General features: G+C 40.3%; 5 protein-coding genes, 1 long non-coding RNA gene and 1 pseudogene across 55 annotated transcripts; 5 read left to right on the top strand and 2 right to left on the bottom strand.

Moving 5' to 3' along the window:
* Positions 1-42,317: 42,317 nt before the first annotated feature.
* Positions 42,318-43,116, top strand: LOC100611840 (small ribosomal subunit protein eS19-like; annotated as a pseudogene).
* A 64,814-nt stretch (positions 43,117-107,930) lies between these two features.
* On the top strand, positions 107,931-181,184 carry SLC22A16 (solute carrier family 22 member 16). Of its 16 annotated transcripts, none has more exons than XR_010158141.1 (10): positions 129,190-129,378; positions 132,309-132,477; positions 148,663-149,142; positions 158,886-159,003; positions 163,104-163,635; positions 167,034-167,161; positions 169,903-170,012; positions 174,588-174,687; positions 180,502-180,591; positions 180,799-181,184. XR_010158141.1 is itself a non-coding variant. In XM_063813355.1 (10 exons), exons 4-10 carry the CDS (start codon positions 148,739-148,741, stop codon positions 180,526-180,528), a joined length of 1,419 nt encoding a protein of 472 aa, XP_063669425.1. In that variant the 5' UTR covers positions 129,190-129,378; positions 129,919-130,078; positions 132,309-132,477; positions 148,663-148,738; the 3' UTR covers positions 180,529-181,184. The 16 variants fall into 16 exon arrangements, 12 of the variants coding, with proteins under 12 accessions (XP_016811637.1, XP_016811635.1, XP_054542872.1 ...); XM_063813355.1 differs by adding an exon at positions 129,919-130,078 and having other exon boundaries at positions 180,502-181,184; XR_010158139.1 differs by lacking the exons at positions 129,190-129,378; positions 132,309-132,477 and adding an exon at positions 107,931-108,521.
* Positions 126,040-130,364, bottom strand: LOC104006948 (uncharacterized). Its single transcript, XR_680949.3, has 2 exons — positions 129,786-130,364; positions 126,040-126,167 (listed from the first exon to the last, which is right to left on the bottom strand). It is a non-coding gene; the product is annotated as an uncharacterized LOC104006948 (long non-coding RNA).
* A 9,045-nt stretch (positions 181,185-190,229) lies between the features above and the next one.
* On the top strand, positions 190,230-217,487 carry DDO (D-aspartate oxidase). Of its 8 annotated transcripts, XM_054686893.1 has the most exons (6): positions 190,233-190,398; positions 192,399-192,574; positions 197,370-197,478; positions 200,895-201,071; positions 212,483-212,618; positions 216,978-217,487. In XM_054686893.1, exons 1-6 carry the CDS (start codon positions 190,238-190,240, stop codon positions 217,014-217,016), a joined length of 798 nt encoding a protein of 265 aa, XP_054542868.1. In that variant the 5' UTR covers positions 190,233-190,237; the 3' UTR covers positions 217,017-217,487. The 8 variants fall into 8 exon arrangements, with proteins under 8 accessions (XP_054542871.1, XP_054542868.1, XP_003311478.2 ...); XM_054686896.1 differs by lacking the exon at positions 200,895-201,071 and having other exon boundaries at positions 190,230-190,398; XM_003311429.5 differs by lacking the exon at positions 216,978-217,487 and having other exon boundaries at positions 190,236-190,398; positions 212,483-214,042.
* Positions 217,488-247,418: 29,931 nt separating this feature from the next.
* On the top strand, positions 247,419-420,154 carry METTL24 (methyltransferase like 24). Of its 6 annotated transcripts, none has more exons than XM_016956145.3 (7): positions 247,457-247,860; positions 282,796-282,894; positions 290,207-290,346; positions 306,406-306,634; positions 359,267-359,395; positions 377,461-377,557; positions 420,091-420,154. In XM_016956145.3, the coding sequence occupies exons 1-6, from the start codon at positions 247,543-247,545 to the stop codon at positions 377,554-377,556; spliced, it is 1,011 nt and encodes a 336-aa protein (XP_016811634.1). In that variant the 5' UTR covers positions 247,457-247,542; the 3' UTR covers position 377,557; positions 420,091-420,154. The 6 variants fall into 6 exon arrangements, with proteins under 6 accessions (XP_001154509.2, XP_016811634.1, XP_054542866.1 ...); XM_054686891.1 differs by lacking the exon at positions 420,091-420,154 and adding an exon at positions 360,925-360,993 and having other exon boundaries at positions 377,461-377,547; XM_054686890.2 differs by lacking the exons at positions 377,461-377,557; positions 420,091-420,154 and adding exons at positions 360,925-360,993; positions 372,985-373,067.
* Positions 373,367-426,313, bottom strand: CDC40 (cell division cycle 40). 2 transcript variants are annotated; one of them, XM_054686888.2, is made up of 16 exons: positions 426,186-426,313; positions 424,721-424,967; positions 412,319-412,405; positions 403,892-404,021; positions 398,011-398,094; positions 396,375-396,514; positions 394,794-394,890; positions 393,326-393,465; positions 392,440-392,514; positions 390,259-390,304; positions 387,786-387,887; positions 386,110-386,225; positions 385,720-385,853; positions 379,362-379,438; positions 376,632-376,776; positions 373,367-375,654 (listed from the first exon to the last, which is right to left on the bottom strand). In XM_054686888.2, the coding sequence occupies exons 2-16, from the start codon at positions 424,907-424,909 to the stop codon at positions 375,477-375,479; spliced, it is 1,740 nt and encodes a 579-aa protein (XP_054542863.1). In that variant the 5' UTR covers positions 424,910-424,967; positions 426,186-426,313; the 3' UTR covers positions 373,367-375,476. The 2 variants fall into 2 exon arrangements, with proteins under 2 accessions (XP_054542863.1, XP_518687.2); XM_518687.8 differs by lacking the exon at positions 426,186-426,313 and adding an exon at positions 425,171-425,294.
* Positions 425,258-502,400, top strand: WASF1 (WASP family member 1). 22 transcript variants are annotated; one of them, XM_063811951.1, is made up of 13 exons: positions 425,258-425,894; positions 426,588-426,732; positions 444,587-444,684; positions 452,789-453,008; positions 474,651-474,811; positions 476,771-476,882; positions 488,707-488,841; positions 493,507-493,660; positions 494,996-495,113; positions 496,612-496,784; positions 498,663-498,842; positions 500,003-500,631; positions 501,540-502,400. In XM_063811951.1, exons 8-13 carry the CDS (start codon positions 493,527-493,529, stop codon positions 501,695-501,697), a joined length of 1,392 nt encoding a protein of 463 aa, XP_063668021.1. In that variant the 5' UTR covers positions 425,258-425,894; positions 426,588-426,732; positions 444,587-444,684; positions 452,789-453,008; positions 474,651-474,811; positions 476,771-476,882; positions 488,707-488,841; positions 493,507-493,526; the 3' UTR covers positions 501,698-502,400.
* Positions 502,401-524,115: the final 21,715 nt, after the last annotated feature.

Raw genomic sequence — 524,115 nt, 5'->3', positions numbered from 1 at the left:
AGAGATACGAAGTCTTTCTGTGAGTTCTAATATGTTATTTTGTTCAGGATGCTATGATGTCATAATACTGCAAAGCAAGCAAGGCTTGCAAATACCTCATAAGTAAAATTGCAGGTTTTTATACATCTTTAGGAGAAACATCTTTTTAAAAAAATATAAATGAGAATTAGAAAAGACTAATAAGCATTTTGTGGATGGGGTTGGATTGGGAGTTTCTTGTTTTATAAGAGCACTCTGTGGTACCTGGCTGCTCCTTCTATAATTTGTTTGATGAATCTTCTATGGTTGTTACTCCAATATCCAGAGGCATCACAGAGTGAACTGAACAATGTTTAAGTGGCATAAATACAGAGCTTTCATTTCTATTTAAAATAATCACATCCCACTTGGCTGCTTCTCTTTTTGGCACAGATGTCATACTCAGTGCTGTGCTATTTGTAGGATAGATCTTCTGGAAAACTGTTCATTGGCCTCGGCTGCGTTTCTCACCAGCCATTCTGGGTAAGACAAAGCAGATGACTGGACAAACCCTTTACCACTCCTGGGAGAACTGGAAAGGTGATGTCCATCACCTTAGCAGACTGTAAATTCTTGGGAACAGGGCCTGAGTTTTATTCCCCTCTTGCCCAGCAGCTGTCAAGATGCCCAACACAGAGCAGATGCTTAATATGGTAAGTCATAGCATCACTTGTACACTTGCATAGAATTCCTGGGTCATGTAATATTTGTTTATGGATAAGGATGAACATAATTTTGTTCCATGAATAATAAAAATACTGGAAACAGGCATCACTTTTTTTTTTCTTTTGGATAGATGGCATCTGTGTTGTCCAGGCTGAAGTGCAGTGGCTATTCACAGGTGTGATCATAACACTTTGTGGCCTCAAACTCCTGGCCTCGCTGGATCCTCCTTCCTCAGCTTCCCAGGCACAGGCCACTATGTCTGGCTTGCTTGCTTGCTTTTTTGTTGTTGTTGTTAAGACAGGGTCTTTTGTTCTGTCACCCCGGCTGGAGTGCAGTGGCCTGATCATAGCTCACTGCAGCCTCAACCTTCTGGGCTCAAGCAATCCTCTCACCTCAGCCCCCCTAGTAACTGGGATCCAGGCGTATGCCACCACACCTGGTTATTTTTTAAAAATTTTTATAGAGATGGAGTCTCTATAAAAAGTGTTAGGATATAGGTGTGAGCCACTGCACTCGGCCTGGTTCACTTTCTTAAAATAGGTTTATTTCTATGTTTGACTGCAGAGTCATAATAAAATTCACCCCAAGGGGACAAACAAACAATTCAAATTGCATTTGAATAAAAGAAGTAAGGCCAGGTGTTGTGACTCACACCATTTGTAATCCCAACACTTTGGGAGGCTGAGGTGGGAGGATCACTCGGACCCAGGAGTTTGAGCTCAGCCTGGGCAACATTGTGAGATCCCATCTCTGCAAAAAATAAAAAAAATTAGCCAGGCATGGTGACACATACCTGTAGTCCCAGCTACTTGGGAGGCTAGGGTGAGAGAGTCACTTGAGCCTGGGAGGTTGAGGCTGCAGTGAGCTGTAATCGCACTACTGTACTCCAGCCTGGGCAACAAAATGAGGCCCTGTCTTATTTAAAAAAAAAAAAAAAGATAAATTAGCCATACTTGCCACTCTTCTTTAGAAGCCATCTTTTTATTTTTTTTTATTTTATTTTTATTTTTTTGAGACAGAGTCTCACTCTGTGGCCTAGGCTGGAGTGCAGTGGTGCAATCTTGGCTCACTGCAACCTCTGCCTCCCGGGTTCAAGCAATTCTCCTGCCTCAGCCTTTCGAGTAGCTGGGACTACAGGCATGTACCACCAAGCCCGGCTAATTTTTTTGTATTTTAGTAGAGACAGGGTTTCACCACGTTGCCCCCAGGGTGGTCTCCAACTCCTGAGCTCAGGCAATCCTCCCACCTCGTCCTCTCAAAGTGCTAGGATTACAGGTCTGAGCCACCACACTCGGCCAGAAGCCGTCTTTCTTTTGGCTACCTAGAGGTAGGCATTTTAAAGCCTTGTATAGCATCATTTTATCTAGTAGGCAGTAGGAAACCAGCTTGGACAAGCAACATACAAACCTAAAAGGAAATTTTGTTTATCTAAATGAGAGAATATAGTATCGGGGAAAGAAATGAAAATGTTGACTTAAAACGTCAAAATGTATCTCTTCAGCACATTCTTTGCTGCACAAGCTTTTTCAAAAAGTGCTGCTGAGTTCGCACGATGAAGCTGCTGTGGACTGAATATTTGTGTTTTCTTCAAATTCGCACGAAGCCCTAACCCCCCATGCGTCTATATTTGGAGATAGGGCCTTTACAGAGGTAAGTAGGGTTAATAAGGTAGGGCCCTGAACTGACAGGATTGGTGCCCTTATAAGAAGACACCCCAGGGAGCTCGTTCCCTCTCCCCTCTTCCCTCGGGGACACAACAAAAAGGTGGGCATCTTCAAGCCAGGAAGACAGCCCTCACCAGAAGCGGATTCTGCCAGACCAAATCTTGGAAGTTTCCAGCCTTCAGAACTGTGAGGAAGTAAATTTCTGTTGTTTAAGCCACCCAGTCTATAGTATTCTGTCATGGCAGCCCGAGCTGACTGATGTGGATGCTCATCTTACCTTTTAGCTAGCAAAACCAGTTACCCTTGTGATATGGTTTGGCTGTGTGTCCCCACCCAAATCTCATGTTGAATTGCAATCTCCAGTGTTAAGGGACAGACCTGGTGGGAGGTGATTGGGTGGAGGGGACAGATTTCCCCCTTGCTGTTCTCGTGATAGTGAGTTCTCACGAGATCTGTTCGTTTGAAACTGTATAGCACTTCCCCCTTCGATCTCTTCCTCCTGCTCCAGCCATGTGGGACGCGTTTGCTTCCCCTTCACCTTCCACTGTGATTGTATTTCCTGAGGCATCTCCAGAAACAGAAGGCTGTACAGCATGAAAAACCATGAGCTGATTAAACCTCTTTTCTTTATAAATTACCATGTCTCAGGTATGTATAGGAGTGTGAGAACGGAGTAATACACCTTGCTCGGTCTCTGACTTCTCTCCCTCCTCTATAGAGGTCAGTTGTCCCTGAACTGGTAAGACAGTCCTTACCTTCTGTTTCCTGTCTTTTCCAACTTGGTTTTTGCTGACTTAATTTTAACTGAATTCTGAACCCCTCTTTCCTACCAATCTGGTGTGAATTCAAAGGGTCTCCAAGAGTCTCCTGCCCAAAGATTATCCTCACATTTGAACAGGTACATGCACCTACTACACACACCTGGAGATTATTCTTCTGTCTTCCTAAAAATTACTAATGTTCCTGGGAAGAACAACTGTAAATGTGTCCCCATCACCCCCTGTCCAGATCGTCAGTCCATAAATACCTACTGTGAACTGGGCACTATGCTGGAAAATTGGAGACGCCAACATGGCCAATGTGTGTAAGACATTCCCAGCCCTATAACTAGAGTTGAAGAAGGGCAAAGACCTAAGGCAGGTCATGAGACAACAAGACAGTGTGATAAGGACTAAACAAGAGAGCATGGAGGAGTGGGACAGCTGCCTGGGGGGGTCACAGCGTGTGTCAAAGACAGATGTTTGACAGAGTGAACCAGAGGGTAAGGACTCCAGGCAAAGAAAGAAGCATGAACGAGTGAGGTGTATGTGAGAACAGCAAGAACTTGAGAATGATGTGCGTGTATGTGTGTCTGGGTGGGGGAGAGAAGAAAGGCTGGAGATGAATCTGGAAAGACCACATGAATTTCAAATTTGCATCTTAGGAAGATCTCTTTCATGGTGGTGGGGAGGATGGGCTGAATAGGTCCAACTCACAGCATATCAGAAGGCAGACTGGAGACTAGGCAGACAAGCTTCAAATATTTCAGACTTGTACCTTCCTCCAGCCTTGTCCTCTGCATTTATTCTCTTACATGAATTCACTGGTCCTGGGAAAATCCTCTTTGGAAAAAAGATCTGGGCCCATAGGCTGGGTACAGTGGCTCACACCTGCAATCCCAGTGTTTTGGGAGGCCAAGGTGGGAGGATTGCTTGAGGCCAGAGTTCTAGACTGCAGTGAGCTATGATCGCACCACTGCACTTCAGCCTGGGTGACAGAGCAAGATTCAGTCTCGAATGAATGAATGAATGAATGAAAGATCTGGGTCCTCCAAGCAAATGCTATCCTATACTGAGCTTTCCTCTTTGGTTGCAAGATTAACCTACATTAATTCAAACTTGTAGGCCTTAAGTTATAAACCAGATAGTGCCAGATTTCACTGAATTCAGCTGCAGATGCCGTGTTTGGGTTGTAAACGTCTGATTAAATTTTTCTTTTTTCTTTATTGATATATTTTATAAGTAGTAAAATGCACAGATCTTAAGTGTACAGTTCAAAGAATTTTGATGAATGTGCACACCCATATAACCAAAATCCAAATCAAGAAATAGAATCTTTTCATTACCATCCCCTCAAATTCCTTCATTCTCATTTGTAGTCAATACCTCCTCACCCACAGAGGCAACCACTGTTCTGATGTCTACCATCGTATTTTAATTTTGCCTTTTTAGAATTTCATACAAATGGAATCATATAGTTTGTACTCATTTTGTCTAGGTTCTTTTGTACAAAATGTTGTTTTTAACAGTTATCTATGTTGAGTATATTAGTGATTTGTTTCTTTTTATTGCTGTATAATATTCTGTTACATAAATATACCACAATTTGTTTAGTCATTTATCTGTTACTGGACATTTGGGTTGTCTCCAGTTTGGGGCTATTATGAATAAAGCTGCTGTGAACATTTTTGTATAAATTTTGTGGACAAATGTTTCCATTTCTCTTGGGTATACTTAGAATTGTTGAGTTATAGGACAGCTGTATATTTCATCTTTAAAAAATGTCTAGCATTTTCCAATATTATTATTGTATCCTTTTATAGTCTACGAGCAGTGCATAAGAATTTCAATTGTTTTACATTTTTAATAACATTTAATGTTGTCAATGTTTTTAATTTCAGCAATTCAAATGGGTCTGTAATGGTATGTCATTATAGCTTTAATTTACATTTCCCAACTAACTAATGAGGTTGAGCACTTTTCCACGTGCTTTTTGGCCATTTGTATTATCTTTTTTTTTCTGTAGTGTCTAAGACTTTTTCCACTTTTAAAAGTTTTACTATTGATTTGTAAGCATTCTTTATATGTTTTGAATATAAGTCCTATGTCAGATGCATGCAGCATAAAATTTTTTTTATTGTTTTAATAATGTCAATTTTAACATCAAAATGTTAATTTTGATGAGGTAGAGTTCATCCCTTTTTTCTGTGTCTGTGTGTATTCTGAGAAACCCTTGACAATCATATGAAGATACCTTTACTTTCTTCTAGATTTCAGGTTTTAGCATTTTTGTTTAGGTCTCAGGTCCATTTCAAAATAATTTTTGTGTAATATGTGAGGTGGAGGTCAGGGATCATTTTTTTCGTATGAATACTCAGTTATCCAGCTACTATTTGATAAAAAGACATTCCTTTCTGCATTAGTCCATTTTTGCGTTACTATAAAGGAAAACCTGAGACTGGGTAATTTATAAAGAAAAGAGGTTTAATCGGCTCGTGGTTCTGCAGGCCATACAAGCATGGCACCAACATCTGCTCGGTTTCTGGTGAGGGCCTCAGGAAGCTTACAATCATGGCGGAAGGCAAAGTGGGAGCAGGCACATTACATGGCGAGAGTGGGAGCAAGAAAGAAAGGAGAGAGATCCCAGGCTTTTAAACAACCAGGTCTCACATGAACTCACTTATCACCATGGGGATGGTGCTAATTCATTCATGAGGGATTGGTCCCCATGATCCAATCTCCTCCCACCAGGTCCCACCTCCGACACTGGGAATCACATTTCAACATGAGATTTGGAGGAGACAAATACCCAAACTATGTCATTTTGCCTCACTGAATTGCATTTGTGTCTTTGTTGAAAAATCAATTGACTGTATGTGTGTGAATCTATTTGCGGACTTCTTATTCTGTTCCATTCAACTGTTGTCTATCCTAAGCCACTATTATTATTATTATTATTATTATTATTATTATTATTATTATTGAGACAAGCTCTCACTCTGTACTGCAGCCTCAGCTTCCCAGGCTCAAGTGATCCTCTCACCTCAGCCTCTGAAGTAGCTGTGACTACAGGCATGTGCCACCACGCCCAGCTAATTTTATTTTATTTTTTGTAGAGATGAAGTCTTGCCATGTTCCTCAGCCTGATTTGAAACTCCTGGGCTCAAGTGAACCTTCTGCCTTGGCCTCCCAAACAGTTGGGATTACAACCATGAACAACCACGTCTGGCCTCACTATTTTAAGTATTGGAATTTTTAAATAAGTCTTAAAACAAGATAGGGTAAGCTTTATAACTTTGTTCTTATTTGCAGGATTATTTTGGTTACTCTAGAGTCTACACGTTTCCATATACATTTTAAAATCAGCTTGTCAATTTCTACAAATAAAACCTGCTGTGTTTTGATTGGAATTTCCTTGTATCTATAAATCAACTTGGAGAGAACTGGTATCTTAATAATACAGAGTTTCCTGGTCCATGAACATGATGTATCTCTCCATTTATTTAGGTCTTCTTCAATGTTTCTTAGCAATGTTTTGCAAATTTCAGTGTAGAGGTCTGCAGATCTTTTGTTAAATTTATTCCTAGATGTCGATGCTACTAGAAATGGCACTTTTAAAATTTCGTTTTCTACTTATTTGTTGCCAGTAAATAGAAGTACAATCGTTTTTTGCATTTTGCCTTTATAGCCTGCAACCTTGCTAAATTCACTGTTCTAGAAGTGTTTATGTGTGTGTGAGGAAGGATTCCTTTAGTTTTCTACATACACAAACAGGTCATCTGTGAAAAAAGACACTGGTACTTCTCCCTTTCCAATCTGTATAACATTTATTTATTTATTTATTTATTTATTTATTTATTTATTTATTTTCCCTAAATGCATAGGCTAGTACTCCTAATACAATATCAAAAGAATTGGTGTGAGTGAATACCTTGTAATGGTCTGAATCTTGAAGGGAAAGTGTTTCATATTTCACCATTAGGTATGGTGTTCGATAAAAGTTTTTTGGTCGGGCGAGGTGGCTCACACCTGTAATCCCAGCACTTTGGGAGGCCAAGGCGGGTGGATCACAAGGTCAGGAGTTTGAGACCAGCCTGGCCAACATGGTGAAACCCTGTCTCTACTAAAAATACAAAAATTGGCTGGGCATGGTGGCAGGTGCCTGTAATCCCAGCTACTCGGGAGGCTGAGGCAGGAGAATCGTTTGAACCTGGGAGGTGGAGGTTGCAGTGAGCCGAGATTGTGCCATTGCACTTCAGCCTGGGTGACAGGGCAAGACTCCATCTCAAAAAAAAAAAAAAAAAAAAAAAATTTCATTGATGCCCTTTATTGAATTGAATACGTTTTTTTCTACTCCTATTTTGATAAGAGTTCTCATCATGAACTGATGCTAACTTTTGTTAAATGCCTTTTCTACATATGAAATGATCATGACTTTTTTCTCCTTTATGTTGTTAATGTAATGAATCACATTGATTTTTGAATGCTGGAAGAACCTTGCATTCATTCCTGGGAGAAACACAGAGGATAAGGCAATGGTAAGGTGGAGGCAGAGATTGGAATGATGAGACCACAAGGCAAGGAATGCCTTCATCTATGTTGTAATATAAATATTTCTCATAAGATATATACATAGATATGAAATTACCAACTGAAAGGCAATGAGCACCTTTAATTATGATAACATTTATGGAGCTAATACTTATTGAGCACTTCTGATACACACTTTATATATATTAATTCATTTCATTCTCACAAGTGTATGAAGTAGACACTATTATTATCCCCATTTCTTAAAAATTTATTTCAATTATTTTTTGTTTTTAGAGATGGGGTTCTTGCTATTGCCCAGGTTATCCCCATTTAAAAATTTTTAAATTATTATTATTATTGTTTTTAGAGATGGGGGTCTTGCCCCTGTTGCCAAGGCTGGAGTGCAGTGGGATGATCACAGTTCACTGCAACCTCGAATTCCTGGGCACGAGTTATCCTCCTATCTCAGTCTCCCAAGTAGCTAGGACTGCAGGTGTGTGCCACTAGGCCTGGCTAATTTTTTTTTTTTTTTAATACTTTAAGTTCTAGGGTACACGTGCACAATGTGCAGGTTTGTTACATATGTATACATGTGCCATGTTGGTGTGCTGCACCCATTAACTCGTCATTTACATAAGGTATATCTCCCAATGCTATCCCTCCCCCCTCCCCCTACCCCACAACAGGCCCCGGTGTGTGATGTTCCCCTTCCTGTGTCCAAGTGTTCTCATTGTTCAATTCCCACCTATAAGTGAGAACATGCGGTGTTTGGTATTTTGTCCTTGCAATAGTTTGCTGAGAATGATGGTTTCCAGCTTCATCCATGCCCCTACAAAGGACATGAACTCATCATTTTTTATGGCTGCATAGTATTCCATGGTGTATATGTGCCACATTTTCTTAATCCAATCTATCATTGATGGACATTTGGGTTGGTTCCAAGTCTTTGCTATTGTGAATAGTGCCGCAATAAACCTAAGTGTGCATGTGTCTTTATAGCAGCATGATTTATAATCCTTTGGGTATATACCCAGTAATGGGATGGCTGGGTCAAATGGTATTTCTAGTTCTAGATCCTTGAGGAATCGCCACACTGTCTTCCACAATGGTTGAACTAGTGTACAGTCCCACCAAGTGTAAAAGTGTTCCTACTTCTCCACATCCTCTCCAGCACCTGTTGTTTCCTGACTTTTTAATGATCGCCATTCTAACTGGTGTGAGATGGTATCTCATTGTGGTTTTGATTTGCATTTCTCTGATGGCCAGTGATGATGAGCATTTTTTCATGTGTCTTTTGGCTGCATAAATGTCTTCTTTTGAGAAGGGTCTGTTCATATCCTTCGCCCACTTGTTGATGGGGTTGTTTGTTTTTTTCTTGTAAATTTGTTTGAGTTCTTTGTAGATTCTGGATATTAGCCCTTTGTCAGATGAGTAGATTACAAAAATTTTCTCCCATTCTGTAGGTTGCCTGTTCACTCTGATGGTAGTTTCTTTTGCTGTGCAGAAGCTCTTTAGTTTAATTAGATCCCATTTGTCAATTTTGTCTTTTGTTGCCATTGCTTTTGGTGTTTTAGACGTGAAGTCCTTGCCCATGCCTATGTCCTGAATGGTATTGCCTAGGTTTTCTTCTAGGGTTTTTATGGTTTCAGGTCTAACATTTAAGTCTTTAATCCATCTTGAATTAATTTTTGTATAAGGTGTAAAGAAGGGATCCCGTTTCAGCTTTCTACATATGGCTAGCCAGTTTTCCCAGCACCATTTATTAAATAGGGAATCCGTTCCCCATTTCTTGTTTTTGTCAGTTTTATCAAAAATCAGATGGTTGTAGATGTGTGGTATTATTTCTGAGGGCTCTGTTGTGTTCCATTGGTCTATATCTCTGTCTGGGTACCAGTACCATGCTGCTTTGGTTACTGTAGCCTTGTAGTATAGTTGGAAGTCAGGTAGCATGACACCTCCAGCTTTGTTCTTTTGGCTTAGGATTGACTTGGCGATGCGGGCTCTTTTTTGGTTCCGTATGAACTTTAAAGTAGTTTTTTCCAATTCTGTGAAAAAAGTCATTGGTAGCTTGATGGGGATGGCATTGAATCTATAAATTACTTTGGGCAGTATGGCCATTTTCACGATATTGATTCTTCCTATCCATGAGCATGGAATGTTCTTCCATTTGTTTGTGTCCTCTTTTATTTCATTGAGCAGTGGTTTGTAGTTCTCCTTGAAGAGGTCCTCGCATCCCTTGTAAGTTGGATTCCTAGGTATTTTATTCTCTTTGAAGCAATTGTGATTGAGAGTTCACTCATGATTTGGCTCTCTGTCTGTTATTGGTGTATAAGAATGCTTGTGATTTTTGCACATTGATTTTGTATCCTGAGACTTTGCTGAAGTTGCTTATCAACTTAAGGTGATTTTGGGCTGAGACGATGGAGTTTTCTAGATATACAATCATGTCATCTGCAAATAGGGACAATTTGACTTCCTCTTTTCCTAACTGAATCCCTTTATTTCTTTCTCCTGCCTGATTGCCCTGGCCAGAACTTCCAACACTATGTTGACTAAGAGTGGTGAGAGAGGGCATCCCTGTCTTGTGCCAGTTTTCAAAGGGAATGCTTCCAGTTTTTGCCCACTCAGTATGATATTGGCTGTGGCTTTGTCATAAATACCTCTTATTATTTTGAGATATGTCCCATCAATACCTAATTTATTGAGAGTTTTTAGCATGAAGCGTTGTTGAATTTTGTCAAAGGCCTTTTCTGCATCGATTGAGATAATCATGTGGTTTTTGTGTTTGGTTCTGTTTATATGCTGGATTAAATTTATTGATTTGTGTATGTTGAACCAGCCTTGCATCCCAGGGATGAAGCCCACTTGATCATGGCGGATAAGCTTTTTGATGTGCTGCTGGATTCGGTTTGCCAGTATTTTATTGAGGATTTTTGCATTGATGTTCATCAGGGATATTGGTCTACAATTCTCTTTATTCGCTGTGTCTCTGCCAGGCTTTGGTATCAGGATGATGCTGGCCTCATAAAATGAGTTAGGGAGGATTCCTTCTTTTTCTATTGATTGGAATAGTTTCAGAAGGAATGGTACCAGCTCCTCCTTGACTGTTAGAAGGAAAACTAACAAACAGAAAGGACATCCACACCAAAACCCCATCTGTACATCACCATCATTGAAGACCAAAGGTAGATAAAACCACAAAGATGGGGAAAAAACAGAGCAGAAAAGCTGAAAATTCTAAAAATCAGAGTACTTCTCCCCCTCCAAAGGAACACAGCTCCTCACCAGCAGCGGAACAAAGCTGGACAGATAATGACTTTGACGAGTTGAGAGAAGAAGGCTTCAGACGATCAAACTTCTCCGAGCTGAAGGAGGAAGTTCGAACCCATCACAAATAAGCTAAAAACCTTGAAAAAAGATTAGACGAATGGCTAACTAGAATAAACAGTGTAGAGAAGTCCTTAAATGACCTGATGGAGCTGAAACCATGGCACAAGAACTATGTGACGAATGCACAAGCTTCAGTAGCCGATTCGATCAACTGGAAGAAAGGATATCAGTGATTGAAGATCAAATGAATGAAATGAAGCGAGAAGAGAAGTTTACAGAAAAAAGAGTAAAAAGAAATGAACAAAGCCTCCAAGAAATATGGGACTATGTGAAAAGACCAAATCTACGTCTGATTGGTGTACCTGAAAGTGATGGGGAGAATGGAACCAAGCTGGAAAGCACTCTGCAGGATATTATCCAGGAGAACTTCCCCAACATAGCAAGGCAGGCCAACATTCAAATTCAGGAAATACAGAGAATGCCACAAAGATACTCCTCGAGAAGAGCAACTCCAAGACATATACTTGTCAGATTCACCAAAGTTGAAATGAAGGAAAAAATGTTAAGGGCAGCCAGAAGAAAGGTCGGGTTACCCACAAAGGGAAGCCCATCAGACTAACAGCAGATCTCTCGGCAGAAACTGTACAAGCCAGAAGAGAGTGGGGGCCAATATTCAACATTCTTAAAGAAAATAATTTTCAACCCAGAATCTCATATCCAGCCAAACTAAGCTTCATAAGTGAAGGAGAAATAAAATCCTTTACAGACAAGCAAATGCTGAGGGATTTTCTCACCACCAGGCCTGCCCTACAAAAGCTCCTGAAAGAAGCACTAAACACGGAAAGGAACAACCAGTACCAGCCACTGCAAAAACATGCCAAATTGTAAAGACCATCGATGCTGGGAAGAAACTGCATCAACTAATGAGCAAAATAACCAGCTAACATCATAATGACAGGATCAAATTCACACATAACAATATTAACTTTAAATGTAAATGGGCTAAATTCTCCAATTAAAAGACAGACTGGTAAATTGGGTAGAGAGTCAAGACCCATCAGTGTGCTGTATTCAGGAGACCCATCTCACGTGCAGAGACACACATAGGCTCAAAATAAAGGGATGGAGGAAGATCTACCAAGCAAATGGAAAACAAAAAAAGGCAGGGGTTGCAATCCTAGTCTCTGATAAAACAGACTTTAAACCAACAAAGATCAAAAGAGATAAAGAAGGCCATTAATAATGGTAAAGGGATCAATTCAACAAGAAGAGCTAACTATCCTATATATAGATGCACCCAATACAGGAACACCCAGATTCATAAAGCAAGTCCTTAGTGACCTAGAAAGAGACTTAGACTCCCACACAATAATAATGGGAGACTTTAACACCCCACTGTCAACATTAGAGAGATCAACGAGACAGAAAGTTAACAAGGATATCCAGGAATTGAACTCAGCTCTGCATCAAGCAGACCTAACAGACGTCTACAGAACTCTCCACCCCAAATCAACAGAATATACATTCTTCTCAGCACCACATCTCACTTATTCCAAAATCAACCACATAGTTGGAAGCAAAGCATCCTTCAGCAAATGTAAAAGAACAGGAATTATAACAAACTATCTCTCAGACCACAGTGCAATCAAACTAGAACTCAGGATTAAGAAACTCACTCAAAACCGCTCAACTACATGGAAACTGAACAACCTGCTCCTAAATGACTACTGGGTACATAACGAAATGAAGGCTGAAATAAAGATGTTCTTTGAAACCAATGAGAACAAAGACACAACATACCAGAGTCTCTGGGGCACATTTAAAGCAGTGTATAGAGGGAAATTTATAGCACTAAATGCCCACAGGAGAAAGCAGGAAAGATCTAAAATTGCACCCTAACATCACAATTAAAAGAACTAGAGAAGCAAGCGCAAACACATTCAAAAGCTAGCAGAAGGCAAGAAATAACTAAGATCAGAGCAGAACTGAAGGAGATAGAGACACAAAAAACCCTTCAAAAAAATCAATGAATCCAGGAGCTGGTTTTTTGAAAAGATCAACAAAATTGATAGACCGCTAGCAAGACTAACAAAGAAGAAAAGAGAGAAGAATCAAATAGACGCAATAAAAAATGATAAACGGGATATCACCACCGATCCCACAGAAATACAAACTGCCATCAGAGAATACTATAAACACCTCTACGCAAATAAACTAGAAAATCTAGAAGAAATGGATAAATTCCTGGACGCATACACCCTCCCAAGACTAAACCAGGAAGAAGTTAAATCTCTGAATAGACCAATAACAGGCTCTGAAATTGAGGCAATAATTAATAGCTTACCAACCAAAAAAAGTCCAGGACCAGACGGATTCACAACTGAATTCTGGCTAATTTTTAAAATGTTTGTAGAAATAGTACTCACTTTGTTGCCCAGAGTGGTCTTCAACTCCCAGACTCAAGCGATCCTCCTGCCTCAGCCTCCCAAACTCTTGGGATTACAAGCATGAGTCACTGTGCCCAGCCTGTCCCCATTTTTAACAAATAAAAAAAAAACTGAGACAGAGAGATTAAATAACTTGTATAAGTCACACAGCTGAAAAGCATCAGAGCCAGCCTCCTAACCATTTCTACCAGTGGTTCACAAAGTGTTCTCCCTGGACCAGCAGCATCAGTATCACCTGGTAACTTTTTAGAAATACATCTTCTCAGGCCCCACTCTAAACTACTGAATCTGAAGCTCTGGGGGTGGGACTCAGCAATCTGCTTTAATGAGCCTCCAGGTGATTCTGATGCATGCTGGAGTTTAAGAACCACTGACTTATGAGTACTCTTCTCACACATTCTCCCAAATTACTTTCGAAAATGGCTGTACTAATTACACCCCCACAAACAGTGTATGAGAATGCCCATATCCTTTGGCCTTACCAAAACTCACTGTGAGCAATCTTTAAATTATGAACCAATCTGATTGGCAAAAAGTAGTGTGTCCTGTGCCTTAAAAAAAAATTTTGGTCCTCCTTCTAATGAGAGAGTCAGGTTCTGTCCCTTCTCCTACCTCTGCTTGGGCCTCCTTTCCTTCCTCGTCTCTGGCTCCACTGAGGATTCTCAATTTTACCACTACTAACCTTGACAGGCAACTGTGGGTGCTTGAGCACTAAATTAATCTTAGTCTTTGGGAGTAGGGAGAAGAAAATAGGTGATCTTACATAAATACAAAAATCTCATTTTGTTTGCTGAGCATAAAATACAACATCTTTTTTAGTTCAACTTTTGTCAATGAAAATCTTCTTCTAAATTGTACATTTTTCTTAGATCTTTGTGTACTTATGGGTGCCAGCTACTGAACATGAATGAAGATCATAGGTAGAGGAGCAGAGGAGTTTTGAAGTCATCCCAAGTGTCTTAGTCCATTTTGTGCTGCTATAACAGAATATCACAGACTGGGTAATTTATAAAGAAAAGAAATTTATTTCTCACAGTCTGGAGGCTGGGAAGTCCAAGATCAAGGTGCTGGCATCTGACAAGGGCCTGCATGCTGCATCATCCCATGGCAGACTGCAGAAAGGCCAGAGAGTGTGATAGAGCAAGAGGGAACAGAATTTGCTTTGATAACAAATCCAGTCTTGTGGTAACAAACCCATGCTGCAATAAAGACATTAGTCTATTCATTCCTGAGAGCAGAGACTTCATGACCTAATCACCTCTTATCTCACCTCTCAACACTGTTGCATTGGAGATTAAGTTTCCAACACATGAAATTTGAGGGATACATTCCAACCATAGCACCAAGGGATAACCTCTCAAGTATTTGGGGAAAACTACTCCCTGATCCCAACATTTTTTTCAGGGTGGTTACCTTTCTTATGACCAAGAACAGGAAAAAGTTGATTGACCCAGGGCCCCTATCAGTTGATTTCATGGCATTTCCCATTGTATTTTTCCCACATTGCAGAAAAGACCATAAACATTGAGCTGCTTAAATCTCACAGGGATGATTTCTACTTATACTTCCTATTAATGATTGAGTTGTGATATTCACCTCTGCCTCAGCTGTATCAACACAGCATGACAAAAATTACATGGGTTTTGGAGACTAGACACACTTAGGCTTGATGCCCAGCCCTTTCTATACACAGGGCTCTGAGCTGTGTGATCTTAGATAAGTTACTGAACCTCTGTGATCTTGTTTTAGTTTTTGTCAAATGCCAAAAATATTATTTACCTCACAGAGTTTACAGAATAAATGAGATGAGTGCTGACCAGAGTGCCTGCCCCAAAGTAGATTCTGAATAAATGTGATTTCCTTTGGTTTGCACTTTCCTCTCCAACTTCTGTGTTTGAATCTGTGTTTCTAGTATAAATACAAAGTTCAATGTTCTTTATCTCCTTCATTTGATGATCACTCTTTTGACAGAGGATGACATCTGTATCTGTACAGATGACTGGGTTAGCCATTTTGCATGAGTGAATGCCAAGAAGGGCACCACTCCTCATGCCTGGAGGCATTCCCACAAGCAGCGGGCTGTCCAACAAGCACCAGGGCCTGGCTTCATTAATGAAACTCTTGAAAAAATGAGGCACTCTTTTGACAGAGGATGACATCTGTATCTGTACAGATGACTGGGTTAGCCATTTTGCATGAGTGAATGCCAAGAAGGGCACCACTCCTCATGCCTGGAGGCATTCCCACAAGCAGCGGGCTGTCCAACAAGCACCAGGGCCTGGCTTCATTAACGAAACTCTTGAAAAAATGAGGCACTCTTTTGTTGTGTTTTGGTGACATCACCCATCACCTCCTTTTGTTCCTCCTACATCAGCAAGGAAAAGTTCACTAGATTGTATTTCTATACCATTTATAGCTGTGGTTCTACCAAGGAGCAACTATCTTTTCTGGACGTTCAATTGCAACATTAAAAAGAAGCCACCCAGCTAGTCTGGATCCACCTGCATCTGAGATTCTAAAGGGAACATAATTCCTCTATTTCTACACTGTGGTTCTCATAAATTACCATCCGTACTTCCAACTCCTAAGTGATCATATCTTATAAGGCGTGGCCTAGAGATTCACAAAACTTCTCAGTTGCCAATACTTTTGTACCGTTTATATGAGAAAGACAGCCAGGAACAAAAATAACTTGTGAATTTTGAGAGAAAAAGAGATAATCCATCTGCAAGTAGACAGCACAAGGGGTCCCTCTGATTACAGCAGCCCCTAGTGCACGAGTGGGTGGGAGTAGGAACTCTCAGATTCCAGTTAGCTGGTAAGCACCACTCGGTGAGGCCTGATGGAGTTGGAGCAGTCAAGGTCTATAAACTCTAAACCAATAAAACAGGGCTCCCTTCCAAAGTCCTGCCCTTAGGAGAAACTGCTGGAAGCATCATCCCAATTGAGCAGGGCAAAGGAAAGAGAAGGTTCAAATGCAAGTGGAAAAGGGAGAAGAGGTGGATCCAGAAAACCCAAAGGCATATTTCTCCCTAGAGAATTTGTAGAAACTTTCTAAGTTTTTCTAACCAGGAGCATTTCAATTCTACCCACATATCTAAACATCTTCTAAAAAACACTTTCTCAATTTTCCAATGGCTTAAAAAAACCCACACATATTTTCACATAGGCAAGGAATAGATTTGTATTTGCTTTTCTGCTCATACTATGTTTATAAAAGCTTTTTTGACCTGAGCAAGGAGCTTAGCATTAATTGTAATATATGAGTATACATATTTTCATATATAATTACTTATTTGCTTAATAGGAACTTGAACAAGATGACTCAAAAAAGAATTACAGGCCAAATGGAGGCTTCTACCAACTAAATGGTATGAAAAGTTCTCCTGCAATTGTTTGTAACACATTCTTTTTTTTTCTAGCAAGTTCTCAATGAGGAAAAATAGGTTTTGAAGCAGAAATTCTTGTGTGTGTTTCATGTAGTCTTTTTTTTTTTTTTTTTTTGGAGACACAGTCTCACTCTGTCACCCAGGCTGGAGTGCAGTGACACAATCTTGGCTCAGCAGTGACACGATCTTGGCTCACTGCAACCTCCACCCCCCCGGGTTCAAGTGATTCTCATGCCTCAGCCTCCCCAGTAGCTGGGATTACAGGCACCGACCACCAGGCCTGGCTAATTTTTATATTTTTAGTACAGACGGAATTTCACTATATTGGCCAGGCTGGTTTCAAACTCCTGACCTCAAGTGATCTGCCCACCTCAGCCTCCCAAAGTGCTGGGATTACAGGTGTGAGCCACTGTGCCCAGCCTCATGTAGTCTTAAAACTGCCTGGTGACTTTTCTCGTATAATTGCCCTGCATTATTTAGTTGTTCTATTCTCATTTAACATTTAGGCTTGTATCTTGACATGAACTAAATAGTGTACTTGTTAGAGCAAGTACCGTATTTCTGTTTTTGTTCACCTTTGAATCTCCCCAGGGCCCTGTACATATAATGAATGTCCAATTACATTGTTTAAGTGAGCTATAGAAGATTGATTGGGCATATGGAATAACTTCCTAAATTGAAACTTTTCTAATTGGTTACTAATCTACACAAGACCATGTAACCTCACTGTTGGAAACCATCAACCATTCCGTTGCCCTTGGGGTGGTTTACATACTACGTGGCTTTTGACAGGCTCTTTGTATTGTTCCTGTCCCTATGTTCTGTGGAAAAAAAAAATAATAGAAAGGCTGAACATCTTATCTGGGACTTGCCCTGGCCAACAGAATGAACTTTTGTTTGCTCCCAAGGCTAAGGAATAAAAACAATGGCTCTAGAATCTAGATCTTTTCACCAGATATAGTTTCAGCAAACAAGCCAATCTCCAGCCTGCCACGGCCACCACACACTTTCTAATTCAGAGAAAGCAGCAAATGGATTCTGCAACATTTTACGCTGTTTTAAAAAATCAGCAGAACATTTCAAGTTAAAACTACCTAAAATCCTCCTTATCAATGTATCTGCACATGAAACTTATTAACATCTAAATCCAACTTAAAATATTGTTCAGAAAGCCAAACAAATATTCAATATCCATCCTAGTGTGTCACAAATGAATGTTTCATGAAACACTACTTTTATTGTCTTGTTCACAGATTTTCACAAGCAAAAAATTACATGGCCAAATACATCTGGAAAATTGTGGGTTAACACCATTAAAAAGAACAGGACCAGGCCAGCGTGGTGGCTCACGCCTGTAATCCCAGTACTTTAGGAGGCTGACCTGGGAGGATTGCTTGAACCCAGGAGTTTGAGACCAGCCTGACCAAATCGAGACCCCATTTCTACAAAAAGCTAAAAAAAAATTAGCCAGGCATGGTGGCTCATGCCTGTAGTCCCAGCTACTCTGAAGGCTGAGGCAGGAGGATCCCTTGAGCCTAGAAGTCAAGGCTGCAGTGAGTTGTGATGGCACCACTGCACTCTAGCCTAGGTAACAGAGCAAGACCCAGTTTCAAAACAAACAAAAAGAATAGGACTTCATCAGAGCCCTTTTTTTTTTTTTTTTGAGACAGAGTCTTGCTCTATTATGCAGGCTGGAGTATACTGGCATAATCTTGGCTCCCTGCAACCTCTGCCTACCAGGCTCAAGTGATCCTCCCACCTCAGCCTCCCAAGTAGCTGGGACTACAGGCGTGTGCCACCACACCCGGCTAATTTTTGTTTTTTTCATAGAGACGGGGTTTCACCACGTTGCCCAGGCTGGTCTCGAATTCCTGAGCTCAAGTGATCCACCCGTTTCAGCCTCCCAAAATGGTGGGATTACAGGCATGAGCCATGGTGCCCGGCCAAACATTTAATATGCTGATAACATTGTGAATTTCCAAAAAGGTGATATAGTGCAACCTTTCTAAGCTTACTTGGCCAAAGAACTGTTTTTTTCTTGTACCTCCAAAGAATGCTCTGATGAAACAATTTGGAAATCCCTGGTTGCAACAGATGCTGTTGTTGCCTCCTGCCCAGCCATCCTTTGCTTTCTCCTTGCTGTCAGAAGCTTGATTTGTTCACTCTGCCCAGAGTGGCCATGTCCTTCTGAGAAGGGTGGGCCCCTTCCTCAGCTCCAGATAAATACTGATTGGACCTAACCAAATACACTGAACTCTGTCATAGTCCATTTTCTGTGCTATAGTAGAATAGTGCAGTCTGGGTAATTTATTTGGCTCATGGTTCTAAACGATAGGAAGTTCACAATCAAACAGCCATGTTTGGTGAGGCCCTTCTCGCTGTATCATAACATTGTAGAAGGCATCACATGGCCAAAGAGGGCAAGAGTGCATGAGACAGAGAGAGGAAACAGGGTGAACTCATCCTTTTATCAAGAGCCCACTCCTGCCATAACTAACCCACTCCTGTGAAGATGGCATTAGTCCATTCATGAAGTCAGAGCCCTCATAATCTGATCACCTCTTAAAAGGTCCCATCTCTCTCTTTTTTTTTTTTTTTTTTTTTTTTTTTTGAGACGGAGTCTTTCTCTGTCACCCAGGCTGGAGTGCAGTGGCGCTGTCTCGGCTCACTGCAAGCTCTGCCTCCCAAGTTCACACCATTCTCCTCCCTCAGCCTCCCGAGTAGCTGGGACTACAAGTGCCTGCCACCACACCCAGCTAATTTTTGTATTTTTAGTAGAGATGGGGTTTCACTGCGTTAGCCAGGATGGTCTCGATCTCCTGACCTCATGATCTGCCCACCTCGGCCTCCCAAAGTGCTGGGATTACAGGCATAAGCCACCATGCCTGGTCAACCCATCTCTTAATATTATCACAATGGCAATTAAATGTCAACATGAGTTTTGGAGTGGACATTCAAACTGCAGCATCATGTTTTCTTTGCCAAGATATTGGTTTAAGCATGGTGTGTTAGTCCATTTGCATTGCTATTAAAAAATACCTAAGACTGGTTAATTTATAAAGAAAAGAGGTTTATTTTGGCTCACTGTGTTAGTCCATTTTCACACTGCTATAAAGACACTACCTGAGACTGGGTAATTTATAAACAAAAGAGGTTTAATTGACTTATAGTTCTGCATGTCTGGGGAGGCCTCAGGAAACTTACAATCATGGTGGAAGGGGAAGCAGGTGCCTTCTTCACAAGGTGGCAAGAGAGAGAGAGAGCACAGAGGAAAATGCCACATTTAAACCCTGAGATCTCATGAGAACTCCCTCACTGTCACAAGAACACCACAGGGGAAACTACTCCCATGACCAATCACCTCCTACCAGGTCCTCCCTGAACACATAGGGATTACAATTTTATATGAGATTTGGGTGGGGACACAGAGCCAAACTATACCACTCATGGTTCTGCAGGCTGTACAAGAAGCATGGCACTGGCATCTGCTTCTGGGGAGGTCTCAGGAAGCTTTCAATCATGGCAGAAGGTGAAGGAGGAGCAGTTGTGTCACATGACTAGGGAGACAGAGGGAGAGAAAGAAGGCAGTGTCCAAGGCTGTTTAAACAACCAGCTCTTGTGTGAACTAATGTCCATGGGGAGCGCATAAAGCCATTCATGAAGGACCCACCCCCATCACCCAAATACCTCCCACTAGGCCCCCCTTCTCCAACATTGAGGGTCACTTCAACATGAGATTTAGAGGGGGCAAGCCTCCTAACCATATCACAGGGAATGTAATACAATTCTGGCCAATAAAATTGGAGGGAAAATCTTCTAGGGGGGTTCTAGTAGGATTTGTTTCAGCTTAAAAAGATAACCAAGACACCAAAATTCCCTTTTCTACCTGTGGATATCTGTAAATGAGCTAAGGAACTGTGACAGCCATGTCAGGGCCATGAAGGGAGCTAGTCTCAAAGGCCAAGCTGAAACGTGAGAACCAATGAGAACAAAGGTGGAAAGAGCTGGGATCCTTAAGAACAGCATCGAATCTGTGATCTAATCAGTCCTGGAACTGCCCTATCTCTGGATTTCCTTTCTGGGAGATTATAAATGACCTTATTTTAAAAATAAATTTTATTTAGATTTTCTGATATTAGCAGTCAAAATCATTCAGATACGGGGAGTTTAACCAGTCAGAGACTTATTTAATGCCATTAGCATGATTACAGAACATTCAAAGCATTTTGTTTGGAAATCTTTATTGTTACAAATCAGTGGCTGATTACAAACTGAGTGTCTCCTGCTATTATTACTAAGGGCTGCCATCTTTATGTTTAGATGAATGACTCTAATATTACTATTTCTAGTGCCTCTGAATTAGGAAATTAAACATTTATTCCTTAGCAGCAGTGACAGGCTGTAATGATAAACAATTCTCAAAGCACTGTAACAGTGAAATCCATAACTAAGTGCTGAATTCCCTTGGAGCCTCTGAGGAGGCAGAACACGTTTAGCAGCCCTGTGCCTCTGCACGGCTGTCTGTTCGCGTGCTGCAGTGCCTAGGCTAAGACTATTCTCCCCTTCACCTTCAACAAATTTGCATTGAGTCCTTCCTATATTGCAAGGCACTAGAAGAGGTTCCTCTCTTCTGTCCTCTAAACCCTAATCCCCCACCCCAAAAGTCCTGCTTAAGCCTCATCTCTATGAAGCCTCCCTAATTACTCCAGCTCCCATTGAGCAACCTTTTTCAAGAATTTGTCCTAGATACCCAGGCTGAACCATGTGGTTTGGCATTTAATTGTATACACCTATATTTTTCTCATATTAGCTGATGTTTTCTCTACCCCACCCCATTGAAAGAAAGTAGTAGAGATGGTGGAAATGATAAGAGTACTGTTTAAGTCAGTAGTTCTCTGTCAGACCTTCCTCCCCTTTTTACAAGAAATATTTTTGTTATGCCCTTTATCTATCATGAAAATCATAGATAATATAATTGACCTCCACATGCAATTTCCAAATACATCGATACGATACTCTAGGTGTTAATATTATAAGAGAGAATAAAAGGAAAGTAACTTACGATAAAATGCTGATGCTCCCCATCTTATGACAGGATTACATCCATCACAAATCTAGGAGCTACTGAGTAAATATCACTTTTGCAGCATCATAAAATTGAAAAATTGTAAGTCAAACTATCATAAGTTGGAGACCATCTACGATGTGTCTTTCATTGTATATATGTTTGGCATGACTTCATTAGAAGCTACTACTAACTAGTAAGAAAATGCAGATTGATGTGAGGTATTGTATTGGCAACTCAGATGCCACAAGCCATGGTACTATCAGTGATGTGGCTTTATTATTTATTATGATTTTTCTGTAGATCTTTTCTGTGGTCATGGTGCAACTTTCTGAAACGAGGAACAACTTTTGGTGATGTTAAAGAAAAAAAGAAGCCAATCAGCTTAGCTTGATTTATGTGGTAGTCTTATTTCTAGCAATTCAGCATATATTAAAACTATGCAAAAAGTATATTTTGTTTATATGAAAAGTGAGTTAGGTTCACTTTTATTAGTTTATAAAATTATAAACAGATTTCAGGACATTCAAAAGTTGTAAAGGCTGCAGGATAATTCATTGTGGGGCACAGTCTGGCATATTTTGGCACACCCAGCAACTCTGGCCCTCACCCTCTACAGGCCAACACTAACCCCCTATTTTTAGATAACCTCAAAAGTCCCTACAAATTTCTAGAAAGGCTCCTGGGATGTAATGGTTATAGTAAGATCCACTGACCTAAACCAAGACCCCCTGGAGATAGGATTTTTACCATATAATCCAGCTTTACCCTAAGGGCCTAAGGTGAACCCCCAAATGCCAGTTTACTGGTTCACTGCCCTGGTTCTCAAGGGGGTTCTGAGACCCATCAAAGGAGACAGCAGGTCAAACTAGGAGAGAAGGATGGTCTGCTTCCCCCTCAGGTTTCCATTTGTTCCATGCACCAGTTGAGTTCCCATGCATACTTCTGTTTGAACAAAGGGTTCCTCCATTTTAAGAAGTGTTACATATGTTTTGGCAGTTGGGTGCAGCTTTATAATTGCCTTTCTGGGAGGGGACATGTTTATCTTCTCACCCCATCATGCCAGAAGTGAACGTTCAATTCAATTCTTGTTTATAGTTTCCACCTCTCTATTGAGACTCCCTGTCTATTGAGTCATTGTCATTATAGTTTTCTTTAATTCTTTGAACATATATGTAATAGCTGCTTTGAAGTCTTTGCTGAAACTAACTTCTGGGCCCATGCAGGGTCAATGAGTACTGCTGGTCCCTCATCTGAACCTCATATCTCAGGGTTCAGTCAGCACATTCACTTCCTGTGGTCAAAACTTCATGGGAGACCACATCATTGTTCATAACCACTTTTAAAATTCATCATGAGAAATCCCTGTCCAAGGAGAGAAACCTCTGATGATGGTACAGCTGAGGAGAGATGACTCTGGGCTGAGAAAGAAGTATTAAGCAGGGCTGGGTGGCCTGGCTTCGTGGTCCAGGCCTTCTGGAGGCACTGCAATGCTGGGCATCTCCAGGAAGAAAGAAGACCCCTCCCACTAGCACTTCTTCCTCTTGCCAGCAGAGAGAGAGGATGCAGCGGGCCTGGACTCAGAATATAGGAGCTGGAAAGACACAAGACTCTCTGGCTTCAAGCTCAAGAGCTGATGAATTCATCCCACAGTCAGGATGCCGTGGGGGCCTGGGATGGGTTAGACATACCTAACTCCTCAGCCAGCTTCTGGTCCCCTATTGTGCTTGTGTCCACCTTGTATACATCTGCCTCGGCCTTTCCTTTCCTGTCCTTTCATGGCTGACCCCCACCGCCCCTGCATCTAACAACTCTATTTAGTTAAACACTGCCTATATTCTATCTGTTTATAGTAGAGGCCCTCAGCCTGGGAGCTACTTGTGAATATCTTCTCTTTGATCTATTGACAGCATAACCCTCAGAGAGTCATGTTATTTCTCACATTTCCAGCTCCCGAGGGCCTGTGTTTGCGTATCTGGATACAGAGAAATTCCCCATCTTGATGGCGAGCTCTGGAGGGCACAGCACAGCTCCGGTCAGGAAGATCTGGGTCCCAGCCCCTCCCTGGTGCATGGTGTGTATGCCCCTCGGTGAGCTCTTTGGAGCCCAGTGTGTATTAAACTGTGAAAGGAAGACCACAGGGCTCATGCCAGGGCAAAATGAGCTAAGGATCATCCAGCATCCCGCTAAGATGTTATTGACAAACACGATTGCCTTTTCCTGTCTCTTCATGGCAGGGGCCTTATTTCCCATGCACCCCTACATCATCTAGCCCAGTTCCTGGTTCTCAGTTGCTGCTCAGTAAATATTTATTAGGGGAATTACCTGATGCTGGTCTCTTCTGCTTTTTTAATTGGTGGCTTTCACATTGTGTTCAGTGCAGTTTTAGGAGTTCTGACGGGGTGCCTGAGGGCCCAAGTGGGCCAGGGTGGGTGAAGCCAGCAAGAGTAGGTGAGAACTGATAAGAGTGGACAGTGGGGGAGTGGGATGAGTTGGGCTCTAGGCCTGACCCTATGTTCACATTGCTAGTTTGCATTTAAATTGGTATAGGAATAATATTTTCTTCCTTGAAGAAGGAATTCTGTGATTTAAAGTTTGAAAATAGGCTGGACATGGTGGCTCATGCCTGTAATTCCAGCACTCTGGGAGGCCAAGGTGGGTAGATCACCTGAGGTCAGGAGTTCGAGACCAGCCTGACCAACATGGTGAAACCCTGTCTCTACTAAAAATACACACAAAAAATTAGCTGGGCATGGTGGCACACGCCCGTGATCCCAACTACCCAGGAGGCTGAGGCAGGAGAATCCCCTGAACCCAGGAGGCTGAGGTTGCGGTGAGCCAAGATCACACCACTGCATTCCAGCCTGGGTGACAGAGCAAGACTCTGTCTCAAAAAAAAAGTTTGAAAATAACTGTCTATGCTTTGAATAGTTTAGAGGAGGAATTTAATTTTACGAATGATGCAAATGTCTATCTCCATCTTCATTGTCCCAAACATTAGCCATTACAATTAAATTAAAAACTCAGTTCTAAGTTCTTCAGCCACACTGTTCATATTTCAAGTACTCAGCAGCCACATGTGGCTACTGGCTACCACTTTGGGCAGCACAGATATGAACATTCTCATCATTAGGTAACTGCTCAATGTGTTCATCTTGCCTACTACCCAGAGAGAGCAGATTTTTCAAGACAGGGGAATGGCAAAAGAGAAGGAGTTTAATACACAGAGAACTGGCTAAAGGGGAGACGGGAGTTTTATTATTACTCAAATCATCCTCCTCGAAAATGTGGAAGCTAGGGTTTTGCAAGGATAGTTTGGCAGACAGAGGACTAGGGAATTGGTACTGCTGATTGGTTGGGGATGCAACCATCGGGGTGTGGAAGCTGGTCCTGGTGCACTCAGTTGGCTTCTGGGTGGGAGCCACGGAAGAGTTGCTGGTCCCGGTGGGTCCATCTGGTCAGAAAGGCAAAAGCTTGAAAAGACATCTCTAAAGGCCAATCTTAGGTTCTACAACAGTGGTGTTATTTACAGGAGTATTTGGGGAAGCTGCAAATCTTGTAACCTCTGGAATAATGGCTGGTAATCATTTAGCTATGCCTACATGGTAGCAGAGTTCAGGCCCCTCTCATTCTCCTAACCTGGTGAGCTTCCATTAGTTTTACAAAGGTGGTTTAGTTTTGAGGACTATTATCATTTAAACTATAAATTTCTCCCAAAGTTAGCTTGCCCCACACCCAGGAATGACCAAGGGCAGTTTGGAGATTAAAGGCAAGATGGAATTGGTTAGGTCAGATCTCTTTCACTGTCATAATTTTCTGTTATAATTTTTGCACAGGCAGCTTCAGTTACAGAAAGTTCTGTTAGACGTTGCTGGGTCTGTATTTTCTATTGTTTAAGTCACAGGACTTAGTAGACAGACAGTGGCTGTATCCCCTGTGCTGTAATATGTTTGTGGGCTTAAAGGGTAAGTTGAGTTTTCCATGGATGTAGGTTTGAATCCTATTTATTAACTTGCTATTAGCCTACCTGACTGGCTTTACATTCCCTCCTCTGTACCAGGGAGGCTCAGTCACATCAGAGGTTTCCATCTACTTTATCTCCAAGGGTCCCTGTGATTGTGTCTTTGTTCTCTTGGACCCACACCCATGATGGAAATGAACTGCTTTATTAGGTAATGATTGGTTTACCCTCCCACTTTTGTTAACGAAGGCTATTTATAACTACCAACAAAAACCCTTGATCAGCCTACGATTATCAGAATTCTTATAGTGAATTGAAGTAGTTCCAACCCAAACTTAGAAACAGGACATTATGGTTAGCTTAGCACCTTATCTCTAGTAATTGTACAGTTTCCATGTGGCATCTTTCAAATATTGAAAATAACTTATTAGTGTTGTTCCCTGTCTCTGTTACTACCTTCTCCCACCCTTAGGTCTTGTTAGGACTGCTTAAAGTTTTTTTCAGGTTTTTAAAGAGATTCTAGGTCCAGGGAGTGAAAAGCTTTTGAAAAAATAAAGTTAACAGAGTTTATTTGAGTGAAGAACAATTTATGAATCAGGTGGCACTCACAATCAGAAGAGGTCCAGAGAGCTCCGCTCTATAACATGGGCAGTGAGTATTTAAGACAGGAAAATGCTTGTAGAAAGCAGAAACAAGGAACAAAAAGTGCATTGGTTGTTTCAAAGTTACTTTCCTCGTAAGGGTTAAAGCAGAGGGGACTTCCTTATCATGCTGGCTAAAGCTGGCCAGTTTGGAGATTTGGCATTAATTATGTTTCTCTCCTGATTTCTTGTTTCAGTTTGGTGACATGAAACTTTAGCATGAGTGACTCCATTTTGGTTTGGTCTGATGGGGCCTAGTGCAGGAGCTCAGTCCAAATTAACGGCCTCCTATAAATGTTATGTAACAATAGTCTCCCAAAATGGGAGACTATTTTGGGAGGCTATCACCTAGGTGAGTGTGACCAAACTTAGGGCATCAGTGTTACTCTCACATCCCTGGATGAAATAGCCATTATCTTAAGTCATTTCCCTGTTAACTATTTTTACAGCATGTGCATATTAGGCAGTCATCATCAAAGCAAGAAACTAAAAGTTACATACATGTTTTTTTACATGTAAGTCAGGAGAGGAGACACAGCTGTTTATCATTAACCCAAAAATATTTTTAAAAATTCTCTTTATTTTTACAACAATTATCTTAGAAAAATCAACAATATTAAACAAATCTTATTTACCAAAGGTTTACCCAAGTCATGTAAACTCTGAAAGCATTTGGGTTAGTTTCTGAACTTCCAAAGAGTTTAAGGAATCCTTAATTCCTAAGAGTACATCTTTTCCTTTAAGCCAATCAAATGGATCTTCTTTAAGAGATTTTATAAATTAATTTGGAAATAGTATCTGAGATAGGAAAATATGATATACATAACATATAAAGAGACATACATAAATACACATGTTGGGGCTCAGAAAACAATACCCCAAAATGAAGGCAGCAGAAGAAGCCTCAGAAACGAAAGTTTTCTTCTGAACTTTTTCTCCCCTCTTGCTTCAGTCCTTTTCTCCCCCAAGGGTAGCTATAGAAACTAGAATCGCTCTTCCCCAAGGCAGGTCATAGAAACCAGAACCCCTTTTCTTCAAAGCCAGCTGTGAAAACAAAACATATTACTCTGCCTTTCCCTCCACCTTTCTGTGTAAAAACTGGCTGTAAAGAAATGATCTGATCCATCTTATTTGACTGTAGGTCATGAGACCCTCAATCCAGAGGGGGTCCTGCCCCACACCCAGAGGCAGGAATGCGTGCTCAGAGAGGCCAACAGGAATCTAGACGGGCCGTGCTGGGTTTCCCCGCTCAGTCTATTAGCATCAGATCATACCCTTTCTGTCCAATCATGTTTCTACATAGCTGTTCCTACTTTGTTGAACCTAAGCATAAAACTTCACTTGAATTCTTGGTCAACAGAAATTTCCCTTGTATCTTTGAGTCTTCATTCTGAAGGCTCCCATGTATACCTGTTGAATAAATTTGTTTGCCTTTTATCCAATTACTCTACCTTCTGTGAGTTGATTTTTCAGCAAATCTTCAGGGGCCAAAGAGAACTTTTCTCTTGCCCCTACAGAGTCCCAGACTCCCTGAATTTAAATGAACTCATTATTTTCTGTCTTCCTGAAACCTTTCCTACTAGAGGTCTTTTACTAAACCCAGTTCGGTTTTTGTCTCACTTAGTCGGATACCTAAAGCCTTCTTATAGAACCTAATCCAGTTTCTCTTGTGACTTCCACAGATAGTCTGGATCAAAACTGTTCATATAAACTTGGACACAAATAATGGAGCTCATATCCAAGGGGGACTTACCAGTGACACCCTCCAAATGTGCAAGGAGAAGCAGTGAGCACAAGGAACTCAGCAGAGTAGCCAGTCTGTTTGCTTGTTAATCCTGGAGTTCATCAATGGGGATCTCCTTTGAACCGTTGCTTTTGACCCTACATCTAATAAAATAAAACCTTAGACAAAATAAATTTAACAGAATTTATTTGAACAAATAATAATTCAAGAATCAGGTAACCCTCACAACCTGAAGAGGTTCAGAGAGCTCTGCTCTGCAATGTGGCCAGTGAATATTTATAGACAAGAAAAGGCTGAACAATGCAGAATCAAAGAATAAAAGATGGAGTGATCATTTCAAGGTTGTTTTCCTTGAAATGGTTAAAGCTGGGGGGATTTCCTTGTTATGCTGGCTAAAACTAGCCTGTTTGAGGATTTGGCTATTATCTCTCCCCTGATTTATCTGGAAGGTTAGATAAACAACTTAGTTTCAGTTTGGTGATATGAAACTTTAGCATGAGTGACTCCATTTTGGTTTGGTCTGGTGGGGTCTAGTGCAGGAACCTAGTCCAAATCAGTGGCCTCCTATAAATTTTATTTAATAGGAGATAATGATCCCAAAAGTTTAACGTGAGAATTTAGAAAATCAACTAAAAAAAGCCTAGTTATCGGCCGGGCGTGGTGGCTCATGCCTGTAATCCTAGCACTTTGGGAGGCTGAAGGAGGCGAATCACGAGGTCAGGAATTCGAGATTAACCTGGCCAACATGGTGAAACCCAGTCTCTACTAAAAATACAAAAAATTAGCTGGGCGTAGTGGCAGGCGCCTGTAATCCCAGCTACTCGGGAGGCTGAGGCAGGAGAATTGCTTGAAGCTGGGAGGTGGAGGTTGCAGTGAGCTGAGATCGAGCCACTGCATTCTAGCCCAGGTGACAGAGTGAGACTCCGTCTCAAAAAAAAAAAAAAAAAAAAAAGCCTAGTTATCAAATCTGTAAATCAAACAAAATCTAGAATATATAGACTTTTTAGCGTAGAAAACAGGATATACTGTGTGGTTGCATTTATAAAGTACATATAGGGTGGGACTGTTGGCTATTGCAGAGTGAAGAGGTTGACAAATTCTCACCACAAAACTGGGCAACATTGTGAAAAACAGTTTCAGGGCTATGGAAATCAACCAAAAGGAAACAAGGAATTAAGAAGTTTTTAGTTTGAAAAGTTACTGGCCAGGCGTGGTGGCTCACACCTCCCAAAGTAATCCCAATACTTTGGGAGGCCGAGGTGGGTGGATCACTTGAGGTCAGGAGATTGAGACCATCCTGGCCATCATGGTGAAATCCCGTCTCTACTAAAAATACAAAAATTAACCAGGCATGGTGGCAGGCGCCTGCAGTCCCAGCTACTCGGGAGGCTGAGGCAGGAGAATTGCTTGAATCCGGGAAGCAGAGGTTGCAGTGAGCCGAGATCACACTCTGTGCACTCCAGCCTGGATGACAGAGCAAGACTCCATCTCAAAAAAAAAAAAAAAAAAAAAAAAGAAAAAGAGAAAAAGAAAAGTTACTAAAATTTTATGTAAAAACGATTGATAAGCATGTGTGGTTTTCATGCCTGGAGCTTCCCCCTTCCCTGTGCCCTGAGGACATGCCACCTGGCAATTTTACCAGGGCAGTACTGGCTGTGAAAACCATCAGCCTCACTGTCAGAGGGGTATAGATTTGATTTGGAGGGGAAATGTAACTCCACACCCAACAGTGTTGTCAGTAAAAGCAGTAAACTCAGCAGAAATTGGAAAGGAAAACTCACAGCTCGGCTAGTCTGCAAACATAGTCTTGGTTGGTGTGAGCAGCTGACCAGCTAGAAATTTCATGGAGAAAGCCTAGCAACAAGAAAGCCATAGAAATGCTATGAAAGCTCTCCACAGACCCCGAATGACCAGGAAACTATGCATATGCACAGGGGAAAGCCACGAGGGCCTTGACAAAAGTAAAAGTTAGGCAGACTTGAAAACAGAGTGAACTTTAAATGTATTCTTCATCCCACACACAGATCCATTAGCAGAGGATGGATCTTGTAGGCTTAAGGTGTTTGAGCACAACCTCTGTCCAATCATTGGCTGACCACTAAGCTAAGCTACAGGGACTACTCTTAGAAGGCCAGGCTGAAAGTTAAACACAAGACTTAAAAACGAAAAAGCTGAGCAGAGACATTAGTGGCCATGTGCTGCAGGAGGCAAAGATTCTGCAGATTACCTCTGGGAAAGCAAATAAAGATAATAATAACTGCCTCGGGAAAAGAAATTAGAGTCCAGAGTTGCTAGAGTATATTATTTAAAATGTCAAGTTTTCAAAAAACGTTATGAGACATGAAGAAACAAAATCTGACCCATACTCAGGAAAAAAAAAGCAAATATAAACTATGAGTGGTTCCAGAAATTAGATTATTGGACAAAGATTTCAAAGCAGCTATTATAAATATGTTCAAAGAACTAAAGAAAACCATGCTTAAGAATGACTAAATCAGTGTAATGACAATGATTCAACAAATAGATGATCTCACTTAAAATGCAGAAATTATTTTTTAAAAAAGAACCCAGTGGAAATTCTGAGTTGCAATAAATAATAGCAAAAATAAAAGTACTAGAGGAGGTCACAGAAGAGTCAGTGAAATTGAAGATAGATCATTAGAAATTACTCAGTGTGAAAAAAAGAGAGGAAAAGATAGAAGAAAAATACACAGTGCCTCAGAGACTGGTGGGATAACATGAAGCATACCAACATACATGTATTTGGAATCCCAGAAGGGGACTCCAGAAAAATGAAAGAAAAATGTTTAATGACATAATGGATGAAAATTCCCCAAATTTGACTTTAAAAAATCATTTCACAGACTCCAGAAGCTCAAGAAATTCTAAGTAGAATAAGTACAAAGAGATTCACACCTGGACACATCATGGTCAAACCACTGGAAGCCAAACCAAAGACAAGAGAAAATCTTAAATCTAGCAAGAGAAAAACAAATCACCACATACAAGGGGACAATATGATTAATGGTCAACTTCTTTAAACCATGGAGGCCAAAAGACAGTAGAGTGATATATTCAAATTGCTGAAAGAAAAAGAAAAAAACTGGCTGGGCGTGGTGGCTCATGCCTGTAATCCCAGCACTTTGGGAGGCTGAGGTGGGTGAATCACTTGAGGTCGGGGGTTCGAGACCAGCCTGACCAACATGGAGAAACCCTATCTCTACTAAAAAATACAGAATTAGCAGGCATGGTGGCACATGGCTATAATCCCAGCTACTTGGGAGGCTGAGGCAGGAGAATTGCTTGAACCCGGGAGGCAGAAGTTGCGGTAAGCTGAGATCATGCCATTGCACTTCAGCCTGGGCAACAAGAGTGAAACTCCATCTCAAAAAAAAACAAAAAAACAAAAAAACAAAAAACTGTTGACCAAGAATTCAAAATCTAGAAAAACTAATCTTTAATAATGAAGGTAAAATATATTCCCAGATAAAGAACGAATGAGATAATTTGTTGCTAACTGATCTGTTTACAAAAAATAAAGAAATAAAAAATGCAGGAAATGGTAAATATGTGGATAAATGTAAAGACTTATACAAACATTGATCTTTTCTTATGATTACTTTGAAAAACATAAAACATTCTGTAAAACTATAATTACAACTCAGTTTTAAACTTATAACACATATATGTGTAACATATAAATACCAATCACATAAAGGAAGGTAGAAATAAAGTTATAGTGGAGAAAAGCTGTTATATTTTACTGGAACTAAGCCAGTACTAACTTGAAGTAGATTGTGACAAGGTGAGATGTATATATTCATCTGTCGAGCAACCATTACTAAAATAAAATTTTAAAATAGCTGCTAGGCATGGTGGCTTACATTTGTAATCCCAGCACTTTGGGAGGCCAAGGCAGGCGGATTCCTTGAGCTGGGGAATTCAAGGCTAGCCTAGGCAACGTGGTGAAACCCCATCTCTATAAAAAACACAAAAATTAGTCAGGCATGGTGGTGTCCATTTTTAGTCCCAGGTACTTGGGAAGCTGAGATGGGAAGATCAGTTGAGCCCAGGAAGTTGAGTCTTCAATGAGCTGCGATCATGCCACTACACTCCAGCCTGGGCAACAGAGCAAAGCCCTGTTTCAATAAATAAACAAAATAAAATAAAATAAATAAATAAAAAGTAAATAAAAATGTTACACAATATATTTGCTTAACACAAGACAGTAAAAGAGCAACAAAGGAACAAAAAATCTGCAACATATAGGAACTAAATAGCAAAATGATAGATATCCAATCCTATCAAGTACATTAAAAGTATATTATTTCCTAAACATCTAATGAAAAGGTAGAAATTCTCAGGCTGGATACAAAACAAGATCTGATAATATGCTGTCTACAAGAGACAAACTTGAAATTCAAAGATAAATATAGATTGACAAAGAATAGGGAAAGTTTTACTATGTAAACAGTAACAGTAAGAGAGCTGGTATGGTCATACAGACATCAGACAAATAGACTTTAAGACAAGAAATATGCTAGAAGTAAGGAGAGATATTTCATAATGACAAAAATGTCAGTACATCAGGAAGATATAAGTATATACACACCTAAAAACAGAGCCCCCAAATATATAAGACAAAAATTGGCAGAATCGAAAGAAGAAATTGACAATTCCACAGCTTTTGATAATTGATAGAACAACTGGACAGAAGATGAGTAATGCCGGAAAAAAGCATGATGGAAGATTATACATTCTTTTCTTCTTCTTCTTTTTTTAATGGGGTCTTATGTTTCACTATGTTGCCTAGGCTGGCCTTGATTTCCTGGACTCAAGCAATCCTTCCACCTCAGCCTACTGAGTAGCTGAGAGTACAGGCACCCACCTCTGGGCCCGGCTACTGAATACACCTTCTTTTTAAGTGCACATGAAACATTCTCTGGGATAGACCATATGCTAGGCCATTAAACAAATATAAACAAATCTGAAATAATTTGAATTATTCAAAACATGTTCTCTGAATACAATGGAGTTAAGAAATTTGAGACATCCCCAAATATTTGGAAGTTAAACAATGTATTTCTAAGTAACCATGCACCAAAAAGTAAATAAAAAAGGAAATTTAAAAACATTAAGAGGCTGGGAGTGGTGGTTCACACTTGTAATCCCAACACTTTGGGAGGCTGAGACAGGAGATTTGCTTAAAACCAGGAGTTCCAGACCAGCCTGGGCAGCATGATGAGACTCCATTTCTACCAAAAATTAAAAAAAATTTTTAAGTAAACAAAATACAATATGTTAAAATTTATGAGCTGTGCTAAACCAACGTTTAGCACAGCTCATAAATACTGACCACCTATATCAAAAAAGAAAAAAGTTACTAAAATATTACAAATCAGCTTTCACTTTAAGCAATTAAAAAAAGAAAACAAATGAAACTCTAAGTAAGCAGAAGGAAAGAAAGAATAAAAATTATAGTAGAAATCAGTAAAATAAAAACAGAAAAACAATACAGAAAATCAATTTAATTGAATGAAAAGTATGAAAATATTTTTAAAGGATAAACCTTTAGCTAGACTAAATAAGAAAAAAAAAGAAAAGGCACAAATGATCAAAATCAATAATGATGAGGGCCATCACTACTAATTTAAAACAAATTAAAAGGATTTTAGGGGACTGTTATGAAAGACATGAATTACCAAAACTAACTCAAGAAGAAACAGAAATTCTGTATTCATCTATGACAAGTAAAGTAATTGAATTTGTAGCTGAAAACTTTCCAAGAAAATAAACTCTAGGCCCAAATGTTTTCACTGGTAAATTCTATTAACATTTAAGGAAAAAATAATGCCAATTCTACAGTCTTTCCCAGAATGTAAAAGCAGAAGAAACACATCTTGACTCAATTAATTAGGGCAATGATACCCTAACACCAAAACTACAAAAAGATATTACAAAAAAAAATCAAATTATAGGCCCAAATTCCTCATGAACATAGATGCAGAAATCCTTAACAAAATATTAACAAGTCAAATTCAGCAATATAAATAAAAAGATAATACATCACAACCTAGAGGGGTTTATCTTGGTAATCTAAATTATGAATAATTTGTCTCTGGATGGTGAAATTATGGGGAGTCTTTTTCCTCCAAATTTTCAATAATGAACATGGTTTAGTTCTTTAATGATAATTTAAATATTGCAATTTAAAAGAAATACAATGAATTTTCTTCCAATATTTTCTGGAGTTCCAATATTTTCTGGAGAAATATTTCTTCCAAATATTTCTTCCAATATTTTCCACAGTGAGTGGAAATGCTGATTTGGGTAAAAGAGAACACATTTCTCTCTCTCTCTTTTTTGTTTTGTTTTTGTTTTTGTTTTTGAGATGGAGTCTTGGTCTGTCGCCCAGGCTGGAGTGCAGTGGTATGATCTTGGCTCACTGCAACCTCCGCCTCCTGGGTTCAAGTGATTCTCCTGCCTCAGTCTCCCGAGTAGCTGGAACTACAGGCGTGCACCACCACGCCCGGCCAAATTTTGTATTTTTAGTAGAGACGGACTTTCACCATGTTGGCCAGGATGGTCTTGATCTCTTGACCTCGTGATCCATAAGGAAAAGATGAAAGCATGAAATTAAAAACAGCAAATGTAGCAGGATGCCCCCTCATCTGTCCCATGACCAAGCAGGGGTCCAGCAGAGTCCTCAGTGACAAGCAGGGGCCTCTGAGGCCCCAATCACACAGAGGAACCACCTCCCCTGCGTGACAGGGACATTTGCACAAGGACACAATCAGGTTTTGTCATTTGCAAGTTATGTTATAATAACTCCTTTTTCAAGGGCAAAGCAGTGAGGAAGTCATCAAAGTGGCCATGTTTGTAAATGGCATGGCATGTGCAGAAAAAAGAAATTTATAAGTTTTTCCTCATTCTCTGTTCTTAGCTGGGACCTTGGACTTTATTCTAAATAGTTACTCTAGTACCAAAAGCTGAATGAGACTATTGTGCCACGGGGAAGGGTAATCTCCGCTGGCAGGAAACCAGAACTGGTCTACCTCCAAAATCACCAAGAGGGATATTTTATTTAATTTTCTATTCTATTTCCTATTTTATTTTGCAATTTGAAAAAGGAAATGATGGGTGATATAAATTGAGTAATTTCTTTCCTTACCAATCTGCCATCTTTCCCAAAATTCTGGCTCAGAGCTCTGGTGACACAACTTCTTCCCCTGCTTCAGTCTGTAACAGAGTGGGCAGGTGTAGAGACTTAGTGTTGGGACAGCTGAGGCAGAACTCACTGAGCTGATGCTGGTGAGAACCCGCAGTCACAGGCTTGGGTATCCCTGGGCCTGAGCAATGTGGGATCCCTCCCTCCCTGGGCCCTGTGTGCCTCCTCACGTACTTGACGATGCCCCAAATTCCTTTAACAAAAAGTATTTACTTACATTAGAGATAGAAAGTCTAAAATGCTAACTGCAGGAGAGGAGAACCATAGGCTGGGGTTCGAACTAAAATGCAGCAATTGATACAGAGCCAGTTCAGGGAGCAGCCTGCTGAGAGTTCTAGGTGTCTGAACGGAGGCCTCCTGCCTACACGATTCTGCCTGTGTTTGGATGCCATCTTTCATCAGACCTAAAACCCATGTCTATATTTCTGCCAAAGAACAGGTTAAGGTTCCTGGGGACTCTGGGCAGTATAAGCAATTCTATGAGGTGATATGGCTGACTTCATACACAAGGTACCACACTGCAGGGCCCCTTCAGCACCACAAGAGTAGTGAGCTTCCCACTCATAAGTGAGAAGGTGTCAGGCCTGATTCAGCAGGAGGAACAGTAACGTGAAGGATGTCCCTCGGACAAAAGTCAGAATGAGGCCAGGTGTGGTTGATTCACAGCTATAATCCCAGCACTTTACGAGGCTGAGGCAAGAGGATTGCTTGAGCTCAGGAGTTCCAGACCAGCCTGGCCAACATATTGAGACCTTGTCTCTACCAAAAAACAAAATTAGGCCGGGTGCAGTGGCTCACGCCTGTCATCCCAGCACTTTGGGAGGCTGAGGCGAGAGGACTGCTTGAGCCCAGGAGTTTGAGACCAGCCTGGCCAACATAGTGAGGCCCAGTCTCTATAAAAAATTAAAAAATTGTCCAGGCGTGTTGATGCACACCTATAGTCCTAGTTACTTGGGAGGCTAACGGGGGAGGATCACTTGAGCCCAGTAGGTCAAGGCTGCAGTTAGCTGTGATCATGCCACTGTATTCCAACCTAGGTGACAGAGTGAAATGACAGAGAAAGACCCTGTCTCTAAAAAATAAAAATGAAATAAAAAGTCAGAGAGGTGAGAAGCACTGGGAGGGAGGAAGCAGGCTGGGAGACTGAGAGCTGCCCTGGGACAGCAGATGACAAGGTGACAAGGTGCCCGCAAGGAGGATGTGGAAGCTGCTGAGGGCAGGGCCTGGAGTCACTAGTGTGCCTGTGTGTCAGCAGTTTCCCTGAGCCCAACTGTGGTGGTGGAGAAGGCCCTGACTCCCTTGAGGCTGCCTGACTTCCTTCTGGCCTCTCTTTGCAAGTCCTAAATATCACTCCCCACCCCTTGTCACCTCAGAATCTCTTCAGCTAGGGTTTTGCCATGGCCAGGACACACATGAAGAAACTGAGATGGCTTAAAGGTCAAGTCTTCCGATTCCAGCACCTGTGTCCTTGTTCACAGAGCCAAGATTGGTCTGCCTGCTTCTTCACTCTGCTTCCGTGTCCTTGGTCTTGCATATGTTTCTGTCTTCTGGGCTCTGCAAGCGCATGTTGCTTTATTTGCCACCTGAGCCTCACTCTTCAGGCAGCTGTCTAAATTCAATTGTCTAAAGGCAATGAATCATGCAGCAGTTAAGAAGATAGGCTCTGGTGCTAGGCGTTTATTAGCTGTGCAATCATGGGCAAGTTACTTATGCACCTTCTGCCTTAGTTTCCTTCTATGTGAAAGGGATAATAATACCACCTGTTTTCATAAGCTTGTAATAATAGAAAGAGTAAATATTTATAAACAATTTTTTGAGACATGGTTTCACTCTGTTGCCCAGGCTGGAGTGCAGTTGTGTGATCACAGTTCACTGCAGCCTTGACCTCCTGGGCTCAGGAGATCCTCCCACCTCAGCCTCCCAGGTGGCTGGGACTACAGGTGTGCACCACTGCACGCAGCTAATTTTTTGAGTTTTTTGTAGAGACAGGGTTTTGCCATGTTTCCCAGGCTGGTCTCCCACTCCTGGGCTCAAGTGATCCGCTTATCTTGGCCTCCCAAAGTGCTAGGATTGCAGGCATGAGCCACCGCGCCCGGCCCATATAAACAATTGAATAATGACTGGCATATGGCATAAGGCTTGGCTCTTGTGCATTTATTTATTTATTCAGCACATGTGTATTGAACACCCACTTGCTATGTGCTGCATCAAGTGATGGAGATGCAATGGTGAATACAAAGAAGCACTGATCTTGCCCTCAGGAAGCTTCTAGTCTAAATGAGGGACATTTAGACTTTAATCAATAATTGTACTGTAAATAACGGTACACAGTGCTTAAAGAAGAGGTGCTGTTATAGGACCACCAGGTTCAACTGCACATCGGACAGTAACAGACCAATACACAGAAATGGTGGGAGTTGTAGCAGAGAAACAGTGTAATAATCATATGGCAGCCAAACAAGGGGGTGGGAGGGAACCTCAAATCTGCCTCCCTAAGGAGTTTTAGACTGGACTTTTTAAGTGAATTTTGGTGGGTAGGGGGCTGAGGAGCTAGGGATTGCTGATTGGTCGAGAAGTGATGGGTGCAGTTATGGGACAAGGAGATGAAGGAATCACATTTCTGTGCTGGATTGACACCTTGGGGCTGGCGTTCTGCAGACTCGTTAACGTCAGGCATTCTGCTGGAATGCAGGATCTGAAAAATACCTTAAGCAATTTTTTAGTAAAAAGGTCCAGTGTCACAGATTCTCTCTATAGGAACAATGAGGGAGCAGGTGGTCCGTGTGCTACGTGACTCTCAGTTAGCGAGCAACTGCAGGGAAGTGGGTCAAAGTGCACCAGCACACCCTGGTCAGTGCCTAGCTATAACTCTGCCTAGAGCCTGGCTTGACATTCTCGTTAACCCTGTGAGAGTGCTTTCAGTGCGGTGCTGAGAGAGTGTAATATTAATAGATCTCACCCAGGGTGGGGTGAAATGTCTGAGGCCAGACATTCATTTCCCATCTTCTCACCTGGCATTTTGAGATAACCACTGGCTACTCTTTGGACTCTGGTCCCTGAAAAGGAGCCAGTTTGCTTCCTGAACTAAACCAGTGCCCTGAGATGGAAGCAGGATATTATATAAACCACCACCACCAAACAGCATACCAGGAAAACACAACTCAGATCTTCCTGGCTCTTCCACCAGCTGTGAGACATGGGGCAAGGCTCCAGATTCAGCTGGGCCTTTATTAACCAGCCCTAGAGTTAAATCATCAACCCAGAGGTCTGTCCTAGCCCTGGAGCTCAAGGAGACCCCTGATTATGCAGCAAGCAGGGTGAGTGTTCATGGTTATGTCCTTCCCAGTTACAGAGAGTATTTCAGAGTCCGCAAAGCTCAAAATGCCAAACCACACCAGAAGTGACAAGGACAATGTAAAAATCCAGTGAGCCCATTAGATAATTAAAACTGTTCAGACTCTCAACTTTAAGGATTCTTTTTTTTTTCTTTTTTTTAGATAAGATTTTGCACTGTGGCCCACCCTGCAGTGCAGTGGCACAATCACTGCTCACTGCAGCCTTGCCCTCCCAGACTCAAGTGATCCTCCCACCTCAGCCCCCTGAGTAGCTGGGACTACAGGTGCATGCCACCATGCCTGGCTAATTTTTTATTTTTTTACTTTTTGTAGAGGCAGGATCTCACTATATTGCTCAGGCTGGTCTCCAACTCCTAGACTCAAGCGATCCTCCTGCCTCAAACTCCCAAAGTGTTGGGATTACAGGCTGGAGCCACCACACCCAGCGGGGATATTTTTAAGGCAGAAAAAATGATAAATATGTGACCAGTGGGCGGGGATTTGTTAATTCTTTTAACCCAAGTCGGGGCTACTATCCAGGCGATACGCCAAACCTGGGCTGGCTTCCGTCCCAAAGTGGACTTTGATGCCTCACTACTCAACGTGCTGGCCTTTGGGCCAGCAACATCACCATCTCCCGGGAGCTTGTTAGAAATGCAGAACCTCGGCTGGGTGGGGTGGCTCATGCCTGTAAACCCAGCACTTTGGGAGGCCAAGGTGAGTGGATCACCTGAGGTCAGGCGTTCGAGGCCAGCCTGGCTAACATGGTGAAACCCCGTCTCTAATAAAATTACAAAAATTAGTCGGGCGTGGTGGTGGTGGGGGTGCTTGTAATTCCAGCTAATCGGGAGGCTGAGGCTGGAGAATTGCTTGAACCCAGGAGGCGGAGGTTGCAGTGAGCCGAGATCACACCATTGCACTCCAGCCTGGATGACAGAGCGAGACTCTGTCTCAAGAAAAAAAAAAAAAAAAGAAAGAAAGAAATGCAGAATCTCAGGCTCTCCCTCAGACCTACCGCATTAGACTCTGCATGTGAACAAGCTCCCCTGGTGAGTGGCGTGTGCATCAGTGTTTGAGAAGCACTGGCCTGAAGGGTGTTGGGAGGCTGCCCACCTGTTTCAGGTGTGCTTTAAATATGGCACCTGTATCTGCATTGTACCAACTCAAAGGACCCAAAAAGTCATCTCCCTCTGAGTCTTCCGTTAACATAAATATCCTAAACTGGGAGTGGAAGGTGGGTGTCTGAATATTCCTGGTTTAGCAGTATGAGAATTCTTCAGCAATGAAGAAAATCTAATTTGCATTCCTAAATGGCACAAAGCCTGTTTCCTTTATGGCTTTGTCTTTGTTTCATCAAATTTACCCTCTGTGGTCCATATCTGAGACCAGTCAGCTCTGTACAACAACCGAGTTAAGGCCTGCCTCGCTCCTCCAGCCAACCAGCAAGTGTGGGTGCCACGCTGGGTGCCAGGGGGTGGAGATGGATAGCATATGATCCCTAACCTTGAGGGTGCCTTTGTTTTGCTTTGAGTTTTGGAATTTCATAGACTTGGAACTCAGAGTCAAGTTCAGCTAAAACAGCTGAACGTCCCCAAGCTTCCTGCAGAAACTCCCAAACCATGAACTTTGCCCATGGTTCTGAGTCAAAGCCATAATCTAGCCAAGTCTCACCTTCATCTGAATCAAAGAGCATGTCTGAAGTGATAGTTTTAACTTCCTATTCTGATGGTAGGGAGGATGGTAGGAAGGATGGGGGGGTGAGTTCTTTGTCCTTGTGGATTTCTGATTTTTTTTTAAAAAAATTATTTTTGTTTTTTGTAGAGACGGGGTCTCCCTATGTTGCCCAGGCTAGTCTTGAACTCTAAGGCTCAAGTGATCCTTCTACCTTGGCATTCCAAAGCGCTGGGATTACAGGCACCAGCCACTGCACCTGGCCTGTTGTTGTTGTTTTTTATTTTTGTTTGTTGTTTGTTTGTTTTTGAGACAGTGTCTTGTGCTATCACCCAGGCTGGAGTGCAGTGGTGCAATCATGGCTCACTGCAGCCTTGACCTCCTAGGCTCAAGTAATCCTCCCGTCTCAGCCTCCCAAGAAGCTAGGACTACAGGCAAGCACCATCATGCTCGGCTACATTTTTATTTCTGTTTGTTTGTTTATTTATTTATTCTTCATAGAGATGGGGTCTCCTTATGTTGCCCAGGCTGGTTTCAAAGTCCTGGACTCAAGTGATCCTCTTGCCTCGGCCTCCCAAAGTGCTGACATTATAGGCTTGAGCTAATGTGCGTGGCTGAATTTTTGATTCTTAATCTTGGCTGTACCCAGGAATCTAAAAATGTTTATGCCTAAACTGCAACCCAGGTCAGTGCAAGAACATTTGCATAAGAAAGAAGTTAACCGTTCTAAGTGCTTTTCATTTTGCTGAATCTCCACAACCCTGTGGAGTAGGTACTCTCATTACCTTCATGTTTGGATGAGGATTATGGGGCTCTGGGGAGTTAAGTGACTGATTGAAGGTCCCTCAGTCTGTGAGGGGTAGAGCCAGGTGGTCTGTCAGTTTCTGCACTAGACTATTATGCTAAAGTGCTTCAAATTGGCCCCCAAGTGTCCTTACACATCTCCCCAGGTGTCCATAGAGGGTTAAGCACCTCTCCTATAGACTCAGCAGGAGCCTGACCTGCTCTTGACTCCAGTCTCATAGAATCTATGCTCCCCCAGGTAAGAGGTGGCTGCCAGGCCTGGGGTGGGGGTGACACCTCAATTGTGCAGCCTCAAATCAGAGCAATGCCCCTGGTTTTGTTCCTGCTGTCTAGCTTCAGGTGCTCACATCTCAGTGATGGCAAATCACTCCAAATTCATTTTGCCCCAGCCCCGATCTCTTTTCCCACCTTCTTTTCCTCTCCATCTTCTTTCCATCTCACTCCCTACCTTTAATCTCATCGATCTAAATAGGTTCACAGCACTGTTTATTGCCCACTGGTTTGGGTTATAAATCCACCCAATTTATAACCCAGGGAGGCTGAGGCTGGAGAATTGCTTGAACCCAGGAGGCGGAGGTTGCAGTGAATTCTGCAACCTCCACCTGCTGGGTTCTTCCACCAGGCTTTCAAGGCCCTCTACATCTTCAGCTGGCCCAGGCTTTGTTTCCCTAAACCGACCTCTGCTCTCAGCCCCTCTGCTTGTCTGGGCCCTACCCTTCTTCCCTTGCCTGTGCTGGACTGACCCAGGCCCCAGCTTCTCCCTGCTCCCCACCTCTGGCCAACATGGAGCTCTCCAACCTCTCACTTAACACTTTCTGTCAACCCCACAAGCCTTTGATTAACTATTCTGCACTGTCTTCTGATTGTTTCAGAGACATTAGTCTATCTTACCAACAACACCAAGGACAGGGACTATAATAACTAGTTCTTGTGTTTTCCCTGCAGCATGAAACACTAAGCTAAACACATCAAAAATTTGCAATAAATGCTTGCGGAATTAGATTTATGGACAGACTTAGAAACCAGGCTGATTTAACCTTTTTCCTGGAGGTGATTGAGAAATATGGGGTGGGGGATGGTCTTTGAGGGGGTTGGGATGGTGTCACAGTTGAATATTGGGCAGGCTAGATGCTGTAGTTGAGTACTGGGCAGGCTAGATGCTGGACAGGACACAGGAGACAAGGAAGTCTGGATTGCAGGGTGCAGTGAGATCGATGTGTAAGGGCTATCTATTGTGTATTGGTTATCTAGTGCTGTGTAACAAACAACCTCCAACCTTAGTGGCTTAAAATAACAAGTGTTCTTTTGAGAATTTGAGAACAGCTGTTCCCCTGGCTGGCAGCGCAGAGGTGTCATGATTCCTGGAGTTACTGTAGAAGACATGAATCAGCAGGAGTTCATCAGAGCTCCGGTAGCCCTCCTCAAAAAGTCCAGGAAGCTGAAAGTCCCTGAATGGGTGGATACCACCAAACTGGCCAAGCGCAAAGAGCTTACTCTCTGAGATGAGAAGTGGTTCTACACATGAGCTGCTTCCACAACGTAGCACCTATACTGCCAAGGTGGCGCTGGGGTTGGCTCCATGACCAAGATCTATGGGGAATGTCAGATAAATGGTGTCCTGCCCAGCCACGTCAGCCGAGTCTCCAAGAGTGTGGCCCACTGGGTCCTCCAAGCCCTGGAGGGGCTGAAAATGGTGGAAAAGGACCAAGATAGGGGCCACAAACTGACACCTCAGGGTCAGAAAGATCTGGACAGAATCACTGGATAGGTGGCAGCTGCCAACAAGAAGCATTAAAACAAATGATCCTGGGTTAATAAATTGCCTCATTCATTAAAGAAAAAAAGAGAATTTGAGAGCAGCTTAGTTGGATGGTTCTGAATCAGGGAATCTCATGAGGTTGTAATCATGACGTCAGTTGGGGCTTCAGTTATCTGAAGCCTTGACTGGGGCTGCAGAATCTGCTTCCAAGCTCACTCATGTGCACGGCTGTTGGCAGGAGGCCTCAGTTCCTTGCCATGTGGTTGTTTATAACACAGCAGCTCACTTCCCCCAGAGCAAGCAACCTGAGAGAGACAGACAGAGAGGGCAGGGCAGGGGAGCATGAAGTCTCTGATGACTTAGCCTTGGGAGTGACAACCATCACTTCTACTGTGTTCTATTGGCCACACAGACCAACCCTGAGTCTATGTGGAAAGAGACTACTCAAGGGCATGGACACCAAGAAGGAAGCTCATTAGGGGCTATCTTGGAGGCTGTTTCCACCAGGAAACATAAGACCCTGGCTCAAACCCACTTGAGGGATGGAAAAGGAGGGGAAAGAGTCTCAAAGGACTCCAGCCTGGAGCCTGGAAATTGAGGGGTCTCCTTTTCAAAAAGGCCTTTCTTGACTACTCTGGCCAAACACTGCCCACCACCCTCACATCACTCTCAGGTTATCCCATATACATTCTTTGCACTTTTCACTCTGAAATTGCCTTTCTTGCAGATTTGTTGTACCTTTCCCATTAGGAAATAAACTCCTTATGAGCTGGGAGCCTGCCTTGTTCATGCTGTGTTCCCAGTACCTAGTATGGTGCATGACATGTAGTGGGTATCAATACATATATATCTAATGAACAAATGAATGACACCTGGGGGAAGGGACACGACCCTTTGCCTAGGAGTGGGAGTTCGCACTTTGCACAAGGATGGGGCGAGTGGGGCTGAAATCCAGCTGGCGCCCTGCACTGAAGTCTTGTCCTGGGACAAAGCCTTCCTCCACTGAATACCTGAGTCCTCTCAGCTGGGTCTGCCTCAATCCTACAAAAGGGCCATATGTGCTAGCAGAGGTAGGGGGATCCTGCCAAAATGTTGGGGTGGAGGCTGCAGTCCATAGTGCTATCCCAGAGATCTTTTTATTCTTATTTTTATTTTCGGAGACAGGGTCTTGCTCTGCCACCCAGGCTAGAGTGCAGTGGAGTGATCATAGCTTGCTGCAACCTTGAACTCCTGGGCTCAAGAGATCCTCCTGCCTTAGCCTCCCCATTGGCTGCGACTATAGGTGCATGCCACCGCACCTGGCTCAGAGATCTTTCTGAAGCTCACTCTACTTTTCCTGTGGTTCTAGCCCTTTCCTTCCTGTTTGAGGCTCCCTTAGGGTATAAAAGTCACTCTGCAGTGTCTCCTCTAGAGTAAATAAACAATTCTCTTGAGGTCCTTTTCTGCCCCAACCATTTCACCTTCTCTGTGTCTTTATGAGCTTGACTTAACAGGAAGTTCACCTTCTGGCTTCTGTTAAATAGTATTGTCTGGACTGACAGCCTCCGCTTTGCTGAGCGTAGAACCCAGAGGAAGAAGTGGACACTCTAGTTTGAGTTTGGCCATTAAAACAGAAGGAACATTGATCAACACAGGACCTACTTCATTTCATAGCAGCTACACACAGTCGTGACAATTGCTTACCTTTCTATGGTGGTTTATGGTTGTAAACAGCTTTTCCATACTTCAATTCTCAACAGGAAACTGTCATTACCACTAGCTAAAAAGCATTTACTGAGCACCTGTTGCATGCAGAAGGTGCTGTGATAGGGAATATAGTTATGACAAGAGAGATGATAAGTTATTTATCTCCCAAATTTATTGTTAGGTAAGAAATGTGAGGAGCAGAACACTGGGTATGGTAAATTTCTATTTGCATAAAAAAAGTATTATACAAGGAAACATGCTCTCACCTGGCCAACAGAAAGGTGGCTGTTTCTTGAGAGGCCTCACAGGATAGTATTATTGGTGAAACAACCACAGTGCAGGGGCTGGCCTTCATTAAAAATAAAAAAATAGATGTATATATATTTTTATATGGCTTGGTATCTTCGGGAGAATACACAAGAACCTGACTACTTTGGTTACCTTTGGGTGGCTGGGATGAAAAGAAAACTTACTTTTCATTGTATTCTTTTGTACCTTTTGAATTTTGTACCACATACGCATATGAAAACATAATAATGTGTAATTAAAGGAAATGATGAGATTTAAAAATAGAGCATTGTTAAAAGCCACATAATCTGTAAAGTAGAATATGTAATGTAGATATTTTTGTCTCTAAAAATGTTGTGGGCTGGGCACAGTGGCTCATGCCTGTAATCCCAGCACTTTGGGAGGCCGAGGTGGGCGGATCACGAGGTCAGGAGTTTGAGAACAGCCTGTCCAACATGGTGAAACCCCGTCTCTACTAAAAATACAAAAATTAGCCAGGCGTGGTGGCGAGTGCCTGTAGTCCCAGCTACTCGGGAGGCTGAGGCAGGAGAATTGCTTGAACCCAGGGGGACAGAGGTTGCAGTGAGGTAAGATTGCACCACTGCACTCCAGCTCTGGGTGACAGAGCAAGACTCTGTCTCAGAAAGAAAAAAAATTGTTGTGGTTTGTGTCTTTTAGTAACTTTACTGGAGTGATTAACCAAAGCAAAACATGTAGGTATTTGCTTCCTCTCTGTCTGGGCCTCTGCCTTGGCCACTTGGGCTTCCTAACAGCATGGCAGCTGGGTTCCAAGAGTAAGTGTTCCAAGAGGCCTGGAAAGGAAGCTGCAGGGCTTCCCGTGATCTAGTTTCAGAAGACCTACGCGGTCATGCGCACCACATTTTATTAGTCAAGTAAGTCACTAAGGCCAGCCTAGATTTAAGAGAAGGCAAATTAGGTGCACCTTTCAGTATGAAAAGTTCCAAAGAGTTTGTGTCCATCCCTAATCCGCCACACACAGAAGCAAAAGCAAGCATGCAAACAAACAAAACAGAGGACTAACACAGTGTTGCCAGGTTTTATTTTGAAAAATAGAAATATTAAAAAGCAACACCAAAAAATGTTGTCATCCACTACCACATTGTCACATCTGTTTCTTAAAAGTACTTTTCTTCCACCAAAAAAAGTAGAAAGGACATAGTTCCAGAACAAATGGCAGTTCTTTAAATAGAACAAATTTAGCTTAATGAAAAACTTGCTATGCTGTACTTATTTTTTCTCATTTCAGACCAGGTAGAAAACTAGGTCATGGAGAAATTGTCCATTGGCAAACCACCAGGTGCAAGGCATGAGCACCTCCACAGTGCCGAGCAGCAGTCCTCTACTGCTGGTTTGCATCCAGGCTCTCCATGAAACCTGTGTTCTGTTGGCTTCCGGGATTTACCTCCCTACTCAGCTCCCAGTTCCCAGGGAGGTGCCAATGGGCTCGTAGGCAGAAAGATCTGCCTGCTGTCTAGGGTTTCCATGGCATCACACTGATAGGGATTTTTTTCTGACATCGTCAGGCTTTCTGGCCCAGGTTGGGCTTCTTACACTGTGGCTTCTGCTCTGTGGGCTGGGCTATTCTGGCTCTGCAGGTCTGGACAAGAATTAGTGACCATGGGCCTGACACAATGGGAAGCCTGCCCAAGACCACCACCATCACCCCCTCTGAGCATATCAGAATCACTGGGGGAAGCTTTTCAGCACCAGCCTCCACTCTCCTTGAATTCCTGGCACCTCTTCAGTGTGGAGCCTAACAGGTCCCACAGTGGGAATGTCGTACTAGATTAACAAGCAACCTTTACTTGGTCCTCTGGGACCAAGTGTCTGGAGACCTCTAAGCCAAGCCAATACTATATTTCTATGCATCACCCAGCGTAGCTGACTGAAGTTTTACTGGTGGAAGGGAATTGCCTGCTGATAGTCAGCTACTCAGATGGCTGAGGATTAATTTTCTAAGTGTGTCTGACCTAGAAACATGTCAGAGGTCGGGAGCAGGAATGGGTCCAAGCCGGGGAGACTCATACCCTCTGGGTCACATCCTCTCTGCAAAACCTCAGCATCTTGGGGAAACAGAGTCCTACTCCACTTTCCCTAAACATTTCCAAAATTCTTTTAAAATTTATTTATTTATTTATTTATTTTGAGATGGCGTCTCGCTCCATCACCGAGGCTAGAGTGCAGTGGCACAATCTTGGCTCACTGCAACCTCCACCTTCCGGGTTCAAATGATTCTCCTGCCTCAGCCTCCCGGGTAGCTGCGATTACAGGCATGTACCACAACACTCAGATAATTTCTGTATTTTTAGTAGAGATGGGGATTCACTATGTTGGCCAGGCTGGTCTCAAACTCCTGATCTCAAGAGATCCACCCACCTTGGCCTCCCAAAGTGCTGGGATTACAGGTGTGAGCCACTGTGCCCAGGCCATTTCTTAAATTCTTGATGCAGAGGGAGGAACTAGTGTCTACTGCTCACCCTACAACTTTTAGGTAAATAGTTGTCTCTTAGAGAAAGGACCTCAAAATGGACTTTTGTTTATTAAAGGTATAATTGGATAAAAGGGCCAACTAGAAACAAGAGTTATGCATCTAGAAACCAGAGTCATGTATCTATTCACTCCAGGGGTGACAGCAGATCTCTTGGGTGTTTCCCCAACAGCCCTGATATCAGACATCAGGAAGCAGGACAGGGTCACCTTCCCCATTTAGCGATGCCTCTAAGAAGCAGGTCGGCCCAAGCATGGGCAGGCATAAAGCCTTAGATTTGCAGTGAGCACAAAGAGTCAATTCAACAGCCCACAGAGCTCATCCTCTGTAACAGTCCTAATTAGAAACATTATACATAAGGAGAGGAAACAATTTACACAGACTCCAGCATGAGCTCATGGCAATAGCTTGTTTTCCAGCTCCAGCCCCGAGGCCATAGACACACACCTCTGAAAAAATAATGCATAGGTATTTCCAAGACTGATATTTTCAGATACTCCAGAAAAACGTGGCAGTTAATGATGTGCTGTAGCAAAACCGTCTCCATCGTGACTCCGTCTCTCCTTCCCCTTTTACCACCCCTGTTGTCTGTCTTGGTGTTAGGATTTTGTTAGTAGCTTAATATTTCAAAAAATAATTTACAACATGTTCCTTCTTTTCTGTTCTCACATAAACTTGAGATTTAAACATTTTTTCCATCTGCTTTTTGTTCCTTTCCACTGGGCAGCCCCTAGTGATGTTTCCTATGCTTCACGGAGCAGAAATTAGCATGCATTTCTGTTTACCAGGGATGCTGCGCCTGGTGGAACAGTCTCGCCGGCGTGTTACTGAGCATTTACATTCATTACTACTTAACTGTTGCTAGGGGAGCCAGATAGAAAAAGACAAAAGGCACAAATCACAGCATCTCGCTGATATTTTACCGTCAACACTCTTTCTCTTCTCTCATTTGGAGCAGGAGTTTTTTTCTCTCTCTATAGTCTTTTGGTCTGAAATTCTTCATCCTGGTTTCAGGGGATTCATAGAAGATGTCAACTGACTTTCCTTATAACCCACACCTTGCTTATAACCCCCATATATCTCCTCCTTTTTTCTGCCCTCCTGCTCTGGTTTCCCTGTGTACTTACAACAGCTGGTGGGTAAGTTGTGGTCTGTGGTTCCACATTGTCTGGGTTTGAATCCCTACTCTAGTTGTGTGATCTTGGGTTAGTTCCTTAGCTTCTCTGAGTGGGCTTCTTCCTCTGTAAGATGGGGGATATGCTTGTCCCAGCCTCAAGAGATTGTTACGAGCATTAAATGAGGCTCTGCATGTGAAGAGTCTAGTAAACAGTATGGATTCAATAAACCACCTTTATTCTTGTCATCAGTAGTCTCATGGCTATCTTCAAGCTTGTCCAACCCATGGCCCACGGGCCACATGTGGCCTAAGATGGCTTTGAATGCAGCCCGACACAAATTTGTAAACTGTCTTAAAGCATTGAGATATTTTTGCAATTTTCTTTTTTAGCTCATCAGCTATCGTTAGTGTTAGTGTATTTTATATGTGGTGCAAGACAATTCGTCTTCTTCCAATGTGGCCCAGGGAAGCCAAAAGACTGGACACCCCGTGAGATCTTCTAGGCGACTGGCCCCCAGTGAAATTGTGATCACGGAAGATAGTAGAGTCCCGGTAGTACACATAGGAGATGTTCCACAAACTCCATATGATCAGCACCATTTTCGGGAGGCCCCACGCTGTGCCGAACATCATGAGTCAGTGAGGGTTTAGGAAGCACGTCAACCTCCCAGTGTTTGGGAGCTGCTGTTTTAAGAAGGTCCCGTTTACCATTCTACTCCCCACATGAAGAGTGAAGACTAATCCGTGGACAGGATGCCTCTCCAGTCTAGCTGTGCCCCGCTCCCTCTTTCTCATCTAAATCGAACCCTTTTCCTGTGGATTGAGATGAAAAGTCCTTGAACGCACCACCTCGGGCTGCTAGGTCAGTCTGGACAATATTAAATCACATCCATTAAGTTTTCCTTAAAGAAAATGTTTGAAATATTTCTTCCTTCAGTTCGATACTAAGTGTATTTTGCCACAAGACACTTCCTGATGACCCAATTTCAGGTCCCCATTCTTTTATCTATGTGAGAATTCTCCACTTTCAGACTCTGCTTAATTTAACTCTCTCTGAAAATGTGCAAGTTCATAAAAGAAGGTGAAATAATTACTACGGTACATACAAAGAGGTGAACATTTCTTTTTTATGTACAAATTGTGTGTTACCCCAAGTGGACTTTCCTGGGCCCGCCTCCTCCTTCTGTCCCAGGATCCTGGCCCAGCTCTGTCCCCCAATGAACTGCAGAGGTAGAGGGGTAAAGAAGAGCAGTTGAGTGGCTCAGATTGCTGCCTGAACTCTGGACCGAGGAGCAATCACGAGTAACCCCAAAAACTGCCCATTGGTTTGCGCGCTCATAGCATGAAAACAAGTTCCGTTCTTTTGTGCTGTCCTGGAACATCAGCCAGCTCTTAAGTCACGTTGCCCGGATTCATGTGCTCCTGCAATGAAAGGCCCTATTGTCAACAAGGCTGGTCAACAAGGCAAAGCAAAGTTTGACCCGTGCATCAAAACCTGGAACATCCTGACTTGTTACGTGCTGAGAAATGTGTGCTTAGTATTGTATTAAAGTAAATGGGGAGGGGCAGTGTCTTTAAAAATACCCAAAGCAAAGAAAAATAGATACTATCTGCTCAATGTCCCAGAGTAGAGGTTTTTAAAATGACCTGAGAAATAGGTTTATTGCTTTCATTGCTTCCTTCCTTCTTCTTCCTCTTTCTCTGACATTTGGCCCTCCTCTCTAAAAACTTCCCCTCATAGTGACCCCAGGCTCCTGTCGGGAAGTCTCACCCACTGTGTGGGTGAACAAGCAAAGCGACTGTTAAAAGTGATCAGATAACATGGACAAAAAACACATGGAAAAGCTGATATCGAGTTCCATTGGGTTTGGAGTGGTTCTTGTGGGCAAAGGATGCAGTGAGCTGAACATACATTAAAAATACAAACCCTTAAGAGCTGACTGGGTAAGACTTAAGCCCGGTATCTTTCAGAGATGAGTGTCTAGGTGCATCACCCAGATCTTAGCCTGCCTGAGTGTACCAGTAAACCTGCCCAGGTTTTAGTTTCCTTTTCTATAAAATGATAGCTTGGTTCTGATGATCTTCAGGCTCCCTTGGGAGGTCCTTGAGGCTTCAGCTCAAACCCTAGCTCTGCTATCTACCTCTTCTTGGTGCTGAGATTCCATGATATCCTTCAATTATTGTGGGACTGACTTAGTAGAAGGCATCAAAGGGAATGGAAGCCTCTACATTATCAATGCAGAAATTGAGGCAAGAGGCCAACATTATTGCACGAAACATGGCAGATGTTGGAATGAAGAAGACAGTGAGACACAGGCAGCAACAGAGCCTCCTTAATCTCTGACCCAAAAGAGTCTTGACTTGAAGTTCCCTAAGCCCCTTCTTTTCTCCCAGGCGCTCACTGCTTTCAAAGTGACTTCAATCTCAAGTTGGGAGATGTGGCCCAGTTCAGGGTCTGCCGCAGACTCAGGCACCATCCCTTCTCCTATCTCAGTTTCTTCACTGGCAAATGGAAGGTATGCAATTAGATGATTTTTAAAGCCAAGCTCAGAGCTAACATCCACAATTCCAGGAATTCCAGGAAATGCACACTAAAACTAAGGTTCTGAAACAAGTAAAAAAACAGACCAAATATTCGAACCAATGATTTTCAGACATTGGAGCACAGGTGGCACAGGACAATGATTCCTGAATGGAAACAAGTGAGGTGAGTCCTATGATTGCCCCAACTTGCTGCCTGGAGAGACTTTCCAGGCCATGGAACAGGGACACGGAGTACAGGTGGAGCACAGCCATATCCCTGTGTAGAGGGATGGGGCTGGGGTCCCAGGGACACTTGTGCACCTAGAACTCACAGGAGAGAATACTGGAGAGAAGAAAGCTGCACACGGAGAGAACTCTGGGCTCTGCAGAGTGTCATCTTTGGGTCTTCAGCGAAGTATTGATCAGCACATGCATGTGAGGAAAAGAAATGAGGCCAGAAAAAGAATCACCCAAAAAGATTAGAGGGAACCATTCCTAGAGCTCCCACCAGCCAGAGAATAGCCCCTGTGGCCACCAGCCACAGTTGAAAACCTTCTAATTCATGGGGCACTGAGTAGAACACTCTGAGTATTGTCTCAGTAATGCAGCCCAATTCAGCTTACTCTAAAGGCTCCTGTGGCCCCCTCCTAACAAGGCTTAAAAGCAAGTCTTGGCTGGCACGGTGGTGAGTGCCTGCAGTCCCAGCTACCCGGGAGGGTGAGGGCTGAGGCAGGATGATGACTGTTCAAGCCAGGAGTTCAAGACCAGCCTGGGCAACATAGTGAGACTCTGTATCTTTTTTTTTTTTAAAAAAAAAAAAAAAAAAAAAAAGGCCGGGCACGGTGTGTCAACCCTGTAATCCCAGCACTTTGGGAGGCCGAGGTGGGTGGATCATCTGAGGTCGGGAGTTCGAGACAAGCCTGACCAACATGGAGAAACCCCGTCTCTACTAAAAACACAAAATTAGCCGGGCGTGGTGGCGCAGGCCAGTAATCCCAGCTACTCGCGAGGCTGAGGCAGGAGAATCGCTTGAACCTAGGAGGCAGAGGTTGCAGTGAATGGAGATCGCGCATCGCTCTCCAGCCTGGGCAACAAGAGGGAAACTCCATCTAAAAAACAAAACAAACAAACAAACAAAAAACAAGTCATGAAAGGATCGAACTGTTTTCAAGTAAATTAACTGTGTCCTAGAACAACACTCAAAAGTTTTTTTGTGTGTTTGTTTTTTAAAGAATATCCAGGCCAGGCATGGTGGCTAACACCTATAATCCCAGCACTTTGGGAGACCGAAGAAGGTGGATCACTTGAGGTTAGGATTTTGAGACCAGCCTGGCCTCAAACATGGTGAAACTCTGTGTCTTCTAAAAATACAAAAAATAGCCAGGTGTGGTGGGGGAGGTGCTTGTAGTCCCAGTTACTCAGGAGGCTGAGGCAGGAGAATCGTTTGAACCTGGGAGGAGGAGGTTATACTGAGCTGAGATTGTGCCACTGAACTCCAGCCTGGGCGACAAAGCGAGACTCCATCTCAAAAAAATTAAAATAAAAAGAATATCCAGCACTCAGCAAGGTAAAATTCAAGCAAGAGAAACATGAAGGAAATTATAACAAGACACATCATAATCAAATTGCTCAATACCAGTGATAAAGAAAAAATCTTAAAAGTAACCACAGGAAAAAAATTATGTTAAAAACAGGAGAACAAAGATAAGAATGGCAGCAGAGTTCATGTCAGAAGCAAGCAAGTGAGAAGACAGAGGAACAATAATCTTTAAAGTAATCAGAGAAACATATTGTCAACCTTGAATTCTAGGTTTTTGGTTTTTTTTTTTTTTGGTCTTTCACATGAAATGGCCACTAATTCTATACCTAGCAAAAATGTCTTTCAAAAACAAATGCAAAAGACTTTTTCAAACATACAAAAGCTAAAAAAATGATCCTCTGAGGACCTATACTATAAGAAATGTTAAGGGATGTCCTTCAAGCAGAAGGACAATGATACCAGATAAAATTCTGGCTCTACAAAAAGAATGAAGAGTTCTGGAAGTGGAACTTCAACTACTCTAAACATGCAACAAGCTGTGAATGGGGAGTCTTTCTGTGGAGGCTTCCAGGACCCAAAAGTGAGGACAGAGAAGTACTCTTTGCCTGAGCTGACACCCACCAGAGCTGAGAACCAAGGATTCCTAAGAGGTGATATATGTGGCTGTGTTACCGCCAATTCCACCTTCTACGCAGTAAGACTGGGAAAGAGGGAGAGAGAGAAATAAGTCTAAGGGTCACTGGAGCACAGGACATGTGAGGAGAGGGGACTTCCTGCCCTTCCTGTGGTTATGGGTAATGGGGTGGCTGTGCTTTCTCCCTAGTAAGGTTCTAATAAAATGATTCCACAAATATTGGGATGCAAAGTAGCTCCCCTGTTGGACATTTGATTAGGAAAAGGATTTGCTGGCTTATTCATACATCATTAGGGATAGAGGAGGGTCTTGGAGAAAGAAGAAAGGGCACAAAGAAGAGCTGCAGGGGCAGTCTGAACCCACCCAGTTGGTCAGGGCCAGAAAATGCATTTCCTGCAGTTCAAGTGGATGCTACTTAGAAGGCAGCTGGATTTGTTCCATCCCTACCCCAACAGGGTTCTCTCTCCTATTTACCGGGGAGCTCAAAGAGTCCGTAGAGTACATATTCAGTCATGGGAGTTGAGGGGCATGGAGGTGGTTGAGCCTGGATTTACCATATCCGTGCCCTGCAAGTCTCTCTAAAAGAACCCAGATGTGTCTTCCAGGGAAGGCTAGCACATCGATGCCTGCCTCACAGCCAGTCCCAGTGGGACACCACTAGAGAGAAGGCTACCACTAGAGAGAAGGCTACCACTAGAGAGAAGGCTACCGCTGCCCTGTTAGTTTACGACCCTCTGCCCTTTCTCTGTCCTACCTCTCAGCCCAGCGCACTAGAGGAACTGTTTCCCAAAGCGGAAAGCGAGAGTGGAGGAGTGTCCCAGAAATAGACCTCCGTCATTCAGGGTCCAGGTCCAAGCTTGCACTGGACCGGGAGAGGGCAGTGGCGCTGGGAGATGAGGTGAGAGTAGAATCGTTTGGAATTGATGTTTTAAAGTGGACTGAGGGTTAACACCTGAAAACAATGGTAAAATTTTGGACCCGCCCAAGATGTAATTAAGAGATCTGCTACCCACTGGAGAAGGCTGAGCACATTTGAAAGGGTTTCAGAAAATGAAAAAGCCTTTTCTGTCTTTAAGAAAACAAACAAACAAACAAAAACAAAACAAAAGAACAAAAACCCTGTCTTCCCCCAACAGGCACAATTACATTTGTAAAGATGGTTCCCAGCAGATGGTGAGGTGCTAATGAGTCCCAGGAGGGGCTCAGGAGAAAACTCACCTTCACCACCTTGCTCCTGGTGACTCCCAGCACACCTGGTCCAGCCTTTCCTTTGCAGCTGTTTTTTAGTGCATGGCCTGTCCTCCTGGAAGGAAAACTGGAGAGCGTGACCTGATCCAGGGAGCAAAGGCTTCACGTGCCCTGTGGCCTTTTTCAGCAGGGTTAGCGTGGTGGGACTCTGGGCCCACTCTCAGGTTTGGGGCCATCACTAGGTCCTGGCAGCTGCAGTCCAGGCTGGCCCCACAGGAGGCCACAGGCGGTGGCTCCACCTGAGGAGAAGGTGGCATGTGGGTACCCCACCTGGCTCTCCCGGGAAGGGCCCTTGGCAACATCCGCAGCAGCTTGGCTCCACCCCAGTTGCAGTCTTGATATTTGGTTATTTTCTATTCTTTTTACTCTGCAAATAATACATGTTCGTTATACAATCAGCTAGAATGTACAAATAAGCAAATAAATTAACAAATACTTCTCATAATCTCACTACCAAACAGCCACTGTTAATAACATTTTTGTGTATTTCCTCTGAGATCGAGTATGAAATATTTATATATATACATATATATGTATATACAAACAAAATGGATTAATATTCCATACGCATATGTGGGACATTTATATTGTTTACAACTTTCTGTTATCTTAAATAAGGTGTGATGGACACCTTTACTCATAATTTTTTGTGCATAATTTATAATTCCTTCGAATAACTTCCCAAAAGGAAGCTATACCAGGGAAGCTGCACGTTTTTAAAGTCTAGTAGCTGAATTTCTAGCTAGTAGTGGTGGAGGAGGAGGACCTTGAGAAGGAGATGGAGGCATGGGAGGAGTTGGGCCTCAGGGGAGGCTCGGGAAGCTGCCCCTCACCTTTGCCTCCTTCGGTTTCCCTGTTTAATCCTTCCCTCCGTTCTCAGGCTCCTCTTCCCCTGGTCTTCTCTTTCATCCTTTAATTCCTTCACCCTTTGCCCCTTCTGCTATTTCAACTCTGGATTTTTCCTCCAGTGCTCAAACCTCACTCTGTTCCATTGAATGTCCCTCATTGAATGTCCCTCACTGCTTCGCCTGCCTTCCTACCCGCGTCCCCACCAGGCTCCCTGTGGTGACCCCGTGGCGGCAGCGTCGGCTTCCTGCCCTTTCAGGTTTGTGTCCTGCAGGGAAGAGTGAAAGTCTTTTCTGGTGGCTCCCACAATGCCCTAGGGACTCTCTGATTGGCTTGGTGTAGGTCACAAGCCCATCTCTGAACCAATGACTATGCCCGATCTTCACTGTGGCCTCATCTGGGCCACCTGGTGGATCCCTGGAGTTGGGATGAAGCCTCACCCAGCCCACAGGAAGTAAAAGTGGGGCAGAGGAGGGCCCTTGGATGAAGGTCGAGCTCTGTTCTGGGAATAGTGGGAATATCCTTGGGGCATTAATCTCCCATAGACAGTGAAACTCTCCTTGCCTATGGGAGGATATGACAAACGTGAAGATTTTGCTTTTAAATGTAAGAATTGTCAGTGTCATACCTAAGAAATGACGGAAAATAATATTAAAAATTTAAGAGTGTTAAAATAGATCAACTGCAAACGTGTGCTCCCAGGACACAAATCTGAAGGGTATACATTAACTAATACACGGGTTATTTTTCTTTAAAGAAAAATCCCTTATATCTTATATATACACAAGGAATTCTTAAGGACAACCTAGTCTTCCTTTTCACCCAAAATTTACAGTGTTAAAAATAATTTTATGGCCGGGTGTGGTGGCTCACATCTGTAATCCCAGCACTTTGGGATGCCGAGGCGGAAGGATCACTTGAGGTCAGGAGTTTGAGACCAGCCTGGCCAACATGGTGAAACCCCATTTCTACTAAAAATACAAAAATTAACTAGGCTTGGTGGAGCACGTCTGTAATCCCAGCTACTCAGGAGGCTGAGGCAAGAGAATCATTTGAAACTGGGAGGCAGAGGTTGCAGTGAGCCAAGATTGTGCCACTGCACTCCAGCCTGGGCGACAGAGTGAGTGGGACTCCATCTCAAAAAAATAAAATAAATAGATGAATAAATAAATAAATAAATAAACAATTTTACTATTAACTGAGAACCTTTTCAGTGCCAGATCCTGAGCTAGGCTCTTGATGTGTTGTTATTTTTAATCCTTACAACACCTCTACAAAGCAATCTTAGTACTCTTCATTTCCAAAGGAGGAAAAAGAGGCTGAGAGAGATTGTATAACCTTCCAACAGTGACAGCACTAGTAGTGCCCACCAAGTGGTCAAGCCCAGGTTGTATGTACTGGAGTGCCCTTCTTGGCTAAGAAAACCTAAAATTCCCTAACTTGTGTTTGGCTGAATTTCTGAGGGCTTTGAGTGCCCACAGTGCTCCTGCTGCTTCAAAAGCTGCAGCTTCAGCTGCTTTTGAACATCTCAGCGACTGCAGGGACAGAAATAGCACTAAGTGGAAAAAGGATCCAAAAGAAGAATCTAAAACTTCAGCTATTATATAGACACAAAGATATACTACTTAGGTCTTTCCAAATGGATGAAGGGATGCCACACCTAGGTTTTCCAAAGAATTCATTCCTTTTGGTGTGGCTGAACTGGTGAGGTGTAGGGGCTTCTTAAAAGCATTCTGATGCCATCTCCTGGTAAAGCCTAGGGCTTGGGAACTGAAAGGTACAAGAAATAAACATGCAGTGAAACACTTGAGAGTCTATCCTCTTCGTGTCTCCCATCATTTCTGCAGGCTGAAGTTTCCATCTAATTTTTGCATCACATCTTTAGCACTATTGGACATCCTAGAAACCTCATTCACAAGATTTCAAGTTTGAAGTGATAGTGTTTGCTACCAGAGCCCCTTTTCTGTCAAAGAAATTAGAAGCAGGAAGGTTGATGCATTCCCCCACAGGTGAGTCACGAAGAAAATGCTTGAGTCTTCAAAAGGCGATGGTTCCACTCTTAGCTGGTGAATTCCATGAGTATACAAAGCTCTGTTTGTAACCCTGTCACAGAAGAAGAATCTGGGATGTGTTTTTTATTTGGTACAGGAAATAAGAGGTGGATGATTCCAGTTTGTGGAATTTGACAGTCTTCTGTTCAGTCAGTATCTCTTATTTTGTTACGCTTATTTTAACAGAAAGAAAAGAGGTCTTTTAGAATAATGTGAAACTCACACTCTGCATGGGGACAGGTAAGGAGGGAAGCGTGGGATGTGTGCAGAGAAAAGGCAGCATGTCTGTTTGACTGGAGCAAAGGAAATGTGGCATGGGGGTGGAGGGACAGGGCCACCTCAGGGAGCATCGAAGGGTCAGCCATGGAGTTCAGGCTTTATTCTCAAAGTAGTGGGAGTTAATGAAGGTTTTTGACTAGATGTATCAGAATTGTGTTTTCTGTTTGTTTGTCTGTCTGTTTGTTTGTTTGTTTGAGACAGAGTCTCTCTCAGTTGCCCAGGCTGGAGTGCGGTGGTACGATCTCAGCTTACTGCGATCTCTGCCTCCTGGGCTTAAGCCATCCATCTTCCCACCCCAGCCTCCCGAGTAGCTGGGGTCACAGGTGCATGCCACCAAGTCTGGCTTATTTTTGTACTTTTTTTTTTTTTTGTAGAAAAGGGGGTTTCACCATGTTGCCCAGGCTGGTCTTGAGCTCCTGGGCTCAAGTGATCCACCCACCTCAGCCTCCCAAAGTGCTGGGATTATAGGTGTGAGCCACTGTGCCTGGCCAGAACTGTTTGAGGGAGAACAACTTATTAACAATATAGGAAATAGAACAGAAACAGAGGGTGGACGTAGGCAAGCCTGTGAGATGTCTACTATAGAGTCCCAGGCTGACACTGGAAGGCAGGCGTTAGCATCAAGGGTCAGAATGGAAAAGACGTCAGGAGGGAGAAGCTACTATAGAGATGGAAGTTATGGGTCAGAGTGGATAACGAAGGACAAGATGGTGCTGCGCTGGGTGACTGCATGGGTGGTGGTGCTGTGTACAGATTGGGGCGAACGTGGAGGAAGCACAAGTGTTGAAAGAAGGGATCATGGGTCCACTTTTGAACATACTGAGTTTGAGGTTTCAATAGGACATCTTTGTAGGGATGCGTAGAAGACAGTTGGAAATACAAATGTGGATTCAGAGACAAGTCCAGCCTTCAGTGGAACTCAGACAAGTCCAGGAAGATGAGGAGGAAGGGGGCTAGAGAAATAGTAGAGGAAGGGGGCTAGAGAAATAGTAGAGAAAGGAAAGGACAGAGATCTGCGAAACTGAGGGAGGAGTTTTAAGAAAAGGGTGGGCCAGGTGTGGTGGCTGTAATCTCAACACTTTGGGAGGCCAAGGCACAGGGGGATCACTTGAGGCCAGGAGTCCAAGACCAGCCTGAGCAAGATACTGAGACCACATTTCTACAAAAAAAAAAAAAAAAAAAAAATATCTGGGGCAGTGGTGTGCACCTGTAGTCCCAGCTACTCAGGAGACTGAGGCAAGAGGCTTGCTTGAGCCCAGGAGGTCGAGGCTGCAGTGAGCCATCATACCACTGCACTCCAGCTTGGGTGACATAATGAGACCTTGTCTCAGGAAAAAAAAAAAAAAAAAGAGTGGTGTGGTTAGCAGTATCTGATTTAGTAAAGGGCTGAGAAGGTTGAGGATGGACACTGGCAGACTTTGGCTTTTACCCTCATCCCTGTCCAGTAAGAGTTCTCTCAATTCCAAACATTTAAAAGTGAGTGGGAATCATTAATGGAACCATACATTTCAAAATGATTAAAATGGAAAATTCTATGTTATATTTTGCTATAAATGAGTAAATGAGAGAAAAACATTAACATTTAAAAAAATCATATTGTTCTCTACATGTTTCTGTATGCTTAAAACATAATAAATTGCTTTGAAAAGTAAGTGGTAGGTCAAAAACAGAAGTATTGATACAAACCACACTTTGGAGAAATGTGATAGCTAAGTGAAGGAGGGAAAGCATGAGTGACTCAGCTTAACGGGTAACAGGAAAGAAAGAACTTGTTTTTTCGTTTGTTTCGATGAGGCAACTTGTTTATCTTTCTGGGGGCCATCGCTTACCCACCACGTGCCCCCCACCTTTGTTCCCGCCTTCATTGTGGAGTCTCACACTCAACTCAACCTGGAAACAACTCAACCTAGAAACAACACGGTGAAGGTGAGACTGAAGATGGGGGCCAGGTGGTGGGTAAGTGATGGCCCCCAAAAAGGTACGTCCACGTCCTAGCTCCTGGAACTGTGGATGTGACCTTATTTAAAAAGAGGATCTTTGCAGAGGTAATTCATAAGGATCTTGAGATGAGATCATCTGAATTATCCAGGTGGGTCCTGAATCCAATGACAAGTGTCCTTATAAAGGGCAGAAGAGGAGAAGACAGAGAGAATAGGAGGAGCCCATGTGAAGATAAAGGCAAAAGTTGGCAGCGATGCAGCCACAAGCCAAGGAAAGCTGGGTATCACCAAAAGCTGGAAAGGACAGGAAGGATTCTCCCCTAGAGCCTTTGGAGGAAGCATGGCACAGCTGACGCCTTGATTTCAGACCTCTGCCCTCTCAGAACCGTGGGAGAGTGTATTTCTGTGGTCTGCAGCCACCATATTTGTTGTGGTGATTTGTTAAAGCAGCCCTAGGAATCTAACAGGGGTGGGGAGCTTGGCCACAGTCTGAGGTCCTGAGCAGTGGGGCTGTGTCTCAGGCTTCTCATTTTCCACGCCCCACCCGGGGCCAACACAATCAGTTATTATGAGTTTATTCACTTGGGGCTTAAATTCACAGGACAGTATTTCTCTCAAAGTGATAACTTTGTCTTCATTTTTTTCCTGTCTCGTTCCCAGTGGGTTTTAGAAAATCCACAGATATTTTATTTCTTTTTAAATTTTTTTTCTCACACTTTTACCCCAGAGGATAGAAAGTCAACAAATATTTTCGTACTGATATCTTTCTCTTTCACTTTCATTTTTTAAGCTGGGACATTGGCGCCAGCGGGGCCCAGGGCTTGCAAGGGGAGCTCCTCCCTGGAGTCTCACTCCTGCCCTGGCACACAGACCAGGTGACGGGGGGACTGTGACCGAGCAGGGCAGCATGTGGCAAAGGGCAGGGTGCCAGGGAGACCTCCCTCTGATAACTGCTGTGCATTTGAGCTGCTGTTGGGGATTGTCCCAACCCTTCTAAGGGTCATGAGGTGTCAGCTCTCAGCAACCAGGGAGACTGGACTGCACAGGGGACCTCAGGGCCAGGCGCCTGAGGAATGGCGATCCCTGTCTCCCCCCTGACTCTGCCTGGGTGGAGATAGGTGCTGCTCTGGCTGAGATCCTCCTCCAAGCCAGACCTGAGGTTCTATTTTTGAGGACCAAAGGAGGTGAGGGATCTTGGTCTAGGGAGAGCTGACATAGCTGCCCTCCCTCCCGTGCCTGGGAAACATTTTTCCTTGGGGACTTTCAAGGTGTAAGGACCTCCAGGAACCGCTCCAGTCCTCTTGTGTGCTGTTGTCTGGCAGCCCTAGGGGAGACTGCTGGGCAGGGTGGCCCTGGGAGAGACTGCAGCAGGGTTCTGCGCTGCCAACACTGTCACTTCCCAGCCACCCAGACCCAGCCTCACTGGTCCTGGTGCCTGCCCTTCTCTTCCATCTTCCCCGGGCCAGCGAGGCACTGAGTCCTTTGCTTCTTTCTCACTTCATGCACCTCTGCCCTTCTTTCTCGAGCTGGCTTGCCCAAGAGTCCTTATCTGGAACCTCTGGTCTTTGTACCTCCTGGCCTGCCCTTAGCTGCTCCGTTGCCTGGGTCCCAGTGCTTGCCCACCATATTCAGGGGACATCCTGGACTCCTTGGCCACCACCCAGACCCTTCTGTATTCTGCTCCCCCTAATACCTCCTGGTCTCTGCATGAACCTCCCACTCTGACCACACTGCACTGTTGTTTCCTGGACACACGGCACCCACTCCTGCCTCCATGCTCCTGCTTCCTCCACCTGGAATGCCCTCTCTGCTGACCTACCACACACTCCTTTAAGAACGAACTTTCCTTCTTCCCCCATAGAGCCACTTCCACTTGCTCCAGGCCACAGAGTTCTCTCTCCCGTGACAGTTTCCTTCCTGTGCAATAGTATCGCCTCTGGAACTTCCTCACCTGCCACCTGGTGCTGCTACATGTCCACATATGTATGTACGCTTTCATTCATTCTTTCTTTCTAACATTTGTTCTGAAAAAAAATACATCGTGTGCCATTATGCACCAGGCTCTAGAATATAAAGATGAGTAAAACCTAGTCCCTGAGTTCTAGACGTCTCCAGGTGTGGTATGTATGCTGAGTGCCTCCCACTGGCTCTTCCAGATCCAGCCTCTGCTCTGCTCATGCCCTGGGCAAAATGGCCCAAAGCCAAAACAAGCAAACTGGTTCCCCTATAACCAAACCAGACAGCTTGGGGCCTGGCAGTGCCAGGGGAGAGCTGGCATGAGCAGGGCAGAGGCTGACTTGTATGGCGCCATCCACAGGCCCCATTGCCCTCTGGCTTCTGGTGGGCTGTGGCTAGGGAGCCCCCCCAGGAGAGCAGAGGTTGAAGCTGCAGGGGCTGGATTCCCCTGCACCTCGCTGTGGGGTCACCCTGTCGGCTGTGTCACGATTCCTGTTAGTTCCCACTCTGCTGTCTCTGGATCTAGTGCCTGTTCCCTTCACCCTCAGGCGAGGGGTGGAGCCCTCCCCCCAGCCCCCAACCCCATACCCTGCTCACACCTTTGCAAATAGCGTCTTTACTAAACTCTCCCAAGTGTCTATATGTGCCATTTCCTTTCCGCCCAGCACCCTGAGTGAAAGCGTTTTGAAACCAGGGAGAAGCTGGAGGACAGAGGCACATAAAGTGCTGAGGACAAGAGAGACTGCACACTCTTTGTAGCTTCCACACAACCAGAGTCCAGTGCACAGAGTGCGTACTCATGTCTACAAAAGAACTTCACTCTTCTTAATTCAACCCATATCCCACTCTAGTGCCCATGTGGATCATTTTATCATTGCAGGATGACCAAAGTCATTAAAACTTCATAAAAAGCCTGCTTTAGTGAAGAGCTTCTGGCGACGGCCTTTGAATCTGTGCCCCTGAGGGCTCCAGGGCAGGACTCCAACTGGTGGTGTAAGACTTGCTGTCCTGATGTGGGTGGCAGTTGCTAGAAGAGGGACTGTTTCATTTCATTAGCAGTGAAGTGTGCTGTCAGCCGGCAGTGATAGCCACAGGACAAGATGCAACCCAATCTGACTCTGAAACATCCTGTCCTAGCCACCGCTGAGCTCTTCCCCCTTAGGGGGTCGCCAGAAGAGTATTGATTGGACAAGGAGAGAGAGCCCTCTTGAAGAGGAATGGTGCTAAAGTCAACCTGAAGCCTTCTGAAAATTCAGCGGCCCTAGAACTGCCCCAAATGCTATTTACTGCAAAGCAGAATTCTGTATCCAGAGGGGTTGTCCTGGACTCCACTCAAGAGGTTTAGCTTTTAAAGAGCCTAAAGGATTCCTGGCTTATCTGTTGGGTGAGTGTGAGAGTCAGATCCCAAAGGATTATATGATATGATGGATGCTTTAGCACGCTGCTTCACAGGAATTTAACAGAAATATAAGATTGCTCAGCTGGAGCAGAATTGTCTAAGAGACAAACCTTTTTAAAACCCCACTAATGTATAACCTCAAGCCACAACTGGATTCAATTACTGCGTGGAAAGAAAGGCATTTTCTTATAAAGCCACTCTGTTTCCGTGCCTGGCTGTGAGCTGGGTCAGCCATGACAAAGACAAGCCTGTGTGTTGTTTTTGGTTGTTTTTCCTTTCAAGCTCTTCCCCTGGCACTGCCAGGCCCCAGGCTGTTTGGATCGGTTGTGTGGAGGCCAGTTTACTTGTTTTGGCTTTCATCCTTTCTGTTCAGCATTGATGATAGAAGAGTGGGCCTGTGTCCTGCGTGGCCAGTGATGGGCTATCAGCATGGCTTGGTGGTGGCACCATGCCCAGGTGCCCCTTAGGAGGCACACAGTGTTTAGAAGGCACACAGTCTGTGAGGAAGGTGAACATTCTAAGGAAGGAGACTGGCAGAGATTGTAGGGGACTCAAGAGGGGTCTGGGCACACATGGGTCTGCGTATTGACATTCTCAAATATTAATACAAATACCTAACATGTGGAGTGCTTACTCTCTCTAGGCCCTGTCCTAACAGCTTTACATATATTACTTAATTTAAACCTCCCAACAATCCTGTGAAGTAAATGTTATTATTATATCCACTTTACAGATGAGGAAATTGAGGAACAGAAGGGTACATAGTTTGCCCAAGGTCACACAGTAAGTAGCTGAGGGCCCACGTGCTTGATCATTCCATTGTCAAAGAGTATGGGACAGAAACTTTAAAACCATGACATGTGCATTTATGCAGACACTAAATATTTTTACAGTGTTCTTTATTCATTATTTTCCTTAACATAGTATATTAATACCTGAAAGTCATATTTGTACTGTTATATAGCATGTTTGAAATCACAAGAATGGAAAGACCCATTTGGTTCAGTCTGCCTTGGGGAAGATAAGAATATACATATAGAAAGACCTAGCCAGTGCAATAAGGCAAGAGAAAGAAATAAAAGAAGTCATCCAAATAGGAAAGCAAGTCAAACTATCTCTCTTCACTGACTGTATGATTCTATACTTAGAAAACCCTGAAGACTCTGCCAAGAGGCTACTAGAACTGATCAATGATTCTAGCATGATTTCAGGATACAAAATTAATGTACAAAAATCAGTAGTATTTCTATACACTAAAAATATCTAGACTGAGAGTCAAATAAAAAACACAGTCCTATTTACAATAGCCATGAACAAAATGAAATACCTAGGAATACAGCTAACCAAGGAGGTAAAGATCTCTACAAGGAGAACAACAAAACACTGCTGAAAGAACTCAGAGATGACACCAATAAATGGAAAAACATTCCATGCAAATGGGTTGGAAGAATCAGTATCATTAAAATACCCCTACTGCCCAACGCAATTTACAGATTCAAAGCTATTCCTATCATATTACCATGTTATTCTTCACAGAATTAGAAAAAACTATTCTAAAATTCATATGGAACCAAATAGCCAAAGCAATCCTAAGTAAAAAGAACAAAGCCAGAGGCATCACTCTACCTGAGTTCAAACTATACTATAAGGCTACAGTAACCAAAACAGCATGATACCAGCACAAAAACAGACACATAGACCAATGGAACAGAATAGAAAGCTCAGAAACAAAGCTGTGTGCCTAAAACCATCTGATCAACAAGGCTGACCAAAAAAAAAAAGGACTTTCTATTCAATAAATGATGCTGGGATAGCTGGCTAGTCATATGCAGAAGAATAAAACTAGACCCTTACCTTTCACCGTATACAAAAGTTATCTCAAGATGGATTAAAGATTTAAATATAAGCCCTCAAGTTATAAAAATCCTAGAAGAAAACCTAGGAAATACCCTTCTCAACATTGACCTTGGCAAAGAATTTTTGGCTAAGCCCTTAAAAGCAATTGCAACAAAAAACAAAAATTGGCAAGTGGGGCCTAACGAAATGAAAGAGCTTCTGCACAGCAAAAGAAACCATCAACAGAGTAAACAGACAGCCTACAGAATGGGTTGCAAAATATTCTCAAACTATGCATGTGACAAAGGTCTAATATCCAGAATCTATAAAGAACTTAAATCAACAAGCAAAAACCAAATAACTCCATTAAAAATGGGCAAAGGACATGAACAGATACTTCTCAAAAGAAGACATACAAGCAGCCAACAAATATATGAAACAAGTTCATCATCACTGATCATCAGAGAAATGCAAATCAAAACCACAATGAAATACCATCTCACACCAGTCAGAATGGCTTCTATGAAAGAGTAAAAAACAACAGATGCTGGTGAGGCTGTGGAGAAAAGAGAGTGCTTATACAGTGTTGATGAGAATGTAAACTAGTTCAGCCACTGTGGAAAGCAGTTTGGAGATTTCTCAAAGAACTTAAAACAGAGCTACCATTTGACCCAGTGATCCCATTATTGGGTATCTACCCAAAGGAAAACAGATCATTATACCAAAAAGACACATGCACCTGTATGTTCATCACAGCACTCTTCACAGTAGCAAAGACATGGAAACAACGTAGGTGCCCATCAGCAGTGGACTGGATAAAGAAAGTGTGGTGCGTATACACCATGGAATACTATACTGCCACAAAAAAGAATGAAACATGTCCTTTGCAGCAATGTGGATGGAGCTGGTGGCCATAATCCTAAATGAATTAATTCTGGAACAGAAAACCAAATACCCGTGTCCTCACTTATAAGTGGGAGCTAAACATTGAGCACACATGGTCATAAACATGCGGACAACAGACACTGTGGACTACTAGAGGGAGGAGGGAAGAAGCAGGATGTGGGTTGAAAAACTACCTATTAGGCATTATGCTCACAAACTACGTGCAATGTGCCCATGTAACAAACTGGCACGTGTACCCCCTGTATCTAAAATAACGGTTGATATTTTTAAAAAAGAATATATATAAACATATATATTATATGTAAAGTATATATATTTTAGGGCCTGGCACATGATAGTAATGACTCATATGGAAAGCCAGCGAGCTTTCATAAGATATTGCACACAAGGAAAGTTAAGAACCAGCTTGCTGGGCTGTCTGATCACTAGCTCAGGCTTTCTGCATGAGCTTGGCTTTCTGATAGGAAAATCCAGGGCTCTGAGCCTGGAATGAGCATATGTATGGCCCAAGCTCCACCAGCAGCTTAATTCACTGTGACAATTATCAATTGGTTGCCTCTCAGCTCCAAATTCACCCTTCATTACTCGCTCTTCGAGAATGATGAGGGTTAGGCTTTGTCAGTAGGAAGTCCTGGAGGGACATTGTGAGAGAAAATGGCTGCTCTTCCTAGTTCCAGGGGGCTTGCTTTCTCAGGCTCTTGCAGCCTGGACAGCTTTCTCTGCAGCCCCAGGTGGCCAGCAGCCTGAGATGCCTTCCTGCAGACAGCTTCCCTGGGCACCTCCCTGTGAATGACCTCTGCCAGATCCCCCTCAGGAAGCTTTGCAGTAGGGTGCGCAAAATGGGGTACCGCCCCTTGGATGGCTTCCCTGGCACCCGCTTGGGCAGCTTTGCAGTGGGTGCCTTCCTAAGCACTCCAGAGACAGGTTTCTGGACAGCCTCAGCAGTGAGGCCCCTCATGAACTTTCCCCCCAATCCTGAAAGCCCTGGCCAGACCCTCTTCCATGAGGCCTGGATCTAAGCTCTTCCTTGAATGCTCTATCTCAGTCCTAGGGGAGATAACTGCTGTCTGTATCAGCTATTCCTATATTCTTTAGAGCTCTCTTTACTGGTTACTAGCCAATCTTTCATCACTTCAATCCCCTGTTACTAATTTGTTATAGTTAATTTTCTTGTAGAAATTACTGATTTGTCTCCTGTTCAGAGTTTAGTACATTCACCATATTTTTTCAGCCCACCATTTAAAATAAAAATGTAACTCCCTTTACATGAAAAACACTGCAAGAAACATGGAAGCAACAAAAACAGTATGAAAACACTTTCACTATTAATTTACTAAGTTAGAAGATTCTATATTTTCTTTCAGTTCTTGGCTATCTGTCTGATTTTTCCGTATTTGTAACCTGCGTGCATAATTGAGTCTGCACTCTAAGTTTATGAGTTGACTTTAGTTTACGTAGCAATTTGATAGCCCTATAGTCCCCAAGTAGCCACTGGTCACATAGTCCTTGCATTTGTCATGAGGCATGGCAATATAATATTCCATTTTCTTCACGTGCTCAAATTTGCTAAGCTAGTTCCTGATTGTGGGATACATGGGTTGGTTCATGCTTTTCCATATTACAAAAAGCACAGATCAAAATATTTTTGTTCAAGTTGCATCAACCCCACCTAATTTTTTCTCATTTCTTCCTTTCTCGGTTCTCTAACAGTTGGGCTCACATATTTTCCCACCGATAGACAAGAGATTACCAGAAAAGGGGTGAGGAATCCAGAGAGAATGTCTGCATAAGAAGGAGGGTGGAGATTTCTTACTGAACTAACAGCTTCAAGAATTGGCAAATACCTGCTCAGTAAGTATCTCCTGCCAGGAAAAGAACCAGTCTCAGAGGTGGAGGCAGAGGGGAATCATTGGGTGGAGAGGAGGAATTTAGACTTGGGAAGCAAGGTCGTTCTAGAGATCAAGACTGTCTTCAGTCTCTCATAGTGTAACCTGTGACTAATGCATTAGTCATACTGAGCACGTGGAAACTACACAATATACACTAGAAAAACATTTTAGTTCTCAAGAATAGCCTCAAAATCAGACAATGCCTGAAGTAATTGAGAGTGGGAAGCACATTGTGCAAGTGATTACTGCTCTCTGACATTTTAAACCACCAATAACTCAATTGTTTCCTGAATTCCCAGAGAGTCAGAGAACATGAAAAAACCTTCTTTGTCACTCAGTGGAGTAAATGTTAACCTCATACTTAAATCTTTTTCTTTTTCACATAAAAGTGTTCCTGGTATAAAGCCCAGAAAGAAGCTTAAGCATAGCACCCCCGGTATTGTTCATTTTCTTGTTCATACATAATGTTTACCTGGAAATTCTTTATTTCACACTTATTCTTAAAAGTAATTTTGCTGAGTCTCCAAACAACTGTTTTCAAAATTTTCTTCCATTTTTCTGACTTGGAATCACTAGAAATTAAAACTGTGCTTTTCTTAAAGCTCTATAAACTGAAGCTAGCAACTTAAACTTCGGGAGAAACAATAGCAACATATGTAATTAATATATATATATATACAACTTTTGTGCCTGCCTGCTAATGTATGGACTTCTCAGAAAGTTCACTTGAACACCCGATTCAAGCCACAATCCAGAAAAATCTGTCAGGTTGCCACTGCAACCTGAAGATGCTTGAGAGACTCTAGAAAAACTAGTCTATCAACTGCTCCAGGACATTCACCTTTGCTTTCCTTCTGTTTCTGTAGAAATGCCTCCTATTAAAGATCTGTTTGCCTGCATCATATATAGTGGCCCACCCCATCTGCAATGCCACCTCCTAGAATGAGACACAGCTGTTTAACTGATCTATTCTCAGGACTAAGAGACTGACTAAAGAAGATACGAGGATGATATATTTAAATTTGCTCTTTTCTGTTCCTTCCAATTTGTCTTTCCATTTCTTTGTCTATCTCTAACAAGCTCTAAAACAAATTTCTCCAAAGCTATCTGCTTGGCTTTTAGTATGTGAATTTTTTTAAGTTTCAAAGTGATGACTGAAATATTTCACCCCAAAATATGGCTCCCTGGTATAGTGAGTATGTTGAATTCAACACCCTCAGAGATCAACAAGCACTGGAAGAGGCTTTTCCCATCTACATAAAGATAGGACTGATCCACCGAGGAGAACAATTGCTCTTGTTCTCCTCCGTTATCTCATTATCCATTACAGGAAAGAAGACCAAGAATGTAACCTCACCTGAACGGAACCTTTTTGAGATAATGACTGTCTCCAAGGATCATTTACATTCCAAGAACTACTTACAAGTTAATTTCTGCTCCCTGATCCAACCATTTTCCCTGGTGATCATTTATTGCCCCTCAATACAATTATTCTCCTCCCCATTCCCATAACCCATTCTACCTGGATTCAAGCCCCCATTCTTTCTGTAACCTCAAGATGGCATGTAAGCTGCTGTACCACATTGAGAAGTTGGGTCTTCATTCTGAAGGTTCCCATGTGTACACATTAAATAAGTTTGTATACCTTTTCCCCTATTTATTATTATTATTTTTGAGACGGAGACTCCCTCTGTCGCCTAGGCTGGAGTGCAATGGCGTGATCTTGGCTCACTGCAACCTCCACCTCCCAGGTTCAAGCGATTCTCCTGCCTCAGCCTCCTGAGTAGCTGGGATTACAGGTGCCCACCACACCTGGCGAATTTGTATATTTTTAGTAGAGATGGGGTTTCACCAAGTTGGCCAGGCTGGTATCGAACTCCTTACCTCAAATGATCCACCTGCCTCAGACTTCCAAAGTGCTGGGATTACAGGCGAGCACCAGCGTGCCTGGCCATCTGTTCCCCTATTTTTTTTTTAAAGTAGTTTTGCTGCATATGCAATTCTCATTTATTTTCTCTTATCACTTTGAAGATATTGTTCCACAATTGTCTAGTTTCTGTTGCTGTATAAAGGTATGTTGCTAATAATTTTTGTAGATGATCTATCATTTTTCTGCTTTAAGATCTTTTGGAGTTTAGCATTCTGCAATTTTATTACTATCTTTTGCAGACTGGGTGTAGATTTTAAAAACTTTATCTTGCATGGTATATGGTGTGCATCTGTAACTGCCCAGTAAGTTCTTCTTGCCTGCTGCCCAGATAGAGCCAATTTATCAAGACAGAAGAACTGCAATGGAGAAAGAGTTTAATTCATGCAGAGTTGGCTGAATGGAAGAGTTTAATACACATAGAGCAGGCTAAATGGAAGACTGAAGCTTTATTATTACTCACATTAGCCTCCCTGAAACACAGTCTTGCAGGCAGGGGGCTAGGGAATGGGGAGTGCTGATTGGTTGGGTTGAGGATGAAATCACAGGGAGTCCAGGCTGTCCTCTTGCTCTGAGTCAGCTCCTGGATGGTGGCCACTAGACCAGAGGAGCCAGTTTACTGGTCTGGGTGGCGCCACTGGATCCATCAGAGTGCAGAGTCTGAAAAATATCCCAAACACCAATCTTAGGTGTTATTCACAAAAGCAATTAGAAGGTTAGGAATCTGGTGCCCTCTGGCTGTATAACTCCTAAGCCATAATTTCTACTCTTGTGGTTAATCTGTTAGTTTTACAAAGGCTGTTTGGTCCCCACACAAGGAGGGGGTTTGTTTCAGGGTGGGGCTGTTATCGTCTTTGTTTCAAACTATAAACTAAATTCCTCCCAAAGTTAGTTCAGCCTATGCCCAGGAAGGAAGAGGGGCAGGTTGGAGGTTAAACGCAGGATGGAGTCAGTTAGGTCAGATCTCTTTCACTGTCATAACTTTCTCACTGTTGTAATTTTTGCAAGGGTAGTTTAACTTTCTATATCTGGGAACTCATCTCTTATCAGTTCTGGAAATTCTCATTTATTATCTTTTTTAATATTGGTTTTTCATCTATTTTCTCTAGTCTTTTCTGCCACTCCTATTATATTAAATCTTATTCTATCCTCTATGTCTTAATCCCTCTTTTATGTTCTATCTTCCTGTCTCTTTGTGTTATATTCCAGGTAATTTCTTCAGATATATTAGTTAAATAATTCTCTTTTCAGTTGTTTCTTATATACTGTTTAATTTGGTCACTGAGTTTTTAATGTCAAAAATTATATTTTTCATTCATAAATGTTTTACTTGGCTCTTTTTCAAATCTGCCTGGTCATATTTCATAGTATCTGGGTTACTTCCACACATTTATGATCTCATCTTGGATTTCTTTAAATATTTCCTATACAACACTTGGTATGCATGATTTTGCATTTAAAATGCACTATTTTGCATTTAATAATTCTAATACCAAAGTCTTGGGAGTGTAAATTTATTGTTTATTATTTTTGCTTTCTTTTTCATATGCTGGCTTATTCTCTTGCTGTTTGGTCGTGGTCTTTGATCCTGAACACATTGTGCTTGATCACTGGGAGTCTTGGGGTCCTAAGTTGAAGTTATGTACTCCAGAAGAGGTTGTCACTTGCTTCTTCCATGGCCCAGAGGACTGGTTGAGCCTCCTTTAGGGGTCATGGTTTACAGTGGGAGACCTGAAGTTGACTTTTGCACCTTGTAATGGGCTTGGGGCTTACTGTCAGATTTTGTCCCACACTTACCTTTTAGCTCTTTCCTGGATTTCAGCTCACTGCCATTGTTTCTTTGCTTGGAGAGTTTGTTTGCCATTGCTGCAAGACCAGCAGTGCATTAAAAAACATGTTGTATCCAGAATGTAGTAGAATTATAGCAGGAGGCCTTCAAAGGATCAGTTTTGTCAGAATAGTGAGAATGGATAGTGTGTGTTCGTAATGTTCAAGGCATACGAACACAACAGCAAGAATTAGACAGGCACAAGTAGGTGTAGCCCACACTTCAAAATTTTAGAAACAATAAGACATAGACATAGGAAAGAACTAGAGCACATTTCAAAGCTCTATCTCTCTTTCTCTGTCTACATCTGTCTATCTATGTCTATATCTACAGCTGTATCATCTAAATGTCCTCACATGTAATACAAAGGTAGAGATGGGTGAAGAACTGATACCCAGAGTAAGTGTAGGATTTCCTTTAAGGGCCTGAAGCTGGTACTCAGGGTGGAGGAAACAGCATGAACAGAGGCGCTAGGAGGGAATAAGTATGGGATCATCTCTGTGTCTCTGTTTATAACAAGGGCCTTGCCTCACTGTTATCCTTCTGGCTTCATAATTGCAGAATTTAGCTAGTAATTTTGTATACAAATATCCCTTTTGAGAGTCCCCTATAATTTCCTTATTTACAATATGGATGCCCATTAAAGTCCTCATAGTCTTATCAGGTGGCTTTTACATGTGAACAATATATGGACTGTATTATTTACTCCTTTGATGATCATGGTAGCTAGGGTGCTGAAATCAATCAAGCAACAGCGTCTCAGAGAGATGCACCTTGTTTTCTACTTTTGCATGCAAAGTTGCTGTTTTTTCCTTTCATTGTCCACTTATTGAGGCGGGGTTTGAGAGTTCTGGTTTCTGTTTTTTAACACTAAAATCACCGCTGACTTGTCCATCAAGTCAGCAAAGTCTTTCCTTGGTACAGCAAAGTCTGTCTGGCTCAACCTCCATCTGGGCCTGTGGCATTCTACTGAACTTTGCAGTTTTCTCTATTCTTCAAAACAAAACTATCTGAAACAGAGTTTACTTCTGGGTTGTAAATTAGTTGTAGAAAATCTGGGCTCTGAACAAAAACCACATTTGAAAGCACATGTCTTCTCTTTTATTGGCTTTTGCTCTAAAAAGCAAAGGCTGAAAAACAGCTGTTAGCTGTTTATACAGTATTTTTTATTTAAGTGTTAGACAATAGCTGTTTTCTTCTCCACTTACAATGGCACATTTTTTCTCAGGCCATTTAAGTCCTCTCTCCGTGTGGCCCTGGGTGTTTGTATGCACCTCCTCCCTTTCCCTAGGTTTCTCAGGAGACTAAGGGTTGTTGTTTTTTTCTTCCTTTCTTCAGTTTCTGGTTTTTGGTTTTGAATTCAGACTTTGGTCTCTCAGAATAGATGGCCGAATTTGGTCGCAGGCCAGAATCCTTCTGGGCCAACTCTGCACAGGTATTCACAGAACTCTAGAGGAAGCTTCTATAGGTGCAAAGTGTTGATGGTTTGTGGCTAGATGGCATGGGCAGAATTAGATATAGACGTAGTTATTGCTCTCTGTTCTCGAGCCCTGAACATCGTTGGTTTGCTTTCCTCTATTAGGAATTCAGAAGATAATGCTTTCCAATCCCCTCATCCTTGAACGTGCTCTGAGGACACTGCCATTTCTCATTATCCTCATGGTCCCAAGCAAGCAAGATCAGCAGGGCTCAGGGACATATTGCACATGAGTGAAAACACTCCCTAGCCTGCAAAAGGAACCAGCCAAAATGTTTTTCAGCACTCTTGTGCTGTGTGCTACCATAGCAATTCCTACTATATAAGACAATGGTAACACCATCAAGTTACATGTTATACCAGGTTTTCCTGGGATTTTATTTGCCTACAGTCTGCCTCCTTTTAATCAATTTCTGTTCTTTCAGATCATCAACTTGTATTGATTTACATATGGGGGAATAGTCTAACCTGTGATTTCTGGAAAAGACAGCTTCTTATACCTCACTAAGAAGACACAGGGGCTGGGTATATCTCCCTGAGATCTTAGACGTTCAAATCCTGCCTAACGAACATGAGCCCCTTCATTTACCCATCCATCACACCATGGGCTGGGCCACCTCTAAACCAGTTTCTAGGACTTGGGAATTTTTTTTTTTTTTTCAGACAAGGACTCACTCTGCCATCCAGGCTGAAATGCAGTGGCACAATCACAGCTCACAGCTCACTGCAGCCTCTAGCTCCCCAGGCTCAGGTGACCCTCCCACATCAGCTTCCCAAGTAGCTCAGGTAACAGGAATGCACCACCACACCCAGGTAATTTTTGTATTTTTAGTAGAGATGGGGTTTCGCCATGTTGCCCAAGCTTGTCTCAAACTCCTGGGTTCAAGCGATCCTCCCACCTCAGCCTCCAAAAGTGCTGGGATTACAGGCCTGAGCCACCACACCTGACAAACTTGGGAATTCTTACAAGGTGACACCAGGGAAGCACTGCAGGCTTGTTAGAAACTGCCTTTGCAAAACTTATAATGGTGAGAAAATTATGACAGTGAAAGAGATCTGACCTGACCAACTTCGTCTTGCCTTTAACCTCCAAACTGCCCTGGTCATTCCTGGGCATGGGCCAAGCTAACTTTGGGAGAATTTTAGTTTATAGTTTAAATGATAATAACTCTTCTCAAAATGAAACTGCCTTTATAAAACTGATAAAAGTTCACAAGTTTAGGATTATGAGAGGGATTTGAATTCTGCTAAGATGTAGGCATAAAGGATTATCAGCCATCGTTCCAGAGGTCACAAGATTTGTAACTTCCCCAATTACTCCTATAAATAACCTCACTATTGTAGCCCTTTTGAGATGTTTTTCCAGACTTTTGCATTTCTGATGACCGGATGACTCCACCTGGACCCGAGACTCATGACTCACCCAGTCCTGTGGCCCCACCCAGAAGTGGACTCAGAGCAAGAGGACCATTTTCCACACCCCAATGAGTGCATCCCCAACCAATCAGCAGCACCTGTTCCCTAGCCCCCTGACCGCCAAACTCTCCTTGAGAAACCATAGCCTCCAAATTTTCTGGGAGGCTGATTTGAGTAATAATAAAACTTTGGTCTCCTGTGTAGCTGGCTCTATGTGTATTAAACTCTTCCTCTATTGCAATTCCCCTGCCTTGGTAAGTCGGCTTTATCTGGGCAGTGGGCAAGAAGAATTCACTGGGTGTTACATGATGAAATAAATATATACCTGGATAACAGACAAGCTTTGTACCCTTCACAGAGACTCTAGGCATTTGCAAATCTATAGTGACAATGCCACCTCCAATCCCCCAACAACCCTCCCCAAAGTACTCCTCCGTCTTATTCTGCATCACACATAACTAAACACATTTTGCTCTTATTTAATAAGGGAAAAACACATTGTGATTGTTGCTTTTAGAATAGTTGGTCCAAATTAGATAATTAGAAAAATAGTTCCCATAGACGTAACTCAAAACAGTAGGTTTGTATGACACTATTTCAAAAACAAGTTTTGTGGTTAAAATAATACCTCCCTTTGGGAGATAAGAGTTTTGGCATATTAAAGGCTCCAAGAAGTCCTGTGACAAAGACATTTTGTGGAACTCTGTTTTCACAGGACATCTATTAACCTCTCTCAGTACAGTCATGAGGAAAACATGTCCTGAAATCTGTCTTGAAGTTCAAATTTTCAGCATCCTCAGGCATATTCACCCACCGGGAATCCTGGTTTCAGCTGCCCCATCCTGCTGCTGCCCTCTCTCCACTGATCCTCACCGACTCCCTTTGTTTATGGGACAGGGCTCAATAATGGGGAAGATCAGGGTCCCACACACTTTCTCAGAGCTTAAACTAAGAGGGGAGGGGAGCTGACGGTGGAGGGAAAAGCTGCCTCTTCTCCATGGTTGTCCTCACCCACCCTCTTGCCTACCGGGGGCTGCTTCTCTTGTGTGGCACATTTGCTTTCACTATTAATAACTGTATAGTTCTTTTGCCATCCTATTCTAGTTGTGGACCAGTTGGAGCGGGGCATAGACATAATGCGTGAAGAAGGATGCTGACCCACAGCTATTCTTCCAGAAAAAGGCAGGCACCCCCAAAGTACAAGGGGAAGGGCACTTCCCCTTAGCCAGGTGGAGGCTGGCATGGAACATAAAGTTTTAGTTGAAATGGATATGGCAACCACAAGGAAACATGTGACTTTGCAAAGAGAGACAGATGGACAGTGACTCAGACAACTGTACCATACCAGAAGCACACCAGCTTCCTGAGCACAGAAACATCCATCTCCAGCCCAGAGATAGAAATGTTTGTAAAACAGTGTAACAAGATTCTGCCCAGTTTCCCACTAGGTGTCCGGGGAAATGGGTGGCTGGAGGATAAAGAGGAGGAGGAGGAGGAAACAGGTGCGTTCTGGCCAGTAATTCTCTCAAACGGGATGAGTATTGTTGCCAGCAGGACTTCTCAAAGGAAGGTATCTTAGTTCAGGCTGTCATAACAAAATACCATAGACTAGGGGGCTTATAAACAACAGAAATTTATTTCTCACAGTTCTGGAGGCTGGTACCCCCAAGATCAAGGTGCCAGCTGGTTCGGTGTGTGGTTAGGGCCTTGATCCTCATAGATGGCCAAATTCTCACTGTAACCTCACAAGACGGAAGGGGTGAGGGGTCTCTTGGGGCCTGTTTTACGGGGACACTAATCCCATTCATGAGGGCTTTTTACGACCTAACAACCTCCCAACGGCTCTGCCTCTTAATACCGTCATTTTGAGGGTTAGGATTTCAATATATGAATTTGAGGGGGACACAAATATTCAGGTCATAGCAGAGAGTGACTTCCATTTGTCAATGAAACCAGACTGTGTACGTATCACTCTTGCCATCCATGCCATGGTTTGCATGTGATGTTGGGCAACAGGTTTATTTGGCCACATTCATGCCCACATCCACTAGACATGCACACTCTTCCCAAGGAGAGGGAAAAAAAAGCTAGAAACTGGTTATGTAACAATCATTAGTTTTATAGCTGAGTAAGTTATGAATAATAGTGCTTTCAGCGATTTCATTACCAATCTGCCCCCAGGAGCAAGATGAAGCTGATAAAATATTTATGGGCTAGTAAATTTTTTCTACTAATTTGCAAGGCTATAATAAAATCCATGAACTTGATGGCCTGCAGGAAACATAACAAGAACTAGGAATGTAGAGTAATTTGGAGCTAGAAAGCCTCTTAAGGCCCTACAGGAAATGACTCCCAGAAAGCAGATGAATCACAGTATTTTAAACAGAAAATAATGATGTTATGTTTGTACTTAACCAGTTATAGCCTGAGAACAATTTTCCACAAGGAAATTGTGGAAATTTCCTGCTCTCCATTATTTTTGCCTTAAGAAATAAAATTAATTCAAGTATATAAAAAACAATATTCAAATAAAAACAATTACTGGAACACAGTGTATCCTGTAATGAATATGAACTTTTAGGATTGTAATTGTTAAGAAACTACAGTATACACAGTCACATTGTGCCCTCTTGTGGCAGAAATATTGTTGTGCTCCGAGGACATGCCCTGGTGTATTTTATTCAGTAATTAATCAGGTTTGTTTAGGGGAAGTCAGTTCACGTGAAAAGATGGTTTGCAGAAGGTAGTTGGCAAAGAGTTGTTTCTGGGGCACTCTAGAGGGTGCACACCTGGAAGGGGCCGTTCTTAGCCAGGGGAGCAGCTGTCAAAAGGATTCCTGATGTTTTAACACATGCTAAGAAATACCCATCACAGAATGCTGCTTCAATTGTCTGTCTAATGTTACACTTGCTCATTTAAAATATTTTATTACTAGTTATCCTCATCTATAAATAACAGTAATTGCTATTATTTAGTGAAACAGGCAGTTGATGCACAGTATCTCATTTAATCTCAAAACTATAAGGTAATATAAGGAAACTGAAGATCGCAGATATTAACTAATGCTGTAGTTTACCTAACTAGTAAATGGAAGAGCTGGGATTTGATTTAACTTCCCATGTTTCCATAAGCCTATGCACTTTCCATTCTGCCAAGCTGACTCTCTAGACAAATATTTCTTGAATACTGAATACATGTGAGACTCTGTTGCTGGGTCCCCTGGAATTGACAAGGTGTAAGTAATATACTCCTATCCTTCAGGAACTTATGGCCTAAATAGGGAAATAAAAACATACACGCAAAAGAAACTGCCATACGAGGCAGTATACAAGGAATATCCATGTAGAACTTTTTTTTTTTTTTGAGACGGAGTCTCGCTCTGTTGCCCAGGCTGGAGTGCAGTGGCGCGATCTTGGCTCACTGCAAGGTCCGCCTCCCGGATTCACGCCATTCTCCTGCCTCAGCCTCCCGAGTAGCTGGGACTACAGGGGCCCGCCACCACGCCCAGCTAATTTTTTGTATTTTTAAGTAGAGACGGGGTTTCACCGTGTTAGCCAGGATGGTCTCGATCTCCTGACCTCGTGATCCACCCGCCTCGGCCTCCAAAAGTGCTGGGATTACAGGCATGAGCCACCGCGCCCGGCCATGTAGAACTATTTTTTAAACAAATACACAAAAGATCTGTATAGTCATGTACATTTCTCCCCTTCAGAGCAGCAGAGCTATATACTTTCTGCAGTTACTCTCCTATTGCTTTTGGATTTGAGTGTGAGCAGGACTTGTGGCTTGCTTCTAAGCCATAGAATACGGCAAAGCTGTTGGGATGTGTGTGATTATGTGTGAATACATGATTGTGTTACATAAGATATTAGTACCCATCTTGCTGGGGTCTCTTTCTCTCTGGCTTTGAGGAAGCAAGTGATTACATTGGGGAACACATGGCAAAGAACTGTGTAGGTGGTGTCTAGGAGCTGAGGGCAGTATATTGAAGTCCTTAGTCCCAAAACCACGAGAAACTGAATTCTGCCAATAAGTGCCTCTAGTTGAGCAGTAACATTGTTACTCAACAATAGATAACTAGTACATTTATCTTTTAAAGTTTTATAATTTTAAATCTTGCATTTAGGTCTTTGATCTATTTCAAGTTGCTTTTTGCTTTTTTTTTTTTTTTTTTTTTTTGAGACAGAGTGTTGCTCTGTCACTCAGGCTGGAGTGCAGTGGCAGGATCTCAGCTCACTGCAACTTGCAACTCCGGGGTTGAAGTGATTGTTGTGCCTTGGCCTCCTGAGTAGCTGGGATTACAGGCATGCACCAGCCATGTCCAGCTAAGTTTTGTATTTTTAATAGAGATGTGGTTTCACCATGTTGGCCAGGCTGGTCTCCAACTCCTGGACTGAAGCAATCCGCCCACCTTGGGCTTCCAAAATTCTGGGATTACAGGCATGAGCCACCATGCCTGGCCTCATTTCAAGTTAATTTTTATAGATGGTGCAAGTTTCCCACTGTCAGGTACAGGCTGACATTCTCTCTTTTTTTTTTTTTTTGACTTTTTTCTCTTTTTGGCATATGGGTATCCAATTGTTCCAATAACCAATGTTGCAAATATATCTTTTGTCCACTGAATTGCCTTGGCATCTGTATTAGTCTGTTTTCATGCTGCTAATAAAGACATACCCGAGACTGGGAAGAAAAATAGGTTTAGTGGACTCACAGTTCCATGTGGCTGGGGAGGCCTCACAGTCATGGTGGAAGTTGAAAGGCATTTCTTACATGGTGGTGGAAAGACAGAATGAGAGAAGAGAAAGTGGAAGCCCCTTATAAAACCATGAGATCTCATGAGACTTATTCACTACCACGGAAACATTATGGGGGTAACTACCCACATGATTCAATTCTCTCCCACTGGGTCCCTCCCACAACATGTGGGAATTTACGGGAGTATAATTCAAGATGAGATTTGGGTGGGGACACAGAGAAAAACCATATCAAAGTCTTTGTCAAAAGACAATTGGCCATATATATGTCTATTTCACTGCAACCTGCACCTCCAGGGTTGAAGTGATTCTTGTGCCTCAGCCTCCTGAGTAGCTGGGATTACAGGCATACACCACCATGTCCAGCTAATTTTTGTATTTTTAGTAGAGATGTGGTTTCACCATGTTGGCCAGGCTGGTCTCCAACTCCTGGACCCAAGCAGTCCACCCACCTTGGGCTTCCAAAGTGCTGGGATTATAGGCATGAGCCACTGTGTCTGGCCTCATGTTTCTAGGCTCTCTGCTCAGCTGATCTATGTATCTGCCTTTATGCCAATGCACACTGTTTTACTTATTGTAGCTTTTTAATAATTCCCGAAATCAGATAGAATAAGTCTTCCAACTTCATCTGTTCTTTTTTCACCAAAGATATTTGGCTATTCTAGATGCTTTACATTTTCATAAAATATTAGAATGCAAGTTCATCGCCACGCCAGAGCATCCCCTTTTCTGCCCTGTTGTCCCAGGCCAAGAGCCATAGCCTCTTTGCTTTAGTTTCCTCAACCCTGGATAACCTGTCCCGTGGCTCACAATTTCAGGGGACATGTGTCAAGCTCTCTGAGAGGTTTCCTTGAAGCTCCTCTTCAGACTTATGGTGAGAAAGTGTCATCACCCCTCACAGGGTAGCAGCAGCTCTCACCAGGAACTCTTCCCGTAAGCCCACTCCCAGTGGAGTTCCAAGGGGAGAGCCACGAGACTGTTTTGTGCCTTCTATGTGGCCTGTATTCTTGGCCACTTGCATTGAATGTCTTCATCTTGGTCTGTCTCAAAATTTGCTTTGTGTCCAATATTTATCATGTCTTGGTGTTTCACTCAACACTTCCAATTCAATGTTTTGTTACTCATCTAAATTTAAATGTTACACGTTTAGATAATTTCATCTAGAATTTTTAGTTGTTTTGTAGAGGAAGGGATGTTTAGGGAGTTGAGTTTGCAATAGTCCCGGAAACAGAAGTTTGCAATTATTTGCTTACCCATTATTGCTGCTATTTTCTTCCTGTTACCATTATAGTTATAGATCAATCATATGGAATGCACAAATTGTTTCTCTGTAGTGCAATCTTGTCACAGAACACAGAACTATCCTTTTTGGGGAGGCAGAAGAAATAGAGTAATACTTTGCCTTTTGAACATATTGGGAAGAAGAAAAGTGCTCAGATCTCAGTAAAATCTGAACATTTCTAGGTCCTTTTCAATACTTAGATGTAGATCTTGTGAGTACTAAGTACTAAACCTCCCAGCTGGGGAATGTTACATAGCAGCATTTAAATGGGAGATGAACAATCTTAACCACATGCTGGTTCTGAGGCACTTTCCTGCAGAATGACTATATAAATCCAGGTGAGTGCTTGTAAAACACACAATTACACCCCCACAGAGTGGACTGAAAGCACGTAGTTAGGCAATGAGCACAGTTTCTCAAGGTTAATAATATGGCTATAAAAGAAATACAGGATCTCCTTCACTTTTTTTTTTTAAAGGAAAAGGCCAATATTTATGCTTGAATGTCTTTATAGTTTGAGACACATTTTTTATTAAAATAAATTAATACATAATTGATGATGTGTATATACATATGTACCTTTGTTTGGGGTTGATTTTTTAAATAACCTTGTAGTTTAAACCCAAGGGAAAATTTTTTAAACTGGTAATTTACTTGAGTTTTTTTTTTTTTTTTTTTTTTTTTTTTTTTTTTTTTTTTTTGAGACGGAGTCTCGCTCTGTCGCCCAGGCTGGATTGCAGTGGCGCGATCTCGGCTCACTGCAAGCTCCGCCTCCCGGGTTCACGCCATTCTCCTGCCTCAGCCTCCCGAGTAGCTGGGACTACAGGCGCCCGCTACCACGCCCGGCTAATTTTTTGTATTTTTAGTAGAGACGGGGTTTCACCGTGTTAGCCAGGATGGTCTCGATCTGCTGACCTCGTGATCCGCCCGCCTCGGCCTCCCAAAGTGCTGGGATTACAGGCGTGAGCCACCGCGCCCGGCCCAATTTACTTGAGTTTTAAAAACCTGATGATGAGGGTAATAATTAAAATAGTAGCAATAGCAATGTAGTATATGATAAAGGCAGCATTTGAATCAATGGAGAAAAAATGGGTTAGTGTCACTCCACAGTCTTGGGACAATTGGCAGTTATTTGGAAGAATATAATCTATGTAACCTTACCTTTTTCTTTCTTTCTTTTTTTTTTTTAGTCGGATCTCACTCTGTTACCCAGGCTTGAGTGAAGTGGCACAATCATAGTTCACTGCAGCCTTGACCTCCTGGGCTCAAGTGATCCTCCTGCCTCAGTCTCCCAAAGTGCTGGAATTACAGGTGCGAGCCACTGCTCCTTGTGATCTTACTCTTTCTACCAATAAAAATTCCAGATTGTATTAGTCTGTTCTCACACTGCTATAAAGAACTACTTGAGATTGGGTAACTTATAAAGAAAATAGGTTTAATTGACTCATAGTTCTGCAGGCTTAACAGGAAGCATGACTAGAAGGCCTCAGGAAACTTACAATCATGGCAGAAGGTCAAGGGAAGTATGCACATATTTACAATGGCAGAGCAGGAGACAGAGAGCAAAGGGGGGAGATGCCACACACTTTTGAACAACCGGATCTCATGAGAGCTCACTCACTAGCATGAGAACAGTAAGGGGGAAGTCTGCCCCATGATTTAATCACCTCCCACTGGGCCCCTCCTCTGACACGTGGGGATAACAATTCAAGATGAGTTTTGGGCAGGGACACAGAACCAAACCATATCACAGATGAAGTTTTATATGTAAAACACAAAGAAACACAAACCTAAAAGCAACAGAATAAACCCATATATATGTATGTATGCATATGTGCATGTGCACACATACATATATTCATGTACTCATGTAAAAATTTTGTAGCACCCAAGGGTGTAAAGTAAAAAATAAATGTCCCCTTCTTCACCCAACCTTCATGTTCTATTCCCAGGGAGAAAACAAGTTATCAGATTCTTGCATGTCCTTCCAGAGATATTCTGTATATATTTAAGCATATATGTGTATACTTTTATTAAAAGACATTCTATTGGATAGACAAGATTATTCTATTCACTTTTTTGGCAAAATATTAATATCTTGAACATCTTTCCACTTAGTACATATTGTTCTACCAACTCATTGTTAATGATTGCCTAGTATCTCACTGTATAGAGGCATCATATTTATTTAAACACTTTCCTAAATTGCGTTTCTCATATGGCAATGTCTCATGGTCTTCCCATATAGCCCATATGGATCTAATTATGGGAGATACCTCTACCTTATTTTCTCCTATTGCATACTATTCCACTCTAGGAATATACCACAACGTATTAATCCATTGACAGGTTGTTTCCAACTTTTCTCTATTACAAACAATAGTTTCTAGTACATGTCCTCTTATGAAAATTTCTCTAAGACAGCAGTTCTCATACAGTCAAAGGATCACCCTGGCTATGGTGTTGAGAATAGACATGGCATCAGGGATCAAGAACAAAATCAGTGACAGTGGCAGGCCATTGCAAATAGTCCAGATAAGTGACTAAGTGGCTTGTACTAGACAGTGGTGGCAAGGATGGTAGTGACAAGTGGTTGGAATGGGGCACATTTTGGAGGTAAGGTAACATGATTTCTTGACCCCTAGGTGTAGAGTGTGAGCAGAAAAGAGACATCAAAGAAGATTCCAAAGTTTGGGGCCTAAACAACCAAGAAAATAAAGTTACCAATTACCAAGGTAAGGGACACTGGGAGACGAGCAGCTTTGGGGACAGGATCAATGTCACAAAATCTGTTTTGGACATATTAAGGTTGCCAATCAGACTTCCCAGTGAGATGTCAAAAAACTAAGAAAGAAGGAAAAGATCCAGGAACAGGCATTGAGAAAAACCAGCCAGTGAGACAGGAGGAAACCAAGGAAGCACAGAGTCCTGGTTTCCAGGGAAAGGAAGTGATCTAATTTCTTAAATGCTACTGACAGGTAAAATAAGAGAAGATGTACAAAGCACTACAGGAATTGGCAAAGTGGAGTTCACCGATGTGGACAAAAGCCTGACTGGTGTAGGTTCAAGGGAACATGGGAGAAGAAGAATTAGAGACAGTCATTAGAATTACAACTCTTTGGAGAGTTTTGCTTTAAAAGGGAACAGGAGGCCGGGCGCGATGACTCATGCCTGTAATCCCAGCACTTTGGGAGGCCTAGGCGGGTGGATCACGAAGTCAGGAGTTCGACACCAGCCTGACCAATATGGTGAAACCCCTTCTCTACTAAAAATACAAAAATTAGCCATGCGTGGTGGCGCGTGCCTGTAGTCCCAGCTACTTGGGAAGCTGAGGCAGGAGAATCACTTGAACCTGGGAGGCGGAGGTTGCAGTGAGCTGAGATAGTGCCACTGCACTCCAGCCTGGGCGACAGAACGAGATTCTGTCTCAAAAAAAAAAAAAAAAAAAAAAAAAAGGGAACAGGAAAAAAGGGACAGTGGCTTGAAGGGATGTGGAATCAAGTGAGGATGCTAAGATCACACCATTCTTGTAGGATGTTGGGAGATTCCAAGTCGAGAGGAGGAAAATGCAGGGAAGAAAGGCACTAAGGATTCAACTGAGGATTGACGTCCTTGAGTATGTGAGAGGAGCTAGGGACCCAGCGCACAGGTTGTAGGGCTGGCCTTAGGTAGGAGCACAAGAGTTTGTCCTTCATAGCAATGGGAAAACAAAATACATGAGCATAAACGCAGGAGAGGGGTTAGATGTAGAGCTGGGAACGTGTAGAAGTTCTGTACTGTTTCTATTTTCATGGCGCAATAGGAAGTTAGGATCAGCTGAGACCGACTGGCTAGGTGATGAAAGGCAGTCACGCAAGGGGTGAATGTTAAGTTTTGCCTATGACGAAGGACAGATGGTCACGGTTGTGCCATAAAAGAACCTGAATTGGCAAGTGAAGACCGTCATGTCCCCTGGCAAGGCAAGCTGGTAAGCTGTCCTAGCAAACCAAAAACCAATGAAGCATAAGGCCAGCTGGGCCGTGCGGTGCCGGGGAGGGCCCCTTTACTGAACAACTCCCTTAAACACCGGCTGAGAGCCGGCACTAGGCTAGGATGGTGAGGTGTGATTGCGGGTGAGACAGGCCACCCCTTCTTCGACTGGGTAATCTATGGAGATATATTTTTCTGTAAGAATAAATCTGATTTTTATAATCGAAATAACTGGGGGGAAAAAGATGATATCCTCAGGTATCTGGTGAGAGCAGGTAGAAGAGAGAAGGGAGGTTGGGAGAACTGAAGAATGAATTTGCAGGAAAATGGGAGGCACAATTTTTACAGCTTGGAACAGACATACGCTTTCCTCGTTAGGATCAACTCTCCTTTTTACTTGAGTTATGCAGAGCTAGCTGCTGCCACACACTGTGCTACCAGGTGCCTGGGTGGACTTTGACAAGTCCCTTTATGTGCAAAGCACGTCCTGGAAGAGGTGGGCCCCAGCCCACAGCCCAATGATTCTGCCACGGGACCTATTTTTCCTGAGCAATAATGGGAGAAGTTGGTTTTTAAAATAGACATAAAGAAAATCCATCCCAAATATTAACCGTTTTTATAAACCTCTTAAGTCATTCTGTCCCTTTCCTCTTTTATGTTTCCAAGTAAATCCAAGAAGGTCATCATTAAATAAGCCCCAATTATAAAAGACGTGCTAAGACTTAGTGTGCTTGGCCGCCTCTGCTCTTTAGCCGGCAGTAATAAAACAATGAACCCCAGCAGGACTCCGTTCCAAATCATATTCTGCAGTTATTGTTCTGACTCCTTTCTTTCATTATTGCAAACAGAATCCCACTGAGCTCACACACTTTCAAAACGACTGTTTCCCCACACTGCAGAAAGTGGGGCGGCATTTTCTAAGAGCCGCTATTGTTTTCCCATGGCACATTTATATCTCAAAGGTACATTACCTAATGCTTACTGCACGTTATGATTTTCATTTGCTTCTTATAAATGCCCTTCCTTAATGAATTTTTAGAAAGTACAGTTTTTTGTCAAACGTTTTTCTATCTTTTTTTTTTTAATCTTTGATTATTTCTTTATTCCACTGGACACAAAGCAGTACTTGGCAATCATTAATTCTAGGCAATCACATCAAAGAAGCTGTATTAGCACTTTCTATTAAGGTCTCATTACTAAATAGTTGGTAAAGGCAATAATAATGTTTTGTTTTCTTGTTCTGGCCTTACAAATATTCTTATTTTCCCATGTATTCTTGTATAGTTCAATGATATTTAATCACACAGTGCTAAAAATTAAGTGATTCTAAGTTTTTTCTGCTGTTGGAAGAAATTGGTATGTGATTGCACAAATCATTCTGTATTTTGTAAGCTGGGATAAATCTTGAAGTGCTTTTCTTCATGATTGTAGGTCTATCTATCCTTAAAGCTTAGTATGAATTCTTCATATATCTGTGCATGAATAACTAACTCAAAGTAGTTCAAATAACAAAGAAACATATTGGTTTCTATAACAGAAAATTCACAGGTAGTTGAACTCAGATAAGGTCTGATCCAGAAAACAATGTTATGTAGGATAAAAATGTTATAGAGAGGACCAGGACATTCATTAATACAAATGTTAGGCTAGGTTTTGAGATTTTGTGATTTTTAAATACTATTTGTCAGCATTTGTCTTTTTTTTGCTGCAGGCGGGTGTGTGTCCACATGTGTGCATCTGAATTGGTTTGCAGGTTCTGTGTGCCTCTACCTTCATGTTGTGCTCTTTTTTAAAATTTTAACATTATGTATATTTTTAAAATTAATTAATTTTTTTTCTGAGACAGGGTCTCACTCTGTTGCCCAGGCTGGAATGCAGTGGCACCATCAAAGCTCACTGGGGCCTTAATCTCCCTGGGCTCAGGCAATCCTCCCACCTCAGCCTCCTGAGTAGCTGGGACCACAAGCGCATGCCAACATGCCCAGCTCATATTTGTATGTATTGTAGACATGGGGTTTTGCCATGTTGGCCAGGCTGGTCTCAAACTCCTGGGCTCAAGTGATTTGCCCACCTCGGCTTCCCAAAGTGCTGGGATTACAGGCATTAGTGATGCTCCTGGCCCTATTAAAATTTTAAATTGACGAATGATAACTGCATGTATTTATTGTGTACATGTAGTTTTGAAATATGTACCTATGGCTGGGCGTGGTGGCTCACGTCTGTAATCCTAGCACTTTGGGAGGCTGAGGCAGGAGTTCGAGACCGCACTGGACAACATGGTGAAACCGCGTCTCTACTAAAATACAAAAAATTAGCTGGGTGTGGTGGCACAGGCCTGTAGTCCCAGCTACTTGGGAGGCTAAGGCAAGAGAATCATTTGAGTCCTGGAGGCGGAGTTTGCAGTGAGCCGAGATCGCACCACTGCACTCCAGCCTGGGCTACAGAGTGAGACTCCGTCTGAAAAAAAAAAAGAAAAAGAAAAAAAGAAATACGCGCATATTGTGGAACGGCTGAATTGAGCTAATTAACATATGCATTACTTCACATATGTACTTGTCAGCTTTTTAAAATGTGTAAAATATTGTGATTTCTTTTCTTATTCTAAATAACTTTGTATTTATAATTTTTAATTTTCTAAAATGGTTCCCCCAAGTTGTATAAACTTTAAGTCTCACAAAACCTGGATCTGTCTCTGCTGAGCAAAGGGTGAGGTTGCTCCCAGAGGAAAGATTTTGTGCACACGCAGGAGAAAGGACACCTAATGGCAAAAACAGGGCATGACCAGTAAAGTTTTAAACCTTTTCTGAAATTTCTTTGCTTTGAATTCTGCCTCTATGAGGCTGATAAATGTTTTTATTGGCAATGAAGCTATTTTAAGGCAGGGATTATGTGTTAAACCTCTCTGGTTGTGCACCCAGTAATCAGCGAACTAACTTGTGTGGAAGAACATATTGATATATTAACACTTCTTTCCAGTACAGTGATTCCAAAGTGATTATACAGTCGTCCCTTGGTATACACATGGGATTGGTTCCAGGACCTCTCCGCCTCACCCACCCCCTCACCTATATACCAAATCCATGCATGCTCAAGGCAAGTCCCACAGTCAGCCATGCCGAACCTGCACATAGGAGAACTCAGCTGTCTGTACAGGTGGGTTTCATATCCCTCAAGTACTGTATTTTCAATCCACGTTTGGTTGAAAAAAATCCACGTATAGGTGGATCTGTGCTGTTCAGACCTGTGTTGTTCAAGGGTCGACTGTACTTTTTTTTACTTGAACACATAAAATTTTCATGGAGGAGTCCAAATTCCATAAAGGAGTTACATCATAAACTCAAAAGGCTGTATAGAGAAAGATTATTACAACAATAGCAAAACATGTTTGCAGAACAAAACAATGACTCAAGTCTTGGACGTGGACCCACTAATTTCAAATAATTATCTATTGGCTGCATCTCTAGTATTTGTTGAACAGAACTTCAGCTACAGTAAGAAATCTTGCCTGATGAAAGATTATGATTAATTTAAGAATTGCTAAATGTAACTCAGTGTTTTCTAACATCCTCGGGGAGCATATATTTGTTTTAAAGGTTAATCTGGAAAATGAGTTTTAGGAAACAGTTAATGTGCATTTACTTGGGAGGTAAATAGTTAAATTAGACTCTTCCCCTTGGCCTTTCCAGGAGGTTTGGGTTTCATGTTAGGTTTTGCTGTAAATTGAAATTCATTTGCAGTGAGAAAGCGTGTTGAGAATGGATTTTGTCAGGTTTGTCCAGAGACTGTTGTCATTGGTCTGGAGAGGGAAGGATCTTACTCCCGTAGAATCTTTGTCTTCTTCCAGAATGTCCTCATTTGGCAGTTCTGGGTGACACGTTGGTACATTATTAAGTAACTGTAGTTTGACCTCTTGGAGTTTGTTGGGAACAAATCCAAATAAACTGGCATCTACCTTCTGTTTGCCTTGTTTGTGCTTTGCTGTTTGTCAAATCACCTCTCTCAGCAGAGTGTCCTCTTTTTTTTTTTTTTTTAACAGTGTTCCCTGGTAAAAACCAGGGGGTTGTTTCAGAATGAATCTGAGGTCCAGTTAACTGCAACATTCTCTTATTCTAGGATTCTATTTTCAGGAACACAGATACTTTCAGACAAATGTTAAAAGGCTTGGTTAACATTGGAAATAGTTCCTCAAAACTTAGAGGTTAAAGTACTGTACTGTTAAAGAAGTTAAAGTACTGATTTTAAACTTTTCTAGAAATTTCTGGGAACAAGTAGTGTTTTTCAAGATTTCTTAGAGGGAAGAGACCTTTCTTCCCTACCAGCAGTCTGTCCATCCTTTCAGACAATCATTTTGGATTAAGGATATTTATGTAAGTGGTTAGTGTGCTTCAGAATACCTGGGGTTTATTAAACACAGGTGTATGCATTGTCATATATTGTGAACATCTTTCCATCTTAATAAATATGCAACTAGGCCACCATTTTTACTTTAATTTTAAAATTATATATTATTGGCCAAGCACAGTGGCTCACACCCATCATGTCAGCATTTTGGGAGGCCGAGGCTGGTGGATCACTTGAGGCCAAGAGTTCACGGCCAGCCTGGCCAACATGGTGAAACTCTGTCTCTACTAAAAATACAAAAATTAGCCAGCTGTGGTGGTGCACACCTATAGTTCCAGCTACTCAGGAGGCTGAGGCATGAGAATTGCTTGAACCTGGGAGGCAGAGGCTGCAGTGAGCCAAGATTGCATCACTGTACTCCTGTCTGGGCAACAGAGACTCTGTCTCAAAAAAAAAAAAAGAAAAAAGAAAAAATATACATTATTTATTACAGAAGTAATAACATCCTAGTATAAAAACCTCAGACGATTCAGGACTGTATATTCCCCTATGCCAAAATATACTTTTCAATAGCTGCATAGTACTTTCTTATATAGAAAACACCATAATTTACTTAACCAGTCCCCTGTGAATATTTGGCCCTTAAGTTGCTTCCTTTTTGCTTTTCTTATAAATAATACTATACAGAAAATGCTGCACATAGACAATTGCACATTTCTCTGATTATTTCCTCATTTTAATACCCTTGTGATTATAGGGGTAATATACTGTATACAGTATTTATTATAGAAAATACAAAAATAATAAAAATACTTTTATCTGAGGCAATTAGGACCAGTAGATAGTTGATTAACTGAAAAAGTTGGTAAAGCAAAGAATCATAAAAAAAGAAATTTTATGAAAGACCCAGATGACTTCAAAGCTATTTGAATTGTTTCAGAGCATAAAAAGAGAAAATACCCAAGTTATTTTATAGGAAGCCAACGTAACATTGAAAACAGTGTGCAACAATGTTTGCACAGGAAAATTCTAGACAATCTCATTTATTAATATCAGTACAACAATCTAACATAAAATATTAGCAACCAGACTTCAACAGCACGTCAAAGGATAATAAAATTAACAATTAGAGTTTATTATAGGAATGCAATGACCATTCTTTTTTTTTTTTTTTGAGATAGAGTCTCACTCTTGTTGCCTAGGCTGGTGTGCAATGGCACAATCTCGGCTCACTGCACCCTCTGCCTCCTGGGTTCAAGTGATTCTCCTGCCTCAGCCTCCTGAGTAGCTGAGGTTACAGGCACCCACTACCACGCCTGGCTAATTTTTTGTATTTTTAGTAGAGATGGGGGTTTCACTATGTTGGCTAGGCTGGTCTCAAACTCCTGACCTCATGATCCGCCCGCCTCAACCTCCCAAAGTGCTGGGATTACAGATGTGAGCCACTGTGTCTAGCCAATGACCATTCTTTATTTCGAACTCTTTTATTATGACATGAGAAAATTAATATTATCTTTTCAGTAGGTACTAAGAAGGCATTTGATACAATCCAGTATTCATTCCTGGTGAAAACTTCGTAAACCAGCAGTAGGTGGATACTTTCGGCATGAGTAAATATATCTATCTTAGTCTAAAACCTAGCATTGAGCATAATGGAGAATGGAGGAACGCCATATGTTTCCATTAAAGTCAGAAACAAGGCAAAGGCGTCCAGGCACACTGCAATTATTTAACATTATTCTGCAGATACTAGCTAATTCAATTAGATAAAAGAAACTAGGCATCAATTAAAAGAAGAGGAAGTGGCCAGGCATGGTGATTCATGCCTGTAATCTTAGCACTAATTGAGGTGGATGGATCACTTGAGCCCAGGAGTTCAAGACCAGCTTGAGCAACATGGCAAAACCCAACTCTACTAAACATAAGAAAACTGGGATGGGAAGATCACCTGAGCCTGGGGAGATTGAGGCTACAGTGAGCCATGATCCTGCCACTGCACTCCAGAGAGACACCATCTCAAAAAAAAAAAGTCACATAACCATCATTTGCAGATGATATCATGATATATCTGGAAAACTTAAAAAGAGTCATCTGAAAAATTATGTCAAACAATATGGGAAGTAATTTGGCTTGGTAAAAATAAATAAATACAGAGAAATAGTCTTTTACTTTTTGACAGAGTCTCACTCTGTCACCCAGGCTGGAGTGCAGTGGTGTGATCTTGGCTCACTGCAACCTCTGCCTCCCAGGTTCAAGCGATTCTTATGCCTCAACTTCCCAAGTAGCTGGGATTACAGACATGTGCCACCACACCTGGCTAATTTTTGTACTTTTAGTAGAGATTAGGTTTCACCATGTTGGCCAGGCTGGTCTCAAACTCCCGGCCTCAAGTGATTTGCCCGCCTTGGCCTCACAAAGTGCTGGGATTACAGGTGTGAACCACCACACCTGGCCCAGAAATAGCCTTTTAAATACAAAAACAATAATCAATGAGTAGATGGAATAGAGGATCCTACTTACATTGTAGCTGAAAAAGTAGATTAAGCTTAAGAGAAATATAGAAGTTCCAGTTCAAAAACATTTAAACCCTACTGAGAAATACAGGAGAGAATGTGAACAATTGGAAGGTTCTGCTTTTGAGTAGAAAGACTCATCATAATCATGTCAACTGTCTTTATTTTAATGCAATCTCAGTAAAAACTCTGTAAGGAGTTTTTTTTTTTTTTGAGACCAATTAAGGTGCCTCTCAAGTATTAAAGCATATTATTATATAAAACCAGAATAATTTATGTAGCACAGTGCTGACATATTATAGGCAGCTTGACAGAACAGGGTATAAAATCCTGAAATGCATATCAGACATCGTTTATGATATATACTGTTGTTTTGCAATATGATAACGGTGCATTTCAAATACAGAAGGAAAAAGTGGATTACTTAGTTAATGGAAGTGAGAAAAACCAGATACTCTCTGGAAATAAGTTGAATTCATATTTTACATCTTATACCAAAATACATTTCAGATGGGTCCAATATTTAAATAAAGTAAAGAGAAGTAGAAGAAAATATGGAATGTTTTCATCATGAAATGGGGAAGAAATTTCTGAGCATAATATGAAACCCAGAAGAAAAGAAAAGAAAAATTTGATCAATTGGACTATATAATAATAAAATAATTCAATATGACAAAAACAACCATAAGGAAAGTGAAAATTCAAACAACAGACTGGGGGGAAGTACACAATTTCCATCAAACATAAAGGTTTTATATTCCTTATATAAAAAACCCCTACAAACAGTGAACAATACCAACAACCAACAGAAAAATGAAAAAAAAAAAAAGAGATGTGAACTGTAGAAGAAAAGCACAATAGGGTCTTAAGCATATGTAAAGATGCTCAATTACATACATAAGAAAGTATGAGAAAATACAAACTATAAAGTAGTAACATTTTACATGCCAATTTGGCAAATCTCAAAAGTTTGCTAACATACTGTGTAGGTGAAAGTGAGAGAAAAATAAACCGTATTACAACATACTGAATGGAGTGTAAATTGGCACAATGACTATGAAGAGTAATTTTGCAATATCCATCAAGATTATAGATATAAATATACTTTCACCCAGCAATTCACTTCTGGGAATTTAGCCAACAATAGCTCTCACATGTGCAAATAGCACATATTATTATGGCAAAATTATTCTTGGTAGCTTTATTTGTAATTGTGAAAGACTGGAAACAATCCAAATGTTCAACAATAGAAGTTTGGTTACAATGTTTTTGGTTACTGTTTCTTTTTTTAAATAATGGAAAAATATTGTGCAACTATTCAGAAAGAGAAATATAGTGGTTTGAACTGTCCTCTAAGAGAGTAGAGCGAGTTGCAGAACCATTTGTGTAAAACAAAGAAGGAAATAAATATATTGATTTGTTTGCTTATTTATGCATAAAATATTTCTGAAAGGATATCCAAATACTTTAGTTAGCTGGGGCTGCCATAACAAAATACCATAGTCTAAGTGGTGTAAACAACAAAAATTTATCTTCTCACAGTTCTGGTGGCTGGAAGTCCAAAATCAGGGTGCCAGCATGGTTGGGTTCTGTTGAGGGGGAGAGAGTATGAAAGCTCTTCAGTGTCTTTTCTTCTTCTTTCTTCTTTCTTCTTCTTCTTGTTCTTCTTGTTCTTGTTCTTCTTGTTCTTGTTCTTCTTGTTCTTGTTCTTCTTGTTCTTGTTCTTCTTGTTCTTCTTGTTCTTGTTCTTGTTCTTCTTCTTCTTCTTCTTCTCCTTCTCCTTCTCCTTCTCCTTCTCCTCCTCCTCCTCCTCTTATTCTTCTTCTTTTCTGAGATGGAGTCTTGCTCTGTCACTCAGGCTGGAGTGCAGTGGCGCAATCTTGGCTCACTGCAACCTCCGTCTCCCTGGTTCAAGCAATTCTCGTGCCTCAGCCTCCTGAGTAAGCTGGGATTACAGGCGTGTGCCACCACACCCAGCTATTCTTTTGGTATTTTTATTAGAGACCAAGTTTCACCATGTTGGCCCGGCTAGTCTGGAACTCCTGACTTCAGGTGATCTGCCTGCCTCGGCCTCCTAAAGTGCTAGGATTATAGGCGTGAGCCACTGCACTCGGCCCAGTATCCCTTCTTCCAAAGGTACTAATCCCATCATGAGGGTCTCACCCTCATCAGCTCATCCAAACCTAATTACCACCCAAAGCCTTCATCTCCAAACACCATCACACTGTGAATTAGGAATTCAACATATTAATTTGAGGAGGACACAATTCAGTCCACAGTACCAAGTTATTTGATCATAGTAGTTGCTGCTGGGCCCAGGGAAGAAAGCAAGATGTACGAGAATAGAATTGGAAAGGTGATTTTTCATTGTTTGCTCTTTGTACCTCTGTAATTCTCTATCTGATATCAACCGAGTGTCCAACAATTCAATTCAATTCTGACCCACTGTGTCACTGACCACATGTTCTTGGACTCTCCATAGAAAGTAACATGAGGCTGAAAGAGTTTTTCCAGATAAGACTTCATTGGAGCTTATGCCCAGACAGGAAGGCAGCATGAGAGAGAGAGAGAGAGAGAGAGACACTGGGGTAGATTATGCAGGTTGAAGGGTAGGGTATGCAGGTCAGCATTATCTGCTCAGGATGGTTATCTTGAGTAATGGACCACCTGATGGTCTGGCCAGCAGCAACAAGGCTGTAATCCATTGTTCAGCATTCCTTCCCAGGTGGGACACTCCACAACCTTGGTTTGATGTGTAGATTTCCTAAGGGCAATTCCTAGAATTCTTTAAGTAAAAGGCATAGTTAAACATTATGTAGGAGGAGCCACATCCCATTCCTATTCTACCTCATATATACTTAGGGTTACTGTCAGATTCCATAAGTTAAAGAGCTCAGCCCCACAAAACCGCCTCAACTTCAGGTGCTGGCCTTAAGTCATGGGCCACTCATACTTTTTTTTTTTGAGATGGAGTCTCTCTCTGTCGCCCAGGCTGGAGTGCAGTGGCACGATCTCGGCTCACTGCAACCTCCGCCTTCCGGGTTCAAGTGATTTGTCTGCCTCAGACTCTCGAGTAGCTGGGATTACAAGCATGCACCACCATGCCCAGCTAATTTTTGCATTTTTAGTAGAGACAGGGTTTCACCATATTAGCCAGGCTGGTCTTGAACTCCTGACCTCATGATCCGCCCATCTCGGCCTCCCAAAGTGCTGGCATGAGCCACTGCGCCTGGCCCCATACTTCTGACTAGCTATAGATTGGTGATTCCCATGAATCCCTCCTCAGTTTGAGTATTTTGCTAGAATGTCCCCCAGAACTCAAGAAATCATTTTACTTATGTTTACCAGTTTTTTATAAAGGACACAAGTGAACAGCCAGAGGAAGAGGTACAGAGGGTAGGACCCAGCAGGGTCCCAAGAGCAGAGGCTTCTGTCCTGTGGAGTTGGAGCCAGCCACCCTCCCAGCGTGGGTTGGATGTGTTCACCAGCCCAGGAGCTCTCCAAACCCTGTTGTTAAGGGGTTTTTATGGAGTTTCTTACATAGGCATGATTGATTAAATCACCGGCCAATGGTGATCCGATTCAATTTCCAGCCCCTTTTCCCTTTCTAGAGGTTGGAGAGTGAAGGTTCCAATCATCTAATCAAGACTTGGTCTTTCAGGAGAAGGGCCCCTATCCTCAAGCTATCCAGAGGTCCTCCAGGAGTCACTTTATTAGCATAAACTCAGGTACAGTTGAAAGGGGCTTGTTATGAACAGTAAAAGATGCTCCTATTTTCCCTATCACAGAGGAAAACTCCAAGGGTTTTAGGAGCTCTGTGTCATGAACCAGGGACAAAGACTCAGTATATATTTTCTATTATATTTTACCACAGTGTTAAGGAAAAGGGGTCCTGATCTACACCCAAAGAGAGGGTTCTTGAATCTCATGAAAGAAAGAATTCAAGGTGAATCCACAGAGTGAAGTAAAAGTAAGTTTATTAAGAAAGTAAAGGAATAAAAGAATGGCTACTCCATAGGCAGAACAACCCTTGGGGCTGCTGGTTGCCCATTTTTATGGTTATTTCTTGATTATATGATAAACAAGGAATGAATTATTCATGAGTTTTCCGGGGAAAGGAGTGGGCAATTCCTGGAACTGAGGGTTCTTCCCCATTTTGGACTATATAGGGCAACTTCCTCATGTTGCTATGGCATTTATAAACTGTTATGGCACTAGTGGGAGTGTCTTTTAGCTTGCTAATACATTATAATTAGTGTATAATGAGCAGTGAGGACAACTAGAGGTCACTTTCATCACCATCTTGGTTTTGGTGGGATGTGGTTGGCTTTACCACATTATTTTATCAGCAAGGTCTTTATGACCTGTACCTTGTGCAGACCTTCTATCTCATCCTGTGACTAAGAATGACTAACCTCCTGGGAATGCAGCCCAGTAGGTCTCAGCCTTATTTTAACCAGCCTTTATTTGAGATGGAGTTGCTCTGGTTTGAATGCCTCTGACAACAGTACCTTTTGAATTTTGACCTATGTATACAAACACACACACACACACACACACACACACAAACAAACACAGAAGTATTAATACTGAGTAATACTGAGAGTTGGGGGGATGCTCAGAAAGACTGAGTTACCCAAGTTCACATAATTTGCCATGGTCAGAGATGGACCTCAGGTTTCCTTACTTCTGTTTGAAGGTTTTTTCCAATATGCTGTGATTACTTTCTCATCTCTTTGAAGATGTTTACTGCTTTCATGACTTCAGAATGTCTGAGTATTCTAGTTTTCAATATCTAAAGGGGAATCCTTTAGATTTAGGGGCATGGGGGCCACTTGTGGGAGGTCAATGATGTTTCCTCACACATTAATGCAATTTTTCTCCAATATTCAAAGCAAGATATGGTATATAGAGAGGCAACCATGTATATCATGCAAATTGAGAAAGACTTGGAAACTGTCCCATCCAAAAGTACTCATCTATTAATCTGCTCAAAGAAATATGAAAGAAAACTTAGAAGAAATCCCACTACTGTGTAGTATCTCTTAAGTAAATTGCAAATATTTCTAGGAGAAGTGCTCTTGAAAAGGGAGAGTTCCCTGACCACCCTTACAGGACATGCAACAGGGGTATGGCTCATGTGTTTGGTCGCCACACACTCAAACCCCTAACAGGAGTGGGAGCACACAGAGGGGCAGGCACAGGAGCTGGGGCGAGTGCTTTGAGGCTCCAGCCCCATAGCAGCATCTGGAATGGGTGCCTGTGACTCCCAAAACCCAAGTGGGCATGGCATGTGTTACAGTGAGCTCTTTTAGCTTTGATGTCCACAGATGGTGTAAGTGTTAACCAGCTCAGTGGATCCTCTGCCTTTTTGCAAAGGCAGAGGGCCAGTGTGACAGCTTACTGTATCCCAAGCTCCTGTCTAACATCCCAGAAGAATCAGGTCACACATGGACTTGAAGGGTAGTGAATGTGGGGGTTTTATCGGGTGGTAGAGGGATGGGGAGCTAGAAGGGAGATGGTGTGGGAAGATGATCTTCCCTTGGAGTTTAGATGCTCTTTCTCTTCTCTGCCACATCATTCTGCTGTTCTTCTGCTCTTCTGTTCATCTTCTCATCTCCTTGTCTGCTCATCTGCTTCTGGAACCTGAGGTCTGTGGTTTATATGGGTACAGGATAGGGGGGTCAAAAGACAACTTTTGGGGCATGAAAACAGGAATGCCTGTTCCCATTTAGGGCCATGAGTATCCAGGCTTGAGGATGGGGCCTTTGCTGGGGAACCACCCTCTTCTACCCAGTATTTCTCTGTCTCCTGTCCATATCACTCTTACACTGTCAACAACTATTATTAACTCCTGAAAAAATGAATTTATCAGATTCCTACTTGCAGGTCAGATTCTAACAGCAGGCTCCTACAGAAATGGGACAAGTGGTTGATGAAGAGTCAAATTCTGTAAAATATTTTAAGAGATTTATTTTGAGCCAACTTTGAGTGACCATAGCCTATGAAGGAGCCCTCAGGAGGTCCTGAGAATATGTGCCTGAGATGATTAGGCTGCAGCTTGGTTTGATATATTTTAAGGAGACATGAGACTTCAATCAAATTCATTTAAGAAATACATTGGAAGCCAGGTGCTGTGGTTCATGCCTGTAATCCCAGAACTTTGGGAGGCTGAGGTGGGTGGATTACCTGAGGTCAGGAGTTCGAGGCCAGCCTGGCCAAATGGTGAAACCCTCTCTACTAAAAATACAAAAATTAGCTGGGTGTGGTGGTGTGTGCCTGTAATCCTGGCTCCTCAGGCTGAAGCACAACAATCGCTTGAACCCAGGAGGTGGAGGTTGCAGTGAGCCGAGATGGCGCCACTGCACACTCCAGCCTGGGCAACAACGTGAGACTCTGTCTCAAAAAAAAAAAAAAAAAAAAAAAAAAAGAAATACATTGGTTTGGTCCTGAAAGGTAGGACAACTTGAAGCAGGGGTTTCCAGCTTATAAGTAGATTTTAAAATTTTCTGGTTGGCAGTTGGTTGAGTTTATCTAAAGACCTGGGATCAATAGAAAAGAATGTTTGGATTAAGATAACAGATTGTGGAGGCCAAATTTCTTATTGGCAGAGGAAGCCTGCAGGTAGTCGGCTTCAGAGAGAATAGGTTGTAAAATGTTTCTTATGTGACTTAAAGTCTGTGTTGATGTTAATGCTGGAGAGGTATAATGAGCCATGTCCAACCACTACTTCCCATCATGGCCTGAAACAATCTCTCAGGGTAAATTTTAAAAGAGCCCTGGCTGAGTAGGAAGTCCATTCAAGTGGCTGGGGGGTCCTGGAATTTTTTTTTTTTTGGTTTACAAAGGGATAATAAATTTTGATTTAAAAAACAAAACACCTGAGGGGTGGGCTCAGTGGCTGATGCCTATAATTTCAGCATTTTGGGAGGCCAAGGTGGGAGGATCACTTGAGGTCAGCAGTTTGAGACCAGTCTGTGCAACATAGGGAGACCTTGTCTCTACACACACACACACACACACACACACGCACACGATCTGAGGATCTTTGTTTTTTTCTTCAAAGACAGGGTCTTACTATGTTACCCAGGTTGGATTTGAACTTCTGGACTCAAGGGATCTTCCCATTTCAGCCTTCCAAGTCGATAAGACTATAGGCATGTGCCACCACATGCATTCTCTCGGTTTTGTCATCTGTAAAATGAGTGAGCTGGACCAGTGTGTCCTCAGATTTCCTTCCTACAGAGCTCTGTTCTGGCTAAATGATTTTTCAAATCCCTTATCTCACTTGCATCCCATGGAAAACCTGGGAAGGGCAGGAAGGACAGGCGAGACTATTTTTCTTACTTGTCAGATAAGGAAGCCAAGATTCAAGAGTTCCATGATCACCAGCTATCTTAATCCATTTGAGCTGTTATGACAAAATGCCACAGACTGGGTAACTTATAAAAAATCAGAATTTATTTCTCACTGTTCTTGAGGCTAGGAATTCAAAGATCAAGGTGGCAGCTGATGAGGTCTCAGTTCCTCTGCTTCCAAGAAGGCACCTTGGGGCAGTATCCTACAGAGGGGATGAATGCTGTCCCCTCACATAGTGGAAGAGAGAAGAACAAAAAAGGACTGAGTGCTACATGGAGCCTCAGGGCTTTAATCCCATTCACAAAAAATAATCACGTCTTAAATGCCACACCTCTCAATACTATCACAAGAACCATTAAGTTTCAACACATGAATTTTGGAGGAGATCACTCAAACCATAGCACCAGGCAAGGAGCCTGTTTAGCATGCGCACTTAACTCCAAGTTTAGTGGCCTTTCCACTGTCTCATACACATTCATTCATCTTTTGAGTACAAGGTATTATGCTGCGTGCTGGGGATGCAAAACCAAAAAGATAAGCCTCCTGCCCTCTAGGGGCTGATAGTGGCTGGAGAAAACGAATGCTTACAGAGCCTCATGGTCAGCTCCCTGCTGGAAACAGAGATGGAGGAAGGAGGACAAAGAGTATCGGGGACAGAGCAAGTTTCCTGGAAAAGGCCCATCACTGAAGCTGAATAAGGAAGGATGAATAGGTATTTGGTATAAAGAAAGGGAGGGCCTGTGCTTTCAGGAGACAATATTTCATCCTTAAGTGGGATACTTAGGGTGCCATGTCAGTTGTCTGTGGTAGACTGGGAGACAGAAACTTTTGGGTAGAGGGATCTTTCAACCCTTTTTGGTTAAGATTGTTTGTCACTGCTGAGACCAGCTCAGTCAGGGAGACCCTAACCCAGTGGCGCTAGAAGAATTAAAGACACACACACAGAAATACAGAGGTGTGAAGTGGGAAATCAGGGGTCTCACAGCCTTCAGAGCTGAAAGCCCAGAACAGAGATTTACCCATATATTTATTAACAGCAAACCAGTCATTAGCATTGTTTCTATAGATATTAAATTAACTAAAAGTATCCCTTATGGGAAACAAAGGGATGGGCCAAATCAAAATAATAGGTTGGACTAGTTAACTGCAGCAGGAGCATGTCCTTAAGGCACAGATCACTCATGCTGTTGTTTGAGGCTTAAGAATACCTTTAAGTGGTTATCCGCCCTGGGTGGGCCAGGTGTTCCTTGCCATCATTCCCATAAACCCACAACCTTCCAGCGTGGGTGTTAGGGCCATTATGAACATGTTACAGTGCTGCAGATATTTTGTTTATGGCCAGTTTTGGGGCCAGTTTATGGCCAGATTTTGAGGGGCCTGCTACTAACATGTCCCCCTTCTCTGATGTGCAAATCAATAAACTCAAAGGCAGCTTTGTCACAGTGAGCTACTTCTTGCAGGAGTCAGGATCCACATCTGCAGACTATACAAAGACAAACAACACAGATTAAAAGCACAGTCATCATTGAAATCACAGAGCTTCCAAGTGTTTTTATCAATTTTAAGCTCCTTTAAGCACACCAGTTCCTGGCTTTAAGGTCAGGTGTGCCTGGGATGCTTTAAATATGTGTTCTTTTAATTTTAAATCCTTACGCTAAGCTCCTAGAGTGGGCCATATCTTTTGAGGTTGAGGTGCCACTATACTGCCATGGTTCCAGATAATAGGAACTCTTGCCATACTTATTATTATATCTACCATCTGACCATTTTGTTCAGACCAGCTGAACATAGTGTGGCCATGGCACACAGACTGAGAGGTGCAATTTGAGCTAAACATCCCCTTAGGGGACCAACTACTAATGATTCCATAGGAATCATTGTGCAACACCTCTGCCTGTTCTGCAATGCAATCTTCCTAAACAAGTATGTTCATTTTTTCTAACTGGGTCCAATCCTGTTTACAAGTAGGTTTTTGAGGGCAGTATGCCTCAATTATAGGAGCAGATTGATTATGGTAAATACTGAGATCAGAAAGCATGTGTAACTGTGTCATAAAGTGATTGCATCCAGGCATTATTGCCAGCCAAGATTGATAAATACACCCAATAAGTATAATTGTTCTCTGTGTCAGCCCTTATTGAAGGAATACTGATGACAGTGGTGATAACCACTATCATAGCTACCATTAAATTATTCATTGTGACTGGTTGTCCCGCTTTCCTCAAGTTTTCTTCTGCCATCTGTGACAGCTTCTTGATCTGTCCCCAGGTGGGTGACTGTGTTCAACGGGAGTTGCTCATTGACAGTTGGGGTCCTCCTTAGCGTCAGCCTTGACATGGCTGCAACCGGGGGGTCCTCGGGATCCTCCCGAAATCTCTTCCTCAGCATCTGGCTCATGATAAGGTTTTGAGTATCTTGATGGTATCCAAATTTGCTGTTGATTTTGGCCTGTACCCCAAGTTATTATTTTACCTATTTCCCAACTTTTTATTATCAGATCTCTCCACCAAATCAGTTGTTCTGTTTCTGTCTTTGCAGCTGGTTTCTGTAGATGCTGTTCAGCTGCTGATAACATCTGGCCTTTGGGCAGGCTCAAAAAATTTAAAGTTAATAATGCTAGGTTCAGTTGCATCTGTGGGGTTCCATATTGTCTGTCTCCCCCTTTCTGCTTTTGCAACTTCTGTTTTAGGGAGAGATTCATTCTTTCCACTATGGCTTGTCCTTGAGAATTGTATGGGATACCAGTAATGTGTTTAATATTCCACATAGAGAAAAATGTAGCTAGAGCTTGGCTAGTATGGCCTGGGGTATTATCTGTTTTAATAGAAGCTGGAATGCCCATCACCGCAAAACACTGCAAAAGATGACATTTAACACAGGCAGAAGACTCTCCTGGCTGGCATGTAGCCCAGACAAAGTGAGAAAAGGTGTCCACACATACATGTACATAAGCTAGTCTCCCAAACAAGGGAAAATGTGTGACATCCATTTGCCAAAGTGAATTAGGTTCCAGTCCTCAAGGATTAACTCCTCCTCTAAAAGATGAGGAATGCACCATTTGGCAAGTTGGGCATCACTGGATAATATTTTTAGCTTCTTTCCAGGTAATGCTGTATCTGTGTTTGAGACCAGAGGCATTAACATGGGTTAAATTGTGAAAGTGTCTAGCATTAGATATTGCATTAGCAACTAGGTGATCAGCCATTTGATTCCCTTCAGTCAAAGGTCCTGGAAGAGGTGTATGAACCCTAATGTGAGTGATATAAAAAAGGTGCATTCTACTCCTAACTGCTGTTTGCAATTGGGTAAATAAAGTCATCAGTGGTTCATCTGTATGAAATCGTAACTAAGCATTTTCAATTAATTGTGTGGAATGAACTACGTATGAAGAATCAGAAATCACATTAATAGGCATATCAAAAGCAGTCAATACCTCAATTACTGCTACAAGCTCTGCTTTTTGAGCTGAAGTATAGGGCATCTGGAACACTTTACTTTTTGATCCAGAATAAGAAGTTTTGCTATTACTAGACCCATCTGTAAAAACATTTTCAGCACCTTCAATTGGTTTAAATTTAGTTATTTTAGGGAGAATCCAATTAGTTAATTTCAAAAACTGAAACAGCTTCATTTTAGGAAAGTGATTATCAACAATACCCACAAAGTCAGCTAAATGGGTTTGCCAAGTAAGACTATTTATAAAAGCTTGCTGTATTTGTGCCTTCATGAGAGGGATAATAATTTTTCCAGGATCATATCCATGTAATTTAACAATACAATTTCTCCCAATCCCTATCATAGTAGCGATTTGATCTAAATAAGGAGTTAGAGTCCATGAATTAGTATGTGGAAGAAAAAGTCACTTTACTAAGTCCTGTTCTTGGACAAAAACACTAGTAGGTGAATACTGAGTTGAAAAAAATAGCAAGTCTAGAGTCTTCTCTGGATCTATTCTATTTATTTGAGCTTTATGGACTTGCTTCTCAATCAGTTGTAACTCTGCCTCAGCCTCCTTTGTTAATTGCCGAGGGCTAGTGAGACTAGGATTTCCTCTAAGGATAGAAAACAGATTACTCATGGCATAGGTAGGAATGCCTAGAGCAGGTCGTATCCAATTAATACCCCCTAGTAATTTTTGAAAGTCATTTAATGTTTTCAGTTGATCCCTACGTATGGTTACTTTCTGTGGCACAATGGTAGTGTCATTTACTAAGGTCCCCAAGTAGGAGTAAGTAGTAGTCTGAATTTTTTCAGGAGCTATAATTAAACCAGCATGAGAAATCGAATTTTGCAAGTGATCATAACATTGGAGTAATATTTCCTGAGTGGGGGCAGCACAAACTATATATCATCCATATAGTGAATAATTTAACACTGTGAAAATTTTTTACGAGTAGGTTCAATTGCTTGCTCCACATAGGCCTGGCAAATTGTGGGACTGTTTAACATGCCCTGTGACAACACTTTCCAATAAAAACGCTTAGCAGGCTGCAGGTTGTTTACTGCAGGTATTGTAAATGCAAACCGTTCACAGTCTTGCTCAGCTAAGGGGATAGTAAAGGAACAGTCTTTTAAATCTATGACTATTAAAGGCCAATTTTTTGGAATTATAGCAGAAGAAGGCAATCTTGGCTGTAATGCTCCCATAGGTTGTATAACTGAATTGATAGCTCTTAAGTCAGTTAACATTCTCCATTTACCTGATTTTTTCTTAATTACAAAAACTAGAGAATTCCAAGGGGAAAATGTTGGAGCTGTGTGCCCATTTTCTAATTGTTCAGTAACTAATTTCTCTAAAGCCTCCAGTTTCTCTTTACTTAGCAGCCATTGTTCTATCCAAATTGGCTTATCTGTTAACCATTTTAAAGGTATAGATTCTGGAGGCTTAACAATGGCAACCATCAAAACTTATTTCCTAATCTTTGGCAGGAACTTTGATTTTCCGCTTGAAGTGGTTCTTTCAAACCTTGCAAATTTTTTTCTAGTCCCATACAAGGGACATACCCCATTTCATCCATTGTATGTTGACTTCAAGGGCTATATAATTGTTCTGGAATAATAACTTGTGTTCCCCATTGTTGTAATAAATCTCTTCCCCATAAATTTATAGGTACAGAAGTTATAATTGGTTGAATAGTCCCAGGTTGTCCATCGGGCCCTTCACAATGCAAAATATAACCACTTGGATATACTTCAGGGGCTTTACCAACTCCACCTATGTTAAATTGAGTGGGTTGAATTCGCCACGTGGACAGCCAGTGCTGCAGAGAAATGATCGAAATGTCCACTCCTGTATCTACCAAACCTTTAAATTTCTTTCCCTGAATGGTTATTTCACAGGTAGGATGTTTATCAGTAATTTGATTTACCCAATAAGCTGCTTTGCCTTGTTTATTTGTGCTTCCAAATCCTCCTGTTCGTTTAATTTCACTTTTTCCTGTTCCCACATATGGCACGATCAGAAGCTATGCTATGCGCTCTCCCGGCTCTGCTTTCCAGCAAACAGAAGTAGATATAACAATTTGAATTTCCCCATTGTAATTTGAATCAATGACTCCTGTATGTATTTGTACCCCTTTTAAACCTAAACTAGACCTTCCTAAAAGTAATCCTATTGTCCCTGCTGGCAAGGGTCCACAGACTCCTGTTGGGACCTTTTGCAGGGGTTCCCCAGGCAGAAGGCTCACAGCTTTTGTGCAGCATAAATCTACTGTGGCACTACCAGCTGTGGAGGGGGACAGACATTGTACAGGGGTGAGGGAATGGCCTGAGCTGGAAATGCCCCAGTTTAGATTGGGGACCAGGATGGGCCCCTCATGGCGTTTCCCGAAATCGGGTTCCCTTCTTTATCAAACTTAGAGTGACACTGATTAGCCCAATGTTTTCATTTTTTACATTTTGGACATATTTCAGGATCAGCAGTTTTCTTTTTTCCCCTATCTGACGGCCTGACTCGCTGATTTTTTCTACATTCTTTTTTAGTATGACCATGCTTCCCACAGTTAAAACAAGCTCCAGGAAATGGAGTATTTCCTTTATCCACTCTCAGTCCTGCCATTGCCTGTGCTAGCAGAGTAGCTTTATGCAGATTACCTCTGATGCCATCACAGGCCTTGATATAATCAACTAAATGTGCTTTCCCTCTGATAGGTCGCAGAGCAGCCTGGCAATTGGGATTAGCATTGTCGAAAGCTAATAACTGCAGCACTATATCCTGAGCAGCCGAATCTGCAATCATCTTTCGAAGAGACTCCTGAAACCGAGCTATAAAATTAATGTATGGTTCTCTTGGCCCCTGTTTTATAGCACTAAAGGAAAGGTATTGTTCTCCACCTGAAGTGCTTTTTTCCCAAGCTCTAATGCACACTCCTGTAAGCTGCTCTATGGCATCATCCTGCATGACCACTTGTGCATGTAAACCAGCCCAGCCACCAACCCCTAAAAGTTGGTCTGCAGTTATATTAATTTGAGGTTGGGCCTGGGCATTGTGAGCAGCCTGAATGGTAGCTTCATCTGCCCACCAAGTTTTAAATTGTAAGAACTGAGCAAGAGTTAGACAAGCTCAAGTAAGAGCGTCCCAGTCAGTAGGAATCATCTGACTGGAAACAGCAACATTCTTTAACAGTTCCATTAAAAAAGGAGAACGTGGTCCATACTGATTTATAGCTTGTTTAAATTCTTTGAGTAATTTAAAAGGAAAAGGCTCAAATGTAGCTATAATATTTCCCCGTTGATCTGGGGGCTGTATTCTAACAGGGAACTGCCAAGCCTCTAAATCACCCTCTCGTCTAGCTTACTGGATTCCTGCCTGAATAGAACTAAGAGTGGTTGCTCAAGGCGCTGCTCAAACAGTCACTGGGGCAACTAATTTTTGCCCAGTGTCCTCTGGAAAAGAAAGATCTGGAGGGTCATTTTCTTCAAAATAATAAGGAGGGGGTGCAGAAGGGTAGGGATGAACCTCTCCCTCCTTTGCCGCTTTAGTTTAGCTGGTAAATAAACATGCTCTGTAACCTCTTCTGTTACTTCGCTATACTCTATAGTCTTGTTCCTCCTCATCATCAGTGTGAAAAAGTTCCAAGGTGAAACCAACCAGACCCCACATCTGTCCCATTGTTACCCTGACGCTTCAGAGCTCCCCTTCTTACTCACCACGGGGATTGCTTTAAGAGTACTCGGGTATCCTCCAGCTAGTTTTCCATTCCAACTGTCGCTCTGGTGACCCTTCGACCTAGATTTGAGCCCCCACGATGGATGCCACTTGCTGAGACCAGCTCGGTCGAGGCAACCCTAACCCAGTGGCACTAGAGGAATTAAAGACAAACACAGAAATATAGAGGTGTGAAGTGGGAAATCAGGGGTCTCACAGCCTTCAGAGCTGAAAGCCCAAAACAGAGATTTACCAACATATTTATTAACAGCAAACCAGTCATTAGCATTGTTTCTATAGATATTAAATTAACTAAAAGTATCCCTTATGGGAAACGAACGGATGGGCTGAATTAAAGGAGTAGGTTGGGCTAGTTAACTGCAGCAGGAGCCTGTCCTTAAGGCACAGATCGCTCATGCTATTGTTTGTGGCTTAAGAATGCCTTTAAGCGGTTTTCCGCCCTGGGTGGGCCAGGTGTTCCTTGCCCTCATTCCCGTAAACCTACAACCTTCCAGTGTGGGCATTAGGGCCATTATGAACATGTTACAGTGCTGCAGATATTTTGTTTATGGCCAGTTTTGGGGCCAGTTTATGGCCAGATTTTGGGGGGCCTGCTCCCAACTGTCACTGCCCTATTAATGTCTTTATCAGATTTTCAGAGTCATAGGCACCTTCTAACTTGCTGTTCTGCCATCCCCTATGTGGTCTTTATGCAAGAGGTTATGTTGTGAAAGAATGAAGCTGGCAGACAAATAATAGGCCATGCCATAACTACTTCTTTGGGTGGTTTATAGTGGGTTTTACTTCCCAGATTATGAAGAGGGGGATTAGCATTCCTCTTGAGATTGTCAAAAGACTCAGTAACACACCCAAGTTTCAAAGGCGAAACACAAGAGCAAATTTTCATCACTGCTTTAAAAAAATGTATTGTGGCTTCTGCCTGGGCTGAAGGCTCCGTGGAGCAGGGACAGGTTGCTTCCAGGTAGCTTCAGTGCATCACATTCTGCAACCCTCTGCTTCACACCCCAGCCCCTTAAGAAATACACTTTGGAAGCAGAGCTCGAAAAATTTCTCTGTTGCCTCCCTCAGACCTGCTCCTTATTTTTTTGATAACTTTGGTCAGTGTCACCGTGGGAAGCAGCTAGCTATCTCGAAGGTGTTAGTTGTTATTCTTCAGCTCACTCACAGACCTGTAAACACACACACACACACAGATGCACACACACCTTGCACCTCTCTACTGATGCTGGCAGAACCCATCTTCTGCTACATTCTTTGCATTTCTAACATCAACATGTTATAACATTCAAGGTTCCTAAGCCAAAATTTTATCCATTTCATGTTCTTTGAAAGAGACTGATAGTAGGTATTCCAGGTCTTTTGCACATTCTACAGATCCCCTGTTTGTTTCTTTTTTTTTTATGCTAAGAGGGAAAACATTTCATTCACTGGAACCTTTCTTAATTTGCTGCATTTGTTTAGGAACCAATCCTTTCAAAACTGCTCCAGGTAGATCCCTCAGCAGGTGTGCACGTGAAATACATCAGAGAAAGACTGTGCTGTCCAGGATAAGAGGGAAACATGCATCATTTTGAAAGAGAGTGGGGAGGGAGGGAAAGGCGGAAAAGAGGGAGGAGGAAAGAGAGAAGCTGGAAAGGTCAGACCACCATCCTGTCAGACACTCAGTCTTGTAACCTCCTCTCCCCTCCTCACGTTTATTTGCTGACCCCAGGGAGTAGGTTCCTATAGCCTGTCATTCTTCTCCATCATTGAGTGGAGCCCTTTATTCTGTATCTACTATCATCTCTTTAACCTGGATGGTGAATACTAAGCTCCCAGAGGATCTTTCTGCCATCAGCTTCTCCACCCTCCTCCACTCTCTGCTACACCCCCATTATCCGACCAATCTTCTGACAGCACCACTCTGGACAAAACCTTCAGTAAGCTCCCCACTGTCCATTAACTAAAGCTCAGTAGTCTTGGCCTAGAATTCAAGGCTCCCCTCCTCCTTGTGGCCCCAACTTTATTGAGCACTTATCACAAGCCAGGTACTCTGTTAAAAGCATCTAAATGTTAATTTGTCCATCTAAAATCCCTTTCCAGGAATGTGCTTTCTCCCCCACTTCCTCTCCCACTCTCTGAAGTGTTGCGCTGCTGTTGATGAGAGATGAGCATATGATGCAGGCCAGCCAGTCAGAGCATTTCACGGCCTGGCTACAGGCCAGCCAATCAGAACCCTTCACAGCCTGGCCACGGGCCAGCCAATGAGAGATTTTCACAGCCTGGCCACAGGCCAGCCAATCCGAGCATTCTACCCTCTGCCGCCCCACCGCCACTCTCAGCTTTCTTTCTTTCTTTCTTTCTTTTTTTTTTGAGATGGAGTCTCGCTCTATCGCCCAGGCTGGAGTGTAGTGGTACTATCTTGGCTCACTGAAACCTCTGCTTCCTGGGTTCAAGCTGGTCTCCTGTCCCAGCCTCCAGAGTAGCTGAGATTACAGGCAAGTGCCACCACGCCTGGTTAATTTTTGTATTTTTAATGGAGACAGGGTTTCGCCATGTTGGTCAGGCTGGCCTCGAACTCCTGACCTCAGGTGATCTTCTTGCCTCAGCGTCTCAAAGTGCTGGGATAACAGGCGTGAGCCACCGCGCCCGGCCCCATCCTTAGCTTTCTGAAATGTGATGTGTAGGTGTGGTGGAGAGGGGGCTTCTCTCTTCTGGGTTTGAAATCTACACAAAGAAGCAGAGAGGAGAAGTGATGGAGAATGAGAGAGAAAAGGAGACCTGATGACACTGTCTCTCTGGACACCATGGCACGTGGGGCTTGTTCCACCTCTGGACTTCTCCCAGAGTGAGTCAAAAATGTCCCTTGTTTTCTTCGGCCTGTTTGAGTTGGGTTTGCTGTTACTTGCAGCTGAAGCCATGAAGAAAGTGTCGGAGGCGAGCGACGACTATCTGGACAGGTGGCGGGGAGATAAAAGAATTTACCAAGACAGGCCGGGTGCGGTGGCTTATGCCTGTAATCCCAGCAGTTTGGGAGGCTGAGGCGGGCGGATCACCCGAGGTCGGGAGTTGGCGACCAGCCTGACCAACGTGGAGAAACCCTGTTTCTTTAAAAATTCAAAATTAGCCAGGCATGGTGGCGCATGCCTGTAATCACAGCTACTCGGGAGGCTGAGGCAGGAGAATCGCTTCAACCCGGGAGGCAGAGGTTGCTCTGAGCCGAGGTTGCGCCATTGCACTCCAGCCTGGACAACAAGAGTGAAACTCCGACTCAAAAAAAAAAAAAAAAAAAAAAAAAAAAATCACCAAGACAGTTGTAGGTAGAAAAAGGCAGATTCATCAGAGAAAGTATGAAAATACCTTTCAAGGAAGCAACAGACAGGCTCAGCAGAAGAGGCGCTGACTGCAAAGAAACAAAGGCTTGCTGGAGGTTTTATAGGTTGGTTCTGAGGCTGCAGAGTGTCTCATTCAGTACTGATTAACGCCAAGGTTGCAGGGAGCTAACTTGCATTTTTTCGTATCAGCTGAAGGTCTGGTGATAGCTCGGTGTAGGAAGATTGCGAGTTATTTGTGCAGGAGGGCTGTGTGTCCTGGAGCATGTAGAAAGGCAGATTTGTAGCTTATCTGCTTCTTTTTGCTTTCCCTTGCTCCCACCAGCCTGACTCCCTTTCCCTAATTAGGACGCCAGAGAGAGCACTTAAGAGGGCCTATGTCATTTGATCCTCATGACCACCATGAGGCAAGACTGCTAGTTCACCATTTTGATGGGGAAGTGACACCTGAGAGATAAGCCAGTGCCCAAGGCCTCACAGTTTTTAAGTGGTAGAGACAGAATTTACAGCCAGGCCTCTGACTCCGAGGCTCCTCTCTTAACGATAAGTTCCAAGGCCTTCCAGGAAAATGTACCCGGTACTTCCTATGTGCCGGGTACTAGGCTAAGTGCCATACACTTGTCTTCTCCTCATCTGCTGCTGTTTCCAGCGTGTTCCACACGCCCCTCAAACAGGCCCTGGGTTTCCCCACATCTGCATCTTTACCTGGAACATGCTCTTTGCCCCACCTCTGCCTGGCAATGTTTACTTATCTTTCCAATCTTGGATCAAATGTTGAGTGTTTCTGGAAGTCTTCAATACCATACTCAGAAGCAAGTACTTCCTCCCTGGAGTCTTAAGGCTTTTGATTTGACCCCCAGGCCAGTCGGCTGCCTTTGAGCGCTGATGGCACAGGAACTTGTAGGCATTTCTTAGGGAGAGTGGGGAACTGACAGTTTGAAGTTACCAGATTTAGGTTCTAGTTATTTTGATGGCATCTCGGCAAAACACCACACTTTTCGATAACAAGAAATGCCACTGTCATGGAATGGGCAGTGGCTTTGGGGTAAGACAGGGCTGGGTTTGAATCTGTCTCTGCAACTCTAGAGCTTGGGTGACATTAAAAAGACTACCCATTCTCTCTGAGTCTCATTTTTCTTATCTGAATATGAGGATGACAGCAGTGTTGATCTTAGAGAGCTGAGAGAAGTAAATGGGATAATGAATGCTAAGGGCTTAGCACAGTGGCTGGTGCCATGTATGTATGTTTTTACATAAAGGATTACATCTTCAACTCATTTTTGCCCCTGCACGCAGAGCAGATGCAGGTAACACACGTACTTATTAAATGAAGGACCAAATCTTATGAATATCCCTCCTTTAAACCTTCTCCTAGTCTTTGATAGCAACTGGCCACTGTAGTTGCTTAAAGAAGCTAAAGAGAATTGGAAGCAGCAGGATGGAAGAGAGGTGGAGGGAAATGGGAGTCAGAAAATAAACGTCCTTTTAAGAAAGGCCATCATAAGAGCAGTGCAGGTGTTCCGGCGAGGCAAGAACCAGGGTTAGCTTTGTTCCTTAGATGACCCACGCTTCATTCCTTACTTTGTCTTTTCTTAGAGGACACGGGGTGAGATGACCAATGACATAGGCTGCATTGTTCCTTTTGGAATTGTGCAGCGTTCCCAGTTCAATCTTCCTCATAAGCGGGCGTGAGGCAGCGGTGCAGTGGTGGTGCTGCCATGGCGGTAACAGCAGCTGCCCAGCAGCTTCCTGACCTCTGAGTTAAAACTCTGGTGGTGTGACCTTGAAACCAGTACTCATGTTATGACCCCTGACTTCTCCTCCAGCTCTTCCAACAATGTTGAAAGCCTATAATTATCTTTCTTATATCCCTCTCTGCTTGAAATACTTAGAGGGGTTTCTGTTTCCACTACTTAGCTCTGATTAATACACATAGCATATAAAAACAAGCATATTAAATACTAGTTTTAAATTGGGCATGGTCACACTCCTATAGTCCCAGCTACTCAGGAGGCTGACGTGGGGGGATTGCTTGAGGCCAGGAGTTTGAGGCTGCAGCAAGCTATGATTGCACTGTTACCGGTGGAAGATATCAGAGTTACTGGTGAATCTGTATGGGTCTGCAGCAACCTCAGTTCTTCCTTTCTCAGAAGAAAGAATTCAACCGAGGAGCATAAGGCAGAAAAAGAAACTGAAGCAAGTTTCAGAGCAGTTTATTTAAAAAGGCTTATTTAAAAAAAAAAAAAGGCTTTAGAACAGGAAAGAAAGGAAAATTCACTAGCACCCAAACAGGCACCTGAAGGTCAAATGCAGTGTTGAACTTTGATCCTAGGACTTTATAGGCTGGCCCCTTTCCCATGATTCTTCTCTCAGAGTGGGCTGCCCGCATGCACAGTGCCCTCCTTATCCTTGGGAGATGAGCATTCACAGTGCTTAGGAAGTTGTACACATGCCCATCTGAGGCTTTCTTCCCTTTTCTGGTGGAGTGCCCTCAGAAGGTCATCCTTTGCCATTTTGTCTCCCTTTTTTTTTTGAGACGGAGTTTCACTCTTGTTGCCCAGGCTGGAGTACGGTGGTGCGCTCTCGGCTCACCATAACCTCCGCCTCCCGGGTTCAAGTGGTTCTCCTGCCTCGACCTCCCAAGTAGCTGTGATTACAGGCTTGCACCACCACGCCCGGCTAATTTTGTATTTTTTTTTTTAGTAGAGATGGGGTTTCTCCATGTTGGTCAGGCTGGTCTTGAACTCCCAACCTCAGGTGATCCGCCCGCCTTGGCCTCCCAAAGTGCTAGGATTACAGGCATGAGTCACCGTGCCTGGCCTCCATTTTATCTCTTAATGCACATGCCCAGGAAGTTGTGTCTCCCTGGTGCCTGCACTCAATTAACACTTCAGTGCAACAGGTGCAGGCCATCAGGACATGGCTTCTCCCTGGTGCAGGCTGCCAATGTATCCCTTTTAGAGAGGCAATGTGATCATTGCCAAAACATCACCTGACATTCCTAGCGGGTGGGGGAAGAGCCCTCTCCAGCCCCATTCATGCTTGTCTAACTACCTGTAACAGCGCTACTTGCACTCCAGCAGCCTGAGGGATAGAGCAAGACTCCATCTCTTTTTAAAAAAGGAATTTTACAATGTGAGTCAATTTATTTAGAAAATTATAGCGATGTGACAGATATGAAGGTGGTCATCAGTCGTGGGATGCTGAAGTGTGGGAAACACTGGTCTTATTTAATAATCATAACCAGGTAGGCACTATTGTTACCTTCAAGAGAAAGAGAGGCTAAATGAATCCCTCAGGATTACATAGCTGTTAGGTAGTGTTTCTGACTCCACAGCTCACTTTCTGAAGCTGGAGAAAGGAGTTGGAACTTTATTTGGTTGTCATCAGAGACCAAACATCAAGTGGCACTGTAACTGCATCCTGAAGAATGAATAGGATTTATCCAGTGAGGTAGGGAGGGATTTCCAGGCTGACAGGCTGACATGGACAAAGGTGTGGTGGTGTGAGTGGGCACCATGCATCATGGGAACTGACGGAGCCCTGCAATTCTAGAGCAGAGGAGTTGTATGGGAACGTGACTGGAGGTGATACCTGAGAGGGGAGCAGGAATCTAGTCCTGGGAGTCCTTCAAAGTTATGATGAGGAGATGACACAATTCTGAAAGCCAAGGAGCCATGGGGGGATATTAGACAGGGTGACCTATTCGCATGGGAATCTTAGAGAGTTACTTCATTCAGTGGAGAGCTGGGGCTTAGGATCTAAGCCGATGAGGAAGAGGTGGGCTGAGGAGCCTGTAGGTGTGTGATGAGAACTGAAACAATTTCCCTCCACACAGCTGGCTTTCTACATTGACATCATTTTACTATTGCGCTGTCTTCATTAACATGACTTTACTATTCCAGGAAACTCCCAGAAAGATATATGTTACAAATACCTTGTGGTTCATTTCAGGAACTTCCCAAACTCATTTAAATGAATATCAAATGGTTAAACTTTTCAGTAGAAAGTGTGAAACAACAGTTTGCTCCCCAGAATCTTTTGAACCCCTTGCCTCAAAATCCCCACCTCACTGTGTCCTCCAATCCTAAACTCATATCAAGATCATTATCAAACCCCAATCCAGCCCCTCCATTGAAATACCTGCCTGGAATCAGACTCCAAAACCTCATCTCCTTTCGTCCTCTGCTTTCTGAACACTATTAAGACTCTGGCAAGTAAGTAGTTTCCCTTACTGCTGTGAGGCTTGGCTTTATCAAGTAGTAGTGAAACTGCCTTTGCAAAAATTATGACAGTGAGAGAAATCTGATATAGCTGGCGTCATCTGGCTTCTAGCCTCACAAGCTAATCCCCTTTGTTAACTGTAAAACAAAGAGAATAACAGCCTCTTCTAATAACAGCCAAAACTAATATTCTCCTTGCCCAGGAACTGAAACAGTCTTTGTAAGACTCCTGAAAGTCCCCAAGATTAGGATTATGGGAGGGGCCTGAATTCTGCTAAAATGTAGGCGTAGTTAAATGATTAACATCTATTGTTCCCTAGCTTGCTTTTCTGTAAGTCCTTACAGCTCAAGAGTAACGTAGCTGGGAGCTGGAGGGCACAAGATTTGTAACTTCCCCAATCCCAATTGCTCCTACAGGTAACATCATTATTGTTAAAACCTAAAATTGATCTTTGAGATATTTTTCAGACTTTTGTATTCTGGCAACCAACTGACTCCACCTGGACCCGTGACTCATACCAAGGAACGTGACACCCACACAGAAACTCCCATCCAGAAACTAACTCAGCATGCGAAGACACTTCGGACACTAACATATTTCATTCCCAATCAATCAGCAGCACCCATTTCTTAGCCCCCTGCCTGCCAAATTATACCTAAAAACCCTAGCCTCAGAGCTTTTGGGGAGATGAATTTGAGAAATGTTTCCTGTCCTTCTGCTCGGTTGGTGATAATTAACATTTTTTTTAAATTTTTTTTTAAAAAAATCACTTGGATCACTTGAGGTCAGGATTTCGAGACCAGCTTGGCCAACCTGGTGAAACCCCATCTCTATTAAAAACACAAAATTAGTCGGGTGTGGTGGTGTGCGCCTGTAATCCCAGTTACTCAGGAGGCTGAGGCAGGAGAATCACTTGAACCTGGGAGGCAGAGGTTGCAGTGCCAAGATCACACCATTGCATTCCAGCCTGGGCAACGGAGCAAGACTCGGTCTCAAGAAAACAAAATAAAACAAAACAAAACAAAAACAAAAACAAAAAACCACGATTGACAAAGAAATTTGTTACCTCTGTGGCACACAATAATTTAACATAACAGTTATTACTGATAATGTATACTAAGTCCTACCAGAATTGTAGGAGTTTCACATAACTTTTGAACACATACCAGTAAGATATTTATACAAATACAGCCCAAAGAAAGTCAAACATTATTTCATATTTGACAATGCTTCCTGTATAATTTTTATGCCAAATAAGCCAAATTATGTTATTTTTGGACTTTAGGAAACCTAATATCTTAAAAGATTAATTAAGTCAGAAAAAGACATAATTTATAATTTTTGTTAAAGAGCAGATCAGTGCTCTAAGAGAAACCTGTTGTGCTTTTATTCCAATATTCAGTTTATTGAAAAACTGAAGATTATTCCTTTAACTTTAGCCAATATGTTCACACACATAATTTCTTTTGCAAGACCAATTTTTCAGAAACCTTCCAAAAAGTCAAAGAAGCAGTTCATTACCTTAAAGCATTTTGCAAACCTAATATATGACCTGCATAATTTAGACCAAATGTCTACATTTTGGAAGATATTTTTATTTTACCAGTAATCTTTAAAACCATTTTTATTTCTCAAAGATTACTCAAGTCATGTGAACTAAAATGCATCACACTTTTTACTTTTCTGACAAAATATTTGCCTACCTAGTTATTATACACCAAAGCTCTCTCATAATGGGAAGTAATTTTTAATACCCCCAAAAGTAAAAAATGTCAGTTAATGCAATGCAAAACAGTACAAAGCCTTAGATTTTGAGAGGAATCTATCCACTTTTAAATTCCTGGGGTTCCATGAGGAAAACAGAGGTTTTTCCCAAAATGGGATCTGTGGCTCCTCCTATGTTTTCCCCAAGGATTTCCAGGCTGTTAGAGCTTGAATAAGCTGACTTAACCACAGTGCTCTTTTAAAAAGTCCTTTTAAATCTCGTATTACCAGACTTTAGCCAGGCCAAACGGCCAAGATTTCTGGCTTTTGAACTTTACCAAAAGCAACCTCACAGGTGAAACCAACAAGTCTTAACTAAAGTTATGGCTTAATCACGAGTGTATGAGGTATTTTCAAAAAGGTGGTAAGCAGTTTTTACAAGATCTAGAATCTCCAGTGGTAGCTAAAAGAAAGGAAGATTCAAGAAGGGAACCAGAAATTGTACATGGAGGGGAAGAGAATCAACAAATGTTAAAGGTCATGCAGAAATCAAACCAGAAAGGGGTCATCTCCTAAGCTGGAATTGAACCCAGGCCATCATTGTAAAATGGCGGAGACCAAGAGACAGTATCGCCACATGGTTACAAGGTCAAGCTCCCAAGGACATGAAACAAGATGACAGGGAAACTTTATCCAGTTTTTTTGGTTTCAGAGACCTGCAGCAAAATTTGTAACTGCCCAGTTTGCTGGACCATCTTGAACAGTGGGTTTACAGGGGTCCTAGGCTTGCATTCTATCCTACGGTACCCATCTTTATGACAGAACAATACAGAAAGACACACAAAGCACACCAGATTTGCTACAGCATAAGATTACCCTCACAAATCCTTTTTCTCATTAATTAAAACTTTACAGAAGATAAACAGAGATTTTTACCATTCATTCAATCAGTTTGCACAGCAAGAGAGAGAGGCCAGAAGTCTGACTGGTAAGAAATTCTTACCCTTTTGCCAGCATGCCAGGCTTCTGGGTTCCCTTTGCCTGAGTGGCCCTAGTGACCTGGCTTGCTGCACCATAGCCCTGGGGGCCAACCCTCAACACAAAGGAAAATTATCTTTTTCCATTCTGGCTGGAGCAAAATACGTGTGACAAAACACAGACATCAGCCACTCTGCTTAGCACCCAATATCAAACTGGCAAAGCTCAAACTTGCCCCGGGTTGGCCCCGTAATTGTTAATCCAATCTCCAACCAGGAGTTTCAATTTGTGGTCTCTGGGCAAGATGGTAGCCCTGGGTAATAGAAAAGATAAGAAGGAGAAAGGAGAGAAAAGGAATGAAGCGTAGTCTGCAGTAGGGTGGGGAAGGTGAAGAGCTCAGAGAGGCCAGAGAAAAACCCACCCATCCCAGCGATGCTGAATCAAAAGTTCAGGTGGCTTCTTGTCAGTCACGAAGGGATCTCTTCCAGCAGTTTCACCAGCTCTCAAGTTTCCTCCTTTAGGGAGGAAAAAGCTCCCCATGTCCCATGATCCTGTACATGACTAATTCTGTCACCCACAGCCATCAGCAAAGAGTGCAAGGCAGACTTATCCAAAGAAATAGCAGTTAACATCCTGTAATGCCAAACCTGTTCTTAGCTGAGAGAGACTTTACCAAGACAGGCCTCCAACCCCCTAAATTTTAGGAAGGACTCTAATCTTCCTAAGTTGGGCCGTGAACCCAGGTTTGGTCAAGCATCCTTGCCTTTTCTTAAGAGGGGTCTTTAACCCTCTCTGTCTTAGGAGAGACTCTAACTCCCCTAAGTTGGGCCCCTAACCCAATCCCATCCTTGACCCGGGTACTCCACCATGTACCCAAAATCAGTCAGTCAGTGCTAGTCTATTTCCTTGGAGTCGAGGGTCTCCTCAATGTAGTCTCTTCATGGCTCTCCAGAAAGATGTTACTGGAAAGGGGTCCTGATCCAGACCCCAAGAGGGGGTTATTGGATCTTGTGCAAGAAAGAATTCAGGGTGAGTCTATAAAGGGAAAATAAGTACATAAAGAAAGTAAAGGAATAAAAGAATGGCTACTCCATTGGCAGAGCAGCCCCAAGGGCTGCTGGTTACCCTTTTTAATGGTTATTTCTAAAATATACACCAAACAAGGGGTGGATTATTCCTGCCTCCCCTTTTTAGACCACATAGGGTAACTTCCTGACATAGTCATAGCATTTGTAAACTGTCATGGCGCTGGTGGGAGTGTAGCAGTGAGGACAACCAGAGATCACGCTCATGGCCATCTTGGTTTCAGTGGGTTTTAGCTCGCTTCTTTATTGCAATCTGTTTTATCAGCAAGGTCTTTATGAACTGTATCTTGTGCCAACCTCCTATCTCATCCTGTAAATTAGAATGGCTAACCAGCTGGGAATGCAGCTCAGCAGGTCTCAGCCTTATTTTGCCCTGCTCCTATTCAAAATGGAGGTGCTCTGGTTCAAACACCTCTGACAATTTTGTTTATTTTTTGTAGAGATGAGGTCTCATATGCTGCCCAGGCTGGTCTCAAACTCCCAGGCTCAAGTGATCCTCCTGCCTTGGTCTCCCGAAGTGCTGAGATTACAGGTGTGAGCCACTATGCCCAGCTAATTAAACTGTTTATTTGCTGCAATACCTGATGTTCTTAGTGCATTAGCTTTTCTGGACAGTGGGCAAGACGAACCCATTAGGTTGTTACAGTTTGGGTGGTATTTTCTGGGATCTGGACCTGGAGAATCTGCTCAATCAGAAGAGGGAGCCAGCCATGGTGGCACGAGCACCTGTAGTCCCAGCTACTTAGAAGACTGAGGCAGGAGGATCACTTGAGCCCACGAGTTTGAGTCCAGCCTGGGCAACATAGTGAGACCCTGTCTCTAATTTTACGAAAAGAGAGAGAGAGGAAAGAGGGGAAGAAGAGCCAGGGATAAGAAATGCAGAGGACGGCTGGGTGTGGTGGGTCACGCCTGTAATCCCAGCACTTTGGAAGGCTGAGGTGGGCAGATCACGAGGTCAGGAGTTCAGGACCAGCCTGGCCAGCGTGATTAAATCCCGTCTCTACTAAAGATACAAAAAAAATTAGCTGGGTGTGGTGGTATGTGCCTGTAATCCCAGCTACTTGGGAGGCTGAGGCAGGAGAATTGCTTGAACCCAGGAGGCAGAGGTTGCAGTGAGCCAAGATTGTGCCATTGCACTCCAGCCTGGGTGACAGGGTGAGACTCCATCTCAAAAAAAAAAAAGAAAGAAAAGAAAAGAAAAAAAGAAATGCAGGGGACATCAACATTCAAAGGCAGTGGGGGAGCCAAGGTAATTTTTCGACAGAGAATCCAGTATTAGCCTAAATTCCATCTAGATTCACAGGCCCTGGAAAGCAGGACTTTGAGAAATGGAGAGGAGGTAATTTGGAACCAGGAGCCATCAGATGGGTAGAACACAGTGAGTGCTAGGTACAGGTGAGGGTGGCAATTAGAAACCAGCCCCAGCCTGATGCATGGTGGGACAGAGGTGATGGGGTGTCTGGAATTGGAGAGAAGTGTGGGAAGTGAAGTGAGAGGGTGCTGAGACAAACTTGACTCTGGAATTTCCCCAGGCAGGCTCTGACTGGGCTCTCCTGAGGAAGGAGTTCGGCTTGGTAGCTGGAGCAGGTTCCCTGGGCCAAGGGGAGGACAGGGTGGGGCAGACCCTATGAGAATGGCTGCAAGACTCTTACTGCAATAACTCAGTGAGCTGCCATCCTCCCCCTCCCCCACCACACAAACTCCCCTTCCCACTTTGTTGATGATTTCTTAGCTCTGGATGCTTCCGGTCCATTTATAGCTAACCTTATAATCGGATGCATACTTGTCATTTTATAAGTATAGCTCTGGGTCACTCTTTGCCCATCAATTAACTCAATTGTGGTGTTTGTTGTCTGTCCTCTTTCTACTTTCTGGATACCTTGTGTGGACCTAGATGTGGTTCCAGGGACACTTTGAATAGAAAGGCCAGGCTGAGATGAGGGTTGGGCCTGGAGGCCCCTTGGACCACTGGACATCAGAACATTTACTCACGTGCCAGGGACTCTAAGTCACCCAACTGAACAACTACACCTTCTAGATTTAGAAGAATGCACATACATAGTTTCCTCTCAGGCCCCTGCTTTCTCCCCTCCCTCTCTTCCCACCTCCCTTCCACTTACTGGCAGAAATATATCCACCCTGTATTGTGTTAAGATGACTTTATTGTATTTCTAAAGGGCAAGTGTGTTGTTGGTAGGCTCCCTTTTAGGAAGCCAAAAGGCTTGCCTGAGTGTTGGGTGGGGTTAGAGCCAGGACCCCAGTCTTCCTCCATTCATGTGTGGAGAAACTGCTTTTAGGAAATTGCTTACATTTTGTTTTATTATTCCCTATGCTTGGACTATGTCCATTCATTCATTTATTCAACATGTATTTATTGAGCACCTAGTATATGTCAAAATGCTTGCTCTCGTGGAGCTCGTATTTGAGAGTAATGATATCAGAATGCACATATTATATATGTATTATATATGAATGTATTACATATATATATATAATTAGGTTGAAGAAAAACAAAACAAGGTAGCATGGTAAGGGGCTAGAAAGTGATGAGGACTGATATTTTAGGAGGAGCAGAGAACGGTGACCTGACTGAAGTGAGGAAATGAGCCATGTGGCTCTCCAGGACCAGAAGTTTCAGGCAGAGGAATAGCACGTGTAAAATCCAGAGACTAGGGAGGCAGGTGTTTACTGTGTTTGCTGTCTTTGAGGATGAGCAAGGATGCCAGTGTGGCTGGAGAGGAGCAGGAGTTGAGAAAGAGTGGTAGGGAGGTGGGTCAAAGAAGCAGCCAGAGCTGCGGCCGGACTTTGCATTTTGTTCTGAGCATGATAGGAAGCAGCTGAGCAAGGGAGGGACTTGATCTGGATTCTATTTCTGATGAGCCCCTTCCTGCTATGTGGGGTGAGGGAGGAAGCAAGGAGAGCAGCTGGGAGAGACAGAGTATAACAGAATCGGGGTCTATTTTAAAGGAAGAGCAACCAGAATTTTCTAATGGAAAAGGATATGGAGTGTGAAAGCAAAAGAGGAGTAGTAAAAGACACCAAGGGTTTTGGCCTGAGCAACTCAGGGACAGGGGTGTCATTTACCGAGATGGGAAGTGCTGGAGAGGAACAGGAGTGAGGGTGGCCACGGTGAAATGTGGCTTTGGGATGTGTGGTGGAGATGTGGAGAAGGTGGAGGTGTTAACAAGTCTAGAGTGCTGGGATGAGGTCATGTTGGACATGTAACTCTGGGGATTATCAATGTATGTTTTGAAAGCCATTAAGATTGTCTGTAAAGAACCAGATGGTAAGTGTTTTAGGATTGTCCCAACCACTCAACTCTGCCATTATAATATGAAAGCAGCCACAGACGATATGTGAATGAATGATCATGACCATGTTCCAATAAAACTTTATTTTAGAAAGCAGATAGTGGGTCAGATTTTGGCCCATAGGCTATAGTTTGCCAAATCTTAGACAAGGTGGTATTACCTAGGTAGACTGTAAAAAGAAAAGAGAAGAACTCAGAGCCTTGGGGCACCCAACACTTAGAAACTGGGAAGAGAGGGATCTAAGAGAATGAGATATAGCAAGCAGCAAAGGAACAGGCAAATTAAGAGATTGGGGTGGCATGGGAGATGGAAGATGTTTCAAGAAGGACAAACCAATATTATGGTGCCAATAAACGTTGTGAAATACACTGAAATGGACAAAAAAATTGAGTGTTCTGTCTAGTATACCCTTCAGGGTTATATTTATTTTTCATTGCTTTCGAGCTATTTTACAACTTTTTAAGTTGTAGAAAACTGACAATAATGCAAATGATTCTTGTCTATGAAAACAAATTATGTCCAGTTCAATGCAATTAATTGCACTGATGGAATTGGTAGAATGCAATTGCCCTGTGAATAAACCAGTTTTGCATCTATAATCATGTGATGCTTAACCACAAGGATATGTTCTAAGAAATGCGGTATTGTTCGGCAATTTTGTCGTTGTGCAAACATCATACAGTGTGCTTACGCAAACCTAGATGATATAGCCCACTACACACCAGGCTGTAGGGTAGAGCCTATTGCTTCGAGGCTACAAACCTGAATAGCATGTTACTGAACTGAATACTGTAGGCAATTGGAACACAGTGGTGAATATTTCTGCATCTAAACATATCTAAATATTAAAAAGGCACAGTAGAAATACAGTAAAAAAGATTTGAAATGCTACATGTATGTAGTGCACTTACTATGAATGGAGCTTACAGGACTGGAAGCTGCCCTGGGGGAGCCAGTGAGTGAGAGATAGTAAATGTGAAGGCTTAGGACATTATTGTACCTGATGGTAGATTTTATAAACACTGTACACCTAGGCTACACTAATATATTTAACGTGTTTTTCTTTCTTCAATAATAAATTAACCTTAGATTACCGTAACATTTTTATCCTATGAACTTTTAAATTTTAACAATCTTGTTGACTCTTTTCTAATAATATTTAGCTTAATACACAAACACATTGTACAGCTGTACAAAAATATTTTTTCTTTATATCCTTATTCTATAAACTTTTTTAATTAATTTTTTTGGTTTTTTTTTACTTTTTAAACTTTTTTGTTAAAAATGAAGACAGAAACACATACATTAGCCTAGGCCACACAGGGTAAGGATTATCAATATCACTGCCTTCCACCTCTACTCCTTGTCCCACTGGAATGTCTTCAAGGGCAATAATATCCTTGGGGCTGTCATCTCCTATGACAACAATGCCATCTTCTGGAGCACCTCCTGAAGGACTTGTCTTAGGCTGTTTTATAGCTAACTTTTTTTTTTCTTTTGAGACGGAGTTTCACTTTTGTTGCCCAGGCTGGAGTGCAATGCGTGATCTTGGCTCACCGCAACCTCTGCCTCCCGGGTTCAAGTGATTCTCCTGCCTCAGCCTCCCGGGTAGCTGGGATTACAGGCACCCGCCACCACACCTGGCTAATTTTGTATTTTTTGCAGAGACGGGGTTTCTCCATGTTGGACAGGCTGGACTCAAACTCCCAACCTCAGGTGATCTGCCTGCCTCAGCCTCCCAAAGTGTTGGGATTACAGGCATGAGCCACCAAGCCCGGCCTACAGCTAACTTTTTTTATAAGTACGATGAGTACACTCTAAAATAATGATGAATGTACAGTATAGTAAATACGTAAACTAGTAATACAGTTGCTTATGATCATTATCAAGTCCTATGCACTGTACATAATTGTATGTGCTATGCGTTTATACAACTGGCAGTACGGTGGATTTGTTTACACCAGCATCACCACAAATACATTGCGTAATGCATTACGCTATGATGTTAGGACAGCTATGATATTACAAGGCAACAGGAATTTTTCAGCTCCATTATACCCTATGGGAATACCAACATATATGGGGTCCATTGTTGACCAAAATGTTGTTTTGCAATGCGCGACTGTATTTGTAAATTTAGAATAGCATTCCTTATTGCTTTTGTATGTGAGTTTCATTAACTTCTTTAAACTGGTTGTAACATCTTACCGGTTCCCTTATTAGTGAGTAAAATAAAATCATTTACATGTATTCATTTTATATGTGTATGTGAGCCATGATTTCACTTTTTGAAATAATTATTATTTGACAGTGGAGATTGAGTAAAATAAATATTAAGAATTAACAAAATTGGCAACATACAGATCATGGTGACTTTGATAAGAACTATTTTGGAGTAGGAAGGGTGAAAGACTGATTGGAGCAAATTGTATAAAGCTATAATAATAAAGACACATGGGCACAGGGGTAAATAAATAGACCAATGGAACAGAGTTAGAGATCCCAGAATAAACCCACACATAAATAGAAACTTTGTAGACGGCAGAGATGGTAATGCAGGAAAAGGATGGAGTAGTCAATAAATGGGGCTGGTACAATTTGTCATCTATATGAGGAAAAACCAAAACTGGATCTCTACCTCAAACAAATCAGTCTGTTCCAGTGGATTTAAGACGATATGGTTTGGATCTGTGTCCTTGCCCAAATCTCACGTCGAATTGTAATCCCCAATGTTGGAGGTGAGGGCTGGTGGGAGATGACTGAACATGGAGGGGGATTTCTCATGAATAGTTTAGCACCAACCTCTTGGTGTTGTTCTCCATGATAGTGAGTGAGTTACTGTGAGATCTGGGCATGCAAAAGTGTGTAGCACCTCTTTACCTCTCTTGCTTCACTCTGGCCATGTGACGTGCCTGCTCGCCCTTTGCCCTCTGCTATGATTATAAGTTTCCTGAGGCCTCCCCAGAAGCTGAGCAGATGCCAGCACCATGCTTCCTGTACAGCCTACAGAATAGTGAGCCAATTACAATTCTTTTCTTTGTAAATTACGCCATCTCAGGTGTTTCTTTATAGCAACGTGAAAAGGGACTAATACAGACTTTTAGAAGAAAATAGAAGGGAATATTTTTGTGGCCTCATGGTAATGAAAAAAATTTAAAATAAGACACAAAATCACAAACCTTAAAGGAAAACATTTATGAATTTGACACCATTAAAATTTTAAAAACTTTTGATTATCAAAAGACACATTAAAGAGATTGAAAACACAATTACTCATAACACTTAACTGACAAAAGATAGGTATCCAGATTCTGCAAAGAACACTTACAAATCAATATAAATAAAAATAACTTAATAGAAAAATGTGCAAAAAATATGAATAAACAATTATCAGAAGAGAAAACTCAAACGATCAATGAACATATGAAAAGATGTAAAACCTCACTACTAATTAGGGAAATGCAAATTAAAACCCCAATATAATACTATTTTACATCTCTTTAATGGACTAATCTTTAAGAGTGTGATGATCCAAGTATTGGCAAAGATGTGGGGACATTAGAACTTTTATACTCTCTTGAGTGGAAGGTAAATTGTTATAATCACTTTAGAAAGCAATTTGGCAATATTTAATATTTTAAGCTTTTCTAAGCAGTTTTCCAGGGGTTGTTGTGTTATAGGGTATACATATAACACAGCAACTCCTGGAGATATACCTTAGAAAAACTCACAAATATGTACAGAGGGACAGTTTATAGCAATGTTGCTGTAGTAAGATTTTGGCTATAACCTGCCTGTCCATCAATAAGAAAATGGTTAAGTAAATTGTGGTTTATTGAGACAATGGAATACTATGTAGCAATGAAAAAGAATGGATTAGAGCTGCATGTATCAATATGGATGAATTTCACAAACAGATGTTCAAGGGAAAGAGCAAGTTGCACAATACATATTCATACCTAGTTTTCAGTGTACAGATCTTGCATATTTTTGTCAGATTTATCCCTAAGTATATTTTTAGTGTTATTGAAAATGGTATTTTAGGCTGGGCCTGGTGGCTCATGCCTGTAATCCCAGCATGGCTTTGGGAGGCTGAGATAGGAGGATTGCTTGAGCCTAGGAGTTCAAGATCAGCCTAGGCAACATAGTGAGACCTCCACTTTACAAAAGAAATAAAAATAGCCAAGCATAGTGGATCATGCCTGTAATCCTATCATTTAGGGAAGCAAAGGTGGGGTATAGCTTAAGCCCAGGAGTTTGAGACCTGCCTGGGCAATATAGCGAGACCGTGTTCTCTACAAAAGAGGGGAAAAAAGAAAAAATAAATAAAAATTTACAAAATTAGCTGGGCATGGTGGTGCATGCCTGAAGTCACAAATACTCAGGAGGCTGAGGTGGGAGGATCACTTGAGCCCAGGAGGTTGAGGCTGCAGTGGACTATGATCATTCTACTGCAGTCCGGCCTGGACAACACAGTAAGACCCTATATCAAAAAAAAAAAAAAAAGAAGAAAACAGTATTTAAAAAATTCCAATTTCTAATTGTTCCTTACTAGTATATAGAAATACAGTAGACTGTTGTATATTAATCTTATATCCTGTAACTTTGCTAAAATCACTTATTCTAGTAGCTATTAAAAATAGATTCCATCAGATTTTCTCTATATTTGACCATGTCATCTGTGAATAAACACAGTTTTATTTCTTCCTTTTCAATCTGAATGCCTTTTTTTCCACCTAATGCTCTGGTTAGAACCCCCCATACAAAGCTGAATAGAAGCAGTGAGAACAGACATCTTTATCTAGTTCCCAATCTTAGGGAGAAAACATACAGTCTTTCACATGAAGTATACTGTTAGCTATGGGTTGTTTTTTGGAGATGCCCTTTATGAGATGGATGTAATTCCCTTCTATTCTTAGTTTGTTCAGTGTTTTTATTATGAAAAGGTGTTGGCTTCTCCCAAATGTGTTTTTTGCATTGACTGGGATAATCATGTTTTTTCATATGGTCTGTTAGTATGGTAAATTATATTGCTTGATTTTCAGATGTTAAATCACTCTTGCATTCTTGTGATAAATCTCATGTGCTCATGATGTACTTGTCCTTTTAAATATAAAGAGACATCCAATTTGCTAAAGTTTTGTTGAGAATTATTGCATCTATGTTCATATAGGTATATTGGTGTATAGTTTTCTTGCCTTGTAAGGTCTTTGCCTGGTTTTGATATCAGAGTAATGCTGGACCATTCAGTGATTTGGGACGTATTCACTCATCTTCAACTTCCTTGAACAGTTTGTGCAGAATCAATATTATTTCTACCTTAAATGTCTGAATCTGGGGCTTTCTTTCTTTTCTTTTTCTTTTTTCCTTTTTTTGAGGCAGGGTCTCACTGTGTCACCCAGGCTGGAGTGCAGTGGCCCAGTCACGGCTCACTGCAGCCTCGACCTTCCAGGCTCAAGTAATCCTCCCACCTCAGCCTCCCAAGTAGCTAGGATAACAGGCGTGCACCATGATGCCTGGCCAAATGTTTTGCATTTTTTATAGAGATGAGGTTTCACCATGTTGCCCAGGCTGGTCTCAAACTCCTTGGCTCAGGCGATCCTCCTGCCTCAGCCTCCTAAAGTGTTAGGACTACAGGTGTGACTCACTGCACGTGGCCAACCCTGGGGTTTTCTTTGTGGAAACATGTGTTAGTCTATTTGCATTGCTATAAAGGAATACCTGAGACTGGATAATTTATAAAGAAAGGAGATTTATTTGGCTCATGGTTCTGCAGGCTGTACATGAAGCATAGTGCCAGCATCTGCTTCTGTTGAGGGCCTCAGGAAGCTTCCAGTCATGGCAGAAGATGAAGTGGTCCCTGAATCACATGGTGAGAGAAGGAACAAGAGAGAAGGAGGAGGAAGTTCCAGACTCTTTCAAACAACCAGATATTGTGTGAACTCATAACTGAGAATTCACTCATTACTGGGGAGGATGGCACCAAGACATTCATGAAGGATCCATGATCCAAACCCCTCCCACCAGGCCCCACCTCCAACATTGGGGACTACATTTCAACACGAGATTTGGAGAGGACAAACATCCAAACTATATCAGAAGGTTTTTAATTGCATATTCAATTTCTTTAATAGATGTAGGCCTATTTTGGTTATCTATTTCTTCTTGAGTGTTGTTAGATTGTATTTTTCAGTAATTCATCCATTTTATCCATATTGTGACATTTCTATCTGGTGTAATAAGAATAGTGTTCATATCAAAGTTCAATTTCTCCATATCTTTTCCAGGTAACTCTCCCTTTGGTGCTTTGAAGCAATATGGCGTCTTGACTGGCTGCCATGGCCCCCACCTTTCCTCCTAGGCTCAGCCCTTGACATAACTACTCCTCACTACCCTCTCATCTTCCCCCCACCTGGTATCCCTCCAGCATTCCTCACCTGAAGAACTTAGGCTTTCTTAAGTCTCTTTAGTTAGCAGGAAACTATCTAATTTAAAAACCCTCTCCAAGTTGTTTATTACTTAAGGGATTAGTCCTTCCAAGAGTATTTATGTTTCAGAAGAGAATGTCTAGATAGGATTGTGCATAACAAAAATAAGTCAATTTTTAATGGTGTTATTGTAGGCTCTGTGACAAGTAGGGGAGGGAAGCACTTTGGGAAATGGACTCTCCTCTCTTTCAAATATTATTCAAGTACAAGTTTGCTCCTGTTACTCTTCTGCTTTAAGACTGTCTACAGGGAGTTCTCTTTGTCCTTTGGTCAAAGTAAAATGTTCAACACAGCCTTGCAAGATCCTGCCGCTTCTCGGAGCCATCAGACCCACTCTTGATGCTCTGCTCTGGTAGAGCTCTGTCCTGGCCCTCAAACTGTTGGACTTCTCTGAGGAAGGGATATGTGTGCTCAGATTTTAAGGATGAGGTGGAGAAGTTCAGAGAGAGGGCATTTGCTATGGAACTGAGGCTACCAAAGTGACGAAGAGAATGCATCCCTGTTCTCTAGGAACTCAAGGTTTAGTGGCCTTATAGAGTGGAATAGCACGCCAACAGTGGGGCCAGTGACTGCCAGGCTGACTAGAGTAGGCAACTCTCACTGTGGATATAGTCGGAAACTGGCTTTTCTGCTTCAGTGCTGTGGACCAGCCATTGTCCTTTCTTCCCTAAAGTTCATTCACCTGATACCTTCCAGAAGGAAGGTCACCCCCTGCCTGGGTTGGCTATGGGCCAAACCCCTGCCCACTCCAAAGTGTGGCTTGGAATGCCGTGGTCTGCTTATTAAAAATCAGATTTCGGGAGGCCAAGGCGGTCGGATCACGACGTCAGGAGATCGAAACCATCCTGGCTAACACGGTGAAACCCCGTCTCTACTAAAAATACAAAATATTAGCCGGACGTGGTGGCGGGCACCTCCCAGCTACTTGGGAGGCTGAGGCAGGAGAATGGTTTGAACCCGGGAGGTGGAGCTTGCAGTGAGCCAAGATTGCACCACTGCACTCCAACCTGGGCGACAGAGCGAGACTCCGTCTCAAAAAAAAAAAAAAAAAAAAAAATCAGATTCCTGTTCCCCAGGCATCCTGAATCATCAGGGATGGAGTCTCAAAATAAATGTACATTTATTTATTTTTTATTTTTGTATAGACGAGGTGTCGCTATATGTTGCCCAGGCTGGTCTCAAACTCCTTGGCTCCAGCAATCCTCCTGCCTCGGCCTCCCAAAGCACTGGGATTATAGGCCTGAGCCACCACGCCGGCCTAATTGTACTTTTATTTTTTTTTGAGACGGAGTTTCACTCTTGTTCCTCAGGCTGGAGTGCAATGGCACGATCTTGGCTCACCGCAACCTCCGCCTCCAGGGTTCAAGCGATTCTTCTGCCTCAGCCTCCCGAGTAGCTGGGATTACAGGCATGTGCCACCACGCCCGGCTAATTTTGTATTTTTAGTGGAGACGGGGTTTCTCCATGTTGGTCAGGCTAGTCTTGAACTCCCGACCTCAGGTGATCCGCCCGCGTCGGCCTCCCAAAGTGCTGGGATTACAGGCGTGAGCAAGTGCGCCCAGCCTTAAATGTACCTTTTAAACCAAGTTCTGCAGTAGATTCTTAGGCATTAAAGTTTGAGAGCCATGTTTCTGAGGGGCGTCATGCTGAAGGCTATATATTCTTGCGGCCCCCGGACCGAGCCTAGCCCTTGCATTCCCACCCTGGGCTCTCTCTCAGCAACAACTTTTCCCAGGCGTCGGAGCTTCCCTCGAGCGTGGCGACCCCGCAGACATGGTGCCAAGAGCCAGGGTGGGCGGCGGGGCGGGTGGGAGAGCGGCGGGGCTGGGGGCGAGGGCACCATGCGACCGCGGGCGCCGGGACCACAGCGCGCCGGGGAGGAGGCCGAGGCGGCAGGAAAAAAGCCGAAGATACTTGTGGGGACCGAGGGGCCAAGCGACGGAGGGAGGAACAGAGTACAGCCTCGCGCTGGTCCCGAGCACTGGGACGCGCGGGGAGAGCAGGAGGCCGAGCGGGGACGTTCGGGGCGGGGCGCGCTACCCGCAGCCCCTGGAGCTCGGCTAACTCGGCGCCCAGTGCACGGCCGCACCATGGGGTCCCGCCACTTCGAGGGGATTTATGACCACGTGGGGCACTTCGGCAGGTATGGGGGAGGGGGGTGGGGCGCGCCACGCGGGAGGCGGCGCCGAGGTGTCTGTTTCTTTCAGTTGCGGCGGGGTTCTCGCGCGGCGCTCGCGATCCGAAAACATCTCCACTCCCTCCTTACCCCGCGCAGTCGGGACACAGGCGTCCAGACGCCGGGCCCGAGCTGGGCTTCTCCTCTAGGCCTCTGGCAGCGGGACCTGGCATGGTGAGCAGAGGCGCTGGGCTCGCTCGGAGTGCGCCTGTTGCCGGGCAGGAGGGACCTGGCGCGTGCTCTCCGCGGCAGCAGATGCTGGAGGCCCCCCCTCGAGGGGCCAGATCTCACTCGTAGGGGGTGCCTGTGCCTGGCCGCCCGTTTCTCTAATCCGCCGCCACTTCCCTAGACGGCTGCTGCCCAGTTCTGCCCCGCGCCTCCGTAGGGCTTCCCTCTGTGCCTGGCAGGTATTCCTCAGGGACAACCGTTAGTCAGAGTTGGTTGCCGTTTATTAAAACCTAATACGTGCCAGGTACACTGTACCTGGCGCTTACACATAGTTCTTCATTTGATGTTCACCGGGACCCTGCAAAGGAGGTGTTCAAATCCTTATTTTTGTGATTGGGAAACAAGCTGGCGGGGTCAAGGACTCATAGCCAACGCATGGTGGAACCACGTTTAACCTCCGTACACCCTCTTTTCATTTGTCAAATTGATTTAAAAAATTTAAATTATTCATTCGTTGGTTCACTCATGGACAGAGCTCCTCTATCTGACTCAGAGTGTTTTGAGAGGGGAGGTAGCCGGGTGAGGGGCCATGCAGCGTTATGGCCGGAGATTTGGAGCTGCGTCTCAATCCTGGCCTGCTACTTACCTCTGATATGATTCTGGAGATACTTTGTGTGTCAGTTTCCTATCCAGAAAACGGGAATCAGGCTTAGCAAAGAGGTGATGTGGTGCTGTTCTTCAAGGTGGAAGGTTGCATGCGTTTTGGTTTTGATTCCCAGTGTCTGCAAAAAGGAGCTGTTAGGACAGAGGAAACGGGCAGGAAGCCCCAGCTGTTCCCTGCTTCCTCTGCTTGCATCATTGAACGCTGCCTTGTGCCTGGCTCGGTCATAAGCCGTTGGTACATGTTACTTCCTCTAATCTTCACTACAGCCTTATAAGGTTGGTAGTATCACCCTCTTTTCACAGATGAGAAAACCAAGGTTTCTGCCTAAGCACAAATATAATACTAGCAGGGCAGAATTGGATGCCGTTGGATGCCCATCACCTCCACAGCTCACACTCTCAACCATGATGCACTCCTGAGCACGGTTAGGTGACGGCTCCTCGGCTGGGCCAAGCTCTTTATGTATGATCTCATTTCATCCTTCTGGAAGCAGAATAGCACAGAGGTTAAAAGATCAGTTTTAAGGCTGGATGTCTAAGTTCCCACTCTGGCGCTACCACACATTAACTATACGGTCTTGAGCATTTTGTTTACCACTTTCTTATCTGTAAAATGGGGCTAATAATAGTACAAATGTTTTCAAATAGGAGTAGTGAAAATGTGTATATGAGGACTCTGCATGCAGTTTCTCATCTTTACAGTAACTCAATGAGGTAGATGGTACTAACATCTTAGTTCCCCTGCGTTTTTTAGGGATTAGCTGAGGTAATTATATTAGTTGGTGTTTGACTAAAGTGCCCTATCAAACAGATTCCTCAGATGGAAGTTTATACCTCTCCAGTAACTGCCCACAGCAGGATCTGTGCCACGAGGCCATTCAAGGACCCTGGCAAGTGGGACAGCTCTGTCATCCACTGCATGGGGCTCCCTGTCTGTGCCTGGAGCAGCTGCTCACCCATGATGACAGCTCACTACGGTGAAGAGGGGGCAAATGGGTTTGAGGAGACAGCTCTTAGCTGGCCACCATAATGTATGCAAAAGTCTTATTATTCAGTAAGTTCTCAATAAGTCATGGCTATTATCATTACCTGAGTTCCCATATTGGTGGTCAGGGTTGACTCGTGAAAGCAGCTTACAGGAGGGAAAAGGGTAACAAACCACTGCTTATATAGCAGAAGATGAAGACTGTGTGACTGCAACACAGTACCACATTTTTCTCAGGTATTTGTTCTAATTGGTCTCTATTCTTTATAAACAGAAAGGAAAGTTATTGTGATGATTATTTAGTCCTCTCTTTAAGGGATCCTAGTGAAAGTGTTAAGTAGAGCAGTGGTCCCCAACCTTTTTAGCACCAGGGACTGGTTTTGTGGAAGACATTTTTTCCACAGACCTGGTCCCTAACCTTTTTAGCACCAGGGACTGGTTTCGTGGAAGACATTTTTTCCACAGACCTGTGGTGGGGTCGGGAGGATGGTTTCAGGATGAAACTGTTTCACCTCAGATCATCAGGCATTAGATTCTCATAAGGAGCACTCAACCTAGATCCCTCGCATGCGCAGTTCACAATGGGGTTCACGTTCCTATGAGAATCTAATGCCGCCGCTGATCTGACAGGAGGTGGAGCTTAGGAGGTAATGCTCGCTGGCCGCTGCTCACCTCCTGCTGTGTGGTCCAGTTTCTAACAGGCCATGGACCAGTCTGGTCTATGGCCCGGGGCTTGGGGACCCCTAAAGTAGAGAACCCTGATTACCTCTCATTTCTCATTGGTCATTTCTAGAATAAGGAAGCACTATTCTAGTCACCTTTAAAAGGGGAAAACAGGCCAGGTGCGGTGGTTCATGCCTGTAATCCCAGCACTTTGGGAGGCTGAGGCAAGCAGATCACGAGGTCGGGAGCTCGAGACCAGCCTGGCCAAGATGGTGAAACCCCGTCTCTACTATAAATACAAAAATTAGCCATGCACAGTGGCGGGCGCCTGTAATCCCAGCTACTCGGGAGGCTGAAGCAGGAGAATCGCTTGAACCTAGGGGGTGGAGGTTGCAGTGAGCCAAGATCACGCCACTGCACTCCAGCCTGGGCGACAGAGCGAGACTTCGTCTCAAAACAAAAAACAAAAAACAAAAAAAAAGCTGGGTGCGGTGGCTCACGCCTGTAATCCCAGCACTTTGGGAGGCCGAGGCGGGCAGATCACGAGTTCAGGAGATCGAGACCACCCTGGCTAATGCAGTGAAACCACGTCTCCACTAAAAATACAAAAAAATGAGCCTGGCATGGTGGCGGGGGCCTGTGGTCCCAGCTACTTGGGAGGCGGAGGCAGGAGAATGGCGTGAACCCAGGAGGCAGAGCTTGCAGTGAGCCGAGATTGCGCCACTGCACTCCAGCCCGGGCGACAGAACGAGATTCCGTCTCAAAAAAAAAAAAAAGGGAAAACAGGATACCTGAGAAGAACTGAAATACCATTCCAGGATTTCTCCTGAAACCATATCGTTTCCATAAACTTCACAGCTTAAGCTCCACATGAAAAGAAATTGAGAAGACTGAAATTTAGGCACCTGTGTTGGGAGGATCTGAACCTGGATCCCTGAGTTAGTTGTCCTGGGTTAAGAGGAGAGACGGTTTAAAAGTTTAGAGTTGGAATGTGGAGCCTGTGGCAGACCTTCATCGATGGATAGAGGTAGGGTTTTGTTTTGTTTTGTTTCAGTATATAGAGTTTTTCTGGCTCTTTTTTGACTTCAGTGTGTGAACATCATAACATCTATCATTTATATACAGCTACGGTGTGTCATACAGTGCTTTCCATGTGTTAACTCATTTCATTCCCACAAAGCCCATAGTTTAGATGAGGAAACTGAGGCACAGAAAGGCTAAGGATCTTGCTCATGGTCCCTGGTGGTAAGTAACAGGGCCAAGATCAAACCTTGGCAGTCTGGCTCCAGAGTCCATGCTCTTAGCCATGATGGGCTCCACCAGTTATGCTTTTATATGGAATGGTATAATCTAGGACTGAAAGCAGTTTTCTTCATCCGTCACTCAGATTGCATGGGTCCATTCCCTGGGGCTTCTGGCCGCCCTTGCTTTTCCTCGCCTCTGGGTTTTCTGCCGATTGTGTTTGTGTGATTATTTTTCCATTACTGTGTCATATCTATAAGCCTGTTGTCCTGGTGGACCCCTAGGTTGGGTACATGCATGACACCTCTGAGGGCCAAGAATCTTTGTAAAAGAGAGAGTGATGTGTTAGAATGCTAGACGCCTAAGGAAATGGGGCTTGGTTTTTTTTCAAGAGGTTATTCTTGCAAAAGGGAAAGGGAAATTTGAATTGAAGGAGTGCTTAGGACCTTTCTAGCACATGGAAAGCGTGTTTATGTGAACTAGCATGGCTTGATTGGGGGCCACTTAGTGGTTTATTATTTTGGGGGTATAAAATATGAGAGTGAGAGAGGCAAGAGGTAAGCTTACAGTCATCTCCACGAGTGTTTTTGCAAAGTTTGGGTATCAGAAGATTACTTTGCAGTGCAGAGGGTGGATTGGAGGGGCAGCGAGTGGGGCAAGGGGGCCAGTGAAGACCTAGATAAGAGCCCAGGTGTGAGAGAAAGAGGGTCTGGAGAGTGGGAGTGTGGGCAGGGAGAACCAGACAGTTTTAGCAGGTGGAGTTGATGGGAGCTCTTGGCCCTAAGGCATGAAGGAGAAGTGAATGGGACCACATGCCCCTCCTAGCCCACCCCATGTCCCATGCCCTGGATTTCTAGTTTGTGTGGGTGATGGTAGCCTAAACTCAGAAAGTTACCCTCCAGGCGGGGCAGGCCTAGATATCGAGCTCAGTTTGAGATTGGTTTACCTTGAGTTCCTTGTAGGAATTCCAGGTGGAGACGTCAAGTGGAAGTTGGGTAGATAATCTGTTGCTCAGGGAAAATGCCCCCTTGTCAATAGGGATCAGGTGGCCACCCAGGGCTGCAGTCCAGCTGGCCCAGTATCTTGTGGACAGATTAGGCATGCCTGGCACCTGTTCCAGCTGTGCCTCAGCAGGGGTGTTGCTGAATACTTTTCCCTCTCGCTGGGCGCTGTAGATAGAAAACTTTTAAATTGATATATTACATATATGCAGAAAAGTGTCCACCATAATCTACAGCCTGATGAGTTGTCATACAGTGAACACACCTGTGTTACCCCCACCCAAATCATCTCCTCTTATGCCTTCTCCCAAGCCCTACTCCGTCCCTGTCCCCCAAGCTCACTACTGTCCTTACATCAACGATACTAAATGTTACATAAGTGGGGTAAAAGGTACTTGCCCTTTGGCTTCTTTTGTTCCACACTGTGTTTGTGAGATCCACCCATATTGTGTGTCACAGAGGTTAGTCGATTTTCACAGCTACATAGTATTTAATGGCACAAATATTTCACAGTTCATTCATTTACTGTCAACAGACGTTTAGACTGTGTCCAGGTTGGGCTTTTATGAGTTGCCTTTCTTGCATTTGTCTTTTAGGGTAGGGTTATATTTTGCTTAACGACAGAGATACTTCTGAGAAGTTCATCGTTAGGTGATTTTGTTGTTCTGCAAACATCACAGATTTTATTTACACAAGCCTAGATGGTACAGCCTGCTACACATTTAGGCTCTATGGTATAGCCCACTGCTCCTAGGCTACAAACCTGCACAGCATGTTATTGTACTGAATACTGTAGGCAATTGTAACACAATGGGAAGTATTTGTGTACCTAAACATGGAAAGGGTGTGGTAAAAATATGGTATTAATATTATAATCTTATGGGACCACTGTTGTATATGTGGTTCATCATTGACCGAAACGTCGTTTTGTGGCATGTGGCTCTACCTGTGTATGCATTTCGCTGGGTAGATACCTAGGAGATGCTGTCACAGGCGGTGCATGTGGTCCCCTGCCAGAGAGTTTTGCAAAATGGTTATAACAAATGTCACCCTCACAAGCTGTTTATTGGTTTTTCAGTTGCTCCACAACAATTGTCCAGTATTTTGAATGTCAAACCTTGTACCAGTACATAGTTTAACCAGAAAACTAGATATCCTGGGGCAATGTTTTCATCCGTATCAGCATCTCCTAAGAAGCTTCTTAAGCTTGTAGGGGCCTTGACCCCACCTTAGACCTCCTGAATCACGATTGCTAAGAGGGGGACAGAAAAGACAAATCCTAGCTTCAGAGGCCTGCCAGGGTGGGTGCTGTGTTGGTGTATGTGTGTGTGTGTGTGTGTGTGTGCACAAGAGAAAAAGACACAAAGAGAGAAGGAGAGGGGAAGAGAGAGAGAGAATAGTTCTGGTGATGTGGTGATGACTGTGGGGGTCACTGGCTGAGGAAGAAAAAAACTGAGGCCAGGAAGGTAGAAACAAACTGAAGAAGCTGGTAGGATCTGAAGACTGGACGTCTGAATGGTGCTGGAAATGGGGTCAGTGGGAAGGATGGGGGAAGTAAGAGGGTGGGAGGTCATGCTCAGAACCTGAGCTTTTCAGTGGTGGAGCTGTTCCAGGTAGAGACTAGTTAGGGAACAAACCCAAATGCCTCAGGTAAACTTTAGGCAAGTTAAACATGCCTGCTGTTTGCAGGGGCTGTGTTGTCGTTTGCTGAGTTGAAATTTCAGGGATGGGAGTCAAATAATTATAAATATGTGCACCATACATACATGATTTATGTTCTATTTCCAGTCATATTCATATGGGATTGTTATTATAGGGTGCTCCTTAGGCTCTCAACAAAATTTAGTTTCAAGAGGACCTGATTTTCATGCCCCTTATTGCCATGGTGTCTAGCGGGTAGATGCTGGCCCACCACAAGCCACACTGTAATGATCTGGATGGGGTGATTCTCAGACTAGGAATACTCCTTTAGTTAAAAACTACATGCTACCCTTTCCCTCTGGGATCTCCTAGGAGTATCTACACTTTTATTATACTTTCACCATAATTTCTTTAACCAGTCTCCTGTCAATGGACATTTCAGTTTTCTATGTTTTGCAGTTACAGACACTGCTGAAAATAAAATTTATAAATTAACTTTGGGAGAGTTGATATCTTTGTGATGTTGACTACTGGTTACTTTTAGGGAAGTCAAGTTTTATTATTAACAAGAGCATACAATAACACCCATTAGTGTAATGTCTTTTAGCAAAGCAGAGACACCTAGGTGCTTGATTTTACAAAAAATTAGTACATATGAACTGTTTTCTTAAACAAGATTAATTTCCCACTTTATTTACATCGGCGATTCACTAAGCAAAGATTTTTTTTAGTTTGTCAGCTGGCTCACAAACTCTGATGTATGTTGGGATGATTAAATGAGATAATGAGTGTGAACATGCTTTAAAGTATGATCCAATGTAAGGTGTTAGTATTTATTTATTTTTGAGACAGGGTCTCTCTGTGTTGCCCAGGCTAGAGTGCAGTGGCACGATCTTGGCTCACTGCAACGTATGCTTCCAGGTTCCAGCTATTCTCGTGCCTCAGCCTCCTGAGTAGCTGGGACTACAGTTGCCCGCCACTGCCTGGCTAATTTTTGTATTTATAGTAGAGATGGGGTTTCACCAGGAGTTCAAGGCTGGTCTTGAACTCCTGACCTCAAGTGATCCGCCTCAGCATCCCAAAGTGCTGGGATTATAGGCATGAGCCACTGCGCCCGGCCTAAGATGTTAGTATTATGCACAGTGACCAAGACAATGCTGAATAAGCTGCCATGTACAGTACAGGCAGGAGTGAATAGAGGAGAGTAAAGAGGGGAGAATTGACTTCTGCTGTGTAAGATGAAGCCCATCTACAATCTGTGCAATAGAAGCAGACTGGATGGCACTGTAGGGTCAAGGAGTCTCTTAAGAGAGCCGTTCTTATTGACTGGAAGATGCTTCTTGAGAAAATGCCAGGGAAGGAAGAAACACCTTCTGAATGGACAAGCCTGCTTCCCAAGGGCAGGTGACCCACCAGCCATGCTAGGTGCTCACCCCCATGAGGCCACAGGCAATATAGCAACCCCAAGGCTCTGTGGTGACACGGCAGCCAGTGCAGGGGCTGGGGACGAGGGATTCTGACCTGCAGGTGTGAGGGTCAGCACCACTCATCTTCAAGCCAAGATGTTAGCCTGTGGGGTCTTTTGAGCAAGAGCAACACCGGCCTGTCTTCTCAGCCTACTGTTCCTGCCCAACCCCTCTGTCTAGGATGGACTGAGGCTGATTTGTTTTTTTCTTTTTCTTTTTCTTCTTCTTCTTCTCCTTTTTTTTTTTTTTTTTTTTTGAGACAGAGCCTCACTCGCTTACCCAGGCTAGAGTGCAGTGGTGTGATCTTGGCTCACTGAAACCTCCGCCTCCCAGATTCAAGCAATTCTCCTGTCTCAGCCTCCTGAGTAGCTGAGACTACAGGCACGTGCCACTATGCCTGGCTAGTTTTTGGCATTTTTAGTAGAAACAGGGTTTCACCATGTTGGCCAGGCTTGTCTTGAACTCCCAACCTCAGGTAATCCACCTGCCTTGGCCTCCCAAAGTGTTGGGATTACAGGCATGAGCCAGCATGCCTGGCCTGATTTCTGATCATTTTACTACTGGCAGGGACATATTAATGTTTTTGGAAAAAACAGAGCTAGCTCCCATTAGCCCATCAAGCACTGGGGCTCCAAGCTCTTCTGTTGGCTGCCCATCCCAAAGAGACCCTAAAATAGGAATTAGTGTGTTCTTTCTCATCCTGGAGCTAGAAGAACACTACTTACTTCCTGCCTGCATTTTGCTTTGTAGTTTTCTTTCGTGGACTAGCTAGCTACAAGGGCCAGTGCCATAGATAGAGTTCAGTTTTGAAACTGTGGCCAACATGACCAGCCTGTGGTGTCCTGATAGCCACAAGACTTGAAATTCATTCCATTTAACCTATTATTTATCTACATGAGGTTCTATGAGAAGTGAGGAATGGTGGCTACATGCCAGCCTGGCAGTTATCTGTGAGGACTTGGAGAGGTCACTAGGTTGCGATAGTCTCCAAAGTGGGGTGTGTTCACCAGTGGGCGGTAGAGATGATCCCTTGGACTGCCACCAAAAAACACCCATTTTATATATGAATGTGTGCACAGAAGTCAATATGTACAAATGGAAGTTTATATTTCAATATACATAATATGTTAATTTAGCATTATATGAATATGTGTGTGTATATATGTTCACTTTATATGTCTACATGCACATCTGTGCACACATACACTTTTTAAAATTTAACTGATGGGGGACCCAGGCTAAATTTTTGGATACACTGGCCTATTGAACATCTCTCTTTAGCAGGGTACTGAGTATGAGTCAATTTCAGCACTGTTCATTTTCAGCCCAAGGTATTCTCCAGCATTCTATAGCCACTGCACTACACACTGTGCTGGGTGCTACAGGAGATACTAAAGTGGCTGAACCACAGTTTCTGCTCTGATGAGACTTTAACTCAACCTTTTATAGGACTTCTGTTGTTGGTTTGGTAGAGAAATAGAAAACATTCACCTGGTGTTCTTTAAAAAAATCAACATAAATAACAGAATGGTACTTCAGCTGCATATTGTGTTCATAGAAGAGAAGGAAGAGAAGGAAAAATGGGGACTAGAAAATGCATAAATGAGTGAGAATGGGAAAGGCGGAAGCAAGTAAAAAGACAGGACTGAGAGAAGCTGGCAGTGAAGGATAAAGAGACTGAAAATCGGCATTTAGGTTGGAAGGAAAAAAAACGCGGAGAGAGAGGAGTATGAGAGCAACAGGCTAGACCAGCAGGTCTCAAAACGTGAGAATTCTTGTAGGTCTTTGAAGTCTGCAAGGGCAAAACTTTTTTCTAGCAATACTAAGATATTAGCTGTCTTTTTAAAAACTCTCATTCTCTCATGAAAGTACAGTAGAGTTTTCCAGAGGCTAGATGATGTGTAATAACTCATCAGATTGAATGCAGATATCTATATCTATATCTATATCTATATATCACATTTTCTTTATCCAGTTAACCATTGATGGATTCTTAGGTTGATTCCTTGGCTTTGCAATCGTGAATAGTGCTGTGATAAACAGACAAATGCAGGTGTCTTTTTGATATAATGATTTCTTTTCCTTTGGGGAAATACCCAGTAGTGGGATTGCTGGATCAAATGGTAGTTCTATTTTTAGTTCTTTGAGAAATCTTGATAATGTTTTCCATAGGGGTTGTACTAATTCATATTCCTGCTAACAGTGTATAAATGTTCCCTTTTCTCCACAGCCTCACTAATATCTGTTATTTTTGACTTTTTAATAATAGCTATTCTGAATGGTATGAGATGGTATCTCATTGTGGTTTTAATTTGCATTTCTCTGATGATTAGTAATATTGAGCATTTTTTCCTGTTTGTTGGCTGCTTGTATGTCTTCTTTTGGAAAATGTCTGTTGATGTCCTTTGCCTACTTTTTAATGGTTTTTTTTTTGTATTAATTTGTTTGAGTTCTTTATGGATTCTGGATATTAGCTCTTTGTTGGCTGCATAGTTTGGTTTGCAAATATTTTTCCCATTTTGTAGGTTATGTACTCTATCGATTGTTTCTTTTGCTGTGCAGAAGCTTTTTAGTTGAATTAATTCCCATTTGTCTATTTTTGGTTTTGTTGCGTTCACCCTTGAGGACTTGGTCATAAATTCTTTGCCTAGGCTAATGTCCAGAAGAGTTTTTCTTAAGTTTTCTTCTAGGACTTTTAGAGTGTCAGGTCTTACATTTAGGCCTTTAATTCATCCTTAGTTAATTTTTGTATATGGTGAGAGATAGGGATCCAGTTTCATTCTTCTGCATATAGCTAGCCAGTTTTTCCCAGCACCATTTATTGAATAGAGAGTCCTTTTCCCATTGTTTATTTTTGTTGATTTTGTTGACGATCAGTTGGTTGTCAGTGTGTGGCTCTATTTCTGGATTCTCTATTTTGTTCCATTGGCCTGTGTGTCTATTTGTGTACCAGTTTCATGCTGGTTTGGTTACTATAGCCTTGTAGTATAGTTTGAAGTCAGGTAATGTGATGCCTCTGGCCTTGCTCTTTTTGCTTAGGATTGCTTTGGCTATTTGGGCTCTTCTGTGGTTCCATGTGAATTTCAGAATAGTTTTTTCTAATTCTGTGAAAAATAATGCTGATTCTATAGGAATTGCATTGAATTTGTAGATTGCCTTGGGCACTATGGTCACTTAAATGGTATTGATTCTTCTAATCCATGAGCATGAGATGTTTTTCCATTTTTTGTGTCACTTCTGATTTCTTTCATTAGTGTTTTGTAGTTCTCCTTGTAGAGGTCTTTTACTTCTTTGGTTAAGTGTATTCCTAGGTATTTTGTGTGTTTGTGTGGCTATAATAAATGGGATTGACTTTTTGATTTAGTTTGCAGCTTGAGTGTTGTATAGAAATGCAACTGATTTTTGTACGTTAGTTTTGTTTCTTGAAACTTTACTGAAGTTGTTTATCAAGTCTAGGAGTCTTTTGGAGGAATCTTTAGGATTTTTCTAGGTATAAGATCATGTTATCAGGGAACAGAGATAATTTCACTGTTTTTTTCAGTTTGGATACCTTTTGTTTCTTTCTTTTACCTAATTGCTATGTTTAGGACTTCTAGTACTGTGCTATTTAGGAGCTGTAAGAGTGAAATCCTTGTCTTGTTCTAGTTCTTAAGAGGAATGCATTTTATTTTTCCCCATTCAGTATGATGTTGGCTACGGGTTTGTTATATATGGCTCTTATTATTTTGAGGTATGTTACTTTGATGCCTAGTTTGTTGAGTTTTGTATTTTTATCATGAAGGGATGTTGGATTTTATCAAATGCTTTTTCAGCATCTATTGAGTTGACCTTATGTATTTTGTTTTTAATTTTGTTTACATGGTGAATGACATTAATTGACTTGCATATGTTGAACCATCTTGGCATCCCTAAAATAAAACTCATCTGATTGTGATGGATTATCTTTTTGATGTGCTGTTGGATTCAGTTTGCTAGTATTTTGTTGAGGATTTTTGTATCTATGTTCATCAGAGATATTGGCCTGTAGTTTTCTTTTTTGATGTGTTCTTATCAGATTTTGGTATCACTATGATACTGGTTTCATAGAATTATTTATGGAGGAATTCCTCTTCCTTAATTTTCTGGAATGATTTCAGTAAGATTGGTTCCAGCTCTTTGTACGTCTGATAAAATTCAACTGTGAATCCGTCTGGTCCTGGGCTCTTTTTTTGTCATAATTGTTACATTTTTTTGTTACTGATTCAATTTCATTACTCGTTATTGGTCTGTTCAGAATTTCTATTTCTCTTGAGGGGTTGTATGCTTCCAGAAATTTATTCATGTACTCTGGGTTTTCTAGTGTGTGCACTTAGAGATGTTCATAGTAGTCTCTGATGATCCTTTGTGTTTCTGTGTTATCAGTTGTAATGTTACTTTTATCATTTCTGATTGTGCTTATCTGAATCTTCTCTTTTTCTTTGTTAATCTAGCTAGCCGTCTAACAATTTTGTTTACCTTTTCAAAGAACCAACTTTGTGTTTTGTTGACCCTTTGTATGATTTTTTTGGTTTCAATTTAATTGAGATCAAATCTGCTCTGATCTTTGTTATTATTCTTTTCTTCTGCTAGCTTTGTGTTTGGTTTGTTCTTGATTTTCTAGTTCCTTGAGGTGTGGCATAAATGGTTGTTAATTTGAGATCTGTCTTTTTGATTTAAGCAATTAATGCTATAAACTTTCCTCTTAGCACTGCTTTTGCTGTATCCCAGAGGTTTTGGTATGTTGTGTCTGTTTTCATTCATTTCAAAACATTTTTTTGATTTCTGCCTTGATTTTATGGTTTACCCAAAAGTCATTCAGGAGCAAGTTGTTTAGTTTCCATGTACTTCTGTTGTTTTGAGAGTTCCTCTTGGTATTGATTTCTAATTTTATTCCACTGTGGTCTGGGAAGATCCTAATATGATTTTGACTTTTTTTTTTGCATTTATTGAGACTTGCTTTATGGGCAAGCATATGGTGAATTTTAGAGAATGTTTTATGCACAGATGAGAAAAATGTATATTCTGTGGTTGTTGGGTGGAATGTTCTGTAGGTGTCTCTTAGTCCATTTGGTCAAGTTTATATAATCAAATCGACAGATCAAGCTCAATGATCTGTCATCATTGACAGCTTATTGCTGTCAGTATGGTATTGAAAGTCCCTCACTTTTTTATATGACTGTCTATCTCTTTTTGTAAGTCTAGTAGTATTTGTGTTATAAATCTGGGTGCTCTGATGCTGGGTGCATATGTATTTAGGATAGTTAAATCTTTTTGTTGAATTAGACCCTGTATCATTGGATAATGCTATTCTTTGTCTTTTTTTTTTTTTTTTTTTTTTTTACTGTTGTTACTTTAGAGACTGTTTTATCTGATATAAGAAGAACAACTCCTGCTCCTTTTTGTTTTCCATTTGCATGACATATCTTTTTACCCCCCTTTACTTTAGACTATGGGTATCTTTACATATTAAGTGGTCTCTTGTAGGTAGCAGATGGTTGGGTCTTTTTTAAAAAAATCCATTTTGCTCATCTATATCCTCTAAGTGGAGCATTGAGGTTGTTTACATTTAGGGTTAATAATGATATGAGAAGTTTTGTTCCTGTCAGAGTTTTGTTAGCTAGTTGCTTTGTAGTCTCAATTGTGTAATTGCTTTATGGGATCTGTGAACTTTCTACTTATGTGTGATTTTACGGTGGCAAGTATTGTCCTTTCATTTCCATGGTTATAACTTCTTTAAGCAGTTCTTATAGAACTGGTCAAGTGGTGATTAATTCCCTTAGTGTTTGCTTGTCTGGGAAAGACTTTATTTCTCCTTCTTTTATGAGGCTTATTTGGCAAGATATAAAATTCTTGGGAGGCTTTTTTTTTTTTTCCTTTAAGAAGGCTATAAATAGGCCCCCAATCTGTTCTGGCTTGTAAGATTTCTACTGAGAAGTCTCATTAGTCTGACAGGATTTCTTTTATAGGCGATCTGACACTTCTCTCCAGATGCTTTTAAGATTTTTTTCTTTAGCATTAAACTTGGATAGTATGATGACTATATGCTTTGGTGACATTCATCTTTTATAGTATCTCCCAGATATTCTCTGAATTTCTTGCATCTGAATGTCTACCTCTATAGCAAGATCAGGGAAATTTTCCTGAATTATTCTCTTAAATATAATTGCTTACTTTTTCTTCTTCTCTCTCAGGATTACATATAAGTCATACATTTGGTCCCCTTACATAATTGCATATTTCTCAAAGACTTTATTCATTAAAAAATTCTTTTTTCTTTATTTTTGTTTGACTTGTTTAAATAGAAAGATTGGTCTTCAAGCTCTGAAATTATCTTTTCTGCTTGGTCTAGTCTTTTACTATAGTTAAAGTTTAATATATCTATTTTGTCTTTCATGTCCTAAGTTTTTGGGGGTCGATTTTCAACTTTCTTTTGCATCTCAGTGAGCTTTCTTACAATCCATATTTTGAATTCTTTATCTGTCATTTCAGAATTTTCATTTTAGTTAGGATCCATTGCTAGAGAGCTAGTATGATCCTTTGGAGGTGTCAAAACACTTTGTCTTTTTGTATAGCCGGAGCTTTTATGCTGACTCCTTCTCATCTGAAGGAGCTTGATATAGTTTGGTTCTGTGTCCCACCCAAATCTCATCTTTTAACTCCCATAATTCCCATGTGTTGTGGGAGGGATGTGGTGAGAGATGATTGAAACATGGAGGCAGGTATTTCCCGTGCTGTTCTTGTGACAGTAAATGGGTCTCACAAGATCTGATGGTTTTAAAAATGGGAATTTCTCTGCACAAGCGCTCTCTTTGCCTGTTGCCATCCATATAAGATGTGACTTACTCCTCCTTGCCTTCTGCCATGATTGTGAGGCCTCCCCAGCCTTGTGGAACTGTAAGTCCAATAAACCTCTTTCTTTTGTAAATTGCCCAGTCTCGGTATGTCTTTATCAGCAGCGTGAAAATGGACAAATACAGAGCTGTTGCCTCCTATTTTTGAATTTGCCAACATTTGAATGAGACTTTTAAAGTTTGTATTCTTTTTTCGCTTGAGGGTGTGGCTGTAGTATATATTGTGTAGGATTGTTTGGCTTTGTTTCTGGGTGCTTTCAGGGGGCCAAGGGTCTCTATGGGTTCCTTGGTTATGGATATCATTTGTGTGGTGGCTTTCCCAGATGCTGCTTGTTGCAGTGATGTGTAGGGTGTATGAGCTGACACACTATCTTCTGTAGGGCTAGGAGTGTGGAGGTCTCAGGAAGCTTATCTCATACACTAGCACTGTGCTCTTCTGACAGCAGGTTTTTTGTTTGATGATGCAGTTCAGTCTCTAGTCCAGTAAGTGACACTTGAGGGTAAGAAGAGCTAGCTCACCCTCAGGTCATCCGAAGGTGAGTGGAAGCCCCTTCCTTGATGGGGGTGCTGAGGTCTCAGGGGTAGGGGGCAGCAGGGGGCTGCACCAGCTCCTCATCCTGGGCAGACAAGAACATGATCCACTACCTATCATGCCCCTTTCGCAGCACTCATAACCCTCAGTTCTTATAAACACTGTCCTTTGGCTCCTGGCCACTCCTGAGGTCTGTGAGAAGGCTTCGATTGTGGCTACCACCAAAATGGCCTCGGGTCAGAGCCTCTTTCTCCAGTCCAGAACAGTCAGCTCTGTGGCTTGTCTGTCCTTGCAGGGGCATTGCTACTTTGTGTAGGGAGCGGTAGATGGGCCCTGCCTTTTCTGAAAGCCCAGGTAGTACCACCTCACTTTCAGTGGGGATGCAGCCACTGTGAAAAGTGCTAGAAAGCCTTTCTTCAATTGCACTAATGCCAGCTTCCAGCAGGGAAAGCCTCTGCTGCATCTGCAACAGTGAATGGGTTGAGTAGGAAATAGTCCCCTCTCCATGTCCCTTCCCAGTTACTACTACCGCCCCTTTCAGAGACTGGTCCTGTGCCTGCATTTCCTTTGTCCCAAGGAGCACTTTGGTGGGCTGTGCTCCCTCTAGAAGCAACCTGCACTGAGGGCTAGATTTCTGGGGTTCCTGCAGCTCCCCAGGGTCCTGCTGGTCCCCCATGGTTGCCAAAGTCAGAGTGGTTGTGGGGTATGTTTCTGGGGGATCTGGTGATACAACATCACAAAGGCTGAGGTTGCTTGGGCAGGGCAGTGGCTCAGAACAGGTTCACAACCAGTATGGTGTCCACCATCTCAGTTCAGGCCTGAGGGGAGTGCCAGCACTCCTGCATGAGTTGGTCACCTGGCACTCTATTCTCAGGAAGTTCCCAAATCACCACTGACAGCATTGCCCAGGGTCACGAAGGCAGAGGGGCTGTCCCACAATTTGGTAGTCAGCAGTTTGTTACGGGGATGAAGTGAGAAGGGATGCACCCCTATCCACCCTTTCTGTAAGACTCTGGGCTCCCCAGGGGCCAGTCTGTGCCAGATTCTTGCTGTTTTCCTTTTCTCTGCCCCAGCTTCTTCCTGTGGGCTCCCTGGCAGACCTTGGCTCTCTTTCCTCCTCTCTTTCTCCATTTTAATTTCTAATACATAAAAGGTGATAAATATGATCCACATAAAGAAAGGCCTTTTGGAATCCTCAAAATTTGTAAAAATATAGAGGCTCTTGAGACCAAAAAGTGTGAGAACTGCTGAGCTGAGGGATGGTCAGAAGCATCTTCCAGTGAGAGGGAGCATCAGGATGCAGCGGGGTGGGCAGGTCTGCAAAGGAAGAAGGGCGATGGAGATCACATGTGTCAATGGTGCAATTTGACCTCAGTTTGATCGGACAGGACCTATCACCTACCTCCTATTTTAATGGTTTTATAGGAATGTTGGTGATTGCCTTAACTGATTCTGTTTTCAATATAAATAATTAAGTCACCTGTTGAAAGGTCTGCTATGCCTCTTAATTTCAGGGGTTGGAATTTTGTGGGGTAATCCAAATTTATCTGTTCTATCCTGCTGTCCTGTGGGCATAATTGTCCTTATGAGGCAATTTTTTATTTCAGAAAATATGTCACTGTTGGTTTGAGTCTATAAATTTGGAGACTGTATTTTTTTAAATTTTTAAATAAACTTTTTATTTTTTGATAATTTTAGATTTATGGAAAAGTTACACAGATAGTACAGAGTCCCGATATGACCCTCACCTAGTTTCCCCTATTGTTAACGTCTTACATTACCATATTTGTCAGAACTAACAAACTGATATTAATATGTTACTATTAACTAACTATATACTTCATTTGAATTTCACCAGTTTTTCCAAGTGTCCTCTTCCTGTTCCGGGATCCAGTCCCAGAGCACCACACTGCATTTAATTGTCTATAGCAGTCTCTCAGTCTTTCTTTATTTTTGGTGACCTTGGCAGTCTTTAGGTATATTGGCCAGGTAACCTGTAGATGACCCCCAATCTGGGGTCTTTTTTTAAATTATTAAACTAAGGTTATGGTTTTTGGAAAGACAACAACAGAGTTGAAGTGCCCTTCTCATCAGATCATAGGAGGGATACAGCATATCCACATGATGTCATTGGGGATGTTAATCTTCATCACTTGGTGACTTTAGTGTTTGCAAGTTTCTAGGTTTCCCCACTGTAAAGTTACTATTTTTCCTCTTTTCCTGCTTTGTTCTTTAGAAGCAAGTCACTAAGCCTAGCCCACCCTTTAGGAGTAAATTGCGGGAATTAAACTCTACTTCCTGGAGAGAGGGAATGTCTACAGATAGTAATTGAATTCTAATGTAAGAAAGATTGGTCTCTTCTCCCTCTTTTATTTTTTCATTAATTTATTTATATGAGTATGGTGTATTGTATTTGTCAGGCTTCTCCAGAGAAAGAGAACAAATAGGATACACACACACACACACACACACACACACACACACACATATATATATGAGACTTATTATAGGAATTGGCTTACATGGTTATAAAGGCTGAGAAGTCTCATGACCTACTATCTGCAAGCTGGAGAACTAGGAAAGCTAGTGGTGTAATTCAGTCCCAGACTGAAGGCCTGGTGTAAGTCTTCATCTAATTCCAAAAACCCAAGAACCAGGAGCTCTGATATTTGAGAACCAGAGAATATGGATGTCCCAGCTCATGCAGAGAACAAATTTGCTCTTCCTTCACCTTTTTGTTTTATTCAAGCCCTCAAGTGATTGGATGATGCCCACCTCAATTGGTGAGGGTGATCTCTACTTAGTCTACTGATTCATATGCTAATCTCCTCCAGAGACACTCTCACAGACACACCCAGAAATAATGTTTTGCCACCTATCTGGGCTTCCCTTAACCCAGTCAAGTTAACACATAAAATTAACCACACAGTATGGATTCATGTATATTTATTTTATGCTTTGGGATATACTATGCCATTTATTTTGTTGCTCAAATTGTTTCAGCTTCCACCTGGCTGTAGGGGCCAGCCCTACAGGGTCTGTGGGTTTTTCTCCCCATGTGCGGAGACGAGAGATTGTAGAAATAAAGACACAAGACAAAGAGACAAAAGAAAAGACAGCTGGGCCTGGGGGACCACTACCACCATGACACAGAGACTGGTAGTGGTCCTGAATGTCAGGCTGCACTGTTATTTATTGGATACAAGACAAGGGGGCAGGGTAAGGAGTGTGAGCCATCTCCAATGATAAGTAAGGTCACGTGGGTCACGTGTCCAGTGGACAGGGGGCCCTTCCCTGTTTGGCAGCCGAGGCGGGGAGAGAGAGAGAGAGAGGAGACAGCTTATGCCATTATTTTTGCATATCAGAGACTTTTAATATTTTCACTAATTCTGCTACTGCTATCTAGAAGGCAGAGCCAGGTGTATAGGATGGAACATGAAAGCAGACCAGGAGCGTGACCACTGAAGCACGGCATCACAGGGAGATGGTTAGGCCACCGGATAACTGCGGGCAGGCCTGACTGATGTCAGGCCCTCCACAAGAGGTGGTGGAGTAGAGTCTTCTCTAAACTCCCCTGGGGAAAGGGAGACTCCCTTTCTCGGTCTGCTAAGTAGCAGGTGCTTTTCTTTGGCACTGATGCTACTGCTAGACCATGGTCTGCTTGGTAACGGGCATCTTTCCAGACACTGGCATTACCTCTAGACCAAGGAGCCCTCTGGTGGCCCTGTCCGGGCATAACAGAAGGTTCACACTCTTGTCTTCTGGTCACTTCTCACCATGTCCCTTCAGCTCCTGTCTCTGTATGGCCTGGTTTTTCTTAGGTTACGGTTGTAGAGCTAGGATTATTATAATATTGAAATAAAGAGTAATTACTACAAACTAATGATTGGTGATACTTATATATAATCATGTCTATGATCTATATATATCTAGTATAACTCTTGTTATTTTATATATTTTATTATATGGAACAGCTCGTGCTCAGTCTCTTGCCTCGGCACCTGGGTGGCTTGCCGCCCACAGCTGGCCACTGGGAACTTTTTCAGGTTGCTACTTGGGCCCCTTTCATATGCCCTTATCCTTTTGTTTTTTGAGTATTTCCTTACTTTATGGTATTGTAAGATATTCCAGGCTTATTTTGTATTCTTCTTGTCCTGGCTTTAGAATCAGCCACTTTTTCTGGCTCCTCTCATTGGAGAATGGTATTTAGAAACTAAGATCTGGGCAATGGGTGTGCTTGCTGCTCTTGGGATGTCATTGCTTCTAGGCCTTCTCAGTAGATGGAGCTAAGTAATATATGTATATATACTAACCCATAGATATAAATATGTCTATAATTATTTCTATATTTATCCGTTTGTGTATATGTTAAGATAAACATGATGGAGACCCTTCAAATTTGCTTATGTTCTTTTTCAGCCTATAGACCAGATATAATAATTAGCTTTTCTTCTCTTGCAGATTCCAGAGAGTCCTCTATTTCATATGTGCCTTCCAGAACATCTCTTGTGGTATTCACTACTTGGCTTCTGTGTTCATGGGAGTCACCCCTCATCATGTCTGCAGGCCCCCAGGCAATGTGAGTCAGGTCGTTTTCCACAATCACTCTAATTGGAGTTTGGAGGACACCGGGGCCCTGTTGTCTTCAGGCCAGAAAGATTATGTTACGGTGCAGTTGCAGAATGGTGAGATCTGGGAGCTCTCAAGGTGTAGCAGGAACAAGAGGGAGAACACATCGAGTTTGGGCTATGAATACACTGGCAGTAAGAAAGAGTTTCCTTGTGTGGATGGCTACATATATGACCAGAACACATGGAAAAGCACTGCGGTGACCCAGTGGAACCTGGTCTGTGACCGAAAATGGCTTGCAATGCTGATCCAGCCCCTATTTATGTTTGGAGTCCTACTGGGATCGGTGACTTTTGGCTACTTTTCTGACAGGTAAAATCAAATATTTAGGATTGTTGTATCAGTGTAGGGTTTATTTTCCTATCTGGTTTTCTTGGGACACAAGGAATTATGTTTAAAACTTGTCATTTTTATACTTCCTATCTAAATACCTACCTCTTTGCTGATCCATTATTTAGGGATGTATAATGATAAGGATAGGCTCTGAAGACAGTATACCTGGATCCAAATCCTGGTTCTACCACTTATTGACTGTGGACCCCAGGCAAATTGCCTAACTTACCTGTGTTTCAGAATCTTTGTCTATAGGCTGGTGATAAAAAATAAGATCACTTACTTCAAAGGATTATTGCAAAATTAATACAGAAAAAAAGTACCCTGGACATATAATCACTCAATAGATACGGTTTATTACTTTGAATATTTTCTTCTCTTTAAATAGACTTGCTTTTTAATAGGAGTAGCCTGATCCTAAGCAGTATATCTGTAAAATTATGGGCTTGATATAACAGCCCCTTTTAGTCTTTTTGTGCTGCTGTAACAAAATACCACAGACTGGGTAATTAACAAGCAATAGAAATTTATTTCCCATAGTTCTGGCGGCTGGGAAGCCCAAGATAAGGTGCCAGCAGGATTGCTGACTGGGAAGGCTGTTGTTTGCTTTCAAGATGGTGCCTTATTGCTGCATCCTTTGGATGGGATAAATGCAGTGTCCTCACATGGAAGAAGGGATGGAAGGGCAGGAGAGTGCTCCCTTCAACCTTGAGCCCTTTTCTAAGGGTGCTAAGGGCTCTGCTGTCATGACTTTATCACCTCCCAAGGCCATCCCTCTTAATACTGTTGCACTGGAGATTAAGTTTCAACATGAATTTTGGATGGAATACTATCATTCAAAGCATAACCTGGCCATATATTTTTAAAAATTTACATTAAAATGAATATGTAATTCTTAAAATAAAGCAAAGTTTATCTCTGTATGAACATGGACCATACCAAAGCACAGAGATGAACTTATTTGGTCTCCATAGTTGTGGATTTTACAGGCATATGGTGGGCACTGAGGACCTAAAGACAATAGCTTAGATCAGAAATCCCTGCCCTTGAGGTATACCAGTTTAATGGGGCTGATAAACATGTCAAAAGAAAAATTATAGGGCTTTGTTATGGGCAGGGCCATACCTCTCATAGTATGTCAAAGGTGCTAGGTATTAGTGTTTTCATTCAGCAAGCTGTTATACAAATTATCACTTGGGGCTTTTCTGTTGAAATGTGTTCACTGCTTGACTCTTGAAACTCAAAATATTTGCAACTACTTGTATGAAATGTACTAAAATACATTTGCTGTATGACAAAAACGGGATATAAATAATGCTTATAACACAGTCAGAGTACAAAATATGTTAACTGAAAATAAATTTAGTTCCTTTGTCTGAACTTGGTATAGTTATATAGACATATATTGAACACTTACAGTCACTTTGATAGATGCAGAGATGTGTGTGTACATATATATATAAAATATATAAATAAAAAATATATTAGTGAAATTATATATATATTTCACTAATTATATGTACATATAATATAAATATATTATATGTATATAATATATATATTATATACATATAATATATATTATATGTATATAATATATATATTATATGTATATAATATATATATTATATGTATATAATATATATATTATATGTATATAATATATATATTATATGTACATATAATATATATATTATATACATATAATATATATAATATATAATATATATAAATATATTATATGTACATATAATATATAATTATATATTATATGTACATATAATATATAATTATATATTATATGTACATATAATATATAAATATATATTATATTTATATATTATATTTACATACATATATAAATATACATATACATAATACATATACATATACATAAATAAAAATATATATATTATATGTACATATAATATATATAAAAATATATTATATGTACATATAATATATAAATATATATAATATGTACATATATAAATATATATAGTATGTACATATTATATATAAGTATATATAATATGTACATATAATATATAAATACATATAATATGTATTTATATATTATATGTACATATAATATATATTATATGTACATATTATATAAATATATATTATATATAAATATTATATATAATATACAGATTAGTGAAAGAAAGTTTATTAAGAAAGTAAAGGAATAAAGAAGGGTCACTCCATAGGCAGAGCAGCCATGATGTATATTTTTTAAAGTCCTTGAGAAGTTGCATACCATTAACTGGTATTCATTTGGATGGGTAGCTTGAATTAAAATTACTTGGGAGCTCCAGAAAAACCTTAAGCTAAAAAATTGGTTTGACATGGTCCCTGACTCCCAGTGTCTGTATTCTCTCAGCGGAATTTGTCGAAAGAGACAGCCTCCTTGCACCTCTTGTAGTCTTCTATACTTCTTGCTGGATGTGCCAAGATGGCAAGTCCCTGACCACTTTTTTATGTGGGCCATTTCTCAGAGTTGTCTATGCAGCCAGTACCTTAAAAGATGAGTGCTATGGCTTAGATATGATTTGTCTGTTCTCACCAAGGCTCATGTTGAAATTTGATCCCCAGTGTGGCGGTGTTGGGAGGTGAGGCCTAGTGGGAGGTGTTTGGGCTATGGGGGCAAATCCCTCATGAATGATTGGTGCTGTTCTCATGGCAGTGAGTGAATGAGTTCTGGCTGTCACAAGACTGGATTAATTCTCGCAGGAATTGATTAGTTCCTGCAAGAGTGGATTGTTTTAAAGTGAGGACACCCCTCAGGTTTCTCTCTCTTTACATGTGTCTGCTTCACCTTTGACCTTCTCTGCCATGTTGTAATGTAGCATGAAAGCCCTTGCAAGAAGCCAGTACCCTTGATCTTCCCAGCCTGCAGAACTATGAGCTAAATAAACCTCTTTTCTTTATAAATTATCCAGTCTTAGGTGTTCTTTTATAGCAACATAAAACTAACTAATATGATGAGATAATGTCCCCTCTCTGCCACAAAGAGTAGGCTTCCTAACTGCTTGCTACAAAACCAGTGGATTCTCCACATCCAGTGCTCCTCCTCTCTAATTCAACCCACTATCTGTGAAGTGTCATCTGGACTCATTGTGGGACTTGGGGATTAGAGGACCTGAGACAAAGATGCTGCTGCCCTACTGCTTGCTAACGAAGTAAGTAATGAAGTTCTTTGTCTCTGACCCAAACATCTTGTGTTTTTGCCAGCATCCCTTAAACAGTACAGATTAACATATTAACTTAGAGTAAAATAAAATTTAATATTCTTTGTATACCCTCATCTTGGGCCTGAGAGGATTCTCATAAATTATTTTTCAATGTGAATAAGTAGCTCAGTGAAAACCAAAAGACATAATTAAAAGGGACCATGAGTGAGAATCAACAGAAACAATTGGCAGCAGAAGCAGACTTCTGCACAAAGACTTCAAATACTAGAATTATCAGGCACAAATAATAAAATAATCACACTTACTATTTTTAAAGAAATAGAAGACAAGCTTAAAAATATTGATAAAAACTGGACATTGCATTAAAACTGACATAAAATTGAAGAATACCCAGGACATCTAGAAATACAAAGTGAAATAAATGAATAACAAATCACCTGCATAGTTTTAACAACCTGTCACACACAGCTACAAAAAATTCATGAAATGGATAATAACTCAGAAAAAGTCATCAATATTAAAGCTCAGAGAGACAGAGAGGTGGGAAATATGAGAGATTAAAATTTATGGAGGCTGAAAAGAGAAAAGGTCTGAAATCTACTTAACATTAGAAACTAATGTTATTAGTTTCTAGTTATTAGTTTCTAGTTAATGTATTAGAGGACAAAATTCATACAATCAACTCAATACATATAGGAAAAGCATTTGATGAATTTCAAAATCCATTCATCATAAAAACTAAAAATAGAAGAATGCCTTTAACGTGATAAAAGGTTTCTACAATAAGGTTTACCATGAATATCTTACTTGTGAAGTTTAAAATATTAATTTCTTTTTTCTTTCTTTCTTTTTTTGCTTAGAGACAGGGTTTTGCTATGTTGCCCAGGCTGTTCTCAAACTCCTGGGCTCAAGCAATTCTCCTGCCTCAGCCCTCCCAAGTAGGTGGGATTACAGGCATGCACCACTGCACCCAGCTCTTAACTGTGAAATGTTAAAAGCTTTTCCTCTGAGATTAGGAACAGACGAGGATGTATGAAACATGTCTTCTACTTAGCATTGTACTGGATAGTCTAGCCAGTGCTGTAAGGAAAAAGAGAGAGAAAGAGGGAGAAGGAAAGGAAGCAAGGAAAGAATAATGATTGGAAAGGAGAAATAAAAAGTCATTATTTGTAGTTATTACAATTTTGTATGAAAAAAGTCCTACATATGAGTTATTAGAATTAATGAGCATTTAAAATTATATTTCTATATACCAGTAACAAATATATAAATTTTAAAAATATCATTGCAGAAACCTAAAAATATGAAATATAAATGGTTAAATATAACAAAAAGTGAAGAAGGCCCTCTGTGGAGACAATTATAAACTTTAAGAATCAAATCATTAAAGTAAATAGATATATCACTAGACAAACAGATTGAGGCTCCCTTAGAGGTTCCTGGAATAGACTGGTGCATTCATAAACATAAGTATAGACACATAAGGCATTTTATATTAGCAGGAAAAGGATCAATCATTAAGTGGTGCTGGGACAGATGTCTAGCTATATAGAAGGAAATACAACTGGATTCATTTTCTAACATTTTACAGTACAACAGCAGTTCCAGAAGGACTAAACGTGCATATGTGAAAAGCAAAACTATACGATTTTAGGAAGATAATTTAGGAGAATATTTTCAGGACCTAATGGAAGAAAGGGTGATTTTTCTAAAACACAAAAAACATTGATCATGAAAGAAAAAATGGATAAATTTGACTTCATTACAGGAATTTATGTCCACCAAAAGACACCATTAAAAGAGGAAAGACATGAATGTGTGCACACAAGAGAGAGAAAATATTTGCTTTACATATAACTAAATTATTAGTGTCCAGAATAGTCAAAGGATTTTTACTTACATCAATGGGAAAAAGACAACCCAATAGAAAAATGGGAAAAAGATTTGAAGTCACTTCATAGAAAAGAAAATCCAAATGGCTAATGAAAAGATGAATTGACAGTGACATATAATCACACCATTTACTTTTGACCAGTTGTCAAAAGTCAGAAGTCTTGTAATACTAAGTGTTGGTGAGGATATGGGGTAATAGGATCTCTCATCCTGCTGGTGTGAATGCAAACTGAGAATCCAAATTGGGTTAACCTTGAAGACTGATTTGGTATCATATCGAGTTGGTGATGTGCACAGCCACATGCTCTGGGGCATATACCCTGAGCATGATCTTGCACAGGTCCACAGAGGTACATGCATAAAAGTGCCCTCACAGCATTGTTCCTAACAGCCCTGCACTCTAAACAACCCAGATGTCCTTCAATCATCTCATGGACACATGTCTTATAATATATTCTTACAGTAGGATATGTGGGCATGAAAATGAATGAGCCGCAGCTACATGAAACAACGTAGATGAATCTCCTATACATAATGTTTGATAAAGGAAGCAAGTCATAAAATAATACATGTGGTATTGTCCTGTTATGGAAAATTTAAAATCATAATAGCAAAACTTACCTATACTGTTTATAAGCAGTAACCTGTATTGTTTAGCATTGCTTATAAAAGTAGTAAAATGAAACAAAAAACATGAGATTATCACCAAAATTAGAAAAATATTTCCTCCTAGAAAGGGCAAGGGATTTGTAGTCACAAAGAGAGGTGCAAGAAGCTATCAGGAGGCTGGCAATCATCTCTTTCTTGCCTTGGGTTGTAATTTCTAGGCATTTGATTTTTTATTATTCTTGAAACTGTACATATTTTATGCATGGTTATATATGTATAAAATATTATAATTAAAAAAGCAAAGAAATAAGATCTGATCCCACCCTTAAGGAGTTAACAGTGGAGAATATAGACTTTTGAACTGACAATTTCAATGAAATGTAGTAAATGCTTTTTTTTTTTTTTGAGAAGGAGTCTAGCTCTGTTGCCCAGGCTGAAGTGCAGTGGTGCAATCTTGGATCACTGCAACTTCTGCCTCCCAGGTTCAAGTGATTCTCCTGCCTCAGCCTCCCGAGTAGCTGGGACTACAGGCATGTGCTGCCATGCCTGGCTAATTTTTGTATTTTCAGCAGAGTAGGGGTTTCACCATGTTGGCCAGGCTGGTCTTGAACTCCTGACCTCCAGTGATCTGCCTGCCTTGGCATCCCAAAGTGCTGGGATTACAGGCATGAGCCGCCATGCCCAGCCGGTAAATGCTTTTAAAATAATAAAAACTCGCATTTATGGACAATTTATTATACACTAGGTACTATTCTAAATGTCTTATATATCATCTCATTTAATTATTTAAAGAGGTCTGTGAGATAGACACTATTGTGCCCCCCCCCCCTTTTTTTAACCAGTAGGGAAAAGGAAGCATAGAAAGTTCACATGGAAAATAAGGGATGGAGCTGGGATTTGAGCCCAGGCCAGCATCCCCAACTACTGCATCACACTGTTTCTGAATTTTTGCTATGAGACCCCAAGGAATGATCAATGGAAGTTGTCAGATGGAGAAGGCCCCCAAGGGAAAGGAATAGCTTTGTGTCATGAAACAACCTGGCATGTTCAGAGAATTGTGGGAAAGTCAGTGTGGCAGAAGTAGAGAAGGGCAGATTGTGAAAGGAAATGACAAGAGACAAAACCACAATGGGGATTATTTTATTTCTAGGAAGTGTGGAAGGTGTACTGACATGAGGTTAGGAAGACCAGCTGGGAAGCTAGTGGGATGAATGATGTAAGAAATGGTGAAGACTTGAGTGAAAGCGGGAAAAGCAGGGAGGAAAAGATGAAGACATATTTGGGAGGCATTTCTAAACTCACATAATTTGATGATGAATATGCAGGAGGGAGCGGAGGAATGTATTAAGGTTTAGAAGCCTAATGGAAGGAGATTTTGCTAACCAATTCAGGAAATACCAGGGAGAGAGCAGTTTTAGAAGAGAAGGGAACACGTTTGGATATATTCCAGTGAGCTAGTCCTATCCCTATTAAGAAAAACAAAGTCCTATCCCTATATTAAGAAAAACAAAGTGAAGATGTATTCAAAGTTAATACCAATTACAACAGCAACAAGAGATTGCAGCTCTGCAGGACATTAAAGCAGAGAAGAGCAACTGGGGCCAGATGGTGGGTGGGGAGTTAATAGCCCATACTTAGGAATCAGAGCCAGGGAAGTGGATGAAATCACAAGGGCAGAGTGTGCAGCAGAGGACTTTAGGGAGTCCAGCATTGAGGCAGGCGGGTCATCAGGGAGGTACAAGCAGAACCAGGTGAGAGGGATGTTTTATAAGCCAAAGGACAGCAGGGGTCTGACGAGTAGGCATGGTCAGTGGCATTAGAGAGGACAGGCAGAAAGGACCAGGAGAGGCAATGTGCAGGTCCCTGGTGACTGCAAAGTGAGCTCAGAAAAGTTGGTTGCACCTGGTCATCATTGGCTGAGGAAACATGTAGGAGTTGAGGAGGGAAATACTCCCTTCTGATATATCTGTCAAGGGAGGAAATGCAAGGGGGCTAAAGGAGCAATGGGGTCAAGAGAAGGTTCTTGTCTTTGGTTGGAGGAGACTAAACTGAAAGGAAGAAGTCAAAGGAGAGGGAAAAACAAAGGAAAAAGAAGTGATGGGTTTCAGAGGAAGTGGGAAGAGGCACAATCCGATACAAAGATTGCAAAATGATATTTGGAGAGAAAGGGGCATGTGTCTTCAGAGAGGCAGGAAGAGAAGGCTGAATGCAGATGCAGGTCATGTTGGTAAGTGGACAGAGCAGGAAGTTGTGGGTCTTCCTCTTTGATGGTCTCTGTTCTCTGCAGGAGATGGCTGTTCATCTACAGAGAGAGAAGATGTTTGAGGTGGGAGAGAGGGTCAAGCAGTGATAGGTAAAAATAGTTTTAGGTGGCATTCAGGGATAAAATTAGATTGGGGAACATTCATATATAGGGCCAACAATCTCTACTAATGTGCAAAGGAGCAAAGAAGGCTGAAGTGTGAAGATGATGGTTTCTTATTTATTTGCATATCCTCTGCTGCACCAAGCAAACCTGTTGGTTGGACTCTCCAGACAATATTCTTTTGCCTTAAACTATTTGTCAGAGACAACCCATAGGAAGAAAATATTTGCTTATTATATATCTGATAAGGGTCTAGTATCCAGAATATATAAAGAGCTCTTACAACTCAATATTAAAAAAGTAATAGACTAATTCAAAAATGGGCAAAGAATTTGGATAAAGATTTCTCTAAAGAATATATGCAAATAGCCAATACGCACTTGAAAAGATGCTCAACATCATTAATCATTAGGGAATTGTAAATAAAAACCACAATCAGATACTACTTCCAGCCATTGGGCTGGCTATAATAAAAAAGGCAGACAGTAACAAGTAGTGGGGAGAATGTGGAGAATCAAAACCCTCATACATTGCTGGTGGGAATGGAAAAATGGGGCGGCCATCTTGGAAACCAGTTTGGCAGTTCCTCAAAATGTTACACATAGAGTTACCATATGACCCAGGAATTTCACTCTAGGTATATACCCAAGAGAATTCAAAACCTAAGTTCACACAAAATCTTGTTCATGAATGTTCAGAGCAGCATTATTCATAATAGCCAAGAAGAGGAAAATGAGCCATCAACTGATGAATAGATAAAATGTGGTTTATCCGTATAATGGTGCTACTCAGAGAGAAAAAAGGAATGAAGTGCTAATACATGCTACAACGCAGAAGAAGCTGGAAAACCTAATGCTAGGGGAAAGAAGTCAGACACAAAAGGCCACATATTGTTTGACTCCATTTATGGGAAATGTCCAGAACAGGCAAATCTATGGAGACAGAAGGTAGATGAGTGGTTGTCAGAGACTGGAGGGAGCAGGGAAGAGGGGGTGGCAGCTTCTGGGCACAGAGTTTCTTTTGGGAGTGATGAACGTATCCTGGAATTAAAGAATGATGATGGTTGCACAACCTTGCAAATATACTAAAAACCACCAAATTGTCTACTTTAAAAGGTTGAATTTTATGGCATTTGAATTATATCACAATTTTAAAATCTGTCAGATATTATTTGTTTTTTAAACAAAGAGATGCCTCTTTCAATTATGAAAAGATAGGGCAAGTAAGCACATTATTCTAGAAGCAGAAGGTAGCAAGACCTCTGTTTTTAGAGGGGCTTGGCAAGAGCTGTCATAGCCTTGGTGGACAGAGCCAGCCTGGCAGGGAAGATGATCCCACAGAGAGCCAAAGTCCTGAAAGGGAGAAGACAAATTCTCCCCTCTCTTCCCCCAATCCCAGGTTAAGGGGTCCTGTGGGGATGACTCAGAGTGATCAGGTGTGCATATTAGCAACTCAGGTAAAGGCCTCTCCACTGAACAGCTGGTCTTTTAAAGAAGCCATGGAACTTATGGTTTGCTCAAAATAAATAAAAGAAAAACAATCAATACATAAGCTATTCAAGGTATATAGGTAACGCCTATCTTTTATGAATTGGAGTGGATGTTTAAACTGTTACAACTCTACCTTTCCTCTTCCACTGTGTGACTCTTATTTTTCAGGCTAGGACGCCGGGTGGTCTTGTGGGCCACAAGCAGTAGCATGTTTTTGTTTGGAATAGCAGCAGCGTTTGCAGTTGATTATTACACCTTCATGGCTGCACGCTTTTTTCTTGCCATGGTGAGTTGTGTTTTTTACTTCTTTAATTCTGCTGCAGTATTTTCATAGGAAACCTTAACTCTCATCATTTTGCTCATTTAAGATCTAGTGAGCGAGATCAAGGACTCATCTTTGTCCACTCCACTGCAGAAGTCTGTCTACAGAATACCAATGCCTTATGTTTAGAATGGAACTCATTAAAGTGAAAAATTGTTGCTGGCTAGGCAGAAGTGTGTTTGCCTCTGTGTCGGGCATGTGGTCCACATGTCACAATTACTGAGGCATTATTTTCTTTCTGAGTAATTATATTGGTCTAGTCAGGGCCTGTTCACATGAGCAAACAGACAGTTAAGGTGTGTGGTTAAAGTCACTTGTATAATGTACAGGAAGAATGAAAACAGGAAGGCATTAGGTCCTTATGTTACCAGGAACGGCAGTTTAGTGGAAAGGGCATGAGTTTGAATACCACCTTTGTCATATATTGGCTTGTTAGTTGTATGATCAGTATCCTCTTTGAACCTTTGGTTGCAGTCTGTAAACTGTAGAAAAGAATCTGTGTTTATTATTATTCTCAGGATTCAGTGAGATTAAGTATAAACAACCGCAGTACAGCACCTGATTACAATGGTAACTTACTAGAAATGGACTAGCGAGCAAGGAGGCTGTTTCCATGCTCAGTGAGGCTTCCAGATAGATTTCCAACTATCAAGCAACATCAAGAATAATAGAGGGAAGTTTCCATCTGGAGGAGGAGCTTGTGATCTTGCTAAACGCAGAGCAGCAGGTTGGATGGTCTGAGGGTCCGGAGAGAAGCAAAGGGCTTCAATCTCTCTGCACCCCCTCAGAGAACAAGATGGGGTGTCAGTTTTGGAGTCTTTTTTGATGGATAGAAAGGGTTTCTAGCAAACCATACAGATGGCCAAGGATAAGGAAGATGCATAAAAATAAATCTAGGAGACTAGAAGGTGTTGTACCTCATTAAAAAGTAAATATATATATTTAGGAATGTAAAGAGTTTTAAATACAAGATAGCAACCAGTAGTTCCGTTTCCACTGAGGTCATAACTCTGTGACTGTAGAGTGAGATTTCAACAAGAGAAACCTTCTGGTGGGACTGAAGGTTCCACAAAGGCACAGGTACTAAGAAAGTATAAACATCATCTTTTGGAAGACTTAAGAGGATATTTCTGAAAATACCTGTTTCAGTCTTGCAAAATACCACGCGTTGGCTTCTATACCCAAGGAAACAAGGCCACACCCATAGAATACATCCGTGAAATGTGGCCTTAATTTTCTGTGACTGTTTCCTTTGATGTTCATGGGGAATGGATTTGTGGTGGAATTCTGTGGATGGGAGGTGCAGGCAGATTCATTTACTCAACACATTTATTGATCTGTCTACAGAGTGTAATGCTAAGTAAACCAGACCCAGCTGTCTCAGTAAGTCTAGTAGGAAAGGCAAGACGTTGATCAGCCATCTTCAAAAATAAGTAAAATGTTGACAGTGAGGGCATAACATCAGTGGGTCTGGAGCGTTCACCAGGGTCTGGAGGGTCAAGGGCTTTCTCATTGTGAGGGATGGGTGAGAGAAGAATATTCCAGCAAAGATAGAAGCGGATGAAAGGGCCCTGAGATGAGAAAGAAAAGCCGGAATGTCTGGAGAATAGAGAGGAGGAGAGACGCATTGATGAGGCTGAAGGGATCAAGGCGGTTAGGTGGGGCTTTGTAGGATTGTCAGGATTTTGCTCTATCTCCTAAAGGCAATGGCAATCCACAAAAGGGATTCCGGGAATTCTGGCTGCTATGAGGGGGTGGATTCCGAGAAGATGTGAGGAGTATTATCGGTGGAAGGGATGGGTGTGAGTGGATTCACAGAGTGTTTTGGAGTTAGTTGTATATGGATTTTCTGAATCCAATGACAGAGGAAGTTGTAGCTGACTCATGAGAAATAATTAGCATTGAAAAACCTGACAGGGACAAATATTACAGCTTAATTTAACTGGGAAATTTATAGTATTTGAAAGTTATCACAATCTTTGTTAATGTAACAGCAGCGCTTACCAAAAGCGACTTCTGGATTCTTGGATGTAGGGTCCCGATGATCTGAGTCTTGCCATTACAAAGTTGCACAGGGAAATAAAAGCTGTTGTCACAAAAATATTAAACTGATTATGAATACAGTAGTCCTCATCAAGCACCTCCCTGCCTCCTGCTAGTGTCAACCCTTTCTGACAGCCGGAATATCCTTGTAGGCTGGCCTCTTTGTGACTGTCCGATGCAAGGAGAAATTGCAGTTATTACAAGGGACACATGTTTACAAAAAGTCTTTAAAAGCAGTGAGGGAACAGGGGAACACTGCCTGAATCCTGCCCACAACCTTTGGCCAGTGGGGATCTGGCAGAGAGACCTGTTAACTTTTGAAGAAATTAACATCTGCAAGGATAATCACATAATGAGCCTTTGAAAGAGTATGATTCAAATATCTAATGATTAAGAGAAGCCTTTGGGGAGTGGTGCTCTCGAATAATTTTACAAAAGTTAATTTTACGATTTGTGTTGTAGAAGTCAAATATGAAAAAATTTTGTAGAAAAAATTCTTCTCCTCCTCCTCCCAAAAAGCCTATCAATGGACTCATTCTTTGTTTATTCCAAGAATGGTCACATATTATATTCTAATCACATATTGTAATCTAATTTTTATTAAAGATAGGCATATTTCCAAAATAAAGTTTTTCCCCAGTTTTCCTTCTTGTGGTAAAGTACATATAACACAAAATTTACCATCCTAACCATTTTTAAGTGTACAGTTGAGTGATATTAAGTGCATTCATACTGTGGTGCAATTATCACCACTGTGCATCTTCAGAACTCGTTTTCATCTTGCAAAACTGAAACTCCGTCCATTGAATAATAACTCTCTGTTCCCTGTCTCCCTAGCCCCTGACAACCACCATTCTACATCCTGTCTCTATGAGTTTGGCCACTCTAGGTACCTCATGAAAGCGGAATCATATGATAGTTGTCTTTTTGTGACTGGCTTATTTCCCTTAGCATACTATTCATTGTATGCATAGACTACATTTTTCTTATCTATTCATCTATGGACGGACACTTGGGGGGTTGCTTCCATGCTTTAGCTGTTGTGAATAATGCTATGAGCAGGCATGTGCAAACATCTCTTCCAGACCCCACTTTCAATTCCTTTGGGTATATACTCAAAGGTGGAATTGCTGGATCATGCTGTAATTGTTTTTTGAGGAATCGTCATACTGTTTTTCCTAGAGGCTGTACCATTATACATTTCTCTCACACATTACACATGGGTTCCAGTTTCTCTACATTCCCACCAAAACTTGTTATTTTTTTTTTAATTAGCCACCCTAACGTGTATGAGGGGGTATCTCTTTGTAGCATTGAATTGCATTTCTCAATGATTGGTAAAAATTTGTATTTCTTCTGTTTGAAATGTCTGTTCAAAGCCTTTGCCCATTTTTGAATTGGATTGTCTGTGTTTTTGCTGTTGTTGGGTTTTAGGAGTTCTCCATAAAATCCCTTATCAGATATTTGATTTGCAAATATTTTATCCAGTTCTGCAGGTTGCCTTTTCCCTCCATTGATAGTGTTCTTTGATGCACAGTTTTAATTTTCATGAAGTCTAATTTGTCTACTTTTCTTTGCCTGTCAAAATAGAATTTTAATTAAATCAGTTTTTCTTACCACTAGTTAGCGTAAATTTTTTTGTCTCCATTTAGCAGTTAGGATTTAACAATAAGGACCTCCTGGATACAGATAACTTGATGTATGCATTTACAAGGACTGGAGAAATACATCCACAGTATAATGAAATATTTAGATGACACAAAAGACAATGTCTAACATTTATATCATAAATAATCTCTCAAGTTTTGCCATTTGGGGTGGGGAGGATGAGGGAAGATGAAAGGACCTATAAGAAAAAAAGATAGATCGGATTGAATGTCATTTTATACATCTGATAGGGGTTTCAGAAAGCAAGTCTTTGTCATTTTCTTTTTTGCCTACATGTGATTTGCAATGGGGTCAGACTCCTCAATAGTTATAAATGTGACCTTGAATATAGACCCCTATTATTTGTTTTTCAGGTTGCAAGTGGCTATCTCGTGGTGGGGTTTGTCTATGTGATGGAATTCATTGGCATGAAGTCTCGGACATGGGCATCTGTCCATTTGCATTCCTTTTTTGCAGTTGGAACCCTGCTGGTGGCTTTGACAGGATACTTGGTCAGGACCTGGTGGCTTTACCAGGTGATCCTCTCCACAGTGACTGTCCCCTTTATCCTGTGCTGTTGGGTGCTCCCAGAGACACCTTTTTGGCTTCTCTCAGAGGGACGATATGAAGAAGCACAAAAAATAGTTGACATCATGGCCAAGTGGAACAGGGCAAGCTCCTGTAAACTGTCAGAACTTTTATCACTGGACCTACCAGGTCGTGTTAGTAATAGCCCCACTGAAGTTCAGAAGCACAACCTATCATATCTGTTTTATAACTGGAGCATTACGAAAAGGACACTTACCGTTTGGCTAATCTGGTTCACGGGAAGTTTGGGATTCTACTCCTTTTCCTTGAATTCTGTTAATTTAGGAGGCAATGAATACTTAAACCTCTTCCTCCTGGGTAAGTAGTTACAGTATATTTAAATTTGGCAGTGAAGTGAGATTTCTACCATTTGTGTGTGTGTGTCTGTTTCTGTGTGAATTTGAGAAAAAGAGTATGTTTTTAATAGGCCCTTTAAAACCAGGAACAATACTGCCAACCATATTATTATGATATCTCTCAGCGTTATGTTGTAACACATGTACATATGAGGGGACTTCAACCAGTTCATGGAAAAATGGAATTAAAAGACAAAAATTTAAAACATAAACTTTCTCAACATGATTGCCATCAAGGTCAAGACACTTTTGTATGACATCAGCCATTTATTCCATCCTTAAAGAACTGAGGGTCCTGAGAATGTACCCATGTCAATGCAGTCTTATTTACACTATTAACTGAAGAAAAATGGGTGCCGCGTACAGACTTTTTAAGATTAGGAAACAGAAAGAAGTCAGAATGAGCCACCATGAGAACTGTTAAGGTGGCTGCCTAGTGATTTCCCATCAAAACTCTTGCAAAATTGCCCTTGTTTGATGAGAGGAATGAGCATGCCCATTGTCATGGAGGAGAAGGACTCTCTGGTGATGTTTCCCAGGCATTTTTCTACAAAAGCTTTGGTTAACTCTCTCAAAACACTCTCGTCATAAGCAGATATTTTCATTCTTTGGCCCTCCAGAAAGCTAACATGCAAAATGCCTTGAGCATCCCAAACAAACGTTGCCATGACCTTTGCTCTCGACTGGTCCACTTTTGCTTTGACAGGGCCATGGCCCCCCTTGGTAACCATTGCTTTGATTGGGCTTTGTCTTCAGGATCACACTCGTAAAACCGTGTTTCATCTCCTGTTACAATTCTCCAAAGAAATCCTTCAGGACCTTGATCCCACTTGTTTAAAATTTCCGTGGGAAGTTCTGCCCTTCTCTGCAGCTGATCTGGGCACAACTGTTTTGGCACCCATTGAGTGGAAAGTTTGCTCAACTTTAATTTTTCAGTCAGAATTCTGTAAGCCAGACTAATTGAGATATCTATGGTATTGGCTATTGCTTGTGCTGTTAATCTCAGTCTTTGTCAATTAGGGCATAAACAAGATGTATTTTTTTCCTCGATGTGGATGCTCTGCCACTGTGGTCTTCATCTTCAATATCGTCTCGTCGTTTCTTAAACTAAGTTATCCATTTGTAAACTGCTGATTTATTTGGGGCTTTGTGCCCATAAACTTTTCATAAAGCATCAATGATTTCACCATTCTACCACCCAAGCTTCACCATAAATTTGATGTTTGTTCTTGCTTCAATTTTAGCAGAATTCATGTTGCTCTAGTGGGAGCTCTTTTCAAACTGATATCTTATTCTTCTTAGTGCCTCAAACTAGCTCCTCTTCAGACACGTTCTAAGAAGTTAGTGCAAATTTCTTTTAGTGCAGAAAAAATCTGAAAACACGTGCATAGTTTTTTCATAATATGCACTTTCCATTAACTTTTTTTTTTGGAAACGGAGTCTTGCTCTGTTGCCCAGGTTGGAGTGCAGTGGTGTGATCTCAGCTCACTGCAATATCTGCCTCCTGGGTTCAAGCGATTCTCCTGTTTCAGCCTCCTGAATAAATTATATTACAGGCACATGCCACCATGCCCAACTAATTTTTGTATTTTAGTAGAGATGGGGTTTCACCATGTTGGCCAGGCTGGTCTCGAACTCCTGACCTCAGGTGAGCCACCCGCCTTGGCCTCCTAGAGTGCTGGGATTACAGGCATGAGCCACAGCACCCCGCCGTCCATGACCTTTTTAAAAACTCCTTGTATTTTCCATTTGAAAAAAATGCATCAGAAGAATTTAGTCTCTCCCTTTCTGCCTTCTCTCCTTGCTCACCTTCTTCACACCCATCCCCAGCCCAGAGCTCCTCCCAGGGGTAACTTCTATAATGTTTGGGTTGTGCCCTTTCAGATCTATTCCTATGCATTTGTGCCAGACATTGTGGCATGTGCCTGTAGTCCCAGCTACTCGGGAGGCTGAGGAGGGAGGATTACTTGAGCCCAGGAGTTCTGGGCTGCAGTACTCTATGCTGATCAGGTGTCCACACTAAGTTCAGTATCAGTATGGTGACCTCCTGAGAGCAGGGAACCACCAGGTTGCCTAAGGAGGGGTGAACCGGCCCTGGTCGAAAATGGAGCAGGTCAAAATTCCTGTGCTGATCAGATCTGTTTCTACGCATTTTCATATATTTGTGCATATTAATGTTTTATATTTTAACATAAATGAGATCACTCACTATATATTGTTCTTTGTAAGTTGCTTCCCTTTTAAAATTTAATATGCCTTGGCTATCTGGCATCTCTCAACCTTCAAGTGTCCTTAATTTATAAATTTTAGTTGGTAAAATAACTTTTAAATACATGCAACTATAATTTATGTTGTTGTACTTCTTTCATTTTAATGGCAGGTTAAATCACTTTAGATAGCTTGAGATGTGGCTCCTAGTGTAAACCAAATTTAAACTAAAACGTGAGAGAAATATTAGAAACCTTTTTTTATCCATCTAGTCTTAACTCCTGCTTATTTCTGTGTAGGCTGCCTGTATTTTATATTATCCTCAAAACATCTTGCTTCTAAATTTTTGTACGTAGACATCGTGCCATCTCATTAAAGTGCTCTGACGGCACATCTGGTTATTTTTTCTGATTTCCTCAGCAGACACATCTGTTTTTGTTTATTATAGCTCAGCAGGAATTATGAGAGAAGTCGTTTTAAGAAAAAAAGATTTACTCTTTTTTTTGAAGCAAACTAACAAGTTTATAGAAAGAGCCTGTCTTGACTTCAAACTCATTCTCTATGACAATTTGAGATGGTGCAGTATCCCTAGAACAGAGTGGCCAATGGTAGGTGGGGTGGAGTGTGGATGCAGAAGCTTAGGAAGGCTAGAAGTTTAGATCTTCATGACATAGTTTTTTACTTTTGCCAAAGACATAAATTGTCAAAAAACTGGGCAATCTCATAAATACAAAAATGTTTCCAAAGACAAACACACATGGTTTTATATTATCTACCGTTTTGGATTTTTCACTAGTACTCTTGCAGATGGGTGCTTCTGTTCAATAATTCTCGGCTGTGAAATTTTTGAACAAGTTTTTATCTCCTGAGACAGTTTGGGGCTGGTGGGAATTTGGGCTCTGGCTTTGTGCCATTTGCAGGTGCCAGGCGGATTATGAGCATTAGAGCATTTCACAGGAAACACTCATCTTTACTGTAGTGAGTTTAAAAGTGGCGGGGCTGGCTGCCTCGCAGCAATTCTTAGAGAGTTTCTAAAGGCCCCGGAAGTGAGGAGAGGGCTGCTCATGCCTTTTAGGTAGTGGGTTAGAAGACGGGGGTCCCCTTTTGCAGTCGGGTGCCTAGACTTATAGAGGGCTGCTTGCTCAATGACAGGTGTAGTGGAAATTCCCGCCTACACCTTTGTGTGCATCGCCATGGACAAGGTCGGGAGGAGAACAGTCCTGGCCTGCTCTCTTTTCTGCAGTGCACTGGCCTGTGGTGTCGTTATGGTGATCCCCCAGGTGAGTTATCTTATGTTTTATTTAGGGAATTGTTAGTTATACTGTGACAGTTTGATGGGAAGAATTTAGCTTATTACAGTTAAGTATGAAGGTCAATTCAGAGTATGATTTGGACAGAGTATATAATATTTAAAAATCTGTTTTCTTTAAAACATTCTTTTTCTGTTATATAAGTAATGTATGTTCATTTTAGAAAATTTAAAGAGAAAAATGTAAAAAAAAAAAAAAAGCCTAACCTGGGTGCAATGACTCACACTTATAATCCCAGCAACTCAAGAGGCTGAGGGTAGGAGGATGGCTTGAGTTCAGGAGTTCAAGGCTGCAGTGAGCTCTGATCACTGCCACTGTACTCCAGCCTAGATGACAGAGTGAGAACTCATCTCAAAAAATAAAAAATTAAAAGTTCATAATCCTAATTCCCAGAGATGACCAGTGTTGTATTTTGTAAACGCAATAATCTTGTGTGAGAAAAGTCAATCACACCTTCCAGCATCATCATACTGAACATTCACTCATTTATTCATTCAGCAAACATTTATCCACCATCTTTTATGTGCCAGGTGCTGAGAACACACAGTGCATCAAGTTTCCGTAAGTGTAACGAGAGGGCATATGGCACCCGTGTGTACTCTTTTGTCTAGGGTGGTCGGGGATGGTGTGCCTCTCAGAGGAGGTGACATGTAATCAGAAACCTGAATGAGGGAGGCAGCCATGGAGACATCTGAAGGATATGAGTCAGATATTCAAGACTGGTAGAGTTTCAGTACACTGTTTTTCATTGCAGGAGATTAGTAGTTTCCAATGCCTGGTATGCATAAACACCCCAAGGAGCTTGTTTTTAAAAACAGTTTCTTAGTGAGAAACACTACCCAGAAATTCCTGAAATGACTTTCACATTCCCATATTTCGGCAAACTGCATCCCCTCAAAATACCTCTTGCATCCAGAAGTGCTTCCCCTCTTCCCAAAAAAGATGTTTTCAGATCTGTATTTTAATTCTTGATTTGCAAAATGTCACTATAACAGTACTTAAAATATTTTATTTAATGTTTTCCTGTGATTATATAATCATTAAGCAATAGTATATCAACATTTAGAGCAAAGCATTTTAAGTTTTGCATATCGTTTGAAATTTAATTTAAGCTAACAAGTTTCTTCCTTTTATAGTAGCACTTTACTTAATGATTAGGGTCGGTGAGCCAAATATTTTATGTAATGAAATTTCCAGGTGATTGATACACAACTAATTGAATGCAATAAAACTACTCAGGACAAGGAGGTCTCTGCCAATTTGAGAGAACTTCATCCACACCTTTAAAAAAGTAGTTTGCAGTGATGGTAGTTGAGTAGATCGCAGCTGCCTTTAAGTTGGTGAAGAGTTGGGGAACACCAGAACCTTTGAGTTCTACACTAATAGGGAAGATGAGAAAGAGGCTGATGGAGATTTCTAGAAATAGAGCATTAACCCACAACGATAAATCTCTCCCCTCCAATAAGTTTTTCCCCAAGTGATAATGTCAACACAATACAAATACTAATTTAATTAACAATTGTTAATTAATTTAATTTACAATTGTAATTAAGGTGACATTAGCTCTTTAATAGAGGCATCCCAGAATCTCAGTGACTTAACATAAACGATGTTTGTTACCTGCTCATAGAAAGTTCCATGTATTTGTACCTAGTTGGCCAAAGTGGGAGTGGTGAGTGGGTGTTTGGGTCCATGGAGTCATTCAGGGATGCAGGCTGACAGAGGCACTGCTGTCCTTAACACATCAGCCCCAAGGCCACCCTGGGTCTCAGCATCCAGCTGGCAGATGGGGGAGGAGGGAGATTTTGAAATATAGGGTGTCTTTGTTAGTTACCTTTGGAAGTGGAACACATTAGGGAGAATAAAAACCGAGGTGGAGGTAAAGGTTTTGCCATTGAGGAATGTATCAGCTGCAAACAAACAAACAAATGAACAAAACAGTCTGTACTAATAGTTACCACTTTCAAATATTTTCTGAAGATAATTTATAAGCCAGGGATTACTGCCACAAAGGGCACAATTTGTTTTGTTTGTTTTTTTTAAGAAAAGTAAATAGATTAAATAGAGACAAGATCTCACTCTGTCACCCAAGCTGAAGTGCAGTGGTGTGATTATAGCTCTCCGTAATCTCGAACTCCTGGGCTCAAATGATCCTCCTGCCTTAGCTTCTCCAGTAGCTGGGACCACAGGCATGTACCATCACACACAGCTAATTTTTTTGTTTTTCTGTAGAAATGGGGTCTTGCTATGGCACTCTTGGCCTCAAGTGATTCTCCTGCCTCAGCCCCCTAAAGTGCTGGGATTACAGGTGTGAGCCATTAGGCCCGGCTCACAATTTGTTTGTATGGCTCCTTGATTCATTCTGCTGGATCAGTCCCAGAAGGAGTAGGGAAATTCTTGGTGCCACCAGCACTATCAGGGCGTGTCTCCTTCCAAAACAGTCTTCCCAACTGGCTTTCATCACAGTTCAAACCCTCCAAAGTGGATGGGGAGAAGAGACACACTGAAACTTTCCTCCACATTTCGTAAAGATGGAAAGCTTTCTCAGACTGTGAGTAGAGTTTAATACATTCAAACAGAAAAATAAGGCTCTTCATTGTTCTGAAGAAATACGGAAGGAATTAGAATGTTTTAAGTAATGATTTAAAAGATTTTCTATTCTCCTTTAAAAATACCACTTGTGATGATCTATTCTGCTAAATTTTTTTCAGAAACATTATATTTTGGGTGTGGTGACAGCTATGGTTGGAAAATTTGCCATCGGGGCAGCATTTGGCCTCATTTATCTTTATACAGCTGAGCTGTATCCAACCATTGTAAGGTAAGGATGAATTGTTTTCTGGTTGTTTTCCTGTTATCTTTCACTTGTGTGTCATTTCATTGTATTTGGCCTTTACATGTAAATGCTTCTTTTTCATAGAAGTTACCTGGATCTCTGAGATGGGAAAATGACATGCTGATACTCATTTTGAGTCTGAGGCTTTGTACCATATTAGTGAGGATATTAGACGAATTATTTTGAAATAACACTCTATTATTCCAAAAACATTTTAAGTTTCAAGTACCATAGACTTCCACTGAGTCTCTGTATTGACTCAAAGGTAATTTCTCAGGATGTGTCTCTCGATGTTCTGATGCCAATTGTGTTAGTCTGAGTGGGCTGCTGTAACAAAATACCACAGGCTGGGTGGCTTAAACAATAGAAATTTATTTTCTCACAGTACTGGAGGCTGGAAGTCCAAGAACAAGGTGTCGGCAGGTTTGGATTCTCCTGAGGCCTCGCTCTGTGGTCTTCAGGTGGTGCCCTCTTGCTATGTCCTCAAGGGGTCTTACCTCTGTGTGCACCGCTGATGTCCCTCCCTCTTCATATAAGACACCAGCCATATTGGATTACGGCCCCACCCTAACAGCCTCATTTTAACTTAATCACCTCTTTAAAGACCTTATCTACAAATACCATTACATCATAAAGTACTAGGGATTCAGACTTCAACACTTGAACTTTGGGAGGCACAACTCAGCCCATAACATCAGTAATCATTGGCTCCCTGAGATTACCTTATCTGGAGGTTCTCAAAGCTGGCAGCTCATCAGAGTCATTGAGGCATTTCATAAAAAATATCAGTCTTGGGTCCTTACACCAGACCTGCTGGATCAATCCAAGAATGACACTGGGGATTTTTTTTTTCTTTTTTCGAGATGGAGTCTCATTCTGTTGCCCAGGCTGGAGTGCAGTGGTGTGATCTTGGTTCACTGCAAGCTCTGCCTCCTGGGTTCAAGCAATTCTCTTGCCTCAGCCTCCAGAGTAGCTGGGATTACACGTGCATGCCACTACACCCGGCTAATTTTTGTATTTTTAGTAGAGACGGGGTTTCACCATGTTTGTCAGGCTGGTCTTGAACTCCTGACCTCGTGATCCGCCAGCCTTGGCCTCCCAAAGTGTTGGGATTACAGGTATGAGCCACCACGCCTAGCCGAGACTCGGGATTTTTAACAAGTCTGCAGGTGACTCTGAGTTGCCACCCTGCCCACCCCACCCACCCCCCCGACACCCTTTGGGAATGTCTGATGTGATTCCCACTGATCTGGGAACCTCAGGGACTTCCAAGCTTTTACAAACACATTTTACTTGGAAACTCTTTATGTGGTGAAGAGGACAGAGGTCCTTTGTGGAAGCTCTGTTGAGTACCTGGAATCCCCCCAGTGCTCCTGCCTTCTTGCTCCAGGGGGCTGCAGCAGAACTTCCAGGCTTTAACAGTACATCCTTTGTAAACCACACTTCTTGTTGCAGCCCTCATGTCCAGATAAGACAGCTGAGACCAGGGAGATCAAGTACCTGGTGCAAGACACACAGCTGGGACCCCAGCTATAAAGGGAAGGGATCTTTTCTCTGATTCTCCATTGGATTTTATTTTATTTTTTTTTGAGACAGAGTCTCACTCTTTTGCCCAGGCTGGAGTGAAATGGTGTGATCTTGGCTCACTGCAACCTTACCTCCCAGGTTCAAGCGATTCTCCTGCCTCAGCCTCCTGAGTAGCTGGGATTGCAGGTGTGCACCACCACGCCCGGCTAATTTTTGTATTTTAGTAGAGACAGGGTTTCACCATGTTGGCCAGGCTGGTCTCAAACTCCTGACCTCAAGTGATCCACCCTCCTTGGCCTCCCAAAGCGCTAGGATTACAGGTGTGAGCCACTGTGCCCGGCCCGTCAGACTTTTTGACTCTTTTTTTTGCAAAATGATCCTGTATTTTAAAGTGTAAATAGTGATTAGGGTCACACTGCTGCCAAGAGACACTTGTCCCACAGATCTCCCTCTGGGAAATTCCGTAACAGTTTCCTATCTGCAGTCCTCCCTTAAATCCTCCAAGTGGCATTTTCCTAACACCTGCTTTATCAATGGAAGTTTTCATTTTCTAAGGGAAAAAATTTGTTAGTGAGCTTGGATAATTTCTTAGCCTATTAAAGACCCAATCTTAATGGCAACAAATAAACAAACAAGATATTAAGGTTTTTCACAGGAAACTTATTTAAAAATCCAACTGCTTAGCTAGTGGGTTCATCCCTTTTAGGAGTATATTATTTGTCATGTGTTACAAGTGTGAAAGGCAAGTGACTTTCTATAGAGATAAGTCCATATAACACCAGCCCAGAGATGCCTCCTCCTTGTCTCCACAAGCAGGAGGGATGTAGGACCTAGAAAATCCATTAGTCAAGAGATAGCATAAATCCTTCCCTAGGAACTTTCCATGCCCACACACCTGCCTGCTGAAATGCTAGGGCAGGCAGCCCTGTGGACCAGGATGGGTAAGTACATTTGTGTTGACTGTAGATAGATTAATGGATATCTAGATGGATGGATGGATGGAGGGAGGGATGGAAGAATGGATAGATAGAGTAGGTACACATGTATATCTAAGAAACAAGTTTATCAGACTAATATGTGACCGGGGGTATAGAATAGCAGAGGAATAACTCCCTATGTAATTGTCTATTAGCCCAGTTGTCTGAGAGTAGAGTTTTTCTTCTTCCTCCATACTTCCCCTCTAGGTCACCCAGAGTGCTATTACTAGACCACTCTCGCAGTCTAATAATAAATACATCTTCTGTCCATTTTACAGGTTGTGGAACTGGAATTCACACAAGATTAGGGTCGTGGCCAAAGGCACCTGGCTAGTCAGTGACCCATCAGAACTCAAATCCACATCTTTTGGCCCTATCTGTCACCCAGTGAAATACATGAGAATTTTTATGGGAGACAGTGCTTAACATTAGCGAGGGATAAGTTGCTAGCAGTAGAGCTTTAGTAGCAGAGGGGAAGAAGGTATTTTGGGGTAAGGGCTTTGTGGACTCTTCTCAGATCATATTGTGAAAGTGGCAGCCCTGCGCAGATGTACAGTAGCAGACAGGCAGAATAACAGATTACATTCTAGCACTTACAGGCTGACAATGGTGGAGACTAGTTGAATGCAATAGAGAGTGAAGTTGCATAATGGCCAACTTGCGTTGTGGCTTTGGCTCCGTTGTGGCTGACCCAGGGAAGAAGCTGCTCTAAATCAGGGAGAATATCTTTGTCATGTCCTGTGGGACCCTTCTGGCCTCTCAGGTGGATTTCTGCTCAGCCAGGAAAAGCTTCAGATTTTCCCAGTTCAGAATTCAGATTGGACCAGATCCATGCAGTGCCTGGCACATTAGACTCTCGACACACATGTGCTGAGTGAATGCATGTTATACGCTAAGAAGGTGACAATCCCATCAAATAATGTCAATGTGCATTGCAATTATGAATATTGTAGTATTTTTTAAGATCTTTTCTTTGTTGGCTTGGTTGTTGGTTTACAACCACAGGTACATGACCTCAAAAAAATCCAATATGTAAATATTTAATACAGGAAATCTTTAACCAACTCTATGAGCTCCCTAAACACCCTAACACTGCATGCAAAACTTTACTTATGTATGATTTCTTTCTCAGAAGAATGCCATACTTTTTATCAGTTCTTTATAAATGTGTGTGACTGGAAAAGATGAGGCACCGTTAATTTATAGAGGTACTTACTCACATAAAAGGACAGTCTTTCCTTACGAACATTCTATACATTTTCTCTAAGTAACTTTTAAAGAAAAGCACATTAAGATATTCCTTGACTCTAAAAAGTTGAAATAGAACAGTACACAGGTATACAGATACTTTGTTCTCTCAAATTCCCACTCCCTACCTGAAACAAATTCCTGCTCTAGAAAACCTAATTATTCTTAATGTTAGGCTGGATCAGTACACACAAGGGCCTCACCTGCACAGCAGATGAAGAATGGCTTACCTCCACACTCCTACCTTTTTTTTGTCATGAATTGTCTTGAATTATGTGCATGCTTATATACACCACTGTTTCACACAATGTAGGTATTGTGATTCTTGAAAAATTTAAGTAAAATTATTTTCAAGCTTACATTTTTTTACGGTCATGTGTTGCTTAATGATGGGCACACGTTTTGAGAAATGCATCCTTTGGTGATTTCGTGGTTGTCAGAACGTCATAGAGTGAACTTACACAAACCTAGATGGCCCAGCGTACTACACACCCAGGCTGTGTGGCACAGCTTATTCCTCCTCGGCTGTGACCCTCCACAGCATGTTACTGCACTGAATACTGCAGGCAGTCATAACACAATGGTAAGTATTTGTGTATCTAAACATATTGAAAGATAGAAAAAGTCGAGTAAAAGTGTGCTATTATAATCTCGTGGGGCCACCGAGGTTGACTGAAACGTTGTAATGCACTGCCTGACCGCCGTTATCCTTGCTGGGGAGCGTGGGAAAGGAGCTACAGGAAGCAGGTCCTTCAATCCCTGGGTCACTTGTGCCTTACTTGTCTCAGCCTCTCTCCTCTGTTTCCAGATCGCTGGCTGTGGGAAGCGGCAGCATGGTGTGTCGCCTGGCCAGCATCCTGGCACCGTTCTCTGTGGACCTCAGCAGCATTTGGATCTTCATACCACAGGTGTGCTTCAGTTTGCAGATCCTTCCCGAGGGGTCACGGAGGCAGTTTCTAATTGCCTATTAGCAACTTCTCTATTGTTATTTATTGAAAGCCAGTACATCATTTCCTAATGCGGTTTGTAGAAACAACCCCATTACCAACAGCTGGCCAGTTGGTGAGTAGGGTGGTGGCTGCTGTGTGATTGGCCATTGGTGGCCTTCCACCACTGCTGAGCTGTTCATTACAACTCTGCCTGCCACAAAAGTGCGTGTCCTCACCCTTCCCTGGAAGCCAGGCCTGGGGAAGGGAGAGCTCTGGTCTCTGTCCTCCTCAGGGCATCTGCCCCCACCCCCTGGCCCGGCCTTGCCTCTGTGTTCCCACTGAGTACCTGCTGGGCAAGGCGAATTCTGGGGGCTGCCTGCTCCAAAAAGATTATGTGATGCCTAATGGAGAGCATTAGGAACCCATGGTTCTCAGTTGACCTGAACCTGAGGGGCTCCAGCAGTGTGAGCCATTTGCCTGGCTTTCAAAGAGTGAGAGCAGGGATGCTTAGTTTGCAGATCCTCAGGTAGGGGCTGAGAGGCTGGGAAGGCACGTGAGCACCACTGCACCTGGCTTTAGTGGACTCTTCTGCTCAGGAAGAAGATGCGGGATGGGTGGAGGGCAGGTGTGACTTGCCAGCCTGCAGCTCCTCCCTCTCCCTCCCCTCCAGTGCCTCCTTTCTCTTTTCTGATTGCCCCTTAGACTCAGGCTGCCGGATTCCCTCCCAGCCTCCTCCCCGCTCCCTGCATGCATCACCTCTCCTCCCGGCTGCAGGAGAGGGTTTCCTCCAGCCTCACGTACATTCTCCCTGGATGTTTCACCATAAACTCAATGTCTCCCAAGTAGAACTGGCCAGTGACACCTGTCTCCCACTTTTGGTTAAGGATAGGTCAGTGGCCTCAAGCATGACACTGTGGCATCGGCTTCTTATTCATCCTGTTCTTTCATCACCAAATCCTCACATTCTCCTTCAAAACTACCCCTGCATGCCTGGTTCCAGTGCCTCCCAGTCTTCTCCTTGTGCTTCCCCCACCCTGTCTGTGTAGCATAGAAGGCACCATGGCCATGACCCAGTGCCCCTGTCAGCTTCAGAATAAAAGTCCAAACTCAGCTGATATCCAGGGCCTTTCCCGATTGACCCCCTGCACAGCTCCCCTGTTCTGTTCCTCATGCAGCTTCCCCTCCTCTCCAGACTCAGCCCCACTGCAAGCCTTCCCTTCTCCTCCCTGTCCTCATCCCACCTCCTCCCCTTCTATGCCACTGCCCAAACGTCCCCTCCAAAGACAGCGCTCCTCTCTCATGTACCTGTTAAGTAGCCTTCCAGGTATCCGCTTTCCAGGAGGCCAGCCAGATCTAGTGACCCCACCTCTCCTTTTCTCAAGCATGTCTGTACAGCATTTAGTGGGTGCCTCTTTCAGTTGCTGTCGCAGTGTGGCTTTATTATTTGTGCGTGTGTCTTCATCGCCCCAGTCAGGCTGTTGTGCTTTGCAGAGCAGGACATTTTGCATCCCCACAGCTGGGCCTAGCCAAGTGTTTCCCTCAGCTCGTGTGCCACCCATGCTGTCATTCACCTGCTATTTTAAATCAAATAGATTGACTTTTGGAAATTAGCTTTGTCCTAAACAATAATATCAGTGAAGTCATGGGTGTTATACTAATTATGTGTTTTTCTAAAAGACACTAACATAATCTCACAAGTAATAAAACAGTGCTTGGTATCCCCTGGAGTTGCCTTGTACACACAGCAGGTACACATACGGCTCTTCGGGAATCGCTGGCTTGGCATGAGTGTCTCCCACGTCCCCGGAGCAGGCGCTCAGTAAAGCGCTTGGATGTGCCATTGGGGTGTTAGATCCCAGCCACTTTCTCAGGCTAACTCTGAGGTTAAGAAACCATGTGGGCTGTGTGGGAGGTGTTTTGGGGGAGTCTACCACCCTTTTTAGGTCATGAACTTTTCTAGAAGAATCTCCTTTGTGCTAGCACTTGTTTTCCTTATTATTTTTTTTCAAAAAAGATAAAATGAAAAAGTGTTTATTAAAATAATAAGTTGAAATGTGCAAATATAAAATAGATAAATTTATAAAAGGTAATTAGCAGAAATAAAACCAAATAAATATATTTTTAATGGATTTCTGTAAGGCTCAGTTAAGGACTACGGACTCAGAAGGGATCTCTAATTTTATTTAACAGATATTTAAACAAGCTCCTTTTATTTTTATTATTCTTCTGAGACAGAGTCTTGCTCTGTCGACCAGGCGGGAGTGCAGTGGTCTGATCCCAGCTCACTGCAACCTCCACCTCCCGGGTTCAAAAGATTCTCCTGCCTCAGCCTCCCAAGAAGCTGGGACTACAGGCGTGCGCCACCAAGGCTGGCTAATTTTTAAAATATTTTTTAGTAGAGACGGGGTTTCACTATATTGGCCAAGCTGGTCTCGAACTCCTGACCTCAGGTGATCTGCCCATCTTGGCCTCCCAAAGTGCTGGGATTACAGGCATAAACCACCATGCCCTGCCTAAACAAGCTCTTTTTGAACATGCTTTACAAAAATTAGTCTTCATATAATGCAGATACTGTTGTTCTCTTCATTCTACAGATGAGGAGACTGATGGACAGAAAGTTATTAGCCCAGGGTCACACGCCTTAAAGGTGACAGAGCTGGGATTTGAACCCAAATACCATGCTCCCTTGCCTTTCACACAAGGTCCAACAAACAATCTATACAAAAGTGAGCACAGAGCAGTCAGCTCCTTGTCCAGCCTGGCCCTGAGTGGCCCGTCCCTTCTCTAAGACAGCCTCTGGCCACAGGGTGTGGTGTATATTTATGGAAGTAGTCTGTGAATGTGCTTCCTTTGGATCTAAGGAGTATTACCTATTGTTTGTAATGAGTCAAAAAAAAAATCAGATTTCCCATTAAACTTGTTTATGGATGTCAAACTGCCTGGGGAGCCAGTGTTTTCATTTTGAGAAATGAAAACTCTGATCTGGAAGATGTTTATATTTTCTCTTTTGAAAAGAGGCACATGAAAAATCACTCATTCTGATGCTTTTATTATTAACCATTATTTTCTAGTAATCTAAAAAAGGTGGACATGTAATTAGCTTTTTGTGTGCTCATTAACTCATTTGGCAATCGTTGACTGAGTGTTGGTTTTGAACTAGCCACCCTGCTAGGTGCTAAGGAGCAGATGAAAGAAATAGCCTGTCTTGAGAGATGTCCAGTCTGGTGGGAAGGGCAGGAGAGCAAATCACCACCAGTCCCGAAGAGAAGGGCTGGAGTGGGGAAATGCCAGGTATGGTGATTTAAAAGATACAACAGCAGTAATGATGGAACATTAAGAAACATCTTGTTTTTCAATATATAATAGCAGTAGGGCAGGCGCGGTGGCTCACATAAGTAATCCCACACTTTGGGAGGCCAGGGGTTTGGGACCAGCCTGGCCAATATGGCGACACCCTGTCTCTACTAAAAATACAAATATTAGCCAAGCGTGGTGGTGTGTGCCTGTAGTCCCAGCTACTCGGGAGGCTGAGGCAGGAGAATCGCTTGAACCTGACTGCCTAACTAGTCTTACTACCAAGCTAAGAATATATATATATATGCATGCAGTAATGAGAGCTTACATGTATTGGCTACTTACTGCAGCCAGGCACTGTTCTAAGTGCCTTTTGCGTAATATTTAATTTCATCCTCTCAACAGTCGTTTGCGACAGATACTATTCTTTCATCCATTTTACAGAAAAGGACTCTGAGGAGCAGAAAGGTTAAGTAACTTGCCCAAAGCCACACAGGTAGCAGGTGGCAAGTACCCAGGCAATGTGGGTATGGAGATTATAAAAGGGTCAAGAACATTTCTTTTTCTTTCTTTCTTTCTTTCTTTTTTTCTTTTCTTTTCTTTTTTTTTTTTTTTGAGATTGGGTCTCACTCTGTCACTGAGGTTGGAGTGCAGTGGTGCAATCTTGGCTCAATGCAACCTCTGCCTCCTGGGCTCAAGCAATTCTCCCACCTCAGCCTCCCAAGTAGCTGGGACCACAGGCATGTGCCACCACACCTGGCTAATTTTTATATTTTCCATAGAGAATTTCACCATATTGCCCAGGCTGGTCTCGAACTCCTGACCTCACGTGATCCGCCAGCCTTAGCCTCCCAAAGTCTTGGGATTACAAATGTAAGCCACTGCACCCAGTCTTTGAGAAGTTTTTTTTTGTTTGTTTGTTTGTTTTTTTAAGACGGAGTTTCACTCTTGTCACCCAGGCTGGAGTTCAGTGGCACAATCTTGGCTCACTGCAACCTCTGCCTACTGGGTTCAAGCAATTCTCGTACCTCAGCCTCCCAAGTAGCTGGGATTACAGGCATGTGCCACCTCGCCCGGCTAATTTTGTAATTTTAGTAGAGACAGAGTTTCACCATGTTGGCTAGGCTGGTCTCGAACTCCTGACCTCGGGTGATCCACCCACCTCAAGCCTCCCGAAATGCTGGGGTTATAGGCGTGAGCCACCATGCCTGGCCCTTTGAGAGCTTTTCTTTTTGCCAAGGGAAAATAGCCAGCAGAAAGGAAAAGATCAAAAATATGTGAGAAGGAGGTTGGACGATGGATGGAGGGAGATCTCTGAGGAGGAGGTGAGAGGCGATGGGGTCTGGAGAGTGTGAAAGGATCCGCCTGGCCTCCCTCCAGGAGGAGGGAGGGGTGGGAAAGGGGGGACTTATTTCAAAGTTTGGTTTGGGGTTTGGGGGATTGTGGGGAGCTGGTCAGGGGAGCAGGAGTGAGGAGGAGGTGGAGAGGTATGATTTGTTTCCTGCCTGACTAGTCTTACTACCAAGCTAAGAAGAAAAATTCCATTCTGTTCTGGACCTTCCATTTGATTCTATTTTGCTTTTAGACTTACTCAGTGTTTTTCAGACCCTGACTTAGGGCTCTTCTGGGGTTTCTAGATCACTGGATATACTTGCCGTGTCTTGAGAGACCAGAAAACGTCTTTAAAATTCCTTTGGAATGTCACTTGAAATTCTGCTACTGCGTCTGGGTTAAGCTTACTCATATATTTCATATATTTCTAAGAATTAGGTTATCAGTGCTCTGCAAAACAAAATGAAAAACTGCCTTCCCAGGTCTCGTCTGTTATGGATGTGATCTGGCATCACTTCACACTTGCTCTATGTATTTTATGATTCTCATTCTCAGAGGCTATAAACATACCAAGTGTGTAGATTTATCAGAAAAGCCATACCTTAATTTATTTTTATAGGGTCTTTCCAGCAAATATATTTTGCTAAAGGAGTTTAAATTAAGTAAGGACAGATTGTGTTTTTACGGATTGTATAGAGATTTAGCTCTGTTAATAAAAACCACCCAGCATCTTCATGATGATAAAGAGAGAATAGATATGCAGACTTTAATTTTTAATGTGACCTGCATTTTTAAAAGCAAACGCCTTGGCGCTAGTCTGAAAGGCTGCCTTTTATGTGTCAAAATCTGGAAAATAAAGAAATCACACTGAACTGTATAGGAAATTATATGGCTCCCTGCCCCATAAAGTAGCAATTTGTTTTCACTGCCTTTGTTTAGCTTCCCCCAAATTCCGTAGATTCTGGTTGATTAAAACCTGTTTTCATTCATTCATTCCCTATCATTTACTGAACTCTGATAGTGTACTGATTATTGGGGCAGGGACGGGGTTGACTAAGACAGTCCCTGCTTGGCATGTCCTGACCCAGGGCTCAGTTACTTGTCTTCTCCACAAGATTCTGGGGTCTGGAAAGATGGGGTAAGTGTCTTTTTTCTTTCTGACCACAGCTCCTAGGACAGCACCTTCAGGAGTAATAATGCAGGCAGTAGCTGGCAATTAAGGAGGCGCTCCATGCTGGGTCATGCAGGAATGAATGAGTGAGTGATGAGATTAAACCTCGTTGATGAGGAAAAGAACTCGAAGTCCAGCAGAAGTAACCAAAGATCTCACCGAGTAATCACAGTGACAACTGTTATGTCAAATTCAATTCCATTACCCTCTGAAAACAGTTAGGAAATTCTATTCTCCGAAGGGTGCGTTCCTTTCTTGATGTGTCACTTATCATTATTTTTAATTCCTTCTAGTTGTTTGTTGGGACTATGGCCCTCCTGAGTGGAGTGTTAACACTAAAGCTTCCAGAAACCCTTGGGAAACGGCTAGCAACTACTTGGGAGGAGGCTGCAAAACTGGAGTCAGAGGATGAAAGCAAGTCAAGCAAATTACTTCCCACAACTAATAATAGTGGGCTGGAAAAAACGGAAGCGATTACCCCCAGGGATTCTGGTCTTGGTGAATAAATGTGCCATGCCTGCTGTCTAGCACCTGAAATACTATTTACCCTAATGCCTTTGTATTAGAGGAATCTTATTCTCATCTCCCGTATGTTGTTTGTATGTCTTTTTAATAAATTTTGTAAGAAAATTTTAAAGCAAATGTGTTATAAAAGAAATAAAAACTAAGATGAAAATTCTCAGTTTTAAAAACTGCTTTCTTATTGCTGCAAAATATTTTTCAACATTTGTTCTTCTATGTAGTCGATTCTCAACCTTTCCCCACCACCCCCCTACCATGCATGCCAGAGGGAGTTCACCTATTTCTTTTTTTTCTTTTTTTCTTTTTTTTTTTTTTTGAGATGGAGTCTCACTCTGTCGCTCAGGCTGGAGTGCAGTGGCGCGATCTCGGCTCACTGCAAGCTCCGCCTCCCGGGTTCACACCATTCTCCTGCCTCAGCCTCCCGGAGTTCACCTATTTCTATCCACGCCAATGCCACCCCTCCACGGCTTCCCAAAAGAAGGGGCATGTGAGAATGCATTTCTTTTGACAAAGCTCCTTGCAGATTCTATTTCTGATATTTTTTCCCCTCTTATGAGAATCATAGCTCTAAAAACAATTCTTATTCAGAAATGCCCTCTCAAAAAATGCTTGCCTTCACAATTAAACCATAAAAAATCAGAGCTACAAAAATGATGCCGTGCTTCCCAGAACCTTGAGCCAAGAAGGCTTGAATGTGCAGACAGTTGTGCTTGTGTTTGGTTCAGATAAGGGACACACACCTGCTAGGGTCCAAGAGTGAGCTTTCTAGTCTGGTATTCTTATTTTTCCCAAATTTACCAAATTCTCCCTGTAAGTCTCCTTTACAGCCCACAGAGGCTGTGACTTTTTAACCCACTGCAAACTTTTTCAGTTGGCAGATCATCCGGGAAACTGACTTTAAGTACCATCTGGATTTGTTGCCATTGTAAAAATGTTTGTAAGTATTCTTGCCTTTAAAAAAATAATTTACATGAAGATTTTACTCTTTTGTTTTACTATACTTTTTTTCCCAACTCTACTTAAAACCATAGTCTTTCAAAAACATTAATATCCTGGACACTTCAACTGCAAATTATGTCATCATCTTATCTGTGGAAGAATGCATTTCAGATTTACAGTCAGTTTCCCATAGGTTTTGGGTTTTTCCTTACTGTGGTTTCATCATAATTTCATTTTTTTTGTTGTTGCTCTTGAGATTTTGCTGTTAGGTATGTCTTATATCCTGCATTTGAATTGGTGAAACGTTAGCATTATCTGCAGAGGAAAGTAAAAGAAGGCAGTTATATAGATGTTGTGAGTTTGAAAAGCATTTCCAAGGGGGAAAAAAAGGAGGGATTTAACCTGAATTATTGATTTTTTATATGAGTTTAGTTCCTTGGGTAATTGCTTAGTTCTTCACTTGGTCTTTCCATTAACAAAGAAAAAATAAAGCCAAAAACTTTTCTTCCTTTATAAAAGAAAATAACATATATAGGAGTTTATGGAGAAAAAGGAGGAAGACATTTATTGAGCCTTTCTCTTATTTCTTATTTTGTCTCTTTTTTCTTTTCCCTCAGCCCATTTTTCTACTGCCATTAAAATTTTTCCTCTTAGTTAACATTTGATACTTTTTTCCTTTCCTTTTTTGAGACAAGGTCTGGCTCTATCCCCCAGGCTGGAATGCAGTGGGCTCACTGCAACTTCTGCCTCCTGGGCTCAAGCGATCCTCCCACCTCAACCTCCCGAATAGCTAGGACTGCAGGCACCTGCCATCATGTCCAGCTAATTTTTGTATTTTTTGTAGGATTTGTATTTTTTGACAGGATTTCACCATGTTGCTCAGGCTAGTCTCAAACTCCTGAGCTCATGCAATCCACCAGTCTTGGCCTCTTGAAGTGCTGGGATTACACAGGTGGGAGACACCACGCCTGGCAACACTTTCTTGACTTTACTTTTATATTCTGTTAGTTTGCTAAGGTGATCATAGCAAAATACCACAGACTGAGTGGCTTAAACAAGAGAAATTATTTCTTCACAGTTCTGAAGCCTGGAAGCTCCAGATCATGGTGCCAGCATGGTTGGTTTCCTCTGACACTTCTCAGGCTAACAGCTCGTTGCCCTCCTGCTGTCTTTTAACATGGTCATCTATTTGTGTATACACACCCCTGGCTGGTATCTTTCCTTCTTCTTTTAAGGCCATCAGTCATATTGGACTAGGGCTCCACTCCAATGACCTCATTTTAACTTAATAACCATTTGAAGATCTCATCTCCATATATGGTTGCATTCTAAGGGTTGAGATTTCAACATATGAATCTTGAGGCATTTCTTTACATTTTTATTGCCCACTGTCTTTGTCAGCTTGAGCTGCTATTCAAAAAATACCACAATCTGGTCAGCTTAAACAACAGAAATGTATTTCTTACAGCTCTTGAGGCTGGGAAGTCCAACATTAATGTGACAGCAAGGTAGGTTTTATTCCAGGGCTTTCTCTCTTGACTTGTAGGTGGCTGCCATCTCACTGTGTGCTCACAGGACCATTTCTTTGTATGCACAGATGTGGAGAGACAGCAAGCTCTTTGGTGTGTCTCTCATCATAAGGGCACTAATCCCATACAAGGGCCCCACCCTTAGGACCTCATCTAACTCTAAGTACCTCCAAAAGACCCATCTTCCAATATCATCACATTGATGGTGGGTAGGGCTTCAACATACGAATTTTCAGATCATGACATCTACGTATGTATGACTGTATCAGTCAATGTCTAGTCAGGAAAACAGAAACCACTGGAGATAATTCAAACAGAGAGGAATTTCATGCACAGTTAGTTATAAAAGTGTAGGAAAGACTGGTGGAACAAAATGCAGAAGTTACCTAGGGATCAGGAAGCCGCTACCATGGCTGGGTTGGGAGCCCACAAGCCTGCACTTTCTGCTTCCACTGCTTGGGCTGAAACCACGTTTCTGCTGCTGACCAGAAACCTAGGAGCCCACACCCCCACTGATTCTACTGAAACTGCCTATTATGCTTTCAACTGGAAGGGGTTGAATTTTTAGATTAAGTTAGGGAAAATTCACTCTTTTTTCTGGTATTGACTCTTCTATCCATTATCATGGGTTATCTCTCTCCATTTAGTTAGGTCATCATTAATATCTTTTAATGAAGTATAATTTTTTCCATAAAGGTTGTACATGTTTTTTGTTATATTCTTATATGTAAATTTCCATTATAATTAGAAATGAGAAGTTTCTAATAGTTGTATTTTGTGACTGTATATTGCTGGCATAAAATAGATTGATTTTATATGTTGATTTTGTATCCATCAACCTTGATTAAAGTATTTTTAATTCAAAAGCAAAAAATTTTCTTTATTGGGGCAGGGTGCAGTGGCTCATGCCCATAATTCCAGCACTTTGGGAGGCTGAGGCAGGTGGATCACCTGAGGCCAGGAATTCGAGACCAGCCTGGCCAACATGGTGAAACCCCATCTCTACTAAAAATACAAAAAAACTAGCCAGGCATGGTGGTGTACACCTGTAAGCCCAGCTACTCAGGAGACTGAGGCAGGAGAATTCCTCGAACCTTGGAGGCAGAGGTTGTAGTGAACCGAGATCATACCATTACACTCCAGCCTGGGCAACTCTGTCTAAAAAAAAAAAAAAAATTTTTTTTCTTTACCGGAAGAAAAATTAGGCTTTTTGTTGTAAAAATTTACAAATGTTTATCGTGCAGGAAGCCAAACATACTTTGTTCCTTCAGCATTTCTTAATATGTGTAACCTTCTGATTTTATACTTGGAAAATGGTGATGATCTATAATAGTTGGAACCTAGTCATAAGACGTCCGATCTGTCTCTGATTGCAAATATTTCAAGGAGTACTTTACCATAGCATTACAATGAACAAAGAACAAACCACACACAAGTAGGTAAACTTCAGATAGGTGACCTTGTTTCTCAGTTCTATGTCACTGAGGTTAATGCACTAACTTGACTTTGACAGGCTACGAAGTGTGAGAGGCAATGGAAGCCTGGAAATAAAAAAGCCCTGACTATAAGCATTCCTGCTTAAGCAAACCAATCTCTCTTTACCCCAATCTTCTCATTTGGAAATTCAGGATTATCATACAATGTCCCTCTGGGAATGGGAAGATTAAATGAAATAATATATCAACACCATTTAACGCCACTCTGCACAGTCCCGATATTTTACAAGGCTATTTCTCCATTCACTGTATGTGATTCCACCCTCATTAGGTGTCCTGCCCAGTCTTGGTCTTGGCCAGTGGGCATGGGGGCCCCGTCTATCAGTGTTCCACATGTGTCGCTGTCCTGACTGTGCCCTACCACACACTGTTGTCCTCCCTCATGGACTCTGCAGTTTAGCCACCTGGAGATACTTCTGCAGTTTCCCTTTTGCTCCAGTGGTTAGTTCCAGTCCATGATAGCTGCAGGGAAGACTCACTGAAGCTAATGACGCATAAACTTCAGGCTCCTTCAGTTGGACAGGCTCCTGTGATGGAACATAGTAATGGGTCCACTTGGACATAAGCTTTCACAGAATTTTGTACATTTTGCAAAAGTGAGATCTAGTCACTACAATCAGCTGAGACCACCATCTTTTTCCACTTGGTTTTCCCTTCTATCACATTCCTCCTCTGCCAGATGTTATCAAAGTGGTCACAGGCGTTCTTTTCTTTTGTGATTTTGTATTTTTTTTCCTCTTAAAAGGGCTCTTGAAAATGTACAAACTTCAGACCCCACAAAAGCTGAATCTCTCCCCTGAATCACTGTTAAAAGGTGTGTTGTTAGGGAGGCTCATACTCAAAATATGCTCTGAATGTACTCAATTAAATGCTCTGTTCTGAGGGGCCCACCTGTGCCCTTTCTCTCATTCCTATCAAATATGTAACGAAAACATACTAAGTGCAAAATGGTGTAGGCAAAGCAGGTACTTAATAAATTCTTGTATATGGTGAAGAGGAGTATTTTCTTATCGAAGATGGTAAAGCTGACTATGGCAGCCAACGTCTTTGGCAACTTCCCTCAACAGAATGTCTGGAAGTTTCGATGTTTGTTGTTTTACTTGAATTTGCCAGAAGTCAGTGATGGCTGCTGTTTTTATGTCTGAAGTCTACAGTGCACCAACATTTCACTGGCAACTGCTTGTTCTCTAAGTAAACTTTTTTTTAATTCCCGGCCTCTCTCTGGGCTCACCCATGCCAGTTGGTGTCAGCCATTCTGCTGAAATTGAGGATCTGAAGAACATCTTAAGCAATTCTTGGGTAAAAGATCCACTGTCAGAGATTTTATCTGTAGGAACAAGTTGGGGGAGCAGGTGGTCAGCATGCTACCTGATTCTTGATTAGTTAGCAGTTTCAGGGGAGCAGGTCAAAAGTACACCAACCCACCCTGGTCAATGTTTAACTAGAATTCTCCATAAAGCCTGGCTTATAATCTCATTAACCCTATGAGGACGATTTCACTGTCCTACTTCCCTGCCCCAAACTGCTGTACACATGGGAATCCCTGGCCCCTGAGCCTGATATCTTCAATAGTCTTCTGATGAATGCAGGCTTAGGTCCTGCATTTACTGGCCACAGACACACCAGCAAGGCTAACACCCTGCAAGCCAGAAACACCCATGGAGAGCACAGCAAGAGGGGGAGTGTGGCTAGAGAGACCCTAAATGTGCTGCAGAGGTGAGGCCCTGGGGACCTCTGCAGCCCAAGTTTAAAAGTCTCCGAAGAAGCGTTGGGAAGATGATGAAGCCCAGCTCCCCTGCAGTCTCAGGGAGATCACGTCAACACTTCAGACCCCAACCACTAACCTGGAAAACAACGCTAGATTCTCCCCAGGTGGTTCCTGAGGCCCCCTTTTAGAAGTTACCCTCAATGATACCTAAATCAGTTTTCCCATCCATTTTCTGAAGGACCCTTCACTTAAGTCATAGTGCTAGAGCTCTGCGTTTAAAAAAAAAAAGGATTTATTAGTCCTATCTGTATAGACTCTGCACTACTACAGAGAAGCTTTCTTTCTGGGTTTCATTTCTGAGTATGTCTTCCTCTTCTTGCTTTTCAGGAAAACATGGAGTCCTAACCTGGGCGGGGGGAAGAAAGAGCCTTCTCAGATCTCTTCCGTGGCTCCCATTACTTTTTGAACACAGTCTTGCATCCTAGCCAGATTTCCAGCACTTTCACACCCTGGTCTTGCACAAACCTCCCCATGAACCCCCTTCTCTTTCCTCAGCTCACTTTGAACTTCCTGCCTCTGTGGCTTTGTCTCTCCAGAGATTTTTCTCCCTCCTCTTGTTTGTCCATCGAAATCCCACTGATTGTTTAGGGCCTTCCTCACTTCCCATGTATGCTCCTGGACTAGCCACTTGGGTCCACTGTACTCCTCTCTCTCCTGATCCTTCCCAGCACCAGCAGTATGTGCTGTTGGTTAGAGGACAGTCTTATTCTGCCTTGTTTCCTTTCTTGAGGGAGCAAACATCTCAGAAGTTCTTAAATCTTTTATAGCCCTTGCAGTATGTCTTGGACAAAGTGACTGCTCCATAAATGTTTGTGGATTGATTTTTATAGTAGGTGCTCAATAAAATATGTATACCACCTGTGATACTGGGAACTATGTATTTGGTCTTCATTCCCATTTCCTGACATATAGCTCCTAAAACCCTTGGAATCTTCAGAGTGATAAGAGTGTCTTTTGTATGCTAATGAGATATCTGGTGGCTGGAGCCCTGTAGTAAGCTTCAGGATGGGAGCTGGTCATCTGGAAATGACAAGACATGATTAGAGAGTGGGGACTTTCAGCCCTATCCCCAACCTCTAGGGAGAAGGGGTTGAAGGTTAAGTTGGTCACTAGTGGCCAATGTTTTAACCATCATGTCTACATAATAAAGCTTTCATTAAAAAAAAAAAAAAAAGGAAAAACACAAGACAGTGTTTAGGGAGCTTCCAGATGGCTGAATATGTGGAGGTTCCTGGAGGTTGTGCCCCCAGAGAGGGCACGGGAGCTCCTTGCCCATTCCCACATGCCTAGCCCTGGCCCTCTCTTCCACATGGCTCTTCATCTGCATCCTTTGTAATATCCATATTAATAAATGGGTAAAGGTAAGCAAAGTGTTCTTTTGAGTTCTGGAGCCACTCTAGCAAATTGAACCATTATTAATTGAACCTGAAAAGGGGCTTGTAGGGACCCCGATTTATAGCCCACCAGTCAGAAACCCACAACCTGGGGCTTGTGATTGGCATCCAAAGTAGGGTAAGTCTTGTGGGACTGAGCCCTTAACCTGTGGGATCTGACACTATCTCCAGGTAGCTGGTGTCAGAACTGAATTGAATTAGAGGACATGCAGCTGAAGTGTCTGCTAGGGAATCTGCAGAATGGGATGCTTGGTGTGTAGGGAGACAACCCCCACACACCTGGTCACAGAAAGTGTTCTGTATTCAGTGACTGTGACAGTATTGAGCATAGCCAGAGAAAAAGTTGCTTTTCCCCACCACCCCCTCACCGGCCCTCAGACCACCTTACAAAGAATTGTACTTATCTCAACTTATCAGAGACCTACAACAACTTGCAAGGGATTCTTAGTTCATTCTCAGTTTTCAGATGGGCAATCCAACTCAGAAGTCAGGTGATTTGCTCAAGGTAAAAATGCAGGTCTCTTGAAACGAAAGTTTGTGCTTTGGTTAAGAGCTTGAGCTTTGGCTGGGCACAGTGGCTCAAGCCTGTAATCCCAGCACTTTGGGAAGCCGAGGCGGGCAGATCACGAGGTCAGGAGATCGAGACCATCCTGGCTAACATGTTGAAACCCTGTCTCAACTAAAAATACAAAAAATTAGCCGGGTGTGGTGGCGGGCGCCTGTAGTCCCAGCTACTCGAGAAGCTGAGGCAGGAGAATGGCATGAAACCAGGAAGCAGAGCTTGCAGTTAGCTGAGATAGAGCCACTGCACTCCCGCCTGGGTGACAGAGCGAGACTCCGTCTCAAAAAAAAAAAAAAAAAAAAGAGCTTGAGCCTTGACGTCAGATATCCAGACTGGATTTTACCATTTAAGAGACCCTGGGCCCTTCCTTACTGTCTTGGAGCCTCAATGTACTCATATACAAAATGGGGATAGTGATAATAGTACCTACTTCATAGGGTGGTTGTGATATATGATGCCATACATGTGTCTAGCACATGGTTAATGCTACATATACATTATTGAAATTATTATTGTCACTAATTTGACACATCACACTGCCTCCCTGGAAACAAACTTGTTAACTGTGCCTCATGCCTCGAGCTCAGTAGACACTCATCAAATATTGAATCCCTTCTTTGAATATGTGGGCTAAATCAGGGATCCCAAATCCCCAGGCCACAGACCACTACCAGTCCGTGGCCTGTTAGGAACTGGCCTCACAGCAGGAGGTGAGCCGTGGGTGAGCAAGCAAAGCTTTGTCTTCATTTACACCCACTCCCTATCATTTGCATTACTGCCTGAGCTCTGCCTCTTGTCAGATCAGCTGAGGCACTAGATTCTTATAGGAGCACAAACCTACTGTAAACTGCGCACACAAGGGATCTAGTTTGTGTGCTCTTTATGAGAATCTAATGCCTGATGATCTGTCACTGCCTCCCATTACTTTCAGAGAAAACCATCTAGTTGCAGGAAAACAAGCTCAGGGCTCCCACTAATTCTACATTATGTTGAGTTGTATAATTATTTCATTATATATTACAACGAATAATAATAAAAATAAAGTGCACAATAAATGTAACACACTTGAATCATCCTGAAACCATCTCCTCATCCCCAGTCTGTGGAAAAATTGTCTTCCACGAAACCAGCCCCTGGTGCCTAAAAGGCTGGGGACTGCTGGGCTAAAGAATCATGTGGTTCTATCCTAGATTATCTCCTGAATAGTGTTTCCAGCTCCAATCAATCAACAACATTACTCAGCCCTCACCCCCTCCTTCCTGCTTCCCCCACCAGCTGACCCAGCAGAGCCAGGCACCCGGCTAACTGTGGGCAGCCAAACGAGGTTGGAAGTTGGACAGGCTCACCCGTTATTCACCATACATACAAATCAGCTGGAGAAAGCCCAGGCTGGTGGCCAGACAGAGGGCTCGTGGGCCAGAAAGGGAAGGGCTTGGCAGAGACAGTGCCATGGAGATGACAGGTTGAGGTCACTTGCTCCTTTCTCCGGGGCAATGGGTGACAGAGACAGCCATGCAGGCCAATGGAAAGGAAGACCAGGGGGAATGTCCTGAATCAAGTCACCAATGGGAATCAGTTTCGCTTTCCCTCTGTCTCTCAGGGCATGAGACCAGCCAGGCACTGGGAAACAAGGTTTGGTGCCAGAGATTTTGGTGGCTTCCAAGACTGCTTTTTCAGAGACAGGTACTTGAATTCTTGCTTTCAGCTGAGGGGTCGTTCCGTCCATGCTCTGGGAGTTTGGGGGTGTGTCTGAATAGGGTCAGGGGACAGTGATGGACAGGCCACTGTGCCAGGACACACCACATTGCTCGCTCACTCCTCCTCCCTGGCAGCTGGTTATTCTTAGCCACAGATTGCTTGCCCTTTCAACTTAGTTTATTAGAGCTGTTTTGAGAGAGTTGCTGGACATGGGAGGCTGATGTGAAACAGCGAAGTCAATAAGGTCATTGGTGGCTGCAGGACAGCTCTCCTCAAGCTGGCCCCCACCAGACTGCTCTGGCCTGGGCCCGTTCCCTTCTCTTCCCTCAGCCCTGGCAGGCCCACTCTCTCTCAGCTGACCAGCCCACTGTACAGCAATCAAATTAATGTATCAAATTAGCACAGAAATGCATAGACTGCTCGAGGAATAGGAATATCACACTAAACTTCATTGGAGGGCTTTAAAGTCTCATAGTGCGAGAATCTTCAGAACTGGAAGAGAAAGCAGAGGCCACTAACAACCAAGCCCACGTTTTTCCTGCCAACAGCCCTTGCTGAGGAAGCTGTCCAGCCTTCCAGAGGAAAGGTGAACCTCTGTGTGTGGGTGGCCATGGTTTGTACCATGTGGCCCAGTGCCCTGATTACTGTGCTTTGGACAGAGAAGGGCAACTATGCCAAGGGCACATTCAAAGGCTGGTTTAGCCCAGCAAGTTGGCCTGGTGCTAGAATTTTGTCCAACAGGGGATGCAATGACCAACTGGTACAACTGCATTTTCTCTCTCTCGAGTTTAAACCTGAGCCATACAGAAAGAGTCAGAGCAGGAACAGATGGGGAAAGCCAAAAACAGGGAAGCAAAGGCAGGCGGGGATGCTGACAGTGGAGCAAGGCTCCGTGGGTGAGGGGTGGGACATAGGGTGCCAGCCTCAGGACACCTGGCCCGGGCTCCGGGATGTCTGTCCCCTGCATTTCCATTCAGACTCTCCCAAGGAGCCCCCTTTATGAGACCGCCTCACTGGGTCTCTCCTATTTACCACCCAAAGGAGCAAGTAATCCATCTGTTCTGTGTTACAGATGAGGGAGTGGAGGCTAGGAGACCACAGACTGCTCCTCAGGTTACAGAACCTGTCCAGGACAGACAGGGGGCTGGTGACAGTGGCAGATGGCGGAGGAGACTGAGTTCAGCTGCTGAAACTTTCTGTAATGTCCTTATTATTAGAAACAACTTTGTAGACAGAGTTGAGTTTTGAGTTGCTCATGGGTCATGCCCCTCACCACTGCTCCTCAGGTAGTTCTGGGAGCAAAGACTACAGCTCTGTGGTTTTCTGTCAAGCTTCCCTAGGTTGTGCCCATAGGGAAAATGGTTTAGGAAAGGGGGATGAAGCTGGGCATGGTGGCTCACGCCTGTAATCCCAGCACTTTGGGAGGCTGGGGCCGGCGGATCACAAAGTCAGGAGTTCGAGACCAGCCTAGCCAACATGCTGAAACCCTGTCTCTACTAAAAATACAAAAATTAACCTGGCGTGGTGGTGGGCACCTGTAATCCCAGTTACTCAGGAGGCCAAGGCAGGAGAATTGCTTGAACCTGGGAGGCGGAGGTTACAGTGAGCCGAGATCTCGTCGCTGTACTCCAGGCTGGGCAACAGAGCAAGACCCCATTTCAGGGGGAAAAAAAAGGGAAGGGTGAAGAATGAGTAGAAAACTCCTCCAAATGCAGACCTACTTACTGGCTAGGTGTTCTAAAGGCAAATCCAAGCCAGTTTTGTGTTACTCTCTAAAAGCCCATGGAGATCTTCTTGCTTATACACCAATATTTAATGGAAAGTGAGCTTATGGGGTTATCCTCTTTATCTCACAAGAAACACCAATAGGCTAAGTCTTATTCTGAGTGGCTGAAGACCTAAGGAAAAAACTGTCAAGACCAAACTTTGTCTGGATGGGAAAATCCTTAAAACAAGGGGTATAGCTCCCATTTCCCTCCTCACAGGCTCATGGACACAGCACGGATTGCAGTTGTCGGGGCAGGTGTGGTGGGGCTCTCCACGGCTGTGTGCATCTCCAAACTGGTGCCCCGATGCTCCGTTACCATCATTTCAGACAAGTTTACTCCAGATACCACCAGTGATGTGGCAGCCGGAATGCTTATTCCTCACACTTATCCAGGTGAGAGACTTCAGCTCCTCTATCAGATACAATAGATATCAGATAGAATGATGTTAGTGGAATTCTATTGACAAAAGACGGCTGGCTATAGGTGTAAGTGTAATATGCAGGTTTTTTTCTTTTTCCTTTCCTCTTTTTTTCTTTTTTTGAGACAGGGTCTCACTCTGTCACCCAGGCTAAAGTGGAGTGGTGCAATCTTGGCTCACTGCAGCCTCAACCTCCCAAGTTCAAGTGATCCTCCCATCTCAGCCTTTCGTGTACCTGGGACTGCAGGTGCACACCATCATGCCTGGCTAGTTTTTGTATTTTTGTAGAGACAAGGTCTTGTCTTGTTGCCCAGGCTGGTCTTCAACTCCTGACCTCAAGCGATTCATCCCCCTTGGCCTCCCAAAGTGCTAGGATTACAGCCACCATGCTTGGCCATAATGTGTGGTTTTAACATCCTGTTGGTTCATCTCTTAGGACAGCCTCAGTTATGCTGCAGGACAGAAACAACATCCAAATCTTAGCAGCTTAAAAGGCAAAAGTTTGTTCTTGCTCACACTACATGTGGATTGAGCATCGGCAAGGGGCCAGCTTGTCATCAGGGACCTAAGCCGATGGAGCAGCTGTCATCCTGATTGTCATCAGCGCATGTGCCCAGGGGCGGAGGGGAGGGGACCTCTGAGGTTCTCGCCTCTGTGATTAAACACTCTGGACAGGAAGCGACTTTCAACGCTTCTGATGATGGCTCATTGGCAGAGCAGGCCACATGTCTCCACCCTCAGCAGGAGGCCAGAAAGTGTGATTCTATAGTTCCCGGAAGATGGATAGCCGAAGCATGCGATGAACAGTACTGACAACTACATGATTGGCGGCTCTGTCTTTCCACTGATAACAGTAATGACTATCAAGTCAGAAATTACTTGTAAGGGAACTAAAATTATCCTAACTTCTAAGCCTGTATAAGAACAATTATCAATATGTTTGTAATCAGTCAATCATAATTAGTTAATATGTATTAAGACCTGAAGATGCATGGATTTTTTTTTTTTTAAGACAGAGTCTTGCCCTGTCACCCAGGCTGGAGTGCAGTGGCACGATCCTGGCTCACTGACTCACTGTAACCTTCACCTCTGGGGTTCAAGAGATTCTCATGCCTCAGCCTCCTGAGTAGCTGGGACTACAGGCATGAGCCACCACGCCCGGCTAATTTTTGTATTTTTAGTAGAGACAAGGTTTTGCCATGTTGACCAGCCTGGTCTCAAACTCCTGGCCTCCCAATCCTCCCACTGGTGGGGCATGGTGGCTCACACCTGTAATCTGCTGGCATGCCCCACCAATGCATTGATTTTTGAACATGTCCATGCGTCCTTTCCTTTCTGTATTTTCCACTTGAAATGGGGGAGGAAGAAAATAGCATTAAATAGAAACCAAAATCACGCTGCGGTAATGAAATTTATACTCACTGTCCCCATTTCTTCATTTCCACTCTATTTTTCCTCTTTAATTTCATTTTTTATTTTTTATCAAAGTTATATATGCCCATAGTTTAAACCGTCCTCCCTTCTGAAGTCCTTTTCCCTCTTTCTGGAAAAGTTAATATGCTGGACCTCCCAGACTGGTCCTCCAATTCTTTTAGCTTTGTCCCCCTCTTATTTATCTCTCTCTATTTTACTTTCTGGGAGACTTACTCAGTTTTCCAAACTCTTTTTTGTTCTCTGAATTTTCGTTTGTTATAACATCTTATTTGTGTTAGAAGATTGCAATGTCCTCTCTTATCTTTATGAAGATACTAATAACAGTTTTTAAAAACTTTCTCCCTGAATAGTATCTGAGTATCTGTCATCTCCAAATTGTGGGAGGTTTTTGTTTTTGTTTTTTGATTTTCTCATTTTTCATGATAGAGGTTTTTCTTGACCGTGTGGTATTCTTTACCTGTCTGCTGATGTTTATGAGTGGACCCTGAACAGCAGATGGGAATTTCTGAGTGTTTGCACAGGGCTTGTTGCCAGTGAGCTCACTGGAGTAAGAGGGCAGGGCCATTTATTTGGGGACATCTGTGATGTCATTCAGTTTAAGTTTTTCTTCTTGGGCGGGTCCTGTTTCCCAGGGAAGAGGGTTCCATGTCCTGCCTGGGGAAGGTGAAGGCCCGGATGCCAGCTGGCATTTGAGAAGGTGACAGGGGAAGAGGCTGGGGTCCTAGCATCCAGTTTGCATGTATTTCCTTAACACTCATTTTTTCAGCACGGCATCCCTGCCTTTGCTGGTGCTTTGTGTTTTCCAGTCCAAAGACCCCTAAGAAAGAATAGACATATCTTTTATTAGGGTGGTAATAGCAGCGACCTTGGCATTGCAGGTCCAGGAGCTTGGCTGGTCAGCTCCTGGGAACTGCCTCCCAGGAAACAAACACAGGCACCTGGTGTATCCACCAGATGCCAGCTGATATAGTTTGGCTGTATCCCCACCCAAATCACATCTTGAATTGTAGTTCCCATAATCCCTACGTGTCGTGGGAGGAACCTGGTGGGAGGTAGTTGAATCGTGGAGACAATTACCCCATGCTGCTGTTCTCATGATAGTGAGTGATTTCTCAGGAGATCTGATGGTTTTATAAGGGGCTTTCCCCACTTTGCTCAGCTCAGCTCTCATTCTTCTCTTCCTGCCACCATGTGAAGAAGGACTTGTTTGCTTCCCTTTCCACCATGATTGTAAGTTTCCTGAGGTCTCCCAGTCATGCTGAACCGTGAGTCAATTAAACTTCTTTCCTTTATAAATTACCCTGTCTCGGGTATGTCTTTATTAGCAGTGTGAGAACAGACTAATACACCAGCTTACACTAAGTGCTTTTCTTGTGACGAGAGTTCTTGGGACCATTTTCCAGGCTCTCCCTTGCCTGTACCAGGCCTGAGTGAGTGTTCAGAAGGCTGCCAGCTAGTCATGGAATCATCCCTCAAAGACAGTCGCTCATCTGAGGGCTCATAGGGCCATCGAGGCCAGAACTGTCTCTTTGGCCAGGTGGCTGGTTCTCCTGGACCAGGGTTTTTCTCTCTGTGATGCTGCTAGATAAAGACTTTGGTCTTCTCTTTGGGTTTCTTTCCTAGACACTATTCAGATGAGCCTCAGTCATAACTATCTCCTGTGCTCATAAATGTCAATACCATATGGAGACCATGCCTGTCCCATAGGTTTGTTGTGGGGATTAAATGAGTTGATATATGTAAAGCATTTAGAACAGTACCTGGCACATAGTAAGTGCTATATCAGCATTTGCTATTGTTCTCACCATTCCAGCTATAGTTCTGTTTTACCAGGACTTGAACATGAATTAGGTCACCAGGCTTCCTAGACCCACTGCTGGATGGGAATTGTCTGTTCTTTGGGATGACTTCTGCAGCATGTGAATCTCAGCCACTATTTTGTTTTTAAGGTTTGGGGTGAGAACAGGGAGTTGCATTTTAATACAACCTCACACAGTGGCATAGATTGTTGGGTAAAATCTATTTGAGGCCGAATTTAGTTCTCTCTGCAGCTTATTATTTATTTATTCCTTATTTCTAAAGCAGCATCCCCACTGTGAAATTTTGGAATATAGTGTTAATTTCACATGGGCACATGTTTAAAGATGGCAGTACAGATTCGCTACTAAAGAAATATTTATTGGCTCTATAACAAGCGAATTGTCTGAAAATCCCGCTACTGACATGACTTCAGTGACCTGGGGGCTTCGCCTGGGAAGCAGGATGTCTCCAAAGGCCTTTCTATCTGTTCCTTGAATTTCAGGGACACCTCTCCAAGTGGAACCAACTTAGCATCCTCTCTGCCTCAGTTCCCTCATCTCCTCTGTGGCTTCCCTCATAGCAGCCCCTGAGGCTTATTGTTCCCTGGTCCCTGGCCTAACCCTAGCCACTCTGTCATGATCCTTCTACAGGAATCAGATGGCCACATACTTCAACCACAGCTGGATTTGTCTGTGATTTTGGGTCATTCCTGCCGTCTCTGTGCCTACACTGGACACTATTATTTTGAGGCTCAAACGCTGCCTCTTGTTTCCTCCCCAACAGGCCTGGCACTCTTCCAAAAGTTGTGTCTGGGTCCAACCCCATGTGCTCTGGCAGAGGTGCCTGGGGGATGGTATGGTCCCTGCATGCCCCTGCTGGCTTCAGGAGTGCTACTCTGGCTGGCACCTGATTCCATGGTGTGGAGGGTAATGGCAGCCCCTGCTGGGAAGTCTGGCCTGCAGGGGGCTCGCCTCCAGCATGCAAGCCTTGTTTCCTTGTACCAGGAGGCAAGCCCCTGGAACTCCCCATCGAGGTGCAGTCTGTTCTCTGTCCCGGTTGGCCTGGGCCCCACAGACCTGCCCATGTCATCCACTATGTTTTCAGCCCCCAAGAAAGAGGCCCTCTGTCCTTGGTCCTATTGTCTCAACTGTGTGGCCAGCTGGATCCCACAGCCATGAACTAAGCTCTGCTCAGGTTGGTTATAGACCTGCCAAGGACCTCTGGAATATACCTAGTACCAAAAACCACCTTCCAACTAGCTCGCATGCCAGGTTTTGCCCTTATTGGCCTGTTTTCCCTCCATTGATTAATCATAAGAGCAGATTTGGACAGCATGTGTCAACATGCAAATCTCTTGTTGCTGACAGATCCTCTGCCACAATGTGGCACTTGATATTAATGTTCCTCCCTGCCTCCTTATTTTATTTTTGCCTCCTTATTTTTTTTTCCAAGTTTCTAGGAAGGAGCTTATTTGAAGCACTGTCATTATCATCATTTTCCTTTCTGTTCCACTTTGCTTTTCTCCATGATTACAGATACACCCATTCACACGCAGAAGCAGTGGTTCAGAGAAACCTTTAATCACCTCTTTGCAATTGCCAATTCTGCAGAAGCTGGAGATGCTGGTGTTCATTTGGTATCAGGGTAAGTGAAGAAATTTGAAGTTATTTTAGAGCGTAGCATGATCTTAACAGGCATTAGAGTTCAACATAAAATATTTACTGAGTAGCTGTTGTGAGCAGAGTGCTGACTTAGATGCAGGAGGATTCGGAAAGAGCATTATAGGCTTTACCCCAAAGAACTGAAGAAAGACAAGTTATGGTATTAGACTTTTTAACAATAAACAACAATCAGAGTTTCTCATCACAAATACGATTGATTTTGGGTTTCCTCAGAGACCATGCAGTGATTTGCAAATTTGGTTAAAAAAACACGCAGGAGGTAAATGCTGGATTTGGGTGATGTGGGGATGGTACAGCCAATGGAAAGCAAACAGGTATGATGTTGGGATGCCTGCAGAGACCTAAGGGAGAGGGACTTCTTATTTATTCGATGTCCTTGGAGAATGAGATATTCCAAAGAAGGAAATTTTGTAGGTCACTAAACTTGCCTTTTGAAGTGCCATTTGGAAAAAAAATATTTCTGAAACTGTTAGCACACTTCTATTTCATTTTTAATGTATGATTTCAGTAGGCATGCATAATTAAATGAAAATTTGAGAATAAATGCTATTTGACATTTCTATTAGTAAGACGAGCACTAAAAACATGACATCTTTTAATATCTTCTTAAACTGAGATCACTTAATATTCTATCACTTTCAATTTACTTCTCAGTGTCATCATATGATGTAACATACATGTCATTGGTGCATATTACACTTGTAACATACATGTGTTATCCTGTGTGATAACACAGTCTTTCTGCGGCCTTCTGAAAAAATGTGTCTTATCTCCTCTTTTGATGTCAGGCTGCCCACTGGGGTTTTTTGCTAGTCTAGTGTACACACTTGCATTGGGTGAATTTCTACCCTTTTTCTCTTCTTGTTTTTCCTCACCATCACAAACACCAAGATGATGCTGATGTCAGTAATTTCCCAAAGCCCCTCCCCAAAGTAGCAGTTTTGCTTTCCTATAAATCTATGGATTGATTCTTCTGTATAACTAAATCTGGAGCCAGTTGATGAGCCAAGTAGAAAAAACATTTTCTTTGATTTATGGTCACACTCTTTGTCCAAATCCAACATGAGTCCATCTAATTCACAAATTTTGGCTCTAAGTAATTTTTGGAAACAGCCGTGTCCAGAATTAAAATCCCCTGTGCATCTTTGGCGTAAGTATATAGCCTTACTCATCTATTTATTCCTTCAAAACAACATATTCAGCATTCTTCAGTATCAGGTTCTTTCTTAGATATTAGGGATATAGCAGTGAGCAATTTAGTAATACCACTTGGCATATGCTTAACAAATATGTGTTGAGGTAATTTTTAAGGAAGACACAGTCCTGCCCTTATGTAGCTTACGGTCTCTAGGGAATGCAGTAAATCAAATGAGTTACCAAATTCACTGGGACATGAGTTACCAAAAGGAAGAGGCTAGGGTGCTATGGAAGCATATGTCTGGAGAAGAAACTTGCTCTGGGAAGTGATGAGAAGCCATCCAGATCAAGGTGTTTCATCCGAGACCATCAGGAAGAGTGTAAGTTAGTCTGGTGATGTTGTAGAGGTGAAGTGGGGGCGAGGCAGGGTGGGAGACGAAAGAGACAGCATTCCAGGTGGAGGAAACAGCATACACCTAGACCTGAGTCTAGGGCGACTGTGGTGTGTGGGAGGGACTGAAGGAAGTCCAGAGAAATGGGAAGCCATTGAGGGAGTTTACACAGTGAAGTGACTGGTGATAATTGCATTTCAAAAATATGTTTTCTATAGTGTGGAGAATAGATTTGTGGGAAGAGTTGATGATGACATAGATTGGGCGTGGATCGTAGAAACAGAGAGTAGATGGACTTGAGAAATGCCTAAGAGGAGATTTGATAGGACTTGTCAGTTGATGGTGTATGAGAGGTGAGTAGGGAGAGAGAATCAAGGATGATTCTTGGGTTTCTGGCATTAGCACCTGCATGGATGGGTACCATTTTCTGAGTTAGGTAGGACTGGGAAAAGAGTGGATGTGTGTGTGTGCATGCATGAGTGGATGTGTGTGTGTGCATGCATGCGTGCATGTGTGTGTAAATGCATGAGACTTCTAAGTGGACTTATCTAGTGGGGAGTAGGTAACATGGGTCCGGATCTGTTTTTTGGAGCTCAAGAGAGAGAATGGACTGGAGATATAACCTTCTAAGTGCTCAGGACTGGAAATGTAGCCTTCTAAGTGTCTGGCCTGTAGGTCATGGTGAAGATATGGAAGAGGGCAAGGTAGCCCAGCGCAAGAGTGGGCCAGCACAGAGCCCTGCAGTAAAGGACATTTGTGCCTTCATGGGGACTGCTCTGAATCAATTACCTAGAGATACATATTCCGATGGGGGAATTATTAGCAACTATGCTTAGCACTCAGATTATTTTCCTTGCTATTTTTGAGCAATGATGATTTATCACTTTTTTTTTTTTTTTTGAGGCAGGGTCTCACTCGTCTAGGCTGGAGCGCAATGGTCCAATTCAGTTCACTGCAGCCTCGACCTCCCTGGGCTCAGTTGATCCTCCCACTTCAGCCTCCCCAATAGCTGGGACTACAGGCTTGTGCCTCCACACCCAGCTAATTTTTGTATTTTTTTGTAGAGATAGGGTTTCACCTTGTTGCCCAGGCTGGTCTCGAACTTCCCCTCGGCCTCCTAAAGTGCTGGGATCATAGATAGGTGTGAGCCACCATGCCTGGCATTATAACATTTATTCATTTACTGATGAAAACAACCCAATATTTACAAATCTAAACATTTGCATAGCAGCTATTAGTAGTACTATTACAGCCTTCTTGTTAACAACCAAATCTAGGCAGGAGCTTTTTAGAAAAGGAGTATTAAATTCCATCTTTAAAAAGCATGTTACTTTTAAGATGTTTTATTTGCCCAGTCACCAACATCTGCTATTTAGCTACTGAGTTATCTGAACCTAAGAGGATAGTAAAATAGATCATTTTCTCTTTGTGTTTATAGAAACTAAATTTTTAAAATGTTCTAGGCCAGGTGTAGTGGCTCATGCCTGTAATCCCAGCACTTTGGGAGGCCAAGGTGGGTGGATCACTTGAGTCCAGGAGTTTGAGACCAGCCTGGGCAACATAGTAAGATGCTGGCTCTACAAATAATTTTAAAAATTAGTCAGGTGTGGTAGCAAGCACCTGTGGTCCCAGCTACCCGGGAGGCTGAGGTGGGAGGATTGCCTGAGCCCCAGAAGTTGAGGCTGCAGTGAGCCATGATTGTGCCACTGCACTCCCACCTGGGTGATGGAGTGAGACTCTGTCTCAAAAATAAAATAAAATAAATGCTCTAGAGAATGTCATGTGAAGTTTACTAGAAATATGTTATTTCACAAATTTCAGGAAAAAATGTTCACTTAATACGTTTGAGTTGGCAGATATTTCAGAGCACTCCGACTGAAGAAGTGCCATTCTGGGCTGACGTGGTTCTGGGATTTCGAAAGATGACTGAGGCTGAGCTGAAGAAATTCCCCCAGTATGTGTTTGGTCAGGCTTTTACAACCCTGAAATGCGAATGCCCTGCCTACCTCCCGTGGTTGGAGAAAAGGTCAGTTGAAATGCTCCCTGATATTTCCTTATCTGTCATAGCCATAAATCACTTCGTAGCTATTCATAAAATACATACTGAAAAGTCTCTGGCATCCCTCAGAGCTCTTTCGCGTTGCCTTGCCACTCACAAATGGCTAGGGCTTTGTAAAACAATCTGAAGACAGTGTTTATGTCACAAGGACTAAGTCACACCATGCTTCTAGTAATTTGTCTTCTATTTTTGGTGTGCACTTCGATGCCTGACTTATTCCCTACCCTTCTTGCCCCAGGTAAAACCCTCTTATTGAAACAGTATCTTAGTTTTCCTCATCTGTAAAATGGAACAGTTTGGAGAATATATTTCCAGCTACAGAATGATATGATTTACTCTAATTCTTTGGACGAGAGAATCTTTGCTTATTATAAATTATTTTTGAATTTTTTCTCATTTTTGGTAAAGCAAAAAAGTTTCATTATTTCCTTTTGTCTTAAATAAGAACTCTGAAACTAAGGACCTATCCAAATTATGTCACTGCTTCCTCATTAAGTTCAGCCCGTGATACCTTGAACTTGCACTTCGGCTTACTTTTCAGGACTTTCAGGAAACTAGTACTTAGCTTCCAGTTAGGAAACACATCAAGAGTATCTTCATTTGAGATACATCAGTAAATCTGTCTTTAGTTTAGTCTGGACTTGCAGGCATGTTGAGAGTTGTGAAATATTGATCCTTTCAATTCCCATATGTGTATATTTTGGTAAATAGGAACGATGTGAATTATTGTGTAAATGTTGGGAAAGTGACTTGAAGTAGGCCGGGGCAACAGTGATCTGGTACCAGATGTAGGTTATAGGATAATTGATTCATATAATTCATTAATTACACAACTTTTGTTGAACGCTTATATATATCTAGCATTATGCTAGAAGCTGGTAAAAAAGAAGGATAAAATATGATATCTTTTTAAAATAATTTCATGGTCTATTGTGGATGACTGTGTGTGTATGTGTTTGCATATTAATTAACAATGACGGTAACACACATGGTAAAATAAAGTACAGACTTACGCAGGTTAGAATGGGAGCAGAAAGGAGGAAGCCTAGATCTGCTAGGCACATGTCAGTGGCATCGTGATCTAGTTTTGTAGCTTTTCAAGTGCTCTTCTCACTTTTACCTCTTAGCAATTTATATGGGACATTTTGCTTCTGTAAGTTCTAGTTTCATAAAACCCATGCCTTTTCTGGCCTTGTTCACCGGCCCATAAACCACTGTTCATATGCCAAGTTTGGACTTGTCTACATCAGCTGATAGACGTATATTTTGAGCTATCACATGATGGAGTTGCCCACCAGCCAACAAGCAAATTTTAGCAGCATCACCATCTTTCCTGAGTGGCAATAGTGTGTAGTGTTGAATTTTCCCCCTTCTAAAAATGACTAGAAATACAAAATTAGAAGCATTGATGCTAGTGATAAGGAATTGAGGCATCATATAACTTATCTTAATAAAATCCAGAATAAAATAAAATAAAATAAACAAAAAAAGTTAAAACATGGAAAAAGGCAATAAAATAAAATAAAATTTAGGTAAGTGGAAATTATTAGGCATGGCAAAAAATGGCAGAGTTTCCTTTCAATACAATGCATAACGTTTTTAGATTATGACTCAAAAAGAGCTCAAAATGGAAGAACATGTACAAAATATTGTGATAAAAGGTGAGGTGTCATTAAGGAGTTTAACTTCTTTTGGTATTATTAGTGGTTTGGGCTGAAGTTTCATTATTGCCACCAAGTCCATTGTGTGGCTTTCTCATCTTGGATTTTTGTCTTAATGATCAGTAAGCTTTCTAGAAAACCTGGCTGGAGCCCTGTGGTCTCCAGCAGATCACGAAGAGGCAGATGAGTGAGAACCTAAGAGTGTTGTTCTCCCTCAGAGACATGGTCAAGGGCTGATTAAGGGCTTTCCTGCGTGGGGATGGCCAGGGGTATGTGTTAGGGATGGTAATGGACACAGAGCTAAGGGAGGTAGAGAAACTCTAATAAACTCTTCATACAGATTCCTAACATTTTGCTTCATTATTTTCGCTTTCTTTTTACTCCTTATACATATTTTCTTTCAGAACCATTTGAAAGTAAGTTGCAGTTTTCCTCTTGTGGCTCAGGCTGAAGTGCAGTGGCGTGATCTCAGCTCACTGCAACCTCCCGGGTTCAAGTGATTCTTCTGTTTCAGCCTCTCAAGTAGCTGGGATTACAGGTGCCTGCCACCACACCCAGCTAATTTTTGTATTTTTAGTAGAGACAGGGTTTCACCATGATGGCCAGGCTGGTCTCGAACTCCTGACCTCAGGTGATCCACCCGTCTCTGCCTCCCAAAGTGCTGGGATTACAGACATGAGCCACCGTGCCTGGACCCATGTTTAAATATTTAAATACTTGCTCTCAGAACAAGGGTATCCTCTTACATAAACACAGTAGTATAATAAAATCAATATCATTATATTGATACAACACTATAATCTATGGACCTTATTCATATTCTGCCAATTGTCCATATAATGTCCACATGTAAATATAAATACACACAACACATAATTTTTTTCCAGTCCATGATCCAATTACAGTCACACATTGTCTTCAGTTGTCATGTCTCTTTAGTCTCCAGTCTGTCTTTGTCTTTTATTACATTTACAAGCTTGAATAGTACAGACCAGTTGTTTCGTATAATAGAAAGTCCCTCAGTTGGGGTTTGTGTGATGTTTCCTTGGGATCGGATTGAGGTCCTGCATGTTGGGATTGAGAATGCATAGAAGTAATGTTGAATCCTTATTGCATCATAGCAGGAGGAAGATGATATCAGTTTATCCCCTTATTGGGGCTGTTAACTTTCATCACCTAGAATGCCAGTTATCTCTACTGTGAGGTTACTACTTTTTCTCTTTGTAATTACTAAATATTTTGTTGTGATATACCTGAAACTATGTAAATATCCTATTCCCATGAAACGAGTTCCTATGAAAGTACTACTTTCACCTACGAGTTTTAGCATCCATTGATGATTTTTGCCTGAACTATTTATTACTGTGATGTTTTCCAAGTGATCATTTTATAACTCCATCTATATAGTTTGCTTTCTACTGTAAAGAAGTTTTCCTTTTCCTATATGTATTTATATCAGGATGAACTCATTGATACCTATTTTATTCAATGAATTATAATTTATCCCCCCCATCATTTTGATGTTCAAATTGTCCAAGATTAGCTGAGTAGGAGCCCCTTCAAACTGCTCTTGTGTCTTTTTGATATGTTCACTTGATTTGCTTTTTTTTTTAAAGCACTTTTTTACTTTGGGGCACAACAAAATTCCACACACCCCAAATTTGGAGAAGAAAAACATTTTCTTTTCATGAATATTTTCCACCATCTTTCCCTTAACACAAACCTGCTGCAATGCCACAATTTAAATTTATGAATTCAGTGCAGAAAGAAATTGTCTTTTCTCTTTTCCTCTGTGCCCTGAAATTTTCACTCTGTTGCAGTGTAAATCCTGATTTGAGGTGTAGCTAAAGAACACACCTCTACCACAACCACCTGGAAGTCCAAGGTGACATTTAGAATTTCTAGATTCCTAAGAGTCCTGCATCTTCACATGGCAGCAAGGGGGCCCAGGAGCATGCCGGGAAGCACCCTCGCTCTATCCATATCTTCCCTGAAGACAGTTGTCCTTGGCCACTCCTTGGGCTCCGGGGTGCACACAGTGGCACAGTCTGCCCCTGGGAGGAAGACAGTGCAGGTCCTGGAAGAGGACAGGGAATATGGGGATCCTGGGTCCCCAGAAGACGGGCTGGAAGTGAAGGGAGAGGGCTCTGGCTGGGCACATGCCCGAGCCCCACACACTGCCTCAAGAAGAAAGCATGGCTGGAGAAGGGCCAGACAGGGGTCCTCTGGGTGCCCAGCTGAAAGAAGATGCGGCTCAGATGAGCCAGAGTAAGTTTTGAGTCCTAGTGATAGCCTTGAGCTTATGGGTAATCAGGGAAGGCGGTGTGAAGCGTTTCTTCACAAACTTTCTCCGGCCCAAGCTTTCATTGAAGCATTGGCTCTAAAGTCTAGAAGTGAAATGCAAATGCTTAACTCCTCCTGGGAGAGAGGGCTCATTGCTTTCATTTTGCTTTAAGGGGCAAATTGTTGATAAGGCCCTGGGGAGATGAGGAGAGTTCTGATGGGGCAGGGAGGGGGCATGAAGGCCCAGGGCACCTGAAGAGGTGTCACTGTTGGAAGGAGCAGAGGCAGGGACGCCAGCCTCCCCCCAGCACACAGTCACCTCCTCTGAGGAGTCCTCATAAGTCTCCCAGTTGGCCTGGTGCCGCCCTGCCTCGTGGGCAGCGTCCTCCTCTGCGGGGGCTGGAGGTCCCCACGCGCGACCGTGAGTGGGCGCCAGTCCCCGCCCCGGCCCGCTCCTGCGCACCCTCCCAGCTCCCACTACTCCGAGAGAGTGTGTTTTAGCTCCGGGCAGCCCCCGTCATTTCCACACCGAATCAAATATTATCTGAACAATGTCTTCTTCCTGCTTCCAAAGCATCACCTTCTAGAAGACAGGCCCCGCAGTTCCATCATCTCTGTATTTTCAGACCTGACCCCTGACTGCGGGAGGAAGGCCTGGGTCAACCCTGCCACCCCGTCCTGGGCTGCGGGCCTGCGGTCAGCATTTCCCGCCACTTAAAATGACCCCCAGCCAGGGGGCTTGGGGCTGCGAGGACCGCAACGCCATCGGCCGGAGACCGGCGGAGGGGGCGGTGCCTGGGAATACGCCGCCTCCCGGCTGTGGGTCGGTTATGGGCAGCGGGGAGGAGAGGACCGAGGGCTGCCCTTTTACCCGAGTCCTGGGGAGACCTTCTTCAGTCCGTTTGTTTGATACGCGTGCCCGCCAGGAAGGCGGCTGAGATGTGAGTGCCTCAGACAGAAGGCACAGGGTGTGCTGCGGGGGAGGACTTCAGCGCCTCTGCTTCTCACCCCCTTGTGCCCGTGAGACCTGGCTCCCTCCTGACCCCGGTGTGGGGCCTCCACAGACAGCGCCCGGTGGCCCCTGGCCATGCAGATTAGCTCCCTGCAGCCCGAAGCCTGCGTCCGACCAGGCTGGTGGAGGAACAAGGCCACGTGTCCCCTTTCCTCCCGCAGGAGGCTTTGCAGCACGGGACTCCTCTCAGCCCAAGTCGGGCCTTTCAGGGCGAGCATTTCAGGCGGGGTGGGCGGGAGGGCCGCGTCCCGGTGAGGGGGCGACACCTGGGGCTCCCTCTGGGCTGCCACCCACTGACCTCCCGCCAGGCGACCCACATGGGACGCCACACAATCTCTGTTTGCTCCTCACACTCAGGGTCTATTTTGTTGCCACCTACGCCTCTTCCACACAATGTGAGTGTTCAGCCTTCAGTGTTCTCACTCAAAAAGAAGCATTTGCTCAGCAAGCCACACAGCGATGGCTTCAGCCTAAGCACGATTCTTCTGAAATAATACAAACTTCCACAAAAAAATTTTGTACTACAAATTAGATCTTTATTATTTTTCAAAAGATAGAAGAGATCATCTTGTTCTCAAACAAAAAGTAAAACAATAATGCCCAATAATATACAGAAGAAACACAAACAAAAACCCCACAGAGTTTGAATCACCCACGCAGGTCATATTTCGTATCATATTCTGCCAGTGGAGTTAAATTCTGCTGCTTTATTACTGGCTCCTTCCAGGAAATGAGTCAGCGAGGCATTAAGTCTTCCTCCAGGCAGCCCACCTAAATCAATCCTCCCAGAGGGACCAGGATTGTCCTGCCTTTGACAACATTCAGAAAACTGGGTGGCCCATTTCTGTGCTGGGCCCTGTAACATGGACACGTTGATCTCTTTCCAAGAGGCCATGCCTTATCCTGTGTCCCCAAGGAGGCCCCATGCTGACCGCAGCACTGGCCACACTGAGCTACTTGCCCTGTACTTTCCTCACCCCTCCTCTGATTAGGCATCTCTGTAACTTTCTCTGGGGGAGTCCTCTAGTGCCCATCTTTTTCTTCTCCTGTATCTTGTGTTCTCCTGCTCGGCCTGACTCACAGCAATGCCTGCGAAAGAAACTGGCTTCCTCGGCACCATCATTAGCCCCATTAGCCAGCCATGTCTGCCCTGGAGCTCACCAGGAGCTTGTCTTTTCCCCTGTCCCCGCTGCCAGCCACGGGCTGTCCGCATCACGGCCCCCACCTCCCTGTTTAGTGCTACCTGAGATTCCTTTCTCGCCATGGCTTCAGCTTCAGTGGAGTATGGGAATTGCCTCTGATTCCAAGAGCAGAGAGGGGATGAGGGACTCTTTGCTCCTGGGAGGCCAAGTGTGTGTGTGTGTGTGTGTGTGTGTGTGTGTGTGTGTACGCATTTAAGATTTGCTTAGTGGACCCTTATTTTCCTCAGGGGCACAGCCAACTCAATTTACCTCCTTGCTGAAACTCCCAGTGAGGTGAAGGAAAGGCGCTGAGGATGACCATCCTCCTTGTTTGTGGGTCAGGTTGATGCAGTCCAGCAGAGGGCTAACTTAAGCTTGGGGAAATGGACACTCTTATGTTTTAGGGTGATGACCAGAGGATGCTGGGGCTATTTCATGAGCCCTGCTTCTTGAGTGCCCCTAACCCTATTTCCTCATGGGAGGTTGGGACAATGGTATTCTCTCTCTCCAGGATGAGGTCTTGCTCAGTTGCAAGAAGCCCCAAGAGGAGAGTCGTCATGCTTCTTGTACCTCCAACCATGTCACCCCAAACTTCCAGAATAACTACCTCATATGGTCATAAAAGCAGCCTGGTAGGCACTTGGTCACCTAATTTAACATCTGACTTCTGGGTACAGTTTCCTCCTATGTATTGGTGCCATATTATGCATTGCCCATGGGATACATAATAATGACTGGGCATCAGTATGTGGTTGCATTACAACAACATAAAGGTGACCAGTCTCCAGGCACATTTAGTGAGTTTTCCTCTGGGATCCAAGGCCTGGGAGCAATCCAGCACAGGAAGCCTGACAAGGCCCAGCCACTAGCATAGCTTAAGAAGTCACCAGGCACAGGTTGGACTTTTATCAGTAGCTTGACCAGCAGGGAACCCTTGAAATGGAAAAGAAAAGACATTTGCACTTATTGAATTCTTGCATAATCATCATAAAAACCCTATAAGCTAGGCATTCTTATCCCTAGGAAACAATTTCAGTGAGTTTTAAAAAATCTGCTGATATCCCAAGGCTGGCAGATTCTCTTATTCCCCCAAATTATGAAAATAATTCTGAGTTTTAATTAATTAGGATATCTAGAGCACAGAACATAATGTTCAAATATTAACACATGGAATCTACAATGTAAGAATTTAAAAAACCCACGAAATCAAAATAATATTCAAATAATGGTCAGTTAAAACTTTTCAAAATTGAAATATCATCCTTAATGAAACATAAGTGATATACAGGTATGGAGGATAAGAATACACATAGATAATGCACTGGGTCTTGTATTTTACAGTAGCATGAAAAACCCCTAAGCACTTTTTTAAAAATAAAAGGTCTTTATTGAGCAGCTATAGTGTGTTAGACACAGTGTTATGCTTTTTCCAGATGTTGTCTCATTTCATTTTCACAACGAGCCTAGGGAGTCAGTATTATTACCCCCATATTATGGATACAAGATTAAAGCTTAGAGAAGTGGAATAACTTGGCCGAGGTCATATGAATGGTAAAGGGTAGAGGCCTCCTAAGCTCTTTTTAAAGTTCTTTTCTTCATGTTCACTTTTTGGAAGATTATAAACACACAGAAACGTGCTGCTCAGTATTACTACAAAACTCCAATTTTCTTTCTATGCCAATGTTAAGGGGAAAAACAACCTTTACAGAGTTATTTTACCTTTAAAAACATTTATCTATTATTACATGTTTAAGAACATAATTTAAGCTTCTAAATTGGTTATTCTTACTGAGAAAGCCAAAAACAATCTGTCCCCATAAAATTTGCTATATTTAGTACTTTTTATCTATGAACAGTTTTACTTATAAAACAAACAAACAAACAAACAAAACAGTAGCTCCAGCTTCATTCTCTCTCTTTTAACTACTTTTAATTACACCAAAAAGTAATCCATTGGCTTTATTGGTTCTCTGTGGCCCCAAAGTGTAGATGCTTGCCAGATTCTTTTCTTTGGTTTCCTTGTCTCAGGTAAACAATATACTCCCTTCCTTGGATTTTTAGAATAAAAAGCAACCAAATTTAGGTTCTGTTGTTTGAAGCATTGATGCTGGCAATGCAGCTTGCATTTAATAGGAAGTGCAATGCAGGTTCATGTGATCTCAGAGCAAGCATAGCCTCTGAGTTCTTCTTGCCTCCTAAGGGTGCTGGGCACAATACAAGCCCTCAACAAATACTTGTTGAATAATCAATGAGTCTAATCCAGAGGTTTCAAACTGTTCTTGAAACTGCTCAGTGGACATACTTCAGAGGTCTCTGCAGAGGGAGGGAGTGTGACGAGACTGAGCAGATGGAGCTCTGCCCAGCAGCTTGACCTTCAGTCAGATGCAGAGAACTGCAAAGATGCTGAGATGACAGCCTGTGGCTTGTACTTGATGGAATAGGAAGCTGAGCTATTGGGGTCAGAGTCTAAGATGCCATTGAGTAGCAATCTCGGTCTCTTCCATGCTCATCAACGTGAGGCATTCTCTCTCTTTCTCTCTTTCTTTCTTTTTTGAGATGGTGTCTTGCTCTGTCTCCTAGGCTTGAGTGCAGTGGCGGGATCTCGGCTTGAACCTCCACCTCCTGGGTTCAAGGGATCTTCCCATCTCAGCCTCCTGAGTAGCTGGAATTATAGGCATGCACCACCATGAACATGAGACATTTTCTAGAAATGCAATCCAGCATCAGAAGGCCAGTTTTCTGCTGATTTTAACACAAGTTTCAGTTAAACTTTCCAACCAGGAAGTGGGGTGGAAAGTTAGAATCACTTCAAAGAGTCCCTCCTTGCTAAGTTAAAATTAGTTGTCAAACCCATGCCATCATTGACCACCATTGCAGAAGTTTCTGTCTTTTTTTATTATTTTCCTTCACATTAAACCTGTTTATCTGGCCTTGAAAGTAGATAGCGCTCAGAACTGCTGTAATGATCACTTCTGCTCTCTTAGGGGCATGCAGGATACAAGCATTCTGCCTCCATTTTCAAGGTCAGCCCTTCCCAGTTTCTCCCTGAAACGGCTTGGATTGTGGCAGTCAGAGGGAGAAGATGCCAAAGTTCTGCCACCCTGTATTTCTCTCCAGACAAAAAGAATGAATAGGATGTGTAAGATCGGCAGGGTGAGTTGGCAGGCAAGCAGGAGACCCAGGAGAGCCGATGGTGTAGCTCTCGTCCAAAGGCCAGCAGGCTTGAGACTCAGGAAGAGCCAATGTTTTTGTTAAATCCAAAAAGAGGAAAAAGCCAATGTCACAGTTGGAAGGCAGTCCAGCAGAAGGAATTCTTTCTTCCTTGGAAAAGAGTCAACTTTTTTGTTTTATTCAGGCTTTCAACTGATAGGATGAGGCCTACCCCCATTAAAGAAGGCAATTAGCTTTACTCTGCCCACTGATTTAAATGTTTTTCTCATCCAAAAACACTTTCTGCAGAAATACACAGAGTATGTTTGGCCAAATATCTGAGCATCCCATAGCCCAATCAAGTTGACACATAAATTAACCATCACAGGTCCAAACCAGGATTTCATATTGTCTTTAGTATTGGCTAACACTTACTTCCAGTCCACTTAGTGTGGGGCACTTAGCTGGGTCATAGGGATGGTAAGAAGCATAAGATACAATCTCTCCCCTTGAGGAATTTGTGATTTATTGATATCGGTCCTCTAAAATGTATTGTGATTGACGACTGTTCGAAGTTGTGGCCATTATTTTATTGGAACCTCACAACCATCCTGTGAGACAGGCAAGGGAGGTATCCTCCCCATGATGCAGAGGAGGAAACTGAGATTTGAAGTGAGGTGAGTTGGCCAAGAGCTCAAAGCTAATGTGAGGCAGACCTGGGACATAAATCCAGGCTTTCTGATTTCACACCACTTCTCCTGTAGAACTTAGTCCATTCTGCCAAGCATTTACACTTCTGTCTGCCAGTTCCTCTGTCAGCCCTTGAGGAAGGGCACTGTCACTCACACGCTTCTGGTCCCTCTTAGCCGCGCCCTGCATGCAAGCATTCGGCCTGCGTCTATTGAACAGAGCTGCTGATAGTCTCTTTCTCTATTCTACAAGTGACCTGTGAATAAGATTACAGGTCCTGGGGGTTATTGTTTATTGGGTAGACTTTCCATTTTGCGAGATTAAAAAAGTTCTGGAGGCCAGGCGCGGTGGCTCATGCCTATAATTCCAGCACTATGGGAGGCAGAGGCAGGTGGATCGACTGAGCTCATGAGCTGCAGACCAGCCTCGGCAACATGGCAAAACCCTGTCTCTATCAAAAATCCAAAAATTTAGCCGGGCATGGTGGCACACACCTGTGGTCTCAGCTACTCAGGAGGCTGAGGTGGGAGGATCACTTAAGCCCAGGAAGTCAAGGCTGCAGTGAGCTGAGATCACGCCACTGCACTCCAGCCTGGGTGACAGAGTGAGACCCCATCTCAGAAAAAAAAAAAAAAAATTCTGAAGATGGATAGTGCATATGGATGGTGATGACGGTTGCACAACAAGGTAAATGTGCTTAATACTACTGAACTTTACACTTAAAAATCGTCAAAATGATAAATTTTATGTTATGTGTATTTTACCTTGATTTAAATAAAGACTACAGGTACTGGATAAACCATTTCTTTTCACTATTGATATAGTTGGTCCAAAAAATATAATAATTACCAACCACAGCTGCCATTTAGCTCATCAGCTACAAATATTTTGTGTTCTTCTCGTGCTAACATAGTTGTAGACATAAAGCTGGTGGGGATATGACCCCTGTACCTTTTAGTTAGGGAGACCAGGCTAATACAAAGGATCATGCAAGAGTTAACAATATGAGATAAAATGTTTAAGGTAGTAAATTTAGGTGTTAAATAAGTGGTATAAATAAGAAATGCTTGGACATTTAAAATACCAAATCAACTTGGCATTTATTCAGCATCTAGAATAATATAGGAATTTTACAAAATTTTAAAAGGGCAAAGCATATAATTTCCTTTGTTTTGAATTTTCAAGTGGTTTCCATTTAGATTCAACTTTAGAAATCCCCAGTTCCTAGGATGTGAAGCAGTTGATGGCTAGAATTTGGCCTGATTGGGTCCTGGAAGCTCCTGAGGTGTTTGTTCATCAGATCATCACCTAATTTTTGTTCCTGGGTTCCTTTTCTTTACTTCCTGGAAGTAGTTGATCAGGACGCTAACAAATATTCACTTCATGGCCTCTCTTCTGTAGGATAAAGGGAAGTGGAGGCTGGACACTCACTCGGCGAATAGAAGACCTGTGGGAACTTCATCCGTCCTTTGACATCGTGGTCAACTGTTCAGGCCTTGGAAGCAGACAGCTTGCAGGAGACTCAAAGATTTTCCCTGTAAGGGGCCAAGTCCTCCAAGTTCAGGCTCCCTGGGTGGAGCATTTTATCCGAGATGGCAGTGGGCTGACATATATTTATCCTGGTACATCCCATGTAACCCTAGGTGGAACTAGGCAAAAAGGGGACTGGAATCTGTCCCCGGATGCAGAAAATAGCAGAGAGATTCTTTCCCGATGCTGTGCTCTGGAGCCCTCCCTCCACAGAGCCTGCAACATCAGGGAGAAGGTGGGCTTGAGGCCCTACAGGCCAGGCGTGCGACTGCAGACAGAGCTCCTTGCGCGAGATGGACAGAGGCTGCCTGTAGTCCACCACTACGGCCATGGGAGTGGGGGCATCTCAGTGCACTGGGGCACTGCTCTGGAGGCCGCCAGGCTGGTGAGCGAGTATGTCCATGCCCTCAGGACCCCCATTCCCAAGTCAAACCTGTAGATGACATAAAATGACAGCAAATAGACTGAGAGACTGTTGATCAAAGCACAGAACAGGTTCAAATAACTTTTCCACTGCATGAAAGTTTAATTAGACATTTCTTTGTTTTCAACATTAGAAGTGGTGTAACATGTAAGCTGAGCACAGTGGCATGCCTATAGTCCCAGCTACTTGAGAGGCTGAGGCAGGAGGATCGCTTGAGCCCAGAAGTTTGAGTGCAATCTGGGTAACATTTTTTAGAGGCACCAGTTCCCACCTCTAAAAAAACCACCAACAACAAAAGAAATGATGCAACATGTAGGCTTACTTAGGAAGTCTAGCATTAATGGCATAGGGCATAAAGCTCTATTTTTTGTTAAAAATACTTCTTATAGAGTAAAATTTCTTTAGAACTGATGTCCAAGGACCTATGCAGATTTATATGAATGTTGGAAGCTATAGAGATTTTGATATCATTTGGCTTATAAATCCACAGGAGGAGATAATGTATGGAAAACATTTAAATCACTGTCAATTGCAGAGCTGCCTGCGATCTTCTTAGGTTATAGCCAAGTCAGCAACATAATTCCTCTAAATAAAATTACATTGTGCTCACACAATGCTGGATTATTATGTTTAATTGAAGACAAAGCATGCTTGCTCCTAGTACTAGCAGCAACCTTTTCCTCCCCTCAGCTGGTAATGATGGTAGGAGACAGAGATGAAGCTGCCTATGTATGTCATATCAATTCAATAGCTGCCTGGGGTCAAACACCTAGGGGTTGTACATTCCATTACTGTAAATGATTGAGAGCTGGTTTGTGGTATGGTTGGCTTTGCCTAAGCATTTTTGAAGATGAACAGCATGTGCAGCCAAAGAACTAATTTGCTAATTAAGGTGGAACAATCATTCTGAATGAAATATAATCAGAGTACTCCACAGTTTGTTAAGAAGTACTGGGGAGGAGGGGAATGTGTCTCACAATAAAATGAGTTGGAATTGTTGAGTTAAATGAATTTAACCTGTTTTTTGACTCAGGCCTACTCAGAGACTCTAATGTGTGCACGTGTATTGTGAATCCTCTAGAGAGCTTGGGTGGACGGAAAATGAAGTGCTGGTATTGAGGTAAAGAGGCTTGAGGAGGCTGGGCACGGTGGCTCACGCCTGCAATCCCAGTACTTTGGGAGGCTGAGGTAGGTGGATCACTTGAATTCAGGAGTTCAAGACAAGCCTGGCCAACATGGTGAAAGCTCGTCTCTATAAAAATACAAAAATTAGCTGGGCATGATGGTGGGTGCCTGTAATCCCAGCTACTCAGGAAGCTACTTGAACCCAGGAGACGGAGGTTGCAGTAAGCTGAGATCGCACTATTACACTCCAGCCTGGGTGACAGAGCAAGACTCCGTCTCAAAAAAAAAAAAAAAAAAAGGCTTGAGGAGAAATGGATTTAATTTTAATATTTGGGGAAGGCGACTTCTGTTAAATGATACAGTAAGTTATATTTTGGACATCCTGAGTGAGATACAGGGTTGCCAATGAAAGTGTGGGAAAGAGAAAGCTCTCAGCACATTTACAGCTTTACTGTTGGGTTCATTCAGAACTTGCATATGATTTTGTTTGCAGAGAACATTCTGCGGGTAGACAGTGAGAGAAGCCCACCAGTGTTTTATGCAGTCATAATCATTCCTTGCAGTATTAACATTCTCAAGTAAAATCAAGTGTGGGCTCTTTTCTATAGATTTCCACCAGGGGGTGGTGTTGTATCAGATTCAGATACATTGGTACATTCAAAAATTTAGAAATGACTAGAAATAAAAGATGGATACCAGGTATATAGAGTGTGCGTGCTTCTTTTGCGGTTTTGGAGTTTATATACTCCAAGTGCAACTCTTCTGAATTCTGTTTTAAGTATTTGAGAAATGTATAAGTTTAGACAGACTGGAAACACATATGCATCATACATAATCTGTGAGAAATAAAAGGTTATGATAAAACAGCATTTTTTAAAGGAGGAAATAATTTTTTAATAGTTAAAAATAAAAATGAAGGCCACTGTTCAGAATAGGTAGAATTTCAGTCATTTTGAAGCAGCTTTAAGTGTACTCCTTTGTTCACTATGCCTGTGGTTCAGATCCTGTGGCATTTTTATTGTGTGTTGTGGGCTCACCTTCTATGACCTTTGCCTATTTGTTACTCTAGTTCAGCTTCACTCTGCGTTTTATATTTCTAAAGTGCAATGCTACAAGAGTGCAAGACTGGAGGCTTCTTGAGAAAGTGGTCGTGGCTGCATGCCCTGATTTCATTTTCACTAATTGCTAAATATTGTTCCCAGTGTCTCCGAAACATTATTCATTTTGGTCAGTAGCTGCCAACCTGGGCTGCAACTTAGAATCACCTGGGAAGTTTTTAAACAATGTTGATGCCCAGGCCTGCTTTATGAAATTAGAATCTTTGGTGGGTGGGGCGGAGCTGCTGCATCAGTGTTTACTTAAAGCTGACCACAAAGTTCTGAGAGCCAGGGCTGAGAACCACTGAGCACTACTTCCCTCCCCTCCTTCTAGGCCCCCACTGCTAGCGTCACCATTATCCTTCCCTTCCTTCCTCGCCATCTTGGGGCATCGAGCTCAGAGGGATGTGCTCACTTAGGCAAGTGTGTCCTTAGGCACTTCTGGGCAAGGTGGCCTAGAGGAATTAGCTGTCCCAAAATAGCTCTCTAGAAATACTGGAATCACCTTGCTGGCTATCAGTCAGCTGCTCCAAGACAGCTATCTCTCTTTATCTGAAAGACAACAGACTGAATGTACAAATGGACAATGGCTAGACCACATATAAAAATAGAACTCTGGCCCACAAGCTGCAGCAACCTGCCCAGGAAACCAATTCCCTTATCTACAATAAACAACATAGGAAGCCAGCCTGCTACACGAGTATATCAGACTTGCAGGAAGCCATATTGCTATCTCTAGAAATAATCCAGAAAGATAAACAATAACTTCTGTAACAATTCGCACAAAATGGCCAGGACTTGATTAATAATTGACAGCATCCCTAATTTTTGCCCCCACCTCTAACTTAGAACAAATCAGAGAAAACAAATATGCTTGCCCCCACTTCTAACTTAGGACCAACCATATAGGATGCTTTGCTTCTAGTTAACTTGCCTACAGTGTCCCCATGCCTATCAGGACATATGCGAAGTCTTCTCTTTTTTCTGTTGTGAAGCTTTCTCACCCCTCTGCCTACCTTTGAATCTCTGCCAAATGTAAGTGTGATGGGCTGACTCCCTTGCTATAGTAAAATCTACAGAAATAGCCTTTGCATTTCTCATTTGACTGGTATATTAGTCAGGGTTCTCCAGATAAACAGAACCAGTAGGACATATGTAGACATATAGAAAGAAATTTCTTATGAGGGTTGGCTCACACAATTATGGAGGCTGAGAAATCCCATGATCTGCTGTCTGTAAGCTGGAGGCCCAGGAGAGCTGATGTAGTTCTAGTCCAAGCCTGAATGCCTGAAACCCAGAGGAGCCAGTGGAGTAAGTCTGAAGGCCACAGTGCTGAAATCCAGGGACAGGAGAAGACAGATGTCCTAGCTCAAGCAGAGAGCAAATTTGTCCTTCCTCACCTTTTTCTTCTATTCAGGCCTTCAACAGATTGGATGATGTCCACTCACATTGGTGAAGATAATCTTCTTTACTTAGCTTACTGATTCAAATGCTTCTCTCTCCCAAAGATATCCTCATATATACACCCAGAAATAATGTGTTGCCAGCTAGCTGGGCACCCTTAGCTCAGTCCATTTGACACATAAAATTAACCATCACAGCTGATCTTCATTTACTTCAAAGATTTCAATGTTTATATAAGTAGAGGTCTTCCTGGGTAATCGATGCTACTGCCTGAGAATAGACTGCTTTATTTTTTCTTTCTTGTTTTCTGTTTCAGAACATCTTTTATTTTTTTCTGAACATGAAGAACCACTGATTTCCTTCTTAAATCTCTGCTTTCAAGTGTCTGGCCTTTGTGGCTGAGTGTCTGCCTGCTGTGTCTGTGACCCAGAGGAACGAGGCTGCTTTGAGCCCTGTCATTGCCAGCGTGTTCTTCTTCAGCAGGCAAAGGTTATGCACAAACTTTTAGGATTTTTTTTTTAACTTTTGGGATTTTATTTGCTTAGGAAGAAAAAAAAAAGTTAAACAGAAAGGCCATAGCCCAGTTGGACACAGTTGTATAGAAGAAAGGCTATTTTTAAAAATGACATATATTCTTCCTTTTATTGAATAACGCATTCAAATCAACTGATATTTGAACCGGTTTTTCCTCAATCAATTAAAAGCTTTTAGAAAAAAGGAAGAAAAGGATGGTGGAACATGTGTCCGCTGGGAGTTGTAGTTCTTAGAAACCTGTTCCAGGACTTTCGTAACTTGTCAAATATTTGAAATAAATGTAGCATTTTTTAAATTTCTCTCGTTTTTCTTCTTAAGGGTGTGAATGATGGAGACACATTTGAAACCTGCTTCCTCAGGATATCATTCACTCAAGAAAAGCCAATTGAGATATTTAAGTGCTCCCTTTCTTCTTGAAAAATCTCAGCAGTTTGCCACCAGGCCTGGGGGTTTTATTATTCTAAGTGACTTTGCTGCCAATAAATCACAGCCCTAAGTAGCCAAAGGGAATGCGTTAGCCAGATCTCTTATAAATATAACCAATGCTTCTTCAATTATTAGCAGAACAATTGACTTCCATCTACTCAAGGCACCTGTCAACCTGGCCTGCAGCCATGATTCCCACAATTCCACCTCCCAGAGCCTGTTCCCCTTGAATTATATTTTTTTTATACTGGTGCACATTCTATGGTATAAGCCCAGGACCCAATTTTTCATGTATCCCAGTATTTCTCTTCCTTGCAGATCCAAGTCGTCTGTCAATGGAACTCAACAACTGTGGTTGAAACTCCACATGGTCTTTTTGCTCTGCCCAGGACTCCTTTCCTGGGAAATCTGGTCAGACCTGGAAGATTCACTGTGTGGGCAGTATCCCTCAGGCCCTACCTCTCTGGTCACAGCTTATTGGAGCAGAGCAAACTGTCAGGTTTAGGCCCCATTGCAGGTAACAGAAACCCCCTAAATATTTGCTTAAACAAGGTGGTCATGTATTTCACTCACATAAAAGAAGCCTAGATACAGGCAGTTTAGGGCTGTTGTGAGGTCTCCAATGGTCATCAGTGATCCAGGCTCCTTCCAGCTCATACTATGCTATTTCAAGGGTGTGGCCCTTGTGCTCACATCCAAGATGGCAGTCAGAGCTCCAGCACATCATTATATCCACCCTCCAAGGACACTTCCCAGAAGGTTCACATAACACCTTTGCTTGTATTTCACTTCATAGGATTTAGCCTCAGGGTTACACTGAGATTCAAGGGAAGCTGGGAATGTAGTCTTTTGTCTTGGTGGCAATGTAAAAGTCAAGGTTTTAGTAGGCTCTGCAAAAGTATCAAACTATAAATTGAGTTAGGCCAGTGTTTGGGCTCTGAAACTGAAACCCCAGAATATGGCACATTGACATGCTGAACTGAAGAAGTCTCAAGGTCTGTCTGACCTTCTCTACCCCAATCCTGTCTCTCCCAAAGCACAGGATGCAGCTGTTCTCTGAAGTTCCATTATCTGCCTGAAGTCCAAACCACCAAAGAAAAAAATCAGTTACCTCTGGTACCTTCTCTGAGTTTTCATGAACTGAACTCATATGACAGGAAGAAAGACTGAAGTCTGTCAACACACCTGGACAGACTTCTGTCACAAACCATTGTCTGCTAAGCAGACCCAACCAACTTTGTCCCAGGCCATTATATGTTCTTTAAACCCACTGAATTCCCCTAAAGATCATTTACAACTCCCCTAAAATCATCCACACTTCCCCATCTTCCTTTCCCCTAAGAAGAAGGGTATAGAACCATCTGTACCCCATTGGATCATGGGGACTCACTCTAATTCACCCTTGTGCATGTTAAGAAATTTGTATGCCTTTTCTCCTATTAATCTGCCTTTGATCAGTTGATTTTCAGTGAACCTGTAGAGAGTGAAGAGGAAAATTTCCCTTGGCCCCTACACTAGTCAGATTAAGACTTTGTACTAAGGATTTCCTGGTGATGGTAGGCTCTGGAGACGTGTAGACTGGGGCTTGGCAATCCAGGTTGTTTAGGTTTACACAGTGGAAGCCAGGCAAGAGAGAAGAGGAGAAAAGGCAGAGACGGAAGCACCAGGGCCCACGTACTGCTGGGGAAGCAACGAGAATGACCTTGGTTCTGATCCAGCCCTATTTCTTATCTTCTGTCTCACTGGACAGTCAACTCTATATTCCTCAGAAACCCCACATTAAAAAAAAATGCTTTTAAAACAATTATTGTTTTAAGAAAGTAAAAAAAAGTGGGAGCTGAAGAATTTCAGGTTCCCAACAAAGTAGTTGCTTTTTCTGTAATAATTTCAATAATAAGAATGCTTTTGATAGCTGTAGAGTAAAATCTAAACATCACAGATCAAATCCAGCATTTAGCAACTTTTGCTTAAAAATATTGTTCCTTCTTTTCCTATCACTAATGTGATATTTTACAAGTCCTTTTTTCTTTATTGTTATAACCCATTTATTGTTAAGATAAATAAGGTCAAAGCTACCCAAACAAAGCCTTTGCATTGCTCAGGCAACAGTTTTTTGTTTTTGTTTTGTTTTGTTTTTTCAATTGGTACTAGCTTCTAAACGTATTGTTAGTTCCTAGTCAAGATCTTGTTATAACCAATGGTGACCTCGGTAATGCAGATTATTTTCTTTAATTAATAGAACTGAGTTATGGCCAATTTGTGTGGCAAAACTCATATTTTAGGAGTAACATCTGTATTTAGTTTCTTGTTCATGGATTCTATTGGGGGAATATTTTATCATAATCCTCCTTTTTCCTTGAGCCCATTAAGTAGATTCTTTCCTTTCAACCAAAAACCCTGTATAAGTCAATTGATAAAAAAACAAGTGGATCACTGTGATGGAAAAGCAGAGTTCAACTATCCACTAGACCAAAGGTCAGCAAACTGCTTCTGTAAAGAGCCCAGTGGTAAATATTTAAGGCTTTGCAGGCTACACGGTCTCTGTTGCAACCACTCAATTCCTCAACTTTACCATTGTAGTCTGAGAGTGGTCATAGCTAACGCATAAACAAATGATCATGGTGTGTTTCAATAAAACTTTATTTAAAAAAACAGGCAGCGTACCATATTTGGCCTGAGGACTATAGTTCACCTTATATTAGACAATAAGATCTGTGTGGTCAGGGAGATGTCTGATTTAGCACTTTATAGCCAGCTCAGGCACCAAGCCTGGTACTTGATAAACATTTATTGAGTGACTAGGTAAGTGAACTGTTAATGCAACATCAATGGATAGATTATCCCAATTTAAATTTGATTTTTTTAAAAAAGCAAGCCCCATTCAACAAGCTCTTGTTTTGGCCTGCTGATTGATTTTCCTTAAAATGTAAAAATCTATCTACTACTAAAATTTCACAGCTTGAATATACCATTGAGAACACATTCATGGCCTAGATTCTCAGACAGCTGAATTATCTAACCAGCTAGAAGGAACAGGCTGTAGAAAACTTTCTTGGGAGCAAAGCCAGCATGTGTATGCCTTCACCCAGGTCTGCATATCTTCCTGGCATTACTCTACTAAGCCATGAAGCAGGGGCCATGAAGCAAGGTAAGGGTGCCTCTGGTAAAGGAGCAGCTGAAAGCCATGTCTCTTCCCTGTTTTTATGCCTTCTGCAGCCTCCAGGCCTGTTGTACCTAGGATTTGGCTCCTGCCACAAGAGCAACAAGATAATAGATTTTTTTCTTTATTTCTTCTAAAATAAGAATTGGGATACATGTGCAGAACTTGCAGGTTCGTTACAGAGGTATACGTGTGCCATGGTGGTTTGCTGCACCTATTGACCTGTCCTCTAAGTTCTCTCCCTTCAACCCCCACCCCCCAACAGGTCCCTCTCTGTGTCCATGTGTTCTCAATGTTCAACTTCCACTTATGAGTGGAATATGCAGTGTTTGGTTTTCTGTTCCTGTGTTAGTTTGCTGAGGATGAAGGTTTCTAGCTTTATCCATATCCCTGCAAAGAACATGATCTCTTTCCTTTTTATGACTGCGTAGTATTCCATGGTGTGTATGTACCACATTTTATTTATCCAGCCTATCATTGATGGGCATTTGGGTTGGTTCCACATCTTTGCTATTGTAAATAGTGCTGCAATAAACATACATGTGCATGTGTCTTTATAGTAGAATGATTTATATTCCTTTGGGTATATACCCAATAATGGGGTTGCTGGGTCAAATGGTATTTCTGGTTCTAGATCCTTAAGGAATCACCATACTGTCTTCCATAATGGCTGAAATAATTTACATTCCCACCAATAGTGTAAAAGCGTTCCTCTTTCTCCACAGCCTCACCAGCATCTGTTGCTCCCTGACTTTTTAATAATTGCCATTCTAACTGGCGTGAGATGGTATCTTACTGTGGTTTTGATGTACACTTCTCTAGTGACCAGTGATGATGAGTTTTTTTCATGTTTGTTGGCCACATAAATGTCTTCTTTTGAGAAGTGTCTGTTAATATCCTTTGACCACTTTTTGATGGGGTTGTTTGGCTTTTTCTTGTAAATATGTTTAAGTTCCTCATAAATTCTGGATATTAGACCTTTGTCAGATGGGTAGATTGCAAAAATATTCTCCCATTCTGTAGGTTGCCTTTTCACTCTGATGATAGTTTCTTTTGCTGTGCAGAAGCGCTTTAGTTTAATTAGATCCCATTTGTCAGTTATGGCTTTTGTTGCAATTGCTTTTGGAGTTTTAGTCATGAAGTCTTTGCCCATGCCTATGTCCTGAATGGTATTGGCTAGGTTTTCTTCTAGGGTTTTTATGGTTTTGGGTTTCATATTTAAGTCTTTAATCCATCTTGAGTTAATGTTTGTATAGGGTGTAAGGAAGGGGTCCAGTTTCAGTTTTCTCCATATGGCTAGCCAGTTTTCCCAGCACCATTTACTGAATAGGAGATCCTTTCCCATTGCTTGTTTTTGTCAGGTTTGTCAAAGATCAGATGGTGTTTTTGTCAGGTTTGTCAAAGATCAGATGGTGATGTGTGGTGTTATTTCTGAGGTCTCTGTTCTGCTCCCTTGGTCTATATGTCTGTTTTGGTACCAGTACCATGCTGTTTTGGTTACTGTAGCCTTGTAGCATAGTTTGAAGTCAGGTAGCATGATGCCTCCAGCTTTGTTCTTTCTGTTTAGGATTGTCTTGGCTATACGGGGTCTTCTTTGATTCCATATAAAATTTAAAGTAGTTTTTTCAAATTCTGTGAAGAATGTCAGTAGTAGTTTGGTGGGAATAGCATTGAATCTACAAATTACTTTGGGCTGTATGGCCATTTTCACGATATTGATTCTTCCTATCCGTGAGCATGGAATGTTTTTCCATTCGTTTGTGTCCTCTCTTATTTCCTTGAGCAGAGGTTTGTAGTTCTCCTTGAAGAGGTCCTCACATCCCTTGTTAGCTGTATTCCTAGATATTTTATTGTCTTTGCAGTGATTGTGAATGAGAGTTCCTTCATGATTTGGCTCTTTGCTTGCCTGTTGTTGGTGTAAAGGAATGCTTGTGACTTTTGCACATTGATTTTGTATCCTGCGACTTTGCTGAAGTGGCTTATCAGTTCAAGAAGTTTTGGGCTGAGATGATGGGATTTTCTAATATATAAAATCATGCCATCTGCAAACAGAGACAACTTGACTTCCTCTCTTCCTATTTGAATACCCTTTATTTCTCTCTCTTGCCTGATTTTACTGGCCAGAACTTCCAATACTATATTGAATAGGAGTGGTGAGAGAGGACATTCTTGTCTTGTACCAGTTTTCAAAAGGAATGCTTCTAGCTTTTGCCCAGTCAATATGATATTGGCTGTGGGTTTGTCATAAATAGCCCTTATTATTTTGAGATATGTTCCATCAATACCTAGTTTATTGAGAGTTTTTAACATGAAGTGATGTTGAATCTTATCAAAGGTCTTTTCTGCATCTATTGATGCAGGGGTTTTGTCTTTAGTTCTGTTTATGTGATGGATTACATTTATTGATTTGCACATGTTGAACCAGCCTTGCGTCCCAGGGATGAAGCCAACTTGATTGGGGTGGATAAGTTTTTTGATGTGCTACTGGATTTGGTTTGCCAATATCTTATTGAGGATTTTTGCATTGATGTTCATCAGGGATATTGGCCTGAAGTTTTCTTTTTTTATTGTGTCTTTTCCTGGTTTGGTATCAGGATGATGCTTGCTTCATAAAATGAGTTAGGGAGGAGTCCCTCCCTTTCAATTGTTTGGAATAGTTTCAGGATGAATGGTATCAGCTCCTCTTTGTATTTCTAGTAAAATTCAGCTGTGAATCCATCTGATCCTGGGCTTTTTTGGGTTGGTAGGCTATTAATTACTGCCTCAATTTCAGAGCTTGTTATTGGTCTATTCAGGGATTTGACTTCTTCCTGGTTTAGTCTTGGTAGGGTGTATGCGTGCAGAAATTTATCTATTTCATCTAGATTTTCTAGTTTATTTGCATAGAGGTGTTTATAGTATTCTCTGATTGTATTTCTGTGGGGTTAGTGGTGATATCCCCTTTATCATTTTTTATTGTGTCTATTTGATTCTTCTCTCTCTCTTCTTTATTAGTCTAGCTAGTGGCCTATCTATTTTGTTAATTTTTTTTTTGGTTGTGAATTTCTTTTATTTATTTATTTATTATTATACTTTAAGTTTTAGGGTACGTGTGCACAATGTGCAGGTTTGTTACATATGTATACATGTGCCATGTTGGTGTGCTGCACCCATTAACTCGTTATTTAGCATTAGGTATATCTCCTAATGCTATCCCTCCCCGCTCCCCCCACCCCACAACAGTCCCCGGAGTTTTTTCAAAAAACCAGCTCCTGGATTTGTTGACTTTTTTTTAAGGGTTTTTTCATGTCTCTATCTCCTTCAGTTAATCTCTGATCTTAGTTATTTCTTGCCTTCTGCTAGGTTTTCATTTAGTTTGTTCTTGCCTCTCTAGCTCTCTTAATTGTGATGTTAGTGTATTGATTTCAGATCTTTCTAGCTTTCTGATGTGGGCATTTAGTGCTATTAATTTCCCTCTTAACACTGCTTTAGCTGTGTCCCAGAGATTCTGGTACGTTGTCTCTTTGTTCTGATTGGTTTCAGAGAACTTCTTGATTTCTTCCTTAATTTCATTATTCACCCAGGAGTCATTCAGGAGCAGGTTGTTCAATTTCCATGAAATTGTGTGGTTTTGAGTGAGTTTCTGAATCCTGAGTTCTAATTTGATTGCACCATGGTCTGAGAGACTGTTTGTTATTATTTCTGTTCTTTTGCATTTGCTGAGGAGTGTTTTACTTCCAATTATGTGGTCAATTTTAGAATAAGTGCCATGTGGCACTGAGAAGAATGTATATTCTGTTGATTTGTGGTAGAGAGTTCTGTAGACGTCTACTAGGTCCACTTGACCCAGAGCTGAGTTCAAGTCCTAAATATCCTTGTTAATTTTCTGTCCAGTTGATCTGTCTAATATTGACGGTAGGGTGTTAAAGTCTCCCACTATTATTGTGTGGGAGTCTAAGTCTCTTTGTAGGTTTCTAAGAACTTGTTTTATGAAACTGGGTGCTCCTGTAATGTGTGCATATATATACAGAATAGTTAGCTCTTCTTGTTGAATTGCTCTCTTTACCATTTTGTAGTGCCCTTCTTTGTCTCTTTTGATCTTTGTTGGCTTAAAGTCTGTTTTGTTAGAAGCTAGGATTGCAACCCCTGCTTTTTTTTTTTTGTTTTCCATTTGCTTGGTAAATTTTCCTCCATCCCCTTATTTTGAGCATGTGTGTGTCTTTGCATGTAAGATAGGTGTCCTGAATACAGCACACTGATGGGTCTTGACTCCTTATTCAATTTGCCAGTCTGTGTCTTTTAATTGGGGCATTTAGCCCATTTACATTTAAGGTTAGTATTGTTATGTGTGAATTTGATCCTGTCATCATGATGCTATTTGGTTATTTTGCACACTAGTTGATGCAGTTTCTTTGTAGTGTCATTGGTCTTTATATTTTGGTGTGGTTTTTGCAGTGGCTGGTAATGGTTTTTCCTTTCCATATTTAGTGCTTCTTTCAGGAGCTCTTGCAGGGCAGGCCTGGTGGTAACAAAATCCCTCAGCATTTGCTTGTCTGTAAAGAATTTTATTTCTCCTTCGCTTATGAAGCTTAGTTTGGCTGGATATGAAATTCTGAGATGAAAATTATTTTCCTTAAGAATGTTGAATATTGGCCCCTAATCTCTTCTGGCTCATAGAGTTTCTACTGAGAGGTCTGCTGTTAGTCTGATGGGCTTCCCTTTGTATGTGACCTGGCCTTTCTCTCTGGCTGCCCTTAACAGTTTTTCCTTCATTTTGACCCCGGAGAATCTCATGATTATGTTTCTCAGGATTGATCTTCTCATAGAGCATCTTAATGGTGTTCTCTGTATTTCCTGAATTTGCATGTTGGCCTCTCTTGTTAGGTTGGGGAAGTTCTCCTGGATAATATCCTGAAGTGTGTTTTCCAGCTTGTTTCCATTCTCCCTATCTCTTTCTGGTACTCCAATCAAGTGTAAGTTCAGTCTTTTTACGAAGTCCCATATTTCTTGGAGGCTTTGTTCATTCCTTTTCATTCTTTTTTCTCTATCCTTGTCTACATGTCTTATTTCAGTAAGGTGGTCTTCAAACTTTGATATCTTTTCTTCTACTTGGTCAATTCAGCTGTTGATACTTGTGTATGCTAAACGAAGTTCTCGTGCTGCGGTTTTCAGCTCCATCAGGTCATTTATGTTCCTCTCTAAACTGGTTATTCTAGTTAGCAATTCCTCTAATCTTTTATCAAGGTTCTTAGCTTCTTTGCGTTGGGTTAGAACATGCTCCTTTAGCTCAGCGTAGTTTTTTATTACTCATCTTCTGAAGCCTGCTTCTGTCAATTCGTCCATCTGATCCTCCATCTAGTTCTGCGCCCCTGATGGAGAGACATTGCAATCATTTGGAGGAGAAGGGGCACTCTGGCCTTTTGGGTTTTCAGCATTTTCTCACTGATTCTTTCTCATTGTTCTGAGTTTGTCTAGTTTCAGTCTTGGAGGCTACTGACCCTTGGATGGGGTTTTTGTGGGGGCCTTTTGTTGTTGTTGTTGTTGTGGCTTTCTGCTGGCTTGTTTTTTTTTCAATTGTCAGGCCCCTCTTCTGTAGGGCTGCTGCATTTTGCTGGGGGTTCACTTCAGGCCCTATTCATCTGATTCGCTCCCGTGCCTGGAGATGTCACTCAAGGAGGCTGGAGAATAGCAAAGATGGGTGCCTGCTCCTTCTTCTGGGACCTCTGACCTTGAGGGGCACCAACCTGATGCCAGTAGTATCACTCCTGTATAGGGTATCTGACAACCCCTGTTAGAGGGTCTCACCCAGTTGGGCAGCACAGGGAGCAGGACCCATTTAATGAAGCACTTTGTCCCTTGGTGGAGAAGGTGGGCTTCACTTCAGGGAAACCCACTCATCTGGGCTTCCCAGATTCCTCAGAACTACCAGGACTCCGGAGAGGCTAAGTCTGCTGGTCTGCAGAGACTGGGGCCACTTCTCCCTCTAGGGGCTCAGGCCCAGGGACATCCAAATTCTGTCCCTAAGCCTCTGGCTGGCATTATTGGAGATCCTGCAGGGTAGCCCCGCCCAATTAGGAAAGATGGGTTAGACCTGAAGAGGCACTCTGGCCGCAGACTGCCACAGGTGGTGTGTTGGGCTGTGCGGATAATTCTTGGGACCAAACCACTCAGCCTCCCTGGCTCCAGCAGGGGAAAAGTGCAGCCCGGAGGTATAGAGATGGGTGCCGCCATTCCCCTGCCCAGGAGCTTAGCGTGTTAGGCAGTTGTGAGTCCCAGTGTTGGCTGCTGCCCCGCCACCAAAGAGCTCAAAGGGCTTAGACAGCAGGCAGCCGCAGCCCCTGCTGGTCACTCCTCCCTCAGGGAGTTTGGTAGGCTTAAGCAGATTCCAGCTGAGAGGCCGCAAAAATCTGCGTGTTCCAGGGTTAGGATGCTAGGCCCGGTAGCGTGGGTTCATCATTGAGAACTTCCGATCCGTGAGTTGCACAGTTCTGTGGAAAAACCACAGTTTCCCCTGCTGGGTAGAATGCTCACTCACTGCTTCCCTTGGCTGGAGGAGGGAGGCGGTGAGTGAGGGGGCCCAAGGGTTCCCCTTCCCTGTGTGGCTCTCAGGTGGGCTGCCCCACCACACTGCTCTTCTTTCTCTCTGTGGGTCACGCCAGCCTTCTAGTCAATTTTGATGACAGAACCTGGATACCTTGGTTGCTGGTGAAGAATTCATACACTTATTATGGCTTATTTTGGATGGGAGCCTCTCAGCGCTGCTGCTTCTAGTTAGCCATCTTGGCCCCCAGGATAATAGATTTTAAAAAGTGTCAACAAATTGCTTTGGCCAGAAAGCCTTCTGTTGAGGCTGTTGGCTTGTCTCCGCCTGGCGCTTCCCAAACTGCTCCAGCGCACTGCTGTCTACCTGGCCCACCAATAGCCCTTCAGTATGTCGGATCTTCCCCAGGGCTTGCCTTTTCCTGGCACTCACTCAAATACGAGTTAACTTCCCTGAACAAAATCCTCTGGACCAGGGGTCTTCAACCCTGACTGTGCATTAGAATCACCTGGGCAGCTAAAACCAACCCAAAACCAACCAACTGAACAAACTAAAAAACATACCTGGGCCCACTGCCAGACCAAGAGAATTAGAATCTTTATGATACAGATGGCAAGTATTAGTATTTTTTAAAAATCTGCTCCCACCCCCACCTTGGTGATTTTAATGTGCATCCAGGATCGAGAACCACAGATTTAGATTTCCAGTCCTGGTTATACATTAGAATCACCTGGGGGGTTAAACATATACAGGTGCTTAAGCTCTATTCCAGACCTCTCAGATCAAAATCTCACAGGGTGGGAACCAGGAATGTCTATGTTTGACAACTTCTCTGGGAGCTTCCTGATGAACAGCTAGGGCTGAGAACCAGGCCTTAGGCCATGCCAAGAGCATACTCGTGGGCCTGGGCATAGGCATGCTAGAACCTCAGCCACCTGAGCCTGTGAGGAGGACAGAAAACCTGGACTAGGCCAAAAGATGGATGGCGTTGCAACCCTCCAGCCCAGGTCCCAAAGACCCCTGACCTGGATGCCCACCTCAGTCCCTTGGCCAGTGATGTCCAAGCCTGGCAGTGCAAGGGATGCCCATCATCAACCATGCCCAAGACACTGAATCAGTCATGGCACTGTATTAGTCTGTTTTCACGCTGCTGATAAAGACATAACTCGAGACTGGGCAATTTACAAAAGAAAGAGGCTTAATGAACTCACAGCTCCATGTGGCTGGGGAGACCTCACAATCATGGCAGAAGGTGAAAGGCACATCTCACATGGTGGCAGACAAGAGAAGATAACTTGTGCAGCGAAACTCCCTTTACAAAACCATCAGATCTCATGAGACTCATTCACTATCACAAGAATAGCATGGGAAAGACTCGCCCCCATGATTCAATTATCTCCCACCGGGTCCCTCCCACAACACATAGGGATTATGGGAGCTACAATTCAAGGTAAGATTTGGGTGGGGACACAATGCCTAACCAGATCAGACACCAAGGCTGGCATCTGGGAGGCCTGAGCACTTGCCAGCCAGCAGGGCTGAGGCCAAGCTCTGCAGATCTGGCTTATCTGCTGCCTGGGGGGTTCTGGTATATTGCTGGTTTCTGTGCCAGAAGTAGGATCCTGTGTTGAACCCCATCTTGTTTCTTTGAGAACTTGAGCCTCTGCTTAGATCTTGCCAACTCCTTTCCTCTTCCTCCCCAGGAGCAGACTTGCTTCTTGTGCCCGAGAAGCACCAGAAGGGATTTTAGAAATATACCTCCTAGGTCCTACTATCTGAAATTCTGATTTATTAGGTCTGGAATATGGCTCATGATTTAGAATTTTGAAGAAGCTCCTCAGGTGATCATGATGCAAAAAAAAAAAAAAAAAAAAGCATTGGAAATTTTGCCTCAACCTAGGATCTAGTCTTCCCTCCCACATTCCACCTCCCCCTCAAAATACTAGGAGCTCCTTTTCCTTAGAGCCACCAATTAGACTGCTTGTCTAAATAGCCAGTCCAGCTGAATTACTCATGCTCCCCTCTCCCTTAATCTGTGGTTTGCCCATGTTGCCCTAGACATGATGCCATAGGATTTTTTTTTTTTACCTCCTTCCCCCATTCCTGTCTTCCTAGGTTGATCAAGTTTTCTTTTAGTCCTTCCCCTCTCCACTGCCACTAGTTAAGATGTTACACTTCACTCCTTCCCTCTCTCCCCTCCTCCCTTCCTTCTCCTTTCTCTTTTCCTCCTTCCCTTCCTTCCTATTTTCCTTAGTAGTTAACCTAAATATTTTATATGCATACTTGACTTAAAAGGTGTAAAGTTAACCTCATCATTTTCCTCCCAATCAATATAAGAATCTTAGAATACTGTAATCCCAAGCACCTCTCCCATCTTCTACGTTATTGCTGTCTTATATTTTGTTTCCACTCGTTTTTAAGTCCTCCATATTTGCTATTAAGAATTTTAAAGGCTGGGCTTGGTGGCTCACACCTGTAATCCCAGCACTTTGGGAGGCTGAAGCCGGTGGATTACCTGAGGTCAGGAGTTTGAGACCAGCCTGACATGGTGAACCCCACCTGTAATCCCAGCTACTCGGGAGGCTGAGGCAGGAGAATTGCTTGAACCCCGGAGGCGGAGGTTGCAGTGAGCTGAGATCGTGCTACTGCACTCCAGCCTGGGCAACAAGAGTGAAACTCCGTCTCAAAAAAGAAAAAAAAGAATTTAAAAAATCTGTAACTATTCAGATGTAACTACAGCTTTGCTTAGATATTCATCACTTCTTGCAGTTAACTTCTGCCTGAGTTCAACGTCCTTCTTGAAGTGTACTCTTCTTTCCTCAAGGGTCCGTGACTGTTAAACTCTCTTGGTAATTATAAAGTCTGAATTTTGACTCCATTTCTAATGACGGGTGAGTTGTGTATGAATTCTGGGTTTGAAGTAATTTCCCTCTGCTTCTTGAAGATATTATGCTGTTTCTGTGGCTCCCATTGTTGCTATGGAGGGGTGTGCTGTCAGTCTAACCGTTGTCCGTCCTTTGGTAGGTAATTGGTTTTTCCTCTCTGATTGTTTTGAAAAATATTTTATCTTTGTCTTTGATGTTTGTTCTGCAGTTTATTTTTAAATAATATGTCTAGGTGTGGATTCCATTTTTCTAGACTGCTTCTTCAACCTGGGGATTTAGGCCTTTATTATTCCAGAAACTTTTCATCCACTATTTGTTCAAAAATGTCATCTCTTCCTTTCTCTCTATTCTCTCCTTCTGGATCTCCTATTAGACCTTCTCCGGGCTGCATGCCTATTAATTTCATGTTTTAAAAATCTCTACCTCTTTGTGTTCCATCTGAGTAATTGCTTTAGATTAATTTTCCAGTTTTTAGTCTGTTCTCACCTGGGTCCAATCTGCTTTTTAACCTATCTAATTAGTTTTACGTTTCAGTAATTGTATTTTAATTTTAGAAATTGTATTTAATTGTATTAAAATTATTTCTTATTTCATTATATCTTATTCTTTTCCTGTGGTGTTAATTATTTCTTTTATCTCCTTAATCACTTTGAATATACATATTGTATAATCCAGTATTCAAAAAAATTCTAGTTTAAAATTTATTCTATTATCTGAAGACTTTGGGGGAGGGTGCTAATCTTCCTATTTGATTTACATGGAAATTAATACATACGGTGGATTACGTCTTCATGTATTTTGTAATTTGGGAGTTGTGGGACTATCTTCAGTTGATATTTTCCACTGTGGAAATCCTGTAGCCTGGGTTGGGGAACTGTCTTTCCAGAAAAGTTTTGAATTGACTTCTGTCAACACAATCACCAATCTAAAACCAGTTTTTATATTAATTTCTGTTTGGGAATTTCTGTATCACAGGAGATGCCCAGAATCCTGTGTTGAGGTAAACTTCTTTGAAATTTTCCTCAGCAGATAGACAGAGTTTTTATGATTCTCCTCACAGATAGGCTCACACTTCACGGGTTTCCCATGCCTCATGCAGGGATGTCATTTCTAATCCTTTCTTTGTGCAGCTTCAAGCCCTCTTCCCTTGAACCTTTCCTGGATATTGGAACCCAAACCCCCAGCCATGTAGCCATAGGGTCGTTCTCTGCACATGTTGCTCTAGTATAAACAATCATTTTGAGAGTAGGACAGTCTACACCCAGAATTAGAAAGAAAATGATTTCTCTAATTCTGCAGGGACATAGTTCTACAAATACATACCTTTAATCTGTGAAACAAGACACTTCCATCATGCTAGGAAACTTTCTTCAGTCTCTAGAAGCTACTCCATTCCTTCCAGCAGGGAAAAGGGCTTCTTTGTGATGCTCACCAGTGTAACTCCAATATCTAGTCAGTGCTTGGTACACAGTAGGTTCTCAACCACTATTGTGTGATGAATAATGACCAACAGGCTAATATCTGTAAGACTGAGAGAGTCCTTACGAGTCAGTAAGATTTAAAAATGGGCAACCCAATAGAAAAATACACAAATGATATGAGCAAGAAAGTCACAGAAGACTAGTCAAGTGACTGACACATCTGTGAAAATATGTCCAATGTTACTTTTATTTAAATAATTATAGCTCAACAATGAGATTTAGTTTTCCACTTACCAAACCAACAAAGATTATAGGGAAAGTTGATTTCCAAGGATGTGGAAAAATAGACATTTATAAACTATAGGTGAATGTATAAATTACTTTTTAGAAGGAAATAGTCTCAGTTGTTTTAAAAATTAAAAAATATTTGTTCCCTTTGACCCTATATTTCTCTCCTAGTAATTTATCCTAAATAAATTTTGCTACATCTACATGATGGAGTACTATGCAATCATTCAAAACATTGTAAATCTATATGTACAAATATGAAAATGTGACCAGGATATGCTAAATAGAGCAAGTTGCAAATAATGATGTACTCTAATACCTTTTTTGAAAAAATATTAATAACAAAGTATAAATATTTACATTTCATTGTATACCAAAGAAGAATTGGAGATATATCCTCAAGATGTTAACCTTGATTGTTTTGGAGAAGAATTGTGGGAGATGTTTGTTTTCATCTACACATAGATTTACCGTGATTACATTTTGTGTTATAAAGGGATGTTAATTGTATAATTTTTAAAAAGAATAATATAAAAAGAGAAAAAGACCTACTGTTTTTGGTATTTAGGAGGATACTGGGGACTTTGCCCAGTAGTTTCTCTGGGAGGTTGCAAGTGAGAACCAAAATGCAGGGGATTAAGGAGTGAATATGTTGTGAGGAAATGAAAACGGCAAACATAGCTCTTTCAGGAAGCTCATCTGTTGGTTTCTTTTTTTTTTGAGACGGAGTCTCACTCTGTCACCCAGGCTGGAGTGCAGGGGTGCAATCTCGGCTCACTGCAACCTCCGCCTCCCGGGTTCACGCCATTCTCCTGCCTCAGCCTCCCAAGTAGCTGGGACTACAGGCGCCTGCCACCACGCCCGGCTAATTTTTAAAAAAATATTTTTAGTAGAGACGGGTTTCACCATGTTAGCCAGGATGGTCTCGATCTCTTGACCTCATGATCTGCCTGCCTCGGCCTCCCAAAGTGCTGGGATTACAGGTGTGAGCCACTGCGCCCGGCCCATCTGTTGGTTTCTATGGGAAGCAAGGTACAGGGAGAGCCATTTCAGATGGGAGAGACTTGAAAATGCTCAGATGCTGAGGGAAACAGGCCCTAGGATGGGAGAAAAGGAAGATCCAAGCCACAGAGGGTTAATGTGGGCAAAAGTCAAGGGACCTTGATGTACAGAATCCCTTGGGGAAGGCAAGGGAGAAGATGGTAGAGAGAACTCCTCCACTGAGGCGGAGGAAGGCTAGCAAGGGGAAGTGGATGTAGGCACATTTGTAGGCATGTATAAAGACTCTGCTGGAGTTCTCATTTAATGACCTTGGTTATTCCCTGTAAGGTGGAAAGCAGAATCATTTGCCGATAATGGGTGGGATACTGCAGGATGGAGAAGGAGTTTGAAGAGAGGGGTGAAGTTTTAGAAGAGCCATATGAAAGATATCTGACCAGGGGCACATGAAATTGATCACCAAGTAATGCTTGGAGGTTGGTGATCCTAGATTCGTGGTGCCCCAAGTCTGCAAAATTAACTAATTAATTAAACAAACATATTTATTAAGTGCCAGTGGTGTGGTCACTAATGTTTTCAAACAGGGGGAAAGAGTGGTGAATGAGACAAAAGTCTAGTCTTCATGGAGCTTATATTCAACTGGAGGAGACACCATACATAAGTACATACCCTAATTTGAGGTAGTGGTAAGTGCTGTGAAGAAAAAAACGTATTTTTAATAGGGAGAATCAGTGTCTGCTATTTTACATAGAGTGCTTTGGTTTGGCCTCTCTGAGCAGGTGGCACTTGAATAGAAGCCTGAGTGAAGTGAGGGAATTATGATCCATGTGAATATCTGGGGAAGGACATTCCAGGCAGAAGGAACAGCAGGTGCAAATGCTCTAAGAGAATGAGTGTGTTTGGCATGTACAAGCAACAGCAAGGAGGCCAATATGGCTGGGTGCAATGAGCAAGGAGGAAGTGGGAGAAGATTGGGTCAGAGATGTAGACCCAGGTCAGATCCTGCAGGATTTGGGGCCATGGTAAGGCTTTTGGATTGTGTACTAAGCACAATGGGAGGCTGTTGGAGAGTTGAGGATAAAGAAATGACATGATCTCATTATTCTGGCAGCTATGTAGATAATTAACTGAAGATGGGGCAAGAAAATGAAAAGAGAGAAAGCAGTGAGGAGGCCATTGCAACAGTCCAGCAGGAAGAGGAGAATGGGTTGGCCTGGAGTGGCAAAGGGGACAAGAAGTGGCTGCATTCAGTATGTATTTTGAAGGTTCGAATTACAGGATTTGCTAATGGATAGATGTTGGATGTGAAAATAAAAAAGGAGGTAAAGCTGACTCCAAGGCTTTTGGTCTGAGCATCTGAATGAATGAAGCTGCTGTGTTCTGAGATGGAAAACATTGAGGGAGGAGAAGGTTTAGTGAAGGGGTGGGAGGTACAAATAATCAGGTGCCAGAGGAGCCATCACCACCATTCAGTTCTCAGTGCCTTGGAACCATGTAACCCTGTAATCAGGGCCAGGTTAGCCTGCAGGCAGACTAAAAAGCACCCAAGCCCAGTGACTTCAGGGTACTCAGAATATCCTCTGTTTCTTGACTTTACTGCCCTAAAATTTAACCTGAAATTTTATCTGTTATATGTAGTGACTTTTAATAGGAAGAGAATTTCCTCTCCGTTCTCACTGGGGGTAAGTTGTGGGAGAGAATATACAAGGAGACTTCAAAAAGTTCATGGAAAAACGAAATTAAAATGTAGAAAATATAAACTTGATTTGCATCAGAAATTTCATCAAGTTCAAGACACCTTTGTAAGTCACAATACCAGCCATTTAGTTCACCCCTAGAGAACTGGGGGCCCTGGGAATTTACCCATGTCAAGGCAGTCTATTTTACATTATTAACTGAGAAAAAATGCATGCCTTTTACACATTTTTTTGAAGATTAGGAAACAGAAGGAAGTCAGAAGGAGCTGCATTGTACTCCTAAGTCTAAGCAGGATGCCTAATGATTTCCCATCAAAACTCCACAAAATAGCCCTTGTTTGATGAGAGGAATGAGCAGGAGCATGGTCATGGAGGAGAAGGACACTCTAGTGACGTTTTCCCAGGCATTTTTCTCCTAAACCTTTGGCTAACTTTTTCAAAACACTCTCATCATAAACAGGTATCATCATTCTTTGGCCCACTAGAAAAATGCCTTGAGCATCCCAAAAAACCTTTGCTCTTGACTGGTCCACTTTTGCTTTGACTGGACCATGGCCACCCCTTGGTAGCCATTGCTTTGGTTGTGCTTTGTCTTCAGGATCACACTGGTAAAACTGTGTTTCATCTCCTGTTACAATTCTCCTAAGAAATGCTTCAGGATCTTGATCCCACTTGTTTAAAATTTCCATTGAAAGTTCTGCCTTTCTCTGCAGCTGATCTGGGCACAACTGTTTTGACACCCATCAAGTGGAAAGTTTGCTCAACTTTAGTTTTTCACTCAGAATTCTGTAAGCCAGATCAATTGAGATGTCTGTGGTGTTGGCTATTGTTTGTGCTATTAATTGTCTGTCCTCCTCAATTAGGGCATGAACAAGATTAATTTTTTCCTCATAAATTGACATGGATGGTCTGCCGCTCTGGGTTTCATCTTCAACATCATCTCATCCCTTCTTCAAAAGAGTTATCTATTTATAAACTGCTGATTTCTCTGGGGCATTGTGCCCATCAACTTTTCAAAAAGCATCAGTGATTTCACCATTCTTTTACCCAAGCTTCACTGTAAATTTTATTTTTGTTCTTGCTCCAGCTTTAGCAGAATTCGTGTTGCTCTGATCAGGGCTCTTTTAGACTGATGTCTTATCCTTCTTAGTGCCTTATAACTAGATCCTGTTCAGTCATGTTATAACAAGTTAGTAGGAGTTGATTTGGGTGCAAGAAACTTTTGAAATTCATGCATAATTTTTTCATAATAGGCACTTTTTATGAACTTTTTGAAGACCCGTCGTACATGAAGCGTGGAGAGGGATGGTGTGTCAGTGTCTGAAGGAGATGCATAAAAGGAACAATGCCTGAGAAGGCACAGCTCTTCAAGCAGACACTAGTGGGTTTACAACTTAATGTGAATGTGTTGCAGGTCTCATCTGAGAGTTGGCTTTGATAATGTAGAGTTGGAGATGAGGAGGGTTGTTGCAGTAAAAGGTGGAAATGTTTGGGAAATCCACATATATTAGGTCTCTGCTCAGGTCAGAAGAGTTTGTTTCCAAGGGGTGGTGGTGTGCTGAGCACACAGGTATAGGAAGATACGTTTTGTTGAGGGTGGGCCATGCCTATACCCATTAAGGCTTATGTGAAAGAGTAGAAAATACTGACATGTACAAATGTAAGGTGGGTATATGAACAGTAGGCAATGCATTTGCTAGTTCTTATATTTGGAAGGAGACAAAGGAAAATGTATTCAGAAGAAAAGATGTGAGGGGGTCACAGGGGAATACTTTCAATCCTAGACAAGGCAGGGCTGCTGAGATTTCTCTGTCGGATAACCCAGGAAGGGTTTGTAGAAACTATGTGTTTTGTTTTGTTTTTTTCCTTTTTGTCAGTCATGTATTAAATACTTTTGGGCTATGAGTGGAATGATTTAAAAGAGCTATTCAGAGATGAGGGAAATGACTGCTTGATCAGCATAATCCTGGGCTTTTAATGGGAGAAGGCTGAGATGGGTTCATTATGACTATTTTAAGCTTGCAACAAAGGGGTTTATCCACAAAGCATTTCTGCAGGCTTTCCTAGGAGAATTAGAAACTTTCACAACTATCTAATTTTAATCTTCCCAACATCCTTGTGAGGTAGGTAAGAAGGAATATTTTTACACTTTTGTTTTTTTTTTAGCAGATCATAAAATTTCATGACAAGTATTTTCCAAAAAAACCATGTGGGGCCAAAGTGCAAAGCCAGTCAGAGAAGTCTGTCTTCTAAGAGCAAAGCTGTTTTTCTTGCTGAAGCATTTTGTTTGGTGTATACTTTCTACTTTCTATTCTGACCTTATGGCTGTTGATGGCTTTCAATATAGTAATGCAGAGTTTACCGTTGATCACCTTAGTTATAAAGGCTTCCTTATGGTTTTGAGAGTGGAATGTGCATAGTGTGTGTATATATATATGTATATTTTTTTGGCCAGGCATTTATAGGTTTTAGAGTTGCAGAAAATTTCTCTGATACATGAAGCTGTTGAACCTTAGGAGCAATCTTTTGTTCAGCAGCTCAAAAAGCCTTTCCTGGAACATGAACTGCTAATGAAAGGCAGAAATTTTTTTAAGTCATTGCTAGTCATTATCTTCATACTTCCTATTGTCTGAGGGGAGAACTAATTCTATTGATCTGCCCAGCTAAGTTTTACCCCTGTCAGTAACAAAGACTTAAGTTCTAACAATAGTGATGAATAATAGACAAACACAGCCAATTTATCCTGGGTTGTTAAAGCCTGAAACATAATGAAACTTCTCTCCTTTGTTTAACGTGGGATTTGAGGCAGACTACATAGAAATAGTTGTACTTCATTAAGGCATTACGGTCAAAAAGATAAAGACCTTTGTGTTAAAGAGGGTTTCTATGTTTTAAAGAGATTTGATTGTGACGGGTTATGGATTTAGCTTTCATTTTTATTTCTTATCAATGAAAGTTTAGGTACCTCCTTTTCACATTTAATTTGTTAACAAAGCTCAGGGCTGGAGGGCCCCTGTGAAGTCAACACCATTTTGCTGTTAATCCAGAATTAGGAAACATGAAGGATTTATCTGGTCATATTGTAATGCTTAATGCTCACCACATCCCCTGTTATGCTGAAATTGAGTGCTGGAATATGATGATGTGGCTTGCAAACAATTTTCATTATCATCCACCAAACTTAGGAAGGCTCTAATCTAATGTATCAAATGTATGAAATCAAGATTCCCTAGAAATTTCATCAGTGTAGCTTTTAAGTGCTTCAAGAAAGACACTTTAGATGTACATTATAACATTGCTATGAGGCTATTCTTGGTGCATTCCGTGAGGCTGCAAAAAAAAAGTGAGATGATTTATTCTAAAATAATTATGTTACATCATTATCTAATTTTGTGTAAAGAAAATGCACAGTTGGGCAATGGCCACTTTATTTTGTTAAATCTCTGTGTTCAAAACTTATAACATTCTGTAAGTTTCTGGTAGAATGTTCTATGGTAAAGAAAGAGACTCATTTCAGTCTTTGGTGGTAAGAAACAGAAAAAGGCCTGGAAAAAGGTTCTTCTTGGCTTCAGAAGGTCTAGAATCAAGCTTTTTCAATGTCAGCATATCTGATGTTTTGTGTTTTACAGTTTGGTACTGTTTTATTTTGAATAATATAAGGTGGGGGCTTGAGGAGTACCACAACCTGCATTCTTGGAGTCCATGCAGATCTTAATGAGGCCCTACTTCAAATCATGCCAGTGCCAGTGTCTTCTGCTCAGAAACCATCAGTGACTCCCCATGGCCCATTTAATGCAATTCAAACTTCTCAGCCTGCTCTTTTCCAGACCTATCTAGAACCATCCCATTTCCATGGCAGGGCTCATAGTGTTCTTTTCAGGCAGGGGGAGTGACAAGTTTCAGAGGCAGGAAAGCACAGCAGGTGCTGGGGTACAGTGAATGCGGGCACCTGAAGGTCAGGTCCACATACACCAAGTTCAGCATTGTGGGTTTCCTGACATCCTCTGTTGCATCTTCTGTTCACTGAGCTCCTCTCGGTGCCAGAGACTGGTTACCAGCAGGGAGGCAAAATGAATAATTCACCATCTACATCCCACCCTGCATCTGCTGTGGGACTGAGACTGGTAAACAGTCACCGCAGAGGCAGCTACATGCTTTCATACCTGGTGGGGCCAAAGTTATAGCAATAATGGGAATTTGTTTCCTGAATTTTACATACTCTTTCCCCACATTAAGGCAGAATTTAAAAACCACAAAGACATTAAAATAAGGACTGCTGTTAAAAACCTTGCCAGTGATCTCATAGTCGGTGGTTGAAGCAGCTAATGTGCACACGCCGGCAGGAAAACAGCAAGACACAGACTCTTCCCCACTCTTCTTTGTCATCCATCCTACAGGGGCTTTTCTCCTGGCCGCCCTTTCTTATAGGGAACTATTTCTTCTTCCTTCTGTCTTAGCGACAGCAACATTCTTGCAGACAGCATTTGCCTCCCTCTCTGAACAACCACCTGAGCCACTGGGGTGGGAGAGGCAGAGTAGCCCCTGGCCTTCTGTTCTCTGGGGAGGAAGCTACTCTTGTCTTTAACACTAGAAACATTTTTGAGGGAAGGATGGGGTGAAGTGTGCTCTGTAATTGGATTTGTATCAAATACTGATGGTGCTAACTCACAAATGATCAGGGCTGAAGCTATTCCAAGGGGCCAGTGATAAGGAATCAGGTGATAGAGCTGGAAGAGTACCAAGAGCACACTTTGAAGAGAAATAAAGTGTGAAGTGAGCACAGAAAACAGGAAGAGAAAGGTGAAGGAGAGAAAAGTGGTGTGGTTACATGGCACACAAACCCCACAGAAAGCAGAGATGAAAGGAAGAAAGGAGCTGTTTTAGAATAGCACAGGTCGAAAGGGAAGGGAAAGATCCGCTAGTTAAATAGGATCAATGTGCTTTCCCAGCAATAACAGAAACCTTAGTGAGATACTCCCTGGCATGTGATGACTCCAAGGAAAAAGACTAGGGATTTGCTAGTAGCAACAGCAGCACAGCTCTGGTTTCCATTTCTCTTCTCTCTTGCTCTCTTTTTTTTTGTAATTGAGAGAGGGGTCTCGCTATGTTGTCCAGGCTGGCCTCCAACTTCTGGACTCAAGCAATCCTCCCACCTCAGCCTCCTGAACAGCTAGGACCACAGGCACACACCACGGTGCCCAGCTTCATTTCTCCTCTTATTTCAGCTGAGTTGAGATCCATTAAGCCCAATCCCCAAACAATTCAACCTGAAGGCAAGAGAAAAAGGAGCATAAATGGGTGCAAAACTAAAATAAATGTCTTTTATGATTTATAGTGAATGGCAACAATAACAAATTATATATGATAGCACCGTGTGCCCAGTGCTTCAAATGAGTGTTAGCTCATTTAACCATCTCATGACAATACCTCAGTACCCTATGAGGAAGTTACTATTATTACTGTTATTATTATTCTCATTTTAAAGATGAGGGAACAAAGCACAGAGGGTAAGGGTAACTCGTGAGCTGATGGGCATTGCATCCCAGCTAGGGCACTGAAGATTTCTGGGTGCTACTGCCTCATCAGAATAATCAAGGGACAGGCTCTCACTGTACAAGCTACATATGGGTAATCACAACTCCTTCCTTTCACTCTACAGCTTTGGGAAATTCCCAGAGCAAATAGGGGAAGGAAGGAAGAAAGGAAGAAGGGGGAGAGGGAGGGAGGAAAAGAAGGAAGGAAGGAAAGTTCCTTTTGCACTCCCTTCACTTCCCCGTGAGGTTCTGGGGGAGAACGGAATGGCTGCCAAGGGGGCTCCTGCTCTTGTGAATATGAAGGCCCCTTGTTAATGCCTAAAACTGCTAGTAACTGTGCTTAGAGGTTTGAGGGAGAACATTTGCACCCATGGGTACAAGGACACCTTGTAATAAACTGCTCCCTACATATTGCCCCCTGACCCTCAACCGTCACCATGGTGGGAGCCAGTGTGCCAGGGTTTCTAAAAGTTTGATCATGGACCACCTGTAGCTTAGCTTTGGGGGAGTCACCACTGACTTAAAACTCTCTGGAGGTGGGGCTTTTGAACCTGCCTTTGAATAACTCCCTGGGGGATTCTCATGTACACTTAAGTGTGAGAGCCTCCGTATTATGATCTGAAAATAATATAGTTCTTAGCGTTTCCCCAGGGCAAAAGCAGTAACGCGATGAGAAAGAAAAATGGCTTTTGACCTCAGGATTTTTAATATATTCACAAGCTCAGTTGAAATGACACAGCCCTGAGATTTTTGCCTTTAAGCATGCTGTGCCTCACTTTATCCTGTCAGTTGCCTGGTAATCGTTTCTGACCTTAAAAGGTTTTTTTAAAAGCCCTTGACTTTGGGAAAGTTTTAACCAGGAATGTTTTTGACTTCAAAGTGATCTGTAGCTGGGAGATTATTTCTGGCATGTGTCATAATGCTGAGATGAGTGGAAGGTGCAGGAGGGTCCACACTGTGTAGGTGGTCCTATGGAAAAGATGTTTTGATCATTCCTAACCTAAGCCCTTTCATTGTCATAGAATCCAGGAATGCCTCATTGTGGGAGCTAATGTTTGTAAATAAACCTCTCTAACAATGCCTCAGATGTGTTTTCCGAACACATCCAAGAAAGTGGGTGTGTGTGTCTGTGTGTGTATGTTGCGTCTTTCATCAGAACTTCCTGCCCAAGGGCTCCAAAGCCTAGGGTTCCCTCAGAGCCACCACTGCAGTGTTCACCCTGTCCATGCACTGTTCTCCCCACATCCACATCTTTGACCTTAGTTCTTTGTCCCCCTGAGGCTTATGTGATGCATTCCCTGATTCTTTCCAAGTTCCTTCAGGGAAACAAAAAGGTACCAGGTTGGAGGTATTATTATTTGTCAGCCAGCCAATATGGGTTTGACTATGATTCTTTTTAGGTTAGGATGGATTAGCAACAAGAACTGTGGTATCTTGAGTCTGACGCCAGCAGAATTGGGGTGCGATGTCTGTTGTCTGTTAACAATTCCAGAGACATGATTAAGGCCTGCCCCATACAAGGCATTGCTGGTGGTGCAGAAGTGATTAAGACCCCCATCCCAATGCCTGAGAAACATCCCCGGGAGAGGAAGGATAAAACAAGTCCACAAATGTTAGAGTAAGAATGGGAGAACACGGGGGAACTAAAAAGAGGCAGGGAAGCCTTGTGCTGTCTTTCTCTGCCAGGCCTGGGCATTAAGACATTCCCCAGGCATTTTCCATAAGACCAGCCCAGAGCCAGCTTTATTTGGTTGTGGAATAGGCAGTGGTGTGATTTTAGGCAGGGCTCCCAGCCTCAAATAGCAGTTCCAATGTCTGTCATTCTATTATAACTTTGTTCTAGGTCTCGAAAGCTTTTATCGTGGTGGGTTCTTTCTTGAACACAGATGTTTCTGTTAGGGTCCTAAGTCATGGTGAGCTAGTATCTTACTTATTTATTTATTTATTTATTTATTTATTTATTTATTTATTTATTTGAGACAGGGTCTGACTCCATCATCACCCAGGCTGGAGTGCAGTGGCATGATCTCGACTCACTGCAGCCTCAACCTCCCAGGCTCAAGCAATCCTCCTATCTTAGTCAGCCTTTCGAGTAGCTGGGACTATGGGAACACACCACCATGCCTGGCTAATTTTCTGATATTTTTGGTAGAGATGGGGTTTCACCATGTTGCCCAGGGTGGTCTCGAACTCCTGAGCTCAGGCAATCCACTCACCTCAGCCTCCCAAAGTACTGGGATTACAGACCTGAGCCACCTTGCTCGGCCTGAGCTAGTATCTTAATATTTAGCTATACCTTTAGGGTGGAGAGGAGAAAACTAATTGACAGTCCAGTGAACACAAATCCTATCTGGGATGTGGCTTGAGATTGGCATTTGAGGGGAGTTGAAGAATGGGTTCAAGTGTAGCAACAGGAGAATAGGAGGAAACTAAAAATAAACTTTGCTTAGTTCATCCTTCTGTTAGGCGCTGGCTTAAGGCTATCCTTTGAGGTTTCCCAACAATAACAAAGGAATATTTGATGGCTTTAAATGGGATTAAAACAGCCTTTTTTGGTGGACTTAAAAATTAATGATAGAACTTCACACTGAAAGACTTATGATTTTGCCTTCATGTAGCATTCTACTCTTAAGAATTTAATGTGACAAAATAACTATGAATGAACACAGACTTGATTCATTCCTCACTCTTCAATTCAGCAACTATTTATTGAGCATATACTACATGCCAGATACTGTTCTAGGCACCAGGATTATAGCAATAATCAATGGAAACAAAGTCCCTGACGTCGTGGAGCTTACATTCTAGTTGGGGAAGACATCATAAACAAGGCATTATGTTACCAAATCTCAGAGTCAGTTTCCAGCCCACATCTTATTAGACCTCTCAGTCTGTTCCTTCTAGAAATACTCTCTTCATTTGGTTTCTGGAACACCACATTCTCTTACCTTACTGCTTATCTATCTCAGTAGCCTTTGTTGGATGCTCATCTTCCTGACTTTAAACTGGTGAACCCCAGAACTAAGCCTTCAGATATTTCACACCTGTATGCTGACGATCCAGTTTTCTATTTCCAGCCCTCACCACTCCCCTGAGTTTCAGTCTTTTAGATCCAACTGCCTATGCCACATCTCCATTTGTATGTCCAATAGGTTTCCCAAACTTAACGGGACTACCAAAATCTTACTGGATTTTCTCCTCTAATTGCTCTTAGTTGAGTCTTTCCCTTCTCAGTTAACGGCAACTTAATTCTTCCAGTTACTCAGGAAAAAACCTCGGAATCATTCTTGACTTCTTTCTTTCTCTCACACTGCATATCTGCTCCATCAGATTTAGCTACAAAGAAGTCCATCACAGCATTGTTTATAAAAATGAAAAACTGGTAATTATCCAATTGTTCAACAATGGAAGAATGGTTAATATGGTACATGTTGTAGTTAACAGGTTACTGTTTAAGGACATTTTCCATATGGAAAATTTCATACATGCTCAAAAATAAAGAGCTGTGAACCCATCATCTAGCTACAACAATGATCAACTCACAGCCATTCTTGCTGCATTTATACTCCCACTTCTCTCCCATCTCCCCACTAGATTGTTGTTAAGCAAATTCCAAACAACATATTATTTAATACATAAACTATATAACATATTATGTTACAAAAGCACATTATAAAGAAATATATATAATATGATTTCATTTTTGAAAACCATCTACATGTGTAGGATAGCTATATCTGAATCGTGTTATGAATGTTGGTATCTTCTTTTGCTTGTGTATATTTTCCACAGTGAGCATGTACACAGAGAAAAGGTGATGAGAGGTTGGGGGATGTTGATGTCAGACATTCTAACTTCATTCTTTTGTAAATTTGATCACTTTAATTCAGACTGGGTGATATGGTTTGGATGTTTGTCTCCTCCAAATCTCATGTTGAAATGTGACTTCCAGTGTTGGAGGTGGGGCCTAGCGGGAGATATTGGATCATGGGGGTGGATCCCTCACGAATGGCTTAGCACTATCCCCCCTTTGTGATAAGCGAGTTCTTGCTCTATTAGTTCATGGGCGATCTGATTGTTTAAAAGAGGCTGGCAGCTCCTTCCTTTCTCTCTTGCTCCCATTCTCACCATGTGATGCACTGGCTCACCCTTTGCCTTCTGCCATGACTGTAAACTTCCTGAGGCCTCACCAAAAGCAGATGCTGGCACTATGCTTCATGTACGGCATGCAGAACCAAGAGCCAATTAAACCTCTTTTTGTTATAAATTACTTAGCCTCAGGTATTTCTTTATAGTGACACAAAAAAGGACTAACACACTGGGTATGTCACATTGTGAGATATAAATAACCACTTGATGAAGGTGAGGATACTGTCGGCTCTGTTTTCTCTTTGGACAGTCTATAATTTAAAATGACCACATTGGCATCTATAGTTACAGCAGGTTTTCTCAACTTAGGCTCTCCTGACATTCTGGGCTGGACAAGTCTTTGTTGCGGAAGGCTATCTTTTGCATTGGAGGAGGCTTAGCCGCATCCCTAGTCTAATAGGTAGCCATTAGACGCCAGTAGCATCCTCCAGTGGTAACAACCAAAAACATCTTCAGACATTGCCAAATGTCCCCTGGGAGGCAAAACCAACCCTGGTTGAGAATCACAGCACTACAGCAGGTGTCCATGTTGAAATGCATGTTGTTTAGGAGATTAGAAATGTTCTGTTTCACACATTTTTCTGGCTAAAACCTCTAGGAGGATGTAATTTGTGATCTGATGAAAGCCGCTATTGTGGTTTACTGACCTGCTTGTTTAATTAACCAGCCTATGACACAGCGGTTAATGATTATCTGCATTTTTGAGACGCATCCAGAAAGGACTGAGACAAGTTCAACTTTATAAGAAAAGCAAAGGTCGTGAATGAAAGATTGCTTGTCAGCTACAACAGTGATCCATTAGATTTGCCTCTTCAGTCCACAGACTGACCCATTTTACTATTCATTATCATCCACCACACAGGAAAATACTGTGTGGAAGTTAAAAATAGATTTCTTCCAGAAAATTGATGCTACATACATATAAACAGTTCTTTTTTATTAGTAATAAACACATAGACATAAACACAACTGCAAAATATAAAAGGCTATTTAAATATTCCATGTAATTTGAATTTTTTTCCATAATGAAAACATTTTATTAGAGAACTGTAGAAATGAGATAAAGGAAAATATGAGGTCATCCTGCCCATTCTCTTCAAGAACTACACTGTTTTGTATGCACCCCCACTCCAACCTCCACCCCCAGCCCAGAGTCTTATTAAATATCCCCATTTTAATAATATAGGAGAGTGCTTATGCTTCCCCACCCACCCCCAGAGAGAAACTCAACAGAGGAGCAGAGGGTACGCACTAGTGGCACCACGATCTTCAAAATATGACTTCTCTAGTTAGCGGCACTATGTTGACTGCATAGAAAATAAAACTTCCAGCAAAGTCTACATCAGACACTACCAATCCAGGTTTATCAAGCACCCTACAAACTCTGTCTTAAAGAGCCTTATACAACTTAACAGAGTTCGTTTCTTGATGATTGTTATTTTCTTGAAATTATTGGGTACTCTGAATTCCAGAGAATACTGTATAAATTATTTGTAAATTTCCTTATACTTTATCTTTGCCCACTTTGGAATCAATGCTTACTTTTTGTTTTTCATGACAACATCCAGGATTTTCTTCAATGCTAAATAACAAAATAATTACTATTGAGATCCTTCTGTGAGCCAGGTATTATTTGGGCATGAAACATATAATATTTTATGCAACATTTATAATCCTGCCATATATATAGATCTGTTTATTCATGGGAAAACGGAAACTCAGAGAAGTCCAGTACTTTGTTGAAAGTCTCATAGTGCTTGAACAGCAGGGTCCTGGTTCAAACACAGTTCAAGTAAATAGTCACAGGATGTGAGGCTGGCTCTCAGTTTGTGTAAGGAAAAACTCGTACTTGTTTAAATTTGTTAAAATAGAACCCATCTGCAATATCCCCTGGACTCATCTAAGAAAAAAGCAAAAGTCAATCCTAATGGAACGTTCAGGAGCCTGAAGATCTGGTGTGGCCAGGGGGTGGACTAGACTGGGTGGAGATATTTTGTTAAATGTAGAGAAACAGCCCAAGTGCTTTGTTCACTAGCAGGGAATAAATTGGGTCTTTCTTAAGCCAGGAAGGGAAGAGGATTTTAGAGACGAGGGCTCCCTACGGAAAATACCCAACATTCAAAAGGGCAGGGGGGTAGGGCCCCATATTTGTTCTCTCTTGTCCATGCTGTAGGCTGTTACGGGGGAAGAGGATAGGTCTGCAGGCGCAGTCTCCCATGGAAGCATGGAAAATGCAAGAGTAAAGCAAGGAAAAAAAGAAAAGTGATTACAGCTTAAAAAAATCTAAACCCAAACTCAAACCTAAAACCCAAACCCACCCCAAATGGGTTGTGGGAAAGGATTCTACTAACAATTGAAAATGGAACATCCACCACTGGACTTCAGGCTGTGAGAGTTCAGTCTGATTAATTAAGGTCAAGGTGGTGATGGAAATACCAGCTGGGGAGCATTTTGCCGAAAGATAAATTTGTCCCTCTGTATTTCTGCGAGACAGCAGGGAGGTGTGTGTTTGGAGCTAAATTAATTTGATTTACATCATGCCATGGTAACTTCTGTTCTCTCTCCCCCCTCCTCACCAACCCGCTGTCAGATGTCTTAGCTGGCTTTTTCCCTCTTCTTCTTCACCCCCACACATTTCATAACACGGAAAGAAAGCACGAATTGGCTTCAGGCAGAATTTAGACATAGAATAACTCTAATTTGATTATTCTGCATTGAGTGCTATTCTCTTCGCCCCCCAATCCCTTTCTTTCTTGAGAGAGAGAGAGAAGTTGTAAGCCCGGGCATAAGTGCTATTTATTTTTATATTGTGCTTAATGGTGCAAACTGCTTGACTGTTCCTTGTATGCTCACCTACCCTCCTCCTGTGTTTCTCCAACAACACTAATACCAGAAAATGAAGTTATGGCCCGGGATCCCGTTAGGAATGCGCTTTTTCTGGCCCTATGTCTTTCAGCTCCGTCAGGCTTTGGAGGCCGGGGCGGAGGGCACCTCTTGAGGGACCCTGCACAGCCGGGCCCTGGCACCTCCGGAGGGGCGGAGAGGGCCCCCTGTGACCGCGTTCGGCCCACCACCGTTCCAGCGGCGGTGCGCGCTCGGCAGGGCAGGATAAGGTTACGCTGGGGCTTCCTCGGTCGGGAGGGAGGGAGGCGGGTCCGAGCCCGCACCCCGGCCCGCGGGGGAGTTCCCACAGTTGGCCGCTCCGGCCTGTGGGGCTACATCCCTGCTGCCGGCCAGGCGCGGCCCGCGGGACCCCGAGTGTAGCGCCATGGCCCGGGAGAGGCCGCCCGGGAGGGGCTGCGGCGTCCTGCGCCGGTGTCTACTCGGGGCCGCGCTGTTGCTCGGCCTGCGGCTCTGCGCAGAGCTGCGGCGCGCCGGGCCCGGGTCCCCCACCCGCAGCGCCCCGCCGGGCCCGGCCTGGCGGCCACCTGGGCCGCACCTGCCGCCCGCGCCGGGCCAGCCGCGCGGCGCCAGCAGGAGGCAGGTGACCTACGTGCGCAGCGGTCGCCGGGCGCCGCCGGGGGGCGGCGGGAGCGGGACGCCGGAGCCTGGCTGCTGTGCCCCGCGCGGGCGCCCCCGCCGGAAGGTCAGTTGCAAAGCGGTCGGTCTTGGGCCTGGGACCAGAAGCCCCCTCCCGACCGCGCTACGGAGCCCGGCGCTCAGGTCCCGCAGGCCGCCTCGCTGGGACCTCCGGAGGCTTCCGCTTCTTCTCTTCCCCCTGTGCTCTCTTAGGCGGCTCCACGGGTCGCATCTTTCAGTGCCCAGATAGACTGAAGTGCGGCCAAGCGGAGTTCATTCACTATTCAGCCAGTACTTGGGCGTCGCCGTGGCCGGGCGCCCTTCTAGGCTCCGCGCATCCCGTGAAGAAGGACGGAGCCCTGTTCTCACGGAGGGTACACTTTAGTAGGGGAGTGTTTGCGTGATAGGCAGGGAAAGGGAAAGGAAGGCGTTGTGGCTGCCATTGATGTGCTGTGCTGCTCCCAGCCTTCTGCTTAAGGCCTGGACAGAGTTGGGTGGGTATCGCCGTGAATGGCCTATCCACGCCACTGCCTTCATCTCGCTGAAGATCCACCAGCTGGCCGAATTTCCCTGGAGTCTCATTCCAGGCGTTGGCTGGGGGCTGGGAGGCTGGCGCCAGCTGAGAAGCCGAGCACCCAGCCCCACTTAATGAGAAGTTAATTGGATCCTCGAGGACCCAAGTAATAACCTGGGTTTGTCTTATAACTCTCGACCGTGTTGTGCCTCCTACCTCATTAACTTCTTGGCTTACACCTCATTGATTAGTCCATTTTTAGCCTCTGATTGTTAAGGTTTTGGGCTCATCTCCTTTCTGGAGCTCGGTAATTTGCGTCGTACATGGAAATGAAAAGAACTACAGGTATGAGCTCTCCTCATCCTTTTACCCATCAACTCCTGCTTTCCAGCCTCAACCACGTTCTCCAAAGCAACTACTTTCCGTTGCCCGGCTGTTCCTCGTTTCTTTTAGACATCCACCCCAACCTCCACCCCGCTTCCCATCACCGGTCCTGGAGGGGAGGGAACAACTCTTCCTTTGCCTCGCTGCTGTCTTCGGCTGCCCAGTGCTAGCCTACTTTTCAGCACCACAACCCAGCACTCCTGCCGGGCTTCCCTTCCTCGCTTCCTTCGGGCCTCGCCCTCCGTCTTTCCACACCACTGCTGTTCCTTGCTGGGCCATCGTGCTAACTTCCTGGATAAACTGAAATACCTTTTTCTATCTCGCAAACCTCACCTCCTGTGTAAAGTCTTGATTAGCTCTTCCAGAAGAAAGCAGCCACTTCCTCTCCAAGTTCCTAATTCACTGTCCGTGATACCATGTTAAACATTCAGCACAGTTTTGCCAAGGGCTTACCAGGTAGGCATCTGGTGCTGGAGGCACAAAACAAGTTCAGATTCTCGTGGGGGAGGCTCTTAGCACAGGCATCCGGTGATTTCCAATCCTGTAATTGAGGCCTTCAGCTCTGCCTGGGGAGTCAAGAAAGGCTGCTCAAGGCGGGGGACATATTTGAGTTACAATGTGATGTTTCTTTCTTTTCTTTTCTTTCTTTTTTTTTTTTTTTATTTGAGCCAGAGTCTTGCTGTGTCGCCCAGGCTGGAGTACAGTGGCTTGATCTTGGCTCACTGCCACTTCCGCCTCCCGGGTTCAAGCGATTCTTCTGGCTCAGCCTACCGAGTAGCTGGGATTACAGGTGTGCACCACCACGCCGGGCTAATTTTTGTATTTTTAATAGAGATGGGGTTTCACCATGTTGGCCAGGCTGGTATCGAACTCCTGACCTCAAGTGACCCACCCGCCTCAATCCCCCAAAGTGCTGGAATTACAGGCGTGAGCCACTGCGCCAGGCCAACACTGTGATGTTTCTTAAGAGTGGGGCTTCTTTTATTCCCCTCTGGATGTCCTCAAATGTTCCATCCTTGACACCCTCAACCCCTCCCTGCAGTTTTCCTTTTAGATTCACTCATCATCTGTTGTTTCTGCTGTCATCTGTCAAATAATTACTCTTAACTCTTTGTCTGTACCTCAAACGACAGTACTGATGGCTGGAGCCTGTCCTACAAAGGACAGGTTTGGAATGCATAGACTCAGTGGGGCGCTGGAGGGGAGGTTCACACTCATCCCTGCTAGGAGCTAGGAGGCTGCCACAGTGATTCAGGCTGGAGATGGGGGTGGCTTGCTGTGGTAGGTGTGGAGGTGGTGAGAAGTGGTTGGTTTCTGGATGTGTTTGGAAGGTGGATGAGGAGGAGCAGTTATTTCTCTCTTGTTTGTTTTGTTTGGGGGATAGATGGAAAGCAGGAATTCAGTTTAAGATATCCTTCAGGCATGCATGTGAAAATGTCAAATAGGCAACCGGACGTGTGAGTCCAGAGCTTGGAGGAGATGTCCAGGCTGAAGGTGGTGATTTGAGAATCATCCAAGTACAAATGGCACTAAAACTGAGAGATCGTATGTGGTCATCTAGGAAGTGAGTGTGGCTAACAAAGAGAAGCAATCCGAGCCTGTGGCCTGGGGCTCAGTTTTATTACAATTAAATTAGGGAAAAAAGTAAAGGAAATGTTTAGCTTTGTGCCTGGCATGTTTAGCTCTCAGTAATGGTAGCTTTGCTTTCTACAGTAGGACCCAGGTTTTTAGCCTCAGACAGTCTCCAAACGTCATTCACTGTAACCTACAAAGGTGGCTTATGCTGACTCCTCTACCTGCAAGGCCCCATCCCCCTTTCTTATGACTCCTGCCCTTTTCACCCTTGGACATTCCTCAGGTCAAGGTTCATAGCCCAGAAACCTTCCCATAGCAACCCTGCTTCATGCTGACCCCTCCCCCACTTGGAATGACAACAGAAAGAGTCTGATTTGTGCATTGCTTTGTACAAGTTGAGGCCTGATAATCCATTTCGGATGGAATGTTTTGTCTCCACAGTTGTTCTTGATGGGAAGGATTGCATTTCCCATAGTGACCCCTAGTAAATGTTTACTCCTGAGACCCCAGTATGTGAAAGTATAAGAATCTTACTATTTCAGCCTATTCAGTAACTGTAAATGTCTTTGGTTAAAAATTTATAAGAAATAAATGGGCCTTTTGCTATTTCTAAAATATTAAGTTTTTAGTCTCCTAAGGTAAACATTTTCTTAGATTTCCTTCTCGCTAGCTATTATTTTCGGGATATACATCTAACCTTCCCAAATCCCTAGATAGTGTTGATCTTGAATTTGTTTTATTCTCCCATTATTTCACAGTTGAATTAAAATATTCCTTAAAACTATAGAAAGATCAGTTATCTAATCCATCCTCCCACTTCTGGGAACAAAGCTCAATAACCCCATATCTCTCTAGGGACAAGTCTTGTTTCTTTTCTGCCTCACATCAAGACAGCAGTGTAATGTAAGCTGAATGTACCATTAAGTAATTGAAATAAAATTAGGAAGCTATTTGTTAAACTCCTTGGATCACAGTGTATTTAGATTTTGTTTGTTGAGAATACTGATCAACAATATTCTTAGGTTCTTGGTTACTTTGCCCCAGGCACCTCCCAGATTGATAAAGGAGAAAAAGTTCCATTCTATTTTGAGGACAGCTTTCTGGGTAGATGAAAACCTGCATGAAATAATTGGGTTGCCAAGTATTTCTTGTTACTCTGCTTCCATTCCAGGTGTTAGAGGCACCAAAATTCTGCCACTTTAATCACAGCTTATGCTCCTCTTAAAGAAAACAATCTGCTATAAAAAAGAGTAGTGAAGTGTAGTCCTCATATAATTCTTTCTTTCCTCGTCCCCTTCTTCATGGAGCCATGCAAGAACTAGCTCTAAATATTTTCAGATCTTTTGACATCAGGGGTTCTAATTTTCAAGCTTTGCAAAATGAGAGCCAATGACAGATGATGGATAAATACTGCCCTTTTTGATTATGCCCACCCTGGAACCTATATATTCTTGTGTATTACAGATTCTTTAAGCATTCTGTCGGGACTCTTCATCTCCAAATTTCGCATACTATGCATGCATAAAAATACCACTGTGATTCTTTTATTTTCTCTCTGTTTTCTATCTGCATGTGTTTCTGTTTGGGTTTTTTTTTCTTTCTTAAATGAAACAGACCTTTACTATGATTACAGATAAAGTTCTTTTTGAAGGGATTTATAGAGGACTAGATATGGTCTTCATGATTTATGCTTTTTAATGCAGCTCTTGGGTGGATGTTTTATCTCTTATAGGTTGGCAATCCACCTAAAAGACAGATGCAACATACAGGGCCCATTTGCAAAAGAGAGACACTCACTCAGTGGCCAAGCTTCCCGAAAAAGTTTCATCTCTCTTATCGGATATATTTTACTTGACATTTAATATGTTGGATAGAAAAGTGACTTCTGAGTCACAGAGCTCCAGAACCCAGCAATGTGCTGGCTTGGTTCGTTAGTTACAGATCTTTTGGAACCATGTGTCAGGCGGAAAAAAAAAAAAAAAAAGAACTGTTGCCTCTTCTCCTGAAAAACCATATGGCAAAATTTGGTTTTTCTTTCTCACTTCTTGTCATCTTCTTAGTTTTCTAATTCTGTGATTGTCATCAAGAAGAAAGAGGAAAAATGGTATGGGATGCCCCCTGATATGTCTAACTGCCTTAAGAGTCCTTATTCTTTACAAAATACTTGAAGATAAGTTTGAATTGCTTGTGAAACATGGCCCAGCAGTAGTTTCTAGCTCCTCAGGTTTTTGCCTGTGTACCTACACTTCTGTTCCTCAGGGAGCAACATTAATCAGTCCTCTCACACTGTCCTTAGGAGGCAAAGCATTTTCATTTTAAACAAAGTCATTGAGGGTAATTGAATAAGCTCCAGCAATATGTGGGTGTGAAATAGCAGTTGCTTAGTCGCACAAAGAGAAGCAGGTTTTTATTACAACTTTGATGTGTCGTGGATGAAGAATAGAGGCCTGCACTTTTTCCAAACCCCGTAGTTCCTCAGAGAGCATTCTGTGGGCAAAGGAACTGCTAATGGAGGCTCGATTGTTTTTCAACCACTGGTGGTGGAGATTTCAGCTTTTTGTGTGTAATTTGTCCCAGTCCATTTTCTCCAAGGAAAAGAATGTCTTGTCAGTTTTCTCAAATAGAATTGGATTTCCTTTTTAGTCTGTGAAGAGAATCAGGTCAAGTAGTTAAACCAAAGACTGTCAAGGGTAGGCATTTGAGTTTTTCCATCTGTGCTGTAATACTTTTGGAGTCCTTGTGCTTCTAAGGAGTTTGGCGTGCTTTGTTCTGTGGTTCATAGAAAGTAACATGAGCCTGTTTTACTTACCGTGGGACACACACCGAGGCAGGAATCTGCCAGCATTGATAAGCTTCTTTTAAAAACACCACTTGGGTCCTCTAGATACCTCACATGAGCTCCATTAATGTCTTATGTTCTGATAAAAAAAAAAAAGATACGAAAATTTGCTGTGCAAGAAACATTTTTATCCTGTTCAAATAATTGAATGAAAATTGAATTTCAAGAGCCTTATAATCTAGACCCATATGTAATATAAACCAATAGCAAGGTGGGTTGCTTGTTGACAGTTCAGGAGGTAAATTTGGCCCACGAATTTTATTTGAACCACACAGTGTTTTAAGTATTTGAACATAAATATCTTTATATGGGGCATATAGTGAGTCCAGTGAGGTCCAGCTCACCATTCTCTCCATTTACCTCACCTGTCTGATCTCTGAAGGCATTTGAAGTTACAACTATAAGACAGAGGTTGTTAAAATTAGCAATTATTTTCCTAAAAAGTGACAATCAAGGCTAAGGTTGCTAAGCTCAGTGACGGCATGGCACATGACTACTCGGTTCAGAAAAGCCAAAGGTCCTTTTAAATTGCTCCCGTTAAGGAAGATGAGTTACCTAAGGCTGTAGCTGGATACTGGGGAGGGTAAGATCGTAGGGGAATAGACTTAGTTAACCTAACATTCTTTTGGTTATGAACAGGAACTGGGCTCTAGCCTAACTTAAACAAAAAAGGAAGAAAAAAAGAATTAAAAAATAAACAACTGTATGTGCCTATAATAATTAACAATTAAATTTTTTTAGAATTAAATTTATTGGGAAACCTTGGGATTTCTCACTGAATTGGAGGAAGAGTTAATGACTGCCATGTGGAAGAGAGAAGGAATAGGGCTGTTACGGAAATCCCAGCTTTCTGAATTCTTTGATCTTCTCCCTCAAGTGCTATTATAATACAGGTCACCTCACTGGATTCCAGGGCTTGGTCTCTTTGACATTCACCCTGGATCAGCCAGCTCAGGCCACTTGACCTAAACAAAGGCCAAGGGCGCCTGCCCTATCCTGGAAGCCATTCTTAGAGAAAAGAGAAACTTTAAGTTACCCTAAGAAGTTAAGTCCTTGGCATGCCTTAAGTATTTGGTATAATTTTTATGCAGTTTTGCCCTTAGGTTTTTGTTTTTATCATATTTTATTCTATTATTTCAACCAACCCTTGGACTTGAGCACCTAGAAACAGAGTATAGGGTAGCTTTGGTTTTACTAATCCTAGACCCTAACATCAATGTGTGTGTGTGTGAATATACATATGTCTATACCCATCTAGCTAGCTCTATCTTTCTTTAACATTAACTATTTCTCTATCTACATGTAGTCTTATAGATAGCCTTATTTCCAAGTAGCATTGGCAATAAGTTGGCACTTTGGATATACTACTGACATTTTTAATTTAGTGAATATACGCCTACAAGATCTAGGTATATGTAATATTTTTTAAAGTAAAAAGTTATTTGTGAAGACATTGATTAATTTTTTACTTATTTGTTTATTTTTTTAGAGACAGGGTCTTACCCTGTTGCCCAGGCTGGAGTGCAGTGGTGCGATCATGGCTCGCTGCAGCCTCGACCTCCCAACTCAGGCCTCCCAAGTAACTGGTACTACAGCACTGTCACCCGGGCTGGAGTGCAGTGGCGCGATCTCGGCTCACTGCAACCTCCACCTCCTGGGTTCAAGTGATTCTCCTGCCTCAGCCTCCCAAGTAGCTGGGATTACAGGCGCCTGCCACCACGCCCAGCTAATTTTTTGTATTTTTAGTAGAGATGGGGTTTCACTCTGTTGGCCAGGCTGGTCTCAAACTCCTGACCTAGTGATCTGCCTGCCTCAGCGTCTCAAAGTGCTGGGATTACAGGCATGAGCCACTGAGCCTGGCCTAATTTTTTATTTTATTTTATTTTATTTTATTTTATTTTATTTTATTGAGACAGGGTCTCACTATGTTGCTCAGGCTGGCCTTGAACTGCTGGGCTCAAGTAATCCTCCCACCTTGGCCTCCCAAAGTTTTGGGATTACGGATGTGAGTCACCGCACCCGGCCCCCATTTCGAGGACTTTTAGTAGAGAACGTAAGTATCAGTATTTAGCCCATGATCCCAATTAGGGTTCTCAAACCAAACTTAGAGTCTCATATTCTTTGATTTTTTTTTTTCTGTCATGCATAGTTACCTTGCAGGAAAAAAAAATCTGAAAATTTCTTCAGGGCATCTGAATATTCACAGCCCCCCTTGCAACTGGCTAGCCTGGAATACTTTAATGCATGATTATTTCTGTATCAGTTAGGACTCTCTGGGTTGCAAGTGGCAGACCCAACTGAAACTAATACAAACAAGGATTGATTGAAACCCTCCTGGAGAGAAAAAGAAGAGCTGCAGGGACCAGGAAGGCTCTGGAAGTTGATTATGACTAAAATGAGCACTGAAGACCTTAGTTATCCATATTAGGCACTACCACAGATATAGTGAGTATTTACTATTCTTTTTGGTCACACCTTTGAATATCTTTCCCGTGTGTGAGGAATTCTCTGCCTTTCTAAGAAACAAAACAAAAAATAATTGCCACTTGTCTTTGCACCCAAAGTGCATTCATGTGACCTAGGCTTCACCATTTAGACACACCTGCATGAGAGTTTGGATTATACCCTACAGATGCAAAGCAGGTGGCACAAGGGCCACAGAGTAGCTCAGTGGCCGAGGTTCTATCAGAGGCATCCAGAGCTCAGGGTGGTGTCCATGCCCAGCAGTGAAGCTATGTCATCTACACTGGCATGTCTGGAGGTGGTATTCCTGCCCTTGAGATTCTGTAAGCTAATAAATCTTTAATCAATCCTTTTCTGCTTAACTAGCCAGGGTAGTTTCTATTGTTTACAACTAAGAACCTTGGCAGACCAATAAATTAGAGCTGGCAGTTTGGAAGGTTACAACTGTAACTTTTCCTTTTCAATTTTGCTTAGGTCTATTTAATACAGATTTTGGAACATGGTGATTGGGGCCCAAGTGAACTAAGGGCTGAAGGACCTTTCCCTGACAAGATAATAACATTTTACTTCAGATACTAAATCACACCAATCTGCTAACTTATTACTAGATCAACTCAATTTAATCAACACCAAGCCCTTTTTCATGGCACCATGCGCCTGAGGCATTAGGTGGGAGGGGCCAGTTTATGCTGTGGTCACAAACAATGCTCCGGACTCATGCTAGCAGAGGTTTATTTCTTGCTTGTGCCAGATATCTGTTGCAGGTGTAGGGTGCTGCTCTGTGCTGTCACTGCATCTCTCTGGACCCCATGCTAGCAGTGTGACTGCCATCTGGAACATTGCTGGTCACCTTGGCAGAGGGGTGAATGCTCTGGAGGATCTTTGCATGGCATTATTAAAAGCTCTAGCCTGGAAGCAACACACATTGCCTCTGCTCACAATCCAATGGTCAGAGCCAGTTGCTCAGTCCCACCCAATGCTAGAGGGACCATCCTGCTGTGTGCCATAGTCAGAGAGTTGGAGATGGGTAGCAAGCAATGCCAGCGGTCACCACAGTATAGTAACCCTTCAATCATCCGTGTCTAAATGGACATCGTCTAGGTCATGTTTCACGTTCGCTCACGGGAGCCTCTTTTCAGGGGACCGAGATCTAAAATGAAGCAGACACCTGAATTTAGCAGAACAGTGAACTAAAACAAGACTCCATTTACATCTTACAAACAGTGCCGTGGTGCATCCTGGAGTTTGTTAAATGCAATGATTCTTGTTGACATTGTTTATGTTAGATTCTTTGCACAGAGCAGGGGTGGGATGATGGTCTGCTGGTCTTTTTCTCTAGGGGGGTGGAATAAAGCAAATTATTTGAATAAATAAAGCCATGAGTGTAAGTGGGCCAAAGGCCTCTGATGAGATGAATCAGACTCCAAGTCAATCCATCTTCACGGCCATCACTTACTCATTTTTAGTTGGAGCTGGTTGAACGACCTCCAAACATGTTTTCAGAATCCGTCCCCAAATCAGAGGCAATATTCGTGTTTTATAGCATTTGCTATTGTGCACAATGCAACAGCAAGTCATTTTAGTTTATTTTTCATGTACTTTGACTAGAGCACAATCACTTAAAAATCCTGATTAGCAAAATACATGCTCATTGAGCTCAGAGTAATTAGGCCATAGAAGGGGGCCTCTTCCTTCAGCAGTTTCGGGAGTAGCGTATGGGAGAAGTCAGTGAAAGTAATACGTGGGATCTAGGAGTCCTGTTTACATGGTTTTACAAATTTCATGAAAATACTTCAGTATGGTGCAGCTTCATCTATAAGATGGGCTCATATTTTCATACTTGCAGTCAGCAGTTTAAATTCTGCTCCCTTGCTTAGTGGATATGGACAAGTGGCATATCCTCTCTGAACTTGAGTTTCTTCCTTTGAAAAAAAGTTACTAATACTTAACTCACAGGGTTGTCGTGAAGATGAAACGAGAGCAGGAAGGTGAAAGCACCTTGCAGGTGTTCACATGGAAAGAGTTCAGTCAATGAATATGATCTGTGTTCAGCCTTGTGTTTCCAGCTGGGGCACTGGCCTGTGAGTACCAAAAATGTATAGATGTGTGTGCTTGTGGTGGGTAAAGCCCAATGTTCACTGCAATTTTAAATATTTATTTTATTATTCTTGAAACGTAATGCATATATAATATGCTCAGGGATCAGAGGAGTTGGAATTTTTCTTTTTAATCTGAAATAAAAGCTAGCCATAACTAGTATATTTTTGTTAGTGTTTGTATTATAAATGTATTCCCCATATAACTCATTTATTATGAAATTGGTTGAGGCTTATTGTTCACATTAGTTTGTGATTTTTTTTCCTCTCAAAGCTAATTACAAATATCTTTTACAACATGCTGTTCAATGATTTTGGTCCATAGTAGGATTGACAGTATAAATGGGATTCCAGGCTTTTTAAATACCATTTTCCCTCGAAAGAATGTTTACAAATTTCCTATTAACTGGGTCACTTACTACCACTCCTCTGTTACCTCTTTAGTTCAAGGGAGGCCAGTTGGAGCAATTGTGGGTTAAGGAGCTAATTGCTAAATTGTTTTTCCAGTCTTGTCTTCCACATTTTAGTCAATTAAGTGCATATCATTATACTTGGTACTTTATATGCATTTTAAAGATAAACTCAGTCAACACAATAAAGTCTAAGTATCAGTGTTGCACATGGTTTTATGCGGAATATAATTCCTTCAAGCAGCTTATAATTTAAGAGTGGGGTAGGAGGGGCCTACTGTACTAGGAGAGTTGCATATATTTTTTCATTTAATTCTCAAAACAAAACCGTGAGGTAGGAATTGTTCTCATTTTGCAGACAGGGAAGTCAGGGCTCAACACTTTAATAAATTTGGGCAAGACACAGCTATAAGGCATGAAGTGAAGGTTTAAACTTAAAATCCAGGCTTTTTTCTATATTTGCCTGCTGAGAAGGGAGCTAACAACCAATTCTCATATACAGTGGATTCTTTACCAGATAAAAATTAAAATCTTGTAAACAAGAGGCACTACAAAGTTAAAAGACAAGTCATAGTCTGGGCAAGGATATCTACAATGTATAGCACCAATAAAGGATCAATGTCCAAAATTTTAAAAGAACGCCATCAAAGTGAAAAAGAAAACTGAACAGAAAAATAAACAAGAAATCAGTCAGGGATTAATAGAAGAGGAAACCTGAAAAGTCAAAAAAAAATGTATTTACATATAACGATGATTAATAAGGGGAAGAAAATCAAAACACAGTGAGATTTCTATTTCACCTCCATCATACTGGAAAAAATACAAATGTCTGATTGAAAAAAAGGATTGATGGCCATGTGCGCTGACTCACGCCTGTAATCCCAGCACTTTGGGAGGCTGAGGTGGGTGGATGACTTGAGATCAGGAGTTCGAGACCAGCCTGACCAACATAGTGAAACTCTGTCTCTACTAAATATACAAAAATTAGCTGGGCGTGATGGCACATGCCTGTAATCCCAGCTACTTGGGAGGCTGAGGCAGGAGAATCACTTGAACCGGGGAGGTGGAGGTTGCAGTGAGCCAAAATCATGCCATTGCACTCCAGCCTGCTGGGTGACAGAGTGAGACTCCATCTCAAAAAAAAAAAAAGAGAGAGAGAATAATATAGGGACAAAGGAACTGCTTATTACACTGTATCACCTGAAGTAGCTCCCTATCCCTACTCCTCCAATATAGTCTCTTGTTTTCTCCATAGCATTACCGCTCTCTGACAATTTTTTCTTGCTTTAACTTTTGTTTGCAGTCATTCCCTATGAAGGCAGGGAGCTCATCTGTCTTACTCACCATGATATCCCCAGTGACTATGATAGTTCTGGCACATAGTAGGTTCTCAGGAAATACTGGCTGAAAGAATGGTTGTTTCTATCACTGGGTATAGACCAATGGGTTTGAGGAACAGCTGGATCTTTCAAGCGCTACTTGAAAGTCCATTTGAGGTGTCTAATTTCCGAATCAGGGTATTGCATTACAGACTCTTTACACAGATAACCCAGCATTCACTTTGCTTCAGGTAACAGTGGCTGCAGAACAGAAGTTGAGAACCACATGTAGCTTATGTATGGCCCATAAGCTAAGAATGGTTTCTACAGATGAACATTTGTAATCGGTTTGATGTTAGGAAAAACTAACTTTGTTTTTTGTTTTGTTTATAACTTTTGTTTCAGGTTCTGGGGTACATGTGCAGGTTTGTTATACAGGTAAACTTGTGTCATGGGGGCTTGTTGTACAGATTATTTTGACAACCAGGCACTAAGCCTGGTACTGAATAGTTATTTTTTCTGCTCCTCTCCCTCCCCTCATCCTCCACCCTCAAGTAGGTCCCAGTCAGTGTCTATTGTTCTCTTCTTTGTGTCTATGAGTTTTCATCATTAGCTCCCATTTACAAGTGAGAATATACGGTATTTGGTTTTCTGTTCCTGTATTAGTTTACTAACAGTAATGGCCTCCAGCTCCCTTCATGTTCCTGCAAAAGACATGATCTCATTCTTTTTTATGGCTGCCCAACAGTCCATGGTGTATATGTACCACATTTACTTTATCCAGTCTATCACTGATGGGCATTTAGGTTGATTCCATGTCTTTGCTATTGTGAATAGGGCTGCAATGAACATTCATGTGCATGTGTCTTTATGGTAGAATGATTTATATTCCTCTGGGTACAAACCCAATAATGGTTTTGCTGCGTTGAATGGTAGTTCTGCTTTTAGCTCTTTGAGGAATCGCCACACTGCTTTTCACAATGGTTGAACTCATTTACACTCCCACCAACCGTGTATAAATGTTCCTTTTTCTCCATAACCTTGCCAGCATGTTACTTTTTGACTTTTTAATAATAGCCTTCTTACTGGTGTGAGATGGTATCTCATTGTGGTTTTGATTTACATTTCTCTACTGATCCGTAATATTGAGATTTTTTTTTCATATGCTTGCTGGCTGCATGTAAATCTTCTTTAGAGAAATGTCTGTTCATGACCTTTGCCCACTTTTTAATGGGGCTGTTTTTTTCTTATAAATGTAAGTTCCTCATAGATGCTGGATATTAGACCTATGTCAGATGCACAGTTTGCAGGCATTTTCTCCCATCCTCTACAGGTTGTTTGCTAACTCTGTTGATAGTTTCTTTTGCTATGCAGAAGCTCTTAAGTTTAAGTAGATCCCATTTGTCAATTTTTGCTTTCGTTGCGTTTGCTTTTGGCGTTTTTGTCATGAAGTCTTTGCTCGTTCCTGTGTCCAGGATAGTATTGCCTAGGCTGTCTTCCAGAGTTTTATAGTTATAGGATTGACATTTAAGGCTTTAATCCATCTTTAGTTGATTTTTGTGTATGGTACAAGGAAGGGGCCTAGTTTCAGTCTTCTGTATATGGCTAGCCAGTTATGCCACAACATTTATTGAATAGAGAATCCTTTCCCCATTGCTTGGGAAACACTAACTTGGGGTATATACATTCCGGGTATATACCCCAATGGATTTGCTATCAATAAATTTCATTCTTCTCATTAACAGATCTGTATTACTAAAATTTGTGCACAATTATTATTTTTTTATTTCATCAATAAAAGTTGTAGAAATTTATCTTTTTATATAACTACCTATTTATTAATAATATTCTTGATTTTGCTTCTTGGCTCACAAAGTTTAAAGTATTTACTGTGTGGCTTTTTTCAGAAAATTTTTGTCAACCCCTGCTACAGAAGTGGCCTCAGGGCCCCTTAGCTGTGACTGTTGCAGGAGGGTGGGTGAGAAAAAACTTCAGTGGACCCAGTCATGTCCAGGAGACTCTCGTGCTAGAGTTTTTTTCATTTGCAGCATGAGAACAGTCCTTGACTTCCATAGGGCACTGAGAATGTTTTGGGACTTTCTGACCATTTATGGGAATGGCACCGCAAAGTCTCGAAGGTCATGAGTCCATTGTCATGCAGTGAACATTGAAGTGGTAAATCTTGGATTTGCCTCCTACTCCCTGTTACCCACCTTTATAACATAACCGTTGCATTGTTGGGCAGATTACAGTATGAAAGTCAGGTGACCTCATCTCTTCCAGCTTCTGGGGTCACCCTTTCCCCTAATACTTAAAATGGCTTGAGCCATGTACTAAAAGTTCAGTACCTTTTCTTCCCTCCAATATTCTGATAATAATGGGGCTTACCTTTCCTGGTCATCTTTCTTTGAATTTCTGCTGCTACCTCAGTGTTTCACCTCTGGCCACTGCTGTCTCCTCTTCGCTCTGCACTGCCCGCTTCTCTAATCTTCCAGAGTGACACCAACACAGGCCTTACTGAAGGTCTCAGGGAAAAGGAGGAAAATATCAACATGGTTCAAAACAGAAATCAACTAAAACTGATTAAAGTTTTCTTGGCCATTGGGGTTTCTTACAGGCTGTATTTTCTTCTTAGGCCCCTGCTCCATTGTTCCTGCATTCTCTTATCTACACATCAATCCCTTTTCCATTTTCAGGCCTTCAACACCCCTACTCCCTACCTGACTCTAGCAAATAAATGTCATTTTCTTCCTCAGGCAATTTAGCTTCCTCTGTTTTCCCCTTTCCTTCCAGGCCTGTCCTAGGCATGAATTATGCCACTCTGGCAGAAGGCAGAATTGGCTGCAGTGAGTGTTTGTTTTCAATAATCCTGTTTCTCCTTTCCTCTCTACTACTAGACAGTTCATAAAATGTGCTCAGCACAGTGCCTTGTCCATAGGAAGCACTCATTATATGTTCATTGTTCTTATTATTAAGAGGATTGTGCCAACTTAGGCCCAGTGCTGGTCCCCTCATCCTAGCTATGGCTACTGCTGTGTTATGGTACAGGGGAAATATATTATTAGTGGTACTTTGAGAGCAGCAATATATTGCTTCATGCAGAACCCCTTTTTCCCTTTCTTCCTGTCTTCATTTTCTCCTTTGGCTTTTGGGGTTCCTGATGAACTATATTTATTTCTATCTGCCATGGAAATGGGTACACGGAGGGTGATGACATAAACTTTAGGGTTCAAAAGTGCTCAGAAATGACCCAGCAATTGCATTCCAGGTATATACCTAAGATAACTGAAAACATGTTTACACGAAACTTGTCCATGATTATTCATAGGGTCATTATCCATAGTAGCCAAAAGTTGGAAACCATCCAAATGTCTATCAGCTGACGAATGGGTACACAAGATGTGGTATACCCATACAGGGGAAACTTACTCAACTATAAAAAGGGATGAAGCACTGATACATGCTACAACATGGATGGACCTTGAAACCTAATGCTAAGTAAAAGCAATCACAAAAGGCCACATATTGCATTACTCATTTTTTAATGAAATGTCCAGAATAGGCAAATCTAGAGAGACAGAAAGTAGATTAGTGGTTGCCAGAGGCTGGGGGTAGAGGGGAATGGGAAGCAACTGCTACTAGGAACGGAGTTTCTTTTTGGGGTGATGAAAGTATTCTGGAATTAGATAATGGTGTCAGTTGCACAAGCTGTATATATACTAAAAGCCACAGTGAAATGGTAAATTTAAAATAGTAAATTTTGTGGCATGTGAATCATATCTCCGTTTTTCAAAAATGCGCAGAAGCCCATGGAATGCATGACAGGTGTGAAAGTACATGATATTCTCTGTTCAGATAAAGAGAAATGAACTGTGAGCGTACCCTGGGACCTCAGCCTGATGGTACTCACTTGTGGGCACAGGCGTCTTCAGCAGAAATGTGGAGCCCACATGCTGGCCTCTCTAGGTAGCACTTGGCTTGGCCTCTCAGGAATCTTCTTCTGGCTGCTGGTGAACTTCATGGTGCTCCCTCTCCCAACAGCTCCCCAGGCATGGCAGACGCATTGCAGAATCAGATACACACAGCCCTGCATTAGAAACATAGGAGCTTGCTGTTTGCCAGAGCAGAGAGAGCCTCAAGCTGCCATCACTGTGAGCTTGCTGACCTCCTAGTGCATTAGCTTTTTGCACAAAGCACTGACACTGACCACCAGGGGGTTGTCAAAAGATGTGGCCAGGAAGCTGTCAGCCCATTGCACCTCTTATACAAGGGAGCGCTTGTTCTGCTAAGGATTTCAGCTACCTTGGCCCTTCTTTCTCACCTTCATTCTCACTCAGATGACTGTTGTCACCTCATTCTAATGACTTGTGTGCCAGAAGCATCCTATGCATTTTGGAGGGCTTTTGCGTTAAAAAGGGAACAGCAGCTACAGTATCTTGCTTTTAAATAGCTCTTCCCAGCCTACAAAGGCTTGCTCTGTTGTTATCCCAAGTGATTCTCATCATAGCCTTGTGAGTGAGATGGACGTTATGTCCATTCTACCAAGAAGAAATCTGGTTAAATTACTGGATTGAGATAAATTGCGATTATAATCCAGGTCAGATGAGGTCAGATTCCATGTTCTTTCTGCTTTATACTGAGACTGCCTCTATGCTGAAATCTGGATCTCAGAAAAATATGTTAATTACTATACATTTTAGGTTTGATATTAAGGCTTCTTAGACATTTTCCAAATGAACGAATATATCTTAAAGCTTAATTTCAGCAATTTTGTCAGGTTAGAATTTCAAGTATATCTTACATTTCTTAAAAAAAATTTGAACTGGTTATATAATTAGGATAGGGCATGTCCTTTTGAATAGTGAATATTCATTTTGCTCAGAAATAGCAGAAAATGGCTTATTTAACTAATGTGCACTTAGAGGAACCTCAGTCAGGAGCAGATAGCTACATCAGTTTTGAAATTGAAATGCTTGAATTTATTTGGATATCCTGGTTACAGAGAGTTGTTTTGGAAAATCCAAATGCCTGGGCCTTATTCCTGGACAGGGAATGTTCTTATTTGTAAAACCAAACTACCAGCACAGATTGGAGCCTGTTTAACACATACAACATTGTATCCTTTCTTGTTATGGTCATGTGTTGAGACAAGACACAGGAGAAAAGAGTGCCATCTATATGTATAATTTGTTATTTTAAAAACATAGGTAAGCCATGATGCTGACAATTAAAATAAATATGTGTATATTTGTTCAAGCCATTAACTTAATAGGAAAAACAGACATAAAGTGCCCTTCATTTTTTTGAAAAAAAAAAAGTTTTAATAATAAAACCATACAGGAATGTGAGAAGTAGGGTAAGGGAAATTGGAAATTTACTTTTCTGTGTCTTTTATCTGAGGAATTCTTAGGTTATAGTTATTTTGAAATCCAAACTTTTCAGTGTAAAAATAGAAGTGAAGAAAGAGGAACAGATTGGAGTCTGGAAAAAAAAATAGAGAACGTACAGCAGGAAGGCTGTGTACGGGGGAATGCTGTGTTCAGCCTCATCTCAGATTTCCTCCGTACTGTGGAGATAACCAGGACGGTGAAGACTTGAACGGAGTTCAGAACAGTGGTTCTCCATGCTTTTGAGTTACAAAATTTTGATGAAAACAATTTGATGGAAGCTGTGGACAAGTGCTCCAGAATACTGAACATTTGCACACATGCACATTCATTTGCAGTTGATTTCAGCATATTCATGATCCTCATGAAGGTCGCTCATGAAGAGTGGGTCAGAATCGGCCATAGGAGTTTTCAGATTACAGATACCTAGGTCTCCCCTAGCCCAGGGCTCCTGTGATGGACCACTCTGGCAGGGAGGCATGAGTGCCAGGTTAAGACATGGCCAGGGATGGTTGTGATGGTTGATTTCTAAACTTGGGGTAGAGAGTTCAGTAACTGGTGTTCATCTTTAACTGAGAGCTGCCCCAGTGTGATGGGCTTCTCTCTCCCGGAATCACTTCACTGCTGGCTGGGCTGAACCCTCAGGAGGTGGACCTACTGTCCTGGACAACAGCCCCTAGAGTCAGGACCCCTCCTCTCCACCCCCATGCCCCTGCCCCTCAGCAACCCAGGCCTGGCCTAGCTCCATCCTCCTTGTGCCAGATGTGTGAGCGCCCTGGACTCCTTAAGTTAGACCTTGAAGAAGAGCTGTGTTTTCTTTTCAGGATAGTAGCCAGTGGTTCCTCCCTCCTATTGATTTTTGTGTTGTTTCATTTGTAAATAAGTGCTTGTTCTATGCTGTTAAAATGATGAATGCTAAAACAGTCTTTAAAGGTGGGAAAATTCATAGCTTCTTGAGAAAATAAATATAAAGGAAGTTATGGGTCATCTCTTCAACCTTGTCCACATCCTGGTTTATGTTCGTATTCCTCCAGCTAGGCACCAACATTACTCTGACATCTTCTAAGTTAATTAATAACATGGCACTGTCTCTAGCTATACACTTGTGTCATCTCTACAATTGTTTAATTGACAAGTTGAGTAGAAGCCCCATATCCAAAGTCACCAATCTGTAGTAATTGGTCAGTTATATACAATAAAATATGATTGAAACAGTGAATCACAAAAACATATACATAGACCATCTATTTTAACTGAAAACATATACGTGTACATTTGTTTGCCAATCTTTTGTTGTGTGTATTGCCCCTGGCTGGAGTTCTGATCTTTCTTGCCCAAAGCCATCTATACTATATCACCCACCCTTCCCAGTTTTGGTTTCTTTAAAGTGGAGCAAGAATCTGACACTTGTAAAATAGTCTAAGTGCAGAACACCTCCAGATTTTAGTGATTTTGTTATTCTTTTTTGCAGTTACCTCACCCATACCTAATGCACAGTATTTAGAAATGGCACATAGCTTTTATTGACTTGTTTTTTCATAGGAAAAAGAACTCATTTTCTTTCTATGCACACATTTCATTGGTTTACCTAATTTTCAATTAAATTATGTCATTTCAATAACTTGTACAACTGATAGAAACTGGTTTGGGAGCAAGCCAAATGACTCCTAGGGGGAGAATGAACCAAGCTGTTAGCTGCAGGAGTACACAGATAGGGAAAATTCTGAATTGGTTTTGTAGAGACAGATTAAGAGTGCTTGTACTGCAATATATGTTGAAGAAAAGAAAAGTTGTGGCACCATGTTTTAAGGTACACTGAAGCTACTTTATTTTACTTGTAAAATAAATTCCTATAAGGAGGAATGCACTTACTTAACTTTAAGAGAATCTGCACAACATCACTATCCAGGATGAATGATTAGAAGTAGACCAGAACAGTTATGACCAGGAGGTTATCTCTGGGAGGTCATCTCTGTGGGATCAACCTCCCATGACAAACACTGTTTTCATCTTCACCTTTACCAACTACTTTTTCTGCATTTAACCAATAAAATTTGCAGTAACAAATATCGATAGTTGCAAGGTTACATACAAACAGTCTTTGGAATTATGAAAGCTAACTTTCAATATTATAGACTAATTAGCTCAGTGCTGTTAAATGATTTGGACAAAACCTAACCTTAATGATTTCAAGTAGAGAACTTATACAGATTTAGCTTAAAGTTTATGATAACTGCTATGTAAATACTTAACTTTTTAATCTATTAAAACAAATGCTAATTTTTAATGAAGTGTTTTAAATTCTCAAAAATGCTTCCTTGTAGTTTTTCTCAGGGTTCCTGCTAAACTACTTGCCATCTCTGGTTTTAATTTTAATTTGAACAAAGCTGAATCAAAGACACGTAGGGGATTTTGTTACTGTTGTTTTGCTTTGGCTTTGTTTTTTGAGACAGAATCTTGCTCTGTTGCCCAGGCTGGAGGGCAGTGGCATGATCTCAGCTCACTGCAACCTCCACCTCCCAGACTCAAGTGATTCTCCGGCCTCAGCTTCCTGAGTAGCTGGTATTACAGGCATGCACCATCACGCCCAGCTAATTTTTGTATTTTTAGTAGAGATAGGGTTTTGCCCATGTTGGCCAGGTTGGTCTCAAACTCCCGACCTCAGGTGATCCACCCACCTCAGCCTCCCAAAGTGCTGGGATTACAGGTGTGAGCCACCACACCCAGCCAACATGTAGGGTTTATAATAATTTATTTCCACCGAAAGAAAGAGTATGTATATTTAGCTAGATTAAGGTATTACTATAAAGTCCAGTTAGTGAATTTCCCTTCTTTCTTCCAAAGTCATTAAAACAAATTGTCCTCAGCCCTGAGGATTATATCATGTTCTTTCCTCCCTGGCATTTAAATCAGTGTAAAAATGTCCCTTGGAATCATTTCTGTGGGGGACTGTAAAAGCAGTAAAACACATGGCATCTTCACAGGGCTTGTAGTCTGGTTAGAGAAACAAGATTGACACACTTGAAACAGATTTTACCAAATGTTTGATTAAGTATAAAATGGGAAGTAAAAGTAATAATTGCTGAAGCACCTGCTTTGCATGGTCTATTTTGCACATAGTAGAGGCTTGAAGGATTAAGAAATTTGAGGGAATATGTGGAACTAAAACTAGAGTCTGAAGAATAAGTGGAATCTGAACTGACTAGTGAATAAGCGGGAGAATTCTGGGCAGGAGGAAAAGTATGTTAGGGTCATGATGCAACAAGATTTGTTTTGTAACTGGAATTTCCTTATGGTCTATCTGGGCACTTCCTAACTTCCCTGAATCTGATCTTGACACTGACTTGTCCTTGGTTATACTTTTCTTTCCCTATCCAAGAATCTGCATAAGACCAATGGTCTGTTCTAGCCTACCATTCAATCTCTGATGGTGTGGCACTGGGAAAGTGCTGTAGGGGTACATTCATAATGATAACCACCTCTTTTTTATTATTCTGTGCACTCTTTTTTTCTAACTTTTATTTTAGGTTCTAGGGTACATGTGAAGGTTTGTTACATAGGTAAACTCATATAATGAGGGTTTGTTGTACAGATTATTTCATCACCCAAGTATTGAGCCTAGTACCCAATAGTTATTTTTCCATTCTTCTCCCTTCTCCAACCCTCGACCCTCAAGTAGACCCCAGTATCTGCTCTTCCCTCCTTTGTGCCTATGAGTTCTCATCATTTAGCTCCCACTTCTAAGTGAGAACATGCAGTATTTGGTTTTCTGTTCCTGCATTAGTTTGATAAGGATAATGGCCTCCAGCTCCATCTATGTTCCTGCAAAAGATATGATCTTGTTCTGTTTTATGGCTGCATAGTATTTCATGGTGTATATGTACCACATTTTCTTTATCCAGCCTGTCACTCATGGGTATTTAGGTTGATTCCATGTCTTTGCTATTGTGAATAGTGATGTGGTGAACATTCACGTGCATGTGTCTTTATGGTAGAATGATTTATATTCCTCTGGGTACATACCCAATAATGCGATTGCTGGGTTGAATATTAGTTCTACTTTTAGCTCTTTGAGGCATCACCACACTGCCTTCCCTAACGGTTGAACTAATTTTCACTCCCACCGACAGTGTATAAGTGTTCCCTTTTCTCTGCAACCTCGCCAGCAAATGATAACCATCTTTTTTTTTTTTTTTTTTTTTTTGAGGCGGAGTCTTGCTGTGTCGCCCAGGCTGGAGTGCAGTGGCGCGATCTCAGCTCACTGCAAGCCCCGCCTCCTGGGTTCACCCATTCTCCTGCCTCAGCCTCCCAAGTAGCTGGGGCTACAGGTGCCCACCACCATGCCTGCCTAATTTTTTGTATTTTTAGTAGAGACGGGTTTTCACCGTGTTAGCCAGGATGGTCTCTATCTCCTGACCTCGTGATCCGCCCACCTCGGCCTCCCAAAGTGCTGGGATTACAGGCGTGAGCCACCGCGCCCAGCTGATAACCATCTTTTATCGAGTGCCTTTTAGTAGGTGCTTGCATGAATCAGGATAGGCTAGGTTATGATGCAGTAACAAACATTCATGTGGGTGTTTGATTTCAAATTTCAGTGGATTAAAATGAAGAACTTTTATTTCTTGCTATGCTACATGGCCAGTGTGGGTTGGTAGGGATGACAAGCAAGGCCTCAGCTTGTTGCTGTCATTCAGGGACTTGGGCTGGCCCCTGTCTCTACTTACATATACCACTGCCACTCATCAGAAAGGCCCAAATCCTTTCCCATGACGCATTCTAATCCTCCTTTCTAACTTACTAAGGATTTATCCTCCATGACATTTTCAGAACCACTAGTGAACTTTTTAGTGTGTTCTGTATCTTCTGGAGAAAGAATTTCATGGATTTCTTACCTGTTGCACTGAGTTTATCAGTGCAAGACAGCCATTTTGGTTTTTACCTGGGAATCCTTTCTGAAGTACTACTGGGCATGCCATGTCTATATTATCAACTAGCTTTGGGGAAGATAAAACTCAGACCTGGGTTGGAGGCAGCATGGGGTAGTGGAGCAAGTATGGGACCAGCAGCCTAGAGGCCTGGGCCAGAATCCATCACTGTCACCTCCTACCTGGGTGACTTTGCCATGTCATTTCACCTCTCTGAACTTCGTTTTCTTCAATTATAATATGAAGCAGCTAGTCTTGATTATTATTAAGGTCTCTTTTAATGCAAAGACCCCCTACCAGTACAATAGGTGCAGTGTAGGCCCAGCTACTTGGGAGGCTGAGGCAGGAGGATTACTTGAGTCCAGGAGTTCAAGTCTAGCCTGGGCAATATAGTGAAACCCTAGTCTTAAACATTTTTTTCATAAAAAAAAAACAATGATTCCCTACAAGTACAAAGCAAGTAAAATTTAAAGCTTGAAATTGTTTGTGTCTTTTGTATTCTGTAACTGCTTTTTTCATTTTAAGTTTTTACTTATGGATGGAAGGTTGTTTTTCTTTAATGAAAGGAATATTAGTCATTTCTCATACAATTAAGAAATATATTCGAGATTTCATCCGCTTAGATCTGCTATGTTGTACAGTTTGTCACTTGTACTCTCGTTATTTCCAATCTGAAATGGGGAGAGGGGCCTGGGCCGAGGTCAGTTGCCACTTTGGCAGCTTCGCTTCTAACCTTGGAGATTCTTGCTCCCATTCACCAAAGAATCCTGAGTCCAGAGAGTTCCACAGCAGCAAACCCAATCAGAATGGATTGACTTCCAAAAAGGTCTGCTTCCTTCAGCAATTCTTCATGTCCCTGAAAAAGGCCACTTTGTAATAAAGACTGTGGATTTTTCCTTCCATTTAGGGTTGAGGTTGAAATACTTTTGGTTCCAGAGGACTCCAGTCGACTCTGCCTGCCTTGTTCTGCCCTGGTGGCAGCTTCCCAGAGATTCAAAAGAAGCTTTTATGTGGCTTCTCCTAACTTGTCAGCCACTATAACTTATAGTGCATTCAGACAGAAAAATGTTCTATAAATATAGAATCATGCAAGGAATGTCCTGGAACCAGAGCGTTATCTGTAATTGTCAGGTAGGATTTACTGAGACTACCAAATACTGTATCACTGTCAAATGGCAAGAGAGTAGGATAGGTCAGTATGAAACATGAACAATATGAAAATGACAAAAGAGTTAATGGATGAATGAATGCTGAGAACTGAGAAATACATATATGTATACATGCACGGTTATGTGCAACCAATGACATATTCAGTGGGATGTGATAGCCTCATGAGGAAACCGCTGCTACTCTTTAACCATGTGATAAATGGTGTGTGGCTTTGCTCTCCCCCATCCCCCAACCCCTGGGCCTGTCTACTCATGGCAGAGCACTTTATGTCCTGCTTGCTTTTGTCCTGTCTCAGAGGAGAGGATTCAAGCACCATCCAGTGTCTACAACTGGTTTCCAAGAAAGGCTTTGCTTCCCATCAATGTCCTGTGCCACGTGTGGCCTCTGTCCCCTTGTCAGCCTTTGGGGTGGCTGTGGGATGCTGCTGCTCTGTGTTTTGGCTGCTCTCTGTGGCCTCTGGGATGCATTATTTCTGCCACGATCCCTGTTCTCCTGCACTTGCTGACTAGGTGAGGCATTTTAATTCTTTTCTGTGATAAAAATGACTTCTGGTTTAAAGCCTGGAAAGGAAACACATTCCCTGGTTTGAATGAAGTTGAGACTGATGTGGGCTGAGAGCCACCAAAGAGACCTCGGGGAGCCCTGTGGACCCCCTGGGTTGCAGGTTCTCTTGTGGGGAAGATGGAGATTGCTGTGCAGATGTTGCGGGAAGACCCCCCTTTCCTCTGTTTTCTCTCAGGCCCCCCTTTTCCTGTTCTCGTCTCCATTCCTCTCCCCACTTTTTTTCTGTCTGGCTTATTTACTTATAGAGAACAGTACTCTAAAATGAAAATAGAATATATAACTTCTAAATTACTCTTATTAAAAATGATGAAATACAGAAAATCTGAGAATGACAACATGTAGAGAGTGGATGGGAAAAATAAAAAGAAAAGCCTCAAAATAAAAGTATAAATAAAGTAATGTAAATGCACTTAAGTGTGTCAGTTATCAAGAAATATAACTATTGAAGGGAAAAGTTTATAAAATTAAATCAACTAAGTGCTGTATACAAAAGAAGTATTCAAAGTAACATAGGTTAAAAATCAAGGCCGGGCGTGGTGGCTTACGCCTGTAATCCCAGAACTTTGGGAGGCCGAGTTGGGCAGATCATTTGAGGTCAGGAGCTTGAGACCAGCCTGGCCAACATGGTGAAACTCCATCTCTACTAAAAATACAGAAATTAGCACCCACCTGTAATCCCAGCTACTCGGGAAGCTGAGGCAGGAGAATCACTTGAATCTGGGAGGCAGAGGTTGTAGTGAGCGAGATCATGTCACTGCACTCTAGCCTGAGCAAGACTCCCCTCAAAAAATACATAAATAAATAATAATATAATAAAATAAAAATCAAGTGAAAAATATGCCAATAAAATACAAATCTCAAATAAAAACACGGTTTACAAATATCGACAGACAAAATTTCAAGGCAAGAAGCATTAACTGGAGCAAACTGGTGGCTTTTATGTCCTCCCCACCCTCTGCCAACCCCCATTTCCCTTTGGTTTTAATAGCAACTCAGGATCCCAAGCATCTTTGAAATGGGTTTATAGGGGTGCAGCAGACCTTCCTCCTGAATACACTGATGTCTCAGGGCTGGTAAATGTTTGGGGGAAGGGTAACTGACTGAAGTAAGTCGATGAACATAGCAGATTGGTGTTGATTCAGATGATGTTAAACTTTTAGGATTCTGAGTTTCAGAAAGTCCAGGTAACCTTACGTATTTTGAATAGGGTGTGTATACATGTGGAGGCAGGGTGTATGAGAGAGACAGACAGAGACAAGAAGAGGCAGAGAGAGAGAGAGATAATCCTTACAAATATGGTTAGTGTTTTTCTAAATTCCCTTTGCTTTCCTAGGCACACTTGCTTTTTTTTTTTTTCGATAAATGTTGTCCTTCTGTTGCCCAGGATAGAGTGCAGTGGTGCAACCATGGCTCACTGTAACCTTGAATTCCTGGGCTCAAGCGATCCTCCTACCTCAGCCTCCCAAGCAGCTGGGACTACAGGAGTGTACCACCACACTTGGCTAATTTTGTAACTTTTCATAGAGATGAGGGTCTTGCTTTGTTGCCCAGGCTGGTCTTGAACTCCTAGCCTTAGGTGATCCTCCCACCTCAGCCTCCCAAAACTCTAGGATTACAGGCCTGAACCACCGTGCCCGGCCGAAACATTCTTATATAAACTTACTTTCATAAGAAAACTGAAACTCGTCCCTCCTTTCCAGGTTGATGTGCTACCTCAATGAAACCCATAATTTGACATCTGAAACTTTACTACGTATGCAGACACTGTATAGTTTCCACCTCATGAAAACAAGTGAAAATCTCGGCTTTCACTGGATCCACTCTAGGTATATGGCTTCTGTTTTTACTGCCCATGATAAAAATCTAAAATATATTACGTTTTATTCTCTTAGCCATCCCCTGGTGTGTTTCAGTCTTGCTCACATTTGAACCATTTTGACCTACACAGAAAATGTGGTGAATTTAAAGATGTCAATTTAAGAACAAACTCCAACTCAAATTTGTTTAGCCACTCTTTCCAACTTATCAAAATAACTTAGAGGATAAATCCAGAGTTGAGTGTTTATTCCTTCTTGTCTTATATTTTTTATTCCTTCCTAAAAGTTATCAGGGCCTGCTTGAATTATAATGCATTTTTTCTTGTCAGAGCTGATTTGATTTCTGGCTCCCCTGCCTCCCAGCCTACCCTCTGTGTCATGCTGCAGAGGCAGCAGATTGGCGCTCTGGATTTGAATTTCAGCATGCCTGCTGTCTGCTGCCAGAGACATTTAGCAGATGGGCTTGCAGAGAGAGAGCTGGGTCTTGACAGGGAGGGGGCCTCAGGGGAAGAAGCTCCTATGGGACGGGCTGGCTCTGCCCGTTCTCACCTTGTTGTTTTGACCCTGGCCCACTACTGGATCTGTCACAAGATTAGCAGAGGCTCAGTTTTTTATTGTTGTTGTCTTTAATATCCAGCACTTTGCTTATGACACATAAGGGTGTGGAATTCTTCGAGTTTTCCTCTGAGGGGTTTGCAAAGCTTCTTGAATCTTTAGGCTTTATTTTCCATCATATTGGGGGGGGGTCTTTCAGTCATTCTTTCTTCCTTTTTTTTTTGAGGCAGGGTCTCACTTTGTCAGACAGGCTGGAGTGCAGTGGCACAGCATGACTCACTGCAGCCTTGACCTCCCAGTCTCAAGCAATCCTCTCACCTCAGCCACCAGAGTAGCTGGGATTACAGCTGGGATTTACTACCATGCCTAGCTAATTTTTGTATTTTTGTAGAGACAGGGTCTCGCCATGTTGCCCAGGCTGGCCTTGAACTCCTGAGCTGAAGTGATCCGCCCGCCTCAGCCTCCCAAAGGGCTGGGACTGCAGGTGTGTGCCATCGTGCCTGGCCTCATTATTTCTTTAATTTTTTTTTTTCCTGCACTGCATTCTTTCTTCCCCTCCTCTGGAATATCAGTGACATGAATGCTAGACCGCTTGGTATTGCTGCACAGGTCCCCAAGGCTCTTTCCCCCCTGCCCACAATAATTTTTCTCTCTGTTTTTCACATTGGATACTTTCTATTGATCTGTCTTCAAGTTCACTGGCTCTTTCTTGTGTCAAATTCTTTCTGCTATTGAATTCATCCCCTGAGATTTTATTTCAGTTATTGTATTTTCTGTTCTGGAATTTCCATTTGGCTCCCTATGCTTCCTATTTCTTTGCTGAGACTTTCTATCTTGCCCTTGGTTTCAAGCATGTCCACCTTTACTTCATGGATTATTTTGTAAATGTTGCACTTAAGTCTTTGCCAAAAATTTCAACATCTGTATCAGGCCTACATTGGCATCTGCTGATTATCTTTTTCCCACATAAGTTGGGATTTTCCTGATTCTTCATATGCTTAGTAATTTGGGACTGTATCCTGAAAATTTGAATATTATAAGGCCGAGTTTTGTTTAAATACTGTGGATAATGTCGATATATTTGTTTTAACAGGCAGTTATCCTGGTTGGGTCCAGGCCTCAAGTTCCCACCAGCCTCCTGTGGGTTGTAATTTCCATGTCAGCTCTGTTTTCAAAGGCTTGGTAGGGGTTTCACCTCTGTCCCATGTGTATCCCACCTAGTGGCCAGTCTGGGGCTTGGGCAGAGGTCTGTCTGTTAGCTCCAGAGGTCCATCTATTAGCTCAGTTCTCAGTCTTTGCTGTGCCAGGCAGGATCAGATCCACACATGCACAGTTCTAGAGTGAGCCCAGGTGCTTTACAAACCCGTTAATGGGGCTGCCTTCCCCAGCTACTCCTTCTCCCCAGTTTCCCCAGTATTATCCAGTTCCCTACGGTTTTTGAATCTATGACCAGAAAGTTTGAGCTTTTACCCCTGCTTTGCCTACGCTCTGCTTCACACTTCCTGTGACTGTGCCTGAGTCCAAGGCCAAGCTGCGGGAAGAGAGAGACAGAAATAGTCAATGAGGATTCACCCCACTCTCTGGGGTCCACTGCCTCAGAGAGGAGAGGAAACTTCCATTTTCGCAGAGTTCTAGGTGCCTTCAGGCCCCCACTGTGGCTTCTACCATCTTAGTGGGATTACTTGCAAGAACGGAGAAAGGAAAAAAAAGGAGGAAAAGTGAGGATTTCCTCTACTATCCCTGAGCATCGGGAGACGCCCCGCCTCCTGGAGCCTGAACTGCGGGGCTGCTCCTGGTGCTTCCTGGCTGCGCCAGTGCCCACCACCGGTGCCAGGCAGCCTAGAGTAGGGGCGGGCAGGACACCAGAAGGAAAAGCAATGGTGACCTGGCTTCTAGTTTCGAGGTACTTTGAATTCTGGTCTTCTTCTCCAATCTGCCTGCTACTGTTTACTTTTCAGATTCCTCAAATAACCGCTCTGTGCATTCTGTCCAGGTTTTACTGCTGCATTCCGTGGGAGGCGCGGGGTGGGAGTGTGCTTACCCAGAACGGAAACTGAGATCCTTTGTTTTTAAATGAAATTTTTGCATGGGTTACCTGAATTTTAAACATCACTGCACAATGTATAACTGATTCTTGCTCTTTCTGAAGCAGGGCCGGGTCTGAGAAACAGGCCAATTACAGGAGAAGGCTGAGGGGAAGGCACGTGAAACTGCACCCCGCACTCCCCTCGCAGTCTTCAGAAGCGCTGGGCACACACTGAGGGCGTTACAGAAACGTAACGGCAGTGCTCACAGCCTCAGCCAGGGCTAGAGTCATGTTCTGTTCAGATACCATTTTGTGCCTCTCCTCCCCCAACTACTCCCACCCCCAACCCCTCTAAAAAGGAATAAACAGTTTCCTTCAGTCATTGTTTCCTGCCCACTAACAGATGCTCTTAATTAGCACAAAATTGCAGCAAAATTGCTAAATAAATCTATTTTACTTGTTTTGGATTTGTTTCTCCCAGAAAGCTTAGGCTTCTCCATCGTCAACACATCAACACACACTCACTTTATTGCTGAGTTGGAGTCGAGGACTCACAACCTAGTTCCTTGTTCATTTCCACGCACCCAACTGTGATGCACAGAATTGATGGTTAGCCATCTTTCCCAGCAGAAAACTGCTGGTTTTAAAACTCTTCAGGAGCTCACTGGGGTGGGAACATGCATTTGGGAGTATTGAGACTTTATAAAAAATATCCCAAACACTCTATCAGTTATCTATCGTGATAAAGAAACTGATCATTTACATTAGTCATCATATAATTTCATCCTCCAAAGGACTGTAGCCTTGAAACACAGAGGAATGGGGCATTAGAAGCATCCTTTTGGTTTACTTTATACAAAAAATGTAGAAACATGCTTGTCAAGCTGATGGTGGCACCATTTTTTGGTAATTTCTTCATGGGCTGCCTAAGGTCATTCATGGGTGTGAGGATATGGTCTGTGAAGGAGGAAGCTGTTATTCCAAATTTTACAACAAAGAAAGCTTTTGCATAACACAGAATCGATAGCTCTCTTTTCTAGGTCATGAGTGGGCCTGCTTTTTTTCCTGTAAAGTTTTTAAATGCTACATGGTCTTGAATTAATATATTTCTATTATGTACACGAGTGTAAGCTGGTAGGCAAAGGAGTATTTTAAAATATTCCCTTTTTTTGGCATTATCTTTTAGGAGTAAAATCTTGGAATTCAGCTTCATGGCTTGAGAGAATCACTTTCTTTTTTTCAAGAAACAAAACTTTATGCTGAGATCACAAATGACAAAAATATCCCAAAGCCTCATGGCTGTGCTTGTTGCAGTCTTTTTGAGTCAAATCCATTACCTCCATGCACTGAATGACTCAGTGATCACTTTTTACCCTTCGGGAAGTAGAATCTCAGATATCTGCAAAATAGCCACTAAATAACATGAACTAGTTGCGTATGGAATCTTCTGCTGTCCTTAATCTGAATTTTTGGAATTTTTCTCTAGTAATGAAAACATTTGCCTCTCATTAGAAGAAGCCTGCTCACTTTTCAATGCACATTTTCTGGACAAGGTGCCAGATAAGGCCTTTGCAAAACTGAAAGGAGGCTGCTTCCTTACCTTGGAAATCAGGACCACGCCTGCCCTGAGAAATGCTTGTCTGAGGTGGGGCAGGCCCCTTTGTATGAATGCCCTGGTGGTTTAGAAATAGAGGGGGTCCCCACTCCTGCAGGAGCTCAGGAACAAAGCTGCTTCTCTGTGGCAACTCATTGTAATACCTCATTTGACATTTCAGCTCAGGCCTCCTGGGGACAGACAAACAGACCAATCCAAAATGATGTTATTTCCAGCCACCTCTGCTTAAGCTGCTGCTTTACCTGTCTGAAGAGGAAGTACAGGTGGCAGGCAGGATTAGGAATCCACGTTCCCACCTCCTGGGAGCAATAGGGGTGGCGTTGTTATGGCCATTTGATATTTGAAACACGTGGATGATAGGCATTTAATGTACGCTGGCATTTAGGGAATTGTTTGGAGTAAAATCACAATGATTAAAAAGAGCTTTTAAAAAGGGAAAGATGATTTTTGTCCTTTTCTATTTAACCTGCCATTGACGTTTTAAGGTGCTCAGAGAATTCTCTTTGTGGGAATTTGGGAAGGACAAATGTTGATGTATACACTAGAGAATTAAGACAAATGATAATTGAAAGAGATGATAAAAGCTAGTGGTTTCCATGGGGAAATAATCACAAACTGCTGTCAGACTGATTCCAATAAGAACATTGCTTTATGTGAAATGTTTTTTAAACAGCTCAACCAAAGCATTAAGCCAGAGCACTTCTGAGGGCATCTATTTGCGGTGTTTCTATTATATCCCCATCTGAGACTCCTCAACTTAACATTATTCACTGTTCCAGCTGCTGTGCTTAGCTTCTTTGTGGTCAACACTCAGTTGGAAATGAAAAATATTAGGTTGCAAGAAGAATACTGTTTGCGGACCCTTAAGATCATTCTATAGTTTCACCATATTGATTTACCATATGGATTCTAAATTATTGATCTGTGAAGTTACTTTTGTATGTTAGCTCAGGTTAAATGCTGCTACTGTGTTTAAGATGTCTCTTTAATAATGCTGGAAAGACCTTTGATGTGCTTTTGGGCTTCTAGTAGTGGAGACTGCTTCCCATGCTCTGCCTTTGTATTTTCAGGCATTTATTTTGGAGTAATACTCAGGCGCTGTACCTTTTTGTGCCCCCAGTGTACCCTGTAGAGATCTCTGTCAGAGCCCCTATAACCTTTATGGCATTTATTGGTTTACACAGCTGTGGCCTATATTAAATTGTGACACAGAGCCTGGCATGTGGCACAAATGCCCACTGAATGAATGAATGACTCCTTGGTCAAGTCTCACCGCCTCTTTCCAAAGAATGCTGGAACAAGAAGCCTTCCATTTGCCCCTGCTGGCCCAACCTCCACCCTGCTCCACCCCGGGAGGCTGACCTGCAGGGACCAAGCACAGCCTCAGTCTTCCCACTTTCCCTTTGAGTTTGGCCAACAGGAGGCAGGAGATTGGTGGGTGGGGCAGACAGGGTGGAGTATGTAATAGGATTGGCTATATTCCTGTACTACAGACTTCTCCATATAGTTCCCTTTAGGCTTGTAAGGGCTCTCCGGTGTTACCAGACACAGGTATTGCATTATTTATTCTTTATTGGTTTCCTTAAGCCCTGCCCACACCTTTGTAAATAGTCTTTTTGTTAAATTCTCTCAAATTAGCCAGTTTGAATGAGCCCACTGGATCCTGCTGGGACCCTGACTGATTGCCCAAGTCACCCAGATAACAACATTGGTTATAATCTAGGTGTAACACCTTTCCTCACTCATCATAAGCATACGGCCAACACTGTTAACAAAAGACAGGTGAACAAGAGAAAAGCATAACAAATTTATTTAATCAAAGTTTTACATGACATGGAAGCCTTCAGAAATGAAGACCTAGAGATGCAGGGAAAATGATCTATTTTAATGCTTAGGTTCCATGAAGATGGACAGCTACGTGGAAGTGTGATTGGACAAAAGGGTCTGATCTAATGGTAATAGACTGAGCGGGGAACCCCAGCAAGGCCTGTCTGTTCAGCTTCCTCTTGGTCTCTCTGTGTAGTGTTTCTTCCTCCTGGGTATGGGGCAAGATCCCTCTGGAACAAAGGTATTTGGGGAGAAGGGAGAGAGTGACCTTTGTAGATTTTATGGCTTGCTTTGGGAAGAGGGTCTCCAGTTTCTCTCACCTGCCTTGCGGAAGAGGAATTCTGGTTTCTAGAACTCACTTTGGGGAAGAAAGAGGAGTGAGAGACAGGAGGGCCACAGAAGGTCAGAGAGAACTCGCCTTTGAGGCCCATCCAGTGTCTTTTTGAGACAGTCAAGTATAAAGGGGACCCCAGAGAAACTCTGACCAGCCTGTGCCCTGGGAGGAATGCACAACGGGCCAGAGCCCCTGGGAACTTTGCACCATTTGCAGTGGGGAGGAGCCTGGCCTCTCCTCTTCTGGGGTGGAAACTGGGATTCAATCTGTGAGGCAGGAAGCCAGCTAGCAGAACTTTTGCTTTGCTGAGAGTCCCTGTTTCCCTTTTTTCCTTTTTGCCCAGTAAATTCCATTTTTCTCACCCTTCAAAGTGTCTGTGAGCCCAATCTCTCATGGTCATCTGACAAAGACCCCATTTTACCTGAACTAAGGAGAAAGTCCTACAACACTTTAAAGTTCATACCATGCCAAAGCACAAGACTTTGGGGAATCATATTCTGAGCCCCAACAACATCATAGTCTGTCTCCCTTGCATTATTTCAGTAAACCCCCTCTTCTAGGCCAGCCTACCTCTGAATTAGAATCAGCTGGAGCAGGAGTCAGCAAACTACAGCTTGCAGGCCCAATCCAGCCTGCTGCCTGTTTGTGTAAATGGAGCTTTATTGGAAGACAGCCATAACCATTTGTTTACTTACTGTCTATGGCTGCTTTTGAGCTACAACAGGAGGCAAAGAGTTGCAACAGAAACTGTGTGGCCTGCAAAGTCTAAAACATTGGCTATTTGACCCATTATAGAAAAGATTTGCCAACTCCTGATTTTGAGGAAAACCATAACATGTGAACTTCATCATTTTCATCCAGGGACTCCTGGGCCAGATGCTCGGGGCCCTTGTGAGTGGTCCATGACAGTGAAGTGGGAGGTTTTAAACCCCGGGCCTAGCTGAGTGCTCCTGGGACATCATATTGCTGTGCTGGCTGCTGCAGCAACCTGGGAAGCACTCACTCTGTCAATGTGACCAAGCAGGACTGGAGGCATTTGTGTTTAAATGTGTTGATAATTTATGATTTCAGAATCGAATAATTTCCTAAAGAGAACAACTCTCCTGAATATTTTAGCATTTTACTATCGAAGTTATTTTGTACATATCTGTCTCCCCCACCTGACCATGAGTGCCTCTTGGGAGAGCCTGGGTTTTAGTCATATCTGTATTTACCAGTGCCTGGCACAGAGTGGCTAAGGCTCAATAAATATTGTTTGACCAAATGGTAATCAACATTGAATTCAGAGAAGGAATAAAGAAATGAGGGTGTGGGAGGCATTAACTGGAAAGATGTATGACTTAATGTTCTCCAGCTCTCTTACTAGAGTCTCTGCCTGCTCAGCCTGCACAGAACAAGAAGAGCTACAAGAAAAGGCTGTTCTTCCAGAAGGTGTCCCTCAGGGAAGACTGGCTACATGATTCGTGGGCCCAGTATAAAATGAAATGCAGGGCCTCTTGTTCAAAAATTATTAAGAATTTTGACTGACTCTAGGCACACTGCCTGTGAGTTAGCCCTGCTCTGCAAGGAGCAGTAATAAAAAAATAATAAAATTACTAAGAATTTCGAGACAGCATCAGCAGAGCATTAAACTGAGCATGGCCTCCTAAGACTGCACAGGTTGCATGCCCATACAGCTGGCCCTGCCCTATGGGTTCCTGAAAAAAGAGGCAGCCTGCGGGAAACCAGGGAGGCCTCCTTCAATCTAGAGGGACTGCGTGGGGCTCAGCCCCCACAAGGGCAGTACAGGCTGTGGGGATGTGAGACTGTGGGCTCTACAGGGATTCTGCAATGGTGTGTGTCTAATAATGCCGAAACTGAATAACCCTTGATCACTTCCAAAGCGCTGGTATTGATCTCAGACGCCCAAGTGAGAATGGATTCCTCTTCCCCAAACCCAGACGGTCTGGCTTCACATAGACTAACCTTGTTCCCCACTACTTGCCTGTTTTCTATGTAACCCCGAGTCACCTAGGCCACCCCATCTAGGGGCAACAAACCACATTTGTACTAAAGCATCTCACGGCTGGCCTGTCTAGATGTTTCTTTTTTGGGTGCTGAGAGTTCCCACCACAGTACCTGACTGGAGAACACTGTGTATATGTGAATGATCCCTTTATCTTGCCCCCAGAACCCTCCCCTGCCTACTTCCTCACCATATAAAAAGGGGTTTAGGGGCCCATTCTCACTACACTGCAGGAAACCTATGCTATGACGCCCAAAGCCTTTCCTGGCACTAGATATTGACCCTGCCAGCTGCTGGAGCTCTCCCTTCCCCCAGCCCTTCCCTACCCTGCACGAGCCCTCCCCACCCCTGGGAATTGCAGCAATGGTGCTAACAACTATAGGTGGGAGTTTTGAGCTCTAATAAGGATTTCCTGACTAGTGCCCCCTTTTTACTGGAGGGGCTCCCATTTTTGTTTCCTCCAGACCGTTGCATTCCCTCAACCCTTCGTCCACCCATCCTTGCTGCAAAAGGGGGCTGAGCGGGTCATCCTTAACCACTGTTCGTGGGAGCACCTGGTAACCTCTGCTAACAGGTGGTGGCTGCCTCACAGTGCTAGAAAGCCACCCTCCCCAGCCCTGGTGATGACAGTTCTGGGGTCCTCGCTCTGCCTGTGCAGGGTCCCAGCAGCCAAGGGCCATGGTCCCATCTCCCTGCACTGAGGAAGATAAACAAATGCCCAGAACAAAGACAAGCCCCCAGCATTATGGTGCTTTGTTTAGAGAGGCACATATTCTTGAAGCTCTAAGCTTTGGGAGACTGTCGTCGATAAGGGAGTTTCTTTTCCCGGAGGAGCACAGCCTCATATAAAATAAGCTGCAGTTAAGGGAGAGCCCAATGGGGTCAAGTGGAGTTTGCCTTTGATCATACATGCAGAGTCAGACAGTCCTGGGGCCTTTGCATTCTCCTGCAAATTCCCCAACCTGGGAGTTGTGCTGTCTCAGGCCTCATTTGTCTCCCTGCGACTGATGTGGCCTTAATGACAGCAGCTCGCAAAGAGCCTCCTGCTGCCTGTGTGCATATGTGTGTGTTTTGCTGACAGCCAAAGCAGCCTTGCTTCCTCTCTGATACTGTGTCCTTCTCCTCCCACCCAGTTCCTCCTTCCTTACACACAACCTATGTTTTCTGTCTCTTGCAGGGTCCCCGGTGGCATATAGATCTCCAGCCTTGGGCAGGCTCTGCTCAGTCCCTGGATGAAGAAGCCTGGAGGTTCCTGAGATATATCAGCACCACCCAGGTTGTGTTTCAGGCTCAAACGAGTTAGAGAAGAATGTGAAAGATCCTGATTGCCTCTTTTGAAAGAAGGAGGTGGGGGAGGTTCTCAGCGACTCCTGATGAGGACTTGATGGGGAAGTGTGTTCAGAGGCATTGTTGCTTAAACTCGTCCACTCACTTGGAGGCAGATAAGATGCCTTCCATTTGCTAGGGCATGTTCCTTCCTCCAAGAGTGTCACCAACCTGAAATGTTTAAATGATTCATCCCAAAGTGTTTTAAAGATCCACTTTAGAAAATTGCTTTGGAAAACCATTTGAAATGACAGATTGGTCCCCGTGAGTAGGCAGTCGAGTATGTCCCAAAACAAAACCATCATCTAGAGGTTCAAGCACCATTTTGTATTTGGAGGAACTTGCCTTTCCACTCTTCTGTCACAGATGCTTGGCAGCCAGGGATGTGCTAGGCAAGAGAGCAGAGGAGGCTTTGCAGGCAGTGTGCTGAGGAGTTAATGAATCCAAAGGCTCTCTATCTCAGAGCACTTTAAATCATTACTGAGCACAGGCCTTTATTAGTGACTTAACACATTGTGGCAGCTCCTGCCCAGCTCCAGGCTGAGCCAGCGCCCCGAGCAGGCAAAGAGACTGTCCATTAAGACAGTCTATGGCTCTTGACATGTTAAGCAGGAGGTTCCATTCTCAAGTTGCCTGATCCCAGGGGGAAAGAGAGACAGAAAAGGAAATCAAGGCCCAAGGGAAATTTAGCCCTGAACTGAGAGGTGCTAGCAAATTAGCAGCTCAGACTGCCTGTGAGCTGCACAGAGGCCCACTCAGGAAGCTGCACAGTGGAGCTGGTGCTGCACGGGGGATCCTGGATTTTTAGAATCTCCCTCAAGCCCACTCTTGACATCCCTGTTCTCCTCCCCAGCCTCTCTGGCAGCAAAGCGCTTTTCCTCTGTAGGAGAGAATATATTTCCAGATCTTTAGGAGGTTAGTTAGTTTAGGGGTAAAAGAAAGTCTCATTTATCATATAATGCAGTGAGACAATCATAGGAATTTTAGTATTTGTCACCCAAACATGGACGTAAAAGCTTGTTGAATTAATCAACAAGTGATGGGCTGTTGAATTAGTCCCTGTGCTTCTCATGATTTTATCTTATTTTGCTGCTGCAAATTAATTTGATGGACTTAGGCAGACTTATTTAAAATACTAAAATTTTAGTTTTGTAGTTTGATTTTACATGAACGATAAGAATCTGGACCTTTTAACTGTGATTTTCAAAAGCCCTTAAAGGCTCCAGAAGAAAATAAGAGGTTTTAATTTTATGAATCGGATTTGAGAACTATGGGCTTCACTCGCCAAAACAAATTTATGTAACACAAGCTACCAAATTCCTTTCTATATGTATTTCATGTTAATGTTCCATAACTTATAAAAGGCGTGTTTGCTTAGAAGAAGCTATTGAGGCATGAAATGGTCATTTTTAGATCTCTTTTGGATCTTTCCCAGAAACTATGGGCTGAGAGGAGAAAATTTTTCTTTTCTTTTCTTTTTTCAGAGACAGAGTCTCCCTCTGTTACCCAGGCTGGAGTTCAGTGGCACAATCTCAGCTCACTACAACCTCTGCCTCCCGGGTTCAAGTGGTTCTCCTGCCTCAGCCTCCCGAGTAGCTGGGATCACAGGAGCCTGTCACCATGCCCGACTAATTTTTGTATTTTTAGTAGAGATAGGGTTTTGCCATGTTGGCCAGGCTGGTATTGAACTCCTGACCTCAGGAGATCCACCCACCTCAGCCTCCCAAAGTGCTGGGATTACAGGTGTGAGCCACTGTGCCTGGCCAAATTTTTTTTTTTAAAGCATCCTCCGTAGTCTGATCTTGTAAACCTGGGTACTTCACTTTGCTTCTCTGGCTCTCCTTGTTCTGATCCTGAAATGGAAGAGATTGTATCAAAATTATTTCTAAGGTCCCTCCCAGTTCTGTGAGCTTGTACTGTGCACAGAGCAGTATAGAATGGTTATTAACCAAGTATTTTTGAGTGCCTACAAGGTGCCAGGAACTGTTCTGGGCCCTGAGGATATAGTCTCTGCCCTTAAGGATCTAACCAACTCTTTGTGAAGGTGGATAACTGGATGTATAATTATTATTCAGCTTGATGAGCGATAATAGAGAATTTGTTGTTGAAGCTCACTAGAAGGATTTTTGTCCTCCAGAAAGAATGACGTAAAATTCCGGACCTCACAATGGTTTCTAATGCGGGGCCATTTTAGCCAGATAAGGTTCTGTGCTTTGATGTACTTCCGGGTTATTAGAAGGCCAGCAGATGGGAGTCACCAGAGATGACACTAAATGGTTCTTAATCAGAATCTTTTACTAACCAATGCTCCCTCCCCCTCTGTATGTAATGCAAAGCTTTATGGTTGCTTTTGTGGCTTATGCCTCATTTAGAACTCATCTTGACAATGAAAGCCTACAAAACTGGCAGAATATTAGAGTCACTGTTACCTAAAAATTTCAGTTAGCAGAAGTGAGTCATAGTGGGCGAGGAAAAAAAATAAAAGCTCTGAAGGTACTAATGCAAAATCCACCCCCATCCTCTTATGCTGCTTTTTAACATTAAGAAATATACTTCCCTCAAATCTGTGCTCAAGCTTGTACAGCAAGGCCAGCGTTTGGTATGTGCATCATTGATGTATTCATTCCTCAATCCAGAGGGTATTTGTTGAACACCTGCTTTATGGCTGGCACTGTGCCAGGCCTTGGGATGTTAAGCCTCAATAAAACACCCCTCCACACTGGTAAATAGGTAGGGTGCAAGAGAGTTGGGTGTTCTCTAACAGGGGGGAGACAGATGGATGGGGAAAGCTTCCTAGGCCGGAGGAGCAGAGGCATAGGGCATAGGACAGCATGGCATGAGACAGCAATGGGCGTGGCACCCCTAAACTTGTGCATTGTGGTCCTGGAGGCATGGTTGGGGCCATGCATTTTTAAATGAAATTCCAGAGGATATGGTGTTTGGGTAGAGTGTGCGGAACATCAAGCTCAGCTTAATTCGGTACTATTTTTTTTTTCAATGTGAAAGACCATGATACACGACAGAGTTCTGTAGTCCGTGGTACACTGTCTGCTGCTAACAAGAAATAGTTAAATCATAAATACAGTGCTCTGTTCTAAGGGAAGTCTCCAGATTCAGCTTTTCATGGCAACCCCCAAACCATATGCCTCCAGGAAACATGCCTTGCAGTATAAAATTAATCTAAGCAACAGTGGCTGTTTTTAAAAAGAAAAAATAAAATATGTTTTAAAGCCTGTTTTTCTGTCTGTCATCTATCTATCTATCTATCTATCTATCTATCTATCTATCTATCCATCTATCCATCCATCTCTACCTCTCTACCTAGTTATCTACCCATCTATCAATTTGTAAGAATAACCTAAGAATAAGAACCCATGCTCTGGATAACTTTACAACAATAGTATCTGTTATATTTACTGCTACACACACACACACACACACACACACACACACGGATAAAAACAATAAGCATACAATTCTGTCCTCGAGTCTTTCAAAAATAGTGGTACTGTATAAACATAGAGCATAGAGTTGATCATTCCGTAAACACGCAGATCATCGAAGTGATTCTTAAGTTCCAAAATTTTAAGGGCTCCCTTTGCCAGATTCTACTTATGGGTTGGCAGAAATACCATTCAAGCTTTTGGGATACAAAACGAAATGAAAATAAATTAGATCCCTTTAAGTTAAATAATTTAAAAAAAATTCACAAAATATTTTTTCCTTTGTCTAGGCCTAATTTGCTTTATTTGGCTAAAATTACAAGGGGAATTAAAGAGAGACAGAGAACATAATTAGTTGAGTTGGAACTTAGCTAGAAGTTACTGCCCTCACTTATTTTGCTTACAAGAGAGTTTATTGAAGCCCTGGCCATAAATCTTAACTAGAAAGTTTGAAAAATCAATAATTAATTTTTAGGAGCAGAAGTTTATGGAGGACTTTCAGTTGTTTACAAAAGCTAATGTCTATCAATGAGGTGTTTAATAAATGGTTAAAATTGAATAATTTTTGTGTTTTATTTCTTTTCTTTTCTTTCTTTCTTTCTTTCTTTCTTTCTTTCTTTCTTTCTTTCTTTCTTTCTTTCTTTCTTTCTTTTTTTGAAGTAGAGTCTTGCTCTGTTGCCCAGGCTGAAGTGCAGTGGCGCAATCTCAGCTCACTGCAACCTCCGCCTCCCGGTTTCAAGCAATTCTGCCTCAGCCTCCCTAGTAGCTGGGATTACAGGCACGTGCCAGTATGTCCGGCTAACTTTTGTATTTTTTTTTTAGTAAAGACGGGGTTTCACCATGCTGGCCAGGCTGGTCTCAAACTCCTGACCTTGTGTGATCTGCCTGCCTCGGCCTCCCAAAGTGTTGGGATTACAGGCGTGAGCCACCACGCCCGGCCCTTGTGTTTTATTTCTGAGCTAAGAAAGGAAGAGGGGACCTTATCGGGGGAGTGAATGAAAAAGAATGTCTCTTCAATAGAGATATATCTGTCCAAGATGAAATCTGTAGAATAAGAAGAAATGCTTAAAGTAGACAAAGTGTCATCTTTAATAAAATAGAACCCTAGTTCCTGACTTTAGCAAAGGAGGAACTGCTGGACCTGAAAGCCCTCACTCCGGATCTTCAATGCCTACCTGACTTTTGGAGGCCTCTGGCTAACTGTCAGTGCTAACCCCTTCAACCCGTTGTTAGGGTTGGGAGTCAGAGGGGCTGATGTTTTCAGTTTAAAGCTCTGGCCCAAGTATAGCCTCTTTTAATTTTCTGAGGCAGAGATGTGACTAGGCTGGAACCTTTCACTGGGGCTTTACAAAAGGCCTCCAGTAAACTCAAAAGGCCATCTGCATAAAAATCACCTGGGGGAGCTTATTAAAATGCATGTTCTCAGGTATCAGCCTCAAGGATTCTGAGTTTGTAGATCTGGAGGGAGGCCCAGGAATCTGCATTTTAAGTACCTCCCAGGTGATTCTGATGTAAGCGGACCGCATGTTGAGAAACACTGTGGGAAAGGTTAGAGCTAGGTTTGGATGGCATTAGGAGGGAATGATGAGCAAGGTCCTGCAAACATCACATCTTCATCTGTCATTATGGAGGTGTTTAGGGAGATATGTACACAAAGAACAATAGCAAATGGGGATCATCATACCACTTTAATAAAAATATCCCAGGAGACTTCCCCCAAGCAGATGGCTCAGGCTTATAAGGTCCAGGCATGCTTTGGGGGCACACACAGCTGCCCTGGACTAACTAGTTTCCCACTGGAGGTGGAGCTCAGGAAGGTGCCCATGTTTAAGACACAGTAATCTGTCCACTAGCAGAACAGGGTCCAATGAACGCACTGAGTTCTGACTAACTAGATTAGCAACTTCTCTTCCCTTAGGTGAGTGGGTGGAGAATAGGAGGTGGGCAGGCAGAGACATAATTTCCATTTATCTGTGGGAGAATAGTAGGAGATGAATTATCAAATTAACATGTTGACGCACCCAGTTAATAAATGTATTCTGTAGCTGTTGCTTCAGAAAAGATTCAATTCCATTTTCTCTGATTATTTTGTCCTTTAAACAGTTGTTGGAGATAGAGAAGTAGAAAAATAGTGGATTCCAGGAAAAGATATATAGGGCTTTCACTTTTTCAGCTTTCCTCTGAGATGTCCAAATCCTAGCAGAAGACTTACATTCACTGATAAATAGTGCAGGATGATTTTGCCAGGCCAGCCGGAGGGGATAGCAAGAGTAATGCAGATGCTGTGTTAGTTGAATAGGCTCCACGTAATATGCTCTTCTTAGATTAAAATTTTGGAAAATCAGTTAAAGGATTAGGCAAGCCTAGAATATCTTTTTTTTTTCTTTTCTTTCTTTCTTTTATTTTTTTGAGACAGGGTCTGGTCTTGCTCTGTTGCCCAGGCTGGAGTGTAGAGGCACAATCATGGCTCACTGCAGCCTCAACCTTCCAGGCTCAATTAATCAACCCCCCTGAATAGCTGGGACTACAGGCACATGCCACCATGCCCAGCTAATGTTTATATTTTTTGTAGAGATGAAGTTTTGCCATGTTGCCCCGACTGGTCTCGAGCTCCTGGGCTCAAGTGATCCTCCTGCCTCGGCCTCCCAAAGTGTTGGGATTGTAGGCATAAGCCACCATGCCCGGCCCTAGAATATCTTCTTAGGAAGAAAATTACTTGCTGTTAATGTTTTCCAATGGATGAAAGCAATGAATCTCAAAACGTTCTTTGCATCTGGAGCGGTCTGTGGTCTATGCTGTGACAGCAAAAGCTGCTGCATTCATGGAGCATCATGATGACTATGAGAGTTTTAAGGGATTGGGGGAAAATACTGTTGCTCAGTAAGGTAAATATCTTGGCCACAGAACTTATTTTCCTTATTTTCTTTGGTTTCAACAGCCTCAGCTGTGCGAAGTGTACTAGCCTCAAACACAAGTCAGAATCCCTTATGAAGTATATTTGCTTTGTGTGCAGTTGAAATTAGAGACTTGCTTTTGCTTGACTTACTCATATATTCCTTCGGTTTTCTTATCTAATTTTGATGGATGAGTTAAGAAAAGTGCTTCTGTTAGCTCAGGAAGAGCCTCCTGCCTGGGGCTGTTGCCCTTCTCCCCCAGTAGGAAGCGCATTAGAGCAGTGTATCACAAGGAACACTGCCTTATCAGCAGGGACTGCCTATTAATTTCACTTGACCCATGATCAGCTGTTTACCTTGGATAACACCTGCCATCTTTCTGGACCTTAGTGGCCCCACCTTATCTGCCTGAAATAAGGGATAGCTAATCTTGGGAGTATGCTTCTGAGATCTATGCCTATCATTGTGCCTCACATCTTATAGTAGGGACTCTGTGAGTAACGAAGACGTCTATGCATGGTGAGCACTGTTCTCTGTGTCTGGACTGCCCTTCTTGGTCCAAGCCTCTCGGTTCATCCTCCAGGACTAGCACCCCTCTACAAAGGCTTCCTGACACAGCCGCTCCTCCCACCTTTTGCTCCTGATTTGTTCTCTCCTGCACACCCTGTGCACATGGCTACAGCAGCTCTTAACTTCTCTCCAAACCTCCATATAGTCTCCATGAGATTACTTATTATCTAGTAATTGAAATTCCTCCAAACACTTTATAGCAGTCTTGTGGTTCCCTGGGGAGGGGAGTTGTTAGCAGTGGAGGAGATTATAACTTTCCTATTACGGTTTTCAGGGATGGGGAAGCAATAAGTCCCTACCTGCTATTTATCATCCAACATTTCAAATTATTCACATTGATTTCCAATCTTTACAGATTGCATGCAATCACATGAATACAGACAGCCTGGCTACTGACTCTAGTCCTACACGCAAGCCCTGGTCAGTGTGTCTTGATGACAGGTTCAATTTAGCTCATCAAATCCGCAACAAGCAGTGCCGCCTCTACTCCTTAGGGTGAGTACATTTTTTTACAGCAGAAGAAAACACAAACACTGCTTCAGGCAGCTCAGACCTTTTCAGCAATACAAAGTTAGAAATGGTTGCAGTTTGTAACAGGTGCCATGCTTTGCCTCCTGTCATCATTTCAGACTGATCTGTCTGTTGTGTAACTGGAGGCATGTATGGATCACCGAGGTCTCCTTGGTCAGAGGCACTTTCCCTCCCATTCTGCTGATAGCAAGTTGGAAGCCCCCGTTCTCATCATGTGGATAATCCTCTTGGTGAAACCAGTGATTTCCAGCTAGACTAAGAGCATCCTTAGTATAAAGAGAGAAGAATATTACTGCGTGCAGCAAAAAAAAAAAAAAAAAAAAACTTAGTTTTTTTTTTCTTGAAAGGGGATCTCACTCTGTCGCCCAGGCTGGAGTGCAGTGGCATGATCACGGCTCACTGCAACCCCTGCCTCTCAGGCTCCAGTGATCTTCCCACCACAGCCTCCCAAGTAGCTGGGACCACAGGCATGCACCCACCACACCCGGCTAATTTTTTGTATTTTTGGTAGAGACAGGGTTTTGCCATGTTGCCCAGGTTGGTCTTGAACTCCTGAGCTCAAGCAATCCACCTGCCTCGGCCTCCCAAAGCGCTGGGATTACAGGTGTGAGCCACTGCACCCAGCCATATGTTAGAAATTTTATGTACAGTTATGATGTATAACCCAAAACAAATAATGGCTATTGTTAGATTTGTATGTTTTATACCAATGATAAATCTATATCTAGTTGCATTTTTAAAAAGGATAAAAGGGAACTCATAAAAAACTATGTCATTTTGTCAAAACTGTTTGAGAAAAATTGATATCGAGTTATTCAGGTTGAAAATGACCTAGATGTACAAATGAATTAAGTGAGCTTTTTTGTGAAAGGATGGCTACAAAGTAATGGGACTATTTCACCAAATATACCAGTATTTATATAAAAACAGTTCTGAACTTACGAATGATATATGGCTTAAAAAAAAGAAGACAGGAGGAAATTATTTTTGTTTGGAACATCCTGTTCCATAGACTCTTTGTAAGGGCAATGTAGATTCTCAGGCTAGACCACTGAAGTCTTTTTACAAACAGCGCTGGGGACCCTAATGTGACATTGATTGTTTCCATGTCACATGCTTCCTCCTCACCTGTAGGTTTCAGTACCTCTAGAGTCTACATTCAGGCCCAGGTATGACAACCACCAGCCAGAATCCTAGGTGGTCAGGGTTAGGGGCAGACATCTGGGTGATGTGGAGACCTACCCAAAGATTCCAGTGTAGAGAGGATCATCATCACTGTCAAACTATAACAAACAAGAATTACCGGTCATTGTGGATTTTATTCTTTAAAAAAACAAAATAAGAGTTTAAAGATAGGAAACATTCTCATATGGGTTAAATGAAGAGCAATGGTGTATATTGGTGGAGCTTGGCACATACTAGGCACACAATACATACTTGCCATGTAGAAGATCACTTGAGAGGAGAGACTAGGGAGGGAAGCTGGTTATGCTGTGATGAAAGTGTGGAGGCCGTGGATTAGAAGATGAGATGCTCAGCCAATTGATTAGAACAGAGCTCTCTTTCTGGAAGCCCACCAGCTATGCTTCAAGATTGGAGGGAGGATGGGAAGTTGTGAGAGCAGAATTTATTTCATGTCACATTAAAAATGTCTGAAAGTGGGTCATAAAAAATTGCATAGCACCACGTGCAAGTTGGTCCTATTTTCTTGCTCCAAATTGCCTCTATATTTTACTTAATATTTTACGCCCTGGGATAATTTCATTTAAAGGATATAACTGAGTAAAATCAAACTTAAAAAGCTGTTTGGGGGGAAAGTTTCTAAATTCCTTTTTGCTTTCCTTATACTTCAGAGCTGTTGGATAAGATAGCTCTGCAGTAAGAGTTCAGATTATTACATATAAAAAGGTAGTTTCCTATTTTAAAATATTTTTATTGACACATAATATTTGTACAAATTAATGGGGTACATGTGATATTTTGTTACATGCGTAGCATGCATAGTAATCAAGTCAGGGCATTTAGAGTATCCGTCACCTCCAGCATTGATCATGTCTATGTTTTGGGAGCATTTCCAGTCCTCTCTTCTAGCTATTTTGAAATATAAAATTTATGGTTGTCGACTGTAGGTAGTCACCCTACTCTGCGTTCGAATATTAGAACTTATTCCCTTTGAGGGAGGAAAATAGGCTCTGGAGGCAGGGAACATAAGGCCAATTCACACTTCAGCTATGACAGGGGATGTCCTCTCCATAGGGCATATGCCCAGTAAATGACTTTGTAACTTTACTTCATCCTCTTCATTTACATAGGGTGTGCACCAAGTAACCAATGTAAATCTCTAGAGGGAATTTAACCGCTCAAAAATTCTGTAACAGAGCTCTTGAACCCCTGTGCTCTGGCCTGTTCCCACACTATGGAGTGTACTTTCATTTTCAAAAAATCTCTGCTTTTGTTGCTTCATTCTTTCCTTCCTTTGTTTGTGCATTTTGTCCAATTCTTTGTTAAAGATGCCAAGAACCTGGACACCCCTGCACCGGTAACACTTTTATCTAACTGTATGTTTGTACCTGTTAAACAACCTCTCTTCACTTCCCCTCAAACACCCTTCCCAGTGTCTGATAACCATCATTCTACTCTCTCTACCTCCATGAGATCAACTTTTTAGCTCCAGCATATGAGTGAGAAGATGCAATATTTGTGTTTCTGTGTCTGATTTGTTTCCTTTAACATACTGTCCTCCAGTTCCAAACATGTTGCTGCAAATGACAGGATTTTATTCTTTTTTTATGGCCAAATAGTATTCCATTGTGTATATATGCCACATTTTCTTTATTTATCACTAATGGACACTTAGCTTGACTCCGTGTCTTAGTTATTGTGAATAGTGCTGCAATAAACATGGGGGTGCAGGCATCCCTTTGATATACCGCTTTCCCTTCCTTTGGATATATACCCAGAAGTAGGATTGCTGAATTGTATGGTAGTCCTATTTTTAGTCTTTTGAGAAATCTCCATACTGTTTTCCATAATGGCTATACTAGTTTACATCCCCAAAACCAGTGTGTAAAAGTTCCCTTTTCTCTAAATCCTTGCCAGTATCTGTTATTTTTTGTCTTTTTAATAATAGCCATTCTAACTGGGATAAGATAAGATCTCATTTTGGTTTTGATATACATTTTCCTGATGATTAGTGAGGCTGAGCAGTTTTTCATATATTTATTCAAAAGAAAAATAGACAAATGGGACTGTATTAAACCAAAAAGCTTCTGCACAGCAAAAGAAACAATCAACAGAGTGAAGAGACAACCTGTTGAATGGGAGAAAATATTTGCAAATTATTTATCCATCAAGTGACTAATATCCAGAATATACAAGGAACTCAAACCACTCAATTGCAAAACAAACAAACAAAAATTCCATGAAAAAGTGGTCAAAGGACAGGAATAGACATCTCTCAAAAGAAGTTTCTTATTTTCATTTAAATGTTTACCATTGAAAATTAACTTTGGGGCCGGGCGCAGTGGCTCATGCCCACTGCTCAAGCCCACATGCTCAAGCCCAGCACTTTTTGAGGCTGAGGCAGGCAGATCACTTGAGGTCAGGAGTTCGAGACAAGCCTGGCCAACATGGTGAAACCCTGTTTCTACTACAAATACAAAAATTAGCCGGGCATGGTGGTGCACGCCTCTTGTTCCAGCTACTCAGGAGGCTGAGGCTGGAGAATCACTTGAACCCAGGAGGCAGAGGTTGCAGTGAGCCGAGATTGTGCCACTGCACTCCAGCCTGGGTGACAGAGCAAGACTCCGTCTCAAAAAAAAAAAAAAAAAAAAAAAAAAAAAGAAAAGAAAAGAAAAGAAAATCAACTTTGTAAAGAGCATCTGAATTCCACTGGGAAAAGCAATGAATAGATTACAAGGGCCAATATTTGACTAAAAACATGAAAGCATTTAATTGAAAACTGACACTAAAGAAGATATTTCTGATGCCTAGAAAAAGAGGCTTTGGGTTGTGGGTAATTATGTTGATTGCACTTACTAAGGCTCCAGGACCCAGACAAGTATGCCCCTGTTCAGGTGAATTGCTTGCCTGGGGCACAAGTAGATAGCTGGCTGACAACACCTCAACTGATACTGAGGGAAGAGTGAGACCCAGACCAGAATTGGTGGTCCTGAAATTAGGAGTGAGAACAGGGAAGGTGGCCCCGGGTTCCCAGCACCAGGGAGTGTCAGAACAGTTTTGAGCTAGGTGGGGAGGGCAGGTAGTAAGTGAATTCCGCGGCCCTCCATACAGGCAGTGTGTGTTCCTTGTCCCAGGGCCATAGCAGCAACAAGACCATGCCACTGCTATACCCAGTAATTCCCAGGCAAACCGAAGACAATGGATGCAGCTGCAGCTGGGAGTAAATTCCTGGCAGGAGGGAAAGAAGGGTTCCAAGGACACAGGGAGTCAGAAGACAGAGGCTGATGGCCCCACCTTCTAATCTGTCTCATCTCCTTTCCTCCACCCCTAAGAACTGAAGCAGATATCACCTCCATCTTCTCTTTGATGGCTGAAGTTTATTTACTAGGAGTCAAAGCTTTTTATTCCACAGTAAATGGAAAAGGCATTTGTCTGTGAGTGTGCACTCTGTGTCATGTTCAGTTGAAAATGAAAATTAGATCCTTTTCAGTTTTGAAATGAGGTAGACTAGACCAATTAAGATAGGGGAAGGCACTGAAAAGATACATATTATGGAGAAAGGGATAGAGAAGAGAAAAAAGGAGAGGCTGTGGGTTCAGATGACAATATCATCTACATAATAACTTCAGACAGGGCCTGGCCTGCAAGTCTTCTCATGTCTGGAGTGGGGAAGGGTGATGGTGGAGCAGTGGAGGGGAGGGTGGGGATGAGAGTCGTAGATAAAGTGAAAGGGGAAAATCACCTTTTCTCCTTTTTATGCCAAAGATTGTATTTTAGGGGTAGGCATGGGCATGAGAGGAAAGATTTGAAAAGGGCTAATACATAGGTACATATTTTTTGTCTCTTTTTTAGTTTTGTAGTAGGTTGTGCCTTTTGTTTCAAGACATAAATTCTCAGTCTAAGATAGTAGATGATTTCATAAGTGATAACATGGTTAGATAGCAAGAGCCCATATTTTATACAGAAAATCTGGGAACTTTGGTTACCATGAGCATTTCCAGAAGAATGAAAGAGCCAAATATTTTCATCTTATAATAGTTTAACAGAGCAGGAAGAGTGTTTGTCTAGTGTATGTGAAAACCATGGACCTCAAGCTTCCTTTTTGGGCATTTTTCCCCAAATTACCCTTTTCATGAAAATTTAAAACCATAGATATACTGTACATCTATTTATGTAATACGTGCATATCTGTGCTTCATACATAAAAAGAGGAAAGGGTTTTTTTGTTTTGTTTTTTTTTTTTTTTTGCTCCTAAGAATACATTTTACCCCTTTGGGAGTGATATCGTCTGATAAGGTTTGGCTATGTCCCCACACAAATCTCATCTTGTAGTTCCTATAATTCCCACATGTTGTGGGAGGGACCTGGTTTGAGATAATTGAATCATGGGTGCAGGTCTTTCACATGCTGTTCTTATGACAGTGAATAAGAGATCTGATGGTTTTAAATACAGGAGTTTCCCTGCACAACCTTTTTTTGCCTGCTGCCGTCCATGTAAGACATGACTTGCTCCTCCTTACCTTCTGCCATGATTCTGAGGCCTCCCCAGACACGTGCAACTGTGATACAATTAAACCTCTTTCTTTTATAAATTGCCCAGTCTTGGGTATGTCTTTATCAGCAGCATGAAAACAAACTAATACATCGTCCCTGTTGAGGATATGTTTTAGATGAAATGTGGCATTGCGTGTAAGTTTATTTAGTAAAAAATAACAATTATAAGTGTTTTTACCCACTAGTGTGTCATTTATGCTTTAGGAAGCCTATTTCTCCCCCTCTAATAGTTGGCAGCTTGAAGATCTAGGTAGTTATTTGGCCAGATTCTGTGGTTCCTGCTAGGATGAAGAATGGAGGACTGAAACTCCTAGGGAAAACACTAATTGTCTTACCTCTTCTAACCCTCTGCCTTCAATGGGAGGGTTAAAAACTTTCCCTGTCTTTGCTCTGAGTTCATTTTATTTGTTTTGTTACCTTTTAAAAAAATGCTTGTTAAGATATATTTCACATGCCATACAATTCATCCATTTAAAATATACAGTTCTATGGCTCTTTTAGTCACTATAGTCAATTTTAAAACATTTTCATTACCCCAAAAAAGAAGCCTCTGTACCCAGTAGCAGTCACTCTCAATTTCCCTCCAACCCTCTTCCCTCCATCTCCAGTCCGCCATCCTTAGGCAATCACTATTCTATTTTCTGTTTGTGTAGATTCACCCATTCTGGACATTTCACATAAATAAAAGCATATAATATGTGGCGTTTTGTGACTGGCTTGTTTCACTTAGCATAATATTTTCAAGGTTCAGCCACATTGCAGCATGTATCAGTACTTCATCCCTTTTATGGCTGAATAATATTCCATTGTATGAATTTTGGTATGGTTATATCACATTTTATTTATTCATTCATTGGTTGATAGACATTTGGGTTGTTCCCACTTTTTGGTGTTTATGGATAATATTGCTATGAACATTCCTGTACAAGTTTTTATGTGGACATATGTTTTCATTTCTCTTGGCTATATACCATTTTGCATTCCCACCAGTAATCTATGAGGTTTCCAATTTCTCCATATGCTTGCCTACACTTATTATTATTGATCATTCTGATTACAGCCATCTTAGTGGATGTGAAGTGGTATCTCACTGTGGTTTTGATTTGCATTTTCCTACTGACTAATAATCTTGAGCATCTTTTCATGTGCTTACGTTGTGAGTTTTTTGTTCCGGGAGAACATCAAAGCCCACTCACTTTAATACTTTCAAGAATATTTTTAAAAGAATAATCAAGGGCCTGAAACAGTGCCACAACCCACCCCTTCTGCCCTTCAGCAGTGTTAAAGGGCATGGGACTGCAGTACCACTTGCAGCTTGTCCAAAGAATACCTTTATACAATTTGGGAAAGGGCACCCCTCCCTCAAGAACTTTTACTGCTAGAAAATCATTTTTATGGTGATTATGATGGGAATGACATCTCCCAGAGTTGTTCAGTGCACAGTCCACACAACTGCCTGCAGGGATCCTGGTTGTTTTTCTCTAAGACATCAGAGAAAGAGGATCAAGATGGCTCCACTATTATTCTATTACCTTTGAAAATTTAGCCCTATAAATCTCCCCCTTCCTATTTCTTCAACAGCTCTCAGATTTAATGGTCCTTCTATGTTGAAAAGTTTGTAGTTACTTCTAACCCCAGCATTAATATATGCAGAACAATATTGTCAGGATGAATTACATAATTTTGTTTCTTCCTCATAGAGAGGGAGAGGTTGCTGTCTTAATTCAAAGGTATATAGCTTTGAATATACATGTTAACTGCTTAATTATTTCAGAAATGGATTGTAGCAGGAACTACTCATTGTCCCTCAATATTTATTCTCCCTTTCTTTTTTTGGTAACAGAACTCCTGAGATTAGCAGGGAGCATGGCCACCTTTCTGATGGCTGTATTTCCTAGCCTTCCATGTAGCTGTAAATGGCCATATGAATAGCTTTAAGCAGTGAGCTACGAATGGAAGTGATGTGTGCAACTTCCCCAAGAAGACAGGATGAGACTATCACTTCCCCTTTTACCTTTCCTTGTGGCCAAGATACAGACAGATTGGCAAAAAATGGACTAGTTGTCTAAGACCTTGAGATGGAAGCCATATGATCTATACTTCTTGCCTCATTAAATAAACATTAAATAAAATATTTCTTTCAAGCAAAATTTTCTATAATGTATTCTCCTTCTAGTTAAATAACAGCAGAACATGATTTCCTTATAGACTAAATACATTTTTGCTATAAATAATGGTTGTCTTTTTATTATAATTATTTGTTCAAAAATCTTCATTACTACTTTGTGAACCTCTTCAGATCAAGGACCATGTTTAATTTATCCATTTGTCCCTGGTGTCCAGTGTAGTGCCTTGCACATGTAAAATGCTCTATAAATATTTGTTTATGAACATGAATAAGTCAGTAAAATATAGCTTACCACAGGCAACATTTGGATACTGAATATTGTACTGTGTGTTCTGAGAATTCCAGACCCTGCCTCATAGTTTTATTTCACTTAGGGCAGCATTTTGTAGGTCTGTCTGTCATCACTCATCTATTCAGCACTGGGGACTTAGAAATGAGCAAGATTGACATAGCCCTTTTCTTCATGGAGCGTTATTGTCTGGTAACTGACAGTTCCCTAGACCTGAGATCACAAATATTCCTTCCATGATCCTGTGTCCTGTGCTCATCAGCAACGAGGTGGCATATAGAGAGCACGTGCTCTGGATCTACCTGGATTGGATTTGACTCCTGGTTTACCGCTTTGGGCCATGTTTTGTAACACCTGTGCATATTACATTTACTCCTCCTCTTGCTTTTTACGTGACCACAAACTTGACCAATTTCAACTATGCTTGAAGAAGTACCATTGCAAATAAATGAAAGTAAGAATTTTATATATCAATTAAATGAATATGGTTTATTACATTCCAATGTGGTACATGTTTATATATTAAGATTATAGTAAAAGTATAACATAAATTAATCCAAAAAATTACAAATCGTTTTATGTTATCTAATGCATTATATAAAAGTTTCCCACTATTTAATGACTAACTTATATGTGTATGTGTGTGCTTATGGTATTTATAATAGAGAAACACTTGTATATATGTAGAAAATTTCTGGAAAGATATATAAAAAACTGCTAAACATGATCATCTCTGGAAATTAATGGCTAAAATTTCTAGTGGTAAAAAACTGTTTTCTTTTTTTTAGTTTTATTTTATTTAAATAATATTTATTTATTTATTTATTTTATTATACTTTAAGTTCTGGGACACATGTGCAGAACATGCAGGTTTGTTACACAGGTATACATGTGCCATGGTGGTTTGCTGCACCCATCAACCCGTCATCTACATTAGGTATTTCTCCTAATGCTATCCCTCCCCTTGCCCCCCACCCCCCAACAGGCCCCGGTGTGTGATGTTTCCCTCCCTGTGCCCATATGTTCTCGTTGTTCAGCTCCCACTTATGAGTGAGAACATGTGGTGTTCGGTTTGCTGAGGATGATGGTTTCCAGCTTCATCCATGTCCCTGCAAAGAAAATGAACTCAACCTTTTTTATGACTGCATAGTATTCCATATTGGATATGTGCCACATTTTCTTTATCCAGTCTAACATTGTGGGCATTTGGGTTGGTTCCAAGTCTTTGCTATTGTGAATAGTGCTGCAATAAACATATGTGTGCATGTGCCTTTATAGTAGAATGATTTATAATCCTTTGGGTATCTACCCAGTAATGGGATTGCTGGGTCAAATGGTATTTCTAGTTCTAGATCCTTGAGGAATTGCTACACTGTCTTCCACAATGGTTGAACTAATTTACACTCCCACCAACAGTGCAAAAGCGTTCCTATTTCACCACATCCTCTCCAGCATCTGTTGTTTCCTGACTTTTAAATGATCACCATTCTAACTGGCATGAGATGGCATCTCATTGTGGTTTTGATTTGCATTTCTCTGATGACCAGTGATGATGAGATTTTTTTCATGTTTGTTGGCCACATAAATGTCTTCTTTTGAAAAGCGTCTGTTCATATCCTTTGCCCAATATTTGATGGAATTGTTTGTTTTTTTCTTGTAAATTTGTTTAAGTTCCATGTAGATTCTGGATATTAGCCCTTTGTCAGATGGATAGATTGCAAATTTTTTTTCCCCGTTCTGTAGGTTGCCTGTTCACTCTGATGATACTTTCTTTTGCTGTGCAGAAGCTCTTTAATTTAATTCGATCCTATTTGTCAATTTTGGCTTTTGTTGCCATTGCTTTTGGTGTTTCAGTCATGAAGTCTTTGCCCATGCCTATGTCCTGAATGGTATTACCTAGGTTTTCTTCTAGGGTTTTTATGGTTTTAGGTCTTACATTTAAATCTTTAACCCATCTTGAGTTAATTTTAATTAATGCTTCCTTTAGGAGCTCTTGTAAGGCAGGCCTGGTAGAGACAAAATACCTCAGTATTTCCTTGCCTGTAAAGGATTTTATTCTCCTTCACTTATGAAGCTTAGTTTGGCTGGACATGAAATTCTGGGTTAAAATTATTTTCTTTAAAAATGTTGAGTATTGGCCCCCACTCTCTTCTAGCTTGTAGGGTTTCTGCAGAGAGAGATCTGCTGTTAGTCTGATGGGCTTCCCTTTGTGGGTAACCTGACCTTTCTCTCTGGCTGCCTTTAACATTTTTTTCTTTTGTTTCAACTTTGGTGAATCTGATGATTATGTGTCTTGGCGTTGCTCTTCTCAAAGAGTATCTTTGTGGTGTTCTCTGTATTTTCTGAATTTGGATGTTAGCCTGTCTTGCTATGTTGGGGAAGTTCTCCTGGATAATATCCTGAAGTGTGTTCCATTCTCCCCGTCACTTTCAGACACACCAATCAATTATAGATTTGGTCTTTTCACATAGTCCCATATTTCTTGGAGGCTTTGTTTGTTCCTTTTCATTCTTTTTTCTCTAATCTTGTCTTCACACTTTATTTCATTAAGTCAATCTTCAATCTCTGATATCCTTTTTTTCCACTTGATTGATTCAGCTATTGATATTTGTGTATGGTTCATGAAGTTCTCGTGCTGTGTTTTTCAGTTCCATCAGGTTATCCATGTTCTTCTCTAAACTAGTTATTTTAGTTAGCAATTCTTCTAACCTTTTATCAAGGTTCTTAGCTTCCTTGCATTGGGTTAGAACATGCTCCTTTAGCTCACAGGAGTTTGTTATTACTCACCTTCTGAAGCCTACTTCTGTCAATTTGTCAAATTCATTCTCCATCCAGTTTTGTTTCCTTTCTGGCGAGGAGTTGTGATCCTTTGGAGGAGAAGAGGTATTCTGGTTTTTGGAATTTTCAGCCTTTTTGCGCTGGTTTTTCCTCATCTTCATGGATTTATCTACCTTTGGTCTTTGCTGTTGGTGGCCTTCAGATGGAGTTTTTGCCCGGTCTTCCTTTTTGTTGATGTTAATTCTATTGCTTTCTGTTTGTTAGTTTTTTTCTAACAGTCAGGCCCCTCTTCTGCAGGTCTGCTGGAGTTTGCTGGGGGTCTACTCCAGACCCTGCTTGCCTGGGTATCACCAGAAAAGGTTGCAGAACAGCAAAGATTGCTGCCTGCTCCTTCCTCTAGAAGATTTGTCCCAGAGGGGCACCTGCCAGATGCCAGCTGGAGCTCTCCTGTATGAGGTGTCTGTCGACCCCTGCTGGGAGGTGTCTCCCCTTCAGGAGGCATGGGGGTCAGGTACCCACTTGCAGAGGCAGTCTGTACCTTAGCAGAGCTCGAGTGTTGTGCTGGGAGATCCACTGCTGTCTTCAGAGCCAGCAGGCAGGAATGTTTAAGTCTGCTGAAGCTGCACCCGCAGCCGCCCCTTCCCCCAGGTGCTCTGACCCAGGGAGATGGAAGTTTTGTCTATAAGCCCCCGAGTGGGGTTGCTGCATTTCTTTCAGAGATGCCCTGCCCAGAGAGGAGGAATCTAGAGAGGCAGTCTGGCTACAGCAGCTTTGAGGCGCCGTGGTGGGCTCTGCCCAGTCCAAACTTCCCAGAGGCTTTGTTTACACTGTGAGGGGAAAACCGCCTACTTAAGCCTCAGTAATGGCAGACGCCCCTCCCCACACCAAGCTCGAGCGTCCCAGGTCAACTTCAGACTGCTGTGCTAGCAGCGAGAATTTCAAGCCAGTGGATCTCAGCTTGCTGGGCTCCTTGGGGGTGGGATCTGCTGAGCAAGACCACTTGTCTCCCTGGCTTCAGCCCCTTTTCCAGGGGAGTGAATGGTTCTCTCTTGCTGGCATTCCAGGCACCACTGGGGTATGAAAAAAAAAACTCCTGCAGCTAGCTCAGTGTCTGCCCAAACGGCTGCCCAGTTTTGTGCTTGAAACCCAGGGCTCTGGTGGCGTAGGCACCCGAGGGAATCTCCTGGTCTGTGGGTTATGAAGACCATGGGAAAAGCGTAGCATCCGGGCTGGAATGCACCATCCCTCATGGCAGGGTCCCTCATGGCTTCCCTTGACTAGGGGAGGGAGTTCCCCGACCCCCTGTGCTTTCTGGGTGAAGCGACGCCCCACCCTACTTCTGCTCGCCCTCTGTGGGATGCACCCACTGTCTAACCAGTCCCAATGAGATGAGCTGGGTACCTCAGTTGGACATGCAGAAATTGCCCACCTTCTGCATTGGTCTCGCTGGGAGCTGTAGACCAGAGCTGTTTCTATTCAGCCATATCTTGCCAGAAACTCTTTTCAATTTACATACTTCTTACAACTTGAGTATTTCTATGTGTATTTGTTTAATTATAAGCAACTAGTTTAAATAGAAAACATATGAATATATAATAAAGTGTCTTAACAAACAGTTACAGAATTGTATGTGGCTAATTTAATTACCTTTTTTAAGGTATATATGTGTGTATATACATACACACATGTATATATACACGTATGTAAATATACACACATATGTATATATACACATATGTAAATATACACACACATGTATATATGTATATATACACACATATGTATATATGTATATATGTGTATATATACATATGTGTATATATATGTGTATATATACCTCAATATTGTTTCTTGAAAACAACATTCTGACAATTCAGAGGAAGAAATTATTCACATATTTCACTCTAGATTTATATACAAATTATATGTAATGAGTACTTTTTTTGACATAACGTTCTCTTTTTTTTTTTGATGGAGTCTCACTCTGTCACCCAGGCTGGAGTGCAGTGGCACGATCTCGGCTCACTGCAAGCTCTGTCTCCTGGGTTCATGCCATTCTCCTGCCTGAGCTTCCCGAGTAGCTAGGACTACAGGCGCCCACCACCATGCCTGGCTAATTTTTTTGTATTTTTTTAGTAGAGATGGGGTTTCACTGTGTTAGCCGGGGTAATCTCGATCTCCTGACCTCGTGATCCGCCCACCTCGGCCTCCTAAAGTGCTGGGATTACAGGTGTGAGCCACCGCACCCAGCCATAACGTTCTCTTAATGAAAATATAAAATTGCCCTTTTCTGCTGGTGACCTACAATAACACTGCTTTGTTCATCTAAGTTTTGACAAATTTAATTAAGTGAAAATTCCTTTTGGATAGGTGAGTTCTACAATATTCTGATCTATATAAAAACAAATCTATCTACTAAAGAGATGCTTTGTAGTTTCAACTGCAACTCTTGAATTTATATTTAATGCCAGGTATATCAGTTAGCTATTGGTTGTGTAATCACTCTAAAACTCAGTAGCTTAACAATCACCGTTATTTACTGTTGCTTGTATGTCTTTACTGTTGCTTGTATGTCTGCAGGTCAGCTGGGCTTCAGTTGATCCAGGATGGGCTTAGCTGCGAGGCTTTCTTTACTTCAGGCTGAGATGGCTGAGGGAGGTTCTGTATTTTACAGAGGGCTGGTGGACTGGCTGGAGTGCAAATTCTCGAGGGCACGTTTTTATCATGATGACAGTGTAAGAGAGAGAACAGAAGCACTGAAGGCCTAGGATCTGGACTGGCACACTCCCACTTCCTTCCATAAAGCAAGGCACATGGCCAAGCCAAAAAGTCAAGGGGCAGGGAAGGACTCTTTCTCATGATGAGCATGGAGTAGTGTGGATGGTGCAGGGTTGAAGGAGCAGAGTCGACAAGTCAATCTGCCACACCAGATTAGATCATGGAAAACTGGGGTAGAGACTTCAGTGGTCTGAGCTGTGTGGATTCAATAGGTGGTAGAAAATAGGGAACAGGATCTGTTAGGTGGAAGAAATGGAAGTGCTTGTGAGAGGAGTGCTGAATTTTCTCCAGGCAAAAAGGGTTGAAAAAGCTATGGCTGAGGGACATCAGAGGGCTGACTTACCATGGGATGCAGTCGGAAAAAGAGCAGTGTAGTTGGGTGAAGGGTGAGGAAGAGGCAAATAAGACTATAATCACCCCTCAGCACCTGTGGAGGTTGGTTGCAGGACCACTGCAAAGACCAAAATTTAGGATGCTCAAGTCCTGGATATAAAATGGTGTAGTATTTGTATATAACCAATGCACATCCTCCTGCATAATTTAAATCATTTCTAGATTACTTATAATACCTAATACGATGTAAATGCCATGTAATAGTGATTATACTGTATTGATTTTTATTTTTGCTATTTTTAATGTTGTATTATTTTTTTATTTTTGTTTTTTCGAATATTTTCAATCTGCTGTTGGTTGAATTTGTGGATCAGATCTGTGGATACAGAGGGCTGCCTGTATTAAGAATGTCTAGGTGGGGTGCCATGGCTCATGCCTGTAATCCCAGTACTTTGGGAGGCCGACGAGGGTGGATCACCTGAGGTCAGGAGTTCGAGACCAGCCTGGGCAACATGGTGAAACCCCGTCTCTACTAAAGATACAAAAGTTAGCCAGGCATGGTGGGGCACACCTGTAATCCCAGCTACTTGGGAGGCTGAGGCAAGAGAATTGCTGGAACCCCGGCGGCAGAGGTTGCAGTGAGCTGAGATCACGCCACTGCACTCCAGCCTGGGTGATGGAGCCAGACTCCATCTAAAAAAAAAAAAAAAAGCGTGTCTCGGTGGATGATCTCTGAACTGAAGGCTTATTTTAGTTAATTAAAATAAGGTAATTAATTATTATCCACTGAACTTGTGTATTTCCAGATTATGCAATGGTCAGTCATCCCTCCGTATGGGGTTGGCGGTTGGTTCTAGGCCACCCTCTCCCCACCAACGGATACCAAAATCCATGAACTATCAAGTCTGGCTGTGGAACTTACAGATACAAAACATTGGCCCTTCATATCCGTAGGCTCCTGCATCCCATCAATGCTGTATTTCTGATCCATGTTGATTGAATTTGTGGACATGGAACCCACAGCTGTGGAGGGCTCACTGTATTTATTGAAAAAAATCCACTTACAAAATAATTGTAGAATCTATGAGAATGAAGTATTTCTGCACTGGGTTTAGGTTTGGCCAAGTAGTGTAGCTACTCTGTGGGATTTTGGTATCCTAAATCACATATGAGTACAGTATTGGGGCAGAGAAGCCATAATCACCATTAAAAAAATCATTCTCAGTTAATTTCATGCTTTTCATTAAAACTGGTGCTTTAATCAAAGTGACGATCCTTGCACCATTAAATAGGGAATATTTCTGAGTCAATTCAATATTTGTAAGTTTATTATTTTCCATATGATGTGCTACCTATTGAGTACTTAAGTACAATTAATTCATAATTTCTTCCCCTTTTGATGTGAATTTAGGTGAGGAAACCCTCTGCTTCTTGAGTTTCGGATGCAGTAGAATCACATACATTTGCCGTTTTTCTTATTTGCACTATTTAAAAATATATTACATTTCTAAGAAAACAGCTGTTGTCTTTAAGTCAAATTGCATACACAACACTGTGGCTATTAGAATGGAGACAAATTACCTCATTAGTAGAACACATCTCTCCTCAAGAGAACTAATCCTGGGGCTTATATTTGTGGACATATTCTAAGAAAATCTAAGACTACTGGATAGTCTTCTTTGTTTCATTGCTACTGTGATTTACATCACTTAAAAAAAACAATTTGATGATGCGCCTACATGTTTGAGTATGTGATTCTCTGGTCTTTGTCTAGCAGATAATTTATCTTTTATCCAGAAGCTTTGAGCAATAATGCTTTTTTGTGAAAGAAAGTTTATTGAATGTGTACATTAGCCATGGGTTAAAACAGGAGAAGGCTTGATATAACTAAGAACCTTGGCCTTGGAACTGTCATCTTGTTAGTCCAACACTTTGCTTCATTGCATTTTTTGTTGTTGATTTCCGTCCTCTTTCTTTATAGGCTAGGAAGTGATGATACCCATTTTGAGGTTAGCATGGCCAACAATGGATGTGAAGTGCATCGTTTTGATCCTAGTGTCAAGTCAGCTCACATTCTGGAGAGTCAGCACCTTTGGTATCACCGCTTGTCCATTGACTGGCGGGATCCCCATCCAGCTGTTGCTGCCCAAAAACCACGTAGCAACACCAGAAAACTGGGAAGCATTTTGAATGAATTTGGACATCACAAGGTGAGGTTTTTCATTTGATTTTATACTTGAATAAAGTAAACAAACCCATCAGCTTTTTAAAATGCAAACCAAGAATAGCAACATTGACATTGGATAGCTGAAGGTCCAATTTTAATCTTACTAATCACCCAACATTATTTATAGAGTCAACTCTAGACATAAAGTGTTGGCAAGGATAGAGATATTTAAATTGATGTGAAGATTTTAGTTGCTGTTGAGTAATGTTAATGGTCTTGTCCAAGACTAGACAAGAAGACTAAGAAACTTACTTCTGGCACAGGCTGAAGAATACCATTTTCATTTGGCAACTGACTTACACTTTCCAGAAAGAGCAAACTACTTATGTTGACCTCAAATACAAAAAAAAAATCGGGGTTATGTTTACTAAGATATTGCTTGTGTATCATGTTTCTCACTGTTGTGACATGTTTCTCACTATTTTGAACCTCTAGGCTCTACACAGAAAATATATATAGCTTTGATTAAGATTTACTTTATAAAATTGAATGGACATTATGTACATTACAAATTATATAATTATATCAAAGGATGTCAAATCTCTGCAAACATTTTATTATGAATGGACAGCAAAAAAGAAACAATCTTTGAACTGTGTTCTTTGAAAGCAATTTTTAGTGTAGTATACCCGAGCTAACTGTATTCTGTAGGCAGATACTAGAGAATTTCTCCTGAGTGCAGTTGGCTTGTGTTTGATCTTCAGCCTTTCTTGGGTTTGGCTATTTTGGCCTGTGTTCCCAGCCAGAGATGCCATGTGATTTAGAATAGGTCAGAATGGGTGTTTCTATTTGAGAAACAGTGTGCATGAGACTCAATTTTAAACTTGAGTTGGCTTCTTGATTTTCAGTAAGAAACTTTTCCCTGCATTGCTGTTCCTCCTCCTCCTCCTCCCCTCTTCCTCCCTTTTCTCTGCCTCCTTTCTTCATCTTCCTCTTCCTTGTCCCTCCTCCCCCTCTTCTTCTTCCTCCTCCTCCTCCTCTTCATCCTTTAAACAACCTTTAGATAGCCCATGCTTCTTCAAGAACAACTTCAAAGAATTTGCTGTTCTTTTAACACGCAATTAACTATTAATTTGTATTTTGCTTTGCCACCAAGGGTAACTGGCGGCATTTAATAGTCAGGAGCCTTAGTGAGACACATATAGGATTTTTGGGTAAAATCTCAGAAGATAACTCCTTTTTACATGCTGTTAATGTTTTTCATATGTGTGGGAAGAAGCAGAAGCATTTTTCAGAACTTTATTTAGGGCTTTGTTTTTTTCTTTTTTGCTGCTCGTTACCTTTGTAGATCTGTTTTTTACAGCTGAGAATTACAGGCCTAATTCTCTAATATGTCAACTTTAGATTATTCAAAGAGTTAACTACTTATTCTTTGTGTTCAGTTAGGAGTCTTGCTGTTCCTCCTTTATGCTCTTTACATCCTAGCCCTCTCCAGCACCACTCTTCAAAGAAAAGACTGAGTAGGAGAAAAAGAGAAACTCAATGCCATTTTGCTTATTTTTTTCCCCAATAATACTGTAGCAAAAGATTTGGTAAAGGTGAGGATAAAATAAGACTTTGAAAAAGTGATCTGCGGATATAATTTACCTAATTTTAGATAACAAGGTATGTACCTGAATTGTGTTTGTTTAGCTCCATGGGAGCTGCAGTGGGCCAACTTTTATGCTAAGGATAAAGCATGAGACCTTTTGCAATGCTGCTCCTGAGATAGCAGAAATATTTACAATGATGCCTAGAAAGGAGAAATGCTTATGTTTCTAAGGTTACTTATTTTTTAAAAAAATATTTACAATGAAAGTGATCTGGCACAGAATTGCCAGGAATGCATTTGCTCCTTTTTTGTTTTAATTCCTTGTTGAAGAATTTAAAAGATATTGATATTCTTCCATAGAGATTTTTTTTTGGTGAATGCTTTAAAACAAAAACAACAAAACTAAACCCGTCAGCGAGTGATTGCTTTCCTTAGGAAAATGCTTCTAGGAGCTATGCGGGGCTAGATAAATGGAAACCTTGTTTGTGTCGTGTAGCAAGCACGATCTGTTTTCATTTTTCTGTAGGTACAGACAGTGGTAAATAGGATGTGGCTGTGGCAGGGGAAGCAAATAGTAAAAAACACGCTAACAAATGTCAGCGTTTCTGCCTTCACACCTTCACTCATTTATTCTGAAAGTGAGTGTAGAAACCAAAGCGGTTTTAGCTGTTTTATTTCAGAACTTTAAAATATCTCATATAGTTTTGTAGTAATTTCCCTATTCCGCTGTTAGTTTTCCTATTCTGTATATCCATACGTAGATTCCAGCCACTCAAGAAAAAATATGGGCAAAAATGAAAGCAGTATTCTGAGATAGTGACAGAAAGATTCAAATGGCTTTTGTACTGCTTTTAAAACTCTTTGGTAATTTTAACTTCAAACTATAAATCAAAAGCCTGTTCTAAAGCATCAGGCTAGAGCAGCTGCATCAGCAAAACCATGTGGATTAGAAGCCCAGTCTGTCAGGGAATAATATCACTTGGATCCAGCATTATGTGAAATGATTAACTGTCTACTCTTTGCAGAAGTGGTTATTGTTAACTAAGCATACAGTTTTTTCAGAATGCAACTAGAAATATTGAATCTGAAGTTTCTGCTCATATTAATCATAATGTATAGTTTTTTTCTAAAGTCTTTCTTACTTTAGACTTTGTTACATTCAGAGTATCCTCAATGATCTGAGCTAGTTAATGAGGAATTATAGCTATTATTTTTGGTCTTAACCATGCTGCTGATAACTCTGAATAACAGAGCTGCCTGAGGGTTTCTCTATGTAAGCTCATTAATCTAGGTTTGAAGCATGGTCCTCTTATTGGCTTTTGGCGTTGGGCGAGTCATTTAACCTCTCTGGCACTCAATTTGATTGTCAGTTAAATGAGGACAATGATACTTTCTAAATTGTGGGGTTTTTTTGAGAAGTAGGTCTGAGAACATAGTGTGAAAGTCTCCAGCAGAATGCCTGGTGTGAATTAGTCACTCAATTGTTTTCAGTAAACTCAAAGGGTTTTTATTAACAATTTTAGTACATTTTATAGAGAACCAACCTTCCTTCCTTCCTTCCTTCCTTCCTTCCTTCCTTCCTTCCTTTCTTTCTTTTCTTTCCTGGGGAAAATATATCAGACATTTCTCTGGAAGTTGCTAACCACCTAGTTCCACTCAAGAGTTTTTAATGAGAGCTTTGTGTGAAACTGAAAGGCAATTGGATCTTCAGACTTGGTTGTAGAGAACTATAGTTTGCTGCCTCCAGGCGCTGAACAGCCTTGTGGGTGATTGTATAGAAAGTAAATACTGTGCTGTATAGAAATTAAATAAACTGCTGAGAATTAATTGAGATTCATGCCACACAGAACAGATGTAGACCTTGGGGCTGGGGCCCTCTGGTCAGATGCCCTGGGGGAGCTGGCCTCCCTGCCTGTCAGCTCAGGGAACTGTGTCTTCCTTCACCTGCCCTTGTCACCACCCAGGCCAAGGCTCAGTGTCCACTTGAACCCTCACAGGACTACCAGTTTCTGCCTCCCTTGGCTGGGAGCTCGCCATTGATTCCAGAGCATCAGTTTTGTTGTGTGGTCACTATGATTACATTTGAGAGAATATGGGCTTTGAAATTAAATTATACAGCTGGGGCAACATAGCACATCCCATCTCTACAAAAGATTTAAAAAATTAGCTGGGCATGGTGGCATGTGCCTGTAGTCCCAGCTACTGGGGAGGCTGACATGGGAGGATTGACTGAGTCCAGGAGGTGGAGGCTGCAGTGAGCCATGATTGCTCCACTGTACTCCAGCTTGGGTGACAGAGCCAGACCCCTCTCTCAAAAAAAAAAAAAAAAAAAAAAAAAAGAAAAGAAAGAAAGAAAAAAAGAAAAGCAATTAAAGACTCGCTTTTTGTTTTTCTCTTTACTTATCAAATTGGTAAATATAAACAAGATATTGATACTGTCCTGTATTGTAATGCTTGTTGGGAATAATACACTTTGCTGCTGGAAATGGAAAATAATACACTCTTTCAGGAAGAAAATTTGACCATGTGTATATGGTGTGTCAGTTTTTATTCTTAGAAATATTTTTTGCCTTAAATTTTGTTTTATCTGATGTTAGTTCTGCCATGCTAGCTCTCCTTTGATAAGTATTTATGTGAAATAACATTCTAGATTCTTTTATTTCCATTATTTTGATATAGTTTTAGTTTATGTATAGCTTATAAGAGCAGTGTATTCAATATATGCCTGGATTGTATTTTTAAACCCAACCTGATAATGTCTTTAAATAGGTGTGTTTAATGCTTTTATATTTATATTTATTGGGATTACTGACATATTGGGACTAATTTCTACTCTCTTAAATTTGGCCTTTGGTTTTCTGCAGTTTTCCCCCCTCTTTTTGCTAAAGCTTATATTTCTATTCTTCATGGTTACCTTTAGATTTAAAAAGTATATAATTAACTATAAAATTTTAATATATAAAATTATCCAGTATTTCTATATTCCTTCTAAACATGATAAGGATCATAAAAAGTTAACTACCCATTCAACCTGGGTGCCCACATTATTATTATCTGGAGTTTTACATATTTTTATTTTCAAAAAATTTCAAATGCCAATGTTGCTGGAATATAATGAACCGTCACATATTTTTCACTGGAATTCACCATTTGTTAATATTTTGCCACATTTGCTTTCTCTCTCTCACTCTCTCTCACCATACACTTATCTCTGCAACATAAAAAAATAAAAAATGCAACAGAAAGCAATGGATGAGTACTTCCAAAATAAATCTATCTGTATATGTGAGTTTAATCCATTTGTATGTATTGTTTTTGCTGATATAGTTGAATTAATTGCTTCTTACTTTAGTGTATCTCAGTCCAAGAGCTGACATCATAATTAATGTGGAAACAGTGGAAATATCCTTATTAAAGTCGGGGAAAAATAAGGATTTATATCATCACCATTAAAAAAAAAAGATTAGAGCTCTTTAAAAAAAAACTGCACATTTTGAGATAGATTCACATGCACTTGTAAGAAATGATACAGAGATTCCAGATACAGAACATTTCTGGCACTTTAAGGATCATGTTTCCCTTTTATAAAAACACCTACCTTCTTCCCCTTACCTCCTTCCCTAACCCCTGGTAACCACTAATCTGTTTTCTATTTCTATAATTTTGTCATTTTTAAGAATGTTTATAAACGGAATCATACAGTGTGTAATCACCATTGTTATTTAATATAGTTCTTAAGATAACAGCTAATACAATAAGAAAAAAATTTAGGAGTATAAATTAAGAAAGAGGTAAAAATTTTATTATTTGCAGATATTATTATTATTGAAGGACATATTAATTGAAGACAATATGATGGTATACTGGAAAACTCAAGATAATCTAATGAAAAACTATCAAACAATAAGTAAATTTAATGAGTTGTCTGAGTACAGTATACAAAAAAATTTTAACTACACTTTTGTGAATAAAAACCAGTTAGAATATAAAAAGGAAGCAAAGTTTATTTACAAAAGCAACAAAAATAAAGCTAAAGATAAACTTAATGAGACATGTGCAAGGTCTACAAGAAGAAAACTTAGCCACTCAAAGACTTAAAGGAAAACTTGAACGAATTCAAAGGCATAGTACATGCTTCGATGTAAATGCTCACCATCATAATGATTAACCCTTTCTTATGTTAATCTACTGATTTAACATGTTCCAAATAAAATTGCCAATAGGATTTTTTTTTCAGAACTAAAGAAGCTGATTCTAGAGTTCATATTGAATTAACAAGCAGAAATAACCAATCAAATTCTGATAAAGGAGTAATAAAGGTGGTTTACTAACCCTATGGGATAATAAATCTTCTTATACAACTATAATAATAAAAATGGTACTATTGCATGAACAGATAAACAGATTAATGGACAGATTTTAAAACTCCAGAAATAAATCCACATACCTCCAGAGTTGATATATGATAAAGGCACTATCTCAAATCATAGAGAAAAGATGGATGTGTCAGTAAAATTATGGATATTTATTTTAAAAATGTTTTTTCAGCTTTATTTGATGCCTTTTACCAAAAAATTTAAACCAATAAAGTTTTGTTAAAGACCATAAAAATATTAGAAAGAAAACTATGGGGATTTAAAAAAAAATTCTGGAGTTAGGAAGTCACAAAAGAAAAGAATAATTAACTTGATTACATACAAAATTTCCACATGGTAAAACTACCAAAAACAAAATTAAAAGACAAATAACAAACTGCGAAAATACTGACAATTCATTTTATAAGCAGAGAGTTAATTTCACCGGTATAGAAGGGCTTCAACAAATCATTAAGAAAAAGATCCACAACTTGATAGAAAATTGGATGAAGAAATAGTTGATGAAAAACAGTTCACAGAAAAGGAGATTCAGATGGCTTATATGAAAAAATATTAAAACTTGGACATATTAAGATAAAGACAAATAAAACTATAGTTAGATACAATGTTTTCATCAGATTATCAAAGATAAAAAGTCGCAGGAATATAAATTGCTACAGCCTTTCTGTAGGGCAGTTTGGCAATATCTATCACATTGCAAATGCAAATCCAGCAATTCTACTTCTGTGAGTTTGCCCCAGTCATATCCCACATGTGTGAACAGATATATGAATAAAGTTATTGTATTTGCAGCATTGTTTGTAATAGCAAAGGGTAGAAAACAATCTGCATAGCCACCATTGTGGAAGTAGTTAAATGGAGAATTGTATATCTTTTCATGGACAACTTACAAAACCACTTAAAAAAACGACAAACAAATTTTTACGTACTGATGTGGAACAATTTCTGAGATACATTTTTAAGAAAGAGAATTTACAATGCAAAGCAATTGCTAAACAGTTTTGAAAACAAAGAAGAAAGTTAGAGGCTTACGCTACTTGATTTCAAGACAATGTAAGGGATAGCAATCAAGATAGTCTGGTACTGACATAAAGATAGACATCAATGGAACAACAAGAGAATTTGGAGATGGAAACACATATATACATTATCCTTAGCAAACTAACACAGGAACAGAAAACCAAATACTGCATGTTGTCACTTTTAAGTGGGAGCTAAATGCTGAGAACACATGGACCCATAGAGGGGAACAACAGACAGTGGGGCCTATCAGAGGGTGGAGGGTGGGAGGAGGGAGAGGATCAGAAAAATAACTAATGGGTTCTAGGCTTAATACCTGGGTGACGAAATAATCTGTACAACAAACCCTCATGGTACAGGTTTATCTATATAACAAACCTGCACATGTACTCCTAAAAGGAAAATAGAAGTTTTTTAAAAAAAATCTGCAATGAAGAAAAAAAAGAGAAACACGTATATAATTAATTGATTTTTATAAAGGCATCAACATAATTCAATGGGAAAAATTATAGTCTTTTCAACAAATGGTGCTGGAACAACTGGTTATCTGTATGGGAAAAAAGTAAAACCTGACTTGAATCTCACATCATCATGAAAATTGTTTTGAAGTGGAACATAGACCTAAACATAAAAGCTAAAATTATACAACTTCTAGAAGAGAACACAGGAGAAAATCTTTACAACCTTGACATATGCAAACATTTTTTAGACAGTATATTTCTTAGCATAAACCATAAAAAAATTTTAAAAAGATAAATTGGACTTTATAAAGATCAAAACTCTCTGCTCATCAAAAGACATTGTGAAGAACATAAAAACTAGGAGAAAATATTCATCACAAATATATCAGAAAAGGACTTGTATCCAGAATACATAGAGAACTCTCACAACCACAAATGAGGAGACAAACAATTCAATTAACAAACAAAAGAGTTAAACTGGCACCCCACCAAACAAGATACACAGATGGCAAAAACACATATGAAAAGATGCTGAATATGATTAGTTATTAGGGTAATGAAAATTAAAGCCACAATGAGATATCACTTCATAACTACCAAAATGGCTAAAATTTAAAAGATTGATGTTACTAAGTGATGGTGAGGATATGGAGTAACCAGAAAGCTCAAACATTTGTAGTGGGAATGCAACCTCTTAGGAAAAGAGGTTGACAATTTCTTAAGTTAAACATATATTTACCAATTGATCCAGTAAACCCATTCCTAGATATTTACCCAAGATAACTGAAAACATATGTCTGCACAAAGGCTTGTAACTGAAAGTGTATAGAAGCTATATTCATGATAACCTCAACTGGAAACAACTCAAATGTCTGTAAATATGTGAATGGGTAGAGAAGTTATGGTATGAATATATCTCTTAAATATACCATATACCTACCACACATCCATATAGGATGAAATACCACTGAGCAATAAAAAGGAATAGCTTTGTGACACATACTACACAAATGAGTCTCACAGACTTTATGCTGAATGAAGGAAGCCAGATTCAAAAAACCACCTGTTATGTGATTCTCTAAATAAAGTTCTAGAATAGACAAAAGTATTCTATGGTGATAGAAATCAGATCAGTGGTTGCCTAGGGCAGGTGGTGAGGGAGCAGAGTTGGAGATTTACTGAAAAGATCACAAAGGAACTTTTCGGGGTGATGGAAACATTCTATATTTTGAGTACGTTATGGTGGTTACATGGGTATATACATTCATCAAAAGTCGTCAATTGGCTGGGCATGGTGGCTCACACCTGTAATCCCAGCACTTTGGGAGGCTGAGGGGGGTGGATCTCTTGAGGCCAGGAATTTGAGACCAGCCTGGACAACATGGCAAAACCCCATCTCTACAAAAAATATAAAAATTAGCCAGGTGTGGTGACACACACCTGTAGTCCCAGCTACTCAGGAGGCTGAGGCAGGAGGATCAATTGAGCCACTGCACTCCAGCCTGGGCAACAAAGCAAAACCCTGTCAGAAAAAACAGTAATTGACCAATATCCTTAAACTGTATGAATTTCCTTGTATATAAATTATATTTCAATAAAAGCAAATTGCAGAAGAGTGTGTGTAGATTTCCACCATTCTACCACTCATATAATTGTTTTTGAAATTATATGCAAGAAACTAGTGATGCTGGGAAGCTCCAGGGAGAAGAACTAGATGGCTGAGGAAGAAACTCTGTACTCTGTATCTTTTGAATTTTGTACCTTGTTAATATTCAAACAGTTAAAATATTTTCCATGTTTTCTTATCCATTTTTTAATTCTCTACTTTTGGAGTTCTTTTTAGATGTATTTTGGAGCCTCTAAGTCTATCCTTCTTGTCTCTTCATTGCTTTTTCATTCACTCTGACCTATGTTAGGGTAAATTCCTCACTACTAGCTTCCAATTCTTTAATTTTCTTTTTAACTATATCCAGGCTAGAGTTTATACCATTTATTGGTATTTTTACAAAAAAAAGACTATATTTTTCACTTCCAAGGTTTCTAATTGGTATTTTTCCTATCCATCTGTTCTTTTCTAGTTTTGCATGCTTTTATTTAAAAGTCTGTTGCCACTGCTTGCATGTTTGTGAAAGCTGATATTCTTCTTGATTGAGCTGAGCATCCTAAACATACTTATTTTAAACTTTTGTCAGATTTTTCAATAAAATTAGTCTTGGAATGAAGTAACATTCTAATTATTGCATTGGTTGACTCTTTCTCTTAGCCTTTGACTTCAGTGTGTATTTTGGAATTTTGGTTTACTGATGTATTTTCAGTAGAAGGTTTTTGGTTTGGTTTTGCTTTTCTCTTTCTTTTTGGCTTGCCCTTCTCTGCCTAGTGACTTTGCAGTAACCTTCAGGACCTGGTCTTCTATAAGCATTTGGCTCTTACTCTTCCCAGTAGTATGTGGACTATTCAGACACTGAACCATCAGAGGTCCAGCTCATTTGCTATTTGCTAGAGTGTGTCACTCTCCTCCCATCTTCTTAGGCCAGCAGCTAGTTTTATGCTATAGCTCCAGCCAGTGGTTGTTAGTTTATTTCAGTCTCCTTTCTGCAGCCAAGGAGTTCCACTCCCGCCCCTGGCTTTAAACAATGAATGGGCTCTGGCTGCTCTCTCAGGGGAGCACCTTGAGTTCCTATGTCCTGTAGGAGATGCACACCCAGCACCACTGCCACCTACTTTAAGATGGAAGCCCACCATTTCCGGCCTGCCATCCTGCTCACCGCCCTGTGTTCATTCATGGAGATGTTCATCTTGGTTTTGAGCTCTGCTGTGTCCTTTTTGTTTCTTTTTCTCTCTCTCTCCCTCTCAAATAGTTCTCCCTATTTTTGCTTTGTGTTTGGCATGGGGGAAAGGGGTGCATCTCACCTTCATCTTTTTCTTTAAATCAACTTTAAATAGAGTCACCTTTCTTACTTAGAATTATCTGAACAAATAATGTCCATAGACTTGTGAGCCAGTTGTCGTAGGTTTGTTTGTTAGTACATTTTTAAAATACCTAACAAATGAAAGATTTTGAAATGTTGCCTCCAAATCATATTCAACACCATTATTTCTCAAATGCAATGTATACGTGAACCACCTTGGGAATGTAATTAACATGCAACTAGTGATTCCGGAGGTCTGGGGTAAGACCTGAGGTTCTGTATTTCTAGTAAGCTCCAAGATGATGCTGATAGTGCTGGCTGGGAAGCTGTACTTTGAGTAACAAGGCGTGTACCACACTTGGAGAAACAGGACCAGAGGAGAAACACATTGCCCATGACTATGGCTTCATAGTCATGGGCAGCGCTGAGACTTGAACGCAGTCCCTGCAGAGCACAAGCACTGGGCTACTCTGTGCCCTGTTGATGTCTTCTGCCTTCAGCCTGAGACCCTGGTGTGAAGGACAGACACTGTCATAGTTTCATTGTTTTTATTCCCATGCAGCCTATCATATCTGATTTCTGTACTAGCTGTTGTACTGAAACACATTTTTTCTCAGGAGGGAAGCTCCTTTATAAAAGTGTTCCCTGCTGGTCTGCCACACCAGGTCAAGGTCCAGGCATGCCTGAGTCTTAGATAATGATTTATCCTCAAGCTGGAGCCTTGCTTCTGAGTTCTGTGTTCCTAGGTGAGCTGTGTGCCTCACAGGCAGAGACCCCTTATTTTACGGATTCCCATTCCAAGTACCTAGCAGGCACTCTGGAACTATACAGGATACATGTTGGCCTTTTTCTCCAGCACCTTGCTAAACAAAACGTACAAGGCATGAAAATTTGAATACCTTATCTTTGGGCACAGTCTACCCTAGAGTTAACCAGCAGCAGCCTTGAACGTCCAGAGACCTTAGCTCCTGATGTTTCAGAATGCTTGGGCAGGAAACCTTACCGAAAACCAGATATGCTGTGGTAAAGGTGGAAGTCCAGGTGATTCTTTCAGGTCCCAGGGCAATTTCTATCTAAATTTGTTTAAATTCCTTTTTCAAAGAGAGGTGTCTATCTTTCTGTGTATTTGAAGGCAATTTCATCGTGCAGAATTGTGATTTAATCAGGAAGGTGCTGTGTTTCTGTGAAGTAAGCCAGTGGCAATTTAGCAGTAATGAGTCATTCACGGTGCTGAATTGCAATTTGAAATGCAGAGACATCTGTCGGTCTCCGTCAATCTGCAGTGGACCCTAAGGACAAGCCATCTTGGGAAAATGAGTCAAGAACTTCCGAACTCAACATTTAGGAAATGTTTTTTGTTTTTGTTTTTGCCAAAATTCATCCATAAAGGTGAGATTTGAGGTGTAGCAAAATGTCTTGGCTCTTCTGAATATTTTTCAAACCATTCAGTGTTTAACTAACATGGAGCTGCAATAGAGTAGAAAGCCCGTCTGATGACAGAATTAACTACATCTGGATTTAGCTGTTGTATTAGAGTTCTCCAGAGGGACAGAGCCAATGGAATAGATACATATATATAAAGGGAAGCTTATTAAGTATTAACTCACAAGATCACAAGGTCCCACTATAGGCCATCTGCAGGCTGAGGAGCAAGGAGAGCCAGTCCGAGTTCCAAAACTGAAGAACTTGGAGTCTGACGTTCAAGGGCATGAAGCATCCGGCTAGGCCAGTCTCTCCTTTTCACGTTTTTCTTCCTGCTTACATTCTAGCTTTGCTGGCAGCTGATTGTGCCCACTCGGATTAAGGGTGGGTCTGCCTTTCCCAGCCCACTGACTCAAATGTTAATCTCCTTTGGCAGCACCCTCACAGACACACCCAGGATCAATTCGATATTGAGTTGACATTCAGTATTAACTATCACAGCTGTGGTGATGTTTTCTTTGAGGTGTTCTACCTTCCATTTTCCCTGGGCAGAAGCCATGAATGGCAAGGTTGTATGTACATGGTGTTCTGGAATCTGGAGACCACTCCCAGCTGTATGACTGTGTGCGGCTTAGACTCTCATATTAGAATGGGAGACGCTGGACAACAAACCAAAACAGTATCAACAACACACCATAAGCAAAGAATTCCACCACAAAGGGAGCTTGATTAAAATGTCACCCAGGCAGGACCAACCCCAGAGATTGTGATTTAGTTGTTCTGAGATGGAGCCCAGAAGCCTGCATTTTTAACCAACCCCACCCATCTCTAACCCAGGTGATGTGAAGATCATCCCTTTGAGGAAACTCTGTGTGTAGAAAGGACTTAAATGGCTCAGCCTTCCCTTTGCAAATCCCGCACCCTCTTTTGTGCATAAAGCCCTTGAAACAAGAAGGGGGTCAGGAGCCTGGCTGTCAGTTTCTGCAGCATCCCCTCTCTCTCCCCACCAAGTCGATGAGTTCCCCATTCCTCAGTTTCTCCTATTGTAAGGTGCATGATATGAACCCTTGCCACTGGAGAATGTTGTGGAAGCAAACGAGCACGTGTTAGTGAGAGAAAGGAGCAAGGAATTTTCATGACACCAGATTTGTGATTTTATGGAGAATGATGACTGACTATGGCTTCTTTGAGATTTTTCAAAGGGCCCGGTATTATTACAAGAGAGGAAGATTTCACATATGGAAGGAATCAGCCCCCAGGGAGCTGGCATTTTTCTTTGTTGCTGTGTACAAGGAGTGGGCGTACTGGTCTGAGAATCTTGCCATTTTCAAGAAGTTTGGGGAATGAGAACCAAGTGCCTCTTGAGGGAGCAGAGGGCTGTAAGCCCATGTAGTTACCTGCGTTTCCCTTTGTGTGACTTCCTTTCCTAAAGGAGATGATGGGTCTGTAGAGGAATGTTACTTTCAGTGAGCACAGCTCAGATTTGCAAGGTCATGCCACTCTGCAATTCCTTTATGAGTGTTAAAAAAAGCAGCTAATGCCTTTTGACAGGAAGAGCATGAGAACCTGCTATCATATTAGTGAATTATCTGAGGGAATGTGTATTCCTGAGCAAATCCTTCCAGGTCACACCCATGCTGGCCATTTCTGCCTGGGAGCTCAGCAGTGCCAGTTTCATATGTACCCAAGCATAACAGACACACCCATGAAACAGGCTCCAGGTGCTTGGGAAAAGGCGGTCATAGTTTCATTCAGAGGAAAAACCTGATTTATTTTCCAGCCAGTGAAAATATCAGGAAAGGAAGGTTTCATTTCCCCGTTTTTAGTTAAAAACATAAGGACCTTTTAAAAAACACAAATTTCCTAGCATGGAGTGGCATTCAACAGTTTTGCAGTTGAAATGATAATGAAACATTTCTTACAAGAACTTCTCTTTAAAATCACCATGATGGGTTCACAGCACACTATTAGAAGGAATTATGTAAAGCAGCCTCTCTGTTCCCAGTTTTATTTTAAGATTTAATTTATTCCAGATTCTGCAGGAAAAAACCACCCATGTGACAAGCCTGCTAACAGATGTCAATTTAGTTTTATAGCACATGCCTGCACTTCAGAGTCAGAAAATGGAGATTATTCTTTTTGCCTGCTGTTTATTACATGATGCAGCTTCATAACACTATGCCCCAGAGGCCAGCTGATTAATAACCTGCGGGCCACCAACTCATGCTTGCTTCTATCTGTCTTCTGCAGTGTTAAGTGTAAGCTTTCTTTCACATTACCCTTTTGGATTAAGAGAGGTGCTGGAAAGAGCAAAAGTGACAGAAAATGGATTTTTTTTGTTTTAATGTCATGTAGCTCAGAAGACAGATTATACTGTAGTATAAGTAGCGGAAGAGAAATAAGACTAAAAAAATAAAAATTATTAACTAGACAGTACCAGATTTATACTAAAATTTTTTTGTGGGGTTGGTGGGTAAAACAGTAAAACAAAGTAATTCTACATGATAAATATTATGTCAAATTCAACCATAATAAGAAACCTTCACTTCATATTCACAGGGATCGTTTCTCTATGTTCCCATGATCTAGTAATTATCAGCTTATATGTATATTTCATTTCTGTTCACATCCCCATCCATCTTTCTCTCCATCTGTCTGTCTGTTCATCTATTCATCCATCCAATAAATATTTATTAAGCATCTTCTATGTGCAACGTCCTGTGCTTAAATAATAAATGTGGAAGGATAAAGAAGTCTCTTTTTAATTTTTAAAAATTTTAATTGAGGTAAAAATACACTTACCATAAAATTTATCAAAGTAACCATTTTTAAGTGTACAGTTCAGTAGTGTTAAGTACATTCACATTGTTGTGCATTCAGTCTCCAGAACTTTTTCATTTTGCAAAACAGAAATCCTGTACCCATTAAACAATAACTCCCTTTGCCCCACTCCTACCTGGTAACCTCTAATCTACTTCCTGTCTCTATGAATTTGCCTAATCTAGGTACCTCGTGTAAGTGGAATCACACATTATTTTGTTGTTTTGTGTGTAGTTTATTTCACTTTGCATAATGTTTTCAAGGTTCATTGGGGTTGTAGCATGTGCCAGAACTCCCTTCCTTTTTAAGGCTAAATAATGTTCCATTGTATTAGGTTAGTACAAAAGTAATTGTGCTTTTTGCCATATGTATAGATTGCATTTTGCTTATCCATTCATCTGTCAATAAACATGGGAGTTGCTTGACCCCTTGACTATTATGAGTAGTGCTACTGTGACTGAGGGTGTACAAATGTCTCTTCAAGGCCATGCTTTCAGTTATTTTGAGTATGTTCCCAGAAGTGGAATTGTGGATCACATGGTGATTCTATTTTTAATTTTTTGAGGAACCACCATAACTGTTTTCCATAGCAGGTACATAATTTTACACTCCCATAAACAAGTCTTTTAAGATGTAGCTGAAAAGACAGAAGTATGATAAGTGCTATAAAGAAAAAATACGGTGTGCTATGGAAATGTTTAATAGAGAAAGCTGGTCTCAGCTGTCATCGGTTCCCATATTTCTGATGCCTAGTCCACAGTGGAGGCCTGGTAAGTGTTGAGTGGGTGGGCGAATGAGCCATCCAGACCCTTGGTCATTAGACCTCTCTCCCTTGTTCCATTCCTGCTATTCAGCTGCCCTCCTTTCTATAGAATGGCTCTGGGGAGCAGTGAGAGGATTTGTTAGCTTCTTCTTGGTTGCCTCTGTTGTTTTCTGGCAGGATTATGGAAAAAATTTTTCTAGTAATTTTTTTTCTTATTCTGCATATGATGTAATATTCAGAGATGTTGGGATAGTTTTTACCAGATATGTCCCTGCCTTTTCTTTGGGGAGAAAAAGGGAACCTGCCTGTGGATGTAAGATGAAAGCGTTGTGTATGTAAGATAAAAGTGTAGTGGATATAAAAGTGTAGTCTTGTTAGGAAGAGGTGGGGTATTCAGGGAGAAAAATGTTCTTTCTATTCTTAGAGCATTGCTTCTATTTTCTAAATAATTTTGTTCTTTAAAGACAGCAAAAAGGTCTCTTGCTCAGTTTCTCATTTGGCTTAAATCAGTAGCATTTTATGTTATATAGCTAGTTTAAATGGAAATTTCATTCTTGAGATTTTTCAAGAGAATTCCAGATATTTAAAATATATAGACATTATATTTGAAGACTTAAACTTCTTGTTCCTGATGTTATAAAAAAGAATCTGTTTATCAGATCCCCAAACTAATGAAAGACATAATTATTATTCTGTCCAATTTTTCATTTTGCTAGCAATTCAGGCAAAGAAAGAGGCTGGCCACAAAAAAATATCACAGCTCTTTCTTTAGAAATTTGTATTGGTTTTGAGGTTTGCTGTGGTGTTATTATTCTGATCAGCTAGAGGGATCAGTTGTTGGTCTGAAATGAGTCCTGAGGGTTTCTTATAATTACTCTGGTCTTGGTATTGGCACAGGAGAGCAATGTTAATGACATTTTCAAGATGCTGGCTTTGGGTCAGGTAGCAGGCATTGGGCCGTGGTGCCCAGTGGGAGTTGCTGGCTCTCAACCCAAGACCTGAATACCAACTTTACAACCTGTTTGTTGTGTGAATAGCAAGGTAAATTAAGTTCTTTGAGCCACATTCCATTTTTTCCATGAAATGGGGGTGATGATACCTTTCATGAAAGACTGTTGAGGGGATTAAAGACAAAAAGGACTATAAAAAAACTAGTACAGTGGCTGGCCAGTTACTCCCCACATGGGCACTATTTATTAAGTAGTTATTGGGTTGGATTTTTTTGAATTGTTTAAGGCCAATATACAATTACTGGGGATGAAGTATCACGGTATGGATGATTTGGTATATTTTATTGCCTTTCACTTTCTTAGTGATGGGGGAACTTCTATTAGTTTAACCATTTACTGCAGAAAATGTTAAAGAGCGCCAATTTTCTGGATTGGATTCGGAAAGTATTTAAAACAGCAGCAGTGTGACTCTGATATCCAGACATCCCTTTAGTGCCATCTTTCTCCATTGACAGCCATGGATGTAACTGGTGTGTGTTTCAAACAGTCCACCTGCCTCATGGCATTGGTAGGCATCTTGTTATTTAGTGATCTTTCCCCTGTGCATCTCCTGGGTGTAAGTATTTAAAGTCACACAGGCTTATTGAGGATATTATTGTGAAACAATGTAGGTGGTGAGTATTCACATCTTTGAAAATATTTTATTTAGTGACAGTTCGATACTTTTCACTACATTTGCCTTATGTCATTGTATTTCCCTTGAGGTTGAACTCCCTCTTTCTGATACCTTCCCTTATGTCATTTTGACTGCTTTTGGGGACATGTCAAGTATAGCACCAAGTGTTGGCTGAACTAAGTGCTCAGGAATATACTGGATAACCAAATTCTCTGACTACATGAAAGTGGTGTTGCTGCACACCTCTGTCTTTGTTGTTGTTACTCCCCCCGCTCCTTTTTTTTTTTTTTTTTTGAGACAGAGTCTCACTCCATCGCTCAGGCTGGAGTGCAGTGGTGCGATCTAGGCTCACTGCAACCTCTGCCTCCTGGGTTCAACCTCTGCCTCCTGGGTTCAACCTCAGCCTCCTTAGTGGCTGGGATTACAGGTGTGAGCCACCACACCCGGCTAATTTTTGTATTTTTAGTAGAGACGGGGTTTCACCATATTGGCTGGGCTGGTCTCGAACTTCTGATCTCATGATCCACCCGCCTCGGCCCCCCAAAGTGCTGAGATTACAGGTGTGAGCCACTCAATGTGTTCAATGTAATCACCCCATTTGATGTGCAAGGTCTCAATTCAATTTCCCAACCTCTTTATTTTCCACTACTTTCCTATGGCTATCCTATGCTCTAACCTAACTAGATGGTTTTACTTCCAACTTGCCTAAACTTTCTCATCTTATTTAGCTTTAATCATAAATCCTATTATCTTTAATATTCTCTCTGTATCTGAACAAGTGAAAAAGTCACCCATCTTTCAAGTCCTATCCCAAATGCTGTCTCTTCCACAAAACCTTTCTCTAAACCATTTAATATTTTTAATCACATAAGTGGCATATGTTCACTGTAGAAAATTTATATAATAGAGAACTCCAAAGGAAAAAGGATGAAAATTAAAGTCACCTGTAATTCTGTTGCTAAGATAACTACTATTAATATAGATAATCTCAGGCCAGGCATGGTGGCTCATTCCTGTAATCCCAGCACTTAGAAAGGCTGAGGTGGGCAGATCACTTGAGCTCAGGAGTTTGAGACCAGCCTGGGCAACATAGTGAAACTTTGTTTCAACAAAAAAATTGAAACATTAGTTGGGTGTGGTGGCACAGGCCTGCAGTCCTAGCTACTTGGGAGGCAAGAGGATCACTTGAACCCAAGAGGCCAATGCTGTAGTAAATCACAATAGCATCACTGCATGCATTCTAGCCTGGGTGACAGAGCAAGACCCTGCCTCAAAAAAAAAGAAAAAAAAAAAAAAAGAAATCTCTGCTTCCACACTTTTCTCCCAGTGGTATATATATTTTAACAAAATTAAGGTGGGATGGCCATATATACTATTTTATAGTCTGAGTTTTTTTAACTTAAAATATTTTGAACATTTTTACATAGTATTAAACATTTCATCTACATATATTGCAACATTGTTTGTAATAGCAAAATTCTGGAAACAACATATTTGCTCTTTAATAGGGAACTGAATACGTGAAGTATAATAAAACCCATGCAATTAAATACCTGGTGACTATTGAAATACATGGTATATATCTATATTTTGCTGATATGGAAAAATATCCAAGATAATTTGTTAAGGGCCCAAAGCAAAGGGCCAAACAGTGGGTTCATACAGCACATGCCTGTTTATGTACTCTGAGGCACAGGTCTTTGAGAAATGGTTTTGGGTAAAAGTGCTGATATAGTTTGGATATGTGTGTCCACCCAAATTGCATGTCAAATTGTAATCCCAAATGTTGGAGGTAGGGCCTGGTAGAAGGTAATTGGCTCATGTGGGCGGGTTTCTCATGTAATATTTAGCACCATCACTCTTGGTACTGTCCTCGCAATAGTGAGTTCTCATGAGATCTGGTCACTTAAAACTGTGCAGCACCTACTCCCTGTCTCTTGTGCCTGCTCTGGCCATGTGACATGCCTGCTTCTCCTTTGCCTTCTGCCACGATTGTAAGTTTCCTGACGCCTTACCAGAAGCCAAGCAGATGCCAGCATCATGCTTCCTGGATAGCCTGTGAAACTGGGAGCCAATTAAACCTCTTTTTTTATACACAGTGCAGTTTCAGGTATTTCTTTAGAGCAATATGAGAATGGACTAACACAAGTACTTTGGGTTTTGGGGTTAAGGGGTGTCTTTGGGTCAAGGCAATTTGGGTAAAGTTACTAGGGATTCTGGGGTGGGAGAAAGACACTTCATTGTCCTTTTGAAGAGTTTGAACATTTTTCTTACCATATGCACTAATATTTTATAGTTTTTCCATAAAATCTTATGAAATACTTATCTACAATGTAATTTGTAATGCCTACTTGTATTCTAATGAGTAAACGTATTGTACATTATTTAACCACTTCCCAATTGTTGGATATATAGATTATCTCCAGTTTTTTAGTACCATAAACGGTACAGTCTTAAGGCTTTTTATATGCTTTGCTAAATTACCCTCAAGAGAGTTTGTACCATTTTACTCTACTGGGATTCTTCCAATGGATGTAATTGCTTACTCATTTGAATTCCCATAAAGCTTTGTTTTTGTGTCTTTTATCGAAGTTAGCTAGTTCCTTGCATCATAATTACCTGGGTACTTAGGGTATCTCTTTGATACACTATTTATCTGTCTGTATAATACACCATGTATCTATTTATACCATACACTTTGAAATTTTTGAGATAGCAATTTTGTCATATTTGCCTTTTTCCACAGCAGCTCACAGCATAATGCCTAGCCCATGTGAAATGCACAGTAAATAAATACTGGATGCATTGAGATGAACTAGTTTTCATGCTGTTAGTGAGCATCTTTCTAGAATGAAATGATAGTAGTGAAACTTGTTCAGCTGGCTGAGTATGCTATGGTCATAACCCTTGTTACAGACCACCATACTCTTTGTGGAACATCACTGTTTCCCAGGCTGAGTGCAAAGGCACAATTACAGCTCACTGCAGCCTTCACCTCCTGGGCTGAAGCGATCCTCCCACCTCAGCCTCCCAAGTAGCTGGTACTACAGGTGCATGCCACGATGACTGGCTCATTTTTCTATTTTTTGTAGAGATGACGTCTCACTGTGTTCTCCAGGCTGGTCATGAACTCCTGGGCTCAAGTGATCTTCCCACTTCGGCCTCCCAAAGTGTTAGTGTTTCAGGCATGAGCCACCATGAACAGCCTGTTTTTATTTTTAAAGTAAGATTTCCTATATGAATCTGTTCTCTTATAATGCAACTCCCTTATAATTGATCTGGAGAAAAAATTATTTTAGCATATTTTTAAGCAGTGTCCAAGACAGTGCTTTGTGATAAGTAAGAGTTTTTCTATTATGGGTGAAATTCTGGTTAATTGTGAGTTTTCTCTTCAGCTAATGGCTATTATTTCAGACATGTTCTACTAAAGAATATGTATTTGAGGACAAAAGTCTCTGGTCTCAGGCCTAGTACAGCCAGGCTCTAAAATTTCACAGAAAAATTAAACTTACCAAATTACCGATTATCACCACTATAGCCATCGCTTTCAGTCGCATCCCCTAATCTAGATTTTAATGCAAGCTGTTCCAAAGAGGAAAGTGCAGAGATAAAATTTAGCCTCTTCTAGCTTTCATGTAAAAAGTGATCATGTGTAGAGAAGCCTGAGGCATTAGCAAGGAACATAAACAGAAGGAATATTTCACCTGCAGGAGAGGTAGCGTTCAGAATGCCCTTTTCACAGTTCACACACGGGAACCAGAAATGAAAGACTCGGCATGCCTGTGAAATAATTACCTTGGCCTGAAAGAATTACAGAGCATAGGAAGGATAGGAATTTGGTCAATAGTGTTGTTACAAACAATGCTAAAAAACAAACACACTAATATCATCATCGGTGGCACTTTCAATATGCCTCTCCCTGACAATAACACAAACTTTTCTCTCTCATGGATGGGCTTATAACAGGCAAAATTTGAAGAAAATTTATCATGTGAAGAATGCCAAACACCCTTCTTTTTGCTTCTTACACATTCTGTTATCAAGGATATTTTTTCTTGAATGTTTGGGGGTAAGCTGGAATAGTTTTGCATGGTTTAGTTCAGAATAGAATATTCCTATTTATAGTTTTTGACATGCTAAGATAAGTGTTTGTAATCTAAACAAATTCGTTTATTTGTAAGAAAACTCTACATTGAGAAATCGAAATGGAGAATAAGAGATTATGGATTAAAAAAATCTTCTATCCAAGTAGAAGAAGGTTTGTTGGGACAGCCAGACATATTAAAGGAAGTTTAGATTTCTATAACGTTTTCCTGACAAAGATTTCTTTACTATAACTTAAACAGCACTTTCTTGAGGACCTTTTCCATTTAGAGTGAATTTAACAATCATAGATTTAGTATGGGGTAGCAATTTCCAAGAAATTATTGGACAGCAAAGGATAAATGAGTCCTGTTCCCTAGGCAACCTCATGGAGGGGTATAACATTCTTCGGGCTCCTAAAATGAAGTTTAGAGTTGCTACTATTTTTGGTTTCAGCTTCCTCTGGAAATGGTTTTTATTCCTTGAAATTATTCTTGTATATAATGAAGTCTGAGCTCTTTCCAATTCTTTTCCCTGTAACGTTAGTCCTGTATGTAACAGCATTTCCCTCCTTTGATCTCAGCATGTATGGCTATAAGAGGAAAGGCTGCCCTGGAAATAAGATCAAATTGGGGATAGCAACGAATCTCATGAGAAGCGAGGGAAGAGCAGGGACATTTGCAGCCATTTGTCAGGCTTTTGTAATTTCACGAAGAAAAGTGCTCTGGGCTTTTCTGACCCACGCAATCTTTTGTGATTTTTTAAAAAAGCTAATGTACTATAGGACACTCAGCTTTAGGTGGAAAACATTTTAAATAGAAAAAATGTTGGAATGGGTGCGTTTCTGATTCTTTCAGTAGGCTTCTTGTGTGAGTGCCAAGTGCCATCTATTTGGGTGTGGCAGCTTCTATGTGGTTCCCCCAGGATTGTCATTCTTCTTATCTGCCACCTTTCTCTTGGCCCTTTTTCCCTTGTTCTTTTTGCCCTAATTCTATTTGTATTATAATGGTGTTTTTTTGTTTGTTTTTTGTTTTTCTTTTGTTTGTTTTTCCCCCACTAGGCTGGCAGTGAATACTGAGTGATTGCAATTTTAGGAACACTCATTCCCTAAGGAAGGTGCACTGGGAAATCCCTGCAGAAGGGCCAGGTGTCGGCAACCTTTCAGAAATGGGGGGAGGTCCTGCTGCTGACCCCCACCTCTTCAACATGTTGGAGCTGGTGGTATCTTGTGGCCTAGAAAGTCCAAGGGACTTCTGAAAGGCCTTCCAATGAAAATATCTCTTTAGCGTATTCTACCAGCTAGATTCATTTGAGCTATTGAGCTAATCTTTGAAAAAGATATTCCTCTCTGGGAGACTGAGTTTATTCTTGACAGAGTACAAGTCATGTAATGTTTTTTGTTTGTTTGTTTTTAAGACACAACCTCACTCTTTCCCTTAGGCTGGAGTGCAGTGGCGTGATCACAGCTCACTGCAACCTCAAACTCCTAGGCTCAAGGGATCTTCCTGCCTCAGCCTCCTGAGTAGCTGGGACTATAGGTACATACCATCACACCTGGCTAATTTTTTATTTATTTATTTTTAATTTTTTTTGGTAGAGATGAAGGTCTCACTATATTGCCCAGGCTGGTCTCAAACTCCTGGCCTTATGCAATCCTTGGGCCTTGGCCTCTTAAAGTGCTGGGATTATAGGCATGAACCACCACACCCAGGAAATCATGTAATCTTATTGGTTTCTCACATAGTTGTTCATGATGCTTGGCTAAAAGAATGGAAGCTGGCTGAGGTGGAAAGGGAGAAATGTTGGTGTATGGCTTGGTGTGTGCATTCTACAATAACAGCTGTGGCCAGAGGGCATCTGACAATGAATGCTGTGGCTGGGAAGGCACAGGAGGTGGGAGAGAAATGCAGAGGAAAGGAGAGACACTTGGGGATCATTTGCCTTCTTTGCCATTTTGGCTGAGGATATAGACATGTCTGTCTGCAGAGGTTCATGGTATGATTTCCTCATGCAGGTGAACCATACATTGTTAATTAATGCTTGTTATATATTAACTACTATCTAGTTCATACTCTATGCCATAGGTAAAGAAGAGAGATTGAATTTTTTTGTTGTTGTTTGCATTTACTGGATAATACTGAGAATTATTTAGGTATTCTGTAAACACTTTTTGAAGGCCTCCTGTCAGTCAGGAACTCAACCAAGGACAGGGAATGCATGCTGAAGGTCCTTGCCCAAAAAGACATCATGGTCTCTAGGAGGAGACAAACATTTGTTCGAAGATTATATAATAAAGTGCTTGGTGCCACCACAAGGGAAGCAGAAGAGAGGTAGCTTATTTGGCTTGGGGAGTTAAGGAGGGGGCATAGAGGAAGTGATATTTCAGATGGTTCTTGGAAGTTGAATAGGAATTTACCAAAGGTAGAAGAAGGAAGGGGAAATGGTAAATGCAAGGGCATAGAGGCAAGAGAAAGAATGAGAAATTCTGAGAAAGGTAAAAAACTCAGCATGGCTGGCACAGAGGGTAATTTGTAGAGGGAGCAAGGACATGAGGCAAGAAAGGGGGGTTGGGCTCAGGTTTTGAAGAGCTGGAGTGGCTGTAAAGGCATTCAGATTCATATGCAGTTGCAGGGAGCCAGCAGGGGACTGAAATAACTAGGTTCAAAATTAGATAGATAATTCTGGAAACATTGTGGAAGGTGGACAATTCCAAGCTAAGATCTCTTGAGAGAGTAGACATAGGTCATTAAAAATATCAGGCAAGCAGACAGGCATGGTGGCTCACACCTGTAATCCTGGCACTTTGGGAGGCTGAGGTGGGAGGATCACTTGAGCCCAGGAGTTTGAGACCAGCCTGGGCAACATGGTAAAGCCCCGTCTCTACAAAAAATACAAAAATTAGTTGGGTGTGGTGATGTGCGCCTGTAGTCTTAGATCCTCGGGAGGCTAAGGTGGGAGGAATGGTTGAGCCTGAGAGGTGGAGGTTGTAGTGAGCCAAGATGGCGCCACTGCACTCCGGCCTGGATGACAGTGAGGCTGTCTCAAAAAAAAAAAAAAAAAAAAAAAAAAGAAAGAAAGAACGAAAAGGAGAAAAAAAAAAAAAAGCTACCAAAATGTAAAATGTGGGTGGGCATGAGGGACCTTTACTTTTTGCTTTATACGTTTCTGCCTTAGATGTATTTTTACAACCAATTATTTTTAACTTAAAAAAAATTTTTTTTATGTCAATAGTTTTTGGGGAGTGGGTGATTTTTGGTTACATGGATAAGTTCTTTTGTGGTGACTTCTGAGATTTTGGTGCACCCATCTCCTGAGCAGTGTGCACTGTACCCAATATAGTCTTTTATCCCTTATACCCTCCTACCCTTTCTCCTGAGTCCCCAAAGTTCATTGTATTATTCTTATGCCTTTGCATCCTCATAGCTTAGTCCCACTTATAAGTGAGAACATCTGATGTTTGGTTTTCCATTCCTGAGTTACTTCATTTAGAATAATGGTGGCTCACGCCTGTAATCCCAGCACTTTGGGAGGCCGAGGCAAGCGGATCACCTGAGCTCAGGAGTTCAAGACCAGCCTGGCCAACATGGTGAAACCCTGTCTCTACTAAAAATACAAAAATTAGCTGGGCATAGTGGCGGGCACCTGTAATCCCAGCTATTTGGGAGGCTGAGGGAGGAGAATCGCTTGAACCCGGAAGGCAGAGGTTGTAGTGAGCCGAGATCATGCCACTGCACTCCAGCCTGGGCAACAGAGCAAGACTCCATCTCAAAAACAAAACAAAAGGCTCCAACTCCATCCAGGTTGCTGTGAATGCCATTATTTTGTTCCTTTTTATGGTTGAATAGTATTCCATGGTGTATAGAATACATTTTCTTTATCCACTCGTTGGTCCATGGGCATTTAGGATGGTTCCATAATTTTACAGTTGCGAATTGTGCTGCTATAAATGTATGTGTGCATCTGTCTTTTTCATATAATAACTTCTATTCTTTTGGGTAGATACCCAGTAGTGGGATTGGTGAATCAAATGGTAGTTGTACTTCTAGTTTTTTAAGGAATCTCCATATTGTTTTCCATAGTGGTTGTACTAGTTTACATTTTCACCAGTACTGTACAAGTGTTCCCTTTTCACCACATCCATGCCAACATCTATTACTTTTTAATTTTTAAATTATTGCCATTCTTGCAGGGGTAAGGTGGTATCTTATTGTGGTTTTGATTTGCATTTCTCTGATAATTAGTGCTGTTGAGCACTTTTGCATATGTTTGTTGGCCATTTGTATATCTTCTTTTGAGAATTGTCTATTCGTGTCCTTAGGCCACTTTTTGATGGGATTATTTGGTTTTTTTTCTTGATGATTTGTTTGAGTTCCTTGTAGATTCTGGATTTCAGTCCTTTGTCAGATGCATAGTTTGGGAATATTTTCTCCCACTCTGTGGGCTGTCTGTTTACTCTGCTGATTATTTCTTTTGCTGTGCTCATGTTCTTTGCCCACTTTTTAAAGGAGAAAAATCAAATCTCATTGCAAGAAAATTTTGTGCTTTAGCAGAAAACACTTAAAATCTCCATTTGAAAACCTAGAAATAAAGCCAAATACTTACAGCCAACTGATCTTCAATAAAGCAAACAAAAGCATAAAGTAGGGAAAGGACACTCTATTCAATAAATGGTGCTGGGTAAACTGGCAAGCCACATGTGGAAGAATGAAACTGGATCCTCATCTCTCACCTTATACAAAAATCAACTCAAGACAGATCAAAGACTTAAATCTCAGACCTGAAACCATAAAAATTCTAGAGGATAATATAGGAAAAACTCTTCTAGACATTGGCTTAGGCAAAGAATTCATGACTAAGAACCCCCAAGCAGATGCAACAGAAACAAAAATAAATAATTGGGACCTAATTAAACTAAAACCCTTCTGCACAGCAAAAGAAATAATCAGCAAAGTAAACAGACAACCCACAGAGTGGGAGAAAATATTCATGAACTATGCATCCAACAAAGGACTAACATCCAGAATCTACAAGGAACTCAAATCAGCAAGGAAAAAAAAATCCCATCCAACAGTGGGTGGTAAAGGACATGAATAGACAATTCTCAAAAGAAGATATACAAACGGCCAACAAATATGAAAAAATACTCAACAACACTAATTATCAGGGAAATGCAAACCAAAACCACAATGAGATACCACCTTACTCCTGCAAGAATGGCCATAATTTAAAAATTGAAAAATAATAGATGTTGGCGTGAATGTGGTAAAATGGGAACACTTTACACTGCTAGTGGAAATGTACATTAGTTCAACCACTATGGGAAACAGAATGGAGATTCCTTAAAGAACTAGAAGTAGAAATACCATTCAATCCAGCAATCCCACTACTGGGTATCTACCCAGAGGAAAAGAAGTTATTATATGAAAAAGACACATGCACACACATTTATAGCAGCACAATTCACGATTGCAAAAATAGGGAACCATCCTAAATGCCCATCGACCAACTAGTGGATAAAGAAAAGGTGGTATGTATACACCATGGAATACTACTCAGCCATAAAACGGAATGAAATAATGGCCTTTGCAACAACTTGGATGGAGCTGGAGGCCATTATTCTAAGTGAAGTAACTCAGGAATGGAAAACCAACTATCTCATGTTCTCACTTGTAAGTGGGCTAAGCTATGAGGATGCAAAAGCATAAAAATGTTATAATGGACTTTGGGGACTTGTGGACAGGGGAATGGGTGGGAGGAGGGTGAGGGAGAAAAGACTACATACTGGGTACACCAAAACTTCAGAAATCACCACTAAAGAACTTATCCGTGTAACCAAAAACCACCTGGACCCCCAAAAACTATTGAAATAAAATAATAATAATAAAGCTCTGTTGAATGATTTATTTTTAAAGGAAATACTCATTCCTAAAGTATTTAAAAATTCCTATAGGGCTTGGTATAAACAAAATTTGAACTGGGTTTTTGTCTAGAAAGAAAATGGACATATGTCTCATTCTCCACAGACAATGAAATCTGTTTTTGCGCTATCAGCGATTTATTATTTCCCCAGGAATCCTATTAATCTAAATTGCAGATAACACTGAATAAATACTTTATATTTAGCTATGAACTGTGCATTTATAATTGCATTTAAATGTGGGTTTGGAAATCACCCCATAGATAACTGAAAATTGACTTTTTTAGAAAAAAATGTAGATTATATAGATTTTTTACATGGACTATGGACTCGCTTTTGTTGATCCTTCCCTGTGAACTGTTTTAAGTTCAAATGTATGTGTGGGTGAAATTTTTCAGCGCACAGATCAAGAAGCTCACCATTAATATAACCTTGTTCATCACACTGAATTTTTTGGAAACAAAAAATTGAAAATGTATGCTCTTAATTAGCCAGGTGTGGTGGCATGTGCCTGTGCCTATAGTCCCAGCTACTCAGAAGGCTGAGATGGGAGGGTTGCTTGTGCCGGGGAGGTGGGGGTTGCAGTGAGCCAAGATTACGCCACTGTACTCCAGCCTGGGCGACAGAGCGAGACCCTATCTCAAAAAAGAAAATAAAAAGACAAAGAACATGTATGCTCTTAATTGAAGATACTAGAAAGCTGTCTTCTGCATGAACTTATTAGATAAACATCCACTTACAGTCCTTCAAAGTAAAGTAACCAAATTCGGCAACTGCACTTCAAAAGAACCAAGATGGCTGGACGCGGTGGCTCACGCCTGCAATCCCAGCACTTTGGGAGGCCAAGTTCGGTGGATCATCTGAGGTCAGGAGTTCGAGACCAGCCTGGCCAATGTGGCAAAACCCCATCTCTACTAAAAATACAAAAAAAAAAAAATAGAAAAATAGAAAATAATTAGCCGGGCGTAGTGGCGCATGCATATAGTCCAAGCTACTCGGGAGGCTGAGGCAGGAGAATCACTTGAACCCAGGAGGTAGAGGTTGTAGTGAGTCAAGATCATGCCACTGCACTCCAGCCTGGGCAACAGAGCACGACTCCACCTCAAAAAAAAAAAAAAAAAAAAAAAAGAATCAAGATGGTGCTGTTCTTCCTCTCCTCATGTAATGTAAGACAAGACAATTAGAACTCATTTGTCTCTTTTAAGACATTTATGGAAAACAGTGGTATGAGGATCCTTAGTAATTGTAAAAACCTAGAGTAACTTAAACTTGCTAATATAACATCTTGTAAGAGATTTGGCTTTACAGGAAGTTCAAATATTATTATATGCCTGAAGGAAGCCGTTATTTAGGCTGTGAGGTAACAATTCTCATTCTATGTAACTAAATTCAGAGCTCTCTTTGGCGCCTGAAAAATGTCTGCCTGAAACCACCCACTCCTCAAAATGTAGTGCATACATTTTATTTTGGGAAGGTGTTCATGGCGACAGGTTAGCAACTGACTGTCTGCTTAGCCCCATAAATGGTGTACGCACACTGGGGAAGCTGCATTCTACCCTTTGTTTCCGTTGAAAAAAATGCCATTGGAACCCCCACCCCTCCCCCCACAACCAGCTCCAGTAAAACTGCATTGCCTCATGGCTGAAACCTCCCAGGCATCAGCAATTCCTTTAAGGAAGGAGGATGAGTAAGAGGATAGAGGATCCTGGAAACCTCAATCTAAAAATTTTAAAACGAGCCACCACTGAAGTCAAGTAAGATGACACAGTCCCTGGTTGACAACCCATAAAACTTTAATGATTATCTCTACTCTCTGTGTTCTGAGCCAACATATGCACTCAAAAAAATCCATTATATGTATTGATCTCTTCGATTCAGTTAGAAGTATATATTTTTGGATGATTTTCAAAGGATCATCGTTTGCCAAAATCCCCAGCATGTCGATTCATATCAACAAAGAAATAAAAGTGTCTTTTTACTTTAACTATTAGACAGCCATCCTACTCTTTTCTCTGTTGTGGGACTGAGGAAAAAGAAAGAATTTAGGGCGGTCAGAGAGGAGAAATCTCAATCAGGAGTCCTCTAGACCACTCCTCTTCCTTGTTCTTTTCCTTTATATGCTCTTCTTCTACCTCCTTCTTGTCAAACAAATGAGGCTTTTAACATCATATGAATATTTAGATTACTCATTCCTCCAGTCCTCCATCCCTTCCTTCCCTTTGAATTTGCAATCTTTCTGCTTCCGCAATTCAAAAATTGCCAAGTGTGAATCAGTGGATGTTGTGAAACATGAAAAACAGAACAAAACAAATAAACAAACAAAAAAACTTCTTCCTAAATTCATATTAGCATAAAAATACAATGACCACAATATTTTTTCAGGAAGATCAGCTCTCATTTTTTATCATAGCTCTATGTAGGTTAAATTGTGTGGGTGCATTTTTACTACTGTGGGATCAAAAAGTCTCGGGACAGCCTACTGAATTATGCCTAAGAGGAGCTTAGGCTGTTTGCAGTCATCAGTGGAATGCTGAAGTCAAAATGTTGAAATGATCTTTTCCTGAAATATAAGAGAGCTGTTCATGAGTATTAAAAAATGATGCCCTTTTAAAGGGAAAACAACAACAACAGGAAAGAACTCACCAGAAACAGATTTCAGAATTATATGTACTATTTGATCCCAACTATTAATATTTTCTAAAGTAGATAGAATACTGCAAGAAATATAACCAAAAGTTGATAGACATTTCCTCTTGGGACTGGGATTTTGGACAATGTTTTTCTTCTTTATATCTTTGTTACTTTTCTGATTTTTAACAATTACTGTATTTTAAACAGCAACAGCTTCCCAAATTACTGTCCCTTCCTAAGGAATGGAGAGGCTTGGGGTGGGGTTGGGATGTCATATGTTTGTTTCTTGGTATATTGGGTCTCAAATAATTTTTTCTTTTTGACAATTTAACATGTGATATGATGTGGGCTGTAGACCTGGCCTCTTACAATTAGACCTAATCCTGAATCTAAGAATGAAAGAGAATAGCATAATCCATTTTTGGTGTGGAAGGGGATGAGTTAGAGGGAGGAACCCCTGTGTAGCAGAACGGGGAGGGGCTTTGTGGCAGTTATTCCAGGTTCTACAGTTGAAAATGATGGCTCTCTTATTATGTGATTATATTAATTTGTATGGAGTTTTATAAAACATGAAATGGCAAAGAAAATGTCCCAGCCCCAAATTGTGCCATTTGGTCATACAGAACCTATGAAGTTAATAGGAATGGCAATGTCATTACTCTAAAAAAAAGTCCATGGAACAAGGAGGTGGGAGAGGAGGCACTAGTTCTGATGATGTAGTGAGCTACAACTGCTGAAATGTGTGTGTCTGGTTTGCAGCCAGGCTGGATTTCTGCCGCTTACCCCCAGGAATGGCAGCAAGCAGGCCATGCACATGCTAGAAGTTCAACAAAGACTCAGATTAATAACTACTCCACATTTGCTTTTCTTCTATCATTTTTATCAAAGGAACTGTTAAGTTATGAACCCTCACCAATGTTGTATTTTGTGCTTGGATCCTTCAATATTATGGGGGTGTTAAGAACATGCTGCAAGAACCCCTGTTTTGAAGTCAGACCCAGTTAGAATCCTGATTCCACCACTTAATAGATATGTGTGATCTTGGTGGATTGTTTAATGTCTCTGAATCTCAGGTTTGTATGGACACTGTTTGCTATTGGTCTTGGCTTCAACTCTCACAAACTGTATGACCTTTTTGGGCCTCAGTTTTCCCATCTGTAACATGAGGATAACAAAAGTGCTTATTTCATTTGCTTGTTTGAAGATTGATTGAGGCATTCCATGTAGTGTTTAGCCTGCTGACTAGCTGGTTACATGATTTGGATGTTTGTCCCCTCCAAATCTAATGTTGAAATGTCATCCTCAGTGTTGCAGGTAGGACCTGGTGTGAGGCGTTTGGATCATGGGGGTGGATGCCTCATGAATGGCTTGGTGCTGTCCTCGAAATAGTGAGTGAGTTCTCACTGAGTTCACACAAGATCTGGTTGTTTAAAATAGTCTGAGATCTACCCCCTTGCCCTCTCTTGCTCCCTCTCTTGCCATTTGACATGGCTGTTCCCATTTTACCTTCCACCATAATTGTAAGTTTCCTGCGGCCCTCACAGAAGCAGATGCCAGTGGCATGCTTGTACAGCCTGCAGAACTGTGAGCCAAAATAAACCTCTTTTCTTTATAAAGTACCTAGCCTCCAGTATTTCTTTATAGCAATGCAAAAATGGCCTAATACAGCTGAACACAGAGCAAGTGCTTAAAGTTAGCTATTAGTTGTGTCATCATCAGTAGATACAAGATAAACAGATAAACATCATGTTCTGTGGAATGGTGCATCCAAAACAAATGTTAGGAACTTTTCAACAATATCCAGTGAGAGCTGATGAACGATTATTTCTGCAAGTAAATTGTCTAAGCATGTTTACTAAGATGAAGTTTTTTGATCTAATCTATATCTAATATCTGGTATATTTGTTTGGTTATCGTATGAGTGATATATATAAGTAATAGGTACTGGTCTTTCTGTGTAGAAAGTTTTTCCTCTCTCATTCTAATCGCTACATAAATTTAACAGGAAGTTCAAAACTTGTACTGCTTGAAGTTTTTCTTGCAGGTTTTTCTTTCTTAGTTCATGGCCTTTAGCCATACATCTGTTTATAGTTTGCTTTCACTTAATCCTTCCTTTTCTCTTGGGCTGGGCCTTGTATATATGTGTTGATGATAAGCAGAGGGGACTTACCATAAATTTAGTGAAACTCAAGCTTTAGGGCCTGTCACTTGCATGAGCCATAGGCCCCTTCCAAGATCTTCACTTAATTCTGTATTAGATGTTATAATTTTGTATTTTTTAAAAAAAAAAAAGCAGGTCCCTCAAGTGAAGCTTGAGGCCCCACAAAATCTGGATCTGCCCCAATTATAACTTACAGCTTTTTTTTCAGGTTAAAGACTTGACACATTCAACTTAAAATTGTTAAAAGTGAACGTTACTATGAGAGCATTATGAGACTAAGGATGTTTTTGTTTTCTTGTTCTACTTGAGGTCCTGATTACATTTTGCTCTGCTTCTTCAAGAAAAATAATCTATGCTTTCATTAAAGTCCTTTGGCTGGTCAAAATAATGTCAGTATCTGGCTGCTTAAGTATATTCCAGAATTTCAAATGAATAGATGAAGAGGACACCTAACTTTGTGAACACGCTGCCTCAAACTGAGATTTTTCAGCCCAAAGGAAGTGACCAAGTATGATTTTGCATCCCAGTTTTGCTAAGCATTGTAGATTTCTAGAGTAAGAGAGGAGGGATAGGACAGTGTGGTGGTCATGAGAACTGTCGCAGGAGAACTGCCATGATCCTGGAGGAAAGGAGGAGGAGGCAAGAGGGAAGGATGTAGGGAATCTAGCCAAAGAATAGAGATCCCAGAATTAGAAAGTTGCTTACCAGTTTGGCAGTGCTAAATAAGAACAGTAGACATTTAGGTGGGAACTTTAACCTTCAAAAGATACAGATTATTGGTCTATCGCACATCCACTAACCACTTCTTTACAAAAGCTTTGAAATCCCAATAATGTTTCTAATGTGGATATCACTCAATAAGTAGCCGAGAATACTAGAATATGTTGGATGTATTTCAGATTAGGTTGAGTTGCATGTGAAAAAAAGTAACAGTAGTTTAAAAATAGAAGCATTTTTTTTTTCCTGCCAGACACAGTGCCTCATACCTGTAATTGCAGCATTTTGGGAGTTTGAGGTGGGAGGATCACTTGATGCCAGGAGTTCAAGACCAGCTTGGGTAATATAATAAGACCCCATCTCTACAAAAAAATTGTTTTAAAAAGAGCCTGGTGTGGTGGTATGCACCTATAGTCCCAGCTACTCAGGAGGCTGAGGTAGGAGGATTACTTGAGCTCAGGAGCTTGAGATTGCAGTGAGCTGTGACTGTACCACCACACTCCAGCCTGGGTGGCAGAGCAAGAACCTGTGAAGAAGAAGAAGAAGAAGAAGGAGGAGGAGGAGGAAGGAGGAGGAGGAGGAGGAAGAGGAAGAAGGAGGAGGAGGAGGAGGAAGAGGAAGAGGAGGAGGAATAAAAAAGAAAAATTTTCTTCCTTCTCTTACATAAAAGAACTCTGGAGGGAGGTAGTACAAATCTTGTAAGGAGACTCCAGAGTCATCAAGAACCCAAGTTCCATCCAGCTCTCCCTACCTCCTCCCCTGGCATATAATCCTTCTTCTTATGGTTCAATATTACTGCTGGAGCTCCAGCCATTACATCCTCACTCCAGTTGAAATGATGGAGGAAGCACTAAGTATAGCCTTTTCCTTTAAGGAAACTTTCTAGAAATCCCACATGACACTTTTACTTATATCTTATTGCTCAGATTTTAGTTACATGACCACACAGTCATAAAGAAACTAGAAAATATAGTCATTTGTCTGAGCAGCATTGAGGTCAGCTAGAAGTCAGGGTTTTGTTGTTGAAGAAGGAAGAATGGATACGTGGGCAAGCAACAGTCCTGCCATGCTATATTTGCCTTTAAACCACAGTATGTATTGCTATTTTCTTTATTTTATAAAATGCTTTCCTCAGTACATTTCATAGGATCTGAATTTGTATTAATGTGCAAACTGGTATTGATCAGAAGTTAATTTAGAAAACACCAGTTGTGCTTTTCTGGGCACTCCTGGTGCAGAGAGATTCTTGGCATAGAGGGATATTAACTTTCTTTCTTTCTTTCTTTCCTTTTTTATTATACTTTAAGTTTTAGGGTACATATGCACAACATGCAGGTTTGTTACATGTGTATACATGTGCCATATTGGTGTGCTGCAACCATTAACTTGTCATTTACATTAGGTATATCTCCTAATGCTATCCCTCCCCACTCCCCCTACCCCACAACAGGCCCCAGTGTGTGATGTTCCCCTTCCTGTGTCCATGTGTTCTCATTGTTCAATTCCCACCTATGAGTGAGAACATGCGGTGTTTGGTTTTTTGTCCTTGCAATAGTTTGCTGAGAATGATGGCTTCCAGCTTCATCCATGTCCCTACAAAGGACATGAACTCATCATTTTTTATGGCTGCATAGTATTCCATGGTGTATATGTGCTACATTTTCTTAATCCAGTCTATCATTGATGGACATTTGGGTTGGTTCCAAGTCTTTGCTATTGTGAATAGTGCCACAATAAACATACGTGTGCATGTGTCTTTATAGCAGCATGATTTATAATCCTCTGGGTATATACCCAGTAATGGGATGGCTGGGTCAAATGGTATTTCTAGTTCTAGATCCCTGAGGAATTGCCACACTGACTTCCACAATGGTTGAGCTAGTTTGCAGTCCCACCAACAGTGTAAAAGTGTTCCTATTTCTCCACATCCTCTCCAGCACCTGTTGTTTCCTGACTTTTTAATGATCGCCATTCTAACTGGTGTGAGATGGTATCTCATTGTGGTTTTGATTTGCATTTCTCTGATGGCCAGTGATGATGAGCATTTTTTCATGTGTCTTTTGGCTGCATAAATGTCTTCTTTTGAGAAGTGTCTGTTCATATCCTTTCCCCACTTGTTGATGGGTTGTTTGTTTTTTTCTTGTAAATTTATTTCAGTTCTTTGTAGATTCTGGATGTTAGCCCTTTGTCAGATGAGTAGATTGCAAAAATTTTCTCCCATTCTGTAGGTTGCCTGTTCACTCTGATGGAAGTTTCTTTTGCTTTGCAGAAGCTCTTTAGTTTAATTAGATCCCATTTGTCAATTTTGGCTTTTGTTGCCATTGCTTTTGGTGTTTTAGACATGAAGTCCTTGCCCATGCCTATGTCCTGAATGGTATTGCCTAGGTTTTCTTCTAGGGTTTTTATGGTTTTAGGTCTAACCTTTAAGTCTTTAATCCACCTTGAATTAATTTTTGTATAAGGTCTAAGGAAGGGATCCAGTTTCAACTTTCTACATATGGCTAGCCAGTTTTCCCAGCACCATTTATTAAATAGGGAATCCTTTCCCCATTTCTTCTTTTTGTCAGATCTGTCAAAGATCAGATAGTTGTAGATATGTGGCATTATTTCTGAGGGCTCTGTTCTGTTCCATTGGTCTATATCTCTGTTTTGGTACCAGTACCATGCTGTTTTGGTTACTGTAGCCTTGTAGTATAGTTTGAAGTCAGGTAGCGTGACGCCTCCAGCTTTGTTCTTTTGGCTTAGGATTGACTTGGCAATGCGGGCTCTTTTTTGGTTCCACATGAACTTTAAAGTAGTTTTTTCCAATTCTGTGAAGAAAGTCATTGGTAGCTCAATGGGGATGGCATTGAATCTATAAATTACTTTGGGCAGTATGGCATTTTCACGATATTGATTATTCCTACCCATGAGCATGAAATGTTCTTCCATTTGTTTGTATCCTCTTTTATTTCTTTGAGCAGTGGCTTGTAGTTCTCCTTGAAGAAGTCCTTCGCATCCTTTGTAAGTTGGATTCCTAGGTATTTTTTTCTCTTTGAAGCAATTGTGAATGGGAGTTCAGTCATGATTTGGCTCTCTGTTTGTCTGTTATTGGTGTATAAGAATGCTTGTGATTTTTGCACATTGATTTTGTATCCTGAGACTTTGCTGAAGTTGCTTATCAGCTTAAGGAGATTTTGGGTTGAGACGATGGGGTTTTCTAGATATACAATCATGTCATCTGCAAACAGGGACAATTTGACTTCCCCTTTTCCTAATTGAATACCCTTTATTTCCTTCTCCTGCCTGATTGCCCTGGCCAGAACTTCCAACACTATGTTGAATAGGAGTGGTGAGAGAGGGCATCCTTGTCTTGTGCCAGTTTTCAAAGGGAACACATCCAGTTTTTGCACATTCAGTATGATATTGGCTGTGGGTTTGTCATTAATAGCTCTGATTATTTTGAGATATGTCCCATCAATACCTAATTTATGGAGAGTTTTTAGCATGAAGGGCTGTTGAATTTTGTCAAAGGCCTTTTCTGCATCTATTGAGATAATCATGTGGTTTTTGTCGTTGGTTCTGTTTACATGCTGGATTACGTTTATTGATTTGTGTATGTTGAACCAGCCTTGCATCCCAGGGATGAAGCCCACTTGATCATGGTGGATAAGCTTTTTGATACACTGCTGGATTCGGTTTGTCAGTATTTTATTGAGGATTTTTGCATTGATGTTCATCAAGGATATTGGTCTAAAATTCTCTTTTTTTTGTTGTGTCTCTGCCAGGCTTTGGTATCAGGATGATGCTGGCCTCATAAAATGAGTTAGGGAGGATTCCCTCTTTTTCTGTTGATTGGAATAGTTTCAGAAGGAATGGTAATAGCTCCACCTTGTACCTCTGGTAGAATTCAGCTGTGAATCCATCTGGTCCTGGACTTTTTTTTGGTTGGTAAGCTATTAATTATTGTCTCAATTTCAGAGCCTGTTATTGGTCTATTCAGTGATTCAATTTCTTCTTGGTTTAGTCTTGGGATGGTGTATGTGTCGAGGAATTTATCCATTTCTTCTAGATTTTCAAGTTTATTTGTGTAGAGGTGTTTATAGTATTCTCTGATGGTAGTTTGTATTTCTGTGGGATCGGTGGTGATATCCCCTTTATCAATTATTATTGTGTCTATTTGATTCTTCTCTCTTTTCTTTTTTATTAATCTTGCTAGCAGTCTATCAATTCTGTTGATCTTTTCAAAAAACCAGCTCCTGGATTCATTGATTTTTTGAAGGGTTTTTTGTATCTCTATCTCCTTCAGTTCTGCTCTGATCTTAGTTATTTCTTGCCTTCTGCTAGCTTTTGAATGTGGTTGCTCTTGCTTCTCTAGTTCTTTTAATTGTGACGTTAGGGTGTCAATTTTAGATCTTTCCTGCTTTCTCTTGTGGGCATTTAGTGCTATAAATTTCCCTCTACACACTGCTTTAAATGTGTCCCAGAGATTCCGGTACGTTGTGTCTTTGTTCTCGTTGGTTTCAAAGAACATCTTTATTTCCGCCTTCATTTTGTTATGTACCCAGTAGTCATTCAGGAGCAGGTTGTTGAGTTTCCATGTAGTTGAGCGGTTTTGAGTGAGTTTCTTAATCTTGAGTTCTAGTTTGATTGCACTGTGATCTGAGATACACTTTGTTATAATTTCTGTTCTTTTACATTTGCTGAGGAGTGCTTTACTTCCAACTATGTGGTCAGTTTTGGAATAAGTGTGGTGTGGTGCTGAGAAGAATGTATATATTGTTGATTTGGGGTGGAGAGTTCTGTAGATGTCTATTAGGTCCACTTGGCACAGAGCTGAGTTCAATTCCTGGATATCCTTGTTAACTTTCTGTCTCATTCATCTGTCTAATGTTGACAGTGGGGTGTTAAAGTCTCCCATTATTATTGTGTGGGAGTCTAAGTGTCTTTCTAGGTCTCTAAGGACTTGCTTTATGAATCTGGCTGCTCCTGTATTGGGTGCATATATATTTATGATAGTCAGCTCTTCTGTTGAATTGATACCTTTGCTATTATGTAATGGCCTTCTTTGTCTCTTTTGATCTTTGCTGGTTTAAAGTCTGTTTTATCAGAGACTAGGATTGCAACCCTGCTTTTTTTGTTTTCCATTTGCTTGGTGGATCTTCCTCCATCCCTTTATTTTGAGCCTATATGTGTCTCTGCACGAGAGATGGGTTTCCTGAATACAGCACACTGATGGGTCTTGACTCTTTATCCAATTTGCCAAGTCTGTGTCTTTTAATTGGAGCGTTTAGTCCATTTACATTTAAGGTTAATATTGTTATGTGTGAATTTGATCCTGTCATTATGATGTTAGCTGGTTATTTTGCTCATTAGTTGATGCAGTTTCTTCCTAGCCTTGATGGTCTTTACAATTTGGCATGTTTTTGCAGTGGCTGGTACTGGTTGTTCCTTTCCATGTTTAGTGCTTCCTTCAGGAGCTCTTGTAGGGCAGGCCTGGTGGTGACAAAATCTCTCAGCATTTGCTTGTCTGTAAAGTATTTTATTTCTCCTTCACTTATGAAGCTTAGTTTGGCTGGATATGAAATTCTGGGTTGAAAATTATTTTCTTTAAGAATGTTGAATATTGGCCCCCACTCTTTTCTGGCTTGTAGAGTTTCTGCCGAGAGATCACCTGTTAGTCTGATGGGCTTCCCTTTTATGGGTAATCCAATCTTTCTCTCTGGCTAGCCTTAACATTTTTTCCTTCATTTCAACTTTGGTGAATCTGACGATTATGTGTCTTGGAGTTGCTCTTCTCGAGGAGTTTCTTTGTGGCGTTCTCTGTATTTCCTGAATTTGAATGTTGGCCTGCCTTACTTGGTTGGGGAAGTTCTCCTGGATAATATCCTGCAGAGTGTTTTCCAACTTGGTTGCATTCTCCCCGTCACTTTCAGGTACACCAATCAGACATAGATTTGATCTTTTCACACAGTCCCATATTTCTTGGAGGCTTTGTTTGTTTCTGTTTATTCTTTTTTCTCTAAACTTCTCTTCTCGCTTCATTTCATTCATTTCATCTTCCATCACTGATAACCTTTCTTCCAGTTGATCGAATCAGCTAATAAAGCTTGTGCATTCATCACGTAGTTCTCGTGCCATGGTTTTCAGCTCCATCAGGTCCTTTAAGGACTTCTCTGCATTGGTTATTCTAGTTAGCCATTCGTCTAATCTTTTTTCAAAGCTTTTATCTTCTTTGCCGTGGGTTCGAACTTCCTCCTTTAGTTCGGAGAAGTTTGATTGTCTGAAGCCTTCTTCTCTCAGCTCGTCAAAGTCATTCTCCGTCCAGCTTTGTTCCATTGCTGGTGAGGAGCTGCGTTCCTTTGGAGGAGGAGAGGCATTCTGACTTTTAGAATTTTCAGTTTTTCTGCTCTGTTTTTTCCCCATCTTTGTGGTTTTATCTACCTTTGGTCTTTGATGATGGTGACGTACAGATGGGGTTTTGGTGTGGATGTCCTTTCTGTTTGTTAGTTTTCCTTCTAACAGTCAGGACCCTCAGCTGCAGGTCTGTTGCAGTTTGCCAGAGGTCTACTCCAGACCCTGTTTGCCTGGGTATCAGCAGTGGAGGCTGCCGAACAGTGATTATTGGTGAACAGCCAATGTTGCTGCCTGATCTTCCTCTGGAAGTTTTGTCTCAGAGGAGTACCCAGCCGTGTGAGGTGTCAGTCTGCCCCTACTGGGGGATGCCTCCCAGTTAGGCTACTTGGGGTTCAGGGACCCACTTGAGGAGGCAGTCTGTCTGTTCTCAGATCTCAAGCTGCATGCTAGGAAAACCACTACTGTCTTCAAAGCTGTCAGACAGAGACATTTAAGTCTGCAGAGGTTTCTGCTGCCTTTTGTTTGGCTATGCCCTGCCCCCAGAGGTGGAGTCCACAGAGGCAGGCAGGCCTCCTTCAGCTGTGGTGGGCTCCACCCAGTTCAAGCTTCCTGGCCGCTTTGTTTACCTACTCAAGCTTCGGCAATGGCAGGCGCCCCTCCCCCAGCCTCACCACTGCCTTGCAGTTTGATCTCAGACTGCTGTGCAAGCAATGAGCAAGGCTCCATGGGTGTAGGACCCTCTGAGCCAGGCGTGGGATATAATCTCCTGGTGTGCCGTTTGCTAAGACTGTCAGAAAAGCTCAGTGTTAGGGTGGGAGTGACCTGATTTTCCAGGTGCCGTCTGTCACCCTTTTCCTTGGCTAGGAAAGGGAATTCCCTGACCCCTTGTGCTTCCCGGGTGAGGTGATGCCTCACCCTGCTTTGGCTCACACTTGGTATGCTGCACCCACTGTCCTGCACCCACTGTCTGACAGTCCCCAGTGAGATGAACCCGGTAGCTCAGTTGGAAATGCAGAAATCATTCATCATCTGCATCGCTCACTCTGGGAGCTGTAGACTGGAGCTTTTCCTATCAAGGGATATTAACTTTCAAAAGATATTGGGGGAAAAGAGGGACTGTGATTCTTTCTAAAATATTGTGGCTGTCTTTAAGTTTACCTAGCTAGCCCTTAACTTCCAAGGAGAATGAAGACTTAGAGTTGCAGACTTGCCTCAAAGCTGTGTTTTGTTTTGTTTTCTTTTGTTTTGTTTTGTTGTGTGTGTGTGTGTGTGTGTGTGTGTGTGTGTAAATGCATCTAAGACTCAGAGCAGAGGAATGATGTTTGGGATGTGGAATCCCTATCACTAATTAATTACTTTGTGATCTTGAGTATATTATTTGGTTTTATGTGTTAAATAAGGAGTTGGATCAGATTTTCACAAAGTCCCTACTGGCTCTAATCTTCCATAACCCAGAACCTGTGAGGTCCATTTAACCATCCACCTATCCACCCATCCACCTATCTACCTCTCCATCTGGTCTGTTTGTCCATACATCCATTCATCCACCCACCCAGCCATCCATCTACCAAATATTTTTGAGCACCTGCCAAGTGCCTATAGTGTGATAGAGGCTAGGTATTCAAAAATAAATAATTATCAGGCATATGGTCCAGTATAAGGCATAAGGAATATATACCTCTTTTGCCTCTTGTCAGATGTAAATGCAGTTGAAGAAACTGTTTTCAATTTCATCTGCTAATGTACTTATATAGATGGCTTTTGGCTATCATGTTTGAGATACTTCTGTATATTTCTTGTACCAAATTTTAATTTTGCCTCTGAGACACCTCCCAAAATATAGCTGCTGTTATTCACAGAAGGCACATTTTGATAGTAACTTAAATCAGACCATCTTAATATTTTTTGGATTATGGAGAATGAGTGAAAATAACAACAGCTAACACTGATGGCACTCTTACTCTGTGTTAGGTTCTGTGCATGGTGCATTTCTTGTTTAGCCTCAACACAGCCCAATGATATGGATGATATGGGTCCTATTGTTTTACTCTGAATCACTGAGGGTCTAAACAACCTGCCTGAGAGTCAAGGCCCCAGCCACCACACTGTTCTTAGAAAAGTGCTTATGTGCACAGACATACATTTTTGCACACAGTTCCAGAGACTATAAGCCTCGCTGAAACCTTGGCATGTGTTTAGGATATTCCAACCTCGTTATATCATAATTAAGAAAGCAGCTGGTTAGAAAACTATCTTATACCTTCCAAGGCCAAAGATTACCAGCATGTGGATATTTTCTGCATCTGATCATGGGCTGAGGCTGAGTGCTGTGCGCATACACCATGAAAAGCTCACCTGGTGTTATCAGCCAAGGCTAGTGATTCACAAATTGTGGTCGTTGTACCAGCAGCATCATCGGCAGCTGGGCTCTTAGTAGAAACACAAGTACTTAGGCTCCACTTCAGATCTACTGAGTGAGAAACTGTGTTTTTACGAGCCATCTCGGTGATGCTGCTGTGTGTGATCCTCTGAGTGGCACAGTCCAGTAGAACTTTGTGTGGTAATGTAGATGTCCTGTGGCTGCACCATCCAGTATGGTAGCCACTAGCCATATATGGCTATTGAGCACTTGAAATGTGGCAGAGAAACTAATTTTAATTTGATTTAATTTTACTGAATTAATTAAAATTAAAATGGCCACATGTGGTAAGCTTCTACTGTACAGGAGAGCAGCTCAGTGGCTTTCCTAAACACTCCAGTTTAGGAACAGTTCACTTCCTTGTACACACCCACAACAAAATAAAAAACTGAATGCCATTTGGAGAATTAAATATTGATATTATCCATTTCCTTATTTCAGTGTTGATCTCATTTAACTAGAAAACATATTTGAGATGGGAGCCTTGTAGTTTAATGCTAATGAAATATTCCATAAGATAAAACCAATTTGTATCTATTTCCAAGTCCTGTCAGAATTTATGTTAAGTCATCTTTTCTCAGATTATTGCCCCTGCTTTAGATCATGGTGATAAGCGTTTTAGAAAAATCCAACAATGCAAATTTCTTGATGCAGTGCAGCCTGTACTTGAAGGGCAGTTGTGGTGCCCTGTATGCTCTCAGAGGGGGAGATGACCAGCAGAAATTCCTGGTGTTCCACAAGAAGGAAGTGACATGAATAGAGAAATGGGCACACAAAAAAGAAGTGACGTGAATAGAGAAATGGGCAGAAAGGTTTTAGTGGCATTTTGAGGAATGACAAAGAATTACATTTGGCTAAGTGTCATGTGCATAAAGAGTTGAAAATCAAGACCCGAACACAACATGTGTGCCCTGTGGGAGAATGGAATTGATAACTGCTGTTATTCCTAACTCCCAACCCTTGACCTCTCTTGTCTCCTCTCTTTCCATCAGTGAGGTCTGAAGCAAGGTGATCACAGAGGTGGAGGATGGAAGGCCAGGGGGAGGGTGTTATGGAGGCAGAATAGGTGGGACTCGTTATCTGATAGGATATCGTACCTGCTGTGAGCCAGGACCTCTGATAGGAACTTGATACCCAACAAGGAGTTAGATTCCTGCCCTAAAGGAACTTACAGCCCAGGTAAGGAAATCAAAAGATCAACACAAGAGTGACCATGCTACCTACTTTGCTAGAACTCTGCATGGGGTTCAGAAATGGAGGACATCAAGTTGACTCTGACAGGTCTAGCATGAGTCGTGCTGGGGTTAACTGCAGCACTGGGACTCATATCTTATATGACCAGGGAGGGAAAGTTGAGACTTGGAGATTGATTAATTAGAGGTGATACTAAAGTCTGAGGTGAAGCTAGGCTCAGTGGTAAAAATAATTTCCTGTATATATTTTTTCAAAGCTGCATTCCTCAGTCATGTGTGTGTGTTGTGTGTGTGTGTATGCACATGTGTGTGCACACACATCCCGAGACTTCTTAATGTTTTCTCACCCCCTCTCATTTCTGGCTTCTAACACTTGACCCCACTCACTGCTGATTCTTTCATTATTTTTATCCCTAGTTTCTTCTCACTTATATTTTAGTATATGCTTAAAACATAAGCAAAAACTAAATACCAAATGTGTTTGTTTTGTGTCCCTCTAAATTAGTGCTTGCTTTTTGCATTGGGGCTGTTTTTTTTTTCTTTCTTTCCCTGCCTAAGTCACATTACTGGCTCCAGCATGCTCTGAGGTTGACCCAGTCCCACCATCTAAGGGCAAAGATTCTCCTACTGAACCCCAAGAACATGTCTTCCTGAAGATTTTATTTGGATGTTTACTTGGGTTATTTGTTTATACATCTATTCATTTAGGAATCATTTATAGATGTCTGAGTTTTATGTCCCATCTCCTTCCAAAAATACTTTGGAACACTTGCAAATAAATTAACCAGGTAATGTAACTTTAAGGCATTGAGTTCTGATCTTAAGATCAAAGATTTGTTTTCAGCTGCCCAGGGAAGTAGGGTAGAAATGAAGACAGAAAAGCAGCTGCCGGGAGCTGTCCGTGGTTCTGCCATTGCCCTTCTGCCTGACTCTGCCCTCGGTCAAGTCCCTTGCCACCGCCTCAGTCCTGCCTACGTTTGTGCTGCTTGGTTCCTGCTTAGTTCTTTGCTGTTGCATAGGAATCACCCTGCTGACTTCTGACATCTTGGCTGGTCACCAGCTCACCCATCATCTGTCCCTGACTTGGGTTTCTAGGCTGTGTATTCTATCACCTCACCCGGCTCAGGAGATTCTTGCTCAGCAGTCTCAGGTTGGATTATTTCATCAAGCTCCATATCTGGCCAGAAAAAAAGAGCCTTTGCTTGTAAATGTTTTCCTCATTTCCTTTTTAATTCATTTGTAGAGTGTTGTTCCCTGCAGAAGTCATTTTTGTGAGCTAATTACTACATAAATTATTTTATTTTATTATTAGTTCAGAATTGGTCCTACATTAGCTTAGAGTGACCCTTCATATTTCTCATAATCTGTAGGGCAAACCTCATCTCTTTCTTCCCTAGTGATAGCAGAAATCTTGTACCGTTACATTTCTGCCAGTTGACAGTGATAGTTGAAACTGATTTAGGGTGTTTAAAGTCTAAGGCTCTCAAAAAGACTTTTACTCTTCTTGTTCACATTCACAATAGATTAATTTATTCTATTTTTCTACAACAACAAGACCCTCTTTCTAATGCATTTAGCTTCTAGTTTTGCAGGTACAGATATGTCTTCCTTTAAGTAAACTCGATATATAAAAGCCTAGATATATTTTATCATTAAATAACAACTTTTCACCAGTAGACTAAAAAGCAAGAAGTTGTATTGATGTAATTATTTTAAAATTGTGATTGAATATTGACCCAAACTGTAATGAATATGGAGAATGAATGTTGATTTGTTGGGGTGGTAGGGAATTGATGATAATTCAATTATTTATTTATTTATTTTTACGTATTTATTTTATTTCTTTTGAGATAGTCTTGCTCTGCTACCCAGGCTGGGGTGCAGTGGCATGATCTCGGCTCACTGCAGCCTCTGCCTTCTGGGTTCAAGTGATTTTCCTGTCTCAGCCTCCCAAGTAGCTGGGATTGCAGGTGCATGCCACCATGCCCGGATAATTTTTGTATTTTTAGTAGAGACATCATTTTGCCATGTTGCCCAGGCTGGTCTTGAACTCCTGGCCTCAAATGATCCACCTGCCTCAGCCTCCCAAAGTGCTGGGATTATAGGCATGAACCATGCCTGGTTGATAATTCAATTTTAAAAAATATTCATAAATAACTAGATGATGTGGCCAAATAAATAACAATTCTTAAAATATGAACTCATTTACAACACTTCTTTTCAGAATTCTGTTTTACAAAATGACAGAACACACACACAAACTTAGTTGCCCAGTTTGTTGATAACATCAGTTTGTAACATCATCCATTTGGGAAAATATCTATATGGCCACCAGAAGGAGGACTGATTAAATAAATTAAATCATTACAAAAGCTGTTAAGAATAAGTTACTGATAGAGGCTTTCATATTTTTTTTAAGCAGGAGAGCTCTTTTCCCAAATGCAAATTTGTGAGGGATTCCAAATATGTCAAGGAGATCAAAGGGGAGCTGCTCTTGAGTTGAGGTCTGGACCTTCACCCACTTGCCATCTTCCTCACCCCTCCTGGGGACCTGCAGTCACCTCCTTCAGATTCTGAAAGCTCTGAGGGACTCTGTTTGAGAGAAAATTTTAGAGGAAAATTTATTGACCTGGAAATATATTCATAGTCTGTTATGTTAAAAAGCAGATTTGAAAACATAGATAATTTCAATTTTGTAGAAAATGTGTGTTTCAGTTATGCTCATGTGTTAGAATTTGCCTTGTGTGTTTGTGTGTGCATGTGTATGTGTGTGTTTACAGCAAAGAAAAATGTTTGGGAGTTCAGAAGTAAACTGTTTTAAAATTCTGGATTATAGGTATTTTGCTTCTTTTTTTGTTTATCTATGATTTTAATTTTTAAATAATGACCATGTATTGCTTTTATAAGAAAATATTTTTTGGTTAAATGCATATTAATTTCTAGAACTCACAGCTTTAGAATATATAGTACTTGACACAATATAAGTAACTTTTACCTTTTTAAAAAAAGATTTTCATGAATAGCACTTAGTCTCTGTTCTAGTTATCTATTGCTGCATAATGAATTAGCCCCCAAGCTTAGCTTTTTAACCCAACAATTGATCCTTTGATGCTCTCTTGTAGTTTATGTGGGGCAGAGTTTTGGGAAGGTCTTTGCTGGGTGCTTCTGGCTCAGGGTCTCTCATGCAGTTGAAGCCAGTTGAAGGCTTGCAGCAGCTGGGGTTGGCCAGACATCTCTCTCTCTCTATTCCTATTGACTCAAGACCTCTTTATTGGTCTCTCTGCAAAGGCTAGTTTGGATTTTCTCATAGCAGTAGAGCCTCGGGGCAGTCAGACACCTTTCCTGATGGCCAAAGTTTTCAGGAATGAATATACTCTTGAGCAAGGTAGAAGCTGCATCACCCTTTACGGCCTAGGCTTGAACGCCACTTAGAATCACTTCTACCAGACTGTGTTAGTCAATCAGTCATTCACAGCTCATCACAATTCTGGAGGATGGGCTACATAATTTGTGGGGCCTAGTGCAAAATAAAAATGAGGGGTCTCTTGTTCAAAACTAGTGAAGAATTTTAAGACAGTGACAGCAGAGTGTTAAATCAAGCATGAAGCCTTTCTAGGCTTGGGGCCCTGTGTGACCACATAGGTTGATCCCATGTCTCAGTGGTGGGGGTGTCAAGGCCACATGCAGAAAATCATGTTAGATGGGAGATAATGGTGTTACATCTTTGGAAAATAATACCTACTACAGTCTCTGTGACTCACCTCCAATTAATTTGATGGCTCACACTTTTACTAGCTAAAACCAGAGTTAGCCATTAACTATAGAGGAGACACTACAGGCTGCCATAATAGTAAAAGGATGTATTGTAAAAATGCTTATGGAGATGATGGTTGCCTCTAAATAGAGTATAGCAAAAATACCTGTTTTAGATTTGTTATGGGTTGAAGAAATTCGTAGATTGAAGCCCTAACTCCCAGTGTGACTGTATTTAGAGATAGGGCCTTTAAGGAGGTGATTAAGGTTAAATGAGGTCATAAGGGTGGGACCCTAATCCAACGGGACTAGTGTCCTTGTAAGAAAAAGTGGAGACACCAGGAATGCATGCAGAAAGGCCACAGGGACAAGGCAGCCATCTGCAAGCCAAGTCGGGAGGACTTAGGAGAAACCAAACCTGCTGACACGTTGATCTTGGGTTTCTAGCCTCCAAAGGTGGAGAAAATAAATTTGTTGTTTAAACCACCCGATCTGCTTTGGTTTAAATGTTTTTGTCTCCTCCAAAATTCATGTTGAAACTGAATCCCAATGCAGCAGGTTTTTTTTGTTTTGTTTTTTAAGGAAGAGTTTTGCTCTATCTCCCAGGCTGGAGTATCATGGCGCCATCTCAGCTCACTGCAACCTCTGCCCCCCAGGTCCAAGCAATTCTTCTGGCTCAGCCTCCTGAGTAGCTGGGATTACAGGAGTGTACCACCTCACCCGGCTAATTTTTGTATTTTCAGTAGAGACGGGATTTCGCCATGTTGGCTAGGCTGGTCTCGAAATCCTGGCCTCAAGTGATCCACCTGCCTTGGCCTCCCAAAGTGCAGGGATTACAGGCGTGAGCTACTGCACCTGGCCCAATGAAGCAGTATTAAGGGGTGTGGCCTTTAGGATGTGTTTGAGTCAGGAGGGCTCTACCCGCATGAATGGGATTAGGTGCCCTTATAAAAGGGCTTGATGGAAGGAGTTTGCCCGTTTACTCCCCTTCCATCCTTTCTGCCATGTGAGGATACTTAGGTGATGCTATCTCTGAAGAACAGGTTCTCACCAGTCACCAAACCTGCCAACCTTGAACTTGGACTTCCCAGCCTTCAGAACTGTATGATATACATTTTTATTCTTTATAAATTACTTAGTCTAATGTATTTTGTTATGGTGGTGCAAACACACTAAGACACAGACCTAGCAGACTAATACAATATCTAACTAAGACTTACAAATATTTACTTTACTTGTCCTACTTATTATTTTCTTTATTAGTCATCTTAATCCATTGAATATCCCAGGTTCTATGTCAACTGTCAAGTAAAACCAAATCTAATAACAGATGCCATGTTTTATTAATATTCCATCTTTAAAAACATTCTGATGAATAAAGGCTTTATTATTCATTTTTTCTGGAGTATTATTTGTGTCCAGTAAAAGTTCCGGTCCACTGTACTACTGTAGTTGATTTATGGATTTAGATAAAGTAATATTGCTTTTAATTACTAGGGTCAATTGTTTGCAAATTTAGCCATGAATAACTTCTCTTCCCCTTTCTGTGTATGCCACTCCTCCTCTCAAGGGCTGGAGTCTATTTCACCTCCCCTTGAATGCGCGCTAGACTTGCAATTTGCTTGACCAATGGAATGCAGTGGAAGTGACGTTTGTGACTCCCAGAGCTAGGCTTTACTTAAAAGGTGTTGCATTTTTGCCCTCTGCAGGCCAGCAGGCATGTCGTAGAATCTACGTGTTTTGCTTGAGAGCCCTCTTAAAGGGGAAAAGGCTCAGATTAGAAACTGTAGATGTGAGGATATTGAGTAGTCTGAATGAGTTCCCATATAGGGAATGGGAGAGGGCCAAAGACAAAGTGCCCCTTACTGGGCCTGATCATGTGGCTGAGAAGGAACCAAGGCATGAAGTAGAGGGGTTTCACAATGGTGGTTTCAACTGGCTTTGGAAACTTGTTGACCTGCCTTGGGTTTGGCACTTGGCAAGGTCAGAGCAGTCAGTGTTGGCTGATGTAAGGACTTATCCATTAGTCAGAGTGATAACCGTAATTGTCTAAGATGGTTGCTGGCCCTTGGATCTCTGGAGTAGGGCGCTTTTCCTAACTATTGGCCCTGGGAATTGGCTCCTAAACACATTGCAAAAGCCCTATTGCAAAAGCTACCCCGAACACTGTTATGGGTTGAATTGTGTCTCCCCCAAATTAATATGTTGAAATTCTAAACCTTCATACCTCAGAATGTGACCTTATTTGGAAATAGTGTGGTTCTAGATGTAATTCGTTAGAATGAGGTCATACTGGAGGAAGGTGGTCCCTATTCCAATCTGACTGATGTCCTTATAAAAAGAGGAAATTTGGACACGCAGAGAGAACACCATGTGAAGATGAAGGCAGAGATCAGGTGATGCAGGAGCCAAGGAATGCTGAAGATTGCTAGCAAGCCACGGGAAGCCAGGCAAGCAGCACAGGACACATTATCTCTCATGGCTCTCAGAGGGACACTTGATCTTGGAATTCTAGTCTTCACAACTGTGAAACAACACACTTCTGTTATTTAAACCTCCCAATCCATGGTCTTTTGTTACGGCAGCCCTTGGAAATGGATACAAGCACCCATGCCTCTTCCTCCCCTTTCCTCGAATCTCTGCAGTTCTGGGTGGATGATCACAGGGATAAACTTGTGCCTATGATGAGGAAGCTGCCAGATGGCATCAGGTCTTAATCCAGTTAAAAATGAAAATTCTCATTTCTTCAAAAGGTTTGTGAAAGTCAATTGATTGGATATTTCAGGTACAAGGAAAAGGAGATAATTTTTGATAGGAGGACCCCTTTAATACACTGGAAATCATACCAATTAAGTTGTTTCACCTTCTTTCTTTGAGACCTTTCTACCCAAGAATGTCTTCGCTTATTCCAGAGTTTTCTGGGAGTTAACCTTAAGTTGTTTTTCTCCACAAACCTGATTTATCCTAACTGTATTAGGATCGGCACTTGATTATTCCCATCTAATAATTTGTATGATTTTTAGTGGCATAATTGTTGAAAGCTGATATTAGAATCTTAAAAGTGGCATATCCTATTCAGCAATGTTTAGTGCTTTATAATAACAATAATATTGGATGCATTATGGAGTAATAATGGAAATCACATTTGCAAAATCATTGCAGTAATGGGACGTTTTAAAATGTGAGAAACAGAAAAAGCACACTGGAAGAGCAGAGCATGTTTTATTCACAGCCTTTTGGCTGCCTGCACTCTCAGGTCAGAAGGCAGAGAAGAGCTTCTGTGCTCCCCAGGGGGCACCACCCTGGGCTGCATGATTTAGATCAACTTATACAATTCTGATTGAAGTGGGGGATTTTCAGTCACTGGAATCAAAAGAGGGTGGGAGTGTTGTTGTGTTTGAAAATACTTTTTGCTCTTTAGAATAGATTAGCATTTTATAAATGAAAATTGGATTTTCAAAGAAAGCCTATGTTTACTACGATTTAGCCTAATAATTTGGTTCCCTTTGATTTGCTCATAACTTCTGATTGATAGTTTATTTTTAAGACGTTTGAAATAAATATACAAAATATATTCCTTATACATCACTAATAGAGTTTTTAGGTTAATTTAAAGGTGATGAACTTTACTCTGTCTTTTTAATACTTCGATGTATTCCTCACATTCAACATAAGCAAACTCACAGAAAACCATGGTGAACATGAATCTGTAAGGAACCTAAGACATTCTTGGCTATGTGAATTGATAGAACAAATGCTGGTTTTGGGTTTTGGATACTTTCTGTACCAATTAGAAAATTTTATAAAGTTTTGATTAAATATTTCCTTTGGCAGCTTAATTCCCCTTAATCCAGGAGTATTCTGTTTAAAATTTGCCAAGATTAAACAAACCCATGGACATGCCAGGGCAGGAGAGATGGAAAAATGAGTGAATTAATTTCTTTATTAATAATGTTTTATTTTTATTTTTTTATTTTTATTTTTATATTTTTTTGTAGAGATGAGGTCTCACTATGTTGTCCAAGGTTGTCTTGAACTCCTGGGCTCAAGTGATCCACCTGCTGGGATTACAGGCATGAGCCACTGCACCTGGCTAAATTTCACTGTGTCTGATTCACAAGAATTATTTTAGCCTGGTGTGTATTCACATGCAACCTGTCTTTGCTCAGTTCCTCTCATGAAGAAAGGTTTTGTTTTGTTTTAACTTTTTCTCTTTGAGTTTGGAACTATTGAACGGACAAACTGGTTTACAGACACCCAGGCTTTCCTAAGGCACTCAGTATTCTTCGGGTATTACCATCACTTTTTCCTTGGTGGACCAGGAGGTACAATCCAAGGCAAGAATGTGAAACCATGTCCTACAGAGTCTCAGGCATCAGGACAGAGCCCATTTTCTTGTAGCTGTTATATGTAAATTCTGTGTACCTTCTCTTGCATTCAACTCTGAAATCACCCAAGGAATGTGTGTTAGGCTGTTCTTGTGTTGCTATAAAGAAATATCTAAGGCTGAGTAATTTATAAAGCAAAGAGGCTTACTTGGCTTATGGTTCTGCAGGCTGTACAGGAAGCATGGTGCCGGTATCTGCTCCTGGTGAGGCCTCAGGGAGCTTACAAACATGGTGGAAGGCGAAGAGGTGCCAGCCTATCAGATGGCAAGAGAGGGAACAAGAGAGAGGGGGGTAGAGGTGCCACACTCTTTCTAAACAGCCAGATCTTACGTGAACTCAGAGCTAGAGCTCACTCACTATCTCGAGGACAGCACCAAACCATTCAGGAGGGATCCACCCGTATGACCCAAACACCTCTCACCAGACCCCACTTCCAACATTGAGTATCATATTTCAAAATGATATTTGGAGGAGACAAACATCCAAACTACGTCACAATAGTTTGGATGTGGCACAAGGAGCCTCACGTTTGAGCCTCATATGAGAAACTTATCAAACAGACATGCAATGAGAAAGGAAAGAATGGGTAGCATACGTCTTGTTGTTTATCTGTTTTTCTAAACAAGCAAAGGTATTTTCACTTTCATGGGGCAGGATATTCATGACTTCAGTCAGCAGCTTCCTGAAGGGCTGCTTAAGGTTCTGCTGTCCCCTCTTGGGGCTACAGCCTTTGCTCTTTTGCAATGATTTCCTCCAGTCTCGTTATTCCAGTTTATGTCTGAATGCTGTCAGCTTTCCTCCATGTGGTAGAATTATCCCCCTTGAAAAGTGCTCTGCAAATGTAAAGTGGCAATATTGATAATAATACTTTACTCACTGACCCATATTCGCTCTCCAGATAGCACCTTATTTTCCAGACTCCAAACCTCTTTGAGACTCTGAGTTACCCATTTTTCCTCTTGGGTGTATTGGAAGAGGCAATGTTATGTAGGGGTTAAGAACACAGGCTCTGTAGACAGACTCTGTTCAGAGTTCATCACTGCCTCTCTAGCCATGTGACTGGGAATGGGTTCCTCACTGAGTCTGGTTTCCTGAACTTTAATTAGGGATACTCACAGAATCACCCTTACAGAGGATTAAATGGATATTGCAAGGGGAAGCCCTTAGCATGGTGTCAGGCACATATAACTACTTGGTAAAAATGAGCTTTCATTGTGTTTAGGGTTCTGGTGTTCTAACGGATTTTTTGCACAGGCAGCGAAAAGGAGCTGATTCTCATAACTTGATTAATTGCAAAATATTGATATTCCAATCCTCTTCTTCCTTTATTCTGTCTCACTTGAATGTGAACTTGTGTTCATTAAATAAGCAGAGGATGGTGTTACTGCTTTTTTTTTTTTTTTAAGAATGCTATACTGGTATGTACATTGTAAAGAAATCATAGAATAATAATATTTTTTTATAGTCCAATATTCAGATACTCAATAACTTTTCCTTAATGTCCAGTCTCGATGAAGTTGGGGCTGGGGGGATGAGGCCTGCAAGATAGTCCCTGCAGGCAGTAGCCCTTTGTCACTTCTTTTCTATAGACACCTTCTGTCAGGACTTGGCTGAGTTTCCTGGGGTGGCATAGTTTGTGGGGTACACAGAGGTCTGTGATACACTCACTCTACCTTCTCCTTCTCAGATATCCATTCCCACTGGGCAGAAAGCAAGAGGGTCTGTTGTGATTTTTGCCTGGTATTTCATCATTTGTATATTAACATATATTAACATAACAGGCTCACGCCTGTAGTCCCAGCTACTCAGGAGGCGGAGGCAGGAGGATTGCTTGAACCAGGAGTTTTATACCAGCCTAGGCAACATATCGAGACCCCCATCTCTTAAAAACAAGAACAAAAAACCAAAACATTTAGTATGGAATGGGGTTAGAAATTCATGTCATAAATGCAAATGGCCACTTGAAAACCACCCTCAGCTCTAAAATTTTAAAAATTCTGTTTCCTTCAGAGGTAGCTATAATGTGAAACTCCTGACATCAAGATAGTTTTACTAAATCTGCTAATCTCATTTCATTGCTTTGTTACAGATTGACGTTCTCAAGGCAGATCTGGAAAGTGCAGAATGGAAAGTTTTGGAAAATCTTATTCTGGAAGATGTTCTTGAGCAGATTGGACAGCTCATCTTTGAGATCCATCTCCACTGGCCTGGGTTTGAGGTCAGTGGCAGTGACAGCAGCGTTGTGCGGTTCTGGTACAGCCTTCTCAAAGAGTTAGAACAAAAGGATTTCAGGCTTTTTCACAGTTACAAAGACTTATCTAAACCTCAGCTATTCTTGAAGAAAGACATTTTCAATGCAAGTAGCTGTTATACTCTGAGTTGGGTGAATACAAGATGGAAATAGGATGCAGGATGTCATCAAGAGCACAAGAAAATATTTGCAGAATGGAGCATGTCCATAATTCTAATCATGAGTTTACTCATCCAGTCTCCTGCTAGCCTGTGCCCTGCTTGAGGCAGGGAGTGTGTTATTGCAGGGCATGCAGCCTAGTGCTTGGCATGTGATGGGGCACAGTCAATACTTGTTAAAGGGATAAACACAGTCACCCCTATTTGCCCAGACTCTTCCTTCACCTTAACTTGGAAGATTATCCCCAACTCATCACAGTTTTCCCTAAAATTCTCTATGTATCTATAATCTATGAATTCACCAACATTGAAATGAAATTATATAAATTTCCTATTTTTACTAGGTTGGTGAGATTTTTAAGTTCTTCCCCTACTGTTTAAAATAGGGTTTTAAATTTGAATTTGACCCTCCTTTTTCAAGGTTTTTCTTATTTACCTTGTTAATGATATTCTTTACAACCTTGTAGATTTCAGTCATTCCTTCTCAGCCTTTGCTGAGGCCATGCTGTGGCTTTCTAAGCAGCAATACTTCTGATTTCTGGGAACTCGGATGCACCAAATTCTGTCACTGAGTTAAAGAGACTAGACTATCAAGAGCTTTAACACGAAGGTGTAAGTTCCAGTTCGAGACCAAGTCTGAAGGTCTTGACCTCACCAAGACCCATGTCCCAGCTTGAAGACAGCCAGACAGAGAATTAATTCTTCCTTACTGCCTTAGGTTCTATTCAGGCCTTCAACTGGTTGAATGAGGTCCACTTACACTGAGGTGAAGAATCTGATTTATTTAGTCTACTGATTTAAATATTAATCTCATCTAGAAATATCCTCACAGATACACCTAGAATAATGTTTAACTAAAGATCTGGACACCCTTTAGTCCAGTTAAGTTGACACATAAAATTAACCATTGTAGGTAGGTAGGTAGATAAATAGATGATAGATAGATAGATAGATAGATAGATAGATAGATAGATAGATAAGATAGATTTTCCTACTGCATGTTTCACCATTTTCTTGACTCACATATTCTGGTTTCCATCTGGCTCCTTCGGTCTGTGCTCTCCTCACTGAAGTAAGGCCTTTAATGATTACTTCATTATAAGTCCATGAGTAATATGGTTTGGCTACATCCCCAACCAAATCTCATCTTGAATTGTAGTTCCCATAATCCCCACGTGTTGTGGGAGGGACCTGGTGAGAGGTAATTGAATCATGGGGTTGGTTTCCTCCATGCTATTCTCATCATACTGAGTAAGTCCTCATGAGATCTGATGGTTTTATAAGAGGTGTCCCCCTTCACTTGGCTCTCATTTTTCTCCTTCCTGCTGCCATGTGAAGAAGGATGTGTTTGCTTCCCCTTCCACCACGACTGTAAGTTTCCTGAGGCCTCCCCAGCCATGCTAAACTGTGAGTCAATTAAATCTCTTTCCTCTATAAATTACTCAGTCTCAGGTATATCTTCATAGCAGTGTGAGAATGGACGAATACTTTGGGTATTACACTTTTTAGATTTTACGTATTTGAAAAAGCACTTGCTTTTTATACCTGAATAAAGTTTATTTGTTCACAGAAAAAAAAAAAGAGCTTCAACTCAAGATGCTTTTTATACTCAGCCTTAATTCCCCTTCACTTCCTATTAAACTAAGCACAGAGCAGAATCTGGGTATCTTTGCTGTTGCCTCTTCTGCCTTCAAACATGATTTACCACCCACAGACTTGCCTATGCTGTCAAATCTTTTTTTAAAAAATACATTATCTCTAATAATGTTAAGTGCATTTTTCTTTACTCCCAGTTGGCATCACTTACACGACTGTGGCCTGAGGACCATCGTCTCACTTTCGTAGGATAGTTAGACAGTTTTTCAATAGCACCTATCCTTTCTACATTAAAAGTTAAGTGGAAAGTTTAGGTTCTCAGCGGTTCAAATGCTCTCTCTCATTACTATTTACATGATTAAACATGTGCATAATTTTCTAAAATTCTATTTCAAATAAATAGCATAAAAACCACATTATTACTTTATTGTCAATTAAATATATTTTTTGGCATTTTTATATCCTGAGTATAAAACTGTATGTACATTGCTCAAAAACTGGGGGGAGAGAGTAGAATGCCGATTATTACTAGACTTTACCCCTTTTCCCAATTTGTACTTCCTTCTACCCTCAGACATTCCCCAGGTTAGCTCTTTGTTTCTTGAAGTGGTTTGAAAATGCCATTCCTCAAGTGAGAAATCAAATTGTCTTAGACTTGGATGACCTCACTAGCTTGAGTTGAAAAGAGAACAGGACTTTCTGAGTTAGTTGTGATAATTAAAAAATATATACACATGAGCTTTTTATTTTAAAACTCATAGTCCACTAATAAAAGTTGTTGAGCTGAGAGGACTGGCTTGAGTAAGTGTGATCTGAAAAGGCAGTTTAGTCATTTCAATGTACAGAGGTATTTCCAATGTGCAGAAGGGTCCACACACACTCTAAATTGCTTTATACTGTTAGTTTATATGGTGTCATCTCCAAAGCAAAGCTAACTTTAGCCCAGTTCTGTTTGGATTATATAACAGATTTATTTTCATAAAATTTTTATATACTGAAATATATAAACATTTTTATACATTAAAGTGTAGAAAGTGTATTCATCTTAAATGTCCAGTCTGATCAGCTTTTAGATATGTAGCACACCCATATTAAGATTTTTAATTCGTGGAATTGGAGATTTAGGGCATTACTGAAAGCCCCTTTGTCTACGGCAAGTTAACTATTTCAGGTTGGTGGTGTTGAGCATTGACTTCATCATGCTATATGTACCTGAAGCATGAATGAATGTACTGTTAAAAAAGAATATATCATGAACACATCCAGCCACGCTGATTGACCAGGCAGCCTGTTTAATAGTTATCCATACTTATTTTATGCTTATTTCTAAAATGGTCCTTCATTCTCTTCATGGATAGTTTCAAATTTGTGATGAATATACTGATGGTTGTTAAGGTTTTCCTGCCTCTAGAGTTTATTATGTTTATCATAAATAAACATAATAAATTTCTTAACCTCAGCACTATTGCCATTTGGGCTGGATAATTCTTTACTGGGGGAGGGCTGTTCTGTGCATTGTAGGATATGTCCCTGAGGGGGCAAGATCACCCACTGTGGAGAACTACTGGTGCAGGCCATGAGAATAGGATCAGGCTACTGTAGCACTGTTTACTTGTGAACAGGCAAACACAAGATCCTCTTATGAGGAACGGGCAAAACCATAATCATCACCACCACAACCACCACAAGAGCAACACAAACAACACATAACAAACAAACAAAACCAAGAGTTACTCTTTACTGAGAGCTAACTGTCTGCCGGACCATGTGCATAGCTTATTCCTAATTCTCCCAACAAGGAAGTTTATTTTTTTCCAATATCATGAGTAAAGAAATTCTGAGAGAGGCCGGGCGCAGTGGCTCACGCCTGTAATCCCAGCACTTTGGGAGGCCGAGGCGGGCAGATCACGAGGTCGGGAGATCGAGACCATCCTGGCTAACACATTGAAACCCTGTCTCTACTAAAAATACAAAAAATTAGTGGGCGTGGTGGCATGTGCCTGCAGTCCCAGCTACTCGGGTGGCTGAGGCAGGAGAATTGCTTGAATCTGGGAGGTGGAGGTTGCAGTAAGCCAAGATTGCGCCACTGAACTCCAGTCTGGGCGACAGACAGAGACTCCATCTCAAAAAAAAAAAAAAGAAAAAAGAAAAAGAAACTCTGAGAGGTTAAATGGCTTATTCAGATTACTCAAGTTGTAGATGGAGGAACAGTCATTTACATTTTGGTCTGTCAGATCCCAAAAAGCTGGTGTTTGGTCCCATCCACAATGCAGCTTCCAAAGCCTGTACCAAACATAAGATGCTTTGTCCAAAGGACTCATTTTTGCCTCCCTATTAGTAAAACGGGAGTAGGGGGAAACTACAAATAGAAAAGGCCTGCAAGTTTGAGTCAGAATTATTTTGTAGCATGCAGGTTTGCTGGACTTAAATCATCTACTTGATTAAAGTATGCCTGCCAAATGGAAGCTTACTGAAGAAATATGGAGACCCAACAACTTCTCTGTCAATATATTTAGGTTGCCAGAAAAGCTCTTGCAGGCCTGGAAATGACTCTTCTTCTGGCTTGTCCCAGTACTTGTCACTTTCCTCCTGGGTTTTAGAAATGGCAGTCACTAGTCACTTGGAGTTGCTTAAGCAAAGTAATTCTCCTTTGCTTAAAACTAGTCTTTGACTTGCAGATAAATGAGCTAAGATGTGAATATCTGTGACATGCATATCTTACATTTTTACTAGAGCAGTGTTCATAAATGATTCTGAAAATACACATTTGATAATGCTTTTATCAAATGAGTAACAATGCTCTTTTGTAGGTGTAAGGCATATGAGGATGAAAGAGATTCACAAGTTGCCTTTTAGCATAAACTCTGTATCATAATTTGTTAAAGAAAAACAATTTTCCCCTTCTTTTCTTACAGTGCTTGTATTTGATGCAGCTATAATATAAAAGGTTATCATATAAATATTTGTAACTATTTGACATGTTCAAATGAAGAACCAGGGAGAAGTGAACAAATTTCTACTAGAATTGACTGAAGGTCCAAATTTACCTCAGGATAGGGCATAAACAAACTCACGGGTTTACAGTGTTTAGTCCAAATCAGTTATTCATGTAAGCATTTCTGCCTTAGTTATAAGATCTTTTAGTAAGTATAAAAATTGCATTTTTTAAGCATTAAATGTTTAGATTTTGCAAAGCTTAGATTAGTCCCAGGAAGCCAGGCTTACCATATTTTGCTAGTGTAAAAATGATGACTTCATTGGCCGGGCATGGTGGCTCACGCCTGTAATCCCAGCACTTTGGGACGCCGAGGCGGGCGGATCATGAGGTCAGGAGATCAAGACCATCCTGGGTAACACGGTGAAACCCTGTCTCTACTAAAAATACAAAAAAATTAGCCGGGCATGGTGGCGGGCGCCTGTAGTCCCCGCCACTTGGGAGGCTAAGGCAGGAAAATGGCGTCAATCTGGGAGGCGGAGCTTGCAGTGAGCCAAGATCCCGCCACTGCACTCTAGCCTGGGTGACAGAGCGAGACTCCGTCTCAAAAAAAAAAAAAACAAAAACAAAACAAAAGACCTCATTTAAATAGACCATTCTACTTAACAATACAACAGTACCTCCAAGCTCAATTAGTGTAATTGTTCTTTTCTGGTGGAGATAAATTTATGTTTGATTCTTAAGCAGTAACATAATTCATTTTGTACTAGCCAATTGCTGATACTTTGTGGATTCAATAATACATTTAACCTTATGCTAAAATGTCTTACTTTTTCTTACATTGAAAGAGGTGCCTGAACTTATGAGATAAAATCATAACCCAAAGATTCAATATATTCTTAGAACTGCTTACATTTAGAGATTATTGAAATTCTTTAAATGACTTGATTATATTTCTTAAGAAATATAAATCAAGCATTCTTAATGCTGTCACACTTTATAACTATATGGAGGCTGGGTGCAGTGCCATGTGTCTGTACTTCCAGCTACATGGGAGGATCACTGGAGTCCAGGAGTTTGAGATAAGCCTGGGCACCATAGGACTCCATCTCAAAAAAAAAAAAAAGAACCATGTGGAAAAATGGTTTCCAACACATTAAAATTTAACGCTTTCTTAAAACCAGCAACTTATTTTCTCAGACTATTTTAACTTTTTCTTAGTGATTAGTTTTGTACAATATGGCTATCTGAAATAATAAGGGATTTAAATTTGGAAGATCAAATTTGACTAAACTATTCAAGACTAGACTAGAGAATTTCAATAGAGAAACCAAGTGTGCATAGGACTGATATCTAATCAGTACGTACCAGTAGAGAAGAGCTATGTGCAACATGGTGATTATAGTTAATAGCAATGTATCATATACTGGAAAATTGCTCAGAGAGTAGATTTTAAATACTCTCACCACAAAAAGTAAGTATTTGAGGTAATGGATGTGTTAATTAGTTGATTTAGTATTCCACAATGTATACATATAACAAAATATCATGTTGCGTGCCATAAATATATACAATTTATTTGTCAACTAAAGAGTATGTCCCTTGGAATACACTGGACATATTTATGCTTTTTTGAAAAGTACCAGTAGAGATACAGTGGTTCCCCAGTGGTCCCTCTGCACTGGAGACCCTCTCACAGGATGCCCAGGCCTTTCCCCATGACTGGGCAATTAAAGGCTAATGCACAGCACAAAAGGCAGCTTCCAGGATCCTGACACAGCACTGTGGCTTGCTTCTATTCTAACTGGCCTATCTTCTGCCTTACTTGTCATTGGATATTTTGAATATCACTCCTGGGTGGATCTATATAATAAATAAAGGTCCAAGTGTGTTCTATAACATGAGAAACTGCAACTATGTGTCAATAAAAATTATCAGTACAAGAAAATATTATTTCTCAAGGTTTGATGTCAGATCAAACATCATTTTCTCAGGGACCCCTCTTATTTAAGGCTCCCAGCTATGTGTCCCCACAATGTCCTCTATTCTTCCTGTCTTAACAGTGTCTGTACTTTCTCTGCTTGTATAATGTCTGGTTTTCCCAGCAGACTGTATGCTCCATGAGGATAAGGGCCATGTCTACAGCCCCAGTGGCTAAGTAAAAAGGGCTCAATAAATTTTTGTTGAATATAAATTTAAAAAGCTATTTCCATATAATTTTTCTAAAAAATTATTTCATCATTTGTTATTGAAGTTTTTTCTGGCATTAAAAATACCTTTGGAATTTAGATGGACCACTGTATGTCATTTTGTTATTTAAATTTGGACACAATTTGTTCTTTTCTCGACATGGCTGTTCATTGCACTGCATGTGGTAGTCCCTATTCCTGATTAAAGGATGCCAACCTGGAAATCTTCTTGGCCTTGGAGAACCGAGAACCATAAAATAGTTGAATTGAATGAATACAATAATAATTGAAGGTTCAATTATTATTAGAAGATATCTGAGTCCTGGGATATTAAACCTCAATCTTTCTCATTGTCCTTTCTTTGTAGCAACTCCCCGCAGTCTTTTTCAGAGTCAGTATATGGAACCAGAATTCATAGTATCATGGAGACATTTTTCAGTTAATGAGAGAAGGAAGGAAGGATGATGTGAGACTATTTCTACCAAAGATAGGGGTTAGTATTTTTACAAAAATGATTCAAACCATAGTTTTTATAGGACATGGAGTAGAAAGTGCATAATAAAAACAATAGTTGAAAGAGTAAAATCAAGGTGAGAAGAGGTACTGTAGAGACTGAAATATGAGCCAGAGATTTCCTTTTGGGCAAAGAGAAAGTGATGGGAGCACAACTCTAATGGAAGGAGCCATGAGAATGTCCTCAGTTACAGGTTTTGTTTTACTAAGGATGAAATAAACACTATGTAAATAGCTGTTTCTTTTAAATTACCTAGCTCAGAGACAGCAAGCCTAGAAGCCACAAAGGTTATAACACAAATCCAACAGTTTTAAAAATATACAATTAAGTGACATTATATAGAGGCAGGACAGTAGGAAGAAATAAGAGACTCTTGATACTGCTGCTAACTAGCTGTGTTATATCAAGCAAGTCTTCACCTTTCTTGAAGTATTTCCTTAGGTTAGAATATTTAATTTCTAAAGTTTCTTCTAGCTTGAAAATTTCATTATTTTGACTACTGTGATTAGATGAGGCTTAGACAATGGTAAGATAATTTCTTAATTTGTATGCTGCTATGGTCTGAATATTTTGTGACCCTCCAAAATTCATATGTTGAAATATTCCCAACATGTTGGTATTATGAGGTGGAGCCTTTAGAAAGTAACTAGGTCATGAGGGCAGAGCCCTTGTGAATGGGATTAGTGCATTTATGAAAGGCCTGAGGAAAGTTTTTCCCCCTTTTACAATGTGAGGACACAGTGAAAAGGCACCATCTTTGAAGAAGAGAGCTAGCCCTCATCAGACATTGAATCTGCTGGCACCTTGATCTTGGACTTCTCAGCCACCAGAACTGTGAGCAATACATTTCTGTTGCTTATAAATTACCTAGTCTAAGGTATCTTGTTACAGCAGCCTGAATGGATTAAGACAAGTGCTATAAAGGGAAGTCTTCTGATAAATTCAAAAGAATCCAAATGATGTGCTTATGCAGAAAAAGCCCAGATGAAAGGTGAATCCATTATGATGGTTCTCTGGTCATCAAGATGAAGTACCCTTAGGAAAGTACCTTTTAGTATCACACACTTAAACTCACATGGTTCTAAAAATCAGAATGTACGTTTTTTAGACTGCACTACATTACATTCCTGTTTTTAGATTTTTCCAATAACATGGTGACATCTAAAGATACAAAATACAATCATACATAGATCCCTAGAGATCCTTCCATATATATACATGTATGTGTATATATGTGTTTGTATATATGCGAGTACATACATGTGTGTATATGGTATATAAGTATGTGTGTGTGTGTGTGTGTGTGTATGACTGAATGTCGAAGAAGAAAACATTTTCCAGATACAAAAGCCCAGAGGGAGGGAGCCTAGAGCCAGACAGGTAGACAGGAATCTACACTGTAGTAGCCCTTGGAGTTTAGTTACACTAACTCCAAGGATAGAGTAATGGATAGAGATAGTAATGGATAGAGGCCTAAAGCACAAGATAAGACCTGGTACTGGGGAGAAAGGATTGGGACTAAGGACACCTACAGCAAAGAGGGAGAGGGCTACAACCTCAGTGAAAAATGGACCTAAAAATTCTACATCCACCAGCACAAGGACGCTTATCTCTGCTTATAGCTCTGAGTACAAAGAAAAGTTTTCAAGAGAAATTGAAACCTCAGGCCTGTGCAAGGAGTTGAATAGTTGAATTTATCCTAATCACATGATGAGGAAAACCATAAGCTGAGAAATTAAGATAAAAACCCGTTCTACCTAAAACTATAAAAACCCTATAAGAAAACCTAGGAAATATCATTCAGGACATAGGCACGGGCAAAGATTTCATGATGAAGATCCCAAAAGCAATTGCAATAAAAGCAAAAATTAACAAATGGGATCCAATTAAACTAAAGAGCTCTGCGCAGCAAAAGAAACTATCATCAGAGTGAACAGACAATCTACAGAAAGGGAGAAATTTTTGCAATCTATGCATCTGACAAAGGTCTAATATCCAGCATCTATAAGGAACTTAAGCAAATTTACAAGAAAAAAAACATTAAAAAGTGGGCAAAGGACATGAACAGACACTTCTCAAAAGAAGATATACATGTGGCCAACAAACATGAAAAAAAGCTCAACATCACTGATCATTAGAGAAATGGAAATCAAAACCACAATGAGATACCATCTCACACCAGTCAGAATGGCTATTATTAATAAGTCAAAAAACAACAGATGCTGGCACGGCTGTGGAGAAAAAGCAACACTTTTACACTGTTGGTGAGAGTGTAAATTAGTTCAACCACTGTGGAAGACAGTGTGGCAATTCCTCAAAGACCTAGAGGCAGAAATACCATTCAACTTTGCAATCCCATTACTGGGTATATACCCAAAGAAATATAAATCATTCTATTATAAAGACACATGCACATGTGTGTTCACTGCAGCACTATTCACAACAGCAAAGACATGGAATCAAGCTAAATGCCCATCAATGATAAACTGGATAAAGAAAATGTGGTACATATACACCATGAAATACTATGCAGCCATAAAAAGGAATGAGATCATGTCCTTTGCAGGGACATGGATGGAGTTGGAGGCCATTATCCTCAGCAAACTAACACAGGAACAGAAAACCAAACACTGTATGTTCTCACTTCTAAGTGGGAGCTAAATGATGAGAATATATGGACACATAGGGGAACAACACACACTGGGGCCTGTTGGAGGGTGGGGGATGGGAGGAGGGAGAGGATCAGGAAGAATAATGGATGCTGGGCTTAATACCTGGGTAACAGGATGCTCTTTGCAGCAAACCACCGTGGCACACGTTTACCCATGTAACAAACCTGAACATCCAGCACATGTACCCTTGAACTTAAAATAAAAGTTGGAAATTAAAACAAACAGGCTCTAGGGGTGATACCTCAGGGGTATATGGCAGAAGCAGATGCAAAACCACTCTAAAAGGACTTTTCACCAATCCAGGCTACAAAGGATTTCCTTAGAAAAACAAAACCCATAATAAAATATTAGAACGGACAAGGAAATAAACAGTCCCCCATGAGGTAGAGTTAGCAGACACAATAAACCACGTGGTTTTCAGCCCAAGAACTTGACATAACAGAATAAAAATCTTAAAGAAAGTATAATATACATGATTTATCATGATTAAAGGCATAAAGGACTATATATGAGCCATAAGAAAATACGACACTGTGAAAAAGAACAGGTAAATATAAAAAAGTACAAATACACCTTCCAGAAAAGAAAAACAGCCATGGAAATAAGAAGTTTAATGGAACAACGGCACCCTGGACACAACTAAAGAGACTTAAAATGAACTGGAGGTGGGCGCGGTGGCTCACGCCTGTAAGCCCAGCACTTTGGGAGGCCAAGGCGGGCGGATCACGAGGTCAGCAGATCGAGATCATCCTGGCTAACACAGTGAAACCCCGTCTCTACTAAAAATACAAAAAATTAGCCGGGCGCGGTGGTGGGCGCCTGTAGTCCCAGCTACTCGGGAGGCTGAGGCAGGAGAATGGCGTGAACCCAGGAGGCGGAGCTTGCAGTAAGTCGAGATCGAGCCACTGCACTCCAGCCCGGGCGACAGAGCGAGAATCTGTCTCAAAAAAAAAAAACAACAAAAAACCGGAAGACAGGCCTGAGGAAATTACCCAAAATGTAGCAAGAAAAATATGAGCATTTGTATTTTTTATATGAGATATTTTACGATCAGATTGAACCCTACAATGTTTTTCAGAAGATGAGGCAGTATACTGAATATCTGAGCCACTCTTATGTAAAATGTGGTACTATAACTGTACTGTGCAATATGGTAGCCTCTAGAGGCATGTTGCTACTGAGCACTTAAAATTGTGGTTAACTGAGAAACTAAATTTTAAATTACATTTACTTTTAATTAATTTAAATTAAAATATTATACAGTCACATACCACATAATAACCTTTCGCTCAGTGACAGACCACCATATGATGGTGGTCCCCTGAGATTATAATGGAACTATGCAATGGAGTAGGCTATACCACCTAGGTTTGGTACGTACGTTAACTCTATGATGTTCGGACAACAATGACATCGCCTAATGACACATTTCTTAGAACCTATCCCCATTGTTAAGCAACACGTGACTGCACTTGATTTAGTAGTTGGAAAACTTTTAAGTACGTTTGAAACAATTTGGGCATGTAAATCTACTTCGTATGAAAGATAAAATACTTTGATGAAAATGTAGTGTCTGAATTGAGATGTGCTGTAAGTGTAAAATATATACCAGATTTCAGACTCCATATGAAAAAAGTAAAATATTAATTTTTAAAATAATTGAGTACATCTTCAGATAAAATTTTGGATATGTTAAAATATATTATTAAGTCCCTTTTAAACCTGGCTATTAGAAAATTTAAAATCACATATATGACTGACATATATCTATTGGACAGAAGTGTATTAAAACAAATAAAAAATGGAGATCTGAGTTGCTCCCCCAGATCTAAAACGCTGGAGGCTGGAGAGTGGGGAATGAAAGAAACTCATTTGATGACAGCTATTGCAGATATAAGAAGCTGTAGAATCAAGAGTTTCACTTTCACTTACTGTCACTAAAAATAGTCACTCTAAGGGTGCTGGCTGCAAGTCTGTGACTTCTTTTAAGTTCCAGATAAAATTGCAATTAGGTTTAGAAAGTTGTTTCCACAATTATTAAAGTGACTATGAATATGGAACATGTACACATATACTATGTGCATACATTATACACACATATACATGCACATACACATGTGTACAGTGCATATTTTTGACCAGCTAAATTTCTCTTTGACTTTACATGTCCCACATAGTCTAGTTTCCCAAATGCCCAAGATAAATTTGGGACTCCCTCAGTGCTTCTCATTTGGGGATCTTGCTAAAAGTGCTGACTTTGATTTGAAGGTCTGAGTTGGGAACAAAAATTCTACATTAAAAAAAAGCTGGCCGGGCACGGTGGCTCACGCCTGTAATCCCAGCACTTTGGGAGGCTGAGGCGGGCAGATCACCTGAGGTCAGGAGTTCGAGACCAGCCTGACCAACATGGAGAAACCCCATCTCTACTAAAAATACAAAACTAGCTGGGCTGTGGTGGCGCATGCCTGTAATCCTAGCTACTTGGGAGGCTGAGGCAGGAGAATTGCTTGAACTCGGGAGGCAGAGGTTGTGGTGATCTGAGATCGCACCATTGCACTCCAGCCTGGGCAACAAGAGTGAAACTGTCTCAAAAAAAAAAAAAAAAAAAAAAAAAAAAAAAAAAGCTTTCTAGTGATTAGATATTTGTGTGTCTACATATATATATAAATATATATTTTTAATTTGAATCTTCAGTTAGTTCGTTCATTTTACTCAGTGATCAAAGAAACATTTCATAACCTGAATTTTGAGCCCAGTGCTGCAATAGACACTTTCCTCCCACTGGATCTTCTCTTCTTCTCAGGCCCTTCGTACTTGCCTTGTTTTTACTGTATTTCATCAATTATTTTATGATATACTAAGAAAGAATTAAATGCTGCCCATTAAACTAGGACATTCATTTATTTTAACTAGAGCCCTATTCAAAAATGTCAAAATGTGAAAAATATGCATCTGTGATGATACATGGAATCAGTTTCCCCAGGTCTCACTTTGAGACCCACATTTAATACTGCTGAAGGATACTGGGTGCCTGGATGCCACTTTATATCCCTTCCCATACCTGAATTCACAATGGCTCCCCCAAATAATTCCTACTTTCTTCTGAATTCTACATCTCAGTAAGCAACGCAACCCCTAGGTAATTCAGATGCAGAGGTTCTCAGTCCATACCCTGAGAAACAATGTTCTCCAAGAAAAGTCTCTATAATTGTTCCCAGTGTTGTGATATTTATGGTTACCATCTAAGGGTTTGGTATTTCAAAGTCAATGTTTTCTTACAGGTATTTTATAAATATACCAAGGATACCAGGCAGCCCCACAATGTAGCCTCAAGAACTACTTAGAAATGTGGCTGTGTAACACTACTCCCATTTTTCAATCTTAAAATTTGTTCCTTGTTTAGGACAAAATATTTCCAGCTTGTGACTCAATATTTAAATATTCATTCTAGTAAATCTTTCACTAAAGCATCACTTTTATCGTAACTTTTAGGAAGGAAATCTGTCCTGGATATGACAAAAAGGCTGCAATAAGGAAAAGGAGCCAGATGGTAACCACCTAAGTCCAGTAACAATGTGATCTTGAGACTTTTTATGCTGAAATATAACCCCACTCATTTATGTACTCTAAAATGTTGTGTAATCACGACTTAGTGCCACCACTAAATGAATATGGAATGTGTTAATATGCTCTGAGGGTACTGCCATGTATTTTATTATATAATTATAAACCCATTGATATACCTGAATAAACCACATCCACCTCTAAAGCATTATTTATCTCCATATGACCCATTTAAAACTGCAAATGGCTTAATCTAGTGTCTCAATACACTTAAGACTCAAAAGGAGACTAAAGATGAACAAGATGAACGTTTTGATAGCACTTTCTACAAAAAATGCTTTATTTAAAAATATGATCTTTTTAAAAAGGAGACAACTTTTATACACACTTACTTTAGAAACAGTCAAAAACACAACAGAATCAATCCAGATTTAGAAATGATGATTTGTAACATACAATATTGGTATGCTGAACAAGACAGTTTAAATGTATGATTCTTTTTGTCCCTTCACATTTCAATAATTCACATTTGTTAAAACTAGTGGTTGGGACTAAAGAAAAGGTCATATCTGAATCCTTTCCCCTTCAGAAATCTGTCACCCTTCTGGGCAGTTACAGAAATGGCAGCAGCTAGGCAATGTTTGTATTTCTTTGGGTGCCTCTGTGTCAAAAAATATATCTCCGCTTTTATTCTTTTTCTATGAAATTTATATTTATGTGGCTATAGGGCCTGGTCGTATGTCCCACGCCTTTTAAAATCTAAATTTCTAAAAACAGACACTCCATAAGGGCAAGGAGCATACACTGCTATGACCTCACTGGACTCAGAGCTTAATGCTCTTAGGTTATCAGCAAGAGACATGATTTTGATCTTCCAGTTAGCACTCCAAGCTGCTATCAACCAACCTTTTTCAGCACGGTAGTGAAATATTTCAAACCATATTCAAACATCTAATATAGATTTATAATAAAACAGGAAAAATGGCTTGCCAAATTAAAGTGCTATGAGCTATTACATTCAAGAGGTTATCTTGATTTTATTTTATTTTTTGAGGTGGAGTCTCGCTCTGTCGCCCAGGCTGGAGTGCAGTGGCATGATCTCAGCTCACTGCAACCTCCACTCCTGGGTTCAAGCAATTCTCCCTGCCTCAGCCTTCTGAGTAGCTGGAATTACAGGCGCCAGCCACCATGCCTGGCTAATTTTTGTGTTTTTAGTAGAGACGGGGTTTCACTATGTTGGCCAGGCTGGTCTTGAACTCCTGACCTCAGGTGATTCACCTGCCTCAGCCTCCCAAAGTGCTGGGATTATAGGCATGTGCCACCGCGTCCGGCCTATCTTGATTTTATAATCTGATGTTTTCAAACACTATTTTTCACCATGGCCACTGCTTCTCAAACTGGGGAACCCTAGCCATCTTCCAGGAGTGTCATTTTTTTTTTTCAGACATAGAGGTTTAAAAATTTTTTAATCTTAAAAAGTCCTGTTGTATATATTCACAGGTAAAATAAGAATAATTTTAAAGATAAAACATATGACTTCAAAGAAATTACAAGTTGACATCTTGGACTCTACCCCTCGTACTTTATCTCCTATGAGGAGGATTTCAGTAATTACAGCTGCGAAGCAATGACCTAGGAGATCCTGATTTCTCAAAGCGTAGCCAGGTCTTTACTGACAGTGAATGTAAATACAATTCAAAGTCTTGGTGCATTCTCCTGAGTTCCATCTTCAGATATAATGTAATTCTCTGATTAAATATATATAGTCCTGTCTATACTGATCAGGAATTAAGTCAACAAAAGAACTCTGGACTGATTTTGATTTTTCACTGTTTATAATTAGAGGAATGCTACAGTTAAAGATTACTGCTTTACAACTAAAAATATACAACATATATCATCAAAGGGAGTGGAACTCATGAAGCCAAAAGATTAAAACTTGACCCAGTGAAAATAATAGGGAGAGTAACTGTGGGTGATTTTATCCTTCTTCCAAATTTACATTAAAATATATTATCCCTATTCTTTACTGCCCTTTTGGTTGAAGAGGCAAATACATGCATTTTTCTGAATAATTAATTATAACACCTCCTCTAGAATCCCAAATCCACTAGGGATTCTTTCTTGACCCCAAAGAGATGCTTTCAGTATGTCATGAGTATAAACTCAAACTGCTTGCCAATTATAACTACTTGTCAAATAGAAAGTCAATAGCCACTTTCTGTATAAATAACATTTATAAAAAACAAAATGAAGTTGCAAATGAAATTATGTCAAATTTACAGTTTCTTTTTTTAAACAAAGGGTCAATGTCATCAACATTATTTGTAAATCAAGTTATCATCAGATACATTTAATAATTAAATATAAATATGACAATGGATCAAAAATGATCCCAGCTAGTTTAAGGATTAATCTCATTAATCCCACAATTTAATGAGACCATCCCAACCACATGTTATGACCTTAGAAGTTTCATGAGGATGCCACACTGCACCTATACACACTTTATCATGAGCTTTAAATCGACTGTAGAGTTTTGTGGTCTTCCAGTCCCAAATGTTTAATTTTCCATTTCCATCTCCTGAAATCACATAACTATAATGGGAAGAAAGATAAATTCAAATTATTAAAATACCTTAAATTGGTAAGGCGAATGAGGAATAGGGACGTTATCTTTTCACGTTAACATTAAAAAAAAAATCCAATGCAAATATACAATACTCAGAATAAGATGGTAGAACATGAAGCAGTCTATAATTTGAAATTCTATTAAAAAAACCTCCCAACCAATCTAAGAGTTGAAAATTATTTTTAACTGGGAAGACTGGGAGTCCCAGGAGCCACAGTGAATGAGGTTACACAATCAGTCTCTAGATAGTCAGAAACAGAGACTGGAGAACCAATTCCACATATAGCTAGGGAACACCTTTAGATCTATTCTATCACAGTAGGCTCTAACACTTTCATAATTACTTTTTGGCTTTAATATCTTTTGAATACATCTAAGACTGAATCAGAGGTAGGCCCAATTACTAGGCTAAACAAACAAAGTTACTGGGATTTCTAAATTACTTCTGCCTATACATTTTAACTAAGAACCATGCTGTAGGCTTCACAAATCCAGTGTGACCTAGAAATATTCAAAAGCTGGATTTGAGGTTTCAGCACAGACAAGCTGTAGTGAAGCTGTAACTGCAACACTGTAATACACAATTAATTCTTCTGGTGTTCATTCAATCATAGCAATACAGTGATTATAGCACTTCTAGTCTTGCTTAGAAAAGCAGAGAAAATAAGGCATTGGTTATATAGACAGGGATTTATTAGGTGGCTAAAGGGCATAAGCCTAAGTAATAGAAGGGAATATACTGAAGCAAGAACCTAAAAAAAGCAAAATGTAATTTTCCTAATTTGTTCTTGCCTTTATATCCAGCATTTTGACAATTTTGACAGATTATCGAGTTCTCATAAAAACATATTATGTGAGAGTGATGTGTCAAGTGTTATTTGTACAACAACAGTTTATATCATCATATTTGAATACAAGAATGGATTAGAAGATTTAAACTTACCTCATGTCTGGTGAAAAGTCCACCTGACAAGCATAGCCTGCTACCATATGGCCCTTAAAAATTTTTTTCTTATTTAATCTAAATCTGTTCTGTGCTCCAAAAATTAAGATTTGGTTGTCCATTGATTGGCATGCTAGCCATTTTCCTGTAAATTCAATAAATGAGGTATTTTAGAGGAAGACTAAAACAATTTTTAAAACTTTTTATTTTAAATATGTTCACTGTGATTAATATAAGTTTTGCTCCCAAATACTTTATAATACTAAAAAATAAATTTACTATACCACCTGTAAAATGTTATAAATATGTCACTGGCAAGAGGTATTAATATATAAACTAATGGCTTTTGCATATACGATCCTATATCATTGAGTACTCTCATATAAAAGTTTTTTAAAAAATAAGGAAATATAGAAATTCCAAGCTTAATGTTAAAGAAATAAGCTAAAAGTTATGAAATGAAATTAATTTATAGTAAGTATAGACAACAGAACTATGGGAAATAGGAGAAAGAGACTTATCTGTGGTAATTACAGAATAAAGAAAGATTAAGGGGTGAAAGCCTAGGGTTATTAAATAAAACTATACAAAAAAAGATATAATTTTAAAAATTATAGTAACTTTTTAAAAGGCTACAATGCTTTTCTCTACTTAGGATTCATCAAAGCCCCTAGAGCCTAAACTGCAGCGTCTATAGTCATGCACCACTTAACAATGTTTTGGTCAATGATGGACCACACGTATGACAGTGGTCCCATAAGATTATAGTGCCAAATTTTTACTGTACCTTTTCTATGTTGAGAATTTACTGTACCTTTTCTATGTTTAGATACACAAATGCTTACCACTGACTACATTATTCAGAACAGCAACATGCCATACAGGGGTAAAGCCTAGAAGCAACAGGCTATACCATACAGCCTAGGGTAAGTAGACTATACCATCTAGGTTTGTGTAAGTACTCTGTGTGATGTTCACAAAATGACAAAATCACCTAACACTGCATTTCTCAGAAGTACCCTTGTTGTTAGGAATGCATGACTATACTTGCATCCTATATATAGTCATCCCTTGGTATCTGTTGGGAATTGGTTCCAGGATCTGCACCCCTACCCAATACCAAAATCCACAGATGCTCAAGTCCCTTATATAAAATGGCATAGTATTTGCATATAACCTACATATCTCCTGTATACATTAAATCACCTCTTGATTACTTATAATGCCTAATGCAACGTAAATGCTTTGTACCTAGTTGTTATGCTGTGTTGTTTTTAATTGTTGTATTGTTATTTTTTATTGTTTATTTTGTTGAATATTCTGGATTCGTGCTGGTTGAATCCCAGGATATGGTGCTCATGGATACAAAGGGCCAACTGTACATGTAAACATTACTTACTAAGGAAACAGACTTAAATAATGCCTGAGTGGGTAAATGGCCTTGTTCAAGATGGGCACAAAATCTGTAATAGGTGGTTTAAAAATACGCTACATGAAATATAGATGCACAGTGACGAAGTATATAATCTAGCAATGATCAAAAAAAGGTTCAGTTAGGTTGCTTTTCTCATAAAAATGATAGAGCATTTGACAACTATTACCATTTGCTTGTGTCAGAGGCCCTGATGGAACAGCAAATTCTTCCTTGCCCTACACTTGGAGTTAATTATGTGAATTGACAGTGGTTTCAATGACAAGGTCCCCCAAACATCAGAACTCCCACTTTAAGACTCTCATGTAAAGCTATAATTACATCAGTATATTGTCAGTATATCTGTAGCACAAATTATCTTGTACTTAAAAGACAATGGATTAAATAATATTAAATAGATTTATCTTCTTAATTTTTGCCTGAGAAAATCTTTTATAGTGAATTGCTAAAGTGTTCTCTCATTATGGAGAATCAGACCAAAACTTCCTATCCCCTGAAAGAGTTTACAATAAATCACTATTACTATTTTTTTTTTTAGAGAGAAGGGTCTTGCTCTGTTGCCCAGGCTGCAGTACAGTCACATGATCATAGTCAATCTCCTGGCTCAACCAAACTGCCCATCTCAGCCTGACCAAGTAGCTAGGGCTACAAATGTGCACCACCATGCCAGCTGATTTTTAAAATTTTATTTTGTAGAGATGAGGTCTCTCTATGTTGCCCAGGCTAGTCTCGAACTCTTGGGTTCAAGTGATTCTTCTGCCTTGGCCAAATCATTATTAAATGATTTACTGAACGTGATTCTGTTTGGAAGGAGAATTAGAAAAGAAAACTCTGTCCGGGCATAGTGGCTTAGGCCTGTAATCCCAGCACCTTGGGAGGCTGAGGAGGGAAGATCACTTGAGCCCAGGAGTTTGAGACTAGCCTGGGCAACAAAGGGAGACCCTGTCTCGAAAAGAAGAAAAGAAAAGAAAAGAGGGGAGGGGAGAGGAGAGGAGGGGAGAGGAGGGGAAAAGAAAAAAGAAAAGAAAACTGTTAAATAAAAATCTGATGTTCAATCAATGTTAGCTGTAAATCATTGTTTCTTTTATTTTTATTTAAAAAGAGACACAGAAAAGTAGGTGAGGTGACTTGCATATGAAAACCAGTAATTCTTTCTAATATTGTAAAGATTACCTTATACAAGTAATGGCACGGTGACAAACTTCCCCAAGAAGGAAGGGGCCAAAGTTCTTTTGAATAAAGAAATCACACTGTATCTTAGAAGCTCATTTAAAAATACAATCTACATACTAACTCACCATTTGGAGACAAAGTCACTGCAGGCATTGAGTGCATACTGGGTTCTGCTATGTACTTGAAATCCACAGGGATATCCCTAAAAATTTTAAATAGCATATCAGAATAAGCAACTTTTAAAAAGTACCTTCAGAATTATCTCTGGAACAAAGGAATAATATGCAAATAAAAGCAAACTCTTGATATTATATATTTAATAAATCTTTCATGAAACTTTCTGGAAGAAGAAAAATCACAAGATGACACTGTACTGCTTATGGTAAATTCTGTACTTCATAAATCACTTTCCATGATCATTATAGCAGTGGCGGTGATTTTGTTTTCTATTTCATTTAAACTTTGGCCTTTATGTTAAAAAATTTGTTACTGAAAGAAAGTTCTTTAATAATGTACCATGGTGATGGATACACTAAAATCTCAGAATTCACCACTATATAATTCATCCATGTAACCAAAACCCACTTTTACTCCAAAAGCTGTTGAAATAAAAACAAAAATTAAATAAAAAATGTACCATGGTAGGGTGAAGCAAGATGTCTGAGGTAAGCCTATGGGGAAGTGTTATTTACTGGCTAGCCTACCTTAACTTGAGGAGGTGAGAGTGTTAAACAGCCTGCAGCAATGCAGGTGGATGGCAGGCAAAGCTGTAGGGATCTGTGAGCTGATCTAGCCCATCCAGAAATGATGATAAATGATGATAAATAAATGCTTGGTACCTGGACTATCTTCAGTTTACATGTAAAGCATTTCAAATGTGTTTGGTGAAGGAGAAAAAACATAAAAAAAAAAAAAAAAACTCATGTGAGTGATGAAAGAATGAAAAAAAAATTAAAAAGTAGCCACCTAAATTTAGAACCATCAAAAGTTCTAAGTGCCTTTTCATTTTTAATATTCTCCATGCTAAAAATTCTTTTCTGAAAGGAGTTTTGGTCTTGTTGCTTTTCATGAGACCAGAAATATTTTTTTTTGTAATCTGATGAATAACACAGATTATACAGCAGCAATTTCAATTTCAAACCCTGTTTCAAGTTCCAATACTTTGATTAACTGGAAAATAATAGTAATTTGCCTTAATATAAGGATTTTCTCTATTTATCCATCCATCCAGCAGAAGGAGGAAATGACTAGAAAAAACTTCTATCAGGGTCATGGTCAGAGGAAAACATTTTCAGGTATAACCTGGGAAATAACATCATTTGTCAGATCTCCAACCCTTTATACCTCTATGGTACCAATGAGAACTGACATTTATAATGACCCAAAAGTATTAAAAAGAGCTGCAAATGAAAAAAGGCTTGTTTCTTCCCTCCTCGTATTGTTAGTGGTTAATAATTTTACAACATGAATTAAAACATGAGAATTTTCTAAATTAAGCATAGTCCAGGTTCATATTGATCAATGTGTTAACAAAAGTAAACAAAAATATTCAAATGGATACCTTATTTCAAGGAATCTTCATACCAGGAGCTGTGGAAGAAGAATTTGAACTACCCGGTGGACTTCATTATTTCTAGCAAAAATGCCTGCTAGGCATAGTTATATTTAATAAACACAACATGGCTGGGCGTAGTGGGTCACATCTGTAATCCCAGCACTTTGGGAGGCCAAGGTGGGTGGATCACCTGAGGTCAGGAGTTCGAGACCAGCCTGGCCAACATAGCAAAACCCCATCTCTACTAAAAATACAAAAATTAGCCGGGTGTGGTGGCACATGCCTGTAATCCCAGCTACTTGGGAGGCTGAGGCAGGAGAATTGCTTGAAGCCAGGAGGTGGAGGCTGCAATGAGCCGAGATCATGCCATTGTACTTGACACTCTAGCCTGGGTGACAGAGCAAGACTCCATCACAAAAATAAATAAATAAATAAACAAACAAACACAGCACTAATTGGATACTGTAATTCAGTATAATAAGCTAGTAACTCACATCTTGCAAATAATCTCCAGTTTAAAAATGAATTCACGAAAAAAACCTAATAAAAGTCTGAATTTTTAAAGCTAAATGATAAACAGTAGTGTCAACTTCTATAAAATTTTATTTAAAAAATATTTTACCAAAATAAATGCCTTCTGGAAAAAACATGCCTATGACATTTCATGCATTTGGTCGATTAAAATACCACAAGTTGGCCGGGTGCAGTGTAATCCCAGCACTTTGGGAGGCTGAGGCGGGTAGATCACAAGGTCAAGAGATCGCGACCATCCTGGCCAACATGGTGAAACCCCGTTTCTACTAAAAATACAAAAATTAGCTGAGCATGGTGGCGCATTACTGTAGTCCCAGCTACTCGGGAGGCTAAGGCAGGAGAATCGCTTGAACCCAGGAGGTGGAGGTTGCAGTGAGCCAAGATTGTGCCACTGCACTCCAGCCTGGGTGACAGAGCGAGACTCTGTCTCAAACAAAACAAAACAAAACAAAACAAAAACCCTACAAGTTGCTGAATATCTAATATAGCTTTTATTCTCCTTTAGAACATAAGAGTTAGTTTGTATAGTATTATTTAAGAAAGCCGTTTCCTTTGTTTTCTTTTATCATTATGGTACTCTAAGCAGGTACAAAGTATAAAAGTTTGGCAAACACCACTTGTCTGAAGGCCCCAGTGTTGCTAATTTTCCCATAGAGGAGGTCAGCTGTCACTTTGAGGAGGTCAGGGCCTCCCTTCCTCTCCTAAGCAAGTGGCCAGTATCACTAGTAATTGCTCTTTGGGATGATTTATGCAGTAAAGCACAGTTCCGGGGATCCTGAGTTGGTTTTGCTTCCTATTTATCTTTGTAGCAGGACAGACCCTCACATTTATTACTTTCTCACTAATCAAATCAAATACAAGTTATTAATTAATACCTTCTCTCCTTACCAGTCCCCTCATTCATCTAACTATCCATTCATATGATCAAGAATTCAAGCTTTGTGAGGCCAGGAGTTTGTGACCAGCCCAGCAAACAGAGTGAGACCCTATTCTTACAAAAAATTTAAAAATTAGCCAGGCGTGGTGGCACGCACCTGTAGTCCTAGTCACTCAGGAGTCTAAGGCAGGAGGATCGCTTGAGCCCAGGAGTTCAAGGTTGCAGTGAGCAATGACTGCACCACTACATTCTAGTCTAGGCAACAGAGTGAGATCCTGTCTCTTAAAAACAAAAAACAAAAACAAGCTTTGGAATCAGTTTGATCAGAGTGTGAACTCTGGCCCTTTCGTGTCCTGTATAACCTTGGGCAAATTACTTAAACTATCTTATTTCCTTATACATAAAATGGGAATAACAAATGTACCTATCTTATAAGATTGCTTTGCACACTAAATCAGATAGTTCACGTGAAATGCTTAGGATAGTGACTGGCATATAGAAAGAGCTCAATCAGTGTAACATCATTGATAATTACACCAATAATGACTTCTTTACAGATTCAGCACTATTGTGTGCCAGGCACTGTGCTGGGAACAGACAGTAAGCATGACTCACACTGTTCTTTCTCTCATGGTTAAGAACTTGTCAGGAAAGAGAACAAATAAACAAGTACTTGAAGTATGCTAAAAGCTGTGGAAAGCCAATGACAGTGTGGGATGATGGAGAGGAGGCACCTAACCTCATCTGTGGGCTGGTCAGGAAGGTTCTCATAGTAAGGGTTAAGCTGAAAACTGTTTTTTTGTTGTTGTTGTTGTTGTTTTTTTTTGTTTTTGAGATGAAGTCTCACTCTGTCACCCAGGCTGGAGTGCAATAGCATGATCTCGGCTCACTGCAACCTCCACCTCCCAGGTTCAAGCAATTCTCCTGCCTCAGCCTCCCAAGTAGCTGGGATTACAGGCGCCCGCCACCACGCCCAGCTAGTTTTTGTATTTTTAGTACAGACAGGGTTTTACCATGTTGGCCAGGCTGGCCTTGAACTCCTGACTTCGCGATCCGCCTGCCTCGGCCTCCCAAAGTGCTGGGATTACAGGCGTGAGCCACTGTGCCTGGCTTTTAATTTTTAATTCTTTTATTAAGATGGGGTCTTGCTCTGTCACCCAAGCTAGAGTGCAGTGGCACAAGCATAGACCACGGCAGCCTTGACCTCCCAGACACAAGCAATCCTCCTGCCTCAGCCTCCCGAGTAGCTGGGACTACAGGCCTGTGCCACCACACTAGCTAATTTTTGTATTTCTTGTAGAGATGGGGTTTTACAATGTTGCCCAGGCTGGTCTCAAACTCCTGGGTTCAAGTGATCTACCCAACTCAGCCTCTCAAAGTGCTCGAATTACAGGCATGAGCCACTGCACCCAGCCAAGTTACAGTAAAATCTAAAGAATGTCATCATTTGTAACAAAACAGTATCATGACTTTTTAGGAGTATTTCCTAAGATCTGAGAGGAAATGAAAAAAAAAAAAAAAAAGAAACATGCTAACATTATCTGTTAGTTTAATAAAAATTCTTTCCTGACCAATGTTTTACTTCAGAATACCCACATACACATGTCCTTAAGCCCTGTAATTGTTCAATTATTTAAATATTTACCAACTTCTTTTATACCACTCTATATTTAAAATTGAAAATATCTGAAGGTAGAAACATCAGAAAGTTTGAGTATGATCAACCTGTTAAAGTATATAAAACAAAACAGAACATGTATATGCATCCAGAGTTTGTGCAAGTGATCTAAGGTGGCTCATATAAAACTTGGGGTCCATATTAGATTCTCTGTAAAAAAATATTTCTGAATTAAGAAAGATCTTAGCTGTAAGGTACCCTCTAACATGGGCTATATATTAAGACTACTCTCTACTAATTGGGGATAATCTGAAGGGGTATAGTGGTGGTGGTGGTGGTGAGTGTGGGAGAAACTACAATTAAATTACATTAAATGCTCAGTCACCCAGATTGTCCTGACAATGGTTAGGGACCTGCTGAGGTCCCCAAAGGGACTTAAGTATAAAGAGGAAACCACTGGCTGTGATTCAAGGCTTTCCACTTGTTAAAGCAGAAAAGCTTCTGGGGATGGAAAGACACACTTTTTAGTCTTTGCTAGGAGGACTCATGGTTGAGCTGTGCTTCATAACTGACTGTAAAAACATGGCGGCTTCCATCCAATCATTCGTTTTAACAAAAAGGTTAGTAAGCATTTTTTTTGCAACTAAATTATAGAACACACTATGATATGTAATGAAACTAGTATATTGCTTAACTTTAGAAAAATATTTTTCCCTAGTAAAGTACAATTAACCAATATAATATGACTATATTCCATAAGTAAAACATTTGTACCAGAGTCATGATATGGGGTGATATGGTTTGGTTCTGTGTCCCATCCCAAATCTTATCTTGAATTGTACTCCCATAATTCCCATGTATTGTGGGAGGGACCCTGTGGGAGATAACTGAATCACGGGGACAATTTCTACCATACTGTTCTTGCGTGGTAGTAAGTCACATGAGATCTGATGGTTTTATAAAGTGAAACCCCTTTCACTTGGCTCTCATTCTCTCTCTTGCTGCCGCCATGTAAGAAGTGCCTTTCTGGCTGGGCGCAGTGGCTCACGCCTGTAATCCCAGCACTTTGGGAGGCCAAGGTGGGCGGATCATAAGGTCAGGAAATCGAGACCATCCTGGCTAACACAGTGAAACCCCATCTCTACTAAAAATACAAAAAATTAGCTGGGCATGGTGGCAGGCGCCTGTAGTCCCAGCTACTTGGGAGGCTGAGGCAGGACAATGGCGTGAACCCGGGAGGCGGAGCTTGCAGTGAGCTGAGATTGCGCCACTGCAGCCTGGGTGGCAGAGCAAGAATCCGTCTCAAAAAAAAAAAAAAAAAAAAAGTGCCTTTCTCCTTCATCAATGATTGTGGGGCCTCCCTAGCCATGTGGAACTTAAGTTCATTAAACCTTTCTTTTGTAAATTGCCCAGTCTTGGGTATGTCTTTATCAGTAGTGTGAAAACAGACTAATACATGGGGCATTTTCAGTACTGAAAAATCATAAAAAGTAGACATTTAAAAAATTAAGATATACACCACTATTTTCTTTGGGTGGTTCTAGGGCCATGATCTTATGCTCAGTCCCCCTACTGCTTGTCAGTTATTTTACAGAGATGAATAAGGTACCTAATAAAGAATGTAAGACAGCAAAATACAAATCTGTCATCCGTATAAGAAAAACAACTCAATATACACATCCTTTGGAAAGACTATCCAAAGACTATAAATGGTAGCATGTTTGGATTTAATCTGCATATTGTCAGTACTTAAATAGTTAAAACAGTTTGATTGGCAAGCCAGGATCACAGTTGCAAAAAATATTCAAATGGTTGCATATTATCAGGCTTCATCTTTGTCTATATAATTTTTAACTGCTTGCTTTATGTAAATCAGATTTTCTACTGATGGAAACTCACCATTCCCAAACTCTTAGGCTTTTATCATCAGATGTGCTCACAAATCTCCTATTCTCATCCACAAAAACAATGGTGTTGACAGCTCCCAAATGCCGATCATATTCCTGCACAATTTCTCCACTTCGAATGTCCCACTGTATATCAGGCAAGAAAAAAGGTAAAGACAGAAGTAGAGTGGATTTATGAAAGACCATAATTCTGGAAAGTGGAGAAGGAGAAGATCTTCAACACGATATTTTTATAAATGTAAATTTTTCTGCTAAGAATGGTGCATTAGCCGTCCCTAAAAGTAGCAAACATTAAATGCGTAATATTAGCTTATTAACTTATTCCATCCCCTTATACAACATAAAGCTTAGGAGTCTTAACAAAATACTGTGAAAGACTTACTTGCACAATCTTCTTATCAGACATCCCAGCCACAAAGAGATTTTGCTTATCTTCATCAGGATTGAATTTGACACAATAAGGTACTTTTCGGTTTGTAAATCTTGATATACACTGTCCTAAAACCAAAGACTCAAATTAAATAGGTAAAATAAATTTGACCACTTAAAGATGACTGTGAGATTAAGATCTAGAGGTCACCTGCTTAATACATTTTGAGGAAGGGCTGCCTGCTTGCTCTTTACTGTAAACTACATTTGTTCTTTTTCACAGATTTTTAATGATTAAAAATAATTTTTTCAAAAGTAAATCGGTACTACCAATTGTAGAATAAATAAATTATAACTTCATTCATATAATGGAATAGTGCAAGCAATAAAAAAGAACAAACTACTGGTACAAGCCATGAGGGAATCTCAGATATTATGCTGGAGCTAGAAACAAAAGAGAAAAAATGGTATGATTTCGTTTATAAGAAGTTTAAGAAGAGGAAAAATGAAGAGGAAAATGATGACAAAAGTGGTTACTATGGTTACTGGCAGTGGGCACAGACTGGAAAAGGGCATAAGAAACCTTTACTGAGTGCTGCAAATGTTCTATATCTTGATCTTTGTGGTAGACAACTGCATAGATATGTTTACCAAAAAAAAAAAAAAAAAAATCACTGAATATTTAGGCACTTCATACACTTTACTGTATGTGTATTTTATCTTGATTTTTAAAAGAACCTGCAAAATAGTAGTCTCTCAGCCTTGGCTACACAGTACAATCATCTAGTCTATAGCCATACCAATTACATAAATACCTTTGAAGGTAGGACTCAGGCATCAGTAATATTAAAGCTCTTCAGATGATTACAATGTGTGGCCAGAATTGAGAACCACTGCTAAAGTGCTGAAGAATATGGGCTCTGGCATCAGAGAGAGCTTCGTTTGAACCCAAGTCTGCTACTTATTAGCTGTGTGACCCTGAAAAAGTTAGCTCTTTAAGCCTCAGTTTCCTTATCTATAATATAATAACAGTACTTACCTAATAGGGATAAATTAAGATTGAAGGAGATACTGAATATCAGTGCTTAGCAATTATGCCTGTTAAATGATGTTTAATAAACATTAACTATTATCATTATCCTTCAGATGCAGTAAGGGTAATGATAGTAAGACAATAAGATAGTAAGATAATTTTTATAATTACATAAAATTATACTAGCCACGACATATTAATGTGAATCAATTAATAAACAGCAATTAGTATGGCTGTGAATATATAAAACCAACTGGCCTGTGAAAGTTTAGACCTACATTTTAATCAATTTGCGCAAATACATTTAATTTTGTTCATTAGACATTTATTGCACTTCTGTTATGTGCAATGCACAGTGCTAGGTGATGTAGGGGAACAAAAAAATCAATTAGATGGCCTATACAAGATTTCCACTTTGCTTATTTGTCAGTACGTTTGCTTTATAAAATCTATCTGGTGGAAACAAGTTTCACAGTGAAAGAGCTACTTATGCTCAGTTTCGACTTACAAATGTATTTTGTGATATTTGCTGACAGTGAATGGTATGAGAATCAGCAGTTAGAGAAGGTGCCATTTTGCCACAAAAGACTACTCACACCATTTCAAATATAAATAACTTGTAAGATGAATGTGTATTAGCATAAGTGAACTCTTACCTGTCTCAGTGTCCCAGAGCTTAAGATACCTGTCATAGGCTGCACTGAGGAACTGTGTTCCTGCAGTATTGAAGCAGATATCCCTAACAGCCTTACTGTGACCTAAAGGTGGAGTCAACAGAAACAGCAATGAGGTGAAGTATCATATATCTTCTTCTCTTAAAACATTAACACCATAAAGAGAAACAGCACTAAGCAGTGGTTCTCAGCTGTGAGTCAAGATCACTGGAATGCCACCGCCTGATTTACTGACTTAGAATATGTTATGTGTGGGCTTCAGAATGTGGGCGTTTTTTTCCCCTTGAAGAAGCTCCTCAGGTGATTCTGATGCATAACATCTTGGTTAAGAACCAAGAGGAAAAGGTTTAACTTTTCTTTTAAGTCTGCCATAGCAATTACTTAATATGCAGTACATACAAGTGATGACTAGCTAGCCAAGAATTTATGGAAATGTAAAAGACCAATTATTGCCAGTGAAAGAAATGGCTGCTGGAATTTTGGAGGTTCACTCTCAGATTGTCCACCAGGCTGCAAGTGAAAACAAAGTGCCCCAAACCTAAAGTTCAGGAAACTGTAGCCCTTGTTCAATAACTGTATATTTCTGTGATCACATTACCAAATTTCACAGAAACTGATTCAGAATGTAGGAGACTTTCTGAAAACTATATTAGCTTGCATGGTTTTTTATTTTTATTTTGAGATAGGGTCTTGCTCTGTTGCCCAGCCTGAAGTGCAGTGGCTGGATCTCAGCTCACTGTAAACTCAACCTTCCTGGCTCAAGCGATCCACCCACCTCAGCTTTTTGAGTAGCTGGGATTACAGGTGCACACCACCACGCCTGGCTAATTTCTGTATTTTCTGTAGAGACAGGGTTTTGCCATGTTGCCCAGGCTAGCTTCTTTTGCTTTAAGATGATATTTTGATAATACACTAATTTTAAGGTGCTGATTATTATACTTTACTTAAAAATGAATATTGCCAGATCACTCAACTCTTTTAAAAGTTACAGGGAAAAATAAAATGTGGCTAAACAAAAGCAAAAATGTTCCTATTTTTGCCACCCCACCATGACCAAGACACGTACAATTGTGCAAAATGAGCATGGCACAAATTGTTAACCACATGCAGCAGCTCTAAACCATCACCTCCAGTGAACTCCCATCAGGAGGTATGTGCCATGGTAATTAGGCATCCTTTTCTACAGCTGGAGTCCCAGTCAGAGCTCCTATCATCTCCCTCAAGAGGAAAATTTCAGTTTTCCACAGAAAAATGGTCTGCCAGTAGAGGGGAGACAGATGCGGACCAAATCCACTCTATCTGATGGAGACATTTTGTTCCCCTGTACACAGCTGAGAGCCTTCCACAAGTCTTCCTTTAGGCTGCGGTGACATCTTAGGCAGTATTAATTTGTGCAGGGAGGCCTTAAAATCATAAAGCACTGCTGAACAGACTCCCACTTTAATCTAAAAACAGAGCCACTACGAGTCACACCGTTTCAACGTGGTACAGTTAAATTTGGAATGAGTAACTAGCCTTCACATGAAATCTGACAAAGACAATAAACCTTTCTCTACCAAAAAGTCTGGTTTGTCACAAAGCTGTCCTCCCTTTGGCCTTCTTTCTTTCTTCAAGGAGTTCTCTCAATCTCATCCTTTTTTTATGCTTTAGCTGTCAATTCCCAGTCTCTCTTCAAAGCTCGATCTCTGGCTATCTAATTGCTTACTGGACATTTTCACCTCAATATCCCAAAGGCAGCTCAAATTTGGTGTATCTAAAACCTTACCATCATCTTATGTTCCTTCTTGGTGAATGGCACCATCGTTCATCCAGCCTCATGGGAGTCACCCTAGATTCCTGTCTCACTGTGATCATTCACATGCCGTTACTAAATCTCACTGACTTTAACTCTAATACGTAGTTCCTTTCTTTTCTCTCTCTGCTGCTTTGGTTCAGGCGCTCATCATCTCTAAACCAGACCTATGAAATAACTGTGTAATTAATTTCCCTTCCTCCAGGCTTGCCCTACCAAATCATCCTGCATATTGCCATTTGATCTTTGTAAACTTCAAATCATGTTGCTTTCCGGCAAGAGCTCTTTAATGGTTCCCCAACGCCCTCACAACAGAGGCTAAACTCTTTATTAATGGCACAGGAGGTCTTCCATACTCTGGTCCCTCTCTTGCTACTTTTCTCCGCTTTTGTCTCTCACCATCCCCCATACTCTGACAATCCTGAAATGTACGTGGATCCCCTCAGCAGCACGCTGTCTCACACCATTTTTGTTTTGCATCCGCTGCTCTTGCTTCCTAGTTCTCTTTCTTTGTCTAACTGGGGACACTGACTCCTCCTTCCAGATTCAGCTGAAATCTATGAAGAGTTTACTTCCTATCGGTGTAGTAAAGTTATTGTCAATGATGTTATCTTACTTTAAAAATTCTTCCCAGATTTATGTTGGAGAGAAAAGAAGCATTACCAATAAATGTTCTCAGACAGCGCCGTTCTCCATAAACCTCCCATAGCTGGGGGAGAAAAAAAACAACACATGGAAATATTACATTTAATAAAGGTCTTTCAATTAATAACAACAGCCCTATGCTGGTTATGTGTGTGCACATCTGTGTGTGTAAATGCACAGCTTCAATCATTAAATATTAAACACTGAATATCATTAAATATAGCTTGGTGCTGCCAGTTTGTGTTATATTATTTGGAACACACACACACAGAGTCACACACACTCAAAACTAAAGAGTTTTAAAGATATTTACATCAAAAAAGAGACTTAACTATAGATGGAGTTAATTCAGGTGAGTTTTCATTTTCATATTGTTCTTTTCTATTTCATACATTTTCTAGGATGAAGTTTCTACTTTTGTAGCACTACAAATGACGTTTAAAGGAATTGTTATTAAAACTGCCATGTATATAACATTTTGATACTGAAAGCCTTTTCTGTTTACTTTTCTGAATAACAAGTATTACAGAAGCTGTAAGAAAATGATGATCTAGACTAAAATAAAAGGCTCATAATTCTCAGCATATCTAAGGTGGATTAATACAATAGCTTCAAGGCTAGCTTTATTCTTGACTGCCTTGAATCCAATTCTCAACAATGTTGCTAGTACTCTAAAATAGAAAGCATTTCCTTGCCACTGGTGCCAATAGGACACAGTCTCAGTTACTGTAGCATACTAGGAAAGGACCTCTGAGACCTGGTTTCTTGCTCATGACTGCAATCATTCCTTGTCTCTTAGATGTTATGCTCCAGCAAGCACAAAACTGTTATTTTCAGCACACACCATGCTGATCCATTCTCTTCACTCTTTTCAAGCATACTCTACTCCTGTTTCCTCATCCTTTACTTAGATAACCAACTTACTAAGGTATGCTTCCTCTTTGAAACCAGCATATCTTGTGCTTGCCTCTATAATAATCATTTATATCATAATAAAATGATCATCCTAAGGGGAAGGACAGTGCCTTTATAAGCTTTTACTTTCAGTCCCCTGCACATAATAGAATGTTTATAGAAGTGAACTAATTGAATTCTATGCTTTTTTGGTTGGTCAAAGAAAAGACCAACATCTCAATTAACATGGTTTGTACAAAGTAAAAGTAAAAGTAAAAGTTAAGTAAAATGGGGGTTTTTACTCCAAAATGTTGGCCTGTCATTTTAAGCTATTAGAGACAAATGCCTAAATGGTTGCTCTTATAAAAAAAAGTGGCCTTTTTTATTGTTAATATCCATGAATTATTTACAAATGATAAAATTTTAATGACTCAACTTTTCAAGCCCCAAGAGCACTATAGGGTTGGTATTTATTGAACCATCATAATGGTCCGGACAAAGAGAAGACACAAAACTGGTAAGAACTATCCTTTCAGATTCAAATTTTTTTTCAAGACATCCTGCATATTCAGGTTGAGATGCATTGGCAACGGAGTTTTTTCTACCACACATTCTATGACTGAACAGAAGCTAAAGATGGAGCTTCCCAAGACTAGAAAAGGTGAAAAGAAGGGGCTGGGAGCAGTCCAGTTACTTGGTGTCTACTAGTATTTAGAAGAAAAAGGATGAATTACATTTTCTACTTTCTAAAAATGGGATTTCTAACCTATGTCCTCTCTATTTCATAAGGTTTGGAGAAACAAATAAACTATTACATATACAAAATCTCTATAATGATTAGTGATTAAATATTTATATATCCAAAGCCAAAATGATTGGATTACATTCTCATCAGTTGTCTAAGCTTAAAAAGGGGCCTAGCCACCATGGGTGCCTGTAGTCCTAGCTACTGGGGAGGCTGAGGCAGGAGAATGGCATGAATCCGGGAGGCGGAGCTTGCAGTGAGCTGAGGTCATGCCACTGCACTCCAGCCTGGGCAACACAGCAAGACTCCATCTCAAAAAAAAAAACAAAAAAACAAAAAACAAAAACAACAACAAAAAAAGGGGCCTAGCCAATTGGACCACAGAGCCATAGTTGATTTTATGTTTGGAAGTAGTTCATAAATTGCTGCATTTACAGGATCTAAGAGAAAATAATTAGCTTCTAATTGCCTAACAAACCCAAATTTATTTATAATTAATCAAACAGATTTAAACAAAGAACTAGCTTTGCAGCACTCCTACTCTGTTACTGAAAACTCACCTTAATTTTACAGTCCATGGAACAAGACAGCAATAAATGGCCAGAGAGAGGAAACAATCTGACTGCACTGACGCCCTATAAAAAGGTATTACAGTTATCAACCAGAAGCATTCAAAAGATCAGCTCAAATGAAGCATCAAGAAAAGACAGTATATATTAAGCAGCCTAATTTGCTATTTTTCTTCATTCCAAAAATCTCACCCCAGAATAACTTTCATTAGCATTCCAAGAGCAGGCCTTATTGACACTAAGCTTTTGAAGATTTTTTTTTTTAACCTTTAATATTGAGTTCCTCACCCAATGGAATCCTGAGTCAATCAAATTGCTAATGCCCCCACTTCTCTTCCTTTTTTTACTTAGTCCTTTGCTCTTTGCAAAGAGTTGGAAATTACAAGTTGGAATAGTACAGATGACAAAGAATATCAACATCAAATTTTTCATGACCCTTATCTCTGCATTAGTTTAAAAATTACCATAGTTTATAAACCAGGGCGCATCTCATCTCTGAAGTGTGATAACCACAGAGCTAAAGCAAAATTACTGAAGCTAAGCAGGAGACTTGGTGCTAGTACCAGCCCATTACTCACTGATTTGGTGCCCAAAAGGAAGAAGACTGTAGCAGGAGCTTGTGGGGAAAGGCCTGGCTACAAGGATACAGGACACTAAATCATGAATGCTATGTCATGGCCAATTCAGATGGCCTTGAAGACTGATTAGTCACTTGTGATGGATGTGTGGGCATCTCCAAAGCATAACTCAGGCTTACATTCAATTTGACTTCCCTGTACCTTTACCAGAAATACTAAATGTTCCACATCAACAGCTAAAACTACGTTGGCTTCATTATTATAACATTACAGCAAACAGAAACAACCAACTTGCTTACCTTTGTGTGTCCAGACCACACATGAATTTGTTTTTTGGGAAGATAACACTTCTCAGGTGGCATAGTTGACCGTAGATTAACACCAACATCCTGAGGTATGTGAAGATAGGACCTGCCTTGATAGTCATACATTTCTTTAACTGAAACAAAAAGGCAAAGAAAATCAGTAAACAAATACAACCCATAGTCATGAAACCTAACATTCTTAAAATAACATTTTATTCACAGGTATATCATTCCATATTAAGGTTTAGGTAATAACACTCCAATGATGTCAAGATCATGAGTCAGCTAAGATTTAAGTGCTTAAAATAACTGCTATCATTTACAACTAGAGGTAGTATTTCGAAATTCCTAAATACCCAGAGATTATAGACCTTTAGATAAGATCTATACTTCTTTTCATCACTTACACATCTTAGTAATCTATAAAGACTTCACTGTGGCATAATTATAGCAAGGGAAGATAATACTTGGGCCTTGTTAGTCACTGGTAAAGAAGCAGAAATAAAACAGGTTAAGAAGGAAGTTAAAACAAAACAAAATATATCAACTATCCTTTTCCCCTGCTTTCCTCTCTTATGCCCTTCCAGTTCCTTTTCATTTATCTTTTCCCACTTTCATCACAAATTTTACAATAAAGTCACCTGTGAGAATTAAATGACATAGTGTATATACAGCAATTAGCAGCATGCCTGGCACAGAGTAAGTACTCAATAAATGTTATTATTATATTATTGTTATTATAGTTTTAAGTACCATAGTACTAAATAGACTCCTTGGAGATAAAACTGAAGCTTGAAGAACCAAATATGGCTTCATCAAACCTAAATATCTGATGTAATATAACATTAGAATAAGCAACACTGTAAACGGTAAGCTATTTTACAGTTTTAGATAATCACTATGTATTTTCCTAAATATAACTAATTATTAACAGGTACATTCTAGAATACTTACGATTTATTTTGGTGAATATACATTTCCTTCTACAAGTCAAAATAAGTATGAGAGCCTTAAGCTCCATCTTTTCACATGAAAATCCAAGTTTATTCTGAATATAGCTGAATAACGATTATGAACTGTGAGGATACCTGAGTATTTGGCTTCATTAAAAACAGTTAAAATGACTGGGGCACTATTAATACACCAAAAGAGTCAACTTTATCTTACGAAAGAATAGATTGTGGACTATTCAAGTTTCTTTTTTATCTACCATTTAATAAAATTCATTCACACTTGGAAAAAAATTATCTGTGGCTATCATTAATCATGCTATTTTTTCTCCTTTATCAGTATACAGAAGTCTGCTGTAATTTCCTTGGGATACAAATTGTCCAACACAATTATACTTAACATAATGATTTTATTACAGCTGATAGTAAGGGTAATTGATATCGTATGAACAGCGAACAGAGTAAATATGAAGGTTTTTCATAAAAATGAAGATGTACAAAAAATATGTTACCATGTAAGATTGTCTTCTCCTCCCCAGGTTTCTCTTCTTCCTGTTTTCCTTTTTTCTGCCTCTTTGCTGTGATTTCATCCAATTCTTTTTGCTCTTCCTAAGAAAATTAAGGAGTGAAATTTAAAATGAATGTTCTAGAACCTCATTATACCTAAAGTTGGTTATAAATTCTTTATAATGACTTCTACATATCTGGTCCGAGTATGTTCCCAGGATAACAAGCTCAACACTTTTTTTTTTTTTTTTTTTCTGAGATGAGTCTCGCTCTGTCGCCCAGGCTGGAGTGCAGTGGCGCGAATCTCTGCTCACTGCAACCTCCCTCTTCCTAGTTCAAGCAATTCTCCTGCCTCAGCCTCCCGAGTAGCTGGGACTACTCGGTGCACACTACCACGCCTGGCTAATTTTTTCTGTTTTAGTAGAGACAGGGTTTTACTGTGTTGCCCAGGCTGGTCTCGAACTCCTGAGCTCTGGCAATGCGCCCGCCTCGGCCTCCCAAAGTGCTGGGCTTACAGGCCCGGCCAAGCTCAAGTATTCTATAAGCAGAGACTGATTACCTCTTCCACAAATTATGAAATGGTACTAAATACATAATGGATACTAGATAATACTTTTCAACTATATAAAATCAGTTTTCAAAACTCATCCTTCTGTGACACCTAGAAATAAATTTTAACATGTTATACTAGTTATACAAGTAAAAAGACAAGGCAATCAGAAAATCTAGTTTCAGAATGGAAACTGAATTTTAGCACATAATGTTTTTTTCAGTTAATTGTTTTTACATACTCCTAAGGATATAAGTGATAGCTATACATTTGTGACACAATTTTTTTGGGAGGAGCTGGGGACAGAAGATGGGGTAGTAGTAAATCTCTATCTATAATAACAAGTCAACAGATAAAATCTAAAATAAATAGAAAATAGTAGAATAAGTTTATTCATCTTAGATATCACCTGTTTATTTCTATTATTATAAACATAGATTTACTGGATGTAAGTAACAGCTAGAATATAAGCTTCATGAGGTCATGATTTTCTTGATCTTGTCCACTGCTGTATGCCTGGGACCTAGAACACTCTCTGGCTCATGGAGACAGTGAGATTAGGAGGTGAGGAAGGGAACGGCAGAGCATTTACTTTACAAACTTTATAGTAGTTTTTAAGATATATATAGAGATAAAATTTGTTGAAAATTTTAAATAAATTCATAAATCAATAAAATTTATAATCAATTCTAGTGTCACAGAAGGCTGATTTTGTAGTTACTATCTGAATGTCTAGTATCAGAAGAGTAGCTACCATGGCAGCTTAATAGCAATATCAAGGAAATCTTTATGAAAATTGTTCAATATTGTATTTTAATAAAAAAGCACGAGAGAAAACAAATCAGCAGAAAAGGTAAATAAAAATATCCCAAAGAAAAACAAATAAATTTTATTGTATATTTTCAATCAACTAAAGGCAGAAAAATTTTGATGAGTCATTTGGTTCTCTAAAGAAATCTCAAGTTTATTAATGTAGATATCCTTCATAGAGATACAGCGTATACCTGAATTGACAATTAAAAACATCAAAGCTTACTTCTGAAGGTTTGGCTACATCTTTTTCATCCACATATTTTGCCCATGGTCCCAAAAAACCATCAATATTGGATGCATCATTTTCTTTAAACTTTTTCCTCTTTTCTGTTTTCTTCTGACCAGTTTCAAATACAGTTAAACCTACGTTAACAAAAAAAAATTAAAAAAAAAAAAACTGAGAGATTACAAAGATGTACATTTTCTAAAGAAATATGAACATATGTTTAATTTTATTTCATATGGTTAAAGAAAGATGATTGTTCAAGTGACCCCAGAGTTATTAAAAAACAATCTACATGAATCTACCACATACGCTGACTCATGCTACAGAAAAAGGGATTCAACCTTCTGGGCAAAGACACTTAAAACTAATTCAATATTCTGCAAATTCTAATACTGTATACTTAAAGAAGAGACCCAAATATGTACTCCTACAATGGCGCACAAGCCTTTTATTGAATCAAAAAGCTGTGTCAGTGGATTTGTACGACTTTCTGGAAAAAACTCAGAAACTCATTATTGCTAAGTAATAATAAAGTGACATTTGGAAGCAAGAATAAACTGTAATTTATCATTTTAAAACTAAATTAAACTAAATTACTGTAAGTACTTAATAACTTATCTTCACTTCACTTGTAATGCAAAAATGTAAATCAAACAAGGTTTCACCAGAAATGGTATTCCTTCCAAGTGATTTCAGTCTCATCTTGACCTCTAATATCATTAACGTTAACAGTAAAAGAAAAGGAGAAGGAGGGTGTTTCTGGTTGAGATTTTGATTTGATTAGTAGGAGGTGGCATACTGTGTATAGTCATTAACTTGGAAAAAGAAAGGTTTGTGGAATCATAGTCACAAGTTAACTAAGAATCTAGCTACCTTTAGATGGGACTTGCAGAGGTCTAGCTTAAAGAAGAAATGTCTACCTATATTAATTCAGGCTATGTTTTATAGCAAAAGCCTGTTAAAATTCTATTTTAACAATAATCTAGCTCATATACAGAGACCAGCCAGATCACATAGGATCTATAGCTACTAAGCACAAATGTCCCATGCAACCAACCAGCAAATTACTTTTTAAATTGCATTTTATGGATAATATTCTAATGGACTGATGAGGCTTGTGACAAGTTAGCGTTCAGCGTATGATGTTTTGTCTTATCGTAAGTACAAAATGAATATGAATACAAGCATACATACAACACATATTCAAACTCAGCCTTCAAAGCAACTCTTCAAAGACAATCTTCACAGACTTACCAAATAAAGTATTTCTACTCTGTTAAAATGAAGCTTGACATTAATGTTGAGAAATCAATTGCCAAAATTATCTATACATTAGTTGTAATTTATTGAGTGATTTCTACAGGGTTGGCATGGTGCCAAGTACTCAAAGTAACTCAAAGAGATATGTATCATTATTTTCCCTACAAGATTACACAACTAGTAAGCGGCAAAAGCAAGCTCTAAACTGTAACATTTCTGAACTATATTGCTCTAAACTGTATCGCTCCATTGTTTCAACTTTAAAAAAAAAAGCGCTAAATACTATTTTTTACTGTCTAATTAAAGTCACTCTGCAAGACACTAATTATAGATATGTAGGTATATATGATATCAAATGTTTCAAATAAATTACCTTGATTTTTTTCAGCTTCTTCTACAGAACCTATATATTTAGCAGACACTTGATGATTATCTAATGAAGGGTCTAATGCATAACCTGAAAGCAAAAAAGTGAAAATTATTAACTCCATTTTGCTGTTTAAATTCATTTTATTATTATAATACAAATATACACATTTCACATTTTCTTTCCCAGATGTCAAAAATGATCTCTAATTCTGCCCTGAGCTATATTGCTTCCTTTTTTTTTTTTTTTTTTTTGAGATAGGGTCTTACCCTGTCACCCAGGCTGGAGTGCAGTGGTGTAATCTCGGCTCACTGCAACCTCCGCCTTCCAGGCTCAAGCAATTCTCCTGCCTCAGCCTCCAGAGTAGCTGGGATTACAGGCATGCGTCATTACCCCTAGCTAACTTTTGTATTTTTTTGGAGAGATGGGGTTTCACCATGTTGGCCAAGCTGATCTTGAACTCCTGACCTTAAATGATCCACCGCCTTGGCCTCCCAAAGTGCTGGCATTACAGGTGTGAGCCACCACTCCCAGCCCCTGAGCTATATTTCTATTTAGAACCCAAAGCTATATTTTTCTATTTAGAACCCAAAGCTCAGGCTAGACTCCAGCATAATATGTTTCTTATAGGATGAATTTTGCATACTGACATTACATTACTAAGAGCCTCTCTGGCCAACACATCAAACTTTAGTTTTAAATATTCTAAGAGCTTGAAAATACATGTACATGATGCACTTGGAAATCTAGAAACCATTTTCCTTTTCTTCTTGGTAATAGATATTGCAGGGCTAAGTTTATCAAATTATGTAAATTATTAAATAAAAAAGGGTAAGAAGATTACATAAAATCTAGCTATTATTTTGAAAATACCATTTGCAGTAAGGACAGTCTTCCTTCCCAATCTTAATATATTTCTATTTCATCAATCATTCTTTATATTTCCTTAAGAGAAGGAAGGATATCTACCAGCATACGAATGCGCTTTTTAAACTAATTATAAAGTATGTAGCTACATATAAATGTGGTCTTCAGTGGTCCATGGGAATTTAAGGAAAGAAAGTCTACCTAAGTTAGCTCAAATCAGTTTTTTTCTCAAATGGGTGTGCTAGCACAGTAAATGTTTGGTAACATTAGTCTGGTATATTCACAAGAGTGCTAAATCACTGATCAGTTTATGGCCTACAACTCATGTGTACGATAATAGAATACATAAAAAAGTACTAAGCCCATTTTTTCTAAAGGGCACATCCTAGAGGATAGACTTATTATTTTCATTTTTCATCCAAAGTAGTCCCAGCTACTCGAGAGGCTGAGGCAGGAGAATGGTGTGAACCGGGGAGGTGTAGCTTGCAGTGAGCTGAGATCGCGCCACTGCACTCCAGCCTGGGCGACAGAGCGAGACTCCATCTCACAAAAAAAAAAAAAAAAAAAAAAAAACCCAGAATATAGGGAACTTCTTTTGGGGAACAGAAAAAGATTCATCATGAAGCATGCTTTTCAAACAAGCTAAGGATGTAAGTGCTGAACTCACCCTCATGATATGCTATAACAGAACCAACCACCTGGCTATTAGCTGATTTGCATATAGTTTTTTTCAGCATTAAAATATGTTCTTAACCAGAGGAGAGAGCTTGGTGGCAGAAAATCAGCCTTTGGAGTAGAATCTCTGAAATCACAGGTTCAAATCCCATGAGTTATTTTGTCTTTAATCTCTTTGATGTACAGAAGTGTTCTGCACATAACTTTTTCCAAAAAATGAGACTTTTATAAGCTCATACCAAGTTAAAAGTTTCCATTTCAATAATAAAAAACGTATCTAGCTAGAATGTAAATTTCTACTTTGAAAGGAGACTTAACGTCTACATAAATGGCATTTCATGACGCGTCCGGAAGGGTGAAGGAGTAGACAGAGAGGGAAGAGGTATCCCTGGTCCTTGTCTCTGTGTAAGCACCATTCCCCAACTCATCTGGCCACTGTCTTGTTACTCAGAAAAATAAGTTATGCTTTCCTCTTGCTCCACATCCTCTGTGGTAAAAATCTTTACTGCCATACCACCATCCCCACTACTGCCTTCCACCCCAGGTGATTAGGAAACAGTATTATTTTCCTTTTACAAATAAGAGTTAAATATTTGGCCTTATGTCTTACTACAAATCAGCCAGTGATAGAACAAGATCTAACTCTAACACTACTAAATTTCAGTCCAATTTGTTTTCTCACTATCTTGTGTCTCAAATAAGTGAATATTTCTACATTTCTTAAATATTCTTATCTATCTTCCTGAAGCTTGTTTTCCCTTTTATCTTTTTAATGGAATTAATGTCTACTTTCTTCCCTTCGGCAGTCTTATTTGAAATGGCCATAATATTGATTTTATTATTATACCCTTAAGATTATTAAACTAATAATAATTATTAAAACTAATTCCATTAGGCAAATGAAAAGAGACTATAAACAATTTGCAAAAGAATGGTCATAAATATATGAAAAAACCTTCGACCTCACTAGTAGTCCGGAAAAATCAAGTTGCAATAAAGAAATATAATACTTTGATTATCAAGTAAACAAAGGAAAAACAATCATATAGATCTTTGATGAAGAGAAATAGGGCCGGGCATCGTGGCTCAGGCCTGTAATCCCAGCACTTTGGGAGGCCAAGGAAGGCAGATTACTTGAGGCCAGGAGTTTTGAGACAAGTCTGGCCAATATGGTAAAACCCCATCTCTACGAAAAATACAAAAAAAAAAAAAATTAGCTAGGTGTGGTCGTTCACGCCTGTAATTCCAGCTACTCAGGAGGCTGAGGCATGAGAATTGCCTGAACCCCAGAGGTAGAGGTTGCAGTGAGCAGAGATCCCACGACTGCACGGCCTGGGTGACAGAGCGAGATCCTGTCTCAAAAAAAAAGAGAAATAGGACTTTTATACACTGTGGTGGTAGAGTAGGTTGAGAGAATTCTTTTGGAAAGCAATTTGATAATATATACCAAAAGCTTTTAAAACACATATTCTTTTACCTACGTTTGGGAACTCATTTAAGAAAATAGTATAAAATAATATAAGAACATGTAAAGTTTTATGTGCAAAAATATTCACTACCATGTTTTAAAATGCACTTTGTAGCATAACATACATCACATTTTTAATAGTGAAAACTGGAATCAAACTGAAATCTAAATGATACAAGTAATTCTTTTAAAGATTATATCTTTGTTCAGTAGATTATTTTTAAAAAATCATTTAAAAATGTTAATAAGGGCGGGCACGGTGGCTCATGCCTGTAATCCCAGCACTTTGGGAGGCTGAGGCGGGTGGATCACAAGGTCAGGAGATCGAGACCATCCTGGCTAACATGGTGAAACCCCGTCTCTACTAAAAATACAAAAATTAGCCAGGCGTGGTGGCGGGTGCCTGTAGTCCCAGCTACTAGGGAGGCTGAGGCAGGAGAATGGCGTTGAACCCAGGAGGCGGAGCTTGCAGTGAGCTGAGATCGCGCCACTGCACTCCAGCCTGGGCAAGAGAGCGAGACTGTCTCAAAAAAAATAAAATAAAAATGTTAATAAAGGATTTCAAATATTGAAGTTAAAACTCATGTTAATAATGACTATTGTGAGACTAAAAGTATTTATTTAAAATTCTATTTTCCACTTCTATAGGTGGGTGTAGAGAAAATTCTAGATGAAAGTCAAACAAAAGGAAGAAACTTCATTGAGAAGCCCCAAGTAAGACTGGCAGGGGAGCAGGCAGAAAACAGGACAAAATTCACACAACCACTGAGGGGCTGAGAAGTCAGGAGAAATACCATAAATGCAAGCTAAAAGCAAAACTGTAGAGTAAGTAAATGGGATGACACAGTAAATGAGACTATTTTCAGTGATAAGGACTCTACAGGTGGGCTCTATGATAAACTAACTGCATTGTAGAATATAAATCTTCCAGAAATAATTCACTGAGATTATAACAATCTTACAACATTTAAAAATGGGAAGAAAATTAAAATAAATATTTGTATTATATTCCAGCAGTGATAGCCCAGGGTTATGAGATTGAGGTAAAACTGAATTCATGTGTCACCTCCTGTATGTCTGTTAGATAACACCACTACAAGGTATAAGAGGTTTGCTCCCTAGCACTTTGCAAATGAGGGAAGGTAACAGAAAGGTCTCACAGCCTTACATTTCATGTGGAAAGATTAAAAAACAAGAACAACAACAACAAAAGTTGATAGGAATCTGGTATAGGAATTACTATCAGATGTCAGATAAAAACTTTCTATAAGAAAATTATAGGACAAACTAATAGAAGTCATATACTTGCTCAGTACCTGGGGTCAAAGAAAAAACAGACAGTGTTAAAAGTAAGGTTTAAAGAGACAGTTGTTAAAGCTTAGACAAGACTGATCTTATTTACTAAGTTCACTTATTAAGTTTACTTGAACTTAATAAACTGTCTCTTTAAACCTCAGTTTAAACCTAAATCTTACTAAGTTCACTTGAACTTAATAAATAAGATCGACCTTATCTAAGATCTATCATAAAGGAGACAAACCAAAATTTTCTTAGTTTTGTAACTGGCCATTCCCTTTATTTTAGGCTGCCTAATATACTATAGCCCCAAATTCATTTTTTGTCTTTAACTCAATAGTTCAACCTGTGCCCTAGCTCTCCACTTCCTAGTGGGAGAGGCAAAAATCTCCCACTTTATTTTATTTTAGGCTGCCTAATATACTATAGGCTGCCTTTATTTTAGGCTGCCTAATATACTATAGCCCCAAATTCATTTTTTGTCTTTAACTCAATAGTTCAACCTGTGTCCTACCTCACCACTTCCTAGTGGGAGAGGCAAAAATCACCAGATACTTAAAACAAACAAACAAACAAACAAACAAATACAACCCATTTCTGAAACCAGGTCTAAAGCCAGCTGAAGAGTTTTAAATCCTTATTCTTGTTATAAGGTAATTTAAGAAGAAAAGTAGGTATCGGTATAAACTTACTTGGACTTTTTTTTGTTTTGTTTTAAAGGAAACAAGAGAACTAAATTATTGCTTAAAGTCCTTCTAAAGTCGAAGACAATAAGTCTTTAAAAGTCTCTTATTATAGGTTAGAATATAACAAAATCATGATGTAACAGTTTATTTTTATGTGCTGCACATTACTTTAGATTTACATGGGACCCCTTATACAAGCAATGGGTATAACATATTTGTAACCATTTTATTGGACTGGAAGTGTCATAGAACTGTTTTGGGTGATTTAAGTGGTATATAGCCTTGGCTGTGATATTTGGTACATTCTAAGTCTATTACAATCTTACCATGGTGAAATATGATCTAATACATGATAATCCTCTATACAAGCAGTTTCCACGCACATTAAATTTTTAAAATCCCACCACTGGTAGGATGTAATTATTTTACATAATGAATTTTTCACTATTCTCTTTCCTGATACCCTTCAGTGATCAAGAGAAAGCATTTCCAAGATAAGATTTGAGAAACAGAGTAAAGTTAAATAGCCTATAATAAGATAAAAAAGTAACCTCTTAACACTATCTTTTCATTTGCCAACTTTAACAGCAACCTACATGTAATGGATATAAAATAACAAATGTCCATTACCTAGTACGACAACAAAGAGCATTCTGGTTAAGATCACAGAATATTTCCAGTACTCAGAAATCACAGTGGATTTATAATGACAGCTAAAAATATGAGTTCACCTTCCCATTTATATAAATATTTAAGGATATGTATAGGAAGGCATACTATCCTTTCTGAAGGAATCCAGTGAATTTTAAAAGCCAGAAGATAAAACAGACTAACACACACAGATCACACTTCTAATAAAGCCAAAATTGAAACTGCTTAAGTCTTATCACCTTACCATATGTTGCAAAAGTTCTCCTTTGCTGCTCAAACATGAAATCATTGATATGAGCTGGTTCAGCATATCCGGAAAGCATATTTCTAGGGGCAGCCATTTGCTGTGTCCTAAAGGGATTTTCTGGTCCAAACTGCAATGTTACAAGAAAAAAAATAAAATAAAATAAGAAAGACACAAAAGTTCTGAGTATATGGAAGTTAGAATTACTGGAATAACTGTACAAAACAAGGGCCTATTAACCTATCTGGGAACACATTAGCCTGATACGGTTCAGTGCAGCTGGGCAATGGCTGATTAGCACCATTTGTCAGCCCCTGGGACAGAAGGAGAGGAACCCCTCTCACTCAAATCTATATGTAGCTATTTATTTCAAGAGCTCAGTAGCCCCATGTGGTTGTCAGCTACTACATTCACATTATTGCAGAAGTTCTACTTCACAGTGATGCTCTAGATAATTGAGAGTTACTATAGTTTCCCCAAACCATGATTTCGGGGATTTGGGGTGACTTTTATATCAACAGTGGTACTGTGATATAATTTTTTAAAAAACTACATGTTCCTTTTCCACTAGTTCCTCAAAGTGGGAGACTCAGAATACTCAATATTTACCACAGTGCCTGGCATACAGAAAGTACTAATGAAGGAAAGATTAATCAGAATTCCACTGGGGGTGGAGGATAGAAAAACAGACAACAAAAATAAAGTGCTTGAAAAAGTCCCTAGGAAAAGATATTGCAAATGTCAATAAAATATCTCCACTCTGAGAAGTCACACTATGAAGAGTCACATTATTTTTCTTACACCGAATAGTGCCAAATTATTATTTGCTTATAATACTTTTGAGTTTCCAGAATGTTTTTCCAAATGCTATTTAATCCTGACAAGTTAAACAAGTATTCTCCTTCTCATGCTGCAAATGAAGAAAAAACCCCCAAAGGCAATGTATTTTACCTGCCCTAGGATCAAAAGTTTTATTAATTGGCAGAACCAGGGCTAGAATAAACAGCAGTCAAGCATTCTATTACATCATAAAGTTCCTTAAATGCACCATCAGAGCCTCTAACTTTTAAAAATTGAGTAAAAAATTACCAGAATATATTATGTCAAGTGCTATTAATTTAATGCTATTATAAAAGGTACTGGGAAAATCCAACTCTTTTTTTGTTTGTTTTTAAATAAAGAATCAAATGAGCTTCCCATTTTGGAAAGGGCGAAAATAATAGGATATTTTCATCTGAACTCTGTAAGACCCACCGTCATGATGAATTATTTTGACATTAGAACATTGTAGGTCATTACCATTAGAAACCATCTCTTCTACGATACATTTCCAGAGCCACAAATAAAATTACTCATCTTCTCTTAACCAGTACATTGCATTCTCTAGATATCAACATTATACTATGTATGAAAATCTGAATTTAAATGTTAGCTGTGCCTTACATTTTTTTCTGCTTTAGAAGAAAATAAATTGCTACAACATTCCTATATATTGACAGCTTCCATTTATATGTTTAAAATGATTCAATTTTAAAATATCTGATTTATATGCAAAGCTTTTATTAGTATATATTCTTAATTGTAATGGATAGTGCAAGACTTTGCAGCCCATATTAGTCCTTCCTGTGCCTCCTGATGGGTGAAAAATGTCGGGGAAAAAAATCTAGATTGCTGAATGCTAGAAGTAGCAGTCAACTTCATTCAGTCATGAAATTTATTACAAAAACAGGAACAGCCATAAAATTACAGATAACAAAATGATTTAAAAGTTTCCTAGATTCTCTACCCGCTACGGTCAGCTATCATCCACAGAAGCTATCATCCACAGAGCAGCATCTGCTATTTCTGGTCAGAGGTGGGGTGGAGGGGGCATGGTGGGGAATCTAAAGTGATAAAAATCCCCATTGTTCTTAACTGTTACTCACATCACAAATAACAGATGACCAATCATTGTGCTTTAAGTAACTTTCCATTTAAAAAAAGGAGACTACAATTTCCATATTCTTATTTAATTCAGATTTTACTAAAAAAGAAAGAACAATTTTTCTACAGGCCATACATACCAAACTAGCTCCACTTTTTCTTTTTTTTTTGAGACAGAGTCTCCCTCTGTCGCCCAGGCTGGAGTGCAGTGGTGCAATCTCAGCTCACTGCAAGCTCCGCCTCCCGGGTTCACACCATTCTCCTGCCTCAGCCTCCCGAGTAGCTGGGACTACCGGTGCCCACCACCACACCCGGCTAATTTTTTGTATTTTTTGTAGAGACGGGGTTTCACTGTGTTAGCCAGGATGGTCTCGATCTCCTGACCTCGTATCCGCCCGCCTCTGCATCCCAAAGTGCTGGGATCTCTACAGGCATGAGCCACCGTGCCCCGCCACTAGCTCCACTTTTTAAAGAAAAATTATCAGTGTAAAAGAACTGTGATTTCTATACAAAGACAGATCCATATATTAAGGCTATGTATAATATAAGGTACTATACCGAAAGCAATCTAAAACTTCACATATGCCTACTACACATAAAGCAATCTAAAAATTTACATATGCCTATGTCTCATACAGATTTAAGCTGAGGCAACAAAAAAATCTTCCAGTGATACAAGGAATCAGTGGGAGGAGGATTCATCTACTGGTAGCTATTGGAGCTGACCTTAAAGACATTGAATATTAACAGAGGAAGGCAGCGAACACTACTTAGCAGGACTCAGCTCTTCCCAATTACTCAAGATAGGTCTCTCAGCTGTTCTTGGTCCCTGTGAATATGCAACTCGCTTAGTTCTGGAACAACCATTAAAAAAATACAACAGAACATATGGAAAACACACAAATTTGATTTCCAAACACTTCAAGTTTTGGTAGTTAACTGAGTTTAAGAGTAAATTTGTGTTCACGTGATTTATAACAAGATATAAGTAAATACATAACATAAATATGAATGTATAATATGTTCAAGTTCATATGCGTATTTAACAATTTTTAGCTCAAACAATAATGAAGAACAATATAGTAAATTATAATTGCAATCTCCTTACATAAAACATACACATTTAAGTGAGAAAATGTTTGCAAACCATACATCTGGTAAGGGGTTAATATCCAAAATACACAAGGAACTCAACTCAATAGCAAGAAAATAAATAACTCAATTAAAAATTGGCAAAGGACTTGAATTTCTCAGCATTCCTCAAAAGACATATAAATAGCCAACAGGGGCCAGGTGCAGTGGCTCACGCCTGTAATCCCAGCACTTTGGGAGGTCAAGGCAGGTGGATCACTTGAGGTCAGGGGTTCAAGACCAGCCTAGCCAACACTGTGAAACCCTATCTCTATGAAAAATACAAAAAATTAGCTAGGCATGGTGGTGTGTGCCTGTAGACACCTACTCAGGAGTCTGAGGTGGGACAATCGCTTGAACTCAGGAGACGGAGGTTGTAGTGAGCTGAGATCACACCACTGCACTTTAGCCTGGGTGACAGAGCGAGACTCCTCTCAAAAAAAAAAAAAAAAAGTCAACAGGTATTTGAGAAAGTACTCAACATTACTAATCACCAGAGAAATGCAAATTAAAATCACAATATCATCTCTAACCTGTCAGAGTAGCTATTATAAAAACGATAAAGGGTAACAAGTGTTGGCAAGGATGTTCTGGAGAAAAGAGAATACTTGTACACTGTTGGTGGGAATGGAAATTAGTGCAGCCACTATGGAAAATGGTATGGAGGCTCCTCAAAAAATTAAAAATAGAACTACCATATAACCCCAGCAATTTTACAAGTGGGTATGTGTCCAAAGGAAATGACATCAGCATGTCAGAGATATCTGTATTCCCATGAATCAACCTAAATGGCTGTCAATGTTTGAATGCATAAAGAAAATGTGGTATGTCTGCACAACGGCCTACTATTCTGCCTTGAAAAAGAAGGAAATCTTGTCATTTCTGACAGCATAGATTAACCTGGAGGGCATTATGTTAAGTGGAATAAGCCAGGTGCTGGGACAAGTATCACATGATCCCACATGTGGGATTCAAAAAGTTGACCTCATAGAAGCAGAGAGTGAATGGTTAGCAGGAGCTGGGTGGGTGGGTGGGTGGGGATGGAATGGGATGGAGGGGTTTTGGGTGATGTTGGTCAAAGGATGTACAATTTCAGTTAGGAGGAATAAGTTCAAAAGATCTATTGTACAACATGGTGACTACAGTTAATAACAATGTATTCTTGAAAACCACTAAAAGTAGATTTTAAGTGTTCTCACCACAAAAAATGATCAGTACATGAAGTAATGCATATGTTAATTAGCTTGATTTAGCCATTCTACAATGTATACATATTAAAAAAACACATTGTACATTGTAAATATATACAATTTTTGTTAATTAAAAAATTAATTTATTAAAAAGTATGTAAATACTAATTCAGATCACTACACCCAAAGTATGTATGATGTTCCCAAGGGAAAAGTATTCTTAAACATCTGTCAACTGAATGAAGTAGTGGTTTACTTACAGGGTTGGGAGAAAAGCACTCTTAATTTGTGAAGATGCTGGTTGATAACTCTCAGAGATCTGATACTATAAGGATGTGGATCTCAAAAATCTTCAGTCGGTAGAGTATTGGTGAGTCAGCATTTTAGCAGCATATTATAACATTGCAGGAATTAAGACAATTTATACTACTAAAAATGGGCTAAATAAAATCATAGTTCTAAGTTCACATAAAGAAAAATAACCCAAATTACTGAACATATAATAGTATACTAGATTGTTGGTACATTTTTCATTCATATTTACTGCAGTCATTATTGTTTAAAAGATTTATAAACAAATTTTAAGGTGAGAAGAGTCTGTTAATTATTTCCTGCAAATTAAGAGAAGATCCCCACAATTCAATTTTATTAGTGGATATTATGTCATATCTAGTAAGGCATAAAAATATTAGTATGAGAAAATTTCATTAGTGCTGGTTCTATGATCTTCGGTCTCAGTTTCCTCATCTACAAATAGAAGATTTGAGCTATATGATTTCTAAAGTGCATCATAACATTAATATTTATAGCAGCCTTTATAGCCAGATTTTTAACAGTAACTGGTGTTTTTTTTTTTCTCTTAACTTTTATATTTTTTCTATTCTGAAGTACTACTATTTTAAAGAGTCTGGAATTCTTCCTGAGACTTACGGATTTTATGAGTTTATAGAAGGTAATTAATACATTTTTGTCTAAGCAGATTTAAAAAGAATTGAGTGAAATGAAGAAATTACTAGACTAAAACAATGGCTACTATGTCTTCGAGTTCTATCCATTATGTGAGAAAAATTATCTGTATAACCAGCTAGACAATTTGGGAAAAGTCCTTGGTCAGAAGAGAGAAACAACATTTTATAAAATAAAATAAGCAATTGAGTAAATGTTCAGAACTAGCAAAGTCAAAGGCATAGGGGTTACCCTGCAAACTCCATAGTGGCCTTCAAACTGGTCTTCCAATTATAGGGAGATAATTAAGAGTGATCTGGACTCAAATCTCTAAATTTGCCACTTGCTGGCAGTATAACTTAAGACTTGGTTTCCTTGCTATAAAATAAGGACACAGGTACTTACTTCATAGGGTTTTAGTGAGGACTGAAGGAGATGAGGTATGTAAATCCTTCAGTATGGTACCTGGCATACAGTAATAAATGGTGGCTTTATTTCACTAATCTATATCCCTGTTCTTTTCCATAATGCAAACTCATACCAAACAAACCTTCTTAAAAATTCAGCTTTGATTATGCTACTCCCCTATTTAAGACCCTCACAAATCTATTTATCATTGATTAAATCAAGATAAAACTCTTCACCTTGGCCCCCAAAGCCTTGCGCAATGTTATACAAAGTACCATCCTAGTCTTATCTCTCAATTCTTTCTTCTGGTAAGGACTCGGGCATTCCTGTTCTTTAGATCTTTTATGATTCGGCTCATGCTATTTGTTCTCTTCTTGAAGTCTCTCCTCATAAAAGCCTACCTAGCCACCAATGCCAATAATTAATAAAAATAACAATGATGGGACCATTTGTTAAATGCCTACTCTGTGCCGGAAGGATTTTTTAACTATATCATACATTATCTGATTTATCTTTATAATTCAATAAGATAAAAATTATCTTCATTTTACCTACGAAAAAACTAAGAACGTCCAAGGTTACACAGAGCTAATAAGTATTCCGCTTAACTCCAAATCTCATGTTCTTGACCTGGATTGAATTGCCCAATTCAAACATTACTTCTTTCAGGGAATTTTTAAAAGTATTTACAACCAGATGCAATTTTTCCTTAAGCTTGAGTAGTACTTTAGAGGCATAATAAGAAATAGTCTGGTCTCTATCTTTTTAAAAAAACACATTTGACCAAACCAACAAACAGCACATACTCTCTGGTAAACACTAGCTTGAGGAGAGGGATTATATCTTGTTTCTAACAATGGATACTCAAAATACAGGAACTTAAAATTTAAACTGGTGAAGTTCCTAGTGATACTTTTCCAGACTTTGCCAAGTGATACACATCCTAGTCATAGAAGACAAAAGTTCAAAATTTGTTAAGTTACAGAGGATTCATTTGGCAACCAGGAACAATTATAATTTTGCTTCCCTTTTAAGTCCTATCAGTCCTTTCTTACCTTGTAAAGAAGTACTGTAGTGCTCCTCACATAAACTAATTTATACATTTAATGTGAGGTTCTCCAACCCGAGGAAAAAGAACATTAAAGGACTGAAATCCCACAAAGAGAATGACAAAAAAATTTTAACTGGTCTTTTAAATTTTTCTTGAAAGTTTGGAAACTAATTACACAGCAATGTATTAGTTATGCATGAAATTTAAGAACTCATGAAAAAAGCAGGCTTCAGAGAAAATAAAATGACATGAGAATGTTACATATCAGAATGCTTCCAAATTTTCTTATTTTCCTAATTCAATGGCTCCATTTTATTAAAGTACTTTTCATTTAAAAAATCATGAAACATATATTTACATATAATACACAACCTCTCTTCAGTGGGGTGGCTAAAATGGTGCCAATGGATATGAGACCACCAGTAGTCTGATATGCTAGAAGGATTTAAGACACAATGGAATAAAAATTAAAATGTGCCGTCGTGTCAGAGCATGGGAAGATTTTTGCTAAGTGCAGACCCAGTGAATCGCTGCAGCTCTGTCTAAACACAAGCACTGACATCTCTGGCTGTGCTACACACTTCAATGGTCATCTTTTAAGTGAATACAGAAACCTAGGCAGGAAAAGTACTATATGAAACAGCTCTGACTCTAACATGTCACAAAAGGGCTAATTTATGCTACAAAATGAAAAATGTTACATCATTTTCCCCCAAGATACCATAAGATATAGCTCCTCACCTCCATCTTGAAAGTGCTTCTTAAAGATTCTGATATCAACCGAAGCTGTATTTCTTGGTTTTATAATTACCATTTTCTGGCATCTCTATTTCATCAATCAAGCATTCTTTTCCATTTTAAAAGGCAAAATATCTAGAAATTTAATCTTTTCTGTAAACTTCCCTAAATGGATAATATTCAAAGACTTTCTTAAATGAACAATATTTGCGGTTTCTGGTTTTTTTCATCAGGAGACGGAAAAAAAAATCCAGTACTTTGTTTTATTCAGAGCAGGCATCAAACACTGTGACTACTTTCTGGCAGTGCATCAGTATGACACTTCAGGGGCATCTGTAATTAGATGTTTTGTAATATACTACATATTGATGCTGGTAAGCCCCAATATTTTCCTTTATGGTTAATTATAATACTCCCTCATGAAGACTGAGAGGAAGATGTCAACTAAGTTCATATTTAAGAATCAGATTTCCTTTTTCAAAAGACATAGTTCCATGTTGTCAGACATCTGTATGTAGACAGATAAGCAGCTAGTGGATTTTTAAAAGTATTTTCACAAAAGCACACTACCTAAACTTTTGGAGAATAGAAGGATGTATTTTCGGCTGGGCGCAGTGGCTCATGCCTGTAATCCCAGCACTTTGGGAGGCCCAGGAGGGCAGATCATGAGGTCAGGAGAACGAGACCATCCTGGCTAACACAGTGAAACCCCGTCTCTACTAAAAATACAAAAAAATTAGCCAGGCGTGGTGGTGGGCGCCTGTAGTCCCAGCTACTCGGGAGGCTGAGGCAGGAGAATGGTGTGAACCCAGGAGGCGGAGCTTGCAGTGAGCCCAGATTGCGCCACTGCACTCCAGCCTGGGCGACAGAGCGAGACTCTGTCTCAAAAAAAAAAAAAAAAAAAAAAGAAGCATGTATTTTCTAAAAACTTAAATAGTATGCTTATGTGATAAAACTTTTAAAAATTCACTGCTGTACCTAATTATCTACTATGATTTAAATTCTTTAGCAAAAGTCAGAACCTTAAATATGTTTTCTTACCTCAGGAGCAAACATGGTCTCATAGGTAGGATTATACTGAACTTCTTTGACGGCAGGGTCAAGGTGAACTCCAGTCTCCAAATCTTCCTAAAAAGAATACCAAATAAATATTAATGATCTGATAAATGACTATTTTATTTTAGAAGCCACATTAAAGTCACACTAGCCATCTTTAACATCTATTTTATGGTTATAACTTATCATATGATTAATAATTCTAATAAAATTAATGTATACAGTTAGAGGTTAAAATACATAAAAAATTTTCTTTTTGAAATACTGACTTTATTAACAATTTAAAATTTTTAAATTTAAAACTAAATAAGTTAACATTACTCAAAGCCTTAAATTAGTTTAAGAGATTCCAACTCTTCTTTGTTATTAACTCAAAAGACCCGAACCTCTACTGCCAAATTCAAGAGAGGTATTTCTTTTTTTACTCAGCAAACTGTATTAGATATGCAACCAAATTGCACTTGGTTGGGTACTGGAGAGGAAACAAAAGGAAGTGACAGGGCCTGAATCTTCTAAATCTAAAGTCTTTTAATCTCAGTTAATATTTCAAACATCTTAAATTCATTCCCCAGATTACTGAAAATAAACATCTCATCTCCACTGAAGAATCACTGGTAGTATAACTTTTGTATAACTCCACCACTTACAAATACGATAATTCTCAAATTGGTATCTTTAGCCTGGACCTCCCCTGATTTCTAGAGACTTGTATATCCAACCTTCAACTTGACATCTCTTCTCCCAGGATATCTAACAGACATCTCAAACTTAATATATCCAAAAGGGAACTCGTGGCCTCCCCTCCCACAATGAATCCTTCCAGCCTTCTCTTAGTTAATCACAGTTCCACCCTTACAGTTGCTCAGGCAAAAATCTGGAGTTTTCCTTGATTCCTCTTTATTTTATAGTTTGTATCCAATCCATCATCAAGTCTTCTACCTTCTACATAAATCCAGAATTCAACCACTTCTGACATCCTCTATTGCAGTGGTTCAACTTAACATCTTGTATCTGGGTTTTTGGAGTAGCTTCTTACCTGGTCTCCCTGTTTTCTGTCCCTGACCACCTACAGCCTCACTTCCCACAGGAGATAGTATGATTCTTTCAAAATATTAGTCAGGTTATGCTACTTCTATGCTCTAAACCCCCCAGTAACCTCCCCAGTCAGAGTAAAAGCCTAACAAAGGCCTGACAACCACTGGTTCTCAGGAAGTAGGCAGGTTCCCTAGAGTAGTTTTACAGGGCATTTTTGTTTTCCTGTATTGCTCTGTCTGAACATTCACTATTAAAAACATATTTGATTGTAAGTACCTTTCCTTACTTAAGTAAGTAAAGGTAAGTAAAATAGTGCACTCATGTTCTATTTTAAAAATTGTAAAGAAATTATATATCATCTACAAATTGTATTTCAATAAAGTCAGTATTATAACATTGCTGTCATAAAATGACGGAGTTGAGTCTAACTGGTTGAGAATTTCCCCTCCATGATCAGCCCCCTGCCCCTACCAACTTCTGTCTTCATCTAGCACTATGCCTGTGCTCACTTTACCCCAGCCTCACTGACTCATTTGCTATTCCTAGAATAGGCCAAGGAACAATCCTGCCTCGGGGTCTCTATACTTACCGTTATTTCCTTTTGGAATGAAATGTTTTTCCTGTGGATATCCACATGATTGTTATCTCTCTTTTTAAGTCTCTGCTCAGTTTTTCTGCTTCCCCCTTATCTTGCTTTATTTTCCTCCATTACATTTATCCTCAGTGGATATATATATTATCTCTCTCTCTCTCCACTAAAATGTAAACTACACAAGGCGGATTTTGCACACACAAATGTATAACCAAACCCTTGAACTATCCCTATCATATCACCATCTTTAATCTGCTGGCCTCTTGTTCACAGCAGGATATATCCCCTAACACAATGCAAAGATAATGCAAAGTAACATCAGACATTCTGCAAAATAGGTGGGATTTCATGAAGCTGATATTGATGTTGGAGAAGCAGCAATGCCACAGACAAGTGAAGATCTGGTAGAGTTAGACCAACTGATGACCAAAGACTAAAAAACCGACAAGAAAAATAATACCATAAGCCCACATTCACTGTTCCAAAATTTGACCACTCTAGAAAGACTTTACCACGGCCCCTGTATCAAAACAGGCAACTTAGTTTCTCTACTTCTTAAAGATTCAGAGCCTATCAGGTTCCTTGAGCTTCTCTCCTCTCTAACCTGCCCATATCTTTACCCTATCTTATCCTTTTCATGACTTCAATTACCACCCCCCATTTTTATCTGCAGCCTTAATCACACCTAACGATGACAATGTGGTGTGTGGTATGGGAAGCCAGGGTTGTCAGCGCCCGAGGAAGGGTTGGGGGAGATCAGCTGGAGGAGGTCATGCCGGGCAACTGTGTAATCTAAGACCCTGGGGAGTTGGGTTGAATATTCTGCCCTCCCAGAAGGCCAGCAAGGCTGACTCACCACCAGCCTCGTGCCCACTGGGCTCCCACCCCTTCCCAGGACCCTCCCCTAGCTCGGTCCCCCTGAGCTTGGCTTCCCACCCTGCAGGTGTCCTACTACAACCAGGCCACCCCAGGTGTTCTCAACTATGTGACCACCAACGTGGTAGTTGGATCCACATATCCAACTGCCTACTAAATTTCATTATATGAATGTCCCACAGCATCAAACACTATGCTGTGTCCAAAATAGAACTTACCATTCCCCCATGACTCCATCTTCACTAAAAAATCAGGCATAGTCTTGCTGATTCTACCTCTGAATACTTCTCCAGTAATCTCACTTCTACCCTCCTCTCTTTGCATCCCAGCTACAATGGCCTAGTTAGGGCTTTATTATATCTTGCCTGGCCTATTGTAATACTTCCTTATCTGCTTTAATACACCCTCACTTTTGTCATATTAGACTAATTGCTGATTTTTAAAAATAGCAAGCACTTTGATGCTTTCTGTGCTGTAGGCAATGTTACCGCCTTGTACCTTAGGCAATGCCTTTATTATTTTATGTCGCCTTCTTATTTTTCCTGATACCTTCCCTCCTCCTGCCTCAGGAAAACTGTTGGGTTTTTGTTTGTGGTCCTAAAAAAATGCTGTACTCTATTTGATAGTACTTGTGATATATTATTTGTTGCACATGGCTTTTATGTACATCATATATCCTCACTGCCCAGTAGAACGCAGGGCATTCAGCACATATTCAATAAATATTTGTTAAATTAAATTGAAGACAGAAAAGCCAAATCTGTAGAGAAATTAAGTAGGATAAGGCTGACCAACAATCATTGGATTTGGCAATTATGTCACAAAAAACCTTTGTGAGAGTGACTTTGTTAATAAGGACTATGGAAAGCCAGCTGCAAGAGGCAGAGGTGTAAATGAGGATCTAGAAAAACACCACCATATAAATCTGTACTGAAAATATTTGGTGGTAAAAAACAGAACAGATGGGGTGTCAGGTTGAAGGATTTTCAGGGTCAAGTTTTTCTTCTTCCTTAAGAAGAGACTAAGTCAAAGATGTGGTCAATCGTAGGCTAGAAGGCAGGTGATGGCAGGGAGAGACACATGACAAAAAGGACCAGATAAAGGTACAGTTGCCCTAGAAGAGGTAGGAGGGAATAAAATTCAGGACACAGTTGGAAGATTAGCCTCTGAAAAGAGGAGCGCTCTCTTTGGGATGAAATAGAGATGACAAAGGTAAGAATGGGTGATAGATGACAGATGTTTGGAGATGTTAGGAATCATAATTGATCCTTTTATTTTCTTGGTGTAGTCAGGGTACAGGCAAATTTATAAAGCAAGCATGGAGCTCCAGACTCATATATTCATTCAACAGATTTTGATTGTGTGCCTACTATGTGCCAGGCACTGTCCTGGGCCCACAGAAATAGACAAAGATACCTGCCCTTGTGGAGTTTATATTCTAGTAGAGGAGACAGACAATAGACTATATAATATATAAATAAGTTTACAGCTCCCTAGAAGAGGCTAAATAATATGAAAAAAAAGAATTTAACAATACTAATATGCTAGCACCAGAGCAGACACACTATTTCATATAATCTGTGAGGTTAAGTGTTAGCAGGATTAAGTCACTTAACCCAAGCTACTAATAGAATAAATGGGAAGGGGAAGAGCTCAAAGTAACCACAATGAACAATGTTAAAGAGACCTAACTAGTGACAAATTAAAAAATCACTGGCAGAGTAACTAGGTGTATCAGTCAGGGTTCTTAGTTGCAAGCAGCAGGCTGATTCAGCATTATAAAATCCTTATGAGTTTCTCTTAGAATTACCAGGAAGTGTGGAGAATCAGCTTTGACAAGTAGGCAGAAATAAAGGGTCAGTATACACTTAATAGATGAAATCACAATTCAAAATTAATCATCACAGAACCCATCCAGTGAGGATAATTGTTTACCATGACTGAACACCACTACTAAACTGCTATGGCTACCACTGGATGCTGCTATTGAAACTGCTGGCCTGAGAAACTAGAAAACATTGACCATCATTGCCAGTTTAAGTCCTCCTTCCTGGCTTCTTTGTGGATAAATTTCAGATTAGAAAGCTTAGGTTGGTGCATCTGTTTGGCTGAGCCCAACAGATACACCCACCCAACAGTCCTGAGCCTCAGCTGAAAGGGAGCTGAATTAGAATAATCTGGGTTTTCAGCTTCTGAAGATGGGTGATGAACAGGGATGTTCTTCAAATTAAGACCCTTAAGAAAGGGGTTTCAAATGCTAGGCCACTGAAAAGATGACATATATTATCTATATCACCCTAGAATGAACACTAGAATCTTTACTGATGAAAGATACTATCTTGCACATGGCCCAATAGCAAACTCAGTACTATAAAGTTAACAGGTTACATACAAATTGCTTAAACTGCATAAAAGCTAAATTAAATGCTTTTCCCGCTTAATATTCAACCCATAGTGACAAACTGCTTAAAATAACATGAGGCTTAGCCACATTCATATCTTCCCAAAGGATTTTATAGTGTATAGTTGCTAGAACCACTTTATAATATGGGATATGAGATCTTTCCAATTAAGGGTATTTAAAATATTCCAAATTGAAATTATTTTGAAGAGTATCATGACACATCAATTTTTAAATGCAAAGTACAATTTAAGAAATTACTGTTTATATAAGCAACACTGGCAGCCAATAAAAAATATAAGTAAATCCCAGTCTCTGACTCCTGCTAAAATTATAGAACAAATTGAACAACTCTCAAGAAAACGAAGGGCTGTTATTTTACAGAAATTTAATTAGAAAACTTGGACAATACCACAACCTTGTTTTAATACCCATGAGGCATTCAATACCAATTAGGTATGCAATTGGAATTACCACAGAATAACAAATTATTTCTATTCAGTTTCAATTATCCACAAAAATTAAAATGCAGTAAGTGAAGGGCACCCTGTGGGTCAAATAAGTTTAAATAGTTTATCTTTTTGTTGATTCAAAGTAATTTGAGAATAAAACTGGGTAATATTCACTTTTCAGTCTTTTCCACATTTCTTCCTGTGCCCAAATAAGAAAAGAGACATAAAAACACCATGTAAACTGTAAAGCGGATCACAAATATTATTATTATAAGTTACTTATCAATTTATGGCATAGTTTTTTTTCCTCCCAGAAAACAGAAATGACTAAACTTCCTAATAGAAGAATTTAGGTGAATGATATAAAAGAACAGAACTTCAGATAAAGATATCCTCTGAGTTTGGCCCTTAACAGATTGCAGAGGGAAAAGGTCGTCCATTTGAATAGCTCACAAATACAAGAAATACCACACATGAAAAAACTGAAAAATATGCCTCAAAATTAGAGGCAGAATTTTTATTTTACTTTAGTTGGCTATGCTAAGGCAAAGAATACATTCGGGGGAAGTAACATAGTCACTGGTTGAAATGAGAGAAAGCCAGATCTGCTTTTGTTTTTGTAACCTTAAAGTCACTTAATAACCAACTCTTGCAATCCAATAGGGTCCACTGCATGATTTCTAAAGTGCAAAACCTTACAATGTTGCATTCAAAAATTTTTATTGGCTAACATGGTGAAACCCCGTCTCTACTAAAAATACAAAAAATTAGCCAGGCGTGGTGGCGGGTGCCTGTAGTCCCAGCTACTAGGGAGGCTGAGGCAGGAAAATGGTGTAAGCCCAGGAGGCGGAGCTTGCAGTGAGCGGAGATTGCGCCACTCAACTCCAGCCTGGGAGACAGCGAGACTCCGTCTCAAAGAAAAAAAAAAATGTTATCCAGAAAATACTCATTGTCATACATATACTGGAGAACACAAATATGTGTAATTGGCGTTCCAGAAGAGAAGAGAGAATGGGACTAAAATAATATGTGAAGTGATAAGAACTGACAACTGCTAAGAAATGTCCAGAGGTCCACATTCCAAACCAATTGATCCACAATTAAAGAAATCCAACAAATTCTGAACAGAAAAAATAAAAAGAAATCTACACATGTGTATCCTATAATAAAACTAAAGAATGAAACCATATCTCAAAAAAATGGGGTGCGGGTCTTAAAAGGTGTCAAAAGAAAAAAGAAAATCACTTTCAAAGGGAAACAGCTACACCAACAGCTGATTTATCAGTAACAATGAAAATCAGAAGACAGTAGAATATCTTAAAAGTGCTGCGAGAAAACTGCCAGCTAAGGAAACGACCCAGTGAAAATATCCTTCGAGAAATACAGTTAAATGAAAGCATTTTATTTATGTATTTATTTATTTATGAGACAGGGTCTCACTCTGTCTCCCAGGCTGGAGCGCAGTGGCGTGATTCTGGCTCACTGCAACCTCTGCCTCTTTGGCTCCAGCGATCCCCCTACCTTAGCCTCCCAAGTAGCTGGGAAGCACACGCCAACACACCCAGCTAATTTTTGTATTTTTTCTAGAGACAGGGTCTCTCCATGTTGCCCAGGCTGGTCTGGAACTCCTGGGCTCAGGCGATCTACCCACCTCGCCCAGCCAAAACTTTTTAAAAGACAAACTAAAACTGAAAGCATTTGCCACCAGTCAATCCTCACTAAAGGACATTGTAAAGAATGTGCTACAGGCAGAAAGTGGTATCTTGCATATGAGATGTAAGAATCATCATCATTCACCATCATCTTGTGGAGGATGTGTGTGTATATGTAAGTGCATGTATTATACCAGACAACAACAGCTAAAGTAGGAGTACAGGGGATGTGAATAAAATTCAAGGGTTCTAAGGTTCTCGCATTGCTCAGTAGAAGGTGAAAGTACTGATCGAATGTGCTGTGCTTTCTAGGGGTAACCACTTAAAGAATAGAAACTGACTGCATGACTTAAAACAAGCACAGGGAGATAATGTAATGATTTTAAAAATCCAAAAGAATGGATGCCTAGCATACTAACTTTCTGCCTTTCTTTTTTTCTGTGATATGTGTTTATGACTATACTTTTAAAAAAATTGCCATGGCTGCACCTCACATGTTCTGATGTATAGTTGCTTAGAACTGCAATTTCACAATTTTCAAATACGGAAATTTTATAGCTATCTTTTTGTGGTTAGTTTCTAGCGTAGGTGCACTGTGGCCAGAGAATACGGTAACAAGATTTTAAATCTGTTGAGACTAATTTTATGTTCCAGTTCAGGGGTGGCTAACTACAGTGTATGGGCCAAATCCAGGCCACGGTCTGCTTTTTTGTACCAACAAGCTAAGGATGGTATTTGTATTTTTAAAGGGTTAAGAAAAAAAGATGAAGAAAAAGAAAGGGTGAAAGAGAGAAAGAAAGAAGTGACAGAAACTACATGGGGCCAGCACAGCCTGAAATATTTACTGTCTGGCCCTTTACTGAAGTTTGCCAATCCCTGGTCTAGCACACGGTCACTTAAAAAATGTTTCATTACGTTTCAATGTTTCAAAATGTTTCCAGTGCCTGAAAACAACATTCTGTGTTGCTAAGTGCCATATTCCCTAAGACCTTTAGATGCAGTTTACTTATTTTGTTGTTCACATATTCTGTATCATTACTGATATTTTTTACTTGTTCTATCAATTATTGAGAGATATAAAAATCTCTCACTGTAATTGTATATTTGTCCATTTCTCTTTTTAGTTCTGTCAATTTTTGCTGAAATATTTTGAGCTTATATTGTTTTATATCTCTTTGTGAACTGAACCTTCTATCATGATGAAGTGACTCTTTTGTCTCCAGTAATGCTTTCTGCTTTAAAGTCTATTTTTATTGATGTTAACACAAACAGTGCTAGCTTTTTCTTGGTTAAAATTTGCCTGGTACATCCTTTTTATTTTTATTTTAGATCTTCCTGGAGGCGGTAGTAAGCATGGCAAGGCAAGAACAATAAATAAAAGAAATAATGATTAAAAGAAAGAAAAAATACTGTCATATTTGCAGCTGATATGGCTATGTAAGTAGTAGAAAGTACTTACATAGTAGTTAAGTTAGAAAGTTAAATAAATGAAAAATACAATACTGTTTATTAACAGCCTAAAAATAAGATCCACCGAGAAATACCTCCAATAAAACTGTACAAGATTTTGATACGGAGACAATTACAAACTTTGGAAGAAAAAAAACAAAACAAAACTAAAAAAAGGCCTAAACAAATGAACGGACATAACATTATCTCCAAGTTGACCTATGACTCAATGTACTTCCAAACAAAATCCCAACTGGGTATTAGCAGAACTTTCCAACTTAATTCTAAACTGTATATAGAATTACAGGGCCAAGAAGAGCCAGCCAAAACATTCTTAAACAACAAAAAAGGGCAAGGGAACTGCCCTATCACCTATCAAGCCATATTATTAAGAATGTTCGCACTATAGACAAAAGTTAATTTCATATGGATTAATGACTTAAATGTGAAAAGCTTTCAAGAGATAATACAAGAGAATATTTTCATGACTATGAGTTAAGGATTTCTCAAACAAGCAACAGGAACCCGATACATAAAGGAATAATTTGACAAGCACAGACTACATAAATAATTGTTTGTAAACAACAGGGAAAAGTGAGAAGACAAGTCACAAAAGAAAAAAAATTTGCAACACACACAATTGACAAAGGATAGTATCCAGAATATGTAAAGGTCTTCTAAAAATCAAAAGGAAATGACAACCCAATAGTTGCTTCCAAAGAAAAAAAAATTAAATCACCAATAACATATTAAAAGATACTCAACTGCAGGAAACAGCTCAGAAAAAACATAGATTAAAAACGCTGCAAAAATGTATTCTCTGCCAAAATGCTTGCTATTAATCATAATACAATTAGTCAACTACAGATGAATATATTTGCATGCTTCACATCTCCCTTGGTCATTTTCCAATTTTCCAATCATTTGCAATCATTATATTTACTATGTGTAAGTTTGTTTTCCCTTCATATAAACAAGTGTTGGTTCATAAACCAACAATGAGCAATGCCCTCTACTCTCTCATAGAACCCAGACCACTGGGTGGACTAGCCCCAGCTCTACCTCTAATGGACTTCTGGTACCTTACGCAACCTTTCCTCCTGGGTTCCCTTATTTATTCGTGATTGCACTAAGTGAGCTCTAGACAAACACCCCCATCCCTGCCACTGCATGTCCAGCTCTAAAATTCTGATTCTTAATGTGCATACTTTTACAAGACTTTCTTTTTCATTCCATTCTCTTACCAAATATACTTCCCTAATCTTGTGTACTAGGCACTGGAGACACAAACGAATGGATACAAGAGTCTCTGGACCCCAGGGTCTCACAGTCCAGAGGAAAGAAAAAGATGAACAAGTCACAGCAATGTGCTAAGTGCTATAGTTAAGATATGATAAAGGGGCTAAGGTAAAATAGGAGGAAACATATACACTGAGACTGAAGGACCACAGTGTTTGGAGTGGGGGAAGGAGGCACTAGGCAAGGGATTTCCAGGCAGAAAGACTAGCGTGGGCAAAATCTTCAGAGGAAGAAAGAAAATTCGGCTTTCGGGGCTTTGTAAAGAGTTCAGCATGGGAGAATAGCAGGACTCACATGCTACCAAAAAAACTTAGAAATCACCCATTGGACAACATGGTGTCTTTGGGCAGGGAAGTGATACGATGTAAGTGGAATTTACAAAGATCATTCTAAGTGCACTGTGGAGAAAAGAATGGGGTATAAAACTGGGAGACAAGGAAGAAGTAGAAAGATCAGTTAGAAGGCTACAACTGTCTGAAGAGAAATGATGAGAATCTGAACTAAACAGTGGCAGCAGAAGAGAGAGATTTGATGAATATCATTGAGTTAAAGTGGACAGAACCCACTACCCAAAGAGGCTGAAAGAGAAAGAAAAGAATAACTCCTGGGAGAAATAAGGAAGATATGAAGCCTGCACCAGTGAAAATAGCAAGGAAGGAGTTGATATGAGAGAAATTAATGAAACAGCAATGTTAGAATCAATTGAATGACTAGCTTCAGGGGCTGAGGAAGAAGGAAGAGAAAAGGATACCTCCTTTGTTCTCAGCTTGAACTAGTGGGTGGATTGTGGGATGACAGATCAAAATAGGAAAAACAGAAGTGGATTTTGAGGGAAAGAAAATAATTTTCCGACACACTGAATTGGAGGTGGCTGAGCGCCAACCTGCAAAAGACAAATGTACAATTACAGTGGGAGATTTTTATATACCTCTCAAGTTCGTAAGCTAGCAAGGAGGATAGAACTGGAAATAAAAGGATAGCAAGCATTTAATTAGTGTTCATTGTGTGTGGCACTGTTAAAAGGGCTTTACATCTTTTATGACAATTATTATAATTCTGTTAGATAGGTACTACTGTTATTCCTACTTTACAGATCAGCAAAAATTAGGTACAGAGCATTTAAGTAACTTATCCAAGGTCCCCAGGTGGGTAAGTGCTGGAAGCAGGATTTGAATTACAGTCTTAATTCCAGAGCCTGTGCTAACCATTTCACGGTGTTCACCTTGAGCTAGAAGCAGCACAGCCTGAGGTTGAAGGTATGGGAGAATATGTGGAATGCAAAGAGGACTAAGAGCAGAGTCCTGGGAAACACCAGTATTGAAAAGGGAGAGTAAAATAATTGGAACAGAATGCTGAGTAGAGCCCCATGGAAGTGAAACGGAGAGAAAGTTTCAAGAAAGAGGAACTAATGAACAGTGTCATTTGATGCAGACATTTAAGTCAGATGGCTGAACTTGACAACTGGAAGACCTGGGACATCACTCACAGACAGTAGTTTCCCAAGAGGATAGGGCCAGACTGCATTGGGTTGAGGAGAAAATGAGACGAAGACAAAAAGAGAGCTCCAAAAAGCTGAGCTGTGAAAGGAGAAGACTCAGGAGGTTACTGGAGGGGCTTAAGTTTGGAAAGTTTTGTTTTGATAGGAAGTTAGGAGGATTCTAAGCATTCTTTCATGACAGATGTCCATTTTTAAAAAGTAAAATTCACATACAGCTTGTTAAAAACCTGTAAAACACTTCTTAAGTCATTAAACTAGACTTGGGGACATGATACAAAGGAATTTTTGGACACCGCCTCCCCTCTTCACATCTTGAGCTGATCACCTACCTCGGGCTCTACTGGGCCTACACTACCAATTGGTAGATGCTCTCATCAGGCTCTAGACACATCAGCTTTTCCTCAGTTCTTCAAACCCACTAGGCTCTTTGCGTTCTCAGGCTTGCCTGTCACCTCTGCCTGGAAACTCTTGCCTTATTAATCAGCTTCCTCCATTGAGATCATGCAGCTGTTTCTCAAATCCAAGGCCTTTTTCTCACTGTATTAACACACACAATCATAAAACATTTACTGCACTCTCACTAGTTGGCTCTGTGCTATATGCTTTATTTGTGTAATTTCACTCAATTTTCACACTCATCTTTTCATGTAGACAGATGTTTTGAAAATGATCTCCACTGTACAGGTGAGGAAAGAGAGGAGGCTGCATAACTTGTCCAAGTTCACATAAGTGGTGGTGTCAGGATTAGAACCTAGTTCTTCAAAAATAAGACAAATCGAGGCCACTGCTCACACAATACTCTAGTTTGGGAAGTCCTGATCTAATTTCACTTATGTTCCGAGATTACACCTGCACTTTCCAGGCTATGTCCCTAATCCACAAATTCAAATTTCATCCCCTCCTTCCACTTGCTTTCTGATGGCGGGAGGCAAGGGCAGAGAGCATCGGAGGGCTATTCCGAACTTCCAATTCTGCCTCTCCCGAGGATGCATGTGGGAAGGAGAAGAAATTCAAACGTTAGCAACTTATCTCTGAGCACTGAGAAAGAGGTAACCCGGTACCTAACAAGCGGCTGGCAGTTCTGGAGCTGAAGCCAACAATTCCCACACTGCATTAGTAGCAAAAGTGCTTACCTTAACTGCCACCTCCGGAGCCGAGTCCACTGCCACTGCTAGAGACGGCTTTGATGAAGGCGATTTAGTCAAGTGCATGAGGGAGTCGGCGGCTGGCAGCGGACACCGACTGCTCTCACTGTCCGAGTCCGATTCGGACCCTGAACCCGAACCATAGGAAGCGGCCAGAGCTGCAATCGCAGCCGACATGACGGCAACAAATCTTCTGCGGAGACCCTGCCAGGGCGGAAGAAGAGGCTCCCAGGTCCTGACAGATTGCAATGGAACACATCATTAACTTTCTTTGCTAAGAAATAATGTCTTACATTTTGAAACAATAAGCTAATTATTATTAGAATAACTACTGTCGAGCTGAGAGCTTAAAAAAGTTTATCTAGGGAAAAAGGGAGAATTATAATAGTTTATAACTTTTAGGACCTAGTTGACTAAAGAATACGAGTTCCAAAATACCTTGAGGCCTCGCGGTCCTGCACTCCCAGCGTGCAGCGCGGCAGGAAGCGCGAGAGGGCACAATGGGAAGTGTAGTTTGGAACGAGGGGGCGGAACGGGGGCGTGTCCCTCTTTGACCCCGCCCCCGAATGGATGTTCCATTCAATTGGCTATCATCTTCCCTCATTCCCTAGCCAAGCAGTGTTCTCTTCGTCCCCCTCCCCCAAACTGAGGATTGGGCAATACCACAGAACCTCAGGAAAGGGGGGAAGAGCGAGCTTCGGCCCCACTAATGAGGGAGTGGGCGGAGGCTGGGTTTCCCACCTCGGCTGCACCTGGGCACTGGAGGCTGAAGAGGAAAGTGAGAATCTGAAGTTTTGAGACCTCTGACTGGCCAGGAATAGCTCCTGGGGCGGGGGGCAAGGATGGGACCATAGGCGGAAAGAGTCTCGCAGTCCCCCCTGCTTCTGGCGCGGGTCCCTGCGCCCGGTTGTGGAGCGTCTCGCGCGGGGAGGGGGCGGGGGGAACGGCAGCTCGCGGTGTTGTTCACTCGCGCGTCGAGCACACGGTGGGTCCGGCGGCCGGTTGGCGCCCCAGGCGGCGTTCCCTGTGGCCTGGCGCCTGGGCCGCTGCCCTGAGCGGGTTCCGCCCCAGAGCCCGACCCTCCTGGGGGCCCTAGGTGGAGTCCGGCGACCGCTGCCGAAGCATGAAGAAGGGGTAAGGCGTGAGCCCCCAAGATTTCACGGTGAGCGCGAGTCCCTGAGGAATTGCTTTTTTCGGGGAGGGGGTGTTGGGAGAGGAACTCTTCCTTACTGGCCGGAGCAGACCGAGTGGTGTGTGGCCCGCAAAGGTGACGGGGATGGATGGGCGCGCCTTCCCCGCCCCGGCCCCCACCCCCATCCGCGGGTTTTCCGAGCGCCCACCGCCCACCCGCCAGCGGGGCTGGGTGCCGAGGGAGACGGCGGCGGGCGCGCCTGGGGCTTGGCTGCAGGGACCGCCCCGGGGCTGCTCTCGCTGGAGAGACTGCGGGTCTCACCTGAGGTGCCACCGCCCGGGCTTCCCTGCCCACCCGCGCCCGCGGTCCGCCCCGTGCCTCTTTCCGGGGGAGGCGGTAGCCCCGGGCGACAGAGAATCCCCTGCTCGCCCTACGTGCGCGAGGCTCGGTAAAGCGAGCTCGTGCGTTTGCGTGTTTGCTCCGCGAGTCGGTGTCTAAAAACATAACGGTAAAGCGAGTGCGGGCATCCTTTTCGTTGGAAGGGGAGGCGAAGCGGTGCTGTCGCTTCTGGTGCCTGTTCATGGGGGCTGCCTTGGGCAGAGTTACGGAGCCGCTCACTCAGCGCTCATGTCGGCAGGACTCGCCCATTGTGCCACCCAGATAATTATTCAACTATGCAGCATCCATTGCACCTTTCCCATTTTTCTTTTCCCCTTGCTACAGCATGCCCCCTAGCTTCGGTACTCTGACACCTTCTCTTGCACTTGCGGATGATGAACTGGAATAACGATGAAAGAAAGCACATCCGATCTCAACATTCACGACCTGCCCTATAACCGATTAATTAATTGATCCCCAGCTAGACTAGGTACTTAAATACGACTTACTCTAATCATTTCCTTTTCTATGTAATAAGATGTGCGGTGGATTCGACTTAAATTTTTTCTTTGGTGTTAGATTCACGATTAGCTAAGGTCTTTTTTCTGTTCACTAATTGATGTAATTGACTTATTGGTTATTCAATCCGTCTAATGTTCTTAAATTTAAATTTGCATGGTAGGTAACATTCATTTTTCTGATTGTTCATAGCATTATATCATAATTAGAAATGCAGTCTCAATTTGAACTCTCAGGAACAGTTTATCCTTTATGCTCTAAGTTTCTGTTAGGAAACATTTTTGTTTATATTGAATATTTGAATGAAGTATTTGATATAAAATTTCGGAAGTTTTGAATAAGAAAAGTTTTGTATTTGTTTTTCGGTAGCAGAATATGTCATTACTAATCGTTGCCTTCCATTGAATGGAAGGATTTAATATTTAAGATGAGGATTTTAACCATCATATCAGTCATTCCCTAATTTATCTGATTTTATTTTTATTCACTTTTTTCTTTGCAATATCATGTATTTAATTACTTGTTTTAGAATCCAGTGTTTTTTTTTTAACTTGAATCTACAAGTATGAGTAGGCTTCAGTTTTGCGTGATCTACCTGAAGGATGAAATTTTTTTTTTTTTTTGCAAATACAAGAAACAACTGTTGGTTACTTGATTTTTATGTTAAAAACTGTTTACATCTCATTATTTAAAAATAAATGATTCACTATAAAAAGTAAGTGTTTTATTTTTATAATTTTCCTTTTCCATCTTTCCTTGTTTAAGCTTGTTGCATTTACCCTTTTGATAAAAGAGAATCACATAAGCATTGCAGAGGCAGTTTTAAGGTATAGTAATTGTTTTATGGCACTTGGAAGTGGCGTACATATAATATAAGTTGATGGTGTAGGATTAGTTGCTTGGTTAGGAAATGACCTTGCAATTTACAAAATGGACACCTTTGTGCCTTGGTTTCCTTATATGTAAATGGAGATAATATTTAGTAGGTAGTGTGCATAAATTCAGGAAAGGTGTGTTTTTGTAGTCCTTTTAAAGAAAATTTAAATCTTTTAGCTGATGAATGATAAAAAAATTTCTGTGAAAAATACAATGAAAAAATGTCAGGATTTTCCATGGCATATTAGAATGGCTGATTAACATTGATTTTTGCTTTGGAGAGGTATGCCTCTGAACTGAAAAATGTTTCTCATCTATCAAGGGTTTTAAATAATTGCAGACATAAAGGTTATTACAGTTAATACCAACATATAGTTAAACATATAGATAAAATAGTTAATAGTAAACAAAAATTATGACTTGATAATAAGTAGAATATTGAATTAAGTTAGTGAAGAATAATATATTCGAAAAATATTAAGGCCTTTTTTGTTACAAATTTGCAGGTGTTACAATCCAAAATACATAGTTGTGATCATTTATAACGTATGCTATAGAGTTACTTTATTACTCATGTTTGTAAATATTCATATATTCAGAGACGGTTTTAATATTGTATAAGACTATATTTAATTATACATTTTGCTTTATTTTAGGAATAACTTAAGATATCTTTTCCAAGTGTTTGATTTTCATTATCACAGTACATAGTACCTTGTGATTTCCTTATTGGACTACTATCAAAAGATTATGTTATTAGCACTTTTACCAAAACAGTGCTTTTGGTTACTTTGTGAGAAAACTTCATATAGATAAGACTATTAAAGTGTGTTTAAAGTTACTATTGTATGGTTTCGTTTTTGAGAATTTGTTTTATAATGTTTTCTTAAATGAATTAAAATTTAGCTGTCACCGTCACTTGGGTAAATGCAGTAAAGTCGTGGTTTTTCTTAGTTCTTGGAGGAGAGAAACTGACCTGCAGCTTATTGTCATAAATCCAAAGTTGTTAGTATAGTGTTTAACAAATAGCAGGGGCTCAATTTTCTTTGTTGAACAAATAAAATGAATGGGTAAAGAATATCCATTGAATTAATATATTTAGTGAAACATTTTTAAAGATTTATCAAACATTATAATTAATGAAATGTATAACTTTATCTCAGGAGAAAAGAGAAAAATGAATTTCGAGGTTCTTTGAACTTCATTTACCTGCTCAGATATAATTCCATTACCTGTACACTTTTGAACTGGCACTAGATACTTAATAATGTATATGTTAGCAGTCTTTGATTTATGAAATATTAACAATTTTCTTCTTATAGCTCACTTTATGAAGATGTATGTTAACATATTTTTTGTTTTTCCTACACTAGATAGAAGTGTGTTTGATTCTTTGTGACTTACGTTTTCTAGTGAAATAGTAATAAAAAGATATATGTAAATTAAATCCTATGCTGAATGCTTGAGTACCTAGTTGTTAAAAATAAATGACCCCTGAAGTAGAACTTTTTATAAAATTAAGAATCTTGTGTTTTAAGTTTATCACATTCAGCTTATAATTTTGAGTCTTTGTGAATCGGTAGTTCTAACTTACTACACAATTGATTACATTTTACAACTTGTAAAATGGTTTGGAACTTGAGTCTTATTTTCTCAGAAACGGTATACTTAGTGGTTAGAGTCACAGACAGCCCACTAAAGCCTATTTAAATAATAAAATACCTGAATTATAGGATTATGTTAATACTAAAGAAATTATAAAATTATGTTAATAATTAGCATAAGTATATTAAAATACCTATAATAATTTGTATGACAGTCTTTCTATGGGAAAAATAAGTTTCAGATCTACCTTGAAATGCTAGGATCTGTAACTCTTGTGTTAGACATGACAACATTATTAGGAACTTGTTCTCTTTCACCCAGTGGACTAGAAGAGGAGGCTGTTTCTCAGTTCAGTGAGTGGCATAGGCTTACATTATCTGGGACAAGAAGTTAGGGCATGACAAAAATTAGAAGGAAATGCAGTCTTCTGCATGACTTTACTTCTCAAGATGTTTGATTATAAAATGAAAAGGTAGAAGTAGATGACTTCGGAGATCTGTTTTAGCTACAAATAAAATTCTAAGATACTTCGAAGCTTGGTGTAACCCCCTTTTTTTCCTGAGAGTTCATTTTCCCTAAAGTTACCGCTTACGTCCCTCTTATGAGGACATTTCTTCTTTCTGGACCTACCTCTGAAAAAGAAAGTAGTCTTGATCCTTTCACACGTGCCTGTTCTCAGAAGCAAGATTTTTTAGTCTCTTAAAGGTGTTATTTTTGTGATGGATTTTTTGTTTGTTTTAATTTTTAAAAATAAACTCCCAGCACTGTCAAGAAACAGGATTTTTCTTTTGGATTGTTTCCTTTGTTTCCTTATTTTGAGCTATTGGTAAAGTCAGGGTAGATTTTATTCATACTTTGAAGAAAGATCATATCCAGTCAGTCTCCATAGAATTTTTTTAAGGAAAAAATTTTGGAATGAGGTCATGAAGTGGGAGTATGAAGATATAAAGATGGATTATTGCCCCATAAAATACGGGGCATCTTGTATTTGTAGCAGCCTTACCTGGGGTGCTATGGAGCTTTGGTATGGATGTGATGGAGCTGAAGGCAGATTGAGAAAGTGAATCTGTGAACTCCTTGAGGACAGTTTTGTTGTAAGCGTTTGGTTGTTTTATTTTGCTTTGCTTCATTTTTGTGTTCCCAGTGCCTGTTTTTGGTTTAAGCTAAATGGATTTTGAGTGTATGCAATTACTACAGAATAAAAGAGAAGTCATTCTGTTCCATGTGGAAAGATCAGGGTGCTGTGAGGGAAGAGGTCATGAAACAGCTATTTTTGTCATATGCATTGGAGTATTTAATAATTATTTGGAGATCAGTGATATTCAAAAATAATGTGTAACATGGTCCAAAAGGAAAAGAAGTGACATTGCTTGCTTGCTACATGTACAAGATTCTGTATAGATGCTGTCACATTTATTATTTATCTTGTTTAATTGCTATCATAGCCCTATAAGGATTTAATTGAAGAAAAAGGTTAACTGAATTGAACAAGTTGTTTGTTCTGCCTAGCGGAAGCCCAGATTGTCTCAGAACTGCTTTATCTCCCCTTTTACTGATAAGTTTCTGTTGGAGCAGTCATTTTAATAACTTGATAATAACAATTCTGCCTGCCTGCTACTGTCCCCTCATTTGTAATTGGTTCATTTAGTGGGTCCCCCTTGTTAAACCAGTGATTCATAGTTCATAATCAGCACATAATTATTGAGGGCCAAGTAGGTGCTAAAAAGGATAGGTCTCTATTCTCTTGGAGTTAACAGTATAGTAAAAAACAGGTGTTGAACAAATACATTTTACTTAGAAATTTTGGTGAATGCTATAAAGGAAAAGAAGAGGGAACTGGATTTACACTGGGAGTCAGGGGAGGCTTCTTAGAGGCAAGATTAGTGGAAGCTAGGTGGAAAAAGGAAGAGAATTCAAAGAACAGGTGAAACAGTTAAAGCTTAGTGTAAGAGGGATTGTGACTTGATATGAGGTTGCAGAGGTAAACAGAAGCCAGACTATGCAGAAGGCCTACGTGAGGCTTGGTTTAACGAGGTTAAGGATTTTAAGTCTATTGGGGAAGGCCATGAAGAGTTTTAATCGGGTTAATTACTGGATCAGATCTGTCTTTTGTAAAGATCACTTTGGCTTGGAAGGGGCCAGAGATACCAATCACAATTCTGTTCATTTCTGTGGTTTATTGGCCTGGTTTTAGACACTTTTTTACTAAGCCAAGTCACTCAGAACTTTTCCTGGGTCCTCCATGCCCAGAGGTTGAATAATTTGTTTTCTCTTCAGTTGCTGAAGCTGTGAGATACAAAACTCTGGAACTGTTAATGGCCTTGTTTCTTGCCCTGTGGGCTAGATAAGCCAGGGCTTCTAGAACAAAGAGTGCAAAGAAGCAGATGCACAGAGTCCTGACTGTATTTGAGTTCCTTTGTCCATGGTCCTGAGATTGGGTTCCAGAGACATCCTAGTTACCTTTGTCGTAAGCCCTCCTTTTTGCGTAAACTGTTAGAATTGTATTTGTGGTACTTGTCAACCAGCAAACTGAGTCCTCTCATAGATCAAGTAATTTGCTCAAGGTCACATGGCTAATAGAAATGGAGGTGGAATTTGAGCACAGATATGTGTGATTTCAAAGTCCCATTTTTTTCCTACTCCCTTATGCTGCAAAGGTACCATTTCTTAAACTAAAAGTCCTAAAGGAATTCTAAGTAGGTGGGTTTTGGGTGTGATGACATCTGTTGGATGATGATGACAGCAAAGTTTTTTTGTTTTTTTGTTTTTTTAATTTGGTGTGCTTGATAGTAGTTAGTCCAGCATGTAGCCATTCTTTATTCCTAACCTAGCCAGGTCTACTCCAATAAAGTTACATTGACTAACTTATTTGAAAAGAAGAAAAGCTTATGTGTCAGGGCATGGAATAACTTGTTTGATTCCTTTACCAAAAAAATCAAGTGTGTTATGTTTTCACCTTATGCTACAAAAGTAAGTTTGTTTTCTAGTTGTTTTAATAGGGACATCTTGCTAAATTTGTTAAATTTGCTAAATTTTTATAACATGCATGTGCTAGAGGTTATGCCAGAGAATTGTGGAAGGGTTAAACGAAAAGGGAGGAACAGTGAAGCATTTTATATTTTAGTCGAGGATGAAGACTAGCACTCACTTCTTAAAATTATTTTTATAGATTTAGAGGGTACACGTACAGTTTAGTTACATGGATATATTGCATAGTGGCAAAGCCTGGCTTTTTAGTATAGTGTACATTGTACCCATTAAGTAATTTCTCACCCCTCACCCACCATCTATCCTTCCACTCTTCCGAGTCTCCATTATCTATTATTCCACTCTTTATGTCCATGTATACAAATTATTTAGCTCCCACTTATAAATGAGAAAATATGGTATTTGACTTTCTGTTTCTGAGTTAGTTCACTTAGGATAATGGCCTCTGGTTCCATCCATGTTGCTGCAAAAGAGATGATTTCATTCTTTTTAATGGCTGAGTAGTATTTCATTGTTTGCATTTAAATTTTCTTTAATTATCCATTGATGGACACTTAGGTTGATTCCATATCTTTGCTATTTTGAATAGTGGCACTGATTTTTTTTTAAACCAAAATAAAAGCCCTGTGTGGTACATCATAATACACAACTACAAATTTATCAATTTTGTTATTTTCAAGGAATCTTCATTTAGTTTCATTGTTTTTTTCTCTTGATTTCCTGTTTTCAATTTCATAGATTTCTGCCTTAATTATTCCATGGTGTATATGTGCCACATTTTCTTAATCCAGTCTGTCATTGATGGACATTTGGGTTGGTTCCAAGTCTTTGCTATTGTGAATGGTGTCGCAATAAACATACGTGTGCATTTGTCTTTATAGTAGCATGATTTGTAATCCTTTGGGTATATACCCAGTAATGGGATTGCTGAGTCAAATGGTAATTCTAGTTCTAGATCCTTGAGGAATCGCCACACTGTCTTCCACAATGGTTGAACTAATTTACACTCCCACCAACAGTGTAAAAGCGTTCCTATTTCTCCACATTCTCTCCAGCATCTGTTGTTTCCTGACTTTTTAATGATTGCCATTCTAACTGGCGTGAGATGATATCTCATTGTGGTTTTGATTTGCATTTCTTTAGTGACCAGTGGTGATGAGCATTTTTTCATGTGTCTGTTGGCTGCATAGACGTCTTCTTTTGAGAAGTGTCTGTTCATATCCTTTGGCCACTTTTTGATGGAGTTGTTTGTTTTTTTCTTGTAAATTTGTTTGAGTTCTTTGTAGATTCTGAATATTAGCCCTTTGTCAGAAGGGTAGATTGCAAAAATTTTCTCCCATTCTGTAGGTTGCCTGTTCGCTCTGATGGTAGTTTCTTTTGCTGTGCAGAAGCTCTTTAGTTTAATTAGGTCCCATTTGTCTTATTTTGGCTTTTGTTGCCATTGCTTTTGGTGTATTAGTCATGAAGTCCTTGCCCATGCCCGTGTCCTGAATGGTATTGCCTAGGTTTTCTTCTAGGGTTTTTATGGTTTTATAGATCCTTCTACTTTTCTAATACAGACTTCATGATATTTTCAACTTAAAATAGGTTTATTGGGATACAACCCCGTCATAAACTGCAGACCATCTGTATATATACTTGGTGCCATAAATTTCCCTCCAAGCACTGCTTTTGATGTATCCCACACATTTTGATAAATTGAATTTTCATTTTCACTTAATACAAAGTATTAAGAAATTTCTCTTGAGACTTTGAACCATGTGTTATTTAGAAGTGTGATGTTTAATCTCCAAATGTTTTGAGATTTTCCCATCTATCTTTCTGAGATTGCTTTCTGGTTTAATTGCATTGTGGTCTGAGAGCATATGCTGTATTAGTTCTGTTCTTTTAAATTTTTTCAGGTGTGTTTTATGGCCCAGAATATAGTCTGTCTCAGTGAATGACTTATGTGAGCTTGAGAATAACATGTATTCTGCTGTTGTTGGTTGAAGTACTGTATAAATATCAGTTAGATCCAGTTGATTGATGGTATTTAGTTCAACTGTATTGTTACTGATTTTTTGCCTGTCAGTTAATTACCGATAGAAGGATGTTGATATCTCCAGCTCTGATCATGAGTTCATGTTTCCCCTTGTAGTTTTATCAGTTTTTGCTTCACATTTTGATGCTCTGTTAGGTGCATATACATTAAGAATCGTTAGGTCTTGGAGAATTTGCCCCTTTATCGTAATGCAATGCCTATCTCTATCCCTGTTAATTTCCCCCGCTCAGAAACCTACTTTGTCTCAAATTGATACAGCTACTTCAGATTTGTTTTGACTCATGTTAGCATGGTATATCTTTCTCCATTTCTTTACTTTTAATCTATTTCTACATTTAAAGTGGGTTTCTTGTATACAATATATAGTTAGGTCTTTTTTTTTTAATCTACTCTGTCTCTTATCTTTTAATTGGCATATTTAGACCATTCACATTTAAAGTGATTATTGATATAATTGTATTAAAATCTACTGTATTTGCAACTTTTTTTATTCATTGCACTTGTTCTTTGTTTCATTAAAAAGAAAAAGTTGGCTGGACTGGTGGCTCACACCTGTAATCCCAACACTTTAGGAGGCTGAGTCAGGCCAATCACTTGAGCCCAGAAGTTTGACACCAGCCTGGGCAACACAGTGAAACCTTGTCTCTACAAAAAAATACAGAAATTAGCCAGGTGTGGTCACATGCACCTGTAGTCCCAGCTACTTGGGAGGCTGAGGTAGTAGGATCACTTGAGCCTGGGAGGCGGAGTTTGCAGTGAGCCAAGATTGCGCCACTATACTCCGGTCTGAGTGATGGAAGGAACCTCTGTTTCACCCCCTCCACCCCCAAAAAATGTCCTCTCTTTTTCTGCTCTGACTTTAATTGAGCACTTTGTATGGTTTCCTTTTCTCTCCTCTCTTAGCATATCAATTATACTTCTTTCTCTTTAAAATGTTTTGTAAGTGGTTGTCCTAGTTTGCCTCTCTTTTTGTATGATTACCGAGGAGAAGTCCAATCTAATTTTTATCCTTGTCCCTCTATAGGTAAAGTGGTTTCTCTCTGTGTTTCAAAATTTTTCTTTGTCTTTGGTTTTCTGCAGTTTGAACATCACATACCTAGGTGTAGATTTTCTGGTATTTATCGTGCTTGATGATCTCTGAGCTTCATGGATTTGCTGTTTGGTTTCTTAATTTTGGAAACATTTTGAGCACCTGTATATGCTAGGCATTGTACTAAATATCTTACGTATTTGATTTAATCCTCACAACAACCCTGTGAAGAAGTATGATTCTCATTATTTGTGGTGGAAACTAAGTTTTAAGTATAGACCACTACAGAATTTTTTTACAATAGTCACTAAAATTTAACTGCCTTGGGCTTACCCCTGACTTAAGCTTCCTCTAGATGTAATGAAAAAATGGGATTATTTTGATTTACTTGTTAGGTCGCAATACTGGAGGTGAGTGTTGGGGACTGATTTCAGAGTTCAAGTCATGTGCAGTGTATCAGATTTGTGTACCATCAAAGGAGTTGAATGAAAATGGCTGTATTGTGTCCTTTTGATGAGATGCAACTGTTTTACCAGCAATTTGCATACATTTGAAAGTTGACTGAACTGGTTAATGGAGAATCCAGTACTTTGCTTTAATTTAAAGATGATCTCAAATCCTAAGTGATTTGGTGCTGTTACTAGAAATAGAGAAGCCCAAAGAATAAGTTTCCTTTTTGGGGAGAGTGGGGAATGATGGATAATGAATTTGATTTTGGATATTTTGAATTTGAGTTAGTGAGATGTCCCTGTGGAGCTGTCTGGCAGACTGATAGCACAGGAGTATATATTGTCAGGACTGTTAGGGTTGATTGTTTAAGTTTGTGTAAGTAATTTAGAATTGATGGTTAAAGATCTAGCAGTGATGGATTTATGAAGAGGAGAAAGTGTAGAACTAGGTATAACAAAACTGTTGATGCCTAACATTTAGTGGAAAGAAAAAGGAGAGACAGAAGAGGATGCTGAAGTTGTGATCAAAGGATATAATGTGTTGCATTCTTAATATGACTGTTCTGTTGGGACAGGGGATAAGGCCTTGTGGTCTGGCCAGATCTCTGAAGAGGAATGTGAGATGCTAGTGAGTAGGAAGGGAAGCAAAGCAAAAGTGTGTTGATGGTTTTGAAAGTAGAGGAGAATGACAGGGTTGCAGGAACTTGGTAAGGACAAAGTTGTTTTATAATAATGAGGCAATGAATGGATAGGGTAGAATATTCATATCAGAAAGAGACACTTCGGAGATGGAGATCTCATAGGCAGAACTATTAAAAAAGTCTGTGCACAGACACTTGATGTGCTTAGTAGTAGAAGGAAAGGTGCTACTCCTCAGGACTGGAAGTACTGGCAGTGGAGTACTCGAGAGAGATGGGGTCCAGTTTTAAAAGCCTTGCTCTTGTCTATATACTTCTAACAGTTGCTCTAGGCTTGGCAAGTAGTAAAGCCACATCATTTGAAGTGGGAATCTTGGAGGGATGAAGGTGGTTATGTATTGCTGCTGATTCCTGTATTTTAAAATGTATTCTTCTTGCTTGCAAAAGCAAGTCTTTTTCATTGTGATAGAGGCAGTGCACAACTGCATGCCTCATATACAGTATTGTTAACATCATAAAAATCACCATTTTCACTATCACAGAAGGAAATGAAATAGAGCATGTGTTTCAGAGGATTTGTACATACAGAACTTAATTTCATTCATTAGCATTAAAAATAAAATGTAAATTTTTTGGTAATGCTATACTAAGTACAGAAAGATGACATTAATGACTTCCTATCAGTTAAACATGAATTTCAATATGTATTTCATATAGTAGGGATGGATTTATGAGTTCCTCAACAATTTTAATTAAATTCACTCGTTATTAACTGTTATGTGAGAGGTCATGTTAGAACCAGAAAGTGTGGTGAAAATAGTATTTATTTTACTATTCTAATTAAATATTCTTTGAGGTATAAGAGATAATTGTTATAAAAGGGCTTTTGGAAAAAGTCTATATTAACATAAGATGCTACTGTTAAATTTTAAGGCTAGGGAACTAGGACCGTAGACAAAATCATGATTTACGTTTTTCATTAAATACTCAGTGTGGTATGTAAATGTTTCCAATGTAATCAGTGACTAGAATAAACAAATATTTGTTTTGGTTATCATCAATTTAGCTTTATTATTTTGAATTTTAAGTGACTATATTAATCATATTGAACTTAAACTACAGAAAGATGGTGATGATTTATTGAAAATTAAGTCACTTATTTTTAATTATGTTGTTTCTATTTGAATTTGTTTTTTATTTGTAGCTGCCTCACCGAATATTAGTAGAATTATCTATAGTTGACCTTATTTGAGGGTTATAGTGAAACATGTAAGTTATAGATGTATCTCATCTTAAGAAAACATAATATGAATGACATTACTAATGAAGTGAGTTTAGATAAAAATAAGAGAAAAGGTACAAGGACTAAGTCCTGGAGTCCTCAAAGAATTAGAGGTACAGAAGTTAAAGAAAAGGATGCACTAGCAAAGGAGACTGAGAAACACACACCTTATCCTAGGCCTACGCAGGGTCAGAATAATTGATATCACTGTCTTCTACCTCCACATCTTGTCCCACTGGAAGGTCTCCAGAGGCAGTAATAAGCATGGAGCTGTCATCTCCTATGATAACAATGCCTTCTGGAATACCTCCTGAAAGAGCTGCCCGAGGCTCTTTCTAACTTTGCAAAAAAAAATAAGTAGAAGGAGTACAGTGTAAAATAATGATAAAAAGTATAGGATAGTAGATACATAAACCAGTAATATAGTAGTTTATTATTATCAAGTATTTGTAACTATACTTTTATGTAACTGGCGGCACAGTAGGGTTTTTTTTTCCAGTATCACCACAAATATGTGAGTAATGCTTTGCATTATGTATGATGTCTACATTGTGTATGATGGCTAACACTGCGTGATGGCTACAGTGTTACTAGGTGATAGGAATTTTTTTTAGTTCCCTTAGAACCTTATGTGACTACCATCATATATGTGGTCCATCACTGACTGAAACTCATGACTGCAACTCCAGTTATATTAAGATAGCATAGCCCTTTATCCTTGGAAGATTCTGCTTTAAGAAATACTTTAAAATTTTTTTCACACACAAAAAATAAACATTTTTGAGTTTTGTGTGTTATATGCCAGGCTTTATGCTAATCATTGTATCTTATTTGATCCTCATAAACAGCCAGCCAAAGAAGGCAGGACTAGCCACAGAGGGACGGAGAAGTTAAGATTCTTTGCACAGTTTGTAAATGGCAGAGCCAAGATTCAAACCCATCTGATCTGTGGTCAGACTCTGTACTCCTAACTGCTATTTTGTCTACCTTTAACTGCTATTTTATCTACTCTACTTTTAAATTTTACAGATTAAATACAACTAGCAATATTTTTGCTTGAGGACACAGTAAATAAAAAATTCTCATCCATTGCTAGGGTATAAAATACCAATATTAGTTTATTATTTTAATGAATGTAACACTAAAACTGAAAGACCTTTCATTTCATGTTGACTTTCTGGTGTCCCTGGTCATTTTTTGAGCCTTGCTCTCTATAAAATGAGTAAGCTAACTGTTCTCATTGTCTTCAGGATAGTCTTGGTAAAGACTATACTTTGGTGTGAAAATGTAATTTGGGGAATACCACTGATATTTTTAAAACATTTAAAATCTTTTCAGGGTAAAAGAGTTCAGAAATATTTTGGTCAAAATGAGGACTCAGATTAGGAGAATTATTGTAGGGCATTTTTTTTTTTCAATTGGTAAACTCTCTTCTTAGTCTTTTTTCTCCCTGGTTTCCTGATCCAAGACACTGTTTCTTTTTCATAAGCATTCATCTGCTTTTCCATTTCCTTTATTCCCTAAATAATAGAGAATAAATGGCTTATCGTATTTTGGCTTGGTGTATCACTGATTTTTTCATGAATGATTCTGTTTTCCCATCTATATCCTTGACATCTTTAAAATATAACTTTGCACTACTGCATTTTTACCCCTTGTCCTTTTACAAAAACTGTACCTATCTATTTGACTTTTGTGCTTTGCTTCCTTTATTCCTGGAATTCATGCATCTTGCCAGGAACATAAAGGGAGCTAGAAGGGTGCACGAGAACTAAGGTTTCTAGAACATTGTACTCAGACTTTATCATGCATCTTGTTAAAAAGCAGATTCTGATTCAGAAGTTCAGGGGTAATACCAAAATATGCAGTTCTTACAAGTTCCTAGGTGATGTTGATGCTGCTGATGCTGGTTTAAGGACCACACTTTCACTGGTACAGAAGATCCATGTCAGAAAGAAGTAGTTAGAAAAAGTTTTGCTTTATGTAACAATATATTATAAAAAAAGAAAAAGTATTGCTTTAAAGGGAATACATTCTTAAATGATCATGTTTATAAAATAGATGAATTCAAAGGAGAGGCAAAAGGTCAGGTAGGTAGAGTGAGAAAAGATAGAAGGCAACAGACATCTGAATAGAATCCCTTCTTAGTTCCTAATGTTGCTAGAACTCTTTTATGACATTTAAAATTTTAATTGTGGTAAGATACACACGAGTTAAAATTTACAATTTTAATCATTTGAAAGTGTATATAGTTCAGTGGCATTAAGTACATTCACATCTTCCAACTTCTTTTTTAAGATACTTTTATTTTTTAGATCAGCTTTAGGTTCATAGCAAAATTGAGCAGAAAGTACAGAGAGTTCCCATATATTCTCTGACCCCACATATGTATAGCCTATTAACATTCTGTACCAGAATAGTACATTTGTTACAACTGATGAACTTACGTTGATAAATCACTCAAAGTTAATATTTTATACCAGGGTCACTCTTGGTGTTGTACATTTGATGGGTTTTGATACGAGAAATGTGTAATTTCACATGTCTGCCATTTTAGTATGATACAGAATAGTTTCAGTGCCCAAAAATCTGTACTCTGCCAATTTATCCTCTCTCCTTTCTAACCCCTGGAAACCACTAATCTTTTCACCCTTTATAGTTTTGCCTTTTCTATCATGCTATGTAGTTGGAATCATAGAGTATGTTGCCATTTCAAATTCGCTTCTTTGACTTGGTAATATGCATTTAAGGTTCCTCCCATGTATTTTCATGGCTTGATATTTCATTTCTTTTGAGCGCTGAATATTCCATTATTTGGGTGTACCACACTTTATTTTACTTACCTACTCGAGGACATACTGGTTGGTTCCAAGTTTCAGCAGTTATGAATAAAACTGCTAAAACATCGATGTTGAGATTTTTGTATGGGTGTAAGTTTTCACCTCTTTGGGTAAATATCAAAGAATGTTTTTGCTGGATTGTATGGTAAGAGTTTGTTTCATTTTATAAGAAACTGCCAAACTGTCTTCCAATTATGCATTCTCAATAGCAGCGAATGAGAGTTCTTCTTGCTCTGCATTCTCTCCATCATTTGGTATTGCCAGTGTTTTAGATTTTGGCCATTCTAATAGGCATGTAGCAATATCTCGTTTTAATTTGCAATTCCCTACTGACACATGATGCATGATGTTGAGCATCTTTTCATATGCTTATTTGCAATCATGCAGTCAGTGTATCTCTTTTGGTGAAGTATTTGTTGAGGTGAGAACTTTTTCCCAATTTTTAATCAAGTTGTTCATTTTCTTGTTGAATTTCAAGAGTTTTTTGTATATTCTGAATAACAGTCTTTTATTAGTCTTTTGCAAATATTTTCTCCCAGTCTGTAGCTTGTTTTCTCATTCTCTCAACATTGTCTTAACAGAGCAGAATTTTTTAATTTTAATGAAATCCAACTTACCAATTATTTTTCATGGATTGTGCCTTTGGTGTTGTATTTAAAATGTCATCTTCAAACCCAAAGTCATCTTGATTTTCTGCTATGGTACCTTCTAGGAGTTTTATAGTTTTGGATTTTATGTTTAGATTTATAATCAATTCTGAGTTCATTTTTGTGAAGCGTGTAAGGTCTGTGTCTAGATTCAGTTTTTTGCATGTGGACGTCCAATTCCAGCATCATTTGTTGAAAAGACTATCTTTTCTCATTTGTATTGTCTTTGCTTCTTTGTCAAAGATCAGTGACTATTTGCACGGGTCTGTTTCTGGGCTCTTTATTCAGTTTCATTGAACTATTTTTCTATTTCTCCAAAACTACACTGTCTTGATTACCGTAACTTTATAGTAAGTCTTGAAGTTGCATAGTGTCAGTCCTTCAATAATGTGTTGGCTCTGCTGGGTCTTTTGACTCTCTATAATAAACTTTAGAATCAGTTTGTTGATAGTCACAAAATAACTTGCTGGAATTTTGATTAGGATTGTGTTGAATCTACAGATCAAGTTGGGAAGATCTGGTATCTTGACAATATTGAGTTTTCTTATCTGTTCTGGACTGAATATATGTCCCCATCCCCCACCCCCAAATTCATATGATGACATCCTAACAATGTAATAGTATTAGGAGATAGGACTTTGGGGAGATGATTAGATCATGAGAGTGGAGTCCTCATGAATGAGTGCCTTTTTAAAAAAGTCCCCATAGCACTCTCTCGAGCTTTCTGCCATATGAGAACACAACAAGAAGTCTACAGCCTGGAACAGGACTCTCACTAGAACCTGACCATGCTAGCACCTTAGTTTCATAGAATTCCAGCCACCAGAACTGTGAGAAATAAATTTCTGTCATTTATAAGATGCCTATTCTGTGGTACTTCATTATAGCAGCCCCAAATAAGAAACTATCCACAAACATAGAGTATCTCTGTATTTATTTAGTTTTTTTATTTCTTTCATCAGAGTTTTGTAGTTTTTCTCATATAGATTTTGTACAAATTTTATGAGATTTATGCTTATTTCATTTTGTGGGGCTTGCAACATATGTTACTATGTTTTTAATTTCGGATATGACGTATTCATTGTTAAGATGTTGGGAAGCAGTTGACTTTTATATATTAATCTTGTATCCATGCTGTAATTGCTTACTAGTTCCAAGAGTTTTTGGTTGATTCTTTCAGATTTTCTATGTAGACAATTATGTCATCTTTGAACAAAGACAGTTTTATTTCTCCTTCCCAATCAGCATACTTTTATTTTCTTCTCTTGTATTAACTAAGACTTTTGGTGTGATATTGTAAGAGGGAACATCCTTTCCTTGTTCTTGACTTTAGCAGGAAAGGTTGTAGTTTCTTGCCATTAAGTATGATGTTAGCTGTAGGTTTTTTGTAAATCTTCTTTTCAAGTTGAGGAAGTTACCTTTTATTCCTAGTTTGGGGAGAGTTTTAGTAATGAATGGGCCTTGGTTTTTGTCAAATGCTTTTCCAGTATCTTTTGATAAGATCATGCAGGCTTTTCTTCTTTAGCCTGTTGATATGATAAATAATGTTAATTGATTTTTGTATGTAGAACCAGCCTTGCATATCTAGGATGAATCTCACTTGGTCCTGGTATGTAATTATTTTTACACATTGTTGGAATGATTTGTTAATATTTTGTTGAGGATTTTTGCATTTTTGTTAATGAGAGATATTGGCCTTTAGTTTTTTGGATTTTTTTTTTTTTGCCTTTATCTAGTTTTGCATTAGGGTAATGTTAACCTTATAGAATAAGTCTGCTTCTGTCTTTTCCTTTATGCCTTTTGAAGCAAGAAATACGTTGTCTGCATGACAAATCTTAATTTATATCTTGCTTGTTTTGAGAATGCTGAATAATGAAAAAGTTAAGTTGTGATTAGGTCAGAGTCGACTCTCAGAAGAGTCTACCAAACAGTAGGAGAGGAGAAGCAGAATTTGTCTATATTCTAGGACCTGTCCCCAAAAACAAAGTTTTTTATTCTTAAGTATTAATACTTGATATGTTTGTATTATTTTTACTCTTTGAAAAGTACATTGAATGTATTTTCTTAAAATATATTCACTGAAGTGCCCAGTTTGTACTTCACATACATCAGTGATACAGATAGAATTCTGAATTTTACGACTCGTACGCTTTCAAAATTGCTTAATAATAAACTTTAGATTTATTTAAACTCATTTGGTGATAACAAAGTCCTCCATTTTGTTTTGTGTTAGACCTCTTTTCTTTATTTGCATATGTGGGTAATCATATTATTTGAATACTTTCTATAGGGATTAGGTTCTTGCTGAAATTGTGGTCCTTTCATAGAGGTCAGGTTAAGGCTGGGCCTTGGTTCTTCCTTTCATGTAGCTTGTTCATAAAGTGCAAAGTAACATGGTTCATCATAGTAAGTGAGAAATCTGGAATGTAAACATCATTGTAATAATTCATTGTAAAAGGTATAATTTCTCCCCAGTTTTTTGCTGAATGGCAAGGAATGGGTGATTCCTATTTAGTTTTTTAAAAAAGCTATAGAAAGCAACATATACTATCAGTTTTCTTCAGGGAAAACATAATACAGTGCGATAAATGAGGTCTCACATATCTTGACCATGTAAAAATATCTGGACAAGTAAAGTTTAATCTGGTAAAATAAGGTACTCTTAACTGAAGAATGGTCCACTGCTATCTAAGAGGCTCATGTGAGTATAATAAGCTTATTCGGGGGATCAGTATGTGGAAGAAAGAGGGATAGCCAAATTTATCCAACATTTGGTAGGATTTTGGGATGAGTTTCATTGCTAGTTAAATGAAACTTTAGACTAGTTAGTTCCTCCCTCCTAAGAACATATGTTTTCTTCTAAATAAGATGGTGATAATGAGTAAAATGAGGTTAGTTGGTAGAAAATGTAATACACTATTTAGTACAGTTAAACAGTACATCGTGAGTAAAAGACTATAACATAAGTAAAAAGGTACTTAAAATATTTGTTGAATTAATGAATTTAGAATACCGCTTTTTTATCTTCTGAACTTAGAAGTTAGAGGAAGACATCTTGAAAGGACTTTGTGATTTATTGAGCCTGAGTTTTAACAGCTAAAGATTTTCCAGTCAGATACGGCTTTAGTAGCAATAGGTAAAGTTTTTTTTAATGAAAAAATGTTTCAGACTTCTGGGTAAGCAAGAATTGCATTTATTTCATCGAGATAATTTCAAATTCATAATTGGTAGAATATGATTAATGAGGATTTTACTATATTGATCCTCTCATTTCCTATTATAATTAAAAGTAATTGGCTAAGCTTAAATTATTCCTCAGGCCTCATGTTTCATTGTTCTAATTATTCAAAGAAAAAGGTAGGTTCTTTGAGTATTAGAAACAAGGAATAATAAATGTTGGATATTATTTTTGTTCTCAATTTTAAACAGTGTTGGAGAAATCAGCATGTTAAAACAACTGCTGATGATAGCTGTTGGAGTAAAGTTGCAGTGGAAGCTATGGCTGCAAAATCGTTAAAATCTTCAAGGTAAAATTAAGAAGTAATGTATCTCAATAGCAACTCCTGATAGCAGGTGTCAATTTAAAGCTACTTCTCATTTCTGCTTCAAAAGTTATATACTAATAAAAGTGGACTGGTCTTGAAAGCATCTTCTGCATTTAAAAATTAAGTGTGTAGGGACAGGATTAGAAAACGTTGGTGGTTTTACAATAGATTTGGAACCAGCTTCTCATTTCTGTTAAAGGTAGCACACTCTCCTAGGCTCAAAACCTTTCTTATTCCGTATCTAATGATTTTTCTTCTCTTGTTTCCAACTACCAACAGTCTAAAACCCGAATCCTCATCAATTCTTCAGTGGTAAATTACAAGTGCTCTTAAAAGAGTCCTATATCTCGTTTTCCCATTATTTTTAGTCCATCCAGCAGTTAGCTAACATATTATTCTTCCTTGCTCATAGTTTTCATTAGACACTTGATTTTAAATCAGCTGTTTTTCTTACTATACTGTTTTTTACTGTGATGTAACAAGTATAACTAACATTTTAAATATAATTTTGTGTATGATGGAAGTGTATATTCTGTTTTTAAATTAGACTTATTCTAACTAGATAAAACTTTCAAGATGGTGTTTTTGAATGTAAAAGGTTATTTTAATACTAAATAGGAGTTGAAAAATTGCTGAAGCCATTGTTCTTTTAGAGCTATGTTAAAGAAATAGATGCTTCCCAAGGTATAGGTTGAGCATCCCTAATCCAAAATCTGAAATGTTCCAAAATCCGAAACATTTTGAGCACCAACATGATACCACAAGTGGAAAATTTCACATGTAGGTACTTAAAACCACTTTAATGCACAGAATTATTTAAAGTGTTACATAAAGTTACCTTCAAGCCATGTGTATAAGGTATATATGAAACATAAATGAATTTCATGTTTAAACTTGGGTCCTATCCCCAAGAGATCTCATTACATGTATGCAGTATTCAGATATTTTTGAAACTGGAAACACTTCTGGTCCCAAGCATTTCAGATAAGGGATGCTTAACTTCTAACTGTGTCTCATGAATAGTGATATTTATTTGGTTTGCTGGCCGTAGCCCGGCATTAGGCTCCAACAGGTACCATCTGGTGTCAGTTGGAGTTGCTATTTGAAGACCCCTATCAGGTGCCAAAAGATAAAAGTAAAGGTGTGGAAAAAATATTGTAATGTCACTTCACTTCAGTGATAATGTTCCTTTTCTCAGATTCTGGCAGTGTCACACGGTTATCCCCTATATCAATGGTTCTCACCTTAAGTATGCATGGAGCTTAGTCTAGAACCTTACTGTCTTTAACTCAACAGACTGTTTTTTGTTTTCGTTTTTGTGTTTTTTCCAAATGCAGGGTTGACTCTAGCTACTAACCTGTGTATTATTTTTACTTATTTGCTCTTTTTTCTTTTCCTGTGCTTGCGTCTACCGAATTTGCCTTCCCCAGTTTTTAAAGTAATCTGTAATTTTCTGTTCTTATTCAACTAATTCTGAATAGTCAAAACGCAAAATGCTGTTAGTTGCTATGGGACATATGGAGAAATGTAAGATATGATCCCTGTCTTCAGGGAGCTTATGGTATGACTGAATAGACAAGATGTAAGCGTGGAAAACTGAAATAGTGTAAGAAACAATTCAAGAAAGATCACAATGCAGTAAATGGCTATTTGGTTAATAATAATAATTACTAGCATAGAAAAATAGAACTCTGAATTCAGAGGAAGGACTAACTCACCATGAACTGGGTTTATCAAGAAGGTTTTCATGGCAAAGGAAGGATTCATTCAGGACATTGAAGGATTAATTGGATTGAGCTAGATAGGGAAGAAAGTAGACATCCATTCTAAATAGAATAGTAGCTGGTTCTAATCTTCATTCTTAACTCCAACATGAATCATATCTTTTTTTAAAAAAAATTGCTATGCTTATGGAGTTAACATTGACTCAGACAAGTCACCTGAGTGAATTACTCACTTATTTTATCTTGGGGTCAAAGAAGCTCATGTGAGGGTTCCTCATTCCCTAAGATTCTCCTTTTATATAAGATTGTAAACAAGAAGGCACTTTAGAAATAATGTAGTCCAACCTGTAATCTCTTCTAGAGGCAAATAATTTCCTTATTGGAAATGTCTGGTATAAAAAGATTTTTTTTCTGTTCAAATTAAATGTCTTCTCATCACTTTAAGCTATTGATCCTAGATTTGCTTTCAAAGAACTCTCTTAATCTCATTCCAAGCCAGGAAATGATAATGGCAAAATAGTTTAACCAAATCTACCTTTTTAGTTTCTGTTCCAGTTTGTGCTTATAGCCGATAAAAAGCATACTTAGGTGTACATTGTGATGGTATATTGGTATATCGAGGCCAAAAATAATGCTTAAGAGTTACTGAATTAGTAAGAGCCCTGATACTTAGGGAGAACTATAGATTAAGTAAATCTATATTGATTTACTCTATAGACAAAGCTGAAAATCTGTAAAGAGTCTGATTATTTCAGGGTATTAGGAGCACCTGGTTCATTACTTTTGAATGCCTTAGCTGGAAGTCTTCCACTGTGAAGGTATCTCTTTCAGAAGTATCTGTTTCATTAATACTAGCTGTCCCATTTATATTTTTAGCATATTATGTCCTTTTATATCTTATTTGGCGTTAGGATGTGCTTAGCAGAAGTTTTTACATGTGCCTGACTTTCACCAAGGACAACTTTACGTAAGATCCAGGCTTTGGATCCTTTTAGTCTTTGCATTTCAATTTTTATCCAAATTCCCTGATTTTTTTTAGTACAATAAAGTTATAAACCATGGCTGAAAAATATTTAAAATCTTCTAATGACTCCGTTGCAATATTTCCAAATTTGTGGTGTGTTTGTTTGTTCCTATATAAAGTAAAATATCAATCAAAGGTAATTATATTCAGGTGTATAGTTAGGATAGTTAATTTTATTAATCAACAGAAAAGTGTATAATCTTCATAATCATGTTTATTAAAATGTTTTTAATAATGGATAAATTGTGAAGTCTAGGGAACAACAATTTTTATGCCCATTGCTTCTGTATGGAAATTCAATCAAGTGAAATTTTGTGGAACTTTCTATTTATATCTTTCTCTTAAGGTACTTTTTTATAATACGCAATTACTGTCCTGGCTCAAACCATGCCTGTATTAATATATTTTAGGTATTACCTTTAGAATTCTTTTCTAAAGGAAATCAATAAATTACTTGCTTCATCCTCTTCCATTTTGATATTAAAAGCTGTTTTTAAGTCCTGTGTTTCCATATGATATTGTTAGGTACTTTAGAATGTTCTTTAGGAGTGTTCATTCACATCGTTGTAATCCATATGATATTGTATTATATTAGGTATATAGACCACAAAATAAAAACATTGAGAATTATGTTGGAAAAAAGTAAACTTAGAGAAAAGAGACTTAAGTCTCTGCCTGTGAGTCCGTCTTCCTTGCCATCATTCAAATAATTTGTAGAACCTCACTTCCTCTAACATGTTTTCAGATATAGAAAAGGAGAGTTCACAACTTCTCCTGAAATTTACTTTTGGAACTCAAAGAAATCCCTCTAATTTTTCACTCCAAATGTATCCTCAACTCTTCTTCTCCCTACTTAAAACAAACTTAGGTATGTTATTGTCACATTTAAATACAAGCACAGTCCCTCTTATCAAATGTTTTATAATATTCTATTCATTCTAATTGAGTATTTTTAAATCCAGGCGTATAGCATAAACCTCAAATTACCAGACACACACAAATCCAAGTTTTCCTATTGTTGGCTTTTTTTTTTTTTCTTTTTTGAGGCAGGATCTTGTGTCACCCAGGCTGGAATGTAGCAGCACATTGTAGAAACCAGGTTTTACTATGTTGTCCAAGCTGGTCTCGAACTTCTGAGCTCAAGCGATCCTCCCACCTCAGCCTCCCAAAGTGGGATTACAGATGTGAGCCACCATGTCCAGTCTTGTGTTAGCTTTAAGCAGGATAGAAAAATGCAAATTAAAATTATGAGATACCACTGTACATGCAGTAGATTGACTAAAATTAAAAAGGTTGACAATGCCAAGTTTGGGTGAGGATACAGTGAGAAATCAACATTGATTTAATCTATGGCTTCTTTTAAATATTAGGGCTCTTATTAAATCAGTCTTAAACTTTCTTTTTGGACTCAAAATGTCAGTTTATCATTACATTGTACAGCTAGTTATTTTTATCTGCCATAAGGTCAAACTGGAACAGAAACCAGAACAGTAGATTTGGTTAAACTATTTTGCCATTATTATTTCCTGGCTCCCTATCTTCACCTAGAACTCTGTTGGTGGAAATGTAAAATGGTTAAACTGCTTTGGAAAGCAATTTTGTAGTTTTTTACAAAGCTAAACGTATAACCCAACCATTCCACTGCTAAGTATTTACCCAAGAAAAACAAAAACATATCCACATAGAGACTTGTATAAAATGTTCATAAGTTACTTTATTTACAATAATCAAAACCGGAATATTACCCAAATTTCCATAAACAAGTGCAACAACATGGATGAATCTCAATCATCTCAATCATTAGGCTGAACAAAAGAAGGCAGACAATAGTTACTACTCTGTGAATCCATATATAGAATTCAACAAGCAAATTAATCTATGGTGACAGAAAGGTCAGTGGTCCTTGGAAACATGAGGGGAGGAAGGGATTACAAAGGAGAAAATTTGGGGGATGATTGTGATGATTTCACAGTATTAAGCCATGTTAAAACTGTTTTAAACCTAATCAAATTTTACACCAGTATGTGCAATGCATTAGTTTTCTATCACTGCTTAACGAATTACCACACATTTAGCAGGCTAAAACATCTCTAGTAATTATCTTATAGTCCTATAGGTCAGAAGTATGAGTAGGCTTGGCTGGATTCTCTGCATAGGGACTCAGAAGTCCAAAATCATGGCACTGACGGCTACATTTCTTTTCTGTTGGCTCTGGGGAACAATCACCTTGCAAGCTCATTCAAGTTCCTGGTAGTTGTACAATCTTAAGCTTCTCTTTTAATATCTAACAAGTACAGAGGCAGATTCTATTTTTCCTGATGGATATAATTCTTCATTGTATTGTGAATTGTTTCTCTTGGACTGTGAAGACAAAATCAAAGTTTAGAAGAATTTTGATAATACAGACATATATGAAATAATAACAGAATCCCAACTTAAGGAGAGTAGTTAGCCAGAGTAAGTTTTTGTTGGATTTAATATTATTGTTCCTGGTTTCCAGGTTCCTGTCTTCTCCCTGGATGTCAGAAAAAGGTTTCTAGCTCCTAGAACTGCTTTCAGGTTCCCTCCATCTTTAAGCCAGCAGTAGCTGCCACATCTCCCTCATGCTTCAAATCTTTGCCTCCTTTCTCCGTTGTCAGCTGGAGAAAGCTCTACTTTCAAAGGGCTCATGTGATTAGGTTAAGCCCACCCATATAATCTCCCAATTTTAAGGTCAGCTGATAATTGACCATAATTATATCTTTAAAACCTCTCTTAACATGTAATATAATCATAGGGATAGTGCTAGGGACTGGATATCATGTGGCCATCTTAGAATTCTGCCTGCCACATGCTGTATGTTGTGCTTCACGTATACCTCAATAAAGTTTATATTTTTTTTCTAAAAAGAGGACAAAAATATATAATAATATGTGCATATAATGGGATGGTTGTGTCACCCAAATAAGATGTAAGTTGATTTTTCTCACTGATTTGATTTGGCATAGCATTTCCATGTCCAGTGGGGAAATAGAACTAAGATAATAATATACTTACCACTTTTTCTATATTTTTAAATTTTCTTTCATCTATGATGTTAAAAAACAGTAGAAAGTTGAGGATGTAGCTAAGAAGTAAACATAATAGAGGTGATTTTGTAAGTTTTTTAAGTTCACTCAAAATTGTGATTAATATTGTGATTTCATGTATGTCTACAAATATAAAGTAGTATTTAAAAATTACTATTACTTTATTAAACTTGTGCAAGAGATGAATGAATGTAAGTGTGCATTTTGTTGATCCTATTGTTTAGACCAATCTTGGAATTCTTGAGTTTATAGAATTCTTATATTACAGAATGTAGGAAATAATTGTTTTTATAACATGTAGGATGCTTTTATCTCCACCTTGTTTATTTCCTAGAAAGCATTCAATCAAGAGTAATACATTTAATATTTTATTATAGTTATTTGTGGCCAAAGGTTTTGGAAATTAAAAATTTTAGTAGACTAGATGAAACTTTAGAATGAAATGTGGTTAGTTTTGCTTGGATCCTCAAATTGCTAGTGTGTAATACCAAGTGTTACCAAGAATGTCAAACAGCTGGAACTCTCGTAAGTTGCTGATGGGGGTATAAATTAGTTCAAGCCCTTTGAAAACTATTTGACAATATTTACTAAAGCTGTATGTATGTATGTGTATATATACCCTATGACCCAGTGGTTTACTCTCTCTAGTCATTCCACATTTACTCCATAATACACATTAAAATCTTTTTAAGATCAAATGTTTGTCCTCTTTTACTCTTTTATTTTGAGACAGAGTTTCACTCTTGATGCCCATGCTGGAATGCAATGGCATGATCTCGGTTCACTGCAACCTTCGCCTCCTGGGTTCAAGTGATTCTCCTGCCTCAGCCTCCCAAGTAGCTGGGATTACAGGCTCGTGCCACCAAGCCTGGCTAATTTTTTGTATTTTTAGTAGAAACAGGGTTTTACCATGTTAGCCACGCTGGTCTCGAACTCCTGATGTAAGGTGATCTGCCCGCCTCAGCCTCCCAAAGTGCTGTGATTACAGGCATGAGCCACCATGCCCAGCCCTTTTACTCCTTTTAAGGAACTTATTTGTTCCTTGTTGACCACCAAAGTTCAAAATCTTCAATTTGATTGCTTTTTTAAAAAATCTTTTATTCCTGCTTCTGTTTTCCTTTCAAGCAAGTGTCCTTATTTTTCCTCTCTTATTCTCAACTTGCTGTTTTACTTGTGATGGACATCAGTGCTGTCCAGTACAACTTTCTGCAGTGAAGGTAGTGTTCTGTAACTACCCTGTCCAGTATGGCTATTGAGCACTTGAAATGTGGCTAGTGTGACTGAGGAACTGATTTTTAAATTATTTACTTCGTTTTAATTTAGCAACTTGTGGCTAGCTGGTTAATTTATTGGACAGAACAGGTCTAAATTACTGTCTTCCTTTAACCTCTTTAGCTTGTTTTGATTTCATTCTCTCTACATGCATAATAATTTACCTTAGTCTACTTTAGACCTTAGCTATATGTTCATTTTTATTGTTTTACATTTTCTGTTACATATTTTTGCTTCCTGATTATTTTGTAAGCTGCTGGGTGGTGAAGCTATTTTACTTCTTTTCTATTCCTTTCACTTTCTATATTTTAACCATAATATGTAATCTGTAAATATTTATTGAAGGAAGTAGTCATCTGGGAATTGAGGAACATTATTTGGAGCTTCAAAATACCATTGAAAATCTCTTACGGTATTGTGAAATTTGGGAGGCCAATTTGTCGAGAATACAAAATAGACTTAAATACAGTAACAAGGCCGGGTATAGTGGCTCACATCTGTAATAGGAGGCTGAGGCAGGAGGATTGCTTGAGCTCAGGAGTTCGACACCAGCCTGGGCAGGCAAGTTAGGGAGACCCCATCTCTACAAAATAATAATAGTAATAATAAACAGTAACAGATTAAGAGGGTGGGAGGGGGCTGAGGGATAAAAGACTACATACTGGGTACAGTGTACACTGCTCAGGTGATGGGTGTACCATAATCCCAGAAATCACTACCAAATCACTTATCCATGTACCCCAGAAACTTGAAATAAAAAATTAAAATATGTATACTGACAAAAATACAGTAGAGCAAGCAATAGATGCAAAATCTGAAGACAAAATCTAGTCTCATCTCTGCCACTGATTTTGTGAACTTAGAGAAGTTTCTTACCTTTTTCAGGTAAGTTTGCTAATCTGCAAAAATCGGATATGAATTAGTTGGTGTTTTAATTTCTCTTCCAGGTTAAGATTCTTTTTGTTTTTTTCTTTCTTTCCTTTTTTTTTTTTTTTTAGACAGAGTCTTCCTCTTCCATGCTGTCTCCTACAGAAAGAAGATGACATTTCATATGAATTGTGGGGCATTGGAAGGTGAAATGCCAGGAATATTGTGTTTACCCTGGCTCTCTATTCTAGAAGTCAAGTGGACTGAAGTTGCAGGGCATAGAGAATGGCAACGATGTAGGGGAACAAAGCAATTAAGTAAATCTAAGATTTATCCTTCAGGCTGAAATAGGTAAAGTGGGCATATGCCATACAGAATAATGAAATGTAAGGAAAAAAATGAAAGGGGAAAAAAAAGGAAAGCCACTAAATGTTCTCTTGCTTTCTCAATTAATTTTGGCTTTAAAACTCATCATTCTCCCACTACCCCTGTCCCAAATACCATTAAATTACTCTCTCCATGAGCCCAGTTACTTGGTTGTACATATTACTAGAGTTAGTCATAAATCTTTTCCTAATCCCATAGACTTTGTGGATAGGGAGTCATATATTGATATAATTGATCTGCTTTAGAAATAATTTTCAGTTTTTGGTTGACTATAGAAAGTTTCTTAAGCCAAGAACTTGGGCTTCACCCCTTCTGGTGATCTAATCAATCATCAGCCTGTTTCCTTCTACCTCCAGAATATATCTTGAGTTGACATGCTTCTGTATCACTATCACATAGTCCAAGTGACTACCATCTCTGTCTCTGGACTACTTTATTCATCTTCTGTCTGGTCCACCTGCATTTATTCTGCCATTCCCCACTGCCCAAGTCTCCATAGAGCAATTAGAATGAATGGTCATTCCTGATCTTGGCACTCCTTTGCTTAAAACCCTTCAAGGGTTTTCCATTAGGACAACATAGAAAATCGTCAATATGACCTTCAAGGTCCTACCTAATCTGACCCCCTACTAACCCTAGAGTCTCTGATTGCACTTGACCCATGATGGCTTGCTCTCATTATTATTCCCTGTCCACCTTTCATTCTAAGAATGAAAACACACGCACAAGCTTCAGTTTCCCCAGCTTAGCTAGCTTAGCTAATAATCCTTTTGTTCTTAATTTAAATATTACTTCCTTAAGGAGACAGGTCCCCTTTATAGTGTCCCCTACTTTTACTCCATTATACTTATAAGTGTAATTAGATACTAGATTCTAGGAAATACACGGGGGATTGTTTGCTTTTGCTCACCCCTTTATCTTTAGCACTTGGCACACAGTACTTGCTTCACTGATGTTCAGTAAATGGTTGGTTAGATGAATGAATGAATGGATGGCAGTGTGTCAGTACTGCTGTTTTTCATATAAAGTACAATGTATTTGATAGGTATATGTTTTTAGAAATACTTGCAATATGAAGAACACAATCTTGTTTTTCAAGTAGCTTAGTTCTGCATTTGTGGTTTAGATGCCTCAAACTTCAATTTTAACATCTTTTAAACCACTAAAAATAAACTTGGTGGTTGGGTGCAGTGGCTCATGTCTATAATCCTAGCACATTGAAAGGTTAAGGCAGGAGGATTACTTGAGCCCAGGAGTTTGAGGCCAGCCCGGGCAACATGGCAAAATCTCATCTCTTCAAAAAATTTAAAAATTAGCCAGGGTGCTGGCACACCCTGTAGTCCCAGCTACTTGGGAAACTGAGAGTGGGAGGACTGCTTTAGCCAGGGAGGTTGAAGCTGCAGTGAGTTGTGATCACGCCACTGCATTCCAGTTTGGGTGACAGAATAAGACCTTGTCTCAAAAGAAAAATAATACAGTAATAACCTTGGTGCAGTATTATGCTTGTATAATGATTTGTCAAGTAAGTTTCAGTAGTGGTTATATTAATTTAAAGGAAGTGCATATTTTCTTTGAGAGTAACATGGAATCACATAAGAAAATACTACTATTTAGTGGATTTTATTACTAAGATGACTATATACAGTCTTCTTTCCACTCTATAGGTGTATAATACTATTGATTATTTCATTAGCATACAGTTTTCTTGACTCTGTCAGAAATGTCAGTGTTATGAATTGCTGAGTATGTAGCTTATTTCTTCATTTCCTTTTTGCTTTAGTTTGCTTAGCAATGTGTTATTTTCGACTTTAGTAGCCTATCAAAATTTAATGCTTTGCTATTGTGACTTCAGGTGACATAATTTTTTTTTTTTTTTTTGAGACGGAGTCTCGCACTGTTGCCCAGGCTGGAGTGCAGTGGCATGATCTCGGCTCACTGCAAGCTCCGCCTCCCGGGTTCACGCCATTCTCCTGCCTCAGCCTCCCTAGTAGCTGGGACTACAGGCGCCCGCCACCATGCCCGGCTAATTTTTGTATTTTTAGTAGAGATGGGGTTTCACCGTGTTAGCCAGGATGGTCTCGATCTCCTGACCTCGTGATCCACCCTCCTCGGCCTCCCAAAGTGCTGGGATTACAGGTGTGAGCCACCACGCCTGGCCTCAGGTGACATAATTATGTATATATTTATTTTTGGTAAAGATAGCACTGTTCTTAGGGCAGTTTTTTTTAAACCAAGAGCCAGAGTACCTCAGAGCAAATAACTGGAGATGTTCAGCATGATGACTAGTTCTTTAGTCCTGTGAGTACCTAAATTGGTTTTGTCATTTTCCTATGAATCTCCTTTAGAGATTCATGAGTAGTGAGTAGTTTTAAAGTTTGCTCCTCACAACAAAGAGGAAATTTATGATTTCTATATATTCCTGAGGTTGTTTTACACAAGAAACACAAGCTTCTATTTCACTGGTAAGTGAAGTTATTTTTAACTTCAGTTTTTTAGTTTACAATAATGAAACAGTTTGAGATAATGTGCATTATAGATTTAGGGAAAGGTAAATTATAAAATTCTGTTTCTGATACACTTCTAAACAATAACCTTTCAAATATATTTTATATTAAATCACTGTTTAAAGACCTGTGGTTTTGTATAATTGAAATATGGTTTTAAAATTAGATATATATATTTTTAAATAAAAAATTAGATATATTTTTAATGTGCAGTTCTTCATGCATTCTTATTTTAAATTTTTATATTTAATAATATCTGTCAAAATTATAAAGTATTTTGTCATTGGCATGGGAGTTTATTAAGAAAATTATTTCTATGAAGAGCAAAGCTCTATTTAAACATTCTTATACTCAAATTATTTAACTTGCCAATTGTGCAAAATTAAGTGGCTTCTATTCTTAAGAAGGGAGGACATTTCTTAATAAGTATTTGCCCTACCCAAAATTCTTAACATATTTGAAATATTGAAATTATTTTTATTAGAATACTTATTTTAACCTGTTCCTTTAGGTCACATAATGTAATCCTTTAGTTTGAATAAGTATTTAATACTGTATTGTGAAAAATGAAAATTATATTTTTTGTTATTATACTTTAAGTTTTAGGGTACATGTGCACAACGTGCAGGTTTGTTACATATGTATACATGTGCCATGTTGGTGTGCTGTACCCATTAACTCGTCATTTAGCATTAGGTATATCTCCTAATGCCATCCCTCCCCCCTCCCCCCACCCCACAACAGTCCCCGGTGTGTGATGTTCCCCTTCCTGTGTCCATGTGTTCTCATTGTTCAATTCCCACCTGTGAGTGAGAACATGCAGTGTTTGGTTTTTTTGTCCTTGTGATAGTTTGCTGAGAATGATGGTTTCCAGCTTCATCCATGTCCCTGCAAAGGACATGAACTCATCATTTTTTATGACTGCATAATATTCCATGGTATATATGTGCCACATTTTCTTAATCCAGCATATAAACAGAACCAAAGACAAAAACCACATGATTATCTCAATAGATGCAGAAAAGGCCTTTGACAAAATTCAACAACCCTTCATGCTAAAAACTCTCAATAAATTAGGTATTGATGGGATGTATCTCAAAATCATAAGAGCTACCTATGACAAACCCACAGCCAATATCATACTGAATGGACAAAAACTGGAAGCATTCCCTTTGAAAACTGGCACAAGACAGGGATGCCCTCTCTCACTACTCCTATTCAACATAGCGTTGGAAGTTCTGGCCAGGGCAATCAGGCAGGAGAAGGGACTAAAGGGCATTCAATTAGGAAAAGAGGAAGTCAAATTGTCCCTGTTTGCAGATGACATGATTGTATATCTAGAAAACCCCATTGTCTCAGCCCAAAATCTCCTTAAGCTCATAAGCAACTTCAGCAAATTCTCAGGATACAAAATCAATGTGCAAAAATCACAAGCATTCTTATACACCAATAACAGACAGAGAGCCAAATCATGAGTGAACTCCCATTCACAATTGCTTCAAAGAGAATAAAATACCTAGGAATCCAACTTGCAAGGGATGTGAAGGACCTCTTCAAGGAGAACTACAAACCACTGCTCAATGAAATAAAAGAGGACACAAACAAATGGAAGAACATTCCATGCTCATGGGTAGGAAGAAACAATATCGTGAAAATGGCCATACTGCCCAAGGTAATTTATAGATTCAATGCCATCCCCATCAAGCTACCAATGACTTTCTTCACAGAATTGGAAAAAACTACTTTAAAGTTCATATGGAACCAAAAAAGAGCCCGCATTGCCAAGTCAATCCTAAGCCAAAAGAACAAAGCTGGAGGCGTCACGCTACCTTGACTTCAAACTATACTACAAGGCTACAGTAACCAAAACAGCATGGTACTGGTACCAAAACAGAGAGATAGACCAATGGAACAGAACAGAGCCCTCAGAAATAATGCCGCAGATCTACAACTATCTGATCTTTGACAAACCTGATGAAGAAATGGGGAAAGGATTCCCTATTTAATAAATGGTGCTGGGAAAACTGGCTAGACATATGTAGAAAGCTGAAACTGGATCCCTTCCTTACACCTTATACAAAAATTAATTCAAGATGGATTAAAGACTTACATGTTAGACCTAAAACCATAAAAACCCTAGAAGAAAACCTAGGCATATCCATTCAGGACATAGGCATGGGCAAGGACTTCATGTCTAAAACACCAAAAGCAATGGCAACAAAAGCCAAAATTGACAAATGGGATCTAATGAAACTAAAGAGCTTCTGCACAGCAAAAGAAACCACCATCAGAGTGAACAGGCAAACTACAGAATGGGAGAAAATTTTTGCAACCTACTCATCTGACAAAGGGCTAATATCCAGAATCTACAATGAACTCCAACAAATTTACAAGAAAAAAACAACCCCATCAACAAGTGGGCGAAGGATATGAACAGACACTTCTCAAAAGAAGACATTTATGCCATCAACAAATATATGAAAAAAAGCTCATCATCACTTGTCATTAGAGAAATGCAAATCAAAACCACAATGAGATACCATCTCACACCAGTTAGAATGGCAATCATTAAAAAGTCAGGAAACAACAGGTGCTGGAGAGGATGTGGAGAAATAGGAACACTTTTACACTGTTGGTGGGACTGTAAACTAGTTCAACCATTGTGGAAGTCAGTGTGGTGATTCTTCAGGGATCTAGAACTAGAAATACCATTTGACCCAGCCATCCCATTACTGGGTATATACCCAAAGGACTATAAATCATGCTGCTATAAAGACACATGCACATGTATGTTTATTGCAGCACTATTCACAATAGCAAAGACTTGGAACCAACCCAAATGTCCAACAATGAAAATTATATTTCTATGACATATAATTTTTTAGTTAACATTAATGTCATTTTAAAAATACTGAAACACCTTTAAATGATCATAAATTATTTCATTGACCATGAATGTAAAGAATTAATCACTTGTCATTGATTAGGTAATAAAATACTTTTAATTCTTATGTTCTTTATATAACCCATAAAGCAATTATTAACTGTTAATGTAATTATTTTTGTGACATCTTAAAATAAGCAGCTATTTTATTTTCAGAGTTATTTTCCTCTGAATTGTTAACTACAAGGAGTCCTTTAAACGTTTTAAATAAACTTTACAGGCCATTTTTTTGAGTTCTGAAATCAGAATTTAGATAGTGTACTTTTCTGATTTCTCAATTCATAAAATAATTATGACATCTGATCTTGGGTTATTTTTAATACTTTATATATTGCTTATACTCATACATATATATGCCTCATTTTGAATCAAGAGAAGGCATTCTTTAACAGAGAATATATTATCAATATTAGCAGTAGTCATCAAAATAAACTTAATTTAGAATTCTGTCAAACATTTTGCTATGGTTAGATTTCAGTAGTTTCATTTTCCTTGCCTTCTTAAAAGAGGGCTTTCAATATAAGATATTGTGAGATCTTATAAACAGTATTGTAGCTCATTTTATTTTTAATGTTAAAATCTATATCAGGATTTAAAAGTATACCCATGAAAAGGTTTTTTTTTTAATTAAAAACATTATTAAGATTTTAGCTAAGTTATTCTTAAAAATTATTTTAAAATCTTTTTAGGGGATATATTCTTTAGTTTACGTACTCTCAACAATCTATTGATGTTTGCTTCAGCAATTGATAGTTTAATTGATAAGAACACAGGAAAATAAACGAAGAAACTTGGGAATTGCTTTAGTTTTTTTTTTTTTTTTTTACATCATTGGGAAACCAAATTACTTTTGGAACCACAGGTGTTATATAATAGTCGGGAAATTCAAAAATTGGTTATTTTATGTTATAGCACCGTATAATTTAGCCCTTTTTAATAAAAGAGTTCCCCCTTATTAAGCAAGTTAGGCACTGATGGATTAAAAGATGTTAAATTATATGTAATTGGTTCATTCTATGCAATGTTTAAATTCTTAAACAGTGTATCATTTGCAGTATTAAAAATACTGAGATGAATTTGATTTTATATTTGCTTGATGATTAAATTATACCTTTTAGCATTTAGGGTTTCTTTTGTTTTTTGATTTTTTAAAAATTCTTTTCTAGCCTGACAAAGGATCCCATGAAAAAGATGGTGTTGGGATTGCTCTAAAATGGGAATCAGGCAGTTTTCTCAGGATTTAGGAGATAAAGTTATTAGGCTTTATTTTACTTTCTGCCACTGAGATTTTGATAGTTGAGTTAGATAAATGACATTAGAAATCACCAAGGAATAAGGTAGAGAAATAAGAAAATGGATCTGGTGTTGAAACTGAAGTAAAAAGAAAGGATGAGGAAAGGTCTTCTCTCTAAAAAGCTTCTGCATTGTACCTAAAGGCACTATTTTAATCACAATGAAAGCCATTTTTCTTTTGCGATTTGGATAATATTTCAAAACTAGTTTGTATGCTGTACATTCCTTTCATCAAAATGTGTGTGATTTTATACCCTCGAACTCTGAGCTAGCCCATAAAGATGAAGAAATGAGTAAGATATGATCCATCCATGCTTTTTCTTGGGAGAGTGAAACAAGCAAGCCTATGATTCCGTAATACATTTCTAAGATATTTTTCTCAAATGTATTTCTTTTCCATGCATATACAAAAAAGCAGTTCCTTAGAATCATGATTAAGTAGTTGCTTTAGAAAGTGTATGTGTGAGGCGGGTGGATCACAAGGTTGGGAGTTCGAGACCAGCCTGACACGGTGAAACCCTGTCTCTACTAAAAATACAAAAATTAGCTGAGCGTGGCGGTGCGCACCTGTAATCCCAGCTACTCAGGAGTCTGAGGCAGGAGAATCGCTTGAACCTGGGATGCGGAGGTTGCAGTGAGCCGAGATCATGCCATTGTACTCCAGCCTGGGTGACAGAGCGAGACTCCGACTCAAAGAAAAAAAAAAGATAAGTGTATGTGTGTCTGTCTTCCCGCAGCAACCTATTTTTTCTTTTTTGGCTTCCTTAAAGCTCATGATTTTGTTATTTCTTCCATTTATGTATTGATTAGCTGTTGAACATCTGTGTTCTAGATCTTGGAGATACAAGTTGACTAAGGCGAGTAAGGCAAGATTTTTGCCTTCTAAAAGCTGACATTCAGGCATGGATGTGTAAACAAGCACAGTATAGTAAAGTATAATTGGTAGTAATTCGGTAGATGCATTTGTGGATCCAAGTTGAGGGCATCAAAGAGTAGATGGTTACATCTGCCTGGGGGATTCAGTTAGTCTTCAGAAAAGAGTTGCTGCCTGAGTCTAGTCTTGAACAATTATATATTCTCTCTGAGGATAAAAAAGTGAAATACATCCCAGGCAGAGAGCAGCATGAGGAAAGGCAGGACTATAAAACAGTAAGATATATTTAGAATAATTAGAGTATAATGTAGGAGTGTAGTGAGAAATGAGGGTAGAAGTGAGGAGGTGGGGCTAAATCCTGAAGAACCTTGTATATTATGTTTGGACTTTACCCTGACAACAAGGAACCAAGGAAGGGTTTGATTTTGCAGAAGGACATTTCCAGATTCAAAATTTTTATAATACAATAGTCCCCCTTTCATTCATGGTTTTGCTTTCTGTGGTTTTAGTTACCAGTGGTCAACCATGGCCCAAAAATATTAAATGGAAAATTCCAGGAAAAAAAATTCATAAGTTTTAAATTGCATGTGATTCTGAGTAGCATGATGAAATCTTGTGCCATCCTGCCTGGAATGTGATTCATCCTTTTGTCTAGCATATCCACACTGTATATGCTTCCTTCTCATTGGTCATTGACATCCTCAGCTCCTGACTTTCAACCATTGACATTGTCATGGCTCCTTCTGACATAGCTTAACACTATGTCACAGTAGCTATGTCATTCACCTCATTTCATCTGATCCTGTAGGCATTTTATCATTTCACACCATCACAAGAAGGGGGAGTTCAGTACTGTGAGTTGAAGAAACACACTCAATGTGTTTTTCCTCTGCTCTCACACCACAGCAACAATCAACACAGAATACTTGTGTGATCAGTTGTGTGGGGTTTTTCCCCGCACACCAAGCAAGCAATTAGTTCTTCAGCAGACACTGGCTGGGTGTTCTTCAATTCAATTCTGACACTATCTACCTGGAGATAGTGTCAGATCCCATAGATTGAGGGTTCAGTCCCACAAGACTGCCACCTCTTGAGATACCAGTTGCAAGTTCAGGCCTCTGGAGCTTCTGTTCCTACCCACTTCAAGTTGGGTTCCTATGACTCCCCCTTTGGTTTGATTAATTTGCTGGAGTGGCTCACAGAACTCAGGGAAGCACTTATACTTACCAATTTATTATTAAAGGGTATTACAAGGAACATAGATAAGAAGGCATGGGGCAAGTTATAGGGGAAGGGGCATAGAGCATTCATGCCTTTCCAGGACATACCACTTTCCAGGAACCTCCATGTGTTTACCTCTCTGGAAGCTCTCCAGACCCATCCTTATGAGTGTTTAGGGAGGCTTCATTACATAGACATGATTGAATAAACCTTTGGCTATTGGTGTCAACTTAACATTCAGCCTGTCTCACCTCCCTGGATGTTAGGGGGATGGGGCTGAAAGTTCCAACCCTCTAATCATGCATTTGTCTTTCAGGTGACCAGCCCCAATCCTACAAAAAAGCAATGCTTTAGATATTCTAAGGAATTTAGAAGTTGTATCCCAGAAAATTGGGTGGAAAGCCAACCAAATAAATATTTCATAATATTACAAGTACAATTAGATGTTTTGAGAGAGCAAGAGGCCATATTCATGCAACTTTTGTTATAGTATATTATTACAATTGTTCTATTATTAGTTATTGGGTTATCCTCTTACTGTGTCTAATTTATAAGTTAAATGTTACAGGTATGAATAGGAAAAAACATAGTATATATAGGCTCAGTACTATTTGTGGTTTCAGGCACCCACTGGAGGTCTTGGAATGTATCCTCCATGGATTGGAGGGGATCTGCTCTATTCTTAAAGCAGTGGTGTGGGATGGATTGAATTGGTGGGAGTGGTGGTGTAGATGGAATGACAAGGAGAAAATATAAGACTGGAGGAAGAAAGTCTAGTCTGTCAACCTAAGATAATTGAAAGAATCAGAATCCAGTTTAAAGAGTTTATTCAAGCAAAAAGCTGGGAATAGCCATTCAGGAGATGCAGACTCCAGAGAAATGGGGTCAGTGCTCTGAAGTTAAAAGTTAAGGTTTTGCTTATGATGGCAGCAGCAGCCCGTATGTAGCAGCTGCTGCAAAGATGCTGGCTGCAACGGGGGAGGAGCGGTCAGGGCTGGGAACAGGTGGGAGCCCTGCGCTCTACCAAGTTGGTGGGGTGGGAGCCCTGTGCTACTGGGCACAACTGCAGCCACCCAGCCACGGGCTGTGGTCCTGGCCATCCCCGTGCTCTTGGGGGCCTGGGAAATCTCTTTGCCCCCACAGGCTTGGAAGTGCCTGCTCCCACTCCCTGGTCTCTCCCCCATCCCGGCACCTGTTCCAGGGCAGAGCAAAGTTGTGGCTAAGCCCGGGTGGTGTCACAAGCTGGCCAGGTGTGTGTGCGCTCAAGGCAGTACTGACACACCAACCCCTGCCACCTTGACCCCCTCCAGACTTTGGGTGCCTATGAGCATGGGAGGAAAATGGAAGTGAGGCTGAGGGAAGCTCGGCTCAGGCCTGAAGGCATCTCTCAGCATGAACAGCCTGGGTGCCATGGACAGCATGTTGATGGTGACAGGAGGCAGACAGGCTCCTGAGTGGAAAAGGGTGGGTCCCAAGTGAAACCCCATCTTTAAGCCAGGGAAGGCCTGTAGCCTGGGGGCTGGGCTCTCAGTTCTGTGGACCACAGTGAGAACTTATGGTGTCTTTTCCAAGCCCACCCATGGCCGCCTATGGACCAATCAGCATGCTCTTCCTCCCTTCTGAGCCCATAAAAACTTCAGACTCAGCCATATTCACACAGACATTGGGACTACTAGCTGCAGGAAGGAGCTACCCACTTTGGGTCTCCTCAATTCATTGGGACAACCTCCCTATGGAGAAGAGCTACCCACTCCTGGTCTCTTCTCTGCTGAGAGCTGGACACTCATTGGGATGATCTGCCTGTGAAAAGGGACTACCCGCTTCCGGTGTCCTGAGAGCTGTTCTGTCGCTCAGTGATGCTCCTCTTCACATGCTTCATTCTTCCCAGACGTGGGACAAGAACTCGGGACCTGCTGAATGGCAGGACTGGAAGAGCTATAACACAGCTGAAACATGATCCTCACTTGCCACGTTGCAGGCAATGAGAAGAAGAGAAGAGAGAAGGTGAAAACAGCTGTGGCCTTTGGAGATCCCAGACCTAGGAGCTTCCTAAGCCATTGCTGTGACACTCTCTTTGGGGCTCTGCAGTTCCTGGTGTCTCCAAGCTTCTGGGCACCACAGTGTTCCCTGGTTCCTGTGGTGGAAGCCACTTGTGGTATACCTAGTCCAGCCGCAGCCTCTCAGGGAGCTAACACCTGTGCCAGCACCTGGAGCTCCCTGCCCCACAGCAGCCAGCATGCTTGGCTATGCACAGTGGCCAGACCCTGTGCTTGCTTACACACCCCTTGCCACTCCGTGCCTGGCTCACCCTTGGCAGGTGTGGGATCCAGGCTGGTAGTATGAGCTGCACAGCCTGCCAGGCTGAGTGAGCGGAACAAGCCCAGTGGCCCTGAGCAAAACTCTGGCACAGGTGCCACTGGCCACAGAGGTTTCCAGCTGGAAAAGTGACACACCCTAAGGACCCTGTGATACTTACATAGGAGGAAAACAGAAATTTGATAGGATTGCAACTTCTTTTTAATAGAAGTCTGGTTTATGAGTTACAGTAATTAGTTACAGTTTATTTTCTTTTCCACCTGGCTTTTCTTTCCTTTACAGCTGTTTTTAAATTTCCTTTCTGATTTTAAAGAGTATGCTTAACATTCCATCTTATCAGTGTGATAGCCACAAAGTCTTTGTGTGAGAAAGGTCAGAGGGAAGTTAATCCATAATGAAAATCAGCAGTGAGGAAGGAAGAGGTCTTCCCTGGGGTCCTTTCATCATCTGCAACATTTTATAAAACAGTGTAGGTAAGGAAGGAGGCCAGTATATAATCAGAAACAAAGGTTACAGCTGCATAAGTTACAGCTGCCTGTCACGTGACTGAGGTCCCATAATCACATTCCTTTAAGGCGCAAAATAGAGTCCAACAGCTTAGATTTTGAATTACCTGTTTTCATAAGTCTAACCAAGTGAGAGAGGACTGTGGTTTGAATTAAAGTAGTAGCAGTTAGAATAGAAAAGGATTATCAGAATATGAGAGATGTTAATTTAGAATTAATAAGGCTTGATCCTCTATTGGATATAGAGAAGAGATTGCAGTGGTATGGCAGAATTGAAGATGATGCCTAGATTTGAAGGGGAAAATATAAGGAATTCAGTTTTGAATGTTTTGAATTTAATAGGTTTTATGGAACTTCCAAGTAAAAATTTCTAGAAGTCAGTTGCATATGCATATCTGCAGCTTTAGGAGAGAGATATGAACTGGAATTAAGAAATTTTGAGTTATTCAGCAGATACATATTTAACATTTCTTATGTGCCAGGCACCAAGGATACTGTAAAACACATGAAACCTGCTTTATGACTAATAAAGGAGACAGAAATCAATCATGAAGATACATAATTACAAACTGAGACAAGTGTCATAAGGAAAAATTAGAAGTTGCTGTGAGAAAATTTTAACAGGAGGACCACATCTCATTGAGACTGGGGGATCAGGGAATGTTATCATTGGAGCTAAAATTTGAAGAACAAGTAGGAGTAGGGCAAGTAGAATATCTTGGGCAGAAAGAACGTTAGCATTATACCAATAAAGTAGTCAAGATGTTAACAAACTAAGTTAAAGAAAAATAAAGCAAAAGGCAGCAGCTAACTGTATTCTGTGAAGAGACATGTTTAAAACAAAGATAGAAGAAGGTTGAAAGGAAAAGCTCTATCATGCAAACACAACCAAAAGAGCTGGTACGGCTACAAAAAATAGACTTTTAAGCAAAAACCATATTATTAGAGATAGAGGAAACTTAATAATGGTAAATATACCTAATAACATAGTCTTGAAATATATAAATCATATGGAGAATTTAACAACTGTATAGTTTTAGTGGACAGTCTTAACATGTCTCTCTGATAGACCAGTAGACAAAACTCAGTAAAGCTGTAGAAGATGTAGGTACATTAGCAGATGTAACTAATGGACATACGTAGACCACTGCAACCACCAATAACAAAATGTATATTCTTTTTCAGTATCCCTGGAATGTTTACAAAAATTGACTATTTTGGACAATAAAGTGTAAATACATTTTAAAAGGATGAAGTGATACAAAGTATATTTTCTGACCACAATGTCCTTATTCTAGAAATTAATACAAAAACAAAAAACTTTTCAAGGACATTACATTAAGATAACGGACCATTTTGGCTGGGCGCAGTGGCTCATGCCTGTAGTCCCAGCACTTTGGGAGGCTGAGGCGGGCAGATCACGAGGTCAGGAGATCGAGACCATCCTGGCTAACACAGTGAAGCCCCGTCTCTACTAAAAATACAAAAAAATTAGCTGGGCATGGTGGCAGGTGCCTGTAGTCCCAGCTACTCGGGAGGCTGAGGCAGAAGAATGGCATGAACCCGGGAGGCGGAGCTTGCAGTGAGTTGAGATTGCGCCACTGCACTCTAGCCTGGGCGACAGAGCGAGACTCCATCTCAAAAAAAAAAAAAAAAAAAAAAAAAAGATAATGGACTGTTTTCTCTCATGGATGTAAATGCAAAAAACTAATTATATTAACAAACCAAAACTACACTTGATCTTAGCCAAAAGGCCAAAAAGTAATGACAAACCCAAACTAAATCCAGTAATTGGTAAAAAAAAAAAAAAAAAAAAAAAAAAAAAAAAAAAAAAAAAGATAATCTTCCTATTTTGAAGTCAGCTGATTAGAAATCTTAACTCCATTGACTACCTTAATTCTAAGCCCTTTGCCATATAATGTAACATATTCATAGATTCAGGAGAATAAGATCATGGGTAGCTTTAGGAGACCATTATTCTCCCTACCACATACATCTCATACAATTAGGTTAATTCCAAGGGTGCAGGGTTGTTTACCAACAAAAAAACCCCACAGTCAATATAATTCACCACACTAACAGAGTAAGAGTAACATGATAATAAATGTAGGAAAAACATCTGATAGCATGATTTTTTTAAAATCTTGGGCAGCTAGTAATAGGAACTTTGTTAGTCCTAGCCAGAGCAATCCAACGAAAAAGAAAGGGCATCCAGATCAGTAAAGAGGAAGTCATACTGTCGCTGTTCACCAATAAAATGATCATATACCTAGAAAACCCTGAAGACTCATCCAAAAAGCTAGAACTGATAAATGAATTCAGTAAAGTTTCAGGATACAAAATTAATATACACAAATCAGTAGCACTGCTATACACCAATAGTGACCAAGCTGAGAATCAAATCCAGAACTCAAACCCTTTTATAATAGCTGCAACAAATAAAATAAAATACTTAGAAATATACTTAACCAAGGAGGTGGAAGACCTCTACAAGGAAAACTACAAAACTGCTGAAAGAAATTATAGAAAACACAAACAAAATGGAAACACAACACGTGCTCATGGGTGGGTAGAATCAGTATTGTGAAAATGACCATACTGCCAAAAGCAATCTACAAAATGCAATTTCCACCAAAATACCACTGTCATTCTTCACAGAACTAGAAAAAAAACTCCCAAAATTCATATGGAACCAAAAAAGGGCCTACATAGCTAAAGCAAGACTAAGCAAAAAGAACAAATCTGGAGACATCACATTACCTGACTTCAAACTATACTATAAGGCCATACTAACCAAAACAACATGGTACTGGTATAAAAATAGGCACATAGGCCGGGTGCGGTGGCTCACACCTGTAATCCCTGCACTTTGGGAGGCCGAGGCAGGCAGATCACCTGAGGTCAGGAGTTTGAGACCAGCCTGAACAACATAGTGAAACCCTGTCTCTACTAAAAATAAAAAAAATTAGCCAGGCGTGGTGGTGGGCACCTGTAATCGTAGCTACTCGGGAGGCTGAGGCAGGAGAATCGCTTGAACCCAGGAGGCAGAGGTTGCAGTGAGCTGAGATCGTGCCACTGCACTCCAGTCTGGGCAACAAGAGCGAAACTCCATCTCCAAAAAAAAAAAAAAAAAGGGCACATAGAACAATGGAACAGAATAGAGAACCCAGAAATAAAGCCAGATACTTACAGCCAATTGATGTTCAACAAAACAAATGAAAACATAAAGTGGGGAAAGGACACTCTGTTCAACAAATGGTGCTGCGATAATCGGCAAGCCACATGTAGAAGAATGAAACTGGATCCTCATCTCTCACCTTATAAAAAGATCAACCCAAGGCCAAGCATGGTGGCATACACCTGTAATCCCAGCACTTTGGGAGGCTGAGGTGGGTGGATCACCTGAAGTCAGGAGTTCGAGACCCAGCCTGACCAACATGGTGAAACCCCATCTCTACTAAAAATACAAAATTAGCTGGGCGTGGTGGAGGTTGCAGTGAGCTTAGATCATGCCACTGCTCTCCACCCTGGGCAACAGAGCGAGATTCTGTCTCAAAAAAATAAAAACAAGACAAAATTCTAGAAGATAACATCGGAAAAACCCTTCTAGACATTGGCTTAGGCAAACAGTTCCTGACCAAGAACCCAAAAACAAATGCAACAAAAAAAAAGATAAATATATAAGACTTAATTAAACTAAAAAGCTTCTACACAGCAGCAAAGTAAACAGACAACCCACAGAATAGGAGAAAATCTTCACACTCTGTACATCTGACAATGGATTAATATTCAGAATCTACAATGAACTCAAATATCAGAAAAAAAAATCCCATCAGAAAGTAGTCTAAGGACATGAATAAACAATTTTCCAAAGAAGATATACAAGTGGCCAAAAAACATGAGAAAATGGTCACCATCACTAATAATCAGGGAAATGCAAATCAAAACCACAATACCACCTTGCTCCTGCAAGAATGGCAATAATAAAAAAAATCAAAAAACAATAGCTGCTGTTATGGATGTGTTGAAAAAGCACTTTCACACTGCTAGTGGGAATGTAAACTAGTACAAACACTATGGAGAACAGTGTGGAGATTCCTTAAAGAACTAAAAGTAGATCTACCATTTGATCCAGCGGTCCCACTATGGGATACCTACCCAGAAGAAAAGAAGGCATTATATAAAAAAGATACTGTAAAAAAGTCATTGTACAAAGAAGTCATTTTACAAAAAAGATACTTGCACTTGCATGTTTATAGCAGCACAATTTGTAATTGCAAAAATATGGATGTATATAGCATGTATGTAGCAGCACAATTTGTAATTGCAAAAATATGGATGTATGTAGTATGTATATAGCAGCACAAATTTGTAATTGCAAAAATATGGAACCAGCCCAAATGCTTATCAGTCGACAAGTGGATAAAGAAAAGTGAGTGAGAACACAGGATGTTTGGTTTTTCATTCTGGAGTTACTTTACTTACAGTCATAGTCTCCAATTCCATCCAGCTTGCTATGAATGTCATTATTTTCATTCTTTTTTATGGCTGTGTAGTATTCCATGGTGTGTGTGTGTGTGTGTGTGTGTATACACCATGGAATACACACACAAACACCATGGTGTATATGTGTGTGTATATATATATATATATATATATATATACACAAACACACCATGGAATACTACACAGCCATAAAAAAGAATGAAAATAATGACATTCATAGCAAGCTGAATGGAATTGGAGACTATTACTGTAAGTGAAGTAACTCCAGAATGAAAAACCAAACATTGTATGTTCTCACTCATAAGTGGGAGCTAAGCTATGAGGATGCAAAGGCATAGGAATGATACAATGGACTTTGGGGACTTGGGAGAAAGGGTGAGAGGACGGTGAGGGATAAAAGACTACACATTGGGTACAGTGTTCCCTGCTTGGGTGATGGGTACACCAAAATCTCAGAAATCACCACTAAAGAACTTATACATGCACCCAAATACCACGTGTTCCCCCAGAAACTTATTAAAATAAAATAATAATAAAGGAACTTCCTTAATCTATTAAAAGGTGTCTATAAAACAAAATAACCACAAAAAAACCGTATTACAGATGCCTTGTGAAATGTTGAAGCCTTTTCCGCTTGAGTTAAAAAGACAAGGATGTTTGCCATCATCCTTATGTATATGAAATACGTATTTCACATTGTATTAAAGATTATAGCTAGTGTGGTAAGGCAAGAAAAAGAAATAAAATATATAAAATGGATTAGAATGGAGGAAATCGTCACTATTCACATATGATTGTGTACATTTAAAAATCCAAAATAATTGCAGATAGGTTAGAGATTAGGAAGGTCTCGGGATATAGGGTCAATATTAAAAAATCAATTTATTTTCTATATATACAACAATATATATTGTGGTTCCAGTATTATAAAAACATCTACATACAAATAAATAATGATGTATAAGACTTCTCTTTAGAAAACTATAAAACATTAAGAGACTTTTAAAAATCCTGAAGTAGTTGGAGCAAAGTATTATGTTCGTGGATAGAAAGAAATGTATAAATATCAGTACTTCCCAATATGATAGGTTTAATAACAGTTCCAGTCTAATTCCCAATAGGTAGAGGTGGGTGTATGTGTTATGTGTGACTTGATAATCTTATTCTAAAAATTTACATGGAAATACACAGGGTCAAGAATAAACAGAACATTTTTGGAGAACGAGATTGGAGAGCTTGCCCTATTGTGTATCAAGACTTAACTATAAGCCAGTCACAGTGGCTCAAGCCTGTAATTCTAGCACTTTGGGAGGCTGAGGTGGGTCAATTGTCTGAGCTGAGGAGTTTGAGACCAGCCTGGACAACATGGCAGGACCCCATCTCCTAAAAATACACAAAATTAGCCAGGTGTTGTGGCACCTGTAGTCCCAGCTGCTCCGGAGGCTGAGGCAGGAGAATCGCTTGAACCCAAGAGGCAAAGGTTGCAGTGAACCAAGATTACACTACTGCACTCCAGCCTGAGCAACAGAGCGAACTTACTATAAAGCCTGATTAATTAAGTCAGTTTGTCATTAGCTCTAGGTTAGTCAAAAAGAGCAATGGAATAGTATATAGCTCAAAATCTGATTTAAAAATACATAGAAACTTGATTTATCACAAAAGTGCCACCATAGAGCAATGGAGAAATACTAGGCTTTTCAATGAGTGGTGCTGAAATAATATATAAGAAACCTAATTGCTACATCACACCATTCACAAAATTAATTCCACATCAGTTACAGATTATAAGAAAAAACAAAGCTAAGAGATAAAGTGAAAGGTCATATTTATGATCTTGGTGTAGAAAAAGATTTTAGAAACTATGCTTTTGTTCTAAACTTGAAAAGATTGAGAATATCCTTACCACATGGAGCGTAAAAACTTCCGTTCATTAAAAGACATCACTAAGAAAGTGGAATAGCAAGTGAAAGAAGAGATTCCCATCACCTATAACCTTCAAATGGCTCATATCTAGTGTTTCTACACATCAGCCCTAACACAACAAATGGCCAAAAATGGACAAGAGGATTGAACAGGCACTTCCCAAGAGAAAAATTCAAAAGATCAAGAAACATGAAAAGGTGCTTAAATTCAATAATTGGGAAACACAAAACTATAACAAGTAGCCACAACATACCCTCAAGAACAGCTAGAATTTAAAAACTGACAGTGTCAAGTGTTATGGGGATGTGGAGCAGCAGCCTCTTAACTGCCAAAAGTAAAGTGTTGGTACAGTCTCTGGAACAGTTTGGCATCATTTCCTAAAGATGAAGTTGTGTGTATCCTTAACTTGGCTGTTCTTGTCCTGAAGTATATTCACAATAGAAATGTGTACACTAAGACACATGTGCATGAATGATCAGTATAGTCCTATTCATAATAGCTTCAAACTGGAAACAATTCATTAACATTAGAATGGGTAAATAAACTGTAGTGTTGTCATATAGTGGACTATTATACAGCAATGAAAATGAACAACCTGCACAGAGCAGTATGGATGAATGTTACAATGTGGAATGAAAAAGGCAAGGCATAAAATAATATGTATCATATTAGTCTATATAAACTTCAAAAAGCTATCAAAACTATAGTGTTTAAAGTTGCCTATGTAAGTTGTGAAAATAAAAAGAAAAACCAGGAAATGCTTATTATAAAAAGAATAAAGGTTACCTATCTTGGGGAGGTAAGCAAGAATGGGAAGAGGACCAAAGTGGAAGGGTTCTGGCAATTGGTACAGGCAATATTTTATTTCTTAATGGGGTTACATGAGAGTTTGGTTAAATTTTTGAGGTGTACAATTTTGTATGCTTTTTTTCTCTACATTTCATGTTGCACAGTTTTAGAATGGATTAAAAATGTGGAGAAAATGCTAAACAAATAGGTCAGAGGAAACAAATTTATGCAAAAGTTTTTAAAAGCATGTTGATAAGTAACACTTAACTGCAATTAGGTTTATCCCAAACTTCTCATTTGTTAGTCATTAAAGCTCAGTAATTAATAAATTGTTTCCTTTAGTAACCGTTGTTCACTGATAGTACAGTCAGTCATTTCCCACTTTGCAGTAGTGCAGGACTGTAAAAAATGACAGTATAAGTTGAAACCATGAAAAATGATCTTAATTTAAAAATGGGGAAAATTACAGTGTTTTAACGTACGCTCTTTAAAAATTTTTGTCAAGACAGTAAAACCTCTTCTATTGTAGGTTAAAATGTATAGGGAAATTTAAAAGTATTTACTTAGCACAATGTCATTGAAGATATTGGAATCAATTAGAATTAGTGTTTTATTTCTTTGTAAAAAAAACTTATCAAAGGCAGTTTGAGCAGTTCTCATTGTGTAACTTACAATAGCAGAGCTAGCAAAGTGAGCATCTTTTCTGTGCCTTGGCAAATTGTCACACTCCTTTCTTTTAAATTAGGATTAGCTTCCAACATTTTATCTTTTGTGCTTCCACTGTCACGAAGTAGCTCCAAGAGTTTCTTAAATGTGAAGGTTTTTTTGCTAGTGTCACTTCCTTTGGAACATATTCCTTCTTTTTGTCACAACCACATTCCTCATTTATGTCTGTAGGTTTGCCTTCGCTAAGTTCCTCAGGCTGCATATCTAGAAGCTCTCAAACAGTGGCAGTGGCAACATTTCCACAGTCAGCTACTTCATCTGTTACCCCACTTATGTGGGATTTGAATTTCATTTCCAGTGTTACCATTTTTTTTGTTTTTGTTTTTTTGTTTGTTTTTTGCTGCACTTCTGTCTTTGTTGGCCAATTCCTGCTTTCATCTACCTATTTAGTAAAATTTCATGTAGACTTAGCACTGGGAGGCAAGAAGGCAACAGATGCATGCTTTGCTGCTTGTAGGTGAATTGACTAACAGATGAGGGTGTAACCAATCATCAACTGACTTTGAAAGAAGTGGTGATTGGTCACTGATCATGATGTACAGCTCTTCTTAACAGTGATTTGTAGACTAGAGCAGCAGTCTCCTTGTTTTTGGCACAAGGGACTAGTTTCGTGGAAGACAGTCTTTCCACGGGCAGGGGGTGGGGGTGTGTGGAGTGGGGGATGGTTTCGGGATGAAACTGTACCACCTCAGATCATCAGGCATTAATTAGATTATCATAAGGAGCATGCAACCTAGACCCCTCACGTGTGCAGTTCACAATAGGCCTCGTGCTCCTATGAGAATCTAATGCTGCCACTGATCTGACAGGTGGTGGAACTCAGGCAGTAATGCTTGCTCACCTACCGCTCACCTCCTGCTGTACAGCCTGGTTACTTACAGGCCACTGACCGTTACTGGTCTGCAGCTGGGGGGTTGGGGAGTCCTGGACTAGAGTACTAGAAATGAAGTTTGTATTTGTGCAATTACTCACAGTTAATATGCTGTAGTAAGTGAAATTTGAATCATTGTGTTGGGCAGTGTTGTTACTAACTCGAGTCACTCAAATTTGTGCATATGCGAAGCATGCAAAGTGAGAGCAGCCTATAATTCAAAGATGGTTGAACTTTTTGATCAGTTAAATAAAGATTTGGTAGATTCCAATGAGATTTCAGGTGCAGGGCTACTTGGAGTATTTGATCTGAGCTTTTGAACACCTGATACATTTTGTGTGATAATGTAAATTTGATTTACTCTTACAGCTTCCTTAATCCTTTTATGCATTTCCTTAGAGAGGACATCTCACACTCTCTAGAACAAAATCCCTATTATAGTAAATAAAAACAGTGTTTTTAGGAGAATAATGGTGATAATTGTGAATTCACCATGCAACAGCTGACATTGAAAGCAAGTTTTTAAAAAACGTTTTGTATAATGTTGATATTCTAGTAATTGGAAGTTAAATCAATTTTGATTATTTTAGTTGGGTAATTTCATTTTTATTGTCTTCATACAAGCAAATACAGTTGGCCCTTGAACAACCCAGAGATTAGGGGCACCAACCCTCTGCATTGCTGAAAATCTGTGTGTAACTTCTGACTTTCCAAAAACTTAACTACTTACAGACTACTGTTGACCAGAAGCCTTACCGAGAACATAAAGTGTTGTTTAACATATTTTGTATGTTATATGTATTATATGCTGCATTCTTACAATAAAATAAACAAGAGAAAATAAAATGTTATTAAAAAATCATAAGATAATTAACTATTAAGTGGAAGTGAATCATCATAAAGTCTTCATCCTTGTCATTTTCACCTTGAGTAGGCTGAGGAGGAAGAGGAGGGGTTTGTCCTGCTGTCTCAGGGAGGCAGAGAGGGAAGAAAATCCACCAGTAAGTGGACCCAGGCAGTTCAAATCCATGTTGTTCAAGGGTCAACAGTGCTTTATTCTTCAATGAAAAATAAAGTCTCATTCTGCGTTGGCTGAAATTTAATATTGTTAATTTATTTTTGATTTCCTACAGGTGAACTGGCACAAAGGTTAATCTCAAGATGCCGCTAGTGAAAAGAAACATCGATCCTAGGCACTTGTGCCACACAGCACTGCCTAGAGGCATTAAGAATGAACTGGAATGTGTAACCAATATTTCCTTGGCAAATATAATTAGACAACTAAGTAGCCTAAGTAAGTATATATCAATTAAAAATATACTTACAAACCAGAATGTTATGCTTTAGCGTATTAAGAAGTTGTGCTTCTGATTAATTTGGGAGTATGATTTGGTGAGAAGAGTACAAAATTATCCTGAAAAATATAGTCACATGAGTATAATTATTGAGTTTTACAAGAACCTCTTCTGCATGATGTTTCTTCTGGGAAAGGAAAATACGGACAGAATCTCTAGGAACAGAAACACATGATGAATGAAAATTATTGAGATTGTTTTAAAAATATATAATCTGCGAAAGGACCAGAGTTGTACTTTTCCTTGGTTATTATCACTATTTACTCTGTTTAGAGGCCTCAACTATTTGTGTTTTCAAACACTAGTGTCCCTCTCTTTATATATATATTTAATTAGTTTAGGGAAATATTTTTATATTAGCAAAGATCTAAGGTGAGAGGTATGGGGTCATTATTAGTCAGAGGGGTAGGCTAGTCAAGTGGGATGTCTAAGAGACATTAGAATATAAGTCAGGAATCTGATATGCAGCATTGTGTGAAAACAGCAAATGAACTTGGCCTCTGGCAGGTTGGCCAGAGAATAAAGGCCAGTGAAAGAGGCAGATTAGGGAGAAGGAGACAGGCAATATGTTCTCATTGCAGATTTACAGAATAGAGCAACTTGGTTAAGGAATTAAACAAATTATTTTCTATTCTAAGTTTAATCAGAAAATTTAAAAAATCTGGTCTGTCTTTTGCATTGAAGGATTAGCTTTTTCATAAGACATTGATATTTCATTTTAAAGGTGAAACAAGGTGTTCTTGGCAGAGATAATATCCACCAAGTGGTCCTAGATTTATCTCATCAGCCATATAAATTCTCCTGATAAGCAGGCTTGGCTTTTCTTTTCTTTTCCTTTTAACTTTTGTCCTTTCTTTTATAATTGAGTACTTAGCACAAGAGGTTGTTAATCTAATTTGTTTCCCGTAAGAAAGTTTAGGCATACCTGTAGCGAGAGCAACATAAAAAGTTAAATTTGAATATTCTCTGTGAGAGTACTAAATTTTTGCATTGCCTGTGAAATAGTAAGAATAAATAAAAGGCTATTTTATTTGAATTTTAAGTATATTCCTTGTTCCATTCAGTGGTCATTTTTTTCAGGTTAGTGAATCACTAAAATATTGTATTGTTTACTTGAGGCTAATAAAAAAAGTGTTAGAGTTCCCAGATTAAATATGATTAACTATATTGTTTAAAGATATTTTGCAGATTTTTTGTGACCTAGCACGGATTGAATCAAGTATAACATGATGTCATATAAAATTTGTTTTATATATGTTATGTACATACATAAGTATATAAGCATGCTAATATTAAAATACATGTTAAGAACATAGAAATGGCATTAGTAATTTTGTATAACATATTTCTTAAAATGAATTGTGGATCCAGTACAGGCATCTTATTTTAGGTATATACCCAATATAGAATTTAGAACTAATATTGTGATTAAGGGTGATAATTTGCAGTACTAACCCATTTGTTACAAAACTTAAAGATGAAAATTTAAGGGATTTTTAAGTCTATATAGTCCATACAGGCAACATCTATCAGCAGGCACATGGTTATGCTGTAGCGAAACTCTGAAAATTATAAATACCTTGTAACAATATAACTAAATTAGGTGTTGGGTGCTTCACATTTAGAATCAGAGACCTGGAAGGCATTGTTTAAGCAGTTTGTAGAGATTCAAAAACAAAGAGAAAACCCATAAAATATTCTAGCAAGGTGTGACAATAGTTTACTGCCCTGAAATTAACTTCTCTGGCAGCTTTCCCACTTGACATAGTTGAGAACCTGGAATTAAAATTAAAAGGCCTCTAGATAGCCAGAATAAATAAACTCATGCACTAAAGACCATGCACATAAAATAACCAATTGATCCCTCTCTCAAAACCTGTTTACTTTTATCTTGATAGTTCAAACAGATTTGATGATGTGGTTTCCAAACAGTTATGCTTCAGAGGATAAAAGGAGGAAGCATGGGAGGAGATACTAGAAGGAGGCATCACTGAACCCAACCAAAAGGAGGTAGTTCACAGGAAAGGACAAAGTGATGTAAGGGAAGATGCAACATAAAAACTGGAAAGAAGCCATTTAATGTAAAGCAAATATCCTTATACATTTCAGGGCTGTTTTCTGGCCTAGGATAATATTTGATTTTCATAATTCATGCCCATGAGTCCCTAAGAAAAAATTAAATTATGTTTAATTTTATATTCCATTTAAGAAGAGGGAAGCTTAGAATACATTTCACAAGTTTCCATCGAAAATAGTTAAAATAACAATTGATGTATTAGATAATAATCTCTGAATTACTTCGAAAACTTGGCTATCCAAAATGTTTCTAGATAATGGAGATTTTCACTTTGGTGCTATTATTAGTACTGAAAGTGCTTGAGAATATAGCAATGAAAGTAAACTGCAGGGATCCACATGGCTTAGGGCTGGATATCTTCCTGACCTTTTCCTCACAAAAATGTACTTCCTTTTTTTATTTTTTTGAAACAGAGTCTTGCTCTGTCACCCAGGCTGGAGTGCAGTGGTGCGATCTTGGCTCACTACAACCTCCACCTCCCAGGTTCAAGCAATTCTTGTACCTCAGCCACCCAAGCCGCTGGGATTACAGGCGAGTGCCATCATGCCTGGCTAATTTTTGTATTATTTTTAGTAGAAATGGGGTTTTGCCATGTTGGCCAGGCTGGCCTTGAACTTCTGGCCTCAAGTGATCCACCCACCTCGGCCTCCCAAAGTGCTGGGATTACAGGTGTGAGCCACCATACCCAGCCAGTACATCTGTTTTTTGTGAGATTTTTCCTAGTAGAACATAATTCTGTTTTGTATTAGGTAATTACCACAAACCTATAATTCACTTTATATCAATTTCCTCTTTCTCATTTTATTGCTTTCTTAATGATGCAAGGTTTTTTACTCCTTAGCTGAGCTAGGTCCATGTTCTTGTCTCACGATGAGGAAGAATTAGGCACACAGATACTCTAAGAGTGAATGGAGTAGAATTTATTAAGTGAAAGGAAAGCTCTCAGCAAAGAGAGGGGTCCTGAAAGCAGGTTCCAGGTTGCCCTGTCACAGTTGAATACAAGGGCGTATATATATATATAGAGAGAGAGAGAGAGAGAGAGAGAGAAGCTGATGGGGCTGGGTTCCCTATTTGTATGAGGCACAGATTACTGGTGGCTTCACCACATTTCCCTAGTGCACATGCAGGCCCTTAGTCCGCTGTGGGCATGTTTAAGCAAGCCCCCTGTGCAAGTTCCCTTATCTGCACAAAGCATCTGGTGTAAGCCCTTGTGGGGTGGGTCAGAGGTTCTCTGGGGACCCTTCCCTTACTGTCTGCCTAAAGCAAGCTAGCTAACTCCTTTCATTAACAACCATTGGGATTCTGAATACCTAAGGGATCTCTTCCCCTGGCTTTTCTCTTATGGAATATAGTCAGTTCTTATTGCCAAGATTAGTCTTTTCCATCTCTATATCTACACCTAGCATTTGTATCCCTACCAATTGTTGAATAAATGAGTAACTTTATACCTGCTTTTTCTTCCATTTGGGATGCTTCCCTTATCTGCCAGAGAAACTGTCTCTGGAAGTATCTTGATCACCAAATAACTTTTGACACCTGAAAGTGAGGTGCTTCTATCTCTGCTGTGTTGCTCTTACCTTATATTAAGAGCTGCCTGTTATTGAGCTCCTCTGTATCAGGTGCACTTCAAGGCTCTTTTCTTGCTTCTTTTAGAGACAGATGTTTTTATTCCTATTTTACAGATAAGGAAATTGATACCAAGGTCTCACAGTGAATAGAACAAATATTTGGACTTATTTATTAAATTGCTTTAAATATTTGCTTAAATGTCTGGTTCTCCCTCTGCTCAAAGTTCAGTAATGGCAGGGATCTTCTTCCAGTTATTTTGGCTTACTCTTTTCAGTAATAAGAACTTACACAACTAGAGGAATACAGTGATTTTAGATTTATGATTTTTTTTTCCAGAAATTGTAACAAGAGAGTGTAAAAGATTCCTAAATTTCTGAATCTATATCTTGGGCATCCCTGGGACAGATAATCTTCTAGGTCTTTGATGAATCTTGGGTTCTGCCACTTGGCCTAAAATTTATTTCTAGCTAATATAAATGCTGATTATATATAAATGCTACAGTCTACATATAAATGCTTTCAGATTGACAGGCATATTATTTGCATATACCTTTACATCATAATCTTCTCTAACCCTCATCAGGTGGACAGATATAGATAAAGCAAGTAATTTCTGTTTTAGACACAAATCATTTAACAGAAAGTAGTAGAACAAGGTTTAAAAGCAGGCTTCCCAGGGTATCTCTTTTTTTTTTCCCCACTTTGTCATGGCTGAGTGACTTTAGATAGGGTTTAAAGTTTAAAATACAGTTGGCCCTTGAACAGTGTAGGGGTAAGGGGCACAGATCCTCAGTGAAGCCAGAAATTTGCATATAACTTTTGACTCCCCCAAAACTTAACTGCCTATAGCCTACTATTGACCAGAAGCCTTACCGAGAACATAAACTGTTGCTTAATTTAACATGTATATTTTATGTTGTATGTGTAGTAGTATACTGTATTCCTACAATAAGGTAAGCTAGAGAAAAGAATATGTTATTAAGAAAACCATAAGAAAAAATATACTTACTGTTCATTAAGTGGAAGTGGATCATCATAAAAGTCTTCATCCTCGTTATCTTCACATTGAGCAGGCCAAAGAGGAGAAGGAAAAGGAGGAGTTTGTCTTGCTGTCTCAGGAGTAGCAGAGGCAGAGAGGTGGAGGAGGTAGAAGTAGTAGAGGTGGGCACACTGGTGTAACTTTACAAAAACACATCTTGATTTCTGACTTTTTTGCTTCTTCATTTCTCTAAAAATGTTTTTATATGGTACCAATCCTCCTTTTATTTGCTTTAGTTTCGGTACTGTATCATAGAAGGGTTCACGTTGTAAAATAAATCAAAAGTAGTCTTGAATAATTGGAACGCTTTTGCCAGATTCTCTAATGTCAATTTGTTTTCTGACACCACTTCTTCTATGTCTTCTTTTTTTTTTTTTTTTTGGATTCCATTTTTTAAAATCGGAGATCTGCTTCTTTACTTTCTTTTTTATTTATTATTATACTTTAAGTTCTATGGTACATGTGCACAGTGTGCAGGTTTGTTACATAGGTATACATGTGCCGTGGTGGTTTGCTGCACCCATCAACTCGTCATTTACATTAGGTATTTTTTCCTAATGCTATCCCTCCCCCAGCCCCCCACCCTCCGACAGACCCGGGTGTGTGATGTTCCCCACCATGTGTCCATGTGTTCATGTTGTTCAATTCCCACCTAGGAGTGAGAACATCTGGTGTTTGGTTTTCCGACCTTGTGATAGTTTTTTTAGAATGATGGTTTCCAGCTTTATACATGTCCCTGCAAAGGACATGAACTCATCCTTTTTTATGGCTACATAGTATTCCATGGTGTATATGTACCACATTTTCTTAATCCAGTCTATCATTGATGGACATTTGGGTTGGTTCCAAGTCTTTACTATTGTAAATAGTGCCACAATAAACATACATGTGCATTTGTCTTTATAGTAGCATGATTTATAATCCTTTGGGTATGTACCCAGTAATGGGATCGCTGGATCAAATGGTATTTCTAGTTCTAGATCCTTGAGGAATTGCCACACTGTCTTCCACAATGGTTGAACTGACTTACACTCTCACCAACAGTGTAAAAGTGTTCCTATTTCTCCACATCCTCTCCAGCATCTGTTGTTTCCTGACTTTTTAATGATCACCATTCTAACTGGCATGAGATGGTATCTCCTTGTGGTTTTGATTTGCATTTCTCTGATGACCAGGGATGATGAGCATTTTTTCATGTCTGTTGGCTGTGTAAATGTCTTCTTTTGGGAAGTGCCTGTTCATATCCTTTGTCCACTTTTTGATCGGGTTGTTTTTTTTCTTATAAATTTGTTCAAGTTCTTTGTAGATTCTGGATATTAAGCCTTTGTCAGATGGGTAGATTGCAAGGATTTTCTCCCATTCTGTAGGTTGCCTGTTCACTCTGATGGTAGTTGCTTTTGCTGTGCAGAGGCTCTTTAGTTTATTTAGATCCCATGTGTCTATTTTGGCTTTCTTGCCATTGCTTTTGGTGTTTTAGTCATGAAGTGTTTGCCCATGCCTATGTCCTGAATGGTATTGCCTAGGTTTTCTTCTAGGGTTTTTATGGTGTTAGGTCTTACATTTAAATCTTTAATCCATCTTGAGTTAATTTTTGTATACGGTGTAAAGAAGGGATCTAGTTTCAGCTTTCTTCATATGGCTAGCCAGTTTTCCTAGCACCATTTATTAAATAGGGAATCCTTTCCCCATGTCTTGTTTTTGTCAGGTTTGTCAAAGATCAGATGGTTGTAGATGTGTGGCGTTATTTCTGAGGGCTCTGTTCTGTTCCATTGGTCTATATCTCTGTTTTGGTACCAGTACCATGCTGTTTTGGTTACTGTAGCCTTGTAGTATAGTTTGAAGTCATGTAGCGTGATGCCTCCAGCTTTGTTCTTTTGGCTCAGGATTGTCTTGGCTATGCAGGCTCTTTTTTTGTTCCATATGAACTTTAAAGTAGTTTTTTCCAATTCTGTGAAGAAAGTCATTGGTAGCTTGATGGGGATAGCATTGAATCTATAAATTACCTTGGGTAGTATGGCCATTTTCACGGTATTGATTCTTCCTATCCATGAACATGGAATGTTCTTCCATTTGTTTGTGTCCTCTTTTATTTCGTTGAGCAGTGGTTTGTAGTTCTCCTTGAAGAGGTCCTTCACATCCCTTGTAAGCTGGATTCCTAGGTATTTTATTCTCTTTGTAGTAATTGTGAATGGGAGTTCACTCATGATTTGGCTCTCTGTTTGTCTGTTATTGGTGTATAAGAATGCTTGTGATTTTTGCACATTGATTTTGTATCCTGAGACTGCGCTGAAGTTGCGTATCAGCTTAAGGAGATTTTGAGCTGAGACGATGGGGTTTTCTAAATATACAATCATGTCATCTGCAAACAGAGACAATTTGACTTCCCCTTTTCCTAATTGAATACCCTTTATTTCTTTCTCTTCTTGCCTGATTGCTCTAGCCTTCCAACACTGTGTTGAATAGGAGTGGTGAGAGACGGCATCATTGTCTTGTGCTGATTTTCAAAGGGAATGCTTCCAGTTTTTGCCTATTCAGTATGATTTTGGCTATGGGTTTGTTATAAATAGCTCTTATTATTCTGAGATACATTCCATCAATACCTAGTTTATTGAGAGTTTTTAGCATGAATGGCTGTTGAATTTTGTTGAAGTCCTTTTCTGCAGCTATTGAGAAAATCATGTGGTTTTTGTCGTTTGTTCTGTTCATGTGATGGATTACGTTTATTGATTTGCATATGTTGAACCAGCCTTGCATCCCAGGGATGAAGCTGACTTGATCATGGTGGATAAGCTTTTTGATGTGCTGCTGGATTTGGTTTGCCAGTATTTTATTGAGGATTTTTGCATTGGTGTTCATCAGAGATATTGGCCTAAAATTCTCTTTTTTTGTTGTGTCTCTACCAGGCTTTGGTATCAGGATGATGCTAGCCTCATAAAATGAGTTAGGGAGGTTTCCCTCTTTTTCTATTGATTGAAATAGTTTTAGAAGGAATGGTACCAGCTCTTCTTTGTACCTCTGGTAGACTTTGGCTGTGCATCTGTCTGGTCCTGGGCTTTTTTTGGTTGGTAGGCTATTAAATATTGCCTCAATTTCAGAACCTGTTATTGGTCTATTCAGAGATTCACCTTCTTCCTGGTTTAGTCTTGGGAGGGTGTATGTGTCCAGGAATTTATCCATTTCTGCTAGATTTTCTAGTTTATTTGTGTAGAGGTGTTTATAGTATTCTCTGATGGTAGTTTGTATTTCTGGGGGATTGGCAGTGATATCCCCTTTATCATTTTTTATTGTGTCTATTTGATTCTTCTCTCTTTTCTTGTTTATTAGTCTTGCTAGCGGTCTATTTTGTTGATCTTTTCAAAAAAACAGCTCCTGGTTTCATTGTTTTTTTGAAGGGTTTTTTGTGTCTCTCCTTCAGTTCTGCTCTAATCTTAGTTATTTCTTGCCTTCTGCTAGCTTTTGAATATGTTTGCTCTTGCTTCTCTAGTTCTTTTAATTGTGATGTTAGGGTGTCAATTTTAGATCTTTCCTGCTTTCTCTTGTGAGTATTTAGTGCTATAAATTTCCCTCTACACACTGCTTTAAATGTGTCCCAGAGATTCTGGTACTTTGTGTCTTTGTTCTCATTGGTTTCAAAGAACATCTTTATTTCTGCCTTCATTTTGTTATTTACCCATTAGTCATTCAGGAGCAGGTTGTTCAGTTTCCATGTAGTTGTGTGGTTTTGAGTGAGTTTCTTAATCCTGAGTTCTAATTCAATTGCACTGTGATCTGAGGGACAGTTCGTTGTGATTTCTGTTCTTTTACATTTGCTGAGGAGTGTTTTACTACCAATTATGTGGTCAGTTTTAAAATAAGTGTGATGTGATGCTGAGAAGAATGTATATTCTATTGATTTGGGGTGTGGAGTTCTGTAGATGTCTATTAGGTCTGCTTGGTCCAGAGCTGAGTTCAAGTCCTGGATATCTTTGTTAACCTTCTGTCTCTTTGATGTGTCTAATATTGACAGTGGGGTGTTAAAGTCTCCCATTATTATTGTGCGGAAGTCTAAGTTTCTTTGTAGGTCTCTAAGGACTTGCTTTATGAATCTGGGTGTTCCTGTATTGGGTGCATATATATTTAGGATAGTTAGCTCTTCTTGTTGAATTGATCCCTTTACCATTATGTAGTGGCTGTCTTTGTCTCTTTTGATCTTTGTTGGTTTAAAGTCCGTTTTATCAGAGACTAGGATTGCAAACCCTGCTTTTTTTTTTTTTTTTTTTTGCTTTCCGTTTGCTTGGTAGATCTTCCTCTTTCCCTTTATTTGGAGCCTATGTGCATCTTTGCATGGAGCATGTGAGATGGGTTTCCTGAATACAGCACACTGATGGGTCTTGACTCTTTATCCAATTTGCCAGTCTGTGTCTTTTAATTGGAGCATTTAGCCCATTTACATTTAAGGTTAATATTGTTATGTTTTATTTTGATCCTGTCATTATCATGTTAGCTGGTTATTTCGCCTGTTAATTGATGCAGTTTCTTCCTAGCATCGATGTTCTTTACCATTTGGCATGTTTTGCAGTGGCTGGTACCGGTTGTTGCTTTCCATGTTTAGTGCTTCCTTCAGGAGCTCTTGTAAGGCAGGCCTGGTGGTGACAAAATCTCTCAGCATTTGCTTGTCTGTAAAGGATTTTATTTCTCCTTGGCTTATGAAGCTTAGTTTGGCTGGATATGAGATTCTGGGTTGAAAATTCTTTTCTTTAAGAATGTTGAATGTTGGCCCCCACTCTCTTCTGGCTTGTAGGGTTTCTGCCGAGAGATCACCTGTTAGTCTGATGGGCTTCCCTTTGTGGGTAACTCGACCTTTCTCTCTGGCTGCCCTTAACATTTTTTCCTTCATTTCAACCTTGGTGAATCTGACAATTATGTGTCTTGGGGTTGCTCTTCTTGAGGAATATCTTTGTGGTGTTATCTGTATTCCCTGAATTTGAATGCTGGCCTTCCTTGCTAGGTTAGGGAAGTTCTCCTAGATAATATCCTGACAAATGTTTTCTAACTTGGTTCCATTTTCCCCATCACTTTCTGGTACACCAGTCAAACATATATTTGGCCTTTTCACATAGTCCCATATTTCTTGGAGGCTTTGTTTGTTTCTTTTCACTCTTTTTTTATCTGATCTTTTCTTCTCGTTTTATTTCATTAATTTGATCTTCAATCACTGATATTCTTTCTTCCACTTGATCAAATCAGCTATTGAAGCTTGTGCATGCGTCACAAAGTTTTTGTGCCATGGTTTTCAGCTCCATCAGGTCATTTAAGGTCTTCTCTACATTTTATTCTAGTTAGCCATTTATCTAAGCTTTTTTCAAGGTTTTTAGCTTCCTTGCAATTGGTTAGAACATGCTCCTTTAGCTCAGAGAAGTTTGTTGTTACCAACCTTGTGAAGCCTACTTCTATCAACTCATCAAACTCATTTTCCATCCAGTTTTTTTCCCTTGCTGGCAAGGAGCTGCAATCCTTTGGACGAGAAGAGGCGCTTTGTTTTTTTTTTTCCGAATTTTCAGCTTTTCTGCTCTGGTTTCTCCCCATCTTTGTGGTTTTATCTACCTTTGGTCTTGGATGTTGGTGACCTACAGAGGGGGTTTTGGTGTGGATGTCCCTTCTGTTTGTTAGTTTTCCTTCTAACATTCAGACCCCTCAGCTACAGGTCTGTTGGAGTTTGCTTGAGGTCCACTCCAGACCCTGTTTGCCTGGGTATCACCACCAGAGGCTGCAGAACAGCAAATATTGCTGCCTGATCCTTCCTCTGGAAGCTTCATCCCAGAGGGGCACCCACCTGTTTGAGGTGTCTGTTGGCCCCTACTGGGAGGTGTTCCCCAGTCAGGCTACACGGGGGTCAGGGACCCACTTGAGGAGGCAGTCTGTCCGTTCTCGGAGTTCAGACGCTGTGCTGAGAGAACCACTGCTCTCTTCAGAGCTGTCAGACAAGGATGTGTAAGTCTGCAGAAGCTGTCTGCTGCTTTTTGTTCTACTACGTCCTTCCCCAAGAGGTGGAATTTATAGAGGGAATAGACCTTACTGAGCAGTTCAAGCTTACCGGCCTCTTTGTTTACTTTGAGCTACTCAAGCCTCAGCAATGGTGGACGCCCCTCCCCCGTCAAGCTGCAGCGTCACAGGTTGATCTCAGACTGCCGCACTAGCAGTGAGCAATGCTCTGTGGGCGTGGGACCCGCCGAGCCAGGCATGGGAGGGTATCTCCTGGTCTGCCGGTTGCTAAGACTGTGGGAAAAGCATATAGTATTTGATCAGGAGTGTACTGTTTCTCCAGGTAGAGTCTGTCACAGCTTCCCTTGGCTAGGAAAGGGAAATCCCCTGACCCCTTGTACTTCCTGGGTGAGGCAACGCCTCGCCCTGCTTCAGCTTGCCCTCTGTGGGCTGCACCCGCTGTCCAACCAGTCCCAATGAGATGAACCAGGTACCTCAGTTGGAAATGCAGAAATCACCCGTCTTCTGCATCAGTTTCGCTGGGAGCTGCAGACCGGAGCTGTTCCTATTCAGCTGTCTTGGAAGTGACCCCCTCTTCTATGTCTTCTTTCTCATTGTCTGGTACTGGTTTGGAGGCACTCTTCTCCATCAAGTCATCTTCTGTTAATTCCTCTGGTGTGCTGTCTAATTGGGTCTTGAATTTCTCCAAGATCCATACCTTGCCACGCTTCATCGCCACCCTTTTTTCTGTATCCACTGTCTATTTCATTATTTCCTTGACTGGCACTGTTACAAACCCTGTGAGGTCATGCAAAACATCTGGACACCGTTTTCTCAAATTTTATGAATTTGTTGTCTTGAGCTTGATGGTTTTCTTGGCTTTTTCAGTAATAACTATGGCATCTTTGATGGTATAATCCCTCCAAACTTTCATGATGTTCTCTGTTGGGATTCTCTTCCATAGTGTTGACAGTCTTCCATAGAATACCATGTGTAATGAGTCTTAAATGTCCTTATGAACCCCTGATCTAGAGCCTGAATTAGAGCTGTCATGTTTGCGGGCAAGTGGACCACTTTGACACCTTCAGTGTGAAACTAATGGGGTTCTGAGTGGCCAGAGATGTTGTACAGTTATCACAAGAATTTTAAAAGACATTCCCTTACTGGCAAGGTACTTCCTGACTTCAGGGACAAAGCGTCAATGGGACCAATCCAGAAAAAGGATTCTCATTGTCCATGCCTTCTTGTTGTCTTGCCTTCTTCTTTTGGCCTTCTTTTTCCTTCAAGGTTTGAGGTTAGCAGCTTTATAGATAAGGGCAGTTCTGATGATAAACCCGACTGCATTTGCACAAAACAATAGAGTTAGCGTGTCCCTTCCTGCCTTAAATCCTGGTGTTCACTTTTTCTTACTAATAAATGTCCTCTGTAGCAGTTTTTTTTTTTTCTGGAATAGGACACTCTCATCTGCATTAAAACTCTGTTCAGGCAGATATTGTTTCTACTCAATTTTTTTCTTTTTTCTGTTTTTTTTTTTTTTTCTTTGAGAGAGAGAGAGAAGGTCTCACTTTGTCACCCAGGCTGGGCTGGAGTACAGTGGCATGGTCACGACTCACAATAGCCTCGACCTCCTAGGCTCAAGTGATCCTCCTGCCTCACCTCCCCAAGTAGCTGGGACTACAGGCACATACCATCATGCCCAGCTAATTTCTGTATTTTTGGTTGAGACGGGGTTTCACCATGTTGTTCAGGCTGGTCTCGAACTCCTGAGCTCAAGCAGTCTGCCTACCTCAGCCTTTCAAAGTGCTAGGATTACAGACTGTCATGCCTGGCCAATTATTATTTTTTTTTTCAAGCAGCATACATGGAAACTAATTATTTTCTTAATGGCATCTGGGAACTCATCTGCTGCCTCTTTGCTGACAAAAGCTGCAGCTTCTCTTGTGACATTTTTGAGGCCAAACCTCTTCCTGAAAGTATCAAACCATCCTTTACTGCCATTAAATTTTCCAGGTTTAGATCCTTTGCCTTCCTTTTGCTTTAAGTTGTCATATATGGACTTCACTTTTTCTCAAATCATGTTAGAGTCTGTATGTATGCTTTCTTGTAACAGCCATGCACCCACAAAAATTGCATTTTGATACAAGATTAAAAGGTATTCGCAAAAAGTACAAGGTTTTTGTGTCTGCTGGTGTATCTGCAGCAATGGCTTCATGATTTTCCTTTTCTTTTTTTATAATTGCCCTTAAGTTTGATTCATTTATCTTGAAATGCTAAGCAACCACAGCTGTAGACCTCAATCTGTGGTTCATATCAAGCAATTCAACTTTATCTTGTAGTGTTATGACTTTCTTGTACTTGAGAGTACTTCCAGCATCACTGGTGGCACTTTGAATGAGTCTCACAATGTATTCAAGGTTTACAGTATTGCATAAAACATGATGGAAAATACACAAGAACCATGAAAGATTACTTCCTACTCTTATATGCAATTTAGTGGAGAGAACTGCTCAAACAGCATTTTAAGTGGATAGTAACAACACTAGAGCTAACTGCAATATCAACAGAGGGTGGCTATAAAATTGTTACAGTAATACAGTATTACACTTAAATTTATTGTTATGATTTAGTACTATTAGGTTGGCAAAAACTGCAATTACATTTGCACCAACCTAATACATCTTTCCATTTCTTTATATTTCTCTTGACTGTGAATGGCACTATGTATGTTTTTGTTTTGTGTGTAAATTTTGATAAATTTTAACTTTTTATAATAGATTTCTGTATATTTTGTGGTAGTAAATGATAAAATAGTCTAGTATTTACATAGATTTTATGCATTCATATCTTTAAAATATACTTTAAAATTTTTAGTATTTTTAGGCTATGTGGTTCATCTGCAAGTTTTTTCAAATTGTCTCAAATCTCCAAAATTTTCAATGTATTTATTGAAAAAAATCCACATGTAAGTGGACTATTACAGTTAAACGATTTTGTTCAAGGGTCAACTGTAATTCCAAATAAATTCCAAATTCAACAGGTCACCAGTTGTAATATTACATTGTTCATTATTTATCTCTGATCACAAAGTATCTGAGGCAAATATCATGCTAGATTTCTACTGCTTGCAAAGATAAAAACTCAGTGCTCTGGATGTTAAATTTTATGATATATGTGTCATTTTTGCTTAGGTAAATATGCTGAAGATATATTTGGAGAATTATTCAATGAAGCACATAGTTTTTCCTTCAGAGTCAATTCATTGCAAGAACGTGTGGACCGTTTATCTGTTAGTGTTACACAGCTTGATCCAAAGGAAGAAGAATGTAAGCTTATTAATATTGTATTTTCTTCTACGTATATATTTTAAGTTAGATGAGATGAATGATATACTTAACAGTATTAATCATGAATTTATTACAGATCATACCCATGTCCTTTGGTGTACATATTGTAATAAATCAGTGAATTATCTAAAAATGCCATCAGTATGATTCTCCTGGCTTTTCTTTTCTACTCTGTTTTAAATCTCTTCTTTTTGTACACTAAACAGCTCCTAATTTTTTTGCATAAAGAAGTCATTTTAACCAGACATTTTCCTCCATTCTCTTCATTATCTTTCTCTTTTCATTTCTCCCTTATAATTTATTTGTATACTTTTGTCTTAGAAATAAAAATTATTAGAAAATTACCTGAAATCTTTAGGTTGATTCTACAAGAATGTAACTGGTTTTTTTTTTTTTTTTTTTTTTGAGACAGACACTCTGTCACTAGGCTGGAGCGCAGTGGCGCAATCTCGGCTCACTGCAACCTCCACCTCCCAGGTTCAAGCAATTCTCCTGCCTCAGCCTCCTGAGTAGCTGGGATTACAGGTGTCTGCCACCACGCCTGGCTAATTTTTTTATTTTTGGTAGAGATGGGGTTTCACCATGTTGGTCCGGCTGGTCTCGAACTCCTGACCTTGTGATCTGCCCACCTTGGCCTCCCAAAGTGTTGGGATTATAGGCATGAGCCACTACACCTGGCCATGTAACTGCTTTTAATATGCTTTTGTATGTGCATATTGCTAAAGTCTTGTTAGTTATTTAACTGAATGCAACTTCCTACTTTAAATGAACATTTCAAAAACAAATTGCCAGTATGTAGGGTGTAAACATTCTATACCAAGATATTAAATCAGGAATAATCAGATAGGCTAAAATAATTGTAGAAACTTCAGTGGTAAAATCATGTTTTATGCCTTGATAGAATACATTGAATGCCAATGTTTCCCAAATGCATCTTTTTGTTTGTTTCACAAAAAGAAATGCAATACTAAGAACATAATTTGCACTTACCTACCACAGAGAATTGTTTAATGGAATTTCTTACACTCTCTTCAAAATATTTTTGTTGCATTAAATAGTATAAACACAAATTATATAATAGATCTAATTTTTAGTATAAATGCAAATTATATAATAGATCTAAACTTTAACAATAAAAATACTAAAGGATGTCAGTGGAAAGAACAAAAATATAATGTAATGATAGATGTCTTAGTGATGGAACCAGCTACTTTTGAAATAATCCAATGTGTAAATAAGGAGAGGCAAATACTTGGCATACTAGATTTGTACCACTTGTAAAATGTAAACTCAGAGCTCTGGATACAAGAAGAAAAGGAAATAATACTTAAAAAATAGCTTTATTAAGATATATTTCACAACCTACGTATACCTTGCAGTTCACCCATTTAAAGTTGAAGTGTACAATTCAGTGTTTTTTAGTATATTCAAGTTATGCAACCGTCACCACAATCAATTTTAGAGTATTTGTATCACTCCAGAAAGAAGCCCTGTACTCATTAGCAGTCACTCTGTTTCCCCTTCAGCTCAACCCCTAGCAATCACTGATCTTTCTGTCTGTATGGATTTGCCTGTATGGATTTGTCTGTATGGATCTGTCTGTATGGATATTTCATATGAATGAATAGTACAGTATGTGGTCTTTTGTGACTGGCTTCTTTTAGCATAATGTTTTCAAGGTTCATTCATATAACATGTATTTATATCTCCCTGATGGCTAATGATGTTGAGTATGTTTTCATGTGCTTACAGGCCATTTGAATATCTCCTTTGGAGAAATGTCTATTTAGTTCCTTAGCCCATTTATAATTTGTATTATTCGTGTTTTTATTTTTGACTTGTTGGAATTCTGTGTATATTCTGGATCTAAATCCTTTATCAAATATATGATTTGCAAATATTTTCTCCCATTCTTTAGGTTGTCTTTCTTGGTGGTATCCTTTGAAACATGTGCATGTATCAATACATTAATTACACCTCATGGAATTCTTGAAATAAAATCATTGTTAGTGGTGAAAAAATATTTTATGGTCATGCTTTCAAATACATAATTTATAGCCAAAATTTGTTTTTCAGATAACTCAACTGTTTATCACTTAAATATAAATTTATGCCATCAAATAATAGAGAAATACACAGGCAGTTCTCATATGTAACAGAAATAAAAATCAACATTTAGTTTCAAAATATTGTTACATTTTAACAAATGTCTTAGAGCCACCATTAAACTTGAAAGTGAAAATACAGATAACAGTAAATAAATTAAGATGTTTGTGTTAAAAAACAAATTTTAATATGTCAACAGCTATACTGTCAGAATTATACCTAGTTTCCTTTAAAATTTTGTGGAGCAGTGGGGGAAGAATTCAGAATCTAAAAGCTGAACTACTTAATTTGAAATTGTTTTGGAGAGGTTGTATTGAAGGAGTTTTCAGTTATTTAACCTAGGTTTTTTAATTCAGTGGGAATTAAAAAAAAAAACATCATGTGTACAGTACTAAATAGCACAGTGTGGTATCAGTTTTTTTAACCGTTTTGTAGTAACTAAAAACTATCAATTTTGAAAATATTTTTTAAATGAATTTTAAACAAAGACTTGTACAATTATATTTAAGTCAATTATGTTTATAAGCATTATGCTAATTTATTGCTTTATAATTCTATTTTATTAATATCAGATGTTATTGTTGGCAAGTGGAAGGAGCTTCACCACAATAGTCTGTTAATAATAAGACAAACGATAAATGAGAGGAGTTGAAGATAGAAAAGTACATCATGCTTATTAGTTTACATGTTTCTTACATCCTTTACCAAGGAAGTTTGGCGAGATTAAACACTAGGTTTCATCTTAATTACATACTTATTGATTAATAAGTGGGGCAGGAGAGTGGCAAGAATTGATCCACTTTGACTGCAGAAAACACAATCCACTTCTGGCAGGAGCCTGAGAACAGCGTGTGGTATTGTGGCAAAAAGATTAGCCTCAAAGGTAGACAGATCTGACTTTTCTGTTCTGGCTCTGCTGTTTATTAACTGTTTAACCTCAGGTCAGTTATATACTATTTCCTAGCCTTAGCTTTCTTATATTTCACAATGGAGTAATAATTCCTGTCTTACTGAATTGTAAAGATTAAATGAAATGAAATTTAGTGAAACCATCTAGCACATATAGTATGTACTCATTAAATACTGTATCTCCAGTGCCACTTTTTAGTGATAGTGGGGAAAAACTTTTTGCTTCTCTGAATTTTATTTTAGTATTTATAAGTGTGTTACAGGTCATGCAGCAGTGGAATTGCTAGAAATGCAATTATGGTGCCACCATTGCAGACCCAGCCTATTGTACCTTCTGTGCCATTGGTCCCATGTTCATGTTGAGTGAATTTACTTGAGGGGATGACAGGAATATTATTTTAAGGAGAAGGATAACTTAAGAATTGTTGGCTGGACGTGGTGGCTCACACCTGTAATCCCATCACTTTGGGAGGCTGAGGTGGGCAGATCATGAGGTCAGGAGTTCAAGACCAGCCTGGCCAACATAGTGAAACCTCATCTCTACTAAAAATTTAAAAAAAAAAAAAATTAGTCGGCCATGGTGGCAGGTGCCTGTAGTCCCAGCTACTTGGGAAGCTGAGGCAGGAGAATTGCTTGAACCCGGGAGGAAGAGGTTGCAGTGAGCCGAGATCGTGCCACTGCACTCCAGCCTGGGTGACACAGCGAGACTCTGTCTCAAAAAAAAAAAAAAAAAGAATTGTTAGGATTGTTATACTGACCTTGCTATGTTACAGGGCATTTGTCTGTATACTTAAGGCCATATTAAATATCAAGAAATTACCTTATTTTTTAATATCGGGATATCACTGTAAGAATTAAGAATGCAGCATTTTTGTATATTTTTTATTTTAACATGCTGCACAGTTCAAAATAAATGAAGTTGTTTTTAAATCATGTATGTGATGGGGCTGTGCTAGTGACTGGGAATACTAATGTACAAGATAGTCTGAGTCTTCAAGAGCTTATAGTTAGGTAGAAATCCTTATAGTACAGATAAAAGATAAGTGAAAAAGAGAATAATATAGATCACCTAATACTTAAAAGTATTTACTTTACAGTAAAGTTTGTTTTAACTTGAGAGTACACATACAATATTTATAGTATATGTAGCATAGAGGTTAACAGCGTGTTTAGCCCACAATGCCACTAATAAGTAATTCCTTTCAGAGTTACTGGTGTACGCTAACAAAAGGAATAAAGGGAGATGGAAAAGAAGATTATAGGAGAAGAGAACCTAAGTTGGTGGGGGCCCATGATGGCAGGTAGAAGAAAGAAAAAGGTATATTTGGTTGAAATGTAGATATGTTTCAGGTGTCATTAGGGCCCTCTGAGCCTTCAAAATCAAAGGTTAATTAAAACCTATCTGATTGGGAAAATTAGGCACAGAATGATATGGGAAAATTAGGCACAGAATGATATGGGTAAATATAATGATAGAACATTTAAAATATGGTTTCTGATTCATAAGCCACTAAGGTCACAACCTCTTGAGCCATGCTGACTTTTAGACAAATAAAGTATGTGAATTTGCCCTTATGTTAAATCATCTTAGTAAAATAAAATAAAATGAATTCTTGATTTTTGTTTTAGTGTCTTTGCAAGATATAACAATGAGGAAAGCTTTCCGAAGTTCTACAATTCAAGACCAGCAGCTTTTCGATCGCAAGACTTTGCCTATTCCACTACAGGAGACGTACGATGTTTGTGAACAGCCTCCACCTCTCAATATACTCACTCCTTATAGGTAGGTAGGTTAATAAATAGTAGCCCTATTATTTATCTCAGACTTCAGATTGAAATGCTAAATCCCCAAACATTCTTTATTTCGTTGGGGTTCTAGCCAACACAGAGAACCCTCTCTGTCCACCACCTTTGGAAAACCTTTGCTTTTATTCACTGGATGAATTCTTAAGATTGTGGCATACAAAAGACAAGACCTATTTAAAAGAGTTGTTTTTACAAGTTAAGAAAAGCCACTGGTAAACTTATTAATGTAAAGAGATAAGGAGTTATTATTGTCCTTTTAATTTAATTTTTAATCAAATGGAAAAAGCTCAAAATTCTGTCCTACTAACAAAATAAACATTATAATTTTTGCTTGTTTTGTCTACTCTTTTTTTTTTTTTTTTGAGGCGGAGTCTCACTTTGTCACCCAGGCTTACTGCAAGCTCTGCCTCCCAGGTTCATGTCATTTTCCTGCCTCAGCCTACCGAGTAGCTGGGACTACAGGCGCCTGCCACCAAGCCCGGCTAAATTTTTATATTTTTAGTAGAGATGGGGTTTCACTGTGTTAGCCAGGATGGTCTCGATCTGACCTCGTGATCCACCCGCCTTGGCCTCTCAAAGTGCTGGGATTACAGGCGTGAGCCACTGCGCCCGGCCTGTTTCGTCTACTCTTGATTTGATTTGTATACATTAACTTCTTACATAATGAATAGGTAGTACCTTTTTAAAATGCTTTTTACCACTTAGAATAAAATCTGGAATTATTTAGCCTTTCTTTGAAGTTCTTTCACATGGTTTGTTAAATGGGTAATTTAAGATGTACAACACAACCTGAATAAAATAGTATTCACAGAGTTATTTGAAATTGTAAGTCAGTGTGCAGATAATTAGATATAAATGTGACTGTTAGAATGACTATTACGTGATATCTTTTGGATTTAGTAAGATAATAAATAAATCATAGTATTGGCAGAAACTGCAAAATTTCTGTCTTCTAGATGATGTTACTGTCTTTTCAGGCTTTTATCTTTGGCAGAGCTATTTGTAATTATTGGAATTGCCCAAAGGACTTTTTAGAAAATTTGGGATTCAGCAGAAATTAGGGATGAAAATTGCCCAGCTATACTTTAAATTGTTAGTACTAACTTGGAAAAGCATCTGCTTTACCACTTTTCTTTGTTTCCTCATATTTGTGAGAAATTTTCTATTGGTGCAATATTCAGTTTTATTTTGGCACTATTTTAACATGCTGTATTTTATTAATGTAAGAGGATAAACATTTTAGTGAAATTATTTCTATTCTGATTGCCTAAGTCTTACTAATGTGTGTTTTAATTGATATTTTATATTTCAGAGATGATGGTAAAGAAGGTCTGAAGTTTTATACCAATCCTTCATATTTCTTTGATCTATGGAAAGAAAAAATGTTGCAAGATACAGAGGATAAGAGGAAGGAAAAGAGGAAGCAGAAGGTATTACAAGAGATTAAAAAATTGAGGTTAATTTTTGTATATTTGTGTTTTGTTGCATATATTGAACTTCATTAATCTTATATTTTGACAGTTTTATTTTATTGGGTCCATATAGTTAAATACTGAAGTCTTTATAACTCCACAGAAAGAACACAGTCTGATGGGGAGCAGATGAGCAGTTAGATTATTAGAGTATGGCATAATAAGTGCCATAGCAGAGGTATGCATAAAGGGTTTAGATAACACAAAATAGCATCTGCTTTAGCTAGCAGGCAGGGTAAACCCTTCCCACAAAGCTTATAATGAATCTTGAAGAACAGATAGGAGTTAGGTGTACCAAGGAAGAGAGGAACATTTTGGTAAGGAGCAATGGAATCTTGTACAGATATTGGTAACGTAGATTAAGCTAGTATTTTGTTGCTACAGAGCACATCCTAAACATTTCTCTCCTAAATGTTTTGGAGAGGTTATTATATTCACATGAAATTTCTGTTATTGTCATTTTCCACTTTCTAATAAAATTCACTTGTATCTGCTTTATATTTCATGTTAATGATAACTGAAAACACAGAAGGATGAAGCAAAGTTAGATTTAGGTTGAATTATGAAGGAGGCAAATTCTGTCTTTATCATCTCTCTGGTTCTCCTGTAGCTATCTCTGCTTTCCCTAATCCCTGTATAATGCCATTGTATTGTCTTCTTTGCTAGATGGTAACCCAGTGTTCTAGCTAACATTTGCAAACTGGTGACTGGCAAGCCAGATTATGCCTGTAGGGAGTGTTTTGTTTGCCAAACACAGAAGTTTTTAAATTTTGGAACTAGAGTGCCTGAGATGGACATATCTGTCTAGCTCACCTCATGCCCCATCTTACACCCGACTGGCTTCATTCATGTATGTTATCCGCTTGGCCGCTTTGGGCGTTTGAATTTGTTAACACTTACTCTAGCCCTTTCTGTACTTTCTCCCCCAGTTTTGAATCACTTTTTGTTTTATTGTTTAAAGACAATGTTTTCTGTTGAGTGATATAGTTATTATCGGTTAATTAGATAATTGGATTTTTTTCTAATGTGTTGGCTAGCTAATCAGTTACTTCCCAGATAACATAACCTTAGTAAATTGTTACGTTTTGATTAGAGGCAGACAATGCCATTCATCGTAGAAATTTCAAACTAATGCCTGTGGAGCAAGGGTTCATGAGTCTTTTTTCATCTGAAAGACTTTCTGACCTCAAATTGTATTCTTTAGGCATACTGTTTTGTGTCTGGTGCATCAGTTCAAATTAGGGGTTAAACAAAACATGGCAGGAAACTGGGATTACAGCAGACTGGCTAAGATTTAACTGAATGTACAAGTAAACCATTTCTGTGTTACTTTTACTATATTATGATGACATTGTCTTTTTCAGTGTTGATGTTAGAGTTTAATTTGATTGTTATAACCTCTTTTTTAAAAATTAGCGCTTAAGCATTTGACTTTGTTTCAATACATCTGTTATAGCAGAAAAATCTAGATCGTCCTCATGAACCAGAAAAAGTGCCAAGAGCACCTCATGACAGGCGGCGAGAATGGCAGAAGCTGGCCCAAGGTCCAGAGCTGGCTGAAGATGATGCTAATCTCTTACATAAGCATATTGAAGTTGCTAATGGCCCAGCCTCTCATTTTGAAACAAGGTTTCTTTACTTTTGTTTTTTTTTTTTAATGATAAAACATTGGCTTTATTTGTAGTATCTGTACTTCTAAGTCTTGAGTCCTAAACTGTTGAACAGGCAGACCCTGTTATAAATATAGAGATTATTTCAAAATCCTGACCACTGTGAGCCTACTAAAGTCAGGCCTTGAGCAGGTCACTTTCATACCTGGACCTTAGTTTTGTCATCTTAGAAAGAAGTGGTTGGAGTGGCTGATCTTTAGGGTTTTAGCTTTAGTGTGATGTCTCAATAGCCTCTCGATATTTCAGGCACAGTCTGCTAGAATTTTGTAATAAAAGTTTAGGGTCTGGGGTTTTTTTTGAAATACTGTTGATTTATTGCATATAAAATAGGAGTGAAGAAGGGGTTCTGTTTTGTTCCTTTTACTTTCCCCTGACTTCCTTTCTTTGCCACATTGCCCACCTCAGATATATTAGGACTTTCAAACAAAAGTATTGATCCCTTTTGTAGAAAAGATTTTTTCCTTTCTTAGTGGCCAGGGGCCCTAACTAAATAACATACTACCAGCAAACACATTAAACTGGCGTCTGTCTACGAAGACATTTATTTGGGTATAGTCATACGTTTGTTTGTTTGTTTGTTTGTTTGTTTGTTTGTTTGTTTGTTTTGAGACAGAATCTTGCTCTATCGCCCAGGGTGGAGTGCAGTGGTGTGCTCTCAGCTCACTGCAACCTCTGCCTCCTGGGTTCAAGCGATTCTCCCACCTCAGCCTCCCAAGTAGCTGGGATTACAGGCACACGTCACCACGCCCAGCTAATTTTTGTATTTTTAGTAGAGATGGGGTCTCACCATGTTGGCCGGGCCGATCTTGAATTCATGACCTCAAGTGATCTGCCTGTCTCAGCCTCCCAAAGTGCTGGGATTGCATGTGTGAGCCACTGTGCCCAGCCTAGTCATATGATTTTTTAATGGAAAAGAGCTTAAGGTTTTCTTTTAAGTAATATACATATAAATGATTGGGCCATAAGTGTGCAACATCTTGACCTATTTTAGGAGAAATATACATCTGAGAGATACTATTTATCTGTATTACTGAAAGAATTGACATTAAAAAATTAATAAACTTTAGACATTTATTTCTACTACAGTTGAGTAATTAAGGTACTTATCTGACTCACTAAATACAATAATTTCTGACTTGCTGTGTGCACATCTGTTAAATCCAACTTTGTCCCAAAAATGTACTAGCAAATATTTATAAATCTTAACATGTTCGAGTTATCTAAAATTTTGCTTACATCTAAGTCACATGTTGCTATGTTACTCAGCTATTTTCTGAGTACCCTTGCACCTTTGAAAACAGCAGAAGGACAGAAACAATATAGCTAGCCACCTCTGTGCTGCTAGTATCTGGGAGGCCTTTCTCTCTGGTGCAAGACTTTTAGAAGTCATTTAAGTTTAAGAGCACACCGAGATATACTAGTAGTAGAAAACTCATTTTCCTATTCTACCTTTCTGTCATTGGCATCTTCTTGTAAAGAACTAAATAGAGGCAGATAGCTTTCCACACAATTTGCTAAAAGTTAATTATTTTCTTGTTTATTAAATTATGTACGTAATGCTTTTCATCCTGTGAGTTGAATTAGTATTCTGTTATAAAATAATAAAATAACTGATGGTCATCATAGTAGATCTCTAAATCAACAAGTAAGGGTTATATTGTGAGCAGCATTCTTTGTTTTAAAAGCAGGATTAATATAATACATTTCTGAAAGTTTCTTAAAAATAGTTAAAATATTGGCATTGAAAGGATAAACTTTAAATATTTAATATCTCATGTAGAACCCTTTCCTCCCAATAATTCAAGAATAATTCACTGATACTATATATTTCTTTTAGACCTCAGACATACGTGGATCATATGGATGGATCTTACTCACTTTCTGCCTTGCCATTTAGTCAGATGAGTGAGCTTCTGACTAGAGCTGAGGAAAGGGTATTAGTCAGACCACATGAACCACCTCCGCCTCCACCAATGCATGGAGCAGGAGATGCAAAACCGATACCCACCTGTATCAGGTATGTTGGAACAAGCATATGATGTTTTATCTTAGGAGTCAGTAAGCTTTTTCTTTCAAGGACGATATAGTAAGTATTTTTGGCTTTCGGGCCTTACAGTTTTTGTCACAAGTACTCAATTCTGCCATTGTTGCATGAAAGCCACCATAGACTATACATAAACAAATGAATGTGTCTGTGTTGAAATAAACTCTATTTATAAAAACAGGGAGCAGGTCAGATTTGGTCTGTGGGACATTATTTGTAATCTTCTGGTTAGAGCTGACACACTCTCCTAGGAAAATTTAGCTAATAAGAATTTAAAGATTAAAGCCTGTTTCATTTTATTATAGTGTTGTTATCAAGCATATCATGTGCAGTGTATTAAGAAAAATTAAGGATTTTTTGGAATGTGGGTAACAGTCTAAGAAATGGGAACCAAAGATGTGATTATTAATACTAATTTGGTATTAAGGAAAATACTTAAAGAATTTCAGAGAGGATTGGCAGTTGCTTATAATAATCTTTCAGTAAAGCTATTTTGAAGTTTAATCTTGTCAGTTATTATCCAAATGATAAATTTCTAATAGAGAAATATTAGGGAAATTTTCTAATAGAGATACAGAGATCAGCTTTACAATTTTCAGTTAAAAATCCAATTTTCTATCACTGACTCATTTGGTGTTCCATCCTCAGGAAAAGAGAGAGCTGTAAATTTCTTTTTGTGGTTTGTAATTAGCTGTCATTGATTTAACTGAAATATTATATGATGAGACTTAATAGTTTCAGTATAAATATAGCATTGTATTGGCCACATGTATTGCTACAAAATTGCATTATGATCAATGTTGAGTCATTACAGAGACTCCTGTCAGTATAGAATTGAGCATTTTATTTATTAAAGTAAGCATAAAATATCTGAGTGGATGCCAAAGTTGCATGAGAGAATGAGACTATTTAGACTATTACAAACCAAAGCACCACTCATTAATTTTTTTATTGATGTGCTTTTAGTTCTTTTTTTTTTCTAAATACTGTTGAAGATGTTAAATTTCTATAGGAGCATGTTAATGGATCTATTTTGATATAATTACTGATAGTTGTTTATAGTTTGTGTGGTTAGATTTTCTCTTTAGGCTTTTCTCTTTTAATAACTTGCTAGAATCTCTTTGTCATTTCAGTTCTGCTACAGGTTTGATAGAAAATCGCCCTCAGTCACCAGCTACAGGCAGAACACCTGTGTTTGTGAGCCCCACTCCCCCACCTCCTCCACCACCTCTTCCATCTGCCTTGTCAACTTCCTCATTAAGAGCTTCAATGACTTCAACTCCTCCCCCTCCAGTACCTCCCCCACCTCCACCTCCAGCCACTGCTTTGCAAGCTCCAGCAGTACCACCACCTCCAGCTCCTCTTCAGATTGCCCCTGGAGTTCTTCACCCAGCTCCTCCTCCAATTGCACCTCCTCTAGTACAGCCCTCTCCACCAGTAGCTAGAGCTGCCCCAGTATGTGAGACTGTACCAGTTCATCCACTCCCACAAGGTGAAGTTCAGGGGCTGCCTCCACCCCCACCACCGCCTCCTCTGCCTCCACCTGGCATTCGACCATCATCACCTGTCACAGTTACAGCTCTTGCTCATCCTCCCTCTGGGCTACATCCAACTCCATCTACTGCCCCAGGTCCCCATGTTCCATTAATGCCTCCATCTCCTCCATCACAAGTTATACCTGCTTCGGAGCCAAAGCGCCATCCATCAACCCTACCTGTAATCAGCGATGCCAGGAGTGTGCTACTGGAAGCAATACGAAAAGGTAATTTTCTCAGCTCCATGAAAAGCATTGCTATAGTAGCATTGGAAACTTTCTAAATATTTAAGACAAAAATGTGTTCCTTATCTATAAAATTTTAGGTGATCATGTTTGTGTACAAATGGCCTTTAGAAAGTAAAGCTATATCCAACTTATATTTAAAATTATTTTCCAGAAAATATATCACATTTGACCATTTTATTTTCATGCTTTGTAGGTATACTTAAAATTTTTATTGAGTGAATGAGAAATTTAATATATCAGACTTAAATGTTATAGAACATTTAATTAAAACCCTTTATATTATGCTTAATGTGTATATTAACTCCTTTAAAAATGGTATTTTCTTCAATGTTAAGGCTGTTCATTTTGGGTATCCATGACACTTGCTCTACCAGATGCCTTTAGAGGAGTGAGTTTCCTCCCTTAGTAACAAAGGAAAGACTTCTCATATTCATTCATTTATTGTCATTATTTCCTAAGCAATGACTATAGGCCAGGCACTGAGCATATAGAATGAATAATAGTGCCTTTCCCTCAAATACAATGGATAATGAAGCCACAGAAAATATATTCAACAATGTTTAATTTATTTGACCATTGAGGTGATAGAAGAAATGTACCACCTCATTAATTTTTTAGGGGGTGGTGAGCAGGGAGGTATAGTAGACCATGATGGATAAATAAACTGTAGATACCTACTGGGATATCTGGTAAGTTTTACCAACTAATAACACAGATAACATAAAGATTTAATGCCTCTCTCAGTATGATTTCTTCACATTCTTTTCTGATCTTTTTATTTTCCTATAAGTATTTCTCATGTGTATTTGATTTTATTCCAGAAATATTAATAATATCTAGTATCTCGTATTTTGATTTAAATGAATGGTTTGGATTCACTGTATCAGGTATTCAGCTACGCAAAGTAGAAGAGCAGCGTGAACAGGAAGCTAAGCATGAACGCATTGAAAACGATGTTGCCACCATCCTGTCTCGCCGTATTGCTGTTGAATATAGTGATTCGGAAGATGATTCAGAATTTGATGAAGTAGATTGGTTGGAGTAAGAAAAATGCATTGATAAATATTACAAAACTGAATGCAGATGTCCTTTGTGGTGCTTGTTCCTTGAAAATGTTTGGTCATTCTAGTGTTTTGCTTTCTTTTCCTTATAATAAATGACCGTTTTCCTCCATAACTTTTGATTTCTAAGGAAAATATTAGCATACATTTCAAACTAAATGTTTTACAGTGGCTTATCTTTTTTTTCCCCCTGAAAAGACTAATTTGGTCAAATAAACCACTAAGTATTAAGCATGGACAGCTGTTGTTAGAGTAGCAGATTCAGTTTTTTGATATATCTTAATTGTGTACTTTGTGAATTTTAATTTAAAGAAAGCAACTGAAATTGAAATCTTGAGGGCAGCTGTATCTACTAATGAGCCTTATTCCATTTCCTGATGTTTTAAAAGAAGAAACACTGCCTTGATTATACGAATACACTCAGAAAGTACATTTAGCTTGTAGTGTTGAATTCTCTTAAAGGAATGCTTGAATTTTTTCATTATTGTTTTATTGTTTTTATATACTTGCCTTATTTGAATGTTTAGCAGTATCCCCTTCCCACTTATATATTGTGTGATATGATTTTGCTTGCCTATAGGAGTTAAAAACTTTTCCATGTGAAATACTCTGACTTAAACATACATGTAACTTACATAACTGTTAAGAATAACAGTCTGATTTAATAAATGGTTCACTTTAAAAGTTCATCAGTGTTGCTCTTTGAATAAAATGATTTATCATAATTTATCAAATACTGTATGGTAGGCTTTAAATAGTGAATGAAAATTTGAAAAACACTTAGGCTACATAATTTCCTCTTAATTGCACAGCTTCATATTGTCTACTGTGTAAGGTAGCTTTTATGTCATTTTCCCCCTAAGTTCATAAACTTTGTATTTCTCAACTGCTTGTGGTTTTAAATTAAAACCTCAACTTGTCATCTAATTTCAGCATACCTTAATTTCAGTTTAACAGTGTTCTTGAAATTATGTTTTGCAGCCAGGCATGGTGGCTCATGCCTGTAATCCTAACACTTTGGGAGGCTGAGGCTGGTGGATCACTTGAGCCTGGGAGTTTGAGACCAGCCCAGGCAACATGGCGAGAACCCCGTCTCTACAAAAAAAATACAAAAATTAGCCGGGCGTGGTGGGGTGTGCCTTTAGTCCCAGCTACTTGGGAGGCTGGGGTGGGAGGATAACTTGAGCCTGGGGAGGTTGAGGCTGCAGTGAGCTGAGATCATGCCACTGCATTCCAGCCTGGGCAGAGTGAGACCCTGTCTGGAAAAAAAAAAAAAAGAAAAAGAAAAATTCTATTTTGCGATGATAAAATGAGTTAATGTTTGCACAGCTTAGATTTAGGGGTGGAGGGGAAGCACCATTAATAGCAGATTACTTCATCTGAAGAAACGACTCCATGAAGTTTGGGTAAGTTGATTGTAAAAGTGACTGTGGTCTTCAGCCTTGCCTATATCTACTCCTTTTGCAGTACAATTTCCAGTTCTTCCATCGAGAGGTGAGTTCTGTTCCATGTCTTTGAATCTGGGTGTCCCTGAAACTTGCTTTGGCTAATAATAGCATGTAGCAAAAGTGACATTGTGCCAGTTCTAAGCCTGGGTCTCAAGAAACCTTGCAAGCTTTAGCTTTCTCTCCCTCCATCTCCCTACCTCCCTCTCTCAAACCTGTCTCTGCCATGAGAATAATCCCAAGCTAGCCTGGCTGAAGATCAGAAACCTCATGGGGGAGAGGTATCTCACGTGAGACCATCATAGACCAGCCAAGCCCAAACTCACTTGCTTGCTGATGGTAGACAGATAAGCAAGCCTGGACAAGGTTTGCCTAGACTAGTCCAGCCCAGCCCAGTCCACTGATTCAAAATTCATGAGCAAAAATAAATGCTTATTGTCTTACACCTAAGTTTTGAGCTGCCAGCATTATTGTGTCAATAGATAGTTGATATGTGAGGTCACTTAGTAACTTGATAATTTGGAGGAGGCTATTTAGGCAGATAACTAATGACCTGTAATCTTTATAGAATAGGAATAATGAACCAAGTTCTATCGTGGCAATTCAGTTTGGACATAAAAAAAATTTTTCTGATAGCTTTAATAAAAGATTTGATTTGCTCTTTTGGGTAGCTTAGAAAGAACAAGAGATTAGAGAGCCATTTGAGGTTCCTTTCCAACCTCATGAAAATGTATATTGTCAAATGTAACTCAAGAAAATATGTCACAGTTTAAAGTCTATCTAAGTGTTCTTATGGTCAGAAGGAGGCAACTAGTATATATATTTTATAAAACTCAAATATATATATATATATATATATTTGGGGCCAGATAACCAAAACATAATAGTACTGGTTTTGAAGCAGCTAAGGATGTTACAAAAGGAAATTGGTGAAGATTTCTTAATAATAGAAGTAGACATGTTAATCAGTAAAGCCCTGCAGTGTATATGCTCAGTAACCTATGATAGACTTTTTTTGTTTTTCAGAATATTTTTGGAAGATGAAAAAGTGCCTGCAGACTAAATAAACTAGATATGTAGTGTCCATTTTAAAATCAAAATAAATCTTTTAATCCAGATATTTAGCTTAACTTGCTTAGGGAATTTTGGAACAGAACATTCAGTGGCCAATTTTCATACCCTAAGAAGAATGAAAGTTACTGGGTAACAATTCAACCTTCTTGTTGAATTGATTTACTACTCATCAGGGTCATGCACAAGCATAGGATCAGGAAAAAAAATGCATTGTATACCACGGGGGAAACAATTGGCTTCACTTGTTTTGGTCGACATCACCCATTTACCTCTATATTATCAAATCCAATGAATGCTTTTTAATCCTTAATTCACATATTCTGTGTTTATTCTACCTCCTCGAAGCTTTCAGTCTGTTGCCTTTGTTATGCTGATCCTTCTCCTTCTCCTCCTTCTCCTTCCCAGGAGAATGAGACAGGAGGAGAGGGAAATAACCTAGCAGCAGTGGTGTTTGGGATGAAATGCAATCATTATGGAGAAAAGGGAGTTTTTCTGTATCATTTCCTAATGAAGGATAGTCATAAGCTTCAGATTTATAAGACATTTTAAACCATCACCACTGCTTTTCATGACTTATAATCAATCTGGGCAGATGAGATGACTTCCAAATCATTTTCATGTTGTAAATATTTATTGAAAGATAATAATAATGTTCATTTAGGTTGTGTTCTATAAATCATGAAACGTCTTCCTCTATTTCCACTTTTAGAAAGCTCTGCCCCTTAACAACCATCTCACATCTGTATTTTCATGAAGTCTTCTCTAATTACAACTGGAGCTCATATTCCTTTTGAATTTCTTCTTTGTTTTTTTTAGATAGAGTCTCACTCTGAGCTGGAGTGACAGTAGGTCAGAGTCTCGCCCAGGCTGGAGTGCAGTGGCATGATCTTGGCTCACTGCAGGCTCCGCCTCCTGGGTTCAAGTTCCTTTTGAATTCCTGTAATTCTTGTATTATAAGCTTTTTTCAAGTGATACTCATACCATTTTGCATCACAGTTATTTCCTATTTGAGCTTGCCAAATAGATTTGCCCAATAGCAAGGGTGTTGTCTTAAATACGCAGCTCACAATATCTCTTCACATAAACAGGTTCAGAAATACATTCTTTTTTGTTTGGTCCACTAGGCCTCTTAAAATTATTTCTTCCTAGGCACTGCTCCTGTTTAAAATTTCTTTCTCCACTAATCTCAGTAACATAGTTGATTTAAAACTAATCCTGATTTCATCAAAACTTTGTATGTGTGATTTTAATAAATGAAAAGTATAGGAATGATTCTTCTAACCAAAATGTGAAACTTATTAGTGTTTCTGAAGTCATTTCTTAAGACAGCAAAATTGATCATGTGTTTTAATTTCATGGGAATTCTCATGAATTACTTTCAAAACACAGCTTTAAGTTTGTACTTAGCAAACATAACACTGCTGTTTATTTTTTCATTTTCACTCCACTACATATATCTTGACCCCAGCTTTTTTTTAAAACCACTTTTCCAAACTGAAGCAAACCTAAAATAAATTTAAAGCTCCTAAATAGTTCAAAAATTCCTTTTAGAATTCATTATTTCTGTAATATCTACTTAGGAAAAAAGTACAAATAAACCAATGCAAGATACTAATCATGCAGTATCAGGATTTAAAGGATGGCTTTGCTGTGTTGAACTAATGAAATGGAATATCAAATTATGGTATTTCCAAGTTGTGCCATATAGCTTATAATTAATTAAAATAATCTTACTGAAGCCAAACAGAATGCATAGGACCCTTGGAATACAAATAAGTTTTTTCCTCCCTTTATTCACTGCTGTACTAAGAGCAAATTTATGTCCTCCATGATTTGGCCCTAGAATGCATCAGTAATCTCTGTTGCTTTTCAAGCCTGACAGCCAGGCTCTGAATAAAGAATGAATACCAGCCTTGAATGAACATTTCAGGCACTTTTTTTTAGAAGGCTAGTCATCAATACCTTTTTCTCATTATTGTAAGGCCAGCTGCTGTGTTTTTCCTTTAGAAAAAAAAAACATAACTGAGCATGTATTGAAGTCATCTTTCTCAAGATATTTATAGTTTCTTTTTTGTATATTTGTTTAGTGGTAATGATTTTGAATATTTTGTAGTATCTGTATAAATGTAATCCTTGTGTATATGTATGTGTTATACTCAAAGACTTTTTGATAGATTTCTTATTTATCCTGCCTTTAAGCTAGCTTTTTCAATACTACTTTTCTGACACCAGTGTCTCCAGGAGTATTAAAATTCCATATCTTCCTTTCTGGCCTGGAAACAATATAAAAGACACAAAAGCCATTAAGTCACAGTATGTTTTCCATTGTAACAGCTTCCAATATTACTTAAAGCATCCATTTCATTCTTACCTATGCAAACCATGAAATGTTATACTTCTAATTTTAATGAAAATCTATAGGAACTGTTTATACCATTCCAGATAAAGGAGCACATCTCCTATTATTAATGGTTTATTTAATCTTTTTATTATATATTTATTATATTTCTTTTCATTTATTCAGCAGCATTTGTTGATGCCTGCAGAGTTTTGAGACTGCTGGGTATTGGGGCCACAACAGTGAATAGACAGAGCCCTACTTTCTGAGTATACAGATAAATTAACAAAGAACAATGAATGTTGTCAAGTAGCTCATAGTAAAGAGAACAGTCCTAGTCTAGGAAGTCAGGAAAGGCCTCTAAAAGGAAATGACACTGAAGGTTTGAGATCAACCTAGACAGATAAATGTTGAAGTGAGTGTGGAGTCTCCCAGGCAAAGGAAACAGATGCGTGTGAATGTAAGCAAATGCTTGGTGCAGAGCATACAAGCAATGCAATAGCTGGAAATACATTAGAAAGATAAGCAGGAGCAAATCATGAGAGGATCTTAGGAAACATAGTAAGGAGTTTGTATTTTATTCCATGGGCAATAAAACTGAAGAAGTGAGTTACCAGTACAGCATTTTGGAAAGATAGCTGATGGCTACAAAGTGGTAAATGGATTAGAGAGAAGTCAGCTTGGAGGTCAAGAGACCACTCAGGCTGTTAGAATGGGTGGACAGATGATAGTTATAATGGTGGCAGAGGACAGAAATAATGAGATAGATTTAAGAGATATTTAGGATGTGGAATATATGAGGTTTGGTAATTGGAGAGGAAGGAGTCAAGGATGACTTCCAGGGCTGACTTACTGTTGGGTGGAACATTAGAGGAGGAACAGGTTTGGGAGAATGGATGATAAAGTTTGGGACATTAGGCAGGGAGAGGATCACTGACATGGATGGAGGGAGGAATTAATTTTATATTTGTGGAAGGAAACAATATGCAGGAAGGAGAAAAAGATGGTATAAGTAGTTAAATTGAAGGTCTGATGCCAAAAAATTGAGATTTATTTTTTCTTTGAAGTAGATGACAACACTGCTTAGGGTGATTGGGGAATAAGAGGAGTGTAAACAATGTTAAGAAAAATAGAGATGGCTTAACAATAGTCATTGTGAAAAATGGGAGAACTTTCCAAGGAAATAGGAAATTATCACAATATTGAAGCCATTGTTAAGGTTGCTGACAATGAATTTATAGTGGATCCAATTTACCATGTATGATTTTTTTCAGCAGTCTGAAGACAATTGCCAGAAACAGTTGAATTTGCACAGAGTTTGGGGTTTGAGTGGGGTGGAAGGACTATCTCTTAGGAAGATTGACCAATCTCCTTAATATCTGAATCCCACAATTAAACTCCCATGTAGAAGTTCTTCACATGTAATTTGCTGTAATGCAAGTCTGATCTTGTTTTATGAAGTCCATTCACAGGCTCTCCTGGATTGTCAAATCATGCAGATGACTCTTCCTATCTTTTTAAGACTTTTCATTCCACTCCCCTAGACTCAACGTCATCTTGGTTTTCTTTCTACTTAGGTATATTATGCAGTTCCCCCTTTTTTTCATGTTAACACCTACACAATTTCTGTCTTATTCCCATTTTAACATGCTCAGCTATCCTTTATACCGCTATCTTTTAAATCTAAAAATCTTACTTCTAAGGATTCTGTCAAAGATAATTCTGCCTTGAAAGTTATGTAATTTGAAACAAGGAAGCAGCAAAGGGATTTGACTTTTTGTCTGTCCCTTTCGTGTCTGAGTTATCTGCCTAATTTACTCTGTGGGCAGGAATCCTTTTTCCTTTAAAGAAATTTCCTTCCACTCAAAAAACAAATAATTATGCTCGATTCTATTGTGGTTTTTAGAGCATATTAAAAGTAGGCCATATTTTTAGGTTTGATTTTTGGTTTGGTTAATTTTCTACAGCTCTTTGGCAATAAACTTTTTACCTTAGCCAGCCATCTCAGAAATGTCTGGCATAGGGTCTCAGCAAAAGAATGTGGATAATTCAATGTAAACTACGTATTAAGAAAATAACTCTAAGAGAAGGGCCTACTAACCAAATACCAGGCTTTTCATCTTGATTTCAAAAATTGATTCATTCCTTTTGCTTGGTGGTTTAATCTTTGTATTATGGAACATGCATACAGAAAAGTACATAAAATTTTCAACTCAGTAATCTATTATTACAGTGTAACCACCATCCAGGTCAATAAGTAGAATATTGCCATCACTCCAGAAGCACCTCTTGTGCACCCTCCTAATCACCACCCCTTTCCTAACTCCAACCCTAAGGATAGCCACTATCCTGATCGATGGTAATCACTTGTATTTAGACGTTTGCCATCTCAGCATGTGTTCCTGAATACTATAGTTCAATTTGCCTCTATTTTGGACTTTAATTAAAGTGAATCTTTAGGTACATGCTTTTTACTGTCTGACTTCTCTTAAAATTTTGTGAAATTTAACCGTGTTGTTACATGTAACTATTTTGTTCCTTTTCATTGTTTTATAGTAGTCCATGGTATAAACATACCACAATTTACCCATTCTACTGTTGATGAATATTTTAGTATACAGTTTGGGGCTTCTTACAAATAATACTGCTGTGAATATTTTTGCATGTGTTTCTTGTTCTTTTGCAGGGATTTCTGTTAAGTGTATACCTAGAGGTGGAATTACTAGATCATAGAATAAGCGTGTTTTCAGCTTTAGTGGATAATGCCAAAAATGTTTTCCAAAAACGTTGTACAAATTTATACTCCCATCAGCAGTCTGAGAATTCCTGTTGTTCCACATCCTTGTCACCCTCTGGTATTAGTCTGTTTCATTTTAGGCATTCTAGTATGCAATATCTTAGTGTGACTTAAATTTTCATTTTTCTGATTACTAGTAAGGTTGAACATCTTTTTATGTGTTTATTGTCATATCTTCTCCCTCTCTGTGGCTTATTTCTTATTTTAATTTTCTTTGAAATTACTAATTTAATATAATCCATATTATCCAATCTTTGTGTCCTGTTTAAGAATTGTATTTTTATGCCAAAGTTAAATGTTTCTCCTATATCGTCTTCTGGAGACTTTGTTGTTTTACCTTTCACATTTACTTCTATAGTCCATCTGGAATTAACTTTGTGTGTGGTGTGAGGTGGGAGTTAAGTTTCAGGTTTTCTTTTTTCCAGTCAAGACAGGCCCATTTATTGAAAAGATTGTTCTTTCCTCACTGCTCCGCCGGGCCAGTTTATCAAGAATACATAAATACAGGCAACAAATAAATATGCATGTATTATTTATGTTGATATACAACTGTATAATGTTGATGTATAGATACAAATACATGTCTGTTTATAGACTTTATTTTTATAACAGTATCACAGTTTTTAATCGTCACAGCCTTAGTATAAAAGCTTAGTTTGGTAGCTTACAATGAGACCCTGGTGTCAATATCCAGAAAGCAAGCCTGTCCACCTTATTGTTTTTCTTCAAGATTATTATTCTTGGCTCCTTGTGTATCTAACAACATTTTAGAATCTGATGGGCAGCTAACAGGACATTCAGAGACAGCAGTAGCCATATTGGCCTTGGTAAGCATGGGAGCTCATTATATAGCCTTTATTTCTGTCACTATGACCACTCTGTTCATGTGCCCTCATGCAAGTTTTCTTGGCCTTAACAGAGCACACCTGCTTCAACTGAGCATTTAAATGTCTCTAGAACTCTCTGATGAACAGATCTTCAGTCAGCTGCTCAGTTGTATCTGCTCTTCCATAGCCAGAAAGAAGGGTCTCGTAAGCTACCAAACTAAGCTTTTATACTTAGACTTTAACTGCCTGTTAACAGCTCTCACTTTCTCATTATCCCTCTGCAGAGCATCATAGCAACTTAGCAATAACCAGCAAACCCTACTGTCCTTGTAGGCATTGTTTTCCCCATTTCATTCAAATGCCTGAATCATTACACATGCAAGGGCATTCTCACCAGTATGTTTTTCCAGGTTACCATTGATGAAACCTTTAGCAATTTGGCCATTGCCTTGTGCCAGGGACTACCCATGCCCCACATACCACTCAGGATGACATTCTCTTTGCCCACCAGATAGTAGAGAAGCCAGTCCAATATTCTAACACATGTTTTTAGACTACTTCTGCCACCACCTGTATTATTAGTGTAGGCCCTTGGAGATGCATATGCCAAGACAAGGATTAGATGCGTAAGAGAATTATTGGAGGGAATGCCTATGACGAAAAAAAGGGAGGGGACCAGAGAAAGCATGTAAAAACCTTCCAATTGGAAAGGAGGGAAAAAGGAGGATTGGTTGGAAAGTGTTGTAGACTGCAGCGCTATTATAAGAAAGTTTGGGCCAGGCATATGGGGAATCCTCAAGCCAAAGTTGCCTGTTAAAGGAATGGGCCAGTATTACTGACCCTGCTGTGCTCATTGGCTGTGAGTAGCATAAGGTAAGCTTGGTCATAGCATAAATGTGGTAGTAGACTCAGAAGGCTGGCAGCTGGGACCATCAGTCAACTATGTTTCCCTCAGCAGGAGATATGAATGGTACATTTTCATGGCCACCACAGATTGCCTCAGTGTCTTTGTTAAGAATCAAATGACTGTATGAGTATGAGTCTATTTCTGGGCTCACTACTGTTCCATTGATTTGTCAGTCCTCTGCCAGCACCTCAGTTCTGATGACTGGTACATTTTGTAAGTCATGGTCAGGTACTGTAAACCCTCCAATTTGTTCAAGATTGCTTTAGAGATTCTAGGTCCTTTGCATTCTCAAATGAATTTTAGAATTAGCTTAATTTGTTTAAAAAAATTCATGGGGTTTTCACTGGAATTGCATTGAATCTATAGCTCAACTTGAAGGAGTGTTGTCAGCTTAACAGTATTGAGTCTTCCAGTTGATAAGGATGGTTTATCTCTGTTTAAGCCCTCTTGAATTCTCAGCAGTGTTTTGTAGTTTTGGCATGTCTTCTGTTATATTTTTTCCTAAAGTATTTTATGTTTTTGACAGTACAGTATTTAAATTTTAAAATTTCACTTTCCAATTGTTTGCTGTCAGACAGAAGTATAGTTGATTTGTTTATTGACTTCGTGCCCTACAAACTTGCTAAACTCACTAATTAGTTCTAATAGTTGTTTTGTAGATTCCTATAAATTTTAATGTAAACAATCATACTGTGTGAATAGAGGCAATATACTTTGTTTCTGATCTGTATATGCCTTTTATTTATTTTTCTTGTTCTATTACCATGGCTGGGACTTATAGTGCAATATTGAATAGGAATGATAAGAGCAGGCATCCTTGCTTTGATCCCATCTTTAATGAGAACACATTCTGTATTTCACCATTAAGCATGATATTAGCTGTAGAGTTTTTGTAGATGCCCTTTATCAGTTTGAAGAAGTTATCTTCCTGTCCAAATTTGTTGAAAGTTTTTATGTTGATTTGGAGTTGAGTTTTGTCAGATGTTTTTCTATATCTATTGAACTGATGATATGCTTTTTCTCCTTTTTTATTAATATGATGGATTACATTGATTTTTAAACATTAAATCAACCTTGCATTTCTAGATTAAGCCCTTGCTTGATCATGATCTTTTAAATATATTACTGGATTTGATTTGCCAATATTTTATAAAGATTTTTGTTCTGCTGTTTAGGAGAAATATTAGTTTACTTTTTGGAATGTCTTTTTCAGATATTCCTAGTGGTATTACGCTGGCCTCATAAAAGCGTTCCCTCCTCTATTTCCTGAGAGGTTGTGTAAGATGAGTATTTTCTTTTTTAAATGTTTGACAAAATTCACCAGCGAAACCATCCAGGCTTAGAGTTTTGTTTATGTGATGGATTTTTATAAAAGACTTATTTAAAAGTCATCAGATTATTTGGATTTTCAGTTGTGTCTGTTTCATCCAAATTGTTTATTGGCATAAAGTTATTCATAATATGTTCTTATTGTCCTTTTAATGTCTATAGAATCTGTGGTGACAGGAGTTTCTTTTTATTTATTGTTCTTGGAATCCAAAGGACTTCTTGAATCTGCAGCTGGATATCTTTCATTAGTTTTGTAACATTCTCAGTCATTATCTCTTTAAAAAGTTATCTGCCCTTCTTTTCCTCCTGAAATTCCAGTTACCCACATATTAGACTTTACTACTTTCTCCTTTGTCTCTTAATCTTTCTTCTATGTTTCCCATCTTTTTGTCTGTGTTTCATTTGGATATTTTCTTTTGGCCTCTTTTGTAATTTACTTAATCTGTGTCTAACCTCTTATTATACCTATTGGCCAAGTTCCTAATTTCTGTTACGTTGTTAGCATTCCTGGAATTTCCTATTTTTAAGAAGCTACTAGTTTTCTGTCGATTTTTAATCTTATATTTTATGTCTTTGAACATTATAAGGATAGCTATTTTATAGTCTCTGTTGGATAATTCGAATATCTGGGGTCCCTATTCAGTAAGATTGACTTGCAGCCCTTGGAAGGCCTGTCTGTTTCTGATTCAACCTTAGTTGCAGGGTGCAGCCCTTTAGGGACTCAACCTAAAGTGAGGAGGTTCACCTCACCTCCCACTTTGGCCAGTTCCGTACTTTAGCTCCTATCCTCCTAGCACTCTGAGTGTGTCAGAAGTACTGCTTATTTTTTCAGTAGTCCTCTCAGGAATCATAAACTTATCCAGGAGAAACGTGATCCCCAAAATTGAGCTATCAAATGCTCCCAGATCTTGGCCTGGTAATTCTTTATTATTTGGATATCTCAGGTAGTTTCAAGCATATACCTTTAATAGTTTGTGCAGCTTTTCTAATTGTCCTCAAAAGATAGTAGATCCAAATTACCTAGTCCATCATTATCAGAAGAGATTAGCCAGCCCCTTTATCAGGAAAAAGGAAATTAATGTGAAGCCCAGTTTTGATGCTTATAAAAAGTGGTATTAATAGCCAAATGTTTTTTCTACCCTGAGTTATAAAAAACGCAGGCCAGACACGGTGGCTCACGCCTGTAATCCCAGCACTTTGGGAGGCCAAGGCGGGCAGATCACCTGAGGTCAGGAGTTCGAGACCAGCCTGACCAACATGGAGAAACCCCATTTCTACTAAAAATACAAAATATTAGCCGGGTATGGTGGCACATGCCTGTAATCCCAGCTACTCGGGAGGCTGAGGCAGGAGAATCGCTTGAACCCAGGAGGCAGAGGTTGCAGTGAGCCGAGGTCGCACCATTGCACTCCAGCCTGGGCAACAAGAGTGAAACTCCATCTCAAAACAACAACAACCAAAAACAGTTTCCAAATTTCGACTGAGTTCGTTAAGACCACAATTAAACCGTTTGTTGCATGCAGCTGCATTTAAAGACATATCAAAACAAAAAAAGAGAACTGTGAACAATTCAGCTTATTTTTAACTAACAAAAGAAAGTGTTCAAAAGCATAGATACAGAGGCTTACATAAGTGGAGACAGTGCATCCCTGTAGTATTTTGAGGAATAAGAAAAAGCAAGTGACAGACCTGTCAAATGGTTCCCATTTGGCTCCCGATTTACTGCTCGGGAACTTACAGGATGCTATTTGAAGCTGAACGACTTGCAAAAACTTCATCAAAAATCAAAATTCCCCAGTGGCACTTTACTTTGAAGCATTCTTGCTTAAGGGAGGGAAAGTATGTGTGAAACATTTATTTGAACTTCAGTTCTATTTTAACTTTTTAGTGACTGTAGAATCTTCGTTGATTACAAATGATATCCTAGCAGGTATCACTCATCATACTTCTGCTAGAGGTTAGAGACTCTTTCTCATCTTTCTGCTCCCAGTTCTTTGTGCAATACGTGTTCATTAAAACAAAATATTAGCACTCTAGAGTCTTTTAAGAAATAAATCATTCTGGATAAGTCTCTTTTTCAGATAATGAAGGGTTAAAATTTTGCATACTGTAAAAGAAGTGTTAACTATTATCACCCCCACCCACCACCACTATTATTTTTGTGCTAGGCACTGTCCGTCCTAAGCAGTTTACATTCTTTCCCTCATTTAATCTTTTTAACATTAGGATAAGGTAGGAAAAGGTATTATCTCCATTTTACAGAGGAGAACTGAAGTTTGGAGAAGTTGTAACTTGGCCCATGTCTCACAGCTTCTATGGAGTAAGGGCTGGATAAGGCCTGAATTTTAATCCAGGTCTGTCTGACTCCACAGCACATGTCTGAAGTCAGTGTTGTTACCGAAAGCGACTATGAATTTCTCTGACTTTTAAAAAAGAATATTCTGTATGTGATTTCCATTTAAAAAATGATACTAATGTAGCATTTATTAAAATGTATTATAACCCCATCTCTACTGAAAATACAATAATTAGCCCAGCATGGTGGCCCACGCCTGCAGTCCCAGCTACTCGGGAGGCTGAGGCAGGAGAATCACTTGAACCCGGGAGGTGGAGGTTGCAGTGAGCCAAGATCGCACCACTGCACTCCAGCCTGGGTGACAGAGCGAGATTCCATCTAAAAAAAAAAAAATTGTTTATATTACTGTTTCCAATTAGACTGTGAAAATCTTGAGCTGTATCTTGTTCATTTTTGGGTTCCCAACCTTCAGTATAGGCTGTAGTTTATAGGAGGTCTACACGTTTGTTAAAATAATGAAAGAATGAATGAATCAGCATCATGATTATCAGAATTAGTTACTGTGAGGTGCTAAAAATACAGAAGCAGAAATAGATAAAGATTATTGTGGCCAGGCATGGTGGCACATGTCTGTAATCCCAGCATGTTGGAAGGCTGAGGCTGGAGGGTCCCTTGCACCAAGGAGTTTGAGACCAGCCTGGGGAAGATGGCAATACCTTGTTTCTACAAAAACAAAACAAAACGAATTACTGTGTTTCAAAAAGTTAAATGGGTAGTGTTTCCATCCTTACTCTTGAACCTTGCTTTCTTTGAGAAAGGTTCCAGGTGTCATTTTTCTTTTTCGCTCATTAATTTCATTCATTTAACTAATATTTACTAATAATTATTATATGCCAGGCACATAAGGCTACTTATGTAGTCTTATGTAACATAGTAGTCATTGTTTTCTTTTTATTGTACTTTAAGTTCTGGGATACATGTGCAGAACACGTGCAGGTTTGTTACATAGGTGTACATGTGCCATGGTGGTTTGCTGTACCTATTAACCCATCTAGTAGTCATTGTTGATTTAAAATTCCCTATCTGATAGTTCCAACAAGAATAGATACTGTCTGATAATTTTTGCAATTCTGATAAGTGTGAAGCAATATCTCTTTAGTTATCATTTTTCCATATGTATGTTGGTCATTTAAGTTTCCCCATCCTATTATCTATTAATATCCTTTGCCCATTTTAATAGGATATTTGCCTTTTCCTTATTATATTATATAATAATATGCACTATATAAATATCTTCTCCCAATCTGTAGCTTGCCTTTTGAGTTTTACTATGCAGAAGTTTTAATTTTTAGTATTTAATTTGATATTATTTTCCTTTATGGTTTATACTTTTCATGTTAGGTTTAAAACATGTTTTTGTACCCTGAGATCATAAAGATATTTTCATATAATTTCTTCTGAAAGCTTTAAAAACTAGCTTTTCACATTAAGTCTTTAACCTTCTAGAATTTATTTTTGCTTAGGGTATGATATAGGGAATCTAATACCATTTTTCTTTATGAACTATTGTACAGTCCCTTCTATCTCCACTGAATTGCAATGCCACCTCTCTCGTATATCGCATTCCCATGTGTGAGTGAGTTGGGGGATATAACAGTCCTCCTCTACAGCAACAATACATTTCGCTAATTACTATCCATTTCTAAGTCTTAGTTTCTGATAAGCCAAGCTCCTTTTGATTCTTTTTAAAAATAATCTTGGTTATTCATGGTCCTTTATTCTTCCAAATGAATTTAAGGACCAATTTACCCAATACCATAAATACCTTTTTTGAGATTTTGATTGGAATTGCATAGATTGCTATTAATGCATGGATTGCACAGATACAATATGACAGCAGTTTTCAGGAGACACATGTCAAGCCAATCCCAAGGACTTCCTTTCCACACTTAGATGGCAACATCAGGCTCAGCCTCCAGATTTTGCAGCTCAGCCAGCAGCCTGCTAGAGAATCCACTGTTAGGGATCTACAGTCTCTGTTAGTCACTTGAACCCTCTGCCCTATCCGTCCCTACTCAGATATAACCATGGATTACCACACTCCTCATAAGGCCACTACTGACCACTCCATCTGTCCTTGTCAATCCTCTACTTAATACACAGGGAAGGAATGGTGGTGGATGACAGTAATTCTGCATTTCCTAGAGAGAAGATTCTGACCCCATAGGTGATTTGTTTATGGTAGTGTTCCTGTAGATGGTGTACTTCATGACTTTGTCCTTGCTTTTAACAGTTCTAGGGTAACTGAATAGAAAACAGTCCAGCTCACTATCTGTTTATACTTAGATTATTATTAGATACCTTTAATCTTTTTAGTTATAATTAAAGTTATGTTTTTAATTATGTTTTCTAAGTGGTGATACATAATATTTTTCTAAATATTGGTGCTTAGCTGAACTTGCCTAATAATTCTACTAGTTTATGGATTATCTTGTATTTTCTAGGTAGATATTGTAAAATCCTTGGGATTTTACACACAACGTCTTGTTAAACTTGGTATCTCTTGCATTAACACAGTACCAGTACAAAGAGAGTGGCCAATAAATGTTTTCTGGAATAGATGAAAGCCATATATGATTTAAAAGTTTAAATTCTTGATTTAAAAAAAAATTGAGCATGTTAGTGACTCTATATCTTTGAAAGCTTGGGAATGAGAGAAAGGTTTTTGAATGTTTGAAAAAAATTAAAGTCTATTAATTTCATTATAAAGTATAAACCTTCAGTGAGTTCTAAGATGCAAAGGAGGGTCGGGATACAAACAACTGCAGCTAATACCCAGGACAGGGAAACATCCAAACCAGAGAGGAAAGCAGTCCAAATCAGAGGCAGAGACCAAAGTGCCATCTGATAGAGGACAAGGGATGAAAGGAAAGGCCCAGGGAGGAGGAAGCAGCTATTGTGGGACAGAAACAGACAATACAAGCAAGAGAGCTCTTTCCCATCTTCCTTGGGAGGTTCCATTCTCCTTATTTGGTAGGTATCTGCTTTCTTTCTCTACCTCTTCTACATAAACAAAGATGAGACCTTGGATGAGTTATACTTCCCCTCCCATCCATCTTTTCCTATCTACTGTTTTCCTAGACAGTCTACCCACATTTGCTCCATGCTGAAAATGTTTTGGTTTATGACTGATAGCCTGCACTATGCTTCCCACTAGTCATCTAACTGTTGCTGAGAGGGACTTTGTTGGGAGACAGTCCTCCATGACTCTTGCACTCCAGTGAGGCCCTGACCTCTGTTTATCTGGGTCATTTCTCAGGGTTGTTTTTGTAGTGGGCAACCTTGAGGGAGGAGATAATGTCTCCCTCCAGGGCAAAGAGTAAACTTGCTTATTATAAACTTGCCAGCTCTAAAACAGCATTTACCCAAAGCTTTCCTGTAATGCAACCCACTGCATGTGCTGGGTCATCTATCTAGGTCCATTCGTAACACTCATGTGGGAATTGGAGCTTGGGAAACCACTGAAAACATTTGGAAATAATTTAAAATTTCCAGAAGAGTTGTAAGAATAAGAACAGTACAAAGAAAAAAATTAAAGTCTATTATGTATGATTTTAAAATTTTTAAATATTAATAATTTTCTCGGTCGGGCATAGTGGCTCATGCCTGTAATCCCAGCAGTTTGGAGGTCGAGGTGGGCAGATCACGAGGTCAGGAGATCGAGACCATCCTGGCCAACATGTTGAAACCCTGTCTCTATTAAAAATACAAAAATTAGCCCGGCATGGTGGTGCACGCCTGTGGTCCCAGCCACTCAGGTGACTGAGGCAGGAGAATCGCTTGAATCCAGGAGGCGGAGGCTGCAGTGAGCCGAGATCGTGCCACTGTACTCCAGTCTGGGCAACAGAGAGAGACTGTCTCAAAACAATAATAATAATAATATAAGGATTTTGTACATGTTGGTAGCATATGGTTTGTACTAGAAAACTACAACAAAAGAACTTTGATAATCTCATATTGAAAACACAAATGCTAATACCACACAACTATTAATTATGGCTTGTAGTAACTGCATATGGTACCAGTCTTATGTGTAGAAAAAGAAAAGTAGCTTAAAGAAAAGTTACAAATGAATCATTTGATAACATTAATTTTTTAATTATGTGGGATTCTGTACACATGGTCATGGCACCACTGTGATGCCAGAAAAAGCAGAAAATACTCTTTGAATATTTTAATAGAAAATTGATAAATTCAGGAAGACTATTAGGAGTGGTTTATACCTCATGAAAATATGATTCTATTATTGGCCAATGGTGATTTATAACACTGAAACCTGAAGATACGAGCAGAAATTGTAGCCAATTTGTTTATGCCAGTTTAGAAACCTAGTGCCAGATCCACATTGATTCCAGTTAATTTTAGGACAGAAAAGAGCTGGTTTTATTTAGGCGTAAAGTCTTCTACTGTGACTTGTGCTTAAACAAGAGAAACAGACTGTCAAAATGACAGAGGCTGTCTTTCTAAGAAAATGGAACCACCAACAACTTACCATAATTTCACATTGTAGGAAGGCAAATAATAAATGATTCTATCAGCATTTTAGCTAACCTTAATAAAATACCTGAATTACCTTGTTACAGCAAAAGCTGGAATGCATTTTATTTTTATTTGTTATGCAATAAATAAAATTTGTAAACTATGTAACGAATATATTCTCTTCCACATATCCTCCACCCATCTGAGGAAATACACACTAACCAATACAGTTGAAGCTACTTCTTGTCTCCTTGCAGTTGTAACTACTACCATGAATTTAGTGTGTTATTTCCATACCTTTATTTATGTTTTTATTACATGCATATTTCACATATATGGTGTCAGGAAAATGTGTGTGGGTGCGTGTGTGTGTGTGTGTATCCCTAAGAAATATATAACATTGGACGGGCGCATTGGCTCACACCTGTAATCCCAGCACTTTGGGAGGCCGAGGCAGGCAGATCACTTGAGGCCAGGAGTTCAAGACCACCCTGGCCAACATGGCGAAACCCCATCTACTAAAAATACAAAAATTAGCTGGGGATGGTGGTGCATGCCTGCAATCCCAGCTACTCAGGAGGCTGAGGCGGGACAATTGCTTGAACCCAGGAAGCAGAGGTTGCAGTGAGCCAAGTTCATGCCACTGCACTCCAGCCTGGGCGACAGAGTGAGACTCCATCTCAAAAAAAATAAATAAATAAAAGATAGCATTGTTGTTAATAGCTTTCAAACTATATTCATGGTATACTGCATATTTTTCTGCAGCTTGCTTTTTTCTTCAACAATATGTATGTGAGTTTCATCCATGATAATATGTAGGACTCTAGTTCATTCACTCCCAGTGCCAGAACAGTATGCCAGTGGAGGAATAGACTGTAAGTGATTTATTTAATCTCTCATTGCTAACATTCACTGGGTTGAACCTTATGAAGTTTCTCTTTTCCCAGGAAGAAATGATTAACTTTCTGATATTCTCATGTGCACATAAACAGTGTGACTGTCATGAAGAAAGACCCTCCCTGGTATGACTTAGATATTCCAAGGACTGCGATGGGATATACAGCACCAAGGAGGCTTTTCAAAGATGTGGGTCTAGAAATATTCTCCTGGGAACCAGAGGGAGAAAATTCGATAGAGGGAGAGGCTGGGAACACTCAGCTCACTACTGTAAGAATCTGATTGCAAGGACAGGGAAGAATAAACTTAAAGTCTGGAATCTGCTAATGAGAGATGGTTGGGAGATGGATGCCCAAGGTGAGTAGAGTGAGGTATGTCTGATTCTGAGCAGAGCCTCGAAGACAGTGGGCAGGTTGGTCTAGAAAGCTAAGGGAGCAGCTTTGATGTCAAAGCTGGTGGACTTGGCCCCAGACAGGAAAATATACTTCTTTTCCAAAGACAGTGTCCGAAAGGGAGAACTCAACCTAGCATGGGGCTTAAAAGCCTTCAGGACAAACAGTCCCCCAACCCTTCTCCCACCCCCCACCTCCACAAGACTGAAAACTAAAGGGCTCACAGATTGGTCTGAACAGGACAGTTTTAACATGTGTCAACGATTTTTACCTTATATCTATTGTACTACAGTAAAGATTACAATATAGCTATCATGGTGAGATACAGAGGAAGGGGAAAGGATGGAGGTTCAACTAAGGAAGAAGAGTGAAGTAAAATCTTGAACTTAAGGAAGCCGCCTCCCTTTGGGTGGAGGAAGAACTTCTAAATAGCAGCTAAAAGTAAACCAAAGCAAATGATTGAACCATGACAAAAGGGCAAGTTTGGAGGAAGCGGAAGGTATACCATGGGAAGCAGCTCTTAGGTTTTCTCACAAGAAAAAAACAGCATTGAAGATAATCATAATCCCCTGAAGGTAACATTTAATACTTTTTTTTTAGAGTTGAGGACACATATATTCAGATTCTTTTAAAATCTTATAGGCATAATCACAATTATGCAAATATAATCACATAGAACACTTAAATATGTCAAAATATCTTTAGACCATAGGATTATCTCTTAACAGGAAGTATGCTTTTCTACACAGAAAGCTTTGTTTCAAAAGTTATATTTAAAAACCCTATCTTAGAGTTAAAAATCTGTGAAAGACCACACTGATGCTAGGTTAGAATCACCAGCTAGGGCCAGCCAGGGGTGGGAGGGAAGGAAACACACACACCCACACACATGTGTGTGTATACATGCATCTGTATGGATATTCAGAGAAAGAGAGACTACTTTTTTTTTGAGATAGGGTTTCACTGTGTTGCCCAGGCTGGAGTGCAGTGGTGCAATCTCGGCTCACTGTAACCTCCACCTCCTGGGCTCAAGGGATCCTTGTGCCTCAGCCTCCCAAGTAGCTGGGACCACAGGGGAACACCACCATGCCCAGCTAATTTTTGCATTTTCAACAGAGACAGGATTTTGCCATGTTGCCCAGGCTGGCCTTGAATTCCTGAGCTCAAGTGATCCACCCACCTTGGCCTCCCAAAGTGCTGGGATTACAGCATGAGCTACCATGCCTAGCCAAGACTTTACTTTTGATACCTTTCATTCTCTCCTTCCAGTGTAAATTTCCCACCTCACTCAAAAGGATGCCCTCTCCATTTCATCCCACCCCACACATCCCTCTCTGTGCTGGGCAACTCTACAGGCCCCTAACATCATAATGTCTTACCCATTTCTGGCTTTCTGAGCAGAAATTAATTCTTCACATCTCATCAACAGAACTCACCAGTCCTCTTCATATCTCCAGTGGGTTTATTATATACTGTCAGTAAGCTAACAAGCTAATCACCAAAAAGGCTTATCACTAATAACTTATTGTCTATAGGATCTTTAACTGGAGATATTAAGGACCAGAAAGACTTCAACCTACAGAATGATAATTAACAGGTGATGTTTGGCATTTTGAGAAAGTGTTTCGGGCCCAGGTTTCCTAGACGCCCCTCTCACTTCACACCCAAGAGATGAGGTAGTGGATTAATTTTATGACTTAAGGTGTCTTAAGGTATCTTGTGATTTTAATACTGAGAGAGACCCTGTAAATGATGTCTCAGCAAACACAGCTTAGAGAAAGGAGCATTGTGCTTAATTCAGTTGTGGCCAGCTGAGCTCTTACAGCCCCATTGTTGCATGTTATGTGACCCTGAAGAACCCTGTGTTTTTCTTTGGTAAAAGTCATGTTTTTCTAGATGTGGTCTTTTGAGATCCATGGATAAATTGTGCCAGGTATCCCATTATCCAATATGAGATCCACTTCTAGAGATATGGTAAAAGAGTAAAACATGAGATGACACAGAATGGAATATGAAACAGAGCTATTCCTAGACTGATACAAAATTAAAAGACTTCATTCTGTTTCTTAGAAAATTGATTGAAGGAAAAAAAATATATATATATATAGCATGTAAATTTATATATTCTCCTAGCATGAGCTACATTTTAGACATATTTTTTGTGTTTCTGTAATTTGTCAACAAGATTAGATTCCTAACATTGATACTTGATTAGCCCTATATTTTTAGCAGGAAATAATTTGTCTTCTCAGAAAACTTGCAGATTTCTGAAGCTCTTTTAAAATACTCCACTTTTATACCTAAAAATGCTATCAAAGTAAATTTTTTTTTTATCAACAGCAGTACCAACTGTCTTAAGGCTGTGACTTTAATTTGGTGTTCATTAGCTAAGCTAAGTTAAAAGTAGTAAACTCACTGTTTCTGTATTGAAATGCTGCTGAACTCCACAAAAATACAGATTGTTTAAAACAAGATGGAATAGAATTTTTTTCTGCTATGGTATTTTAGAAAAAGCTATCCTAGTTAATGTCAAAACACAGAGGATATAGTATCTAAATGATGATACTTTTAAATAAATATTTTCAACCTCACTGTTTAAATGCTTAAGATTACCATTACTCTGCAACAGATCAACAAATATTAACATTTACACGACAGACATTTCATATAAAGGGAAAACACCTAGTATAAATATTCAACAAATATTTATGTAGCTCCACAGTGCAATAATAATAAAACATTGTGATGAAAAAGACCTGTTCATTCAGTATCCAGATGTTATCTAAGTTCTCAGTGGTATTAGTTTTATCCAAACTCTGAGGTACCACAGATCTGCCTTCAATTGAAATGATATATTCATATGGACTTTGTATCTCCTTTAACTGAAGGAACTAATATTCACATGTCACCTCTTTAAAATCGGACTTTCACATGCACACTATTTAAAAAAAAAGATGACAAGAATACGAAATGTATTTCCTATGCAATGTCTTTTAACTGTTTTGTCTCTATTGTCAGGTGTGCTTGCTTGAAACAGAAGTGAGAAGTTGTTGGCTAAGTTCAGTCAAAACTGGATCTCCTGGCCATAGAAAGCATGATAAAGCAGGGGTATAAAAAAGAGGTTTGGCCAGGTGCAGTGACTCGTGCCTGTAATCCCAGCACTTTGGGAGGCCAAGGCGGGAGAATCACTTGAGCACAGGTGTGGTGGTGCATGCCTGGAGTCCCAGCTATTCAGGAGCTATTCAGCTGTTCACCCCTCTGAGGTGAGAGGGCCACTTGAGCACAGGGGGATGAGGCTGCACTAAATCAAGATCATGCCGCTGCACTCCAGTCTAGGTGACAGAGTCACACCCTGTCTCAAAAAAATTAAAAAATAAAAAGATTTGTGTTGCCCTCATGGGTAGTGGATATTTAAGGATGACCCCAAAGTGCCCTTGATACCTCAGCCGCTTAGCTTGTGGCTTAACTGCTATAGTTTATTGTCACATGTGGATGCCATTACTAGACCCTGGGATGTCAGAGGGAAACCTTACAGTAGAAGAGGGAGAAGTAATTAAAGAA

The sequence above is a fragment of the Pan troglodytes genome, chromosome 5, assembly GCF_028858775.2.
Source record: "Pan troglodytes isolate AG18354 chromosome 5, NHGRI_mPanTro3-v2.0_pri, whole genome shotgun sequence".
Classification (NCBI taxonomy): domain Eukaryota; kingdom Metazoa; phylum Chordata; class Mammalia; order Primates; family Hominidae; genus Pan; species Pan troglodytes.
The sequence above is the reverse complement of the archived record's forward strand: the minus strand, read 5'-3'. Positions and strand labels throughout refer to the sequence as shown.

Coding starts and splice junctions, on each gene's coding strand:
- WASF1 (XM_009451732.5), top strand. CDS start 474,679: ATGCCGCTAGTGAAAAGAAACATCGATCCTAGGCACTTGTGCCACACA. Junction 488,842..493,506: donor TGATCCAAAGGAAGAAGAAT/GTAAGCTTATTA, acceptor TTTTTGTTTTAG/TGTCTTTGCAAGATATAACA. Junction 498,843..500,002: donor CCGATACCCACCTGTATCAG/GTATGTTGGAAC, acceptor TTGTCATTTCAG/TTCTGCTACAGGTTTGATAG.
- SLC22A16 (XM_016956146.3), top strand. CDS start 108,436: ATGAGAGAGAAAAGGAGACCTGATGACACTGTCTCTCTGGACACCATG. Junction 159,004..163,103: donor CACGCTTTTTTCTTGCCATG/GTGAGTTGTGTT, acceptor TTTGTTTTTCAG/GTTGCAAGTGGCTATCTCGT. Junction 174,688..180,798: donor TTTGGATCTTCATACCACAG/GTGTGCTTCAGT, acceptor AATTCCTTCTAG/TTGTTTGTTGGGACTATGGC.
- METTL24 (XM_001154509.7), top strand. CDS start 247,543: ATGGCCCGGGAGAGGCCGCCCGGGAGGGGCTGCGGCGTCCTGCGCCGG. Junction 247,861..282,795: donor GCGGGCGCCCCCGCCGGAAG/GTCAGTTGCAAA, acceptor TGTCTCTTGCAG/GGTCCCCGGTGGCATATAGA. Junction 306,635..359,266: donor ATGAATTTGGACATCACAAG/GTGAGGTTTTTC, acceptor GCTTTGTTACAG/ATTGACGTTCTCAAGGCAGA.
- DDO (XM_003311429.5), top strand. CDS start 190,238: ATGGAAAGGAAGACCAGGGGGAATGTCCTGAATCAAGTCACCAATGGG. Junction 190,399..192,398: donor GACTGCTTTTTCAGAGACAG/GTACTTGAATTC, acceptor CCCTCCTCACAG/GCTCATGGACACAGCACGGA. Junction 192,575..197,369: donor TATTCCTCACACTTATCCAG/GTGAGAGACTTC, acceptor CCATGATTACAG/ATACACCCATTCACACGCAG.
- CDC40 (XM_054686888.2), bottom strand. CDS start 424,909: ATGTCGGCTGCGATTGCAGCTCTGGCCGCTTCCTATGGTTCGGGTTCA. Junction 385,854..386,109: donor CTGATAAGAAGATTGTGCAA/GTAAGTCTTTCA, acceptor CCTGATATACAG/TGGGACATTCGAAGTGGAGA. Junction 379,439..385,719: donor AGCCTAAGAGTTTGGGAATG/GTGAGTTTCCAT, acceptor TAAAATTTTTAG/GGATATCCCTGTGGATTTCA.